This window comes from Dromiciops gliroides, chromosome 6 (assembly GCF_019393635.1).
Source record: "Dromiciops gliroides isolate mDroGli1 chromosome 6, mDroGli1.pri, whole genome shotgun sequence".
In the NCBI taxonomy this organism is placed as follows: Eukaryota; Metazoa; Chordata; class Mammalia; order Microbiotheria; family Microbiotheriidae; genus Dromiciops; species Dromiciops gliroides.
In genome coordinates, this window is record NC_057866.1 from 219781084 (window position 1) to 220357799 (window position 576716).

The following is a 576716-nucleotide window of genomic DNA, read 5'->3' on the forward strand; positions in this document are numbered from 1 at the left end:
ACAGAAATAATAGAGCAAAGGTAATGTTAATATGTTGTTTTCTAAGTCAATATGCAACCTTCAGGGATACTTATGTATGGTTTAGTGGCCCGACTTAAGTTTGACATCACTGGAATGGGTCATCATTGTGGTCACTTTTAACAGTGGGGTCTTAGGTACTGTTCCAAGTACTTTGCTCCACATAGTTCTTGTAAAGGTAACCTTCCTGCCTTTTTAAGCAATGCAAGAACCGAGCACAGTAGAGTAGCAAATACTAATTCCACCTAGAAAATGTAACATTAGAAAAGACCCCAAATTCCAATCCACAATAGCTTCTTGATTCAATATGCTATCACCATTGAAACTTTCCCTCTAGGGGATTCATTTTTCTCAACCCCTGCTTCAGGCTTCCCATGTACTGCGACATATCTTTTCTTAACACTTCCAGAAGAATAAAAAAATGCATTGTACTTTTCTGGGAATTGAGCATACATTTTATATACAGCATCACACCTAAGCCTATAGAACCCATATTTCTGTCTTGAACACACTGTCTGAGATGAGTACTTTCTGACTGACAGCCGAGTTCCCCCAGAAATATCCATAAATCTACATTTTTCCTGTCCTATTTAGGCTTTGTTTCTGGAATATAACATCACAAAATAAATGGAAACATTTCTTCCTTGTACATTTTTCCTTTCATTGGCTGGCAAGTTGGCAGCATCTGATCATATTAATGTTTCTGTCAGCACCTCCACCAGAAGTGTTTATAGCATCAGAGCACATTTGAAACAACCCCGGACAACTAAATATACACTGAACACAGTTTCCAGATTGGGATCCAGCTACCACCTGGATTACTGCAGGGTCGACTTTGTTAATTTTTAATTTGGAATTTGAAGCAGTGGTGAAGAAAGCTGAGCTTTCTGGTGTATTTTTAGGGAAGGCAGTCAACAGACCACAGATAGACACTTCCCACTTGGCTTGGTTTCTATCTTGTTTTAGTTCAAATCAGTTTCTTGCAGACAAAATTAGAACCAGGTATAGACTGTGCATTTTAAAAACTGGAATGTCTTTTTCCGTTCCATTCCTTTCTTTATATCTAAGCACTTTATCCCACATGGATTATCTCCCATTTAAGCCAGGATGGGATGCGTCTTTCGTTAGTGGTAATTGTCCAGTCTCCAGAGTTCAAATATAAGGTTATTATCAAATTCACAAAATTTCATTCAAACAAATAATCAAAATATGTTGCTATTTTCTATAAGATCACAAACCTAGAAATTTCTAATAAAGGACAGGGTCAAGGGCATGGCAATAGCTTTATCGATAGAGTGTTTTTGAAAGTCAACAATCAGAAATGCATTTCTCATTTCTGTGTACATTTTTTAAAATAAAATTTTATTGATTTTTTCTTACATCATCAGAATTGCTCTCTCTCTCCCTCTTCCTTCCCCATCTCAGAGAGCCCATCAGATATAATGAATGATAGTTTAAAAGAAAAAGGAAACGAAGAAGGGAGAATAGCAAAACCAATGAATTCTTTAAAAATTGTCTAACTTCCCACTTCTGCAAAGGAGGAAGGTGGGTGTATCATGTCATAACTCTTCTTTGGGGACATGCTTGTTCTTTGCAATGTTGCAACATTCACTTTTGATTGCTTTCAGGTGGTTATTCTCTCCATTAAAAAAGTTGTCATCATTGCGTACATTATTTTCACTTCATTCTGAATAGGGATATTCTTGAGAAGCCTAAGTTTCACGATGAAGTTTTTCTTTATAAGAAACCGATTGCTTGGAGTTTTCAAACATTTATTTCTAAGAATTTTATCTTTACAACTTAGAGGGACAGCTAGGTAGCACAGTGGATAAAGTACCTGCTCTGGATTCAGGAGGACCCGAGTTCAAATCCGGCCTCAGACACTTACTAGCTGGGTGACCCTGGGCAAGTCACATAACCCTCATTGCTCCAAAAAAAAAAAAAAAAAGAATGATATCTTAACAACTTAAAAATTTCACATCAGAATATATGAGTTGCATCCCCAAATCAAAATTTAAAATCATTACCACAAAAAGAAAATCCAAGTATTAAGCCTTGGTCAAACAAAACTATTTTTCATATAAAGAACTGTGTGCAAGAAGAATAAGCTGTGTACTGCTAATATGTAAGAAACTAGACAGCAAAATCAATGAATGTAAGCACTCTGGACCTCAGTTTCCTCCTCTGTAAAATGAGGGGGTTGGTCCTCTGGGTCCCAGCAAGCTCTGGAGCTATGATCTTATGATCTTTTAATCCCAGGGAACAAAACAACATGAAGAAATGTTTGTTGTAATCTAATGAAAGATGAATAAAGAAAATGAACATTTCAAATCTTTATCCTCTGCAAATAATTGTGCTTTTTTAGTGCTTTTTCTGTAGTCTTTTACGCCTACTGCTGTATGTCATAATTATAGACTCACTTTTTATATCACTAATTAAAAACAACTAAGGATATTGAGTGAATTGCAGCAGCTTGGCATGGATGGAGAGAGGATGGTCATGCAGTGGGATAACAGATTAATATAGGTAAGAAACAAAAGTAGCAAAAGGTGGAAAAACACATTTCCAGGTATCAATGTATTTGCCATAAAATTTTAGATTACTTTCTCAAATATGAATTGCAAAAAAGTCTTTGCCTCACTCTTCTCTGGATATATCTCTCAGTAGCATTAATGGGGAAAGAGGTATAAGTACCAAGAAAATAATATATTTTTTTTAAACTTGGATGCCTGGAAGCAGCTATTGACAGTAACATGAGTAAAGTATGTGGCTATTTTGCAGGTTTGACTAAAGCAGCTTCCATTTGCTGAGATCTAAATGTTGTGCAAAAGCCAGATTCTATCTTTTGTAAGAATGCTGGATGGTAATAGTAATAAGAAAGAATCACCACAGTTTTTAAAATCGCATAAAGCTTGCTTACACAGTACCAGAAACTTTGTAGTCAAGGAACTGGAGAATTTTGGTGGGGCCTGGGGAATGGAGCTCCTAGGAGATCAAGGAGGGGGGAAAAGCATAAAGCAGAAGAAAGGAAGAAACTTAAGCACACTGTCCCTTTTTGGTGAGGGATGGAGAGAGATGAAGGAAGAGGGAAAGGGAAAGAAAGAGATGTTGGAGAAAGTGAAGATATTCGATTTCTTCCTTTATTTTCTCAAAGCAGCAATGAATTTTTATGGATTCATTGGAGAATTAAATTATGATCTTAACTTCTGCTTTGATTCTGAAACTGTAATTTAAACCAAGCATTTTTGCCTGTCATATCAGTTAAAAGCATATGTGAGTTTTTACCTCTTTTATCAAAACAAAGGTATTAGGTCAAATAACAGAAGAATATTTTCTTTAAAGTGCATTGTGATCTTAGAATAAAGTAGATTTTTATAAATTTGTGGTTTTACCATGCTAATGGTAATGGAATAAAATGCAAATCAGAATATGTTTGCTCTCAGTAAAGGAAAACATTATTTCTATTTTCCTGTGTTTGAAATACAGATTTGAGATTGAAATAATATGACAAATATTATTCAAAATCAGAGGTTAGGGAAATTGAAAATATTCTGCAACATGCTTTAATATTAATATTTCAATGAATTTAAGGGAAATAAACACTATTTAACTGTTTAATTCCTATCAACATCCTTAAAATATTGTTTTGAGAATGTGGTGGGCCTACAACCTTCTGAGGCTTTACTAATTTTAAGAATAGAAGTCAAATGTTTCTCTATTTAATGTAATAAGTTGGAGATGTGTGATTTTACTGATGTATGTATTTCCTCCCTGGGTGGCAGATTGTATTCCTTCTATAAATGAGTAGACACTATTCCAGAGGCATGGGGGCTGAAAAATTCATCGCTTTGAGGTCAAGCCAGCAGTGAGCATTTGCATCAGCATGACTATCAGCATCCAATAAACATGTATTAATCTCTTACTATTTAAAGGCTTTATGTCAGTCACTGTGGCTTCAGAAACAAAAACTAAAAACAATCCTCGCAAAGCTTATATTCCCTGGAAATCGTTTTGGCTTTATAGAAGTTGCTAAAACAGGTTCAATTGATGTAACTTTTGATAGCCCAGGGGCACTTCCACCCTGGAGACATCAGAGTAAACTCCAGGGGAGTTTCTTTATATATAATAGGTAGAAAAATAATGTCTTATGAAGGAAAGAAATGAAAATGTTTCAATTTAATAATGTATATCCCTTTAAGGGATCTTCTAGAGTGCCTAAACTAACCTCTGGTTTTACACAGAAAGAAATTGTCAAAGAAGGGAAGTGACTAGACTAGGGCTAAAGATTACTTGATCTGGCACTAGAACCCAGTTCTTGAGACACCAAGACCAGTTCCTTTGTAATACCACAGAAGGATTCCTCCGAATGAAACAAAACCTTTCCACCCATCCCCATCTCATCCCCAAGTACCCATTTGGTAGTTTATGTCCTTGGGGGGAAAACATACAATATACAATAAATAACCATTTGACCCAGGGAGAATTTTTTTTTTTTATGTTTCCCTGGCATAACATTTTCCCACCTTCATAGAACAGAAAGTCTGCTCACTAAGAAATTTCAATCAAGGTCCTGGGACTGAGAAATAAAAGAAGACAAACACATGCATCACCACTGCAGCTACTTGCTATAACTCCTACAAGTAAGCACCATCTCAACTGATAAGACTCACACAGCAGAACCACTGTAACCTGAATATGACATGTAATTTGTACTCCAAAAGGCTAAGTGACAGAGGCTACAACAATATAATTGATGCAATAAATGATTCCAATGTCTTCCAAGCAGCTTTATTGCTGGGCAACCCAAATTTATTAAGCATGTCCAGATGGAATAGCAAGTCAATGTATTGCTGCTTATGTATCTATCCAGAGAAGACTATTAAGGGTGATTTCAGTCATGGATAGTTGGGGTTGGGAACCTTGGTTCAATTTTAGAGTCTATAATTCAAGGAAATGTTTTGGTAACAACAAAGCTAGTGCTTCAAATAGGATGGCTGTGCCCTAACAGGCTTCAGTTGTATTGTTTTGCCAGCTTTAAGAGATATACAGCATGGCTTTAAAGTAGCAGCTCTATAAAACACCTTAGATCTATCTGCTGGGAAGAAGTTACTCTGATTCAGTGGTAAATAAAGCTTAATAATACTGTAGACTTAAAAAAAACACAAAATAGTCATTTAATGGGGTCTGGCATGATCATAACTGAAACTACAATTAGATATTGACATGCCACAATCATGCTTTTGCATAATCATCATTTTTTGAACATAGCCAGCAATTAACAAGTAAAATAGGACATTTACTCATTTAGCAAAAAATTTATGCAAATTCACCTATGCTGTACATTATTTGAGAACTCCTTTTGAAGGATCAGACCTGTTGTTTTATGAGTAGAGGTGACTCTCAGTGAGGAAACTCCCTTTACCACTGCAGATTGACACAAGCTTTAAAATATATAGTTTTAGAGAATTGCCTAGATACACTGAGAGGTTAAATGATTTGCTGAGAGTCATACATCCAGTATCTGTCAAAGTTGGGACTTAAACTTTAGTCTTTCTGATTGTGAGACTAGCTTTTTATCTATTTCTATCTGGCAATATGCCAGATATAGGCAAAGTGTGTGTGTGTGTGTGTGTGTGTGTGTGTGTGTGTGTGTGTGTGTGTGTGTGCTCGCATTTGTGCTTATGTGCCTGAGCCTGCATGTACTTGGTACATTTTGTCATATCAAGTCACTTCCTAACAAACAATTCTATTATCTTATCTTTAAAAAGAAAAAGTTGAGGATAACTTCTTAAATTCAATTTCTGTAGAAGTAGAATGAATAAATATGCAGAACGAACAAGACCCTACACTCTACAACCTTAACCAGGTGAGAACCATTTCCAGCGGTATCAATCTAATGCAGACTTTAGACTAGCTGCATTAAAAAAAGTTATTGATCAGTTTAAATGTCTGTTGAGTCAACTTAGATAGTAATTAGGTGGATCCGAGTGAGATCTCATAAGGAATTTTATTCATTTTGTTTTCACTCATTGGGTGAGGACACTTGTTCACACCATGTGGATCAGCTGTATCAAATTCAAATCGAAAATGGTCCCTACAGGTCACATATTCACTTAGAAAACAATGAATTAGCACTACTTATGTTTTATTGTACTTTATTTTTACAACATTTTCTCAAATATATTTTAACCTCATTCCTTTTCAATTTGGAACCTCTTTGGTTTGGATGATCAATAAAATAGTAAGCTTTTGGTATCTAGAAACTCAAACAATTAGAGAGGGGGGAGAGAGAGTACTGTCATGCACCTAAGGAAGAATCACTTGGCAGAATTGAGAAGTAACCCTGGGACTGTCTCCGCCTCAATTTGTTTGACTTATAGATCTTCCTTTTTGTTTTTTCTTCATTTCTTTCTGCTTTCTGACTTTTCTAATTTTTTTTCTGTAATCATTGTTCAAGTTGAATTGCTGCATTTTTACATTATATCAATAATATTCTCTTTTAGAATAAATGATATTTTATTAAAATTTTCTCCTGTTTGTTTCTAACCCTATGATTCTCTCTTTTTTTTTTTTTTTTAGTGAGGCAATTGGGGTTAAGTGACTTGCCCAGGGTCACACAGCTAGCAAGTGTTAAGTGTCTGAGGCCGGATTTGAACTCTGGTACTCCTGACTCCAGGGTCAGTGCTCTATCCACTGCGCCACCTAGCTGCCCCCCACCCCCATGATTCTCTTAAAGAGATGTTGAGGTCTATTTTCATTTCTTATGGCTTTCTATAATTCTTTATTACACTTCTCAACCACTGTGAAGCTTTATTCATTTCTTATAATATCTATGTGTGGAAATTCTATTTATAAGAATTCTATTCTATTTTTAGCAATCCAGCTTTAGTGAACTTACTGTTTTGTCCCTTCTCATGTTATTTCATAGTATTTCTTCATTTTATTATGAAGTTTATTTGTTCAGTGTCTCTGCTTTTCCTGCAAGGTCTTTATGAGGATATCTTTCCTTTTCCCCTCGTTTCTTCCACTATCCCCACCCCCCAGCCTCCTCCCACCACACACACACTGTATTTGATGCATATCTTATAGCCTTAAAGTAATAAAGTAAAGATGAGCTTAGACAAGACCACTTCCTCTGACTTCTTACCTTGGGGATGGGGGGGGGGAGGGGGAAGGCTTTTAACATTTAAGAAACCATTGGTTAGGAACACTGAGCCCTATTTTATGCGGCAATACCGTGTGATATGCAGTATGCCATAAAGAACATTAAATTAGGAATTAGATGTTGGTGAGTTTTAGTTTCCTCAAATAGAAAATGAAGAGGTTAAACCAGATAGGTTATTTCCCACTTAACCTGAATTGATTCTGGTTCTAATTCTATTACTTATTAGAATTGACCTTTAGCAAATTATTTACCCTGAATAATCTTGCTTTTTTCCCCTTTTAATCTAAAACAAAATGGAGATACTTACCCTGTTCATTTTATTGAGTTTTTGTGAGAAATATAGACATCATATCAGAAAACTCTCATATTACAAAGGAGAAATGCAAGAAAGAGTTTGGAATGTCATAAAACTGTATGAATATAATACACTATTATCACTTTATATTAAATTAATTGGCTTTAATGCTAGATTTTTTCTTTATTTAAAAAAATTAATTGACTTTAAATGGAATATTCTACATACTTGTCTTTAATTTTTAGACATGGATTCGTGCATGCAAATTAGCAAATTTGACAATAACATGTAGACTGTCCATTTACCTTAGCCAAAAGCTATATCACATTTAGGAATGTTATCCTACCCTGTAGTGTCCTCCATATTCACTGCGATCACATTCTACTTGGTTGGTTTCTCTATAGTCAAAGCAAAACAGTAAAATATAAGAGACATCATTCTCTTTAAAAATGTTACCAAATCCAGTGATGGTATGGGAGCAGAGTGCTGACGATGCAAAAAACCTTCAGTGGGTTTCCTCTGAACTTTAAGCTCCAAGTAAAACTCTAGGTACCATTAAATATGAAACTAAATATGACTTTTTTTTCTTTCTACACCCAGAAGGCATGAATTTATGAAACGATTTTCTTTCATTCTGGCTTAAGGTAGGACAATGATTAAAGATATCACTTGTTCCCATTTCCTTTTTTGGATAGAAGAACATGAGTCCATTAAGATGTGTGGTTTCATTTCCATTTTACCTTTATTTGAAACAGTGCTTTTGTGGCAAAACCTAGCAAAGCTTACCGAGTGAAAATGAACATCCAGTTGTTATTTGTATTTCATCTTTGCTATACAAGTCTGAACAAACCCTTTTTAAAAAGGGAAAAGGAACATTTGAAATACATGAAACTCTATTAACCAAAATCCCCCCAAAGGATTTGAAGAAACCTGTGTGAGCTAAACTTGTCAGTTTTTCCTAGCTATGCTATCAGTGGTAGATAGAATAAATGGAGAGTGAATAAGAATAAGGAAGACTGGCGTCTGGGTTGTGCCTCTCATGCAACCTGATTATATGACTCTGGATAAGTCACTTAATTTATTAGTTATAAAGTTATAAAGGCAGCTCTCTAAGGCTGTAAGTTGTGAAGACATTTCTGATCTCTATTGGCAGAAGGGGTTTCTCATCTGAAAGTTCCTTGCTGTTGTTCTGTTATATCCCATTCTGAGATCTTCTATGGGATTTTCTTGACAAATATATTGGAGTGGTTTGACATTTCCTTCAACTCATTTTACAGATAAGGAAACTGAGGCAAACAGGGTTAAGTCACTAGTAAATGCCAGAAGCTGGATTTGAACTCAAGTCTTCATGACTCCAGACCAATTAATGTCCCAAGAGTTCTCTACAACAGTGAAATTACCAGTATAGTCTACTACTTTGAAGCATCTAACACAGGAACTAAAATCTCTCTCCAGATATTTTTCTTGGTTTTTTTGGTAAGGAAATGAGGGTTAAGTGACTTGCCCAAGGTCACACAACTGGTGTAAGCAGCTAAAATTAGCCTTGGGGGCCACAAACCACCCCAGGCATGTAAGCCTTTCCCACCCACACCCCACTCAGCAGGGATATGCACAGGTTTCTCTGCCCACTGATCAATATTGATTACATATTTTTAGGAAGGATAAATTTTATTTTCCTGAGTTATTCAAAGAGGAAAACAAAAGAAGGAAAATGGACAAATAATCCAGTTTTTGTTTGACAGGATTTTGAAGGCAGTTTACTATTATGCATAAATACATAGATAGATAAATAGATCCATATTATTGTTGTTATTTATCCTTCTTTCTTTCTTCTTTTTTTTTTTTTAGTGAGGCAATTGGGGTTGAGTGACTTGACCAGGGTCACACAGCTAGTAAGTATTAAGTGTCTGAGGCCGGATTTGAACTCAGGTACTCCTGACTCCAGGGCCGGTTCTCTATCCACTGCACCACCTAGCTGCCCCTGTCCTTTCTTGATGAGGATCATGACAGATATCATGACTTATATTGAATTGGATTTAAGTGAGGACAGGCTGTTCAAAGGCACCAGCCTCATTCTCTCCTCCAAAGTCATCTGGGTCCAGTGGCAAGATATGACTAGAGCTGGCCCTGGATATTTAAGGCAAGTGGGGTGCAGTGACTTGTCCAGGGTTGCATAGCTAGTAAGTGTCTGAGGTGAGATTTGAACTCAGGTCCTCTCAACTTCAGGGCCACTGCTCTATCCACTGTGCCACCCACCTGCCCCAAATAGATCAATATAGTTAGATATGTACATATACAACTAGAAGCTCACTTAAATAACATCAAGCCCGACTCCCTCATTTTATAGATGAGGAAACTGAGGCTGAGAGGTTAAGTGACTTGTTCAAGATCACACACCTCGTAAAGTCTCTGAAATAGTATTTGACCTCACATTTTTCTGACTCTAAGCTGAGCATTCTCTCTTTTGTACCACCTAGCTGCTCCATACGAGTATATGCAATATATATTACTATATATAGTGTTATATATGTATGGGGCATGCAAATACTGAAAGAAGAAGTAACTGACTTCTAAAGAGAAAGAAAAATGCAAACAGCACTATAAAGGTGTAAGGGCCAAATTTGGTATTGATAATAAGAGTTAATTGGGTAGCTTGCCTTAATATTGAAGTAAGAAAAGAAACAGCCTCTTTCAAAAACAACACAGGTTTATTAATAGGAACAAGTTTAAAACACTATCTGAATCACAAAAGTGAGGGCTAGAAAGAATGTATAAATCTCTGGGGTAAAAAGAAAACCTAGGCACCCGAACCTGCCTCCAGCCCAGCTAGCTCAAAAAAGCTTGTTCTCCCTAAAAAACAAAAACTCACTGACCACACCCGAAATCTGCAGCTCTAGTCTCCTGTTTTGGTCCAAAGGTCAAACACCTTAAGCTCCTCTAAAATGTCTGCTTCCCTGTTTACCTCAGAATCCTCCCTAACTCACTTTTTCTTCTAACCCCTCTATAACACCAACCCCCAACTCACTCCCAACTGTCTTTTTTGTGTGTGTGTGGGGGGGGCAATGAAGGTTAAGTGACTTGCCCAGGGTCACACAGCTGGTAAATAAATATCAAGTGTTTGAGGCCACATTTGAGCTCAGGTACTCCTGAATCCAGGGCTGGTACTTTATCCACTGCGCCACCTAGCTGTGCCCCCAACTGTCTTTTAACAGGCTCCCTCACAGGAAGGGGAGGGGCCGCCCTTAGCCCTGCTGAGTCTCCTATTTGCTCAGCACACCCACATGGCCTGTCACCACTATTATCTATCCAAACCCAGGGTAGGTGTGGGAAAACTACAAATGGAGGCTTTTGAAACAATGTTTCAGTAAATGTTCCCTGTGAAAAGTACACACCCATATTCTCTTAGGCTTTCAGTCTGACCATAATAAAGCAAAGATAGTATTATGAAAACCCCAAATCACAATTAATTCCTTACAAAGGGATATTGATATGAACATTAAATTTCATTATATTCTAAAGGAAAAATCTGCATCCCAGGACAGGTCCTTTACCCAAAGTCACACAACATCTCAGTAACAAATCAAGTCAACAAGTATCTATTAAGTGTCTCCTATATGCCAGGCACTGTGTTAAGTGCTAGGGATACAAGAAAAGGGCAAAAAAGTCCCTACTATCAAGGAACTTACAATCTAACAGAAAGAGAACATGCAAACAACTAACAAGTACATGTAGGATAAATTGGGGTATTTCAAGAGGGAAAACACTAAAATTAAGGAGGATTGGGGAAAAAAAAACTTTTTCAGAAGGTGAAACATTAGCTGAGATTTAGAAGACTCCAGGTACACTAGGAGGAAGATATAAGGAAAGAAAGAGAATTCCAAACAAGGGAGACAGCTAATGAAAATACTCCGGGTTGGGAAATGGAGTTTTTTATAGGCAGAACAGCAAGGTTGCCAATGTCACTGGAATTGAGAGTTGGGCAGGGGCAGTGGCAAGTGTAAATAACAGCGTCAAGGCTAGAATCTTGAACAATTACTTAAAGAAATACACAGAATAATATGAAAATATGCCATGCTGCAGAATGACATTTAAATTAGCTCTCTACTTAGATTTTTACCCATAAAAAAGAACAACTTTTTAAAAACAAAAAACATATTTTGAATCACTTAAAGAACAATTGTCATCTGTCGTCTCTACATAGAACTCAATGGTGTAATGGTAATACTTGGTTCCAGTCCCAGCTTTGCCATTTGCCATCTGTATGAATCCGGACAATTCATTTAACTTCTCTGGGTCTCCCTTATGGCATTTGCAAAATGAAGGGGCTCTAAATCCCAAGACCTAAAACAATGGCATGATTAGGGAAAACTGAGTTCTGAAGTTACCATAGGAAGTCAGGATGATAGATCTGTGGGACAGGAAGGGAAGGAGCAATGACTTCTTCCTTTATTCCCAGGACAAGACGTTGAAACAGAAGCTAGCCCAGGCTTTTGGCATTGTGCTTTCTAGAATGGCTTTTATATTGTATTGATAAGAGCCAGTGTAAGTCAGCCAAGTGAAATATCTTTGTGGCAGTCTATGATACTATGAGAGCATAGATACCTTGATGAGTTTTCTTGGTTAATGATGAAAATTAAGGCAATCTACTGACCTGCTGAAGGGGGGGGGGGCTCCACCTATGAAATTAGTCATATATTGAGACTCCTTTCAATGGATTGTGCTCAATGGTCTCTTAACAAGGGATTAATAATTGGCTTTGCTCAATTGAAAGATGAAGTAATTTCTTATTGGTCTCCATGACTGAAAACTGTGTAGGAGATGACGTGACTGGGACAAGAAGAGTTATCACCAATTAAGTTCTAAGAGGGGTGCCCTACTCTCTTTTTTTCAGTCTGTTGCTTAGAGACAGAGAGAAAAGACTATATTTGGACTCTTCTCAGTGCCCTAAAGGCAGAGAGTGAGTCTGATTTCAGGCCAACAGCTTTGTGGGCCCCGCCCCAACCTCCCAGCAGGGGGCTGCTCGGTACATGAGGCTTCAAGCTGAGGCTCCAGGGCCTTAGCTCCCATAAGGGCCTGAAGAAGGGCCTGGGTTTTGTGGGAGTTGGGCTGGGCTGGGAGTTCACCTTGAGGCGCCTGAGGTGATCCCCACATGACTCAGAGCTCAAGCCCAACTTGAGTTTTGTTTTGAAAAGTTATGTTTACACAAGCAGTGTTTAGTGGGGAATGGGGACATTTTTACTCCAGCACAGGGTTGGGGCCTAAGATCGCAATCTGATTGGTTGGTAAACGAAGCCATCTGATTGGTCAAACCCTAAGACAGGTTTTCTTTCTTGAAGAGTTATGTATGTTAACACAGTATTGTTCTGGGGCAGGGGTTTGGGTGGGGCGACACTCTTACCCAGAATAGGCTAAGACCTGGTATCGTAGTTTGTAAAATCTAATTGGTCAACTGGTATCACCTGATGGGTTCTTAGGCTGTTATTGTTATTCTGTATAAATAGCAACTGTAATAACTCTAATAACTGAAATGTAAATGAGAGGTATCAAAAGGCCTTAATGTGATTGGTCAGAGGGGACCCCTTGAGGGGTATAAATAGAGGTGAGGGACCTCACTTCAGTGCACTCTCCGGCACATTCAGAAGTGTGCCCATCTTCATAAAGATGAATAAAGCCTTCACTCACCAACTGCTGCCTGCTTGGGATTTTTGAACAGCAACCTGCTAGCAACACTAGGGCTGCCAACACTCGAGCTGCTGACACTAGAGCAGCTAACACCAGAGCTGTGCAACATGAAGAACAGTTAGCTGCATTTCTAATAGAGACTACCGGCTTTCCTTTGGACTTTCAGCCAGAGGTACAAAGGGGATTTCTCTTCCCTCTTCCACTAATATCAGTGTCAGCTATAATCAGGACAGGGTATCTGAAGAGCATTGTTCAGATCCTGGGCAACAGGGGCTGGGCAGGGTCAACCCCCTAAGGCCTATAGTTTTTCTCTGACTCCTATCAAGTATCATGCTTTGATTCCACCAAAGAGAAACTATATTGCAGATATATTGCCAGATGAGTGCAGACAGGTGCTGGCTGCCTCCACCCAGGCTAATTTATTCCCTATCTGCAGAACTAGACCTTAAATCCACTGATGAGTGATAGAAAACATGGTGAGTTCTAGTCAAAAGTCTTAAGGGAGGCAAAGATATTAATGGACCACTTGAACTTGTGAAGAGTCAATAGCTTTCAGTTAGCCCATAGAGAACTGTTTTCTATGGGGGAGGTCCACTGGCTGGTCTGTTTCATGGAGCAAGCTGTGAAAATTTCTACCTTATCCTAGGATGGGGAAGGGGGGGTCATATCTCTTATGATAAGAAATTCTTAAAAGTTTTACATTGGAGGGCAGCAAGGTGGCACAGTAGATAAAAAGCACCGGCCCTGGATTCAGGAGGACCTGAGTTCAAATCCAATATCAGACCCTTGACACTTAACTAGCTGTGTGACCTTGGGCAAGTCACTTAACCCTCATCGCCCAGCAAAAAACAAACAAACAAAGTTTTACATTGGTCAAGAAATATGAACTCATAGTTCTGCTGGGACCTAGGGCAGATGACCAACTTACAAACTTCTAAAGCCAACTGTTTGCTTCCTTCCAGGCCCCCATAGCTCCTAATATTAGAATTGGTTCTATAGAGATCTAAGTGTTCTGTGTTTTGATGAAGTTCTGAAGTCATCATCTTCACTCAGCGTCAGGGAAAACCCAGCTAGAGGGCCTATAGTGTCTTTGATCTTGACTGAACTGTAAGAAGGAAGGATTTATTAAATGCGTACTATGTGCCAAGCACTTTACAAATGTTATCTCATTTGAGATTTACAAAAACCTAGGAGGCAGGTGCTATTGTTATTTCCATTTTATAGTCGAGGAAACTGAGGCAAACAAAAGTTAAGTGACTTACCCAGGCTTACAATGCTAGTAGGCTAGATTTGAACTCAGGTCTTCCTAACACCAACCCAAGCACTCTATCCACTATGCTATCTAGCCACCTCTGTTTCATTGGTGAGCAGGAGGGAGGCAGGTGGTGGTGGTTCAAGTACTGAAAAGACTGGGGACTCGGGGAGTAGGGAGCACGGAGAGTATTTGCCTGGGGCACAAAAAGGACATGGTCCAGACTGTATTCTGAGAAACTAATGGCCAAAATTCCAGACTGGATCAAGACAACATGTCCACAATCTCAACATGCCCACAAGCACTAGAGCAGTAGCTGTAAAATAAGACTGGCAAGTGAGATGTTCATACTAGAAGGTGGGGTGAAGGTCCATTCTAATCAAGTAAGACTGCAGAGGGAACAGCAAAAGGTGTTTCCTCCTTCTCCTCCCCCAGAGAAAAGGAGGAGTTTATGACATGGTAGCCTAGCACCTCCTTTGCCCTGCTATGTTGTTAGACTTGAGGATACAAGCAAATATTCCCATAATCGAGAAGCTAATTTCGCCTCCTTATATCACATTAGTCTTTACTCCCAGATTTGATAAGCTAGCTGTCATCCCCCTCCATTTCTGGAACCATAAACAAATTTAACTCCGCTTTTTTTCCCCTCTGAAAGAGATATATCAATTTATTTCACTTTAGCCCTGCTCACAATCCTTAGAATTTTCTTTAACTAAAGTCCCCTTCCTGATTACTATTTCAGTATTCCTATTATTTTCCCCATAAGCTCCATGGGAACAAAGACTCTTTTCGTATACCTAATGCATAATAAATGATGGATTTTTTTAAAATTTAATCATTCATTCATTCTAGAAAAATCAAAATCAATCATCAGAACTAGAAAGGGCCTTAGAGCCCCTCTATTCTTAACCCCTTCATTTTACAAATTAGGAAACTGATACCCCAAGAGAAAAAGTGACTTGCCCATGGTCACAGAGGGAGAAGAGAACCAAGGTCTTACTCTAAAGCCTGTATTTTTCCCCATACATCCTTTAATTCAATTGTTTGTTGAATTGTACAGAATACTAGATCTTTTTTCTTTTGTTTTGGGTTTTTTGTTGTTGTTGTTGTTTTTGGGTTTTTTTGCAGCGCAATGAGGGTTAAGTGACCTGCCCAGAATCACACAGCTAGTAAGTGTCATATGTCTGAGATCATATTTGAACTCTGGTCCTCCTGCATCCAGGACCGGTGCTTTATCCACTGCACCACCTAGCTATCACTAGATCTTCCAATCTATAAACATGACTATTATATAATTAGTTTACTTTGAACCCTAAGTCTCTGAGGTGGTACACAAAAGTCTTGATATGTAGATAAATGGAATATAAAGTTTCTTTAACGTGAAAACAAATGTTAAAATTTTGTTTTAATCTTAATAATAACTGAGTTAGAAGGAGGAGAGAAAGAAGAGGGAGAGAGGAGGAAACTGGACACCAATGGCGCTGTTCATGTGCATACTACTTCCTTTATACTTTGACAAGAAAAGCATTTTATTTGACTTTCTAAAATAACACCCAAACACCTAACACTTTATCCACCACCCCTGAAAAGCTTTTAAGTTTAGAAATGGGGGAAAAAAACAGTAATTTTAATGAAAGTGATAGTAACAGACATACTGCTGTTGTACGTTTCACTGAATTCCAATATGAAGATTTCTCATATTTGAACCTAAATTGCTCTTCATGACTCTTCTTGGAATTTAGACAGGTCCTGCCTTTAGAGTGTTCAAGGACCCTTTGCAGGGTTTGTTTGTTTTTTTGAGGGTTCTGTCTACATAAGTCATTTAATTTTAAATTATTACCAAATTCATGGGCCCAAATGAAGTAATTATTGATATAATTTAGAATAATTATACAAGTGATTCCTAATGGTTTTATTTTAATATACGTATATAAATTTATCTTAATTTTTATGCCTCTATTGAACAGGGTCCTCAAAAGGTTGGAAATCCAATGGATCTCAGGGCCTGGGGCAACAGCCCAACCTGCCAGGGTTTAAAGTTGGTACTGAAATTAGATGCACATAAATCTAAGCTGAATATTCTTGAAACCACAAAGAATTTCTTTCAGTCCTGATTTTCTTGTGGTTTACAGTAACTTTTTTTTTTCAGCGAGGCAATTGGGGTCAAGTGACTTGCCCAGGGTCACACAGCTAATAAGGGTTAAGTGTCTGAGGCCAGATTTGAACTCAGGTATTCCTGACTCCAGGGCCGGTGCTCTATCTACTGTGCCACCCAGCTGCCCTGACAGTAACTTATTTTTTAATGCTATAATAGTTCAGATTTTCCACAAAAAAATACCTTCTTGAAAAATGCTTTATAACACGGTATCTTTACTATCACAATCCTAATTCTGAGAAAATCTAGTCAACATAGCTTTGAACAATCATAGAATTTCAGAGTTGGAAAGGACCTTGGGTTGCCTGGTATAGCCAGGATCTTCAAAAGAATCCAATATAGAACACACTGAAAATTGGCTATCCAATTATTTATTTGACTTTGGTGTAAGCCTCTTAAAAATACATTTTTGCAATAAAGAAATGAGAAAAAAATGTTTTTTTTTTCTTTTTCACACTTTTAGTTCTAAACTTAGAATAACTGGTGGTCATCAAAAAAAATATCTTTAGCTAAATCTTTTAAAATATTTTCACTCTAAAAGGAGAGGAATTACTTTTCTGTGTTCACTCTACTTACTCTAAACCATCCAGTATCCCTGCTCAGAAAATGTTTAATTAATAATTTGAAAGCAAGAATAATTATGACATAATAGAAGAAAAAGGGTATGAAATAGCATAATTATTTCTAAAAACTCTGCAAGAATAAATGCAGAATAAATGGCTCACTGGTCTCTCTCTTTCTCCTGTCCAAACTGTCACTGATATTTCACATAAAATACCTTTTAATTTGTGAAAAGTTAGATAGCCTGCCTCTATATTCTGTGGCGCAGACTATATAAATGACTTGTTGAACACGACTAAACAAAATTCCTTAGAGTTCTTTCAGAACTGGAATAGGTATCATGTAATATCAAGAACACCACAATCTGGCATAAGGCAATTGTGGATACTTTAATAAGCAACTGGAAAAATATAATATTACCCAAGGGGAAATGAAAAGTAGATGAGGAATATTAACTCTCAAGTTATAAGAAAAAGTGATAATGTAGTACAATGGAGAGATTTAAGAATGTTAAAAGAAAATAATTTTGATGATATTCTGAAGGTTTTCTTAAAATCAATTTGGATAAATGGAATATAAATGAAGGAATGAGAGGTATCATTTATCATTGCTCAAATCAATTTCAATTCAATAAATATTTATTAAGCATCCGCTATATGCCAGCCACTGTGTTAAAAGCTGAGGAGAAGAAGAAGAAGAAGAAGAAGAAGAAGAAGAAGAAGAAGAAGAAGAAGAAGAATAGCCAAATTTTAATTGGGCAGCTCACCATAATATTGGGGTTCAAAAAATAACGAGAGACCTCTAGGTCCAAAGTTTCCTCCCTTCCAAACTGCCTTTTTAAAATTATTTCTCCCAGACTAAAAAGAAAGGAGATTAACAGCCTCTTTTCTACAAACAAACCAGGTTTTATTAAAGGGAACAAAATTTGCAACACAGATGAAGTTAATTAAGCCAGGGACAATGAGGAAGGGAATAGGGGAAGAGAAAACTAATACGCTGCCTGGCTCTAGCAAAGACTGACTCAAACCCCAAACTTGCTTCCAGGCTCAAAGAGCTGGCCTCACCTCCACTCACCACCACCTGGGGTCCGTAGTTTTTCAATGAGAGTCAGCTGTGCAGTCCCTCTCCAGTTCACTCTGAAGCTCTCTCACACAGCTCCTCTCTCTCCCCTTCTTGCCTCTCCCACAGGAAGGGGAGGTTCTTAGCCATGCTGAGTCTCCAATTGGTTCAAAATATCCCCTGGGCTGTCCCCATTATAATTTGGCCAGGCCCATGTGAGTGTGGGGAACTACTAGAGGAGGCTTAGATACTTAGTTGTTCTTTTCTATAATCCCTTCAAGTACACACCCATCTTCTCTTAGGCTTTTTCAAGATGACATCTTTTCAGTCTGACCATAATGAAGCAAAGATGGGGTGATGGAAAACCCAAGTCACAATTAATTTCTTACAAATAATAATTAATAACAATAACAATAAGAAGGAGAAAGAAAAGGAGGAGGAGGAGGAGGAGGAGGAGGAAGAGGAGGAGGAGGAGGAGGAGAAGAAGAAGAAGAAGAAGAAGAAGAAGAAGAAGAAGAAGAAGAAGAAGAAGAAGAAGAAGAAGAAGATGACAACAATGATGACAATGACGACGACAACGATATTTCCTGCCTTCAAGGAACTTACAATATAATGAGGGAACACAACACACAAAAGGAAGCTGATAAGATGAGGGTAGGGCAGGTGGGAGAAATTTGTTCAGTAAAGTTGAAACCAAGCAGAGCTACAGATGGAAAGTGGTAGGAGTTGGGAAGTTGTGCATCCAAGGATGAGTTCGTTCTTTATGATCTGAGAGGCTCCTTTTGTCACTGACAACAGGATTGTATAGAATAGTAAGACTGGTTTGCTTTACAGGGAAGTAGCATGGTTTTTGTGAGGCATACAATATATGGTAGTCCTCTTATGCCCCTCTGGGCTATGACAATAATTGTCTTTATAGTTGTCTTTTCTTCACTTCCTTTAGGACCTTTGACCTATCACCAAATATTTGTTTCTGTATCCTCAGTGAGGAAATTGTGATAATAATCTCTGGTTTTAAAGTCATTCTGGGTTGATTGTTAATAAATGAATCAAGGTAACCCCATGAGAACTGACCCACAGATGGAGAAGTAATGAGTTGAGACTCAAATTATGATAGGTTTTCAAGTTGCAAAATTTTGTATGCACATTGAATACATTATCACTATAGTCATTATTATGATGAAGTTTTTTGCTCAAGGTTTTAGGAGAAAACAATTGTTAACCCAAGTCCTCACTTTGGAGAACTGAAGCTTCTACGGACTCACTTCAATCCAGACATCATTTTTTTCTTTCCTTATTCTTCCCATATCTCACATACTATGAATCTTGGACAACCTAAATGACACATTGTTAGACTTGGAATCAAGAAGAATTTAGTTAAAATTTTGCCTCAGATATTTATTATCTTGGTGAACCTGAGGAAATTATTGAACCTCTCTCCTGTTTCCACATATATAAGTTGGATAATAATAATAATAATAATAATAGGATAGGGATAATAGGGATAATAATGGGACCTTTCTCCTAAGGTTGTGGTGATAATCAAATGCCATAACATACATGAAGTTTGTTGCAAAACTTAAACACTTAAAAAGTATATAAATGTTAGTTATTGTTGTTATTACCATTATTTTATAGGGATGAAATGTGGAAAGAAAGGAAAGAAGACTAAACACTATTAGGCATCAAAAGGTAGGTGATTTTCAAATAGTCATACAGGCATTATAAGAGATAAAGGGGAAAAAAAGGAAAAAAAAAGAGGTAAAGGACCAAGACACAAGCTTTCCTGAGTCAGAGAAAAACTTTTTCTTTTTCACACTGCTTCTCCCTAAGACAATTTACAGAGGAGGTGCTTACTTATGAGGGGACAGGAAGGTTTTATCATTATAAGTTCTTTTTTTAATCACAAAAGTATTTTGATATTTTCTAGTTACATGTAGAGATAGTTTTCAACATTTGTTTTTATAATATTTCTAGTTCCAGATTTTTCTCCCTGTCCTCCCCTCCCCCTCCGCAAGATAGCAAGCAATCCAATATAGGTTATATATGTACAATCACATTAAACATATTTCTGCATTTGGCTTTATCACTTTTTATTCTTTTTTCTAAATGTATTTTATTTATAGTTTTCGGTTCCAATCCCTATCCCTCCTTCCCTCCTTCCCCTCACCTCTCCCTAAGGCGGCAAACAATCTGATATGGGATATACATGATGATCATGCAAAACATCACCATATTTGTCACTTTTTACAAGCAAATTAAATTATAAAAAAGTTTAAGAATGTGAAAAATATCATGCTTCATTCTGTTCCATAAATATCAGTTCTTTCTTTGGAGGGGGATAATATGTTTCATCAATAATCCTTTGGGATTGCCTTGGATCATTGTATTGCTGAGAATAGTCAAGTCATTCACAGTTCTTCATCAAACAATATTGTTGTCTCTGTGTACAGTGTTCTTTTAGTTCTGTTCACTTCCCAATACATCATTTCATACATGTCTTTCCAAGCTTTTCTAAAGTCATCCTGATTGTCATTTCTTATTGTACAATATTCCATTACCATCATATACCATAATTTGTTTAGCCATTCCCCAGTTGATGGGCATTCCTTTGATTTCCAATTCTTAGCCAACACAAAAAGAGCTGCTATAAGTGTACTGCCCACTGTAAACCCTCATTATACAAGAGAAATCCTATACTCACTTAAAAATATGAAAAGAGTTGATTACTTTAAAATGGGATAACAGAAATACTGCTTCCAAGTGAACCATAGGCATTGTTTCTGTGTCTCACTTTGCCCCTCTCAAATCCCCTTTTCTCTTTCATAATTCCTTCTAAAACACACACACATACACACAGATTTTAGAATTTAAAAAATAGATTCACAAAATAGGTTAGTAAAGTAATTGCAAAGTATGCCAAGTTAAAATCAATCTCTGTGGATATAAGGAAAGCCCAAACCAATAACAATGAAAAAAGGGATCTGTAATATGGTTGAATAGTTTAATCAAGATGTGAATATAAAACGAGTAGAGTTATAGAATTTGTGAAAATAAGCTTCATACTACATCCAATAGAAACTAGAATGAATCCTTTGGTAAATAGACATTATCCAGGAAACAAAATGTATGATTCTGACTTTGAGTGCAAATTAGAAGACCATGATGAGTTAGAAGGCTCATTCAGAGATGACCTTTAAACCTTTGGCAGAAGTCTGAATCTTAGAAAAGAACGGCATTTACTAGATCATAATTTCAATTTCTTTGGACACTTTTACAATTTGACCTCTCCATTTCTGAGTTTTTCTATTTTAATCAGAAATTTTGAAAGAAGAATGTGAAATCTCAAACTATTATACTTTCAGTATGGAACCAGCCTCATTTCCTCATAGCATCTTAAGACATATTCTATTTTATTCTCATCAGGAATTTGATAGACATGAACATACATGATGTTTTTTTATTTAAAAAGAACTGAAAATGAAAATTGCATAAGAATCCATGAGGTGCAATTATGTACACCTTTGTATAACTTCAACATAGTATTTTATCACTTTATTGTTTGTGTCTCTTTCTGAACTTCTGCTTTCTACTTGACTATATATTTTATAGATGTTTGATTAATTATCTTTTATTTTTCCGTTTCTCATATACCTATTACTCCCTTCCCCCCTATAACTCTCCAAACTCAATCAAAATTATAATGAAAAAGCTCTCCCTTGTAACCAACACATGGCTCATTTTGCAACTTTACACTATCATCTCCCTTCTTATTTGTTATTTTATCTACCTGTATGAAATCCCAACAAGAAAATATTTGGGGGAAAAATTGGGAGGAAGTGTAATGAAGTTCATAAATATCTTATTTTTGCATGAAAATTATATGAATGCATATGAAATTTTATCATATAATTTTTATTTCTCTCTCTTCTGAGTGAGCTAGATGAATTATCCTTATCCTTCACATTTCTTTCTGAAATAATTCCCACCAAAACAAGTATCTGTGTTGGCATGCCCATTTCAGTAGAATATAATTTCTCTCAGGGCAACAACAATGTATACTTTACTAAAAGACCTATTTACAAGTTTCTGATATTCTTTCCCCTGCTGTTCTCAGAGAAATAAGAGGAAGAGTAGGGAGGAGGGAAATGCTTTTCATCAGATGAAAGACTTAGAGGTAAAAGAGAAACTAGAGACCAACTAGCTCAACCCCTTTATTCCACATTTGAGAAAAAAGGAGGCCAGAGATAAGAAGTGACTTGCCCAAAGTCACAGAGATAATAGATGACAGAAACGGGATTCAAACAGGATCTGTGGCTTCAAAGCTAGGACTGGTTACTTCTCTGGCAACAGTAATCTTCCTCTCTCCCATTATCCCCGACCTGTGTTCTTTTAGCCTTATTACTATGGGCCATAATTTTTTCAATCACTTTCTTTTTGTAAAGTGATAGATGTGAGGTATACTGGCCTGTGACAGTACCTGGTATGTGAACAGACTGAACCGGAAAGCTGAGAGTTGAATGACTGACATAGTCATCGAGCTACTGTTTACTTTGAAAAAACAAAACAAAACAAAAAACACTGACGTTACAATTTTTTAAAGTATACCGGGAGGGGCAGCTAGGTGGCGCAGTGGATAGAGCACCAGCCCTGGAGTCAGGAGTACCTGAGTCCAAATCTGGCCTCAGACACTTGACACTTACTGGCTGTGTGACCCTGGACAAGTCACTTAACCCCAATTGCCTCACTAAAAAAAAAAAAAAAAGTATACGGGGCAGCTAGGTGGCGCAGTGGATAAAGCACAGACTCTGGATTCAGGAGGACTTGATATCAAATGTGGCCTCAGATACTCCACACTAGCTGTGTGACCCTGGGCACATCACTTAATGCTCATTGCCCCACCAAAAAACAAACAAAAACAACAAAAACTTTTTTTAAAAAGTATATGTAAGGTGAATAGATAGATCGATAGATAAAATCTTTTTAGATATGCCTAGATAGATGATATATAGATAGAAAAACAAATAAGTAGATAAAGACATATTTCCATATATGTGGATATATATATATTCCTATATACATATATATTCATATACATATGTTTATATTTGCAGATATGTATGTATCAGAAAATATATTGCTATCTATCAATCTATTTAGATGTGTGTGTGTTTGTGTGTGTTTGTGTGTGTGTCTTAACCAGGCTTTGATAAAGTCTATTGGGGTTCAAATGGAGCCACTTGACTGTGTCTTAAACCCAAATCTCTCTGGCTCTGAGAGATTGGTCAACAATAGGTCCCAGCCCGAGCCTCACTTGGTCATTGTTTGGGTTTTGATGTCCCAGAATGAGAGCAATGGTTTCTGTTCTGGACAGAAACTCTGAGGATCTTCCCCTCCCAGACTAATTTTTTTTTTTTTTTTGTAGTTGGTAAAAAAAAAATGGCTGTTTTTGCCTCATTTCTTACCTAGCATTAATTACTGATTGGGTGTTGCCTCAGACAAACTGAGACTTGGGAAAGACCTTAACTTAAAACGTCCAAGGTCTCCCACAACATCACGGCCATCTCCAGGGGTCCTGATCTATGTTTTGCCACTGAACTCAGATGGCTATAGAGGAGAGAGTGAGACTGGTGACTTTGCACAGTCCTGCCTCACTTAAATCCAATTCACTAGAAAGTCAAGACATCACCATCCTGATGTCACTGGTTTTCTTTGAGAATGAAGGAAAAGCAAAAACAATCTTTGTATGTATATATAGCTAGGTGGTGCAGTGGTCAGGAAAACCTGAGTTTCGACACTCTTGGGAAAGTCACCCTATTTGCCTCAGTTTTCTCATCTGTAAAAGAACTGGAGAAGGAAATAACAAATAAGTCCAAAATTTTTGCTGAGAAAACCCTAAATGGGGTCACAAAGAATTAGCAGTCTCCACCCATGATACCACTAGGCTTTGTAGGTGGTATAATGCATACATCCCTGGACCTAGAGTCAAGAAAATTGCATTTCAATCCAGCCTTGCATATTTACTAGTTATGTGAACCTAGACAAGTTTTAACCTCTGTATGTGTCAGGTTGCTCATCTGTAAAATAGGAATAATTCTAACATCTAACTCCCAGGGTTGTTGTAAGGATATACACTTACACCCACCCACATACATACACACACATATGCATATGCATATGCATATGCATACATATATATATACACACACATGTATAGGCATACATGTGTATATGTCTACAGACACATATCTTGATCTATATCTATGTATATGTAAAATGCTTAGCCTTGTCTCTGACACATAGTAGACACTTGATCAATACTTATTTCTTCCTCTCCTGTATCCCCTCACCCCACCATTTTTTTTAATCAGATATTTGGAACTCAAAGTGCATTTTACCATAGAAACAATTTCATGCAGGGAAGTTGGGTTCTCAGGCCAGCCCACAAAAGCTAATTTAGCCCATAATGTACCTGAAGTATAGTTTTAATAGTACTATTTTACGTATACCCAACAACCACGGATAACATTGAGTCTAAGAAGTAAATGCATCTGAATTCCATCATTGGGTGCCAGGAATATATTTCCCCAACTGAGCAACTTTAACCTCCCTTCTGGTAAAGTAAAGTAATATCAACCAGTAAAGAAATATCAACCCAGGATCCTGAGCCAGACTGACTTTCAAATAGACTAAGAACAAACATTCCCTAGATAGGGAAAGAGTCTACTGCCCTTGTCAGTCTCATTGGCAACAACAGATGCCTTCCCCCTCTCCAGTTCAATTGCCCAGACTTTCTCACTGTTGGACTAATAGGTATAAGAAGGCACCTTTCCATTGGAACAGAAACTAATCCCAGTATATAGGATGTACTGAGCTTTCAAGTGAAAATAAGTAGTTGACTATCTGGGAAGAAAGAGGAATGAGAAGATATCAGTAAAAGACAGAAGTTGACAATGTTACTTAGCTTGTAAGATGGCACAACTAGAGAAAGGGGGTCTCTCGTGCATATAATTTACAAATTAGTTAATTGTACTTCTCTGTGCCCTTCCATTCCTAGAACATTAAAGCTGAAGAGGACCTTGGAGATCATCTAGTAAAAATGAATCACTTTATAAGTGATTCCCAGAGAAATTAAGTGACTGGCTTAATGGCTACAATACTACTTAGAGCTGGGACCAGACCCCCAGACCTCCTGACTCTTGATATGCATTCCCTTACATTCTAGACAATTCTGCTCTTAAACACATATTTGTTTGTAATAACTGACTTAATCAGAGATGGCATAATATTAAAAAGGAAAAGTTTGACAAGCTTAGCTTCTAGAGTGAAATTTAAACATAGCATTCAAACATATGTATGAATAGTCTTTTATTTTAAACTAAGAGCTTATTATAAAGAAATAGAATTCTATAGATTACAATTTATTAAATTTTATAGATTTCTATATAATTAGATTCTTTAGAATCAGGGTCTAGAAGAACTTCAAATGCCACCTAGTTCAATCTGTTCTGGAACAAGAATGCCCTCCATGTTTGTACCTGACTAATGGTCAGTCTTTGCTTGAAGAACTCCAGTGAGCAGAAACCCATTACCTGTTAAAGCAATCCATTCTACTTTCAATACCTCCAAATGTTAATAACTTTTTCCTTACATTCACCCTCTTAAATATCTTCCTTTACACCTTCAATCCATTGTTCCCGGTTCTGTCTTCTGTGACCAAAAAGAGCAAGTCCAATCAGACCTTCAAATCTTAAAGAAAGTCATCATGCCTCCACTAATTCTCTTAATTAGGTTGCACATCCCCAGGCCATCCATCTCTTCATTTCCCACTCAGCTGTACTCCTTTGATCTGTTTCATCATCTACTCACCCCCTTGCAAGGTCTCTACCCTACCCCTCCACCTTCAGCTTTCTTTTGTGTGTTATCTTCCCTTTTAGATTATAAGCTCATTAAAGGGAGGGAAATGTCTTTTTTCCCCTATTTGTATTGTCAGTGCTTGGCACATAGCATGTGTTTTGTTTTTTGGGGTTTTTTTTAGTGAGGCAATTGGGGTTAAGTGACTTGCCCAGGGTCACACAGCTAGTAAGTGTTAAGTGTCTGAGGCCGGATTTGAACTCAGGTACTCCTGACTCCAGGGCCGGTGCTCTATCCACTGCGCCACCTAGCTGCCCCATAGCATGTGTTTAATAATTGACTGACTTCCTATCTTTAGACAATCCCTTCTTTTCCTTATTAGAATCATATCTCTTTGTCTCTTTCAGAATTTAATTCTTGAAGGTTTCTCAACCCTCCTGGAAGGCAATCTGCACTGATTTCCCCTGTAACTCTTTATTCTTTGAGAGCCTTCTGAGCCTTCTTTTAACACTTCAAAATCTCTCCCCAAATCTTGCATACTTATGTGGCTAGGCCAAATTTCATTCCTGATTTCCCCATGAGTTTCCATCATTTCCACTCCAGCATTTCACTATTATTAGTGAGGGCATAACAGAACTTAATTCTGTGTTACCTAGCTTTTAAATGATATAATTATCATAAGGAAAAGGCAAAATATGATTATTAGCTGCTCCTATTTGGGCAGGGACAAATCACTTCAGTAAATGTATAGTTAATTGAACTTTCCCATCATCACTTTATCATGGCCTTATACCAGAATTAATCTGTTCCACAAGTTAATCATTCATTTATTCTTTCTGCACAAGTGGTATATATTGTGAAAAAAAAATGCTCTTCATTCTACCTCCTCTAATCTATATCTTTTTTTCTCCATCATGATCCCTCCCTCATGCTTCTCCTCATATAAGTGTAACTCCTTAAAATACAGTGCTAATCCCTTTGTCCCTCTAACTACTCACGACATTTTGCCTGTACTGTTACTTTTGAAGAGGGTATACCTTTCCAGCAGAATTATCTAGAATGAAAGTGAATGCATCTCAAGAGTCAGGAGGTCTGGGGGTCTGGTCCCAGCTCTCTCACTAAGTAGTTTTGAAGCCATTAAGCAAGTCACTTAATTTCTCTGGAAATCACTTATAAAGTGATTCATTTTTACTAGACAATCTCCAAGGTCCTATTCAGCTTTTTAAGTGTCCATATACCAATAAGGCTTAACAAAGCAAAATCTCATTGATTCATGTGAAATCACATTTTCTTCTGTGATAACTTTAGTCTGGTTAATGACAAATAATTTAAGGTGACCACACAATTTAGCGATCTGAGAAAAGACTTCCTAAAACTTATTTTTTTTTTTACTGTTTCATCAAGGAAACACCCTGTGTTTCTTGAGGAAACAAAGGGGAGAATGTGATAACTTTAGTCTAGTTAATCAGACAATTTAAGGCAACCACACAATTTAGATTTTAAACATCACACTTCTCTACATTGAGATTTCAACTTTATTTTGATTGTTGTCCATATTTTGTTCATTTACCTATAGATATCTCAGAGCATAAGGTTTTTTTTTCCTTTTTTGTGGAGCAACGAGGGTTAAGTGACTTGCCCAAGGTCACACAGCTAGTAAGTGTCAAGTGTCTGAAGTCAAATTTGAACTCAAGACCTTGGTGTTTTATCCACTGCGCAATCGAGCTGCCCAGAGCATAAGATTAATTACTAGTCTCTTTCTTGGATTTTTTTCCTCACAAACTAACACTTGTCTCATCTGCTTCCCTTATATTCCTATATAGACACTTTTCTCTCTCCTCATTCCTTTTCAATTTAAAGTCCTTTGATTAATTGTGTAAGAACCTAGTTCAATAATTCTTACCAAGTGCACTTCAGCCCTAGCCAGGATTTTGTCATTCCCATATTTTAAAATGTTATCCAGAAATAAGAATCCTATTTTTAAGCAACATTTTCCTAACCAGCTGTATTCTATCTCAATTTTTCTTTCTCTTCTAAATAGTAGATATCAATGATTCTGTTTCCTCAAGTTTCTCCCCACCCCCCTCAGGATTTATAATCTTTAGCATTGTTTTCTAGGTTCTTTCCAGCAATTTCATTTTTACCCAGATAAATTATCCAAAGAGGATAAAAATTATCTGGTTGGGCAAGTTTGGGAAGTCTCTCTCTTTAATCCCAGACCTGCTTAGACTTTGTGACCTTGAATAAATTACTACAAGTCTCTGGTGCTCTGAGTCCTCATCTATAAAAGCAGGGGAACTGGAATATTCCCTTAGCTCAATTCAACAAACATTTCCTATTGTCTTATTTAAATAACCAATTATTCCCAGAAATACAATTACAAATAGTAATGAATTTACTAAATATTCTTGGTGGAGATTGTCCATTATTTTGCCTTGTTCATGATATAGACATGACATAAAACACATGAAGAAGTTAACTTATTCATATGATACTTTATTGTATATGACCATTTTGAAGTTTCATTTTTCATTTAAAAGTCTATAGCATAATTATGGAATGATATGTTATTGATATTTTATGAAGAAAAATTTTCCTCTTATTTTCTACCTCACTGGCATTTACTTTCTCATCTTTTTCTTTCATAAATTATAGCTAACCAAAGCATCCCGGTTCAATTCTTAATTTCCCTGAATTATTAGTTAGCTATCAATGCTAAGTGTAGCAGTGAATTAATTACAATTAATATGCCATTTGATTTTAACTAAGGCCAACCATGGTGAGAGAATACAGGAGGTAAGATAAGTAATCCTCATCATGAAAGAAACCATTAATGTGACTTTGGTAAAATTTGGATAAGTGAAAAAATCAAATTCAGATCCACCTGATAATTGATGCAAATTGCCTGCCCTGTTGTTGGCTGGAAGTCAAACATACATTATATTAGAGCCTGAAAGGATAAATATTATTGACACCAATATAATAACCCAGAGATATTTAGGAGGAGTGAGGTGGGTGGGAGGAAGAATTCATTGCAAACCTAGCTCATTTGAGTTTTTATGGCTTTGAAGGCTTTCAGAAATCAGTGAGTTTAAGGTTTAAGTGCACCGGCTTCTCCCTAATAACAATGCATCTGAACTTTAGAAAGTTTCTTAAAAGCAAATCTAAATTCTGAATATACTGAAATGTCCATATTTCTTCTTATTTTTGTGATTTTAATTCTTTTTATTCAATACATTCATAAATGAAATCATAGAGGCACAAAGATAGGCAGGGTAGTGGGAAAAAGAGGTGGGAGGAGAAGCTTAAGGGTGATAAACTTTCTCAGGGTCTCACAACTGAAGTTAAGTCACTTAGGTCACCAACCCTTGCTGATGTTCCTTGTATATAGTAAGACCAGAATACATACTTTTTGATTGGTTGGTTGATTGAGTGTTTAGACAAGTGAACCAAACTTCCCCTTAGAAATTGAAATTACTAGTCACAACAAATATAGAAAGACAGAAGCAGAGAGAAAGAGAGAGGGACAGTGAATAGGACACTGCAGAGTGAGACAAAGAAACAGAGACAGAAACAGATACAGAGAGATAGAAATAGAGAATGAAAGACAGAGTCAGAGACACAAAGTGCTAAAGTGAGAAGATACGGAGAGAGTGAATGGTTATAAAAAGAAATATGAGGTTTTTATAGGCAAAATTTAGGTGTGCTGAAAATATTCTCCCACTTGAAGCTAACATAAACTTCTATTAATGGGAACATCACATTTCTAATAAGGAGATTAAATACACCATTATGTGCTTCAGTAAGGTGAAGTGTGTTTCTCAGTTTCCCTGGGAAAAGATTAAATATGTTCTAGCAGTAGAGGAAAGAATCTTTTATTACTCAGGCAAATTTCATCAACCTTGACTCATGAAATGAGGTTCTGAAAGCATCACTCACAGACTGCTACAGTGTATACTATAGCTGTCGTCAGTATTAACTAGGAAATAGGAAGCAACTTCCTGTATACACTGGTAAACTAGTAGAACAACGGAGACCCATCATATGCTTATCTCCTAAAAAGCACAATTACATTTTCATATGTAGCATATGGACTCAATCTGTTCCTAGAACTGGGCACAAATTGGAGGGAGAAAAAAGAAAAAGAAAATGGAAATTTCCATTCATGAACTAATACAAATAGAAATGCTATATTTGTTAAGATGTGTTGAATGGTGCTTTTACAATATTTCTATTGAATACATTATTGCAGGCACAGAGATGAAAGAATAATAGGAGGAAGAGAGGGATACAAAATAGGTAAAGAGCATTCTAAGATCATGTCTAAGGCAAACTTTTTACAAAGCTGCTGAATATCTGGATCGGAATTTTTTTTTCAAATAAGTCATACACACAGAAATGCTGAAAAAAAAAGTCAGAGGAAGACTGCTTGCCTTTGACCTGTTAGAGTGAATAATGATTTTGTGTTTCCATGCCTTAATCATCAATTCATTTTCCAAACATTTGTTATGCTCATACTTTGTTTAATACTGTGACAGGAGAGATACAAAGATAGATAACACATGATCACTACATGGAAAGAGACTATAAGTTCCTTGAGGGTAGGTACTATTTTTGTTTTCTTCTTTAGATCTCCTGTATCTAGCACAGTCACTGGAAGCTTAATATTTATTAAGCTTAATAAATGGCTATTGAATTTAGTTGAATTGAAGTGAATTCACTTGAAGGAATTTACAATCTAATAGACTTTCTGAGTGGCAGAATATAACAACTTTAAAGTAATGTTGTGAGGAAATGTTGCCCTTTATTTTATTTTTTTTTACCAGAACCAGGTTCCATATTACAAAAGGATATCTGTGTACAAGAGTTAATTTATTTCCAAAATATTTTCTGTCAAATATACTAAGCCTAAATGAAAATCTAATGGTTTCTGCACAGCTTCCCTAAGAATCAATCACACCCCCAGAATAACTTACAAACTGTACCAGGAGGATCAGTTAATAATTATATGTGATTTAAACAACCGTATTTTAAAACCTAATCTCTAACTAAAAATTCATGAAGCCATAATCCTTAGTATTTTCTCTCTGATTTTATGGCCAATTCAAGTATTTGATTATATCTTAAAGACCTCAAAGTCATATCAGAATCAGGTTCGAATTTTCTTATCTTCTTTCTCCTCTATCTCTTTATCTCTTTAAATTCTTCTTTGGCGATGATGTGCAATCTAATGTCATCTAAAAACCTTTCTGTGCAGATAACATCCCACAGATGACTTCTCCCTTGAACTCTAAGCTCAAATTTACTTTTATGAACTTTTTTGGATTTTGTTTTCTGAACAATCTGTCATGACATTAGTCTAACATGCCTAAAATATGCCACATCGTCATTCTCTCCAAACCATCTTCTCTTCCTAATTTCCTTATTCCTATTAATGCCAAGACCATTGCCCTTGCTCAGAACCTTGGAGTTCTCTTAATACCTTTCTAAACCAAGACCAATCAAAACCAGTCAGCTTCTGGGTCCTTTGGATTCTCCATTTACAAAATCCCTTAGAACCACTCCATCCTTTTCTTCCCACTTCTATCACTACAATCCCTAGCCAATAACTTCCTAACTGGGCTTGCTCCCAATCTGTCTGTAAACATCTACCAGATTAACCAACCTGGAACACTGCCTTCATTATATCCCTCTCCTACTTGAAAATTATCATTTCCTTACTAATTTCAGAAACAGATACTAATGCCTCTCCTGTCACTTGAGGACTTTCATAATTTGGTACTAATTGTTCTTTCTAATTAAATCTCTAAGTACTCTTCCAGAAGAATAATATGTTTGTATGGCAGGTATCACGGTAGACACAATATTCCTAGCCATTACCAAAAGACAAGTAAGGACTGATGAACTAATGTACCTAGAAGAGATACTTTGCCCAGTGGTAGTGAGATAACCAACCTCACCAGAAGATCTTTATGGTAATGGTGGGTTAGATATGTAAGGCTTTGCTTCACGTGTATGCTCTTGTGACATGTTTCAGTGTGTACCATTCATGTGTGATTCTTATGGGTGTCACTATTCCCATTGAAACTGTTTGTGAGGGGCAGCTAGATGGCGCAGTGGATAGAGCAATGGCCCTGGAGCCAGGAGGACGTGAGTTCAAATCCGGCCTCTGACACTTAACACTTACTGGCTGTGTGACCCTGGGCAAGTCAATTAGCCCCAACTGCCTCACCAAAAAAATAAATAAATAAATAAATAAAAAGAAAAGAAAAAAAAATAAAGGAAAAAGAAACTGTTTGTGGAAGAATGAATTCTAGGTTTATGGAGCAATAACCTATCATATATTTCCTTACTGTACTACTTCATTAAATGTTTTGCTTTGAATTAATTGAATCTTCTGGATGACTTTAGAAATGTAAACAAATAATGAACTGTGGCATTAAATTCAGTCAAATAAACATTTATGAAGTACCTACCTAAGTGGCTTCACTGAATACCTTGAAACTTTGGTAGCTTCTTGAAGGAATTTGTAAGAAAAGATAATGGTACCTAAGGTGCTACAGATAAGAAGTAGATTGTTTTGCCAGAATTTTGACAGAAGAAGAAGAAGAAGAAGAAGAAGAAGAAGAAGAAGAAGAAGAAGAAGAAGAAGAAGAAGAAGAAGAAGAAGAAGAAGAAGAAGAAGAAAACAATTAACAATATACGACTCTTTAAAATTTGCAAAACACAACAAATATATCATTTCAGGAGAAAAAAAACTGATTACTTTTTGGTATATTTTGACCAATGAAAACTCTAAGTCTATTTGAATATTAGTTATTCTTCATTATCGGCATTATTATTCCCATTTTACAGATAAGAAAATGAGGCTGTCGGAGATAAAGTGACCTTCCTATATTCACATTGCTATCAAGTATTGCAAGCCAGACCCATACCCAAGTTTCTCCTAGTTTCAAGTCCAGTGATCTTTCTACTGCACCATTTTGCCTCAATATGTTTTGTCCTTGTCATCTTTCACCTCCATCTTTTTTTGCAAGTTATATCTCCATCTACCCCCACCGCAATATATTTTCTTTTTATCCTCAACTGTCAAGATTTTTACCAATTTTTTTTTTCAAACCTCAGTACCATTTATTACTCTGTGCAAGAGGGGCTGGATAGGCAAGAAGATGCGCCTGGTCACTTGGAGTCTTTGAGCTGGCCAGGACTCAGTACCGGTAGTGGTCTGGTTTGAAGGGGCCCTCTCTGGGGACGCCGAGGTACTGGGACTGTTTGTCTGTCAGTTTCGTCAGCTTCACATTCAGTTTGCCAAGGTGGGCCTCGGCCACAGCTTCATCCAGCTTCTTGGGGAGGAAGTGCACTCCCACAGGGTACTTGTCCGGGTGTGTCCACAGTTCAATCTGGGCTAGCACCTGGTTGCTGAAGGAATTGCTCATGACAAAGCTGGGATGGCCCATAGCACAGCCCAGGTTGACTAGATGGCCCTCTGCCAGCAGGATGATCCGCCACCCATTCTTCAGCTTATAGCGGTCTACCTGAGGTTTCACGTTCACCTTCTCCACAGAATTTTGATTCAGCCACTTTACATCTATTTCCACGTCAAAGTGGCCAATGTTACATACTATGGCATCGTCCTTCAAAGTGCCTGCCCAAGATGATGTCTACACAGCCTGTGGTGGTGACAAAGATGTTTCCCTCTTTGCAGGCCTCATCCATGGTGGTCACCTCATAACCCTCCATAGAGGCCTGCAGTGCATTGATGGGGTCTATCTCTGTGATGATGACTCGGGCACCAAAGCCCCGAAGGGCCTGGGCACAGCCCTTCCCCACATCACCATAGCCTGCCACCACAGCCACCTTGCCTGCAATCATCACATCTGTGGCTCGTTTGATGCCATCGATGAGGGACTCACGGCAGCCATACAGGTTGTCAAACTTGCTCTTGGTAACAGAATCATTCACATTGATGGCTGGCACTTTCAGAACTCCATTGAGCTTCATCTTGTAGAGATTGTGGACGCCGGTGGTGGTTTCTTCAGAGATGCCTCTGATGCCCTTCAGGAGCTCAGGGCACTTGGTGTGAACGAGGTTGGTGAGGTCCCCACCATCATCCAGGATCATGTTGAGGGGCTGCCAATCCTTGAAATAGAGGGTCTGCTCAATGCAACAGAGATATTCCTCGTCAGTCTCCCCCTTCCAAGCGTACACAGGAACACCAGTTTTGGCAATGGCAGCTACTGCATGGTCCTGGGTGGAGAAAATGTTGCAACTGGACCACTGTACCTCGGCTCCCAGAGCCACCAGTGTCTCAATGAGGACAGCTGTCTCCACAGTCATGTGCAGGCAGCCAGCAATCCGGGCACCCTTCAGTGGCTTGGAGGCTGAGTACATCTCTTGAAGTTTCATCAAGCCGGGCATCTCATTCTCTGCTATGTCCAGGGCTTTACATCCCCATGTGGCCAGGCTGATGTCAGCAACTTTGTAGGGTAGTTTTTCAGACATGCTTCAGCCTCCACCACAATTATTTAATGACTTAGCAAAGACCACCGTGCGGAGACTTCAGGGATGGGGGTGATGAGGCCTCAGGAAGGCCGAGGCGGGCAGCAGGCAGCAACGGGAGGGATTTTTACCAATTTTTAATGGCCAGTTGTCATTTTGATTTCCCTCAGACCTTGGCCCTGGAGGTGTCTCTTTGACAAACCTGATCACTTTATTAGGAAAATTTCTCTTTCTTCAGAATACTTGTACTAATAACACTTACTTGCCACTCACGATATATTACCTTGTATTGTAAGTTGATGTTTTCATGCATGTGCATACCCTATCTCCACAAACAGATTGGAAGTTCTAGGAGGGCAAGAACCATGATTTACATGCTGTTTATTTCATAATGATTAGCACGGTACCTAAGATAGAGCGGGTGCTCAATGAACATGGAGCTGTTGGTGATGAAAATCAAAAAGTCCATTATTTCAGCCAGTTTACAAGTGATTAGTCAAATTTATTTATGGTCAAATAGATAAAAGAAATTGACCAAAATATACTGGATCTTTACTATAAAAATTTTACATCCCAAGCAAAAATTTTAGAAAGGTTTTCCTTATCTCTTGTTTACTGCAAAGTAAAAGAAATCCATCTCCTCAGCAAAAGGAGCACTCCTTAGATGACACATATATCTGGGTAGGATACAAAGGAGACATATATACTTTCTATTTGCTGGATTAATTTCACATATTCAACATATTAAATAACTTATCTCCAGCAGTTGCGTAGCTTTGTAAAAATACAGAGTTTAATTGAAGTGAATATTAAGTCAGTATGTAATTTTTAAATAGTCTTACTTGTCTCTATAAAGAGCATTGTAATTATACAGTCAGGATATTGAAATACTAGAGCCCCATGCTTCTATAATAAGGGCATACTCAAACTTTTCAAGAAAGGACTGCTTATCAAATTATTCAAGGCATTATGGACTGGAAATATCTTATATTTTGAAATGTCCTCCAATATTTAAAGAAAATAAATTCCCTTACATTTTATACACATTTCTTCTATTCAATTAAAATTATTTTCTGCTGTCTGATATGAAAATTAAGGGCAATGGTCCATGAGCCTGGAGTTTAGAAGAATGGGATTAAGGTTCAACTCTCCCATTAACTAAATGTATGGTATAGGATAATTTATTTAAACTTTTGGAACTTCAGTTTCCTTGTGTATAAAATGAGGGTCTTGCACTAGATAACAATAACATTATTATTAGTTGTTTTATTAATAATATTATATAACAATAACATTTATGCAGTGATTTAAGATTTTAAAAGGGATTTGTACCCTGGGAGGTGGATATTATGTTTATCCCTATTATATAGATGAAGAAATAGAGATAGACAGTGGTTAAATGATTTGTCTAGGGTTATACTTTCATAGGATCACATGTATAATTAAATGTCTGAGGCTGACCCCAGGTATTCCTGATGCTAGGCTGAATGTTCTATCCACTGAACCACCTACTGTCTCTAAATGATTGCTAATGTCTTTTATGATTCATAAAATACTATTCTATGATCCTCTTCATAACAGTCCTTTATATTTTACAATTCAATAAATGGACAACATGCCATTTGCAAATTCTCCTCTAAACTTTCATAATCCAAAAGTCATTCAGTAAATGATAATGAATATGGAGCAGCTAGGTGGCACTGCAGTGGATAAAGCACTGACCTGGGATTCCAGATGACCTAAGTTCAAATTCAACCTCAAACACTTGACACTTACTAGCTGTGTGACCCTGGGGAAGTCAAGAGAGAGAGAGAGAGAGAGAGAGAAGTATAATAAGAAAAAGAAGAACAAGAAGAAGGCAGTTCAAATATAAGGCATACTACCTGTGAGATAGATATATATAGATATATATAATCAGTGCTGCATTTTATTATTTTTATTACAGGAGGTTATTTTTATTGAATGTCCCTTTTTATTCTGACCAAGGTAATAAAGAGTCCTAAATAGTTAAATAAATCACTTGAATTAATAATTCATATTTGATTATCAACATTAGCATTAAAACCTAGGACTCTGAAGCTGCATGGTAATGGGTTTTTCTGCAATGATTTCTTGTAGTAAAGGATTTCTTGTAATAAGGGATATTTCTTTTCCAGAGTAACATATGCTTTTAAAGCTAATTAACTATGGTTTGATTAAGTATTAAACTACACATCCCCAAAAAAATTCAAGCCAGCTTATTTGACTGCAAAGTAAACTTCCTCTATGCATTTGAACCCATAGTTTATTAGTAATTCTAAGACTCATCAGAAGAGGTACAATCCAGTGATGCAATCATGGGCCTGAGAGTCTGGGTTCTATTTTCAGCTGTTCCACAAGCTCATTAATGACTCTGGGAAGTCATTTAACTTCTCTGTGGTTTCTTTTGTATTTCCACTTATGCAGTATTTCTATGAAAGGAGGATTATTTTATTCTGTGGTGTACTAGCTCAGCATAAATCAAGGCAAGCACCCAAAGGAAAGGTCTTACTTTTCCAGATCAAGAGTAGGGAAAGGATAAATTGGTCTTGGGACATGCCACCTAGGATACATCACTACTTGATAGAAGAAAATGTCCCCAGAATGCTTCTGGTCAGTTTTTTTCCCTTTATTTTCTCATCAGTTTTATTGCTCAGCAAATTATTATATTCCCTGCATAGTTAATGAAATTAGATGACAATATGATTTTGATCATTTTAATGCCAAACCTGTCTACCCTTGTATTGAAGCAAAATTTCATATGCTGCTTTCTCCCATATCCAGAACACGTGCATAGACCTAGATTCTATCCTTCTCTTCCTTTCTTGCCTCCCTACTCCCCGTCCCCCACTTCCATCCCCGCATACTTTCTCCTACAACCAGTTATGCAGATCATGCCCATAGAACACATCTATGTGTACCATAAAGCCTAGCCTGGGTATATGGCAAAAGAAGGAAAAGACAGGCAAGGACATCAAAGCAGTTGGATACAGTTCTATACCTGTCATATAATGATATGACAGAATTAGAAGAGACCAGAGTATTTAATATCTTGTTTAAAGAAAGACCAATAAAGAGACCATTGAAGAGAAATGGCATTAATCCAAAAAACTTCCTATAGTAATAATGGAAGCTTCTGGCCTAATTTGTTATGGTGACGCCACTTGCAATTGAGGTAAAAGGTTTTTTTGAGCTGCTAACTGTGGGGAACAATTTTTAATTGGGGAGTGCTAGCTAAGAGGCTCGCAGCAATATTGGGGAAAGGAAGGAGACCTGCAGCCTCCCTCAAAACAGAACAAGATTTATTTTAACAAGAACGAACTTAAAAAAAAAAAAAACACAAACAGGATCAGTAGGATCAAGGGAAAGGAAATAAAATGGGGAAAGGGAAATTATAATACCTGAAAAATACCACCGCCCAGGAATCAGCTGAAAATATGCAGCAGAACGCCTGTCGCTTTCCAGCTTCCACCTAGAATGCCCAATTCTCCTCCCCCAAACTTAGAAACATCCCACATAGCCCCAGCAAATGGGATGGCCACTCTGACAGGCACATGACTGCCCTCACTAGGCTTCCAATCATTATAATTTTGCCAGGTCCAAGTAGGCATCGGTGAGTGGTGATGATGTGAGGTGCCAGAGCCCTGGCAACAGCTACAACCAGTGGGTGGAGCACCATGAGATTTGCGGAGCCCCAGGCCAGTGCTCGCCGAGGCATAAAAACCTCAAATAACAATTAATTCTTTACATTACGATAGAGCTTATTACAATATAATACAGTGGAAGAAATACTGGCTGTGAAGATAGAGGACCCGGTTTCAAATCTCATTTCTAATTTGTACTTAATTGTATGACCTTGGGTAAGTCACTTAATATTCATGGATTTGTCACCTATTATAGGAATGGTTTGGACAATGTGGCCTCTGTAATCACTTACTATGAAAAAATTACATATGATGTATTTCTTCCTAGAATTATGATCCTGTGAAATGTGATAATTTGGCACCTAGAGTTTCAGGCTCTAACCATGCAAGGGTTAATGAGAAGATGTGGGTGAAAGAGAGACAGAGACAGAGAGACAAAGACAGACAAAGGGTGGGGGGGGGAGAGAGAGAGAGAGAGAGAGAGAGAGAGAGAGAGAGAGAGAGAGAGAGAGAGAACTAATAACATAGAAAACTCTCTTCTGTTAGAAGAGTTTAGATAAATCAAGCTTTTATCTTTCTAAATTATAGATCACAAAATAAATTAATTACTGAATCTGTCATGGCCTTAAATGGCTTTCTTACAGGCAAAGTGAAGGGTAACATGATGTTTGTTTTCTGTTTTTAGGGTCGAATTTTTTATTTCACATCCACATCTTATAAATCTAAAAGAAAAAGCCATTGTTAGGGCTCAGTACAGATGAGTGTATCATTTCGATATATTTGTGTGTATGTATATATATATATATATATATATATATATATTTGGGGCAGGAAAAAACTTATATGGAGACCATAGACCTCAGACAATATGAACTATTTACAGAAAAATAAAGTTATTATGGCACAGAAAATTTGGCTACCAATGCCTCAGTTGCTCTAGAGAGTAAATGTGATTTTATTCACCAAATTGAACAACGTAGAATGTAAACAAAGATATATCTGTACAGCAGTTCTATGCCATCCCGTTGTTGGGGGAGGGGGGAAGCTACAGGGCAGTAGAGATTTGATTACATCAGAATTTAGAAATATTTTTACCATCAATAACAGCTGTAAGAATAGTATGTATTAAAGATACTGAAACTAAATCTTATTCATCATAGAATCATTAACCTTCAAATGACTTTAGGGATGATAACACAACAATCTTATAGACAAGTCATGAGCAAAGTGCTATGTAAGATGTAAGGAATTATTTCAAAGTCAGTAGCAGCAGAAGTGACCTCATAATCATCTATTGCAACACTTTAATTTTACAGAGTGATCTGAGGACCAGAGAAGTGCAACTGATATTAGAGTGTTTTAATGTAAATATCATGAACCAAGTGAATGTTCCTTGTCTCTGTCCATTCATTCATTCATTCATTCATTCATTCATTCATTCATTCATTCATTCATTATCTATCTATTTAGTTTGTTTGTTTTATGTGTTTATTTATTTATTGAGTGATTTCTACATGCAGAGTATTTTCCTGCTTTTCTTTTAAGAAAACTTTGCTATGTGAGATCATTCCCGGGGGGGAAAGAGAGGAGGGATATAGGAGGAAATTTAGGCAAATATTTTAAAGGATCAGAAAAAATGTATTTTTAAGGAAAAATACTATTAGGAAACCATTTAGTAAGGATCTGCTTTATGGTTAGGCCACTGGGATCTGAAGTCAGAAAGACTTGGGTTTAAATCCTGCTGAATTTATTTAAATTTGTACTTTTCAAAGCTATAACTACATAAAATGTGGTATTTGGTTCTGGTTCAATAAAAATATTTAGTGTGAATTAAAGTTATGAGACCACTTCAGGGAACGCATTCTTTGTCTTAGTTGTATGGATGGTGATGGGCAAATCACTTCACCTCTCTGTGATTCAGTTTCCTCCTTCGTAACATGTGAGAGCTGGACTCCGTGGCTCCTGTGTTCTTTTAAAGTTCTCAATCTATAAGCCAATATTGTAGAACATTAAGTGATAACCAAGAAAGGGAAAGAAGCCATCTGTAGTAATTAACCTGCAGAGTGGCATAACCCAAGAGAATTGGTCTCAGTTGGTCCTATACAGATGTTAAACAGAAATATGAAGGCACATAATACTGATTATAGCTATAATTAGTCTAATAATTCATTATATCCAACTGCACATTCTGAGTACCATAGGACTTGGGGAATGCGAAGGTGCTTTCTTTCTCTAAAACCCTGTGATCACATGACCCTCATGCACAGTGAGGGGATAAGGAAGATCAACTGTGTAACAGATTTCTGTGTTCAGGGCAGTTCTGCTGTAATCTTTTATTTCCCATTCTGTAGAATACATTAAAATAACAATTACAAACATCCAAATAGGCTTAGATTCAAAGTTATGTAATATGCACTCATATCCAATTTTACCCCAGTTGTTGATAATGCAATATTTTCTCCGATTTTGTTTTTAGTTTGTTTTTTTTCCTTATTACCTTCAATAATGTCATTACTTTCATTTCTTTCTTTTTTTTTCTTTTTTTTTTTTTGCGGGGCGATGAGGGTTAAGTGACTTGCCCAGGGTCACATAGCTAGTAAGTGTCATGTGTCTGAGGCCAGATTTCAACTCAGGCCCCCCTGAATCCAGGGCCAGTGCTTTATCCACTTCACCATCTAGCTGCCCCCCACTTCTTTCTGTAAATTTTATTTTCTAATTAACTTAAATGTTAAGTATTTGTTCTGATGTTAAGCCGAATTCTCTTTTTTTCCCCCTTTCAGATGGTCATTTCTTTTATTATCTTTGAATGCTCCTTTTTCTTGTTTATTATTCCTAACCCTAGGTATATATAGCTTTATATGTATTATCATATCCCCTGTTTGTAGCCACATCTCCATTATATTTTAATATTTTATTACACTAATAAAATATACTCTACCGATTAGCTTCTCCTTTTAAGTTATCTTGAAGCCAATAATAGTTTCCAGTTCTTTTAATTTGGTTTCTGTTTTAGCTTTTGATCCATTTTTAGTTGGAATGTGAGTAAACAATAAAGTTTTTACTTTCTTTAACTACTTTCAAGGATCAAAATTTTCTGGGAGAAAAACAACTTGATGGGCTGAAACTTCACAATTCAGCTTTAAAAAGCTGAATCCCCTTCATGATAAATCAGTCATTCACAGCCCAGGTAACTTAATCTTAATCTCTCTCTCTCTCTCTCTCTCTCTCTCTCTCTCTCTCTCTCTCTCTGTCTATGTCTCTGTCTCTCTCTGTGTTTCTCTGTTTCTTTGTCTCTGTGTCTCTCTGACGGTCTCTCTGTCTCTCTGACTCTCTCTGCCTCTGTCTGTCTCTCTGTGTGTCTCTGTCTCTCTCTCTCCCTGTTGTTGGGTCATTATTGCTTATTAACCTCTTCTGACTTGAGTTCTATCATTTCCCCCAATTATGTCACTATCATGATCTCTACTTCACTCTTTACTCATCAGTCTATGGATAGTTTAATGATGCAATGACATAAAAGGGTGACTATATGGTAATGTGCCTGGCATTTATAGGCATTTTAGAACTTGCATGCCTAATCAAATATTGTCTCTTTTAAAGTAGTCACCTTGAAAGGCTATGTAGTTCAAAACAATGCTGAGATGGGTAAAATGTTTATTTGAAGTCCTCTTTTAGAATTTCCCTTCAGAGCCTATAGGTCATTCTTTTGTACAACCTCAAGTAACTTACCTACTATCATCTTTTGATAATGGAGCTGACTTTTGACAGCAACCAATTCTGATCCAGAGCCAAAGCCATAACTAAGATGGCACGATCAGGACTTTATCTCAAGGTGCAAATTTAAAAGGTCCTAAATTTACAGGGCATTGGCAGAATTTATAGCTCTTCAGCAAAGACAGGGCTTAGCATCTAGATAGTAAGAATACTTTCCTAAAAATGAGAATCAGTTCTAGCAATGTAAATGTCAAGAACCTTACAAGACAGCTTCTAATAATTGTTGTGAAATTATGAGGAAAAAAGCTTGTCTTCAAAGTGATGTAATAGGTAGGCACTTTCCCTTACTCCTTCATGAAGGGGGTGGTCCATAGGTGTGGAACATTGCACAATATATCAGTTTTTTTCAGTCTATTGGTTTCGATGAATCCTTTATCTTTCTCTTTTAAAAAATGCGTTTTAAAATAAGAGATGGGAGGAGGGATATCCCTGGGAAGAAGGATAGGAAATATAATATAAAAACAAAAGCCAATAAAAATTTATTTAAAAAATAGGAAGGCACCAGATGACAAACTGGGTGAGTTCCCTCTCCCCCTTAGTGACCTCTCCAGAAACAGCTTCACATGGATGTAGGGATCTCTAATCCCTGAGGACAAGCTTTGAGACACTTTTAAATGAGGTGTGCTATGAATCTAGGAGACTGGTTTTCTTGAGGAGCTTCAAAAACTAGCAATAAAGGCAAGTTCAAAAAAGGAGTTAAAATAATTTCAGCAATGTTAGTGATGTCAGAACTAATGCTTATCCTCTCAAGATAACTATTTTTGAAATATAAGACTGACTTAGATAACTAAACATTGGTGATTTTTACAAAATTTTTGTTTCCTTGCTTTATAGTCCTGTCTCAAACTGAAGGAAAGAATATGCTTTACCTGGCTCTCGTCTGGATGAAAGCAATCTCATGTAATTCTTGCTTACTCTCAAATGAAATTAACGGCAATGTACCAAATAAAAGGGAGAGTAGGGTCAACATTATGAGACTAGCCTATCCCTTCTCATACAAGTATAATGAAATTTGTTTTCTCATTCTTCACTTCCCCCACCTCCTTCCCCACACACACACACAAATATATATATATATATATATATATATATATATATATATATATATATATAAGGAAACTATAATGTGGAATGTAGAGAAGAAATTTAGCATAAATCATACATAAAACATTGTTCACAGGTAAACAAATGCAAAGCCCTGTCTGACAAGGCAGAAGGTAGGGAAATGTAAGACAAGTAGGGCATTATGCACAGTTTTGCAATAGTGTACACAGCTAGTATAATCAATGGAAAAAAAATTCTTCAGGATTTTGTTTTGGTTTTTTGTTTTTTTTAATACAGGTCATGAACAAGAATGGCAAAGAGAGAAAGGAGTGTTAGGAAACCTGGATTCTAATCCTGCTTCTGACACTGCATTTCTATATAACCTTGAACAGGTCTCAGTGACCCTTCTGAGTCTCAGTGCCTCATCTACAAAATGAGGGGGTGGATGGGATTCTTTGATTTCTAAGCTTCTTCACAGTTCTAACATTTGATGATATCATAGATACAGACCCTTGAAATGAATGTCAATTGATGAACCTATCAAAACCCAATAAAAAAATTCAGTTTCTTAATAATATCAATTTAGAATGGAAGGGAATGCTGAAAGGTGAAAACGTTGAGTGTTCATTCTTAGACACCACTGTATAGGAATATAAATAAAATAGTGTGTTCAGTGTGAGTAGCCAGTGTTTACATAGTGCCTTAAATTTACAAAGTATTTTCTATTTGTTTTTAATTTGATGGTCACAACAGCTGTACAGAGTAGGAACCACAGAGTTATAGAATCATGGATATGAGGTTGGAAGGAACCTAAGAAACCAGTTATTACAACAGCCTCATTTTCCTGGGGTGGAAATGGACCCACAGTGACTTACCTAAGGTCATATTAGTGGCAAGTTGCAGAGGCAAGATTCGAACCCAGGTCCTCTAACTACTCAGAAAACTGAGACTCAAGAAATGATGACTTTTCCATGGTCACAGGGCTAAAGTCAGAAATAGAATTAAATCTGAATTTCTTTGCATTTCCAAGCCCCATACTCTTTCTACTGCACCATATTTATTATTCTCTAACATATAATGATCCATTATCTTCTAGATCAAATTGCTAAAAGCAATATTCATTTATTCAACAAATACTAAATATGTTTCCTTTATCATACAAAATATACCTCAATTTTTCAGATTCATGATTTCATCAGTGGCTACCTTCCAATATGGATTCATGAATTTCTGTGTGGGGGAGTTGCAGTGGGGGTAGAGATAGGTGCTATAGAAACAATTCCTTGATATTCAACCTTCTAAGGTGGAGGTTGTTAGAACTGAAACTTCCATGAATCATAATTCATTGCCAGGGGAGTACCCAGACCTTCCCAAGATTTTGAAAGCTACCAGAGTTTCTCTTCCTTTGGTATTCAATACTGCACAGTCCCAACCCCACACAGAGGGATTAAAAATCAGGGAAAACTTTAAGAGGAAATGTACTACTAGAGACAGCGAGGGGAGATGGCGAAAGGAGAGAGAGAGAGAGAGAAAGAGAGAGAGAGAGAGAGAGAGAGAGAGAGAGAGAGAGAGAGAAAGAGAAAAAGAGAGAGAGAAGAAAGAAAGATGCATGGTTAGACAAATAGAAATTGTAGAATTATGATTATAATACATATAAAATATATAACAAAAAATAATCTCAAAACTATACTAAGACATTTAGATCACTATATAAATTTTCATTTTATATAATTTTATAAAGATATATATTAGAGTAGGTAGATAAACACATAGATATAGATAATCAGATGTTTTGTTGTTGCTTGGTCATTTTTCAGTGGTTTTTCAACTCTTCATGACCCCATTTTTTCTTGGCAAAGAGATTGGAATGGTTTGCCATTTCTTTCTCCAGCTCATTTAATAGATGAGGAAACTGAGGCAAATAAGGTTAAATGACTTGCCCAGATTTGAATTCAGGAAGATTCATCTTACTGACTGCAGTCCTGGCAGACTATTTACACTGTGCCACCTAGCTGCCCTAACCAGATATGTCACTCAAGCACAAAGTTACCCAAGAGAGAAAAAAAACAGAATTGTTAAGATTCAGTAATTCTATATAATTTTGCACAATTTGTACTTTAATATTAGGAAGTCAGGGGAAAATTCCTCTTAATATGATGATGCTGAGTTCTGGTGGAACATTTTCAACTGACATGTCGAGGGGCTAAGGTTTTATTCTTTGGGATTAAAAAATAACATTTAATCTGATTGAAAGTTAACCAGATCACTGATCTGTAGAACAACTGTGGACTAAATATTCCTTTGGGTTTCATTAGGGCTTAGGCTGCTTTGAGTTAAAGGAACTAAAGCAGAACCCTGATTCAGGGAAAACCAATACAAAATGTTATAAACCCAAGGCTGTCTTATGTATTAACAGTGAGGAAATAACAAGAAAATCAGTGATCTGAAATGAAAAGGATGGTTCAATGCATGTGACTTTACTCAATGTGTCTTGACCTGAAAAGAGAATATTTTATGTGAAGTTAAAGCAATGATGAGCTCTTCCTTAAACACAAATCATTTTCATTTCCTAAATCTTTAATAGAATTGGTTATCAGTTCTGGAGGGTGATTTTAAAAAATACATCTTAAGTCCTATAAAAAGAGGAGTGGGGGAGAGGAGGAAAAGATTACATAGAATGGGAAATAAAACTGCAACTCTTCAAATAAAAAAATATTCTCTGTGGTTCAATATAGATATCAAAATGGGATAATTAGCATTGGAAAGTGGTATGCTTCCCTTTCTATGAAGATGCTAACAGATATTCCTGACTGAATCTTGGATCCACAATCCTTCCCAATCCTACACCTTTCTCTACTTTCTTATCCAAAGTTACAATTGTCATCTCCCTTGACCCATCAGAAGAAACGGTCATGTCTTGTAGCCTGATAATTTTGAATAGAAATACTCAAGTCTTGTGTATTCCCTTTTTTTTAACCAGGACCTTCACCTAGAATACCCTTTTCTAAAGGAGGGTATTTTTTTGTTTGGTTGGTTTTTGTTTTGTTTTGTTTTTGCTGGGCAATGAGGGTTAAGTGACTTGTCCAGGGTGACACAGCTAGTAAGTGTCAAGTGTCCGAGACAGGATTTGAACTCAGGTCCTTCTGAATCCAGGGCTGATGCTTTATTCACTGAGCCACCTAGCTGCCCCCTAAAGGAGGGTATTTGAATAAGGAGCCATGTGTAAGATTAAAATATGTCTGTCAGAAATTCAAAGGATATTAGATCTGATACTATCTGCCCAAATCTACCTCATAATTCTAGAATTACCCCAGTCCATCATGATCTCCCCTACCTATGAATCCCTATAGCATTTGGGTTTTTATTGTTATTCCTTAGAAACAATGTGACAGCTACATTTATACTCTGAGGCACCTAGGTGAACACTGAACTTTGAGACAGAAATACTTGAGGTCAAATCTTGCCTAAGTCATTTAATAACCGTTTGACACTAGCTTTTCTTCAACCTCAGTTTCCTCATTTGTAAAATGAGGTTGATAATAGCATCTACCTCATTAAGTTTTTGTGAGGCTCAAATGAGAAAACCTGTGAAGGGATTTACAGAAAAGTAAGGTGGCTATATAAATGCTTTCTTTCTATTATTATTAATGCTGAGAATGCAACAAATTCTGTACCCCTTCCCTGGCAATTAATACGCATTCTTCATTCTCCTATTGCTTCATTTGGACTGGAATGTGGATCTTGTAAAACAGTGTAATGTCAGGATGCTATAGTAGATTGGTACCACACTGAAAATTTAAATGCCACATTAAGCTAGTATTTTTTTTAATGGAAGTAATACCTTTGCGGGGCATAATGATTGGATTTTTGCCTTGGAAAAGGTACCTAAGTGTTATGGTGGATAGGTTAGACTTGGATACATTAAGAACTTAGTTCCAATTATGTCTCAGACATTTACTAGCTATGTGATCATGGATAAGTGACAACCTTTCTGAACCTTTTTCCTCATTTATAAAATGAGGGTACTAATAACACACTCCTTACAAAGTTTTATGGATTAAATGAGATAACATATGAAAAAGATTTTGATTGATTAGAAATTATTCATTGATAATAATTTTGTACCAAAAGACTTATGGCATAAAATGCTCTCTGCAATCAGAAAAACAACTATGGAGGCTGAATGCAAACCGAAGCATACTATTGTCACTTTTGTTGTTGCTTTTCTGTTATTGTTCTTGTTTATTTTTTCTTGCCTTTCTCCTTTTGTTCTGATTAATGTGGAAATGAGTTTAACATGATTGTGATGTATAACCTATATCAAATTACTTACTGGCTTCAAGGAGGGGGGAGGGAAGTAAGGATGGGAGAAAATTTGAAACTAAAAAAATATCTTTACATGTAATTGAGAAAAATTAAAATAAATAAATTTTAAATAAGAAAATAATTTTGTTAATTGAAAACAAAAAGTTTAGTCCTTTCCTTCCCTTTAAGCTTTGCAAAACTTAAGTACCTTATTAAATGCTTGATATGATGATGGTGATAATGATGAAGTAAGATAGAGATACCAGAGGCAAGTCTAGCAAGAGGTGATGAAGGCCTGAACTAAAGTGGGCAGGGTAGGCTTGTGGTGAAAACGAAAAGAGAATGGATTCAAGAAATTTTATGGAGGTTGAATAAACTGTACTAAGCAACTAAGAGGACATAAGTGGTAAAGAAGACAAAATGTTATTAAACATTATTGTTGCAAACTTGACAATGGGCTACTAGTTCCTTCAGCTATAATAGGGAATTTTAGAAGAAAAGCAGGATTAGGAGATGAGGTTTATTAATCCACTTTAGGACATGGAACTCATTTTTTTATCACACAGTAGTTACCCAACATGCTTCAGCATGTTGAAAACATGGTGAAATACCAGTGGTATTAAAAATTCAAAATGGTGAGCTTTACATAAACATCTGTGCACCTTGAGCGGACAGAACACTTAAATCTGACCGTAGAAATTCCTTTTTTGTAGCTTCAGACTTGTCTGTACTGACTTTATATTCTTTCTACATCCCCTATTCCTCTCCTAGCATTCTCAGTAGATCTAGCCCTTAGGAGTTCCAACTCATACCTTCTCAGTTCTCTCCCTCCTGTTGAGTTTATCTGCAGCATATTAGTTAGCCAGTTGTAAAGTTTGAATTCTGCTCTTAGGTTGTACTCAGCTTCTTACTCTTTTGTGCTGGGATAGCATCAATACCTAGTCTCCCTAGTAGTTATGTGTTTTATGGCTAAACACTACCACACTGAAGTCTAGTAGTCGCTTCCTCCAAGGATCTAAAGTAGTCCTCTTTCTAATTTCTGGTTTTTGCACATTGGAAGTTCTTGTTTCAAAGTTCATGTTTGTTCCCTGGTTGGACCTTTTGTCCAACCCTTGTTTCCTGTCTGAGACATATTTATGGAGCATTTATTTAGTCTATAATAGCTCATAAGTGAACAAACTGAATCCCATTAGCTTCCAAACATTTTTAAAATGACTCTATTCAAATATCCCCACCTGAATACTCTTGTAGAATTATGTCAATTTATCACATACGAATCCTTTCATGTAAATTAATACTTTTTTCCCCTCTTCGTGACTATAATCTCAGCCTCATAAGTATATTCCCTATAAGGGTTTTGAGTTCAACTTATCTTTGTTTCTCAACCAATGGTTCTCTTGCTCCTTCCCTTTTCCGTGCTGCGGCTGCGGCCATGAGTATGCTCAGGCTTCAGAAGAGGCTTGCCTCTAGTGTCCTTCGATGTGGAAAAAAGAAGGTATGGATTGACCCCAATGAGACCAATGAAATTGCCAACGCCAATTCCCGTCAGCAGATCCTGAAGCTGATTAAAGATGGGCTGACCATCCAGAAGCCTGTTACTGTCCACTCCCGTGCCAGATGCCGGAAAAATACTCTGGGTCGATGGAAGGGGAGTCACATAGGCACTGGTAAGAGAAAGGGTACTGCCAATGCTCTTATGCCTGAGAAGGTGACCCAGATGAGGCGAAAGAGTATTCTACGGCTGTCTACTCCGAAGATAACATGAATGCAAAAAGACTGACCGCCACATGTACCACAGCCTGCACTTGAAGGGGAAGGACAATGTGTTCAAGAATAAGCGGATCCGGGGCAGCTAGGTGGCGCAGTGAATAGAGCACCGGCCCTGGAGTCAGGAGGACCTGAGTTCAAATGCGGCCTCAGACAGTTGACTCGTACTAGTTGTGTGACCCTGGGCAAGTCACTTAACCCCAATTGCCTCAACATAAAACAAACAAACAACACACACACACACACAAAGAATAAGTGGAACCTCATGGAGCATATTCATAAACTGAAGGCAGGCAAAGCCCGGAAGAAGCTCCTGGCTGACCAGGCTGAAACTCGCTGGTCCAAGACTAAGGAAACACTTAAGCTTCGGGAAGAGCGTCTACAGGCTAAGAAAGAGTAGATCATCAAGACTTTGTCTAAGGAGGAAGAGACCAAGAAATGATTTGCCCTTCTCTCACATAGTACCCCTCTATTTGGCTCACAATAAAACTTGACAGACTGTCAAAAAACAAACGGGGGCATCTAGGTGGCCCAGTAGATAGAGCACCGGCCCTGGAGTCAGGAGGACCAGAGTTCAAATCCGGCCTCAGACATATAATACATATATGTATTTGTGTGTGTATATGTATTATATACACATGTATGCATACTTACATATGTATTTTGTAGATGCATACACATATCTGTATATACATGTAAATAGACGTGTAACATATTTTATAGAATGAAATTATATATACACACATTAAATTTGAGATTCAGATACCTGTTTTGGGGCAGGTCTTCTAAGGACCTTGTCCTCAATTTATTCATCTTTAAAATGAGACATTTAAATTAGGTGTTCTGTGAGGTGACTTTTTGCCCTCACAGGAAAGAGAAAGTATATCCAGTTTGAGATCAGTGAAGGGATCATTAGGGAAATAATTTTTACATCTTAGCCTTGAAATAGTAATTATTATCATCATCATTTATAAAGCATTTTAACAACATGCTTCACATGTGATTGGTATTAAGTAGTCACTTATGTTAAATGAACTTTGATTCTAATCTGTGTTACAAGCTGAAAAGAAAAGAGTTTGGTGCATTGTTTATATGGATCACATTGATGTTTAAAATTTTTTTTTTAATTGATAATGTGCTTTCCTTTACGTGTAAAAGTAAGATCATTCACTTTCCTATGATTTGTCATTTTTCTCATAGTGATAATAGATTTACATTTATGGGTATTCTCTTGACAAATTTACCTGTTAGGTCCAAGGATAGTCACTTATAAGACAGTGGATGGGAATCTAGCATATATCAATGAGACAAAAACCATTAAACTGACTCATTGTGCAATTGAAATCAACATCTTTATTTCATCAGAACCAATCTAAGCTAAACAGCTACAAGCAAAAGGGCAGTTTAAGTTAAGGAGAAAATTAAAATTCCAATAAATGAAATTAATGATGAATAAGAATACATTTATGTACACATCTGCACAAACACATATGTGGGTATATATAAGCATGTACATGTTTATGGATATGATATGCAACTTAATAAATCTGATCATTAAACCTGCTACTCAATTAAAAAACAGGAGCAGATTTAATATGCACCTTAAGCCAAGTTAGATAGCCTGAGTAATTCAAAGTTAAGAAAAATCCCCTTGACAATTTAGGGGAAATTGACCCAGGGATCTATATTCCTGAAAATTTGATCTTAGCCCTCATCCACCAGGAATTAAACCTACTACTTGTTCAGTGAGAGACATTTAATTAAACACAAAGCATTTGATTCAAATGCCTCCATTCCTTTCACTGGAATAATGCACAAACATAGAATACGTCTGCTTCTTTGCTTGCATAAAGGTGGAGGAAGGAAGGAGAAATGAACTGAGTTTTCATAAAAGAAAGAAGGGGGAGGGATGGCAAGAGCAGTAATTCCATGTCTCTTAATTCTGATAAATCTCTTTCACCAATGCCTGGATCTGCTGTGTAGTAAGAGCCCCCAGAGTCCAGCATAAGTAAGGGAGCAAAGCATCTTTGTATGTCTGTGTGAAAGAGGGAGATGGTAAGAAATAGAATGCCATGTTTCATGAGCGTTTGCCCTCCTGTTTACATGCAAAGTTGGATCCTGAATAACTGCAAATCAATCAGCATACATGCTAATACTTGCATTGTGTTTTCCTTTCTTACTCTGAACTAATGTATACATTTTATAATTTATGTAGTGGAGACTAAACATCTTGAAGGCAGCGACAGCATCCTTTCTGTGTTTATATGTAGAGCGCTTTACGCATGTTGTGTTTCAGTCTTTACCTGTAATTACTTCTTTGTAGGGGGTTCTTGATGAGAACCCTCTTTTTTCCAATACACAGCAGAAAGTTGTTCTGTAGTTTATGGTCCTTTAATACAGTTACCTGAGGCACTTAGAAGTTAGATGACTTGCTGAAGGTCACCTATCACACAACCAGCATGTCTATCATTAGCTAACTCTTGTGTGTGACCTTGGACATCTTTGGGCAAGTGAATTAACCTTTCCAAACCTCAATTTCTTTCCCTGTAAAATTAGGTTGAGGTAGGTCATCTCTACTGTTCTACATTTGTATATTTGTGTACATATATACACACACACATATATTTACATATGCATACATATCCATATCTACATCCATATCCACATGCACATCCATGTTGTTATTTTTCTTGTTGTTTGTCCTTCATTTTTAAAGAGGATCATCACATTGGGGTAATGCCATAATTTGCAGTGAATTAGATTTAACTGAGGGAAGGCTATTCAAAATCACCAACTTCGGGGCAGCTAGATGGTTCAGTGGTAAAGCACTGGCCCTGGATTCAGGAGAACCTGAGTTCAAATCCGGCCTCAGACACTTGACACTTACTAGCTGTGTGACCCTGGGCAAGTCACTTAACCCTCATTGCCCCGCAAAAACAACAACAACAACAACAACAACAACAAAATCACCAACTTCACTCTCTCCTCCAGAACCATCTGGGTTCAGTGTCAAGATATATATCGGGGGGTAGAGGCAGCTAGGTGGTATAGTGGATAAAGCACTGGCCCTGGATTCAGGAGGACCTGAGTTCAAATCCAGCCTCAGACACTTGACACTTATTAGCAGTGTGACCCTGGGCAAGTCACTTAACCCTCACTGCCCAGCAAAAAAAAAAAAAAAAAAGATATATATCAGGACTACTGGAGACGGCCCCAGATGTTTACACACACACACACACATTTATGCCAACTTACATTTTCCTCATAGTAGCAAGATGTATCTATAACTATTTATCTATATTATATAGATGTGTAAATTCAAGGTTAATCTATGCATTTCATTGTAAGTATAGAGTACACTAGAAAGGATGAAAATGTCCTTCAAGAACTTTAGATTCTCTAAAGGAGAATGAAGAAAGCACATAAATGCCTATGATATCAGGTGATCACTAATAAATGCTAGAAGAAAAGGATAAATACAATACGATTGATAGAAAGCGTACCCAGTTTACTGTACCGCCAGGGGTTTCTGATACCCGTGAAGAGTATCTAGTCCCAACATTTAGGGAACATAATCAACTTTCCCCCTTGCACCACCTCAGGGAGGCAGAGGGAATTAATTTCATAACTTAGCTCCATTCCTGTAGAGCACAGTCCCAGTTCTAAGTCCAAAATTCCCTTTGAGCTAAAGTTCCACAAATGCCGGCTTCTCAGGTTTCCACACAAGGCTGGTTGGCTGAACCATCCCACTAACAATCCTGGCTCCAAGATTGCATGTGTGACTTGAATTCCTGCAATTGGTGACAATCACCTCAGGTGCCTGAAATTGAGGAGGACACAAAACAGAACAGAACAGAACAAAACAGAAACAAGCATCTCCAGGCTTATTTCTCAGACCTCGGGGTAAAAGAAAAGGAGCAAGTAAGAATGATCTTCACCCTCTGGATTGCAGCATATAGAAATAGCCAAAAAGTAGCAGATAAACAAACTCACAATAGCTCACTCTCTCCAGTTTTAAAGAGGTTACTCCTCCCATATAGTAGGGGATGCAGAGACCTCCATATTAGACAACCTGAACATGCCTTAAAGGGCCCCTTGGGTCGACTCCATTATTAATTATTATAGCAATATAATTAATTTCCCTTACATTCCTATATATTGTGTTCTATGTGTTGAAAATTTCATTTTGAGAAGGAGTCCTTAGGCCTCACCAGTCTGACAAAAGGGACCATGACACACATATTTAAAACACCTTTCTTTGAACCCCTTGTATACCATATCTCACTAGAACATATTCATACATCAATTACATATATATATATATATGCATGTATGTATTTATATGTGTGTGTGTGTGTGTAAACACTTAAATGTTGTGGTAGCTATTCTTTTGTAAATCTTTAATGGAAAGGGGGAAGCGTTATTATAGGTATTTCTTCTCCATCCCCTTGCTCCTTTCATTTATTTACATTGTGAGCAGGCTGTGCTAAATGCATGAAGACAACCCACTGTGGACATAACTTTTGAATCCAGAGACAATTACTCTTTATAGGACAAAATTGTTACCTACTTGTCCAAACCAGTTCTTTAATATCCAATTTAATTTGAAAACAAATCCTCTTTGGAGCAATAAATATTCCTTATTCAGTTTCTAGTTATATAGTCTAAAATTAAACACTGCTTTTCTTCTAGCTTAATTTAAATTTATGATGCTGCTTGAAGTTTCATTGAAATTTCCTGCCCTTCTGGTCTTAACAGGGGTCATTTTGCCCACTAGAGACTAAAGAGTTTATCTCTAATTATGGTGCCTAAAGCACTATATAAATTGTTATTATCATTTCAAACAATAATAATGATAAACTTTATTGTTAAGGTCAGTTAACCATTTCAAACCAAATACTTTATGGATTTCCTAGAGTTGAAAAAATAATTTTTAAAAATGGTGTAAATACAAAGAATGATAAAATAAGATATCATACAGTCTCAGTTATGCCTCAATAAAAACTCTTCGGGAATATTACTTGCAAGTGTCATCCTCTTAAAGATCTCCATGGATAGAACACTAACTACTATTTTTGGTTTGTATAGCTGTCTCCCTCTCTTCAACTTCAACCCAAAGAATCCAAGACTTGGAAGGTACCTTAAGGGCCTGATAATCCAATCCATGCTGGAGCAGGAATGCTACTTCCATCAACCCCAAAGAATATTGTCCAACATTAGTTGGAAATATTCCAATGAAAGGACTTTTGGATAGATCAAATTGTTAGAAGTTTTTCCTTACAATGTACTGTTAAGGGCTAAAATTCTAGCTAAACTGTCTAAAATATCTAATGAGTGGTCGCCAATAAATTATAAGCTTTAGCAAGAGTTAGACTTTTAAGCATTTATTAAGGAGAATAAGAATTTGGTAAAGAGAGAGAAAAAGGCCTAGATTCCTATCTATTAAAGGGAGAGCACATTTCTAGCTCCCTTCTCCGCCAGAGTCCAGAGGAAAGAGAGCCAGAGTGAGCGCCAGTCTCTTCCTTCCTCCTCCCACTAGTCCGCGTCACTTCCTGATGCCAAAGAAAAGACTCCTGGTCTTGCCCTCAAAGACCTTCACTTCATGGGCAGAACTCTTCTACAGTAAGTATCCAGCAGGTGGCGTTATTCCAATCGTTACAGTACCTAAATGCACCTCAGTGTAATTTCTTTCTTCTCCCTCCCATATCCTTTGGCTTTAGAAATTATTTTTTATAATTTCATGCAAAAATGATTCTATATTAAGTTTTCATAAATTTTGAGTTCCATTCACTCCCTCTCTCCATTCTCCCCACTGCCTGAGAATGCAAGCAATTTGATATAGGGTATATGTTTTATATTTGTGGAATCATTCAAAACATTTTCACATTAGTCATACTATAAAAGAAAACATAGAGCCTCCCTCAAGCACCCTAAAAAACATGAAAAAAAAAGAAAATTAAAAATAGTATCTTCAATTTGCATTCAGAGACTGCATCGGTTCTTTCTATGCAGGTGGATAACCATTTTTCATCATGAGTCCTTTGGATTGTCTTGGATCATTATATTGCTCAGAATATCTTAGTCATTCACAACTTATCGTCATACAATATTGTGATTACTGTGTAAAGTATTCTCCTGGTTCTGGTTACTTCACTTTGCTTCAGTTTATGTGAGTCTTTCCAGGGTTTTTTGTTTTATTTTGTTTTGTTTTGTTTTTTCTGAGAGCATCCTGTTGGTCATTTCTTCTAGCACAATAGTATTCCATTACAATCATGCCACTTAAAATAATAGGATCGAGAGCTAAAAGAAACCTTCAAGAGAAAGCGCAGTAGTGATAAAGGGTCATCTGTATAGACAAGTAGACCGGGGTTGAAATCCTTCTTCTGGCATTTATTAACTTGATGACCCTGGGCAAATCACTTAGTCCCACAAAGTTCCTCATTTGAAAAATGAGGGAGTTGAATTGTCAATATTTAATTTTAACTAAACATGAAAATAATTTTTAAAACTAGTATTTATATAGCACTTTAAGATATACAAAATTCAGGGCAGCTAGGTGGCGCAGTGGATAAAGCACTGGGCCTGGATTCAGGAGGACCTGAGTTCAAATCTGGCCTCAGACACTTGACATTTACTAGCTGTGTGACTCTGGGCAAGTCACTTAACCTTCATTGCACCACAAAAAAAACAAAATCGAAGATACTAGAGTGCTTTGCCATTTCTTTCTTCAGCTCATTTTATAGATGAGGAAACAGAGGTGAACATGGTTAAGTGACTTGCCCAGTCACACCACTTATTATTTCTGAGGCCATATTTGAACTTGGGTCTTACTGACTCCAGTCCCAGAACTCTATTCACTATGCTACCCATCTGTTTCCAAGGTAGCAAAACTGAGATCCTGCCCCAAGGTTCTCTGATTCCAAATCTGAAACTCTATCCTCTTCAGCACTTAAGTATGATTCATTTTTCTAGACTATAGAGATCCTAATTCTAGACTTTTGGATCCTGATTCTATCATCGCATCAGCTACCCCATCCAGTTCTGGGTCATCTATAAATTCCATAAGCATCTTGGCCCTTTATGTGTCTTTATTTAACCGAGTCAAAATGAAAAGAGAAGGGACAGCTAGATGGCACAGAGGATAGAGCACCGGCCCTGGAGTCAGGAGTACCTGAGTTCAAATCCGGCCTCAGACACTTAACACTTACTAGCTGCGTGACCCTGGGCAAGTCATTTAACCCCAATTGCCTCACTAAAAAAAAAGAAAAAAAAAAGAGAGAGAGAGAAGTTGATATTGACTAAGCACCCTTTTGAAATTTTGATTCTTTTCTCATTAATTGCGAAAATAGGTCTGTCTCTAAACAAGACTGTGAATTTTCTCTATATCCTTCATCTCCTTTACCTTTACTTGTGTTTCTACTGGCCTTCCCTTCTTGGTAAATCTGTTTCAATTGATTTAAAACACAATAAAACTTTTCATCACTGACCTCTGCTTTCTAAAAAGCTTCCTCCTTTGTTCCTCTTTACTAAAGATTGAAAGAACATTGAACATTTTTTTAAATAGATTTTTTTTAAAGAACAGCTATGTTAATTTCTCCACAGTCCCATTTGATAGACCAGCATCATCTAAATTGTTGATTTATAATCAAGTTTTCCATTTTAGCATATATTAAGTAAGAGAGAGTGGATGTCAGGCTCATCTAGTCAACATTCAATATCATGTCAGTAAAAAGCAGTTTTGTCCCATGCATTTGTTACATGGATTTCAGAAATGTTTAACACTCTGAGCATAATATGTATCTAATAAATAATTGTTGAATTAATTATTTTTATAAGCAAGCCAATTATGTACTGAAAGTCTCTCTCCTTGTTCTTCAGTCCTGACTGTGCAGGAGATTTAGGTTTGTTTTAGGTTTTTTGTTTGTTTGTTTGTTTTTGCTTTTTGCTCAAAAAACTTGAAGACTGACAAATATTTTTCTAAGTAGTAGCAGAATTGCGTGTTGGACAGCTAATATTTTCTTTTGCATGTGTATGTTATGGCTAAAGGGAAATGCCACTTCACCATTAAGTTATTCATAAATTCGGGATACCTCTGTGACAGTTCTATACTTAGTCCTGTGATGTTTAAAAAGTTCAAGAGACATCATTTCTGGGTAATAATTTTTATTAATAATGCTAGCATTTTATTAATAAAAAGGTCAGTGACACTCAAATGCCAAACACCTGTCATGGCAGTGGGCTCACAGTTTAAATGCCCTTGGAAGAGTGGGTGTTCCTGAGGGTGGCAATCAACATTGATTGCCTAACAATTAATAAGAGGTAGACTTTACAAAGAGAAATGGGCTCACTCCAATGAGGGGCTTTGAAAGTGATATCACATAACTCTTAGACAAAGAGACTATCTCTATACCAAGACCATCACCAGCCCTGGGCAATCTAGACAGAAGATCTACCTCTGCCCAAATTAGTTTGAGTGACACACAATGGGCAGGAATTCATTTTAGATTAGAAATCTGATCTAGTTGGATGGAGTAGCAAATACCCAGAATGAAAAGAATGTTAATTCTACCTTCTACTGGCCCTGTCCTTGACAGACTGTTTTTCTTGTTGTTGTGGTGGTGATGGTGGTGGGTTTTTTTTTTGGGGGGGGGGGGCAATGAGTGTTAAGTGACTTGCCCAAGGTCACACAGCTAGTAATTGTTAAGTGTCTGAGGTCAGATTTGAACTCAGGTCCTCCTGAACCCAGTGCCTGTGCTTTATCCACTGTGAAACCTAGCTGCCCCCCACAGACTGGGTCTTAGACAAGGAAATAGGAAAGGGAGAAAATCTTGTGTCTCTCAAATTTTAATAATTGACCATTAATATGAGAGAGAAATAATCATTTCAATCCATCAATCAGGAAGCATTTATGAAGAACCTATCTTGTGCTAAGCAGTATATAATTATAGAAATTATGGGTTATCATTGAATGGGCTTGGCTATTATGATTTCATTTTATTTTAAAATATATTTATTGATGACTTTTAGTTTTATATAGCACAAAGATCTATCTTCTCTCTTCCCCTTCCTCTCTCTTCACCCTCTCCCTAATGAACTCTTCCTTGAAATAAGGAAACAGAAAAATGGTACAATAACATAAGAGAAAATAATCAAAACATGAACTCCCTTCAAAATCATATGTACAAGTCTATACCCATAGTTCTCACTTGTTTGTATGTATATGCATGCATGCATACATGCATGTGTGGAGGTGGGGATAGGGAGGAATGTGATTCATCATCCATTTTTTTCAACCATAATTGAAAATTACAATTAATCAGAGTTTTATAATATTTCTGTATCATTATCATATATATGTATACATACACACACACACACACACACATATTATCATAACCATAGCAGGTTTTCTGAATCTGCTTCATATCTGTAAGATTATAGGATCATAGATCTATAGCTACAACGGATATTAGAGATGATGTAGTCCAATCTTCTCTTTTTACTAATGAGAAAACTGAGGCTGAGAGACTTTAAGAGGCTTGCCCAATATGACAGAGGAAGGAATTGAATTTAAGTTCTCTGACTCCAAGGATGCTATCCATTGTGCCACACTGTCCCATTGCTCTCACTCTTAATTTGCTCATACTCCCTCCACTCCCAATTCCTCATTCTTAATCATTTATGGTGCAATAACACGTTAAATCAACCAGATAAAGTGAAGAGACACTGACAGACGGATGGACAGAAGGATGGAGAGACAGACAGTAATAAAGAGACAGAGAAAGGAGCTCTCAAAGTCATGACACACTCGCTCCAAAAAACATCCAAATAATGCCATAGGACGATGCCTGGAGCAGCAAAACCCACAGAAGAATGTGCTGACATCATCTTCTAACCACGAACGGGCTTGGAAGGTCAGAAAGGAAGGAGCTGCTGTGCTGAGACAGGAGTGGAGCCCAACAGCACAGTCACCCTGATACAGATCCACTCCCAGGAAGGCCTCACCAGAGAAGGAGACCCCAAGAGCCTCCAAATCAGCTAAAGCACCAGTGTCATCTAGAACTAAGTTCACAGTCTGGTGAGAGGGCTGATCCCTGGGCAGGGGGGAGACTACAGGGGTCTATGCTGGTGCTGAGGCAGAACTTGTGTTTTTCACCACTGCTTGAGTAGCAGTGGCCCAGGTGGGATGGGGTACAGGCTCATCAGAGCTGACAACCATAACACACAAAGCTGGTTGATTAGCAAGTTGGTCTGGGGTCATCTACAGACCAGGGAACAGGCCAGGTGAGTGAAGAGCCTGATCCTCCTTAAATCATACAACCTGGGACTTCGGAAGCTTGGGATACTGCAGCCTGGAAACAGTGCTCCACTTTAAGGGGCTAAAAGTTAAGTAAAAGAAAGGCAAGATGAGCAGACAGAGAAAGTTGAGGACCATAGAATTTTTCTTCAGTGACAAGGAAGATCGAGGTGCACCCTGAGAGGAAGATGTCAATGTCAGGACCCCTGTATCTAAAGCTTCCAAGAAAAAATATTAATTGGTCTCAGGCCATAGAGGCCCTCAAAAAGGACTTTGAAGATAAAGTTAGAGAGGGAGAGGAAAAAATGGGAAGAGAAATGAGGGTGATGCAGGAAAGACATGAGAAAAAGTTAACAGCTTGAAAAGTCAAATTGGCCAAATGGAAAAGGAGGTACAAAAGCTCTCTGATGAAAATAATTGCCTAAGAATTAGGATTTGAACAAATGAAGCTAGTGACTTTATGAGAAACCAAGACACAATAAAACAATCCAAATGAATAAAAAATAGAGGGCAATGTGAAATATCTTCTGGGAAAAACTGCTGACCTGGAAAATAGGTCCAGGACAGATAATTTGAAAATTGTTGGTCTCCCTGAAAACCATGATCAGGGAAAGAGCTTAGACCTCATCTTCAAGAAATTCTCAGGAAAATTGCCCTGATATTCTAGAAGACGAAGGTAAATAGAAATTGAACGAATCCACCAATCACCTCCAGAAAGAGATCCCAAAAGGAAAACTCCTAGGAATATTATAAGCCAAATTCCAGAGTTCTCAGGTCAGGAGAAAATATTGCCAAGCTGTCAAAATGAAAGAATCACTTACTGTGGAGCCCCAGTCAGGATAATACAAGATCTAGCAGCTTCGACATTAAAGGACCAGAGGGCAGGAATATGATATTCCAGAGGGCAAAGGAATTGGGATTACAACCAACTACCAGCAAAAATGATCAAATCTTTCAGAGAAAAAAATGGGACTTATAATGAAAAAGAGGACTTTTCAGATATTCAATGATGAAAAGACCTGAACTGAATGGCAAATTTGACTTTCAAATACAAGACCCTAGAGAACCATAAAAGTTGAAGTTGGGGGACATACCTGGGGTCATGCAGTGGGTGACTCTCTTGTGTCTGACGCTGGGTTTTGGCTGGCATCCTCCTGGGTCCAGGAGTGATGCTTTGTCCACTGTGTCACCTAGCTGCCCCATGATGACATCTTTAGGATTAAATTGAGGGGTGAGGGAAATGCACTGGGGTAGGGGGAAGGGCAGAGGTAGCATGGGGTGAAATCCTACATGAAAGAAACAAGAAAGGGCTTATGGAGTAGGGGAAGAAATGGGGGAGAAGTAGGGCAGTAAATGAATATTACACTCATCAGAAAAGGCTCAAAGACCTTAAACTCATCAGAGTTGCCTCAAGGAGGCATTAACACACACACCCAACTGGGGGGAGTAATATATTTAATCTGGGTGGTAAATGATCCTACCACTCATCTGAATTGGCTCAAAGACCTCAATCTCCTCAGAGTTGACTCAAAGAGGGAATAACATACACACTCAATTGGTTGGAGTAATCTCTCTAACCCTGCAGGAACATAGGATGGGAAGGGGATAAAGAGAGAGGGGAAAAAGAAGGGAGAGAAGATTGGGAGAGGGGACAGACAGAAGCAAATCCCTTTTGAAGAGGGATAGGATGAAAGAAGATGGATAATAGAATAAATGTCATGGGGAAGGGAATAGGATGGAAAGGAAACAGTTACAAATAGCAATCATGAAAAAGAGAAAAGGGGGGAAATTGTACAAAAAATATTTATAGCAACTCTTTGTGGTGGCTAAGAATTGAGAATCAAGGGAACGTCCATCAATTGAGTAATGACTGAAGAAGCTGTGGTATACGATTATAGTGGAATGATATTGTGCTATGGGAAATGACAAATAGGATGATGCCAGAAAAACCTGTAAAGACTCATGAACTGATGTATAGTGAAGTGAGCAGAACTGGGAGGACTTTGTGCATAGTGACAGCAGTATCATTCAATGAGCAATTGTGAAATGACTCACAATGATCCAAGACAATCCCAAGGGACTGATGATGAAGAATGCTATCCACCCCCAAAGAAAGAACTGATAAAAAGAGCACTTGTGTATTATACATATATAACCTGGTTGCTGTCTTGCGGAGGTGGGAGGAAAGGGAGGGAGGGAGAAAAATTTGGAACTCTAAATCTTATGCAAATGAATGTTGAAAACTACCCTTACATGTAGCTGGAAAAAATAAAATAAATGTTTGTTGCAAATAAATAAATAGATAGATAGATAGATAAATAAACAGTAAATAAATAAATAAATAAGCAGTTAAATAGATAGGTAGATAAATAAATAAACAAATAATGGCAAAGAGCCAGAGAGAGGGAGAGAGAGAGAAAGAGAAAGGGGGGAGAGATTGAGAAAGAAAATGCAAAGAGAGCATAGAGAAAAAATGGAGGAAGGGAAGGAGAAAAGGGGAGGTGTGTTTTACGGAACTGGCCAACAACTATTTTATTCAAAGATAGGAGAATTGTTTGATGGGGGTGGGAGGAACCAAAAGCAGATCTTAATATTTCAAAGCAATGTAGACCTGCACAGATACTGGATTTGAACTTTCTGGAATTGAAGGCATCTCTAGAATGAACCACCAGAAACAAAAAAATAAACTGAAAAAATAATTTAATTTAAAAAAGAAAGAGAATAGAAAAAGAACGGAGAGAGGGATGGAAAGAGAGAGAGAGAATAAACATCTAGAAATATAAAGATATCTATCCATACAAATATGAGAGTACATTCTTTGCATGCCTCTCCCTACCCTTTACTGCAGGAGACTAGGCAAAGACAAAACGCATAAAAAAACAATTTAAGATTTCTGTTTGAGGGGGACAGCTAGGTGGCACAGTAGAAAGAACAACTGGCCCTATATTCAGGAAGGACCTGAGTTCAAATCCAGCCTCAGACACTTGACACTTACTAGCTGTGTGATCCTGGGCAAGTCCCTTAACCCTCATTGCCTTTAAAAAAAAATTCTGTTTGAAAGTCACTGTTGATGATACAAGAATATGGCATAGGATTTTTTTCCTGAAGTTTCAGTCTGTACTGTTAGTCATAATTTTTAAGCACCTAATTAAAAAAATAAATGACTACTCCTTTGAAACATATTTGTTAGCTTTAATACGTGCCATTTCAAAACAAGAAAACAAACGCATAGAATGGCACACATGTATAAATACACATGTGTATGTGTATCAATATGTTTGTAAGTGTGTCTGTATACATACATATGCAATACATGATACACATATATACATAAATATATGTACACATACACACACACACACACACACACACACACACACATATATATATATATATTTCTATTTTCCATTCTGTACACATTCCCATTGAAATCTTAAACCAGTAGGTCTCATAGATCATATACCAAACTTTTCTAGTGTCACTATAGGAGGATAATTGGTAATTGTTCATTTTGGGAGCTCTGTTGAGAAAGTTCTTTGCTTTCATCATTCATGATGCCAGCTCTAGTTTTCTATTGTCCAGTTAGCAGTACCTCTCACAATACAAACTCCTCTTTTACTAACAACAGAGCTAGCATTTATATAGTACATTATGGTTTGCAAAGTGTTTTACAAAAATTATCTCATGTGATCCTCACTATAACAATGGGAAGTAGGTATTATTATCATCATTTTAAGGATCTTATGGATTAGGAAGACAACAGTTAGGTGATTGGCCAGGTTCACACAGCTAGTAAGTATCTGAGGTCAAATTTGCACTCAGGACTTCCCAACTTGACATTCAGCATTGTATTCATGCATCACCTACTAGTTTTTGCATCTATTTGTTGCTTCTGTATTCTTTTCACTATACCTTTTTGTCTAATGTAATAACAGAAGGAAGATTCATTTACAACACCAAAGAAATGGTTTGAGCCTATATTGTCCTGGTTAAAAGTTGTGACGCATGGATTTGCTATACAAGCATAGTCCATAGGGAGGCAATGTGGTACCTGAGTTCAATGTCTATCCCTGACACTGCATGAACTTGAGTACATCGTATAACTTTGTGTTGACTATGTTTCCTCCTTTTATAGATGAGGAAGTTGGACCAGATGATCTCTGGGTTACCTTTCATCTTTAAATTGACCCATGATTCTTGTTTAGCTCTGCCTAGAACTATAGGACTTTATGTCCAGAAAGATACAACCCTTCCCCATGACTCTCCAAGTTATCACTCATGCCCTGCATATCCCTTCTCTGTTGGTTTACCATTTTCATATTATTTTTCTCAGCTCTCATCTCCCTGTGGTTTCTGGATTTTCTAAAACTTTTGAATGAATGTACTAAGACTTAGTCCTGCATGTATCCAAGCCAAGATTCCATTAGACTGTAAGACCCTTAAGAACAAACTGCTTTTGCCCTTTTCTGTGTCCTTAGTGGTACATGGTAGTGCTACTATGGTAGATGTTTAATATCCTTTCGATTCACCGAATGATTGTCTGTTGCAAGTTATGTATGAGGATGAGCTATGAGGAGAAGGTGCTTCCTCTCTTATCCTAATGACAGGTCCTAGGAAATTTGCTAGTTCTAGGGAATTCAGTTCATCCTCTGGTTTCTTCAACTTAGTCTGAGCTGGTTTGGTTTTATCATGGCCATCTTGGAAGCTGACTTCTCACCCCCAGAGGTCTGGTGAATTTTCTTTTATGCTGCCTCTGCAAGAGCCTATCTTTCTATCTATTTCGTTTTTCAGCTATCGCTACTCTAGTTCCAAACCAACAACCACTTATTAAGTGATGTGCATGGTGATGTATAGCATGGCCACAGTGAATGGTGAACCAACCTCAACATGAACACCTAGATTCAATTCTTACTTTTGACAAATTCTGGTTATGTGACACAGAACAAGTGACTTAACCTCTCAGTGCCCTAGTTACTCAAAAAGACTAAGCTTTGCATCAGTTTCTGATCTGCTTTGCTAAGGGAGTTTTCTCATCACAGATTCCCTCCCCTCCCCTTGTAGTTATGAAGAAACAAATAGATTATGAATGACAGCAGTTTGCCAGAGCTCTTTGAATATAGAAATAGACCACAAAATCTAAGAGAAAGAACAAAAGAGTACTGAGGATCTCAGGATGTCACTTTCAACAAAAGATATTTTGCTGTTTTCCATCCCAATACTTAAATGGATCTCTGACTTATCATTGTGAGTACTGGCCCTGCTACCACCACCCATCCATTCCCCCTCATCCTTTGAGACTGTTGCCCAAGTCCTGCTATACTCACAGAGAGTGTACCCCAAATTATGGGGGAACCTCTTCTCATCCTCTTGATATTATGCAGCTACCAAGAGTGTATGTGAGCTGCACACTTGTAACCCCTTAATCTCACTACATGGCCATGCCTTCTTCTTCTGTCTTTCAATTTAACTGGTGACCTTTTATCAATTTAACTCAATGGCTTCTTGCTTGTAATGTGTTGCAGTCTGCTCACAATCACGAGGTGCCTCTCCATCACCCTTTGACTGATTCCCAGCTTTAATTTTTCAGATCATGTCATATTCCATGACTCATAACCATACACCATCAACCCAAAGTGGGTCAAAAAGATGAAACATTGTTTGAGAAAGAGTGAGAGGGCTGAACAAAATGACTTGCATTGTCTTTCAAAGAATTTTGTGTGGTTTTAGCAAGTGCACAAAAGATTTCTTGTTGGGGAGAAACTTTAAGGCTGTGTTGTTCTCTATGAAGTCAAATGCTTTTTTGTAGCTAACAAACAATTAACAGCAGGATCTTGCATTCCCCACATCTTTGAGGCAATTTTGTGACTAAACCTCAGTGGGTGTTCATTTAGTCCTATGTGTAGTACCAAAGGAGTAACATCCTTAGGAGCATCCCAGAACTCAAACACTGTCTCCACTCACACTCAGCCAACAAGTCCTTTACTAACTGCTTAACTGAGAAATGCATACCTTTGCTGCCTCCAGAGCTACGAGGTAGCTGTTAAGATTGGTCAACACAACTCATTTTAATTTGCTGTCATTTTGTTCAGTTCATTGCCTTGGTGTTTGCTAGGGTATTTCTTCCTTATGTTAGAATAGAGCTTATAAATTTACCTCGATTATCACTAAAGGTCTCCCTTTGCTTTCCTCTGTAATACTGCTCTGTGGTTAATGACTCAGAAGATGTGAGTCATAAACCTTGGGAGGAATTTGTAGTATTACTGAAAGGTGCACAGAGAGCAAGGAGGAGACTCTTACCATATACATCCCTCCTTGTTACTCTTTTCCTTCTCTAAGGCAAATATTTCCCTACTGTTCAGTAACAGATTAATACCATTTTGTCTTTGGCCCCTCCTTTTCCCTTTTCATATTATTTTTCTCAGCTCTCATCTCCCTGTGGTATCTGGATTTTCTAAAAGCTTTTGAATGAATGTACTAAAGCTCAGCATGAAGATAAATGACAACCATATTTACTAAGTACCTCCACTTCAACTAATCAAAGTCCCATTGTGAGCATTGACTAAGCTTTATTTTAAATTTCAGAGGTATTGTTAGGAAAGAAAGTCAGCTTGAGCTATTACTAGGTCCTGGGCAGGAACTGAAGGGATTACTCTAGGTTACGTTCACATCATACCAAGAATCCTCACTTAGATGTTTTTATTTCTGATGATCAGAGAAGCAAAGAAAATAACTTCTCTACAACTGCTTTAAAACTAAGAAGAGAATCAGACATGGTGGCACACACCTGAAATCTCTGCTGCTGGGGATGCTAAGGTTGGAGGATCACTTGAGCTGCAGTAGGGCTAAAATCGACTGGGTGCCCATACTACTTCAGGCACTAATATCAGGAGCCCTGGGGAAGTGGGGAACCATCATGAATGGGCCAAAACTTCTGAGTCCATCATTAGTTGTCAGGCCAGTGACTGGGCACTGAATTTTCACCCCAAGTATAATAGAGAGATCCAGTCCTCTAAATAGAGAGATAGATGATAAATAGAATAAACACAAGTCAATCTTTATTTAGACATTTATTAAGCACTTTACAATGCACCAGACTCTATGTTAAGTTCTCAGGGCCATCAAACTAACAAACATATTCTATAACTTATATTATCTGAATAAGCAAAGAAAAACATTCTGGCAACTGTGGAACTCTGAAGTGTCCATTTGGACTTACCTTAATCAACAGAGTCAATCAGAATGTGAAAAGTTAAGGATATATATCTTCTGTTATGTATGGATTTCATTATACTATAGAATAAAAAAATAATAGCATTCAGAATCAGAATAAATTATTTAAAGGTCACCTCTTCTTTACTATGACATATTAGTTTTACTATCTTGGGCTTATTTTTTTATTTGTAATATAAGAGAGAATATGAACCTGGTAAGAAACAGTAGATATTGAATAAAAAGTTTATAAAAGGATAAGAAAAATGAACCACCCAAACCTGTGACTTTTCCAGGATCTATTCAGTATATAGTAGGTACTTAATAAAAAAAAAAAGTGCTGATTTGTAGATTATAGTACACAAGGGAATTTTCTTCATCCAGTAATAATGTCATCTCACATTTCTACAACTCATTAAAGTTTGCAAAGTATTCTATGTACATAATCTCATTTTGTCCTCCAGCTCTATGATGTAGGTTCTATTATCATCCCCACTTTATAGATGAGGAATCTTACCCTCAGAGAGGTTAAACTACATCCTCAGAGTCATATAGCAAAGAGACATATAGGATGCCATTTGAACCCTACTTCTTTCAAACTCCTCTTGGAATGGTTTAATCCATGAAATTTAATTTTCATACATACAGAACCAATGTCCTAAAGGCATTCTTTTCACAACACTTTCTTTCCTTAAGTGACTTCCTTCTTCCTTTCTATGCTATAAAATCCATTCCATTTGAGAACATGCATTATATTTCTACTTTGAACTCCATCCCTACATTTGCAATGATATGCCAAATTTGTTTCAAGGAGCAAAAATAAGGCTTTTTCTGTTGAAATTGGCTCTACTAAATACATTACAGTAAAACTCCAACAATTGCTGGCCCTAGAGAAATGAGGCTGGTAAGAAAAATGAAGAATAAATTCAACTTTAATTTTGAAAGACATGAGAGAGACTTTAACGTTTGTGAAAGTTGTAATTATTGTTATCAATTGTACTCCATTTCCCTTTTTATATCCAGGAGATTATCTTCTAGGGACCCTCTTGGACCCAGAGGGAAGAAACACAGTTCTTGATTTCTATATTCTGAAGACAGGGAACTACATGGCTGCTGGTAGCCCAGCTAGCCAGAGGGGAAAGAAAAAAAAAATAACATCTTTAATCTTAAGATACTTTAAAAGTACCATTAAAATGTTCTTTGCAAGTAGCATAATACTAGCCAATCTATAATGTAAGGGGCGAAAATTCTAGCTAGTCTGTCTAAAATATTTAATGAGTGATCGCCAATAAATTATAAGCTTTAGCAAGAGTTAGAGTTTTAAGCATTTATTAAGGAGAATAAGAATTTGGTGAAGAGAGAACAGCCTAGATTCATCTATCTATTAAAGGGAGAGCACATTTTTTGCTCCACTCTACCAGAATCCTGATGAAAAAGCGAAAGGGCTCAGCCTCACCCCCTCTTCCTCCCACAAGCAAACGTCACTTCCTGATGCCAAAGAAAAGCCTCATGGCCTTGCCCTCAGAGGCCTTCTCCTCATGGTGGAGCTTTCCTACAGTAAGTCTCCAGCAGGTGGCATCATTCCAGTTGTTACAATAAGCTAAAGCTTTGGTACTTATATAAGAAACTTTGGATCTACCCCTATTCATCAGGTCCAGGTTGGAACTAGAGCTAACTCCCTGAAGTTCCTTCCAAGCTGATTATATCTTAGTTTCATGTCTAAGGTATAAATATTCAATTTCTCCAAAGTTAAAATATAAGAGGACATGAATTACTTTCTGCTTAATGGCCTTGTAACAACAGATTTTATGCTTTGTGGGTACATCCCAAAGTATTGATATAGTGCCTTGCATTTTCACATACAAATACGGCTGTCATCCTCATGGTAACCACATAAAGTGACCAGAAGTATAATTCCAATCCACAATATAGGACCACCTCTACAATCTAAATTCAAAATCCAAATTCTTTCTCCCAACACTGTACTAAGTACTCTGGATTTGAATTATAGGCAATGTTATAGCAGGAATGTGGGGCAACAAGAACATCTCAGCAACTACAAAGGATCTGAGTGATAGGGGTTAAGTTTCCCAGGTGGTGTGAATAACAATCCCTCCCCACCCACAGGTCTCCATTCTGGGCCCAGCTCCCTAACATTTATGGTACTTGACTCATATAAAGGTACTGTTGGGACTAATTAAGGGATGGCCTTCCAACTATGCATCACAAATATATATTTTTTTCTATTTTATATTATTTTTATATTATATAAGAATATTCGTCATGCTTTTTCTTTTTTGTTGATTGTTAGATTATCAGATCAATGTTGATTATTAGATCAATGTCTTTTGAATATGAGAAATAATATCTATAGTATTCTAGAGGTTGATGCCAAAACCAACTACTCAAAACTGGATCATCTTTTTGTTGTTGTGGTGGTTTTTCTTTGGTTTGTTTGGTTTTGGTTTTGGTCTCATGGAGACAGTCCTATGGTTTAAAGAATTTACCACTTAATGACCAATAAATCAAAATAATTCTGTCCACACTTAGCTCAGCTGGCCTGCATATGGTTAACAGAATCTATGTTCTGCTAGCACACGCTTCAGGAACTCAGGGTCATCTCGATGCCATAAATAAATATCACAGTAGGATTTTATGGAGGGCAATAAGGAAGATCAAATAATGATGCAGCTGAACTTGGGATCACACTTATGTCCATATTCCTACAAAGTTGCAAATAAAAAACTCCTCCAAACCTTTTGATATGATATGATTTTAATCTTTTTTCTTCCCTTAACCGCTCCATCCAGAGCACTGGTCACCTTTCCCAATCATTTTCCATGTCTCAAGAACATCAGTGTGGCACAGGTTAACCATCTCTCTCATTTTCTCTCATTCTTGAAACATAATTATGCTAACTCCTTTTGGCCAAACTTGCTCATGATGCTGTGGAATTAGTAGTGAAAAGAACTAAATTAATAACAATAGCAGGGCTAGAGAAGAAGAAAGAAAGATTGGGACCAAATTTTGGGAGACTAAAATTCTCACCTCAACTCTGCCACCCTCGATGGATCCCCTTCTCTAGTTGGCTCTGCTTTCCCATTTGTAAAATAAAGAAGTTGAGTTTCTTGGACCCTCTCTCTGCCTCATCCCACCCTGAACCCTGTTGGTTAACATTGCCATCAGACCCCTCATAAAGTTTAAAATAGTCAAGAGGAAATGCAAAAAAGTTTACCTTATCACTCAGGTCAATATGGAAAGACCAAGCAAAAGCACCAGAAATCAAGAGGCATTGAGAATGGTGTCAAGATGATCCAAGGGACATGTCTTGATGTCTAATGTAATTTATTGAAACAATAAAAATAGAAAATGCATGTGCCCCTACTGGATTCAGGAAATATTTGATACATGATGTCAAAGAGAAATGCTCCTGGTGAACAACTAATCTTACTGTTAAATCTTATTGTTACTACAAGATGGGTCAAAAGTTGCTTCTAAGTATTGTAAAGTCATTACTGAAAGATCAGCTCAGCTTGCCATCATCTTCATCAATTCAAATGTCTAAAAGAAATTTAATTATGTGTGTCCTGGCTTCCAGGGTTCTCAAACATTTTTGTTCATGCAATAGCATTTTTTGCCACAAGAAATGGGACTCGTCGGATACTTAAGTTGGCAGTAGTATGGAGGATTTGGGAAAATCGCACATAAAGTTTTCCTTCAATAAGAACAGCAAATTTTGTCAAGTTCTTTGCAAGTTCAAGGTCTGATATCTTTTGAGGTTATAACATTTTGTAACCATCAAGTGTGGGATATTTTTTTCAAACTGTACTTATCATGCTACATATTAAACAAAATTATTTGCAAAATTTCTTTTATATAGGCAAGTAAGTAATGGATAGAGTGCTGGTCCTCAACTCAGGAAGACTTGAGTTCACATATAGCCTTGGACACGACTGGGGATTTATCTATGTGACTCCAGGCAACTCATAACCTGCCTGCTTCAGTTTCATCATCTATAAAATGGGCATCTACCACACAGGTCTTTGTAAGGACTAAATGAGCTAATATTTGTAAATCACTTTACAAACCTTAGAGAGCTATATAAATGCTAGTTATTATTATTAATAATTTCTACATATTGATGGTCATTTGATCATCATAAATTGATGAAGAGATGAGGCCATAGCCCAAGTGCAAGAAGGTGGAAACAGGTTTTACAGACACACAGAGAGGGGAGTTTTTCTCAAGTTATGCTAACATGTAGCTGTCAGAGACAAAATATCCTGCCATTACCCATGCAAGTTTATGGACAATATCTAGTAGTATATAAAATCTCAGTGGGCATTCACAAAGTTAGCATTTACTAACCTGCTAACTAAATTAAGTAATCCATTAAGAAACATTTAATAAGCATTTACTAGGGACCAGACACTGTTGTTAACCACTGAAAAAACAAAAATCAAAAACAGACCTTGCACTCAAGGAATTTACACTGAAATGGGGGAGGACAACAAAAATATAAATAAGTACAAACAGGATACATGCAGTATAGTTGGATGGTATCACAGAGGGTTGAGGGTGTGGGGGGAGGGATCAGAAGGCATTAGTATCTGTAAGCACCAGGAAAGTTCTCCTACAGATGTTGGTATTTGAGTCAAGTCTTGAAGGAAGCCAGAGATTCTATAGTGGAGGTAAGGAGGAAGTGTGTTCCAGAAGATGGAGTATGTTTTCTTCAAGAAACAGTAAATGGGCTAATTAGGCTGGACTTTAGAATGCACAGAGGGTGAGTTGTGTGTAAGAAGACTGAAAAGATTGAATGTTACCACTTAATTTAGGGCATCATTGGTATTTGTGGAGTAGTGGGGATAATATGGTCAAAGAGTATGTGGCAGACCAGGAGAGGGCTGCAGTGAGGACAGAACACTCACTGCTTTGCTAATATGTAAATTATACTGATGCCAGTGATATAACTAGAATAAACTAAAGAAAATGAAAAGTTTTGTAGTATATTTCTCATTTTAAAAAAATTGAGGGTATATTCAAGTCATGTATCCATTTCAAATTTATGTAGTATATAATACATGGTATAAGTTGTTGGTCTAAATTGATGTTGCAGATTTTTTCTCACCTTGTACATTTCACTAATCTACCGTTCTATTTTTTTAACCAGTCCCAAATATTTTTATTACTATTTTATAACAAAAATTGATGTCTGTAAGTTCTAGTCCCCCTCCATCCCTATTTTTTCTCATTATTTCCCTTGAGAATTTAGTCCTTTTATCTATCCTAAGAATTTACTTATACATTTTGTTATTGTTTTTCTAGCTCTATAAAGTATCCTTTTGGTAGTTTGATAGAGCATAAGATCTACAAATTAATTTAGACAGTTTCATTTTTATTATATTCTAATGACCCAACCAGGGTCAATTAATATTTGTTAAGGGCTAAAATTCTAGCTAAACTGTCTAAAATATCTAATGAGTGGTCGCCAATAAATTATGAGCTTTAGCAAGAGTTAGACTTTTAAGCATTTATTAAGGAGAATAAGAATTTGATAAAGAGAGAGAGAAAGGCCTAGATTCCTATCTATTAAAGGGAGAGCACATTTCTAGCTCCACTCTCCACCAGAGTCCAGAGGAAAGAGCCAGACCGAGCACCAGTCTCTTCCTTCTTCCTTCCACTAGCCTGCGTCACTTCCTGACGCCCAAGAAAAGACTCCTGGTCTTGCCCTCAAAGACCTTCGTTTCATGGGCGGAACTCTTCTACAGTAAGTCTCCAGCAGGTGGCGTCATTCCAATCGTTACATATTACACAAAATATTTAGGTTATTCTTAATTTCCTTACAGAGTGTTTTATAATTGTGTTTATATGTCTTGAGTGTACCTTGGCAAATTGGTTCCCAGACGTTTTATCAATTTCATAATTATTTTGAATTGACTTTTCTATCATATCTTTTTTTTTGTTTTAATTGTTACATACATAGATGTGGTGTTGATATAGATTTGTTAAAATGTGAATTTAATGAATCTATAGTCTTAGTTTTTAAACTGATTCCCTTGGGTTTTGTTTAAAAACCAGCATATTATCAGAAGTAGGGATGATTTTTTTCCCTCATTTTTGGCAGCTTGGTAGAGCAGCAGATAGAACACTGGACCAAGGGACAGAAAGACTTGATTTTAAATCTGTCCTCAGACATTTACTAGCTATGTAACAACCTAAAACCTAAAAGTGACAACCTCTGTTGGTCTCAGTGTCTATCACCTACTTCCAAGGCTGTTTTGTGGATAAAATAAGATATTTGTAAAGTGCTATATAAATTCTAGTTGCTATTGTTGTTCTACTTTCTTATATTTAATTCTTTCCCAAGTCATATTGTGAATGGCAATATTTCAAGGATTATGAAAACGGAGATCATTCTTGCTTTACTAAGAAGTCTTCTAATGTTTCTCCATTGCAAAAGAATGTTAGATTTTGGTGTTAGATATACATATTTTGGAAATTTTTTTTAATGACCATTCTATTCAGATACCATATGTTTTTGTTGTTGTTTAAGTATAAATGAGTGTTTTACTTTGCCAAAGGACTTTTTCTGCATCTATTGATATAGCCTTGAGGTTTCTGGTGTTTTTATTTGTAATATAATTAATTGTATTGACTATTTTCCTAACATTGATAAATCATTGTATTCATTATATACTTAGAGTAAGTAATTTTTTGCTTACATTGTAATTCCAATTACAATCATACTCTTAAAAAAAAATTCTTCTGGGGCAACTAGGTGGCACAGTGGATAGAGAACGGGCCCTGGAGTCAGGAGTACCTGAGTTCAAATCCAGCCTCAGACATTTAACACTTACTAGGTGTGTGACCCTGGGCAAGTCACTTAACCCCAATTGCCTCACTAAAAAAACCAAACAAACAAAAAAACCCCAATTCTTTCTAGTTCCATGGCTGAATTATCCCTTTAAATATTCTTTTGTCCTTTCTTTTGCATTAAACTTCATTTCTTATTCATATATCTTTGATTATTCTAAGGAAAAAGGCAGTCCTCCTGCCTGCAAAGTTAAAAAGTATCTGTTATTGCCAATGTTCAAATAAACTAAGTGTAAAAAAGCTAAATTCCCCAACAAATAGTGGCTAATCCTACCTTGGGGTTAACGCAATAGTATAATGAAAATTCACTGAATCAAATGAGGCCTTTCCTCCAAATTCATTCATTCTGAGGTACTCCTGAGGACTGAAGGAATCAAGGACCACACACACACACACACCACACACACACACACACACACACACACCAGAGGAGACAGAGAAGAAAAATACTGCTAACAGTTCTTGGAGACAGAAGTTTTGCACTACAGTGGTATCTGTAGTAATATATATGTAAGAGATGGATCAAATAGCAAAACCTTTGTCTATAGTACAATTAATCCTTTCCAGGTGTCTTGACATAAAAAGTTTCACATATCATACCAAATGGAATAGTTGCTCATTAAATTCTCATGCATACACACACACACACACACACACACACACACACACACACATCATTCAGTTTGAGTTCCTTTATGGTTAACAACGATCCTATATGTAGAAGTTTTACTTCTTCATAAGTAGTGAACTTCAAAGACATTTCCTAATTTAAGGGAACGATTTGTTGGACAGCCTTCCCTAAGAGGTGACAACCTCTGTATGCAGAATACTGTATTATTTAACATTACCAGGCTGATGTTTTGTGATACTGTACAACATAAAGCTGCTTTACAATATGACTTAAGTTGTCAAAAATGTCACTGAAATATCACTGTTATTATCATAATCCCAGGACTTTTTTTTTTAATGTATTATTGGCTGGTAAACAAGCATACCTTCAGCAAACAACTGCAGCAAACTGACAATACATTTTATAAGCATGTAGAATTTTTAACTTGGGGCCAAAACAAAACATTTGAGGTGTAATGCTATAGAGACAGGGACAGTCAGACCTCAGGTGGCCAGACAAAGGAAGTCCTTAGCTGCCCCACATCCATTTATCAATATCCTGTTCAGGGTTGGAAGAAATGGCAATCCTTTGAAGAGAGTGTGGGCATAACAATAAGACTGTATTAGGGATATTTCTGTCCCAAGTGAAGTAGTATTGGCATAGGTTTAGCACTGGATAGTGTACAAATGTGACTTACAAATAATGGAAATGACTATCTCCCTCTACATAGAAAATAACAATACCCCAAGTGTTGGCATTCTGGTGCAAAACTCATGGCCAACACTGAATATCAGGCGTATGGAGATATAGCACCAATGAAAATCACAGATTTAGTCCCCTCAAACCGTGGTGGTATCTGTGTGTGTGTGTGTATGTCTTTCTGTCTGTCTATGTATGTGTGTGAGTGTGTGTGAATATATAACATACCTAATATATTCTTAATATTTAATTTCATTGTTGTTCTCTGTGCGGAAACATTGCCTATCCATAAAGACATTTGAAAGGAGACTAGATTTAGAAACAGAGGACATGGGTTCAAATCCCACACCTGCATTGCTGACAGGTGACTTCAGGAAAGTGACCCCATTTCTCTAAGCCCTTGATTCCATCATTTACAAAATGATGGGTCTGGAATCACTGCCCTCTACAATTCCTTCTAGGTCCAGATCTATGACCCAGTGCCAAGAGCAGGTAGGTCAGCACTTTCTCTGCAAACTAAATATAAACTATACATACATGTATGTGTGTAAATTAAGAAACAATATATGTCTCTATATAAATATATATGTATAAATATATGTATAATATTATATACATATGTGTGTGCAAAGAGTCCATTGTGGGAATGCTGAGAATATAGGGGTAGAGGTGTCCATACACACTGCCCACAGGCTGCATGGGGCCACAGCACTCACGTGTAGGCTTGATCCAGATTAACATGTAATTGGCAGGCAGCTAGGTGGTGCAGTGGATAGAGCACCAGCCCTGGAGTCAGGAGGACCTGAGTTCAAATCTGGCCTCAGACACTTAACACTTAACCTAGCTGCGTGGACCTGGGTAAGTCACTTAACCCCAATTGCCTCACCCCCCAAAAAATGTAATTGGAAATATTTTCTTAAATAAGTAAAAATACAATAGAATATAGATATTATAGGTTTTTTAAGTCAATAGGCAGCAGAGGAGATCCCTTATGTATGTTCAGTTGTTACTGTTTCTATTTGAATTCAAAACAGTCAGCATAAAAGATTTTCCCCAGGGTCATGCAGACCCTGGACTTGAACTCAGGTCTTCTTTCTCTGAATCTGGTTCTTGATGTCCTATATGATAGTTATAACCAAACATACAAAGGATTTTTGGTTTTTTGTTTGTTTTGTTTTTCTTTTGTTGCTATGTTGTTGCTATTCAGACAACATGATTCAGGTGAAAGAGCATGGATGTAGGAATGAAAAGACCACAGTTCAAATCTGTCTATGTATTGAAACCCTTATAGCCTTGAGCAAGTCATTTATCTCTTTAGAAATCAGTTTCCTTATCTGTAAAAGCAGAAGATTGGACTAGCTGACCTGTAAGTAAACTAGGTGGTAAGGTTGATAGAGCACTGGACCTGGATTCAGGAAGACCTGAGTTCAAATTCAGTCTCAAGACACTTGCTAACTATGTGACCCTGGGCAAGTCCTTTAATCTCTCTCTCTGCCTCAATTTCTTTATCTGTAGAATAAGCATAATAAGAGTACCTACTTCCCAAGGTTGTTGTTCTGATAAAAAGATCATATTTGTAAAGTAATTTTCAAACATTTAAAATTTTAAAATATTACTTATTATTGCCTTTAAAATTATTTCCCAGTTCTAAAGCTGAGTATTATGTAGACATGTATATGTATGTATGTGTACATATACACATATAAATATAAACATACACATATATAAGTACATATTTATATACATAGTCACTGAGTCCACTGAAATCAATAGAAAACTAAAGAATACATTATTGCTTATTTATACTACTGCTTCATAGATTTATTTTGTCCAAGCTGTTTACAAAGTAGATGTTGTTGTTTTTTTTGTTTTTTGCAGGCAATGGGGGTTAAGTGACTTGCCCAGGGTCACACAGCCAGTGAGTGTCAAGTGTCTGAAGTCGAATTTGAACTCAGGTACTCCTGAATCCAGGGCCGGTGCTTTAACCACTGCACCATCTAGCTGCACACACCCCCCCCCCCCAGATGTTTTTTTAAGGACAAGAGTGTGTCCTCTTTGTAGGGAGAGGAAAAAATAAAGGACAGGGAGAGAGAGAGAAAGACAGCGAGAGAGAGAAAGAGAGAGAGGGGGGGGGGGAGGGAGGGAGAGGGAGAGAGAAGGGAGGGTTCATTCATTCCCACCTGAAGATTTATTGAAGTACCCAATTTTGCCATTAATATCTAATGATCACTTTGCATTCTTTCCATCTTCCACTCTATAACTAAAGCACAACAGGACACAGCTCCAGAAGTCTAATGGTGCTTTATTGCAGCTTTCCACATTGACTTATTTAGAAAAATAGAAGAGGTTTTCACTTTCTTTGAAGAGTAGGCTCCTGTTCTAGTCACTGGATGAGTATGTATATTTTTTTATTTGCTTATGTAATAAGTTGCATAAAAATAATAAAAGTCTCATAATCTGAGGTTCAAATATTGGGTAAAAATTGTAAGATAAAATGGGACTCTTTACTCACACTAACACAGAGACAATTAATTTGCTTCACCTTTAATGAAGCTCTATTACAGAGGTTTTGTGTGCATTATTGTATGTATTAGTCATAGTTTGAGGGGAAATGCAACATCAAATTAATGGTAGCAGCAGTTTTCTTTAAGGCACAATAACACAGATGAATTGGCAGATTTGGAGCTCATCTGGAGAAGTCAATCTTTTATACAATATTGCCCTCTATGGGAACCTAAGATGTTAGAGATCATAACAAAGTGAAATGCACTTGTTCTATACTACTGATATTGTACCAACCTGTTTGTCATTCTTAATTTTATCCTTGGCAAATAAGAATAAACAGCTGAGCTGGCAAGCCAGATATCCCTTTATTACTTAGTCTGCTTCTAGTATGTGAATGTATATGTTCTCCTCTGTTTAGCACATGGGCTTCTGTATAGCCAATGTAGAGTTATAGCTCTCCCTTGTTCTAGGGACTCCCTAGACATTTGATTAGCCCTAAGCAGCTTCAATTATACTACCTCCTGTTTAGAAAAGGAGACTACTTCCTGCTTAGAAAGGCTTCATTTAAAGGGTAGGAAGTCATAAAACTGATAGGCATTTGGTGGAGAACACATACTTTTACATAAAAGGATTTACTGTTTTTCATTTTGATTACTGTTATTTATATAGATAATATTCTCACTTATCCAAAAAGGAGATAGTATATTTAAAATAACACTTTAAAAATATTTTTAAACCACCTTCTCAAAAACTTAGTTCTTAAACTACTTTCTTAAAAACTAGCTGATTAGAGGAAGCTAGGTGGCACGGTGGATAAAGCATCCCTGGATTCAGGAGGAGCTGAGTTCAAATCTGACCTCAGACACTTGACATTTACTAGCTGTGTGACCCTGGGCATGTCACTTAACTCTCATTGCCCCACCCAAAAAACAAAACAAAAACCAGCTGATCATCCAATATAATGAAATTTCATCTGAAAAGTGACTTTCCACACAAGAATCCAACTATGCCAATGGAATTGTAGGCCTGAAATTTCCTCCCCTCCTCTATCCACAAAGAATGCTAGTTCATTTATATGGTATGGCATAGTTTCTAGAAGGGAACACTGTATAATCCTTGTTTAAATATATAAAATTTAATTTTCAATTTTTTTTATTTTAAATTAAAAAAAAATTTTCCCAATGGGAAAAAAGAAGGGAAAAAACCCCAGCCTCAACTGCAAGTTCAAAGGACTGGAATATTGGACTAAGCAAAGACCAAGGATGGGGAGGAGGTGTTGGGGGCATGTTGGTGATCCTGTTTCCAATACAGGCATTTACCACTTCTTGGAGTTGAGATGGAGGATCACAATTAGATTTCTTTCTTTTATAGGACTTTAGGGAAGGAGGAACACAGGAGCCATTTAGGTGTTAGTAACCAAACACCCTGTGTTGTCATGTTCACCACTGACATTACAATCTGTATCTGCTTTAGGATAACACAGGGACAATTCTTTTATGTTTCTTCTCTACGACAGGGAACCTTTCAATTCATTGTGGCTACCTTTGTAATGTCCATGTCCATAAATGACTCATTCTCTACTCCTCTCTCTACCCCTTTCCACTCCCCCATCAGCCACAACACTAAAATCCCTTTGTCAAAACCAAAGAAACAGTGGGGTCCTTTGAGCATACACTACATTACTTCAGAGTAGCGGTAATTTACAGCAGAGCCTAGTACCTGGGAGGACAGAAACTGATTTACAGGAGCTTAGTGCAACATTAAGATTCCCCAGGCTGATCAGAGCATTAGCAGGAGTAGCTCATAAATGAGATGCCTTTCCAGTAGGACCTGGAACAGACCAGAAAACAATGATATTGGGATTCCTAAGATAAAAGGAATTTGCTAACAGATGAAACAAAATACCCCTATAGGACAGATTTGGTCTTTACAAATTTATCACCCTGATGCTAGGCTTCGTGTTTTTTAAGTGGCTTTTTTTATCACTTTTGAGGATTTGGGGAGTTTAATTTAAAGTATAAAAATGGCATGGATTATAAGACCCAGTCGGAAGAAAAGTGCCTGTAAAACATATGAAATGTTGATGCATGCATAGTAATTGAAAGAGAGAAAAAGGAAGAAACAAAACACGCTTGCCCTTTTTAGATTCACCTTTGATTCAGAGAGGCTTGCAGTATATAAAGATTCTTCTCTGAAGATTATGTTGAAAGGGACCCCACTAGAACCGAGCTCTGTGTTTCTTAGAAACTCTTCACCATGTTTGTAGAGCCTAGGAAAAGAAGAATGCCCCAGAGTTCTCATCCAGAATTTCCATTCACACAAGAGCCACAAACTTAATTTTTACAGTTTCCCCTTTTCATTTAATCCCTCACTTATGTGCTACTGGTTGAGTACAGAACAAAGTTTTGTGATGAGAGGGGTTTGTTTGCCAACAGCTGTTTTTGATTCCTATTTATTAGAATCCATGAGCCTTTAGGCAGCTTGGGCCAAATTGGAATTTGACTGTTTAGTTTTTTTGTTCTCTGACTTTGCCTTTTAAGTACTGCATCTTCAAAGAAATTATTTGAAGCATTGACAATGATGATTTGTCCATTACTAAAACAATGCACTACAGTCAGTGATAAAGGCAATGAGAAGCCTTTCTCTCAATTTTCTCTTCCCTTCTCTTTGCCCTTCCATACCAAGATATCCACATGATCAATAGGCAATGAGAGAAATGGAGAGAGAGACAGACACAGACACAGAGAACGAGACAGAGACAGATAAGACACAGACAAAGACAAAGGGAAATAGAATCAGAGAGACAAAGAGACAAAGACAGAAAGACAAAAAACAGAAACGAGACATGGACATAGAGAAAGAGAAAGGAAGAGATTATTTGTATATTATCCTATTATAATAGCATTATTTTATGATACATAAATAAGAAGTTTATATATATATATAATGGTATACATATTATGTTATGGTATATAACTATATATCATATATTATGGTATGTGTAATAGGTTTTTCTCACCAATTTTGATACCAGGAAAGTAAAAATGACTTTTTTTTTCTCTTACAAGTTCTTACCTGTTTAAGGCCTAATTAGAACCTCTTTGCTTTTAAAAAAATGGAAGAAAAAAATATTTTTTATCATAGCCCAGTTAGAGATCTCCTCAATCTTGCCCCAAAGCACTTAATTTTGAACATAGCAATTCCTTTTCCCCAGTTTTCTTTCTTTTTTCTTTCAGAAATAGCTAGTAAGGACTCATTATAGTATTTGGGGCAACTAGGCATTTACTCTTGGTTAAAGAATCATAGTATTTTTTTTTAAAGCAGCAACAGTAACATAAATATGATAGTAGGGATACAAGTGTCCAGGCTTCCAGAATTAAGGTGATTACATTCAAATAATTATTAAAAAATTAAGTTTATAGGAATGGTAGGTTGTGGATTTTGCAGCTGAACCATGAGAGGCATATAACCTGGAAAAAAAGCAGATGCTGTTTTTTTTAATTTAAAAGAAAGAAACCACTTCAATATATAATTCGCACAGATGTGTCTAGAAACAGTTATTAAAAAAACAGTTATTAATTATTTTGCATTATTAGTTTTTCATATTTGGGAAGCACCCTTCCTCATCTCTGCCTCCTAGCTTCCTGCATTCTTGCCAAGTCTCCGCTTAAATCCCTCCTTCTACAAGACTCTCTGTCCAGTCCTTCTCAATTTTAGTACCTTCCCCTTCAACCGATTATCTCAACACTTTATCCTGTATATATCTTATTCATACTTAATTGTTTTCAGGTGCCCACCTCCCCACCCACAAACAAAGCCTTATTTGAGAACAGAGACTTTGTTTGTTTGTTTGTTAGTTTGCCTTTCTTGTTATCCCTAGCTTTTAGTACAACGGCTAGTATATAGTAGGTGTTTAATAAATGCCATTGACTAAAGGGTTCATTTGAAATGTAATTGGTAAAATATATGAAACTTTGCCAAACTGCCCAATATTTTTCTTCCATGCCAATTGAAGTGTTTTTTTGTTGTTGTTTTTTTTTTCCAATAAGGACCTCATTATAATTGTGGCTGCTCTGTTTAGAATAAATTTAGTGCCGAAGGAAGGTCACCTAGTAAGCAAGGAAATATTATTATTGAAGGATAAAATTATAGCATTATTTCACCCATAAAGGAGTCCCTGGGTGCAGATCAAGAGATAGTAGTTATGGCAAGGGTATTTTCACTCTTCCTTGATAAGTACTTACAGTTTTCAGCCGACATAGGAGAGAATTTCTTAAGTTTTCTATTCTTTAGATACATGGCATATGGCATGTATAAAAAATTCACATGTAGCTTGACTGGTTATTCTGAGGTCCATTGCACAGTATCCATACCTGAAGGCAAAGAAGGATGTGGGGAGAAGAGAGCTGGGGCCCAGTTATAACAAGGGCAAAAGCTTAGGGTCATCCATATTTAACTCTCAGTTTGGTCATTAGAAACACGTGAGCTTTCTTTTTAACACCGATGTTTGATTTCTATCCTTGGTAATGGAACTTTGGCATTTTCTGAATCTTTAAAATCAGGCCCCATGGTAGGTTTTGTATATTCAATCAAACACTCAGTTGAAATGTTCTCAGCTCCTTGCCAAGGGAGGTGGAGGGAGATGAGGCGATATCAACATCATGGTCCCTTTACTGCCTCAGCTCCCCCAAAGTGATGACAATAGACAAGATGAATGTCATCCCAAAGCTTTATGACTGTGTGCATTTGTTTTCCCTATTTTCATAGATATGGAACTAAATTGCATAGGGCCTATGTAGAGTGTACGGGAAAAGTAAACCAAACTTCTTTCTTTCTAGGATTCATGCAATTTACATACCTCAGCACACTGGGAAGATACACCTCAGATTATAGATCTGTGCCAATGTATTGTAGATACATATGATGTTGGTTTTTATAATACTAAAGATAATACAAAGCAAATTATTTACCCTTGCCCTGTCTTTATCACTTTCATAGGGAAGTACCACCCCTACTCCCTAGACTTTATTCAATGTTTCCTAATTTAGGAGGAAATGGGAAAGGCATATGAAAAAAATTTCAAGGTGAATTATTCTTTTCTTATGTTACTGGTACAACAGTGACATCATCAAGCATTTAATTAATGTTTGTTAGTGCTAGCCATTAGGTGTACAAAGACCAAAAAAAAATTTCCTTCTTGTCCTCAAGAAGCTTAAGTCTAGTAGCCCAGGGGAGACTACTGTATGTGTGAATATACACACACACCACGCATGCATGGCATATGTGAATATATATGCATGTGTGTATATACATATATGTACATGTGTATTTCTATATCTAGACTTATATAATATATACATATATTTGTATATTACATAAACATGTGTAGTATATGTACTACAATGTTTATATATAAATATATGTATATGTATATATGTATTTGTGTATATATATGTATGTGCATATAAAATATGTATTTACTGTGTGCATTTATATATAACAAAATGTGTGTGTAACAAAATAGCCGATCAGGAATTTGGAAGGGGGCGCATTAACAAGTAGAGGGAAGGGGACTTGGGAAAAGCTTCATACAGAAAGTAGTGCTTGAGCTGAGCCTTACAGGAAATTAGAGATAGCCTCAATTTCCTTTCAATAAAATATGGAAATTGACCTAGATAGCCTCAGAAGGGCTTTCCCAACTCTACATTTTTGATTGTCTAAGAACCCAAAGGGGGGGGGGGAGTTGTTTTCTTCCTAGAATAAGGGTGGTTTTGAAACCTGTGGATATAAAGCCAATGGTCCACAAAAGCTATAGTCTCTGAGAGTACTGAATTTGGGCCCTGACTGCGGAGTCCTAGCAATGCAATTTACTGTCTGTGAGAAAATAGGGCAATATTTTAAATTCCCTTGTCATCTTTATTTTCCCTCATTTTAAACGAATATCTTGGACTAGAGGATACTAAAGTCTCTTTCAGCTTTAAATCCGTGTAATTATGTGAAAAAGACAATGATTTGCTACTTGTTCCAAAAGTGTCAATATCAGTAAGTCGATAAGACTTTTTAAATATCTGTTATGTACTAAGAAAGGTAAAAGATAGCCCTGGCTCTCAAAAGCTCATGGTCTAAGGGGGACATCAACATGTTGAGGTTAGATCATTGATTTCCAAACATACTATGAAAATTAAATTTTTATTATCATTTGGACCAATGAATCTTTACATTTGCATATGGTGAAGTAAATGAATCTGATCTTATGGCATTTTCTACAGTTATTCATAGGAGGGAACTAAAATTGTGGGAAGAGTGTGTGTTTGTGTGTGTGTGTGTATTTAATTTCACTGTGATTTCAGTTATATCTTGTTGAGAGGTATCACACACAGCCCTTAGAATTGGGTTGCTGAGGATATGTTAAGATTTTAACCATTGGTATGATATTATTGGCAAGAACATTAGTAAAAATGCCCTGACTTTGATTTGTGAATCATTTTAAATAGTATATAACACAGTGGAAATTATCCTGAGACCTTCAGATGAGCTACTTGATAATGAATTAATTCAAAAGCCACAAAATTCTTGGATCAGAACCACTATTTAGGTGGGAAGACTGGGACTTTTCCCTACTCAGTTTAATATAGAGTGTGCTGACATAATCTATATTCATCCAATGTGTACATCTACCATGTACAAATAAAAGAGCATAACAACTAATTAGAGAAAATAATTAGTTAAAAAGGAAGTTAGTGGTTGTCAGCTAAAATGAACTTTTCCCCCTCTCCTGATCTGTCTCCTCTCCCCAAGCTGGTGGCATTCTTCATTTTTCTTGACAACTGGCATGTTTTGTGATATTTTCCTTGGCACAAGAATAAGTCCTAATTACAGTTTTCCTCCTGGACTACTATATGGTGGCTTTAAGGTTTATTCTTCTATTAATCTGCATGTTCTATGATCACTCAAAATTTAAAAGTAGCTAAATACCAAGATCCTCTACAGGTCACATTATAGCATCAGAAAATAACTAATATTCTTTTTTCTCATTTAGATATACAGAGAAACTCTTTCCCCTGAAGTGTAAATTTAATTATTTTGGGGTTTTTTGGTAAAAAAAACAAAAAACCAAAAAGAGGCACAGAAAAAGACCACATTATTGTTATGGTTATATAGGGGCATCTGGCTGGAACTGTGTATATATTCTTCACAAATAAAAAATGGCACTACTGCCCTACTGATAGAAATACTGCTATGGATCTTTGCCTGGGTTGTTTCCCAGTAGTCATGATGGCTTTTTTGCCTCCTAGGGACATATTATATTTAATTGTGAAGCATGTACTGGAGGTTGAGAACATACCATGAAGTTGTATTTTCTAGGTAATGCTAATGAAATTATGCTTTCAATCTTGATGATTTTAGCAGCTCATGATCAAGGGAAATTAGTCCAAGGACCAAAGATACTGTAATAAGGGCATGGACCTAAACAATTTCAGATCAGGAAAAAAAAGTGATATATCTGATAAATCTGGTATTGGATTGTTTGAGTTTAAAAGTATAAAATCTTGTCTCTGTTTTCATGATCCACAAGCATTACTTAAACACCTGCTACTCTATGTGCCTAATCACTGGCAATACAAAGATAAAAGTGAAATATTCTCTGCCAACAAGATCACATTCTCATGCAGAAGAAAACCATCTGTCTATCATCTATGTCTGTTAGTTGGTTTGTCTGTCTGCCTGCTTGACAACCTGTCCAAGTATCTGTCTGTCTACCTACCTATCTCTCTGTCTCTGTCTCTATCCTCTATCATGTCAGTCTATCCACTCTATGAATATATATACATACATATATTTATCAACCTATTTATATATCTTTATAATCTACACAGAGAATATATACAAAATAAATCAAGTAGTTTGGAGAGAAGGGGTACTAACCACTGGGGAAATTGGGGATGGGGACTTCATGCAGGGAGTGGCAGCTGAGATTAGATTTGAAGGCAATCAGGAATTCCAAGAAGCCAAAGTGAAAAGGGAGTGCCTATAAACATGGGGGACATTCAGTGCAAAGGAATGAAGATTGGAGATAGGATATCTTATTTGATTAGTGATATGCATATTTAAGGGACATAATGGAGACAACTGTTGAAATGGAAGTCTTGAGATGCGAGTTCAGATCCTAACTCTGGTACTTAGTGTGTGATCTTAGAAAAGGCAAGTTCTCAGGTTCCTCATCTGTAAAATGAGAATAGCAATATCTATATTAACAATATTTCTAATGAAGTGCATACCCCATAGACTTATTGTTATAATTGATCACACAGGTAAAACAATTTATGAACTCTAAAACAGTTATCATTATTTTATTCCTTCACTATGGAGAAGAGACAGAGTATTTATTCTCTTTGTTTTATGGAGAAACTGAAAAAAGGGGTGAGTTTGGTAGACATCTGGACTGTAGTGGTGCTCAGAATACAACAAAGCTATCTTAAATAAAAGTTTTCTATAGGCTTTGTACCTAATTATAGAATGGAAGGAAGCAAGGAAGGAGAAAGGAAAAGGGGAAAGAATAAACATTGATATCTTGGGTCTCCCCTCTCCCCACCCCCTCCCCCAACTGTGATTTTGTCACCTCTTTTACTGGACATCAAGGAGGAAGTGGGGATCTGCTTCCTTATGTAGCCCTACTTCCTGTTCTCTCTGCCTGTTTCACTGCTACACACCATGAATCATATTCATAAGCAGAACTATGCTTTACAAATATTATCTCATTTGATCCTCACAGTAACCCTGGAAATAGGTGCTATTCTGATAACCATTTTATAGATGGGGAAACTGAGGCAGCTAGAATTTAAGTGACTTGCCTAGCGTCACACAATCAGGAAGTGGCTGAGGTTAGATTCAAACTCAGGTCTTCCTGTATTCAGGTCCAGCACGTTTCAATGCACCACTACATCATAAATAAGAGGAGAATGTATTATCACTGTATGACATTGACTTTAGATGAATTTGTTTTAGCTTTTTTTAAAAACCTGATATGTGATTTTGTTAGTATAGGGAACTACTGGGAGGAGACTTTTACCAATGTGGGGTACTTAATTACAATTAACTGAATTTATGAAGTCATATTTTTTATAGTTTTACACATATTATCCCATTTCAACCTCATAACAACTCTATAAAGTAGGAGTTTCATCTATCATTATCTCCATTTGGAAAATGAGGAAAGGGAGAGGTTTAAATGATTTTTTGCCCATAGGTACCAAAAACTCTTAAGTTTCTAAGTTGGTACTTGAACTGAGGTCTATGACTCTAAATCCAGTATGCTTTCCAATATGCCACACTGCTTCTCATTAACACTCTTGTTTATAACTAGGGTTTTCCTTATATCTAAACAATTCCAACCAAAAAAAAAAAAAGAAAACAAACCTCTACACCTCTCTCTCTCTCTCTCTCTCTCTCTCTCTCTCTCTCTCTCTCTCTCTCTCTCTCTCTCTCTCTCCCCCCTCTCCCCTCCCCCCTCTCCCTTCCCACAACTGTGATCTTGTCACCTCTTTTACCAGGGCATCAAGGAGGAAATGGGGGTCTGCCGCGTTATGCAGCCCTGCCCCTCCTGTTCTTTCTCTGCCTGTTTCAGTGCTACACACCATGAATACCTGTTCCTGAACTTTTCCCTATTTTCCCTGGTTATAAATAACACCCTTAGGTGTCAGTATCAGGAGATACAAAGTGGACCTTGCTGCAACGTGGTGGACTCCAAGTGGCTGGTGAAGGAGATGTTTGGGGGCGTGGGGGGGGGGTTGTTGCCCGTACAGTGACAGATTATGCAAATCCTTCAGGAACCTCTAATCAATCACTGTGGTGTGAGAGGAATACAGCTGATCCCGGAATTACTTTCTATTGGAATGTATTCATGTGTAACATCCCACTGTCTGAATGACATCACACCAGCTCCTAGTCCTTGAAAGTCTTGAGGGTGATTAGCTGGAGGAATGGGCTGTTTCTGCCAATCATAACCCAGCAAGGCTGCCTTTAGAGTTCGGGAGATATGAGAGGCAGGGAGGGAGGGAGTGAGGGCGAGACTAAGGAAACTGACTGACTACAGCTAAACAAGGAGGCGCAGCGGCGGCAGTGGCAGCGGCCGCAGCAGCAACAGCAGCAGCATCTGGGATCCGGGTGATTAAAGACTTCGCTCGGGCTTTTTGCTGTACTCTTAGTGTACCCTGGTGTAATTCGCATGTCCAAGAAGGAAGCTGCATTTAACGGTATGCTGAATAGGGGTTCGGAGCCTTCCAGCTGGCTGCTTGTTTTGAAAGGGACAATGTGTGTGAATAAATAAAAGGAGATTGTGTAGGAAGAGTTCAGTGACAAGGATCCAGAGCTGAAGGAGTCTTCCCGGGATGTTGTTCAGACAGATGGTGGGAACTGTAAACTACTCCTGCTTCACTTGGAGTCAAATGAGTCTGGATAGCCGAGCTGTCTTTTGCAAACACTGGATATATTCGAGTTAGAAAGGCAGGAGAAAAAAAAAAAGAAAGAAAGAAAGAAAGAGGGAACATTTCTTCTCTAGGTAAGTTTCTGATTGATTTGTGCCCATGAAGGTGCGTAAAATAAGTCAGTATATGTTGCATAGTCATGTGGACAAGTCATGTACTGTGGTGTTTTATTTAAATTCAAAAGCGTGTAGAAAGATACTTTATTATTATTATTATTATTATTATTATTATTATTATTATTATTATTATTATTATAACTCTAGGTCTAATTAAACTCCACGTCAATTCCTAACCCCTTTCATCTCCTGTGTATTTAGCTAGCATGGACCTCTAAAGTTCTGTTTGTACTCTAAGTGGAGAATAATGCTAGCTATCTCATAAGACCCATCTCCAGACACCTGAATGTTTGAGTGATACCTTGATAACACTTTTCAGAAAAAAGAAAAAAAAAAACACCCTCCCCCAACCCCCCCAGTCACTCTAGTTCTGCAAAGCCATGTCCCAAGCTAAATGGAAGAAGACTGAATGAGTGGTACTTACAGCATGCCATTCAAATTCCTTTTGATGGGAACCCTTCCAGTCAGAACAGTGAGGTTTACAGATGCATTTTGCTCAGGTGAGCCCATTACAAACAGCTGTCAGAAACATTTGAAACTATATGATCTGGTTGTGGGTTACTTTGCAGAGAAACTGAATCCCCAGAGCCAAAACTCAAGATCTGCTTCCTAAAACAAGAGCTTTCAAAGCAATAAACTCTTTAATGCTGCAGTGTTGGGGCACTAGTAAGAACAACAGCATCTCTGTGGGTGGCTGGTAAAGTGTGAGTCCAAGTTCTTGCTGGCTAGAATGAGTTCTCAAAGGAGAAGTATTCTTCATGTAATTTTTTTTTCTCATTCACCTAGTACTGTCTCTGGAGAAAACTAAATAGAATGAAGGGTAAAGACAATTTTCTTCTAATTTGGTTCTTAGTAATTAAGCACTAGAAATTGTCAAAATCACTATAACAAAATACTGGTTTTCATTTGCATTGAATTCTGTTTACAGTGGCAGATTGTAACTTGATGTCTAATGAATCTCTGCAAAAGTTCCAGTGGTGTTACATTACCAAAGGCTTCTTTCAACTAACCTTTGCTTGAGTACTTGATACCTACTATCTGAATATCTCTGGGCAAACTAAACAGTAATAAGTAATTTAACAAAAATAATAAATTGACTCAAAAAGTTTTTCTTCTAGAAAAAGATTCAAATACTTTGCCAAGTTTCACTTAATTCCTTTTAAAAATGGTCCTTCCAGTTATTTCATCACTTAAGCATTAAAGTAATGGGATTCTTTTACCTTGATGGATAGTCTAGTTAGCTCTATATGGAAGATTTCAAAATAGAAGAGCTTATATTTGGACCAGTCTTTCAGTGGCTAACAGCCACATTTTTTCTTCCCACGATTCAAAACAATTTTAAAGTTAAAATTGTAAGTGTTTGTCTTAAGTGAGCAAAGCAAACTATATCAACTGCCAATTTGGCATGCATTGGCCATTTTTTTTTCAAGACTGCAGAGTTTACTTATGCATTAGCAGCTACTCTTTATTCTACTTGCTTGATTTGAGTCAAACAAAAATTTCTAGTGGATTTCAGAAGAAAGTAGTGGTTTAGAAACAATGAGTTCTTGTCACCCCAACTTTCCCCTCTGTACAATCATATTTCTAGCACCTGCTAGCAAGTTTTTCTCTTTCATTTAGACATTCAGTGAGTCTTGTCCTTGTAATGATGGATTGGATAGTGTAGTTAAACTGATAGTCTGTAGTAAGTTAATTGGTAGAATTCTCCAAATGGAACAATAAGCTTTAGATTATGTCTTTCGGGTTATAATTAACGATGGTCCAATATCTTTGGGGATTACCATGGGGGGAACTTGAAAATTTATGAAATCTTATTAGTCATATTATGGAAACAATCCAAATCAGGAAAATACAGCAAAACATCTATAATCTTGTTTATGATTTTCAGTGAGAAGAAAGCAATCTTTATAAATAATCTTTATAAATAGATTAATACATATTTGTTTTACTTTAAAGAAAGATGTGTGGATTATTAGTTGTCTACTGATTGAACAGAGTTCTTATCGAAGAACTATTCTCCTTGGTATTTTTTTTTTGTTCTAAAACATTGAAAGAAAGAAAAAGCAACAACAACAGGTGCACAATTTATTCTATATCAGGAGATAAAACCAAAACATGAAGCCCCTTAAAGTTGAGAAAGCAAAAGTAGAAATGTAAAAATGCCACATTATGGTCAGAGCAAGGTAGGAAATACTGCCAATTTTATCTGATTTCTATGACTATTCATTCAAGATCCATAATTGGATTTACTTCCAGACAATTTCCCCCCTAATATTACATATGTCAGAGTTTTAACTTTAAGGGGGGAAAAGAGTACCCTTCTTTTTCAAAGCCAATATTGAATTTTATCATGGAGATCCCATTTAATTATTTTAATTTAATGAGCCTTTTGGTTTCCAAAAGGTCTTTCTCCTTGCATATAGCATTCTAGTTGTATACTATGGGAAAGGTTTAACTCAGAATAAAAGAAGATACAAGTTTCTTCCTGTGTATCATAAGATAAGCATTAACATACTGTGTTCCAACTGGAAGATTATGGCTGGGTGCACATTCCCAGATTTTGGAAGAAGTTGGTAAACCTCATACAACAAATCTCCACTATCAGTCAATGGCTGGATGCCAGTGCTGGGAAGCTGGGCACCAGAAGGCTCATTCTGTCTGTGCTGAAATTCATTTATAGAGTATTATGTTTAAATAAAGTCCCATCTTAATTGTGTAGAACATTTGGATAACTGCTGAAGTTTCCTTTTCCTCATCTGCTGAAGTGCTGGTTGTGTCCCCCATTAGACTATTAGCTCCTTGAGGACAGGGACTGTCTTTTAGATCTTTTTGTAGCCCCAGCATTCAGTTCAATGCTTGGTAGGCACTTAATAAATGTGTGTTGACCGACTCACTAATTTAATCCTATCTCTGCCAGGTACTTCTGTGACCTTGGGCAACCCTGCTGGGCCTCAGTTTCCTCACCTGTAAAATGAAGGGTTTTGAACTAGGTGATGTGTGAGGTTTCTTCTCACTGTAAACCCATGATCCTAGGATTCTGATGATTTTTTCCCCTAAAATGTGCTTTACGCAATAATAGTTACCTTAAAGTTAAAAGGTTAATAAGCATTTAATTCTATCACATTCTACTTTTTTTTTTGCCCTTATGTTAGTGTGATAGATACAGTGGAAGGGGACTGACTCTAGAGTCAAAGGACCCAAATTCTTATGCTGTCTCTTGGCCAAGTCCCTTAGTCTTCCTTCCTAAGCTTCAGTTTCTTTATCTGTAAAAGGTGAGTGTTAGACCCAGACAGCCTCTAAGACCACTTCTAGCTGTTAATCTATGGTCTTATCACTCAGAGACTTTAAGCTCCCCCAGGGCAAGGACTTTTTGGTTTCTCATCTCTGAATCCCTGTCATATTGCATACTGCCTTGCTATAGTAGGTATTTCATAAATTTTGTTGAGTTGAATTTTCATGATCCTAGGGAAAGAGAGGGAAAACCGATACAGAATAAACTAGGCTATTTCTTACCCACCTCTTGGGGATTCTTATCAGAATGAAATATGAGAAAATCTCCTATTTCCCTGCAAACCAAAGGAAAGAAGTTCCAAGTTTACAAGATAATCTCTGGCTTAGTAAAAGTCACACCAGTGGGTTAACACAGCAAATATCTTATAAAGACAGTTCATTTAGTAGCACAAGATACAGAGTACGTAAATTGTTCCCCAAGAGGTCCTCCATATCATCAAGAAACAGAAATACTTTGCTATGTCTTTTGATTTATTTTAAGGGGATGGAGTGAGAAGAGTGATGCAAGTGGCAGACAGGATGTCATTGCCTTCAGCCATCATAGAGTAACCTTAACTCTCCTCCCCCACCTAACACTTCAGCTGACTCCCAAGTGTGCTGTTATTGGGAGTGTTAAATGCACTGCTTCCCCCCCCCCCCATCAAAAGTTAGTGGTGGAGATTTCAGTTTGGATTTTTTAAAAATAAACATTTGTTTCTTTTTCTATTTCCTTTATTCTCACCTTTGAAAGAGAAACTATTGCAATGATGAGATAGCATTTGGAGATTCAGTTAGAGATAATTAATGCCCAAATCTCCTGAAAGCATAAAAAGTACCAGAATGAATTTCAAACACATATGTGCTCTGGAAGAACAAGGCCAGTAGGTAATTCAAATATAAATCTGGTTAGTTCAATATTCCCCACACTTACTAGGAAAAGGAAAAATAATCTAGTACATGGCTGATTATGTTCACTTGAGTAAAAAACAATAATAACCTGGCTATCATTGCATGTAAAGATTATCCAGTTAATTAATAATAAAACTATTATTATTATTATTATTATTATTATTATTATTATTATTATTAACTACTCTTTACATAGTGTTTTAAGGTTTGCAAAGCACTTTATAAACATTATGTCATTTTATCTTCACAACAACCCTCAGAAGGAGATGAGTTGAGGAAACTGAGGCAGACAGAGGTAGGTTAAAGAACTAGCTCTTGACCTGGATAGTACACAGCTAATAAGTGTTTGAGAATGGATTTGAAATGAGATCTCTCTGCCTCTAGGTCCAGAGCAATATAAATTGGTACTGAACTATTTTAAGCAAAAGTGGTGGTTTCTTACATTAATTATCCCAATGATCGGAAAGTATAGGTAGCTTTAGAAGCATTTCCCAAGCCTCTTAAGATCAGGATATTATTAGGGTTCTAAAAAGAACATCTGTAATTACTTAATCGTAGCTAAGGGGGAAAGAGAGAGAGAGAGAGAGAGAGAGAGAGACAGAGAGATCTGATGACAGCTATATATAAATGTCTGAGGAGTAAATGTGATCTTGACTTGGAAGAGAATATAGTCCTGGCTTTTGGGAAAATGAAAGTGATGATTCATATATGACATCAAAACTGAACCAGCTGAAAAAATGGATGGTTGTCATGGGGAAAAAAATTCTACATGCTAAATTAAACCTTGGACCCTTCAATGGGGATGATACTTTTTAGTAAGAAAGAACACTGCACTGCCCATTTTTGTTGTTGTTTTGATATTGTTTGCTAATGCTGGGCAAAAAAAGATCAGCAAAAATTTTGTTCTAATTTGTTTGAGAAGTCCTATCAAGTAAAAGGGTAGTAAAAGAGTCCTAAGTCAAAGTTATCTTATTTTTATCTATATATTGGTCTCTGTCCAAAGAGTTGGTATAAAAGACTAAGAAAAGTAGTAGACTTAAGGGGTTAAGATTAGACAAGACCTAAAGACTAAGAAGTGAGAGGCAGTGTGGTATGGTGGAGATTTTGCTGAACTTGGAATCACAGTATCTAAGTTCTTTCATTTATTGACTGTGATGAATCACTTAACTTTTCTGAGCCTCAGTTTCCTTATCTGTAAATGGGAAGAGTTAGGCTAGATGTCCCCTTATATGGCTCTGGATCATTAATAAATCTACATTTTTCTTTCCTCTTTCAAGAAAAAACAAACAGGGAACAATATACCTACAGTGGTATCTCATACAGTCCTCTGAGGCAACTCCCTTGTGTTCCATTTAATAATTTTTAATCTAGTAGCCAGGTTTGGACATAAAGTCGGGGCGGGGGGGGAGGGGGATGTGCATGGCACAGATGATAGAAAGAATGAGAGTCAAAGTGGAATGGGAGAAATACAGGTCACAAGAGTGGTGATGTAAGCTGTAAAATGTTGGCTTCTTTCCCACCTAGGTAATTACATTTAATTTACTTAATTCCTTTAAGTGGAGTCTTTTGCTCTGCATCCATAAACTACTACTGCCATTGTGGGAGTGGGGAGAGAGGTGGGGCATCCAATCTGAGAAGTGGCTGCTGTTTGGTGGCAAATACATAAATGGATTGAAATAATTCTTGAGCATTGTAAATTCCCATAACTCATTTTAGACTTGGTTCTATAAACACATTAACATTAATATACATCTCAAAAGCTGTCTGTCAGACTAGCATAGAATAATGGGAGTGGGAGGGAGGAAGGGGTGTATAAGGGTTATTTTGCACATTAAGAAGCTTTGGCTTGAATCCATCCCCAAAGCAGAAACTCTATTCTGGAGTGCAGATCCATGGAATTTGTCATATTTCATCAGAAATCTCAAAAGAGTTCTTCAACTTGATGTACTGAATAGAGTCTCTCACTCCTACAGAAAAATAATTTAAACCTCAGAAATAAATATAGCAACTCTGAAAGATTAATACAAGAAAGAGAAACAGATGCAGAGATGCATATGCCACAATGAATGCATATATGAGTCCTAATTCTATTCATTGCCCAAAAGCACAAATAAGTTTTTAGAATTAGAATTTAAATTTCATTTGCTTCTCTGCCCTGACTTTCCCTAGCATGTCAATCTAATACCATTCTTTCAAATGTTACAATAATTTCAATTTTAAAAAAAAGAAAATGTAATGGTTAATGGATTCCATTAAATTAAAAAAAAATAATTAAAGGTTTTATGTTGATATATCAAGAGGTCTCCAATGGGAGTAAGTCAGAGAGAGAGAGAGAGAGAGAGAGAGAGAGAGAGAGAGAGAGAGAGAGAGAGAGAGAGAGAGAGAGAGAAACTGTGCTTTTCCCTTTGGTATTTAATATGTTCATAAATAATTTGGAAAAATGGGTGGAGCTCTGCTCATCAAATTTGCAGATGACTCAAAACTGTGAAGGCCATTTAATACAATCAGTAGCAATCAAAATCCTAAAGAATCTTCAAAGCCTAGAAAATCAAAATCATTGTCAATAGGAATAAATGTAAAGTCACACTTAAGTACAAAAAACCAAATCAACTTCACAAGTGAGACATGGCTACATAGCATGTACTCTGGGGAAAAAAACCCACAACTCTGGGGGTTTTAGTAGGTTGCAAACTCAAAATGAGTTAGGAGTCCAATGAAGTAATCTAACAAGATAAGGTATTCTTTCTGGGCTTCATTAAAAACAGCGGCACTGCATCCCACTGCACTTTGTCTTCATCAGAACTTGCTGGACTAATGTTTTCAATTCTGGGAACCATAGTTTAAGGACATCAATAATCAGAAAAGTGTCTAGAGGAGGATAATCAGGATGATGGAGTGCTATGTATGAAAATCAGGTGAAATATTTAGAGATGGTTAGCCTGGAGAGGAGGAAGACATGTTTTTAAGTATTTGAAGCACTATCAGAATGAAGGATAAGACGTATTCTTTGTTGTTGTTCAGTCATGTTTGACTCTTCATGACCCCATTTGGAGTTTTCTTGAGAAATATACTAGAACGGTTTGCCATTTCCTTCTCCAGATCATTTGGCACCAAAGGCAGAGCCAGTAACAATGTATAAAAGTTACTAAGGGACAAATTAAGCTGTGATATCAGGAAAAACTCCCTAATAATTAGAGCTAAGTTGATACTTCGAGAATTGGTGTGTTTTCCTTCTGTGGAGATCTTCAAATATATTATAGGCAATCACTTCTCTGATATTTTATAGTATATATAGTACTTTTATAGTATTTATATAGTACATAATATTATACATAGATATATGTATACTTTTCTCTTTCTTTCTTTTTTTCTTTCTTTCTTGTACAAGTTGGACTAATTGGACCCTCTCAATACCCCAAATGTGTGAATCTGTGAATCATTTAGTCAAGTCTGACATAGCAGATAGAGAACTGGTCTGGTCAGTGAGACTCCAGTTCAAGTTCTGCCTCTCACATATACTGGCTGTATGATCACTTGACTTCTCAATGATATACACAATTTTCTAAGACTCTTATGTTACAGTGAAGTTACTGATCAACATTTGTTTCTTCAGGCAGGAGTCCTCTGTACCATTGAAATAACATTTCTAGTTCTTATCCCTAGTCATTTAAGCATGATATTGCTTAATCCATTTAGCTGTAGAGTTCCTTTTGGAAAAACTGACACATGAAATGGTATAGTCTATTCATAAACCAAGTGAGTTTAAACTCAGTGTGTGATGAGTTACCATTGGCTTTTCTCTCTGGACATATAAATATATGCCTACTTTTTTATTTTTGGGACTAGCAATATATGCTTTTTGGTTGGCTATGCAAAAATAATCTGGGGTTACAATTTTTGTCTAGTTACATTATTACTTCATTTAAATAGAAAAATAGATACAGGTGGGGAGATGATCTGATTTGTTTTTGAAAATCCATTTCAACCTCTTTTTGTGGATATAAACTGTTATAGGTAGGGATTTATATAAGGAGTCATCTATATTACCTTTTTGACACAATGAGCTAAGTCCTAATGGAGAGGGGTCTGATCTAGGGAGGATCCAGCAGCTGTGCAGAATAGACAGAACAAGCTATATAGAGCAATAGGTGTGACTTTTGAAAGTAAAGTAATAAAGCAGTAGGAAAAATAAAATTGTCCAACATCTTTGCTCATCTCCAGGTGTTTTTAATAAGTTGTTGGAAGGTTGTGTGAGTGGGTTAACTTGTGGTCACGTGTTTTAATTTTCTATTTCATCTCCTGAAGGTATATGCCTATTTACTAGAGAATCCCCAAAGACTGAGTAGCTGAGTGGAATCGATTGTCCTCCTTCCTGCTCTCAGAATAGCAGGTTGCATGAAGATTTGGGAGCAAATTTCCCATAATGGAGAATCTTCTCCCTTCAGTCAGTGCTACAGCTGAAGAATGGAACAAGCAAAATGGTCAGGAAATATTTGAGTAAAACTGGGTGGATGAAGGTCAGTAGGAAGCACAAAGAAACACAGGAAGAATACAAAAAGATTTCCTACATTGTCAAATATGTGGTTCCTTTCCTGATTTGGTTTCATATAAGAAAAGGTTCAATTTGGGGTGTACAAAATGAAAGATCATCAAAAATATTTTGAAAATGTAATTCAGAGAAATAAAGGTTTTTAAACTACTCTAAACAATAGATCATTTGGGACCAAGAACAGGACTACCTAAATTAGGTAAGGGATTTTGTTTTGTTTTGTTTTTTGGAGGGTTAAGTGACTTGCCCAGGGTCACACAGCTAATGTGTCAAGTGTCTGAGGCCGGATTTGATCTCAGGTACTCCTGAATCCAGGGCCAGTGCTTTCTTCACTGCTCCATGTAGCATCCATTAGGGAGCTTTTAAGATTTGTGAGATATATCTATAAGACATTTGAAGGCAAAGCCAAATTTCAGGAAGGAGAATGTTATGCTTACTAGAGTGTTCACAAGACACTAGTCAGGATCACGATCAAGGATCCCATGAGAGAGGAGGGAAAGAAGGGAGGGAATAAGCATTTATATAACAACTACCATGTACTAGGCACTGTGTTACATACTTGTTACAAATATCTCATTTGATCCTCAAGACTACTCTGTGAAGTAGGTGCTATTATTATTCAAATAGAGTTTGAAGTGTTTTCCCCAGGGTCCCATAGCTCATAATTGTTTCAGGGCAGATTGAACTCAGGTCTTTCCAATTCAAGGCACAGCACTCAATTTACTGTGCTACCAGCTGCCTGGGAATAGGGGCACTAAGCTTGGAGATGAGAAGAATCAGTGGTTGGTGGAGAAGAGGCATGATTGTTCCGTCCAAGTCTTTGAGGGTTTAACTTTTGAAAGAAGCATTAACTTTATTCTCCTTGGTCCTTAAGTAAGAAAACCAGGAACAGTGGGCAGAAGTTGCTAAGAATCAGGTTTTGGCTCCATAGAAGGGGAAATGGAAGAATTTGAGTTCTCAAAAAAGTGGAATGTGCTTCCTTTGGAGTTCCTGGTTATATCTTCACTAGAGGTTTCTATACCTTCACTAAGGATAGGTAATCATTTATCCTGTGTGTTGAAGAGGAGAATTCTTGTTCAGGTGTGAATTCGGGTAAATGGTCCTTTCTATCTCTGAGAGTGTGTGCTTCTAGAAAGAAAGTGCATGGTAGATTGCTTGAGGAAAAAAAGACAATTGAAAGGAAAGAAGTAAAGAGATTAGATCACAGGAATTAAGGAATCCTGAATAGGAAGACAATTCTTATTTTGACCCTGCTCAAGAAACATGCTAAGTAAGGACTAGATGAATAGAGAAGGCAGACTTTTTAGACTCCAGTTAACCCAGAAGCTTTAAATTGGAAGGGCATTGCTTGTGTTTGAAATCATAAACCATGGTGATAAAGTGTATCAGTTAGGCAAACAACTTGTAAATTCTTCTGACCACACCCTAGGTTTTTCCCATTTTTTTATTATGCCATTTAGCACAGCTCTAGAGATCTAATGAGAGTTAGCCATATGCCCTTCCTACATTTTAAAACGATCATCATTTGAAGCTGTAAGAATCTACTAGATTGTTTCCATTCACTAGCTCTGGTTTTTGTTTGTTAGTTTTCCTGTCAGTATAGGTAAGTGTTGGAGGCAGCTCTAATACCATAACTCTCAGTTCAGATTCATTGCTGGGATAAAATGAGGAGTTCCTGAGTCAATGAGCAGTGAACAAAAAGTTTATTTTGTCCTGACATCACAAGGATATGCAACGAGGTTACAGGGATACTTAATTTCTCTGGATGTGGCTCCCTTCTCCTCATAAGGAGCTTCATCTGCTCTCTAGGACTGGGCATAGGGAAGGACATGATGACTGACATCTTCAGAAATCCACCAAGTCTTTAGGGGCCTAGATTCCAAGTCATGGAACTTGAGACCAATCAGGTTCAGGTTCATCATACATACACACATCACCTGTGTGTATGTATGTTTTATATATGTATGTAGATATCTGTGGATGTATTGTTGTTTAATCATGCCTGACTCTTTGTGACAACCCCATGGACACTACCGTCCATGGGGTTTTCTTAGCAAAGGTACTGGAGTGGTATGCCATTTCCTTCTCCAGTGGATTAAGGCAAACACAGGTTAAGTGACTTGCTCAAAGTCACACAGTAAGTCCTGACTCCCAGTTCAGCATTCTATCCATTGAGCCATATAGCTGCCCCATCTATGGATAAATATGTGTATGTATGGATATATCTATCTTTCTGTTTATCTATCTATGGATATATATGCATATATCAGGTAGAAATCTATATATCTATGTAAATATCTGAATCACAGCTAGTAATCTATAAATATATATCAATATCTAATTATATATGTATATACATATGTATGTGTATATATACCAAAGGTCATGCAGTTTTAAGCTATCAAAGCTTAAAACTGCAATGAGATTTTTAGAATTCTCCATATGTATATCTATTTTTCTATTAGGCCACAAACTCCATGAAAGCAGGAATGATATTGGGTCTTACCTTTGTGCAGTTCCTCCTCCCCATCCCCCCATTCCACCCACAACTCTAGGCACAGTACTCTCTCCCTAGTTGGTACTTAAATGCTTGCTAATTAAATTGAATTCAATTGAAAGAAATTGAAGACCACAGCCACCCCCTCCTATTTCAGTATCTCATTGGGTCCATTCACAGCTTCTTGGAAGGATTGAAGTGGCAAAGCTAGACTGTCTGTATAAAGGGAAAGAGCATTGAAAAAGTGTAGCCTGAAGGCTGCTGGGAACAGACTGAACAGAGAGATCTTGGGAAAAGGCCTAGAGTTGATATCTGAGCAAGTACCACACCCCATTGTTCCCCTGAGGGCCCTCTTCACCTTCCTTCCCTCTCAGAGTCTCTGGCTATTTTCCCTGCTTCACCCCTCCCTCCTCCTAGTTAAGTCCTTTATCTTGGATTCAGGTTCATTTTAGGACATACATGGTGGAGGTAGTGGGTCAGAGCATGCAAATCCACCCCTGGGATCCGAGAGGAGAATACTAGTACACTGCACTGCTCTATTTAGACTCCCACCTCATGCCCCTTACCTCACTCCTGCCTGTGGTCCTTTACTCCAATCTGACAATGCCTGGGGATATAAAATCATCTTCCTGGAAGAGCAACGACTCTCAGAAGAAGGGTGCTGGGCATGAGAGAATTATATAGAGTCTCTCTGCATCCCAGGTCTCAAGAGACTCTCCTTTCTTCAATGTGAGTGACAGTAATACAATTTTCAATCTCTGAGTTGCTTCCTGACATTTCCACATTTCAGCCACCAGCTAAGGTAACAGGACCTAAACCTAAAACCCTGGGAAAGGCGTTTTGTTTTGTTTTGTCTTGTTTTGTTTTGTTTGGTGGGGAAGGGTCTAAAGGGAAGTTGACACAAATTTGGATATGTCCAAACTTGGTGTTTTGTTGTTGTTGTTCTGTTTTGGTGGGGAAGAGGGAGAAATGATTATATATTGAAGTTTGGCAATGTAGTTATGTGGTAAGTGGTCCAAGAGGATTGTATTCCTAAGGTGAAGTTTCTAGTTTGTAAGATTTCTTTCTTTTTGTTTTCATTGTGTGTTTTTTTTTTTCCCCTCATGGTTTATAGCCTCCTGAGGGTGGGACACCTGAAGGGGCAGAAAAACAAACAAACAAACAAACAAAAAACCCCCAGGATTTAATGGGCTGTTGTGTCCCCTACCTTTCACACTTTTGTCTTAAGGCATGAATAAAACCTACTATAAGTGAAATCCAATTACACTGTAACTCCTTATTAGCCCAAATACTCTGATTTCTTTTTGTTTTCTATCACTGCGAGTGTTCAACACAAATTGGGCAATCCTTTGATTCCCTTTGAAATGATCAAGATGTTGCTGCTTAGCACGGTTTGTTCATTAGGAAAACTTACTTTTTGCTTTGATCTTTCACCTGGAGTAATGGATAGAATGATGAGTTCATTTCCCAATTCTGTAACTTACTATTTCATATGACATTGTACAAGTCACTTACCTGACATTGTTTAGTCATTTTTTTAAGTCATGCCCAGCTCTTCATGACCCCATTTGGGTTTTCTTGGTAAGAGATACTAGAGTGGCTTGGCATTCCCTTCTCAATCTAATTTTTTAGATGAGGAAACTGAGACTGGATAAAGTGACTTACCCAGGGTCACACAAGGCTAGTAAGCATCTGAGGCTGGATTTGAACTCAGGTCTTCCTGACTCCAGGCCTGGCACTCTGTCCATTCATTGCACCACCTACCTGCTCCTTTTGCCGAGATTCCTCATCACAAACATGAGGGGGTATATAAAGTTATCTAAGGTCCCTTCCAGCTCCGTGTCTGCGATTCTATTTGCTCTGCAATCTGTTGGGGGAAGGGCAAGAGATAGATTGCTTGTATTTAAAAGTGACATTGAAGGGAAAATTAATAGGGTAATATTAGAATTGGTTCTTTTGAATGGTTGTATATAGAAAATTAAATACACTTTTTAGCTACTGACTTTTAGACACTTGGGGATTATGAAAAGGGTTGATGTATTTTAATTCATTTCAACAATGATCTACTATGTGAAAGGAACAAGTCACTTATTTTAAGTATGCAAAGTCAAGGTGAATGTGGTTGTATGGCTATGTTAATGTTAAATGAGGGGACAGCTAGGTGACACAGTGGATAAAGCACCAGCCCTGGATTCAGGAGAACCTGAGTTCAAATCTGGCCTCAGACACTTGACACTTACTGGCTGTGTGACCCTGGGCAAGTCACTTAACCCTCAATGCCCCGCCCCAAAAAATGTTAAATGAGGAAATTAGTACAGGAATTAGTACCAAAAGAATCAAGGAAGACATAGGTTTAGCTCCTGCTTCTGATACATATTGGGTGTATGACTATGACCTTGACAAATCACTTAACTTCTCAATGGAAGAAAGGAAGCAAGCATTTATTAAGCACCTACTGTGTGTCAGGCACTGTGCTAAGTATTTACAAATATCTCATGCGATGCTCACTACAACCTTGAGAGGTTGGTGCTATTAATACCCTCATTTCACATTTGAGGAAACTGAGGCAAACAGGTTAAGTTACTTGTCTGGAGTCATATAGCTAGTGAGTGTCTGAGGTTGGATTTTAATTCAGGTCTTGAAACCTACATGTTGCAATGAATTTTATATCTTACTCTACTACAGAAAGTTTTGCTCCCTATATCAATGAAATCTCAATTCCAGTTCTAATCTCTATCCTGGAGTCAAAATAGGAATCTTTTTGTTTTCCTTTGCCTTGGGTAACATGTCATCTGATATCTTTTTCTGTTGTTGTTTGCCTGAAAAATCTTTTGTATAGATTTAAAAAAAAATTCTAATCATGTTAAATAGTACTCAGAATTCCTCCTATACAGAGCAGGTGGTTCCTTTAAGAAGGCCCTTCTCACATGGTATATAGTTGAAACAATAGTAAGTTAATTTGGGCCACAAATGGCATTCATTGAGCAAGGTAACTTTCAAATCCTATATATTTGGGTCTTTTAAGGAAAATGAAATTTTAAAATAATTCAGTAGACTAAAGTAATTAATAACTAATGTAAAAAAATATTTGATTTCTGCCTAAGAAAAGTCTCCATGTTTTGTTTTTGTTTTTGTTTTTTTCTAAGGAAATATTTACTAGCTACAATAGGCTCCATAGGTAAGAAAACTCAGTCCTCATGAAGTGGTGCTTAAGATTAATTTACTAGCTGTATAACCCTGGCCAAGTCACTTAATCCTCATTTAATCCTCATCTCCCCATCCTCCCCCCACCCCAAATAATTAATTTAAATTAGAAAGCCAGAATCAGAGAATTGCAATTACTAATCTTGACCCCAGATACCAATAGGGAGTTTTTAAGATTTGCAACAAAGGGTTTTCTTATTACTTTGCATTCCATTTCTTCCTTTGCACAGCTTATCAGAATCCACTCCTTTCTTAACACTGCCCCTTAGAATCTGTCATTTCCTTTAAGACTTAGTTCAAGGGGCAGCTAAGTGGCACAGTGGATAGAGCACTGGCCCTGGATTCAGGAGGACCTGAGTTCAAATGTGACCTCAAACACTTGGCACTAGCTGTGTGACCCTGGACAAGTCACTTAACCCTCATTGCCCCGCAAAAAATAAATAAATAAATAAAAATTTTAAAATTAAAAAATTTTTTTAAAAGATAGTTCACTGTCAATTATTATATGAAACTTTCCCCAACTTTTAGTTCCCATGTCTCCAAAATCACCTCCTGTTTATTTTATGCATATTTATATACCAGGTAGTGTGCTAGGAGGTAAGTATTCAAAGATAAAAGGGTAACCATAACTCATCAGTGTTTCAGTACCCTCTGCTCTTCCGGAAGACTGGAGGCTACAGCAAAGAATCCCTCCCAAAAAAGCTTCCATTTAAAGAGGACTCCCAAATTTGCTAATTCTTTACTTCCTACCAACTGCACTTCTTGCACTAGATTCTGTCATGCTCCCATACCTTCTTCTCTGCCCTCTCCATTTCAGCTTCCTTTTCTGGTGTGATCTCTTTCCCCAATAGAGGGTAAGTTCCTGGAGGACAAGGACTGTTTTTTTGGTTTTTGTTTTTGTTTTCTGGTTTGTAGTACAATGCCTTGCATATAGTAGGCACTTAATAAATGTTTATTGACTGACTAGCTGAACTTGAAATTTTTTTTTTAAGTAAGGCAATTGGGGTTAAGTGACTTGCCCAGGGTCACACAGCTAGTTAAGTATTAAGTGTCTGAGGCCGGATTTGAACTCAGGTACTCCTGACTCCAGGGCCGGTGCTCCATCCACTGTGCCATCTAGCTGCCCCTGAACTTGAATTCTTGAAATAAACCAGGGTCATTTAGAGGCAACTGGGTTAGAGTAAAAATCACTGGACCTAGAATCAGGGAATGTCCATTCATGTCTTACTTCAGATATGTGTGTGTGTGTGTGTGTGTGTATATGTGTGTTTTTTTCAGGTGTCCCTTTCTTGTAGGTCTTTCTTTTTCTCTTCATTCAGTAACTCCTAAAACTTCATTTACAAATGGTAGTCAGTTTTCTGGTAAAGGTGAAAGGTGTGATAAAGAGAACAGTTGGACATATCCATACCTCTTATATGGTATCTATCTAAAACTTTGCCTCATCAACCCAAAGCAGGGATTCGTAACCATTTTTTTTCTGTGTACACCTGTGTAAATATGTGTATATGTATGTGTGTTTTGGATCCCTTTGACAGTCTGGGAAAGTCCATGGACTCATAAGATTTTTAAATGAATAAAATTCATAGGATTACAAGGAAAATAAATTATATTGAAATAGAATTCTCAAAATATATTTTTTTAAAAAGCGGACACCATGTTAAGAACACCTGTTCTGTGTCCTTAAACAAAAAAAGCCAAGTTTTCAGAATCCAGATGTAACAGGCAGGTTGAAAATCTACACATATGAAACACTAACAGAATTATGGAATAGTTTGTTGTTGTTGTTGTTGGTTTTAAAGAAAACTACCTTCAAGATGGGATATAATGTATGGAGGAACACACTTCTCTGGATCAAGTATCCATAATGGGGGGATGCCCCAGGCATCACTGCACTGGCAGCATATTTAATATTCCCATAAATGATCCGTGGGAGGGAACTCATGGTGAAAGTTTGCAAATAGCATCAGTTTGACAAGTAGACCAGTGCCCAAGGGATAGTAATTAAAGTCAAGGACTATTTCTTCAAATTGTGCCAGTGAGCAGAAAAAGTGGACAATGAGAATCATCTTGGGCAGGCATTAGACAGCATATTTTGGGGAGAAATTATACCAGCTATGTTTAAAATATGACAATTTATTAGTTCAGTTGGAACCCAAATGAAAGATTTTAAAGTCATTATTGAACTGTGCTCAGAAGACATTAACCAAATGTTTAAACTGAAGCCAAGAGTCCACATTGTGCTGGGTAGCATCAGGAAAGATATTGGAAACACAGCAGAAAATAAAATGGACTGAATGATCTCTCTACTCTAGAAGCATTTCAGCATTGTGTGCCTGCCTGTTTGTGCCACTATCATTTTTTGAAATTCACCAGATATTTATTTGTCGGTATAATGCTGAATGTTATAAACTATACCAGAGATTCAATTCCTGTTTCTACTTGCAATAGAGATAGAATGGCCTCCTTCAAAACCCTGCCATCTACAAGAAGCCTTTCCCAATCTCTTTTAATTCGAGTGCCTCCCTTCTCTTGATTATTTCCAATTTATACTATAGATAGCTTATTTGTCCATAGTCGTTAGAGACTTAGTGGTTAGAATGCTGGACTTAGAGACAGGGAGTTCTAGGTTCACATTTTGAACTTCCTACTTGTGTGACTTTGGAGAGGTCACTTAGACTCTCTGAATTAGATGTAAACACATATATACATATGCCAAATACATAGACATGTACATTTTTCAAATAACCTCACATACACACACACACACACACACACACACACATATATACATACATGCACATACATATATACACATAAAGCTATTGGGATTGGGAAAATGAAACCAAAGCTATTTGAAAAGTATTTGAAGTTGTTATTTAGAAATCAACTGTTAAGCAATGTATAAATGTGTGTATATGTGTATATATATATATATTTCAAATAAGCCTATCTTCCTTCTACAAATTTTAGCAGATTTGAGTCTATTTGTAAAGGTGATAGAACTGTGTAATTGCAATGAACTAAGCTATAATTAATATAATAAACAATAATACTTATAATTCTTATATGGTATATGCATTATAATTCTTATAATAATAAATAACAACAATTATACTGATTCTCATAATAAAAATAATAATAGTACCTGTTAAATGACTACTATGTGATGGGCACAATTCTAAACCCTCAGGGATGTAAAAGCAGAAGTGAAGTAGTCCCTACCCTCAGGGAGTTTACATTCTAATAGTCTTAATAAATGTATATTGTAGGGACAGCTAGATAGTGCAGTGGATAGCTGTGTGACCCTAGGCAAGTCACTTAACCTCTACTGCTCCAACAAAAAAAGAATGTATATTGTATAAATAAATAGTTGCTTTCTCTAAGATTAGGATTACTATTGTAAAATATCCATTCATTCCACAAATAGGTATTATATATGCAAGATACTGAGTGGTACTGAGAAAGGTAGACTCTAATATATAGGCTTTAGTTTGGAAATAATTAAATTAATCCTACAGAGGAATTGCAAATTATTGTCATTTTATAACTTTAATTGGAGTTAAAGAGATTCATAAGAGAATTTGTAAGGGGAATTAAGACCAATACACTCAAAACTATGATCCACAAATATTATTACACTCATTTTACCAGTGAGGATCATGAAATTCAGACACATTAAGTGACCTGTTTGACTTCACCTAGCTGCTAAGTAATAGAGAGAAGATTCTTAACCTTCTCTACCTAATTCATAATGGAATCAGTATAAAAATGGAAGTCTAAGCAATACTTCAAATGTATTGTCACAGAAACTTAAATTTAGAATTGGAAGGCCATTTGAGACCATCTTTTCCAACTCCCTTATTTTACATGTGAAACTGAGGCCAAAGAGAAGAAATAACTTGGTCAAAGCCAGAAAGGTATTAAGTAATTGAACCTAGCCCTTGGACCCTAAATATTACATTTTTTCTACTATAACATAATGTTATTAATTGTATAGTTGTATAATGTGAAAAAATAATAATTTAGGACTGGTTTCTTAAATTGAATATTTTAAAAGTTGTCCTTACTATTATATCATTGCCCAGCCAACCATGCTAGCCCTAGTCTGCATTCATTTTCAATATATTCTGTTGATTGTTGTCAAATATATACCCATAAAAGACAATTTGCCACCTTTAAGAATTTTATTTTACTCACAAAGTAAGATAATTGGGGGAGGGGATATGATAAAAAGCAATCACTAAAATAAAAATCGATTGCTTTGTAACTTTGCTGTTCTTTTGTCAAGATGATTTATTTTAAAACATTTCAATGGGCATGCTACCTCTTAATGATCCATTATCTTTCAAATCATCTGCACAGAAATTGCATACGCAGCAAGTATTTTCACTGTGGCTCAGGTAACTGATAAATTGTTCCAGGCCTAATAATATGACAACTCCAAGATGTGATCATGAGGAAAAAAGGTTGTAATCAATGGTACTGTTTTGGTTTCCCAAGTCAACCTCAAAAACAGAACCAGGTAACTCTAACTTGAAGGAGATTTGGATCCTTGCTTTTTCATCTTTGTCTTCAAGCTTTATATTTGAGAACTAGAGCACACAGGAAAAGTAATGTAGAGTTTGGAGGATATGTTACTTCTTGTCCCCATTAAAGTGATGTCCTTGGGGTGGAAATGGGGGGAAGAAGAGGTGAGGGTCTCAACTACAAAAACAGTTTTTTTGCAGTCTTTATGGTACTTTTCATAGTTCTCCCACAAGTATCCTGAAGGATATTGAGAAAACTCACCAAATTGAATTCATATGAATTTCAAACTTTTAAAAACTGCATTCACTGGCTAGATTGGGAAAATGGGAAATGTAAAAACAAACATGCATCAACCTTATTCTCCCTAAACCATCATTGTGCATAGGGTCCTGTGTCCCTTGAATTTCATCTTCATTGTTGCTGTTCATTTGTGTCTGACTCTTTGTAACCCTGTGGACCATATTGTTGGTGGGGCATCTTGGCAAAGAAACTGGAGTAGTTTCCCATTTCCTTCTCAATTGGCTCAAGGCAAACAGAGGTGAAGTGACTTGCCCAAGGTCAGACAGCTAGTAAGTGTCTGAGGCTGGATTTGAACTCAGGTCTTCCTGACTCTAGGACCAGTTCTCTATCCACTGAGTGATCTAGTTACCCCCATGGAATTTCACATTAGTATTTTTTTTTCCAGTAAGTGTATTAAAGCTAGGATTATAGTTATAAAGCTGAAAGATATCTTAGAAATGATGTAGTCCAGCCCACTCATTTTACACATGAAGAAACCGAGGCCTGGAATTTTGGTGAATTGTCTAAAGTAACACATATTGTAAACAGCAGAGAAAGGATATGAATCATGATCCTCAGTAACAGTACCCTTCCTACTATACCACAGTAATTTCATTTCTCATCACTTCTCATCTAAGACTTACTCCAAGGCTTTCAAGGTTGGTCCTTACCTTGTCTCTCCACATCCAAATCTATCTTTTTGCACAATCATCAAATAATTTTCTTAAAGTGAAAGTATGATGATGTTACCCATCTTCCCCTCAGTAAAGTCCAGTGGCTCCCCTCCCCTACACCTTCTAGAATCAATTATAAACTCTGTTCGACATTTAATTCTCTTCACAATCTGCCCTTTCTTAACTTTATGGTCTTCTTATACAGGGTATACTAAAAGTCTTAGCGCTGTTTTAAACTTTGATAGTTTAGAACACTGCTAAGAAGGTTGGGATATTCTACACTTATTACTCACCTCTGCGCCATCTATGATCGAGCCATACAAGCTAACTTTCAATTTCTGGCATACCATGCTCCAAACCTCCCATATCTATGACTTGGTACTGGCTTCCCTCCATGCCTGTATTTCTCTTACCTTACCTCTGCCTCTTCAGACATCATGTTTCTTACCTGCTTACACTACTCTGAGACTTTTCTGATTTCTCCACCATGCTGCTGTGTTACATACCTTTCCCTCCATATTTCAGTCTTTTTGTGTAGTCTTCCCACATTAGATTTGTAAGCTTCCTGAGGACAGCAGCTGCCTTTATCAATTTGTTTGTTTGTTTATTTGTTTGGTTTTCATATCCCCAATGTATTGCACAATGCCTGGCACTCAATAGGTGCTTATGAAATCTTTATTGACTAGTGTTTATTATTGTCTTTCCTGTTAGAATGTAAGCTCCCTGAAGGCAAGGGAGTTAGCAGGCTCTGGAACATAGTAAGCACATCATTGTTGAAAGACTGAATAATGTTAATCAGAATAACACTTTAAAATGCTCTAAATCATTATTGATAAGAGAAATGCAAATTCAAACAACATTTAGATATCATTTTACACCTATCAGATTGGCTAACATGATTGAAGGCGAAAGCAAAAATATTGGAGGGTAAATGAAAAGTTGGCACACATTCATTTTTGGTGGAATTGTGAACTGATCCAACTTTTTTTGGAGAGCAATATGGAATTATGCTGAAAGTGTTATTAAACTGCTTTTATCCAACAATAAATAATTTTACCCTTTGTCCCAACAATACTATTACTAGGTATATTTCCAAAGATGATTAGGGAAAAAAGAAAAGAACACTTATGTTCTAGAATATTTATAACAGCTCTCTTTTTGGTGGCAAAGAATTGGAAATTACCAGGATGCTCATCAATTGGGGAATGACTGAACAAATTGTGGTATATGATTGTGATGGAATTCTACTGTGCTGTAAGAAATGATAAGCTTGACAATCATAAAAAACATATATAGACTTATGTGAAATAATGAAAGCAAAATGAACAAAATCAAGAGAACATTGTATACAGTGACAGCAATATTGTAGGTGTTTTGTTGTTGTTGTTGTTGTTGTTTTTTTAGTGAGGCAATTGGGGTTAAGTGACTTGCCCAGGGTCATACAGCTAGTAAGTGTTAAGTGTCTGAGGCTGGATTTGAACTCAGGTACTCCTGACTCCAAGGCCGGTGCTCTATCCACTGCGCCACCTAGCTGCCCCCTGTTGTTTTTGTTTTTAAAGGCAATGAGAATTAAGTGACTTGCCCAGGGTCACAAAGTGTCAAGTTTCTGATGGTGGATTTGAACTCAGGTCCTCCTGAATCCAGGATGGTGCTTTATCCACTGTGCCACCTAACTGCCCCAGCAATAGTGTTTAAAGAACAACTTTGAGTGAATAAATAATTTTGACTATTGCAAGCATCTAAATTAACTTCAAAGGACATATAAAGAGAGACACTATCTACATCCAGAGAAAGAACTGACAAATAGAAGTATGTGTATTTGTGTCTAATGGTAGTTAGCTCTAGGGCTGGGGTGGGGAGAGAAAGGAGGGAAAAGAAATTTACATGATTACTATATATTTAAGAGGAATAGCAAGTTGTACATAATAGATTTGCAATTTCATGTACAATTATCTTTTTATTATACTATGTTACAGAAATGTTTGTTTTATTCCATAAATTAAAAATAAAATAATTAGGTTTAGTATTTTTTAAAATAATAGCACCACATCCTTATAGCACATAGATAATTTTTTCCCTCAAAAACAAGTCTTGGGTCAAGTGGTACAGATGATAACATTCCCACCATGCATCTAATGAAACTGAAATTCAGAGAAATTAGTTGACTTGCCCCATTGTTGCATAGCAAAATAAGTATTAAACCAGCCAGGATTCAGCCACAGGTTCTTTTCAGTCTATCATACTACTGAACCATTTAGAATGTATTATATTAAATCTACTCAATGGAGGTGCATAGTTCCTATTTAATAGGAACCCACCCTTTTGCTTTTGTTATTGTTCAGATGACTTAATATGCTCTTGTCAATCTCTAGAGCCAACCTTAAGTATCTCAGAAAAGACATTAGAACTTTATTTTGAACACTGATTTTGCCACTTGCTATCCATCCATGCCACCTAGAGTAGATCACTTAGCCTGTGTAGGTCTCAGCTTCTTCATCTTTAAAATCAAAGGGTTGATCTAGCTGATTTCATCTTTTAGTGTTAGAACTTATCCATGAGCCTCAGCACTTTCCATTCACTTTTTGATTAGGATCCAAAAAAGATCCTCTTAAGAGGCAAACAAACTACTGTATAATTGTTGGTAGGGTTCCTGGAGCAAAAGCTAAGGAAAAAATTAGAGATGTGTTCTATTTATCCACAGCATGGAACTGAACAAAAATACTTGATAGGGAAATGGTGGTGCTATTAGTTTTATTAACACCTAAGCCCCAATTGCTTTTGCATTAATGTCAGAAATATGATTTTCTGCCTACTAGCATAGATTGTCTTGACCTTCTTACCTAAATGGTAGAGTCCTTTCTTCATAAACTGTAATAAGAGAACAGGTTGTTGTTGGGCTTTATGTTCCAAAAAGCAAGAAAACACCGCCCTCTAGTGTTGGAAAGAAATAGCTATATCAAAGTTTCAAAACGGGAATGGAATGCACTTAAAAAAACACAAACAGTATTTCAATTGGGGATAAGTTTAATGCATTTACAATAAGATCTTTGGGATCTTTATAAAAACTTAAATTTTGTTATTTAATTGGTTGTGTCTGACTCTTTGTGACCCCATTTTTAAGGTTTTATTGACAAAAATACTGGAATGGTTTGTCATTTCCTTCTCAAAACAAAAAACTTAAGAGTCAGTAAAAAAAAAAATAATAAATCTTTCGACACTTATTAAACCCTGGAATTGTATTGGGTATTTGGATTTGAATTGTGAAACTTGGGGGCTGAATTTAAATTACATAATTCCATAGTCCTATATGAGCATCTACAAACTTCAGGAAAGTTATTTGTGTTACAAGGAAGGAACTTTGGTGGTATAATGTTTTTGCAAAATGGTAATGCCACAAAAATCCAAGTATTTATACATTAGCTTCAGCTGTATGTTGGACTTATATTTTCTAAAGCTGCCTTCTAACTCTGAAATTCAGTGATTTTACTCCTATATTAATAATTCCTCCTCTCAGTTTGAAGAATGATTTTTCTTCCTCATATAATTTCAAGACCTGTAACTGAAGCCTTTCCTTATCTCTTCCACATTGCTTCAAACTTTTATATTATTTTGGACTTCTCACATACACTTATATTCCTATATTTTGTTCTATAACTACTATATATGTGTGTATATACACACATCCTATCTCTTCCATTATATTATTGGATCCTTGGGGACAGGAACATAGGGTCTTTATATATTCCTGGATGCTGAACATAGTACTTTGCACATGGTAGGTGTTTAATAAATACTCACTGAATCTGGCTGTTCTAGAAGTCAAATGAAATTTTGTCTTTATGGGGCAGCTAGGTGGCGCAGTGTATAAAGCACTGGACCTGGATTCAGGAGTACCTGAGTTCAAATCTGGCCTCAGACACTTGACACTTACTAGCTGTGACCTTGGGCAAGTCACTTAACCCTCATTGCCCTGCAAAAAAAAAAAAAAAAAAAAAGAAATTTTATCTTTATTATTTTAAAAAGATAGGAGTTAGTTGTCATGTCTTAGCAATTCCATGGCATACAGTTGCTTAGCTGACAAGGTGATTTAATCACTTAGGCATGTGAATTCCTTGACTCTTGTGAGCGGAATTTTTGTCTGAAGTATAAAGTGAATTGACTAAAGTAAACATTCAGGTTACCAGAATGTTTTAGCAATGAAGACCAATGAGATAGGGAGAAAGATATTTAAGTGGGTAGGATGGGGATGAGGTTACTGGGGAAGTTAGGGAGGGAAAGGAAAAAAAATCCTACTTTACTCTTTAAAAAGGAGTAATGATTAAAAGAAAAAGGGCATCAGAATATTCCGGGATAAATTCATTGAGTTACATTCTCTAGTCTTTGGGTATTCATTCATTGAAAGCCACATGATATAATGACTTTTATATCTACAACTTCTGATGGATGGAAATATATTCATTAAAGCATAAAATTTCATAAAAGGCTAAAATTAGACAATGTCTTAGAAATTATCTCATCCAACCTCCCAAAGAACTCATAATTTTGAACACATGTAAAAAGAAAAAAAAATTAAGATGATATTCTTTGTTCTGATTGAATAATCTAATAGATTAAAGGAAGGTAATCAATTTAATTCAGCAAAACAGACTGGGTCTATTCATGCTTAGCACTGAGTAACATTTTGTGGAGTAGAAATATTTCTGGGGCAGCTAGGTGATGAGGCAGTGGATAGATCACCAGTGCTAGAGTCAGGAGAACCTGAGTTCAAATCTGGCCTCAGACACTTGACACTTACTAGCTGTGTGACCCTAGGCAAGTCACTTAACCCCAATTTCCTCATAAAAAAAAGAAAAAAGAAATATTCGTGTATGTATGTACATACGTATATGTAGGCATGGATATATATGTGTGCGTACACACATGTAAGTATATACATATATGTCTGTACATGTGTGTATGTGTATGCATACATATACATATATACATGCAGATGTTTGTGTGTATATATGAGAATGAAAATTATATGGCTTCTCTTCTCAAGTAGCATGTCTCTGAAAGAAAAGGCAAAGACATGGTAGATATTGAAAGTATTATAAGGTCCTAGGAGGACCTTATATTGGTCAAGATCAGCAAAGGTTGGGATATTCACTCAACTGCAGAATATGAAAAATGAAGGGGTGCAGAATGATTACAGTAAGGCCTGGAAAGACTTGTATATACTGATGTATAGTGAAGTGAGCATAACCAAGAGAACATTGTGCAGAGAGACAGCAATAGTTTTTGGTGAAGAACCGTAAATGACTTAACTATTCTCAATACTACAATGATTCAGGAAAACCCCAAAGGACTAATGATGAAGCATACTATCCACCTCCAAAGAAAGAACTGATATTGATGGAACACAGATTGAAGCAGGATATTTTTCACTTTCTTTCATTTTTTTCTTTTATTCAAGTTTTCTTATAAAAAATGACTAATATGATATTTTACATAATTGTACATGTAATAATCCATATCTGATTGTTTGCCACCTCAGGGAGGGGATGAGGGAAGGAGAGAGAAAAATTGGAACCCAAGACTATCAATAAAAATGTTTATTACTAAAAAAAAATAAAAGATGAAGGGGACTTTGGAGCTAAGTTGCTTCCTCCTCCTCCTCCATTCTTCCTCTTCCTCCTCTTCTTTTTTCCTCCTCCTCCTCTTCTTTCTTCTTATCAATAAGCATTTCTTATGTACTTAATATGTGCCAGGTATTGTACTAAACAGTGGAGATTCAGAGACAAAAGTAAGAGTGGCTGCCCTCGAAGAGCTGACAGTTGAATAAGGGAGACAGCATGTACAATATATATGCAGCATGGATACAAAGAAATTTCATTAAAGAGGAAACTGGGAGACAGATCATAAAGGTTCCATTTAGAATGTGGAATTCAACCTGAGGCATGAAGAAAAAAGCTAGGAATTGACAAAAGACAGAGAGATGAAGAGAGAATGAATTCTAGGCTCGGGGGACATTAATGCAAAACCATTAAGAACCATAGATTTGGGGCAGCTAGGTGGCGCAGTGGATAAAGCACCGGCCCTGGATTCAGGAGTACCTGAGTTCAAATCCAGCCTCAGACACTTAACACTTACTAGCTGTGTGACCCTAGGCAAGTCACTTAACCCCAATTGCCTCACCAAAAAAAAAAAAAAAAAAAAAAAAAAAAAAAAAAGAACCATAGATTTAATACCCTGAGTATAGTACAGAAAGTGGGCCAGTACAGTTGTAGTATAGTTTGTAGAGGGAAATAATATGCAAAACAGGAAATGTAGGAAACAACCAGGCTGTGAATACTTTAGATGTCAAACAGAAGTGCTGATATTTAATACTCTAAGCAACTACAATTTATTAAGTAGGAAACCAGAACAGTCAGACCAATTGTTCATTGGGACACAATTCTAGAGAATCTAGGTAACTTGCCCCATTGTACAGTTTTATGAAATAAATTGAATTTTAGCTAGATGAAAAAATAGGTAGTAAGTGTATGGATCAGTAGAAAGGAATTCTTTTCTTTAGCTCTCTAATGTAGGAATGGATAATAATGAATAAAACTGTAGAGGAAGGAAGGAATGCAATGGTCCTGGGTCAGTTGAAGGTAAAACCAATTCAGAAACCAGATTGACTGCATAGTGGTAAGAAATAAATTTAGGCATATAGATTAGGAACTAGAGTTATGGACCTGGAATCAGGAAGATTTGAGTTCAAATCTTGCTGTGTGACCTGGGCAAGTCATTTAATTTCTGTCTCTCTCAGTTTCCTCACCTATAAAATAGGGAAAATAATAGCATCTATTTCTCATAGTTGTTTTGAGGCTACAATGAGATATTTTCAAAGCACTCTAAAAATGTTGGCTAATATGTAGAAGGAAATTCTGTAAATATTTTATATATTAGGTTGGCTTGAGTGAATAAAAAAAACCTGAAGATTTTTGAGCAGTGGTACAGCATGATGAAATTGGTATTTTACAATTATTCTATCAACTGCAGAATAAAAGTATGATTTGAGGAAGTAGTGATGTATAGCTGTAAGAATTGGACTATAAAGGAAGCTGAGTTCTATAAAATCAATGCTTTCAAGTTGTGGTGCTGGAGAAGACTTTTGAGAGTCAATCAGTCAATACTTAAAGAAATTAATTCAAGGTCAGATACTGAAGCTGAAGCTTAAAAACTTTGGCAACATAATGAGAAGATGGGGCTCGTTGGAAAAGACCCTGATGTTGGGAAAGATTGAAGGCAAAAAGAAAAGGGGACGGACGGTGGAGGGTAAGATGGATAGATAGTGTCATAGAAACAACAAACATGAACTTGGACAGAATTCAAAATAGTGGAGGAAAGAAGGGCCTGGGGTGCTATGGCCCACAGGGTCACAAAGAGTTGGACATGATCAAAAGATTGAACAAAAATAGGAAAAGGCAGTTTATATGTTGTTCCAGAGCCTAATATAATAAATTTGCCACTTGTAAATAAGATCATTTGGACAACTTTTCTATCATTAGGGATTCTATTTTATTCCACTACTGCTAAGTAAACTGATTTGAAAGAGGGGTGAAGAATTCACACATATATTGCAGAATGAAAAACAATGACCTAAATGGGGAAAAACCTAATTCTGATGAGAATAAGATAATTTATTGTTATTGATAAGAGAATATGAAAACTCTACCACATATATCTCAGACATTGGAAAGTCATTTTACTTTTAATCTTAGTTGTATAGAGAGTATAGAGTGCAAAAAGAAGGGAAGAGGAGAAGGAAGGGGATAGCCCGCATAAAGCATCTGCAAAATGAGAGTTTTAATTATTTAATGATGTTAATAATAGCTATAATTTATATAGCACTTTAAGATTTGCTAAGTAATTTACATGTATTATCTCATTTGATCTTCAAAACAATCCTGTGAGGTGAATGCTCTTACTGTCCTCATTTTAAAGAGCACAAAATGGGCTCACATTAACTAAATTTTGTCTTCCCCATGGTCACAGCTATTATATATGTGATACAGATTTTGAACTCAGGCAGGCTTTTCCTAACTCCATGTGCAGGAATGTATCTGTTACGCACAATGCTGCCTCTAATAATAATATAAAGGTTATAGATTAAGAAATTAATAATAGTAGTCTAAAATATATTAATCTGGTTTTTAGACTTATGTGTGAAGCACCAAGTTAATCTATAGCTTTATGTAATGTATGTATACATACACACACATAAACATATATATGTGTTTGAATGGGTATAAAACATAAAATACATTAATAATAGAGTTGTATATGTAGAATTTAAACATGAATTATGTCTTTTATTCATTATGTGCAGATATAATTTCTTTATAGTCATTATATATGTGATATGTGGAGGGTAGGATGGTATTGAATGAAAAAATATATTGTATTGATCTTTTTAAAAATATGTTAATAATGTAATTTCTACTTCTCATCTCTGCAGGAAATCTTTCATGACAATGAGCATGGCAACCACTTTGAGTGGGGTTGGCTCTTTCTTTGATTCCTACCTTAATGTTAAGCAGTCAGGGGTTATTTCTGAGGTTGCACATGTGAGAGAGATTCCTTGTTTGAAGGGATCCTTTGAAGTTGCTCTTCTTTCTTCCAAGTCAAGGGCTTTTTTGAAGTCAACAAACAAGTGGCCCAGTGGGATCTTTCATTCTCCATGCCTCTCAGTCAGCTGTGACTACAAATGAATGAATCAATCAACAAGACTCTTTTATTGACTTTCTATGTGTCTGGCATTGTTCTGAGCACTGGGAAAAGCAAAAAAAAAAAAGATACAAATGGGTAGATTGAAGATAACATTAGAGGGGAAGCTACTAACAGCTGACTGGGGACCAGAAAAGGCCTGATGTAGGAGGTGGCATTTGAAGAAAGCTTTAGGAAACTAAGAACCAGAATCACTGGGATGGGATGAGTAAAAGACAATGGGAATAGGCTTACATTGTAGAATGGGTAGGGGCAGAGTATCAGTGGTTTGTGCAATGTCAATTGATATAAGAAAGTGATTAAATGGTTCAAGGCTCCTGACCTCATGGCAGGTAGTTTTGTGATTTGTTAGGCATCTGGCATCTGGAGATGGGCAGGAGCAGGGAGTTCTGGGAGACTGGTCAGGAGGCAAAAGATGATAGTCTGAGCTCTATCTAGAATTGAAGTGTTGAAGAAAGGTGAAGATGGGTACCCAAGGAAGATGGGTGGTGGTGGCAGAGAACCTATCACAAATATAGATATGGTGTATTGCAGGAAGAGCCTTACTGTTGCCTGTTCCATAGCAAATCAGTGTAAAACTCATTTCTTGGAATAGAAGGTATGAACACACTTTTTTTGAAGGAGGAAACATAAGTTAAGAACCATAAAAACCTATTTAAATTATCTGATAATCAGACAAATTAAAACATCAAAATAATATCAAAACAACTCAAATAGATAATAAAATCTTGAACACAATTGAATTTTATGTAAATAGCCTTGTAAGGATAAACACCCTGTTATAATTTTAGTGGAATTACAGTTCAGTACAAATTTTGAAAAGCAATTTTGATATATACAGTGAATACAAAAGCTAATCACTTCCTTTGAATAAGTTGTCTCCATTACATTGGGAACTCTTTGAAGGCAATGTCTATCATTTTTGCCTCTTTTTGCATCCCCATCACTTAGCACAGTGCCTGGCACATGGGGAGTGCTTAATAGTTGTTTATTCATTGATTAATACAATTGGTGATAGTACATATCATTAAATGTGGGGAAAAAACTTCACTTATAAAAATGGACATAATTTCATTGCTTATAATGGCAAAAACAAAAACAGGAAATAACCCATAATCCCAGAATGGGAAAAGGTTGAATAAATTCTGGTATATTAATGTTATAACAAAGTATGGTATTATAAAATCACTAAGGTGAAGAATAGAAATACATTTGGGCAAAATACTATGCAAATTGAAGTCAAGATAAAAACAGTATATTGGTTACTGAAAATCATATTTTTTAAAATAGCAATAGCCTCAAAGACAGAATAACTGCATTTTTAAAAATTTATAAATTTTGTCTTAAGATGTAAATAGTTTTAATTGAGTTACTTATTTTAATATTTATTCCATAATTGGTCTGGTCATTTATTTATTTGTTTTTGTTTGTTTTAAAGAATATGAGCAGCAGGATGGCTTAATGTATAGAAAGTCAGATTTAAGATTGGGAAAACCATATACTGGCTGATGACTGGGAGCAAATTAATGGATGTCTCAATTGCTCTAGACAATTCTCTAAGATCATGAGTTGCAGAGAAAGTACAGAAGGAATTTCCTTATCATGGAGTTTCCTATACCAATGAAAATATAAGCCTAAACTCTATCCCTTTCTTAAGAATGTTATTTTTTCAAACCTGTGTTTATTTTGTCATATATATACATGTATGTATGTATATATGTATGTGTGTATGAAGAATACCTTTAATATGTGCATGTAGAGATCATTTTCTTGAAGTTTCTTAAAGATATGACCATGCCATTTGACAGTTGGTAACATCTCTGTTTCATTTATTGGGCAAAAGTATCATCCGTGATCTTTTTCGTTGTTTTGTATTGTACAAGAAAATATAAATAACAAGGTATAAAAGAGAGACAGCTGGTCAGATGGTGTTAAAAAAAAGTTTTGTTACTGAGGGGGAAAACCTGGTCTTTATATAAAAGGGAATAATATTGTGGTATAATATTTGTCTAAACCATCTTTCTAGATTAAATGTTAATTTTTAATCTTTCACAGAATTGGAAATTTAGGTCTTTGCTCTCCTATTTCTGGCCTTGTTTTGGTGCTTGGCCTCTCTACAACAAATTTTGTTCTTAAAGTGCATTGCGGGGGGGACTTTGATATTTTGATGAATTTCTGAGATGTTTCACTGTTTCAGACATTAGTTTATTTCTACTTGCTACTTAGGGTGCAGGTCTCAATCTAACTGAACCTATGAGTTATGTTTAGATGCTGAATAGCTCCTACTGCCTTTCTATTTTAAAAGGAGTGGGACATTCCTTGTGCTAGAGTAAAGTTTAGAACCATCCTAGGCCAAATCCTAAAATGGTCTTACTGATTCCAAAGTGAAGAGGACATCTAAATTGCTGAGCATTAGACTAGATAGGCCAAGTATATGCTGAATTGCCAGAGACATGTAGAATGGGCACAGATGCATCAGAGTTGCTTAACTCTTTCCTTTAAGCACATAATTTTTGGTGATACAGTTCTTATATTAATATTTGCAAGCATAAACAAAGCAACACAATAATAAAAATACAATAAATACAGGGAGCATGGGAACAAGTTTATAATTTTTCAACATAACCACAATGGCAGCATTTTATGAGTAACATTCTAATTACCAGAATTTAGTCAGGTTACATTGGAAAGCAGAACAAAACACTAATTATTTTCCTCTTCCTGTCCCTTTGTTCTCTTAATGAAATAGATTCGGGGACAATAAGCATAGGGATATTTTCCATGTGGTTTAATAAAAATGAACCATTCTTCCAAAAATATATATGTTATATTCTTTCTTTCACAAAATATAATATACACATCTCCAAAGACATGCTATTTTAAAAATCACCTGTTTCTTTAATCCTCTGGTTACCATAATACCTTCTGGATGTAGTTGATAGTTCAGAACTACCAATATAGCCTTATGTTACAGTTTAGTAGAGTGGTATTGATCGTATCATTGTGCTTTAAATGTCATTTTTTGAAGTTTATACTTGAAAAAAACACTCTTTGATGCTGAGATGTAGCATATTAAATATTGTAATGTAGACAGAAATACATTTTTGAAAAATTAGGAAACATTCAGATTTTTTGCAAGAGTAGCTCAGAATCTATGAACTTAAGTTTTAAAGGTTCCAAGTTTTCTAGAAAACCATGATCTTCATTGCCTTATTCAGGTTCTTAGGGAATATAGCTATACTGTAATTAAAATCTCCATTTTAATGAGTTCTTAGATTTTCAAAATTTACTTTGGGTAGGATCCCTTATTGCATGTTGTTGAAAACTTTGTCAGGCAATCCCTTCTAGAGATTTAGGTGGATGTTTGGCAAATTACAATCTTAGAGAACTACCCAGTGATGAAAAGAGATTACATACATACTTATATATATATATATTACATACATATATGTGTGTATGTATGTACATATATATACATATTGGTAAATATATATATATATGTAAAACAATTTTACATAACCAGATGGTAAAGCCAGATGAGATATAGAAAAATGTTAGATATTAAATAGGAAAGAAATTCCTGGATAAAGATTCATGTGAGTCATCTAGGTTACTGGAGCACTGGACCTGACATCAAGAAGGTCTGCGTTCAAAACTGGTTTCAGATATTTACTAATTGTGTGAACTTTGTCAAGTTGCTTCACTTTTCTGTGCATCAGTTTCCCAAACTGTAAAATGGAGATATAATAGCACCTCCCTCCCAGGGTTGTTGTGATGATCATATGAAATGATATTTGTGAATCACTTAGCACAACGTCTGGCACATAATAAGTAGGTACTTGATAAATGCTTATTCCTTCCTCCTTCTCGGGCTTATTGAGAGGTATAAGAATTGATTGCGATTTGGGGACCTCATCTGGGCTAAATTTAGAAAGCCTCGGGTGTGCTTGGCATGTCTCCCTCCGCCCAGCTGGGGTATGCATAAAAAACCTGAGCCCAGGTCCCTCTGCCAAGTGGGTGTATGCAAGGAAACCCTGTGCCCCAGCCAGCCTTGGGCGCCACCCTTAGGGGTGCCAACGAATTAGCTTGAGGTATGTGGGTGGTTGGCCTGGGTTTCCTGTGAGAAGGGGGCGGTATAGGAAAGGGAGGAGGAGACAAGAAGAGGAGGAGAGGAGAGGAGAGGAGAGGGGAGAGAGAGAGAGGGAGAGAGAGAGGGAGAGAGAGAGAGAGAGAGAGAGAGAGAGAGAGAGAGAGAGAGAGAGAGAGAGAGAGAGAGAGAGAAGAGTAGAGTTCAAGGTGGCAGTCGAGAGAGTTAAAGGGCAGGGAGAAAGAGAGTTAAACGGGAAGCACTGAGTCCAGTGGGCAAGTTCACAGGTCGTATGTCTTACTTTTCTTTGTCCTTATTTCTAAATTTGTTCTCATCAGTAAACCCTGTTTTTTGTTCTTTTTGAAAAGAGGCTTTTTAATCTCATTTCTTATCAGTCTGTGAGAAACAGTTGGGGAGGGGGCAGTGTGGAAGAGAGGAGGCTTGGGACCTAGAGCTCCCCTGTTGCTTTCTGAGTCCCAATATTGCAGATAGCCTCCCAATTAACTCTTCCCATACTAAATTTGGCCTTTACAGAGGATAAATGAGATAATGTTTGAAAATAATTTTTTCAAATATTAAAATGCTATATAAATACTAGTTATTTTCATTATTATTTAGAGTTCTGGAGACTTTAGTGAACTGCAAACTCAATAAGTCAAGTTGTATGATAGGGTAGCCAAGAGAGCTAGTGTAATCTTATGCTGAATTAAGAGAGGTATAGTTTTCATATAAGAAGTCATAGCCCTACTGCCCTGGGTCTAGATCAGAACAAATCAGGAGTATTCTGTTTATTTGGTCGGGGGGTGGGGCACTGATGTGTTGAAGCATGATGAGAGGAAGGTAATCAGGATGACAAAAGGTCTCAAGGACATGCCATCTATGAAGGAACTGGTGAGACTGGAAAAGAGAAAAGTAGGTGCATCCAAGTACTTGAGGGACCACCATGTGGAAGAGAGATTGGCTTTGCTGTATTTAACCCCTGAGGACAGTACCAAGAGCAATGAGCAGAAGCTTCAAAGAAGCAAATTTAGACTTGGTGTTGGGAAAACCTTCCCCAGAAGAAAAGCTTTAACTCAACAAAGTAAACTAGAATCATAGGTTCCCCCTCATCCAAGTATTTGGAACTGGGGCACTATTGCCATTTGTCTGAAATGCTATGCAGAAAAGTCTTTTTCATTTATGTATGGAATTACATGGCTCCTGAAATCACCCTCAACTTGGAAATTCTATGATTTTTTTGATGTAAACTCATCTTACAGAATAAACTATGTAATTAACATTTTCTATTTACCTATAAATATGTATAAATTGAAAAATGCAACCAAAAGGGCAATGTAGAAAAGAAAAAAATAGTACATAATAATTTCTTCTCTCTCCTTGAACAACTATTTTTTTTTTTGGGGGGGAGGCAATTAGGGTTAAGTGACCTGCCCAGGGTCACACAACTAGTAATTGTTAAGTGTCTGAGGCCGGATTTGAACTCAGGTCCTCCTGAATCCAGGGCCGATGCTCTATCCACTGTGCCACCTAGCTGCCCTTAAAACAACTATTTTCAAACTCCACTAACTTAAATTTCTGAAATCCTACCAATATTGAAATGTAGCCACTATTATGATACCAACTGGCAAGTCACCTCCACAACATTTAAAATGTTTTTCTTTCCTACAATAGACTTTTAAGCCAGAGCATACAGAGTGAAGATGACTTTAGATGTCAAAATTCTCAATCAGTCTAAATACTACATTTTGAGACATAGATGTTTTAACTCTTGACTGTTCTTACCAGATTCAATGGTGGAGCAAATAATCAAAATGACCTTTATCTTTATCTTCCTGTTTCTGACACATACGCCATTGAGATGAATACTTGTTAAATCTATAAAAGAAGTACAAATTTCACCAATTCCTAGGTGTAGAATTAGAAGGTACTTTGGAGGCCATATAGTCCAATCTCATCATTTTACAGATTGAATTTCTATTCATCATTTAAATCTTCAATCCAATGCCCATTTCTCCAGGAACCCTTCCCTGCTTCCCTTCCCTAACCCGAGACAATGATAACCTTTTCCCTCAGAACTCACATAGAACTAATTACATGATATTGTATATTATTGTAAAAAAAATTATTTGAACCCCTCCAATCAGTATTAATCACTTTGATATTTTACATGTCATATAGGGATAATTAGATGGATTCTTATAGTGGGCCTCAAACTTTCATATAATGTTTACCACATTGTTTACCTCAAGTTGTTAACCAAGTTATGAGGCTCTCTTGCACAACCACAAGAAAACTGGCAAAGATAACTCCATCCTGTTTTACTCATATTTCGTGTTCAAACCCAGCATGCGGGGCATGATTTGATGCTTTGGAAAGTGCCCCAATTTATTGTTGTACCTCTGCTCCCCCCCACTCAACATGAACAGGTGACCGTATTACCATTTAGTCAGTACACATGCCCCATGCTTCGCCTGACCGGTGACCCCCTTGCTGATATAGGTCATTTTTGGCCCTCTAGAACAAGGTCAATCAATCAATGAGATTCTGTATTTCACCATGCCTCTTTTGCATATTTGGATAGAAAACCCTTTAAAGACAATGTCCTGGAAGAAAGGGGCATCTCAGATCATGAAGAAGATCTGAGGTCCACTTCATTAGAGGAATCCATAGGCCCTTTAATAAAGTGCCATTGACTCAGAGCTCAGTCTCAGATTCTTTTACTGTGGGTTGGACAATTTTAATCTCCACATTATAATTACCAGTGTTGGTTCATTTTCCCTTTACTAGCCTATAAGATCCTAGAAAGCAGGATGACTTTATGACTTAATGAGTCTTTCTTTACCAGAGGGTTCCCCCCTGAACTGTTTGCAGTAAGTTCTTAATGAGTGACTGTTGTTGTTTAAATACATAAATACGTTAGTAGCCATGACAATGTAAATCCTTTATACTTAGAAATTTGATTACATTAATACCAAATAAATGTCACATTAAATAATTATTGTGTTTGTAGCAATGATGCACTCTAGTCCTATAGGTTTTCTGTTCCATTTTCACCATTACATAGTAAGACTACTTTCCTAAAGTTGTAAAAAGATATATTTCATTCTGACATGAAAATAGAATTTGTGTGTGTGTGTCGGAATTGGAATGGTTCAAAATTTTTATTTTTATTTACCCTCTCCTATTACCTTAATTTACAAATTTCTTGCTGAATTCCATTATTGACATAATAGATTATTATACCACATTCAAAATTAAAAGGGAAAATTAGGTGACATTCAAAATAATATAGTTTTAAAGCTGTCTCTTTGTAACACTAATCTTCCATTATGACTGGGCTGAATTTTTAAAAACAAATACATGCACTCAGTGAAGGCTATCCCCAGTCATAACAGAGAAGGGGGAGAGTGTATTTGGCAAAATTCAAAGCCTTTTAAGATTCATGCTTCATTGTTTTGTATCAAGCCAATAGCTTTTATTGCCACAGTTAATTTATCCTCAATAAAATTCAATTTCAGTCTTTTAAGGAAAAAGACTTGTAAAACACTCAAGAAAGAGGCTTTTTGAAAGTAAGATTTCTCTCAAAGAATGATATTTGATAATATAAATGGGAGGGAATCCCAAATACAAACAGGTGGGTTGAATTTCGTTCATGAGAAACTTAAGCTTCAAAAGGAAGAGGAAAGCGTTTGTTGGACCCATAGGGCAATTTTTTTTCAAGGTGTGTCTTAAAAAGTGTTTTATTGATGCCTTTTCTTTTTCTATCATACTCCTGTCCCTATTCCTATGAACTTTCTCTTCTAGGAAAAAATAAAATAACAGTTAAGCAAAAACAATTGATCCACTCTCTGTATCTTTTTTTTTTTTAACTTTTTTTTTTTGGTGGGGCAATGAGGGTTAAGTGACTTGCCCAAGGTCACACAGCTAGTACTTGTCAAGTGTCTGAGGCCGGATTTGATCTCAGGCCCTCCTGAATCCAGGGCCGGTGCTTTATCCACTGCGCCACCTAGCTGCCCCCACTCTCCGTATCTTTTAACATGTACAACATTACACACCCAATAGTAACCCATGTCTACAACAAAAGGAAATATACATTTCTTTATCTCTTCTTTGGGGCCAATATTGGTCATACTCTAAATTAGTACAATGTGGATAACAAACTAAAAATAAGCCAGGTTTATATATTTGGACTTTTAAGAATCAAAGATATAGATAGGGTAGTTGTAATATTTATTCCAGAGTGAGTGCAATAGTGTGAAGCCCCTGTGGTAAACTCAGATAGAAACAATTCCTGCTGATTGCATATTGACTTAGACAACCACAAATTAGCATTATACTTATTGTATTATACTTTATTTTATTACACATTTTCCAATTGGATTTTAATCAAGTTCAGGTCCACACAGGAGTACTTCAGGGCCTGGCACCTCTGGTCTGAGGCACATACTAAATATAGTTGTAAGCAAAAATATTTTATCAACATTATATTTTGGCAGTTAATTCTTTTAGATGTCTTGGTAAACTATGTATTTCATAATATGGATAGAGGAGATGAAATTTAAATGGTTATTTTATATTAGTAATTTATCTTTTTTATTATACAAAGTCAAAAAATAATTAAGACATGGATATCCATGTTGATTTATAAATGATGCAAGACTAGTTAATGCTATTCAAGTTCTCTTCTGTAGAAAAATTCAATGGGTCTAAGTAATTTGCCTACATATTTCCATTTATTTATTCCTCTTCCAGTTTCTTTCATACTTTTTAATTATCACCATTGATAATTAATACCATCAAAATAATTAATCTATGAAATAACTTTTGATTCACTATCATCTTTACCCTCCAGATTCAATAAGCCTATAAATCTATGTCACATGTACTATCTTTGGACTATTTGGTGAATGTCAGTAAATTCTGGTAAAAGGAATATTAGAGTTTGATAATATTTTCAACTTCCCCATTAGAAATCAGCTGAAAAGTTCCTTATTTTAACCTGAGTGTTTTAATTAAATCTTTCCTTAAATGATATACAACTAAGACACTTCATTAAAAATGTATAAATACATTGTGATTACTGAAAGCATGGGGCAGTTTTAGAAGTTTGTCCCCACATTCTGTTTTTTTCTTACCTTTAAAAAAGACAATAAAATCATAATAGCATTTATGTATTCCTTTAATTTTTACAGAGATTTTTATATATGTTACCTCATTTGATCCTCACAACAATCCTGTGAAGTAAGTGCTTGAGAGAAGTTAGGGTCACATAGTAATTGTCTGAGGTAGGAAGTAAAGTCAAGTCTTCCTAACTCTATCCATTGTACCACCTAGTTGTCTTAAGATAAAATGGGTACACCACACAAAAGAATGTCACAAAACCCTAATAGTAATGGAAATAAAAATCAAAACAAACCTGAAGTTTTATTTCACACCTTGAAAATTGACAAAGATAACAAAAGATGGGAATAATCAATGGTGTGGAGGATTTGTGTAAGGATTGGCTCACGAGTACATGGTAGGTGAAGTTGTGTGCTGATGCACAATCATTTTGGAAAGCAATTTAGAACTATGCAAATAAAATGACTAAATGTCAATACTCATTGATTCAGAGATTCCATTACTAGACATTCCCCAAAAAGGCCATTGATAAGAAGAAAGTACCTATATGCACCAAAATATTTATAGCTACACTTTTGCAGATGATAAAGAGTTGAAAAAAAAAGTAGATGCCCATTGATTGGGAAATGGCTAAATAAATCACGGTATATAAGTGTAATAGAATATCGTTGGGCAGCAAGAAAGGACAAATGCGATAAACCCAGAGAAGCATCAAAAGATATACACAAACTTATGCAAAATAAAGTAAGCAGAACCAAGAAAACAATATGCAATGCGACTACAACAGTGTGAATGAAAATAATACATGTACTATTAAACGTGAATATAGCAAAATTACCAAAAACAAGCTTGGCTTGAAAGAAGACATGTGAGAAGACCCTCCTACTCCATCCCTTCGCAGAGGTAGGACTTTCAAAAGTGCTACACATTACACATAGTTTCACACTTTTTCAACATATTACTCACATGATGAGTGTTCTATCTTCTGTTTCATACTTTGCCTTCAAATATTATTTGCTATCCAGGATGGTTCTCTGGGAGAAAGTGGGAAAGGGAAAGTGAGGGAAAATGATCACATTAAAATACAAAATATACCAATTAAAACTTTTTTATAAAAAAGTCAAATGGGCACAATATAGGCTTTAAAATTAAGAGAAAACTAGATTTTCTGATTTAACCTGCAAGTTTCAAAATACATGCTATGATAATTGTCTGAGGCAGGTCATGGTCATGTTGCCTTCCATCTGGCTACTCTGTTTCAAACACTTCTATAATGTTCTCCCAAAGGATTGTTTCTACCCTAAAAGCCTTACTAATGGCCTCAGAATATTGTTGTCTTGCTGTACACAGAGAAGGGTGTATCCATCCCATACACATACACACAGAAATATCCTCTTTCTGCAATTATATGTATACATGTATATTGTGTATGTGCATGTGTGTTTATATATGTGTGTATACATACATACATACATACATACATACATACATACATACATACATACATATATAACTGCAGAAAGAGAATAATTTCCTGAGGCTTCAGGAGAAAAAAAAGAACAATACAGAAAGGAAGATTCCCAGTGTTTAGAACTCATGACAAATTTGTTTCTTTTATTTTTACTTTTAAGATGTGCAAAATATATTTGACACTTATTTGCTAATTCCTTTTTGAGAAGGTCAACTTCTAGTGCCATAAAATTAAGTGTGTTGGAATTCTCATTTCCTACCAAAGTTTGATTCACATATATTTATCAATGTTTAGCATTTCACTGGATAAAGATTTTAAAGAGATAATTTTAGTTGACAGTGTCATCCTACCTCTATAGAACTTTTTGAAAATTAAGTCCTAAGAAACCCATTAATGGTTTGCTGCTGTGTAAGTAGCAAATCATGTTAGTTTTCTAAAATCATAAGTGTCAGAATATTTGTCAGCACACAGGAAAAATATTTGGTATGTGTTAGCTATATCTCTGTGTCTTAGTGGATAGAATGTTGGATGTGGAGTCAAGAAGATCTGAGTTCAAACGTGACTTCAGACATTTACTAGTTCTGTGACATTCAGCAAATCACTTACCCTCTGTTTTCCTCAGTTTCCTAATCTATAAAATGAAGATAATAATAGCACCTTCCTCCGCAGGGCTGTTGTGAGGATAATATTTATAAAACATATTGCAAACATTAAAACACTCTGTAAAATGCTACCTATGGGGGGCAGCTAGATAGCACAGTAGATAAAGCACCGGCCCAGGATTCAGGAGTACCTGAGTTCAAATCTGGCCTCAGACACTTGACACTTACTATCTGTGTGACCCTGGGTAAGTCACTTAACCCCCATTGCCCCACAAAAAAAAAATGCTACCTATGGTTCCTGTTATTATACACCCATACATCTTTACACACATAGACTAAACAAATGCATATATGTATTTTTATTTACTATTTTTTTTTCTCTTGTAGATAATGTATAGAGGCTTCTACATCAGTTCTTGGTCTTGGCTGTATTCAAAGAAGCTTATTTCAAATTTGTGTCTCAAGGTCTGCGAACTTCCAGTTTTAACTCTTTTGTGACTCTATATTCCTTTCTTACATGCCTTGAAATGGTCACATGAACTCCTGGGGAGTGGTATTTGCACCATATCACCTTCTATTCACTATGGCACTTTAGGAGATAATATTAAAAAGCAATTTAAAAATAATTTTTTAATTTAAAAAATGAATCTTATTGTGAAGGTTCGAAGAAGCTTTCGAACATTGATCCTTCTCTTAGCCACCTTCTGCTTGGTAAGCATTGTCATTTCTGCTTATTTTCTCTACACGGGCTACAAACAAGAGGTGACACTTATTGAAACCACCGCTGGGGCAGAATGTGCTGACCTCAACCTTCTACCCTATCGGTCAATGGAGTTGAAGACAGTCAAACCTATTGATACATCGAAGACAGACCCGACAGTTCTCTTATTTGTGGAGAGCCAATACTCTCAGCTTGGCCAAGATATTATAGCCATCTTGGAGTCCAGCCGATTTCAGTATCACATGGTCATTGCTCCAGGCAAGGGAGACATACCTCCTCTCACTGACAATGGCAAAGGGAAATATACTTTGGTTATCTATGAAAATGTTCTGAAGTATGTTACTATGGACTCATGGAATCGAGAGCTTTTGGAAAAATACTGTGTGGAATACAGTGTTAGCATAATTGGTTTTCATAAAGCCAATGAGAATAGCTTACCAAGTACAAAATTAAAAGGTTTTCCCCTGAACCTTTATAATAACATAGCCCTAAAAGATTGCTTTGTAAATCCTCAGTCTCCTTTGTTGCATATTACCAAAGCACCAAGGGTTGAGAAAGGCCCACTGCCTGGTGAAGACTGGACTATATTCCAATTCAATCATTCAACCTACCAACCTGTTCTCTTAACGGAGTTACAGACTTCAAAGTCCCATGAAGTTCCCTTGTCTAGCACCAATCTGTATGCTACAGTGATTCAAGATTTGGGGCTTCATGATGGGATTCAGCGTGTCCTCTTCGGAAACAACTTGAACTTCTGGCTGCACAAGCTCATCTTCATAGATGCCATCTCTTTCCTGTCAGGGAAGAAACTCACACTGTCATTGGACAGATATATCCTTGTGGACATTGATGACATCTTTGTTGGCAAGGAAGGAACAAGGATGAATGTCAAGGATGTAAAGGTAAGGAAATGTCATAGAACTTTTTTTGTTTGTTTCACCAGTATACAAATGTAAATGAAAGATAATTTAGAGTCAGCTACTACTAGAAGATATATTTTAAAACCTCATGAAACAATTATATTGGACAGATAGTTATATTTTTTTTATCTTGGACCCTTCACATATTATATATATATATATAATTGGAGAGAGGTAAAAGCACTAAAAACTCACAGAGAGCCCTGAACATTCTATCTATTCCTTTATTCAAGGAACATTCTTTGGACCTTTCATACCTTACCTCATTTTCATAACCACATTATATAGTTTGGAAGGGTATACTGGATGCATATAAAGGGTTTTATCAATCAGAAGTCCTAATTTTTTTTTTCTGGACCCAGCTGGGGTCGACAGGAGGACAAGGCAAAAACTACCCCCCAAATGTTTAAAATTTTCAAATGCACAGAAAGCCTTGCTTCATTTACTCATTGAACAAAAGATTATTAAAAACCTCCTGTATGTACTTAATTATCTGAGGAACTTAGGGAGGCATAAGATGTCATATGTATTCTTGAATATTTTCAAAACCAAGATGGATGGTAAGTAATGAATAAATACAGTGTATCGATTAATATCATAATTCCATAAAAACATACTAGAAAAGTATTCTGAGATTAGATAAGAGGAGAGGGATCACTACTGGCTCACTAATTGCAAGGGAAAATGTATTTTTGTTATCTATGAAAATGTTCTCAAGTATGTAACCATGGACTCATGGAATCAAGAGCTTTTAGGAGAAAACTATGTGTAATACAGTTTTATAATAATCACTTCCATAAAACCAATGAAAATAACTCACCAAGTACAAAATTAAAAGACTTTTCCCAGAACCTTTAGAACAACATATCCCTATACTCTTTGTAAACCCTTGGTCTTCATTGTTGCATATTGTCAATGTGCCCTTATCCTAGTTGGGAATTGATAGAGGAAGTAGTGATTGAAGCTTGTCATTGAAGGATTTCACTAGTCTGAGTTGTGAGGAGAGACCATTCCAGGCATAGGAAATGATGTGCACAAAGAAAAAGATGAAAGAAAGCATGTAGAATATTCAGGGGACAGGAAATAGACCAATTTCAGTGGAGCAGTCAAACTGTGGAAGGGCAAAAGAGCTATGTTGAGTAACACATGTCATGTGTTTATGAACTTGAATATGGTCATTAATGAGAGGGTTTGCCAGCCTGCATAGAATTGGGAATTGCATTCTAGCCTCAAGAAACACAGAAAACTTGTAGTTGAGTTGGTGTTGCAATGTAATTTTTGGTAAAGCCGATGTTCTTTGTAAGCAGTTTGGCTCTATGGCTAAGCAACAGTCCACCAATGGGAGGGAGGAAGCCAGGAACAGTGTGTGTATACATCACACAAGATTGTTGTGGTAAATTCCTGATAGCCCACCTCATAGTCCAAGATCTTCATGTAAATGTAGTCTTCCTATATACACTCTAAGATTCTTCAGGGCAGAATGCCCTCATATATGTCATTGTATCTCCAAGCATACTTTTACATCACCCTCCATATATGCTCTGATCAGAGTTGCATACTGTGGAACCTCTTTTGCTCTGGCTGCTATGATTCTATTGATGTAACCTAAGATGGCATTAGATTTTCTAGCAGTCCCTGCATCATTGTGGCCTCATATTAACTCAGTAGTCATTTATCATGTAAATTATATCTCCCTTATCTTTTATTCAACTTTTAGTTTTTTGCAACACAAATTCAAAAGTTTGCATTTATCCCTATTGAATTATATGAAACGGGTGCAAAGACATGTTCAAACTTAGAAATGTGTTTGCACAGTAAAGAATTGGTAGAATGCAAGTTATTTGCTTCAGAGTAAGATTTCAGAACATCTTACAAAGTACCTAAAATACTCTATAACCTAGTTTGAAACTCATTGTAACAATTCAAAACATTCTTTCAAATCTCTAAATCAAATATTTCTGGATAATATAAATGCTTTCTTCCTTATCTATCCCAAATGGAACAGAAAATAGCTACCTACCATTACCCCCCCCTACCACTTTTTTAATGAGATGGAGAAAAGTTCTGAACCTGTCATTTTATTATTGTAAGGAATTCCCAGTAGGGAAATTCAATTCTCCATTGCAAGTCAGCAACTATTGTACAATTTATATTCTGAGAGAATCTTCTGGAATACTGAAAGTTTGGGTGACTTGCCCATGGTAACACAGACAGTATGTGTCAGAGGTGGCACATGAACCTAGGTTATTGACTTAGAGGGCAGATTTACTGTTCACCATACCTCTCCCCATCATATGAGGGGTGGACACTTTAATATGGCATTTTGGTGAGTAATGAACAATTATACTGCATGATACAAACCAGCTAATAACAGTCAAATGCCACAGAACAAGAAGATTGTATTTGATTTTTAAAAAATAAAACAACTATTAGAGGAGCAGTATTTGCAAGTTACTGGGCTATGCATTGGCAATAATAAATAGGATACAGTCATTATCATTAAGGAACTATAGAACATTTGGTACTTTTGATGAGCCCATGAATGCCTCCAAGACACTAAGGCTGATCATACCTCCTTAATGCCTTCCCATCCTCTGTTATTCTTATTCAATTTCTGTCATATAGGCTCTTTAAAGGATCTACCTAATAGCCTGGAGGCCTTTCTCTGGTTCCTTTAGTGATTCAAGGGTAACAGCATGCTCCTCTCATCCTTGCCACTAACATCTACTTTCTTTTAAGGTCGTCCACATTAGCAATAGTGCATCATCTAACTTCTTTTGTCTAAGTTATCCTTAGTAAAATCACTATACAGCTAGCTTGTACTTACCACTCATCACTCTGGTGCTTTTTTGCATGATTTGCAATTTTAATTCTTCCAGGATGATGATGATGTGCCATCATTCACAGACACATAGCATTACCAGTAAAATATTGTATTAAAAAGATAAGGAGCTTGAGACCACTCCCTGACTCCACATTTTTACATATATGATACAACCCCACCTCATTGTTCTAAGGAATTTTGGACCAAATTCATTGCCCTTAAGTAGCATCTAAGTAATATATAAAGGATAGCTTATACACAATCTTCCTGACTTGAGAAAAATAATAGTCTTTATCCTTGAGTTCATGGCTTAAGCTGTTGCTGGTTCTCAATTATACATATAAAGCAGACATAAGCAAAAACAGGGTTCAAACCTCAAACTCTTAATATTTTGGCAAAAAGGCCAGATGATAGCCTAGTTTGTATTTACATTTTTAAAATTTCTTTTTCTAGACATTCATGGGAATGTAGGTTTGGAGCTGAGAAGGGTCTTAGAAGTCACCTATTCTAACCCTCTCATTTGACAGCAAAGAGACTCATGGTAGTTCTGGGATTTGTTTAAATTATTAAGTGTCGGGGCCTGGATTTAAATGTAATTCCTCTGACTCAAGACTTAGTTATTCTTTCCTTTGTACCACACTAAGAATTTGATTCTTTCTTCTCCCTCAAACTACAATCCAATCAATTGCCAAATAGTATTGCTTTTAATTTTTATAATGTCTTGCATCCATTACTTTTTAACATGCTATCTGCCACCATCCAAGTCTTCTCTCACCTTTAATATTTGAATAGTCATCTAGCTGTTCTTCCTCATTTTCTTTTATCCTCTTAAGTCTCAAAAGTTGGAAGCAGAAGTATATTGTTTTTTAACAAACTATGGAAAATTGATTGGTGATTGATGTTAGAGAAACATCAACCTCTATGAACCTTGGTTTCCTCAACTCTAAAATATAGGAATTGAACTAACTGGCCTTAGAGGTTTCATCCAGCTTCTAGATTTATGATCCCATCTTATGACAAGAAAATTTTATGCCCAACTGGCATAACTCCAAGTGCTAATTTATCTGTGCCCAAAAAATCACTTTTGAAAATCAAGTTGAATTTGCCTATAAACATAAGTTCCATATATAATATTTTGGGCATTTTCCTAAGTGTTTCCAATTTTCTTTTCACACTGAATCTGAAGCCAGGAGTGGTATAAACAGATATACCAATAAATGATCCACAGATAATTCCCAGCACACAGAATGGCACAGTGACCGTATGAGAGATAGACGAGGATATGACGGATGGCAGGCCTGGTGTTCTTTTAAATTTCATTGGACATTTAAGTTTGGGTATTTGGTATAAATAAGAATTGTCCATATTGAAGCATGACAAGGAAAGTCTGAGCATATCAACCAGATCCTTCCTTCATTTAAAAAAAATGTCCAGATCTACATAAAGTGACATTCTTAAAAGAAGAAGAAGATGTGTGGCCAATGATTGCTAGAGAAAGTGTGTAAATACTCAAATACTCAGTTAACTTGATTTAACTGAGGTATACCTTAGTGGCCTCAATAGGACCAACATTCACAGCCCCAAATGATGCAATGTGCATTAGTGTTATTAATGTTTTGGGGTGGGGGGAGTGTTGCTCTAATAATGGACCACCAATATTTTCCAAAGTTTTAGCATCCTAATACAATGAAAAATAGAGAGCAGAGTTGGAAGGAAACTTTAAAGTAATCTTGTCTAGTCCCTTCATCTTATAGATCAAGAAAGTAAAGCCTAGAAAGGGGTTATGCCTTACTCAAAGTCAGAGGTAAGAGGCAGGGCTGGTATTTGAACCTCAGTCTTCTGACTGAATCTTTCTCTTTATAATACCACATTGGTCCCCCAAACTGTTATATATACTCTTGATTTGTAATTACAATGTTTTTGGTCATTTGTTTTAGTCATGTTCAACTCCTTGTGACCCTCTTTGGGGTTTTATTGTCACAGATACTGAAATTTTTTTAAAGATGAGGAAACTGAGGTGACTTGCCCAAGATCACACAACTAGTAAGCATCTGAACCTAGATTTGAACTCACTGAGGAGTATTTCTGACTTCAGGCCTAGCACTCTATACCACCTAGCTGCCCTGTAAATATGGTAGAATTATGTTATTATATTAACTTGTTCAGTGTGAAGGGAAAATAAGCCATCCTATGATATAATTTAAAAGATTTGCTGCCTTTGATTTTCCTAAAGATCTGACCATGTTAGGCCCCTACTCAATAAACTCCAGTGACTCCCTATAACAACTAGCTCTAAGCATAAACTCTTCTGTTGGACATTAAAAGCTCAACTTATCCCAACTCATTTAATCAAGCAAACTGAATTCTTTGTTCTCCCTACTACTGCTGCTGTTGCTACCACCACCACCACCACCATCATCATCACCCCCCACTGCTACTGCCACTCCTCCTCCTCTTCCTCCTCCTCCTCCAGCTAGCTAGCTAGTTAGCTTTTAAGTAGCACTTTAATGTTTCCAAAGCTCTTTATATGTGTTATCCTATCTGATCCTCCAAATAGTTCCTGGAAGTAAGGATTATCATCCATATTTTATGGGTGAAGAAACTGAGGCCTAGAGAGGTTAAATGACTTGCCCAGGGTCACATAAAAATGAATGCTTGAAGTAGGGTTGGAACTTAGGTAATTCTAAGTCCAAGTTAAACACTATGAACTATACCACACTGCCACTTCCACCTCCTTAAATTTATACTGGCTGTCCCCGTGGCTTGGAATACACATTCTCTTCATCTCTATTTGTCAGGATTCTTCATTTCCTTTAAGGTTCAGTGCAGACATAGCCTTCACCATTTGGCCTCTCCTGAAGCACCTAGCTGCTAGGACCTTCTTCCAAAATCACCTTGTATCCATTGTTTTTAACATATTGATATATGCCTTACCAGGCTAAACTGTAATCTTTTTGAGGACAGAAGCTATTGTTGTTTTGTCTTTATATCCTAAGAAGCTAGAACAGTGTCTGTCACATAGTAGATGTTAAATAGTTGCTTACTTATTGATATTATTTTGGAGAAGTTATTTAACATCTTTTTGCTTCCATTTCCCAATGTTAAAAACTGGACTAGATATTACCAGTCTTGGGGTAGCTGGGTGACATGGTGGATAAAGCACTGGCCCTGGATTCAGGAGTACCTGAGTTAAAATCCGACCTCAGACATTTGATACTTGCTAACTGTGTGAGCCTGGGCAAGCCACTTAGCCCTCATTGCCCCACAAAAAAAAAAATATATTTCCAGTCCTGTAGTCAGAATAAGTCTGTTGGTCCATCTCTATCTATCTATGTATCTATCTATCTATCTGTATCTATACAGATAGATAGAAATAAAGATAGATAATACCATGGAATCAGGGTAACTATTTGGAATGCACCATCCACGAATACCATTATAACAAAATGCTCTGAATCAATACTTTACTCTATAATTAGTCATTAATTCTAAGAAGGGTTCCATCTATATTCTTATCTTTTCTTGATTTTTAATTCCAGGGAACTACAGGATATATTTGTTTGGAATAGTCATCACCTTTAGATTATTTTAGGCCAACACTGATCATCAGATCAGTCTAAAGTTTTACAAGAGTACCTTAAACCTGACTGACTTCTTTTTTTTTTGGGGGGGGGGAGGGAGGCAATGTGCTTTATCCACTGTGCCACCTAGATGCCCCAACCTTATTGAACTTTTACATGCACTTGCTTATGACTATTTTTTCCTCAGAGAATCCAAAGTTATGTCCCATTTCACTTTTATAAAGTAATAGTCAATAGTATCTTAACCATAAATTGTACTCCTTACAATTAGATGTAGATGTCCTAAAATGCACGTCATTGGTTCTAAGAGAGTACAGTTTGATAATTGAAATCCCATTACCACTCTTTAACAGGTGACTGAAAACGCATACCTTAATGACAACAATATATTCTCATACTCAAATAGCCAAACACATCTAGGTGCACCTTCTTTGCTTCCTCTGGATATCATTAGAATACCACTGGAATGCATGACTAATCTATCTTCTTTTTCACTCATGTTTTTCCTTAGCAACATTCATGATATCACTTCTCCTTCACAAATATTTGTCTCTAATGTATTGGAGAATGCTCATCTCCACCATGAATTCCTCTATTGACTTTTGAGTGACTCTCAATTCTAATTCTTCAGAGAGTATAGTGTCCTATGAGTAACAGTCATACAACATGTAAAAAGGATAAACCATTGACCTATATTGCATAAATCCCTTTAAACACATTCCCTTGCTCTGTATAACCTATTGGTTAATATATTTTATATTTTAGAATTCCAGTATGATGCAAGTTGCTTTGGGGATGTCTGTAGAAGGTGCTATATAATCTAGCTATGATATGTGTTAAATGACACTATCTTAAATTATACTGAAAGCTGATGTGATGTGTAGGGAGTAAGTGTCAAGAGTAAAGGGGATCTAAATCTTCTCTGTTAATTATTTTGGCTAGAAATCATGTTCTGCTCAGCCTATTCCATCAACTGACTTTTATTCTACTAAAAGTGTTTTATTTCTTGATGACAGTACTCTTCATGAACATAAGGATTTGGGAGGTGGGGTCAAAGGTGTTCATAATTTATTTGTTGCATTAAAAGCTATTCTTTATGTAACCATCCATCATTTTTCTCTAAAAATTTTTAAATAAGAAACTGTCAAATTAAAATTAGCTTCCGGGTAAGGTTTCATTTCCCTTAGTATTTTAAAGCATTTGCTGTGCAAATCAGCCTTTATTTAGAGAGTGGACATTCTCAGAATGCATTAGTATTTCAAATAGGCTAGCTAGTAATGAATAGAATGTCCAAATTAGAACACTGGTTAGTCTACCATAGTGTAGTATAGGATAATTACTGAGAGTTACAGCAGTCTTTCAGAATGTAATTAAGCATCCATGAGTAAGTTAAATTGAAGTAGTTACCTCAGTAAGAAATCAGAACTTATGAGACATGGTCTTGATAACAGTTTACAATAAGGCAACAGTGCAATATGACAATTGCTTCAGATGGATGACAGCTAGAGCAACACTAAATCACAATATAGACCTTTATTCAATTTCCCTGAAATTCCAATGCTCACGAAGCCTCACTTGCATTTAGTTAGGTGTTTTAAAAGACTCAATGAAATTATAGAACTCTTTTCTTATTGTTCAATGGATCTCTGCTGCTTTTCTTTAAGGATATTGAATCTGTGGACTGGCTAATTAAGTTATCAGCTTCCTTTATTGTAGGCCTTGTTCAGATAAGGAGTTGGAGGTTTTTGTGATTTTGTTAGAGTAATCTTCAAAAGATACAGAAAATCCTTAATGTATGACTAGAGAAAATTAAATGACTCTCACAGCAGCATAATTCTGGTGGAAAAAAATTATCAGACATATTCAAAAGTCAGTGAAATCATCATGGAAGATGACAACTTGTTTGTATGTTCTGGAGGAAGATACTTGGAAACTTTCAGTTTAAAAAGTCAATTTGTGGGTCTATGTGCTTCAATCCAATTTAATCCAGCAGTTGTCTATTGTGAGGTCCAAAATTTGATATACTGAGCATTATTTGGGTGACTCGCCTTAATATTGGGGTCCCAGAAATATGAGGGACCTTTAAGGTTTAACCCTCCCCTCTGAAAAGCCCTTTTTAGATATTTCTCCCAGGCCAATAAGAAAGGAGCCTCTAAGCTTTAGTTCACAAAAGGATCAGATTTTATTACTTGGGAATTAATTAAATAAAAAAGGTGAAACTAATAAAAATCAAAGAAAAGGAAATAGGAAAATAGAAATACAGAGAAATACTTTTAACTCTAAACTTAACCCAGACCCTTTCCAATTTAGCTAGTTCAAAGGAATTTAGGGTTTTCTGTAATTAAACTCACCAAACACCGAGACAGAGTGAACATGCACCACCTCGAGGGGAGTTGCCAGACAGAGAGAGCGCACAAACATGCGCCACCAGCTCAAGGGCCCAAGCAGAAAGAGAGAGAGTGAGCTCGCTTACTAAACGAAGTAGCCTGCCTCCCTTCCAGGAGCATTCAATCTCCCCTCCCCCAAAAGGGGAGGTCCTTCAAAAAGCTGCCTTCGTAACCTGGGTTGGGCCAGGTGTGGCCCCTCCCAAATGAGTTAGCTAAAAATGGGAATATTAATCTTTACCACAAATAATTTTACCACACTATTAAAAATTTTTTTTTTGTTTTTGTTTTTAATCCCCTGGATTTCTCCTTTTCCTCCTACCAGAAGGCCATACCTTAATAAGAATTTCATTAGAACAAAAGCTCAGCAAAACTGATCAACACACCAAAACAATCTGATGTATTATGTGATATCCTACATTTAGAGATCCCCAAGATACACAGGCATTCACACATACACACACACACACACACACACACACACACACACACACACACACACACTCATTCACATCTCTTCAAAGGAATTGGGGGAGGTGTCTTTCTTATTGCTTCTTTGTGACCAACCTTGTTCATTCTATTTTCATCACATTTAGTTTAAATTGTTCTGTGGTTATTCTTTCCATTTACATTATTGCAGTCATATCATCTTCTTGGCTCTGATTACTTCAATATGCATCACTTTGTTTCAGTCATTCCAAGCTTTTCTGTATTTATCACATTCATCATTTCTTACAGCAATGTTCATATAGCAATTATTTAGCCACCCTTCAATCTGTGGGCATCCACAACATTTTGAGTCATTTGCTATCATGAAAAGAGTTGCTATCACTATTTTGCTTTATGTTGCACTTTTATATTTGTCAATGACATTATTGAAACATATACCTATTAGCTTAATTTCTGGGTCAAAGGGTGTGGATTTTATGGTTGCTTTATTTGTATAACCAAATTCAACAACTAAGCAGGTTGGGTGCTTACTGTGTGCTTGAAACTGGGCAAGACTTTAAATATGCAACTTTTTTTTTCTTTTCTTTAGTACAAATTGTTCTACTTTTGATATCAAAATAGAGACAGGTATATGGCACAATGGATGGAGCTAGACCCAAAAAGATTTAATTTCATATCTGGCTTCAGATAATTGCTGGTTGTGGGACACTGAGTGAGTTATTCATTTAACCTCTGTCTGACTTGTTTTCCTCATCTCCAAAACAGGCATCATAATAACACTTATCTCCCTGGGTTGTTGTAAGGATAAATTGAGATATTTGTAAAGTGACTAGCAAAGATTAAAGTGCTATACAAATGCTTAGCTATCATCATCATCGTCATTATTACTTAGTGTTCTTTGCTCAGCTCCTTACCTTCTGTAAATTGAATACTGAGGGTTACAATGTTATACCCAAAGACTAGTGAAGTTAAGCATCTATAGAAAACACTTTGTTGTTGCTTTTGTTGCTCTTATTGCTATTAATTATCATTGCCTTAGTGAGAAATTCCTTCTCCACAACAGAGTTCCTGAATTTCATTTGCATTTTATCAGATTGTGGTGGCTAAGAACTGGAAATCAAAGGAATGCCCATCAATTGGGGAATGACTAAACAAACTGTGGTATATGATGGTGATGGAAATAACAAGAAATGACAAGCAGGATGACTTCAGAAAAGCCTGGAAAGACATGTATGAAATTATGTATAGTGAAAAGAGCAGAACCAAGAGAACATTGTACACAAAGACAACAATATTGTTTGATGAAGAACTGTGAATGACTTGACTATTATCGACAATACAATGATCTAAGATAATCCTAAAGGACTATTAATGAAATATACTATCTACCTCCAAAGAAAGAACTGACATTGATGGAACAGACTAAAGCATGTTATTTTTCACTTTCATTTTTTTCTTTTAATCAAGTTTTCTTGTACAAAATGACAAATATGGTAATGTTTTACATAATCATAAAAAAGAAATTCCATCCTATTAAAATGTAAGCGTGGTATGAAAAGATATTCCCATGCTGTTTGGCATTTGTCTGGCCCTTACATTTGTCTTTTCCTGGGGCCTTATTTCATAAAGCTTTGGTAAGGATAGTTTAGAGCAAAGCTTCTTAAACTATGAGCCATGCCCTCATATAGGGTCATATAACTGAATGCAGGGGGATCACAAAAATATTTGTCAGCAAATGTTTGATTTGTATACCTATTTTATATAACGATATATCCAGAGTAAAGTAAAAATTTCTCTGGAGAAAATGGGTGATGAGTTTAAGAAGCCCTGGTTCAGAAGATAGTTTTGAACATGATTATAGGGTTAGAAATTAGGATCAGTAGATGAAAAGCATCTAAAGATTTATAATAAAAAATGAGAAGGGGAGGGCTGAGCAGATATTGTTTTCAAGGATATGAAGTAGTTCTCTATCTCTATTCAATTAATCAAAAAAAAGAATAAAGTTTTAAGTTCCTAACAAAGATGGAGACACATGAAATATATTGAAGAATTTCATTGATGCAAAGGACACAAGATGGCCAGTATCACTACTCTTTCTGCTTATTGACTTAAATTTAGCTTTCAGTAGAATGTAAGCCCCAGATTGAATGTATTCTTTAAGTATCATCTTACTACTTACTTTTTTTTCACGTACTATGTACTTGAATAAATATTTGTTTTGTGGCTATTTTTCATCATAAAAGTATTTTTTATTTTCCAGTTACATATAAAGATAGTTTTCAATATTTGTTTCCATAAGATTTTTTGTTCCAAATTTTTCTCCCTCCCTCCCTTCCCTCCCCCCTCCCCAAGACAGAAAGCAATCTGATGTAGGTTATATATGTATAATCACATTAGACATATTTCCGTGTTAGTCATGTTGTGAAAGAAGAATCAGAACACAAGGGAAAAACCTCAATAAAGAAAACAAAAACAAAAAGTAGAAACAGTATGGTTCAATCTACATTCAGAATCTGCAGTTCTTTTTCTGGATGTGGAGAACATTTTCCATCACGAGTTCTTTGGAATTGCCTTTGCATCATTGCACTGCTGAGAAGAGATAAGTCTATTCCAGTTGATCATCCTACAATGGTGTTTTTACTGTGTACAATGTTCTCCTGTTTCTGCTCACTTCACTCAGCATCAGTCCGCTTAAGTCTTTCCACGTTTTTCTGAAATCTGCCTGCACATTATTTCTTACAGCACAATAGTATTCCATTACATTCATATACCACAACTTGTTCAGTCATTTCCCAATTGATGGGCATTCCCTCGATTTCCAATTCTTTGTCACGCTTTGTGACTATTTTTGAAGAATGGTGTTCTGGAGTATTCTTTTGGACATATTTAAAAATAAATAAGTGAATGGACCTCTAGTACCATGGCCAAAATAATATCTATCTTTCTATGGAGGAAAAGGAATTATAGAAATTCCTGGTTTAAATCTTACACTTTTTCCTCTTATAAAACTTGATTTACCACTTTTTTTTCCTCTCAGAAGTGCAGAGCTAGAATTATAATTGATGAATTTGATTTGAGAAAAGTCCGTCAATTTAAAAAAAGGTAAAGGTTAGAAATTAATTTTTAAACTGTGGGTTTTTTCATACTTTTAATAATTTAAAGTTACTGTTTCACAAAAGTTGTTAAGCTACAAATCCACAACATGAAATAGGTTCTTGGCCTTCAGACTTTAAGATGGCTAAAATGGAAAGTAATTTAAAAAAAAGTATTTTATTTGTTTTTGGTTGTTTGTCCTCCCCTTTGCAGAACAGCATTTATAGTTTATTATTTTATTGGATCCATGATCTCATCAGTGTCCATCAGATCATTGGATTGGTACTGATTATAATAACACATTCCCTTTTATTTTATGGAATTTCTGCCCTTTCCTTTTTCTTGCATCCAGCCTCCATCATGGTAAACCTGAGAGTTTTAATATATAAATATGACATTCTGGCTATTCATCTGTAATTCCTTACTCTTAACACATGATTGTCTTTCCTCTTTTGGGGGGTACATATGTCCTTGATGAAGACTTTTATATCATTTCTTATCATAAGTCATTGTTGGCAATTTGTTTTAGTCTACCCTTTGTGTTACAACATTTTGATTCTGTAGGGATCATATCATTCCATGATTCATGGTAAATGGGAAAGAAAATACGTGTTTGAAAATATGGGATTCAGTCCAAATCTCAGGTTATTAAATATATTCCAACACTTAAAACAGAACTCCATCCTAGTGATTCCTATGAAAGTAAATAACTACATTTGATAAGACTTGTTATTACACATTTAGAATAGTGTTTCTTATCATAAAATGAAAATTTTCTATACCCAAAATGTACCATTTTGTAACATAAACTTTTAAAAGCCCCACAGACATACCTGTTTCAAAATATGAAAATAAAAATATTAATGAATGTTATGGTCAAAATATTGGAGCTATTGGTTGTCTTTTACAATTATTTCTGTTTGATAAATTTAAAGAGACTAACAATGTCAATCACATTTTCTAAAACTTTTTAAAGACATCCCCAAATTAATTGTTACAATAGTACAAGACAATGAGATTTATGAAGTCTTGTCTTTGAGAAGGACAGCTGACTACATTCTAGGGGATATTTTCTATGGCAAAAAGCAAACTCTACTATGGCTATGCTCTGTGTGTGTGTGTGTGTTTTAAAGATAGGGAAAATGATCTGTTTTTAATTCCTCACTTCTAAATATTTTTTTAAAGGGTTGGACTTTAAAGAAAGTCAACACATGCTTTTCTAAGCATTATTCATTTTGAGGCCTGAATATAGTTCAAGCGAAATATAATCTGTATGTTTATGATTTGTTTGTACATAACTCTTCAAAATGACATTTTTTAGAAACTATTTGATGTCTAAAAAGCTTTATGAGTTTTTTCTCATAAATGTGATAAATCCATTTTTCTTTACAACAGGACTTTGCATTTCAGAAAGCACCGAAGGAATGAACAGACTTGTACAAAAAAATAGACTTGTATTTTTGCAGTAATTCTGACCTGAAAGAACTTTTTCAAAAGTTTTTAGGTAGAGTGAAATATATTTTGCTTTCCATTCTTAATAATCTGACTTACTAAATTAATTTATCATAGAAGGCTCCCATGATGAATTAATTTAAATTAATATAGTAAAAGAAGGGGGTGAGATATATAGATAAATGTCAAGCAAGGTATTACTTTGTTCTCCTTTTCACTTTTGTAGTTCCTCCCCTTCTGACTTTTATATTCAGTCAGGTACACAAACAAAAAAAAAATGTGTTCTCCTTTTGAATTGAAAGCAAAAAATTCCACAGGCATTTCTATATCTGCACATTTTTCTTAAACTTTTGCCCATTACTCTAAAGAGAAATGAAAAATTCTAACTTAGACTTTTTTATAAACATATTTCTTGCAGATTACAATTGTGTAGCAAAATCTCATTTCATCCTAAAGTGTGCATATAACAATTATTTACAAAAAAAAACCACCTTATAGGAAAAAACACATCATATTCACCTTGGGTAATGTACTGTTGGTTTTAATTCATTGATTTTTAAAAATATTTCCTCTAGGTAATCCTTTTTCATTTTAATGCTACATTAGATGTCCACACACACACATACACACACATATACACACACACACCCAATAATGAGAGAGGACACCCACTCAAAGTTCATAGAGCAGGTTGATTTATTTAGAATATTTTTATAGCAAAAAAAATGTAGGTTTCTATTGTTACATATTGGCCCAAGTAAAGTATTTCATATGGAACTGAGCCAGATCCTGAATATTCGTTCCCTAATATTCCATTAAGTTTATATAAATTATGTGTTTGAGGTTTTAGAACCAGACTTTGGCATATTTTGATTGAAAATGAAGTCTAGGTATGTGTAGCTATTTTCATTTGTATTTTTTAATGGCTCTAATGCTGAGTCAGTTTATTTGATCCCAATCAGATGTTTCGTGGTACTTAAAGAAGATTAAATTGGCTTTCCCCCAAAATAAAGAAGCATTCATTTTTCTACTCAGAAAAGGTCATTTGAGATCCCACTGCCTCGCTTCCTTTTCCTGCAAGTACTCCATAATAAATGTTTATGAAATTGGACTTTATGAGATTGAGAGAAAGCAAGTCATGTCCCCCCTCTAAATTTTGAAAGTCTATGAATGATGCTAATTTCACTGTATCCTAGATGTTTACTTATTCCAAGTTGCCTGGACATATATTCACTGTTAAATCTTCACCACCTTTACCTAAGGTTTTAAATTTTGTATGAAAATAATCCTATTAATATTTTAAGCTTCCAGAGGATCAAGGTTCTCTCGTTGTTCTTCTCTGTGTACAGAATCTAGTCCAGCATTCAGTGACAAGAAATGTGCATGCATATGGATGGGTACTTAGGAAAAGCACCTTAATAATGACAAGTGGTTGTCAGAATGATGAACAAAGTGTGACATGTTCCTGAGCCATATTTCACCTTCTGTACCTGATTTAACCCTTCCTTTCAATATTAAAGTCTCAACTTTTAGCATTCATTTTCAATTCAACAAATATGGAGTAATTGCCTCTCTTTGAACTTTTTTTAAATTTCTATATATTCAAAAGGCTTTGAATTCTTGTGGAGTATGATTTCCCCTTAGAACATTACCTCTGTAACTAAATAAAACCTGGAAAGGTTATTGAAATTGAAATACTTCTGAAAAATGCTGTATTGATAAGAGAGCATCATTAACCATTTTATCCGACCAGAGAGAAGTCTGCCATCCTAATACTAGTAGGTTCAAATATGAAAGTGAGAAAATTAAGTGACGTTTCCAAAACTCCATGTCTGCTAATAAACTTTGGCAGGAAACAAAGGAAATAGATTCCTGGATTGAGAGATGACATTTGATTGAATACTTCAGTAGAAAACCTAGTGCACCTGAATATAGAGAGAATCACATAATTATTTCCTTGAAAGTCCTTGGTGCAGCAGTAAACACATCACAAAACTGTCAGATATAATGCATTTCCAATTGTTGAGGAATTACTTACTTTGCTCTACATATGCTTTTGTCAACCAAGAAGAGGTAGCAATTAGAGCAATAGCAGAGTTTAATATTATCATCATTATTCAAACTGTTAAAAAAACTATTCACAAAGTGACATTTATTCAGGTAGATGTATAGATATGGAAAGGCGAAGGTATCTTCCCCTTCATCCTTTTTATGTGAACTAAAATAGCTTTGTGATATGTTAACTGGTTGGATTTGATAAAGGGATAGAATAAACTTGCTTCAATTCAATACAATTTAAAATATTTAACAAGTACTCATTATGCGTTAGACTCAGGCTTTTTTTCTTTTTTTAGTTTACTCTTTAGGATTCTCTAATTATACCATCATATCATCTGCAAAAAGAGATAATTTTGTTTCTTCCTTGCCTATTCTAATTCCTTCCATTTCTTTTTCTTTTGTTATTGCTAAGGCTAACATTTCTAGTACAATATTGAATAATAGTGGTGATAATGAACATCCTTGTTTCACCCCTGATCTTATTGGGAATGCCTCTAACTTATCCCCATTTCATATAATGTTTTTTCCTTTTTTTTCCCATCCAAGCCTGCAATTTCATCAGTGCATGAGATTTGTAACTCAGAATTCAAAAGTTGCTTAGGGACACTAAGATGATTCACTGAATAACCTATAGTCATACAAGTAGTATATGTCAGAGACAGGTCTTAAACCTAAGTATTAGTGATTCCAAGACCAGCATTTTCTTTATTACACACCATGCTGCCTCTCTGGGGTCCTGAAGATAAAAAGAAAAACATGTAGTCCAGGTCAGGGGTGTTCTAGTAAATTTGAACAACTGCCTTTCCTGGGGGTTGGGGTGGGAATAAATATTCATAACACACTTTTAAGTTTAATTTGCATTATTACTATTTTCTCCATCACTTTTAAAGTCTAGGCAATTAACAGAAAACAATAAATCAAAGCAAGATTTGTAGCATTTGATGATTTTTTTTTTAGGTGTTGGTGCTTACACTAAAAATTTATCAACTCTTAAGAGAAAGTTAGAGCTGGCTCTGGCATATCCGTGGTCCAGCTCCTCACAAAATTTACTGTACTGGAAAGATGCTATATATATATATATATATATATATATATATATATATATATATATATATATATATATATATATATATATATATATATATATATATATATACATACACACATATACAAACACACACATGTATATACATATACACACACATACAGAGAAGGAAATACAAAATATTTGCGGGGGGGGGGGGAGTACTAGTAACCTGAAATCAGGAAAGGCATTGCTTGCCATGTATTTATTCTTTTTCATTAGAGGCCATGCACCTAATGGATAAAGAACTGGATTTAAAGTCAGGAAGACACAGGAAATGAGTAGCAGAACTGAGATTTGAACCCAGGTCCTCCCAGTATGAATCCAGTACACTTTCTACTCTCCTGAACTACTTCTAATAAATTTTAGTTACTCTCTATTACCTACAAGTGCAAAAATGTCTGTGTGTGTGTGTGTGTGTGTGTGTGTGTGTGAGAGAGAGAGAGAGAGAGACAGAGAGACAGAGAGAGAGACAGAGAGAGAGAGACAGAGAGACACACACAGAGACAAGCAGAGACACACAGAAACAGAGAAACACACAGAGAGAAACAGACACAGAGAAAAATAGAGACAGAGAGAGACAATGACAGAGACAAAGAGAGATGTATGTGATGTCTTCCCTGACAAAATTTAAATTCCTTGAGGGCAATTTTATTTTGGTTTTGGGATGCCCAGCACTCAACTTACTGCTTTTCACATAGTAGGTGGTTATCATTATCTATTCATCGAGGGGAGGAGATGATCAGAATGAGAAATTTCACATTTCAGAACAAGGATGGTAAAGAGAAAAATAACACATACGGACTTTGAATTTAGAGGATTTGTTTTTAACTTCTGTCTCTGTCACTTAATATCCCAGTCACTATCTGTTGAACCTTAGGAAAGCCACAATTTTGGGGGTCCTCATTTTGATGATCTTCAACTTTATCTCCAACTCCTAATCCCATTGTTGGGTTAGGTTCCCAGAGGGTGATTACTTCTCCCTTACTAAGTTTCTGGGGGATAAACCAAAAGGTCTAGAGATTTCTAGTTCTATAAATCCCCACAAAGTGAGGTTCCTTTAATGATTTTGAGTCATATTTAACTATCTTTTAGAAAGAGGTATTTATTAATGTGCTATTTCAGGGACAGTTGGTAAAACAAACAAAAAAACCAATGTTCCCTGACAGTCTGCTGCATACACTCCCACAATTACAAGGGTTCATTGGGAAAATGTGCTCAAACTTAGAGAACACATGTGGCAAAGAAATAGAGTTTCTAGTTACTAGAACTCCTTTCAAAGACTTCATGATGTTAACTCTCTGCTGGGCTCCGAATGTCTGTTCTTATAGAGAGTTCTAAAATACTGCCTTCCCTTGATGTGTCTAGTTTGTCCTTGGTGCCCGTTGCCTTCTGATGCAGATACTGTTAACAGCCTCTGCTGCTCCAGGGACATTAGTGATGGCTCCAGTGGACACTGCTACAAATGCTGATGGGAAGTACAAATCTTCTGACCTTGCAAAAGTCACAGAGGCATCCTCTGGTTAATGGGGCAGGGGAAGAGACAAGAAAGAATTTACCCTTCCCACATCACAATTCCCTTGACCAGGTCTAGACTGGTCTGTAACTGGAATGCTCTTATTGGAATAAAAAGTTTCTGATGGACCTATTATAATATACATGAGTTCAGAAGTGTGTCCAACTCTTTTAACTAACCCCAATATATCTAGGACTCAATTAACTCAATACTAAATCTCTTAAAGCAGTCACATTATTTAAATGCTTATTTTATATTTCCATTGGACTGAGACAAGTTGCCATATTTTCTTTAATTATAACTTAAAACACTGAGAATTCTAACACTTGCAATCATTTCAGGGGAATCATTATTCCCACTAATGATAACCTATCCATTCTGTGATATGTGATACGATGATTTGACATCATATGATTTCATCCAATGATAAAAATGTTATTTTGCCCCTCTCACATTAAGAACATATTCACACATATTTTATACATTTGATGAATCTGTTGGTTTAATAAAGACAGTACATATTGTTAACATAGTATATATTTGCAACTGATTCAATAAAGATATATAGTTCTTCTATATTTATATTAATTTGGTTTGGGATGAAAAACACCCCTCATCACATATAAAATGAAGGATTTGGATGCAATATCCTTCCAACTTTAATTTATGATCCTGTGATGTGGTACGGTTGAGGTCCAAGGTGTCTGTGGTTCTAATGCAGAGGAAAAGAAATGAACATCATTGGACTTGAAGTTAAAGAAGTGAGGTTATGGTAATGAAATGGCTATCACCATAAATCTGAAAACTACTGAGATGGACACCAGGAGATGAAGTAGAAAATCAGTAACCTAACTGCTAAATCATGAAAAGACTCATATAATCAAATTGTATGATCTTCAAAAACTGAAAAGGTTAGAAAACAATCATGGAAAAAAATCTCAAAGGGGAAGTAAAGTAGCATGGGACAAATTTACTTTTCTTCCTCACTCTGAGTCAAAGTGAAGGAACAAATGAAAATCCTTTCCTGGAGAATGTTCCTAGGGATGTGTTGTCCTTGGAAAAGTGTAAGGAAGTGGAATGAATGTCCAAATGTAGCACTTAGGGAACTTCCTTCACATGTAGCTGCCCCCTACCCTCAAATAACTATTCAAGGTACTCTGTGAGTTAATATCAACTCAAAACCATAGCTCACAAATCCCTCACTAGCCAGAAAGAAGACACAATTTGTCTAAAGCAAAGAAATTTTGCGAATTTGTATAATAAGATAATTTTGGATACTGTTTCCTCCATTAACCTAAGGTACTCTCTTCTATATAAGTATGCATATTAACATCAATGGGGAAATGAGAACTCATAATGGTCACACATGATGGAAACACATGTAGAGGCATGGCACTCATACCTCTAATACTCAAGTACCAATAATGTCTTCTGGTGATAGCATTATCAACCACTCTTAAGATATAACGCCTATTCTCTGCTGAGGAGGGCATCACTTCTAGGCCTGTGACTTTGCTGATTCCTGCTGCTCTTGTGAAAACTGCTGGGCAAATTGTCTCTGCTGGTGAATTGGCTTAGTTTATAGACAGAGAGTGAAGAATGTTTCTCTGTCACTCAAAGATGGTTTCCTCCAGGGATTTTGTGAGGCTTTATTGATTATAAAGCACTTGTGATGCCTTGACTAAAGGCAGTACAGAATATGAATGTTCAGCGATGTCATTTACCAACCAGCATGGTTCATACTAGATATTTAGTAGATACATAGGAGAGATCAGAATGAAAATGGGTATTTCCTAGAGGAAAAATAATATTTGAAGAATAACAATTCCTCTTTATTAAATATAAACAAGGAAATTTAAAAAAACTGTCTTAAGGAAACAGCTATTCCTCATTAATCAGGGAATTGAAAACCGTAGCAAACACAAGTACAAACTCACCTGTGGGTTTACAACAGAATTCAAATCTATCTCTCCTCCTCCTATTACTATGGAAAACCAAAGCAAAAAAGCAGAAGTTTGTTTTTCTTTTCTCTTCAAAGAAGCAAAAAAAAAAAGTCTTCAAAAAGTTTAAGAGAATAGCATGGCAACACTGCGCTACAACAGTTCAGCCAGAGAACTGAGAAAAAGAAGGAATTAGTGCAGAATGTCAATGTATAGGGCACTGCAATAAAACTGAAAGAGACCAGCATTCAGCAGAGGAAAGTTCTTTGCTCCCAGAAGCCACTTGGAACAGAGATTGAGGCCTGAAATTGTGAATTACCCAGTGCAAAAGGAGGCTGAGGTGGCTTTGGGATCCATCCCTTAGGCAAACCACAATCAAGGGGTGAAGTAGTTGGAAAGTGACCAATAGATGAATAGAAGGGAAAAGGACAGAAATTATCAAATATCTTAGAAGAAAGAAAAGTCAGCTAAAGACCTTGAGCAAAAGTAGAAAAAAACAAATAGGGAATGATATTAGTAAAAAAAAAAAAAAAAACGACAGGGAATGATATTATTAAAAAATACAATACGGAATGATATTAGTAACAGTTGAGAATATGGCCTCCAGATCAACTAAATGAATAAAGACATTAGAGTCATAATAACTTATTAGGAATGGCAGTACACACAAATGCAGGATAATCTGTAAAAAGAAAAGCAGCAACAACAAAAGCAAAAGCACTCAAAAGAAACATAATTTCCATACCAAAAACAAAAAAAAAACATACTGATCTTGAAGACAGAATGAGTAAAGAAAACTTCAAGATTATAGAGCTCTCAAAAGAACACAAAGTATAAAAACAATGAACACCATAATGCAAGAAATAATATTTTAAAAAAACTCCCCAGAACTTCTGTGAAAAGATTGTTAGCTCTGAGACCTGAGTTTTAGTCTAGAACTGCTGCTATAACATAAGACAAAGTCCTCATGATGATTAGAGTTTTAGACTAGAGGATCTTTAAAAAACCTTTTCTAGTTCAAAATGCTATGATATGAGAAAAAAAAGGTCTCCTCTTCCTCTGCATCCTCTTCTTCCTCTTTCTCCTCTTCTTCTTCCTCCTCCTCTTCCTTCTTCTTCCCCCATTTCCTCCTGCTCCTCCTCATTTACTGGTATGTTCAAGGTTTGGATGTCATACCTGACTTGCCATTAGACCCATTGCTACCTATGCTATTTGTGATTTTTTCCAGTGAGCCGCACTAGCAATTATATTTATTTATTTTTATTTTATTTTTGCAGGGCAATAGGGGTTAAGTGACTTGCCCAGGGTCACACAGCTAGTAAGTGTCAAGTGTCTGAGGCCAGATTTGAACTCAGGTCCTCCTGAATCCAGGGCCAGTGCTTTATCCACTGTGCCACCTAGCTGCCCCATGCACTAGCAATTATAAAAACAAGTTGTGGCAAGGCAATTCACTTAAAGATTACCATATTGTCAAAAGGAAGCTCTATTAATCCTGTGGAATAAAATAAACTATTTATTTAAACTTTTATTTTCAAACCCCACTTTGTACCTACTGCTCTTCATATGATGTAATCAGCCCTATTCCATCTCCCCTTCCTTTCCTTCCCCTAGTCTCCTTTTATTCTACCCCTTAAATTTCTTTATATCATCCCATCAAAGTCAACTTAATAAAAATAACTTAACAGAGATACAGATCCCAAGAGCTAAAAGTATTATCCTCCATCATAGGGATGCAAACAGTTTAAGATCATTGAACAACCTCACCCCGTCCCCCCATTTACCTCTTTATATTTCTCTAGAGTCTTGTATTTGGAGATCAAATATTCTGTTCAGTTTTCGTCTTTTTCTTAGGAAGCCTTGGAAGTCCCCTATTTCATTGAATCTCCATCTTTTCCCCTGAAAGAGAATGAAAGTTTTGCATGGTAGTTGATTATGGGTTATAATCCAAGATCCTTTGCCTTCCTGAATATCATATTCCAAGCTTTTCAGTCCTTTAATGTTGAAGCTGCCAGGTCCTGTGCAATCCTGACTGTGGCTCCATGATATTTAAATTGTTTCTTTCTTGCTTCTTGGAGTATTTTCTCCTTCACCTTATAATTCTGAAGTTTGGCTACTGTATTCCTTGAAGTTTTCCTTTTGGGGTCTATTTCAGGAAGGGATCAGTGGATTCTTACAATGATGATTTTATCCTCTGATTCTACAATTTCAGGGCAGTTCTCCTTGATAATTTCCTGGAATATGGTGTCTAGACTCTTTTCTTGATCATAGCTTTCAGGTAGTCTAATAATTCTCAAATTATCTCTCCTGCATCTATCTTCCAGGTCAGTTGTTTTTTCCAATGAGGTATTTTACATTTTCTTCTATTTTTTCAGTCTTTTGATTCTGCTTGATAGATTCTTGGTGTCTCATGGAATTATTAGCTTTCATCTGCCCAATTTTAATTTTTATGGTCTTATTTTCCTCAGTAAGCTTTTCCACCTCTTTTTCCATTTGGCCATTTTTTTTCTTCCATTTGGTCATTTTTTTCCTCGCATTTGGCCAATTGTATTTTTTAAGGGACTGTTTTCCTCAGTCAATTTTTGTGCTTCTTTTTGCAGTGTAACTCTCATTTCTCTCATTTTTTTCCATTTTTTCTTCAACCACTCTCCATTTTTGTTTTTGTTTTTTTGTTTTTTTTGCAGGGCAATGGGGGTTAAGTGACTTGCCCAGGGTCACAAAGCTAGTAAGTGTCAAGTGTCTGAGGCTGGATTTGAACTCAGGTACTCCTGAATCCAGGGCCGGTGCTTTACCCACTGCACCACCTAGCTGCCCTCTTCTCATTTGGTTTTTAAAGCCCTTTTTGAGCTCTTCAAAGAAAGCTTTTTGGTCTTGAGACAAGATCATCTTCCTACTTGAGTCTTCACTTGTAGGCATTTTTGTCAAACTCATCTGAGTTTGAGTTTTGGTCTTCCCTTTCACCATAGAAATTGTCAATGGTACGGGTCCTTTTTTGTTTCTTACTCATGTTGTAGCCTATTTTTAAACTTATAAAGTTGAAGTCTTCTGATGGGGCACAGGATTCACTGTTGCAAGCTTCTTACTGCTCTCAGCTGCCCCACTCTCAGCTGTGTCGAGTTGCAGTAGTGTCCAGCTTCCCACTGAGCTGTACTGTGCTGAGCTGCCAGCTGAGCCAAGTAGTGCTGAGCTGCCCTCCTCTTTCATCCAGGTGAGGCAGACCTTTCCTGAAGTCTTCTAAATTATCTCAAGTATGAGGATTGTGTCTCTCTTTTTGTAGGTTCTGTAGTTTCAGAATCTGATTTAATGTTGTTTTTGAGGGAAATAGGGGAAAGCTCAAGCAACTTGCTAGCTTCTCTCCTCCATCTTGGCTCTGCCCCCTGGAACTCCTCAATGCCTTCCTTTACAGAAGCCCAGTTTCTGTCTTCTGTAAAGGGGAGAAAGGGAGTGAATTAAAGAAATTAAAAATTAAATTAAATTAAAGAAAGATAAAAAACATTTTTCACCTTTTTATAAAGAAAAAATGTTTAAGAAATACTCAATACCATTGAGAGGAAACATTTCATAGTGGATAGTGAATAAGTTTCAGAGTCAAGATACTTGGATTCAAGTCTTACTGTTGACACATACTGGTTGTGTGCCCATGGCCAAATCACTGAAATTCCCAGTATTACCAGGAAACTCTCAAAGACTATAAAGGTGCAGAGGAGACAACATATATTGAAGGATTTTATTCACCAGATGTTCCCAATGTCACTGAAATTGTAGGTCTGGATCTCTCCCAACCCTCAATTAAAAACAAACAAACAAAAACCCAACAAAAATAGCCCTTACAATTAAAGTGAGAGATTACTAGAGAAGCTTTGGCAATACCTCAAAATCTTAGTGCATTTAGACAACTAAAATAGGAACATAGGGTCATAGGAAGGGGATCAATTCAACATGTTTGAGTAGCAGGAGGAAAATGGCTTAAGAAAAATTGCTGAGCTTTAAAACCTAAAAGCCACACCTAAATCCCTGTCTAAATATTTATTCAGTGAGCATGATTAGGAATAGAGTGAAGCATTTAGTTTTAGAGTGATACCACAATGTATAATAAAATATTGGTGGGGGCATTGTAAGAGTAGTGTTAAATTACCCTTCAGGTACTCTGATTCTAACTCCTTTTTTTTTTCCCTTATGGCCAATCAAATAGTCACTTTCTAAATGCTTCATGAAGTCATAAATCAGTTATGCTGATCCCCAGTGGAAAACATTGAATAAAATGACAAAGAATATCCAAGGTAAATCTTTTTTCCCATCGAGTTAACACTCTCACTATCTCCATCCTTGTTACAAGATCACTGCCACCCAGGTGAAGGATGAAACTACTGGAGATTTGTTGCCTTTAAAACTAGTCTCAGTTCTCAATTCTATGTATTGCTAGGATTTTTTAAACTGCCTATCAGTTACTAATTTTATTCTTGGTCAGGTCCCAGAAAGGAAAACTGATTTCCTAATGAAGGTAGTATATGTAGATTCAGCCTGAAGGTACAGAGTAGTTATAAGGACATTTTTTTGGGGGGAAACCACAATCAATCAATAAGCGAATGAATAAATAAAATAATAGATAGATGGATGGATGGATGAATGGATGAATGAATAAATAAAAAATAGATAAATGGGGTATATGTATGTACATATAGACTAGTCTACTGTTTTTACAATAATGTAAATAAATCACTATTATTACAGAAACTGAAATAGTAATGTAACTGTGGGTTCCCTTTACTATTTCTCTGTCACTCTTCTTGTTTATGATTGTGCCCATGAAACCTAGTAAGTTCTTTCTACAATGGAGTAATCAACAAGAATTTGTTATTATTTATTTTTAACTAGATAGCATAACTATATGTAGTACTATTGCATTATTACTATGAATATTTATTGCTCCCCACTATGTGCAAGGTACTCCCCTAGTCATAGAGAATATGAATATGAAGAATGTTAAAATCCCTACAGTCAGGCAACTTATGTTCTAATGTGGAGAGTCAAAAAGGATACATGCACATGTGTGTATGTGTGTATGTATGCATGCATGTGTATATAGAATAAATATGAAGAGAATAAATATAAAGAAGTACAACATAGTAAAATATCAGATAGTTTGGGATGGAGAGCTCTACCACTTGTGGAAATTAGGAACGACTCCCTTTTGAAGATAGTGGTTGAAGTGCATGTTAAAGGAAATTAGGAGGAAGAAATGGGGGGATATAAATCAGGAAGAGCAATAAAAAGGCATGGAGAAAGGAGATGGAGTGTCATGGGTGAGGACCATTTTGTCTGGAATCACATAATACTGTAGGGGGAATAATGGTAAGTGAGGCAAAAAGCTAGGTTAAAGCTAGATTGCAAAGAACTTTGAAAGATAAACAGAAGATTTTATATTTGATACTAGATACAATAGGGAGTTTACGTGATCAAATTTAAGAAAGGTTGCTTGGCAGCAATGTGGAGGGTCTCTCCCATTCTCAAGTGGGGAGATTGGATTTAGACAGAACACTTTTAAATATTTTTCAGTAATCTCAGTGAAAGGTAATAAGGGATTTAACCCTCACTACTTTATGGGAGTATGTTGAGGAGGATAACTTTAAGAGATGTGGTTGAAGTGAAATTAGAAATTTTGAAAACTGACATTTAGGGCAAGAGTAAGGAATCAAAGATGTTTGTAACTATACTTTTAGTAATGAAATCCTAGCCTTTTGAGAATATAAATGGACTTTAGAGATTTGCTTTACAGATGAGAAAACTGAGGGCTTAGATCTTGATATTAGCAAATAGTTATGCTTGCCTAGAGGTAGGATGTGAAGGAATTTAGGCAACTTCAGACATTTTAACACATTTTAGGTGTTCAATAAATATTGCTAAACTGAAAAAGAAAAGTGGCAGTATCTCACATTTGTACTGTTGTGTTTTAAAGCTTAGGAACTGCTTTTACCACAACTCTGTAATAGAGTTTTTTCTCCATTTTACAAAGTTTAAAAAAATGATGATGAGATAAGATGGCTTATCCAGTCACACAGATAATGACGGGGAAAACTAATCAGTCTCTGATTCTCATTCCTGTGCTCTTTGTATTTACAATCTAGTATTTCTTTATGGGACTTGTTTGCATTTTACTTTTTTCTATTATTCTCTATGATTCTTATGTTCAAAATTAACCTTATCTGTAAGAATAGAAAGATGGTAAAGAAGTGACTAGGTATGTAAAAGATCTGATGGCATTAGTGGACTACCAGTTCAATATGACAACAGTTTCACATGGCAGTCACAAATGCTAATATTGTTATTTAATGCATTATGAAAAGTCACATCATACAATGTTATAATACATGGAAAATGTGGCCACAGGAAGAGAATTAGATGAGGCCTGGGAATGGTGCCTTGATAATCTTATGGAAAGAGAGGGAAAGAGAAATGGTCTGGGGGAATGGGAAGGAAAGTTTGGGGAAAATACCCTATGTAATCAAGGTGCACAAGTAGACATCTAAACAATCTAGGAAGAGGAGGTGGAGGGAGTGGCTGACACCTGAACCTCATTATCATCTGAACTGTTCAAAAGAAGGAAGAATACACATACATAAACACACACATACACACACATGCACACAAACATACCAGTGGCTTTTCACTCAACAAAGAAATAGGAGGGAAAAGGTTGAAGGGAGAAGGTAGAAGGGAGGGATCAGTCCTAAGCAAAACAAGGATATAGAAAAATATCACTCTTTTTGAGGTGACAAAGAATGGGAATCCAAGGGTTTGATAAATTGAAGAATGAATGAATATGTTATGGTATATAAATGTTATGGAATAATATTGTGCTGAATTCTCATCAGCACAATGGCCAACCAGGATTCCAGATGACTAGTGATGAAGCATGCTGCTCACCTCTGACAAAGAGGTGAAGAACGAAGAATGCAGTATGTGACTTTTTTATATGTATAGCCAATGTGAAAATTTGTTTTGATCAACTATACATGTTTATGATGGCTTTCATTTTTCCTGAGTTCTCAAAATAGAGGAGGGCGAGAAGGCAAATCTCGGCTGATTAAAAACAAATATTTAAAAAAAATAAACATCCAGAATGCAGTTGGCCATAGAATATAAAGACCTGGTCTTGCAGTTAAAAGCTTTAGCTTCAAGTCTTATTTCTGACATATAATCCCTGAGGAACCAGAGGCAGGCCACATAGCCTTCCAGTTCCCCCAGATAATTCCTTAACACTATAAATTATCACCCTTACTTAGGGACCTACAGGGATGGAGGGAGTTTCCATGCTGGGATTTCCTTCCACTGATGAAATCATAGGTCCAGACCAAAGGTGAGGGCGTCACTTCTATAAAAAGATGTACATCAAGTAGATTGATAAATATATAAATTGATATATATATGTGTGCATATATAAATATACAATATATACACATGTACATACATATGCATGCACATGCCTACACATGCACACATATATGCATATTCAAACATATATATACACACATATACATACACCCACACACACACATATATATGGGGCTAATAGGATAATGAGGGAAAGGGAATTGAGACCATGTCACATGAGGATCTATTGAAAAAATGGGAAGTATTTAACTTAAAGCAGGGAAGCCTTATAATGTGATTTTCATGTGGAAGAGGAATTAGGCTTATTATATTTGGCCCTTTTAGGGAAGAGCCAATATCAATAACAAGTTACAGGAAAACAGATTTGGGCTCAATAAAACGAAGAAATCTCTAATATAACCATGAAACAAATGGGAATGAGCTCTGTTAGGAAGTGAGTATCTTGTCATGGAGTCTTCTCTGTTCATTTTCACTGAGTCTGAGTCTAAATGAGAGTCTGTATGGATGAAATAAAAGAGTTTCCTGCACTGATCAATCTAAAACATTTATTTAATCAGCATTAACAAAGTCTAAGGCAGGCATTTTATTGTATGGGGACACAAAGACAAAATACAAAAACAAATATAAAATTCTTTCCTCTTAAGGCACTTAGAGTCCATTAGAGAGAAGATGCACTAGGTCACCACTCATGTCTTTTCCAACGCTAAAATTCTATGATTATAATACATGATGATTATTTCACACTTTTGGAAGACATATGGGTAGCTGACATTGATTTTATGTGAATAAAACATTGTACCATACAAATGAATATGTTTTCCTCTCTCTGCAGAGTATGAGGGAGTAGACAATTACCTACTTTTGTAATTGTAACTAGAGCAGATTGGTTAAGTGATTTGACTGAGGTCATGCAAAGAGTTTGAAGTTAACAATGATAGAGTCCAAATCTCAGAATATAAATACAGGCTGGTTATAAATACAGGCTGGTTATGTGAATATAGAGCTAGCCTCAGATCTAGGGAGACATAGGCTCAAGTTCCACCTGTGACTTTGAGTAAGTCACTGGTGATGAACTACATTGATAGAGGATTTTCTTCATCAGAAAGTTGCTTAGGCCAATGAAATCACAGATCCAGTAACTTTCACTTTACACTGAAAGATGTGTCTCATGGCCTTGGAGTCCACTGATGTGTTCTATGTATGTTGTGTATTTTTGCAATAATATAGTCCATAAAATTTTGGGGGCAGGGCAATTAGGGTTAAGTGACTTGCCCAGGGTCACATAGCTAGTAAGTGTCAAGTGTCTGAAGCCAGATTTGAACTCAGGTCTTCCTGAATCCAGGGCTGGTGCTTTATCCACTGCACCATCTAGCTGCCCCCCCCCCGCCATAAATTTCTTTGAGTTCCTAGGGTCCAATTCACTGTCAGATATAATGTATTCAATTTAATCATTTCCTACATTTCTACCATATCAGTTATATATACAACAGTGTGCTGATCAGGCAGTGGAAAAACAAAATGTTCTTCCTGTCCTCAAGGAGTTTACAATTTAAAAAGGGCAAGAGGACAGTCACACAAAAGAATTGGGGAGGGAGAGTGACTAAAGAACTGTTTTGTGGAGTCAGGAAGACCTGTGTTTAAGCCCCACTGCTGACATACAAGTTATGAAATTCTGGGTAGGTCATTCAGGCTTACTACCCCCATGCAGCACTCTTTAAAAAATAATATTTTATCTTCCTAATTACATATAAAACCTCAGCACTCTGAATATAAATTATAGAATACTTTCTAATCAGTATTAGTAGAGGAATTTTCCTCACTGGTGGTTCTCTAGACCCATGAAATTATGGATCTAGTTTTTTTTTTTGTTTTGTTTTGTTTTTGGTGAGGCAATCAGGGTTAAGTGACTTGCCCAGGGTCACACAGCTAGTAAGTGTTAAGTGTCTGAGGCCGGATTTGAACTCAGGTATTCCTGACTCCGGGCCGGTGCTCTATCCACTGTGCCACCTAGCTGCCCCTTGGATCTAGTTTTAAAAAAGAAAATAGCAAAGGAGAGGCTGATAGAAGTTATTCATGGAAGGGGAGATCTTATTTAATTAGGGGGATGGGGTGCAACTTTGTAGATGAGGTGTTACCTGACATGAACCTTTAAGAGAATAGAATAATGTTGAAAGGCTGAGATGCAGACTGAAAGCATTCTGAGAAGCCTAGGGAAGGAAAGGATTTGAGAGAGGCATCCTCCCCGCCCCCCTCCCGAATATTGGGTGCATAAAGGAAACCAGAACAAATAAGGTAGAAAATATTGATTGGAGCAAGATCATGCAGGACCTTAAATGCTAAGGAGTTTGTATTTTTTCCTAAAGGGAACTGGGAACCCCTGAAGGTTTTTTGTTTGTTTTTTGGTTTGGTTGGGTTTGGTTTTGAGCAAGTGACATGAATTATGGAGCTTCCCACAGATTGAGAAAGTGCAACTGGATGCTGTTTGCAGGGTGGATTGCAGAGGGAAGAGACTGAAGGAAGGCAGAGACAACAATTGGGTGAGAAGTAATGAGGGCCAAAACCAAGGTGGCAGGAGGGTGTGAGTAAAGGGGAGGGAATGGATAGAACAGATACAGGATAGGCAAAACCTATAGCACTTGGCAACTGATAAGATACAACATGTGAAGGGGAAGAAAACATCAGAGATGATGCTGAAGTTTTGAGGTTGGGTGACAGGTTAGATGATGGTGCTAAGGACAGCTAGATAGCACAATGAATATAGCACTAGCCCTGAAGTTGTGAGGACCTGAGTTCAAATCTCACCTCAGGTACTTACCAATTGTGTGACTCTGGGCAAGTCACTTAACCCTAGTTGCTTTAACAAACAAACAAAAATCTGGAGCTATCTCCAGTCATCTGGATGTTTATCCTGCTGCTGGACCCAGATGGCTCTGGAGGAGACAGTAATGTTGGTGACCTTGAACAACCCTCCCTGACTTAAATACAATTCACTGCAAGTCATGAAATCACTTGATGTGATGGTCTTCTTTGAGAACAAAGGACAAAAAAAAAGAGATGATAGTGCCATTAACAAAATTAGGATCAAAGAAATATAAGAAGGGCAGCTAGGTGGCAAGGTGGATATAGCAACAGCCCTGGATTCCGGAAGACCTGAGTTCAAATCCAACCTCAGACACATGACACTTACTAGCTCTGTGACCCTGGGCAAGTCACTTAACCCTCATTGCCCCGCAAAAATAGATACATAGATAGAGAGTTGATAGATAGAGATAGATATAAATGAATTAATAAATAAAGGAATGAATGAATATATATATATGAAACAATCATTTCCCTAGGATAAAACCAAACACATTTTAAAAAATTCAGTTTAATGAAGGAATCTAACAATATATTCTTAAGAAAACTAAGAATCCTGGGTCCTGAAGGGGCTCTGTCAATTCTTTCAAGGATTTTGTATTTTAGGCCCACAGCATATTAGCAGTTCATGAAAATAACCACTGAACTTGTGTAGAAAACACCCAGCTATCTGCAAGTAGTTAGAAGATTTAAGTTGGGGTTACCAACTAGACATTTTAGGCTCAGGAAATAAAATCTTGTTTAAGTTGCTTGGCTTCTGCTGCAGTTCCATGGCACTGTGAAAATCTGGCTTTTCATTTATTTTTACTTTTAGTCAATACATTATGCATTAGCTTGGTCAGGAGTCTCCATTTATTTACTGCTCCATGTAGGCTGGCAGCCACCGTGTTTTCTATTGTGTTCTAGAATCCCTGTAATTCTTTATACCCCATCACTTTAGCAGCACGACACCAGTATAATTTTGAGGTTGCATGACACTTGACTTTCATTTGGTGTTCTTATATCTTATTCATATATTTGATGGCATCATTAACTATATGCCCTTTTTTTGTGTGAGGATGCAATTATATACCAACAGTTCCAAATTCACTGTACTATTTTTTGAATTATTCCCTAGTTCTAAACATCCCTGAATAAATATTATAACAGGGATATATATACATATACACATACATACATACATACATACATACACACACACACACACACACACACACACACACACACACACACACACATATATATATAAAATGAATCTGCTGTTTCTGTATCTTGGCCAGCCAGTGAGATAAGACCTCTTATCAATGCATTTTCTGAAATGTCATAGATACGTATGCTAGTGCAGTCATGAGGACCTTTTATAGGAGGTATATTTTAGGAAATGTCAGGATTAAATTAATTGTGTCTTTTCTACTGAATGAGGCAGTGGGCAATTAGGTCAAGAGCCAGAAGATTTGGGTTCAAATGCCACTTAGGATTACTTATCTGCATGATCTAGGGCAAGTAGCTTTAACTCCCTAAGCCCCCATCTCTTCATTTGTAAAATACTTCTTCCTTCTAGCTCTAGAAACCTCTAAGACTATGTCACTATTACTCATGATGTATTCATAGGGAAATTGTCTTTGATTCTCACTGTAGAGTTTATATACTCACTTCATAGATATTAGAGAAGTATGAAACTATGAATTTATTTTTTAAATAACAGATAGCTAAGTTTTTATAAGTTTCAGATTCACTTAATTGTTAAGCCAACTAATCATTTTTTTAATAAACTAAGAACAGATTTTAGTGAACAATCTTCAGAAATATAGGCTTTGTTATGAGCCTGAGTTAGTATGATGAATGGGCAATGAGATTTAAACAACTGTTTGGAGTAGTTTCAACTCAAGTCCCCACAGTAATGTCGGCAAAAACTTGAAGGAAATTAGGCTGCAGGCAAGTAAATGCTGAAAAATATCTGACAATGTAACTCACCACCTGGTGCCATCAAATAAATCACCATGAAAACATAGGTGAATGTAGAGAGGGGGAGAAGGCAAAACTTTCCCAAACTAGAAAACTCTTGCAGTTGATTTATGCCTAACTTTGCTTATGAATATTATTTTGCTTGAAATCAGAAACATTTTTTTTTGGTGTTTTGAAAATATTTGCTTTTCTGGGCCTGAAGCTCAAAGTCACTAAAACAATTTCAAAATTGAAAATTTTGATAATATAGTCCTTTAAAATATGTTCTGAACTTAACAAGAAAAAATTCATGTATACAGACCACAAAAAAAGAGAATATATGAAACCACAAATATCAATTTCATACTGCATAAACTATATACTATATTCTACACATTACTTTTAAAACTGTCTTTCTTATCTATCCTTTTTCCTGAACTTCCTTCTGTTATCTTACCTGCATTAAAAAAAGTTTCAGTAACCCTCATTTTAACGTAAATATTGATAACTCCCTACCTCTCCAATTCTTTTGACTTTTTTGGGGGGGCGGGGCAATTGGGGTTAAGTGACTTGCCCAGGGTCACACAACTAGTAAGTGTCAAGTGTCTGAGGCCAGATTTGAACTCAGGTCCTCCTGAATCCAGTATCAGTGCTTTATCCATTGCACCACCTAGCTGCCCCCTACCTCTCCAATTTTTAATCAAGAAAAAGAAAAAGGGGATATAACTTTTAGCAAATATATACATATATAGTTATATGCTATGTTTATAATATAGTAATATGTAATGTTATATATATAATCATATAAAATATAATGTAAAATAATTCTATTTATAATGTATACATATAGTCAAGCAAAATTAATCCACACTGCAACCATATCCAAAAAATGTACATCTATATAGTGTGTCCCTCACCTCTGTTAGTCAGTGGATAACATACTTCTCCATGAACTGTCTGGAGACATGGGAGGAAACTGAATTCTTAAGTTTTTCAAAGTTGTTTTTCTTGATGATGTTTTTGCCCTTATATAAATTCCTCTCTTGGTTCTTCTCATTTCACTCTATATCAATGTACAGTACCTAGGATTACCTCAGATTGTTATCTTATGTTACAATAATGTTCTATGACATTCATATACCACAATTTTGTTTAGCTACTCTGTAATTGTCTAAAAGGCATCCGCTAAAGATTCCAATTCTTGGCTTTTCCCTTTTCTTCAGGGTCAGGAAGTTTGTTTTGCTTGTGAGTGTTCCTTCCACCCCCTCATCCCCCACCCTTATGCTCTGTCTTAACACCACTCTTGATCCCTGAATTTGTTTTTCTGCTTGATGTAGTTCTACAATAAAATGCTTGTGTTTTCGATCATCTTTTGTCTTTGTGATAAAAGTAAGATTCAACTGATACATTCTCACTTTGTGTCCCTCTTTCCCTGTTTGTATATATTTTTCTAACACACCAATTATTAAAGAAATTACAAGTCCCACAACTTTCTTCCTCTTTTCTATGCTCCTTTTTAATCCATTCATTACTTTCCACTATCAAAACCTTAAAAACAGATCAAAACCAAACCAAACATCTCTTTTTAATACTGCCTCAATATTTTTGAAATACATTAAAGTGGTTCTGAAGGTACCATTGCTTTTCTTCCCCCCACCTCATTAGAATATTAGAAACTCATCATCATATAGCTCCTTTTAATTATTTAAATAAATTTGCCTTTCTAGGTTTCTCTTAAGTTTTCTTACTCCATTCTGGTCTTTTCATCAGAAATACTTGAAATTCAATGCTCTATTTTTTTCCATGTAAAATTATATTTAGTTTTAATTATTTAATTTTTTTTTTTTTTGCATATTAAGTCTATACAATTTGCCTTTCAGAACCTGTATTTCAAGAACTCCTCTAATGTTTAGTAGAAATTTCCAGGGCTTCTGTGATCTCCCTGGTTCCTTAGTATTTGAATTGCTTCATTGTGGGTGCTTAAAGTGTTTGTTTTTCCTTTGATGAGGGAACTCTGGATTTTGGCTATTACATTCTGGGGGTTTTCCCTTTGAATATTACTTTAAGGAGACAATTCATCAACTCTTCTCTTTTTAATTTGCTCTCTGGTTCTAATAGAACTTTGTAGTCTTCTTTTATGATTTCTTGAAATATAGTGTTCTGGTTTAAAGCTTTTTTAATATCATGGTTTTCAGAGTCCAGTGATTCTTAAATTATCTCCCTTTGACCATATTTTCCAGGTTAATTCCTTGTTTTATATCAGATATCTTACATTATCTTCTGTTTTCTTGATCTTTTGATTTTGTTCTAATTTTTTTTCCTGTCTCAGAGAATCATTGATTTCTACTTGATCTATTCTTGTTTTCAGAGATTCTATTTCTTGAGCAAAATGCATTCATTTTTCTTGCTAACCTTAGTTCCTAAATTCATGCTCTGTGTGCCATGTTGAGCTCTATCACCTTCTGCACTTTGGGGTGGGGTGGATGGTCTGCCTTGGTATAGCCTGGGGTCTTATTGTTTCTTTCACTGACTTATAGCTCCCAAGTTTAGGTCTGTGAGACTTCTGATGTTATGGGTCTTCAAGTTCCTCTCTTGCATATGAGGACAAATGTTTTAGGACCCTCAGAGCCTCTGAACCTATCAAGATCTGAGTTCTTCCAGGCCAGAACTGTTTGATATCACTCCCAGTTGCTTCCAAGATCTGCAGCTTAGAAATTTCTGTTCACCCAGGGGCTTTATCAAGGGAGTCTCTCACTCTTGCTTTCTGCATCTTAAGAGCAAACCTTGCAAGCTACAGGTGTCCAGTTTCTCTAGCTGTGCTGGAATCACTTTGCTTATGGGGTTCCCTATCTCTTATGGCCAACTTTTTGTACAGTTTGGGGATAGAAGATGTCGCTTTCTGTAGTTTCTCATTGTACAGCTCGCTTATTATTCAGTCTGATACAAATATCAGGATTTTGTTAGAGTCAAAGTGGGTGAGCTATGCAACCCTTGTCCTGTTCAGGTATCCATCTCAGCATGAAGTCTCATAATAATTTGGTCATATAGAGTTGATAGAGGCATTGAAGGGCTAAGTCACTTGCCCACCCTGTTACAGGGCATATTGGTCAGAAGTGGGTCTTCATTTCAGGTCTTCCTGATTTGAGGATCTAGCCTCAACCCACTATTTCCCAGTTCTCATCACTGAGTCAGAGAACAGTTGTGCTATCATTTCCCTTGTTATTGGCACTGTCATCTCTTATTATGTTGTAAAGTCACCTATAGATTAAATTAGAGGAGGTTCACAAGGAAGGATGGAATAAGGCACACTATTCAGGTCTTTCAATAAATCACTGATCAATATAGTTACTGGAACACACTTCCATTACAGATTAATAACATTATACTTTTTATTTATTAAACTATTTTTTTATTTGTGCACCTTTTGAATATCCACTTCCCTGCTGAATCCTAAGAATTTAACAACAACACACCATCATGCATGCTTAGAAACATGGCTAATAATTAATTGTTCTTTTGGGAAAGAACAAGTAGCTAAAGTGTATGAATACTTTATGACTATAGAAAGCTCTGTTGGTCTCCTCCCAAAAGTACCTGTTGAGATTCATGTATGCAATAACCAGGTATAATATACACTATGATTCCCTTCTATTTGTTATAGGAGAAAGGAGCAAAATTTTCTACATGATGCCATCATTATTTCTGTGGAAACTAGAAGCATGTTTTTAGAATATGGCTGGGGAATAGAAATTCTCTATAGATACTCTAAATATTTCAGAGTAGGCTACACAGATTGGATTCTATTCAAGAGGGATAGAATTTTATTTTGAACACTGCTGGTTAGGGGTACCCCTGCATAACAAAAATGCATTTAGAAATGAGTCATGAAAATTCTGTGCTTGTTTAAATAGAGCATTGGCTGTTTGCATGGTTTGTAAAGGTTACTTTGGATTATAGATAATTTATACTCAGAGAATTTTTAATCCCTTGAGACCTTTATGTAGAGCAGGAATCAAAATACCAAGTCCCTCTCTTGCAAAGGAAAACACTCAATCAGTATGTGGGTGGAAGGGAGGCAAAGAAATTAAAAGGAGTCAACAAGGAGAATTACTCATGGTATATGAATCTTTTTCTACATGCAACTTAGCCATATATGCAACACAGATGGAAACAGTAATGGAACATATATTAAAAATTCCATGCCTTAAGGAAATTTCATTTATTTACTATTTTATTGTCAATATTTACACATAAGCAGTAGTTACTGCAGTTTTCTCATTCTAAATAAGTGTAATCTAAAAAGACCAATTTGAGTCAAAAATTTCTAGATTCCTTTTGCTTGACTTTGTAGTTAACTGAGTTGTAAGGCTGTGCCCAAAGACAGGTATCTTCAGTTTTGCTAGCATATTTACAAAATTCAAGGTGTTTTATTGATGCAACTGATTTCTGGGTTGTACAGAATAGCCATGGATATATTGAAAGAAATTGAGTGGCATTATTGGTTCAGAGAACAATAGGGTAAATGAGAGTGAGAGAAAGGAAGAAAAGGTGAGTGAAGCAAGAGAGAAATATTCTGAGTAAATGGGGAAAAGGGAATCATAAATGCAAATGAAGCAATGGTTTGGTATATATAAGGAAGTGTTAGGACCCCTTCCAAAAAACTGGGTGAGTCATGAGAACATATTAGCAATTACTAAGGTTGGGCTTTTCAGATCCCAATGTGAATTTGAGTGTTGAAAGGATGATGTGATTGGACTGTGTTCCCAGGACTTATGACCCTATAACACACCAATACCAGGTTGAGATCAATGATGAAAAATCTAGACATATTTTATATATCTGAATAGTACATTTCAGAACCTTTGATATTTTCCATATGAAAAAAGAAAGTTACTAGAGTGAAGGAGGAGAAAGGTTTCAAATTAACCCAAAAGCTCAGCATATAATAGAATGACTGACAATAGAGTGACTGCCAGTGATTATGTATGACTGAGTTTGTGTCCATGACACCTTTTTATTAAAGCACTTTCATATTTAATTGCTGCACACATCATATCCCTATACTGTCTGTTGCCATTGTATGAAATCATGTTTATTGCGGCCACCCAATCACAAAGAAGTGAAAGAATATCAACTTAGATTTTTACTAGTTATGTAGCCTTGGATAATTTACAGTTAACTTATCTTAACTTTTATTTCATCACATGTAAATTGGAAGAATCAAACGAGATGGTGTATTTAAAATAATTTTGTAACCTGTAAATTGCTAATGTTTTGTGGCTATTTTGTTGTTATCATCCAGATTGGGCCCTGACCTCTGAGTTTATTGGAACAGAGCTCCCAGGGTGCAACTTTGTCTATCAGTACAAGTCAGCACCTTCTCTAAAATTTATTGGGTTAGAGACTTGCCTAGACTACTTGGAGGCTAAGTGATTTGCTCAGGGAAACAAAGTAAGTATATGTCAGAAGTAGGATTTGAACCCAGGTCTTCCTAGTTTTAAGGAGAGATCACTAGCCACTATGCTAATCTTGCCTTTATTCTTTAGCATAATTGTTGTTATTTATGCACTTGACACTTTTCTCTCCTTGTGTCACATCTGGTAAACTTTTCCTTCAACTAATTTTTGAGAGTCTGTCAGAGTCATTATAGGACATCACTATGAATCATTTTTTCTATCAAATGGTTCATAAATGATACTAATGAAATGTTTGTTTTTAAATAAAATGTAATAGACAAAGTTTCATAGCAATGGCATAGTACGAACCAATACCCTTAGGTAGTTGAAATTATTGTTACTGGATCTTGATGGTGTTTTTCTGAATTATGTGAATAATTTACTTAATTCTGAAACAAATTTTAAAAAACAGTTCAGATGTTAAAACTGTAACTGTTTCAGGGTAAGCATCACACTCAAGGGTCAACATCTATGGTACTAGTTATGACAAGGAATAGGGATAAGTATATTATTTGCAAAATGGGCATTACTTGCCAAATTCCATTATGAACAATGTTTCATTTTCTTTCTCCCTTTCATTTTTCATAAAAGGTCACTATGGTTATGAAGCATAACTGATGACACCCAGCTGACTGGGAAATAAAATTGTTGGAAATAAGATCTGTCTGGTTAATTTAATTTAATTTTTTGCTATTTTAGATTATATTTGGAAGATGTTATTTTATATGTATGTGTGTATTCATAGAAATCCTTCTCCTAGAAATGGAATTGGTTAAAGTAGTCCAGCTATCTAGAACTAAAAGGTTTCCTGGCTGAATATATGGAAATATATCCTTAGACCATCCCTTAGTTTTAAGAGAGTAGCAGGGGAGCCATTAGGTTAAATAAGTGTCAGCTAAATTATGGAAGGACCTAGCAGAAGCCCAAGAAGCAAGACCTGTGCTAGAGAGAATGATACACTACTACCATGTGCCAAGTCCAAGTTTTCTTTGATTAGTGAAATAAATTATAAGGTTAGGAGTCATCACATTTAGTAAAAACATTTTAGCAGATTTGAGCTTGACATAATGAAGAGCTCCCTAACAATTAGAACCCTCCAAAATTGAAATGGGAGGTAGTGGGTAGTGGGTTGCTCCTCATGAGGTCTTAGAAACAAAAGTTAGATGACTACTTGCTAGAACTGTAGATGGGTTGTTTCTTACAGTATAAGTTGGATGAGATGAACTCCTAGGTCACTTTGCACTCTGAAATTCATGAGGGAGAAGTAGGAGAATAAGCTTGCTTAGATGTCTTTGCAATATTTAAATCAAGTTCAGGGAAGCAGCAAAACAGGGAAAAAAGCAGTTCTGGAAAGGGAAAATAAGCTAGTTGAGTAGAACATGGTGCGGTCTGGAAAAGTTAATAAGTCCTAGATACAGGCTAAAATCAATTAATAAGGGAGGAACCGCTAGAATGTCATTGATGACATAATGAAATGTACATGAATTTATTTTTATTTCAATTTTTCTTTAAACTAATGTCTCATATAATTTTTATAAAATATAGGTTTATTAATATCAATATTAAAATTTTAATGCAGCTTCTCTTGAATAAAAACAAAACAAAACTGATATTCATTGAATGTCTTTGGCATTCTAGGAATTAGTGGCTAGACTTAGCATTTGACCTGAAGTCTTTTCCCTCTATGAGAACAGTGCTATCTAGCAGTGATTACATGAATTTCAATAACAACTGATGGGGATAAACAACTCTCTTTTGAGGCTGTGAAGGCTCAACTCCATAAACAGTGACTTACATATCACAAAGGTATATAAAAAGACATCAAAGGAAAAAAAAGGTTAAAAAAGCTACCAAATAGATATTAATAGTAATATAGTGAGACTTGGTTTTTTTATGGTATTTTGTAAGGTTTATATATAGTTTAGAAAGAGTGAAGAGTTTTGGTAAGGTTCAGAAGTCCATAAGGAATGAGAAATAATCCACTCCTTTATCAAAAAATTAGGGCAGCTAGGTGGCACAGTGGATAAAGCACCAGTCCTGGAGTCAGGAGTACCTGAGTTCAAATCCAGCCTCAGATGCTTGACACTTACTAGCTGTGTGAGCCTGAGCAAGTCGCTTAACCCCAATTGCCTCACCAAAAAAAAAAAAAAAAGTTTTTTAATCTCCATTTCTCTTCCTGCTCCTGACTAATTTAGGTCAAAATAAGACATTTTATCTCCTTTATTTTCATTCATGTTTCAATAATATACTTCTATTCAGAGCAAATGCTTCTCAAAGGAAGTCATTAGCTCATCTGTTCAGAGAATATTTACCCCCTAGAAATCACCTTGAAATCATCTGTATCATTCCCAAGCTTACATTTAGAATTCTTTAAACTCCATGATTATTTTCCTAGAGTAAATTGAAAGAATTCTGATGGAATGATGCAGGAACTTGACAAAGAACCTAAGTGGGAAGAGGCAGAGACAGAGACAGACAGACAAAGAATGTGACAGAGAAAGACAGAGAGGCAGCAACAGACAGAGACAGACAGAGATACAGAGAGACAGAGGCAGAGAGAAGGGAGGCATGGAGTAGAAAGAGGACAGACAGAGGCAAAGACAGAGACAGAAATAGAAACAGACAGACGTGTAGATAGACAAGCAGACAGAGACAGAGAGAGATAAAAACAAAAAGTGAGACAGAGAGAGACAGAGAAAGAGAAAGACAAGCACAAAGCCAGTCATTTGTTAAATAACCCAAGTGAATCATCACCTTCCTCAGGAAAACACATAAACCTCTTTGCCTGCAGGTACTGCTTGCTCCAGGACTTAGGAGTATATCTATCTCAAGGGAGAAGTTAAAGCTAACCTATTATTACTTCCATTGGCTGAAGGGAATTATTGATCAGTCTTCCTGGTAATTTGGAGTTAGCTAGAGGAAATGGCTCTCGATGGCTCTTTTTTATTCTTTTTTATAACTTGGTCCGGGACAGTGAATAAGGTTATGTTTTCTTTATGGTTCTTTTAAAGAAAAACACACACAATTGCAAGATATTTGGGGTTGTAGGATGAAATGACTTAAAACTCTTGTTTAAGTACAAATAGTTATCTATGATAACAAGAGAAAGATCAAACTTCAGCTGCAGAGTGTGAACCATACTGTGATGGATAGATAAATTCTGGGTCATTTCTAGAAAGCAATCAAGCCTACTCTAGAAAGAGTTTAGGATTAGGTGAACAGTCCAAGATTGAACTACTTCCCACGTTTGTCCAAACCTAGACACAATTAGGAGTAGTCTCCTACCTCAGGGTCATGTAAATTCAATTTAGTTTCAATAGTAGTTTCAATTTAGATTATTTAGGGTTCCATCGGAACAGATACCTGGACCTACTTTAGTATGAACCTGCTGACCTCAAATTGAAATAATTTCTAAGTCAAAGGACCTTGAGTAGAGGTAACCAAAAATTCACAATAGAGAACTCTTACTTTTTCTTTCCATGTTCAGATGTGACTGCTAATCTAAAGCTCAGTTGTAAGTGGAAAAACATGTCCTTAAACATATTTTGCAGGAAATTCTCGGCATTAGGTTTGTTGAGGGATTTGAAGACGCAAATTATCCCAAATATCTCCTCTCCTAAGCCCTTGGTTTATAATAATAGTTTCATGTTTGAGTCTATCTCCTCATGAGAAAAGTGACCTCCCGTCTAAGAGGGAATAAAGGTGGGGAGAACACAGGATTTGGCGTCTGGTTTGAATACCAGCTCTAATATGTACTACTCTTGATATGTTACACAAGTCATTTTAAACTTGCTTAATCTCCATTTCCTCATCCATAAAATGAGTATAATAATTCTTTCACCACTTATCTCACAGCATTATTATAAAAGACAGAGAAACTGAGAGACAGAGAAAAACAGCAAGCTTGATATAAAAGACTATATAAATGTGAGTGATTCCTATTATCTTATATTTAGGATTATTACACAAAGGGGCTTTTACTTTTCTTTTGTCCCCTTTTCTCCTCTCTGCCTCTCCTTCCTTCTCTTCTTGTCTCTCCCCCTTTCTTTAATCACTCCCCTACCCCAGCTCCCAGTACCAAAATCATCCTACTCTTCTCTCACTTCCATCAACCACATTGAATTCCTTTGGGAATCTTCAACATGTTACAAATCCTCATCTCAACTGCAGCCTTTTATCTGCATTCAGAGAAGGTTGTTGGTCAATGCCCCTGCCAAAGGAATACTTATTGAAGGAGGGAGAGCCATCCAACCACAACCCCATTAATCCCACACTAATAAATGCACCTCTACTTGGCAGCTGTATATAGACTCATGCGTCCTAACATGCAAAAAGCAATGCAACCTATCAGTCAAAATGACACACAAAATGTATTACCCTCTTAAGATATTTCCAGCTGACTTCCCTTTTAAACATCCTGCCTCTTTGTTTATGCCGATTTGCACTTGTATGTTCCATTTAGGTATTTATTTGCATATCTACAAGATTTGCTTACACAAAAGTGTGTATACGCACTCATGTAAAGGTTTAGAAATGGACTAGCAAACCGATGTTGCTGAATGAGGAATGCTGTATCAAAACTATGTCCCCACTCAGTCAATAAGCATTTGTTAGGCACCTATTGTGTGCCACACACTGTTCTAAGCACTGGAGATTCTCTCTTATACTACTTTATTCCTTTGGTATGCAGTATTGAACCTTAGTTCTTAAAGGCTAGAAAACTGCAAGCTCTATCAGATTCTATGAAACTAGAAAGGTTTCCAAGTATGATGACCTAGCCATTCTCCAAGGACTAGCCTATCTGAATTCAAAGATATCTCCAAAGACCTGGGCAATACATAATTTAATTGGGGGTCATGATGACAAATAAAACAGCAAAAATTCAAAATGGATCCACAATCAAAATGATTCATAGAACACTGGGCACTGTATAATTATAGATCACCTATAAATATTAATTTTAATATTGGATATAATAATGAGGAAGCATCATACCTGGAATGCTCTGACCCCTTTTCTATACTTCATCTTCTTGCCTCTTTCAAGATTATTTCCTCAAGTTTTGCCCCTCATATTACCTCCCATCTGCTCTGTATATACCACATATTTACATAGTTATTTCATTAAAATGTAAACTCCTTGAAGGCAGACATGATTTTAATTTTTTTGTGTGTGCCCCTAGATTTGCACAGTGCTTGACACATGGTAGAAATGAATGTATTGACTGATTGATAACTGTAGCTAATATTATGGAGGTTGGTGTACCTCATGTGCCAATATAGATTTAAAGGACAAAAAAAATTCTATGAAACACTTGTTAAGATATCCCCTTGTTGAAATAAGGCTATATCAATATCCATGTCTCTGTGTCTGTGTATAGTTGGAGCCCTCAGGAATGAAAGTGGGCACATGAGATGATGACAGAAAATTTAGAGGCAGGAATATAACTGGTCAATCAAGCCATGAGATGCCCCAAACCGGTAGAATACTCAGAGCATTCTTCTTTGGAAAGAGAATCATATGCGTATATGAAGCACCAAAATGACTTCCTGAAAAACTAAATTGACTGCATCTTAAGAGACAGGAAATGGCTGGTTACTGATGTGGGAATCATTTCAGAAACAGCTATATGCAGTCAGGTCATTAGCAAGAGCAAAAGTCAGAATCAATATTGAAGTAGAAGAAAGAATAAAAATAAGCAAACATGGCTCCACCTATGAAATAAACCATTGCCTTGGAAAAATAGGAAAAGATAAGTAACAGGTAGAGAAGTAAGGCGATTAGCATAACTTCTTATAGAAATCTGACCACTGCAAGGGAGCCACCCCAGCAAAGGGTCAGAATAGAGTAGGAATCTCAACCAGCAAATGCTTGATCTCTTCACCAAGCAGAGAAATATGGCAGCCAACAGCAGTTTAGAATACAAACCCATTTGTAAGGCATTTCAGAGGAAGAAAGAAAGTTAATGTTTTGTATTGCCTTATAAAATAGTCAAAAGTGATAAGAGAGGAAAAGATAAATAATAAATAAATAATAATGTTTTTAAATTAACAAAAAGTGATGGAGAGGAAAATGGTCCAGTAGAGAGCTTGGCATGAACTCTAGCCAAAATGAAACCAGCCTGAGGATAGTTATCATTCAAACTTGGAGGAAAAGTTTCCATGAAATGGAGTAGATCTGCTGATGTTTCTATGACAACCTATTTTCGCCTGCAGTGACAATGGAGACTGATCCAGGATGTCCAAATGATTACATTGAAGGGAATCTGACCCTACCTGCTCCACTCTTCCATTCCCCCCTCCTATTCCCCAAAATAGCAACACCAAAGAGAAGGGCAAAAGTCACATATATACATGCATGTACACATGTGCATGTACACACATATGAAAAAAGTTTAAAAAATTAACAAAGCCAATGGCTGATGCAATTTAACATTATATTACAACTATGTGAGGCATCATACAAAAAAAGTAATAGAGAAACAAAGAGGAGTCACACAAGAAATCCCCAGAGATTTTTTCAAACTGAGAAAAACAAAAATTGGAAAATCACCACATTTGGATTCCATCACTTCAGCACCCTATGTACTATGTGAGGAAATAGTAATGACACATGAGAAGAAAAAGTTAGGTAAAATAACTACTGAATCTAACCAAATAATCACAGAGGAATATATGTTAGAGGCAGGGTTATGTTAAAGCACTCGGTGTGTGTGTGTGGGGGGGGGAGTAGGGGTCAGCTAGGTGGTGCAGTAGATAAAGCACCAGCCCTGGATTCAAGAGGACCTAGGTTCAAATCCAGCCTCAGACACTTGACACTTACTAGCTTTGTGACAATTGGTAAGTCACTTAACCCTCATTGCCCTGAAAAAAAGAAAAAGAAAAAGAAAAAAAAAAACTCTCAGGCACTCATATGTAAGATACTTTTAAAAACAGAATATTTCTCCAAAAAGGGTGGGGGGGAGTCTTATACAATGCTACCATTAAAAGGCAGCTGAAAAGGTATTCGTAAATATGATGTGCTTACTTTTCCATGTTCATAAAATCTTTATGAAAATACATTTTGGTATGTTAATAATAGCCTTGATGAAAATTTCAGAAGTAAGCAGGCAGCCCATATTTCTCTAGATACACAATTGAGTAACAGTGTCTTTGTTTCTGGTTATTTAAAAAAATTGACTTAGTAGAGCAAAAGGTAGCTTTAAAGGCCCTTCTCAAATAAGATATCTTCCAAAAAATTAAGACCAATACTCTTGTACGGCCAATCTAACCACATAAATAAATTTATTCAACAACCCAATGAGTAGTGATGCAAAACAAGATAAAAAATGTGTGTGTATATGTATGTATATGTACACATATATGCACATAATATATATACACATAAGCATATAGATATGTGTATATATACACATTATCAATAATTCTACATATATAATATGGAATATATGTGTACAAACATGTATGTACACATTTATTCATTTATTTATATTTATAGATTTTCATATTGCTTTCCAGAATGGGTGGACCAATTCACAGCTCCACCAGCACTGCATCAATTTCACTTTTCTAAATATTTCATATAGTCCCCTTTCTCTCATCTGGCACTACCCTAATGAAGGCCTTCATCACCTCATGCTTGGATTATTGCAACAGCCTATTGGTGGGTCTCTCTGTCTTGAGTCTCTTCCCACTGAATTTTATCCTCTGCTTAGCCACCAAAGTGATCTTTCTAAAGCACATGTTTAACCGTGTCACCACCCCATCCCATCCTTGCTCCACTTCATAAACTAAAATGGATCCTTTCTAGGATTAAATATAAAATCCTTTATTTGGCTTTTAAAGGCTATCATAACTGACTCGCTTTACACCTTTCCAGTGTTTTTACATTCTCTCTCATGACTGTTTCATTGTCATATTCTTTCCTCATTAACTGCCTTCTAGTTCCTCTGGCTTCCTTCAAGTCTCAACTAAAATCTTATCTTCTACAAGTAGCCTTTCCTGAAGGCCCTTTGAGATTACCCCCTCCCCCATCTCTCATGTATGTAGCTTGTAAATACATAGTTGTGAACATGTTGTTTCCCCATTAGAATGTGAACTCCTACCCTTAACATAGTGCTTGACACATAGTAAGTACTAACGAAAGGATTGTTGACTGACTTTTCCTACAGCCTTCTAACATTTGTCACTTTCAACTTTTGTCATATTTGCCAATATGATCAGTGTGACGTGGGATTTCAAAATGGTTTTACTTTGAATTTCTCTAATTATAAGTAACAGAGCATTTTTTAATGGTTGTTGTTTATATCTTGGATTTCTCCCTTTGAAAACTGCCTTTCTATATCTTTACTTATTTACATTTTGAGGAATGGGTCTTAGCCATAAATTTAAATCAGTTCCTTATATATTTTAGACATAGTATCTTTATCAGGGATTATAGAGATTACCACAAAGATTTTCCCAGCTACTTGTTTCTCCTGCTAATATTTACAGTAGTAGTGTACATATATAGCCTACATCAGATTGCTTGCTGTCTTGGGGAGAGGGGAGGGAGGAAGAGAAATTTGGAACCAGAAATCTTATAAAAACAAATGTTGAAAACTATCTCTACATGTAACTAGAAAATAATAAAATACTAAAAATATAATATTTACATTAGTTTTGTGCACAAAATAGTTTAATTATAGTTAATCAAATTGTATATTTAAACATTTGTAATCCTATTACTTTCTTTTTGTTTGTTTGTTTGTTTTTTGTTTTTTGTTTAGTTTTTTTTTTAGTGAGGCAACTGGGTTTAAGTGACTTGCCCAGGGTCACATGGCTAGTAAGTATTAAGTTTCTGAGGCCGGATTTGAACTCAGGTACTCCTGACTCTATCCACGTGCCACCTAGCTGCCCCCAATCCTATTACTTTCAACAAATATTTATTAAAAGCTGACAATGTGCCAAGCGCTTATGTAAGTATGGGACATGAAAAAAATATCCTGTCATCAATGACTATACTGAGAGAAGCAAAGCATATATAAATTGATACATATAAGAGAAATAGAGAGTAGATGGAAGGTAACCTCAGAAGGGAAACTGTGTAACTTCCTTATTTTAAAGTTATAACACACATCCATTATGTGGATTGATGGATATCAAACAAACTTTGAATGATGTCTCTTTGACACTGTCAAAACTTCTGAACCCATCTCCAAATCTTTCAGAGAGGGTCTGGTTGAAAATTCTTCTTTTTAAGAAAGGAGATTGATAGAATTCCTGTTCTAGTATTATTTATTTATATAGACTATTTATTTCTGGAAGTAATGATCAGCCCTGAAGATGGATTTTTTTTTTTTGGAGAGCCCAGGGGGAAATGAAATAAATCTAAGGCAGCTTTTTCTACCATCCTCCTCCTCAAGGAAATCTGATCTTTTAATAATGGCTACTTGTTTTAAGGTAGGCAACGATTTGAAGACATTCACTTTTCTTTTCACAAAAGAATGACATTATACTTAATTTAGCTTATTTTTCTCTTAATCATTAATGGTGGTATCTTACCATAAGAAGTATCTGAATTATTCTTGCCCACAGAGGTAATTTAATATTCTATTTAAAGAATAGAGTCGTTTTGTCTTCAAATTTCAGGAAGAAAGATGACTACTTATCTCCCATTCAGTAAACATTAATAGGGTCACTTCTGAGGATGAGCATGAATTAAGAAACAATATTTCCCGTATCTTTAACCTGATTTGATCAGGTAGTTGTTTGGACCCTAGCAATCTTCTGTAAAGTTTTCCTACAGTTGTAGGGAAAGGTTGCAACCACTAAAACCACAATAACATAGTTATCATTGTCATTATTATCTATATAATCACCATCACCTCTCATTTCTAATATCATCAAAGATATAACTTAAATTGAATAAGTTTATTTTTTATTTTATTATCTTCTCTAAAATATTCCCTTATGAACATGTTTTCTAATAAAATGATACTACAAATTGCTCTTAGTTACATTTAAACATTGTATTTCCAAAACGTCCTCTGTTCTCTTATGTAGAAGGACCCTTATAAGGAAAGAAGTTTGCAAAAGTAAAAGACAAAAATCCTATTTATAAGAATACAGAGGGCAGCTAGGTGGTGCAGTGGATAGAGCACTGGACCTGGAGTCAGGAGGACCTGAGTTCAAATCAGGCCTCAGACACTTAACACTTATTAGCTGTGTAACCCTGGGCAAGTCACTTGACCCCAATTGCCTCACCAAAAAAAAAAAAAAAAAAGGAATCCAGAAAGTTGTTTGGTGATATAGGGATAGTAAAGTATGTGTATAGGAAAAAACTCACTTATCCTATATTGTTACTTACATCCAATGTTGGGGATATCTGGACTATCAAGAAAAAAAAAAACTCTGTGAGATATTCCTACCTGAATTAAGAAAAGATTATTCATTTCAGGATAAATAAGAAAAGATGATTCATTTACACTTTGGAAAAAATCCATATAGGCAAACTATTTCCCAACCTCATTCACGTATGTGTAATATAATGGTATTATAATAAATTAGATGATACAAAGTTTTGCTTTTTTCTTATGTGTTTCATCTTTTTGTGGATCAATTTATCTGGTTTTTCATTTGGGTTTTCAATATGTAAAATAATGAGATGTGTTTTTTAAAAATATTTTCTCTTTAGGGGATCAATCCATGTTAATACATCTTTAATTATATTACTAGAAAAATCTATATGAGTTTTAGTAAAATAATATATTTAAAATTATTTTTTAAAATCCATGCCTTCTACAACATATCATCTCTTTTCAGCATAGTTTTAGCTATACTTTCATATAACCTGTTACAATTTACAAATGTCAAATTACCTACAAGAAGCTAACCCTGTTGCTATCTGAAATTAATACATATTGACAATTATAAATGAAAAGTATTACAGAAGAAAGGAAAATATTTTCAGATTTCAAAGAAAGCTTCCTTTGATTTTTTCAGGTTTACATAATAAAATGTAATTTAAAGTAAAGTGTATTATTTGATTTAAGTTTAACTGAAAAGTAGAGAATACAAAGAACTGTATATTTGATTACTTCACAATGGAAAAATTGGGGGTGAAAGGAGTAGCACATGACCTTTGAGATCTCTTCCAACTTTGATATTCTATACTTCTGGTTTGGATGAGATCAATTAGAGATGAAAGTTCAAATGTAAAATGTTGTTATATCAATATTTCCTATCAAAGTTCACTCCTGAGTAGACCATAGCATTAATGAATCTCTTTTCTAGCATGAATTCCTTTCCAAGTCCCAGTGGTAATTTGAACCAGTATATATCATTGAAGTCAATTATACAATTTGTTTTATCATAGAAAATGAGCATGCAGCTGCTAGAGATGCATTTAAATGGTCAGTCTAATGCCTTGTAAAGGGAATGCAAATTTTATTATGTTAGGAAGATAATTTGTGAATGGAAAAACTACAGCCACCAGCAATTCATGTGGCTGTCATATGTTAAGATATGAACATTATTATCAAATGTGTGGGGGTGTTTTTAGGTCAGATCTGCTAAATAATGCTTCATGAATTTGCATGTCATCCTTGCGCAGGGGCCATGCTAATCTTCCATGTACCGTTCCACTTTTAGTATATGTGCTGCCGACGTGAGCAACTAAATAATGAATCTAAGAATTAAACTATAAGTCTAACATGATCCTAACAAGAATGAGTAATCTGCCTTAAAAAATGATTTAACATCTATTTGTTTACATATGTCTATGATTTCATTGGTATGAGTATTTCTTCCACAGACACACATTACAGTCCTTTATGCCTTGAAAGATGAACTTAGTTATCTTCTATATGAAAAGAACCATGTACTTCTTGTGATAAATTTTTGTGACAGTCCTTGCATGTCAATCAAGATGTCCATCTTCCTGCAATTGACTAATGGAAAATGTAGATTCTTCTATTTATCCCAAGCATTCCATAGTTTGAGGTAAAACTTGTCACATTGGTAGTCTATGCCAGCTATTTGCAATACCTGGTAAGAAGTGTTTTGCCTCCTCTGCTCCATGGATCTGATATCAAGTTTGCACTGTCTTTTTGGTTAATGGCTAAACAATGTGACCAGGACTTTCAAGACAGAGAATTATGCAATATCAAAGTTGGAACGGACCTTGGAATTCATCTAGTACTACTTGACAGGTCAAAGAGACCTTAGTTTGGCATCTTTCCTTCCCTTCTGGGACTTATAGAGATGTTTGACACTAGTGAACCAAATTATATACAATAAGGACTATGCTTGGCAGGGAAGTAAGGACTGAGTGAAATAATAATGGCTAGACCATTAGAGAAGGAAAGGGGATGGATTTCTACATGGAGCCTACCATGTGTCAGGCACTATGATAAGCACGTTTTTACAACACTATCATATGTAATGTTTATTGAGAAGGGATTGACAATGGGCCACCTAGATGGTGCAGTGGATAAAGCACTGGCCCTGGAGTCAGGAGGACCTGAGTTCAAATATGGTCTCAGACACTTGACACTTATTAGCAGAGTGACTCTGGGCAAGTTACTTAACTGCAATTGCCTCAAAAAGAGAGAGAGAGGAGATAATGGCATATCTTAAAAAGTAAAAAAGTAAAACAAATAAAGACTTTTTTAAAAAAAAAAAGGAGCCCATTTTCACTTCTACTATAATTAAAGAACCTAGTAGGAATCTGGTAGAGAGGAAAAAAACATATGATTAGAGGAAAACCAAACCAGAAAAATGAATTTGGAGATAGTCATCAAATATTATTCCAAAAATGAGAGGACACAGGATTAACACTTATATTAAATTTTCAATAGCTTTGAGTAGGGCTGGAGTAAATCAGAAGATTAGAAAAAATGTATGTAAAGAGTAGAGAAAGTTATTTTCAATTTAAGGGTAATAATAATAATAATAATAATAATAATAATAATAATAACCAACATTTATATAGCACTTAATGTTTGTCAAGTGCTTTACATATGCTAGTTCATTGTCCTAATTACTTCATTTTCTTTAACCCAACAAATCAGTAAATAAAGGTACACATTTAGTATAAATATTCATAGGCTCTGAAGATACCATATAATTTATGCTGATTTAAAAATGTTTTGATCATTAGGGATAATATGATAAAACCTTATTGTGACTCAATTTGATCTTCCAAGAAATTGTAATATCATTTGAAACAAGAATCTTTCTGTACTATGAGAGAGTATTGGAATCATCCAAGTCCATCTTGTCACCTTTGATAAATTGCTTCTTTGAATAGAATAATTATGAAAACATGCTATCTATAATCTTAATTGGCTTTCTTCATTTTTACCCTATTCATAAGCAAACAATTTAAAGGCAATGGTGTGTAGCTAAGACTGTGGGAAGGAAAAGAACATAATCAATTTAAGTGTTATTTTGCTAAGTGTTATTGTTAAAGATATCAGCTTACATATTTAGTTAGCTTATAAAAGGACTCTTAATTGTTTTGAGGACTTAAGAATTATAGTAAAATTTTTTCTTTTCCCCCTCAAGTAAACAACGTATTCATATAATAGGAATACATTAATGCCACTTTATAGCAAATTAGGATCCAAAAAGCTAAGAAATTTAATGATTATGATTAAGCACTTGCAAAGTCACATAAAAATTTGGGGGCAAGGAGATAGAGTGAATAATTATCCTCTGTCATGCATAGGTTTAAGTCACTCCTTGGTAATGGTAGTGTAGTACTTCTAGTCAGCAGAAAGAGTTAATTCCTTTTTTAAAAGGGAGTAACTTTCATTCTAGGGAGTACAGCAGATACCAATAAGAAAACAAAGGTCATTTTCAACATTTTTCTACACTTGGCTCCTATCATTCAAATAGTTGAAGCAGGCTTTGTTAGAAATCCAGAGAATTAAAAGATGACATATTTTTCACTGACGTTTAGAAAAATTTTAAGGTTTTAGGGCTTTATGGTTAACAAAGCACTTTATTTACATTTTTATCCCAAGGGAAGCAGTATGTGTTATTTATATGTTTGTGTGTGTGTGTATGTGTGTGTGTGTGTGTACACATAGTGGTATCCTATGTCCCTTTTTAGGTAGATAGATGATAGATAGATAGATGGATGATAGATTAAATATATAATCATAGGTTGTGTAAGGGCCAAATTTTAATTGGAGAGTGTTAGTTAGGCAGCTTGCCATAATATTGGGGTAAGGAAGGAGATTAACAGCCTCTTTCAAAAAAAAAAAAAACGAAACAGGGTTTATTAACAAGAACAAACTTAAAACACAAATAAGATTAGTAGAATTAAGGACAGGGGAAAAGGGAATGGGGGAAGGAAAATAATATGACCTGAATCACACCAACCAGACTTCAGCTCTTCCCAAAGAGCAAAATGGCTACACACTGTCTCTCTCCCTCTCACATGCCAGAATGGCGAATCTCCTCCCTGCTCCTCCCCAGCAAACCCCTCTATCACAGGAAACAGGGCAGACACACACACATGGCCCCAAGCTAATTGGCTTGTAGAATAGCCAACCACACAGCTTCCACAAGCTGAAGGTCACCTAACTGCCCTCATCCAGCTTCCCATCATTTAATTTGGCCAGGCCCATGTAGGTATCAGTGCGAGGTGAATGGAGCACTGTGCCAGCGAGGAGGCACAGTGCCTGAGCCCTGGGGGCATGTGCTGGGGCTTCCAATCTCAGCCAAACAATGGGGTCATCCAACCTCAAATCACAATTAATTCTTTACAGTTGACATGGACTGGACTTCAGCTGTTTTTTGTTTGGTTTGTTTTTTTGATATAAAGAACTGTCTGGAAGGGAAAACTTTGTTTATCAGTGAAGGTTGGCACCCTCTCAGCAATTTATAATTTCAGAGAGCTGCCTTTGGCTTCAAGAACTTCAATGACTTGGCCATGGTCAAACAATCTGAATGTGTCAGTTATGGAGCTGTAAAACAGTTCTTCCTGATTCCAAGGTTGGGTCCATGTCCTCTCTTGCATACTACCTCTCTTGATAGAAGAAAAGAAGGAATGAAATAAAGAAAGAAGCAAGGGAAGAAAGAAGAGAAGGAAGGAAGGAAGAAGGAAGGTAGAAAGGAGGGAAGGAAGGAAGAATGAAAGAAAGAGAAAGGAAAGAAGGAAGGAAGGAAGGAAGGAAGGAAGGAAGGAAGGAAGGAAGGAAGGAAGGAAGGAAGGAAGGAAGGAAGGAAGGAAGGAAGGAAGGAAGGAAGGAAGGAAGGAATAGAGTAGATACATAGTAAACTTAGAGGGAAAGGCACTAGCAACTATAGGGCTTGGTAAAAGTCTCTTGTAGAGCTGTGAAAATAACATTATATTTCATTATTAGCAAGTCTTGGTGGCTTTTGAGAGAGCTGCTTCAGTAGAGTGGTTAGTACCAAAGACAATTTGTAGGTTAAGAGGCAAAATAATGAGTGACCAGGAAGTAGAGCAAGTGAATAGGCCATTCATTCTAGAAGATTGGCACTGACCTTGGGTAAGTAAGACATTTAACTTATTTATATGTCAGTTTCCTGACAATAAAATCAAGAAATGCTTTTTTTTTTCTCCCTGTGTTTGCTCAGAATAAGGGAGACATGTTTGTATGCATAAGAGCAAACAGTGGATAGGGAGAGATTAAAGATGGTGAAGGGTGCAGATAATTTGATAAGGTACTCAATAACTTAGCGAAGCAAGTATGTCTAGCAATGTTAATTGCATAGTTGAAAATAAGATTAAAATCAATTCTGATACTTAATGATTACAGAAAAGGCAGACACTTCTAACACATTTAGTGATCTGAGTTTTAATCAAAGGGAAAGAATTTCAATAGGAGGAAGTGTGATTGAAACTACTATGATTAGATGATTGCTTTCTTTATAATCTTTATGATAAGTCAGTTGGTGCCTAGTTCCTTGGTTTGGTTTAGTGTGAGTTGGATACACAGAAATAAAACTTTTAAATGTTGGTTTGTTTTCTTCTGAGATAATATAAGCTTAAGTTAAAAGAAATCTAAATCTAATTTTGAAGAAATCTACAATGAAAGGATATTTAATTCAGTAAATATCCATTAGCTACCTAGTAGTCTCAAAAATGTATGCTTACAAAGGAAATTCGAAGAGGAAATCCTATTCTGTCCTAGGCTTCAAGGGACTTACTGACTGGTAGAAGAAATAAAACAAATACACTGATAATTCCAGTATAAATAATGTTGTGATAAATACCTACAATATGTCAAAATAAAAGATTATTAGAAATTCATCCAAAGAAAGGTAATTTCTAACTTAGGGTATCACAGAAGGCTTCATGCAAAAGAAGGCAGCACTTGAACTGGACCTTGAGAGAAGGAAAACATTTCAACTGTTAAAACATGGGGAAAAATAATTTCAGGCATGGAAACTCCAAATCTGACTTTGAATGATATATAATGAAAAATAATATAAAAAAGAAAGGAAAGATGGAGGACCGTTGAATTCTTGGAGCTATCTAATAAGTCTAAAGCATATTCCATGAAGGCCTACTGAATAATGATAATGAAGCATAGGTGTTAACTGAATAGAAGATCCTGAGAAAATTCACTAGAGAAGGGGTCAGAAGAGTTGGCAACTTGGTGAAGAATCCTGAGACATCTGTATGCCAGACTGACATGAAGAATTGAGAGGTATGCTATCCACCTGGGGCTTGTACCAGCAAAATGACACAGAGCCCCCTGAGAGTGGTCAAACTCTTTAAGGACCACATGATTTCTCTTGATTTGCTTGAGGAAAATTGATACCACCAGAAAACTAGACAATATCCTTTGGGAATCAGTTATCCTAGGCAAGAAATTACACATAGTATTGTCATGCCTGCTGCCACAGATATTGTGAGTGGACAGCTACATAAGACGATATCAGAGATAGGAACTGATATAGATTTCTTGATTTATATGCAGGAATGACAGGCACTTGGTCAGAGATAGAATATATCTAACAGAGTTTGTGCAGACAAAATTTACCTGGAAACAAAGGGAGTTGATCAAGAGGGTTTTAAAATGAAAATGAAGGAGGAGGGGGTCACTGTCTACATCTATCTACCAGACTAGAGAGTCAAGATTAGCAGGGACAACACAGGCTCTAAATTTTAGAGTTGGAATAGACTTCAAAACTATTAAATCCAACCCATACCCATAAATGAAGCCCCACTACAATAATTCCAATAAGTAGTCCCCTCTGCTTGAAGCCACCTCTGAATAAGAGAAAACCAGTATTACCTGAGTCAGTCCACTTCTCTCTGGACAGGAAGATTTAATGACAAAAAATCTAAATTTGTTTCTTTGCAACTTATATCTATTACTCCTGATTCTTCCCTTCAGGGTAAAAAAGAATAGGTTGAATCCCTCTTTGATATGACAGCAAATATTCAATAGAGCTTCCATGTGCTTCCTAACTTTTGTTTTTGCCACAATAAACATTCATCAAGTGCTTCAACCAACCTTCATAGGAAAAATTGTCAATGAAAGGCTTATTAATTCAGAGGTAGTAGTAGGCTTCCACCAGTCATGGACGACCATGGATCAGTGCCTTGAAGAGCCACAGGCCACAGTGTGGCTGTGCGGTCTGATACGGGAGCCGCAGCTCCTGTGGCAATGAGGACATAGGAAAACTGCACTCTCTGTTGCCCGTCGGTTCCTGCGTCTCGTTCATTTTTCTTCCTCCCGAGCTTGAAGGCCCATCTCAGCTGCGTGCAAGCTGCTCCTGAGTACTGAATTCCATGGGGCACGGTCCTTATCCAAGAAAAGGACAATAATAATTTTTGTGGTCTCAGTTATCTACTTACAATTATGCAGCATATGGTTAATAAATAATGTGAATTATGGATTTTTAAGAAAAAGATGTAAATTTGACTGTATAGAAATTTAGAGAATAATTTAGATGTTACTAACAACCATAGTTTGCCAAATTTAGGGAGGGGAGAATTCAGACAGTACAGATTAGAAAGAAGAGACCATAGAATAGCAGTGTGTGTATGTGTGTGGGGGGGTGTGGGTGTGGGGGTGTAATAGAAACATTTCTGTGAGAACTATGGACCAATGGATCAGAGAGGGTCTTTACATGGCGGAAAGCATTTAGATGAAAATCAAGGGTTCATATTGTAGGGGCACCAAGAGACCAGAAAGGAAAAGTTAGATGATGAATTCCTAAAAGAGGCAAAAAATGACTACTGATATTGTTTTGTTTTGTTTGGGGTTTTTTGGTGGGACTTTAACTTACTCAGACATCTTTTTAAGAACAGTTGGTAAATTATTGATTAACTTAAGTTATGGCAATAACAAAGGTAACTGCTATTTTGGACTTAATTCCTTTAGAAGAAACTGTTTGCCAATAGAAATAATGGGAAACTTGAGAGAAAATAACCATTTCATTTTTGAATATTGATAGGAATGGTGACATATAACCTACATGTTAGGTTAGGATTTCATAAATATAAAAAAAATGGTTCCCAATGTTCTAAAAGGGAAGTCAAGATGAATGATTTACTCCTAAGAACACAATACCAGTGACAAAAACACAAATAATTCCAATGATAAAGAAAAGGGAAAACTATCTAAAGATTCACATACTTAGGGAACTCAACAACTAACTTAATTTTTTTTAAAGGCATGCCCTGAAGAAGTGATTGAGGGATAGATAACTGAGCAGGGACACAAAAGAAAGACCTTTTTTTTTTTTTTTTTTACGGGGCAATGGGGTTAAGTGACTTGCCCAGGGTCACACAGCTAGTAAGTGTCAAGTGTCTGAGGCCGGATTTGAACTCAGGAACTCCTGAATCCAGGGCCGGTGCTTTATCCACTGCGCCACCTAGCTGCCCCAAGAAAGACCTTTAAGAAAACTATCAGGAAAACTAAAGCCCAGGACAAATTGAAATTTATAAATAATTACTAAAAAGAAAAGTGGCTTTTTTTGTTTTTAAAGCTTTTCTGGGGGTAAAAAATAAAAGATCAAAAAGTGGGGTTATATTGTGGGGGCACCAAGAGACCAGAAAGGAAAAATTAGATGATGAATTCCTAAAAGAGGCAAAAAATGATTGTGTGCTGCTTAGTGTAAATGGAATGATTATAATAGATAATGAAGATACAGTAGGACTACTCAATTCTTACTTTGCTTCTGTTTTCTCTACCAGGGAGAATGATCTTCTGACTGGGAAGTATAGAACAAAAAATAAAGATTAAAAGGGAATTGAAAAAGCCAAGATAAGTGAGGATATAGTGAGAGAGCTTCTAGCTTTCCTCAATGAGGTCAAGTCACCAGAACAGAGCCCTTGTCGTTGATGTTTGAAAAATCCTGGAGAGCGGGAGAGGTGCCACAGGACTGAAGATGGGCAAATGTGGTCCTAATTTTCAAAGTGGGGAAGAAGGTGGATTCTTCAGACTGTAGGCTGGTGAGCTTGACTTCAATTCCTGGTGAAATTCTAGAGCATATGATTAAAGGGATAATCTGTGAATGTTTCCAAAGGAAAGTCATGGTCACTAAGAGATAGTATGAGTTAATCACAAACAGGTCATAACAGATGAAATGCTTTTCCTATTTAATGTGTTAACAAAAACAATATATAAAGGAAATGTCATTGCTATCATATACCTAGATTTCATCAAGGGATTTGATATGGTATTTTATAATATCCTTGTAGACGAAAGGGAAAGCTGCAAATTATGAGGAGTGATTTTTAAAAAATGGTTGGATGGTCTGACCCTTTAATGAATATTTAGTAATTGATCAATGAAACCTGAGAAAGAAGTTACCTAAAGATCTATCCTTGGCTGGTAAATATTTCTTTTTTGTATGTTACTTATGTGAAAGCAAAGATTCCATTCTTATTGCATTGGCAGATGGCAAAAAACTGAGGGTGATAGGCAGCATGTTGGGTGGTAGAACTTGTCATATAGAAAGATATCAAGATGCTAAAATGATAGAGCAAATCTGAAGAGATGGTATTTACTAGGAATGAATGTGAGGTCATACAATCAGTTCCAGAAAATCAACTGCACAAAAAGAACAGGTGAAACCAAAGATAGAACAGTTCATATTCAAAACATCAAGGAGTTTTAGTCAACTGCAAGCTAATTATATGACCACATTTATGATGGCAGGCAACAAAACAAAACAAAATAAAACAAAACAAGCCAACAAAAACAAAAAACTAATGGGATTTGAAACAGTATCCCAAATGAATGAATCAATGATTTAATGTACTCTAATCATACCACCACAGTATTACTGTCTTTACTTTTGAGCACTGCATTTTAGGAAAGACATTGATAAATCAGGCCACATCTAGGGGAGGGTGACCAGCATTTATGAGGGAGATGAAAACCATGCCATAGAACAAAGGGTACAATTGACCAGGGAATTTTAATATGGAGAAGAAAATACTTAGGCAGGACACGACTTCAAATAAAACAGCATGGTATTTTAGCATTTATTATGAGCTGTGGTGAAATAACTAGATGAGGCTTGTTCTACTTGGCTGTGGTGAAGGTAGTGGGGGAATTAAAAAATAAGCAAATTTCAAGAATGTGTTCTGGAACAGATTTCTGCATCTGTTATCAAGGGAGCAGGTCTGAGTTCAAGAAGTCATCGAAGTGATCTTTTGTTTTTGTATTTGTTTTTGTTTTATTGATGTGTTGTTGTTGTTATTGTCGTTGTCATTGTTTTTTGGGGGGGTGTCATTGTCCTAAATAAAGTTCCATTTACTATGATGTTGAGGAATTGATATCCACAACTACCAAGGAGTATCCACATAGGTGGAATCCCAATCCTTTTAAAAGATTGAAATAAAACTCAATTTATATTTTAGGGAATCAGAATTATCCTAAGATTGTTCCAGTCGTGAGATAGATGTTAAGGTAAACAATGGACATCGCCTTTATTTTCCTGTGAAAATCAGCACAGACCTACCTTTGTTTCAAGCTATAAAGAAGCATATATCTCCAATTGAATCCATTTGCCTTCTCCTTTCTAACGTCATTTTTTATTTGTTCGTTTGAATACATAAGAGGAAGTTGGCCTTATAGGGAAGTTCTGAGTTAGTTTGCTGTAGGCTAATAAAGTTGATCTATAGAAGGAAGGCCGCATAGAAGAAGGAAGAATAGTAAACATAAGGAAGGTCATTTAAAACTTTGAGAACACATGAATTTCTGAAAATTAATAGACTGAGTTATCTACCTTATGGTCTTTTCTTCTCTGCCTGACTTCAACAGAGACCTTAGCAATAGCTTATATATGCTTAGTAATATATGTGAATATTATATTTTAAGTTGTTTTACATAAATAAGGATTATTCATATGTATATCCACAGAACCTACAGAAAAGGCGATTTAATATCCAATCACATAATGGGAAAGAGAGAGCATATGAATATATTTAATTTTTCATAACTATAGAGTTAAAATGGTTTGGGAGGTTCTGCTTTAAAACTAGAGACTTTGCAGGCACCAGTGGTGTCATGAAGGGTATAAAGAAAAATTGAAAAGGCAGAGACTTAGATGAAGGATTTGGAAAGATCAATGATAAGATTTTTGTTGTAGTCAAGACTAGAGATAAAATACCTGAATAGGACCAAAAGAAAAGGGACAAGGTAATTGCTTATTTTGCCAATAGAAATAGAACACAGAGAGGAATAGGAACTCTTCAAGGAACAAGTAAATCTTATGGCAGGATGAGATAAGAGAATGACTGACAAATGGTCTACTCAACTTCCAAAACTAAATTGGATACAAATGGATGTGCATACTTTCTATTCCTTTCCTAGAAGAATAGAATTATAAATCTATAGCTAGATAGCTAGAAGGGAAGTCAGAGGCCACCAAGTCTTAAACTCTTCATTTTACAGTTGGAGAAACTGAGATCCATTCAGATTAAAAAATACACCTAAATTTATATAAGTTGTAAATGTTAGAAGGGGAATACTATTTATTTGACTCCAGACCCAGGACTCCTAGGGCTCTTTCTGCTTCCCCATACTCTTTTTTTCCACTTAGCACAGCAACTAGTACATAAACACATGGACATGCACACATACAAGTACAAACAAACAGCATTGCTGTTAGCACCATGACAAATGCAACTTTTGCTTTATGAGGTTCAACTACTTTCAAAATTAAACTTTGTTAGGAACAAAGTAACTTGAAAGTTGCGATGTTTTCTTAGATAAAATGGCTTAAAAAAGTGTTGACCAGTCAATAGTGCCTCAGAGGTGGTGGGAGGGGGAATTTATTATTCCTAACTGCATCTTTTAAAGATTTTGCTCAAAATCCTTTCTTGAGTCCCTATTGCTTATGGACGAAAAATATAAACACCTCTCCTCTCTCATCCTAGCATTTAAGGTTTTCTATATTGTGGCTTTCATGTGTCTTCTCATTCTTACTTTATACTGTTGCCTTTCATACACTATATTCTGGTAAAGCTGCATTACCAGTTCTCTGAATATATTGCTCCATTTCCCACCTCCACACATTTTCACAAGCTGTTAACCTATTCCTAGAATGCAGACCCTCCTCAACTGTACCTCTCAGACTCCTTCATGATTGAGCCCTCAGCCATGAATTTCTCTTTGAAACTTTGATACTTCTAATCATTACATTTGTTACTGTGTTCTCCCTTCTCAATTTTATTGCCCTCTATTGAATAATAATAATAATAACACATAACTATCCAGTGATTTAAAGTTTGCAAAGTGCTTTGCACATATCACATTTGATGTTCACGACAACCCTATGAAGCTATTTACAGATAAGGAAACTGAGGCCAGGAGACGTTAAGTGACTTCCTCAAAATCACATGCCCAGTAAGAATTGGTGGTAGGATTTGAACTTAGATGTCTCTCACTCTAGGTCTAGTGCTCTCTCCACTGTGCTACCTATCTCCCTCCCTTTTTTATTGTTATAGCTTCTGAATAAGTGTTGTATCCCCTCTGCAGAATGTTTCTTAAAATCAGAGATAATTTCATTTTTGTTTTTGAATCTCGAGTACCTGGCACATCGCCTTCAACTATTTTATTTTGATTCAGATCTATTATTTCAATAGTTCAGGGAGCTCCCAGTGTGAAAACTCCCTACAGGACTATAACTGAGCAACTAGTCATTAGCTCTGAGTCTTAGAAACCTTCCTGCATTACTTGAAGAGGGACAGGCATTTCACTGTGGTCACACAACTCGTATGTGAATGAGAAAGGATTTGAAGCCAGGTCTTTCTGACACTAAGGCCAACTCCTTAATGACTCTTCAGCATTGGTTCTTACCTTGTATATAGCAAGCATGAAACTAATATTTATTTTCTCGAATTTATGTTGCCATCACCTCGATATTAAACTTTAACCCTTGGGGACACTGGCATGTCTCATTTATCTTGGTCTCACCAATTAGCTAGCATAGTGCTTTGTGCAAAATAGGTTGAACCTGTTGGATTTAGTCACTGATAACATCTGTTTTTCACAATCCACAGCTACTTAGCTGAGCTGAAGAAAATGTTCAAAGTCACAAAGACCTCTATTTAAAAGTCCATTTCAGAGCCACTACACCAGCTGACAAAAGACAGAGTGAAATACCAGGACCTGATTATTTTAATGTTTTTTTTTTTAATGAGAGAGGACAGTTTTAGCATTATTTTGCTTTTATTTTCCACTGAAGACTGACTGTTCACACACATAGACACACCCTCCACATTCTGAAATACCATTTCCCCTCCATTCATTAAAAAACAAATGGTAATTTTTCAGTCTTCCTGAAGAATCCCTTAGTTGACTTGATCTCTAAATACACTTTCTTCTTTGCTTGCACATAAGATAAACATTATTTTAAAATTTATGCACCCATTTAATGTTTATTCATAGCTCAGTCTGTACTTAAGATATCTTGGTATTTGAATAGAGTGCTGTGACCATGTGTATTTAGCAAACTTTATACCATACATGATATACAAATAGGTGACAATAAATGTTTGTGGTGATGACAGCAATCCAGAAAATTAAAATTTGGCTATGTATTTGAGACATCAATTTGTTTTAGTATTTTAATGGAAAAAAAACCCTCAAACTTTTAAACTCATTGTGACATATTCACATCAATTTCCTAAGATCAATGAATCAGTTGTCCACAGAAGAGCCTTCAAGAGAATTCCATTTTGAATTCAGTGAGTTTTATGAGATTTCTTCTACAAATTCTTACAGCAAGGTTGCTACAGTAAATAATTTAGCAAAATAGTGAAGATTAAGGAAATTGTTTTGATCTCATCTGAAAATAGTTGAAAGCTTGAAGTTTATGGAATAGCCAATAGGCAGATTTCATCAATCTAAACAATTCAATATGCTATTTACTTTTCCTGTGTGAGATTGCACAAGTATATATAAATGTAGGTGTGGAACAGATGTAATGGCTTGGTAGTGTAGTATATTTTCATACTGGCTGTGTGATAGAGTATAATATATAGATAATAGATTTAGAGCTGGACATCATCTAAGTCAATCCCCTCATTTTATTTTCTTTCATTAATTTATTTACTTTAGAACTAGACTTTCCCATTTAGTCAAAGCACAATCAATTCATCCCACTGTCAATCAGCTCAGAAGCTTTGCTCTGTTCAGTTTTTTCATCCAAGGCTGGTGTACCCATTCTTAGGAAGCCTAGTGGGCTCTATTACTCCCTCCCCACTTTAAGTGTGGGGGGAAGGGTGTTGCAGTTTATCTTATTGGTGCTGAAGTAATTACAGAACCCAATTGTCAAAGTCCATTGCAGCTTAAGAGTTACACCTAACTCAGCCTTCCCCAGTAGAAGGGATTATAGAAGTGTGTCACCATGCCTGACCCAACTAGAGGGATGATATTGAGTTGATTTAGATTTATTGAATTTAAAAGCTCTTCAAGGAGAAAGCTGTAGTAGAAAGATTGAGAGATTAGATTTAAGATGCTTAGATGAAAGGTCATGAGGGAAGATAAATATTTGGGAGAGTCTTAAGCACAGAATTATTTCTTGAAGTTATGGAAATGATTGAGTTCTCTGAGAAAATGTACGTGTGTGGAAAAGACCATAGATGAAAAGACAGATTTCTTTTTCAAGAGGAGAGACCCGTGAATACAAGATAAATGTAAAGTGAGTGAGTAGTGAAAGATCAATGATAATATTTTGTTCTTAATTGAAGGGAAGGAGAGCTAAAATAGTATTGTATGGATAATATGAAAAGTGCCTTATATATACACTTAACAATTCTTGAACTTAATAGTGGTCTTCTTGCTTTCTTATTTTTAAATGCATGAGTTTATTTATGTTTCAGCTACAAAGAATTTAGGCTAGATTCTAGAAAGCAGAGAATAATAGCTAATATTTAAATCAGGCTTTAAGATTTACAAAGTGCTTTATGAGTATTATCTCATTTTATCTTCACAATAACCTTGTGAGCTAGATGCTATTATAATCCTAATTTTGAAGATAAAGAAACTGAGATAAATATAGGTGAATGACTTTCCCAGGGTCACAGCCAGTGTCTGAGACAGAATTCAAGCTCAGGTCTTGCTAACTCCAGGTCCAGCACTCGAGCCACTGTCTCATCTGGCTGACAGAATTTTGTATTAGGAGATTTCCTTTGGGAAACAATAACAACTCTCTCGGGAAAATAGATAAATAAATGTTGTCTTTTATGAATTCAGAGAAAGAAATTAGCTGGGCTTCTAAAGCTTCTTCCAGTTATGATTCTATGAGTTGCCATCATTCATTTCTAGATGAAGATTTTTTTATTACTTCTGAGCATATACTCCCATAAGGCAATGAAAGGAAAAATTAAAATGTTGGAGAAGTCAGGTGACAAAATGCAAAATGAGGAAACTTTCTTCCTTGGCAGACACTGCCAGTAGTTGTCAATTACCTTTCTTTCCTCATTTATATCATTCCATTATGTTGTCATAAAATTCTAATCAACTACTGGTTAATGTCAAATGATTCCAGCTAGTATAAAAGAATTGTCAAGATCTTTAGAAGGAAATTGAAATTTTGGTATGTAAATTTTGAGAATAATCATATTGTATATGCATTATGCCATAAAAATATATGACCTTTTACATATCACTTTATTAGATTAAAACTTTGACAGTAACATAGTTATGTCTTTCCTAATAGAAGAAATAGAAATAGAGAGAAATAGATAGTTCAATTAGCACTTATTGCAGATGCTCTAGAAAGATGTTAATTTTGATACTTATACTGAGACTGACAAAAATAGGATGCTTTGGAGAGAAGAGTGTATATTATTATAATTACATATTATTTATGTTAGTAATACAATCCCTTTTATCAGTCTCCATGAAATTTTTAAAACTATAAGATATATAGTGAGTAAAAAGCATAAATCCATGTATAGTAGAAAAGTTATTGTTGCATAGCTATTTTCTTTTTCTTTTTTTCTTTTTTAGTTAATATATGTGGGTAGTAGAAATATAGTGGCTCTAACTAAATAGTTGTATAGATTACAACAATTCACTTGACCTTTACAGGACTCAATATCCTTATCTGTAAAATTCTGAAGTTGGACTGGATGACCTCTTAGGTCTTTTCTAGCTTTAAATCTATTTTCCTGTGATTTTATGAGAGTCCATAAAAAGTGATATGGAAAAAAATGAGGCATTTGCTCATTTTAATTCATGGCCTAAGAACTTTTTTGAAATGGATTTATTTTAATATTCTTTTTATTTTAAATTTGAGTTCCAAATTATCACCATCCTACTTACCACTCCCTCACCCACTGAGGAGTCAAGCATTATTATATTGATGGTACATGTGAAATCAGGAAGAACATATTTCCAAGTTAGATATATTATACAAAAAAAGAAAGAAGGAAAGTTAGAAAACTATACTTTGATTTATACTCAGAGTTCATCAGTTCTTTTTCTGGAAGTGAATACCATTTTTTGTTGAGTCCTTTGGAATTTTCTGGGATCATTGTATTGATTACAGTAGTTAAGTCTTTCACAATTGATTGTCATTACAATATTGTTGTTACACTTGTGCCCTATGTACATTGTTGTGTATAATGATTTCACTTCACTTTTCTTTTTCTGTTTTTCCCCCTCAGGAAATGGGGGTTAAGTCACACAGCTAGTAAGTGTCAAGTGTCTGGGACCAGATTTGAACTCAGATCCTCCTGAATCCAAGGCTGGTGCTTTATCCACTATGCCACCTAGTTGCCCCTCACTTCACTTTTCATCAGTCAAGTTTTTTCTGAACCCATGCCCCTCATCATTTCTTATAGCAAAATAGTATTCCATCAAAATCACATGCCATGACTTGATCAATCATTCTTCCACTATTGATGAGCATTCCCTCAATTTCCAATTCTTTACTACCACAAAAAGAGTTGCTTTAATATTTTTGTCCATATAGATCCTTTCCTTTTTCTGTGATCTTTGGGATACAGAACTAGTAATGGTATTGCTGGATCAAAGGGAATGCCCAGTTTTATCACCCTTTAGGCAGTCCCAAATTGTTCTCCAAAATGGTTAGAACAGTTTACAACCCCACCAGCAATTCATTAGTATACCTATTTTTCTCTCACCCATTCCAGATTTTGTCATTTCTGATAGGTGTGAGGTGGTACCTCAGAGTTGTTTTACTTTTCGTTTTTTTTAATTGTAAGTATTTTTTTCCCTCTTTTACCAAGCTATTAATTCCTTTTTCATGATTTTCTTGCATCACTCTCATTTTTCTCCAATGTTCTTCTACTACTCTTTCTTTAATTCATCAAGCAATTCTTGTTGGGCTTGTGAGCAATTAAAATATTTTTCCTTTGAGGTTTTAATTGAAGCTATTTTCACATTGTTGTCTTCTGAGTTTGTTTTGGTCCTCCCTGCCACCGTAGGAGCTTTTAATGTTCACATTCTTTTGTTGTTTGCTTTTTTTCCCCCAACCTTGACTCTGCCCATTTATGAACTCTTAAAAAGGAAAAAAACCTAAAATTGTTGATAGCAAAAGCACACACACATGTTTGAGTTTGTGAAAGTATAAATTAATATCGATATATACAAACACATCAATGTCTCTGAGACAGCTTAGGTGACAGAATAGAGTTGCATCTTATTTTTGGTGGTTTGGCAAATTACTTAATTATCCTGAGCATGCCATTCTCAGGGCATTCTGAGATAAATTTGAGATACTTAAAGACATCTAATACTGGTAGCAGGAACATTTTAGGTAAGAAGTCATTCAGAGATCATAAGGTAGTTTCCAAGGTAACTGGAGGCAAATTCACATGGTACCTTATTATAATGCATCTTGCAAATAAATGTTTTAGCTTTTGTTTAACATTTTGAGTTGCAAAAAGCATTACAAGACCACAAAACTTTTCTAAGCCCTTCATAGTTTTAGCTTTGGCAATGATGTTAGAGTATTGGGCCTGTAATAAGGAAGATCTATCTTCATGAGTTTAAATCTAGCCTCAGACACTTAGTAGCTGTGTGACCCTGGGCAAGTCACTTAACCCTGTTTGTCTCAGTTTTCTCATCTGTAAATGATCTGAAGAAAGAAATGGCAAACCGCTTCAATTTCTTTACCAAGAAAATACGAAATGGGGTTACAAAGAGTTGAATACAACTGAAATGACTGAACAACAACAATAAAAGTGATGGTGTGTCTCTTTTCTAGAAGGGAGGCCAAATAATTAGAGACTGAATATGCATTAGAATGTTTTAATGGCTCCATCTGTTTATAGCCTGCTTTTAGTTAGGACCAGAATTTCTTCGGGAAATTTATCATGTGGAATTAAGCTGACTTGCAATGGTAAGAAAGCAAGATCATAACAGAATAAAGCATGTACAAATTTGGTAATGCCATAATTCTAGCATTGCTACATCACATGAGTTAGCATATTATGCAAGAAGAAGCTTCTGAACAGAAAATGGATTTCATGGAGTTAGTGGAATTAAGTAGAGGCAGCTGAAGTAGCCTCAGGAAAACATGTTCATGTCCTGCCCCAAAAGGTGTGATCATGGACAAGTCACTTATACCCTCAATGATGTAAATTCCTCTATAAGTTTCACAAAAGGTACTGATTAGCATTGGAATAAGGATTCCCTTCATCAGAGAATTCCCTATTTCACTGAGATAATAGGTCTAGTCTGCATCCTATTGGAGTCAAAATTCATTGTTTTCTTTTTAAATTTAGACTTTACTTCTATAAATTCTGGTTTTGGAGACCTGATTGTGAAAATGCCTACAATAAGTTTCTGATTTTCCCTGAGTGAAGGTTTGCATACCAAATGTAATTTGGATTTTTCCAATTTGCACTAGTAGATGGATGCATACAGAATGCAAATTGGGTTTTTAATATTGGTTTTGTTTTAATAACCTAAGGTGATTGTCATAATAAAAATGGAGGGTTTTTTTTATTGTTGTCTGATTACCTTTTTGAAAGAAGCATGGTTGTTGGGCTCTGTTAGATAAGGCATGGTCTTAGAGGTCAAGGACCGAAAGTGTGAATTTAGAATTAAAGATGATAAAATCAGTCATTGAATATATTAATATTATTATCCTTGTTCTTATTTTGTCTCATCATAGCAAGATACCCTGAGCTGTAACATTTGAAATGAAAATGTTCAATGATTATTATTAGTAGAAATGTATCAGAAAGACTTATGGATTAGCTATTCTATTTTTTACTATAAATATTCCGAAGGACTTTGGCTTTTGCCATTAATAGATACATTTTCCTTTATCACAATATATACTTAAGGTATGAAAGGGGATTATTATTCAACAATAGGTATTTACAATTGACTACAACTTAGTGATTTTTGTACTATTCTCCTTGACAAGGCAAACCTCTCTACCACATCCTATCTCTTCCTAGCTTTTTTCAGTAAATTGTCCCCATTATCAACCCTACTTTCTCTCATCTGTAGTCTTTCCCTGTCTATTGGTTCTTTCTTAGCTGACTACCAAAATGCCCAGGCGTTCCCATCCTAAAAGCAAACAAAAACCTTGTCTTGAGTCTACTCTTTCTGCTAGCAATAGTTCATACCTTTTCTTTCCTTAGCTAAATTCCCTAAGTAAGCTGTCAATACTAAGTGTCTACTTCTCTCAATCTCTTCTAAACCCTCTCTTCTCCCGGATTATACCCTCATCACTTGAATGAAACTGCTCTCTTCAAAGTTACTAATGATCTTTTATTTGCCAAAGCTAATGCCTTTTTCTCAATCCTCATTCTTCTTGACCTCTTTGTAGCACTTAAAATCATTGATCACCCTCTCCTGTTACATACCCTCTCTAATTTGGCTTGTCAAGATACTCTTTCTCCTGATTGCCCCCCTTCCTTCTGACTGCTCCTTTTTAGTCCCTTTTGCTGGTTTTTTTTTTTTATCTATGTCATGCCCATTGACAACTAGCCATAAGCTCTGTCCTGGGTTCTCTACACTTAATTACTCATTAGCTTTCATGGAAACCATTATCACCCCTATTGTGTCATTTGAAATAGTGGGGGAAAGCCTGTCTCTGTTCTAAATTATTGGGGAACTTAGCTGGGGTATCTAATATATTGCTACTTTTAAATTAGAGGCTATTGCAACAGTTTTGGCATTAACCATTTATTAATCATGTTAAATGTTAGTAAAGACAGAGCACGTGGCTCCGAATTAGAGTTCGGAAGCCCTACATTCCCTAGATAGAGAGGAGAATAAGGCGGGGACACGTGGCTGCCTCCTCCAGCATCCCAGCCCAAAAGAACATAAGCCACTTAGAGACCAGAGGAGAGGCAGCCCTTACACACTGTACAAAGCTGTTTGGCTAGCATCATTCAATTCTTTTTTTTTGGGGGGGGGGGAGAATAAGCATTTATTAAGCACCTACTATGTGTCAGGCATAAGCACTTTACAAATATTATCTCATTGTATTATTATGATTTTCATTTTACAGTTAAGGAAGCTGAAACAGCCAGAGGTTAAGTGACTTGTTCAGTCATAGAACTAATAAATATCTGAGGCTGAATTTGAACTCATGTCTTTCTGACCTTAGGCCCAGTTCTCCACTGAACCACCTACCTAACTTCACCAATATAGCATCATTCAATTCTATTGGTTAACAGGACCTGAGGGTGTTCCATTTCAAAATGAGCAGCGTGTGCTGAGGTGAGAGTCCAGTGAAAGACAGACCCTCTGAGGTGAAAAGGCTTTCAGATAGGTAACTGTGATTTCTCTATCTACTGAGAGTCCGAGTCTGTCTGATCTCTAATTCTACTGACTCTGGGCTGGCTCAGAGAAACTAGCCAGAGTTCCTGAGTGGGGGAGGGCCTCTGGGTCCCCCCAAAACCCATTATTAACAATTATTTTCCCACACTATTGTATTCACTACCCAAGATATATACACTTATATTTATAAAATATATTATTTGTAATTATTATGTAGAATTGATTATAAATAATATATATTACGTAATATTATGGTTTGTTATATATTTGTATTAATATCATTTATGATAAAAGAACATATTATAAATATAAATGTATCTATATCTGGTATCCCTATACATACATATGTGTATGTGTATATACATACATGTGTATGTATGTATGTATGTGTGTATATATATATATATTCCCATTCCAACCGCTCTCCTGACCTTCAGTCAAGCATCACCAGCCACTTCTTAGATATTTTAAACTGTCAGAGGCATCTCAAACTCAAAGTATCCAGAACAGAAATTATTATTTTTCTCCCTGACCTTCCCTTCTTCCCAATTTCCAGTCTCCAACTCTTCACTCTTATCCCACATGTGAAATACTTTGCCAGATCTTTTACTCTCTTCCTTTACATCTCTAGTATTTTTCACGTTCTCTCCATTCACACAATTACCATCCTATTTCAGGCCCTCAGCACCTCTCATCAGGACTATTATAATAGCTTCTTAATTGTTCTCTCAGCCTCAAGTCTCTCTCATCTTCAGTTCATTCACCATTCAGTTATCAACAAGCATTCTTAAAGCGTAGGCCTGTTCAAGTTACATACACCCCACCTCCGTGACCTCTAATGGATCCCTATTACCACCATGATCAAATAAAATGTTCTAAAGAACATTTAAAACACTTCATAACCATTTCCTTCCTAGACACTGAGACTTCTTGCATTTTACTCCACTTTACTTACTCTACAATCCAACCAATCTGGTCCCTTTGCTGTTCTTTGCACAACACTCTGTCTCCAGCCTTTGTGTACTGCCCCCCATGCCTGTAATACTATTCCTCCTCATTTTGACCTCTATTCCTACTTCCTTCAGGGGGCCTTTCCCAATCTCCTCAACTGCCTTCCCCTCTGAAATCACTTCCCGTCTACTATCTGTCTGTCTGTCTATCTATCTCATACATATACATGTAAAACTCTGTATATATCTTTTACATTCCTTACTATTTACATATTGTCTACCCCCCCCACTAAAATGTGAGCCTCTCAAAGTCATTGATGAGTTTTGCTTTTCTTTGTATCCCCAAAACTTAGCCCAGCGCATGGCACATTGTAAGTGCTTTGATCAGTGGTTGTTAATTAATTAGAAAGTTTTAGTGGATTAGAACAACCATATTCTATATCGGCAAAACAAAACAAAAACTTCTTATACTTTTAGGAAATTAAGAAAGACAAATTGTCAGGGCAGCTAGGTGGCACAGTGGATAGAGCACTGTCCCTGGAGTCAGGAGTACCTGAGTTCAAATGTGGCCTTGGACACTTAACACACACTTACTAGCTGTGTGACCCTAGGTAAGTCACTTAACCCCAATTGCCTCACTAAAAAAAAAAAGAAAGAAAGAAAGAAAGACAAATTGTCCCAGAGCTAAAGAGGTGATAATCATTCTACCCTCCCCCCCAAACACACACACACACACACACACCTTTTCCAGGTTAGACCCTCTGGAATATAGTATCTGGTTCTTTGTGTTACATCTTAGAGAAGACCTAAATGGGTCGGATGATGCCCTAAGAAAGCCAGCCATTGTGGTGAAGGCCCTCAAGTTCATGTCATATGAATATGACTTGAAAGAACTATGTTTAGGGAGCAACTAGGTGGCTCAGTGGATAAAGCACCTGAGTTCAAATTCAGCCCCAGATACTCACTAGCTGTGTGACCCTGGGCAAGTCACTTAACCCTCTTTGCCCTGCCGAAACAAAACAAAACAAAACTGCTTAGCCTAGAAAAGAGAAGAATCTGGGGGGAATTCTTTGTTATGTTTGTTACTTATCTCCTTATGTAATATGTAGATTAGACCTGTTCTGTTCCCCACTGCTGCCCCCCACCTCAGCAGAACTAAGAGCAATTAGTGGAGGTGGCAAAGAGGAAAATCTGTCTGTTCTATTGTTTTTGCTGACTCCATCATTACTTCCTCTTTGTATAGTCTTCTACTAGAGTGCTATAATTATACAATTTCTCTCACCCTTGCCCACCTTTTTTTTTTTTTGCCCAAAAACTGTTTTTCTTTCCCCTTCTCTTTTCTTGATTCTTTCAAGATCATCAAGATATAACTAAACCATGCCCAGACCTTCCCTCTTTTTTTTCAGTGTAATGAGGGTTAAGTGACTTGCTCAGGGTCACACAGCTAGTAAGTGTCAAGTATCTGAGGCCAGATTTGAACTCATGTCCTCCTGAATCCAGGGCCAGTGCTTTATCCACTGAGCTACCTAGCTGCCCTCCTTCCCTCTTATTTCAATCCTTCTATGACCCCTGTTAATATTAGGATTTTGAGGAGACACTTTTATCACCTCTCCTTATTGGAGTGTAAGCACTGTGGCCAGAGAGAAGGTGAAAATACATTTTGTAAACTCCTTCAGAGGATGGATTCTTTTAGTCTTTGTATTTATATCCCAGGTTCCTAGCATAAAGTCTGACATGCAGTTTACATTTAATAAATGCTTATTAATTTATTCAAATGAACTCTCATGTTTGGCTGACATTTTTTAAGCTTGGGGCAGTATGCTTAGCATTAATAATACAAAGATAACATAAGCTTCTCTTGCTTCAGTAGATCTACAATCTAATAAGGGGTATAATAGACTTATACAAATAACTACAATGGAAGGTAGAACAAGTGGTAAAGAGACAAAGTTTTAGGAGAAATTTAAAGAGGGAACTCATACTTTCATCTGGGGCTGAGGGTGAGAGCAGGTTAAGTGACTTGGTCATACAGCTAGTAAATTTCTTGGTCTGGATTCAAACCCTGTGCTCCCTGATATAAACACTTTGAAGTGAGGTGGGGACGGGGTGGGGGGGGGGGGTGGAAGAGACAGAGAAAGAGAGAGACACATAGACAGAGAGACAGGGATGGACAGAGGCAGAAAGAGACAGAAAGACACAGAGAGAGAATCAATAACAATATGGCAAAAAAGCTTTTTAATTTCAATGAGCAAAGATAATTTTTTCTAAAAAAAATACAGTATTCTAAATTTGGGGGCTCTCATTAGAGAGGCAGTGTCCTATAGTGGAAAGAACACTGTCCTAAGGGTTGCAAAACCTGGTTCATATCTCCCCTCTGTCACTTCATGTATGACCTTTGGGAGGTTATTTTTCCTCTCTGGCCCTCATTTGTTCCAACTATAAAATGATAGAGTTGGATTAAATGACATTTTAGTTTCCCTCGAAGTCTAAATTTATGGTCCAGTGATCTCCGGGTGAGAATGGTATAGAAAGATAGATAGATTGATAGATAGGCAGACAGACAGACGTATATAATCATAAATTCCATATACATAGAATATATTTAATATTTACCTCATAGATTTATATATTATATAATATATCAATGCTATATATATATATTATATATTTATACACATATAATATATGTTTATACATTGTTTATAATGTTATAAATTGTAAACATTATAATATATTAAAAAACATGCTCACCCAGAGATCACTGGCTCATATATTATGTGTGTATGTATGTATATATATATATATATATATATATGTATATATATATATGTGTATATATATATATATATATATATAGAGAGAGAGAGAGAGAGAGAGAGAGAGAGAGAGAGAGAGAGAGACAGAAACAGAGAGAGAGAGAGAAAGAGACAGAGACAGAGATAAACATTGCAATTTAGTACAAATGAAGCATCATTAGTATTTATGGGTGCCTTATTTTCACAGTAGACTACCTAATACATTTCAATCCTCTACTACAACTATATCAACTATTGGTTTCATGGAAGCAAACCTCCTAAGAGTGTATATTTAACAAAATATTTTATTAGGACTATTTCTATGGGTGACTTAATGAGTATATGTCTACACTATTTTCAAAACAAAGGAGCAAGGTGGTAAATTATGATAGAAGTTCACACAGCTAGACAAAACATTAAATGCAAAGCTATTTTATTTCCTTAAGAAAAGGATCCTGAATTTTGTACTCTCATTTCAATTCAGCAAACTTTTATTAGATGCCTTCCATATACAGGCACTGTTCTAGATCCCTGAGGTATGAAGACAAAAAATAAAATATGCCCTTTCTTCTGGAGCTAACATATGTTCTAGAGCAAAATTTTGTTTTGGACAAACTAGCAACTTTTCATAAAAACAACAACAAAACCTTTTCCATTTTGTCCTCCAGAATATTTTCTCTCATTTCTCCCTGAAATCGTAAAAATGTGTCATGTAAAAAGAGCAAAATGGTACCACTCTACATTATTATAGTGACACCAAAGGCTTGTAACTCTGGGCTTTTGAATTCTTTAGGTGATAGTAGTAGAAGTAGGTATAGCATAAGTGCTTCTGAAAGGTTCTAAGAGGAAGCATGATATGAATGACAGCCAACACTTTGCTTACCCCATGATCTCTGTCAGCTTTTCCTCAGTCACTAAATAGTGTGACCCTCACTGAGGAAAACATGTCACTTCCTCAAGAAGCTTCTTTTTACTATTCTACATCTTATAGAAAAATGCATAGACACCTGATGCCTTTCTCTGAAGAGCCTGGGCTACCTACTCTTAGTAAATGCTTTAACAAGCTTCATGGATTTCAAGATAGCTCTGGCATCCAGGCTAATTAAGGGAGATGAACAACTCAAGTGGAAAATAAGAGTTTTTAACCTTCCTTATTCACTAGGTGGTTAGCATTTTCTCCAGCTCTCATTTTCTAGTTACAATATTATCATCAGATTTTCCAATCGCTGCTCTCAAGACCAAAAGAGTGGCACGATCAGTCAGTAACTCAGGAAAACGTGGTGTGTGTTTAAGCAGGATTCTTCATGCTCAACTGCAATTGGTTAAATCTTTACTTGGAGTTGCTTCACTCTAATACACTGAATAATGGGCACTTAAATACTAATGTTTTCCTTTTAGTGCTTACCACACAGCAATATGAGTAGGTTGTGTTTGTTTGGTTTTTTTTCATGACAAATCATCCATCCTGTCCATGTGGAAATAAGGAAAATGGTTGTTAGCCAACTGAAAGCATTTCAAAATAAGCATATTATGAGAGATCAAGTAATGTGGTCCCCATCATTCCTATCATGATAGACCTCCTACTAAGATGTTTCTGTATCAGAAAGAGGCTAAAGGAGAAAGGTCCATTCTACCTCATGATTCTTTTTTTTTTAATCTTTTACAAAGAGGAATATTCACTTCAAAAGATAATTACAAATATATAAACACATTTCCCCCAATACATGAGAAGCATAATTCCCCTCCCTTTTGCACCACCTCACTCTCTGGGGAGAGAAAGGACACTAACTTTATAGCTCAGTTCTTTTCTCATACATCACAGTCTCAGTTCCAAGTCCCCAACCCTGAATTTGGGTCCCCTGGCTTCTCAGGGCCACCATGACAGCATGGCTGGCTACAGTATCTGCCTGAAATCCTGATTCCAATATTATCATGCTCTAACTCCCAGTTCCTTTGGGGATCATGTCCAATACATGAAACTGACGACAAACAATACAAAATAGAATCAGCCCCAGACCTATTTCTTAGAGCTGAGATAAAAGGTAAGAGAGGAAGGAAAGTATATCCTCTCTTTCTGGCCTATGCAGATAAGAGTCTTGGATGAAAAGATGGTGAAAAGAGAGCACTAGTTTGAAAGTCTCACCAGTTTTAAAGATGCAAGCAGCCAATCAAAGGACTTGCCAGGCTCTGCTTAGGCAAACTTGGCATGCTTCTTAAAAACCTGGTTTTGCATTTCCCCATTTGAAATTCGCCATCTCCTGCAAATAGGAATGCATTTTGTTTTTCTTAGTCCTGTTACCAAATTCAGAAAAAGTCCTCTGGTTTCTGAGGGGACATAAACAATATCCTCTTATTTGCTTCCCCTCACTGCCATAAAGTCAAGTCTCAAAGATCATATTCAATCCCATATGTACAGATAAAAATTAATTATTACCAAATACAAAGTTTCACAGATTTGCTGAACAAAGAATTTTTAGTAAAGTTCCACAAATAAGACAACATAAAAGGAAGTATTTTACATTTACCAAATATCTCTTTTTCTCTTTGCTTTATTAACCACATTCTCAGTGAAAGCTGCAAGTTCTTTGAGTCACGCAAGGCATCTCAATGTTCTAGGCAAGAGGGAGAACCTATTTTTACATGTGGGAGGCAGCTTAAGCCACAACAATAGAAAGGGGCCACCCACTAGAAATGAGTGGATGTCAAAACCTGCCAAGAAAGCTTGTGGGTTTTAATGGAATGAATAAAGGTGCTCAGGACCTTACACTTATATGTACATTTGTTTTTCTTGACATTAACATTATTTCACAACATCTGGAAGCTGCAAAGACTGATCACCAGGAAAATTACTTACTAATCTCCATGTATATACTTTCTAATGTGTTTACCTTCATAACAACAAATATTGTATGTGACGATTGGAATGACGCCACCTGCTGGAGACTTACTGTAGGAAAGCTCCACCATGAGGAGAGGGTCTCTGAGGGCAGGACCATGAGGTTTTTCTTAGGCGTGGGGAAGTGACATTGACTTGTGGGAGGAAGAAGAGGGAGGCTGGTGCTCTGACTCACTCTGTTTCCTGAGGACTCTGGTGGAGAAGGGAGCTAGAAATGCACTCTCCCTTTAATAGATAGATGAATCTAGGTCTTTCTCTCTCTGTTTACCAAATTCTTATTCTCCTTAATAAATGCTTAAAAGTCTAACTCTTGTTAAAGCTTATGATTTATTGGTGACTACTCATTAGATATTTTAGACAGTATAGCTAGAATTTTAGACCTTACAGTGTAAAGATAGGTAGCTCATATTTAATGAACTAATTGCTATGTATGCATTAATACCCAAACAATAGGAAACTGAGAAACTACAAAAACAATTGAAATTCTAGATTAAAAAAATGCCTATTGTTTCTAGCAATACCTTATGCTTTTCTCCTTGCCAAGGTCAGCAGATCATTTTGTGCCCAAGACATCTTGCTTCATGGAAAATACCACTGGTTCTTGAGCTTAAAGAACCTGTATTTAAATACCCAGCTTCGATACTTATTACCAAACTATTGTAGACAAATAATTTTTACCTCTTCAAGTCTCTGTGTCCTCATCTGTAAAATGGAAGGTGGGGGAGTGAGGTTGCCTAGAAGTGACCTAGAAGCCTAAAGTTCTTTCCGGTTCTTAGTATGTAATCCCTGATCTCTTCCCTTGTTGTCTCCTCTAGAAGCTTGACAATGCATTCTCATCTTCAGTCTTACCCTATTTGCTGGATACTCCTATCTGAACTAGAACATACCCAGGTTTCCTTTATCATTCAGTTGCCCTCAAGTTGTCACCCTGTGCCACTCACTTCCCTTCTCACTCCCCCTCCATGAGGTTTTATAAATGAGTTTATATTCTAAACCGGTATTACCTTTGGATGCCAAATCTGTCAAGAAATTCAAATGATAGCTACCCCAGGTAGTTTCTGGGTAATTTTTTTCATTATAATGCTGGATTTATATCAGTTAAATTTAGGAAATTATGATGGTCTGTGCTGACATATGTTATTTTATCCATTTTCCATTCTTCTGGGACAGTATCTTCAACTATCTCAGGATGGAGTTGTCTTCTTGTCATTTTTATTCTTTCTTATAATTTGATTTGGATTTTGCTCTTTCTTCTAAGTCAATATTGTCTATACAGGGAAAGTTGATTTGGAAATAACTCTTACATTGGCAACCAGTCTGTTGAAACATATTTTATTTGGTTTATTTTATGTTATTTTACTTTATGCTCACCATGTTCAGTACCACCCATCTCTATTCTCAAAGAAAATATTAATAAATAGGCAAGAGGCTTCTATATAGGATACAAGGTTATCTCGCTCATTCCTTTTCCCTTAACTTTGTTGCCCAACATATTTTTACCATCCTCCCTTGGACCTTTGATTTGAAGTTAATGAAAATGTATGAAGTTAAAAAAACCTATTTCTTAATTTACTTTGGAACATTTTACCTAGACCTTTATGGAATTTTTCTAACTCTCTGTCCTTCACAACAGATATTAGCAAAAAAGCTAAATTATCTTCATGGTGGTCCTTTTGCAAATGTTTATCATGAGAATTTAACATGAAATGCTGAACTATACTGTGAAATGGCTTTCTTGTTGCTTTGGGTGCATAATAAAAGCAATGCATCCAGTCCCATTTTTCCCTCTCCAAGACATCTTTTCATTTAGGTGCAGCTTCCTTCTGTCTTATCATTTTATTTGTAGTTAATAAGTCAAGACTAGTGAAATAAATTTTCTCTAGTAATTTGCTTCTTGGTCACTGGACAAAGACTTCATATTTAGAATAACAACAGTTAAATAAATGATTTTAAGCTAGGAGGGGTGGCAACCTAAGACTCTAATTCCTGTGGTTGAGGAGGATGAGATTGGTGGCTCTCTTTAGCTCAGGAGATCCGAGCTATATACTAGGATGTACCGATTAGATGTCTATATTAAGTATAGTATCAAGGTGGTGAAATTACAAGGGACTACCTGGTTGCCCAAGGAGGGCTGATCTAAATGTCAGAAACAGATATGGTCAAAGGTCCTGTTCCAATAAATATTGTACTTGTGAGTAACCACAGTAATTCAGTCTAGAAGAGATGAGAAAACCCAGAGGAGGTAGAGGAAGAGAAAAAAGAAGGAAAAAGGAGAAAAAAAAAGGAGGAAATTAATGTTTCATATGTTCTTAAACCAGTGATTCTTGGTACCCACTATCCTTTTTTTCTCTCTGACACTGTCAGAATTACCACAAATGAAAAAAGATTGTGAGTAGTTTTGTATTTTTTTCTTTATTTCTTGGATTAACTTACAAAAAAACTCCATCATCATAGCAGTGGTATCAGCATCCAAACACCTGACTTAGACTAGTTTTTCTTTGAAATGTATTGAAACCATCCTTGAAACAAGATTGGATCAGGGGACTAAAGTCTCAGGATGTTGAAATCATTTCCTGGTTACATGGCTATGAAGCAGGCAGGAGGCACTCCAGATATGCTCTGGTACTTAGCTAGTGGACCATGAAGGTTAACATAGGTAGGGATGTTCTCTGAGCTGAATCAACTCCAGGTGACCTCTATACATATCCTTGGTGAATATCTTCCTATGATGAATAAGAAAATCTTTTGTTAGCTGTCAAATGGCCCATGAGTATCTCATTAATACCAATACTAAACATAAACTACCAGGGCACTTGTCTGAGTTAAGCCCAGCACAGACCAATCAGGTAGTAGTTATTCTCCTCATAATGAACTTCTTCATTTTTAGCCAGATTGGACCTCAGAAAGCATACATAAGTTATTTCGGGGTAAATATTCAACTGGGGTGAATAAGATAATACCAAACCTATTGAACTTTATAACTATTTTTTCATCACTACAAAAATGTTAGGAGATTATTCCAAACATGTATTGAGACAGAAAAGAATAGTATATAATTGATGAAGACATGAGAAAAGAAAAGAAAACGGACTTTTGCAAATGATATTCTGTAGCAGATTTTATTTTGAAAGTCGTACAATTGACTGAAGGGTCAAGAAAATATTACACTGTGCTTAATATCTGTTGGATATCAGCATTTGATTTGGTCAATCAAAATGCCAAAATCTCTTCCCCAACAAGATATCCCTTAAGGACACAGACTATTTGGGGTGTGTGTGTGTGTGTGTTTTGTCTTTGTATCCCCAGCACTTAGTACATTGCTTGCTGCATAGTAGAAGTTCAAGAAATATGTATTCAGTATCCCCCTTTTTATTGATATCAAGTGAAACATAAATCAGTACCATGTATTCTCATCAGAGGGGTTTTTCCACTATTATGTAAGATATCAATTCAGAGTCTAAATTGCTGAGGAATTCTCTGGGAATGGCAACTTCTTTCAAGTGAAATCCTCCAGAGAAGCTACAGGTATAATGGCAAGTATGCTAAATTTGAGATCAAAAGATCTGAGTTCATATACTGGTTCTGTTCCTTTCTACCAAAATGTCCTTGGGCAAGTCACTCAACTTCTTTTGGCCTCAGTTTCTCTTCTGTAAAATGAAACAGTTGGACTAGGTGGCCTCTAAGATTCCATTTTGCTCTGTATCTATGATGCTCTTTTCCTTTTTGTAGATGACATTACACTAATCAGATAAATCCCCCAAATAATAGTCTTTTAAATGAGATCATTAATCACTCAAAAGAGTTCAGCATAACCAACCATACTGTTTGAAAAAGCAAAGCAAACATATGAAAAATGCATACTTTCAAGAATGACACACAGTTGGATAGAGAACCCACACATAGTACTATGCATAGTCCTTAAACAATGTGTATCAGCAATGAACTGGTCTCAGATTTAAATAGGAAAGGAAGAACCTGAATTTGAAAGTATGAAATTTTATGGGGTTTTAAGTGATTTGAACTTCTCTCAGAAGCAAAGGTCTTCTTTTATAACACCAATATTATTTTTTTTGGGTGGGGGGCAAGGGATACAGCTAGTAAGTGTCTAGTGTCTGAGGCCGTATTTGAACTCAGGTCCTCCTGAATCCAAGGCTGGTGCTTTATCCACTGCACCACCTAGCTGCCCAATAACACCAATATTCTTAACAATGAGAAGCAGTGTGGCATAATGGACAGAGAGCTAGCCCCAGAGCCTTCCATTTGAAGGGGAGAGGTAAAAGCCAGCTCAAACCAGCTTGGGAGAAATGAATCTTAAATTTACAGTATGAGCATTTATTCTGAAATTTGGCTAACACTATAAAATAGGATTTGATTTTTTCTTTTGTTGGTTGTCTAGACTTAATAAAGTGATGGAGAGAAATGTTTTTTTAATGTAGATTAAACTTTAAAACATACCAACTTTCAGAAAACTGGCTGTCAAACCAGCAATCCCCTTGAAATACTTGGTTTAATGTCCATCAGGCTCAGTTATCTTTGATTTTTATTTAGAATTAAAGGACTAGTCCTTCAAAACCTTTGGGTCAATTTTTCTTGCGTTGAATTTGGGTCAATGGACTTGAGTTTATATCTCAACTCTGCTACTTATGAACTGTATCAATTAATAAGTTAATCAGAAACCATTTATTAATTGCTTATTCTGTGTTAAGTAATGAGGATACAAATGAAGGCAAATACAGCACCTGTCTTGAAGTTCACATTCTAAAGGGGGAGAGAGAGCATATAAATAACTAGGTACATGCAAGATATAGAGATACATTGAAGGGAGGGAGAGACACAAGACATAGGGAGGGATTGAGGAGGAAGGGAGAGGGAGAGGGAGAGAGGAGGAGGACAGAGAGAGAAGAGAGAGAGGAGAGAGAGGAGAGAGAGAGAGAGAGAGAGAGAGAGAGAGAGAGAGAGAGAGAGAGAGAGAGAGAGAAGAGTGGATGGAAGATAATCTCAAAAGGGAAGGCACTGGGGGCAGCTAGATGGCGCAGTGGTGAAGCACCAGCCCTGGATTCAGGAGTACCTGAGTTCAGATCCGGCCTCAGACACTTGACACTTACTAGCTGTGTGACCCTGGGCAAGTCACTTGACCCTCATTGCCCTGCAAAAAAAAAAAAAAGGGAAGGCACTAACAGCTGGGAAAGGATCGTCAGATTGTAGGGCCAGATCCAGAAGGCACATTAGAGGACATCTATCTAGACCAAGATTTTCTTCCTGAACAAATCATTCAGTGCCTCTGGTCATGCAAAAAATGAGGGGAGTTACCTTCATCAATTCTTAGATACTTCCTAGTGTTTAGTCTGTAGTCATGTGTCAGAAGAGGAAGGGGTAGTTCAACACATTTATTTTAACAATAAAGAAAGTCAAGCCCAGAAAGACTGGCTTTTGGGGCAGCTAGATGGTGCAGTGGATAGAGCACCGGCCCTGGATTCAGGAGGACCTGAGTTCAAATCTGGCCTCAGACACTTAACACTTACTAGCTGTGTGACCCTGGGCAAGTCACTTAACCCCAATTGCCTCACTAAAAAAAAAACAACAACAACAACAACAAAAAAAAAAAAAGAAAGACTGACTTTTATAATGCCACACAAGTAATTAGCCCAGACCCAAAAGGAGAGCCCACAAATCCTGATTCCCATGCAAGCTTACTTTCTCACCCTCTCCCTTGCTTAAGTACTGAAGGAAGTTTCCCAAAATTCTTAGCTTCTTTCTTTTCAGATATCTAGGGACATTTCACACATGATTTGATGGAAATCTGAAGAGATAAAATAAGATTTATACAGATCATCTGTATGATTTCCCCAATGATCTTTTTTTTTTCTTATCAGGAGTACCCCAGCTGCTTGAATGTCTTAAATTTCACCCTTAAGCTACAATAGGTATTATAATATGGAAGGAAAACTGCATTTGTTTACTGGTTGATTTCCATTAATTATCATTGATACCCTTAACAACCAGTTCAAATGGGATGTGGAATAGCTGTACTCTATAAATTCAATCTAATGCTCTCTTTTCTCCAGTGTAGGGATTCCTACCAAGGAAGCAGTTAGCAAGCAATCCATGCCTGCTCATCCTTTCTCATCTTTCCATTCCCTCTTCTAATTTCTCTAGAGAAACTATTCTCAGTGTGTCAGGAGCCTTCCTCAAAAATATCTGCCTTATCAACCAACAATCGGTTAGGAAATGTTCATTTATTAAGTACTTATTATGTGTCAGGAAAGTGCTAAGCAGCAGGATACCAAGAAAGCCAAATACATGGTTCCTACAAATACATGGGTTACCCTCAAGGAGCTCACTTTCTAATGGAGCTGCAAAGGAGCAAATGACTTAGTCCACATCAGCAATATGCAGAGGAGATAGAAGTTAATCTCAGAAAAAAGACACTGATTGAGGATGGGAGATGGGAAAGCCTGCAGAAGTTGATACTTAAGCTGAATCTGAAAGTAAGACAAAGAAGACAAAGGCAAGTCAAGAATAAGTGTGTTCAAGGCATGAAAGATAGCTAGCTTGACAGTTATTTCAATAGTCTCAGGTGTGAGGTGATGACAACTTATACCAGTGTGGTAGCTGTTTGAGTGGAGAGGAAACATATAAAAGGGATTTTCTAAAGGTAGAAACTTCAAGGCATGACAATAAATCATATATGTGGAGTGAGGGAAAGGGAGAAGTCAAGACTCCCACCGAAGTTGTGAGCCTAGAGAAGATAGCAGCACCCTGAGACCAAAAGGAAAATTTAAAATTTAAAATTTAAATTTGAGGGGTGAGGAAGAGGGAAAGGATAAGAAAATAGCACCTGAAAAATATTTTGACAGGATTCAGTAAGATATTGAAATATACATAAGACATTCCCCTACAAGATTAATAATCAATGCTTATGTTAAGTAGATTGTCTTTTTTTATATCTCCTGCAGAGCTCATTATGTTCTCAAATGAGTTGAATTTCTAAATTCTAAATAAAACAGAGAATAGAATATAGGTTTGTGATTTCATTAGTCTAGAGAATTCCCTTAACCAATGTAGGTCAGTAACTTCTCAAAGACTAAAAGTGGTAGTGGCCTACAGGAAAAAAAAAATGAAGGTATTTGATCAAGATAATACAACCAGTATATTTCTGAGGTGGGAAATTAAACTCAGGACTGTTGGGATCTGAGGCCAACTTTTTAATCATACTTTCCTTTTTTAAAAAATGCTTTTAAAGTGACCTAAAGATATTGATAAAGTCATTGGACAGGTGCTTAAATATTAATTGGTAAATGTATGCTAACTATTGAAAAGCTACCCAAGTAAAGGAAAATCATTTTTAACATAGCTTGATCATTTGGTAAATGGAATCACTCCCTCATATTTTTAAGGACAGATTTACTTTGAATTAAATTTACATTAGTTACCAATTCATACCTTGGGCAATGTAGGACTGATTTTAACATACATGTTTCTCTTATATGGCACTTTGAGATTTGCAAAGCACTTTATGTTTTTATCTCATTTGATTCTGTGAGATAGTTGCTATTATCCTCAATTTAAAGATGATAACATTGAGGTTGAGAGAAGTCAAGGGATTTACCCAGGGTCACATAGTAAGGGAACAGAGGATTCAAACTCAGGTCTTCATGACTTCAACTTCATCATTCTAACTACTATGCTATCCAGCTGCCATTATTTCTGAGTGTGCCTATGAGAAAGAGAGAAAGAGACAGACAGGGATGGTGTGAGGGAGGGAGAGAGAGTAGAAAAGAGGCATAATCCAAAACTATATCCATATCTATATTTATGTATATCTTGTCTTATTCATACATGGAAAACCTAATGGAAATGCTCCTACCCAACACTGCCCACCCATCCAGGATTACTGCCTTACTAAAAACCAGCTTTAAAAATATTGATTGCCTTTGTCTCGCTTTCTCTGATAAGAAATATGAGATTAGTTTTTGTTAGCTCAATTAATCTGGCATCTGTCTTGTGTACACCATAAATCATTCCAAATGCAAACAAGGGACCTTGTAGCAGCAGTGATATTGATCCCTGTGGCCCTTTGGGTTAGGAGGAAAGCCTCTTTAATTACTTTGGCTGACTTTCATTCTTTCCAACATCCTGGGAACTCCAGCCACCATGTTTTAGTATTTGTTATCACTTAGCCTAAATTTACAGCTCCGGTCTTCAGAGATTGGACAGGCCATATAGGCTATGGAGAAACCCTGCCTACCTCAGCCTACTGGAAAACCAAATGAACTGCCCCCCCCCCCTCCAGCTTCTTCCAGGGTTTGATAACCTCTACACTTTTCTTTGCCAGAGGTGTTCTGACCTTTAATTAAAAGGAAAATTTGTTGTCTTCCTTTCAGAAGACAGCAAATAATGAACTCATTAAAATGAGGTTAGTGTTCAGGCCTTCGAGCAATAAGAGCTGAAGTCTCATTAGCAGCTAACAATGCAGAACACAGCACATAAATAAACTTAATACCGCACAGCAAAATGCCTTGGTGCATTCAATTTGAGCAGAATCAAATGTTTACAGTCAATGATGTCTGGGGCATGAAGTTTTAATGTACTTAATAAAGGAAAGCAAATTGCTTCCTATTAGCCATGAAATGTTACCACAGAAATTGCCCCAAAAAAGTTTATTATGCAAATGAAAGGATGCAGTGGTAATTAATGAGGACATTGTAGGAAAATATCAGTCTCGCCTAATAGAAGCAGCAATTATGAAGGATAAAGACAAGGCAACTCAAAAAAAAATGCCAAAGCATTGATGTAAAGTAGGGTCAAAAGTAAAAAACAAGATTCAAAAAATGATTTCTCATCGATGGCACAAGGAGAGAAGGAGAGGAGAGGATGCAATGTCAAAGTAAAGAGCTAGTTCATAAAATGAAAACCAAATTTGTGGGCAATTAAGCATCTCTTGGGGAAGAAATGCCTGAGAACTTTAAAAAACATGACACTTCATTTGTAGCAGCAGTATAAAGATGGGTGCTTTTCCTAAACAGTTTGTGAAGCTTTTTCATTATATAAAATTAAATATAATCAGTAAAATCATAATTAGCAGCTTTATTATAATTTTTACATGCTAAGGGAATGGAATAAAGAGCTAAACATTCTGCCTTTACCTAATTGAATTACTATATCAAAATATTTATACAAAGAAACTGGTGATACATATGATTTTCTTTCCATTTGAAAAATATTCCTTTGAGAAATTGAGTATGTATTTTATAGAAGAAGGAACAGGGAATGGAATAAACATTTACATAGCATCAATTATGTGCCAGGCACTCTGCTAAAATCTGGTCCTCACAACAACCCTCCAAGGTAGTTACTATTACTAACTCCATTGTGCAACTGAAGAAAATGAGACAGTTGCTCAGGGTAATACAGCTAGTAAGTGTCTGAGGCCAGATTTGAACTCAGATCTTCCAAGTCTAGAACTCTATCCATTGCACCACCAGATAGGGTAATTTTCTTTTGAGAATGAGAGTAATAAAGGGGATAGAGACCTGACCTCAGTGTAAAAAAAAAAAAAAGACCTAGATTCAAATCCCAATCCTGACACATATAGACTGTGTTACCCTGGACAAGTCATTTGACTTTTAATATAACAGTTATTAGGCTCACTGAGTCTATAGGTGACAGAAAGGGGGCCAAACTATGTTGAGAGAGTGAGTCTTGTCATAGAGACATCCCTGTATCAGTGAAATCACAGGTCTACATACAGGCCAAATCTCTAATGTCTTTATTTAAAATTGTGAGCAGGTAACAAGAGCACAGGTTTGGAAGTCCAGAAAACCATATTCAAGTTCTGGCTCTTTCTCTTCCTGGTTGTTTGTCTTTGGGCAAGTCAGAATTTCTCAAGGCCTCAGTTTCTTCATCAATAAACTGAGGAGGTTCTAGATGCTCTTTAAAGGATTCTTTTACCTGTTAAGGGTTAAAATTCTAGCTAAACTGTCTAAAATATCTAATGAGTGGTCGCCAATAAATTATAAGCTTTAGCAAGAGTTAGACTTTTAAGCATTTATTAAGGAGAATAAGAATTTGGTAAAGAGAGAGAAAAGCCTAGATTCCTATCTATTAAAGGGAGAGCACATTTCTCGCTCCGCTCTCCACCAGAGTCCAGAGGGAAGACGAGCGAGACTGAGCGCCAGTCTCTTCCTTCCTCCTCCCACTAGCTCGCGTCACTTCCTGACTCCTGGTCTTGCCCTCAAAGACCTTCCCTTCATGGGCAGAACTCTTCTACAGTAAGTATCCAGCAGGTGGCGTTATTCCAATCGTTACAGTCCCCCCTGTTGTTCCTCAAGAATCAAAATGTTTCCTTGACGGAACAGTAAAAAGAATATAATAACTATTGCTAACTAATAATATGTGAACAACAATATAGAAAAGGAAGAGAGGAAAGTTTTGTCCAGAGGGGCGATTTTTTTTTTGTCCTCATGAACCGACGCTTTGACATTAGTCTTGCAAAGGGAGGGCCTCTGCAGAGAATACATGTTACAGATGGTGTGTATTATAACAGAAAGAGAAAAAAAACAACAAAAACAACAAATCAAAACTGTTCATTTAAAGTCTCTGAAAGTCTTTTCTCAGATGTCCTCTAGGTGTAGTCATGGAATGGAAGTCTTTTCAGGGGTTGATGTGTGGATGCTGGTAATCAGCCAGGAAAATTTCCTACAAAATTGAGCTTAACACAACTTTAAAATAGCTTTGTCAATAATCAAATCAAACAATGAAAGTTCTCAAAAACATGTCTAAGGGAATTCAGAATCTTAGTTGTTACACATGAAACATATAATAAAACAAAAATTGAACCATTCTTTAAAATTATAATATTACTATAGTCCCCCCTTATGGAGGGTAATTGAGAAGACAATTGCTGCAATATTAATTAATAAAAATAATTTTTATCTTTGTTTTATCACTTTTTGCATCATCTGCCTAATTATCCTCATGCCATTGTGAGAAATTAAAAAATCTAATATAATTGGTAACAGGTGTCAAGGCCAAATTCAACACTGTATTTATCATGACACCTGAGATAATTATGGGGGTTACCATAAAAGAACAGAGAAATGATGGGATATGAGCATTCCCACACTTGAGCAATATATACTGCCCATACAGTATGCCAGGCTTAAAATAGGTGGATGGAATATATGTCCATGCCACCGAACATATTGGAAGAAACTGAGTCAGACTTAATCAGATGCATGGGATTGAGATGTCCATGGCATCAGGCATATAGGAGGGAGCATAGAAGCCAGGTGTAGAAGTGAGATGGGTGGGATGAATACTTCCAGCCATCTGTACAATATTGTGGGGAAAAAGAGAATAAAATATTAAACCAAGAGAATCCAACCTCAACATTTGTCAAAAGCCGTTCCCTCGGCCATACCTTGACTTCATGCATGTCTCCCCTCATGTGACAGTTCAGTGTCTGCTCTTGCATGTATTCCTCTTGTGATTGGATGGCATCTTGGCCAACTGGCATCTGATAACTCAGAATAAAGGCAATTAGTGTCTTAAATGATAAATTCCCATAATCCAAGTCTCATATGGATTTAAAAATTGAGGATAATAAATGATTGCAAAAAATGTGAATACATCTCGACTCAGAATATAATATATAATTATGTAACAATTTCAAATACCCCCTTTTTTTTACTTAAGTATACAATTACTTTTGTGAAAAATCAGAACATATTTAAATATAAGTTAAAGCACAACAGAATCTCAAAGAAAACTTTTTTTTTTGAAAAAAGAAAACTTTTACAAATGTTCCCCTTTTTATTTTTTTTGAATATGCTTATCAAAAATAATACTTCTAGAATCAATTTACACTTGCCATGGCAACCAATTTGCCAAGGAAATGCTTTAAAGAGTTTGATAAAATAATCAGTTGAGAAAAAATAACAGAAACAAACAACTCAGAATATGGGAGCACAATACTCCTAGAATTAACATTGTATAATAAAATCAAAACCATCTTGCAATGTTTCAAAATTAGATAGACAAATGAATAGAAGAAAATACACATGGAACAATAAAATACAGTGAAATTCAAACTAAGGAAATCTAAATGAATATGAACTTAATATTAATGAGTATTATAAAATATAAACTTGATCACATGACTATTAAAAGCTTTTACAAATATTTTCCTTGTTTTAAAAACTAAGTATGACACAATCTCAAAAGCATTAAAATCTCTATAAAAATAAACCCATACCATTAATTTCAAAATGTAGGTGTAATAGCATAGAAATCCTATGTAACCTCTGAACTGACATTAATAATCTGAGTGAATTCAGAACACTCTTGATTCCGGTATCTAAAATCCCCAACACTCATATCAATACCTTGCTGCTTACTTCTACATTTCTGTACAATATATACCCTTCCATGGCAAAAGAAGCGGAGTCTTGAACTATGGTGATGATTGTCATTCTTATTCAGCTTAAGTTTTTCTTCTTTAACCCCTCTATATTGTCTGTCAGTCTTTTCACCATACAAATGCTTTATAAGATTACTAATTAAAGACAAAAGCAGGTTAGCAAAATTATGAACAAAACGAGCATATCTGCAATTTAAAGGGCTTTCTAAGGTTGTCTCAGAAGCACAGCCAGGCTGGGGAAGGGCTGAGCCTGAAGCTGCAAATGTAGTTAGAGAAAGTTGCGCATGAGCATTAGATCTCTGGACTTTCCAGGCAGGGGAAGCAATGGGCTTGGCCATAGGAGGAATAGAGGGTGGGGTCTGGAGAGGAGGGGAGGGACCAGAGCAATTTGAATCAGACTTGATTTTGAACTCAGGCCTGGATTCCTCTTCCCCCACTTTGCCTCCAGGTGCTAGGGGATTAAAAGCTTCTAGAGGGTGGGTCATTGCCTCCAGGCATGCAAAATTAAAGCAACAATTACTGTTAGAACTGGGAAAAGCTGCGGGAATCTCTTCAGGTTTCTCTGAAAAAGCATGGTTGGGAGAGGGAGAGATATTTCCTTGTGTGAGTAAGTTGCTGGCTCTTTTAACAAAAATAAAAAGAAAAATAGAAAATCCACAAAAACAAAGCATTAACATGATCTTATCTCCCATTTGTCTGGTTAAACAGACTAAAATCAAAAATAGGGTAATTAGGGAGTTTAAAAGGTCCATTTGAAAAAATTTAAAGGGAAAACACAGCCAGTACGCCAGTATGTAGCAGATAAAGGGAGAGGGTAGAGAAAATTTCTTACCCAACCAGAAGATCAGAAGAAGACTGAGGTTTAGCTTTCCTCTTCGTGGTCAGCCATCTGTTAAGGGTTAAAATTCTAGCTAAACTGTCTAAAATATCTAATGAGTGGTCGCCAATAAATTATAAGCTTTAGCAAGAGTTAGACTTTTAAGCATTTATTAAGGAGAATAAGAATTTGGTAAAGAGAGAGAAAAGCCTAGATTCCTATCTATTAAAGGGAGAGCACATTTCTCGCTCCGCTCTCCACCAGAGTCCAGAGGGAAGACGAGCGAGACTAAGCGCCAGTCTCTTCCTTCCTCCTCCCACTAGCTCGCGTCACTTCCTGACTCCTGGTCTTGCCCTCAAAGACCTTCCCTTCATGGGCAGAACTCTTCTACAGTAAGTATCCAGCAGGTGGCGTTATTCCAATCGTTACATACCTTTCAAAATATTGTCATTCTACGAAGATATTTCTTGGAGAACACAAAACCAGTCCCACCCTCTGTTCACATTTGCTTAAAAATGGCTGTTTCTACCTTTACAGTCTTCTAGAGCTTTGAGAAAAATATAGAACAGAGAAAGAATGTTTCGGGCCAGACAATGTTTTGGAAACACTTGCCTTGTAGACTCAGCCAATTTACTCAATGGTACCCTGGAGGTTGGGAAGAGTTAGTGAACTTCATGTAACTCTGATTAGGAGAAAGGTAATTACCAGAAAAGAGAGGCAACAATGTTGAAATTAAAAGTCTTCAGGGCTTCCATTTCTATCCTTAAACCCAGAGTCTCACTTTTTTTTTTAGTATCTCCATTAAGAAAGAGAATTATTTATTTTTGTTTACACTTGAATAAAGATACCTGGAGGAGTACAGAAGGTTTCTAGTAAAATCTGTATTCCTTTTTGTCAGCCAGTAATTTGCAAACATGGGAGCCATTTAAAGAAGTAACAGCAACATTTCTTGAGTTCACTTCTCCTCTAATGTGAATGTCTCATTAGCTTCCCTCTCATTTAGAAGGAGGGAGTTGGTAGGGAAATAGGTGTTTATTAAATGATGTTAATCTCTGTTTAGTTGTGAATGTGAATTATAATTAGTCTTTCAATGGAGCTGGGGTAACAGGAGGTAGTGAGGAACTGAGTGGTTTTGTTGTTACTCCTTTGCGTTTCCTAAGAGAGGCTAAAGACAAAAAAAAAAAAAAAAGGCTAAAGACTTGTACCTACCACTTGAAAATTTCCATTCATTATAAAATTCCTCACCATAACATAGATTTTAGTACAATGTAGGCCATCTCATGACTTCTGTGTATGCATGTAGAATGTGATTGATCATACTTTATCCTTGTTTCTTGATCTCAGAGTATTACAGGATAACTTTATAGTTTAAGCACTAAAAAATAGACAAAATACATAAATAAATGTGCAGGTCAGTGTTAAATAATTAGCTGTAGGGAAAATTTCTGTTTGTTACACTTTGAAGTTAAACCTGCTTTATTAACATTTTTATTACTTTTTTCAAGTCAACAACCAACAAAACAATAAATCAAAAGTTGGTTTATGGCATTTGCTCATTTCTAAAGTATAAACGCTCTCGATGAAAATTTAACATTTGGCTCATCCAATCCAGTTAGGACTAGTGCAAGCAAGACTCTGAAATGGGTTCACAATTTTAAGATTTACTTCTTTAAAATATTTCATTTTGAAAATATTCAAAACTCAGTGTAACTGATCACACCTGCCAGTATTTATCTGTGAGTTAATTGAAATCTTTTAAAAGTTCATGAAACTTTAAAAAGGTATTCCTATTTAACAGATAAATGAAAAATCCACACAAAACATAGGAATTAGTTTATGTTTCAGCAGGTCTCTTCAATCCATTTAGAATTATCACAAAATATTTTTTTTCTTTGAGATGGTCCAATTTAGTCACCTCAGTTAGGCTGCTTATTTGCAAATGAGTTTTTTTTCTTTTTTTTAACTAAAAATCACCTTAAGGTGTTGCCTAAAGATTGAACTTATACTAATGTCAAAAATAATACCAAAGTTTTAGAAACTGGAGGCGAGACCACTGACAAATCTTGAAATCAGGAGAAAAAGATTCTGGGAAAAAATAAGTTTGACTTTAGAGATGTTGAATTTGAGGTGCCAATGTGATATCCAAGTGGAGATGTATAGGGAGTTGAAGGAAAATGTTTGAAGACTATGTAAGAAGAAAGTGTAAGAGATTTAATTGTGGGAATCATCTGCATAGCAATGATGGTTAAAACTTTAGGATGAGATAGACATGTTTGTGTATTAATAAGCATAAATATTTTCATTTGAATATAAAATGATTAACAGGAAATATCTAGTTGGGAATATCTTGCTCAGTTGGCAACCTGCACCACAAGGAAATCCTGCTGGCTTTCATTAAAGCACATAACTTGGAGCTGGTTGGTAGGTCATTGTTTACCTCCTACACAATAGAATTGTTCATAATAACATCTAATCATAGGAAACCAACATGACTCAAACCAATTCTGAGACAATAGAACGTCTCTGAAACTACAGATCAACTGTTAGAAGCCATGCAACTAATAAAATTCCTGAGACAATAACGGCCTGTAATTTCTATTCTTGGTTGAGCAGAAGAATTTGAAGTCCCCTTTGGACAGTTCAAGTCTCTAATGAGGTCTAAGAAGTTTCATGTCAATACTTTGTCTGGAATAAGTTTGAATCCTTAGCAAAAGAGAAGTGTATAATATTTTCCCTTGACCAAAGCATACCCTAGGCATACGGGGCATCCTTGGTTTTCCATCCATCACTGGAAGCACATAAGACATCCTGTGAACATACTCTGTTTTTGAAAGCATACCAAGAAAAAAAAAATTCAAAGTATCTGGGTCACAACGACTAAAAGAACAGGGCTCAAATTTCAATTCAGAAAGTTACTAGTTCTGAAACCATGAACAGAAGACTAAACTTTTTAAAAACCTAGTTCGCATCTTGAAAATGGAAATTATAATATTTGCCTTTCCTATCTGAGAGGATTGTTGTGCATTTGACAACCTTAACACATTATGTAAATGTAAAGTGTAATTAGTTGCTCCACCTTCAGGGATACTCTTTTATTTTATTTTTATTTTTTTTGGTGAAGCAATTGGGGTTAAGTGACTTGCCCAGGGTCACATAGCCAGTAAGTGTCAAGTGTCTGAGGCTGGATTTGAACTCAGGTCCTCCTGAATCCAGGGCTGGTGTTTTATGCACTGCACCGCCTAGCTGCCCCTTCAGGAATACTCTTACATAAAATATAGATTCATGGATAAAGAAGTCAATTCTCCCAAAATTAAAGTATTCCCCATCAGTGGGAGAGTTATCCTTTCATTTCAAAGTTAGAAATGCAGTGTTTATATATATATATATATGGGGCAGCTAGGTGGCACAGTGGATAAAGCACCAGCCCTGGATTCAGGAGGACCCGAGTTCAAAGCCGGCCTCAGACACTTGACACTTACTGGCTGTGTGCCCCTGGGCAAGTCACTTAGCCCCTAATTGCCTCTCAAAAAAAAAACACCCTTAAATAAATAAATATATATATATACATATATATATAATTCTATATTATATAGCATTAGATATTAGATATCATTAGATATATTAATTATATATAAGGTAAAGCATCACAACTGAGAAAAACCATGGAAATTATGAGCATAAAATAGAGAAGAACCTCAAGTGTATGATGACTTCAAAGAAATATACAATATTATTTTGAAATAAAAACATAAACAAATATGAAATAAATAAAACCATCTACAAGAGTTAATTAAGGGTTGCTTTGTTATGCAAATAGTACCAGGTTGCTTTAATGAATAATATGTTTTTTAATGGCTGTAGTACATTGATTATATGCTAAGTAGCTGAAAACAGTATGTTCTCTATAAAAGGCTATACATTCCATTCTGAAATCTTATTTAATCTATCAATTTTCTTAGTAAACAAAGCTTATGTTGACCTTTGATGAGTTCAAAATGAATGAAGTACAAGTTAAGGTTTTATAGAAACTAGAAAAACTAGAGATTTTCAAAATGCATGTGTATTTATAAGCAACTATTCCCCATAAAATCCTAAAAAAAAAAAAACCTGACTTTTTTCATTAAATTTAATTTCCTAATCTTTGCCCATATGTGATTTTTGCCTTAATTTAATTAAAGAAATTTAATATTTCAAGTAGTTCAGTTCTTACTTTTTAAAACAAATAAATGATTCTCTTTTTTCCCTCTTGGTTTAATTACTTTCTTCTTCCTTGCACATAATTTCTTATTTGATTGTGCCCCATGCTATTTGAGCATATTTTCATTTTTCCCTAGCATTAAATACATATGTACACATATACCATTCTAGATTCTTGCTAATTTCATTATCCTAGTAAATTTTCCCTCAAAATATATTTTCTGATTTGCTCTTCTAAAGGCAATTTGCTGTTCTGGAAAGGACTTTAGACCTGACATCAGGAGAGATAACAGTTACAGAATCCATCAGAGAAATTTACTAATTGTGTGGCCATAGGAAAATTACTTAAATTTCTGAAGATCACTTTCCATAGATTCATTCTCAACATCAACAAATTATATTAACTGTGATACTTTATACCTACCTCATAGATTTGCTGTAAGAATACAATGCATTAAAATTTGCAGAATGTGTTGTAAACTCTGAAGTGATCTATAAATTATCAGCTATTATTATTATTACCTTTCCCCTCTCTTTATTCATTTTGCTTCCTCCTTTCTCTTTTCTTTTCAATTACCCCCAAATTGATACATTGTCTTTCAATTTTTTTGAAATCAAAAATATTTTCACACACATCTGAAGTTATATTGACTTTATAGAACATAACTCTTTTTTTTCCTCATGTTTTTTTTTCCAAAAAAAATTACAGATTCAATTATCTTCTTTTAAAGAAAGTGTCTATCAAGTTCTTAATTTACCTAAGGAGGACCAAAAGAAGCCTGCTTTGAGTTTCTGGTCTCAGGGCATGCAGGTTATCCCAAGGTCTGAAAGACAGTGCCAGCAAAGGACAAGCAACTTAGCCATACTCAAAAGCTTTCTGATTTAGTCTGGAAATTTTCTTCTTTCTAACAACCAGCTGAGCCAAGTTCAGAGCTATTTTCGATTTTGATTTGCTTTGTTTGCATGAGAATTTGTCTACTGGGTGATAATTTTTGGACAAAATGAGCCATGAGTAATATCTATTTCTAATAAATCTTTGTTTTGAAATGTGAATAAGAAAGAATTAGATCAAAACAGGAGATTATATATTTTAATTGATAAGAAAGTTTTTTCATTGGGTGATATTTGTAATATATTGATTATTTTTAAATATTAAAATAGATTTAAAGTAAAATGAAGGGCAAGTTCTACAATTTACTATAATATAAAAGTTCCTAATCTCAAGTCTATAATTTAAATATATATATATATATATATATATAGGATACTCTATTACTCTCTTTTAATAAAATTAGTTCCTTGGCAATCATATGTGATTTGTTCAATGTATGTTAAAACACAATTCTGAGAAGTGGTCCATAGTTTTCAATACATTTCTAAAGGTGTCCATGACAAACTAGGTAAAGAATACTTGCTTAAATGCCTTCTCCTGGTGGGGAGATGACCCTGGTTTGTCAAAACCTGATAAAACATAAACTCTGAATGGTTATACCATGGTAAGAAGTAATAAATATGGTTATGGTAGTAAAATGAATAGGCATTTGGAGGACTCGCCTAGCTAAAACACATATTGACTGACCAAGATGACAAACTCTATGGGCATGGTAACCTACAAATCAAAAATATAAAATTGCCCTTAATCCTGTATAACTCCCTTCCATTCTTGCAGTGACTGTGGCAGAATTGCAGAAATGAGATACTAATAATAACCCAGTTTTGTTTTGTTGTTTAGTCAATCTCTAGACATGGTTTTAGCCATTGATATCATAGATGCTTTCCCATTGACCAAAAAGTGTTCATCCTACTAGAGAAACTAAATCGTACCAATCTTGACATTGTCAACATTAATAAAATTGTCAAGATAAAGGAAGTTGTAACTAAAAAAGGATGAATCACAGGTCCTCCTTGGAGAGGCAAATAACAGAGGTGGTAGAGTTGTTCATTCAAAAGCAATATTTTTCATGGCATAGTTGGTCATTTAATATTACAGGGTCCACAAAAAATTGCAAAAAAATCATGAAAATAATTATAGATTGTATCTCAACATTTGTTGTAAAGGATGACGGTCTAGGGAAGGAAGGAAGAGAGGGGAGGGAGGAAAGGAAGGAAGGAAGGAAGGAAGGAAGGAAGGAAGGAAGGAAGGAAGGAAGGAAGGAAGGAAGGAAGGAAGGAAGGAAGGGAGGAAGGGAAGGGAAGGGAAGGAAGAGAAGAAGGAAGGAAAGAAGGAAAGGAGGAAGGGAAGAAGGAAGGAAAGGAGAGAGAGAAGGAAGGAAGGAAAGGAGGAAAGGAAGAAAGAAAGAAGGGAGGGAGGAAGGAAAGAAGGAAAGAAGGAAGGAAAGAAGGAAGTTCTGTGAACCTGACTCCAGATAGTAAATTAATATTTATTTTAATTCTCATTAGTTGCCTGTATACAATCAGATCAAACAGCTAAAAGAAGGAATTATTTTAAATGGAAAAAAATGATATAATTTCATTGAAACAACCCAATCCTAGTGTCCTCAGACAAGTTGTTGATGATGAAAAATGAAATATGGATAGAAGAAAGGACATAGTTAAAAGCTACAATGATTTCTTTAAAAATTTAACTTATACAAATCAATTTCTATTACAAGGAAATTGAAGGATCCTGTAGAACACCTTAGTCAACAACAGCAACAAAATGCCTTATTTACCATGGGTCAAGAGCCACATTAGTTTAGACTATAAGATGATTTTAAAAATTTATAAAAATGGATGAGGTATTGTGCATAGTATCACTGTCTAAAAGAGACAAGTAGGAAATGTTACAAACAATTTAAAGAAAGTTTGGTGAGAGACCTAACTAAGCAAGGTCATTTAGTTGTGAAAATGGAAAGAGATTTAAGAAATAGAAAATTGGCTGGAATGATCCATAAAGCTTCATCCACAAACTTTTTTTTTTCCCAACCAAGGTCAATAAAGTTTTTAGACAGTTAGATGCTAACATCACAGTCTCATATGTGCTTATAGAATGAATAACTATAACTCATTATGTTGATATAGATAGATTTAAGTGCATAGATACAAATCATAGACAACACAGATGGATAATTAGAAAATTCCCTTTCAAAAAATGCAAAGTTCCACTAATGACTAGAAATTTCTACTAGGAACAAAAGTACATCCATTTAATACAGTTTATCAGTGTTACGTAGTTTCAAACCACTAAATACAACATTCTCTAAAGAGTTAAAAGTGAGTGCTTCTTAGAGAGCACTGGAGGAGTACATGATGGGTGTGTACAGCTCACAACACAATAAGTAAGGAAATATAAACTACAGAAAAGGATGTCATCTGGGGAATGTGTTATGGAAAAAGAATATTGGCTGGTAAGGAAGCAAGAGAAAGGAGTAAGAAGCAGCTTGAATGCTCCACTTCTAATTTCAGGGGAAGGTCCTATGGAGGTACTATTATTACCCTTATTTTTAGATGAGCAACTAAGATCAAGAAAAGTAAAGTGACACAGATAGTAAGTATCTGAGGCAGGATTCAAACTCAGGTTTTCCTAATGCTCTATCCTAAGAGTGTAAAATCCTGCACTCAATCCAGTTGTCATCTAATTCCTTCCTGGATGGACAGAGATGGATTGGTTACAATCTGTATCATGATAGGAAATGAAATCACAGATCCATTTGAGAATATGAGTGTGAATGACAACTAATCCAATTTAATTTCTTGTCATTCATTGGACTCTTTGTTTCTTCTAATGCTCCCTGTAGTAGTAGTATTCCTCCTCTCATTTACAACCAGATTAATCTCATGCCATCCCATGGAACTTCATTTTCAAAAACCTTTATAGCTTATTCTCATTGAGAATAGATGTGTTTTACATTGCAAATAGTTATATTTTAAATGATGTAAGTATAATGACCCCACTTTTATCTTCATCATAAAATGAAACAATAGTTAAAAGTAAATTTGTCAAGATTTTATCCCCTTCACTGGGATTTTTTCCTATTGGTCCTATCGTCTTGATTCTTTTGGGTTTGATTATGACCCAGAAAAAGATGAATGGTTCCTGTATGGGCTATGATTTTGTGAGGTAGCATAAAAGTATATGTATGTATATATGTAAGTATATGTGTATGTATTCATGCATGTGTATATTTACATATATATATCTACATATGAAATTTATTTTTATTGGTAACTTTTGTTTTAAAATTACCTTAATTTCTAAGTATGTATGTACGTGAGTATGTATGTATATGCATAAGTATATATATATATATGTGTGCATATGTGTGTGTGTGTATACAGATATACACATATATCTTCAAAATAGAGGCTTATCCCTTGTACCAAAGATATAAAAAGTAAAAAAAAAAAGTAGTCATAAGGTATTTCCTTAGACATTATAATTAGAATTCAAAGGACTACTTAAAGAACTAGGAGAAACTTTTTAAATTTTCTAACCAAAGAAAACTAGCAGTGAGAAGTTTAGTAGAATTAGAAGTTCAAACACTATAAACCATCAAAACCACTGTAAAATCAGTTTCTTATTTTGTATAATAGTAGAATTGAGAGATCATCTGTTTTACTACCTTCATGTTATAAATGCCTAAAGAGGTAAACCAACATCCAGATTCACCCTAAGGTTTATCAGGTAATCTAAGATAGGAATTTAGGACTACTGAATATTGGTTCAGTACTCTTATCACTAAAGTACACTATCTTCCAGAAATAACAAAAATAAAAAATCTCTATTCTGAATAGATAGATCTGGCAAAGAAAGCAAAGATCAAGTGAATTTGAGAGAGAGAATTATGCCCTAGACATTGAAATAGACATCAAAGAAAGGGATGGTGGGGAAACTGACTACAATGCCTTTTCTGAAGCAGACAACAAATGAGAAGACTGACATAAATATGTTTTGATCTTTCCAGTAAATAAGAAATTGAGGAAAAATTATTTCAATAACTTAAAGACTTCATAGAATTGTAAATATCTCTAAATAATTTTACGATGGTATGGAATTCACAGAAAGTATTTCCACAGGTAAGTAGGTTCAAGAACTTCATTTTAACATTTTCCCTTCATCCAAGCCCATACCTGTAGATGGACAAGTGTCATTTTACTTGCATATTTGTTTTGAATTCAACATGATCAGTTGGAAGCTACCTGGCTCAAATACAGTAGAATTGTTGGTTTGAAGGAGGGACCAAATGGGAGAAAAGGCATTTCAGTAGTCTTCTTTCCCAGATTATTTCACATCCAGATCCATGAAAAAGTGTCTAAAAGTATCTTTGTAATCTCTCCATATCATTGGTTTCTGATTATATCCATCAGGATGGGAGTTCCAGGAACTGAAATCCAAGGAAAGTCTCAAGCCTGTAATAAAAATAAATGTATATAGTGTTGTGCTATGGGGGAAAAATACCTTTTAGGTACTGACACACTTCCTAGAATGGCACTCGATTTCCATCGAGTTCAGAGAATATTAATGCCCATATTAATTTATTCCATCCAGACACACATTTGAAATAGAGGCATTCCAAAACTTCATATTTATTTTTCTAAACCCATGTTAATTTCTTATTTATTTCAGGCATTACTAGAGACTCAAAATTTACTGCGCACTCAGGTTGCAAATTTTACCTTCAACCTTGGATTTTCAGGGAAGTTTTACCACACAGGTAAGAAGGAACTTTGTGCTCTCAGGCAGCTACAAATAGGTTAGGGGACTTTAAACATAATACTCCATAGCAGAAATAGAATGACTAGAATCTTAATGGGGAGGGTCTGGACACCTTAAAATAAGACAATTTTGGCTCTGAACCCAGTAGAGGATTGTCTGCTTTGACAGAGAAGCTCTTAGCATCAAGGCCTAGAAGGGCAAAGAGGTGATGACTCTTCTACAGAGTCAGGAAAACCCATGGCCACTATTTTATGAACAGTTGTATAACTTGTCTTCCCAGGCATATTCTAAGTGAAAAGAAATATAAAAAGAGCATAGCGTCTTTAAGGTATCAGAGGTGATGGATATTCTTGTAAATGTATCTTGAGAAAACAGTTGGTAAGGAGATATGGATTTATAGACTCAAGAAATTGAATGGGCGTAACAGGTCATATAGTCTACCCTGCATTTGTGCATATAGTTAATCTTCTCACATGTCATCTCCACTTTTTACCAGCTTACATTCAAATGGATGAGTGTTTTCAGCCATAATCACTCTAAGAATTCTCAAAATTCTCTCTCTCTCTCTCTCTCTCTCTCTCTCTCTCTCTCTCTCTCTCTCTCTCTCTCTCTCTCTCTTTCTCTCTCTCCCCCTCTCCCCCCCCCACTGAGATTGTATAACCCTCCTCCTCTCCACTCCTCCCTACTACTACATCTACTTAGCCCCCAGAATTTAATTCCTTTCATCTGAACATTAACAATATAATTTCTGGAGCTGGTATAGATAGAGAAATACAATGTATGGGAATACTATCAAGTGACTTGTAACATTCACTAAAACAGGGCAAGACCATCAGTGACTGACTATATTGAGGGATGTCCTACAATTTGTAGTCAATGACACATCTGGGTTCAGAGCTCAGCATTTCATTTATAAGCCCATATTGTTATTTTATCATGTTAACTTAGTGGAAACATTTCAAAGTGTTCTCCACGCATGCATATAATTTATGGACTCATTATAAATAACACATGCAAAGGTATTCTTTAATTGCCATATTTGCAGCTTATTTTCCCAAAGAGGCTTTTAATATAAAATGTTCAACACTGAAGAATATTATATTGCCCTTTCCCTAATGCCTATCTTTTTCTCCTTTGAAAATCTTAAATGCATTTAAGACAACTAAAGTGAAACTATCATTTGGGCATTTAAATAAATCATATATATATATATATGTATATATACATATACATACATACATATATATGCATATATACACACATATATATACATATATATACACACACACATATATATATATATAAAATGTTATTGTACCTACAAAAAATGTAAGCTGTTATATCTTTACAGGCCATGAGGGCTGCTTAGGGTCTTGAAGCTAGTGATTTGAGGGGCAGGGGGCGGGTAGAAAATGTCCTTCTGAAATTCCTTAAGGAAATAATAGTATAGGGCTAAAAAGATCTGATTCTAAAACTCTAAAGGCAAAATGAAGAGAGAATCAGAGCAGATATCTCTCTCTTTTTTTCTATTTTCTCTGTGTCTGTCTCCCTCCCTGCTTCCCTCTCCTCATCTCCTCACCTCCTTACTCTTCCCTTGCCACAAACATACAAATTCACCTTCAAAAGGCAAGCCTGCTTCCCTTGACCTTAATAATCTGAATACCTCAAGCAAAACTGAACTTTGGGCATATGTTATCTCCTTCATTTTTCATTTGTACATATTGACTGGGCATTCAAAAATCTCTACCTTAACAATTTGCTAGATATGTATAGGTTTTTTGTTATCTAGCTATTACTCTCATGTGGCATACTTTTGCTGGAAAGTCACAAGAGCATGAAAAAAATGCCTGGTCTCCAGATTTGAAGGTTACCCCTCTAAATCAAAGGTTCAGATCCTGTATGAATATGACTGCAACCTGTACTTTACATAATTTCCTACTCATTAGATAACATTTTTACTCAAAGGGGCAGTTACACACATCTGGAGCCTTTACATTTTCCTTTGTGCTACTAGGACAAGTGTTCTAAACTCTGTGTGTGTGTGTGTCTGTGTGTCTGTGTGCACACGATGGATACAAGTGGGGCATCTAAGTGACACAGTGGATATAGTGCCAGACCTGAAGTCATGAAGACTCACCTTCCTAAGTTCAACCCTGGCATCAAACACTTAGAAGCTGTGTGATTCTGGGTGAGTCACTGAAGCCTGCTGCCTCAGTTTTCTCATCTTGAAAATGATCTGGGTAATGAAGTGGCAAACCACTCCAGTTTCTTTGCCAAGAAAACCCTGAATGGCTTCATGAAGAGTCAAACACGACTGAAAAATGACTGAATAACAACAGAATGGACACCAGTGACAGTCTGGTGGATGAAGCCTGTGGACCTCTTTTAAATATAAGGTTTTAAATGTATAAAATACAAAGCCATAGGATAACAAAGAAAACCAATTATATTGAAACACAATTATTATTTTTTAGGTTAATGTACCTCAAGTTAATAACCCCAGTACTAGAGTTAAAGGTTCCAAATTTAAAAAGTTGTTTACATTATAAATAAATTTTTAGTTTATGTACAATTTATACATTATTAATTTGTCTTTTAATTGAACTATAGGAAATTGTGAAATTATTTCTATCTACTTATTTATCCCAGTTTCTAGTATTCCATACTTAATTTTCTTTGATCACACTTAGATTAAATATGAATTGAAGGGGGCAGCTAGGTGGCACAGTGGAAAAAGCACGGGCCCTGGATTCAGGAGTACCTGAGTTCAAATCCGGCCTCAGACACTTGACACTTACTAGCTGTGTGTGACCCTGGGCAAGTCATTTAACCCCAATTGCCCCACAAAAAAAAATATGAATTGAAGTTATTAAGACCCATGATAAAACGGGAAATATTAAATAAACAGAGGTAGCTTATCTTGGTACAATTCAGATGTAAGGGTGAGAATCAGACTCATTGACATATAGTATGAAAATAAAGCAAATCCCATTTATGCTGAACAGAAAAATATCCAACCTTGAATAGAGAATGTAATTGTTGAAAAGTCATTTTAAAAGCTAAACCACCTTATTCAAATCTTACAAGCCCTATTACATGAATAACCATATTCAAGTATCTTATGAGTCATCATAGGGAAGAGAAATTGACATGTTCTGGCTGTCCCCAAAAGGCAAGACTAGGAGTGAAGGGTGGAAGCTGAAAAGAGATATATTTAGGCTTGATGTTGAGAAAGTATTTATAACAATTAGAGTTATGCAAAGGTGGAGCTGAAGGCCTCAAGTAATGAGGGGTTCGGGGCAGCTAGGTGGTGCAGTGGATAGAGCACTGGCCCTGGATTCAGGAGGACCTGAGTTCAAATCTGTCCTCAGACATTTAACACTTACTGCCTGTGTGACCCTGGGCAAATCACTTAACCCCAATTACCTCACCAAACCAGAGAGAGAGAGATAAGGGGTTCTTGCTAATTGTAAGTTTTCAAACAAAGACTGAGGGGCCAGTTGTCAAGCATGTTAAAGCACAATTTCCTTTTAGTTGGACTTTGAACTAAATGAATGCTAAAGTCCCTTTCAACTCTCAAATTATGTGCTTCTTTGAGTCTAGTAATAGACTCACACACAATTACTCTTCTCCTAGCTTCTATTTTTTTAAGGAGTAAATGATAACAAGTAAATATTAATGAAAAAAGTCAATTTTCCAAACATAGATTTTATTTCTGCCAATGACATTGTCATCCCACAATCTTTGAGATACCTATGTTCATAAACTTTGTCATTATTGAGTCATTCCTTCACCCACTCTATCAAATTAGTACGCAAATCTTGTAATAACCGCTTCCCCAAAATCTCTCATGTATATCTCCTTATTTCTACTCTCACACTCATCACCATACTACACTCTCAACACCTTTCATCTAAACTACAAGGTAAAGCAAGTCTCCTAATTGGTCTCTCTGTGTCAAATCTTTCCCTACTGCAACCTACTCTACATATAGCTTTCAAAGTAAACATCTTTAAAAAATAGATTTTAGTTTCATTTTTGGTGGCAAATTGGAAATTAAGGAAATATTCATCAAATAGGCAGTGGATGAGCAAATTGTGATAGAATACTATTGTGCTATAAAAATGATGACTGGGATAGTTTGAGAAAAACTTGGGAAGACTTATATGAACTGATGCATTTTGAAGTGAATAAAGCCAGGAGATCATACATGGTATGCTGATTCTACAGCACATAAGCTTTCTGATTCACAATGCTTATTGTTATGGAGTATGTTGATGGCATATATCCGGAGCAATGACAGATTCCCTTTATTCCCGACTGTTGTATCCATCACTGGTTTGCAATTGATATTTCTCATCCTTCAAATGCTATACACCATAAGGTAATAGCATTAAAATGTTCCTAAACATAATTCTCCTAACAATGTTGTTGTATTTGTTTAGTTCTAAATGCTTCATTGCACTTAATTAGTGTTGGACTGACATGCCTCTTCATAAATCAGGTAACAAAAGGAAAGTAAATGTTAACAGATACAAGAATGAAGCTAGAAATGTTTCCTTTTTGACTGTAAATAAAAAATAAAACCTAAGAGAACAGAAATGCAAACAAAATATCAAGTCTTCCATAGTGTTTGATATGTTTCTGGCAAGAAATTTTAAAAAAAGATTACATTTTCCCCTTTGTGATATTATAACCTTTCTCTTTTATAAGGATTGGGTTTTTTGTGAAAGCAATTTTTACTTTTGGAAGTTAAAGTGAATCAATTGTACTTAGATCAATATTTACTTTAGAATAAATGTTGAAGTTTTCACCATGCCAATTTCTTAAAAATAATTATAATAACCTGGTAGTAAAAAAAAAAAGTAAAACTAATTAAACCAAGTATTATTTCATAAGCCCAAAATTTTACTTTTTTTAAACAAGGGAAACTGAGTCAAATTGCTCTAATATTATCCTCATTTTATAGGGTACAGATTTATATTTTATAGGCTTAAAGAAGGAATGAATTAGCAAAATTGGAAAATAGAAGTGTTAATAAGGTTTTGCTCTTTCTATGTTTACATACTAACCATGTGATATCTATTTTTAATGTTCTAAAATAGTTAAGCATCCTTGTGATTTTACAAGAACATTTTTTTCATATTACTTCCGATTGTTAAGATTGTTCCAGGATGGAGTCAGTTTTCTTCTTCTTTGATTGTACACAAAAAATTGAAAATTAAACCATTTATATAAAATTAAGTGTTATAGCATGCATTGTTTTCATACTCACACACATATATGTACATATATATAATATGTAATTTTTATCCTTACAATGGCCCTGAGTCAAGTATTATTATGCCCATTTAATAAATGGTAAAAATTAATCTCAGAGGGTAAGAGACTTGCTCAAGGTCATATCAATTAATAAATGGCAGCTCTAAGACTCAAATCTAGATATTCTTCCTCCAAATCTCCCCACAACCCATAATTATATAAGTTCTCACATTTGTATAGTGCTTTAAAGTTCATTAAATACTTAGGATTATAAATCTAGAAATGGAAGAGATCTCAGAAAACATCTATTGTAAACCAATAATTTTGTGAATAAGAAAACTATGGTCACAACATATCTGAGATGGGATTTATATTCATGGTCTCGGACAGGGCCAGTGCTTTTATTTCCTATGTATAATACATTCATACATATAATCTCCAAAATATCATCTTACATTTCCAGGTATTTTTAACAGTTAGAGAATAAATTATAATCAAGAGAATTGTTATACTTAAGTCACCAAACAACTAAATTATCATTATCATCACAGCAAAATCATTCTTTTTTGCTCATTCATCTACAGTACTTTGTAAAGCACTATTTGTTGTAGTTGTTCAGTCATTTCAGTCATATCCAACTCTTCATGACCCCTTTGGGGTTTTCTTTGCAAAAATATTGGAATGGTTTGTCATTTATTTCTCTAACTCTTTTTAAAAGATGAGGAAAATGAGGCCAACAGGTTTAAGTGAATTCCATCTGTTGCTAGCACAGAGTCCCTTGTAATCTCTTTATAACTGGTTGCCAGGTTCCATTACCGTCTATGACTTGAGAGGTCCCAAAGCTGCAGTTGCTTCTGTCACCACTACCACTTGGGCCCACCACTGGTGTTTCATCTATGTGGACTCTGGACCATCATCCACAACTGTATCACAGATCTCTCTTTTTGACCTCCTAAGCTGTCTTGGGATGGAAGAATGTATCACTCTGAACTATTGTTGGCTCTATCACTCCAGATTTTTATTTGAGGCATCATTGTAAAGTTGTTTGGAGGGACATATTGGTAGGGCCACACAGCTAATAAGTGTCTGAGCCTAGATTTGAACTTAGGAAAGTGAATCTTCCTGACTCCAGGCTTAGTATTTTATCTGCAATGTCACTTGCTGCCCCATAAAGCACTATAACAGTATGTAAATTAAGCAGATGTGTATTGTAACCTGTACAAATTTGTACACAAAGGAAATGCAACATTGTATAGCATATTTTAAACTAAGATGGAATATATTAAGCTTTAAAATATGCAATACCATAAATTCTAGCTTTGAAACTTTGGTTTCTTTTTTTTTTTTAATCATATTTTTAATCTAGACCTCACAATAGCAACTGTGTCAGCACTCTGGACAGGGGCTACAGGGAGTCTGAAAACTATGACTTGGGTCAGTGTAAGGGTCAGAGTGAAGTGTTACAGATGATCTGTAGTGTGCCGTCATCACGACCATATGGGCCAGTGTAGATTTCAGTTGCCTTCAAAAAGTGATTTCCACCCAGATGACACTCAGAAACTCAGCAGAGATGTGGCTGCATTCCAGAAGCACAGTAAACTTCTCTGATGTGGCCATGTCACAGTATCTCCCCACCAAAATAAAGCAACTTTAATAGTGGGATACATATCATCCATTTCTAATTTGGAGTTTTCACTACATAGACATTTGGGTTCAAAGAATTAAAGACTTTTTTTCCTGTGTGGAATACGTGATAATCCATAGACTGCCTCATATGATAACCTAGTTTTACAACAAAACAATCCTGAAACACCTACTAGTTACTTCCTATTTTCCAGGCACTGGAGATACAATATAAAAGTCAAACAGTTCTTCTCAATGAGTTTACATTATAATGGAGAAGACAATGTACACATATATAGTTATCTACAAAACACACAGAAAACATGTATAAGGTAACCAGAAAGGGGAGAGTAGCAATAGGGTTAGGACCAGAAGAAACCACATACTGGTACTTCAGCTAATTATAACAGGCAGACCAGAGATGCCAAGAGGAACAGATAAGGAAGAATTATCCAAGTCTGGGAAACAAGCCAGGTACATATATGAGATGAGGCATTATATCTGAGGAATATCAAGAAAGGCAAATTCCAGAATTGCACATGAGGGAAGTAATGTACAGGAACACTGTAAAGGTAGATTATGGCCATGTTATAATGTTTAAAGGCCCTAGAAGTTACCAGGAGTAACAATAGGGAGTATTAAATAGGAGTGTGATATGGTCAGACCAACTATTTAGTTAAGATATTTTGGTGACTGTGTGAATCATGAAGGCAGGGAAACTGATTAAAAGATTATTTCCATTGCTAAGGCAAGATGTGAGAGGGTTTATACTAGGTTGGTGGATGTGGGAATGGAGAGAAGGAGACATGTTTAAGAGATAGAAACAAGATTTAGCAACTCATTGGACATATGGAATGACTGAATGTAAGGAACTGAATATGACATTGTGGTTGTGGGCCTGGGTGACTAGAACAAATGATGGAATCTTCAACAGCAGTGGAGAAGTTGGGAAGGGAAATTGATTAGGGGTGGGATGGAGATAATGAGTTCTGTTCCGTACATGTCGATTTTTAGATGTCTGTGAGACATCTGTTTGAAGATATCCAAAAAGCAATTAGTGCTATGGGTCTAGAGCTCAAGAAATATAGCAGGACTAGCAATATAAATATATGCATTATCTACAAAGGGATGATAATTGAACCCATGGTAGCTGATGAAGTCATCAATTTGGGAGCTTCAGAAAGGAAAGAAACTGCAGTCTTTTACAATGTTCATCACCCTGTTAGCCTGGTTATATTCTCCTCTCTAGTTATATGATGTACATGTATATATGGGGGTATCTCTCTATATACATATATAAATATGTATCTAAACACACACACACTGTGTGTGTGTTTCTTTAATACACATGTGGTTATTTGCATATTGCTTTCCCATTGGACTGTGAACTCCTTGAAGGGATGCATCATGGTTTTGCATCCCTAGCATTTAGCATGGTGCCTGGACATAAGAAGTGTTTAATAAATATCCATTGGCTGAATGAGTGACTGATCCAGTGCAGGAGATAAAGATGTAGTGAGAGAATCAAAATAGAGTAATGTCATATAAAACAAGAGAAGAGAGATTATTTAAGAGATTATGGCCAATAGAGTCAAATAGTGTCAAGGATGAGGAGTAAACAAGCACACGAATATTCTGATTCATAGCCATATTTTATTGAGCAATTTGATAACCTATATCCTGAGCAACTATGTCTCATTCTCTACCTCTTTCAACTTCTGAAAAATATTTCTATTTTCCAATTGTTCTTTTTAAGTGCCACTTTCTGTACTCCAGAGAATTTCCCCACAATATAATAGTTCATCTTATCCTAAACACATTTCTCTCAAGCATGATGCATTTGTTTATCTGAACCTGGGAAGGAACACAGGGAAATAGTGTGTGAGCTTATCTGTGTACATCTGCGCCCCACCCCCACCCCAAGCATCTTCTATGTCATGACTACTCATTGTACTCTTCTGTTGGCTTGGAGTCAGTCTTCTGATATTAGCTGAACCTATGTTGATGAGGCAGCCGAGGGCTGCATCTTTGACGCACCTGTCTCACACTCAATCCCTTCATCTTGAGACTTGTTTGAAAATCTCTGATGAAGAAGCTTATTTATTCTTAGCTTAAACTTTTGAGGACATTAAAAAAATTGCCATGTATTGAATAGTGGATTTTTAATTATATCATTGAAATTTAGTGGTCTGAAATGAATGCCTCTATTATGGACACACACACACACACACACACACACACACATGTGATTTTTTCCACATGGACAATTCAACATAATTTTCTAATGAACCAAATATTTTACCAGTCTTTTTCTCCCAAATAATAGCCCTAGCCAGTAAGGTTATTTCCTACTTCTTAGTAAAAAGAAGAGAATTGCCTTTTTACTTGATCTGAGTTACTAACACATTATTCATTATTATTTTTTCTAGAAACTATCTCTTGAAGTCTATCCAAGTTCAGGCTCATTATTTCTATCTCTCTGTCCATCTCATGCTCTGCTGCCCCCTTTTTCTTTTGCCTTCAATATTTCCCAATATCAGGCTCTTTTCCAGTGATGCCAGTCTTCTAATTATGTGGCCAAAATAAGCTTCAGTATTTATCCTTCCAATGAATATTGCCCTTGCTGTATACAATAGTCTCCTAGTTCTGCTAAATTCACTTTATAGGAGTTCATTTAAATCTTCCCAGGTTTTTCTGAGATCATTGTGCTTATCACTTCTTATAACACAATAGTATTCCATCACAATCATATGCTACAACTTGTTCAACCAATCCCCAATTTATTGGCATTCCTTCAATTTCTAATTCTTTGCCAACAAAAACAGGTGCAATGAATATTTTTGTACAAATAGGTCCTTCCCCCCTTTTAAAAAAAACCCTTTGGGATATAGTGAGAGAATATGTACAGATTTATAGCCCTTTGGGCATGGCTCCAAAATTTTCTCCAGAATTGGTAGACCAATTCACAATTCAACCAACAATGCATTAGTGTCCCAATTTTTCCACATCTCCTCCAGTATTTGTCAGTTTCCTTTTCTGTAATATTAGCTAATCTGACAGGTGGCAGGTGGTACTTCAGAGATTTTTAATTTGCATTTCTCTAATTAGTAGTGAGTTGCAGCATGTTTTCATGTAATTATTGATATTTTTGATTTCTATTTCTCAAAATGGCCCTTTTTAAAATAAATTTGGTTCAGTTATCTGCATATTTGAGAAATGAAGCCTTTTTCAGAAAAACTTGCTATAAAAATTCTTCCCAGTTTCCTGTTTTCCTTCTAATTTTGGCTGCCTTCATTTTGTCTGTGCAAAAACTTTTTTTAAAATTTCATGTAAGCAAAATTATTCATTTTACTTCCTGTGATCCTCTCTATCTCTTGTTTTTCATAAACTCTTATTTTCTCTGTAGATTTTATGGGTAAATTTTTCCATGCTCCCATAATTTGCTTATGATATCACCCTTAATATCTAAATATTTTATCCATTTTGATCTTATCTTGATATATGGTTTGAGATGTTAGTCTATGGCTAGTTTCTGCCAAATTACTGTCCAGTTTCTCCAGCATTTTTTGTCAAATGTTGAGTTCTTACCCCCGAAGCATGGATCTTTGAGTTTATCAAGCACTCAATTACTGTGGTCATGCACTGGTTACCTAATTTATCCCACTGAACTATCACTATATTTCATAGCCAGTGTCAGGTTTTTTTGATGAGTGATTACCACTGTGTAATATAGTTTCAAATATGAAATTGCTAGTCTGCCTTCTTTCACATTTTTTGTTGATTCTCTTGGTATTAACCTGATGTTCTTCCAGATAAATTTTGTTATTATTTTTAAAACTCTATAAAATAGCTCTTTGGTAGTTTAATTGGAATGGTACTAAATAAGTAAGTTAACATATTCAGAATTCTTTTTTTTATTATATTGACATTGCCTAATCATGAGTAATTAATTTCACCAATTATTCAGATCTGTCTTAATTTGTGTGAAAAGTACTTTATAATTGTATTTATCTATTCCCTGGGTTTATCTTGACAGGTGAACCCCCAAGTATTTTATATTGTCTATAGTCATTTTGCAAGGCAGCTTGTTGGCACACTGTATAGAGCACTGGGCCTGGAGTCTGGAGTCTCTTCCTGAGTTCAAATCTGTCTTCAGATACTTATTATCTATATACCCCTGAGTAAGTCACATAACCTTGTTAGTCTACATTTCCTCATCTATAAAATGATTTGGAGAATGAAGTGGCAGACTGTTCCAGTATCTTTGCCAAGGAAATCCCAAAATGGCTCATAAAGAGTTGACTTTTTCTAAAGCAATTGAGATAATCATATGATTTTGTTGTTTTTATTATTGATATGGTTAACTATGATGATGTTTTTCCTAATATTGAACCATCCTTACACTGCTGGAATAAATCCCATCTGGCCATAGTATATAATTTTTTTGATATATTGCTGTAATGTCTTTGGTAGTATTTTATTTAAACATTTTGCATCAATCTTCATTAGGGAAATTGGTTCATAGTTGTCCTTTTCTGTTTTTTCTCTTCCTGGTTTAGGTATCAAAAGTATATTTATGGGGGCAGCTAGATGGTGTTGGAGCAGCTAGGTAGTGCAGTGGATAGAGCACTGGTCCTGGAGTCAGGAAGACCTGAGTTCAAATATGGCCTCACACACTTGACATATACTAGCTGTGTGACCCTGGGCAAGACACTTAACCCCAATTGCCTCACCAAAAAAAAAAAAAAAGAAAAGTATAATTTTGTCATAAAAGGAATTTAGGAGGACTCATTCTTTATCTGGTTTTCTAGTAGTTTATACAAAATTGGTGTGATTTATTCCTTAAATGTTTGGTAGAATTCTCTTGTCAACCCATCTGGTTCTGAGGAATTTTTTTCTTAGGGAGCTCATCAATTTCTTTTTTCTGAGATAGGGTTATTTAAGCATTCCATTTCCTCTTCTGTTAATCTGGGTAATTTATATTTTTGTAAATATTTATCCATTTCAATTATATTGTCAATTTTACTGGCATATCACTGGGCAAAATAATGTCTTTTATCACTTTAATTTCATCTTCATTGATGATACATTCACTCTTTTCAATTTTTATTCTAGTAATTTGCTTTTCTTCTTTTTAAAAATAAAATTAACCAATGGTTTGTGTATTTTTTCATAACATCAACTCCTAGTTTTATTTATTAGTTAAATGGTTCTTTTTTACTTTCAATTTTATTAATCTCTCTTTTGATTTTCCAGATTTCAATTTTGGTGTTTAATTGGTGGTTTTTAATTTGTTTTTTTTTCTTCTTCTTCTTTAGTTGCATGCCCAGTTCATTGGTATGTTCTTTCTCTTTTTTATTGATGTATGTGTTTAGAGATATAAATTGTACTCTAAGTATTGCCCACAAATTTTAGAATGTTTTCTCATTGTTATCCTCTTCAGTGAAATTATTGATGGTTTGTTCTTTAGGAATAGATTTTTTAGGTTCCATTTAAATTTTAATCTTTGTTCCCATGGCCCTTTATTGAATGAATTTTTATTGCATAGTCATATGAAAAGAGTACATTTAATATTTTTGCTTTTCTGTATGTGGCTGAGGGTTTTATGCCCAAATATATAGTCAGTTTTTGTGAAGGTGCCATGTACAGTTTAGAAAAGGTATACTCCTTTCTATTCCCATTCAGTTTCCCCCAGATGTCTATCATATCTAACTTGTCTAAGATTCTATTCATCTCCTTTACCTTCTTTTTATTTATTTCATAGTCAAAATTGTGTAGCTTTAAGAAGGTAAATTTGAGGTCCCTCACTAGTATAGTTTTATTGTTTGTTTCATCCTGTAATAATTTAATTTTTACCTTAAGAATTAAAATGCTATACCATTTGGCATGCATATATTTAGTATTGTTATTAATTTATTGTCTATGATTGCTTTAAACAAGATGTCTTTTCCCTGCTAATCTCTTTTTAATTAGGTCTATTTTTGCTTTTGGTTTATCTGAATTATGATGGCAATTTATCTTGACCCTCAAGGCTCCTGTTTTCTTCGAATTGCGAGTGGTATTGCTCCTAGGGGCTCCTTTTTCCTTTTGATCAAAAGCATTCTTGTCTGCCCTTGAACTTTGATCCAGAAGTAGATGTAGGTAGTGAACATGTAAACAGTATCTGGCCTTCCATCTGTTGCTAGCACAGAGTCCCTTGTAATCTCTTTATAACTGGTTGCCAGGTTCCATTACCGTCTATGACTTGAGAGGTCCCAAAGCTGCAGTTGCTTCTGTCACCACTACCACTTGGGCCCACCACTGGTGTTTCATCTATGTGGACTCTGGACCATCATCCACAACTGTATCACAGATCTCTCTTTTTGACCTCCTAAGCTGTCTTGGGATGGAAGAATGTATCACTCTGAACTATTGTTGGCTCTATCACTCCAGATTTTTATTTGAGGCATCATTGTAAAGTTGTTTGGAGGGACATATTGGTAGATCTCAGCGGAATGCTTTCTCTACTCTGCCATCTTGGCTCTGGCCCCAGAAGTTTTGTTCCATGTCATCACGTTTTAATTCTAAGCCTCTGTTTTTCCATTTAAGCAGAGTGTGGTAAGCCATATGGTAATGTAATGATCTCATGTATTGAGGTAAGCAAATGAAATATTAGTTCTATAATAATCCAGCAGTGAACCTTAGATTAGTATTTCTCATTAAGGCACTTCTACCTCCAAAAACATAGATCATGGATTCTTGAGTTATCACCTGTATACAGAACTATAATGTCTAACATGAGCAGTGATCTATGCAGTCAAGGTTTAAGTATTATTCCCAAGTTCATGGGGAGTGCATCTAAATAAACCCAAACTCTAATAAAATAATTCTTCCCAACACTTCATCATCAGTGATTCATATATTTGTTCCAAGCTATGAAATGGGCTTCAGAGTAAAGCCATAACCTGATTGTTGTGCCCCCATCCTTTCTATCACAGAGCAACAGAGCTTGCATTAAATGAAAGGTATTCTCAAAGTGAAATATTCATAATACACTGGGAATAATTATAGGTAAAGTAGTTTGACTTTTACTCATTCAAATATTTTAAAATAACTCCTAGGTTATTTCTCATTCTATCAAGTTAAGAGTAAGAAACAAGTCAGAAGCATTATTACTATTCTCATCTACCTCCTCTTCCTTTCCCTTCTCTTCCTACTGATATTCCTCTTCCTTCTCCTTTTTATAGTGATTGGATGGTCAGATTAATGCAACTTTATGTTCAGTGTTTCATATTCAGGATGCCCTAGAGAAATATACTTGACAGTAAAATTTTTTAATGTTATTTGTAGCATAAAGTCAATAATCACTTTTTAAATTTCTATATTTACCAGGCACTATACTTGACAATTTTTATTTCATTTGATCCTCGCAACAACCCTTCAAGGTAAATGTTATTATTAGCCACATTTTAAAAGATAGGGAAACTTAGGCAGAGAGAGATAAAGTGCTTTGTCCTGGGACATAAAGTCTGTAAGTTCTTGAGGGCAGATTTGAACTTGGGTCTTCCTGACTCTAGGCCTGGTACCTACCTGCCATCTCTAAGCAAAGCTCTCTTTAAAACAAACAAGCAAATTTATTCTTCATCTATTAGGATAGGCTTTTTTTCAGATAAGTCCTTCTTTTATAGTCTTAAAGTAGCAGTAATATCATCAACATAGATGAAAGCTTTTATTTCTTCATGTAAATAGAATGGTACTTCACAATCCAGCCAAACTGGCTTTGTCTCTGTTCCTCACAAAGAATGCTATTTTTCATCTCCGTGAATTTGCACTGACTCTTCCCCATGTGTGGAATCCACTCCCTCTTTTCTTCTCCCTCATAGAGGCCTTCTTTAAAAAAAAAAAAACTCAGGTCAAGTACTACCTTCAAGGTGAAGCCATTGCTGAACCCCACAGCTGCTACTGCTAACACTTTTATAACCAAGCCTCTGTGTTAAGGTGATAGAAGAAGCAAATTAACTTTGCTTCAGAGCTTATAATCAAAGATAAACTCTCCTTGTTGCTCAGTTTCTTCATATATAAGATTATGGAATTATAAAAAGTACCTTCCAATTCTAAGATCTTCCAGGAATTGTCAAGATTCTAACACCATACTGATATCAACATTCAGCAGACTTTTCACAAAATGTTGTTGTTGTTGTTTGTCCTTTGTTTTCAAAGAGGACCATGACATTGGGGTGATGTCATGACTTGCACTGAACTGGATTTAGGTAAGGGAGGACTGTGCAAGGTCATCAACCTCACTCTCTCCTTCAGAGCCATCTGGGTCCAGTGGCAAGATATATATCAGGATGACTGGAGATGACCCCAGATGTTTAAGGAAATTGAGGTTAAGTGACTTGCCCAAAGTCACATAGCTAGTGTCTGGAGTGAGATTTAAACTCAGGTCCTCCTGATTTCAGGGCCAGTGTTCTATCCAATGCAAGACCTAGCTGTCCCCTTATCAAATGTATAGATCATGTGTATGTATGTATGTGTGTGTGTGTGTGTATATACATATGTATATATGTGAATATGTGTATATATATGTGTGTATACATTATATATATATATATACAAGCATATACACACACATCTATATCTATATATCTCTATCTATCTATCTGTCTATCTATCTATCTATCTATCTATCTATCTATCTATCTATCTATCTATCTATCTAAAACTCATCAACTCCTGTCAGGATTATTTTAATTGCTTCCTAGAACTAGGTTCTTCCTGCTTCTAGCCTTTCACTAATCAATCCTAAAAATAATCTTGTAAATCCTATTAAATTCATCCTATTAAAATGATGTTTTAGAAACATGAAATCTGTGGAGACCAATTTTTAATTGGGGAGTGTTAACTAAGGGGCTCGCCGCAATATTGGTGCAAGGAAAGATACCTGCAGCATCCCTCAAAACAGAACAGGATTTATTTTAACAATAACGAACTTAAACACACACACACACACACACACACAAACAAACAAACAGGATCAGTAGGATTGAGGGAAAGGAAATAAAATGGGAAAAGGGAAATTCTACAACCTCAAAAGATACCACCGCCCAAGAGTCAGCTGAGAAATCTCAGTATAACTCCTGTCATTCCAGCCTCCAGCTAGAATGTCCAATCCTCCTCCCCCAATCCCAGAAAAACCCCACACAGTCCCAGCCAATGGGATGGCCACTCTGACAGTCACATGACTGCCCTCACTAGGCTTCCAATCATTATAATTTTGCCAGGCCCATGTAGGCATCAGTGAGTGGTGATGACCGGAGGTGCCAGCACCCTGGCAACAGCTACAACCAGTGGATAGAGCACCCTACGGTTTGCAGAGCCCCAGACCAGTGCATGCCTAGGCATAAAAACCTCAAATAACAATTCATTCTTTACAAATCAGAGGCTCTTCAGAATTAGAAGGACCTCAGTAGTCATCCAACACAACTCATACTTATAAAGGATTTTTTTTTCCTAAAACGTACCTCACAAGGGATTATACAACCTTTGAAAATCTGTTTCTGTCTTTCTCTGTCCCTCTCTGTCTCTCTGTCTCTGTCTGTTTGTCTGTCTGTCTATCTGTCTCTCTCTCTCTCACACACACACACACACACACACACACATACACACCAAGAGGGTGTATTCCCCATTAAAAGACTAACCAGTTCATTTCACTCCTCTAAAACCATCAAAGACTCCTTATTTTTACTGTTTTTAGGTTAAAACAAGGAATTATCTGCCTACCCTTTAGGAACCATCACAATTTTGCTACTATTTATCTTTCCAGCCTTCTTCATGTGGATTTGCTCTGTGTACTCTTTCCAGCTGAACTGGACTATTCTCCATTCCCCAAACTCAATTTTAAATCTCATGTTATTGTCCCACAAGCCACCCTAAGATCTAGAATGCCCCCCTCCACTCCCCTTCACCTTTTAGAAGCTTATATTCCTTCCAGATTCAGCTCAATGGTCCCATTTTCTGTGCAGCCTTTCCTGTTTTCTTTCCTTCCTTCCTTCCTTCCTTCCTTCCTTCCTTCCTTCCTTCCTTCCTTCCTTCCTTCCTTCCTTCCTTCCTTCCTTCCTTCCTTCCTTCCTTCCTTCCTTCCTTCCTTTCTTTTTTACAAGTGACTCTATTGTCAATGCTTTTGCCCTCCTCAAATAATCTTATATTTTATTGTCTCTGTACATGTCATGCTCCAAAGTATAATGTAAAGCTGTTATGGACCCCATCCTCAGAAAGTTTCTTAAATTCATAAAATAAAAGACATACAATTACAAAGGAAACTAATTACATGGAAATACAGCTATCAAATTTAAACAATAAAAACAACAAATTTAATAGACCCAGGTTAAGAACTTCTATCTTAGAGAACAGAAAGTATTCAATGTACCTACTATGTGCAGTCATCTTACACAGTGACTGAACATAGTAGGCACACGATATATATTGGTTGAATTTTCTTGCCTGCAGGACCTGTGATTATCTTGAAGGAAATATAATCAACTGAGAAATTCAGGGAGATGATTTAATGTTTATTCAAAATTTTATTTAAAAGGCATTCTGAACTGACATGACATTCTTAACCCCATTCATTCATATTAAGTTTATACTTGTATTCTGTTGATTATTAGATAATAGCCAATAGACAACAGAAGGATGTGGATTACTATCCTATTAATTCAGGATATATTTTCAATTGTATTTATAGATAGAAATAAGTCTATGCTAAAGCAAACTTTTTTTTTTATTCACAACATCTGTTCTCCTTCTGTCTTGGTACTTTGTCAACCTGTCTTCCAAAGAAAAAACAAATTTTTACCACTGCTGATAGGATTAACATGAGAGAGCTAGGTTGGTACTAGGAGGTCAAATTGGACTCCATTTGACTTGTGCACTAGCAAACGCTAAACAGTGACTGCCTGGTTGAAGACACAAGGGTCATGAGATGCAAATTATGCCAAACAGAAGCTTTGCCCAGGTGCCCTGGGGCTTCCCTGCTTCAGCTTTTGAGACCTTTATATTTTTAAAGGCAGGATGATGTAGTATATAGGAATCAGCTTGAAGTCAGGAAGACTTTAATTAAAATCCTGCCTCACACAATTACCAACTGGGTGACCCTAGGCAAGTCACTTCATTTCTTTGTACCTCAGTTTCCTCATCTATAAAGTGCAGGTATTAGACTCAAGGGCCTCAGAGGTCCCTGACAGCTCTGAATCTATGATCCTCTGATCAAAGAACCTAAAGCTGGATGTTCAAAATCACAGCTGAGTTCCCATTGCTGTGAGTTAAAACTATTTAAATTTAATTTAAAACATCCAACTATTTGCAAAGATCATTACAATAAAATTGGAGAATCTAGGGTACAATTTTTGAGTCACTATCCTGCTTTTAAAAGTACTTATGAATTTAAAATATTGTATTGTTGCATTTTGTCTTTTATATCATGGTGGTTTATTTCTGGGGCAGAACTCAAAAGTCTTTATAGATTGATTTGTAGAAAAGATAAATTAGTTTTTAACACTAGTAAAACTAGGGCAATAATAGTGTCCTACCTCTGTACCATGAAGAGAGACATATATGTTATGGGTTTTTCCAGGAATCTTCATATTTTTCAGTTATTCGGAATTACATTTTCTTTTAATGATCTTTTCATCAATCATAAGCCCCAGATACTGGCATACCCATAGAGAACATTCACATTGGCACTTCTCTATCACCTTCATGTAACAGCCAATGAGAATGCTTTCCTAGGATATGTCAGCTTGCTTTACCCAATCTTTATTCATGCCCCTTTATATTGTTGCCATCATTCATTATGCATTTATATGGTTCTCTTGGTCCTGCCAGTTTTGCTCTTCCTTCAGGAATACAAACCCTCCATTGTTTCTTTGAACTCCTCATATTCATGATTTCTTACTGAAAATACATATTTTATAGTTTTCTCAAACAATTCTCATTTATGGGGTAACTTTTGTTTCCACTTCTTAACTCCCACAAAGATTGCTGTTATGAGCATTTTATGTGATAGCACAGAACTAGAAAAGGGGGTACTGTCAATTGGGGAATGGCTGAACAATTGCCTTTGCTCAGAAATACCTTTGGTATATGGATATAATTAAATATTATTATACCACAAAAAATAATGAAAGGACAGATTCAGAGAAACAAGGGAAGACACGAATGAATTGTTGAAGAGTAAAGTGCATAGAATTAGAATAATTTATACTTTGATATAACAATAAAAAGAACAACATTGAGAGATTTAAGAAGTGTGATCAATTCTCACAACTCCAAAAGACTGATGATGAAACATAATTCCCACCTTCCCACCTCTTGGATTATAGGCAATATACTAAAGATAGAAAATGACATACATTTTATGACAAGAACAATACGACATTTTTTTTCTTTGACTATACCTATTTGTCAAGAGAGATGATTTCTATTTGATGAGGAGGGTGACAGAAATTCTAAAAGAGCATTAATGAAAAATTTTAAAACAGAAGAGAGGAAACACATTCAGAAGGGACATACAGAAAAGAAGAGAACTTTTGGTCCTACCATGTACAATTTGATGTATTCTTTTTTTTAAAGGTGTACATGATAAATTGAATTGAGTTTCACATTCAATCCTCTTTTCTGTCTTTGTGCAAATGTTTGTTTGTTGATGACTGCCAAGTACATACTTTTAAAAATCATTTTACTAAAAAAGGACACTACTATATCTTAATATGCAGTTGAATTTTGTTTCTATATTTTACTTCTTTGACATATGAACTTAACTCTTGTTATTGAAACTGAACTAATAGGCGGGTCTATTCTCAAAGCAACAGGAGGGAATTCAGAGCCGGCTTCTCATTTTCTGCCTGTTCCTGAAGCCAGTTTTCACTTATTTCATAGGAACAGAAGAGGAAGATGAAGGGGATGACCTCTTGCTGGGGTCTGTGGATGAGTTCTGGTGGTTTCCTCACATGTGGAGTCACATGCAGCCTCATCTCTTCCACAACGAGTCATCCCTGGTGGAGCAGATGATTCTCAACAAGGAGTTTGCACTAGTGAGTACCTACCATGGGGTCGTGATGTTGAATTCAATGACTCACCTCAATAGGGAGGGATAGCTTCAGGAAATTTAAATTTTGGGCCATGTTGGGAAAATATAACACTTGGCAAAACTAGTCAGATTTTCAAAAATCAAAAAAAAAGCTTTTATGAAATATGAGATTTTTGTTTCCAGAATAAAATTCTACTTAATTCATGTAAGCAGGGTTATACATTAGATAAGTAAAAGCATTATTTTAAAAAATAACAGAAATACTTTCTTCTCTTTCATAATTTTGACAAGTAATGAATTCCTCAAAGGAAGAGATATCTCCCCTTTTCACCATGAGAGCTTAGTATGTATCTATTAGTTCTTTGGGGAATCGGAGTAAGGTGGAAGATGAGGTTTGTGATTTTGACAATGTGGTGAAATCTCAGGGTGGAATTGCCTTGATTATGTTGGTGGTCACATGGTATGATTTTAGAGGCAGGGCTTAAAGCCGGACGTTCTTATTTCCAAGTCTACACATTAAGCCACACTATGTCTCCTTGTCCCCATCATTGTTTCATGGCTTTAGAACTGGAAAGTACCTCCAAGATTCTTAGGATCACATATTTAGAGCTGAAAGGGACTCTGCAAACCATCTAATCTATCACCCCTTTTGATAGATGAGGAAATTAAGGCCAGGGAAGATAAATGACTTGCTATAGAGCTGGGAAAGGAACTTTAGTGCCCTGACTTCAGGCAGTGTCGATGTCCACTCTACCATGCTGCCTCCAAAAAGGCACCCAAACTTAGGAGTTAAGATCATTATCTCATGAAATATGACAAGGTAAGGTCTATATTATGGTGGTACATCTAATATCTAAATAACCCAAAGAGATAAGTCTAGTAGCTTCCTATAGCTTCTAAAAAATATAAGCTACATGAGGAATAACTTTTTCTATTGGCTGGGCCACTGCAAGGAGCTGGCCTCTTCTGCCTGGCCCATGGCTACTGTTGGAGATCCTATCTACTGGGACCCTCACTGTCTATATATGCCAGTAGTTTGCATGTAGACTGATCAACAAGTTTTAAAGGAAATTCTAATAAACACTAGCAAATCTCTAAAATTATGAATGGGATCCTGTCCATCTTGAAATAGGAATTATTTATTGATACATTACTTAAAATTAAAAGTCCTACAAAAAATAAGGTGGACATCTGTCCATTTTTCTTCTCTTAAATGAATAGTGTGAGACTGAAAAGACTATTATCACCACCATTAGCCTTAATGACTGATACCTCCCTATGCCCAGGACTATACCTGATATCAGCCTCGCCCATTGATAGCTATACATAGTATCTCCTAGTTTTCCTTATAGGGACACTTCTTTTGTATCTATAAATTCTCTGCTAATCTAAAAAAAATTATTAAATACCATAGTATGTTCCAGACACTGTCCTAGGCACAAAGGATATGAAACCAAAAATAAAACCGTCTCTCTCATCTCAAGGAATTTCCATTCCAACAGAGATGCAAGGTATCATCCTTAAAGCTATCTAATAGATGGGATATTTGTGTTTTCAAAGTGCATATTAGGACATGATTATCCAGATTTGAAAAGGTGGTTTTTTTTCAATTTCAAGATTTAACCCAGGATTTCTTTATAGAGAAGTTCCTGTGAAGCATATATAGGTTTGATGATTACTAATTGGTTGGCAGCAGGGAAAAGAGAAGGAATTTGTGACTCAACTAGTACCATATCAGGTAAATGTGAACTGTTATGGGATCATAATTTATTACACAGGGGCAGCTAGGTGGCACAGTGGATAAAGCACCTGCCCTGGATCCAGGTGGACTTGAGTTCAAATCCAGCCTCAGACACTTGACCCTGTGTGACTCTGGGCAAGTCACTTAACCCTCATTGCCCAGCAAAAAAAAAAAATTATTATGCATATGATATTTTTGAATAATAAATCATTTCATTAGAAATCTAAAATGTTAAGGCCTATAAGTAATTGAAAATGAATCCGACATGAGGGTAAAGAACGTATGAATATTGTCAATTAGTAAAAATCATGGGGTGATCCTTAGCAGAACGGTTAAATTGTGGTGTTATGATTTATTGGAATTTGGCTTCTTGACATTATAAGGCATTCTCTAGATGCTTTGACATTCAGACCAAAAAGGAACAAAAATCTTCCAATATGGTGGAGAATCATAATTTACATGTGTACTTTGCCACCTTCCATTGGGTTTCTTCTTCTTTTCTTCTTCCCCATTGTCCCCACCACAGCCTTTACCAAAATCTAACCCCTCATTTTTGAGGGGGGAGGGAGGACGATGACTATTATTTCAACCTTGGAGGGAGTTACAAGTGACAGAACTTTTTCCACTGATGCAGTTAGCAGATAATGTTGTCTAGGTGGCACTGAAATGCCATGGCCGATTGTTCAGATTCCCACCTTACCACAGTCATTGTGTTAGAAAAAGGGTTTGAACCTAGCTTTTCTGGACTGAAGCCAGCTCTTTAATGCAGTGCATCACAGCCCGTCTTTCTTTTGCTGCTTCACAGAATTTCTAAATTCATTAATAGTTAAATAATTAAAGTGTATAGAGGTTTATCTTATTAATATCTTTGTGTAATATGGCTGTATCACATGCTCTGGAGCTATTCCCCTAACTTGCAATGGCCCTGGAAAGTTGATTCAGTAGAGGGTGCTGCCAGACCTCCCCTCAGGGTTCTAGGTCCCTTGGGGATTTGTCATTGGTTTTCAAGAGCTCCCTTCAATGTGCTTCTATTCATTGTTTTGTCTAGGAATCAGTTAGCCAGATTAATTCACTTTTAGAAGAGGATATATATTTACTAAATACAATAAGAACATTTGGTACAAAACATCCTTCACACACACACACACACACACACACACACACACACACACACAGAGAGAGAGAGAGAGAGAGAGAGAGAGAGAGAGAGAGAGAGAGAGAGAGAGAGAGAGAGAAGTATGTGGCACACTCTCTCATGAGAAAATGGGCTCAAGCTTCGAACACATGTGGCAAAGTAAATCACAGTTCTTTTGCTATATAGTCTTCAAGATGTATCCCCTTAAATACGATAGAGGTTTTCTGTAAAGCTTTAAATCTACCTTTCCTCATTGTTTCCTATTTGTCCTCAGCTCCTGATGCAGACACTAATATAAACTTCCGGGGATGCTTCTAGGAGCCCTATCAAAAGTTCAAATCTTCTGACATGTCACAGTTCACAAGGTCCTTCTCCATTCAATGGCGAGGGGAGGAGACCAAACTGAGACTGAGATTAGGGCTCTTCTATTCTTTCCCCAAATAAAAAATGTTTTTATATTTTATCATTTCCCACATCCCTCTTGAGATTAATAATTCTCTACCTACCCATAGCATGACAGGTACCTGATAGCATTCTCTTCTAATTTTAATGGCCTAACCTTTCATATTTAATTAGCATGTGCCTTGAGGTATAAAATGATGGTCTTAACCTAATTTCTGCCCAAATGTTTCCAAATGTTCTCAGCAGTTTTTGTCCAAAAAAAACAAACAAAACAAAACAAAACAAAAAAAAACCCTTTCCCCTAGTAACTTATGTTACTGAGTTTACTGGATACTTGGCCCTTTTTCTCCTCTCCCTCCTCTTTTTTGCTTATTTATTCAGTTCCAGTTATTACTTATTTAAACCAATAGCAAATAATTTCAGTGAGCACTACTTTGTAATATAGTTTGAAGTCTATGTTGCTTTCATTTGTACTTTTACTCATTGTCCTCCCTGAAGAGTCTAAACATTTTGTTCTTTTAAATGTATTTTGGTACTATTTTGTCTAGATTTTTAAAAAAACTATCACTTTACTAATGCAAATAGCACAAATTCTATAAATTAACCCATGGAGCATTGGTATTTTTATTATATGACATGACCAAAGTATGAAGAGTAAATATTTCTCTAATAATTTGTCTGCCTTTATTTATTTAATTATTATTTTGCAGTTCTATTTTAACAGTATTGTGTTTATAAATTGTATTGTTTTTACAAATGTTTTTTCATGTTTGTGTGCTGCTCAGATATTTTGCCCATCCTAAAGTCAACAAGATTCATATTTCTGAATTCAAATTTGGCCTCAGATTTGCTAGTTGTGTGACTCTGGGGAAGTAATTTAACCCTGTTTGCCTCAGTTTCTTCATGTGTAAAATGAGCTAGAGAAGGAAATGGAAAACCACTCTGGTATCATTGACAAGAAAACCCCAAATTGGGTCAGAAAGAGTCATACACAACTGAAAAATGACTGAAAAACAAAAAGTCATTTTGAAGTGAATATCTCTTATCCCCATTTAATCAGTTCATCATTTTAAGTATGCGGCAGGAATTCTTCCAAGCAATGATGATAGAGTATCAGAAGTTAAACAGTTTCTCAGCTTTGTTTGGGTTTACTTTTCTGAGTAGGTGATTGGGCATCTGGTTTGTTATGTTTTTTCAATCTTTTTTTAATTTGTTTTTGTTTATCCATTATGTTTCCTTCAAATTCTACATTTTTGTATTCCAATTCTGCCTTTTTCAGAGTCTATTGTCATGTAGATTATTTCTGTCTTTGTTCAAAATTTATGTCTCTGGTTAGACTTGGTAATTTATTTCTTAAGAGCTTTAATTTGTAGGCTTATCTGTTTGTTTGGTGTGTGTGTGTGTGTGTGTGTGTGTGTATGTGAACTGTTGTTTTTTTTTTTTTGGTGAGGCAATTGGGGTTAAGTGACTTGCCCAGGGTCACACAGCTAGTAAGTGTTAAGTGTCTGAGGCCAGATTTGAACTCAGGTCTTCCTGAATGCAGAGCCAGAGCTCTATCCACTGTGCCACCTAGCTGCCCCAAGGCTTATCTGTTGTATATTTTCATTAATTTTTTTTTCCCCTTTTTCAGAGCAATGAGGGTTAAGTGTGTGCGTGTGTTAAGTGTTAAGTGTCTGAGGTCAGATTTGAACTCAGGTCCTCCTGAATCCAGGACTGGTGCTTTATCCACTGTGCTACCTAGCTGCCCCTCATTAATTCTTAAATTGCTTTTCCAGACCATTTTTAAGGTTACTGGAGCTGTCTTGTTGACATTTCAGCAGGCCTTACACAATTTCTTATCAAATCTCCAACTTCTTCAGTTGATCATGACTCAGTTTCATTTGTTGTAAATTTCTTGTCCACATGTAGGTCTCATGTGGGACTCGTGGGTGTTTGGCTACTTTTTCATTTCTCCTCCTCAGCTCTTATTTTTGTTAATTAGACACTCTGCTAATTTTTATTTGGTGTCCTTACTGAAAATATGCTTCCTGTGAATCCTTCCCTTCAGAAGGCATATTATTTTCTTCCTGTCTTCTGTTCTCTAATGAGATCAGTTTCCAGGGGTGTTGTGATATTCAAATAAGATAATGGATATAAAGCACATTATACTATATAGACACCAGTGATTTTATTATTATAAAGTCAGTGTACCTCCAGTCCGATGGTGATTTCATTTGTTTAGCCTTCTTTTGTTTGCTGTTGTTCAGTTTTTCAGTCTTGTCTGATTCTCCATGAAGTCATTTGGGATTTTCTTGGCAGAGATACTGGAGTGGTTGGCCATTTCCTATTCCAGCTCTTTTTACAGATGAGGAAACTGAGGCAAACAAGGTAAAGTAACTTGCCCAGGATCACACAGCTAGCAACTGTCCAAAGCCAGACATGAACTCACTAAGATCATCCACTGTACCACCTGAAAGTTTTACTGAATTCCTAATGAACTCAAGCAATGTTTATTGATTAAGCAATGCTGTGGTAAACTGGGTAATTGTTTAGCAAGCAGGCTGAGGTGGGGGGATAAATGGATGGATGGATGGATGGATGGATGGATGGATGGATGGATGGATGGATGGATGGATGATAGATAGATAGATAGATAGATAGATAGATAGATAGATAGATAGATAGATAGATAGATAGATATAGATATACTTGCATACACATTTTAAAGCTTCATCTGCATTATTAACACTTTCTTAAATATAAACAATGCCAAAACCATAAATAAAGCCCAAGATGTACAGGCTAATGCTAAAAAGTTAGCATTAAGTTTCAGTTCACCTGTCAGTTTCCCTGAGAAAGAAGGGTGGCTGGTTGGGATGTGAGTAATTCTGTAGTGAGACTGTAATAAGTCAATATTATTGTTTCTGTTTTCTACCTTAACTCCACCATCTTCCTTGCAAATGGTCGGCCATCATGCTGAGAGGCGTGAAGAAGCCTTCATTTGATTCTCTTCACCTTTTTTATCACTCCTACTGGCTGTCTACTCCCTCTTATGCTGCATTAATTAATTTTAATCAGTGTTGCATGTCTAATTTACTCCCTCTATTTTCCTGACTCCTGAGCTCCACACTCCTCCATAGTCAACCCCTTTTCATCTTCTGAGGATTCATGGGTCTAAATTCACTCTCCTGATATAATTTCCCCTTTGAAACTGCATGGGGTGGGGGTGGGGGGCAGCTAGGTGGTGCAGTAGATATAACACTGGCCCTGGATTCAGGAGGACCTGAGATCAAATCTGGCTTCAGACACTTAACACTTACTAGCTGTGTGACCCTGGGCAAGTCACTTAACCCCAATTGCCTCACCAAAAAAAAAAAAAAAAAAGAGAGAAGAAACTGCATGGAGGTTCATTTCAAATGCACCAAATACCAAAAGTGCAATACCAAGAAGATAATGGGCCATTGAGATCCAGCTTTCAAAAAGCAAGCAATGGTAGATTGAAGCAAGAGACATGGAACGAATAAGTTTCTACCTAGCTTGAGAGCCCTGAGATCCCCAAAACCTCTAAGAAATTTCACATACCACCCAAACCAGGAATCTAATAAAATATCCATGAGGGTGGTAAGGCTGCTCTGGACCAACCCAAAGGTTTGGGGGGAGGGGGTGAAAGAAGATAAAGGAGGGAGAGGGGCAGAGCTAATTTGTTGACTTTCAGCATTTCTTTTTAATAATTGCCTTTTATTTATTTCTGTTGTTATTGATGAGTTTCCTGTATTTTGCATGTATTATTTACTGTAATATTGGGGTAAGCAATTCTATGGGAATCTCTTACCATTTTCCTGAGATTCCAAAAGCTCATCTTTTCAGCAGTATTGGTTAAATTTTACGTTGTTAGAGGATGCTACAGAAACACTTAGCATCAGCCAACATGAGGTATGCATTGTAAATTAAAACCACTGTTTCTCATTTAGCTAGAGATTTCCTCAGCTTGACCTCTATTCATCCAGGAAAGTTACCTTCAACATAAATGATAGTCATTTGACTCATCTTCCCAGCTGTGTTTATTTTAAACCTACTCTTGCTCTTGCTAGTTGATACCTAATGATGGCTGACTTCACCTGTTTGTATTATTACCTCTCTTAAGAGCTATGCCTTAACCTTTGGAAAGGACTTGGATATAATTGCTTTCTAATGTGATGTCAAAAGCTATTTAGAGTCCATCCAGAAAAATTACACTTGGTTAGTCAGCATGATAAAGAACTAAACTGAAGTCTATAAATATTTTCTTTTGAAAGGATCCTATCATGTAATTCACTGTCAAAATATTACTACAATTAAGTCAGCTGCGCACAGTATAATAGCATTGTTTCATTCATCTTGGGAGTCTGGCAGAATACAAATTTTTAGGGAATCCTTTATTCAGTAACAGTTCTCCACACCCCTGATGGAAAAAAATATAGTGATAAGAGTGTAACTGGGAAATATTTCTTCATTATTAAATAATTCTCTTTCTATACTCCTGTAATTTTTGAAAATATAAGTATTAAAATGAATTAGGGACAGTGTGGGATCATTAATTGTGTTGAACTAGAGGTCAGGAGGTTCAAATTCTAATTCTGGTTCTGACAATAATTAACTGTAACCTTGGGAAAGTCAGTGCTTCAATTTCCTTATTTATAAAACAAACAGCATAATATTTAATACTGCCAGAGATCTAGAGTGGACAGAGATCTTGGAGACCATGCAGTATAATTTCTCATTTTACTCAAAGAGTTTAAGCATAGCAATAGTTATACTTCATAGCTTAAAATACAAATAACAAAAACCAGGGGGCAATTTTGGTCATCTAACTCAAACCTGACATTCTTTCCAACACATCATATTCCACATTCAGAAATTAAGTTTAACTAAATGATTTGCAAGATCCTTTCCAGCTTAAACATTGCATGATCATTCTAAATATTACTGTAGTATTATTAACTCAAGGTGATAGTACTTTGTTGGAGTCATTTCACCTGTACAGTTATTTTTGGTTTTGGGTTTGGTTTTTTTTTGTGGGGCAGTGGGGGTTAAGTGACTTGCCCAGGGTCACACAGCTAGTATGTGTCAAGTGTCTGAAGCCAGATTTGAACTCAGGTACTCCTGAATCCAGGGCTGGTGCTTTATCCACTGCACCACCTAGCTGCCCCCATGTACAGTTATTTTTAACATCAGTGCAGATTGCTGCATCTCTGTACCCTCTTATATGAAATTGCCAACCTTTCCTATAGATGCTTTACATTTGTATTCTTAGTTCTAAGCATAATGCCTGTCACAGAGTAAGCCCTTAATAAAGGCTCTCTGTCTCTCTGTGTGCTTTTCTGTCTCTGTGTCTGTGTCTGTCTCTCTCTGTGTCTGTCTCTCTGTCTTTCTGTATCTGTCTCTCCCTCTCTTTTTCCCAATATGTGAGATAACACCTCTTCTTAGTACCTATGGGGACCCTATAGCTTATAGATACCAATGTCACATTTAAGCTGTCCATTTGTGGTCTCTTGTTGAAATTATACCTCTAGCCCACCTTCTTTGCTTGACCTATATGTTCTTGATATTGTATGTTATACTGCTGCTTGCACACAAATAATAATTGGTACCCATGTCACAGCCTGCTTTCAACTATCATTTGCCTTTTGGATACTCTTCACGTATTTTTATAAACTATTTTAAATCTCCTGAGATGCTTGCTTCTTGATGATCAGTATATAGTATTCCTGGGAGAATATTGGAATCCAATAGGAGACCTTCTTTTATGCAACCAATTTGGGATCACTTAAAAATACTATGAAATTTCCCAAATGTGATCCATCCCTATCTTTTTTTCCTGCCCTAGGCCAGGAACACTGTCTATTTGTTACACCTGGTTACTTCTGCTTGCTCTGAAAATCTGCTTCTTATTAACTTCCCCTCGTCTCTAATTATTCAGGGTAAAAGAAAAGAAGTCTAATCTTTCAATAATCCTTGAATGTAAGATCAGCTTTCATGATCCCACTTAATCTTTTCACCAGGATAAACATGACCATTTCCTTGAACATATTCCCATATGGCACGGTTTCAACTTCCCTTAATAGCCTGCTTGCTCTCTATTGGACACCCTCAAGATTTTCACTATCTTTCCAAAAATCTCACAGTCAGAACTGAAGACTACAATTGAGGTGTGCTGACCAAGAAAGAGTACAATGGAATCAAAGCCTCCTTCCTTCTAAACTACATGCTTCTATTATCACAAAGGGCCAAATGGCAGAGTGAAGAGAATGCTGAACTTGGAATGAGAAAGGACCAAGTCCAAGTCCTTTCTCAGACACATAACAAATATGTGGCCTGACTCACTTAACATCTCACAGCTTCAGTTTCCTGGTTTGTAAAATGGAGATGATAATCATGACACCTACCTCACATGGTTGCTTTTAAGGATCAAAGGAGATAATAAATGTTAAACATTTAGCAACTCTTAAACATTCTCACAATTATTTTTATCATTGCATTAACTTTTTGGTCTTTTATTTCTCACCATTGTCTCATATAGAGTTTGCCAAATAACACAGGTCTTTCTTCATATGAATTACAGTGTAGACACAATCTTCTCTTCTTCTGCTTTTTTTTTTTTAATGATTTTTAGTTGATTTCATCCTATTTGATTTCTACATCATTTCATTGATATAATTGTGGAGCTCACATCCATTACCTAAAACATGCAAGCTATTCTTCCCAACTCCCTACTACTGACAAATTTTGTAACCATTAAGTCATGAATAAAGACTCTAAGCAGGAGAGAGTCAAAAGCAGGGTCATATGGTAAATCACTACAGATCTCCCTCCGGCTTGACACAGATCTTCCTCTTTGGGATTCTATTTAATCAGCCAGTTCCATGGTTACTAAACTGTACTAGAATCTAATAGATCTCTCCATGTCTTCTTCTTGTGTCTATGGATGGCAGGATCAATGTCAAAGGGTCACAATAGTAATGGTTCTTCCCATTCTAATAGGAGTCCCAGCAATTATTTGGAGTTCTTACAACTTGATAAGATGTTTTTGTTTCCTTAAGTGAGGGAAAGCATATTTGTCTTCTATGCCTTCACACTCTATTACTGTTAATGCCCTTTAATAGATCAAAAGCCAGATTGCTGCTTTCAAAATTCCAGCCCCTGCTTTTGTCAGTTATTTCATTCATAAGTATAGGGTGATTGCCAAGATCAGACACTTTCTAAGCATTGCATCTGGCACCAAGGCCAAAAAACAAAAGACATTTATCTCTTTTGCCTTCAGCAAATCATGGGGCTCAGATGCCAGTTTTCTTGCTTGTCACTACATGGAAGCAAAACCTTTAAGATGACAGGAGACAATGTAAAAACAGAGAAGTCTGGAACCCTGATAAGGAGAGCTTATGATGAACAAAGTCAATGAGAACCTTCTCATTTTAACCTAGTCCCCTCTTCAGTGAGGGAGAAGACAGTACCTAAAGCGTGCCGAGACCCAAATAATTTATTCTTACTCCACACTAGACTTGCCAAGAAAGAAGTAAAAAATAGTGTTTTGTTGCTTGAAGTTTTACATCCAGACTCATTACAGTCTCCAAGTGACTGGTGCCTTTTAGTCCATTAATAGTAGCAGAATATATAATATCCTGAAGCAATGAAGATCAATGACTGCATTCTGAAGGGCTGCTTTCCTCCACAACAATGATACCAGCTTTTGCCTGATGTTTTATTGAGCACACTGGTGTCTTATTAATGACTAACAAAGTGAAAGATACCAGAAATAAAAACATTAGCTTTTGTCATTTTGCTTTTGAAAACTGTAATGCAGCTATATGCCTAGGATGAGAGATTTTCCAAATAAATATATAATAAATGTTTCAATTTATTTCACATGTTTGCATTGTCCCCATTTTTAGAAAACCTCATAAGAAACAACTGAGGTAAAGACTCAAGAGTCAAAGAGATTGCTAACTTTAGTCAGCACTATAGTATACTTAGTAATGAAAGCAAAGCATCATGGGAATGAAATGAATAACATAGAGAAACTGGTAGATAAGCTTCTCATTGTAATCTACCCTGTTGTAATTATAGTATAGGATACTACTCTGCCCTTTAAAAAGAAAGCAGGAAATAAACTATCTGGAGAAGATGGCTATGTAGCTGATTAAAAGATTGAGAGTTGTCTTTTTTTAAACAACTAGAATTTAAAGACTTATAGACAGTAAGAAATAGTTGTTTGGTTTGGTTTGGTTTGGTTTGAGTTTTTTTGTTGATTTGGTTTGGTTTGGTTTGTTTGTTTTTGCTTAACTTTGTTTTGTGTTGGTGTTGGGTAAAAGGTCTGGAGCTACCCGAGGTTTCTTTTATGTAAGATACTCCTGTTGTAGAAAGTAATTCCACCAATGCTGAGCTGAAACTCAACTATAACTTACAGTGTTAGAGAATTGTCTCTGGAGCTCTGAGAGAATGATCTAGTGATGAAATTTAAATACTAGGAAAGTTTGAAAAATAGGAGAATGTGGTGATCATCTCTCCTCTACTTTGAAAAAAAAATTTAGTAAATAAATACATAACTATAACTGACATTTATGTAATACTTTAAGTCTTGGAAAGCACTTTATACTTATTATTTACTTTAATCCTGACCACAAGCTTAAAAGTATTATGTTCTGCTTTTTTGGAGATGGGGGAACTGAGACTCAAAAAGGGAGATTAAAAGCCTTGCCTATGGTCAGAAAACTGACCAGTGTTGGAGGTAAGATTTGAACTACATATCATCTGATTCAAATTCCAATGCTTTTTTTTTTTCTGCTTATGTAACATTACATTTCTAAAGTGATGATTTAAAAAAGCATTCATTTAGTGATTCTTTACATTACTATGTGAAGACATTGTGCTGAGCACCAATGTTAAAAAAACAAACAAACAAGAGTCTTTGACTTTAAGGAACTTAAGTTCTACTAAAAGAAGATAGTAAAAAAAAAAGGGGGGGGGAAATCTAGTGTTGAAAAGGGTGAGCATTAGACAGGGCTTGGACATAGTGGCCTAGGGGAACCTGGACCAGCCCAGATACGTTGAAATTCACCAATAAGAGCCCATATTTCTGGAATAGGAGTACAAGTTCAAGTGGAAAGAGGTATCCCAAGTTTTCTGAGGCCAGATTTGAAGTCAGCTCCTCCTGAATCCAGGGCCAGTGCTTTATCCACTGCACCACCTAGCTGCCCCAGTTTTCATCCTTTTCTAAGGCATAGGACAATTTTCCCCTAATATTTTTTTTTACTTTTTTTTTAGGTTATATATGTACAATCATATTAAACATATTTCTGCATTATTCATGCTGTGAAAGAAGAATCAGAACAAAAGGGAAAAACCTCAAAAAAGAAAAACTAAAAAAGTAGAAATAGTATGGTTCAATCTGCATCTAGATTCCACAGTTCTTTTTTCTGGATATGGAGAGCATTTTCCATCATGAGTCCTTTGGAACTATCTTGGACCATTGTATTGCTGAGAAGAGTCAAGTCTATCACATTTGATCAACATATAATGTTGATGATACTGTGTACAATGTTCTCCTGGTTCTGCTGACCTTACTCAGAATCAATTCATATAAGTTCTTCCAGGTTTCTCTGAAATCCACCTGCTCATTGTTTCTTACAGCACAATCGTATTCCATTACATTCATATACCACAACTTGTTCAGCCGTTCCCCAGTTGATGGGCATCCCCTCAATTTCCAATTCATTGCCACCACAAAAAAGAGTAGCTATAAATATTTTTGTACATGTGGGTGCTTTTCCTTTTTATCATCTCTTTAGGGAAAAGACCTAATAATGGTATTGCTGGGTCAAAGGGTATGCACAGCTTTATAACTCTTTGGGCATAATTCTAGAATGGTTGGATCAGTTCATAGCTCTACCAATGATGACAATATTCTTTCTAAGCTCAATATTCTTTATGATTTAAGTTATTCTCTGTGCCAAAGGTGAGCATCTCTATGGTCTCCTTGTAACTCTATTGATAGACTTTTCTCTAGGATTTCTTGTTTCCTCTCTATGAGAGAGAGACAGAGAGAGACAGACAGACAGACAGACAGAAAGAGAGACAGAAAGAGAGAGAACATTTTATCCATGACTTAATGGTAACTATCTTTATGGAAGTCTGTCTATATGTTTTTTGCTTCCTCTGTAGGCATTTTCTACGTGGTCATTCCATTATAACTTTATTCTCTAACATTTGACTTCTTTTCCAGGCCAAGAGGCCTGGTCTTGTAGATATACAATCTAGAACAAGTATTCTATAATATATCTTCCTTTTCTAAGCCAACGGGCATTTTCTCTATACAATCATAGCCATGCTGTATATGTATATGTATATGTATATGTATATGTATATGTATATGTATATGTATATGTATATGTATATGTATATGTATATGTATATGTATATGTATATGTTTTCTCTATGGTATTACTTCTAGGATAAGTGCCATTTTATTTATGAACCTCGAGGTATCATGCAGAGAATAGTTCAAGGAGATCCATTCTATGGTTTTGTTTCTTCTCTAGGCCAAGTAGTATTTTTCTATGTTCTAGCCATTGGAGTTAGGGAGTGGGGTCTTAGGAAGCAGTTCTCTGTGGAATTGTTTCCTCTATAGGTAAAGTAACAATTTACTTACGATCATTTAGGTGCTTAAATAGAAAGAGATCTGATATATGGCATGGCTTCCTCTTTAGGCCAAGAGGCATTTTTTTTTTCATTTTCTAGTCACTAAGTCAATAGTTGTTCACTATCATACTATGGTATGGCTTTAACTCTAAGCCAATTTTCTCTATGACACATCTCTCTATTTGCTACTTCTTCTCTAAGCCAAGAATCATTTTCTTATCTTCCAGTGGGTACACTATTTCTCAAGGCCAAAGATGTTCTCCCAGTTACTGTTTTAAAGGCGTATTTGTTTCTCCCTACATTTTATTGTTTGTTGATCGTCATGCTGGACTATTCTTTATGGTTTGGCTTTCTCACTGTGGGGAAGGTCAGAACTTGATTTCATTGGTGAATGTGTATACCCATGCTTCTGCAATGGATCTCAAGTTTGACATAGGGGTAGGTTTAACTGGTGTATATTTTTTTTAGTGATGCAATTGGGGTTAAGTGACTCACCCAGGGTCACACACTAGTAAGTGTTAAATATCTGAGGCCAGATTTGAACTCAGTGCTCTATCCACTGTACCACCTAGCTGCCCCTTAGGTGTATTTTTAAAAATTACTGGGGGCTAAGTGGCTGTGCTTTTCTAAAATTATTTCTACTACTATATTAATGGCTATTTATACAATAATGGCTATCGCACCTATTTTGGCAATAAGCATTTATTATTAGTTAATATTATATATTAAATATTAGTAAAGTATTGACCATGTGGCATTTAACACAAGCTGGAGGAAAGCCCCGATGCTATGTCTCTCAGAGAGAGAGCACATGACCTACAAGCAGAGTTCAGGAGCCCTACATACATTACCTACTCTGTCCTAAGAGGAGATTGAACACCAAGAGAAAGTAATAAGGGCCAAGAATGTGATCCAAGATGGTTACAACCAAGAGCCTCACCTGGTCACAGCTTTTATTCTCTTTTGATATGCACTGATCAAAGCTAATTACATCATTCAATTCCATTGGTTGACTTTACTTGCAGGTGTTCTGTAATAAAATGAGCTGTACCAGTGACTTTGCTCAAGGCAAAGTCCATTATCTAGGTGTGGTATAATCTGGTTCCATGAACTAGACAAAAGAGTCTATTTCCATTCCTATTATACCCTTAGGAAAGAACTTTCTCAAAAAGAACTGACCTTACTGAAATGTGGGAGAGAGAAAGCCAACTAAAACTGGATCCCTGCCCCCCCCCGCCCCCTGCCATGCCCCAAGAAATCCATTATTAACAATTATTTTCTCACGCAGGTAAGATGATGAGTTCATTTTCAGACATATTGAATTTGAGTTGCAGATGTGACATCCAGGAGATGTGAAGAAAAAGTCTGAGATAAAGGACTGATGCTCAATAGAGAGATTAGAGCTGTGTGAATATATTTAGGAGTCATTTGTTTATGGGTGATAAATGAACTCATGGGAACAGAGGAGATGAGAGCCCAAGATTGAAATAGAAAGCAATAATGAGACTGATAGGGGAAGAATGAGAAACTAGGAGAAATAGTGTCTAGGTGGAGGGATTTAATCAAGGATGTCAAAAGCTGAAGAAAGAGCAACGGAGGATCTTTATTAAAACTAAGAACAGGCCATCAGACTTAGCATTTAAGCAATCATTGGTAACCCAGGAGAGCAATTTCAGTATAATGATCAGGTTGGAAACCATGTTATTGGGAGTATGTAGTGAACAGATCAACATGAGACATAAGCAACAACTGTAGCTGGATTATTCTATGAGATCAGCAGTGAAAGAAGGAATGCTATGGAACAATAGCTTCTGGGAATGGCAGAGCCAAGCAAAGGTTTTTTTAAAGATAAAGAGACAAAGCTTACTGGATTAAATGTTCAAATTTGTTGTTGTTTTTCTTTTTCCCACTTAGAGCAATTGGTACATTTCTAGTTTTCAGGTAAAGCCATACATATGAATGAATGCCTTGGAATCAGATTCCTAGAGGCTTGTACTAATTTTATCTTGACAGGTTTGTGTTATTCCTTTGCTATGATCAACAAATGAATAAACATTTACTGTGCACCAAATACAGCTCAACACTGGAGATCCAAAAAAAAGTAAAATATAGTTCCTGCCCTCAAGAAGTTTACAATTGAATAGGGGAGACAACATACAAATAAATATATACAAAGGAAGCTATGTACAGGATAAATAGGAAAAAAAAGAGGGATAAACTCAATTAACAAAGGGGAAATCAATTAGAATTAAGAGAACTTGGGAAAGGCTTTCTTAAAAAAATGACATTTTAGTTGGAACTCAAGGAAAGTCAGAAAAGTCAGTATGAAGTAGTAGTGGTAGTGATGGACCAAAATGAAGTAACTGAGATAGCAGTGATGATTTAATTGATCAAATTGATCATGAGGTGTCCCAAAGAATTATAAGACTCAGTGACTCAGTTTCCTAAGTTTTATTAAAATACTGTGAGGTTACATGGAGACACCAAGGAGATAAGTGTCTCAAATAGGGGGAAGAAGAATAGTTATATTTATAGTGAGAAAAAAAAAAAAAGGTTATCTCATTATCTTAATCCCCTTCTTAAGGAGATACATGGGAGGTCTTGTCCTAACTTGGGCTTCCTAGGATCCAAAAACAATCCCAGGCGGGTACCTTTTTCCTTAGAGGTATGTTTTTGGGGTTTACACATCACAAGGTGAACCTAAGGACACAATTGGCCTTCTCTGTGCATTTTCCTAAAGGCATGCTTAAATTTATCAGACAGACCCAGAGGGTCTCTGCATTTATAATATCTCTTAAGATCTGGTTTTGGGGCAGCTAGGTGGTGCAGTGGATAAAACACCAGCCCTGGATTCAGGAAGACCTGAGTTCAAATCTGGCCTTAGACACTTGACACTTACTAGCTATGTGACCCTGGGCAAGTCACAACTCCCATTGACCTCCAAGGGAAAAAAAAAGATCTGGTTTTTAGGTCTCATGTCATCTAGGAATATTAATGGATATTAATGTTTAATGGTCCCTAGTTACAGTCTCTGTTGATGGTTGATAGGGACTGGAACCCTCTTGGTTACTATACTGTTGTTAAGAACACAAACCTTAGTTTCTCTGTTAACCCATTTAGGTACTATTAATAAGGATTCAAGTCTCAGTTTATCCTTTAACCCCTTTTTGCCTCCTCCATCAAGTAGACAAAGTTGAGGCGGGAGAGCATTCCATTCATGAAAGACAGCCGGATAAAATGCCCAGAGACAAGCACCGTACATGCATGGTGGAATTTGGCTATACTTACAGTTCCTCTGAATGAATGAATAAAAAAGCATTTGTTTATGAACTCTTACAATGTATCACAAACTATGCTGAGGGCTGGTGACGCAAATAGAAAAGTGAGATAGCCCCTGCATGGACAAAGATTAAGCTGGATGGAAAGGCTTAGTGGTCCTTAGGAACCAGTAGCAGCATGCATAGCAAATCCTGAAGAGACCAGAAGGTACAGTGGCAAAAGCAACGACAATATCAATATTAAGGGTGTGTTTTTAAAAATAATTATTAGGACTCAAATTGTGTTTTATTTAATTATTAATTTCTATTGCACCAGTTGGGGCAGTAATCATTATTATTTTATTAATATATCAGTGAAGGATTGACTGTGTGTCTCTCATGGTCTCAGGCCCTCAGACCTATGCTGTCCAAGAGTGCTTTTCAAGAGAGAGCCAAGCACCAGCCAAGAGAGAGAGCCAAGAGCCAAGAGAGTGACCCTGCCAGTGGTCAAGGGTTTTATCCTCTTTTGATAGAGGCCTGTCATTATACATTGATCAAAGCTCATTGGTTAGTATTATTCAATTCCATAGGTTGACAGGACCTGAGGGTGGTCTAAATTAAAATGAATTCTACAGATGATAGGTATACAAGTTGCCTAAAGCAAAGTCTGTTATCTAGGTGTGGTTCTTCACAGATCTAGACAAAAGAATTTATCTCCTTTTCTTTAGTTACCTTGGGTTTGGCCCAGGCAAGAGCTGAACTTCCTAGAGGGGTGGGAGGAGCAGGAGAAAGGACTGAAACTGATCCCTGGGACCTCCCCCCCCCCAAGAAATCCAGTATTAATCATTATTTTCTCACAAGGGCAGATGGTAAAGGCTGATGACCCCATGGTGGCTTAGCTGTTCTCTTCCTCTTTTGCAATAGCCCCCACTCAAGAGCCAAGATCAATTTGTAAGTTCTAGGAATAGGAATTAATGGCCTTGTCCCAGCCCTTCCTATTCTCCTAGTTCCTTAACTTTTCTTTATCAAAAATTTCTCCCCCAGCAATAATTGTGGATGTTTTGCCTCCACAGGGATTGGGGGATATTTCAAAATATGCTCCTTGAAAATACAGTTACATAGGGGGCAGCTAGGTGGCGCAGTGGATAAAGCACCTGCCCTGGATTCAGGAGGACCTGAGTTCAAATCCGGCCTCAGACACCTGACACTTGCTAGCTGTGTGACCCTGGGCAAGTCACTTAAACTTCATTGCCCCACAAAACAAAACTAAACTAAACTAAACTAAAAAAGAAAATAAAGTTACTATGGACACTTCTTTTGCTCCTCTTTTGCTGGAGCCATTGTGAATTAGGGAAATGCTCTTCCTGGACACTGGTGAATTGAGTCCTCCTCTTAGAGAAAGAGCCCGCCTGCTACTTCTTTCCTCGGAGCAAAGACATAATGACTGGGGACCTGCTATTTGTTCTGAATGTTGACAATTAAAAAGAAAGTCTTCCCTTCACTTTAAATTCTTGCTCAGCTCTTCAATCTCTCCACTGTAGCCAGTGGGTTGTGCAGGAGGAGCTTTTCCTTTAAGGTATGTTCCACCTAAATGAGAAAGTAATGACATTTCTAGATAATTAAAAGTGGTGAAGGCATTAAGGAGCATTGAAAAAGCCTTAAAGCATATCTAGAAGACATGACCCATAAATGTGTGCCTGTGGATGGCTACACATTGTGAGAAGATCCTCTTAGCCTCAATGAACTATTCCCATCTCCTGCTGAATTCCTTTTGATGAAAAGGAATTCAAAGCCAGGGATTTAAATTATTTTCAAGGGTAATTGTGATTCTATGGGATTTTACCTTACACTTTAGAACAAACTTTAGAGCAAACCCCTCACATAAGATAAAGCTCCAATGGGGAAGACCAGGAAAGTTTTCATGTAGGAGATAGTTCCTGACATGTGTTTTGAAAACAGCTAGGGATCCTAAGAACAATTTCAACAGTCTCTTATCGTTAAATCTCTGATGACTGGGAATGGTAAGAAGGTCTTTATTTTTGCTTTTCCTTTTTCTTCAGTCATCCTGCAAATACATTGAATGTCAATCTTTAGTGAAGTAGGTACAGTGAGGAATTTTGCATCATGTGTTTTAGTCTCACAGACTTTCAGGGGCACATCAAACTCATATTTCATAAATTTCTGTGAGTCTTTTTTTTTTAACAATATAGGGAATGCACACTCCAGGGAGTATAGAAAATGATTGATTGGAGTGACTGAAGGTAATTGACAGGAGGAAAATGTTGGAACTATTTATATTTAATTTACTTGTTTTTAAAAATAAGGAAATTAAGTTTTTGGTATACATAGGGTCAGAAGGTCATGAGGAAAGAGTTGGAATCCTATAATGATATCTTCATTCATTAATTTGCTTCCAATTTAATGGGATATATTGTTGTTGTTCAGTCACTTCAGTTGTGTCTGATTCTTTGTGACCTCATTTGGGGTTTTCTTGAGAAAGATACTAGAGTGATTTGACATTTCTTTTTCCAGCTCATTTCACAGATGGAGAACTGAGGCAAAATGGTTAAGTGACTTGCTCAGGGTGACACATAGTCAGCAAGTGTCTGAGGCCAGATTTGAACTCAGGAAGAGTCTTCTTGACTCCAGGCCCAGTGCTCTATCCACTGTGCTACCTTGCTGCCCATTGGCATATGTTAGTTTATATATATACCTGGTTAGATAGATTTGCAAGTTATATAATTTACTCTTAAGATGAGTGTCTTAAGATTCATTCAAATAAACCATGAACTGGAAATACTATTTGTTTATTTTGTGGGGCAATGAGAATTAAGTGACTTGCCCAGGGTCACACAGCTAGTAAGTGTCAAGTGTCTGAGGCTGGATTTGCCTCCTGAATCCAGGGCTGATGCTTTATCCTCTGCGCCACCTAGCTGCCCCTGGAAATAGTATTAATTACATGTGGACAATGCATCAAGAAAATGCCAGAGCTAACATTTCTACTAGTAAAACTTTTTGTCAGCCACATCACAAGTAAAAATAATGACAATCAAATTACATCTGACAAGAAATTGGCAAACAAGATTCAGATTTACCAAGAATATTAGTTGATATATGAACTTAATTCAATATATTAATGTTGAACCTAACTCTAAAAGTATATTTGTGCCTTGAGATATTAGCAAATGATGGTACAAAGTCATCATGGTTATTAAAACTAAGCTTCTGTTAGAAAAGCTATCTTGCCTATAGAAACAAACTCATATCTGTGTATTTTCTATTTATTAACTAATTTTAGTAGAATCCTTTTTTATTAACAACAAAATGTTTCCCTTTCTCTCTCAGAAAGCAACCCTAAATAACTAATAAATTAATAGCTAACAGATGGGTTTTTTTAAAAGAAAAAGAAGATAAAAATCAGCAACACTGATTATTACATTGCAAAACTCAGAAAATATGTGTGATGTACCACACTCGTAGGCCTTCTACATCCACAAAAGGGAGGGCTTCTCATATTTTTTTTGTTCAAGATATGCTTGTTCTTTGTAATTTTCCAACATTCACTTTTGATTTGATTTTTGATGGTTCTTTCTATTTATATTGTAATCATTGGAAAAGGAAAGAGGTTGTCCTGTGACAATCACAGAGGTCTCTTTCTTAGGTATTGCTGGTAAGATTCTTGCTAGAGCCCTCCTTAATAGATTGATCTTTCACATAGAAGATAGCCATCTAGCTGACAGCCAGTGTGGCTTCAGAAGGGGCTAAGAAATGATCGATATGGTGCTTACTTCCTGATAACTCCAGAAGTAATGCCAGGAGCAAACAGAGGTCTACACACAATGTTCATCGATCTGACTAAAGCCTTTGATACTGTCAGTTATGGGGGCTTGTGGAAGATCATGGCAAAATTTGGTTTCCCAGTGAAATTTATTAGTATTGTGTTTCAGTTGCATGGCAGCATGCTTGCATGGATTCTGGATAATGGACAATGCTTTCACACTTTTCCAGTCAGCAATGGAGTGAAGCAGGGACACATGTTTGCTCCCATGTTTTTTAGCAGGACATTTTCAATGTTGTTATTAGATATTTTCAATGAAAAGGATATGATATCAAGGTCAGCTACCACAATGATGGAAAATTATTTAACTTAAAAAGACTACAAGCCAATACTAAAGTAGAGGGAGAGATGGTATGTGACCTTTTGTTTAAGGATGACTAGACACATAATGCAGCCTCTGAGGCTGACATGCAATTAAGTATGGATTGATTCTCTGCTACTTGTACTAATTTTGACCTAACAACACCATGAAAACACAAGTGCTCTACCAGGTAGCAACACACTATTCTACCTTGGCAGATATATATATATCCAGGGATGTACACATGGATGACGTGGTTGCATGCATGCATTGCCAGAGTTAGCTCAGTGTTAGGGAGGCTCCAAAGGAAAGTGTGGGACAGAAGAGGCATTAGGATGTCTACCAAACTGAAAGTCTACAGAGTCATTGTGCTGACCTCATTTTTCTATGTTTGTGAAACCTGGACTTTGTACCAGCACCATGCAAGGAAAGTGAATTACTTACATTTGGATTGTCTTAAGAAGATTCTGAAGATCACCTGGCATGATAAAGTACCAGACACTAAGGTCCTTTCCTGAGTTGAACTGTCAAGCATTCAAACTCCATTGCAGAGAGATCAGCTCTGAATGGGCTGTCCTCATTATTCAAATATCAAACCCACGTTTGCCTAAACAACATTTTTACAGAAAACTCACACAAAGCAAATAATCACATGGAGTTCTGAAGAAGCAATACAAGGATACTCTAAAGCTCTCTCTGAAGAACTTTGCAAGTGATTGCATGAATGAAAGTCAATGGCGCAAGACCAACCAGCATAGTGTGCCTGCAAGCTGAAGACTCTGTGTCCTACAAACCAAGCAGAATTGCAGTAGCAATTCAAACAAACAAACAAAAATGATATTTGCAAATTTAGAGACATCTCCACTCCAAATATTCATATGGACAATTTGTGTCTGACCCGTGGTAGAGCCTTCTGAGCTCATATTTGTCTGATCTGCCACAATTGGACACACTGGACCTTGATCCCAACATAGTGAGGTCATTTTGGTCCTCTTCAAAAATGAAGGACAACATCCAACCAACCAATCAACCAACCAACCAGTCATTATATGCATTAGTTTCTTGGTTCTGCTTATTTCATTCTTCATCAATTCCAAATATATCTTTCTACACTTTTCACATTCATTATATTTGCTATTTCTTATAAAGCACAGTAATATTTCATTACATTCATGTACCACAATTTTGTTAGCCATTCCCCAAATGATACACTTCTACTTTATTTCCACTTCTTTTCTATCACAAAAGTGCTGCTATAAATATTTTGGCATATATGGGGACTTTCTTTTTATCCATGGCTTCAGTGGAGTAAAACTCTAGCAATGGATTCCCTGAGTCAAAGGATATGGATTTTTTAAACACTCTATGTATGTGGCATTGTATTTACCTAATTTCAGATCTTTCCAAAATGTCTGTACTTATTCACAGCATCACCAATAATGTACTGATGCGTCTATCTGCTCACAATATCTCCAATATTGTCATTATCTTTTGTTGTCTTCACCAATTTGAAGATTGTGAAGTAAAATCCAAGGGTTCTTTTAATTTGCGTTTCTCTTATTATTAATTATTTCGAGCATTCCCTCATATTAATTTACAATTCTTTAAATAACTGTTTCTTCATATTGTACGGCTGTTTATCTATCAGGGAATTACTTTTGGTTATGTATATAACAATGTAGATATGTGATGTATAAAATAGATAATTTTGATTACATAAAACAAAAAAAGCCTTTGTACAAATTATATCAGTACACCTGGAATAAGATGGGAATAATATGCATGTAAACATATATACATACACACTCATATATACATTTGTATATACATATGTCGTGTGTGTATATATTTACATATTAACATATATATGTTAATTTTTATGTCTTGGAAACCAAACACTTCTCAGAGAAATTGGATATAAATAATTTTTCCCCATTGGATTTCTTCCCTTCTTGTGAAGATTTTATATTTCATGCAATCAGTTTTATTTTTTTCCTATTTCATATAATCTTTTATCTCTGTTCCTTTTTTTAGTTAAGAATATATCTCAGGGCAGCTAGGTGGTACAGTGGATAGAGCACCAGCCCTGGAGTCAGGAGTACCTGAGTTCAAATCCGGCCTCAGACATTTAATACTTACTAGCTGTGTGACCCTGGGCAAGTCACTTAACCCCAATTGCCTTAAAAAAAATAATATATCTCATAGTTGTGAATGTTACCTGTCTATTGTGTATTGAGAAATTAGCTAATAATAGTATAAAGTTATCATGATTACTAAGTTATTTAAAAACTGAACTTCTGTTACCAAAAACTGTATTGCCTATACAAAAATTATATTTCCATATTTTATTAAAAACAAACATGAGAACAGAATTTTCTAACTCATTTTGAAGTCTTCCAATTATTAATGGGTTGTGAACACATTTGTTAAAAATATAAAACTTTAGGGGGCAGCTAGGTGGCACAATGGATAAAGCACTGGCCTTGGATTCAGAAGTACCTGAGTTCAAATCTGGCCTCAGATACTTGACACTTACTAGCTGTGTGACCCTGGGCAAGACACTTAACCCCCATTGCCCACAAAAAACAAACAAACAAAAAATATAAAACTTTTAAAAATCATTTGATTGACTTATAAGAACAGATGATTGACAGCTGGAAGGATGGATAGTTGGCTGAATTTTAACAAAAAGATTTACATAGTTTTCTGATGGGATTGAAAAATCAGTATTGAGATCTAGTAAGCTCAGTCAACACTGCAGTTCTCCTTGGAATTTAGGATTCTTTGTGAGGTATCTTTTTCAGCTATTACAAGTACTAAGGAATCAAAATAACCATCTCCAGGCTAGGTATTTGAATCATTCTATCACAGAGTTAACCAAGATTTTTAAAAATCATGTATATTGATGTATATTGTTTTATTCCCTTTTAACCTTGTGTTCCAATTCATGGTCCCTTTGTACTATATCAAAACCCTGGTTAGGCAGAAAGGGAATGCTTATCAAGCTTGAATGAATGAAAAAAGTAATATTTATTCATCATATTTCTCTAAGAATACTATTACCAGTTTTAAGTGAGAACAAGATTCTTCATGTTGTTAAATATTTTTACATTTAAGCTTCTTCTGTAGCTAATTCTTTAAATTTCTATATTTTTGTTTGTTTTGTACTGTGCACAATGAATGTATTAGCACAGTAGTGTTTATAATTCATAAATAAATGTACATGTAATACACATGTATTGGGAATTAATACTTTTTTTTAACTGCCAGGGTTGCAGAGCAACAAAATTTCTAGATTACTGCTTTGCCTAAGAATCTCAGGTTTAAGCAAAACAGGTTCTGTTATTTTTACTAGAATGGGTAGTTTCTTGTTATCAGTAACAAAGAAAGACCTTCAACACAGTTTTGCTTTATAATGATAGAACACTTTGGAGGACCTGAAAGACATGGTATGTCTTTCTTGTGTGTCATGCCTGACTTGTGAGAGAAAGCTCAAACCTTGCTCCAAAATACTCTATTTATGGACTTGAAAAAGAAACAAAGGAGCAAAATCAATGCCAGAAATTTTTTTTTTGAAGTTTTACATTGGTAAGAACCAAGTACAAGAATCACCAATTTACAAACAAGTTATCTTTAAGAATTACAATTGCAAAATCACTTGTTTTCAATTTAGAGCACGTTTTGCTATAGTCAGACTAATATAAATGGAAGACATATTCTCAAGATCACTCTTATGAAGCTATGGCACATTACATCCAATGTAGTTGAAATACAAACCTTAATCACTAATATGATAACATCTGCATAGGGATTTTTACAGGGAAAATACATTTCATGCTGAAAATGAAAAATATCGCCTTACAAAATGTTTGCCCCTCGTTCCCCACCAGTAACTATCTTGCCATTTGTGTCATGTAATGATAATATAACACAGCAGTTTGAATGCCATTGTGTCTTAAGCCTCCGGTGACCCAGTCACCTAACGTGGTGAGAAGGGAATGAGATAGCTTAGAGGAATATTAATTTTCCTGGTTGTAGGTGAGCTAGCCATTTGCCACCTGGGTAGGCAACAATTTATAGTTTGCCAGACTGGAAAGGCAGCAGTGAATTTGAAGTCAGAAACAGCTGGCTTCAAGTCTCCCTCAAATACTAGCTCTTTGCTCCTGTGCAAGTCACTTAAATCTCTTTGGGCCCCAGTTTCTCCATCTGTAAAATAAGAAGACTGGGCTTGATAACCTTTAAGGTCCCGTCAAAAGTTCTCTGTCTTCCTTTTTTAAACAGAGAAAGCATTTTCATTTTTTAAAAAAATATTCCTAAATATTATCCTATAAATTATTAGTGGGTCAGCCTTTATTAGTATATCAAAGTATTATGTCTGCAACTCAGAAAGAACCTGTAAAGCTTTTTTCCCCCTAGTATATATTAGCATTTCTTATGTAAAAGAATTAGGCAAAAAAAAAAAAACATGTTGGGGATAATCTATTGAATTGCTGAATATATCGTCAATGGCCTTTTCTTGGAAGAGAAGGCAATGACTATGTTAGGTGATTTGAAAATGGACTTCAGCATTGTTAATTCCACTTATAGAGAATCTATGATGAGTGGTCCTGAGAAGAGGGAAAGTAATAAATTCACAGTGGGTAAATTATGGAATGCCAACCAGCAAACTCAAAGCCCATCAACAGGAGCCCTAAGTAATTTTGTTACTACATGTGGAGCTTTTATTTATAGATGACATTTCATAAAGGTTTCTAATCCATTCATTTGGGCAGTGTAAGCCTCTCCATTATTAAGTCTCTTGATTAGCTCTACACTGAATTGTATATAAATTTAGCTTTTTGGAATTGAAAGAGATGAAATGACCTTGAACAAGTTTTTTTCATTCTCATCAGCCCTGTTTTACTCATCTGTAAGAAAGGAGAGGGTGGAAGTGGCATGACTAGATGATTTCTATTTTTCTTTTCCAGCTGCAAATTGTAGTAACTTCCAACTGTAAATCTCCAGGAAGGAGCTAGTTGACAAAATGGATAAAATACTGGGCTTAGAGTAAGAAAGACCTGAGTGCAAATTTTTCCCTGGAAACTTGCTTGCTTTGTGAGGTTGGGCAAGTCATTTAATCTCACCAGGGATATTTCCTTTACTGAATCTGATGGCCCCTAAGTTCCTTTTCATCCTTGTGTTCTAAATATGGTCCCTTTGTGTTATATCAAAACCCTGTGTAGGTAGAGATGGCATGCTCATTAAGCTTGAATGCATGAAAAAAAAATCTAATAAGCATTTACTGTGAGCAAGCAACGAGACCTCAGAGTACTTACATTCTAGAATGGGAAGACCACACAAAGGGGAATATTAACTACAACACAAGGCTTGAAGGGATAACTAATAAACCGAATCACATTTTGTCTTTCAGTCATATCCAACTCTTCATGGAATTATTTGTGATTTTCTTGGCAAATATACTGAAGTGATTTGACATTTGATTCTCCAGTTCATTTTACAGATGAGGAAACTGAGGCAAATAGGGTTAAATGACTTACCCAGAGTCACACAGCAAGTAAATATATGAGGCTGCATTTGAACTCAAATCCTCCTGACTCCTGGACTAGTTAGTGCTCAATCCACTGTACCAGCTAGCTGCTCACATTTAAGATCCCCCACAAAAGTTACCTATATATTAGAACAGGGGGCAGCTAGGTGGCGCAGTGGATAAAGCATCAGCCCTGGATTCAGGGGAACCTGAGTTCAAATCTGACATCAGACACTTGACACTAGTTGTATGACCCTGGGCAAGTCATTTAACCCTCATTGCCCCCCAAAAAAAATGGGGGAAAAAAGTTCCTACCTATATATTAGAGTATTTGGGCTGAATTTAGTTAGGTAAAATTTAATAGGGTTATGTATAAACTCTTATGCCTAGGAAAGGGGGGAAGGACTTTACAATTATAAGATGGGTGCACACAGTACATCTAGAAATAGATGTGTAGGGGGTTAGGAAATTCTAAATTCATTGTGAGCCAACGGCATTATGGCAACCCAAAAAGATAATGGAGTATTGGACTGAGAGGTATAGCTCCTCTGTCTTGGTTAGAATACCAGTGGAGGCTTCTGTTCAAGTTTGAGTGTCACAGGAAGGACATTTATGAAGGTCATTGATAGTCTGGGAAGCATCCAGAAGGGGATAACTGAGATTCTGATGAACTTTGGGATCGTGCCTCATGAGAATTGTTTGACGCAAATGTGACAGCACTGCTCAAAGTATTTTAAGGGCTGTCAGATAGAAGAGGTATGAGTCTTAGTCCATTTCACCCCCAAGCTGCAGAAGCAACAGAGCCACAGGGGAAATGGCAGAGGCACATTTAAGCTGTAGGTTAAGAGGACCTTCCTACCAATTAGAGGGTCTAAAAGTGGAATGGGCTGACTCAAGAATAATGGCTTCCTGTCTTCAAATATGTCAAGTGCATTGTAAGGGCTATGAATTGGGGTCCAATTCTGATACTCCTCTAGATTTCAAATTGGGTGAAGTTTGAGTTTTTGTGAGTTTGAGTGAGTTTGAGTATTTGAGCTTACTTTTTAAAAAAAATTTAGAGGTCTAACAATAATATATCCACAGTAACACTTAATTTCTAGACCTTATAATAGAAGGGAGTATTTCATTTAAGTTACTTTTCTAGATAGAGTATAACCTTTTAGGAATTTTTTTAAAATTTGGGTGAGATTTTTACCAAATATATTTACATTTTTCTTGCCACTTTAAACAGTATATTGAGAATAAGGATAATGATGATAGAATGTATGCAGTATTCATAGAATCTTATTGCAGTTTTAAGGTTTAATGACTTCAGAAATATGAAGGCTGAAAATTACAACCAAAAAGCATTAAATGGATGATTATTTGATTTTTAAAATATTTATATTTATTATTAAAATTCAAGTTAACCACTACCTTGTGGTGTACATCACTGCAATTACTTATCAAACTTTGTAAAAACTGCTCAGTGACTGAAAGAATTGCATTTGTATTCCTGGTCTTACCATCATTCAGAGAAAAAGGTTTGGATGTGACTCCAGAAGAAAAAGTCTAATGGAAGTAAAACAAGTAACAGAGGGAACCAAGCTAGAAAACTGACCTCCTCTACATATCCACGGTTCTGAGAAAGTCTCATCCAGAAACTGCCACACATGCAATGAAAAATGACAAAAATGTCCCATCTTGTCAAAATTAAAATTTAAAATTTGTCATTCAGAATTCATAAAACTACATTAGTGGAAAAAGAAATCTCAATATACAGCCTTTCAAATGATTTTTTGTAAGTTTGTAACCTTTTATACTTCTAAAGTTATTAAAGCTTAAAAATGTACTAAGACTTTGGGACATCCAATACAATAGTTTAAGATTTGCAAAATCCATTGCCTAAGGTATCTCATTTTGATCTGTGAGGTAGGTGCAATTGTTAGCCCCATTTTGCAAATGAGAAAACTGAGTCCTGAGAGAGGATAAATGATTGGTCCAGGCTCCCACAGCTAATAATTGTCTTAGGGAGGTTTTTAACCTAGTTCTTCCTGACTCCCAAGTTCAACATTTTATCCTGTAAGATGTTCAAGATCATCATGATGCGCATCAGTTGTTGCATTTGCTGGAATATGCTGGTGCTCTTGGGGCCTGTCAGAGAAGCCTAGGGAGCTATTTACCTTTAAATGAAATGGTTCCATCTTGCTATGCTTTAAAAAAAAAAAGAAAATAGATCTGCTATTTAGAGCATTTGTAGCTCTCCCTTCAGTGGCTTCAGCTGGCAGCTGTCACTTCCTTAGCTTGCCCACATATCTGATTCTAGCCATCCAGGCTCTTAATCTGTCAAATGATTAGATTGGAGTAGATAAACTTCAAGATTATTTTGACATTCTGTGAAAGCATGAGCCTATGAGCTCCATCCTCTACTCCCTGTAACTTTGCTGGATTTAATCTGGTATGAGCTTTCCATGAAGCATATAAGTATGCAGTAGATAGAGAAAATACTACATAGAAATGGTATGGTATGGTATGGCATGGTATGGCATGGCATGGCATGGTATGGCATGGTATGGTATGGTAGCAGACAGTATAGTAGAGTATTGTTGTTGGTGGTGGTCCTTTGTTCTCTAAGAGGACCATGATGACATCAGGGTGATTTCCTGACTTTCAGTGAATTGGATTTAAGTGAGTCAGGCAGGGCTGTGCAAGGTCCCCAGCCTCACTCTGTCCTCCAGAGCCATCTGGATCCAGTGGGAAGATATACATCAGGACAACTGGAGATGGGATGGGGTGGGATGAGACGGAATGGGATCAGTCATGCCTCTGGTACATATTGTCTGTGTAACCCTGGTTAATTCCCTCAACTTCTCAGTATTCTATGTACTTCTCTAAGTCTCTAAGTTTCAAACAAGGCACTCTCCTGAAAGAATAGAGCAAGTTTCTTTAGCTGGGAGTTTCCTGTACCCATGGAATTTCAGTTGCATCCCATATCTTTATGAGATGGGAAACTAGATCACTAACCTTATTAAAATGTCAAAACAAAAGAAAGGATCTATGGAAGAATCTAGCAGGCTCTTTCTTCTGAGCAAAGTACACCAGCTTAGAACATTTATCTTGGCTGATTAGAGCCCCGTTTATCTCATGTAAGGTATATGCACATCCTTGTCACAACACTTGCCTCCAAGCAGCCACCAGATCTATGTCTCCATCCTCTAGTACCCCTTGTGCTTTCTTGAGATTTCTTTAAGTCCCAAAGTAAATAAGGTAGTGTGGAACAATTTATGGAGATGGGAAAACAGAAAGGAGCTCAATTTCTTTTTTCCTCTCTGCTGTCCAAGTGCTGACTGAGTGGGATACACACTACCTTACCTTTTGAAGGGGAAGAGGAAAATCTACTACGCTGGGGTGAGGGATGGTAAGAGAGACCTTTGGTTGAGAAGAGTAAACCTAGGTCTTTTATATCTTCTTAGGAAGGCTTTTTTTATGTTGAGCACTGGAATAGGGGACCTGAGTGAAAAGACCAGAAATGGGTTAAATGACTCAAAAGCATTCTTACTCAGGGTCTATCTGAAATGCAATCTAATAAAAAAAAATAGAAGGATGGATTAAATGACCTAAATATTCCATAGTTCCTTCTAGGTTCAAAATCCTTTGAGTTTGAAATGTGTCAAAAGTTTAATGATAAAAGAATCACAGAATTTTAGAGTTCAAAAGGACCTCAGAGGCTATTTGGTCCAATCCATATATGAAAGCTATCTCCATTATGATACTCTGTAAAGTTGTCATCTAGCATCTGTTTGAACACCTCTAAGAAAAGAGAACTCACCACCTCTTGAGGCATCTGCTTCCATTTTTGGAAAGTTTGCATTATTAGAAAGTTTTTTTCTTTTTCTTTCCCCTGGCAGAAACCAAAATTACCATCTTTCTAACTTTCAGAGAACTGTAACACTTTCCTAGTGAGGAGGCTAGTCATTGCAGATAGCAAAAGCCAATAGAGGCAAATGCATTAACTTACTCCCTGGAGGTAGCAAGATGGGTTCAAAATGATCCAGGGCAATTTATTAAGAACTTTTTCCAATTGCAGCCTGGCTAGAGTAGAAGTTCAAATGACACACATTACTTTTACTTAGGTTCTGAGCTGTGTTCCAGAGAGTAGAGGAGGTAATCAGATAAACACTGTATGGAGAAGGGCAGGGTACCTTAAATGCTGTACTTCCCTTGTATTTTGAGAAGAGTAATCTTATGTTCATAATTGACCTGAAAGAATACGAATGGAAATTTAAGTGCTCAGTTCCTTTAATGAGTGATACGTGGCATAACAATAGACAATTCCCTTGACATCTCTCTTTTTTGAATGTTTCCTTTAAACCTTAACATTGACTATAAAACTGTATACATCTTTTAAGCAAAGCCACTGCTAGGTCCAAAAAGATCAAAGGAAAAAGAAAAAGGATCTATATATACAAAAATATTTATAGTAGCTTTTTATGGTGGCAAAAAATTAGAAACTGAGGGATGCCCATCAATTGGAGAAGTCATGGTATATTATATACTATTGTATCCTTGTGTGTATACCATTGAATACAATATTGTGCTATAAGAAATTATATGGGGGGTGGTTTCAGAAAAACCTAGGAAGATGTACATGAACTGGTAGAAATTAAAGTGACTAGAACCAGAAGAATATTGTACACAGTAACAACAATATCGTAAAGATAATCAATCGTGAATGATTTAGTAACTTTGATAAATACAATGAAAAATCACAATTCCAAAAGAAAAATGACAAAAAATTCCATCCACTTTCAGAAGTGATGGACTCAAAGTGCATATTGAAGAATAATTTTTTCTTTCTTTTTATTGTTTTCAATATATTTCATTTTCGCCAATTACATGTTAAGACAATTTTTAAGATTAAGAAAAAGTTTGGAGTTCCAAATTCTATTCCTCACTTACTCCCCTCACCCCTCCCTAAGGCAGTAAGTAATCAGTTATAGGTTTTACATGTGCAATCATGTAAAACATTTCCATATTAGTCATTTTGTACAAGAAGACTTAAATAAAAGAAAAGGAACAAAAGAAAGTGAAAATAGGATACTTCAGTCTCTATTCGAATAATATCAGTTCTTTCTCTGGAGGCGAATACAGTTGAACAGTAGGTATAAGCATTCAAATTAATAATAATAGTAATAATCTAGCAGGTTTTAGCACATTAAGGTTTGCAAATCACTTGATATTGTATCTACAATATCATGGATATTGTATTTTTTGTTTTCTCAGTGGATGGGGGAAGGGGGAAGGGAAGGAGAGAATTTAGAACTGAAAATAAAAATAAAATTGGATCCAAAAAACCCCTTAACATTGATTAGAAATCCTCCCTTCCTGCCCACATCTTAGTGATTAGCATCCTCATTTTCTTGGATTTTTGTTTTGTTTGTTTGTTTTTGGTATCTCCAATGGGATAGCACAGTCTTACTTAGAGCAGAAAGTTAATAAATGTTTGTTTAATTCTTTTAAAATAAACAAGTAAAACTCAAGATTCACTATTAAGGTAGAAAATTGAAATTTCTTAGAGACCACATTAATTAATTTCAATATACAAAATATGACTCTGGGCCTCAATTTCCTCACATAAAATGGGGACAATAATAGGACCTACATCAGGAGTTGTTTATCAAATGAGATAACATGTGAAACATTTTGCCAACCTTAAAGTAATATTATTTTGGCTTGTTACTTTTGCCTACAATGTATTCATAGGAAAATCAGCCTTTCTTGTAACATGTTGAGTCATCCAAAGTCCTTAACTTGTTGATCTGTGTGTAGCAGGTAAGTGAGAGTTTCCTTAGGATAGAAAATCTCTACAATACACATTTACCTATCCATCTTGCCTTGTAGTTGGGAATACTAGCCAAGTTATATCTCCCTCTCTCCTTCCTTCACCCTACCTCCCTCTCAGTTTCAGCATCTCTTTCCTATCATGCATCTACTTTATTTTTTGACATTTTTTAAGCCCAGAGGAATAAACACCACCAACAGAATGCAACTTAGTGATAGAATACAATAACTGAAGGAAATGAACTATCCATATCCATCAAAATTTATTAATATGAATCTACCAGGACTCAAAGCTCTCTGCTGTGGACAACTTACTACCACCGTGGGGCTAAGCTGGAAGCCTGTTTCACTTGTAAATCATCCAGTCTATTTATCCCTTTTGCCTTTCTCACATTCTACAGTTGAACAGTAAGTATAAGCATTACAATGATCAATGATGATAATAATAATAATAATGCATTTTTAGCACTTTAAAGTTTGCAAATCACTTGACATATTATCTCATTTGGTTCTCACAACAATCCTGTGGATTAAGATGCCATTATTATCCCAATTTTTATGCATAAGAAAACTGAGGCTGACCATGAAGTGACTTCCCAACTAATAACTAAGTTCTTCATGTTTCAAAATCCTACATTCTATCTCCTATACCAACTAGATGCCTTCAATAAGAATCCATTAAGAATAAAGTTGGGGGGGGGGAGGTGGTAAGGAGTCACAGTTGGTTAGGAATTACTTCAAAATTAACTAGAAATTTCCTATGCAATAATTTTCCAGTGCTAATTAAGAAATAGAAAGTACATATTCATTGGTTTGTAGTAGTAAATTGATTGGAATAGTCTTATTGGATTTTCTTGCTAAAAATAAATGAAAAGTCACATTAAGCTTTTTTCTAACTTCAGAAGGTTTTGAGGTGTATTATTCTTGTTGATATTTTTCAATCCTTGCTCCTGCAAAACGTTTAAGCACACACAAGTTAATGAGCATTGAATGAGACATGGAAAACTAGTGGGTTTTGTTCCCCTTAAGATACAAGGCTAAGCTAAACAAATAAATGAAAAAATAAATGAGGAAATGAACAAAAGAATTAATGAATGAATAATTGGAGAGGAGTTGGACCTATTTTTATTTGTATCCCCACCACTTCTGTATAGTGCTTTGCACTTCCTAAGCACTCATTCATTCGTTTACTTTTGATTTCATTGGATTAAGGAACTCTTGAGAAGTCCAGAAGGACTTGAGCCCAGGTTGTCCTGGCTTCAAACCTTGCACTCTAGCCACTACAAAGAGTTGTCTTTCCATAACCTTGCCCTTCTTTTCCCTTCCTCATTTTTATACTGTGGGGAATAATAAAGACCAAACGCCTTTGCACTTAAAAAGAGAGAGACCCACATTTTTCTTTTCATAAATATTAATGATAGGATATGAAGACATATTCAACCTCTCTGGGATTAGAGTACTTTCCATTATGTAATTACTCATCATAGTATCCCCTCTCGGGACACTATTTTTCCATCTATAGGAGTTACTGAACCACAGGGATCTGAAGTGATTTGCTCAGTCATATAGAAAGGCAGTAGATAAGAATTGATTATCATATCTTTTCTGCAAAGTCCTCTGTCTCCCTAATGATGTGCCCTTCTTTTCAAAGAAAAAATAGCACCCAGATAATGGCCCCAAATAATGCATTCCAGGATACTGATGTGTTATCTTGGGGACTTAACCTACCTGTTTCCACATTGGTAAAATAAAGGAGCTGATAAAATAATGTCTAATCCTTTCATCTCCAAGATTCCATGTCCAATACTCTGTGAATTATGACCTATGAAATGTCCACTGCTGTTATTTTTTAAAGGTAGGGGTTGGGGAATCCCAATGTGGTAACTCCCAACACAAATTGATAACTCCTCTCAAAGGAATTCCTCAGGCAATTAATTTAAAGAATTTGCCCAAAGTAATATAACTAGTTTTTTGTCAGAGACAACACTTGAACCCATATCTATCCTCAGTCATTCCATCTCCCAAAAAATGACCCAGAAAGAGGTACATCCAAATGCATTTTTCATGCAAATCTGGAATATCCTTATTCACTCATCAAAAACAAAGACTTGTATGTTCGTTCAGCCTGATACTAGTCCCTATTCAAGATGTAAAAGAAATGTGAGAGAGGGCTTACCCTCCTAGAGCTTAATTATAGTAACTTGCCTTTATGTAACCTTGCTTTGAGGTTGGCAATCAATTCATCGTCAAATACCTACTACATATCAGGCACTAATCACTGAGGATGCAACAACTCTGGAGGGGAGAGTATGGTGGATGACTTTGCACAACTCCGCCTCCCTTAAATTCAATTCACTTGCAACTCAACACATCACCCTCCTGATGTCATGAGAGTTCTCCAATGTTACACAGCTAATAAGTGTCAAGTTAGGATTTTAATGTGTCTTTAGAATAAGTATTGTGGGATTACTTGATTTTTTTTAAAAGATGAAGAGAGGAACTAGACTGGTTGGAGAGGAGGATTTGTACTTAAAAAATAAAGCTAAAATTCTGTGTGTATATGTATATATACATATATATATGCATGTACATGTGCTTTCATATGTGTGTACATATATACAAATAGGTATGTATACATATGTATTCAGCTTTGTTTTCCTTTTTTTTCATTTTACATTTCATTTTAATTTTATTTAGTTTATACAGTAGGACTTTCCATTCTGGAATCTGGGACATGGTATATCATGATTTCTGCTTAATTCTTTAGTCTTCTCATGTTTCTAACTAGACCAAAAGTTCTTAAAGGTTTTTGTGTCACGAAGGCATTTAACAGTCTGGTCAAGCTTATAGGCCAGAATGGTTTTAATGCATAATGTCAAATAAATAAGATTATAAAGGAAACCAATTACACTGAAATACAGTTACTAAAGTATTTTTAAATTTAAGTTCATGGACCTCAAATTATGAACCTTTGTGTTCAGGGAGGACTAGCACCTCAGTTCGAGCCCTTTTCAGGGCTGCTCACCCACCTTTGGTTTCCCCTTTTCAAACAATTTCACTTGTGGAACCAAGAAGCTGTGGCATATGCTGCAGCCACAGCCCTGTAAAGCCATCCCAACAGAAGGGCTAGACCAGTTTAAGGGTAACTGACAGGTCTCAAACCCATGGGTGAGTTAGGGGATGTCTACCCCAAGCATGTGGAAACTCCCCTCTCCCTTGGGATGGGCAAATGAGAACAATTTGTTCCAAAGGTCATGAAAGCAGTTGATACAAATACTGTGGAGGCTTAGGGAAAGAATCCAAGGTTATTCACTGCATCCTGAGCCATTGCCAGTCATCCTAACTTTTGTCCTGCCACTGGACTTCGATGATTCTAGAAGAGAGAATGAAGCCAAAGATTTGTGTAGCTCTGCTTCACTTAAATCTAGTTCATACATAATTCAAGTCTTCACTCCATGATGCTATTGTTCATCTTCAAAAATGAAGTACAGGGGCAGCTAGATGGCGCAGTGGTTAAGCACCGGCCCTGGATTCAGGAGTACCTGAGTTCAAATCTGGCCTCAGACACTTGACACTTACTAGCTGTGTGACCGTGGGCAAGTCACTTTACCCCCGTTGCCTGCAAAAAAAAAAAAATTAAAAAAAAAATGAAGTACAAAGAGCAAGTACTACTGCGAAATTCTTGATATCCAATTTCCCCTCCTTCTACAATCATCCATTGATCCTTTTCCTCCCATATCCCAAACTTCTCCTCCAAAGGTACCTAATTCTAAGTATCACATGCCTCTCTTCTTCTTTTTTTTTTAATAATTTTTTTTTTTGTGAGGCAGTTGGGGTTAAGTGACTTTCCCAGGGTCACACAGCTAGTAAGTGTTAGGTGCCTGAGGCTGGATTTGAATTCAGGTCTTCCTGAATCCAGGGCCAGTGCTTTATCCACTGTGCCACCTAGCTGCCCCATCCCCCCCCCACACACACACACAACAAGCATTTATTTATTTATTTATTTATTCATTCATTCAGGTACTCCTGAATCCAGCGCCGGTGCTTTATCTATTGCAGCACCTAGCTGTCCCCACATGCTTCTCTTCTTTTTTTTTTTTTTTTTGTGAGGCAATTGGGGTTAAGTGACTTGCCTAGGGTCACACAGCTAGCAAGTGTTAAATGTCTAAGGCTGGATTTGAACTCAGGTCCTCCTGACTACAGGGCCGGTGCTCTATCCACTGTGCTACCTAGCTGCCTCCATGCCTCTCTTCTTATACTGCATTTCTTTCTTGTGGCAGAGTAGCAACTTTAAAGTATGCCTACATTGATGTCATTTCATTCATTAGTCAATCAGTCATCATTTATCAGGCACCAACTATGTGGTAGATATTGTGCTAGTTGCTGGGGATTTCTAGGAATATCTTCAATTCTGTTCCTCTTAAACTATTTTGGTGTGTCTATACATTATGATGCTATGTGCAACCTGGACTGTCATTAGTGACAGACAGGATGCTGTCTCCCCCATTAGACTTCAAGTGTTTCCAGAGTAGACGTTGTCTTTTAACTTTGCTCATGTCCTCAATGCTTTGGCACAGTGCCTGCAACACAACAGGAGTTTGGCAAATGTTTATTGACTGACTAGCTAACATACAAGGGCTAGGATGTTATGCTCTGATGAGAGTATTGGTAGTGTTATACTTAGACAACAATAACAATAGCTATCATTTATATAGCACTTTAAGGTTTTCAAAGTGCTTTATAATAATAACCGATACCCCATTTGATCTTGAAAACAACCCTAGGAAATAGGTGCTATAATTGTTTCCATTTGGTAGGTGAGGAAACTGAGGCAGACAGAGGTTAAGTGACTGACCTATGATCACACAGTTAATGAGTGTCTGAGGCTGGATTTGATCTCAGATCTTCCTGACTTCAGGTTGAGCACTCTATATACAGCTCCACCTAGCTGTCTATTGATGCCTAACCAATATTGGCCTAATTAATTCCTTCCTAACCACAACTTTGAAATTCATAGCTCTAGTAATAATTTTGTGTGTTAAGCTGACTGGCTTTTCATCAAAAATTAAAACTGGTTCATTATTTGACTTCTGCTCTCCTGATCTTCTTTTCACACACACACACACACACACACACACAAAACATTCCAAATTAGTTTGACCCATTCCAAAGGTTTTCTAATAATCTTTTCTGATGTTTGAGCCATTCTTCCCATATGTAGAAATATTTTAAATGACTAGCCTAATTTGGGGGCAATAATCTGACTGGAGGACTAATCTGGGGACTTTTGACTGACTGGCTATCTGACTGCTATTACATTAGCATGGGCAGTTTATAAAGTTCCACCACAATGCTCCACTCCAAAAATTGATAAGTAAAGGATTAACAAGCCTCTTAACTAAATAATCAAAGCAGAGTTTATTTATGAAATACAATTTAAAATTACGAATACAGGGAAATAAAATGTACAACCTGACTGCTTTCCTGTGGTCTCTTCCCACCTTTTGCACCTGGAACTTTTTTAATACAATAAGGGCTGTTGCTGCCTTTTGCCTTAGGGTATGTTCCACTTTCACTGCTCAGCTACTTTCTAACTCCATGCCCCTTTCACTTTGTAAATCCCCCTGCTTCTCACTTTCCTCTTAATCTTCTGGCCTCCTTCCAGCGTCTCTAGTCTCTATTCCCTCCTTGTAGCCCCTTTCTGTCTGTTCCTCTCCAATCTTGTCAGTTCTCCCTCCTCCTAGTCCTTTGGCCTCCTCTTGCTGTTGGCTTTTTCTCCTTCCCCCATCTCTTAGTGCTCCAGCCTTTCCGCTCTCTTAATCTTCGCTTTCTCCAACCTGTACCCTGTGTTGACCTCTTCTGTGCTCTCCGCTGCCTCCTGTTCTGTCTGTCTTTCTGCTCCGTCAGTCTTGTCCTTCGGCCTCCTAATCTTGTCCTTTGGCCTCCAGTCCTCTTGTCAGTCCCCCTTTCTGTCTAACTTCCAAGTCTATATATATATATATATATATATATATATATATATATATATATATATATATATATATATATATCTTTTCTCCCCTCAAATCTCCGGGCTTTTTGCACCCACACACCAAGCTAATCTGCCAGCCAGGGCTGGGGCTGGGGCTGGGGCTGGGGGGACGCTCGAGCATCACGTGCCTCAGCACAGGCTACATACACCAGAGCCCGGCCTGGACAAACCCGGGATCTCTGGATAGCTCTGCTCAGGGTGGAGGGAGCTGGGGCCTTTTTCCCCCCAGCTGTCTGACCTGGCTCTCATACAGCCCATGGGGCTTTTTGGCTCAGCTGAAGCAGACTGGGAGGGGCACCAGCACCTCCCACACAGAAGAGACCCCGAGGGCCTAAGGCTTTCTGATCTCAGCCCAAAGGTAGGATCCCCAAATCAAAATAAATTTCCACGCATACAATCCAAGAAGCATGTGCTGGCCCTAGGGACATATAGGCAACATGAAAAACATGTCTTTTGTCAAGGAGTTTGCATTTAACTGGGGATGAGGAGCATATAAATACATAAGAGGAAGTTAGATGGCAATGTATAGAGTGTGGAACCTGGGGTCAGGAAGACCTAAGTTCAAATCTAGCTTCAAACAGTTACTAGCTATGCAACTCTGGCCAAGTCACTTAAACCCTGTCTGTCTTAGTTTTCTCATCTTAAAATGGGTATGATAGTAGCATCTACCTCACAGGGTTGTTGGGGGAGGCAGAGTTTAAAATGAGATAATATTTGTAAAGTGCTTTGGACACCCCAAAGATTTATTATATTTATTACTATTGTTATTAAGCATATATGTGGTGATTTAGGAAGGAAGGAGATAACACTCACTAAGGTGACCAGGAAATTTTTCCAGACTATAGCACCAAGGTATCATGGTATAGTCAAAAAAGCAGTGGGGCTGTCCATGAGGACCTGAATTCAAATCCTAGATCCTCATGAGGCCAACAAATCCACTAGCACATCAGGGATCCTCCCTCATGCTAAACTGTAAAACAAGCTATTTGGACTGTAAGACCTAAGAAGTTCATTCCACCTCTGGATCGACAACCCTAACACACTCTCCTTTATCTTTGGGGATTGGTCATTTTATCCTCTTTATGAACACTTCTCCTTTCCTGTTTGTAATCTGCACTGTCAGTCTTTGCACTCTCCTTCTGTGATAATCAGAACCAGCGGAACATAGGAAACTAAATTCAGCCATGTTGACAAAGAAAGGAGAACAAACTATCTGCTCAAACAGTGTAGATAAATGTGTGTGGTTAGAATCAGTATTTCTCTGTCCAAGAACTACATTTCACTTTTTCTATAATACTGCTTGCTACTTGTGATGGTGACCTATTTCTATTCATAGAACATAAGTTCCTTGAGGGCAGGAATGCCTCATTTTTGTATATGTTGGCATTTGTCCTTCATTCTTAAAGAAGACCAATGATATCGGGAGGCTGATGCCTTGATTTGCAAGTGGATTGGATTTAAATGAGGCAGGGCTGTGCAAAGTCATCAGCCTCTCTCTCTCCTCCAATGTCATTGGAGTCCAATGGCAAGATGACTGATGATGGTCCCCTCTGTGTTTGTATCTATAAGGGCTAGCACAGTGTAGTGCTTGTTGATAGATTAAAAAGCAAGAGAGTGGATTTGGTTATGAACTCACAGTTAAAAAGGTCTGGACTCAATCATCCAGTCAATTAGTTGTTTGTTATTCATTCTGGAAGAGAACCATGACATCAGGGTGATGTAATGACTTGAAGTGAATTGGATTTAATTGAGGGAGGGCTGTGTAGGGTCACCAACCTCACTCTCTCCTCCAGTGCCATCAGGATGACTGGAGATGGCCCCAGTAAATACACATTAAGTGCCTTTTAGGTGTCAGGTGCTGTGCTAAGCACTAATGTTACAAAAACAATCAAAAATCACATTAAAAAGCCAGTCTCTACCCTCAAGGAGTTTGCAATCCTTGCAATGAGGGACAACATGCAAACAAATATATGTAAAGCAAAAAATATACAAGATAAATAGGAATCATTAACAGAGGGAAAGCAGTGGAATTAAGATGGATTGGGGAGGCTTCCTGTAAAAGATAAGAATTTAGTTGGGACTTAAAAGAAGGCAGGGAAGTCATTCAGCAGAGCAGAAAGGGAGAGCATCCCAGGCATGGAGGACAGTTAGAGAAAATGCCTGGAGTCCAGAGACAGAATGTCTTGTTTGCGGAAGAACAAAGAGGCCAGTGTCCATAGATCAAAGAGTATCTGATGAAGAGCAAGGTATAAGAAGACTGAAAAAACACAAGGGTGGCAGGTTATAAAGGGCTTTGAAAGCCAAACAGAATATTTTTATTTCATACTAAAGAAAATAGGGAGCCACTGGAGTTTATTGAGTAAGGTATGGGGGTGACATGCTTGGATCTGTACTTTAGGAAAATCATTTTAGTGGCTGAATGAAAGATGGATTGGAATGGAGAGATTAGAGTCAGGTAGACCTTCCAGCAGGCCATAGTAATAGTCCAGGGGTAGAGCAATGAGGGCATTTGTTCAGTGGTAGCAAAGTCAGAGGAGGGAAGGGAATATGGTCAAGAGATAGCCCAGGTGAAATTGACAGGCCTTGGCAATAGATTTGGATACAGGAGGTGAGAGATGGGCTGTGAACCTGAGGGATGGCAGGATGGTGTTGCCTTAAATAGTAATAAAGAAGGTAAGTGCTGAGGGAGGGCATAGGGAGGAAATAATGTGTTCAGTTTTAGATATGTTGAGAGTTTAAGGTGGATAGTGGGCATCCAGTTTGAGATGTCAGACACTTAATGTTTTGATGATTCTTAATAAATTGCATGACCTCTCTGAGATAACAAAGGTGGATGAATTAGACTAAAAGGTTCCTTACAGCTCTAAATCTATGATCCTATATTAATATTTTACTAGGATAAAACACAGAGACAGGAAGATTTTAAGTATGTCAGATGAAATAGAAAAAACATTTGAGAGAATTTTTTAAAATCATGTGACTGTTTTCATCCGTTTGCTCAGGGATTATAATTAGTTATGCTTAGAAACATTTAAGTGGACTTTTGGCCAAAGTAAAGTAAGACTTCTGCATAGTTATTATTATTATTATTATTATTAATATAATTAATTATTATATATTATGTAATATATAACATATAATTAATTATTTTAAAGGAAAATTAGTGAAATTGATCCAGAAATGCAATTTAGACTAACTCTTTAAAAAATCATCACGTTCCATGGATGGATGAAATATTGATGCCTCATTTTAAAGAATATCTTGGAAGAATTGAAAACCAGGGAGATTACAAACATACATACCAAATAAATGGAGTCTTTATTTTTAAAAAATGTTTTAAACTAACACATATGCAGAGGGAAAAAAAGTCTCCTAGGGGAAATCTTGGTCTGCCTCAACAATAATATTAGAAAAAATATTCATTGCTAAAGGAAGGTTTATGCAAATTTTCTAATTCTGTAAGGTGATAAATGTGCAGAATCCAGCTCCAGCTGTCGTCCTGTGACAGGATCAAAAAAAGTTCAGAGAAGCATTCAATGTGTCTGTAATTGATGCATCTTCTAGCTTGGCACTGCCAAAGAAAGTGTTGGCACTCTTCCACTCGAAAGGGAGAAAAAATGATTTTAACACGTAAAAAATAATACTTGTCCAGCTATTTCAAAGCTCTATCTCTGTTAATAGACAGTAGTATGTACATTTAGGGTATATCTATTGTATACACTTATATGAGACGGTAGCTTTCAAAGAGAAAGGTGTGTTGGGAAATTGACATTTTTTGCTTACAGCAAATTTGCAACTGAACAGAGATTTGAGCTTCAGAAAATAATTAATGTAGGTTTTAGAAATGGAGGGGAAGCAACATAACTCAGGCCACTTGTATTTGTCTTTGTCTTCATCAGTATCAGTAAGTGCAAAGTTTTCATGATAGTGGGGATTCTTGTTGCAGATCAACCCCAAACTGAAAATGTGGAGAACATCAACTAATCAACAAGCATTGACTAAGTGCTTCTTGTAGGTTGGGTACTGTGCAGTTAAGTCTCTGGGCATGCAAATTTCTTCCAGATTAAAGACATTGAATAATAGGGTTTGTGCAGAGGCCTGAAATCACTTTCCCCACTAGACAGACTTTTATGAGGATGTGAATATTGATGTGGCCCAAGTGTGAAAAAAATCAAAATTAATATTACCTCTGATTTCTTCCATATTGATTTCTACCGTATTGATTCTACAGCATAGGTAATTTATGTTGTCTTAATTTTATAATTGGTTATGTATCCACCTTGCTTGAGTTGAGCTCAGGAATCCAACTGAGCTACTTTAAAGTTACTTTATTGTTTTATTTATTTATTTATTTATTTATTTATTTTGCAGGGCAATAGGGGTTAAGTGACTTGCCCAGGGTCACACAGCTAGTAAGTGTCAAGTGTCTGATGTCGGATTTGAACTCAGGTACTCCTGAATCCAGGGTGGTTGCTTTATCCACTGCACCATCTAGCTGCCCCTTAAAGTTATTTTAATTTAAAAGGAAGGTTATTATCTCTCATGCTGGTATTCCCTAGGATACTTCATGGATACTTGGTTAGCTCCACAAATTTACCATTCCCAAATGATATGATTTCTGTCCTTTCCTGTTTTGTGTAGTTAAGGGAATTTTTATCTCTTCCAAGGAGACAGCAAGTCTGTTGGTTGTAATCCCCTAGCAAAGACTACAAGATATCGATGGGCCCCATTCCTTCATTGTTAGAGAGAGGCATACTTTTCCTTACCTGAATGCCAACCCACCTTTTTCAGTATAGCCAGTCATAATATTCCTTCTTCAACCTTACAACCTACCATCTTTTCTCTAAGCCTCCTAAGACCCCTTCTATACTGTTTGTTTTAATAAGGAGGGTAGCCTCTTTCTCTGGAGTCACTGGCTTTGCTCAGGTTTCCAGATTGACCCATTTTGTTAACAGTTGTACAAATCACTGCTAATAAACTGATCTAGCTCAGAGTTTGTACATCAGTCTACCTTTATTACATTTACTCACCACATAAGTATGCCTTTGGTTGGTTCTAGTGCATCACTAGCTGCCCACACATAGCTCATTACCCTGACTTCTGTTACCTATGCAAACATAAACTCATTTAACTAATTAGTCAAGGAAGGCAAGAAGTATTTATTAAACTCCAACTAGGAGTCAAGTATTATGTTAAATGCTTCACAAATCTTATCTCATTTGATTTTCCCAATAGCTCTGTGAGGTTAGGTACTTTCATTATCCCTATTTCACAGGTGAGGAAACAAGTAAACAGAAGTTATGTGACTTGCCCAAGATCACACAGACAGTCAGGGTCAGAGCCTACATTTAAACTTAGGTCTTCCTACAGCCAAACCCACTGCTCTATCCTCTGTGCCATCTAGCTTCTTGGGTGTCATGATCATTCAGCTGCTAGCCAGAGTAGTACCTGCCAATGGCCCTAGTAATTTCATTCTTGCCCCACTGTCACCAAAGAACTGATTTGCTTGTCTTGTCTGAAAACTCTTAAACTACTTCCCCTCTTAACACCCTAATCTTTCCAGGCTGGTAAGGTGGCATATCCATGCTGATCTAGAGGTGAGGGAAAAGAAAGTGGAATATTGCTTTGAAACATTTTAAAATCAATCAATTTCTTAAGCACCTACTATGCCCTGGTGTGCTTTATGTGCTCAGTGATAGGAATACAAACACTGAAGCAATCCCTATTCTCAATATGACTCTTCGTCACCCTTCCCCTATTCTGTTTTTGAGAGAGTCTAATTCAACCAACATTGTATTTTTCAATCACTTCACAAAGTCATCCTGAGACCATATACGCTTTATTGTATAAAACAAAAAGAACAAGAAAACTGTCTCTGCACATTTTCCTAAATGAAAACTTTCCTCTCATTGTCCTTCCCATTTTTCCCTGGCTCAATGTTTTGGGGTCAGGAGTTCAGTGACTTGGGATAACTTTTTCTTGGGTCAGAAGCCTTTATCAAATGTGGAGAGGTGATGCTGTGGGAAAAGGGAAATTGTCCTCCAGTCTCATGCAAAGCCCTCCAAATATGATAACCAACTCTAAAGTCACCTCAGAAACTACTTCCGCTATAGACCTGATGAATCACAGAAGCCCTGACTCACCAATAATAGTTTGCACTCAGGTTTTAGGTCTGAGTCTCAAATTTTGTGCTTCAGAGTGGTCGGTTGCCTTCTATGGCTGGCATAGCCAACAGGATGCTTGGGTCTAACTCTTTCCTTATCTTATTTGCCCCCAAAAAACATGCAGGAAAAATCTGAAGGCAGAAAAAACACCCAGAAACTAAGGGATGGTGGAGAGGAGGTACTCTATATGCCTGCAAAAGCTTCTCCTATTATCTAACACCAATCTCCATTCAAAAGAGGAGAGAAACTCTTAGGAATACCCTCTTATCAATGAATACTATTTGATTTTTTTCAGTGGTTACAAGGGCATCAATGAAAGCTATGCTCAGGAATTTAGTTCTTGAATCTCCAGGAAGTCTTGCTAGGTAAATCTTTAAAGAAGAAAGAATGACTCTCTGGCTATCAATAAAATCAAATTTCTGAGTATAAACAATTCTCCGTCTTTACTTTTGCAACTCAGAATTTATTGAAGTGTTCAATCAGAGCCAATGGCAGGATCCAAACCAGGCTTTTGGGCTTTCTCTAAGGTCCCCCTTTTAACACAAGGCAGCCACATTAGCATTTGGCAGGGTCAGGAATCTTGAAATGAGGGTAGCTCATTCTCCCAAAGCAGTTCTATTTAGGATTGTGAAGGGTGACCAATACAACACCAACTCCACCTCTGTGCCATTTCTTTTTCAGAAGAAAAATCCATTTGTACCATAGAGCCCACTTGAGATTTGTCACCATTTACTAGGCTGGAGTCCAAAAAGTGGCAGGAGTGACCTAGTCAATTTCCAGGGTCAGGTATTCCATTGCTTTTATCACTTATGAAAACACAAGACAATTTCAGCCTCAAAGACACAGTGCAAAATCAATGGTGCTAGGATCATTCGTGGAGTTGACTATATGAATCTCAGACTCTATTAAGAGGCAAAATAGATAATGGGCTCTATTCTCCACAGTTCTAAGGTCACACTTTGGCAATAGTTACATTCTTAAGAGATCATAATAATGTCTTAAATCCATTAGGGCAAAATTTTGTGCGTTAGGACTGCATTATCCCTTGTTTTTGTCAGCTTCTTTTTAATTCCAGGGAATGGCTTTGCATGGTTAAGTGTAAAGATTGTTAGGTATGACATAGGAGGACCATGGTTGGAATGATTGCTCTACCTGTATGACCTTGAGCAAGCTGATGGATCTCTCCAGACATAGGTTTTTGTTTGTTTGTGTGTTTTTTAATATATTAAATGAATGGGATTGTCTTTCATCTTTTAATTCCCAGTGCTTGGCTTAATAATGCTAGGAGCTTACTAAATACTTGTTGGCTGGTTGCTTCCTTAGATTAGATGACTCTTGAGGGCTGTATTAGCTCTAAATCCTTGATAAATTGTCTTTTTCTTCTAATTTCAAGTAACAAAGATGACTAGTATTTTTTAAAATAATATTTAATTTAGAAGTTTCAATGCTGGAAAATACTATTAGATTATTTTGGTAATTGAATTATACTCTCCCTCCATTCTGACTGAAAAATATCTATTCTTAACTCACAGACATAATGCATGCTGAATATTCCATTCATTTTTTGAATGGGAACATGTTATATTATTTTGTATTAAATTGTGTTGTGTGAATAAAGCAATCTTAATTTTGTAAGGATTCATTTTTTATAATTATTTTAATTTTTTTTCTATCTTTATTTCCAATGTTCTACTATTGTGTGCCCCCTCCCCTGTCTCCCATCCCCGGCAGTGTCATGACATGTGAATTGCATATTCATTGAGACAAAGAATTATTTCAAGACATTCAATTATCATGATAATAACCCCATTGGTCTCTTCCTCTTTGGTATTGTATAGTATTGACTGCTTTGTCTACCCATTTCCTGCTAATGAATGACTTATTCCATAGGCATTTTATTCTAAAGTTGGCTTTTATTAGCTAGTGTTTTCAATATTATGAATAGAGACAGTTCTTGGCATTTTTAACAGTTGACACCATTACATTATCTCTGACCTCAAGTTACACTTGAATGCTTAAAGGGAAGGTTAAGTGAGGAGTTCACCAACATCATGCCACTGGGTCAGCAACTCCCTTATCCTACCCTATCATCATTGCTATCAGATGAAACACAAATAGTAATTATCCATATGCTCTGTCCATTGTCTTTTCCTCAGCTGTAAATTTATCATAGTGTATTTCTCATTTTCCCAGATTTTTGATGGAAAAGGGAAAGGCAGCCAGGAACCCTGTTTACCACTGAAGACTGGCAACTGTTCTTCCACTTGTGGGTTTAGAAATTGCCAGAGGTTAATGAGACATTAAGTGACTCACCTTGGTTCAAAGAGCCAAAATGTGTCAGAGATAGGATTTGAACTCACATCTTCTAGACTATGAGGCCGTACTTGGATATTTTCTTGTGGCCTCCTTCCCTACAAAGTCTTGGCCATATGATCTGGATTTCATACTCCAGGTCTGTATTCCAAAACATACCCTTCTTTGTTAGATTCTTGGTACTCTTTCAGGTCTAGTTCTAGTTCAGAGACTTTCCACAGCTTTAGGACAACTATGAGCTAATTCTTGTTATCCCCACTCATATATGATTAGGCAGATATTGCTCCATTGGCTCTCCTGATAGACAGAAATGACCTAGTGGCTACTTAACCTACACTTAGCATTGACAGGTTGACAGCAGTGGCCATGTGCATGGTCCATATTTCCATGAAAGTGACATATTTCCTGTAGATTTGAGAAAAGGTGAAGTCCTGTTGGCACATACACACACACACACACACACACACACACACACAAAATATTACTGTTCGTGTAGCATCAACCCTCCAAGGAACTGATCTCTGAAACCATCTATGGATATAGTATTTTCCATGATATCAAATACCTACTAAAAATAACCATGAGGAACTGAAAGGAGCTGAAGTAGAATTGTAAAAGGAGATTAAATAATGGTCAAAATATATTTAATTACATTTAATAGTTGATTTGAGTGTTGAAGTCTTCTTTTTATTACATTTAAGCCTCCAAAAATAAATGGTAATCTATAAATGGATAGTTTAAAAATGATTCTATCTAGGTGATACAAAGTATAATAAAGAGCTGTAAGGAGAGTCAGGAAGACCAGAGTTGAAATGCTGCTTCAGGCAGTTACTAGCTTTGTGATCCTGAGCAAGTCACTTAACCCTGTTTACCTCAGTTTCCTCATCTGTAAAATGAGCCAGAGAAGGAAATGGCAAGCTGCCCCAGTATCTTTGCCAAGAAAACCCCAATGGGGTCATGAAAAGTCAGACATGATTGAAATGATTTTACAACAAAATAACTCATTTATAAAATGGGTATAATGGCACCCATTTTATTATTAGTGCAGGGTTACTCTGAGAATCAAACAAGAAACACATATAAAGCCCTTTGAAAACCTTAAAGGACTATATGAATATTAGTTGTTATTGTTATCATCCCCATCATTATTATTTTAGAATACCTTCTTCCTCAACTAGTTGGGATTTCGTAGAATTTAGTCAAATGGGGAAGTACTAAAATGGAGTCTAGAAACTTTTTTATGCTTCGAAAATTATAGTTCTTTATGATAGGTCCTTTGTAATTCTGTGTATCTTATCATATGTATTTAAAAACGTTTTTATGCAAAGGGGTCTATATGATTCAATAGACTGTCAGAGTTTTCTATGATGCAAAAAAGGTTAAGAATGCTCCTGTAATTAGAGAGAAAAATGATCTCATGACCCAGGATAGTGTCAAAAGATGAATGTTTTCTCAGCTATCCTAAAGTCATTAAGAGTCATTAGGGAGGGGCAGCTAGGTGGCGCAGTGGATAGAGCACCAGCCCTGGAGTCAGGAGTACCTGAGTTCAAATCTGGCCTCAGACACTTAACACTTACTAGCTGTGTGACCCTTGGCAAGTCACTTAACCCCAATTGCCTCAATTAAAAAAAAAAAAAAAAAAAAAAAGAGTCATTAGGGAAATGGGAATTGGTTGTGACAGTCATTGCTGAACAAGATTTGCATTTTGTTCCTTGGCCTTTATGTTTTATAGTGGGGAAAGGGATTGGTTCTTTATGGAATGTTTTCCTGGTATGTCCAAAGTCAGCTTTTTTACTTTCATAGTTTTGTTTTGTTTGTTTCCCCATTTCCTTTTTTGTTTATCTATAGGGGAATATTCTGAACTTCTTTTTACTTCCTAGAAAATCTTATTGATGCAAGTCAACTTTAAGTCCTTCTTAATCTATAAGCATTTTGCTGCTGTTGTTCAGTTGTTTTTTGGCAGTCTGACTCTTCATGACCCCATTTGGGTTTTCTTGGAAAAGATACTGGAGTAATTTGCCATTTTACAGATAAGGAACTAAGACAAACAAGGTTAAGTGACTTGCCCAGGGTCACACAGCTAGTAAATATCTGAGGCGAGATTTAAACTCAGGAAGATGAGTCTTACTGACTCTAGGCCTGGTACTCTATCCATTGTACAACTTAGCTGCCCTAAAAAGTATTAATTAACAACTATTATTTTCTAGGAACTATAGTATGCATAGCTTTCAATGGAACTCTCCAAATAATGATATATTTCTGTCTTCAATGGTAGCCAGTGAAAGATATATTAAGCCCTGGGGCAGCTAAATGGAGCAGCGGATAAAGCACTGGTCCTGGATTCAGGAGGACCTGAGTTCAAATACAGCCTCAGACACTTGACACTTACTAGCTCTGTGATCCCAGGCAAGTCACTGCATTGCCCTTATTAAAAAAAAAAAAAAGATATATGAATCCCTGATCAGTAGGTGCTAAAGAATTCTAATCTTAACTAACCTGCATGGTAACTGGGTTAAAAAAAAAAAAGAAAAGAAAAAGGAATCCTTTCCTCTTTATGATATAATTTAGGTGCAAGAAGTAAGAAATGATAATTATCTAGTGTGATTTACCATTGTGTTTGAGCATTACTTGTCACTGTCATAAAATGACCTTCTGTGCATCAAAGCCTTTAGGCCATAGAAATCAATAAATGTAATATTTTTTTTAAACTGCCTCTCCCTCCCTTCTCACCAAATCAATTACTTTTGTTTTTAAACCACCTGATTTTTCATGAAGGTTCTACAATTCATTTTAACACCTGCCAAAAGAGAAATCTCTTTTTTTTCCTGAAGAGATACAGTGGCTTGATATTTCCCTTCCTTCTACAAATCTGTTTTATGTCTTCTTATGTCTGGAACAGTTTCATACTTCCTGAACTTACTAGCCCTCGGATTTGAAGCACAATATGAAATGATGAATTAAAATGAGAGCTCCAGAAAAAAAAAATCGCTGTACTAGACATGGACTTTTTTTGTACTTATCTTCAGAATATTCAAGTTTTATTCCTAAAATCATCAAAGTTATTTATATAAGATATCACTCTCATGATGTCATTGGTCCTCTTTTGAGAATGAGGGACAGACAACAAGAGAGAAGGCCTTTCCAGGGTTACAAGGAAACAAAAGATTTTGTCCCCCAACAAAAGGTCAAGAGGCCTAATGGAGAGAGGCGACCCGCCTTGGGAATCAGGGAGATCTGTATTTAAGTCTCACCTCTGACTTATACTAGCTATGGGACCACAGGCAAGTCACTTAACCCTGAATCAAGACAACCTCCTAAGATGGGTTACAGATAGTAACCAAGTTTCATTAGTGGATTGGGCTTATATACTGGATGTTCCCTACACATGTAGTCAAAGGACGTTTTTAGTGCCTTGTTTGTCCCATGCAGTGTAGAAGTTACTAAATATTCAAAAACAAAAGTGAAACAGCCCCTGCCTTTGAGAAGATTGCACTTCTAGGGCCTAGTTTCTTAAAAATGTGGGTCGAGACAGCCTATGGGATTGTGTCACTGAATGTAGGGGTTGAGAAAAATTTGGCAACAGGTAAAGGTTGTGTAAACCTATTTTATATACCTGTATACCTGGGACTGCGTAAAAATGTCTCTGGCAAAAGCAGTTGCAAGTGGAAAAAGTTTAAAAAGCCCCGCTCTAGCTGAGGAAGACAACGTGGATAAATACACCTAAATGTAAGATAGATTGAAAAATAGAAAGTAACTGAGGCAGGGCCAGGAGACCTGGTAGGTTAGGAGGATCAGAAAGGAATTCATGTGGATGGTAGCATTTGCTCTGAGCCTTAAAGAAAACTAGGTATTCCAAAAATAATACCATTGCAAAGTCTCAGAGTAATGGAAGATAGAATGCCTCGAATCATGAGCAGTAAAGTCAATATAAGTCAAATATGTGTGTGTTTGTATAAAAGTGTGTAAATTTACAAATGCATATGTATAAATGTGTGTATACATATGTGTGCATATGTGTATATGTATGCATATTATATACAAACATATATACCAATTAAATCAGGTCTGGATAACATATGCACAATTTTTTAAAAGTAGGAAAAGAGCAATTTTCTATCCAACAACTCCATCTGCATCATTTTTCAGACAGAAGGAACTATACATCCCCACATTCTTGGTTCGTAGTGAATGAGCAGTCTCATTTTCTGTGAGATGCCGCCTTCTGATGCATATCTTAGAAGTTTTATATATATATATATGACAATAGTAAGAAAAAAAGATATTTCAACCTTTGAGAGCAGCTATGAAACTAGATACCAACTAGATAGGGTAAAATCATGGAGGACACGCAAGCATTGGCCGATGGGGATGACCCACACTTAAACATATGAGGTCGCTTCAAACTCTAGATCTCGGATCCTCTGTGTACATATGGGTTTTTTGCTGTGTCCTGTAGTACAGAAAAGAATTAGCTGCCAAATAATCTAGCATTACTGGAATTATTACAGTTTACTTTGAGTAAACTATCAAAGTTTTGGTATGAAACACTTTTCCCTTATACACAGAGAAGTTCATCTCCTTGAGTGCACAGAAGTTCATCTCCTTGAAAATCAAGCTCATTTCATAGCACTGATTCTATCATTCTGTGTCTCTACAGAGCCATTGATAGTAATACATGTCAAAAACCATGTAGTCTTTTTAAAACAGCAGTGAGTAGGGCTATAGAATGAGGGACACTCAAAGGGAAGAAGAATAATGATGTCTTGTGAAATACTGAGGGTCTATTTTCTGAGCTTATGTGTGCATATTACTTAGATTTTGTGGATATGTGATGACATATGCTGCTTGCATATTGCATCACCTTGAATTCCCTTCTTGGGAAGAGCATAATTACACGTAGAAATGGCAATCATCAAGTCAACATGTTTGGTTTTCTGTTTATTGATCCAATGAGCTGTCAGAGATGACTAAGCACTGCATTCCTTAACCTCGATTGATGAATCCCATTCCAATAAGGAAATTCTATAAACCAGATATCCCATTTAAGGCAAGTCATAGAAAGAAGAAAAAATTTGAAAGCTCCAAATCCATTTAATGGGCCTCATAAAACTGCCTTCCATTTTATGTTGTTGTTGTTACTTTCAAATCCCAAATAGTTTAACTTCATGTCTATTAGTTTTCCTGTAGAATTGACTATATAGCTGAGGTTAGTTACTTTTTGTGGTAAAGTGACCAGAGGATGGGACTTGGACTCCGGCAACCTAGATTTAAACTCTCTATCAGATACTCTGACACTCACTAGGTAGGAGAGCATGGCTAAGTCTTCTTACACCTCCATGTACTCTGCACATCCAGACACAAGACATTCTATGTCCTGTCCCTCATTCCTGGAATCCTCTCCCCCTTCACCTCTATTTTCTGGCTTCCACGGCTCCCTTCAAGTCCCAACTAAAATCTCACCTGATATGAGAAGGCTTTGCCTGTCTTGTGTAATGATTGGAATGACGTCACCTGCTGGAGACTTACTGTAGCAAAACTCCACCATGAGGAGAAGGCGTCTGAAGGAAAGACATTCAGTTCTTTGGCATCAGGAAGTGACATTTGCTGGAGGGAGGAAGAAGGGGCGAGGCTAGCACTCGCCTCTTTAGTCAGGACTCTGGTGGAGAAGGGAGCTAGAAATGCACTCTCCCTTTAATAGATAGATAAATTTAGGCCTTTCTGTTTCTCTTTACCAAATTCTTATTCTCCTTAATAAATGCTTAAAAGTCTAACTCTTGCTTAAGCTTATAATTTATTGGTGACCACTCATTAGATTTTAAACAGACTAGTTAGAATTTTAGCCCCTTGCACTCAGTACCAGTGCCTTCCATCTGAGACACTCTCTAATTTATCCTTTAAATAGTTTGTTGGTTTTTTTTGTTTTGTTTTTTGTTTTGGAGAGGCAATGGGGGTTAAGTGACTTGCCCAGGGTCACACAGCTAGTAAGTGTCAAGTGTCTGAGGCCAGATTTGAATTCAGGTACTCCTGAATCCAGGGCCAGTGCTTTATCCACTGCACCACGTAGCTGCCCCCTAAATAGTTTTATACAGTTATTTTATGTTATTTCCCTTTGAGCACATTAAGAACAGGTACTATTCCTCCCACACTCACACACACTTTTTTTTGACTGGGAAATCCCTAACATTATGTCTGGCACATATTAGGTATTTAATAAATGCTTGTTGACTTGATCAAGATTTCAAAATGTCAGGTTCCTTATCTGTAAACCAAAGATAAGAACCTCATTACCCAACTTTGCAAATATTAAAGTGCTATGTAAATGTTGTTATTATGTTGTTCTTGGCTCACAGAAAATCAATGTATTTGACCAAGCTCAAGCGTGTCCCTTTGAATTTATTTTAGGAGCATGGAATTCCTATCAACATGGGCTATGCGGTGGCCCCACACCACTCAGGGGTTTACCCAGTCCACATACAACTTTATGAAGCTTGGAAGAAAGTTTGGGGGATCCAGGTCACAAGCACAGAAGAGTATCCACATCTTAAACCTGCACGATACAGACGAGGCTTCATCCACAATGGCATTATGGTGAGAACATGCTATTCCCATAGAATGAATTTGGTCTGCAGTTGTTGAAGAGATATTTATATTGCATTATCTCTCAGGGCTTACCTTCTGCCTTGGGGAATGAGAAACAACTCCAACTAGCAAGTAGAGGGAAAGTTGTACCTAGAATCTGTGCTTGGACCATTAATTGACAAGGTTTGATATTCCTAGACCACAGAGAGGTTTTGGGGAGCTCAAGACTCTTTCCCCATGAGTGTGTTGGAAAAGGGATTTGTCTAGGCCACAGTCTTCATCATCAGTGCCATGGAGGCAGTGTGGTACAGTGGGGAGAAAATGATTTATTTAGAGTCGGAATAATTGAATTAAAATTCTCTTTCTGATACATGCTAACTGTATGGCATCTCCTCTCTGGGCCTCACTCTCTAAAGTGGGGACTAGGGGTTGGGAGGTTGACTAGATATCTTTTATGCCCCTTTCCACCCCTAAATCTAAGGACCTGTGGGTCTATGAGGTTAAGCATTCTCTAGTGAACTCCTCGGTGTTCCAGGATGCTTGAAAGTTCATCCCAAAATCTTCTGGGTGTTCTCTCTACAAGGAACAAACAGTGTCTCCTTGAAGCCACTGCCAATTTATCCAGACCCTCCTCAGAGATCTAGCATCCAGATGAGGAACTCAGAGTATCTATCAATGGCAACGGAAAACACTACCATTTGGCAGTGATTTGTAGGGCAGTGGGCTTCAAGCCTGCTAGAGAACAGTTCTTTGTTACTCCCCAAGAGTTTTTTGCACTGTCAACTTTGTCACTTGACCACGATGCCTGCTTAAATGGAATCATACTTTCCCTATTATTAGTACTATACTTTATATTGAAATATCCATTCATGTCATCTTTGGCAGAGAATAAAAAACATCATAAAGGATGCTGAGATGCTTTAGTGCCTTCTTGGTTCTTAGAAATGAGGAGACTATATGCAGTTTAAAATGATTCCTTGGAACCCAAAGGTGACATCATGGATCTTGAGTTATAATTATCTATTTTGGAAATTCCATTAAGCAAAGTATTTTTCCAAAGGATGCACTCAAAGTTCCTCACATGCACATTTTCTGTTTATGCCTGCAAAATTGATTCTTCGATCAATTCAGTTGCTTAGGACACCGCTCATTTCCAAATGCTATTCTCAAATTAAGTTTGGGAATATGATAAACCTTGAATATTTAGAAAACACATGTAAATATGTTTACAGACACTTTTAAAGGGATACTGAAAATGAATCCCTATTCTATGCCAAAGATTCTTTTCTATAATTTGTTCGATTACCTTATTTTTGGTGGCAGCTAAGTGATGCAGTGAATAAAGCACCAGCCCTGAATTCAGGAGGACCTGAATTCAAATCCGGCCTCAGACACTTGACACTTACTAGCTGTGTGACCCTGGTCAAGTCACTTAACCTTCATTGCCCCACAAAAATATAAATTAAAATAAATAAATTTAAAATATAAAAAAACAAAAAAACAAAAGACAAAAACAAGGGGGCAGCTAGGTGGCACAGTGAATAAAGCACCAGCCCTGAATTCAGGAGGACCTGAGTTCAAATTTGACTTTAGACACTTGACACTTACTAGCTGTGTGACCCTGGGCAAGTCACTTAATCCTCATTGCGCAGCCAAAAAAGATTAAATTTCCTTTTTTTGGCAATATATTCAATACAAATTAACTTGATCGGCTTTTATCTTAGCAATAGTAGCAAATTGTCTTTTGTTTCTAATAGTGATGTTGTTAAAACTTTGTCACCTCTTTCTTTTTCTTTCTGTAGAATCAGACCTCAAAAGGGTTTCTTTACTTCATTAGAACTGCCCTTGTAGTTCAAATATTCTGACTATTATGTGTTGAGATGGTGGTTCCAGCTGCAAAGCATGGGCTTTCTTGAAATCTAAATGGCCAGTGTTAGGTTGAAGTTCACCAAAATTTTTTTAATGTTTTTCTTTTTCAATTATCATTTTTAAAAGTCTTCCTCTTTATTTGAAAGTTAAACATGAACGAACTTTGAGCAGTTACTGTGCTGGATGATGACACTCTAGAGGCATTTTTTTTCCCCAGACAAATAAATTCCTTAGGTCTTTGTGTGTCTTTCCATGGATTGATTTAATATTGATGCTCCCACAGCTTTTTTTTTTTCCTGATGTAAAGCCTTCTCTTTCCTACTTTCTCCCTCTCTCAATTGTTTGAAGAAAAAAAAAACAATCAGGATGATATAGATGATATACTTACGCATACCTCTCTAGTTGAAAAAACAAAACTCCTTTCTCTCTGTGAAAAAAACAAACTAAAAACATGCATCTCTACCTGGGAAATATTACATTTCATGACTTTTTTCAAAGCCTAAGAAGGATATTCTTAAGGAGAGATGTTAGAACAGCCCCATAGCTCCTCTTCTCACACCTGCATTTCTGAAATTTCCAAATGCTAGCCAAGGTTGCTTATCTAACCACCTTATCCAGGGTTATCCATAAGAATAACTTCAGGTATCATTTCATGAAGCCCAGTTTTAAATGACTAAATCCTTTACATAAAACAGAAATTTGACATGAAAAGTTGAATAATGAATCATATACCTGTCTTCTAGAGATGCTTTTCATTTGGATTTTTTTCTAAAATGATTTTACAAAATATGCTTAATCACTATGAGAATATATTCTTTCAGCCATAGTTAAGTCTTCTCAAGTTAAGCCCTACATATATGATTTCCCATAAGTATGTGGCATTTGTGAAATATTTGTTAGTGTTAAAACATTAATTACTGAATTACAAATAACTTGTTGAGGAGCAGAGGAGAATGCTTTAGTAAAAAAAAATAATAGTATGTGTCTCCATAACAATTCAGTTTATACATAAAAACATATTTGGGATACTTTCAAAAGGTGCACATGTACTTCTACAGCATGAGTCAGTTGTCCCCAGGCATTTATCTAAGTCACTTTCAATAAACGTTTGGAAGATCTTTTGTTTTTCCATGTAATCTATTGGCATATATGACCAGCTATTGTTGGATTGAGTTGTTTCAGTCACGTTCCACTTTTTGAGACCCCGTTTTTGGATCTTTTGGCATTTTTCTTTGCCATTTCCTTCTCCAGCTCATTTTACAGATTAGGAACTGAGGCAAATAGACTTGCCCAGGGTCGTACAGCTAGTAAATGTCTGAATTTGAAGTCAGGTCCTGCTGACTCTAGGTTCAGCACTCCACTTCACTATTTAGCTGCTGCTGACTAGCTATAAAATATCCATTAAAAAAAAAAAAAGAACTGAATTACCAAACTCCTAGGTTGTCTTTGCTTTGAATTTAAGGAGAGAGACCAAACCCTTCTGGTAATTAAAAGAATTAGAGTACAATTGGATGACTCTTATCACAATGATAATAAATGTTTTTGGAGAATTCGACATAGAGGATCATTAATTTTTTTCACCTATTAATCTTCATGTATGCAAAGGAGTTCACCAAAGAATATGAACGATCCATAATCATTTCAGGCCTAATATATATTTCATTCCTGGAGACATATTTTAATTCCAAGGTGGAAGAAATAATGATTTTTTTTTTCCTTGCATGCTTGAAACTAAATACAGTTCAAGGTTGTATCTCAGAAATAAGGAATTAATAGCTTTTACTAGAGTGAAAATATTCTAGTTGTATGGTGCTGTATTTTTTAATAAACTAATGTTGTTAAAGTTAAGAGCTGTTTTCATAATCCTGTAAAAATGGTGCTGCTGTGTGAAATTGGTTAGAATGATATGCGTGAATATCTTGCAAACGGCTGCCCTGCAGTTGGCATCTGCTGCTATCCAACATCTGCATAATCATTCCCTAAATCAACTGGTTTTTCCAATAACACCACAGCTGTAGCAACCCAGAAATCCTCACAGCGAAGTTTCAGTGTGCAGACTCCAAAGAAATGGGCAGTGATGGCACACCCAAGCAAAACACTTCAATGTTGCATACTTGTTTTTTTTCTTCTTCTTCTGCTTCCTTAGGTGCTCCCTCGACAGACATGTGGATTATTCACCCACACAATTTTCTATAAGGAATACCCAGGAGGACCTCAAGAACTGGACAAAAGTATCCAAGGAGGGGAACTTTTTCTCACTATCCTTTTAAATCCCGTATGTATTTCTCTCGTGCTTGCTTCCAGTAATAACATCAAATTGAACTTTACTTAGTTCCATATCAGTGTGTGTCTATTCTAGCAGTGTGGGTGGGAAACATTGACTTTGCTGTAGAAATCAGTAACACACCCTCTTCATGAGCCTCAGGCATGTGAATAGTTCAGAGCTCTGTTCTCCCCAAGGGATAGAACAATCAAATATACAATTTCACATTGTCTTGATTCCTATGATTCTGTCATGACAGATGCTTCATTAATAAAATGCCAAGTTAGATTAATTCATGAAAAGTGATTTGCAAACTTCGAATGTTTATTTAAGTCCTGCATATTGTCATTACTGTTACTATGGTGATGAGGGTGCTGGTGGTGGTAGTGGTGATGGTGGTGGTGGTGGTGATGCCAGGACTTGAAAGTTTACTTGCTCACCAGGAAACTTATTTTAGGCATGGATTGAGTTTCTTAACTGAAGCCTCTCATTATACAACCTTCCTCATCATTCTTTGTCTTTCAAGTTTGCTAATGTCACATATTTCTTTCTTTTTTTTTTTTAAGTGAGGCAATTGAGGTTAAGTGACTTGCCCAGGGTCACACAGCTAGTAAATGTTAAGTGTCTGAGGCCATATTTGAACTCAGGTACTTCTGACTCCAGGGCCGGTGCTCTATCCACTGCGTCATCTAGCTGCCCCATCATATATTTCTCAAAGCATTGTAGAGAAGAAGAGAACCCCTTTCTTTAAATATGTGTGCTGGGGTGGCTACATGGCAATTGTAGACCGGGTGAGCAAGAGTTGACATCAATAGGAAACTTAAATTATTAATTCCTATACTTAGGGTTTCAGATATCTCTATGTATCTGTTTCTATAGGTGATTCCCTATAAAATTATTGTCATGTAATTACATCTCTAATCTAATTATCTTTGAATACTAGATTGTTTGGAAGATCTCTCAATCGACCTCAGTAATCCCACCTCTGAAATTTACTACCTGTGTGAACCTTGAGCAATCCATTTAATCTTCCCTTTCCTTATCTGTAAAATTATGGTGTTAGACTAATTCTCTAAGACTATTCTCTAAGATTGCTTCTAGCTCTATATATCTGTTGTATGATGGTATGGTATTTTTACTAGGGAATTTAAATTTTTGTTTGTTTTGTTTTTTGGTGGGGCAATGAGGGTTAAGTGACTGGTCCAGAGTCACACAGCTAGTAAATGTCAAGTGTATGAGGTTAGATTTGAACTCAGGTCCTCCTAAATCTAGGACCAGTGCTTTATCCACTGTGGCAACTAGCTGCTGCCTGTTTGTTTGATTTTTTAGTTTGTGACATACTCTTTTTTAAAGACATTTAATCATGTACTTAAAGATTTTCAAAGATATAATAGCTATACTAGCAGCCACTCATTTCAGGCAAAATTAGCTGAAGAATGTTTTCAAATTTGCCTGAATAAAATTCACCTCATTAGAATTTTCCCGGGGAGAGGCTAAACCTTGGAGATCTCAGTGTCTACTGAATGCCCAAATTATGGAGTAATGTGTCCTTCAAAGTGTCACAGTATGAAATACTATTTCATGTCATAAATTTGTCATTTTTCAAAGAAAGTAAGTCATACCAATATCAAATCTGTAGCTATCTTGTCAGTGTTGAAACACCACAGGAGATTAAACAAAAGCTACAGTAGATCTAATTAATTGGAATGCTTAAAAATTTTTAAGGGGGTTAAATGATAGTTGAGTTGGGTGACAAATGCATGTAAGTTTATAAGGAGAAAAAAATGAATCACCAGGAAATAAGTAGTGACAAGAAATTTCCCAAAAACTCTAATGTCAGAAAAAGAGAAATAAGGAGGCCACAGGTCAGCTAATTAAATGTGAGACTGAAACATAATAAGGACATATAATAATAATTCAAGGTTGGAAAACTATTATATTCTAAAACAAGGAAGGTGTCATGTAGTAGCAGTAATGTCGGATGGGGAGACAAGAGCTCTGAGTTTAAAAAAAACAAAAACCCTTAGTTCTGCTGTTTGACCTTTGGTAATTAATGTATGTGAGTAACCTTTTCCCCAAATGTGAAGTTGGATCTCTAGAAGTTTTCTTCCAAGCTATACTGAAGAACAAAGAGATCAAAAAAGAAATAGAAACACTGCTCAAGGTGGTTAGAATCTAAGACTCCTTAGAACAGGGATTGCTTGTTTCTTTATATTTACATATACCTAATAAATGTTGGTTGTAATGAGTGGTGGAGTAATGATCATTAATGACACAAATAAGACAGAGGTACTTAATTTTTTATTTTGACTCTATTTTTCTTGTCAAGAAGAATAATCATTGTATTGGAAGGGACAGAATAAAAATGGCTAATGGGCAATTATACTTAATATGAGTAAGGTTGTCTAATAAGAGAGGAACTAGCTGCCCTTGGTGAGTTAAAACCATCTTGCCCAAATCAAGCATATCCTTATTGACTGAAAAACTTGGTAGAAATGATTGCTGAGCTACAGGCATAGAATGATCTTTGAAAAACCATATAGAACTTGAAAGATGCCTCAGGATTTGAGTAAGGTAAAGGTCCTGATATTTTTTTTAGGAAGAGAATAGAGTTTGCAAACTAGATGCCAGTAAATATAATTTAATATTTCTGAGAAAATTGTATAATGTCTTATTAAAGGGATATAGTGAATGAACATTTAGGAAAAGATGTGATTGGCACAGAAAGACATTATCAGGACCACATGATTAATGTCAGATGAATTTTGTTTCCTTTTTGATTGGATGGATCAGAAAAATGCAATCGCTATTGTGTAGCTTTATCTTAGCAATGCAACTGGTAAAAGCTCTTATGGTTTTCTCATAAGAGAAAAGAGATAGAGCTGAGCTTCATAATATAATTGTATCAATTCAGAACTGAAAAAAATGGCTAAACTCAAAGGATAATCATGAATACTTCTGATCACCATCAAAGCAGGTCCTTAATGAAGTGTGCCAAGCATTGCTGCTTGACCCTATGCTATTTAATACTGTAATCATTGATGTGAACAAAGCACATCTGACATGCTTTTCAAATTTGCCAGTGAATGACAGCAATTTAACAAGCCTTTATGATATGCTAGACACAACTAACCAGAGGGAGTACAAAGAAAGTCTAAAAAAACCTCTGCCCTCAAGGAGTTCCTATCCTAATGGGGGAGACAACAAGCAAACTATGTACATACAAGATATAGAAAAAGAATATTAGAGATGATCTCATAAAAAAGCTCTAGCATTGTAAAAGACCAAGGAAGCTGGATCAAAACATGAAACTATACTGACTGGGTCCATTATCAATGTATGTTATACAATTATAACAAGGCTCTTATTGCTAACAGCAGATGTCTTTATACCTCGTTATTCAATTTGTAATCCCACTCACCACAGTGAGCCTTCCTTCCAAGACTTTTCATCCCTCCACACACATTCTCAGCTGAAAACCTTGCCTCATACTTCATCAAAGACATTAATTAAGAGCTCCCTCTTTTCCCTTCTTCCTCACCTCACATCACTCAGCAGCACATGAATAGGAATCATGGTAACATAGCCTGGGAGTAATCTAAGACTGAGGTTTGTCAAGGCATGTTTATGATAAAAGAAAGGTGTGAGGAATTTGAGTATAGAGAAAAGGGTAGAATTGAACTAGTTCATCAAGAGATCAGGGAAAGAAAGAGCAGGAAGTTCCTGGGGTGGGAGTTGGGAGATATGCATAGCTAGGCAAGGAAATGAAGGGTAGAATAATTCTAAATAATAGTGGGGACAAACAACAGGATTAGGGTGTCACAAGGCAGAAGGAAAGATGGAATGATAAAAGATTAGATTCAGATAAGAATAAGAGTCAAAAAGACCTTGACAGGATTGTTATCAGGCTAAATGAATAAGATAAAATTTAATAGGGATGAATGTAAACTTTTATATCTTGATTCACAATAACTGAATCACAAGTAAAGAATCATGGAAAATTGTCTAGAAATTAATTCATTCAGATAAAAAGGATCTTTCAGTCTTCATGGTTGTTGTTTAGTTGATTCAATCTTGGCAGACTCTTTGCAACCCCATTTGGGATTTTCATGGCATACAGGAGTGGTTTGCCATTTCTTTCTCCAGCTCATTTCACAGATGAGAAAACTGAGGCAAACAGGGTTAAGTGACTTGTCCAAGATCACACAGCTAGTGAGTATCTGAAGCCAGATTTGAATTCAAGAAGATAAGTGTTCCTGACTCCAAGCCTGGCACTCTATCCACTACAACACCTATCTGCCCTTGATCTTTGAGGACTACAAGCTTAATACAAGTCAACAATGTGGTATGGTAAATGAGAAAATTTTAGGATGTCCATTAAGAAAAGGATAGCTTCTTGAAATAAGGAGATTATAACCGCCTTGTACCAGTCTGTCCAAACTTCACTTTTTGTATAGTATTTAGTTCAAAGTGCCATATTTTAAGAACATTAATAACTGGGAAGAATCAAGGGGATGACAATTAATATGATGAAATGTGTGGAATTCTTATCATATGAGAATTGGTTGAAGGCACTATGCATGTTTAGTTCCAATTAGATAAAACTTAGGGAAGATATGATAGGTATCTTCCATTATTTCAAATACTGTTATGTAGTTGTGCATAGTAACAGCAATACTGTTTGATGAAGAACTGTGAATGACTAGCTATTATCAGTAATACAAGGATCCAAGACAACCCTAAAGGACTAATGATGAAGCATACTATCCACCTCCTGGGGGGGGGGGGAAACCTGATATTGATTGAATACAGACTGAAGGATGCTATTTTTCACTTTCATTTTCTTTGAGTCTTCTTAGACAAAATGACTAATATGGAAATGTTTTACATAACTACATGTGCATAATCTATATCTGACTACTTACCTTCTCAGGGATGGGAGAGGAGAGGGAGGGAGGCATACAATTTGGAACTCAAAACTTTAAGCAGAAATGTGTTTTTTTTGAAAAGGAAAATAAAAACACCTGTTGTGTAGAAGAGAGATTGAACTTTTTCTGCTTGACCACAGAAGACAAAACAAAAGTAATAGATAATATCTTTAAGGAAGTAAATTAAGAATATCTAAAGATCGAATGAGATAATATTCATCAAGTTTTAGCAAATCTTAAAGTACAACATATTGTCATCATTATAATTATTATATTTTATGATAATCACATAGAAATAATCCTGAGATAAATTACCAAATACCATGGTACTTTTTTTATGTCATGTGAGTATTGTGAAGATAGACAAAAATGATTATTTTTTTGGTAACTGAAAAAAATTATTGGTATGCAAGCTCATTGTAGGTTTATCGAAAATATTTTGTTATGGGTTTAATAATATACAAGATGATGCAAATGATATTTACTTCATCACATTTCCATAAAGTCAGAGAATGACTGTCCTTTAAACTAAAAATGATGGGAAAGAAGAAGCTTGCCTAGAGATACCCAAAGATAGACACTATAGACAAATCATGCACAAATTGAGATCTGAAGACCTCTGAGGGTTGCTTAGACCCTTTCAGTAGGTCCATGAGATCAAAATATTTCATAGTAATACTAGACCACTATGTGTCTATTAAAATATTGCCCCATTTTCTAATTATATATATGACAGTCAGTATATATATATATATACACATACATAAATACACACACATACATGTAATATATAATATAACTGGATTTTCTTCGTATATTTCAGCCAAAACAACAAATCAGAAGAGATTAAATCTAGAGGCAGATATGAGAATTCAATCGTCTTCTATTAAGCCAGACATTAAAAAAATAAGCAAAAGTAAGCAAAACAATGCAACTCTCCTCATTATTTTTTCTAAGCTTGGAAATATATTTTTCATTAAATCCATTATCTATATTAATGTGTAATAGGTTTATTATTTGTAATTAGTATATATTTTATAAAAAAATTATCAGTTTTGATTTCTTATGTGGTAAATATTGATAGCTATAACCTACATAAATAAAAGCTATGGGAGCTTCAGTAGTTTTCAAGTGTAAAGGGATCTTGAGACTTAAAAGTTGGAGATTTTCTGTTTTCAATCAGTCAGTCATCATTTATTAACCACCTGCTATATTCCAGACAATATTCTAACAGCTGAGACATAGAAATTCACAGGAAACAAAATCCAAGACATGATCCAGTAGTAAAATGCATAGTGTAGGCTATAGGTATCAGTCTATAGGTATCACTTTCATCTTTTGGTTCAATGTGACTCCTTAGGGTCAAGCTCATAACTTTTGGTTTCTATCATTCCTTGGAGTGAATTCAACGTTTTATACCTACCATGTCTAAGCTACATTTTGCCATCATTGGAAAAGGAAACCATGTAATGAAACAGCTATTTAATTCAGTTTCAGTAGATTCCATATAGCTTGGTTTCATCCATATACATCAATGGACTAATGAGATGTTAAGTCTTTAGTTTGGGGAATATCCTCAGTCCAAGCTCTTTCAATCTCTTCATTTTACCAAATTAGCACAGGGAAGTTAAGGGATATGGTACTTTTATACCCTAAATCACTCATCTAATTGATAACAGACCCAGATTTAGAAGTGAGGGCTTCTGATTCTTACTTAGTCCAATGCTTATATGGACTTCCCAATGACATTCTCCTGATGCTTTGATTGGAGGGATTGTATTAGCCATCAGATCATTTCCTGTTGCTCAATATTTCTTGTTCCTAAGTTTGATCCTACCTACCATTCTTTGCTTTGATGCCCATCAGCACATGCATAGAAATAAGAAAAAAGATAGGTTTATAAAAATAAAATCTGAGAGAACTACAGGTATTACTTCTAATAATGGCAAGGAGGAACTGGTGGTTTGTCCTTTGAGTTTGATAGCAGAGAAAGAAATAAAATACCTTTAGTTTTCTTTTCCTTTTTTATCATTAGGGAACAATTTGTGAAGAACAGTTTTTAAAGATATATTTATTAGTTGATTATAGTTTTAAAAAGACACTTCATTTAAAATCAACTAAGGATCCACCAGATTAATTATACTGTAGGCAGGCTTGGTGCTTTGTAGAATTTTGAATAAATGAAATTTGACATCAGAACCCAAACACTCTCCTTTTATATAATTCTTTCAGCATCTTTTTTGAATTTCCCCAACCATCTCTGCTCTATCTCTGTCCCCACCTACCTAGTGCCATCTGTCATGTCCATCATATTCCTAATGGCTGCTGTGGTGAGGCACTGATTCCTTCTAAATTACTAATAGAGTTTTGTTGCTTTAGGTTACCCAAGCTTCACACAATACCCTGTATATAATTCAACACTTTCAGTTCTGTCAACTCCTAATGAGAAAACAGGCCATTCACCAAACCACCATCTTCTTCCCTTTTCTTCAGCTTACAACCCTTTATCTCCATATCTCATAACTCCTTGAAATCACTCTCACCATTCTTTCATTTTCTTCAGTAGGAAGAGGGGGCCTTTCTCACCAGTGCCAACCTTTTTTTATATATGTTTGATCCTCTCACCTCCCACCTTCACCAGAAGATTGGATATATTTCCCAGCTAGACAGTTGCCAAATTTTTCTGGTTTTAGCTCTTCACCCTCTTTTGCATATTACCCTTTTAATCCATTCACATAATCAACTCCCAAGTTCAAGGCCTTACCTCTCCCTGGTATTATTGCATTTGTCTCCTTTTTAGTGTTCCTTCCTCAAACTTATCGCTATCTCAATGCATACTCCACATATAGCTGCCAAAGACATTTTCTTATGCCAGAGCTCTATGTTGCATCCTTATTCAATAAATATCTGTGGCTTCCTATTACTTCTAAGACCAAGTAAAATTTCTCCATTTCACATTTAAAACTCTATACAAATTGTTCCCATCCCACTTTTCTTGTCAGATTACATATTATTCAACCTCAGAAACTCTATGATCCAATCAGGATGGTCTGTTTGTTCTTCTGCACGCAAACTTCACAGACTGTACCTTATTTCCAGAAGTCTCCTTCCTCATATTCACCTCTCAAAACCTCTGGTTTCCTTCAAGGCTCAAGTACTACTTTGTACATAAAGTTTTGCTTGATCTCCTAGTTGCTAGTGTCCTCTCTACCCAAACTACCAGGATTTATATAGTTTGTATATGTATAAATATGTACATGTTGTATCCCACATTGAAATGTAAGCTTCTTGAATGACTACTTCACCTTTGTCTTGGTATTCACAGAGCCTAGCGTAGTGGTTAGCACATGGCAGCTATTTAATAAATTGATTTTTCATAATTAAAAAAATGAAGATGCCATAAATAAAAGACCTTGAACTACATTACAACTTAGCAGCTATCAAAGCTATTTAGTACTGGTTAAAAGAAACAAAGGTAAACATGATGAGCAAGAAACAGAAATAAGTGATGAATAAACACAGAGACATGAATACAGGATTCCTTTGGGAAAAGAACTGCTGGGAAAACTAGAAAGCACCTGGGCAGAAATTAGATATACATAAGCACATTAAATCCAATATCATGATAAGCTTAAAATGTATAGATAACCCCAATACAAAAGGTTACAGCAGAAGCAAGTATTAGAAGAGCCTAGAAGGTACCTCCCACTTATTTCCCGATAAATAAGTAGTCAAAAGGAATGAGCAAAAAGTTTTCAAAGGAAGATCAGAGTATAAGAGGACATTTGAGAGCAATCCAAATTATTAACAGTAAAAGAAATACCAATAAATAGCAAAATTAAAACATCTCTGAGATTTCACCACATCATACAAATTGACAAAGTGGAAAGAACAAAGAGTGTTAGAGGGGCTATATAAAGATTGGGAAAATATTTACCTAAATTCAGTGGCACTTTAGCTGAACCTTGAAGGAAGGAGGGGGGTCTAAGAAGTAGAGATGAGGAAAGATTGCAGTCCTTGCATGGGAGAGAGCCAATGCAAAGATCATGAGTCAAAATATGGAGTATCAAGTATAAGGGATGCTAAGAAGCCCAGAATGACTGGACTGTATCATTCAGGAAGTTGAGTGATGTGTAATAAGGTTGGAAAGATAGGTTGGGGTCCAGTTCTCAAAGGCTACACATACCAAACAGAGGTAGTAATATTTGACCCATATATATATATATATATATATATATATATATATATATATATATATATACACATATACATAATGTATACAGATTTATAGATAGTTATAATGACTCAAACATTTCTTTTTTTTCTTTCTTTTCTTTTTTTTGGCGAGGCAATTGGGGTTAAGTGACTTGCCCAGGGTCACACAGCTAGTAAGTGTTAAGTGTCTGAGGCCAGATTTGAACTCAGGTCCTCCTGAATCCAGGCCCGGTGCTCTATCCACTGTGCAACCTAGCTCCCCCAACATTTCTTTGTAAAGAAGTTCAATGAAAAAGAACCAATCACCAGCTTTTCAAATATTTTGATGATATACATATTTTTTACTTTAATAACTAGATCAACCTATAACTCAGAAGTAATAAACAGCCTTAAAAACTATCATGGGTGAAGCCTTTTGGTAAAATGTAAAAACACTTATAGACCTAATATCAAATTCCCCTATTAGTTTAAGCATGATACATATTAGAATAAAGCATTATTCAATGTTCTATAAAAGTAAATAACCCATTTTACAGGTGCACTGAAAGAACAGATAGGAAAACCTGGAAGAGCTAGTTGGCTTAAGGGATGAACTTTTTAAATTTATCATATATTATCATGCTATTTATTGCCATAATGCTAAAGACCATGGAGGAGCCAATGGACAATAAAGCAAGAGAAAAAGGAAACAAATTGAGAGGCCTAAAAATGTCTTAGTTTAATTCAGACTTTCTGTGAGTTAAATAATGTGTTCTGCTAGACCCTGGAATACAAAAACAAAATACAAAATAATCCCTACCCTTGAAGAGTTTATAAACAATAAGGTGTATAGAACAGGTACTCAGATAAGTAAATATCAAGTAAAGCTACAATAATACAACATAATTTCACAAGGTGGGGAGAGATGACCAATGGAGGATCAGGAAATCTCTCATGTAGGGGGCCGCACATGACATGGCCCTTGAAAGAATATAGGAATTCTAAGAGATGAATCTAAGGAAAAAGTGTATTCCATACTTGGGGGACAGTCTATACAAATGCAAATTGGTCAGTGAAGTAATATTATATATAGGGAACAGCTTTTAGGCCAGTTTGACAGGAATGGAGAGTTCAAGATGGCAAGTAATATAAAACTGGCAGGATTAGATAGGTGTCATGAAATGGAGGGTTTTAAATGCAAGGCTGAAGATTTTGCATTTTTCCCACAGGCAGTAGGGTGACACTGAAGATGTTTTAGGAGGTAAATGGCATGGTCAGATTTGTGTTTTAGAAATATAAATTTGTCAACTGTGTGGAGGATGAATTGGAGCAAGAAGAGACTAGAAACCGGGAGACTAATTAGGAGACTACTGTAGTCAGAATGACATTGAACTAGAGTGCTATCATGTGAGTAAGTAGAAGAGGATGGAAGCAAGGTATACGGTAAAAGTAGAGTCAACAAGTTTTGGTAATCGATTGTGTATAAGGGTAGAGATAGAAAGAGAGAAGAGTTGAAGATGACTTGAAAGTTGTAAACCTTGGTAAACTGAAAGGATGGTGGTGACCTCAATAGAAATAGGGAAATTTGGTAAGAGAAAGGTTTTTTTGGGGGAAATATCATGAGTTATATTTAATAGAAGTTGAGTTTGAGATCTATTGGATGATCAAGGTAGAGATTTCGGTTGGAGATGCTTGGAGACTGAAATTCAGAATAGAGATGAGGATTGAAAATATGGATTTGGGGGTCATTTACATAGACTCAGGTAGGTTCTCCAGAGAAAGAAAAGAGACCTGGTTACATCCTTGGGTGAATGTTCACACTTAGGGGCAGTTGCAAGCTGATGATCCTATAATTATAAGAAGGAAGATTTATTTAAAATGATGAGATCTAAATGGGTATGAAAAACCAGGAGACATGAGTATCAGGAAGAAGTGGGAGACAAGCACAAGTAGGGGGAATTATGAAGAAGGGTTTTGAGATCTGGAGAAGGAGAGATAAGGTGAGATGATTGAAATGTGGAAATTGAAAGGAAATCCCCCCCAAAAAAGATTTCTATGTCATGCAGTCACTTTCTTTGACTTTAAACAAAATTATTCATTGTAGATATTGATTCATCATAGGTATTTTTGTCTCTTCCTATGAAATCATTTATTATTTTTTCTATCCTGAATTTCAATGTCAAGGACGTTACATATTTTCATTTGTACATCAGGAGCTCCAGAAAACATGGGGAAAGAATAGGAACCTACCCACCACTTGTTTAAAGATACAGAAAATGGTAGACTTCCTTACCTGAATGTTTCTCTCCATACTAAAAATTTTTTTAAAAAGATATTTCATTAATTTTAACTTAATTTTTGGAGACTCCAGGAAAGTATAATACATAATTCTCCCATTCTCTCTTTCTTCTTACCAGAATAAAAATATAGATAACACAACTTTATGGATTATCCAGGGTCTGAAGTTTTATATGTGATATCCACAAAAATGGACATGCATCTATATAATGATAGCTAAATTGCCTTCAAGACAGTGTGTGGGTTCACTAGGATAAATTGTTGCTCTATGAGGTACTGTTTATGCTGTCTGCACTTTTCATTTTCACCTGTTGCCTGTACTCTGGGTCAGTCCTGTCACTGAGAGTTAAACCTAGACTACATTACACAAAAAGTAGAATAAAGTGCCTTCCACTTGCAGCTCTCATCACTCCTGTGTAGACTCTGATAGTCAGCTTTTGTGTCTATGGAAAGAACAATGGAGTGCAACATGAGACCACTTAGATGGACTGACTCAATAAGATTTGACAAAGGTCTTCTTCTCACCCTCCTGGGAGTGGGAAATACTGCAGAATGAGTGACTCATGTAATTTTGTAAAACCTGACTTTGTTATATAGCAGTTCTGAAAATCTTTTTTAAAAAAGAAAGACAAATAGAAAATGGAAAAAGAAGCAACTATTGGCCTTATAGTGAATGAAAACAGAATTTTTCTACTCTATTCCATAAGGGGGCATTCTTCTCCCAGATGGGGCCTGCCCTTTTTGCTATATGCCCAGAACTCCTAATAATGCCAATTACTTCCAAGTGCCCACACAGAGGCGGAACAGAACTCTCTCTACTAGTGGTTTGCCAGGTAATTCCCATGAGTATAAAATTAGGGCTGGAAAATATATAAAAGTTAAATGAAAATATTGCTATGTAAGACTGGTGCTATTCTCTCTCATAGCCAAGAGATTCTAAAATGCCATATGGATATAAATGGTATATCCTGATTTCTGTTATTTTCTAGGAAACACACTCTTACTGGGCTGGCGGGGGGGGAGAGGAAGAAGGGAGATATGTGATGAAACATCTTAAAACATCCTAGCTTTATAATCTCCCACTAAACAATCCTGGACTGTTGTTGTATTTTGATTAGCTGCTAGTTCATGGTTATAACATTTATCTGTGTATTTTCTTACATTTCTGATCCTGAATTATATATGGTTTTGTTTGGTTTGGTTTGGGTTTTTTTGGTGAGAAAATTGGGGTTAAGTGACTTTCCCAGGGTCACACAGCTAGTAAGTGTTAAGTGTCTAAGGCTGGATTTGAATTCAGGTCCTCCTGAATCCAGGGCCAGTGCTCTATCCACTGCACCACCTAGCTGCCGCTATCTATGTATTATCTTACATTTCTGATCCTGAATTATATATGTATTAACCACCACCTCCCAAATAAAACATACTGTGGTTTGAGTAATTTCATGTTGATATGTTTTCCTGTGCATTGTGGAAGAAGCTGCCTCTTCTGTAATCTATCTGAAGAGCAAGTACTAATCCATAATGTACTGCCCCTGTTATTAGATTCTGGGAACGGCAGAGATTGATATACAAGGAGAAGGAAAGCTCATTAACTAGCCTAGGTAGATGAAACTTTAGGAGACAGAACCCTGAGAAGTATATCACTGCAGTTCCATTATACTCCACTGTCAATTTCAAGTACACCTTTTTTTCAAGCCCACATTTTTTATTCAGATGAATTTGCAATTGACCAATAGAATAAGTAAGTGCTTGTAGAGGCTAGGTACTACCCAGCACTTGAGAAGACTCTGGGTTTCACAGCTCCAGTTGTGCCATATTACAGCATCCTAAAACCTAAGCATTTTAAAGCATATCTCCATCAAGCCATCATGAAAATCTATTCTCCTCACAGTCAGTGTGCGGCATAGCATTAATATGAGTTGGAAAAATTAAAATCCAGCAGGATACATTAATTTCAAGTTTTTTCAGTAGATTGTATACTATATACTCAGCTGATAAGGTTCTAACCTTCTTTTCTACCTGTTTGTTGCTGCATATTTAAGGCAATGCTCTGACTTGAATGATGTAGGACTACCTGCTTTATGCTGTTTCGTCTCACACAGGATGACATTATATTTCTTTCTGTCTGAACAAAGATTATATTGAAAATACAGAAGGATTTGGCACCAGGGAATACATGTTAGTATTTGACAAGTGAAACGTAGTCATTCAGGAAAAATATTAATATGTGATAAGGTCATGAAAAAAAGAATTATTACAAATAAAAGGGAAAATCTGAATATCAGACTTAACAGATACCAAATTTTTCTTTTGAAATGCCACTTGATGCCATTCATATTATAGAAGTTTAGATCATTAGGTTTAGTTGAAAAAATAAGCTGGTACTAAAAGAAATCAATATAGGAATTGCTGACTTAAATGATGTAGAACACAGTAGCTTTCATCAACTTTAGGATAGCTGAAAAATGGTAAAGGGACAAGAGTAAAATAAAATTCATATTAACTGTATGACAAAGTCCTATTAGAACATAATAATGTAAGTATTGCAGATATAAAAAAGTTCATACAATTTCACAGAATGTGAGTTAAAAGTGAACATTAAAATGAAGAAGTTGAATTGATAAAAAGTTTTAAAGATTTAAAAAAAATCAAAGAATAAATAAAACAGAAATAACCAGAAGAGGGTTGGGGCACAAAGATAAAGGTGGAGTACAAAGAAAATTATGACTTCAAAATACAAAACAGTTGAACTCCAAAGCTGTGCAACATAAATAACAGTCAATCCAATTTTTTAAAGTATATAAGGATAGAGATTTCATTTCAGTAGGCTGTCATCAAGCTTTGTCATGGATAAAGTCAGAAAATTAGACATAAACTCATCACCTATAAATCAGAAAAAGAAAGCCTAGAAATTTAAAAAAAAATCTTAGCAGGTCAGATATCTGATAATACATCTTCCTATGGGACATCAATTGTTTCTTATAAAGTCTAATGTAAAGTGTTATAGTGAAGGAGATTTAATAATGCTTCTGTTTCCTAATCACTAATTTATTTTTGTTGTGTTTCTTTTGGGGGAGCGGGGGAGAGCAGAACAATGAAGGTTAAGTGACTTGCCCAGGGTCACACAACTAGTAAGTGTCAAGTGTCTGAGGCCTCCTGAACTCAGGTCCTCCTGAATCCAGGGCTGGTGCTTTATCCACTTCACCACCTAGCTGCCCCCTAGAGAGACTGATCTCAATCCAGACTACTCCCACCTCTGGCAATCTATACTATATAAAGGATCTATCCTCCATCCAGTCAATGAACAATGAACAATGGCAAGGTAAGAATTCCACCGAGATAAACTGGTCCAGGTGGGGTGAATTTTGGGGGCAGAGCCTTTGAGCCTTTAAGAGGCTTGATTTTGAATGAGGAAACAGAAAGAAAAAAAACATGATCTCCCCAATATAAATTGGTTACTAATAATTATTTCTCTCAGCAAACCTTAAGGTGCTCTTTAAATGTCAATTCATAGGATCAAGTTTTAGAATTGATAGGAACCTGAGATATCTTCTCTCATATTCCCTCACTTTCCAGTAAAATATAAGTTTAATTAGGGCAGAAACTTATCTCACTCTTTTACTTGTATCCCCTGCCTAACATAGAGGAGGAACTTGACAAATTGTTTGTTGAATGATTGATTCTAGAAAAGGAAATAGGACCCAGGAATGCTAATTTTTTTGCCCATGATCACAAGGTATTAAGGGACAGCTGTCGCATTTAAACTCAAGTTTGGTGACTCAAAATCCAGTCCTTTTCTACTGTACCACACTGTATAGCAAAATGTGTTTTAAATAATGACATTTTATTTTATAAACCAATTTTATCTTTGTTGTGAAACTTCTGCACAACCTGGAAGTGACTGAAGCTACTAAAAAGGTGGGGGAAAATGTCTTCCTCTTTCCTTCATTCTTAAGGAAAGGCCTAAGGTAAATGCATTGCTCATGGAAATGAAGTCTTAATGATAGTATAAAGAATTAGAAAATTGAGAACTAGGTTATTATATATATATTAGGGAATATATATATATAATTGGGGAATAATATATATTATACATTGGGGAATATATATATATTATATGTATATATATTGGGGAATATATATATATATATTAAATATATATATTGGGGAATATATATATATATATATATATTCCCCAAGCTTTCCTCCCCAAGTTTTTGTTTATTTGTTTGTTTTTGTTTGAGGCAATTGGGGTTAAGTGACTTGCCCAAGGTCACACAGCTAGTATCAAGTGTCTGAGACCAGATTTGAACTCAGCTTCTCCTGACTCCAGGGCTCCTCCCCAAGTTTTAAGAATGCTTCAAAACTTCCATGGATTTGTCATTTCATCTACATATCACCTACAGTGATACAAATTGTAATTCATTCCTGTTTGTCCATTCTATATAACTTATGTCCATATTCTAAATTCTAAGAATGATTAAAAAAGATGGTGCCTATGATCTAATATAACCCTGAAGGACTTATAAAAATTGCAATTCATCTATAGAGAAAGAACTGATAGTATCTGAAAACAGATGGAAAGAAATTTAAAAAATTTTTTGGTTTTGTTTTTGACAATTCCTTAATCTGAAGTTTTGTTTCTTGACTATTTTCTCTCACAACCTAGCTAATGTGGGAATGTTTTCCATGACTATTTATGTATAACTTATTTTGAATTGCTTGAGTTCTTGTGGATGGGGGGGTGGGAAGGGAGGGAGGAAGAGAAGTTGGAACATAAAGTTTTTAAAAATTGATGTCAAAATTTGTTTTTACATATATTTTAGGAAATAAAATTCTATACAGAAGAAAGATGGTGCCTAACTATGATACTCAGTCCATGCCTCAAGATGGTCTTAAAGATTAAACTGCACTAACATGAATCTTATCAATAACAATCCTACCTTGGGTAGGTCTGAGGTAGCCATGTTAGAGACTGTTGTATAGTAAATTTTCTAGATACTGGGGTGTTGTTAAACTTTGTTAGCAGTCCTCTGAAAAAATAATATGTCAGTTATTACAATTTAGACAATATAATGTTAGTAAAACAATTAAAATCATTATCTGTGTTTTACAACTTTTTCTGACCTAGAAGCCAGACTTCCAGAGGTGAAAGGCAGGTACATTAAACCATTGTGTTATGCAAGATCACTGTTAGTCATTTTCTGGTAACTTTCCATTTTTACTACACATTTTAAAATGACATGTTAATAAATTGTTGTCATTCATTATATAAATTTGATCCATTTTAGAATGTCATTAATTTCCATAGTTTAGCTAATCAATTCTGAAATTATTAAGAGTTTGCCTGAATTACAAACAAAAATCACAGCTTTCTCAAAGTTTGTTCCTGTAAATTAGAAGCAGAAGAAAGGGAAAAAAAGGAAGGCTACCTTCCCTAGATAATTTAGGTGACTGAATTGAATTTGACAGAAATAAGGGACCCAAAACCAGCAGACCTAATGACAAACAAAAAGCTAGATTGCATTACTGGTCACTAGAGGATAGGATGTTCTTCATTTCCACAGCCATTGATCCTATAGATTTGTCTGTCTTCATTGTCTTCTACACCTAACACAACACTCCCTGGTCAATTACCCCAACATGAGACCTTTGACTAAGAAGCATCCAAAAACTTTAAAAGTGAAAAAAGGTTATGTTCCCATTCACTCAGAGGACACAAGATTTGCCATCTTTGACCAGAAGGCACATGAAAACTACTAGCCCGGACAATTTAGAAGATAGGATTTTAAAGCATGAAATGTTTTCTTGATTTATAGTTACCTTTTAAATACAATTTCAGGGATTCAATAATGCCACTCAGTAATAAACTGGAAGTTGTAAGCTTTTCCTCCTTCTCCAGGGTGTTATTACATCCATTTAAACTCTCTTTCACACACAAGTACACATCCAAATCAAAAGTGAATAAAGGATGCTACCTGAAAATTACCATCCCTCTAAGACTTAAATGTCTTTTTTAGAAGTCCATTCTGAAGCCCATTTAAACACTTTATACAAATTGTCAAATCTATGAGGATAGAGTCTCCTCGATAACCTAACATATCATATCCATAATCACAAATGGTTTAAAGAAAGGCGAAGGCATTCAAAGAAAGAAAATAAAATGTACATACCACCGCAAGAAGCTGGAAGCAATACTGATTGAACCCTTGAAAACTTTGAGACTGCCTTCAGTAAAGGTCATGATCTACTTATGACCTGTGAAATCTATCTCATTAAAAACCTGTAAGAAAAGTAGAAAAGTCCAACCAAAGCAAAAGAGAGAGAGAGAGAGAGAGAGAGAGAGAGAGAGAGAGAGAGAGAGAGAGAGGGAGGGAGGGAGGGAGGGAGGGAGGAAGGAAGGAAGGAAGGAAGGAAGGAAGGAAGGAAGGAAGGAAGGAAGGAAGGAAGGAAGGAAGGAAGGAAGGAAGGAAGGGAAAAAAGAAAGCATTAGGTCATAGCAAGGCAAAAAATGCATTATGACAAAGATATATTAGTCCACCTAGAAATGCCACCGCCTTTTTTTTTTTATCCAGTCTTTCTGAAATCTAAAAACATACTCAGTAAAACAACAAGAAAGGGAACTCAAATTTTTTTTTTTTTTTTTTTTTTTTTTTTGCTGGGCAATGGGGGTTAAGCAACTTGCCCAGGGTCACACAGCTAGTAAGTGTTAAGTGTCTGAGGCCGGATTTGAACTCAGGTACTCCTGAATCCAGGGCCAACGCTTTAACCACTGTGCCACCTAGCTGCCCCCGGAACTCAAATTTTTACAAAGTCCCTTCTTTCTTATCCAGTAAAAATCCAGGTCATAAGAACAAATTGAGAAATATGGACCTGTAAGGAAGTCAATTTTTTTTTTTTGGTAGATGTTTTGTTGAATGCTAAAATGAAGGAGGAGAGGAGAAAGGAAAGCTTTTTTTGTTTGTTTCCTGTAAGACTATGTTAGAAATGAAAGAAATAAATAGCTATTTTCCACTGATATGAGATTATCTACTGGATATAAAGTATACTTACAGTGTAATAGGGTAATTTTTGAAAATTGATTGTTCAAAAAAAATTGGATGTTGGAACAAACCCCAAAGGAAACATAATCCACTAACCCATCGTAAACCTGACCCTAACTTTTCCTTTCAGAAAGGGGTCTTCTTTTAAAAGTACGTGCTGATAGAAGGTCTCTATCTTCTGTTTATAACTTACTCCAACATCTTTACAAAGTAAGGTAGACGTTTTCTGAAAACTAATGCATCCATTAATAGATGTGTGTAGGGAGGTTGGACATGAAAGGAGGTGTAAGACAGAATTTTCTATCTTTGTTTCATGTATTTATCATTCTATGCTAAGTATGCAATCTATGTGGGATGGGCAAGTGATGTTTAGCAAAAAAAAAAAAAGAAAGAATACTCTTTTGTGTAGATATGAGTTTTTAATCGTGAGCTTTTAAAACTCTTTATCACTACCATGGATACAAAACAATTACCATCAGTGTCTGTAAAAAGAAACAATAATGTGTATTTATACATGAATATGTAATATACTCACACACATACATATATGTGCACATACCATATGTGTGTGTGTGTGTACATTTCTGGACACACAGTTTTCTTGGTTTTATTTTTTTTCTTAAGCAATTTTTATAAATGTTTTTCCCTCCTAAGATAGCAGGCAACATTTCTATAACTAAAAAGACATATATATACACAACTCCTTAAAGTTACTTCTGAAGTAGGCATATGTGACAAAACAAAACAAACAAAAATTTAAAAAACCCAACCCTTCAAAGCTTGTGGAGATATTCATCCTTAATTCACTTTGTTGTTATTTTTTAGTTATGTCTAACTCTGTGTCCCCCCATGGACCATATTGCAGGTGGGGTTTTCTTAGCAAAGATCCTAGAGAGGTTTGTCATTTCCTTTACCAGTGGATTAGGACAAATTGAAGTTAAGTGACTTGCCCAGGGTCACACAGCTAGTAAGTGTGTAAGGCCAGATTTGAATGAAAGTCTTCCTGACTCCACTGAGCTAGCTAGCTGTCCCAATCTATTAATTCAATTGGTGTTAACCTAATTCACCTTTTGATGTCTTTCTTTGTTCTTTGTAGAGCTACAAGCATTAGAGTTTAAACACTAAAGCGCAGCTAGGTAGGTGGCAGAGGGTATAAAATGCCTCAGAAAGATATGCGTTCAAATCCAGCCTCAAACACTTAACTGGCTTTGTGACCCTGGGCAAATCACTTAACCCTGTTTACTTCAGCTGCCTCATCTGCAAAAAAATGAGCTGGAGAAGGGAATGGCAAACCTCTCTGTTATCTCTTCCAAGAAAACCTCAAATTGGGTCACAAGGAGTCAGACACAACTAAAACAACTGAAAAACAAACAAAACGGCAGTGTGGTATAATGGGCAGAGAGACGAGATTTAGAGTTGGGAAAACCTGGGTTCAACTCCTGAATCTTGTGCATCCTATATCTATGACCATGGCCATGTAACTTAATAGCTCAGCCCCAGGAAATTCTCTGAGACTATAAATTTTAGATGAGTTTACTAATCTGCCGAGGCTGTGCCACCACTGTGGGGATGCTTACACCGTTGACATCTCAGATCCAGACTTTCCCCTGCTGGAAAGAGTAGGAACTTGGATCTGACCATCGTCACCTCCTCTAAAATGGTAGACTGTGTGCTTGTGCAGGAATCACAGGATCAGAGATTTAGAGCTGAAAAAACCTTAGATATCTAGTCTGACTCTTTCTTAAACAAGCTGAGACAAAAAAAAGGGGGGGAATTGAATTGCCAAGGACATAAAGGTAGAAAGAAAGAGAACTGACAATCAATGTTGGGTACAGTTAGCATCAGGACAGACCATGCAAGATATCCTTTAAGAAATAAAAAATGGAGGGCAGCTAGGTGGTACAGTGCATAAAGCACTGGCCCTGGATTCAGGGGGACCTGAGTTCAAATCCGGCCTCAGATACTTGACACTTACTGGCTGTGTGACCCTGGGAAAGTCACTTAACCCTCATTACCCAACAACAACAATAACAAAAACCAAACAACAACAAAAAGAAGTCAAAAATGACTTGAACTATCTTTTATGACTGAGCCATACTGTGTTATTATTTGAACCTTGGCTGTTTTTCCAAACTGATTTTAATCTCAAAATCCTTAATTTGTTTTAGGTAAAGTGTAGCAAATCAAGAGTATATCACAATCTTGTATCTCTGTTCTCTCTCTGTCTTTCGGTCTTGGTCTCTGTCTCTGTCTGTCTCTGTCTCTGTCTCAGTCTTTCTTTGTCTGTTTCTGTCTCTGTCTCTGTCTCTGTCTCTGTCTCTGTCTGTCTCTCTCTGTCTCATACACACACACACACACACACACACACACACACACACACACAGATGCATACACATGTACTCAACCCCCACCACAGCAATAAGTAGCTTCAACTTATTATTTTTGGCACCATTATACTATTAGGTCACAAAATACCATGTAGCAATATTATACTGTTCACTGACTTTTAATGTCATATCTAATGATAACAGTAATTGACTTTCATTAGGTTCCACTGAAGTGGATTTTTAGAATGAATTGGTTTTTAGGAGAATGCACAGCATCTATCCTTTTCAGCTTCTTAAAAGAGGTGTTGTCCGCCATCAGGAAACAAAGGAAAGGTTTGTGCATTACTAACTGAGTCTCTCTAGGAAGAATTAGCCACTTGGTCACATAACAAAAGGGAAAACTTAATTTCACAAATCCTTCCATTGAAAAAAGCAAAGTCATTTCAACCCTGCTCCTAAGTAGTTTTAGGGTAGATGGCCAAAAGGAAAGAGATAAAGGATAAATGTGCTATACAGATCTTAAGCACCAATTAGACCTCTTAAACTCTGTCTTCTGCCTCATGTCAGTGAAAAGACAGAAGAACTCTTTGGCCCTGATGAAAAACTGATTTAAGTTCCACAACCTGTTTACTAGTTGTATGTTGGGCTGAGCACAATGAACCAGATTTCATTCTCTTTTTGAGGAATGAGGAGGTTAATTGGATTGGTTGTTAACAGCCTGGGAACAAGAAGCCACAGACCAAAACTATTGGTTTCTGAGTCACCAGATGTGATCCCTCAGGAAGAGGGTGATGCTGGTGACAAAGTTTTCCCCCAAAGTGTTCTACTTAGCAACTTTTCTCAAGGCTTTGCTTTCTGTAGCTCGTGTCTGGCACCTTTCAGGAGCAGTCTTTGAATTCAGTTTCATAAAAGATAGTCATTGGATTTAAGAAGCAGTGGCAGTTAATATATTAAGAGGAAATAGAGACAATATGTTGAAGAGAAAAGCAGTTGCAGGGACAGTAAAGGGATATAAAGAAATCCCCTCGAGGTCTGTCTGTCTCCAGTCCAGGGTACCTATTCTTTGTGTGGCAAAGCCAGAAGTGAAAAGAATTTAATGAAACATTAAAGGGAACCAAACAGCTGTTCTTGCCTTTACAAAAGACAGTGATTAAAAGCATAGACTGCAAATTCAAGTGGTACAGGTCTCAATTTCCTGCTACCTCAGCTTTCACAGGAGGAAATTACAAAACTCTAATTTAGGTCAGTGCCAAGACTGCTTAAGTGTCCATGAAACTTACAAAAAAAACCTTATTGATAGTGAAAGGACCAATGTTTCCATGATTCCCAGTTGAATTTCCCTTCTAAGATAGTGATGATATAGTGTGCCCTAAGCAGCCTACCTATTTTACCAAGACTTTCTAGTCTGACATTTGAAATGCATGGCTAAGAAGTTCCTCTTGAGCATATTTGGAGTTTTGGTCCATGAACAAAAATTTAATAATACTGTATCAGATACTGTGCTAGTTCCTGGGGTTAGAGACAAAGGTGGAATGATCCCTTCCTTCAGAGAGCTTATGCTCTATTAAGATGTCATTGAAAAAAAATTTGGGGAGCAGCTAGTTGGCACAATGGATAAAGCACCAGCCCTGGATTCAGGAGGACCTGAGTTCAAATATGGCCTCAGACACTTGACACTAGCTGTGTGACCCTGGGCAAGTCACTTAACCCTCATTTCCCACAAGAAAGAAAGAAGGAAAGAAAGAAAGAAAGAGAGAGAGAAGAAAAAGAAAAAAAAGATGTCATTGAAAATATTTCTAGGGTAAAAGGAGGGAAAAAAGAGAAATGTACATAATTGTTTTATTATATATTTAAAAGGAATAGCAAGTTGTACATAATGGATTTACAGTTTCATGTGAAATCATTTGTCTTTGTTGGACTATGTTATAGAAATGTTGTTTTATTCCATAAATTAAAAACAAATGAAATATTTTTTTAAAAAGAAAATATATAACAAATATATACCCCTTAAAAAAAGAAAGGAAATTTGAAGAGTTTTAAAACATTAGCAGGAGGGGAATAAGGTAGAGGGAATTCAGAAAGGCTTCTTCATATAGAACAGAGGTTCTTGGGTTCCAAGTTAAGATTTCAAGATGTCTTTGGATTTTTAAAACATATTTTGATAACTGTATTTCAGTACAATTGGATTCCTTTGTATTCCTCACGTATTTTATTTTATGCATTTAAAACCATTATTCTCAGGAGTCCAAAGGCTTTTGTAGTCTCCCAGAGGGGTTCATGACAAAAAACAAACAAACAAACAAAAAATATTTAAGAACTTGTTATAGAAAGTGGAATTTTATTGAAAATCTGAAGAACCAGTTTCTAGTTGCAACTGTTCTACTCACCTAATGGGAGACCTTGGATTAGTGATTTGATCCCTCTACTTATCAGGGTTTATATGGATTTTACAGGTATAGAGCATAAGGATAAATCACATCACAGCATCACATATCAACAACTGCAAAGGATTTTAGATGTTATCTAGCTCCACCTTTGCACCTTTTAAATTAGTAACCTGAGGGCCAAGGAGGTTATGACTTGCCCAATGTAACAAAGGTAGATGCTTCAAAGGAAGGAGCTAAAGAAAAAATAGTTGGCAGGGGGGAATGTAGGACCTTAAAACATTGCTCTTACTACAACTTATAGTTAACATCTCACTGAGTTCTTTTAGCTTTCTCATATTCTTTCAGCAAGGCTTATGGGTAGTCTCTTTAGGGGATGTGCTTCAACATATTAAAGACTGGCTGAGATAAATTGACACCTCAGTAGCACAGGATACAAAGAATTGGACCGGGAATCAGGAAGATCTGAGCTCAAAGCCAACCTTCAACACTGTGTCAAACTGGGCAAGTCACATACCCTTTGTTTACCTCATTTTAATCATAAAAGGGAGATAATAGTTACCTCCCGGGGATTTTTGTGAGAATTAAATAAGATAATAATGAGATAATATTTGTAAAGCACTTTGCAAACTTTAAGTACTACATAAATGCTTGCTATTATTATTATTATCATTATTAATTGTGTGTGCTTATGTATCATAATTCTTTAGCCCCTACAAGATCTTGTAGTATCTTTTTTTTTTTAAACCAGCTCATCTCTCTTGTCTCCTTGCTTCATGGACCATAAAGAACATGCTCATAAATGTTTAACAGACAAGATAAGCTAATCAATACAGCTCTAAACATTATCCTCTCACAAATAAGAGTGAAAGAATTATTTGTCCCAGAATCACTCCCTATGCCAAGCTCTTTATAAGGCTAGCTAGTTTAAGTCAAAGAGGAAATCAACATGGCAAATCACAAGTAGCACTTTATTTTTTTTTTATTTTCACAATGTTTTTAGATCTTTTTATTTCGAACAGTGATGTCTAAAATTCCACTTACAAGTAAAGATGATCAAGGAATTTTAATCACGTGACCTAAAAGAAATCCAAATTAAATTTTTCGCCAACTACTATTAATTTGATTTAAGTTTAGAAGTTATATTTCCCATGTGTAACCCCAGGAAAATTTCTTGGAAATTTTGCCATGATACCAAGCCTAATGCTATTGGGACCCCACTAAAGCCTGATTTCTTATGAAATTATATGAATAATTGAGGCTCATTTTAAGTCTGAAATGTTTAGATCAGCATTCCATTTCCTTTATTACTCTAAGCAGTTGTTTGTTGGTGTGTTTTTTTTAATTACTTTTAAAGTCATTTCTTTGAAATTCCTGGCTTTTTTTATTTGAGACCATGCAAACGCATTAAGGCACTGACTGTCCAGTTATATTTTCACACCACTTAAGCTCATGGCTTACTGTCCATATTCAATTTGGGATTAACAGACAAACCCTACATATATGCAATTGCAAGACATAGTTCCCCTTCTTTTTTATGATTACTGAAACTCCACATTGCTTCAAAAGATGCTAAAGAATATTAATGGATCTTCCCCAAAATGGAGATTTGGGTTTGTTTAGGGTTTTTAAATTCATTTTCTTCACAGTTAACATTTCTTTTCAATCTTCTATGAGCTTAGTTATAGAAAAGACAGCTTTAACCTTGAATATTGTTAAAATAAATAAAAAATAGACTATAATCTAAAAGTAATTTATAACTTAATCCTCAAAGGTGTTCTGAGGGTGCTTCAAATAATATCACTACATAGCTCATAGAAAAATGGACAGTCCCAGGCATTATACACACACACACACACACACACACACACACACAGAAACTTGGGTATGTAATGACAGCATGTCAATGAACCTTACAGCCACACCACTACAGATAGCAAAGCTGGAAGTCAGGAAATCTGGGTCTGAATTCTATTTCTGTTATCATACAGCTCTGTGACAAAACCTCTCTCTGGGTTCCAGTTTATTTCATCAAGTGATGAACCAAGAAGCATTCCTTAAGCACTACTGAGTATTATGCTAAGACATACACATGCAAAGGCAAAAATGAGATACTCATAGCCTCAAGGAGCTTATAGTTTACTAGGACAGGGAGGGATGGGGACACAATGCATTCATGTGTGAAATGATGGAGTTGAACAATTTCATTTCTATGGTTGTCTTTCAGTTTTAAAATTCCATGATTATGTGATTCTAAGAATTGGTTCAGCAGTAATGGCTCAAAGTATGTTAGTAGGTTTGGTTCTATTAACTCTGGAAAATACTAGTTAAGTACTTTTTATCATTATCTTTCCACCAAGATACTTTTCAAGGAAATTTGCTTTTATCAACTTAGTGGTTCATATATTTTATTACAATAAGCTATGCATTTTTCTCTTTATGCAAGGATTTCAAATTACTTTTTTTTTTTTGCGGGGCAATGGGGGTTAAGTGACTTGCCCAGGTTCACACAGCTAGTAAGTGTCAAGTGTCTGAGGCTGGATTTGAACCCAGGTACTCCTGAATCCAGGGCCGGTGCTCTATCCACTGCGCCACCTAGCTGCCCCCAATTCCCTTTTCTTAATCAATCATTTAACAAGCATTTGTGAAGCATACACTTTGTTTTAGGCTCCCTGATAGGTGCTGGAAATAGAAAGGGAAAAAATGACTCCTGCTCTTCAAGGAGTTTACATTGTTTATATATACATAAGTATATACAGTGTACACATACAGTAAATTCAAGGTAATGTAGAGGGACAGCACCTGGGTGCAGAGGTTTCATGTAGGAGGAGATGGTGATTAGTCAGTGAATAAACATTTATTCAGCACCAAGTGCCACTCACTGTGCCAATTACTAGGGATACAAAAAAAAAGGCAAAAGACCAAAGTCAGTGCACCCAAGGAGATGCTGCTTAGTGAAGTTAGAAATAGAGGTGAAGGTGGGGATGGATCATGCTATTCTTACCATGGGAGGCACAGAGACAGGAGATGGAATAAACACTATCAAGAAAGCCATTAAACCATATTGAACCATGAATCAATAATAATACTGGAAAGGTAGGTTGGAATCAACTTGTGAAGGCTTTTAAATGTCAAGCAGAAGAGTTGTATTTGATCATTGAGGCAATGGGTAACCATTGAAGCTTATTGAATAAGAAACTAATATGGTGTGAACTGTACTATAGGAATATCACTTGGGTAGCTAAGTGGATTGATATGGATAGAGACTTGAGGCAGGGAGGGAAGGCTATTACAATAGTCTAAAAAAGAGGTTATGAGGGCTTGAATGAAGGTGGAGGTCATGTGAGGAGAGAGGAGAGAAGAGATGCCAAAGATCTGCAAGTAGAATACTTGCAACTAATTTTAGGACAAGGGAAAGTGAGAAGTCGAGGATGACTTTGAAGTTATGGATGGGATGACTGGATTAGAAAGTCCAGCTCTATATAGTCTTTTTATCTCTTCTTACCCAATTAAAAAAATTTCTAGTTAGGTTAGATACCTAGGATGAGGAGAGTTGAAAGTGTGTGAGGTCAGATGAGAGGCAACTGATCTAGATAATTAAAAAGCTTGGAGAACTGCCAACTGACTAATGCTCTCTCAGGATACCCCCTTTGTGTTTCATGCCTCTGTCTCTTTCTCTACTTAATTCTTCTCCAGAGTCCCACACTGAAATTAGTTTCTGATTAGCCAAGAGAGACTATGGATCTTTAAGAGAAATAAGAAATCAAAGATTTAGGGTAAAGTAAAGGGTATGCCTGAAGTTAGAAATGCTGCATAGCATTTCTGCACCAATTAATTGTAACCATCTGCCGATGAGAGAGGGGCTGGGGCAAAGGCAGGAGCTCAAGGTCATTATCACATGACGATCACTTTGGCCTTTCTGGTCAACAGTTGATTGTCAATGTGCTAACAAATAAGAGCCTGAGAACTATCTTTGAGGTACCTAGTCAGAAACAAAACCAAAATAAACAAAAACCTAGTAAGCTGAACCCTTCCCAAGAGCTACACTTTATTTAGTTCAAAGTTTCTTAATTTTTCTGTTTGTTTGTTTGCATCATAGATACATTGATAGTATATGCAACCTAGGTAACCCTTCTCAGGTTAATGTTTTTTAGGTGTATAATATAAACTACATAGGATTACAAAGGAAATCAGGGCAGCTGGGTGGCACAGTAGATAGAGCACTGGGTTTGGAATCAAGAAGATTCATCTTTATGAGTTCAAATCCAGTCTCAGACACTTACTAGCTTGGCTGTGTGACCCTGGACAAGTCACTTAACCCTGTTCACCTCAGTTCCTCATCTGTAAAATGAGATGGAGAAGGAAAAGGCAAATCATTCCAGTATTGCCAAGAAGACCCTAAAGGGGTCATGTGGAGTTGGACATGACTTAAAAAAACTAAACAACAAATTTTATTGAAACCAATTATATTGAAATGTGTATACACATAGATATACATATGTATACATACATATATATACATACATGTATATAGCCTCACAGCAATCTATATCATGGATAGTTCAGTATCCTAGGCGTGTCCTAACTCGAGCCAGGCCAGTGACTCAGGCTCAAGAGTTGAATGTAATGAGACACTCTTGTACCATAAAAAGCAATGAAACAACTTAATTAGTAACAAGGGATACTGTTTTGAAGTATGACGTATATTCTGACCAACTCTCTCAAGATTAGCTGGGTTCCATCTCCCTTCAGGGTTCTGGGGCACACTGAAAGGTTTGTGGCTGACTCTTTTGTCTGCTACTCGCTTTAATTTGAGTACTAGCTATTTTCTTCTCATTTGAGTAGGGGGAAGGGCAGTGATTAATAGCTCAGTTCCATTTAAGTGCTTTACATTGATTGGCTTTTACAAAGGGATATTTGTTTTGTAGATAAACAAAACCACTGCTCCTCCCCTATATACCCGAGAGCATATTTTCCCCCATACCACCTCACTCTTTTTCCCCCCAGAGGTGGAAAGGAATTAGATTCATAATTTAGCTCAGTTCTTGTCCAAAGGCAGCATCACTGCTGTGTGAGTCCTGCTGTATAGGAGTACTGAAAGTTAATTCTAAAGATCTGAAAAATATTCCTTGGGACACCAATGCTATAGCAGTTGCAAAACTTGGCCTGGATGCTGACTCCCATATTCCTGTGCCTTGTTTTCTCAGTCCCTGAAATTCTCACTCACAAGATTATCTCAGGTTCACTCTCTGAACCCTGGACAGAAAAGAACAAACAAAAAATTGCAAAGATGCCCTGTTTTTCCAAGGCCATATGGCCTCAGAGGGGAAAGACCCAAGAGACCTTGCCTTTAAAACATGGGATCTCACCAGACACCATCACAACCAGACAGTGACACCCAGGAGGAAAGGAAGAAGTCACCAAAGCCAGACAAACAACTGAGCTTATCCACACAGATCAAGCCACAGAATGTCTCTAGTCCCTCCAAAGCACTTACATCTTCACGGCTCTCTTGGAAACTGCCAACATTTCCATTTCCTCCATGTGAAAGCTGATGAGGTCATACAACAGAGTCCCATTACCAAAAGGCTCAAAAGATGCTAGTCCCGGGGGCAGTTAGGTAGCGCAGTGGATAAAGCACTGGCCCTGGATTCAGGAGGACCTGAGTTCAAATCCAGTCTCAGACACTTGACACTTACTAGCTGTGTGACCCTGGGCAAGTCACTTAACCCCCATTGCCCCGCAAAAAAAAAAAAAAGATACTAGTCCCCATGAGAACAACTACTTCTCTCTGCCTCTGCCTTCGTCATGAAGACTTTCCTCAAGGACAGAAGGAGCCCCAGTAAAAACTCCAATACCAATTTCCCCAAAATGCAAATAATGCAGAATAGACTTAAAGGTATGTGACACGTTTTTATTTGGAAAGTTGGTTGTTAAGCAGTTACCCAGCACACCTATGCCTCAAAGGCCATATGGTCCAATCCTCTCATTCTATAACTTGATGAAAAGACTCCCACAGGGGATAAATGTGTTTTCATTTTTTTTGTTGTTGTTTTTTTCCCCAGCATCACTCAAGACTAAGAAGAAGAAGGTCCCTTTGTTTTCCTATGTACTATTAATATACAATTGCTTTCACAGGGAAACTACTTGTGTTATCTTATATGCTAACCCAAGGGATATGTTGCTTTTACTTTTTTTTTGGTGAGGCAATTGGGGTTAAGTGACTTACCCAGGGTCACACAGCTAGTAAGTGTCAAGTGGCTGAGGTCAGATTTGAACTCAGGTCCTCCTGAATCTAGGCCCAGTGCTCTATCCACTGTACCACCTAGCTGCTCATGTTTTTATATTTTTAAGATGAGTGACTATTTTAAATTCTTTTAGCTTTAATTGTTTGTTGTTTTGGCGAGCAAGATTCAGGGTGTGAGATTTTTCTCATTTTTCCTTTACAAGGAAGCCTAACATCTTAATTTCCAGCTTGCTATGAATTCTATTTTGCAACTACTATGATCTAAGGTCAAATGTGAACCATGCTTATAAAAATTAATAAAAGTGCTTCCACAAGCTAAGCAAAAAAATTGAAAAGGCCTCATTACTTTATAGTTATACCTTGTGTCTAAGGTTGGGATAATGCTTTTTTTTAAAAAATAAGGATAAAACTTAAGAGATAATAAAACAGCTTAGACTGGTAGAAAGAATCTTATATTTGGAATTAGTGAATCTGTGTTTGATCCCTGCTTTACTCCTTACCCTGAAAGACTAGGAACAAGTCATTGAACTCCTCTGGGTCTCAGATTCTTCTTACTCTTCTGCATGTACCCCCTTCAGCTCCACACCTCCCACACTCCAGTAGAATGCTAGTAGTAAGATGAACTCTTTGAGGGGAGGAGATTTTTTATTCTCAGATATCTATCACAGGGCCTGGAACATCATAGTACTTAATACTCTTGTTGAATTGAGTTCAATAGGTTGAATAAGGACATGAGTTTATGGCATGCTACAAACTGCTGAACTTAATTTTCATTTAAAAAAAATATCACAGTCCTTTGCCTAGAGACAAATTGTATGTCTTTCATCCAAAGAACAGCCTAGGAAATTGGAAGAGACTCATCAACAATTTAGTATGGGGTGACATTTATTTATTTATTTGTTTGTTTTTTGGCTCCTGCCCCTCTCAAAGAGTATCACAAGTTGGCAGAGTTCCCATGCTGATGGAATCACAGATCTTTGAAGTATTTAGGCATCAAAGAAATTATTTTCCCACAAACAGAGTGGAAATTACAAATTGAGCTTAAGTGTCACTGCTAGCAGACTTGGAAGATTCAGAGCTGATAGAGAGCTGCAACCCCTTCATTTTACATATGAACAGACTGAGGCCCAATGACCTTGAATGACTTTCCCAGGGAATAGATATCCTATCAATACAAAAGTAGCAAAGCCAATACTTGAACCTAGAAAACCCAATTCCAAATTTAGTGCTCTTTCACCCTACTAATCTAACTAAAAGGCAGGATAAAATGAACGGAAATAACAGTAACAAATTTATGAAGTATTTTATAATTTCTAAGTGCTTTACACCATTCATGGGCTTTTGAATGATATAAATCTCTGTTACAGTGCAAGTATTAAATTTGTGTCCATTTAACAGAAGAGAAGATAGAGTCTTAGAGAGGTTCCAATGTCAGACCGCTTATAAACAAGCAGCAGGGTCGTGATTTGAACCAGTATCTCCTGACAAGAAGGCCAATTCTCTTTCCCCTTTAACAGGCTTTCCTATTGTGGGTCTTATCTGCCTTCATTTATTCTGTATTATACTTCTTCCACAGCACGTCCATTCAGAGCTTACAATTGTACAAGAAGATATGTTACAAAAGGATTCTTATCTCTAGAATAATCACCCTCCAAAATACCTCCTTTCATAAGAAGAAGGCCTGCTGGTGCTGATAACATGATAGAAAAATGACAGTACAAACATAAAAGTAGAAACCACTTTTATCACCCAACTCCAGATGTATGATTAAATCTATTTCTTCCTACCACCTTTTGTTGCTCAGTTTTTCTTCCCAAATGTGACTGAGTGTTGCTGCTTTCTCTCTCCCTCTCTTCCCGTGTTGAGTTTTCTACCCCCTATAACCCACTAACCAACAAGAAGACTAGAAATGTTAGCAAAACACATCTACAATGACCAATGTGTTCAGCACCTTCATATTTTAGCACTAATTACTTTGTGACTTACAGTTGGTCAAAATTTCTAGATTCTTATTGTTCTTTTTCTCTTTCTATAGATTTCTTTCCACAGTATTTTCTTTTTGAAAAATCTTGTAAACTAATAGCTATCCTCACTTTGTGACATTTCATCAGAATTAGCCTCCAGTATGTCAGGTGATGGCAGAAATGGTAATAAATGAGCAGGTTTCTAACAGAGGAGCATTGACTGAAAAAAAAAATCACTTATGCCCAAGTGTGTACCCAAGACAATTTATTAAAGTGACAGAAGCAAACATTTAATTTTTAAAAGTCACCATTGATTCATAATTCTCTGATTACCTAAGATGAAATATTAATAGAAACAAATGGACAAAAGCAAAATTGTGTCATATAAATTTACATGCAAAATGGCTGATTTGAAAATATTCTCTCCATCCTTTGAATGGCATAATACAATGATTTAGTAATTAGATAGTTGGCCTTAAAGCCTGGAAGCTCGGGATTCAAGTCTTGTTTCTTTCACCTACTGTCTGTGTGACTCTGAACAGGTCACTTAACCTTTTAATATTCTATGTAACTCTTTTAGACCAAAAATTTCAAAGAAAATGGTAACCTAAGATTGGTTAAGGGAGTTTCTTCAATTGAGCATTCCCTATACAAATGAAGTGATCTGGTCTCTCTATCTATCCTTGCTAATAGACATAATATATCATATGTTTTATTGTATAGAAAACAAAAGACAGGAATAAACTTGGCTCAGGTTTGTTTGCACATAATAGGAATCCAGAATGCATAAATTAAGAATTGTTTTTAGGTATTTCAGACTACAAAGGAGGCATTTCCTAAAACTTTAGAGGAACGATCTAGAGTTATGAATGCAGACAAAAGGATATTTTGTTATCTCAACTCCTAACTGGTAGTTTCCAATTTCTCTCTTGCTCTCTCTCTCTCTCTCTCTCTCTCTCTCTCTCTCTCTCTCTCTCTCTCTCTCTCTCTCTCTCTCTTTCCCCACTCTCTCCCCCCTCTCTTTTCCCCTCTTTGTCTCTCTGTCTCTATTCGTCTCTTTCCCTTCCATTTTCCTTCTTCCTTCCTTCCTTTTCCTTTTTCTTTCATTTTCTCTCCTTTTCTTCTTTTCTTCCTTCCTTCCTTTCTTCCATTTGTTGTTTCTTTCACTTCATTTAAATGTTAACATTCTTAGTAGAAGAGAAAAAAAAAATTAAAAAACCCTACATGTACTCTTATGAAGCTTGGCTGATTAAAGGGGAAGATTAAGGCTTTTTGTGTGTGCTGCTGATAAGCAGATCCCTACAGAACAGTTCAGAGATTCAGAGCTTGTGCTAAGAAGTGGAAGAATGTGTTGTCTTGCTAATTTGAATGCCCCTCCCAACACTTTTGCATTCCCATAATAATATATGCTTTATAGATTTCTATCATATCATACATTTCAATCTGGAAGGGACCCCAGAGACCCATCTAATGCAACTTGTTCATTTTACAGTTAAGTAAACTAAAACCCATAGAGGTTCAGCAACCTTCCCAAGGTCACATTTATCATAAGTGGTAGAGAGGAGATTTGAACTTTCGTACTCTGATTGTAAGAGCTGGTGCTCTTTCTACTCTACCAGAAATTCTTTCACACAAACCCTAATGGGTTTTTTTTAATAGGTTTTGTTTTTGTTTTTGTTTTTTTGTTTGTTTGTTTGTTTTTTATCTGAAACAAGCAAGATCAGGCATTGGGAACAGGGAACATGAACCTGCTTTGCAGATCAAACTTCAAGGAGTGGTGCTGATTCAAGTAAACTGCAGTGAATTGGCAGCTGGTTGATGTTCAAACTCCCTCAACCACAGAAAAGGAGGCTTTCAGGCCATTAGGATAGGCCTAACTTGAGCATGGTAATGGGTGGATTTGAGTCTCCTGAGAAACTTCTTTGCTTTATGTAGCAGGCAGGAAGGCTATTGAAGTCTTTACCATAGGGGATATATAGAATGTGGAGTCCAGGTCACTGACTGGACTCAACTATTGTATCATTTTCAAAACTGTTTATGTGTGTAGACAAAGCCTCAGGCACCTTCTAGAGTGTGTAGAAATTTGAAGGTCACATCTGTACTACTTAAAGAGGAAAAATCCTCCAAAATGAAAGCATCCTTAATGGGGTCAACCCATTCTCTAATTAACTGTGAATTATTCAGCAGGGCACGAAGCAACTAAATTCTCAGAGAAATGTTAGATCATCTGGAGAATTTCTGTAGTGTCTAGATAGCCCAAGGATGTTAATTAGTGGGACAAATAGCAGTGTAACTCAGATTTCTTTGGTTCTAAGTTAATGCATGGAATTTGGCTCTGGGTAACACTGCTTAATCCATTGCTCATTGGCCTAAGTGAAGTCTACACTTTTCCAAAATAGCACATGATTTATGCACCTAACGAAAGGTTGTAGTGGCATTTGGCAGACATGCAGCAGGTTTTCTCATAATTGTCATCTCTTTACAACAAAACAGCAGGCCACCATATATTCCAAGGTTATTATTATATTCCAAGTCCGTTGTTATTCACATATATCCTGTGTAATTAAACTATCTAAAAATTATCCACATACATAGAGGTGGGATACTCTGAGACCAAGAAAATGTCTTGCACTTGGTATCAGAATATCCAAGTTTTAAATCGTAGTTCTGACACTTGGAATTATAAATTTAGACCTTGAAGGAAAAATGTAAATTATCAAGTGCATTGGACAGATGATAAGACGAGGGTCAAAGAAGGAAAATGACTTGTCCAAGGTTATACCAGAAGTAGCAAAACCCAGATTGAAAAATTGTATCTGACTGAAAATCAAGCAATCTTCCACTGTACCATGCTGTAAAGTATAATATAATGTTAAAAATGCTAGCCTCAGAGGCAAGAAGACCTGGGTTCAAGTCCCCATAATCAAGTTGATGTATTTTCATCACAAGAGAGCTATAGCATGTGTGTATGTGTGTATACTGAAACACAGACATATACAATAGAGATTAATAGTGGGTTGACAAAAAGGTTATTCATTGACTGAGACAGAAACCGTCATAGTCAGTGACTATTTTACACCATAATTTCAGTTATATGAAGAAGTAAATCATTAGGATTCTATTTATTTATTTATGTAACTTTACTTTCCCCTTCCTTCATTTTTCCAAACAAAGAGAGAAATATCTTGTTGAGGCATTTCTATCAAGCAAGGATTTTATATGTGTGTGTGCATGTGTGTGCACATTTGTGTGTATGTATCTATGTATCTTTGTATAATATATAATACATGCATAATATAGTATATAAATATATGCATATCCATACAAATATCCATCTATATATACATGTCTATTTCTATCAGGCAAGGATTATATACATATATATGCACACATACATATATATATATATACACAGACATGTGTGTATATATATATAGAGAGAGAAAGAGATAATCCTTGCTTGATAGAAAAATATGTGTCTATGTATATTTATATGTGTCAACACATTCATGTATATAATGTGTGCATTATATGTACACATGTACATGAGTATATAGGGTAAGCATGCACATTGTATGTGTACACATATGCAGATCCACACATATATGTATATATATACGCACACACAGCTGTCTATATGTGTATACAACTTCAAGAGAGTACAAAGGCTGCCCTAGGCTCCCTTCAGGGAGAAGTGCCCTGGAGAGAGAGCAAGACTCCAGACTCCAGGAAAAAGAAATGTAGAGGGGCCAGAAGCCAGAAGAAAAAGAATCTCTCCTAATTCAAGCTCTCACTTACTTTACCCTTCATGTATGCACAGAACAAACTGATAATTATCCACCAAAGAGGAAAGTCTTATGGAAACAGATGTAATCAGCTATTAACAGTTTGTGGAGTTTGTGGAATTGTATCCACAAACTGATAAAAATATGGGGGTACCATCCCAAGAACATATAATCCCCTTCCTAATGGCATGATATTAAATTTGTGAGAAATGGACTGAAGTGAAAGCTATGTTTTATTATTGGTGGGGGTGGGGGGAATTGATGGAGGTGATAAGAATGACAATTCATTGTGAGTTAATTCACATTTATAAGAAGGAGCTTTACTTGGCCTGTCCCTTACTGTTTTCTTTTGCTCTCCCTACTTTGAAAGTAAAAGATACCCAGTCTAGCAAATTCCCACTAACCTCTTGAAAAATTCCTTTGCTCTGTTCCATTGGATTATTCATTGATGCTAGTTACATTGAGAATATGTTTTGGACACTTCTAAAATTCTGGATTTAGAGAGTTTCATTTTGGATGGGCACCTAAGATTTTAGATATTCCCTATTCCAGGATGTCTGGCACCAGGACAAAACAAAATTCATATTTCAAAATTCAAACCAAAGTTTAAATTTTAAAGCATATTTTCTATGTTATTGTGAGCTTGGATGGAGAATGTTTTGTGTAATTGGGGGGGCAGTATTTGGGGCACCTGTCATAAACCTGGGCATGATTGGCTTCTGGCAAAGACTCAGAGCAGATGTCAAAGTCATAATTAAAAAAACAAAAAACAAAAACAAAACTGTTCTTTTGGCACTTCCAGGTGAATCAGAAGCAGGTGGTACTGAAAATCCTTCAGGAAAGTCTGTTCTCCTGAGATTCCTATCACCAATTTGCAGGTGGTCTGAATAATTCATACATTTCATAGATGAACATCTACATTCATAGGTGCTCATCTAATTCTCTATATTTTGCCAATAGCGAGTGATTTAGAGACAGGTGATGAGATCCTCATTTTCTCGAAAAGCAGCCATTATTACAAACCACACTAATCACTATCGTTGTTGGCAGGTTTTACAGAGAGGAAGGAATACAAGGAATACTCACAGAGACCACATCCCAGGCATACACAGCAGAGATTAGGTATGACTTGACACAAAGGTTCTTCACTGGCTAAGACAGTAGCCATCATGGTCAGTGACTATTTCTATGTCCTATTGTCAGTTATGTGAGGAAGTAAAGGATTTCTTTAGTGTTCTAGGATTCCTTTTGGCCAACATTTCATTTCATCTTCTTCCCTTCTGCGTTTTTTCAAATCAAAGAAGGAAGTGTCTCGCTGAGGCATTTCTCTCGGAGCCAATGGCCATGGCCTTTACCCTCTGACTTCCCCTACCATGACTCCCAGCACATCTATCAATGAAATACAACAAAGGATAAAATGCTGGACCTGAGTTTGAATCCTGCCTCAGGCATTTACTATTAGCCAAGCATATATCTTATTTGTAAATAGTTGTTGTTGTCATCTCATACTATTAGTTCTATGAGAGCAGGGGCTTTCTCTAAGCTTCCTTTGTATTCCTGACACTTAGTTCAGTGCCTGGCACATGGTAGGTGTTTAATAAATGCTTATTGACTCATGTGGGGAAAGTCACATAACCTTTCTGGGCCTGTTTCCCTACCTGTAAAATGAATGGGTTGAACTTGATAACCTTTGAGATACTGAACATATAATCTATGATCCTGTATATGAACACATATTTATATGCATATATGTATATGTATATGTTATACATGCATAAATATATAAACCTATATGCACATACATATACATACACGTGCTTATGCACACATGCAAGCCTGTGTGTGTGTGTGTGTGTGTGTGTGTGTGTGTGTGTGTGTGTGTGTGTGTGTGTGTGTGTACTGCACAGAGAGGCAGCATGGCATATTCAATAAGCCAGGAAGACATGGGTTCAAATCTCACCTCCAACATATGCGATTTGTATGACCCTGGCCAAGTCACTTAAACTAGAAAAACAGACAAAGCATTTATTAAATACTTAATATGAGTGAGGCACTGTGCTAAGCATCAAGGATACAAATACAAGCATGGAAGAAATGATACAAATACAACAGAAGCAAGACCTTCAGAAGCTTACATTCTTACAGAAGAAGATAAGTACACTGGGAGAGGGAGGTACCAGGAAGTAACATGGCTAGATATATTGGGGAAATATATCTAGAAATCTGAAACTGAACCACATAAAGCCAAAGTTGTCATATCAAAGCCCAAGGTGGCTCCAGGGGCACAGTCCCATTCTCATGATGGGTAGCAAGTAGAGATATTAGTCCAAGTATAGTAGAGATGACATGGCTGGAGATATTGGGAAAGTACTCTAGACAAATCTCTACACTCCAGATAATGATTATTCCTCTATTATTAGAGGAAGTTTTCTCATCTGGAAGTTTCCATATCAAGATAATCACAGGTCTAGTCTCTACTCTTATACACACATGCACACAGGTGTATATGTATATGTATTGAGATATACAGATTCAATGCTTTTTTCCATCCAAATGCATGCAATAAATAATATGGATATTATATATTTTTCCATCCATTTTGTTTTTCCTCTATAAATTGTTAATCCAGTTTCTATTTTGAATAATCATGGATATTCTGAGCGTCTTTAATCAAGACTATATCATCTGCAAATGGAAGCACAAGGCCTCACTATTCACAGCAAATTCCACTTTCATCTGGGCCTTGGACAAGACATATTCCATGACAGCACCGAATGCCTTTGGTTAGTATACATATCTATATTTTCACGTGAAAGCAGTCTGGGAAAATAAAAGCAAACAAACAAATAAACAAAAAACCACCACTTCCTCAGGGCAAAGATTGTGAGTTTTCTGGGAGATGCCACAGATGGAGGAGGATGTGTAATGTGGGAAGTTAGACTTGCCCATCTTCAGATTTAAAGCCTGCTTTTTAGCCCCTGAATTCCTCTAATATTTCTATCAGGATTGTTTTAGAACTGTAACTATGTATTGTATAGCAACAAAGAAGCTATTTTAGAGAGCCCAGGATGGTATCCAGAATGCCTAAGTATACCAGCTGGCGCTGACAATTGGGTAGAAGTGGGCAGATGACATCCCAGATGGGAGCAACACTCAGGAACCCAGAGGACAAAAGGATAACAGAAGTAATGAGGAGGCTGGGAGAAAATGAAGAGGGAAAATAAACTACGGGGCGACAGAAGAAAAGAGTAGAATGCCATCTAGAACGAGAGAGCATGTAGCCTTCAGCTTAAGCCAAACCTTGGGAAAGGGATCAACAAAGGAGGAGATGGAGTCAAAGCCAGCTATCCAACAGCTGAATGGCTGAAGAATTGAGTGATATCAATGCAATTTAGACATGAATACAGAGGGGCTGGCACATCAAACTTTGAAGTAGGAAAAAAATATTGCCTATGAGGGAACAGTTGGATATTCTTGAACCTGATCTAGCAACTGTGCAAATTCTTTAAAACTTGTTCATTTGGGGAAATGCTAACTCAGATGAGAGGGAGAGGGATGTAGTGGATAGAGCTTTAGACTAGGAATCAGAAAAATCTGGGTTTTAGTTATTCCTTTGATATTTAATAGCTATATGACCCAATGACTCAGTTTCCTCCTCAAAGGAATCATTTGATTATGATGACCTCTAAAATCTCTTTCTGCTTTAAATCTATGATCCTACAATTAGGACAGTTCAATGATTCACCATTTGGGATGAGAATACAAGGAGGCACTCATGGACCATAAAATGCAATAAAAGAAATCTTGGGCCTTAGGATGAGGCTAGTGAGTTGATTGAATTTTGGGGTTTTGAGCTGCAATGGGACTAAGCCAAGTGAATATCTCGAATAAATTTAGCTGTTTTGTTGTTTGTCCTTCATTCTCAAAGAGGACCATGACATTGGAAGGTGATGGCATGACTTGCAGTGAATTGGATTTAAGTGAGAGTGTGCAAAGTCACCAGCCTCATTCTCTCCTCCAGAGCTATCTGAGTCTAGTGGCAAGATATACATCAGGATGACCGGAGATGGCCCCAGATGTTTGAGGCCATCAGGGTTAACTGACTTGCCCAGGGTCACACAGCTAATGTCTGAAATCAGATTTGAAATCAGGTTCTCCTAACTCCAGGGCCAGTGCTCTATCCATTGCACCACTTAATAAGTTTAGCACTAATATTGTGACCCCCCAGGAGTGGGGAACCACTAGGCTTCCTAAGGATGGACAACCTTGTCCAGGTTAAAAAAAATGGATCATTAGAGTCAGGTTCAAAATAGCTAGTGTATATACATCCTGTACATATGTGAGACCCAGACTCAAAAAAAATCAAAAATACAAGAAAAATAAATGAATAAAAACATTTTTACTCATAACATTAAAATCTCCAGATCACCAATTCCCCATAGGCTCTGGCTTTCATGGATCAGAGAGGAAAGAAAGCACTAATTCCCCCAGGACAACCAAATCTCATGAGGAAGGAAAGAGGAAACTCCTTTCCCCCTTAATTCTAACATTATGAATATTAAGTTGCAAGAAACCCTAGAGATCACTTGATTTAGCTCATTCATTGTATACTGACATCAAACTAAGGCTCCCAAGAGGTTACAGATTATAAATGGCAGATCATTCCAACTCCTAACCCATGTTCTTTCTACTTGTATAGAGTTTGTATATTGAAATAACACTCCTTCCCAACACACACACACATATACACACACACACGCATACCTTCATAGAGGTCAGTTTTACATGATTATTGTACATATAGAACAATGGGCAAAAGCCAAAGAACAAGTAGGGAGAAATCCATCTCAGTGACACAGGAATGTGGTTGGTTTTCATGGTATAAATCCACTCTTGTACCCTTTTAACCTTTTTTTTTTTTTAATGGTGGAAGCAAAGGAGTATCTATTCAATAAGAATATATGGTGCCTTGTGCAGGCGGTGGTCGTACCTGAGTCCAAGCTTTGGAAAACTGGGGAGCAAGAAGATAAGCTCAGTGTTTGAATATGTAAATTGAACACTCTCCAGGAGACCAGGTGCATTATCTAAAATTAGGATATTAAATGCCAAATTCCTTTAAGCTAAATACTTTATGACTTCATTTAAAAAAATAATAATGAAACTGATCCATAAAATTTTGTGCAGCAGTGACCCAGGTCTTTTTTGTTTGCCTGCCAATATCACATAGGTGATGCTTATTTTTTAATCATGCAGTCTCCTTGGGCATTGCCACAGAGATGGATGGTCAGTATATCCTTGCTGTTCTAAGTCTTGCCACCGAATATTTTTCCTTGGAGAAATATGTTCATAGAAGCAGCTTCTTGCAAAACAATTCTGTCTCATCAGCAATAAAAACTTGTTCAGGTTTCTAACCCTTCTCTGCAATGAGTCTCATAGACTGACCCAGAAATGACTCAGCTTGCCACAATTTCTTCAGGTGCTGATTCACCAGATCTCTCTCTCTTTCTCTCTGTCTCTCTCTCTCTCTCTGTCTCTCTGTCTCTCTCTCTGTCTCTCTCTCTCTCTCTCTCTCTCTCTCTCTTAAACTTGACCTGTGACTTCATCAATGTAGGTACCTGGTGGTTAGAAACTCACTCTATCACTGCAGAGTCTCACCTTCTCTGCAATTGATAGTCTTAGAAAGGTGCTCAGGGGCACTGAGAAGTTGTGATTTGATCAGGGTCACATAATCGATATTTCAAGTGGTGGTACTTGAACCCATCCTCCTCATTCAGAGGCCAGCTCCTATGGACACTCTACTTTTAACTTTAAATTATGAGGACATTGTTTTCCTCTGATTTCTGAAACTATAGCTTTCTTATCCCAAAGAGAGTACAAGACATGACCTTACTCCTTCAATGACCCACCTGAGATCCAAGTGGTCATTTAAGTAAAGGGTTTTTTCAGGAATCACATGTCTTTGCATTTTGGGGGAGTATTTAACTTGAACTTTGGTCCAGAAAATATTTTATTTTCTATCTTCTCAGTGTCAGAATCATAAGCTTAGAAGAATACTGTATTTGAGAGGGTTTTTTGGTTTTGTTTTGGTTTTTTGTTTGTTTGTTTTAATGTTGTCTTAAAGCAGACTTACAAAGGTTTGGAATACCAAAAGGCTAATGCATAGGTATATGGAGTTCACAACTCAGCAGTAAAGCAAGATAACTTTATTGATGAGAGATTCTCACAAAATGAAAAGGCCTACATGGGGAACCTCTATGTGCCACTGAGATCTGGAGGAAAGGTGGCACCCTCTCCCCAAACCAATAAAGTCTGGTTGGTTTTTATAGCATTCTTATGTGAGTCTAGCAAGACCAGGCATTGGTGGAGGGGGTGGACCTGGGGACTGGTACTGATCATTCTTGAGGTCAGGGCCTAGGAAGGGAAGGGGTTAGTAGGGAAGACTCTTGGGAAACTGATAGCTACTTAATATTCAAACTCCCTGATTGTGGTCTTTGGGAAGTCTGACAGGGTGATTCCCTGAGGGAACTTCTAGGAATTTCTTCTGTTTAGCAGGATGGGACTTGAGGCTACTACTGAGGTCCTTACAGGTGCAGACTGAGATTAATAACAGTCTGTACTGCTGCCCTGGTTGTAATATAAACGAAGCAATAACTTAGTGATATTGTGAGTTATGATGACTAAGTGATATTATTGTCTCTGCCAACAGATTTTACATAGGTGTTTTGCACAAGACTTCATATGATCCAAAGGCTTATGTTTCTGAAGTCATTTTACAAACTTCTCGGTATCCTTATAAATTATGTATTAGTAGAGCATTGGAGACTATAGTTTAATCTGTGTAAACATACAGATTACATGCTAAATGTAAACACACAGATTACATGCAGTTACATGCTAAAAAGACCATAAAATAAAGTTTAACCTGTGCACATAAACAGACAGGGAGGACAATGAGTCTTGAAGAATTTTGTTCTATATTTAGGCACACTGTACATGCCTAAAATACCTTCTCCTTTCCACTTTGCATTGACCCAAACTACCCATATTTCAAAGCTTCTCTTCACCTTTTCTATTCCCCTGGCTTTCCAAGATCACCACTGCTCACAGAGATTTCTCCTTTATTTTTATTCCTTTGTTGTAAATAACTATACCTTTATATATACTATATATCCTTAGATATATGTCAAATGTGTGACATGAGGACTCATTGTAGCCCAAAGCAATACCAAGCCTGGCTTGAAACAAGTGAAAATGTAATTGGGAAATAGTTAATAAAACAAATAAACATACAATAAAACATAGATAACATTACATTTTAAAATTAAGTCAGTATGAGTTCCATGGGGATACCTATGTAGGAATTAGTGGCCCCTCATTTCTATTTGAGTTTGACATCTCTTGTCTACACTACATTATGTAATTGATTATGTACTGCCTTATCATGTGTTTCACATTGGGCACTTATTTCATTTTTCCGAGTTTATTTAAATTTCCATGTGTCAGTTACCATAATCTGGAAGGCTGGGCAATTAATTGATTTGTGAAGTAGAAATTCAATGGCTGGCAGCAATTTGATTACTTTACACAGGATGGTAAATTATACTGAGTACCTATTGGATGACATTTAGACATCTCATTTACATTGTTTTAAGAATGGCAAGTGTAGGGGCAGTTGTATGGCACAGTGGATAGAGCGCTGGCCCTGGAGTCAGGAGGACCTGAGTTCAAATTCGGCCTCAGACCCTTGACACGTACTGGCTGTGTGACCCTGGGCAAGTCACTTAACCCCAATTGCCTCACCAAAAAAAAAAAAAAAAGAAAGAAAGAAAAAGAAAAAGAAAATTAATTTAAAAAGAATGGCAAGTGTACAGGTGGCTAGGTGGCGCAGTGGATAAAGCACCAGCACTGGATTCAGGAGTACTAGAATTCAAATCAGGCTTCAGACACTTGACAAGTGTTGTTTCTGTAATGTAAAAGTCGAGTTGGTGGAGCACTCTTGCTATCAGGTAACATTGCTCTAGGAAATAGTATTATTTTTAAACTATTCAGCATTTCTCCTCTAGTTCTAGGAAATTTTTCAAATGTCAAATTGTGTTTCCAGATGCAGAGATTAATATTATTTAATTATTAATTTTTATTAAATTGGTTAAACACAGTAGATATTTGAGAACCAAAAAAGAGAAATTAAAATTGAACAAGAGTTCAAATAATTGGAACTCAAACTTCTTTTACTGGCACACTTTTTTTCTATCTATCTATCTATCTATCTATCTATCTATCTATCTATCTATCTATCTATCACTGATCTCATTATGCATTTCTTTTTTAAATGTTTTAAAACCTTAACATCAAACATCAAGATGAACATTTAACCTTGCATAATATTACAATTTTATTTTCTTCTGAACTTAAGAAATAAAACAAGAATTTTCATGACATAATAGAATAGAAAAAAGATGATTGTACATGAAACTGCAAATCTTATAAGTACAAATTGTTATTACTTTTAAATACATAATAAAGTTATGTAACTTTATTTTATTTTTCTTTTGTTCTTTCCTTCCACACTCCTCTGTTCTAGGAAGGGCTACCATTAGGCACAAATGTGTGTGTGTGTGTGTGTGTGTGTGTGTGTGTACCATTTTATACATATTTCTATTGATCAGTTCTTTCTCTGGATGCAGATAACATCTTTTTTGTGTCCTTTGTAGCTAATCTGGACACTTATAATAGTCAAAATGGCTTACTCAAAGATGTTCATAAAACAATATTGTTGTTACTATATATGATGTTCTCTTGGTTTTGTTCATTTCGTTCATTATTTCATGCATGTATCCATGTTTTTCTAAGATCAAGCTCATTATTTCTTATAGAAAATCAATTAGTTTCAATGCATAAATATTTTCACATTTCCATACTAAACCTTCATTCTTTATTCACTTCTCTTCTGTGGTCAAATATCTTTTGTATTTATTTTTTAGTTCTGCTTTTTAAAACTTTGCATTATTTTCATCTAATCTTTATGAATCTCTTCATTTTCCCAATGTTTGTCTCTCTTAAATGCATTATGGTATTATATTTCATTAATGTACTATAAAATACTTAGCCATTCTACTATTGCTGGACATTGAAGTTATTTCCAATTAATTTTGGTCACTTACAAAGAATGTTGCTATAAAAATCTATGAACACATAATTTTTTTTCTTACTTTCAGAATATCTTCCAAACAATTTATATTAAAATTATAGATCGAAGGATATACTTAGTTTTGTAATTTTTATTTTATCTTCCCAAATTATTCTCCACTAAGATTCTAAAAATTCCATGACCAATCTGTTCCTTTTTATTTACTTTCTGTTTAATTTAATTACTTTTACCTATTTAATTTGTGTGCATTGGTAACTCAAAGTTCTTTAAATTTGTAGCTATTTTATCATTAGAGAAGTGGAAACATTTTTTAAAGTGATTGTTAGCAATTTTTATTTCCTCTTTTGAAAATTACCTGTCTTTATCTGTTGGACTTTGGTTTTTATAATTGAATTCTAAAAACCATTCAATCAAATACTTTTTTTTCTGTGTTATTTCTTTTCTTTTCAAATAGTAAGCATTATTCATCATTCTGTTCAAGCCACCATCTCCCTGAAAATTTAAGGGAAAAAAATTTTTAAATACATACCTACATAGTCTGGCAAAACAAATCGAAACATTAGCCATATCTGAAAACATATGTCTCTTTCTGCATCTCAAGTTCATCACTTTTCTTAGAGGAATTATGTCACGTTTCATATTCATTCTTTTGGACTAATGCTTTATCACTGCATTCATCAGAGATCTAAAGTCTTTTGAAGTTCTTCTCTATAATGCTGTTATCATTGTATAAACTGTTCTCTTCACTCTCCAGCAGTTCATAAAGTTCTTCCCAATTTCCTCTGACATTATCCATTTAATCATTTTTATAACAGTGATATTCCATTGCATTAGGCAGCTAGGTGGCACAGCAGATATAACACCAGACCTGGAGTCAGGAATACTCGTCTTCCTTAGTTCAGATCTGGCCCCTTAGATATTTACAAACTGTGTGACTCTGGGCAAGTTACTTAGCACTGTTTGCCTCAGTTTCCTCATCTGTAAAATGAACTGCAGAAGAACATGGCAAACCACTGTAGTATCTTTGCCAAGAAAACTCCAAATGTGATCACAAATAGTTGGAATCAACTGAAACGATTGGACAACAAAATTCCCTTCCATTCATCTAACACAATATGTTTAGTCATTCCTCAATAAAGACCGATCCTTAATTTTTAATTGCTCGTCTTTTTACCTACCATGGAAAAAAGTTATCAATATGTATATATTTATATAAGAATGTATATATGAATATGTCTGTATATATAGATATACACACATGTGTTGTATATACATATGCACATATATGTATATATACATATTTATGTATACATGTGTACACGTATGTGTATATGTGCATATATACATATGTATACATGTATAAACATATTTATAAACATATACAGACATACCTTTTCCACTTTCTTTGATTTATTTGGGATTCTAGTAAATGTTTAATAACTGGATCTCTGAAAATTTAGGAAAAAATTAAAGTTTAATCAGCCTTATTAACATTTTTCTCTATCAATTTCTTAAATCTAGAAAATTGATAAAATGATTTATCAAGCCCTGATTTACAGCACTCACTGATATCCAAGGGTACAAATGCTGACACTGAAAATTTAACAATTGGCTCACCAGAAGCAGTATGGGCTGACTTTAGCACATACTTGTGTGCTGTTCATAGCTTCTGGGAATGATCATTGGGACTTTTTAAAAACATGTTTTTATACATTTTAGATAACATTTTTAATATCTCAGATTTGTTGTATTTTGCTATTCTCTTTATAAATAATATTTTTCTTTATATACTTCCCCCCCCATTCAAACACTTTTATTTTAATTTGAATAGTTGGTTCTATTTGTTGAATTGGAAACAAACTGCCTCTCCTCTACAACAAAGGCAGCATTTCATAATGTACAGGAAAAAGGACAATAGGAATATATATTCATAATGTGGAATCTGATACTAGTTGGACCAGATGGCCTTAAAAGTTCCTTCCAGGCCTAAATGTATGATCCAATGAGATAAATATCTTATTCATACACACACATACACTTACACATATACATATACATATACATATACATATACATATACATATACATGTGTGTGTGAACCTGGGCAATGATACCACCAATATGCATATATATGCATCTGTGTATATATATATATGTGTGTGTGTGTGTGTGTATACATATACATATCTATCTATCTCTACATAGCTTTGATTGTTGTTGTTGTTGTTGTTTTAATTTTAAAATCTCGCCTTCACTCAGGATTCTATGGAGTACTGCCAAATTGCCAACCAATTTTCCTAGGAACATTGATTAAATAATGGATCCTTTTCCAGGGGATTTTTATAGTTTTCTTTGGATTTATCAAGGCAAATCTTTTGAATACTTGTAGTATTTGAATACTTTTAGATAACTTATGACATGATTTCATTTTATATATTTCCAAAATGTGTATGAGATTTACAGGGACAAAGGCTATATTTATATAGCCTACTTATATAAGGACAAAGGCTAAAGTCATAATCATCAATAGCATTTATATAGTACTTACTATGTGCCAGGCACTATTATAAGTGCTTACAATTATTTTCTCATTTGAATCTCACAGCATCCCTAGAAGGTATTGCCATTATTATCCCCATTTTACAGATGAGGAAACTGAGGCAAGCAGTGGTTAAGTGACTTGCCCAGGTTCACGCAGCTAGTAAGTGTGGCCAAATTTGAGCATATCTTCCCAATGCTAGGTTCGGTGCTCTATCCATTTTGCCACCCAGCTGCCTTTGTCCATATTTTATTTTATGCATTATATATATATATATATATATAATTTTATATACAGTATCTACATGATAATATATATGTATGTATTAGACCCCTTGAAAAGAAAGTGGCATTATTTTTCATGTATTATGCTTCAGATTTTTTTTTTGTTAAAGTATCTCTTTTTTTTTCTTGGTGGTATCATTGTTTATTTTGTCTGAAAAAACAATCTCTATATCAAATGTGTGTGTGTGACTTTATGTACTAAACTCTAAATTCTTAAAGAAAAACAGTTGGATAATGATCATTCCAGCTTGATCGCTTCAGGCACATTCCCTTAGTATTTTCCTCTGTGCTAATCCTCATAACTAGAGAGAATGTGAATTTAAAATTTGTTAATTCTGATTATAGGACTAAAACATTCAATCAATCCAATTCACTTCAAGTTTTCTTACTTCTCTAGGTATGGAAAACCTAATTGTCAAGGTCTCAGTGCAAAGCATATTTACAAAGACAAGTTTTCCCAAATAATAACCACAGTGAAAGTCTAGTAGAATTCAGCCTCATTTACATAGGCACTACTAAAAAGAAAAGTAGAAGCATGAAGAGTCGATTTGATTTATTGAATGTTGACAGAAGCTAGTACTGTAGTCCTTGCTGTGTCTACTGAATTTGGCATATTGCATTCCCTACAAATTTTTAATTATGATAAAAGAAATGAGAAGAACAATAGCTAATATTTATGTTGTAGGTTGTCCCAGTGATACTTCTGCAAATGTTGTAAAGGATAAAAAGAGAGAGAGGCATTGAAATGTAAAAGGTTTCTTATGTAAAATAAAAAATTCCTCACACTATGGAAGGTTTGAGTAGCTCAACTGCATATGAAAAATCCAGCAAGGACAATGAACTTACCTCTGGTGCACAGGCCTTATTCCTACCTTTGTCCCTAGCCATTCATCTGAATAAAGAGCCCAAAAGGAGTCTAGGAAGTTCACTGGATGCTAAAGCGGACAGCCTTATAAAGGGGACTAGATTTTAACCAGACAGGATTGTTAAACTGAAGAGGGCAGGGTCCTCCTGTTTCCTGCCTGGAAAAGACAAAGCTCAGAGCTGAGGCCCTGGAAGACTCAACAAGGAGATGTTTCTACCAGTCCTTGGCTAAGAGTCTGTGTCCTAGCTGAGAAATCTGAGTAGCAATTCAACTAATAACAAGCACTGTAACACTCCAGTTAAAAAGAGCACAATACTACTTGGCCAAGTCAATCAGAGAGGAATTCCTGGGAGACCAGTGGATCAGTGCATCCAGCAGAGATGCCCAGTGGGAGAGCAGCTAGAGGAGGAGCTAGCTTGGTAGCTGATTTATCATGCTCAAGTAGCAAATTGATCCACCCAGCAAAGACCTTGAGCCCAACAAGAAATCAACCCAGGATGCATAGAAATCATGCCCTGTGAGGTCAGCCCAAATGACTAAGCGAATGATCTCTCCCTCATCCAAATCGTGTTAGACATTAAAATTTGTGAAGATACTCCAGTGCGAGAAAGGACACAGAGATCCTGAATTTATAGAGCTATGTGTTGTCTTTGCCATGTGTGTTCTCAGTACCTATGCCCTATTACCATTGTTCTTTAAATTCATATCAGCAGGGCAGCTAGGTGGCACAGTGGATAGAGCACTGGCCCTGGATTCAGGAGGACCTGAGTTCAAATCCAGATTCAGACACAACACTTACTAGCTGTGTGACCCCGGGCAAGTCACTTAACCCTCATTGCCCTGCAAAAAAAACAAAACAAAACAAAAACAAAAACAAATAAATTCATATCAGCTCTTTCTCTCAGCCACCCACCCCCACTGACTCTGTGGGTATTTGTGGGAAAGTGTGCCCCTGGTTTGAGGGGAAATATTTTGTGATTAGAACTGAGTTTACTGGCTGACTGTCAAGGTGAAGTACACTGGTAGGGATTTGTGAGCTAGTGTTAGAAAACTGTCCCCAGGGTTACTCCCCAAACTGACAGCAATAGCAGCTGCCCATCTGGGAACCCAACCTGACAATGCCAGTGTAAATTGGCCATAGTAAACACAATTAGGTGTGGGGAGGGTGGGGGGGGTCAGTCAAAGAGGGTTACACTTTATTGCTTACAAAGTATTTTGCATAATTTTTTATGTAATGATCCACGCAGTAAGCCTTTCCAGGTAGTTTTTGTGAAAGTTATTATCCTCATTCGCAAATATGGAGCTGAGACTCAGAAAGATTAAGTGCCCAGGATTATATGCCTAGTTGATTTGAGCCCCAACTGAAACCAAAGTTTCCTAATTTCAGATTCAGTGTTCAATTCAACAATTACATCCCAGCTATTTCTACTTATCATGGAGTGCATAAGCGACTTGAGAAGAGCCATCTGACTGAACTACCAAGACAAACCCTGAAGTGGTGAACCGTTGCAGGCTGCTGTCTGAGAGTCTTGACATTTTTAATTTTGTTCATTGTTCACAGGGTCTTATAAATAAAGTTGTAGTACTTACTTCTCTGTTCCAGAGTGAAAAAGACAGCTTAAGTAATTTATAGTATCCACAAGTATACTTCAGCATACCAATGAAATACTTTTGTTGAACTTCAAATTTCATAGACAATCTCTTTTATTCTAAGGGGGTCTGAATAGTCATTTGAATCATTAGTTAATAGGCCAGGGGAAGCTTAGAGCTCTAAACCTCTCATTTTATGGATATAGAAGCTGAAACATAGGGAGGTTAAATGACCTGGTAAGGACATGTAGCAGTATGACATAGTGAAGAGATTTAGAATCAGAGGACCCTTTGTTAAAATTTCAGATCTGCCATTAATACTATGTGACACCATGTAAATAATTTAACCTCTCTTGAAATTTCCTTCTCTGTAGAATGAGAATGTTGGAGTAGGTACAGAATTCTAACTGGGAAAGAAAAGAGGGAGGGAGAGAGGGAGGGAAGAAAGATGAAAGGAAGGAAGGAAGGAAGGAAGGAAGGAAGGAAGGAAGGAAGGAAGGAAGGAAGGAAGGAAGGAAGGAAGGAAGGAAGGAAGGAAGGAAGGAAGGAAGGAAGGAAGGAGGGAAGAATGGATGGAAAGGAGGAAAATAAGGAAGGTAGAAAAAAGAAAGACTTCTTAGGATTTATTAAGTGTTTACTATGCATCTGGCTAAGTGTTTTTCAAATATTATCTCCTTTGATTCATACAGCAATCCTGGGAGGTAGGTAATACTATTTCCCGCATTTTACAGATGACAAAAATGAGGCTAACAGAAGTTAAGTCACTTGCCCAAGGTCATGCAACTAGTAAATATATGAGACTGAATTTGAACTCAGGCCTTCCTGACTCCAGGAGCAGAACTTTATCCACTTTACCATCTACATAGAAGGGCAGGTGGTAGCACAAGTGGGGTCTACGGAGCAATAATCTGATCCCCTTTCCCCTCTTTACACCAAAGCAAAGGCCCAAATCCTAGAGAATTGCAAGGCGCTGCCATAGGAGTCTCCAGATGCATCTAAGAGGAAACATGCCCTTCATAATGGCACTTGGAATAAAACTCTTACTCGCTACCCTAGTTACAGGACCCTTCAAGTTTGAAAAGTATATGATCCTAGATAAATGAGAAGGACAGGTCTTTGTCTAGTGTATCTTCTCCATGTTATTTCTTTATCCTTCAGCAATCCTTTTCTCTCCTGGAAGTATGTAATTCCTGGGAAGTTTCACATGGAGTGACAATTCGATTTAGTGATTAGAGCAGTGGAATTGGAGCCAGGATGACCTGGGTTAGAATATCACTACAGGGGGCAGCTAGATGGCGCAGTGAATAAAGCACCGGCCCTGGATTCAGGAGTACGTGAGTTCAAATCCAGCCTCAGACACTTGGGCAAGTCACTTAACCCCCATTGCCCCGCAAAAAAAATAAAAGAAAGAGAATATCATTACAAGTATTTATTACCTGTGCTTATCTCTTTGGGCCTCAGTTTCCTTCTCTGTAAAATGATTGGGTTGGATTCAGCGAGCTCTAAATTTCTTTCCAGCTCTAATCTATGATCTATGATAAGTCAGGGTCTTTTAACCTCCCTTCTTCCTCAACTGAATAGGAAAATGCTTCTTTGTCTACCTGTTGCCTCTGGCTCTTCAGTGGAGAATGATCATTAAAACGACATTTCACAATGCTATCATCAGATTGGGTAGAATATAAACACCAGCTATCTATAAGGGTACCAAATTAGAGAACAGGAGTAATTTTCAGGCCCATAAATTACTTTGCTTCAGTAGCAGAAGGGTCATGAATATGAATAGTGCTGAATTCTAGAGAGACAATTTGTCATTATTAAAATTAGTGCTCTGTCAACACAAAACCTTAGTTTCAGCAATCCCTTTATGTTGGTGCAGCTGTTTGTGGAGTCATGGGGGTCCAAACATTCCAGAGATGCAACATCAGTGAATGCGCTATAGTTTATAATCTATAATAGCACACTGTAATCTGTAATGGGAGACTGTCAGGGTATGGCACATCTTAAATCCTCAAAACTGAAGAGGAAGAAAAAAAAACAGCAATGATGGCTAATCAAAAATGGAGCTGTCTTGGTGTAAGAGGATAAACAATTAACAGAAGTTCAGAAATGTTGATTTTTCCCCTTCTTTCTTAAAAATGCTATCCATAATACATGTGTGTGTGTGTGTATATATATATATACACACATATACATACACATACATATATGTGTATGTATATATCTACGCATATGCATGTATATATATATATGTATGTGTACATATATGTATTATATAGGGAGAGATACAGAGACAGAAAGTGAGCTGGAGTAAGCACCTAATCACATGTAGACCTGATTATAATAGCTTGGCCATTATATGTTTTCTGGGAAAATAGAGCACTGAGTTCAGCAAACCTCATCTCTAGTATGTGAAAGGAAGAGAAGATGCACAATGATAGACCAAAGTGTTTTTTTTCCTGTCAAAACTGCAAAGCCTTAATTATTTTTTTAACTTGGCTCTCAAAATCTTTTTTTTCAAGTAATAAATTTCCACAAATAAGAAAATCTCAATTTGGTTATCTGTTGAAAAAGCTCTCATATTCAAGCTTACCATTTGGACTATGGTGTCCAATGTTTATTCCCAGTCCAGATGCCTTGTTGTTTATGGCACGTTATTGATAAAAGAGAGTTTATCCCAGCAGGTGAACAGAGGTTTCATTACAAACATAAACCGCAGAACCAATGGGAGCCTGAATTTCAGGACCATAAACAGAGAAATGAATGGCGAGTCTTTGAAATGAGGAACAAAAGCCTCTAGAAAGCTCAACAAAAGCAAAATCGTAACTAAATATTGATTCAATCAATATTATGGCAAGCTCCAAAATAGACATGCTGTGATGTATTAACAAAATGAGAAAAGAATAAATAGCTTCAGAGATGGAGGATGGTTCCTCTCATAGGTGTTTTGCTTTCTGAGTAGTAATTGAAAGACTACCTATGTACAGACAATAATGCAAAGAGAAATCTAGTTTAAGTACTAGTCAGACTGACTGAGTGATCCCTGAGCTCTCTTCTCATTCTGAGACTGTGATTTAAATATTCTTTGAAAAAATATTTTAGAGTAATCAATTATGGTTTGAATCTTAGCTCTGTCCCTTACTGGCTACATAGCTTTGGGCAAATCACTTGATTATCCTGATTCTCAGTTTCTTAACCTGTAAAATAGTAATGCTAACACCAGTTTAACCTCCCTCACAGTGTTGCTGCAAGGGTTCTATCAGTAAAAGGAAAATATCTTGTCTTCTTTCCATGTGCCAGAAATGATGTGTGCTGGACTCTGTTTTATTTTCCCAGCAAAAGGTTATATAATTGGCAAATGAAAGTGGTAAAATACTATTATTGATATGTCACTATGATTTGCATTTTAAAAGAGAAGCTTATTAATACAAATGAATTTCTAATTGGTCAAATGTATCAGGAAAATTCGGGGGGTTCAGGTTTTGGGGTCCTTGACATTTCACCCTTTTGCTTTTAGCAGTTTTCCCAGAGATAGACTGAGGGGTATGCTGGAACCAACTAAAAACCAGAGCCTACAAATTTTCTGTATGAACATTTATACCTCAGAAATCAGCAAAGGTTACAAATCAGGGCTCTTTGTTGCTTTGTTAACTGTATATAAAGTGGTGGGAAAATAGTAATGGCATAGATTAAGCTTAAAAGCATATAATATGCAGAAAGAGCTGGTCATCAGACATTCACCCGCACATTCCTGCCTAGGCTTCACCTATTTTCAAAAGCAAGTAATTGACTATTTGCTAGTTTCCCAGAGAAGGGGAAAGGGGCAGCCTACCACAAAACCAGTGCCTTGCCATTTCCCTTGATACTGAAATTCTTCTCCCTACCTAGAAATAGTTAAGGGGCAGCTAGGTGGCGCAGTGGATAAAGCACTGGCCCTGGACTCGGGAGTACCTGAGTTCAAATCCAGCCTTAGACACTTGACACTAGCTGTGTGACCCTGGGCAAGTCACTTAAGCCCCATTCCCCGCAAAAAAAAAAAAAAAGAAATAGTTAAGACTATACCTTTACTTTACCCACCCAAGTTAATATACTTTCCTTTCATTTCCACATTTCGGCCACCAAGATGTATTCTCTATAGCTACATAAGGCCTCCTACAACCAGTTAGACTTAATACCTCTAGTTAATTAGTTTAGTCACATGGTACCTGTCAGGAATGCATCTTCCCATGTAATTAGGTCCCAAGTGTAGGTTCCATTGTCCCCAAGCATTGTTGGACGATACTAAAATACTAATAAATTAACCTTGAACCGAATGAACATCTGATAGAATCCGCATTTCTTGTCCTTGGAAATGCTAGGCTATGGAACAATCCAGCCTTCTAGGACTCTTCATGATTAATTTCCAAGGTCCAGACAAGAGAGATCTAATTGATTTCATCTAATTTTAGCTATGAGCATTTAAATCTCTATTCTGATGCTCTTATTGTCCTATGATAGGGGACCCTTTAGGGTTCAAATCAGAACTAGAGTACTCTATGCATAGATAAGAGTCCTCAATTCCAGGCTTTTCTTCCCAGGACTTTAGTCTCAGAAAATTTCCTGGAGATCTCAAACTAAATATATGTTGTAGTGGTGAGATTGCTAGACTTAGAATCAGGAAACCCAGTTTCAAAAACATGCTAGTTGTAAGAACAAGATCAAGTCATGTTACTTCTTTGATTTGTGATTTGTGAACTAAGGAAAAGAACACTCATATCACCTTCCTCACAGGGTTGCTGTGAGGAAGTTACATCCCCTAAACCATCATACACTAGCTTTCCCTGGACCATCATTATCCTATCCAGATGATAAAACAAGAAACTAGGGCCTATCCTGCCATCTTCCCATCTCTACCACCACTGAAATCCTCTCTCCATGGAATAGCTTTACTTATAGACCTGACCTCCAAAGATCATACTCCCATTCTAGCCATCCAAGTTAATACACTAAGATTGGGAAACTCTGAGTTGCCTTGATTGGAAGGAAGTCCCAACCCACCACACTCTTTATATCTAACCAAACAATGCTTCATATTGCACCTAGCCATAGACCAAGAAACAAAGACCTATTGGAGCATCTTGACAGCTGACCTGTCTCTCCCCAACAGCTCTCCATCTCTTGCTTTAGGAAAAGTAATTGATTCAACACTACTATTTCTATTTAAAATGGCATGCATGGTAACTAGTTGCCCTAAGGCTCCACTCACCATACCTGTTGTAACTCCCCAGATCAAAACTTTCTTCCCTGGCCACAACTCCATGATGACGACAGTAATGATGAGATGATGAAAACAATTTATATAACACTTTAAGATTTACAAAGGACTTTACAAATATTCTTTCATTTGGCCTCAAAACAAGCCTGAGAGATAAGTGCTATTATTATTATCTCCATTTTTCAGATGAGGAAACTAAGGCAAATAAAGGTTAAATGACTTGCCCAGGATCTTTTAAACTTGACCCCCTCTAAATTCAGCTCCCGGGAGAAAGGCCCAATCTTCTTTCCCTGCTTACGGCTCTGGATGAGAGGGAATCTTTAGTTGGTTTTCACAGATTCTTGAAAAACATAGCGTTGTCAAGATACAATGGGAATGATAGTTGCGGCCCACACCTCTGTGCCAAGCTACTGCCGAACAAAAAAGGAAAATAAAAATACATGCAATAAAATGAGTGCCATGATGATTAGCATGTGCTGCCTTTTAATGACTTAGGCCTCTATCAATGTGCAAGAAAAATGGGCAGTAAAGTTCTCGCTCCCAGAAATATAGCAGGCACCTTCTGTTCTCTGTTAGAACAGCTGCCCTGTTAGTGCTGCAATGATGAAGTCACTGCCCTGCTTCTTTATTCAGAAAGATCAGTGTTTACACTCTCATCCATCTTGAGTCAAAACAGTTCTGATTTGTTAATAATTCACTAACCAAATATTATGACTGAGAAGTTGGGAGGCTGATAAATAATCAGATGCAGGAAGTAACTTCTGTTGCATTTAGCCTGATAATGGAAATGTGAAAAAATAAAAGGCGGGGAGGGCTGGAATATAATTTAACGATCCATAGCTTTGTGCTAAATGCACAGCTGCGTTCAGAGTTTTAGGAGTTAGGGGATTCTATCTCTATTTCTTCTTTATAGATAAGGCAACAATAGAGAAGCAGTTTGGCTATTTTATGACCATTGGTGGCAAAACAAAACAAAGCATAAAGGAAATGGGAGCGAACCATCCACCCCAAACTCAAATGGGTCCCCAATTTAGGCATCTTTTTAGAAGTCATTTTTCTAGAATTTGGGTGGTTAGAGTGACAAGCTAAAAGGCATTAACAGCAGCATACCCCTTAGCCAGCATTCATTACTTAGCACAGTCCTGACATATAGCGCTCATAGCTTTTTCTTCCTCTCATGCATTCCCCCCCAGCTTTATTCTTTGTACCTCTTAGAACAGTAGCATAACTTGCTTACTAACCTCCGATGGTGGTTCTCATTCATGAGAAACATCGATGCTGATTGTAATAGTGAGTTTTATAGCACTCACCCAGAAGCAGCAAAAGCACATCGCAGATCAGCTGCCAAACTTGGCCCAATTCACTGTTGGCCCCAAACTTATCTTTCTAGTCTCAGATTAAATGAAATAACCATCAGACAGGTTCCTCTATGCCAAAACTGTGTCGATAGTTACCTGTTGGCTGGCATTTTGGCTGAACTGAAGAGCACCAAATTACTCATGAAAGAATTTGTTGCCTTTGACTTCTTATACAATGAAGAATTTTAAATATTGGAATAATCCAGACTCTTTAAAATGCAACTATATCTAGCAAATGTCAGTGCACATGCATGTGTGATTTTTTTTTACTCTGTGTGTGCATGTGTTTATGTAGATGTGGAAGAAAAGAAATTTGGATCTGTGTTTTTAATCTGTTGGTAGAACTCCAGGTATGAAAACTCCCTCTATTGATGTAGGTTGGCAAGCTCATCTGTAAAAAACAGTGTTAGCATACTAAGTGGTTGTTTAAGTGATGTGCCTTCAGTCACAGAGCTAATATGTATGAGAGTCAGGGCTTAAATCCTGGGTCAACTCAATGATGCTGCACACTAATAGAAATAGAGATGGAGATGCAGATGCAGATAGAGATAGATGTGTTATGATGCATATACATATAATTATATATTACATATGTATGTGTATAAACACATATATAGGTATACTGTATATATTGTGCATATACATAATTTACATTCTCGTGTATATGCATATACATATAAAAACTAATGTTTAGGCAAATACTAATACCAGGGGAAATTTTAAGTTTATGGCATATTAATAAGTAGATTTTAGATTGAATCGAATCTATAATCTCCTTTAGGAGTCCTGGTATATGCCTTTTCTTTAGAGACCCATACTGAGTCTATTTTTTAAATATCTGTACATTGTTAATGACACTTCTTCAATATTTCAAAACATTTACGATTTTACTAGTTTGCATATCAGAACTACTCAGACTTAGTGAACTATTTCATGAGTTTCTATAGGTTAAAAAAATGTTAATTGCTGGTGACCAGACTTCCTAGGAGTGAACTCTGAATTTAGCACAGCTAGGCCTTTGAAGACAGATCCAGAGTCTGTGGCCAGCTCATACTCAAAGCCTTTCCAGTTTAGGGGACCTCTCATGTTTGTGCTTCATTAGCAAAGCCTGTGGGAACCCAAGATTTCTACTAGAAAGGCAACTCTGCATGTAGGTGCTATCATCCCCATTTACTTTTGAAGAAACTGAGACAGAGGTTAAGTGATTTACCCAGGTTCACAAAGCTAGTAAGTGTCTGAGGCAGAATTTGAACTCATCTTCCTGCTTCCTCATCTAGCATAGTATTCATTGTGTCATCTCATTGCCTGCCCAGGAGCAAGAATGCTGTCAGCTCAAGTGTGAATTCTGCCATCTTAGCAATTTAAATGGGACAAAAAAGAGATAGGTACATAGGGAAGCAGCCTGGGCAAGAAGAGGTGTTCAGAACATGAATTATCGTAGTTCATATTTTTCCAACTTCACAAAATTTACCAGGTGACGGAGGTGGCGGAGGAGAAGCATAAAGAAAAGAAAAGGTTACTTGGGTTTCATATAGTTGTTGGCTGGGGGCAGCTAGGTAGCGCAGTGGATAAAGCACCAGCCCTGGATTCAGGAGTACCTGAGTTCAAATCTGTCCTCAGACACTTGACACTTACTAGCTGTGTGACCCTGGGCAAGTCACTTAACCCCCATTGTCCCACAAAACAAAAACAAAAACAAAAACAAAAACACAAAACATATAGTTGTTGGCCCAAATATTATTACATGCAACTGGTAGGATTTTTCATAAAAAAGAAGAGGTGTTTCTTGGGGAAATGATGGTCTCTATTCATCTTTCAGGGGCATGTTTTTCTTTTCTTTTAGTAAGCTTACTTTTCTTGATATGAAATCAAGTCAACAATTTTTTAAATCAATCCCTTGCTCTGCATCAGGCACTGTGCTAAGTGATGAAGATACCAAAAAAAGGGCAAAATAATCCCTGCCCTTAAAGAGATCATATGTGGGAGACAGTATGCAAATAACCATATAATAATAGTATTCATACCTAGCTTTTTATAGAGAGCTTTAAGATTTGCAAAATAGTTTACATCATGTTGACTCATTTGATTCTCACAATAACTGGTGAGGTAGTTGCTATTATTATTATTTCCATTTTATACATCAGGAAATTGAGGCACAGAGAAGTTATGGGATGTGGCCAGGGTCACACAGCTAGTAAATATATGAAGCAGGATTCAAACACAGACCTTCCTAAATCTAAATCCTGCACTCCGTTCACTGTACCACCCAGAGAAATATTCAGATTGCTGTAAAGTATTAGAGGGAAGGGCTCCTGCAGAAAGTAGGTTGGAGTTGAGCTCAAAAGGAAGTCAAGAAAACCAGGAGGACTAAGTGAGAAGAAGGAGCATTCTAGGAAGCCCCAAGGAACAGACACAGAATGGGGAGGGAGAAGGAAGGAAGGAAGGATGGAAGGAAGGAAGGAAAGAAAGGAAAGGTATACATACAGTATACCAGGCACAGAGCTAAGTGTTGGGGATATATCTACAAGCAAAAGGAAGGATAGTCCCCTCTCTCAAGGAGTTTACATTCTAATTAAGGAAGACAAGACAACAAAGATTAGAGGAAGAACAGTGGTCATGGTTTTGATGTCCAGAAAGTCAGGAACATGGCATGGAGAAGGAAGAAAGCTAAGCCTGATCCCTTTCATCAAGGAGTTAAGTAATGGGAAAAGGGGTGGGGGGTGGGGGCACAGGCTAATTGTGCCTGACATGTGGATCCAGAAGGTAACAAGGAGCCTTTGGAGTTTATTGAGAAATGGTTTTAAAAGACAAACATAAGATTGTGTATTTGATCTGTTGGTAATAGAGACTCACTACAGTTCACTGAGAAGCAGCTAAGTGGTGGGGTGGATAGAGCACTCAGCCTAGAGTCAGGAAGACCTGAGTTCAGTTTCAGCCTCAGAAATTTATTAGCTGTGTGACCCTGAGGAAGTCAGTTAAATTTTGTTTGCCTTAATCTACCAAGGAAGTAAGAAACCACTCCAGTATCTTTGTCAAGAAGACCCCAAGGACAGTATTGGAGTCTTAATAAGGTCCACAGAGTCTTGAAGATTCAGACATGACTGAACAATGGGAAGGGTCTATGCTAAAGCTCAGTCACTTGGTTTAACTCTTATCTGTAAAACTGAAGATGAATTTATCTTCCAAGAGTAGCTAGTGGACTAGGCTTTAGGTCTTAGGTCTTAAGGAAGATGGAGATTTACAATAGCTTCTGTGAGGAAGACAGAGCAAGAAAGAAGTCTTCCAAAATTCAGTTCATCTGGTCCTAGTCCTGGGACTTTTTTTTTTAATTTTTGGGGCAGCTAGGTGGTATAGTGGATAGAGTGTCAAGCCTGGAATCAAGAAGACCTGAGTTCAAATCAATCCTTACACACTTACTGGCTGTGCGACCCTGGGCAAGTTACTTAATTATGTTTACACCAGTTTCATCTGTAAAAATGAGCTGGAAGGGGAAGCTAGGTGGTGCAGTGGATAGAGCACCGGCCCTGGATTCAGGAGGACCTGAGTTCAAATCCAGCCTCAGACACTTGACACTTACTAGCTGTGTGACCCTGGGCAAGTCATTTAACCCCAATTGCCTCAACAAAACAAAAACAAAAATCCGGAAAAAATGAAAAATAGTTGGAAAAGGAATTGGTAAACCATTCCATTGTCTTTGCCAAGAAAACGCCAAATGGGTTCACCAAGAGTCCAACACAACTGAAATAACTGAACAACAACAACAATTTATTCAGTAGGGTGCAACAATACCAGAACTGTGCTTTGAGAAAATCACTTTGGTAGCCAGCTAGGGGATGGATTGGAATGAATAGAGCCTTGAAGCAGAGAGAACAATCCAAAATTATGCTAGTAGAGAAGGCTCATGAAATAAGTGTCAGTGTTGAGAAGGGGACCTATATATGAGATGTCATAAAGGTAAAAAAAAGTAATTCTTGGCAATAGGTTGGATATGTAGAGTGAATGGGAGAGGATAATAATAATCATTATTATAATAACTGCTAGCCTTTTTAATAATTATTATCTTACTTGATCCTCCCTACAATTCTGGGAGATAGGTCCTATTATTATCAATAATTTACAGAGAAGGAAACTGAGGCAAATAGCCTTAGTGACTGGACCAGAGTAACACAACCAGCAAGTGTCTGAGGCCAGATTTAAAAGACTGACAGCAGACCCAGCTTTCTATCCATTGTGTCCCTGAATTGCCTGAAATGTTTTGTTTTCATATCATCTTCATTTCTGAATAAATCCTTCTCCCTTCCACTATTCAGTGATCCATCTTCTGCAGCAAAGATTTCAAAAAACAGGGGAAAAAAGTTCAGCATGACAAATCCATACATCTCTTCAGTCTGACACTACATACATCATTCCACACCCATAATTCCCCACCTCCACAAAGTAAAGAGTCAGACGAACAATTGTATTTTCAGTAAGTGATGTACAGGTGTATAGGATCATAGATGAAGCTGAAAGGGTCTTCAGAGGCCAATCTATTTCAACCCTCCTCATTTTATAGCTGAGGATGCTGATGTCCAGGGAGTTTAAGTGAATTGCCCAAGGTCACATACGTTGTAAGTGACAAAAGTAAGATTTGAACTTAAGACCTCTGAGTTCCAAAGCCAGTGTAACTTTCTCTATCCCTAAGACCTCTGAGTTCCAAAGCCAGTGCAACTTTCTCTATCCCACGCTGCATATAAATAGTATATTCAAAGTTGATGACAAAATTTGTGAGCTATATGGAAGAATAAATTATAATATAATTGGCTCTGGGTGGGCAGAGGGGCTTTTTACCTGGGGAAACCAAATCCACAGACTCAAACATTTACTGAATTATTAAAAGCCTGAGACTAAGGAGGTGTTACAAGATGTGCCTATAATGCACTGGAATTAGATGCTTTGATGCACACCAGTTATATCAAATGATTTTAAATCGAAAAGTATGTCAGCGCCGAAAGTGGTGATTTTCAGCCTCGTCCTATATAGAATTTCTTTTACAGTTTCTAACCCATGCTCAGAACAAAATAAAAAAGACTAAATTACCTTTTATGGAATGAAGTGAGTGAGAGCAGAGCTGAAGCCCTGCAGATGGGCTATCGGGACCACTTTCCCCTACGTTCCATCTATCTTCACCTCTTATGAGGGCTAAAAGCCTAATAAATAATTTAACAAACTAATGGACATATTTTTAAACACAATTGGTCCATTCTGAAAAGTGGCCCACCGGTAGATCCAGGGAAGTAGAAATGGAAGCTGACTTCTCTTAGGCATTATTTATCTTGAAAGGTAGCATGCTGTGGTTAGAATATGAGGTGAACAACCCTCAAAAGATGGTGCATACCTTCCTGCCCTTTGGACCTATTACCTCCTTGTGAGATTGTAGATCCAGTTATAAATGCAGAGATTGTCTATTAATATTTGTTATATATTATAAACAATAATATTTAGAAAAGTAATTGAAATTTTAAAAGTATGTTGTTTTTTTAAGCACTGGGTTACTGAGGTTATATTGCTATCGATGCATCACCATTATAGGGGCATGTTGGTTATAGTGAAGGAAAATTTTCTGAGATAACAAAAATGTCTGGGAAGAATTAGCAAGTGCACCACCTTACCTTGTGTTCCTATTTCACCCCTTTGCATCAAGACCCCATCTTTGACTGCAGGGTAGAGACAACCAACTGGGGACTTCCTTGGTCCCTTCCCTTCACCATCCAGACCCTATAAGCAGATGTGCTTATATCACTTGGATGAAATGGGAGTTATCAGCTCCAATATTCCTAGTGACATGAAGGAGCTGAATACCTTACCATATCGTTCCTTCTACCAAATTGTAATATCCTCCTGCCTTACCTTTCCTCTATACTGTCTAGGAGCCAGGGGATATGTCATCTGACTGATCCATGTAACCTAAGGATTTCTACATGTCATCTGGCCAGCCCCAGCATCTTTAGGACTCCTGTGTCTTTCCATCTACCCTGAAATGGAACTCTTTCATTTGTCATCTCCCCTAATTAGGGTCTTAGGTCTTTGAAAAAAGATCAGTCAGTCAAGAAGCATTTATTAAGCATTTATTATGTGTCAGGCACTGTATGTGTCTAGGAATACAAAGAGAGGCAAAAAAAAAAAGGTTTTGCTCTCAAGAATCTCAGTCTAATGGGGGAGACAGTATGCAAAGAACTATGAACAAATAAGATACATACAGATTAAATTGGGCATAATCTCAGAGGGAAAGATCTCAAATTAAGGATAAAGAAAGTCTCCTTGTAGAAAGTAGGACTTTAACAGAGACCTGAAATAAGGCAGTGAAACCCAGTGGTATAGATAAAGATGGTGAGAATTCCAGGCATGAGGGATAGACCATGAAAATGCCCAGAGGTAGGAGATTAAGAGTCATTTGAGTAAAAACAAAGAGACCAGTGTCACTAGGTTGAGAATCCATGGAGAGGATGCAAAGAATATAAAATGTAGGTCTGGAAAAGATAGGAAAGGACCAGGCTCAAAAGGGAGTTAAAAGACAAATAGAAAATGTTATATATTATCCTGGATATAATAGGGAGCCAATGGAGTGGTTTGAATATGGGGATAATGTGATCATATGTGTGTATGGGAACACCTGGACTATCAATTGGAAGGCAGACTATTGGAAGACTATTGCAGTATTGAGATGTTGAGCGTCTACACCAGGATGTTGTCAGTGTCAGGAGAGAGAAGAAGGAAGATACAAGAAATTTTGTGAAGGTAGAAATGACAGGACTTGGAAATATATTGGATATGTGAGAGTCAGGAATTAAGGATAATGCTTAGGTTATGATCCAGGATATTTGGAGGTTAATACTGCCCTTGACAATAATAATGATGTTAGGAAGAAGGGAGGATTGCATGGAGGGGGTGGAATAAATTCAGTTTTAGATATGTTGATTTTAAGATGTCTCTAGGACCCCAAGTTCAAGATGTCCAAATTGATGCTGTAAGACTAGAGGTCAAATGAAAGTTTCCTTATGGATAGGAAGATTTGGGAATCATCAACATAGAAATGATCATTTAATCCATGGATGCTGATGAGAACACCATATGAAAGTATATAGAAGGAGGAGAAAAGAGAATTCAGGACAAAGGTTCATGAAACACTTATGGTTAGAAGGATAATGATCCAGCACAGCAAACTGACAAATGGTCAACTAGGTAGGAGGATAACCAGGAGGAAGTAGGTTCATGAAAACCTAGAGAGAGAAGAGGAGGAGGGTGATTAACATTGTCAGAGATTGAAGAAAGGTCAAGAATAATGGATATTGAGGGGAAACCATTAGATTTATTAACTGAGATCACTTTGGAGAAAGTGGTCTCATTGAATGATAAGGTTGGAAGCCAGACTGCAGATATTTAAGAAAGGAATAAGAGGAAAAAAATAGAGACATTTATTGTAGAAGGCTACAATTCTCAAGGAAGACTAAATTCTCAAGGAGTTTAGTCACAATACAGAGCATAGATATTAGACAATTCCTAGTGGGTATAGACTGGTCAAATATGGGCTTTTTGAGGCTGTGGGAGACTTTGGGTATGTTTGTAGGCATTAGGGAAGCAGCCTTTAGTCAAGGAGAGATTGAAGATCTGTGAATAAAGAAAGGATGATAGAGAAATCTGTGGGAGAAGATGGGATTCAACGTAATCACTTGTCTCTAGAGAATTCTCTTGTCTCTTGCCTTGGCTAGGAGAAGAGAAACCTTTTCTGGTGAAATAAAAATAAAGGAGATAGTAGTGGAAGGCATCTTGGTGGATGAGATGAAGTTGAGGGGAGAAGATGAAGTTTTAGTTTTTTTTCAGTGAGATAACAAAGCAATGTTCTCAGCTGAGAAGGAACTATGAAAGGCTTAAGGAGAGATGAGATGGTTTGGAAATGCTATTGTGATTACTGAGATAGTGAAGTGATTAGGGAGGAGTAAAATAATTACCCTGCTGCATTGAGGACCAGTTGAGATATGTAACATAAATTCATAGTGGAAGCAGTCAACATAGTTTCATGATTTTGTTCAACAGCAAATGAATAAAAGCAAAGGCTGGGGAAGCTAGGTGGCAAAATGGATAGAGTACAGGCCCTGGATTCAGGAGGACCTGAATTCAAATTTGGCCTCAAGCACTTGATACTTACTAGCTATGTGACCCTGGGCGAGTCACTTAACCCCAATTGCCTCACCAAAATAAAAAAGCAAAGGCCATTGAGGATGAGAATAAGACAAGACTGAGGTCTATCAGTACAAAGTATTCTATAGATTAAAGGGGCAAAGGACTTGAGAGAAGAATACAATGTAGAGTTGAACTATTTCATCAAGAGGTTGAGATGGGGATGGGAAGAAAGTATAACCAGATATTGTCTTGTTCTTTTTTCTTTCCTTAGTACAGTATTTGGCACATAATACATGCTTCAAGAATGCCTTTCTATTTATTTATTCCTTTAAATTCATTCTTTATTACTATTATGATTCTATGAATTCCACCTCTGATTTTTTTTATTACTTGATTGACTTATCCTCAGTGAGCATCAGTTTACTCTTCTGGAAAATGAGATGGTTGAATTAGATGATGTTTGAAACCCCACTCTAGCTCTAGTTTAGTCTATTTTCCCCAAATCTCATGGCTGAAATCTTACCAAGATGGTTTCTTTCTCTGATGAGGATAACCAACATGCGTAAAGTCTGACAGTGAGTTAGGGGGATGTCTACCCCAAACATGTGACGACTTCCCCTCAGCAGAATGGGCAGATAAGAACAATTTGTTCCAATATTCATGAAGATAGCTGAAGCAGGCACTGTGGAGCACTTAGAGATAGGTCAGACGTCAAAGATGCCAAGGTTATCCACTTCATCCTGGGTCATTGATGATCATGTTGACTTTAGTCTTACCATTGAACTTTGATGAGTCTGGAAAAGAGAGTAACACTGATGACTTTGTGCAACTCTGCCTCACTTAAATCCAATTCTTGTGCAAGTCAGGACATTATCATATGATGCCATTGTTCTTCTTCTAAAACAAAGGACAAACAATAACAAATTTCTCTGATAGTGCAGACTGCATGCTGGCCAGAACCTCATCTTATGGAACCAGTCTGTTTTCTCCTATATATCTTCCATGTGAGGTCAGCCCAACACCATGGGGGCTTTCCTCTAGATCTTTTATTATTGTGTCAATAACAATGGAGTCTACAAGCTGTCCATTACTTTTCTTTCTTTTTATTTTTCCAGGGCAATGAGGGTTAAGTGACTTGCCCAGGGCCACACAGCTAGTGTCAAATGTCTGAGGCTGGATTTGAACTCAGGTCCTCCTGAATCCAAGGCCAGTGCTTTATCCACTGTGCCACCTAGCTGCCCCCATTACTTTTCACTTTTACAAAAACTTGGTTTGCACATAATTTCTTTTTAATTGACACCTTTTGTTTTTATCTCATTGATTTTTAAACATGCCCCATTTCCCCCCCCCCCCCATTTATGCAGTGAATCATCTCTGATAATGGAGATTTTTACAGACAGGTGTAGGGAAAGCATTTCAACAAAACTACCTAATACATTAATCCTATCTGACAATGTTTGCCATATTCCACAGTCAGTCTCCATCCTCTTCAGTGAAGAAAGGAGGTGTATTTCTCAACTATTCTCTGGCTTCAAGCCTAATCCTTATAATTTGCCATGTTTATTGATTATATTGCTCTTTCCATTTAGGTGGTTATAGTTACTGTTTCCTAGTTCTGCTTGTTTTCATCTATTATTTCATGTCTTTCCATGTTTCTCTGAGTTCTTCATATGTTTTTTCTTGTTTTATTTTTGTTTTTGTTTTGAGCCCAGATATGTGATTTCATTAGCATTATAGAACTCCCAACACAAAAACTCCCTCTAATAGTTCAGTTTGACACCTTTCTTCAAATGATTATTTTAGAGACTTGTTTGGGAGCACTGAGAAGTGATTTGCCAAGGATGACATAGCTAGTATATAAGATATTTGTGTTTATTTATATAAGTTATTCAGGCAGGAGCCAGGTTAACTTCACATAAGTTGTAGGTCGTGAGCCCACTCTTGCTGATTCTGAGCCCAACTATCTTTATCATGACATACTCCACCTCCTTGGTTACTTATAGAACATATTCTATCATATTCGTGTACCACCATTTGGTCATTATATAGTGGATGGACATCTACTTTGTTTCCAGTTATTTGCTATTACAAAAGGGCTAAATGAATATACTGGTATATATTAAGCCTTTCCTTCTGGACCTCCTTGGGATGCATGAGTGGGATATCTGGCTCTAAAACTAAGGGAGTTTTATATTCTTTACCTACATACATTTTCCAGAGTGATTAGATGAATTCACAGGGCTACAAACAGTATATTAACTTACCTTCTATTGCACAATCCCTATAACATTGACTCTGTCTGTTGCTATCTTGCCAACCTACTAGATGTAAAGTGAAATCCAAACACAGCTTTAAATTTGTGTTTGTCTTAACATTAGAGATTTGGTTCCCTCTTTCATATAGTTATTAAGAATTTAAAACTCTTCTTTTGAGAATCATTCCCCATATATTTGACAACTTATAAAGAGTCGATCTTGATTTTATATTTGTGTTAATTTCCCATATATTTTTCATATCAGACACTTAGTTGTATGTGGTACAGCTAGATGGCACAGAAGATGGAGCACTTGGCCTAGAGCAAGGAAGACCCTAGCCCTTGGGTCTTCAGCTTCAGCCCGAGATACTTACTAGCTGTGAAACTATGGGCGAATCATTCAACTTCAGTCTGCCTAAGTTTCTCAACTGTAAAATGGAGATAATGATAGTGTAATCGATTGGAATGATGCCACCTGCTGGAGACTTACTGTAGACTTACTGTAGAAGAGTTCCACCATGAAGCGAAGGTCTTTGAGGGCCAGACCAGGAGTCTTTTCTTTTGGCATCAGGAAGTGATGCGGACTAGTGGGAGGAGGAAGGAAGAGACTGGTGCTCACTGTCTCTTTCCTTAGGACTCTGGTGGAGAGCAGAGCTAGAAATGTGCTCTCCCTTTAATAGATAGGAATCTAGGCCTTTCTCTCTCTTTACCAAATTCTTATTCTCCTTAATAATGCTTAAAAGTCTAACTCTTGCTAAAGCTTATAGTTTATTGGCGACCACTCATTAGATATTTTAGAGAGACTAGCTAGAATTTTAGCCCTTAACAATAGTATTTACCTCCCAGCTTTGTTGTGAGGATCAAATGGAGAATATATGTAAAACACTTAGCTCAGTGCCTGGCAAATATCAGGGGCTTAATGAATTCTTGTTTCCTCCTTCCTGATGCAATTTTCCCCCCCAATATATATTATATTTTCTTATGCTAGGTGCAATGATGTCATTTTTCCAAATGCTTTTTTAAAAATTATGTAATGATATTGCTTATTTTATCATTTTATGATCTCTTCTTTCTTTTTAAAAAAATTTTTATTGTTTTGTTACTGGCAGATTTAATTTAATTAATTAATTTTTTGTTTGGGTGGGGCAATGAGGGTTAAGTGACTTGCCCAGGGTCACACAGCTAGTAACTGTCAAGTGTCTGAGGCCGGATTTGAACTCAGGTCCTCCTAAATCCAGGACCGGTGCTTTATCCACTGTACCATCTAGCTGCCCCCCTATCTTTCTATCCTTATTTGGTTAGGAATTCTTTCTCCCACCAATAGTGCAAGATACTTCCATTCCTTGTTTTGTTTGTTTTTTATTAAAATAACTTTTTATATTGCAGTTGAATCATCTTATTATGTTGAAATATGGTATTGGATGTGCGATAAACTTTTTTGTTGGTCATAATGATCTCTAGTTTTCTGAACAGTTCTTACAAACAGGAAATTCTTTAACTGATAGTTTGTGTTCTTTTCTGAATCAAATGCTAGGTTATTGCTTTGATTGTTCTTGATTCTGCCTTATCTAATTCATTCCACTTATCTAACTTTGTCTTTCTTAGTACCAAATGATTTTATGTTTATGTATAATATAGATTGAGATCTGAAAGCTGTGGCCTCTTTGATTCTATTTTTTTTTCTAAAACAATGTGCTTTTTTACAAACATATATCTATGTAATGACAACCCTTTATGCCACTTCTCCTAAACAATTCCATATCCAGTAATATATTACCACCTGGCTATGCCAACTATGTGTTTATTCTTTGTAAAATGTCACATTTAATGATTTGTTGCTATGTAATGTTATAAGAATATTAATATTTAAAATATGATTTGTTTTCTTGTTCTTAGTTTCATTTTTTAGTTTCCACTTAGGAGAGCCAAGTAGAAAATTAGGTATAAGCACAGGCAGAAGTGAAAGAAGGGAAAAATGAGGGTAAATTTCAAGTAGATTGATTGTGATGATCCTGAGTTACCCAAGCAGAAATGTGGTTGGAGTGTCAGACCCATAGTTACACCTGGATGCAGCATCTCAACCAGACATCACTTGATCCAGGACTCATCTGTACCATCTCATGTAGGACTTTCTCAAACAAACCATTTGACTTCTCTCTGTTATAGGCATTTTTCTTAATTGTTTATGTTTTTTTTTCAATTAGATATAAAAACAATTTTAACATTAAAATTTAGTTCCAAATTCTGTTCCTCCCTCCTACAGAAAGCAATTTGATATAGATTATATATTTGCAGTCATGTAAATATATATCCATATAGTTATGTTACAAAGAAAACACAGACAGGTGAAAAAAAACAAGAAAAATAAGGAAAGTAAATAAAAAGTTGCCTTTATCTGTATTCAAACGTAAATTAGCTATTCTCGGAGGTGTATAACATTTTTCATCATCAATCCTTTGGTATTGTCTTAGATCTTTGTACTGCTGAAGATATCTAAGGCATTCAGAGTTGATCATTGTCTGATATTATTGTTTCTGTGTATAGTGCTATCCTAGTTATGCTTACTGCACTTTGCATCAGTTCATATAAGCCTTCCCAAGTTTTTTCTGCTCATCATTCCTTATAGTATTCCATCATAATAATATAAAACAACTTGTTCACCTTTTCCCCAATTGATGGGCATCACCTCAATTTTCACTTCTTTGCCACCACAAAAAGAACTGCTATAAATATTTTTGTACATGTAGGTGTTTTTCCTATTTTTAAAATTCTGGAATACAGACCTCGTAGTGCTATTACATGTTCCAAGAGTATTCACAGTTTAATAGCCCTTTGGGCATAGTTCCAAATTCCTCTCCAGAATAGCTAGATCAATCCACAACTCAACAATAGATTAGTGTCCATTTTTCCCACATCTCCTCCAACATTTGGGGGGGGTTATTTTATTTTTATTGTCATATAGACAATCTGCTCAGTGTGAAGAGGTACCTCAGAGTTGTTTTAATTTGCATTTCTGTAATCAATAGTGATTTAGAGCATTTTTATATGAATATAAATAGCTTTATTTCTTCATCTGAAAACTACCTGTTCATATCTTTTGACCATTTATCAATTGAGTAATGACTTGTATTCTTATAAATTCAACTATGTTCTCTATATATTTGAAAAATGAAGGCTTATCAGAAAAAAACTTGATGTAAAAACTTTCCCAATTTTCTGCATCCCTTCTAATTTTAGATACATTAATTTTGTTTTTGCAAAACTTTTTTTGATTTGATGTAATCAAAATTATCTATTTTATATCTTATAATGTTCTCTATCTCTTATTTGGTCATAATTTCTTCTTTAGTCATAGATTTGACAGGTAAAGTATCCAGTGTTCCCATGATTGGCTTATGATATTACCTTTTATGTTCAATTCATGTATCCATTTTGACCTTCTCTTGACATATGGTGTAAGAGGTTGGTTTATATGTACTTTCTACCAAATTGCTTTCCAGTTTTCCCAGCAATTTTTTGTCAAATAGTGAGTTCTTGTACCCCAAACTGGATTTTTGTATTTATCAAACACTAGATTGGTAATAATAGCAGTTATTTTTTCCAATTAATTGCAACATCCTCATGTCTTCCAGATATTTTGAGAACTAAATTGCTCAGTGCCTCAAAACAATGTTGATTCTAGCAAAGATTCCTTCATATATACTTGGTCTAATCCAGAAGCATCATTGTTTCCATGATCACTTTTTAACTTCTTCATAACACAGATGGACTGTGCTAATCCAGTCCAAATGGCATGGCTTGATTTTTCTTAATGAAGAAAATCAGTATGGTATACTTGGGTAAATATGGTAGTGACTTTGTTTCTTTCTACTAAGGACCATTGTCCAACTGTTCAAAAGATAGCTAGTCTAGAAATGACTCTCATATCAGTAACCAACCATTTTCTGTCTGCTAAGGTTTTTTTTTTTGGGGGGGGCTAGGTTATTGGTGTTTGCCATCGATTCTTCTGAAGAAGGATTTATAGAAAGATATATAAAGTTAACTGGTGTGGATGATAGAGTGTGGGTCTGGAGTCAGGAAGCCCTGAGATTAAATCTGATTTTATACATATACTAGCTATGTGACACTGGACAAGTCAATTAACTGCTATTTACTTCAGTTTCTTCATCTATAAAATTGTTATTGTTGTTGATAAGAAATTTATTTCTGTAGAGGACCTCACATCCTTCTAATTTCTTGGGTCTAGAATCTCAGCTGTATCCTTGACCCCCTTGTGCTCTGTCACTCCACAAATTTAATCAGTTGGGAACATTGCAATTTCTACCTCTTCAAAACCTTTCATATATAAAATCATAAAATTTAGACCCAAAAGGGATATCAGAGGTTATTGATTCCAATTTTGTTATTTAATGTTCAGGAGAAACTGAGTCACAGAGAGGTTGACACTTGTCCAAGATCACACAGATAATAAGTATATGAGGCAGGACTTGAATTCAGGTTTCCTGATTTCATGTCCAATGCTATCTCCTATGCCACTTTTTACCCCTCTCACTACTCAAATACCATCACCATAGTAAAGGCTGTCATTGCCTTTCTCCTCCATTATTTCAGTGGCCTTCTAATTGGAGTTCTTCTATCAAGTCTCTCTCTACACCAATCCATGTTCCACAAAGTGAACAAAATGCTTTGCTTAAGAACAGGCCTGGACTATATCATCACCTACTCAACAAATTCTATTGACTCCCTATTGTCTATATGATCAAATACAAACTCTTTTGTTTGGCTCTTAAAGCCCTTCAAAACTTGATTCCAATCCACCTTTTCATCCTTACTGAACAGTACCTTAGTTCCTGTACTCTACAGTCTCACCTAAGCAGTTTTCTTGAAGCTCCTCATACTTGGCAGACCATCTCACATCTCTTTGTACAATGCTTTTGTAGTGGTCATCCCTTATGCTCACCTCCTTGACTCTACCTCATGTAAACCTTGAGTTTCTTCAAGCCTCAACATAGACAATCTTCCTAACTCCCCACTACTGCCCCGAACTAATAGTGCTTTTTCCTCCCTGAACTATCTATCTTATATTTTTTCTGCATGAACTTATGTATGAACATTGAGTCTTTCTTGATAGAATGTAATTAATCTCCTTGAGAGCTGAAACAGTTTTATAGTTTCCCTTTTATCCCTAGCACTTATAACAGTGCCTGGCTAATAGTAGCTGCTGAATAAATGCATATTGATTTTTCTGATTTTTATCTGTTTATTTTGCTCCCTTGAGTTTTATCCTTAAAAACAATCAAAAAGCTCATTTAATTTAACCATTTGTCATGCTTTCTATAAACTTTTCCCCTCTTTCACTTCTTGCTCTTTTCTCCCTATATTGCTCATAATCATCCACAATCTTCCTCTATAAAATTTACATATAAGTTTATATTTTGGGGAAAAAAAACACCTTATGTTGAAGTTGGCTGCCAAGTTTCTCTGCTTGTCAAATAGATTAATTGTATACTCACTAAGGTGGTTTTTAGCTTTTTTTGATCTCTGTGTTGTGATCATTGATGTACATCTGTTAAGTTTTCTTATGTTTGTTCTTTTATCTATTTCCCATTTTCTTCATTAATAACTCTTTTTAAATGGTCAGCTTAGATCTTATTAATCTTCTAATATTTTTTTTTCTAGTTTGTTCTTGATTTTGATCTTTCTTTTAAGAAGTAAATTTTCTTACCCTACTTAGACACTGAGTTGGAAATGACTATGATGTCAGCAATTGATCATTTCTTAACCAATAAGACACAATGTTTTAGTTTTTGTAATTTTTTCACATTTCCTATGTCTAGCACCTCTCAATTCTTCACAAAAAATATTTTTGGATATATTTGTATGGAATTTCTATGTAATTTACAGAACTCTTTGCTTCCTTAATTCTAAGGTATATATTTCAGCTTCTTCACCCTCCCTTTCTACACCCACCTGTGCCTTTAATTCACCCAATATAAAGCATTTGTATATTAATTGGGGGGGGGGTTATAGTCCTCATCATAAAATTGGTCTTTTTTACTCTCTAATCACAATTATTTTCCTGAAGTTTTTTTTTAATTAATGCTGATCATGAACATGGTAAAATGAGATAGCCAAATGTCCCATGAGGCAATATTTCTTGTTGCCTTTGATTGCTAAAACAAAAACCCACAACAATTTCATTTGCTCTCTAGTGAGAATAAGTGAACCATATTTTTCATGAAACTATAACTTCTTTTACCTTCTGATTTCACAGATAATGAGATTAATATTGTTGGCATTCAATTCCTCCAGTAACAATGTCTATACACTGATAATCAGAAAAAATCTCACATCTGTCAGCCAAACAGTAATTTTTTTAAATAAGTAGTCTAAAATATGTGTGATTCTAAGCACAATTATGCTCCTTTTGTACTGCTCAACCAAAGTTGCTATAGGAATTGAGGGGGTTGAACAAGTCCAAGGCCCATTTTGTATGTTGCCTTTGTTGATGGGATTATTATGACCAATAATAGCCATACTACTGAATAAGAAATACTATGAAGTATTGAAAAAAAGTAGCTCTTATAGTGAATGTAAATAATAGAGAAACAACAATAGTAGCAGCAATGACAATGCTGGTGACCATGATGATAATGATGATGATGGATGGTGATTTTACTGTAATTATTGCCCAAACTAAGAATCATGAGATTTAAATGAGAAAGGAACACAAAGTTCTTTAGATTCAATTCTCCCTGATCATGAAGCTTTACTTCACATCACTAACAAGTGTTTGTACATCTGCTTAAGGACCTCTAGTGATAGAGAGGTCACTAACACTTGAGGCAACCTATTCCATGGTTAATAAACTATAGAACTATATTTTCCTGATGATTTCACAAAGAATTTTAATCTCTAACAAAGGTAATAATTATCTTATTTTAATATACATTTATATATATTATTTATATATTATGTATTTATATTATATATATATATATATTTTAGAGTGAGAAGAGGTAAATTAATCATATGCTGAGAATAAGGCAAAGCTGATGTATAATTCAAATGCTACATAAGAGTCAACAAAACATGAAATAAAGAAGAAAAGCCTAGAGAAAGGATTCTAGCAAGTTGAGTAACTTAGCAATCTTTTGTGAGAAAACACTGACAAGAATCAGAGTGATTAAGACAGGTTAAAATCTGCACCATTCTGACCTTCTTCTTGCCATCCACTCATGCTACTACATCCTCTGGACTTTCAGAGTATGGTCTGTCAGAAACCATACCGAGGGTGACATAATCGACTTAGTCTGGGGTCCATAACTCTGGGGCCAAGTGATATTGATTGGTTAGTCAGTGAGTGCACACTCACATGATCCACAGTACATAGGCAGTCCCAGACCCCAAACCATATTTTACATTTTGTCCAACCATCCAACCTGGCCATGGTCGTATTCTCTGCTGAAACATGCCTATCCTACATGCACCAACCCCTTAACAGGGTGACCACAGTCAAATCAATATGGTCATGACTATGGAAAAATATGGCAATTGACTTTCCCATTCCTGGTTCACCATCTCTGCAAGTGATACTGTGACTACCACTTTCCTATATGTGCTTTCTCCTCCTTGATGATGTTATGCTCCTCAAAAGCAGTGACTGAATCTCTTTTGTAATCATATCTCCGTAATGCTTGGCAAATAGTAAACACATAATGCCCATGTTCCTTCCTTCCTTCCTTCCTTCCTTCCTTCCTTCCTTCCTTCCTTCCTTCCTTCCTTCCTTCCTTCCTTCCTTCCTTCCTTCCTTCCCTCTTTCCCTTCTTCCTTTCTCTCTCTCTTCTGTATTCCTTCCTTTCTTTCCTTTCTTCCTTTTTCTTTCTAGGAAGAACCCACATTTGTGGGCTCTCAGATTTATCTAAGTTTAAGTGTGAAGAAAACTGTGTCATATTAATATTGCCATGAGAAGTTAAATGCCACTGGGCATGTTTTCTATATTTTTTTTATGACTGAGAATGAATTTTGTTTTCATTTTCTTAAACTAAGAAGTGTTGTTAATAGCATTAAGAGGCCCAGAGTATGTTATTTGATCGACACACAACACACACTTGGAAATTTACCAAGGAGAGGAGAAAAACTGACAGAGAGCTATACCTGGCAATAACAAAGGCTCTCAGGTCATCCTAAGACTTGATGAAGGTGAAATAAAGCTTGTCAATGGTTGGTAGTACCTCATATCATTTTTTGGGCCATTGGTCTAGATGCCTGCATTTTTCATTTGAAAGATGAAACCTTTCTGTAGTGGAATTGGTACCTTTTTTCTAAGCTAACATATCAAGAACCAGTGAGTTACATCTATAACATAGCTGCACCTACATAACACATTTGTATTTTTTCCATGCATGTGCTACCTTTAAGAGTATTTTGGATCCTGTCCCTAAGCATATAGTGATAAAAACAGAAAGACACATGGCAAATTCCCAAAGAAAGTAAAGAGGCACAACTGTGTGAGAGGTAATGGTTCATTGCAAATTTGTGAAAGATGGTGAAAATTAATCGGCTAACTGTCTCATATTTCATATTTTACAACACTGCTTGTCTTGAACCCAAGCATGTCTGTTCACAATGTCTTATCTTCCCATGTTGTCTACATTTGTTTTTAAAAAATGAATCCATTTGTCTAGCCAGACAAACTAAAATGCTCTGTCTGCAAATTAGATGCTTTTAGCAAACCATGTGTGCACAGTTAAGCTGTGTTTGCGGATTTTTTTTTCTTAAAGTGTCGTCAATTCACCAATGTACTTGCATTAATTTTTCCTGACAGACACATGCCACCCCACTGCAGTGATATATGACAGTAATTGCAATTATATGACCAAAGTACTTTTTTTCTCCACTTTCAGCAAAGGGAAATTCTAATGTATGAGTATGACTCTTTTTAGGGCAATGTAACATTTTGATATTCTTCTCTCCTTTCATATGCTAATCTACAACTCCAACTGTATCATACCCCTATTTTCTTCACTACATATAAGCTTATTTTTCTAAGGAAATGCCTATGTAAAAAAAAAATGACTCAGATTTTAAAAGTCTGCACCAGACTATTTTAAAAGAGCCACAATACCATTATTACGCAATAATAACATCCTTCTGTCTGGACTATAAAAATAACTTTTCCAATAGCAATGAAGCAGGACCTTAGCTGTTATTGGGTCAGTCTTTAGCACTCCATATGTATCATCAAAAGTTCCATCTTAAAATCACCACACCATTGTGGAAGGAATCAATTTCTAGGACATTATTACCTTCTACATGGTTTCAGTCGTTCAGCTTGTAGCCTGGTGTCTTACAATATTTCCACTCCCAGGGTACTATAATTACCCCCAACCCACTCTTAGAATGGCTTATTTCTTAATCACAATATTAACATGAGTTAAACGCACACTTGCTGAGATCAGCTGCAGATTATTTGGGGGTAACTACATAGGAATTCTCAAGATGACAATGACAGTTACATTTACCAACGATTGCTATTTTATTATATTCTGGAAAACTATGAAATTAACCTCCGTGAAGACAGCACTTGCTACTTAGACCATAATGAGCTAATGGAGCAGCTGTAGATTGATCAACATTTTAAAAGAGAACACCACACAGATCCTAGGTACATCCCAAGTGTTTTGTTGTAGTGTTTCATAGATTTCCATTAACAGTATGTAAATCAACTAACATTTCAGTAAGGGAATTTAACTTTCTGTATAAACACACTGTTTAAAAATATTCTTCACAAAAGCCAATCACCTTTTAACCTTTAGAATAAGACTCTATGATTACACCACAGGGGGAAAATGGACTGGAAATAAGATAAGACTGATAATACCTTCCAGGAGAAATTTGCAGTCTTTCAATGATAGTCTCTTTGGGATACCATAATTTTACAAGAGCTTGAAAGTTTTTATTTAAGCTTCCAGAAATAATTTATCTTCTACCATGTCAGTTTTAAAATGGAAAAATATACGTTGCCAAGATAACACTTTAGAGCAAGTTTTCCCCTCCCCTCCCCCAACTGCTATTATTTATCTTTTGGTTTGGAGGAGGGTGAGGGGTTATGGGAAAGAAGTACCTGATTCAAATATTTAAAAGGAAAAACAAAACAATTCTTGAGAATGTTTCTGTCACCAATGTAGGATGTCATTTAAGATATTAAAGAGTATATAGCTTGTTTCATACCATGGATTGGTAGTTGCTCCTGTTATTTTTATTTTTTTTCTTTTTAAAATTATTTTCTTTTAATTATGTATAATGTGCTCTTCCTTTAAATATATAATAAAGTTATGTAAATTTCTATTTTTCCTTTTTTTTCTTTTCTTCTCCCCACCCTACCCCCTGCCCTAAAAATGGCTACCATTAGACACAAATATATGTGTGTGTGTGTGTGTATAGACACACACATATAGTATGTATGTATGTATATATGTGTGCATGAAATGATTCTATACATAATTTTAATTATCAGTTCTTTCTCTGGATGCAAATAGCATCTTCCTTCATTACTTTTAATTATTCTCTTGGAAGTGAATCTGCCTGAGTTGTTCAGTATAAATGTTGCAGAAAGAATTGCCTGTCCACAAAGTTCCTGGCACATACTAGACACTTAATAAATGCTTCTTGACTTAATTTGTTGACTTTCTCTATATACATAAATCAAAATAAATCAACAAGTTGCACAATCACCTTGGTATAACAAGTTCAACTTTAATGTATTTCTTGTGTTTGAATTCTGGCATTAAGAATTTAGGCAGGACTAGAGTTTTGTCTTTTTTACAATCCAGCAAAAGTGGATCTATATCATATGAAGAATGTTTGTGGCCACAGACCTTATTGCAAGGTCAGTAATTAAGGCTTTATAGCAAAATCACATGATGAGCACTTAAAGTCACATTAGTCATATGACTTGGTAAACTTTTTCAAAAAACATGAAATCCTTATTGTAGAGCCAATAACTTTCTATAAATACATTCATTTCCTTCTCTATGCATTTAATCAAAGTACAAATTTTTTCTATAACGTCTGGTTATTTTTCTCATATCAGCCTTTTCCCTCTCATTGGACCAAAAACTCTTAACATAAACATTTAGGGTGCTATAAATTGCTAGATGATACAGTGGATAGAGTGCCAGGCCTAGAGTCAGAAAGACTTCTCTTCTTGAGTTCAAATGTGACCTCAGACACTTACTAGCTTTGTGACCCTGGGCAAGTCACCGTCTTTGCCTCAGTTTCATGATCTGTAAAATGAGCTCGAGAAGGAAATGGCAAACTACTCCAGTATCTTTGCAAAGAAAACCCCAATGGGGTTATGAAGAGTCAGACACAGCTGAAACGACACAGATAAATTACATACATATATATGTGTATGTGTATGTATAGGCATAGGTATATAAATATATATCCAGGTGGAGTGAAATAACAAGAGTTTATACATTTAAATGATTTAAGGTTAAGGACCAAAAATGAAAAATAATTGAAAAGTTGTTCATGCGTCAGATCAATATCTTTGTTACAAGTGATAATTATAATTTAGATCAATATTATTTATTTCACTTTTATTCTCTATAAATTTCTAGGTTCAAATGTAAATTTTTTGTTTATATATCTTAGCAATTAAGATATATAATTGTATTTTCATAATTTATTTACAAATTTAAGTGCCCCCTCATGCAATGAGATAATCATGCTGCATATTAAATTATGTTTTTCTCTTGGGGGGGGTGGGGAGGATGACTATATATTAAGGAGCTTCTATTGAACGAATTCCATCTTTAGTCTCTGTTCAAGAACCTAAGTAATGAGAACAGTAAGTAGAATGATTCTCTGAATTTAGTATTGAGATGTGAGTGATAGAAAGAGGAGACTAAATATATCAGAGACTATAATATTGTGTTTGTCTGAAATGTAACCAGTTTGAAGCAAACACTAAATTTAATTATAAAGATTGTAAGATGAGAAATATTTCTTTTTCTTCAGGAGAAATGAGATTATGTAGCAAATACACAGGAGACTTTACAAAAGCAAATTATACAGGAGGCTGCATTCTACTCTCTCCAAAGGCTGGTCCAGTTTTAGACTTAGTCTTCTGGATATATAACATCAGAGTTCTCTAGCTAAAAGGGACCTCTGAGACCATCTAGTCTAATTTCTTCCTTTTATAGATGAGGAAACAAAGGCCAAGAGAAATTAAAACATTTGCCCATGGCCATCTACTCAGAGGTAGAATTTCCAGTCAGTTTCTCGGATTCTAGAGCCAGTGATTTTTCCACTGTGCCCTGTTGGGAAGAACCTAAATTAGTTTGTCCCAGTCTAAAGAACAAGTGAAACTGGAATTTCCTTGATTTTAAAGATTCTTTTGTGACTGAATCTCTTCCAAAACCAACTAAACCAATGTGAAGGGAGTCACAATACCCTTGAACAAATAGGAAAACTACTGATTTACAATATGTCTGTGTTCAGAAATGATACATCCAGCTGGTAATGGAATCCAAATTTTCTAATTCCTGGTCCTACCAACTAATAGTATATCTGCCTCCTTCCCAACAAACCACAGTATATAATCTCTCAAGAGAATTTCCCACCTACTCTGGGTATTGTAACATCTAATATTTTCTGAACTTTCAAATTTTCTTTTAGATCAGCATCTTCATGACCCATTTGTCCAACTATGGGAATGACCGCCTGGGGTTATATACCTTTGTGAACTTGGCCAACTTTGTGCAGAGCTGACTAACCTGAGACTGCAGACTCTGCCTCCCGTGCTGCTGGCTCACAAGTACTTTGAGCTCTTCCCAGAGCAAAAAGACCCTCTCTGGCAGGTAACTACAAATGTCCCACTGGGGAAAGGGATACACGGATTTGTGAAAACCACAGAAAACCCCAAGTTCTCCTTTTAGTCAAGTTCCATCTTCTTCCCTAGCACATTGGTTAGTTTTTTGGAAGGTAACTGAGGGTACCTTCCAAAAAACTAACCAATTACAACTCCATCCTGTGGCATATTACATTTAGCATCTTTACTATTTTAATTTTCTTCAAATATAAACATGTGAATTAGGAATAAATAGAGCCATCCAAAAAGAAGAGATTTGCCAGTGGTTATATTGTTCAAAAAGGATGATAGACCCTGTGAATAATATTTTTCCTCACGGAGACTGCTTGACTGGGCATGTCTGTTGTTGACTTTACTGTTTATCTGGGAGAAAGCTTGCTTCCTTTGATGTCCATTGTTCCTGATTCATTGGATTATATTGACTCATAGAATCAATAAACTGTCTGTAAAGTGCATATTGTGGGATCCCCCACTAAGCACTCAGTGCAAAAGGAGTACCCTCATTAGTGTGTGATCACCAGGACTGGGGCATTTTAGAGCTTCTCCCTCTCATCTAGCTAGTCATTCAATCAGTCAATAAGAATATATTAAACACCTACTACATGGCAAGCATTGTAGAAACACTGGGGATACAAAGAAAGACAGAAAGAGCTTTCTTTAAAGAGCACATTCTAATCGAGGAAACAACCAGCATATAAAACAACAAAATATAGACACAAGCACAGAGACACACACATGTGAGATAAATCGGAGAAAATCAATAGAGAGAAGGCACTGGCATTAAGAGGAATCAGTAAAGCCTTCTCTTACATTGAAGAAAGCCAAGAGGCAGAAATGAGGAGGGACAGTTTTCTAGACATGAAGAACAGCCTGTGAAAAAATCCATGGTCTGGAGATGGGAATATACAAACACATCCTAAGGCAATATCAAACACAAGTGTTCTCATAGAAGCACTTTGTAAATTGTAAAATGTTCCATAAAGTGTCATCATTGGCATTGGCAATATACATAGAAACATAGATTTACAGCTTAAAGGGTCCTTAGAGCTTATTTAGTCCATACTTCTCATTGTATATACGAGAAAACTAAGACCCATAGAGATTAAATAATTAATAAATAAATCAACAAGCATTTATTAAATGTTTACTAAGAGTCAGACATTGAATTGAGCACTTGGAATCTTCCCCTTCCCCCAAAGTCCCTGCTCTCAAGGAGCTTACATTGTACTGAGAGAGACAAAATATACTTAGATCAGGACATAAATAAATACAGAGTAGATGGAAGATAGCCTTAAAAGGGAAAGCACTAGCATCTGGGGGGAATGAGAAGAGTCTACTGTAAGAGATGGCCTCACAGCAAGTCTTAAAGATAGTAAGAGATTCTTCAAGGCTGAGGTTATGAGGGAGAACATTCTGGGTATGAGGCAAAGTTAGTTTAGCCAAAAGAGTAAAGGGCAAAAAGGTTAGGAAGCCAGGAAGGGCCCAGGTTGTAGAGAGTTTTAAGTGACCAACAAAGGATTACTGGAATACTGGAGATCAGAAAAAGCCGCTGAAATTTAGTGAGTAGCTGGGTGACATAGTCATAAGGAATATAGAGGATAAAGAAAAAAGGGCCCAGGACAGAGTCTTGAGTGGGCATGATATGGATGAAGATTTAGCTGAGACACATAAATTAAATAAGTAGCAAAGTAAGGGTAGGAACTCATGATTTCTCTATACCAAGCTTCCATACGACCATTATTGTCATAATCATTAGTACGATCCACTTGCTATTTCCCCATATGCTACTTCTCATCACATATACCAGCCAGGAATCCCTCTATTTATTTATTGAGTCATAAATGCAAAGCATTGTGTTAGGGGCTTAGGGAAATGCAATGATATTTAAAAGACAATTTCTGCTTTCACGGAGCTTATCATATTTTAGGGTAATTGCCTTTTTATTCATGTCTTTTAGTCCATTTCAAGCACATACATAATAAAAGAGTTCAAAACAGACTTCTATCAGTACCTCAGTTGTTAGTATATGGCATTTGTGTCATACATAATTAATTAATTGATTGATAATTATTGATACCATGCTTAATGCCATTCTTCAAATGTATTAGGTACATAATAAACTTACAGTTATACAGTCATAGGAAAGAAGCAAACAGTTATGAAGGATCTCTTATGTAGTAGGCATTGAGCTAATTTTAAAAATGTTATTTCACTTGATCCTGAAAGCAAATCTGGGACATAGGTTGTATCACTATTGCCATTTTACACTTCAGGAAGCTGAGGTGGACAGACTTCAAATGACTCACCCAAAGTCACACAACTGTTTGAGACTGGATTTGAACAAAGGTCTTCCTAACTCCAGGTCCATTGCTCTATTCATTGTCCCATCTAACTGCTGCTTAGATTATTAGAGACTGAAAGATTCTTAGTGATTATCCAGTCCCTTAGTTTCCAAATGAACAAATTATAGAAGAGAAAAGCTAATAACTTGCCCAAAGTGACTAGTGATAGACCACGGACAAGTATTAGTTATTAGATAAATTATTCTCTTTTTTTGTGAGGCAAGTGGGGTTAAGTGACTTGCCCAGGGTCACACAGCTTGTAAGTGTTAAGTGTCTGAGGCTAGATTTGAACTCAGGTCCTCCTGAATCCATGGCTGGTTCTTTATCCACTGTGCTACCCAGTTGCCCCAGATAAATTATTCTTTACTTCTGTAGTTCCTCATCACCCAAGCATTCAGGCTGTACTCTGTTATTTTGCATTTGTTGGAACATTGTTTTGTAATACAGCTAGGTCCCAATTAATGTAAATAAATCCCCTGAACTGGTTGCAGGTATTCAGATTCAAATTATTTGAAGTTATGATTAGGTAAAATAAGGTAACTGGTTCCAACCCAACGGAAATAAGCAATGTGAATCTAAATAATGCATACACTTCATGGGCTCCATTATTTGTACAAATTGAGAACTCGCTTAAATAATGATAATAACTAGCATTTATATGGTGCTTTAAAGCTTTCAAAGGATACACACAAACATACATATGTAATATATACTATACAATTAAATGAGGTTACATATACAGTATGCATATATAATCACATTTGATCCTTATGACAGCATTATAATGCTTGTACTGTATTAGTATCCCCATACTACAAATAAAGAGACTGAGGCTCAGAAAGATTGTGACAGCCATTGTCATATGGCTTATAAATGTGAGGGGCAAGATATGAACCCAGGTCTTTCTGACTCCAGTTTAAATGCTATTTCTACTATCCCAGAAAACCTCCTTATGATAAAATATAGCATCGTAGTGAAATAAATAGAAATATAGTAACAGAGATGTGAAATAATTGCCTCAGAGAGAGCCAAGAAAATGCCTCAGCCAATAAACAGTAGAAAAGTCTTGCCAAGCAGAGAGACATGGTAGCCAAGGGCAATCCTGGCTTAGAATCTAAGTTTATTTGTAAAATCTTCTATTGGAAGATGATATAAGAGTATGAGCAAAATCGCCCATAAGAGAGCATTAAATACTAGAGAGAAAAGCAAGTTAGAAAAAGATTGGAAAGAAACTCAGTGAAGCCACCAGATTTGAACTTTGGAATGAATGGTGAGGCATGGGAGACACTGAGCAAAGGCTGCCCAGCATGGCGTGCCCACCATCACAGAAGGCTCTGTGTTCTATGAGAGAAGCAGAACTGTAGTAGCTCAAGAGAACAATTAGATGCACAAATTTCACAACATCTCTACTCCAACTGTTCATGTGAACTATGTGTGCCCAACCTGCGGTAGAACTTTCAGAGATGGTATTGCTCTAATCAACCATAGTCAGACATACCATGCCTTTACTCTAATATAGTAATGCCATTTTGTTCCTCCTCAAGAATGAAGGACAACAACTAGCCAAGGATGGAAGTACAAGAAAGACGAAAATTTTGAAAGCTATAGAAATGTTTATAATAAACTTTTTTTCTTAATCAATGACAGTGAAGTCACTTCATTTGGATTATAAATTAACTGTTCTGAATATGTTACATGAGAAAGTGAAAATGGTACTAAAGAAAACAATGTTGACTTGGTACCTGTGTGACTTTGAACAAGTCACTTGTGGGCTTCACTTTTTTCATCTGTAAGTTGAGAGGGATGGACTAGGTGTCTTTTGAGATCTCATCTAGCTCCATATCTATGGCCCTATGTTCCTAGGTCTTCCTTCTTTTGTATTTCCCCCAGAGACTATACAGTTCTACCCAGAGGAGGTTTTGTTAACCCACATGCAATTTTTAAATGAATAAAGCAATGATAAGTAATCAATTCTTGCCACCCATCTGTTTCTGGAATCTTATGAAATTACTTTCATTTTTAAGTACAGAGAAATAAAGAAATTTTAATTTGCTTTTAAATCCAGGGCAATCAGCCAAAGAGCTTGCCCCTCTCTCCATTTATGGTTATTCCTAAAAGAGTCAGTGAGTCAAAAGCCATTCCTAATAGCAGTTGATATTAGTGTGTATCTTGAGCACAGGACCCAGTGCTAGGTGCAAGAAATAAATAAAAAAGAAATTGAGAGGCAGCTAGGTGTCACAGTGGATAAAGCACTGGCCCTGGATTCAGGAGGACCTGAGTTCAAAGCCGGCCTCAGACACTTAACCCTTACTAGCTGTGTGACCCTGGGCAAATCACTTAACCCCCATTGCCTCTCAAAAAAAAAAAAGAAAGAAAGAAAAGAAAAGAAAAAAGAAATTGAAGACCTGATTGGACAGTGTCTCCCAGAAGTTCACAAGCTACTTCAGGATATAATGAAAGGCTTATGACTGCACAAAACTAAAATATAAACATATCTACACTGATCCACACCCAAAGTCCCCCACCTCTGCAATCAAAGGAGGGAAGTGTCCATTTCCCCCTTTCTTCTCCAGGGCCAAAAGTCATGACAATTACCCAACCTTGAATTTCACTTTCCATTTGCACTGTTACAGTCATCCGGTATATTATTTTTCTGATTCTGCTTTACTTCACTTTGCATCAGTTTCTACAAGTCATTCCATGTTACAATGAATTTCTAAAATGTATTTTCTCTTAAGGCATACTAATAGTCTATGACATGCATACAACATAATCCATTTAGCAGTTCTATGAAGGCCCATTTATCTTTTTTTCTTCAAAGTGAATTAGAAGCTTTGCCCAGTATTTTTTATCAAGAAAGGAAAAAAGAAAACCACACTCATCAAGATAAAGTAAAGTTTTGTTTTTCTGGCCTTCATTTGCTTTTACATTGTTATGCTATAAATCAAATCCTGTCTCTGATATACTTACATGAATACATATATATACATCTCTCTATATATACATATACATACACACATTCATATGTGTGTGTGAGACAGGGGGCACTCACCTCATCTTTCTGGGTTATCTTGGAAGATTTTAAGACTACAATTTGCAGAACAGAAATATATTAGCTTTAGTAGAGAGCATTTCTTACTCAGGAATTCCTTATAGAAATGAAATCACAGGAATAATAATAATGAGGAGGATAACTAACATTTACATAGTGCTTATTATGTACCAGGCATTGTGCTAAGTGCTTTACAATCATCATCTCACTTGATCCTCACAAAGGTGGGCAATAGGTCTTATTATTATTCCCATTTTATAGATAAGGAAACTGAGTCCAGCAGTGGTTAAGTGACTCACCCAGGGTCACAAAGCTAGTAAATATCTAAGATCAGATTTTAACTTACATCTTTCTCACTTCAGGCTGGATGCTTCGTCCACCTTGACACCTACCTGCACCAAAGTAACCATTATACATACATACATACATACATACATACACACATACACACATACACATACATATACGGATGCATACATATATGTATATAGTAATATATGATGTGTATATTTAAATATGTATTTACAATGACTACATACTTATGTGAACATATTATCATTGATTTTTCAGAAGTTAGATTCATTTTTGCAAACATCAAAGAGTGATTAGTATTAATCAATGTGTAGTATTTTATTTTTTATACCACCAATACAACCATATCACCAGCAAAACAAGCAAATATGTTCTTCAATTTACTGCCTTAGAAAAATAAACATGGTTCCTCTACAATCTAAACATAAAGTCAACTTCTCCACGAAAAATGCTTTGAAAAAAAAAAGAGCGAATCAACTGTTATTTTTCTTTAGGTTTTCAATTCACACTTTTGCTTTTTACATTACCACAAATAGAAAGGCAAGGTGCCCAAGGACATCCTCCACTTACTTCACTTTCATTTCTCTTGGTGACTTATGTAAATTTTAATTAGCACCAACTACTATATATTTGAAGCTGCTTTGTCACTTAATCTGAAAGTGTAATATGAATATCTGGCCTAGCACTAACTTTGGGTAAGTATAACAATAATCAGGTTTCTTACAAAGAAGTTTCCTAAGATAACAAATATTAATTGTACATACCACCATTCTGGTAGTTGGACATCCTTAGTTCACTCTCATGCGGGTGAGGCCTTTATTTTATTTATTTATTTATTTTAGGTCCTCCTAATCTATTAATAGTTTTTAGTATACCTTCCAAACTATTCTAATTGAAGAATCACTTCAATACAAAGCGTGCCAGGGGCAGCTAGGTGGCATAGTGGATAGAGCACTGGCCCTGGATTCAGGAGGACCTGAGTTCAAATCCAACCTCAGACACTTGACACTTACTATCTGTGTGACCCTGGGAAAGTCACTTGACCCTCATTGTCCTGCAAAAAAAAAAAAAATACGACCACACAGAAGGAATGGGTTTTCCAAAGTCTGTTTTCAGTTTCACCTGATACATTGCAAGAGTAATTGTAAGAGGGGCAGCTAGGTGGTACAGTGGATAGAGCACTGGCCCTAGATTCAGGAGGACCTGAGTTCAAATCCAGTCTCAGACACTTGACAGTTACTAGCTGTGTGACCCTGGGCAAGTCACTTAACCCCAATTGCCTCAACAAAATTTAAAAAATAAATAACTAAAGAGTAATTGTAAGGTCAGACTTACTCTTCATTGACTTATCAGTATCCTTAAGTTTTCCAGCTGTCAGCAATAACAATTAGCTAGTCTAGGGTATTATAAGATTACCAAAGTACTTTGCATATGTTACCTCATTAATAATAATTATTATTATTACTCACAATAATCAAAAGTAGGTACTATTATTACCCTCATCTTACAGATAAGAAAAATGAGCCTAAGAAAGGTAAAGTGACTTGGTCCAAGATCACAAAGCTAGAAAGTGTTTGAGCCTGGATCTGAATTCAGATATCCATAAATCCTAATGCCACACGCTATGTACTGCAGCACATAGCTTGTCATGTTAGTTCATTCTCAAATTTCATTCGCACACAGGAAGAGAGGAAGGAGGGAGGATTTTAAATAAAAGAATGTTTAAAATTGTTTTTACATGTAATTTGAAAAAAAGATTAAAAAGGTAATTGGGAAATGTTTAACAAAATAAATTAAAATATAATACAACAAAAATATTTTCACTCACAGTTTTGCTACCAATGAATTTTCCAAATAGGACTTGTCTTTCTGACTGCTAATGTAATCAGATTAATGAGTAAAGCTTCCTTCAGTCTGCCCTTTTCCTACTAGAATTTCCAGAAATAAAGGAGCAGAAAAATGAATAACTGTTTGCCAGTTCAATGTTGGCAGAGGTGCACTGGAGCCAACTTGTACCAGATCAATAGAGCCAATTGTTAAATTTAAACATTAGAAATAGGCAAATGATACAAATTGGAACTTGATTTATTATTTTGCTGATTTTTAAGACTTAAGAAAGTAATGGAGAAAAATATATTTATTATGTATTGCACACTGGGGGAGGGGGTGAGGACACAGCTGTTAAACATTTGTCTGCACACTTTTGAATATAGCTAAACTTTTTTTGACACTCTAGTCCATAGAGGAAAAATAGCATCAGTGAAGGATAGCTTGGATGGTAAACATATGAGCAAATTATTGACTTTATTGTCTTATATTAACATAAGTTGAATGACTAAATAAATACTGATATAAATATAACTGTACATTTTTATGAATCAATATAAGTGATTTGATCAATATAGTAAAGAAACTTTTATTCATGCAGATCAGCATAGGCCCTAAAACATAATCTTTTTTTTTTTTTTAATACTTTTTTGGGAGGTTAAGTGACTTGCCCAGCAAGTGTCTGAGACTGGATTTGGCTTCAGATCCTCAGGATTCCAGGGCTCCATCCATTTCACTATCTAGCCACCCTGAAATTTGCAATCTTAAAAGATTTACATGAAATACTGAGAAGTTAAGTAAACTATTCAGTGTGACATATTAAGTACATTTCAAAGGCACGGCTTGTCTTTCTGAGAGCCCAGTTCTCTATCCACTATAACTTGGTTGCCTGAAAGATAAAAGCTATCTATATGATACATCCAAGTTTACAATATGGTTTGATAGGCAAGTTCTTGAGAATAATTCAAACTTCCCCAAAGGCTCAAATCCTATTAGTGAATGAATTGTGGAATCAAAGTTCAACCCTTCCTCCCTCCTCCCCCATCCCCATAGATGAGGAAACTCAGACCCAGTGAAGATCAGTGACTAGTCCAAGGTCATACATGTAGTAAATGGGAGAGTTATAACATGCTGGCCTCTTGAAAGGAGGAAGGAGAACTCTCACAGATTATCACTAAGGAGCACTGCTTTTGTCTCCATTAGGGCTTCTCAACATATTCAGTCTAGATAGACAAAAAGGCCATGCAGGGGCAGCTAGGTAACTCAGTGGATAAAGCACTGCCCTGGTTTCAGGAGGACCTGAGTTCAAATTTGGCCTCAGACACTTGACACTTACTAGTTGTGTGACCCTGGGCAAGTCACTTAACCCTCATTGCCCTGCAAAAACAAACAAATAAAAAAAAAGATTAAAAAAAAGTCTATGCAATGAAAATAGACTGATACTTTGCACTAGTAAGTTTTGTTATAAAGATCATGGGATTTTAGGCTTCTGATATTTTAAGGGATTGTAAAGCTAATCCAGCCCAACTCCATCATTTGACAAATGAAGAAACTGAGACACCAAGACGTACAAAAGTGCTCAAGGTATGTGGTAGGGCTAGGACTAGTATATCAGTCTTCTGACTACAAGTGTGGTGTTTAAGAGACATATCCAAATATCAGAGGTTGGAGGAGAAGTAAGATTGCTATTGTTGCTAATGATTACACACACACACAAACACACACACACACACACAGAATTTCTAAGATTTATAAAGTGACTTTTCTTCATAAATGTAACCACTTCCTTTATTTCTAAAAATGAATTTGTGGGGATAGCTAAAGCTTAAGGCCAAGTCAAGAAAGCACTGTGCTTCATTTAACACCAATAACTCAATCAATAAATATTTATGAAGAATCCTCTGCATCACTGAACTACAAGATGTAGTTCTTTTTCCTTAGCAAGGTGGTCAGATGGAAACAAAACAAGTACTTGTAGAACATTTACATGAATAATAGCGTGCTCATCTATTCGGTATTAATTATATCTCTTACAATAGAAATTCAAGGAAGGGAGGGTCCAGTGTGAAGATTTCAGGGATGGAATTAGAATTTGAACTGATCTTTGAATAACAGGAAGAATGTTATAGAGTATGGGGTATTCCAACACTGGGATCACATTCTCATTATTACTAGAAATACTAACCAATTAGTTGCATATTAGCCATCTTCAAGCATTGAGAAATCTCTCTGGTAGGCTTGTAGAAGAGGAATTGTTTGGTTTGGCTTGACGTATGCAAAAACAAAACAAAACTTTGAAACAAAGAAATTCAGAATGGAATGGGCTGCCTTGGGGCGAATGCATCTCCCTTCATTGGTGGTCTTCAGACAAAAGCTGGATGTCTCCTTTTCAGAAATGTTGCTGAGATATGGTTTAGATTAGAATGATCCTTCCAGGTTTGAGATCCTGTCATTCTAATAGTTAAATTGGCAATAAGGGGGGAGAAAAATGGTTAGCTAAATCAATGGTTCTCACATTTCTTGTTCTCCTAATCCTTACCACTCTTCAAAATGATTGAATACCAAAGACATTTTTTATTTAAATAAGGGTGTTATTGATCAGTATTTATCATACTGAAAATTGAAATGTCTTCGTACCATTATAAAAATAGTTTTTACCTCATGGATCCTTTGAAAGGGTCACAGGAAAGATACCCTGTGAGTCCCTTAAATACATTTTGAAAACTTCTGTGCTGTATTATTTTTATAATCTACTCATAAATTTAATTCCCATTTTTTCAGGTCAATAAATTCAATTTTGTCAGTTCCCTTAGAGCAAAGGTTCTTAATCTATTCTCATGCCATGGCCATTTTTGTCAGACTGGTGAAGTCTATGAACATTTTCTCAGAATGATGTTTTTAAACACCAAAAATAAAATACATAGAATTACAAAGGAAACCAATTATATTGAAATATAGTGATCATTTTTTTTAAAGACCCCAGATTTAGAACACCAGCCTGAGGGGTAATATAACTGGTGAACATCCAAAGTTTTGTGACTTCCAAACTCAGAGAAAATATGGCAAGCCAGAATTCCTATTTAGTCATTAGTACTGACAATAACATAACCAACCTGAGAATTATTGCAACTAATATTCTAAACAAGAATTTCTTACGTGTGGAGACTCAGTTAGGAAGTTGGTTGAGAGATCAGATGATCAGTGACTTTTTTTTTCCAGAACTGTATTTTTTTCATTGTGTAGATCTTCCAGGATCAAGATTTCCTAAACATAAATCAAATCAGCAACTCATGTATAACTTAGACTATTAGAGGGTAGCCCGAGACATGGAGAGATTTTGTAATTTACCCCTGCCTAGGATGTGTGAGAAGTAGGAATTGAAATCAAAACATTGTAACTCCAAGATCAATCTTCTATTCCCATTCTGTTTCTCATGCTTGGTGAGCATGGACTCATAAAAATGAAATAGGATGAGGACTAGACCTGTGATTTCCTTAGTACTGGGATCTCCCAGAAGAGGAAATTTCATCTACCAATGCAACACTTCACCTTTTCCATAATTTATAATCTTAGAGAGTTGCCAAGAACACCAAGAAGTTAAATGACTTTCTCAGGGTCACACAGTTAGTATGGGATACAGAAAGAATTTGAACCCAGGTCTTCCCAGCTCCAAAGCCACTGTGCCATTCTGCCTCTAAAAAGAAAAGGAATAGGCATTTAAATTAAGGGACATTTAATCCAAACCATTTGGAACATGAAAGAAGTTCCCCTTTCCCACTCTGGAATCTATGTGTATTGGAAGAACAAGGAGTAGGCCCCTGGGAATGGGACACTTCTTTCCCCGGGCTATGCTTAGGCCAAACAATGGCCACTTTTCTGGGTCAAACTTTCATTTGTCTATGTTTCTTAAATGTCTACTATACTTTCTATTTGTGATAGTCTCATTGTATTTCTGATTACCATGTTGTTTTTTTAATGTTTCCCAACTTCCTTCTACTTCAACCATCATCTTTTTTTGCCTCCTAAATGGTTCTCATTTCTATGGCTATTAAATTGTGTCCCAGCTGTTTTTTTAATTAATTACTTCCCATGCACTCCCCATGATACTAAGTATTGACACAGTTGGTGGAAACATAAAACATGGTGTTTCTCCCTAACCTTTACCTGCTATGCTTTCTACATTGCTTCTAATGTCCCCCAGATAATAATAACTAAAGCATTAGCTCTGGAGTCAGTACACTTGAGTTTTCTAATTGAAGAATAGAAATTGTTTCTATACATGAAGTTTAGAAGTTTAGTCAAGAAAGGGTACATTTCTCAGCTGCTAATGGCTACAACAACCCTGAAACTATCTTTTCTTCTCTCTCTCTCTCTCTGTCTTTCTCTCTGTCTCTATCTCTCTGTGTCTCTGCCTCTGTCATTCTGTCTTTCTGCTTCTCTGTCTCTCTCTTTCTCTCTGTCTCTGCCTGTGTCTCTGTCTCTCTCTGTCTCTGCCTCTGTCTCTCTGTGTCTCTCTCTTTCTCTGTATCCATCTCTCTCTGTCTCTCTGTCTCCATCTCTGTCTGTCTCTGCCTCTGTCTGTGTCTGTGTCTCTCTCTTTCTCTCCCTCTCCCTCTATCCTCCCCCTTTTTCTACACACATGCACACACACATACCCCCTTTCTATTTATGTGTACCCATTTATCCACATATTAAAATGTAACCTCCTTGAAAACAAAAAACTTTTTTTTTTTATCTCTTTATCTGTAGAGCCTGGTTCACTGTAAGCACTTAATAAATGCTTATTCAATTGTTTGCTTAATAATTAATTCCACATAACTTAGAAGGCATAAATAAAGGCATAGGTTAGAAAGGGAGGATGAATTTGTGAGATAGTGAATGGTTAAATTCAGTTGCAATGTAGAATGTGTGAAGGAGTACAATTTGAGAAGAGTGTGACAAAGTAGGATGGAGTCAGACTGGAGATGTAGTTGAAAGCTAAGCTAAAGAGGTGATGAAGGACTCTGAATGTCAAGAAGAGGATTTTGGATTTAGAAATGCAAGCTAATAGGGAGCCACTGTGATATTGTTTTTGTGAGGCAATTGGGGTTAAGTGACTTGCCCAGGGTCACACAGCTAGTAAGTGTTAAGTGTCTGAGGCCGGATCTGAACTCAGGTACCCCTGACTCCAGGGCTGGTGCTCTATCCACTGTGCCACCTAGCTGCCTCCAACTGTGATCTTTTGAGAAGTGATATATTTAGGGGGCAGCTAGGTGGCACAGTGGATAAAGCACCAGCCCTGGAGTCAGGAGCACCTGAGTCCAGATCTGGCCTCAGACTCTTGACACTTACTAGCCGTGTGACCCTAGGCAAGTCACTTAACTTTCATCACCCCACCAAAAAAAAAAGTGATGTATTTAAACATGACATTTGAAGATTGTTATTCTAGTCCTTTATAGACTAAAATGAGGAAGGAAAATGTATAAAGCAGGAAGGAGGGTTATGGAAGGCAATTAACAGTAATTTAGGGCAGCTTAATGGCACAGTAGATAAAGCACTAGCCCTGGAGTCAAGAGGACCTGAGTTCAAATCCAGCCTCAGACACTTGACACTTACTAGCTTTGTGACCCTGGGCAAGTCACAAACCAATTTCCTCAAACATCCTGGGCCATCTCCAGTTATCCTGATGTCTATCTTGCCACTAGATCTTGAGAGGAGAGAGGGAGACTGGTGACCTTTCACAGCCCTCCCTCACTTAATTCCAATTCACTGTAAGTCATGACATCACCATGATGTTATAGTCCTCTTCAAGAATGAAGGACAGGGGGGCGGCTAGGTGGCACAGTGGATAAAGCACCGGCCCTGGATTCAGGAGTACCTGATTGTTGCATCTAACATTTCTTTTAAGCTAGTATAATACTGCTTCTCTCATAGAGCACAGGGCCTTCTTTGATGTCATGCTGGGCCAGTCCTTTACCAGTGTCTCTTATGTCACACAATCAATTCCAAAATTCTTCAGAGAGAACTTGAGAATGTCCTCTATCACTACTTCTGACTTCCATGTGAGTGCTTGCCTTGTGTGAGTTCTCCATAAAATAGTCTTTTAGGTAAAGATATGTTTGGCATTTGAACGATGTGGCCAGCCCATTGTAGTTGTGCTCTCTGCAGTAAAGTTTGAATGCTTGGCAGTTCAACTGGAAAAAGGACCTCAGTGTACCTTACATATAAGTACCTTATCCTGCAAGGTGATCTTCAGAATCTTCCTAAAACAATTCAAGTGGAAGCTATTCAGTTTCCTGACATGGCGAAGGTAAACTGTCCAGGTTTCACCGGCATACAACAGTGAAGTCAGCATAACAGCCATTATGTCAGATATGGGGCTAAAAGGGGAAAGAAACTTAAAAATAATTCTAACATCTGAGAGATCTATAAACTCAATTTTCATCCCCTCCTCTGACTGATCCCTCAGTCACTTTGATGAGGTAGTCAGCACAACTCTCACCTCTCCCAACAGTTTCCTATCAGAGGCACAGAGTTATATCTGCTTACATAAAGCCACTCAATGATGGTGGCAAGAAGAGGATCTAAAGAGTTATTTACTTGCCCTCCTGTGTTTAATGCAACACACATTCCACTCAGGTCTAAACCTTGTCATTAAACCACAGTTTCAACACTAAAGGATCAAAATGTCTGATCTGAGGCCATGGTTTACTGATGACATTAGGAGGGCAGAAAGAGTACAGATGTGGAAGTATATAAGCAGACAGCCACACTGGCATCAAGTCACTTAACCTCTCTAGGTCCTGGTTCCTCATCTCTAAAACAAAAAACTTGGCCCAGATGGCCACTAAGATCCTTTCCAGCCCTGACTCTAACTCCTTATGAATCTCTAAGTGTGCAGAAAATTCAAGTGAAATCAAACACTAAATTCCCACCTTTCCCATAGTGGATCCCCAAACTACAGGCAAGATCTTCTGTTTCTCATCAATTTCTCTCTTTTTTCTCATCAATTTCTAGAGCCTGCACCACAATGACTTCTATTGCTTAGTCCTTCTTAGAATTTAATTTTATATATAATAATTTTGTCTTTTTAACAAACTGACACTTGACATTTAAAATTGTCTTTGTTATTAATACTAAAGTGGACCTTCCTTTTCATCTTTTTGATAAAATGCTTCTTTTCTTTTTTGTAAAGTACCCTTAAGGATACTTTTCTAGAATGTAGATAGTTTCTGATGATTATTTATTCACTGCTTCACACTGAACTACTTTGCTGGCCTGATTGTTCAAGCCTGTCAGATGCCCTGCTGTTCAAAAGTGGTGGCTTAAGTCATAGATTTCTTTTTTCTGCCAATCAATTGCAAATGTGTTCTGGTTGTCTAATGTCACCCCTTTCCTCACCCCACCCCTCATGAATACAATCAAATTATCACTGAGCTGTAGCCCTAAAAAAAGGTTCTACTCCCACCTACTTTTCAATTCCCTAGAAAGAATTTAGATGTGAAAAGATATGACTTAATCTCTTAATACCATCAGGCAACTCTATGAAATTATTATAGATGAGTTGCTGGTCTTTAGGGGTATGACATCCAGGTCACATGACCAACAAAATGCAGACCTGGACATTTTCAGTGATCCCTCAACCTCTCAAACCTTAACAAAACAAAATACCAAAGATAAAGCAACTTCAGCTGTCTTCATGGTCTAGGACACCTGGAATCCAAAAGAAAGTTTAAAAAAAAATGAGCTGACACCCTGTACTCACTCAACTTCCCTCCCCTCCACACTCCGCACTATCAGTAGCCATGCTGCTGTAGCTGACCCAAGGACACAGCAGCCCCCTCCTTCTTTCCTGTGCCATGGTGATGCTAACTCCAGGCTGCCCAAGTTGACTCATGACAGACATCCACCACAATAGCAACCCTCTAGGATATAGAAGCTAGCTAGGGCCACTCAGCCATTTCTGGGGTGGGCAGCATTCTGTGCTTTAAGAGATCTCTGCAAGAAAGCTGAAAAACAGAGGGAAAGGCGCAGGACACATGCCCAACTCCTACCCCTGCTTCCTCCCAGTGACTTGGAGATCAAACCTAAGGAAATCAAACCGAAAGCACCAACATGGCAGCTTTCTGAGTAGACCAGAGAACTGAGGAAGAGAGGGAGTGAGACTTAGCACCATGCATGTAGGGAGCTTTGCAGCACTCCACTACACCTTAGGAAAAGAGCCCAGCACCCAAATGGCACCAGTTCTCCAAAAGGGGAAAGTAAAGGGGAAATGGGGCAACTGAAATTGCTCAAGATCTCAGGAAGAAAACTCAAAGACCTTGAAGATAAACAGATATATCAACAGAGAAAACATTAATAGGAAAAGAAAATATGGCTTCCAGAGCTGGTAAACAAATTCAGGCATCTATGAACAGGTATTGTAAACAATGGAAAATGATCCAACATTTGATGAGACAGCAGGCTCTGTAGAATTTGAGGAAAATATGGGTCTACAACATATTGTTCCTGAGTAGTTTAACAGAGAAATGAATATTATTAGAATAGAATTATGGCCTGCACAGTAAAAAACAGTGAGCAGAATCTGAAATCTTCAATGGCAAGTCTCCATAAAGAAACAAAAGAGAGAATAATAGATTGGGAATACAAATTCACAAAAATTCCCTCATTTGTGTTGTCCTTACAACCTATAAGAAAAAAAGCAAAACCCAACAAAATTAAAAGAAAATATGCTCAAAGAAAACATGTTAATCTCAAAATACAGGATATGTAGAAAAAACATAAGGATCATAGGTCTCCAAGAAGAATATGACATGTCAAAAAAAAACAACACAAAACAACAACAATAAAAAAATACCTTCACACCACAATGTGGAGAATTACCCAGAACTTCTGAACATAGAAAATGAAATACCAATTGAGAAAAATTTTAGATCACCTCTGTTATGGGGTCAGGACTATTAAAGTTTAAACTGGACAGTTGAACTAAAGGACATGGGTCTGGGGTTGAAGTAGTAGTGGATTTAATTGATCAAATTGATGGTGAGACCTCCCAAAAGAATTACAAGACTCAGTGACTCAGTTTTCCAAGTTTTATTAGAATACTGTGAGGCCCCAGGGAGAAGCACCCAAAGGGGATAGGTGTCTCAAATAGAGAAAAGAAAGATGGTTATATTTATAGTAAGAAAAAAGTAGATTATCTCCCCATTATCCTAATCTCCTCCTTAAGGAGGTACATGGGAGAGCTTATCCTAATTTGGAATTCTTGGGGTCCTAGGGCATTCTCCAAGATGGATACCTTTTTTCCTAGGGGTGTGTTTTGGGGGTTTAAATGTCATAAGGTGAACCTAAGGACACATTTGATCTTTTCTGAGCATGTTCCTAAAGACATGCTTAGACTTGTCAGAGCCAGAGGGTCTCACTGTTTATGGTATCTCTACTTTAAAATCTGGTTTCTAGGTTTCCTGTCATCTAGGAATATTAATGGCTATTAATGGTTACCTTGGTTACCTTCCCTAAACTTCTTTTGACAGTGTTGGTTGATAGGGAATTGAACCCTCTTAGTTACAGTTGATAAAAACTCAAACTTTAGTTTCTTTCTTAACTCAAGTCTTAGGTTATCTGTTAACCCTTTTTAGAGCTCAGGTTTTCGTTAGAGCTCAGACCTTAGGTTGTCTGTTAACCCTTTATAGCCTCTTCCATCGGGGTAACTCTCCTTGAGAAGACAGACACACCTTGAGAAGCAAGAGAGATAAGCAGCACCCACTTGGGACTGAATTAACTCCAGGAGCACCACCTTTCATTCCAGTCTCCCCATTAGGTGTGGCTGCTGCCTGATTGACACAAGGGGACAGAGATAACTCCAGAAGTCAGGACTACCTCCTCACTCAAGTCTTCCCCCACCTCCAAGGGGAACTTTTCATTGTCAGGCGGTGATCATCCTATCTGCCATCTATAAAAGTTTTTGCCTTTCTCCTATTCAGGGAGATAGGTATCTCAGAGAATCCTGTGTCTCTGTGCTGTTTCCCCTTGAGAGAAGTTTGACTTCTCTCTTGGTTCCTTTCTCTAGTGCCCAAATAAAAGATTATTTTATTCTAATTGGATTTGTGTGCAAGAAGGTGTAATTCTTTAAAGAGGAATACCTAAGGACCCCAACCAACCAATTTCCCCCATGAAACCTCCAATCTGCATGAGTAGAGGTTCCTAGCTAGATAAAATCACAAATACAGAGAAAATAGAACGAAAATAGGCCTCCACTACCAGCAGCATTTATTGAGGCCTATTGAGGGCACTAGAAACTGGTTTACATGCCATTTTCAGAAAAGCTCCATTCATTAGAATGCAAAAGGATTGCTGTATATATTGTTTGGTCTTTAATTAAATAAGTGATATGCAAGCCTTAATAGAAGGTACTGGTAATACAAAGACTAATACATCAAAGAAGTCAAAATAGTAAAATAATCTCCACCCTTTAAGAGCATACAGTCTGGTGGGAGGAGACAATGTAGACAAATATGTAAATACATATTTGATAAAGCCCATTGGGATTCTTATGGGGCTACTTGACTATGCCTTTAAACCCAAATCACTCTGCCTCTCACTGATTGGTCAATAATAAGTCCCAGTCCAGGCTTAATTTACTTGCTTATTGTTTGGGTTTTGATGCCTCAGAGTAAATGTCAATAGTAATTTGTTTCTGTTCTGGCTAGAAACTCTGAAGGTCTTCTACTCCCAGCTTGATTATTTATGAAGGCAAACTAGGGCAACTTTTAACTCAGTTCTTACCTGGCCTTTCATTACTGAATTAGCATTACCTCAGACTAACTGAGATTTGGGAAAGACTTTAGCTTAAAAACACCAAGGTCAGGGCAGCTAGATGGCGCAGTGGTAAAGCACAGGCCCTGGATTCAGGAGTACCTGAATTCAAATCTGGCCTCAGACACTTGACACTTACTAGCTGTGTGACCCTGGGCAAGTCACTTAACCCTCATTGACCTGAAAAAAAAAAAAAAGACCAAGGTCCCCCACTGCATCCAAGGCTATCACCAGTCATCTTGAAGAAAAACAGGATATCTATGTAAAATAATATTTTACAGTACAGCCACATGTGCTCATTGCTAACAGGTTGTTTTCGGTCTGGTAGAGAGTTATTGTAAGGGGTTAAGGAATTTCTACATAAATCCATAAATAATACATCTTCAGTAACTGAATGAGCTGGAAGTGATCTCAGAGGTCATCTAGTCCATCCACTTCATTTTACAGATGAGGAGGAAATGAGACAGAAAAGTTAAGGGACTTACCCAAGGTCATCTAGGTAATTATGCATATGTCTATAAATATTACTATATTGCCAGTTATGTGGATGCTGTTATAATAAAGTGAATATTCATTTAAAAGCAGTAGCTTTTAATCATTATGTATTATATTTACTTGATCAATGAATACTAATAGAATAACTAATCTAAATGCCCTTGTAACTGGAATGTGTTGGGAAACAGTGTTCCTGGGTTCCAGGGAAGATCACATGGAGCAGGTAGGCCTGGGAAGGTGGGTAATCTTTAGGAAAGTAGAAAGGGCAGGGAAAAATTTCTAAGTAAGGTGCCTTAGGTAGTAGCTACAAGAAATTAGTTTTATTGGGGAGGTATTTAAGAATAAAAGCAATGCAATGGGTGATTATGATTCCATATGCTATGTAGATTATTGCCTTGATGTTAAATGATAGCAGAATAAGAAAAAAATGTAATTGTTTGTAAGGATATTAATTCGATTCAGTTCAATTAATTAGCATTGAAAAGCCTACTATGTGCTATGCTCTGAAGATACAAAGACAAAACAAAAACAAAGCAAAAACTATAATGTTACCTGTCAAGGAGCTTGCATTCAGAGGATGGAATCAAACACTAAAGTAAATCCAAAGGAATTGGGGTAGGTGAAGGGGGAGCAATCATAAAAGGTCTCATAAAGGAAGTAGCACTCAAAAGGGGTCTTTAATTGAGCTAAAGGATCTGAGCTATAGAGGGGAGGCAAGAGATGCAAAGTCATAATGACTAGCCAATTTGACTAGCACAGAGCACTCAAGGGGGAATGCTATGAAATAAGTACAGAAAGATAAGTTGTAGTAAGATGATAAAGGTTTATCAATGATAAACTGGGCAGCTAGATGCTGCAGTGAATAGAGATCTGGCCCTGAAGTCTGGAAGATCTGAGTTCAAATTTTGCCTCAGACACTTACTAGTTGTGTGACCCTGAACAAGTCACTTAACCCTGTCTGTCTCACTTTCTTCATTTGTAAAATGAACTGGAAAAGCAAATGGCAAACCACTACAGTATCTTTGCCAATAAAATTTCAAATTGGGGTCACAAAAAATCAAATCCAACTGAAACAACTCAACAACAACAAAATCAATGCTATAGAAGATCATATTTTATACCAGAGGCAATAGGTAGCCACTAAATTTTCTTGAGTTGGGAAGTGATATGATCACACTCATGCTTTAATGAATAGCAATTTGGCAATAAAATGGAGGATGGATTGAAGAGGGGAATGACAGGAGACCAGGAAACCAATCAGTAGAAAATTGCATTTGTCTACATAAGTGGTGATAAACATCTGAAGTAGGATAGTGGCTGTGTGGGTGACAAGTAGGGGACATATGTGAGAAAGATCCTATAGAAGAAGGAGAATTAAGACTTGGCAAATCATTGGATTTGGGAGTTGAGGGAATAGAAAAAGTTACGAATGAATTCAAGGTTTGGATATTAGAAGACAAAAATATTCTTCTGATGTATTAGATTCTCCTTACTCTGAAGCAAAATTGTTTTAAATAGAAAGAAAATTCTATATTTACTATTTGAGAATGAAATTAAATTAAAGTTCACTGTACAAGGTGACAACTTGATACTATTCTCCCCTGAAGTACCATTGCTTGGTAGACTAAAAGAAGGACAGTGAGAGTTGGCCAGCGCTCAGAATTGTTAAACAAAGTACATCAGAAGGATATGGGGCAACATTATCTGAGATGGTATATCTCCAACTGCTACTAACAACCTGGAAACAACCCATATTTGGTTTATTCTTTTTAATGAACCTTATGTGTTTGATAATAGACATTGGAGATAATTATAGAGGGTTTTTCTACAAGAATTCTCTTAATGTTTTGTTTAAACTGAAGGGTTTACCCTACCACTGTGGAAAAGTTTGAGAACTTTGAAACTTTGAGATCTAAGTTCTTTTTGAGAGTGCTGAAATGTCTGATCAAAGGGCCAGAAAAATGAAAGAAAGAAGTTGATAGACTGGGGAAGTAGCAGGAGGGATCAAAAATTAATGATGGAACAACATAATAAGGTAAACTATGCTTAAGGTTATTCATACTGAAGTGGAGATTAAGAACCTAAGAATCCATGGTGTTTAAATAGTCACCAAGGATGATGGCAAGGAATAAGTCTGAAGAGAAAGACTAGAAGCCAGGTGTTGAAATCATAGGGAATATTCCAGATATTTTCTGACAATGACAACAAGAATGAAGGAGTATAAACAGATATATGGACCTCAAAAAAAGTTTTTTGAGAGAAGGTAACAAAAACAAAGTTCTAGAAATAGACACATATGGAGGGATAAGAACAAGAAATATGCTCACCTAACCCCATTTCACCCTCCATGAATTAGGAGTAGAAGAAACTTCAATAGAGAAGGAAGGAATAAAATATTTTCATACAAAAAATGACTCATGGTATATAGAAAACTTTTTAAACACCATAAAGAACCATAGAATTTGAGGATTTGAAGAGAACCTAAGAGGTTGTCTAGTCCAACCAGGATGTTGGCCAAGGGTACTTTCTACTCTTTTCTTTGTCAGTTAAACACTCAGTGAAAAAATATTTAAATATATTCTTTTGAATATCCTACTGTGGAAATTAAGTTCAAATAGCAGAAGGCAAGGGAAGTGGAAATCAATGGGTCTTGAAAAAATACATTTCAAAGCTTTTATATATATATTTTTTGACAAGTAATACTTTTTGCTCACCAATAGAAATTTAACAAGTCCCCACTATTAAGATTTAGATATTTCTTCCTTATGTGATCTGGATGGAAACTCTCGATCTTCACTTTATCACTCACAGTATCAGTCAGTGGAAGTATAAGGAAAGGCAGTTTTTTAGCCCCCCAAAAAAGAGCAATATTGGCTTAGGTTAACTTTTTAATTAAGGATAAAAACTGATGATAAATTATTTTCATATATTCATCAAGAGCATGGGTTTGAGGAAACAACATGGGTTTCCATTTGACTAAAGGTCAGAGTTTCCAGCATAATTATGATTCTATGAGGTTGATTTAGTAGAAAATGCATTTCTCTAGGTTATATCTCCTCTCAGCCTGCATGTGATCCAATCAGAGCCAGGCTTCCTTCCCTAGCTCTTACTCATCTCCTTTACATAGCATCTGCCCACCTGGCTCTTCTCCTTTAAAGAACCTAAAAAACCATCTGTTCCATTAACCTTTCCAAGTTCAGTAACTACCTGCATCACCTTTACCTGCCCAAGTACAGAATCATGTGTAGCTGACTTAGACAGCCTGCAAGTTCCCTTAAGCAAATTGACTTTTTACTAAATCTTGATCTCTCTTAATATGTACACTTATTGTCAATAATAAAAATGGTAAAGGTGTATTCATTGGCTCTTCTGATTATTCCAGGAGCCCAACAATGAAGAAAGAATAGAAAAGGACTTAATGACTGGCAAAGATTTCAAAGAACAAATATTTTTTTTTTCTTTGTGAAGTCTCTTTGAACTTGGGAATCATCACCATATAGCAATATACAAACATCATATAGCATATATACAAACAAATAAAGAAGTTTATTTGTTCCAAGTACAAATGGAAACATAAGCCAATGTGGGAAAATTAAATAGTTAAACCAAAAAAAAGCCTAAAGGAAATTTCATGTGTCTGACATCCATAATATTACTAAATTTGAGATTGTTCCTTCAAAAAAAAAAAAGGAATTCTAAATCAGTACTGGGAAAGGTCCTATAATGCCATAACAGAGGATGCATGTGTTTTTAGAAGAGAAAACATAGGTTGGCAAAACCATGGAAATGGAATTGAGCATGACACATGACTGGAAGGAACTGAAGCCATATAATCAGTATGATTGATAATGAAAGAACACTAGTAGCAAGTGTCATTACTACTGAGCTGTTCCCCAGTGCAAGATTTTACAAATTCCTACCAGAATAGCATCTTGGAAGCAGTGACATTAGATTGGGATTCTGTTCATTGAAGAAAGAACTATTGCAAAATGTTTTAGGCATGAGTTACAGAGCCTACTTTAGAGGCACCTGGATATCCCGACATAGGATGTCTCTGTTGTTTGTATTTGCAACTCTCACTTTGCACATAAATAATTTAGAGTGAAAAGAGAGAGTGGAAAAGTAATTCAACTTGAGGCTATACTACAATAGCAATAGGCTTGTGATATGAATGAATAAAAACAAAGAAGGAAGTAGAAGACACCTGCTTCCTAATGGCACTTTTAATTAAAGAGTCGCAAAGACAAATTAATTCTTTCTAAGATCTGCAGCTTTCTAGTGTGCATTCTCCCTCAACTGATGCAGACTCCCCTCCCTTTTCCACTTTACTAGCTGGTCTTCATGACCTGCTCAGGCTGAAAAATGATCAACAATTTTGTTATTTGATTCATTAGGCAGAAAAATAAGACTAAATACAGCTATTATTTTTGTAATTATCTACAATAGCATTGTTCCAAGGGGGCTACAAAAGAAATATACAACATAGTCTCTCTATTTATAAAGCTTAATCTTTAGCTGGGGAACTGCACACATAACCATTTATATATAATGAGAAAGGAGGTAAATAACTAGAAGCTGTCATAGACAATATATACTGTGGATGTTCAGAGGAGCAAAAGAAGAATGCAGGATGAACTGAACTAGACTTCATTAAAGAGATGGACTTTAAAGTATTAATACTTCAATTATTAATGTTGAGTATAAAGAGAAGTAAAAGAGGAGTATCCCTGTGGAAAAGTAAGACAAGTAAAGAACAACACATAAATAATAATTCAACAAGAATTATTAAGTGCCTACTATGTTCCAGGAACTATAATAATCACCAAAGATACAAAGAAAGACAAACAAACAAACAAAAAATAGTCCTGCCCTCAGGGAGTTTACTAAAAAGGGAGACAACATGTCTTACCATTAGGTACAAACAAGAAATAGACAGGATAAACTGAGGAGAATATCAGAGGGAAGGCACTAGCATTAAAGAGGAATGGGAGGGCAGCTAGGTGGCTCAGTGGATAGAGCACCAGTCCTGGATTCAGGAGGACCTGAGTTCAAATCTAGCTTCAGACACTTGACACTTACTAGCTGTGTGACCCTGGGCAAGTCACTTAAACCCAATTGCCTTACCAAAAAAAAAAAGGAATGGGAAAGTCTTCTTTCAAAAAAGTGGATTTTGGCTGAGATGTGGAGGGAGAGAATTCCAAGACATTGGGGATAGCCAGTAAAGAGAGATATAAGAAGAAATAAGGGGGCAGCTAGGTGGCACAGTGGATAAAGCACCGGCCCTGGATTCAGGAGTACCTGAGTTCAAATCCAGCCTCAGACACTTGACACTTACTATCTGTGTGACCCTGGGCAAGTCACTTAACCCCCACTGCCTTGCAAAAAAAATGAAGAAGAAATAAGATATCTTTGTTGAACACTGAAGAGATCGACTTGGTTAGGTAGGACAGTGTTCCTATTAGGCAGCCACAAGCCCCATACCCACAGCAAATGATAGTGTCTTGCTTTACTGATACTAACACCTTAGCTCTTCTTGATTCTCCAATAGTTCATCATTATCATTCACACTATTTTCCTTCTCTCTGGCCATAGAAGAAGAGATGTCCCAGTCCCTCACAATCTAATCTCTTTATTCTACTATTTATTCATTCAGTTTCTTTCTGAGTCTTCCTCTTTCATTTTGTTGTAATAGTCATTTCCTTCCTCTCATGGATTTTTCATTTCTCTACTTCAAATTGGCCCTTTTCCATTTGCCTTCAATCAAGTTCTGGCCCATAATGTCCCTCCTCCCCTTCCCCTATGATATAATAGGACAAAACAAAACAAAAACTTCCTTTGCTCCTTCTACCCCGCCATCTAGCTACCATCCTTTCTTACTCCTCAATTACTAAGACTTCTTGAAAGAAGTGTCCAAACCTTATGCTACCACTCCTTGCTACCCATTCGTTGCTCAATCCATTACAATCTAGCTTCTACTTCCAATATTCTACTGAAGTTATTATCTCAAAAGTCAAAAATGACTATCAAATGAAATATTTTTCCCTGTTCCCCCACATGTGTCGTGTTTCCTACTTCTAAGACTTTGCTCAAAACGTTCTCAAGAATGTCCTTCCTCTTCCTCTTTACCTGTTCAATTCTTGAATATTCTTTCTCATCAAACACAAATGTTACCTCCCCCCTGAAGCTATCCCCATTCTCAGCTTACTAGGACAACCTTACATTTCTTACAGAACATGATTTTTAAAACACTTCTTTAATGAATTTATCATGCATTATTGTGCTAACTCAATCAATAAAATATTTATTTATTAACTACCTAAGAAGTGCTAGGGACTGTATAAAGCACTGGTAATAGGAATAAGAAAAAAATAACATCCTCTGACCTCAAAAAGCTTACAATCTAATGGGGGAAGGCAACATGCAAAAGGAAGATGAATGGGAGTGAGGGAGAGAAAAAAGGTACCTTATGTGGGTTCTGGATGGAGTTCAGTCCAAGGAGTGCACCTAATAGAAAATGGAAAAGTGGCGGGTCTAGAAGCCCTCTCTAAATGGAGGCTATGGGAAAAGTTCTTTGCTCTTCCCTCCAGTCCTCCAAGCAGAGGGCCATGGGGTTCTGAGAGTCCTGAAGAGGTGTGAGGACCAAGACTGATGTAATCTTACTGGATGAAGAGTTTCCTGGTTTGAGGTTTCCTGAGGACATGATCATGGTAGGGCATCCAATTCAAGGAGTAAGTTAACTACTTATAAAAGTGTCCTTCCTTCTACAACATAGTAAGCTCCATAAGGACAGAGAACTGTATTTTAGCTGAACAATAGAGCTCTCCTAATAGTTTGAATGGTGTTCTCCACATAAGAGGTCCTTAATAATACTTGTTAAATGAAAGAGTACAGTGACTTTAAAATATAGTGGCCTTTAAGAGCAAGATGAAATCCAATTAAAATATTACATAAAGTAAAGGTGACTATAAAAATAAAACTTCAGATATATAAATTCTGGAATGACATACAATTAAAGCTAATTTTTCCAAGCTCAAAGCCCTTATATTATATATATATATATATATATATATATATACACATACATAATATATGTATATGATATATATGTGATATATATATGTATATGATATATATATATATATCTTCATAGAGATAAGGACTGAAGCTGTGATTTCATTCATAGAGGGTCCTCCCAAGTGAGAAAATTCCTTTATGAATACAGATTGGTCTACTTTCTGTAACTTAGATTCTTAGAAAATTGTACTGGACACTAAGAGGTTAAGTGACTTGTTGGGAGGCAAGTATGTATTATAAGCCATTATTTTTGTTAGAAGTTGATCCTGTCTCCATAGCTTTAAGACTGACTCTCTAATCATCATACCATGCTCTATATGAATATGTCTTCCTAGAGAAGACATATATTTATTCATATATATATGTACTTTAAAAATATTTATATAATCATATATTTGTATTGATAAGCTTTTAAAAGGTGTGTCTTTTTAACTTATTTTTTTAAGTACTATTGATTCTTAAATGTAGCTCTAAATCAGGCTTTTAATACTCATAGAATATTAGAATTGGAGGGGTCATCAGGGGCCATCTATTCCAAACCATACCTGAACAAGATCCCCACAAACAAATCCATGGCAAGTGGTAATTCAGATGCTTCTTGAAGTTCACTAATGAAGAAGAACCCACCACTATTGCAGTCAACCTCCCTCACCTTTGGACAGCTATCAGCTCTAATTGTTAGGAAGGGCTGTTTCTTTGTCACCTTTCCCCTGGCATCAAGCCTCCTTCTTTGCAACTTCTACTCACCAGTGCTTGGCTTTGGCCTTACTGGTCAAATAGAAAAGTCTAATTCCATTTCCACCTATTAGCCCTTCAATTTTAATACTTGGAAACATCTATCATGTATCTCCCTTCTTCCCCACCCTCACTCTTCTCTGATCCTTCCCCAGCCCCTAAATCTTCATAAGAAATAGACCTGAAGCCTTTCACCATTCTGGTTGCTCTCCTCTGAATACCCTTTTTCATAATTTAGACTATCAGATACATAACTCATTGTGACCCAAATAATATTTATGATTTTGAATAGTGTCCATTTTGGCAATTCCTCTTTGTACCATAACTGACTTTTTAAATGACTCATCAAAGTTAATAAATTTAATTATGAGAATGGATTGTATGCATGAGATTATTAACATTGTAAATCCACCAAAATTATTGTTCTCAGTAAATTCAAATATTCTGCTAGACTTATATACTTTTGTTCTCTTTGATCTTCTGAATATTTTAATTTGCACATTGATTTGTATTTGTATAAATCAAAAACCAGCATTTCTATAATTAATCATGTGTCACATCTTAATTGTTGAAGCTATTTTGATGCTCATGTTATTTTAAAGGCCCTTATTTTGCTCAAAGTAGATTCTAGAACCAAAATGATCAAACTTATTCAGTATATGAGTTCATAGAATCACCCATGATTTCTGGGTTCTATAACTGTCAGTGATGATTAATCAATAAAGGTCATTACTTTGTCTTGTTTGATTTGGCCCAGTGATTTCAAAATGATTGTGAAGACTAATTCATAATAATTTTAAATGCACACATCAAAACACCAAAATCATTGCAGTTATTTAGTATATTTATTTAGATCCTAACCTATAATAAAGTTTATGATTTTCCAGGCATAAAGCAATTGTTTCAGGATGCCCTCATCCAATGTGTTCTATATATGGCTTGTAACATCATTAATTATATGTTGTCTTCCCTATTAGACTGTAAACTTCTTAAGAACAGGCACTGTTTTTGCTTCTTTTTATATTCCCAGAACTTAGCATGGCACTTGGCACATAATAGCTAATATGCCAAGTACTGTGCTAAGTGCTTTACAATTATTATCTTATTTGATCCTCATAGCAATCCTGGGAAGTAGGTACCATTATTATCTCCATTTTTACAGATGAGAAAAATGAGGCAAACAGAGGTTAAGTGACTTACCCAGGGTCATACAACTAGTAAGTGTCTGAGACCTCATTTGAGCTCAGTTCTTCCTGATACAATAAATGTTTGTTGACTGACTGATATAAAAAGTAAGGTGGGTAACCATCATTTCTTAAAGGCTTTAATATTTATTTTAAACACTAAAGGGGAGTAACTGTCAGGACCTTTATCCCCATCTGTCCATACCTTGGTACCTCACATGGTTTCTTCAAACATCTCTACCAGCTCTGAGGTTATTTGCTACTACTGACACTTGCATATGCAGGATCTTAGAATCACAGATCTAGCTAGAGGGAGCTCAGAAGACCCCTGGTTCAAGATCCCTCTTTTTTATAAATTAGAAAACTGTGATCCAGGGAAGTAAATTACCTGCCCAAGATTATGAAGATAATCAATAATCAATCATGAAAGGACACTGAACTCTTTGCCATTTGCACACACAAAAAATAGGTAACTATTTTTGCATTAGTTCATCAGAAACAAGGAAAACATATTTAAAGCAAAATTAATAGGAAATGAAAAAAATGTAAAACCACACAAAAAGAGACAAATGTGTTCATTTATTAAATATTTTTGGTTCCAATTTTCAACAACTAGCTAATAATTAACATAAATGATGGGACACAGCCTCTACTTCCTTCTCCTCATCTTTAGCTGTCTATTTGAATTCCATACACAAAGACTAAAATGGCTGTGGCCTAAAGTCAGTTTGAGTTAACTTCTTCACCTTCCATTCTATGCTCCCATCATTGAGTCTTGTCTTTCCTTCTCCACTAGCTATAGGATCTCAATAATAGATACCATCTTTTCTAGGGATACTGCCTTCATCATATTAGCTATCCGACTCCAGGAACAGATTCCTATTTTTTCTGTTTGAAAATACATCCTTCTTTTAGTGGCATTTCACTGTATTCCAATCTCCTATCCAGAACAAAGGTGACTGACAAACTCTGTGCCTAATAGTGAATAAGAGAATCTTTCCTGGTTAACATTATTAGTTCTACCTATACCCTCAAATTCTCTTTGCTGGTTTAACCTTCAAGGAATGGTTTTCTAGAAATAAAACTTCAAAATTCAAAATCAAGGGAACCTTCTCCCACAAATAGGAACCTACTTTGGGCTCCGGATGACTAAGTTAAATTCTGGGGAAGCCCAGACCCAAAAAGGGGAAAGCCAATTTCTTCTTACATTCCCTAGTTAATCCCACTCCAGAATAACAGGGAAAATCTCTTTAATCATATGTTTGGTTTATGTTTAGGATCTCCCCAAGAAGGTATTTTTAAAGCCCTTTACAGAAGGAACTAAATATATAAGATCAAATACAACAGCTATCTTTTTATTCTGCCACAAAAGAAATTTTCAAAATGCAAAAATCATTGTCAAAAGAGCTGACTGATAAATATTGAAAACAATACAGTAAACTATAATTCTTTATATTCTCTTATAAATTTGATACTCAAAACAATAAATGTGAAGCACTTAATGGTCTTGTCAAAGAGGAATTTTACCTTTACTTCTCTTCACGGTCGAAGCAACTCACTCACTGCTCATATCTTCTGGAAAACCAAGCCATGGCTCCTTTAAAAAGTGGTTTCTGGGAAGCTGGGTGGTACAGTGGATAGAATACCAGCCCTGGATTCAGGAGGACCTGAGTTCAAATCTGGCCTCAGACACTTAAACACTTACTAGCTGCGTGACCCTGGGCAAGTCACTTAACCCCAATTGCCCCGCAAAAAAAAAAAAAAAAGAAAAAAAAAAAAGAAGTGGTTTCAGAGGTCACTTTCTACTTGGAAACCAGGACTCGACCCCAAAAGCTGTGGACCTCTTGAACTGCTACTAAGGCTAGAAAAAAAAAGTGTACACCCATCTCAAGATCATAACTCGCTTAGGGAAAGAAGCACAAAGCAGAAAAGTAACCCCAAAATTGAAGCTTAGTCCTAAATTAGACAATCACAAGATCTCTTTGGCATGGAGGAAGAGCTTCCATAGGGAGGAGTGGGAGGGAAATGTGGGAGGGGATAGTAATCTCTTCTTCCCTGCCACAGGAAATCCAAAGAAGAATCCTGAGCCACACATTCTAGAAAAGAGTCATAGAGAAATTAATTTCTCACTTTAAAGTTAATTGGGTAGAAAGCTCTTCTTGCTCACTGGACAATAATTTTGGACATAGACCTTCCCCTACTCCTAATGGAACAGGAACACTTGGGATACCAGCTAGATGCCTCTGATATGGTATACCCTTTATCAAGGAGCCCCACATGAAGATGCCAGGGTCCAAGCTTGGCCTCATTCATAAATCAAATGGCTACTCTTATACTCTACTAATAGCTTTATATTATCAAAAGTACTTTAAACATACAGCATCTGATAGTTATGATTCCTGTCAAGGGAAGAGAACATACTCACTTCACAATAGTAAATGACTTAAAAGGTAGTCCACATGCCCATAAATATCTTACAATCTAATTTGTGTGTGTGTGTGTATGTATAGGTACATACATATATATGCTATATATGTCATATATATATATATATATGCGCACACACATACACTTATACACATACACACATAAACTGATTCAGGGACATTAATAGGCAAGATATCAGTAAAGATGACTGTTGTTTCTCCCTGCAGAATCCATGTGATGATAAGCGACACAGGGACATCTGGTCCAGAGACAAAACTTGTGACCATTTACCAAAATTCCTTGTGATAGGACCTCAGAAAACAGGTGAGAAAGGTGACTCATGCATTTTCCATACATCTGTGCCAAATGCCATGGATGTGTTTAGATGGTTTATGGAGTCTTTAGGAAACATATATAGAACTTCAAATTTTTGGTTGGGTAATAATTGTTGTTTTTTCTTTAGTCCCCCTCCCCCACCTTATTTTTATAATACCAAAATACATAGAATTGTAAGGAATGCCTGGTTATGCTGTTGTTGAATGAATCAATGATTGAACGAATGAATGAGGGAATGAGAATTTCCTTTGCTTATGTCATGGTCTGAAACACTAGTTATTCAAGCTGCTAGAAAGATATGGGTTTTCATCAGTTTCTATTTTATTTACATCTGAATCCAAATGGATTCATAATTGATTGGCAGTCTATTATTTATACATCAAAGGCTCTCCCTGTGAACTTTTTTTTATGATTTGCTAAACGTCTTGGTATTTGTTTCACAGCACTCAGTAGTAACTTTCTTTTGGAGTGAGCACAGCTGGACGGTTGGCAGTTCACTCCTTTTTTTTGAAAGTCCTTTGTTTAAAGACTTCCATTTTAAATTTGTGCAGTGAGAGGAAAACTAATAATCATGTAGAAGGTTTTGCTTTGTTGTTTGTTGTTGCTGCATGTAAGGAACACATATGAAATATCAATTTCTAGCCATTGTTCTACTTCAAGAAATCTGATAGCTTTCTCCAGAGGTCTTCGTGATTCTGACCAAGAGGTAGCTGAGGAGAGTGTTTTGTAAACAGGGTGCAATTTTGGCAATGTGTTATTTTATTGTTTTTATCTCTAAACTCTAGTCCCTTGAGCAATGTAAGAGTGGGACATGGAGGTGTGGATGTGAATCCAAATTAAATCAATCTACCAGGGTCACTATTTCTTTCAAGGAACCCTTACTGATAGAACCCTGCAGTTCTATGGAACATTTTGAAAATAGTATTTGTTGAAAAAAAGAACAACTACTAGACTAGCTGATCATTTATTATTCTTCCCAAGCTTCAGATCTTTTGTTTCCTAGAAATGAATGAAGTGTTCCCTGAAATATATTTAAAAATGTAAATTTTGGAAAACCAAGACAGGATAAAACATATTTCTTAAAACTATGGGAGAATGGATGATAATGCATTGAGACATCACCATAGGTTTCAATAGCTGCTTTAAAAAACCTGTCATTCCTTTAGAATCCTCTGGACTACATTTCACTTTCTTTTTACAAAATTGTATACTATAACTAAAAACTGAAGGATGTCTATAAAGGCTATAACCCACTTAGAAATGAATTCCTTCATGTCTTATAGTCTGACCAAACTAGACCCCCTCATTTACTAGACTGATTAAGAGTTACCATTCAGACTGTCCACCTGATGCATGACAAAGTAATTCATCCTATTATTTTAGGAAACAGAAGGAATCTTAGCTGAACAGGAGACCAGCTTAGTCACTGACTGGCAGGGGGAAATCAGGCATGCCATTTAATTTCTTTGGCTCCAGTTTTCCTCTGCTGTAAAATAAGAGGATGGGAGACTCCTTGTAATGCAAAGGAATGATTTGTAGGCTGAGAAGGATAGGAAAGAAACAGCAGGGAGTCAAGAACCAAGATAAGTAAAGAGAGAATAATTCAAAATGAGATGCTCAGTGATAATCTTGTTAACAGATCTGGATGAATTGTACTCCAGGACAATTAAAGAACTGGTGGATGAGATTGTTAAGTTGTTTCAGTGATCTATAAAAAATCATGGAAAATGGAAAAAGTGAGAAATGACAAGAGATGGACAAATTTTGCCTGAACTTTAAAAAACGAGGTCTTTAAGTGAGTGAATTTGTCTTCCATTCAGATAGAATGTAAACTCCTTGAAGGCAGAAGCTATTTCATTTTTGTCTTTGTGATCATGGATGTCTGGCCCATAGTGATACTTGATTAAATGTTTGTTGATTGATTGCTTGCAACATTATATTGAAAAAATGCTATTTTGAGTATTTAGTAAAGGAAGCAATGATCACTAAAAGTCAGCACAGTTTCATAAAGTACAGTTCATTTCAGATTATCTTTAATTCTTTTCTTATCCCTTTGTTAGATATAATTACTAGAATGAGAGATCAGGGGAATGTCATAGAAATATACTGAAATTTCAGCAAAGTTTTGACAAACTCAGTCAAATATTATGGACAAGATGGAGTAATGTCATGTAGGTGATGGATCAGTTTGATGGATTCAGAGTTGGTTGAATAATTAGACCCAATAGGTTGATTTCTTCTAAGGATCCATCCTTGATCCTAAGCTTCTCAGCAGCTTTATTAATGTTATACATGAAATCATAGATGACTGTTTAACAAATCTGGGATGGAAAGCTAACAGATTTGGGAAGGATAACTCCCAAATAGATAGATTAGATGACAGAATCAGGGCTGAATCTAGGAAGAATAAATTTAGTAAAGATGAATATGAAGTCTTAAATTTTAAACTTGATTTTTTTAAAAGAAAAAGACAGGATAGGGGAAGCTTGCCTGGAAAACAATATTAGCTGTGACCTTGGGCAAATCACTTAACCCTCATTGCACTGCAAAAAAGAAAGAAAGAAAGAAAGGAAGGAAGGAAGGAAGGAAGGAAGGAAGGAAGGAAGGAAGGAAGGAAGGAAGGAAGGAAGGAAGGAAGGAAGGAAGGAAGGAAAGGAAAGGAAAACACTATTGGAAAAGAACTGGAGATTTAGGTGATTTGCAAATTTCACATGAATGAAGTATGATATGGAAAAGAAGAAGGCCATTGAAATCTTATACCACATCAAGTGAGGCATACGATACGGAAAGAGGGAGATGTATGTCATATTGAACATTGTATTCATGACCACATATGAAGTGTTGCTGTTAGTACTGAGTCCCATATTTTAGGAAGGATGCTGACAAAATGGAGTATATTCAGAGAAGGGCAATCAGATGTTAAGACAAACAAAGAACATGCAATAGAAGGATTAGTTGAATGAACTGTTCATGTTTTAGCCTGGAGAAGAGAAGACTTGAGGTAGGGAAGATATGACAACCATCTTAATTATTTAAAAGTCTGTAATGTGAAAGAAGAATTAGCCTTGTTCTGTTTCACTTCAGAGGAAGAGCTGGGACCAATAAGTAGAAGATGCAAAAAGAAGTTGCAGGCATTTGTTATGTGGGAAAACATCTTAACAATTAGAGTTGTCCAAGCATGGAATGGGCTTGCCCTAGGGAGAATGGGTCCCTCTTTCCTGTAGACTTTTGAAGAGAGGTTGAATGTTTCCCTAGTTTCTGTCCTAGCCCCTCTTCGCTTCTCACTCTACATTTTCTATCTAACCTCTAGCCTCCCATAGTTTTAATGATCACATCTATACTGGTGTCTCCCACATCTGTATATTTAGCCCAAGGCATTTTCCTGAGCTTTAGTCTCACATCACCAACTGCTTATTGGACCTTTCAACCTAGATACATCAGGAGCATCTTAATCTCAACATGCCCCAAACCAAGCTCATTATCTTTCCACCAAACCCTGCCTTCTTTCAAATTTCCTTATTTGTCAAAAGCACCACCATCCTTCCAATCTCCCAGGATTGCATTATTCTGGGCTCCTTACTCTCTCTCATCCCATTTCAGTTAACAAATCCTACCATTTCTATCTTCCCAACATCCCAACGGTTCCTCTCCATTTATAGGTAACATGTTAATTCATGTCCTCACTACTTCTGGCCTAGATTGTTATAAAAGCCTCCTAATTGATCACCCTGGCTCAAGTCCCAATTCTATTCCATTCTACACACAAATGCCAAAGCAATTATCCAAAAGCACAAACCTAACCATGAAATTCTTCTACTTAGTCAATTTATTAGCTTCCAAATTGTCTCCAGACCAAATCTATTTTTTCCAGATCCACTAAATATATATATATATATTTGCATACATAATAGTTTATTTTTATTTTTAACATTTTGCACTTTAAATTCTCTCCTTCCATTTCACCCCATCTGCCACTTATTGAGAAGGCAAGCAATGTGATACCCATTACAATGTGAAGTCATGTAAAACATATTTCCATATTAGCCATATCACAAAAAGCAAGAAAAATTAAGTGAGAAAATTATGCTTCAATTTGTCCTCAAAGTTCATCAGTTCTCTTTCTGAAGATGGAAAGCGATTTTCATCATGAGTCCTTCTGAACTGTCTTGAATTATTATATTGATCAATGTAGCTATGTCTTTTACAATTGATTATCATTATAATATTACTGTTACTGTGTAAAATGGTCTCTTGGTTCTGTTCATTTCACTTTGCATCAGTTCATATAGGTCTTCCTAGGTTCTTCTGAAACCATGTCCTTCATCATTTGGATGAACACAATAGGGTTCGTACACCACATATACCATCATCATATACCACAATTTGTTCAGCCATTCCCCAATTGACAAACTTTCTCTCAATTTCCAATTCCTTGCCACCACAAAAAGAGCTACTCTAAATATTATATATATGTGTGTGTGTATATATTTATCTGTGTTTATATATGTGTGTGTATATATGTATATGTGTGTATATATATATGGATGGATACTTTTCTTTTTTTTAAATTTCTTTGGAATATAGACCTAGTAATGGTATTGCTGAGCCAAAGGGTTTGAACAGTTTTGTAGCCCTTTGGACATAGCTCAAATTATTCTCCAGAATGGTTGGACCAGTTCACAACTATGCTGACAGTTCATCAGTATAGTTATTTTCCTATATCCCCTCCAGCAAGTGTCATGTCTTGTAGATATTAGGTGGTACCTCAGAATTGTTTTCATTTATATTTCTTTAATTAATAATGATTTAGAACATCTTTTCATATTTTTATAGATAGCTTTGATTTTTTCTTCTGAAAACTGCCTATTCATATGGTTGAACCTTTTATTAATTGGTGAATGGCTCTTTTTATAAATTTGACTATTTTCTACATATTTAATAAATGAGGCCTTTATTGAAGAAACTTGCAGCAAAATTTTTTATATAACTTCACTATGGTATCTTTAGCAAAATATAGTTCTCTCTCTCTTAATTTAGTCTCTGTTTGCACTTGCTTTGCTGAGATCATGATTGCTATCATTGCCTTTTTTTTTTACTTCAGTAGAAGTATAATAGATTCTTCCCCAATGCTTTATTTTAACTCTGTTTTAAGGGTGTCTCTTGAAAACAACAAGTTGTTGAATTCTGTTTTCTAATTTATTCTGCTAGCCACTTCCATTTTATGGGTGAGTTTATCCCATGTACATTCACAGTTATGATTGTTTATTATATATTTCCCACCATCCTATTTTTGTCTGTTTTTCCTTTTTTCCTTCTCCCTGTCTCTCTGTCTCTATCTCTCTCTTTGTCTCTCTGTCTCTCCCTCTGTCTCTCTCTCTCCCCCTGTCTGTCTGTCTTATCTTTTATCCTGTCCTTTCTAAAAGGTATGTTTTACTTCTGACTACTGCCTCCCTTAATCTTCTCTTCCTTTCATTGGCTCCCCCTATATTCTATCCTCTTTCCTTCCACCTCTATATTGGGTAAGATACATTTCTATACCAAACTAAGTATGTCAGTATGTGTCTATGTGTATGTATATGTGTGTATATTTTTATCTCTTTGAACCAATTCCAAAGAGAGTAAGATTCAAGTCTTGCCTGGCTCCACTAAAAAAGCTCTTCCTTGAGGACCTCATTCTTCCCCTCTCTTCCCCCTTCTCCCATTACATCTCTCTTACTCCTTCATTTTTTTTCTAAAATCATCCAACATAATCAACTCACATACATACCCTCTGTCTTTGTAGACATCACTTCTAATTGCCCAAATAATATAAAATTTTTAGGATTTACATTTATCATATTCCATATAGAAATGTTAACCTTTTTATGGTTCTCTTGAGTCTTTTGTTTAAACGTCAAATTTTCTATTCAGTTCTGCTCTTTTTATCAAGAATGGTTGAAAATTCTCTCTTTCATTAAAAATCCATTTATCCCTTAAGGATTACACTCAGTTTTGCTGCAGAGGTTATAATTGTTTGTAGTCCCAGAATGTCATATTTCACCCTCTCTTCTACTTTAACATAGAAGCTACTAAATCTTGTGTGCTCCTGACTATGGCTCTAGGGCATTTGAATTGTTTCCTTCTGAAAGTCTGCAATATTTTCTCTTTGACCTGGGAGTGCTGGGATTTGGCTATAATATTTGTGGGAATTTTAATTGGGAGACTGTTTTTAGGAGGTAATTGATGGATTCTTTTCATTTCCATTTTACCTTCTGAATCTAAGCTATTAGGGGCTTCTTTCCCTTATAATTTTTGAAATGTGATTTTTATGCTCTTTTTTCATAACTTTCAGATAGTCCAACAATTTTTTAATTTTTTAATTTTTTTAACAATTCTTAAATTTCTCTCTTCAATCTATTTTCTCTGTAGGTTTTTTTCTAATGAGATAATTCATATTTTCTTCTATTTTTCATTCTTTTGACTTTGTTTTATTGTTTCTTGATGTCTCATGGAGTCATTAGCTTCCATTTTTCCAATTTTAATTTATAAGGAATTATTTTCTTCAGTGAATTTTTTACATCTTTTTTTTTTCTATTTGACCAATTCTGCTTTTTAAGGAGCTCTTTTCTTTAATGAATTTTTTTGCCTCTCTTACAAAGCTGTTAATTCTCTATTCATATTTTTCTTGCATAATTCTCATTTCTTTTCCCAATTTTTTGCTTTGTTTTGTTTTGGGTTTTTTCTTTTGCAGGGTAATGAGGGTTAAGTGACTTGCCCAGGGTCACACAGCTAGTATGTGTCAAGTGTCTGAGGTCAAATTTGAACTCAGGTCCTTCTGAATCCAGGGTTGGTGCTTTATCCACTGTGCCACCTAGCTGCCCCTCCCAATTTTTCTTCTAGTTGCTTTATCTCTTTCTTTAACTCTTCCAGGAATTCTTGTTGGGCTTGTGTCCATTTTTTTTTTTAGTCTTTGCTTGTAACTGTTGTCATGTTGTCTTCTGGGTTTGTATTTTGGTCTTCCTTACCACTATAGTTGTTTTTAATGGTAAAGTTGTTCATTGTTGTTGTTGTTTGTTTGTTTTCCAATCTATTTCTTGACTTTAAATTTTAAGTTAAAATTGGGCTCTGCTCACTGGCCATGCTACTATTTTAAAAGCTATTTCTAGGGGTCTTCAGGTTTTCAGCACTTCAAAGGTAGTTTTAGCCTGAGAAAAGTGTGGTTATTGCTGTTGTGTTCTGCTCTCTGGTCTTTACCCAGGAAGGTCCCTGCTCCCCTGAAGCCACAAGTTCTGTTGTTCTTCTTGACCTTAGAACTAGGCCCAGGTTCCTTGTTCTTCTGCAGCTGCAAGTGCTAGTGCTCCTCTTGGCCTTGGAACTGCAACCAGGGGTTCTTCTCCCTTGTGACTGACCACAAAACCTCTTCTCTCCCCTGGAACTGTGACTTGAAAGTACAACCGAGAATTTTTTATGGGTAATAGAGTTACCATTCAGCATCAGTTGCACCCAGTGTCAGCAAAGTGTCCTCTGTAGTCTCTTTCTGACCAGGTTCCCAACACCCTTATCCTCCCTGGGTTGAGAGATAGCAAAACTGCTGCTGCCACTTTTCATGAGGCCCATGATTAATGTTGTTACCTTGTGCCCTGGTGTCAAAGACTTCTCTCTTCTTCTAAGTAGCCTAAGGCTGGACAACTTTCTCACTGTAAGGAATTAATTGTGATTTGGGGTTTTCATAACCCTATCTTTGCTTTATTATGGACAGACTGAAAAAAATGTAAGCTTGGGTGTATACTTTGAGAGATAATTGAACAAACAAGAGGAACTCTGACCACAGGGAACATTTATTGAAACTATGTAACTAAAGCCTTCTCTAATAGCTTTTCCATGCCCACATGGGTCTGGCTAGATTATAATGGGGACACCCCATGTGGGTGTGCTGATCCAATCAGAGACTCAGCATGGCTAAGAACCACCCCTCCCTTTCCTGTGGAAAATGCAGTTGAGATTCAGTTGAGGAGAGTTAACTTCTTCAGTTAAGAAGAAGTTAAAAGACAGTTAGTTATAGAGGGTTCTGAGAGAAATGGGGAAGGAAGGCAGATATTTAGAGGAACTACTGATGAACTACCTTTGGACAAAAACAGAAGAGGCTGCAAGCTGATTCTCCTTAAAGCTGCAGATTTCGGGTGTTGGTGAGGGAGAGTTATTTTTATTCTTATTTTTATTTTTTTAGGCAAAGGCTAGCTCGGCTGGAGGCAGTTCGGGTGCCTGGGGCTTTTTTACCCCAGAGATTTATACATTGTTTCTAGTTCTATTAATCTCACTTGTGTGATTCAGATGGTATTTTAAACTTGTTCCCATTAATAAACTTGTTTTGTTTTTGAAAGAGGCTGTTTCTTTTCTTACCCAATATTAAGGCAAGCTGCCCAATGAACTCTTTCCTTATTAAATTTGGCCCTTACATCACCCATACCTTTAGTTGGCTGTGCCACTCTAGAATTGAGTTTGAAGCATCATTTTAAAGTTGTTTTGAGGGGAATGTTAGGAGAGTTTTCTGCCTCTACTCCACAGTCTTGGCTTTGTTTTTCCTTTTCCATCTTCTTTGAAAATGACTTTCCCTCCTGCACTCTGTGATCCAGGAACACTTGACTTTTCTCCATTTCTCTTGGCTATGGCTTTGCATCGGAAGTCCCTTAAGTCTGGAATGTCCCTCCTCCTTAGCTCACAGAGTTCTTCTCTTCCTTTAAGAACTGGGTCAAGAACTACTTTCTGCCTGAAGCCCTGCCCAAGTGCTAGTCTTCTCCCTCCCAACTACCTTGTATTTGATGATTTTGTATATATTTGTATTTGTTCACTTCATATTTAAGCCTTATGTTTTTATGTGTACTTGTCTCCCCAATTAGAATGTAAGGTCTTTGCAAGGAGATGGTATTTCATTTCTTGTACTTGTGCCCCTAGCACTTACTAAATATTTGCTGATTGATTAGATGACTGTCAGGGTGATGCACCTAGTATGTGTCAGTCACTGTGCTAAGTGCTATATACTGTTTCATTTGATGAATGTAGGTGCTGTTATTACTCCCATTTTGCAGTTGAGTTAACTGAGGCAGACAGAGGATAAATGAGCTGCCGAGGGTCATATAGCTAGTATCTGAAACCAGATTTGAACTTAAATCCAACTCCAGCCCCAGTATCCTATCTACTGCACCACAATATTGTCTCTAAAACCCTTGATACCATATTTCTTTAAGGATTGTGTATGTGTGTGATCACATGTTGTTCTTGTAATTCAAGGATTTTCATTTACTTAAAATTATGAAACATTGACAATAGCATTTTTAAGCTTTTAAAACCTTTGCTACAGATGTAGTTTCTGATGGTCAGTTTTGCCTAAAATGACAACTGAATTAAGGTTTTGGTTGTTTTGTTTTTAAAATGTGTCAATTTGCTAAGTTTAACTGAAATGACATGTCTTGTGAGTGAATTTAGAGCTTGGTTCCATCAAAAAAAAAATTTAAGTAAATACTTGAAAATCCATTATCGCCATAGGCTGGCTTTTAGCTATCTTTCCATTTCATTCAAGTTCATTAATGCTTGGTACAATGAAAGCATACATCCACTGAGTAACAGATTATTGTTATTCTTATATATAAGTGCTTAATTAATGTATTTCCATTAATTCATTCATTTAGCTTTTTAGCAATTAGGAGCCGGAAAATCAATAGAGTTGCTGGCCTTCAGAAATCTCTTTCCCAGGTATATACAAGCAAGCTATGCTAGAAGCAAAATCCTAACCCCTGCCTCCATGAAAGTTAGTCTCCTTTTTATGTTTTGTTTTCTTATTCATAAAATATATTGAGTCTCTTATCTCATGAGACTTAGTTGGTTCAAGGGACACAAGGCTCAGATTGTTTATGACACTCCCTCACTGCCCAAGTACCGAGCAGCCATGGGGATTCCAGGGTGTTCTGATACAAGGGAGCTTCACTCAGCTGAATCAATTCAAGGTATCCTCATTGCCTATCCTTGTTGAATAGCCTTCTCCTGCTATGGCTAACTAAATCATTTTTGTTAACTGTTGAACAGTGTTAGATTATCTCTTTTGATTCCAATGTGGAATCTAAACTACCAAGGAACTGGCTTGAGCCATTCCCAGCATAGAAGAAAAGTCCTTCTCAAAGGCTCTCTGGGGATTCTTGTTTCACTCATGACAGTCATCCCTCTACCCTACTAGCTAACAATCAACAAAAGCTGATTAATCCCATAATACTGTTAGGAGCTGGGGACAAGAAAGTGACCTAAAGGGGATGTTAACCAAGCTTCTTCAAATGGTAGTTTCTACTGGGATTGGCCAGGGACCAACGCCACCATTTTAACTCTAATAAGAGAAGATTTAATTTAATATATTTGGTTACTGTCCCTGGAGACAGAGAATGGAGTGATTGAAATTCGCCGACATCTTTTAAACCTATTGTCCTCGGTACATCTGGGGACAAAAATATTTTCTTTGTACTTTCTCAATCACTAAAGGAAAACAGTATAAGGATATGGTAAAACAGAGTTAAAGTAGTTTCCTGATAGGATGACACTTTCAATTAGAGTATTTTATACTTTGTTCAGTATGTGACAGTTTTATACACTTTGCTCATGTGCTGATTAATTAAAGATTTTATTGTCTTGAAGTGTTTGGACTTCACCAGATTTGAATAGAAGCATTCTGATTTATCAATGAGTTCACAAACCGTAGCATAATACAAACAGTCATAATAAATAAACGTGACCCATCCAAAGGTTTCGGTGCTATGCAAAGATAGATCATGTAAAGGTATAGGGGCAAAATTTCCAGCTTATTAGGAATTAGTTGCTGAAATTTCCCTGCCCTAAAGAAATATAACTTGGATTGACACCATGTTTTCGCTGTGTATATATATTTAGGGAAGTAAGAAAATAGCTAGGCAGCTTCAGAAATACTTTTTTTTTCTTTGCTTAAAATATACTTACTTTCCCAAGTAATTTTTAACTCCAAACCTGAGACAAGACTACAAAACATGTTTTTAAAAAAATGCTTGAGTTGTAGAGAAGAGCTGAGAATTTAATTTTAAAATAGACTTTGTACCATTTGTCATGGAACACTTTTGCTGTTGTTATTGTTGTTATTGCCTGCTACAAAATTACAGGATAGAAAAAGCTTTTCTCTGCTTGCTTATTTCTGTATGGGGGAAAGAAATGATATCTATTATTTATCTTGGGATCACTGATTGATAACTAGAAGAGACTTTAGAGATGATTGCAACCAATTCATTGCAGCCCATACAAATGAGAAAACTGAGGCCCAGAATAATTAAATTACTTGCTGAATCATTTAATAAGTATGAAGTGCTCAAGATAGGATGTAAATTCAGGTCTCTCTGATGCTAGGTCCAGCACTATATCAGTCGTGACATGAAGCCTCTTAACAAATGCAAGACAAAGCAGCAAGCATTTCTCAAGCACTTACTACATGCTAGATATTATGCTAAGCAACAGGGATATAAATAATGGGGTGGAGGAGATGGCCCCTACCCTCAAAGAGCTTACATTCTAATGAGGAAAGATGACAAATAACAGTGATCTTAAAAAGGGGTGGGGAGTTGAAAGTATCCAAGTAGAGGCATGGTCTGGAAAGTCAGAAGCACAGGGAAGAGGGCAATGAAAAGTGACTGTTCTGGGCCCCTCTCCAAAATGTCCCAAATGAAGTCCCCAGAAGAAACTCATCAATGAGAGGAGGAGGTGGGCATTTTAGGTGAATATTCCAGCATTACAAGGCCCCAGGCACTGAGGGAAACCTCAGAGTGAGGCTGCAGCACAGTCAAGATGTTGGAATCTCCAAAGGACTCATATGTCAAAGGTCTTGTAAGGAAAATATAAGTCTTTGGCTTTCCCTTTAAAAAAAAGATAATATAACTGAAAGAGTAGTAGGTAAAGAGTCACTCAATGCATACACATTTATTAAGTACATCTATGTTCCAAGCACTATGCTAGGCACTGGGGATAAAAATATAATCAATGATGTAATTCCTGTACAAAGAGCTTACATTCTGATAAGAATTTAATACTTTTCTGCCCAAGTCATACTGATATCTCTATTAGCTAGATAATCCTGGGTAAGTTACTTAACCTTTTGTTGGCTCAGGCAACTAAAGATATAGGCAAAGAAGGGGTAAATCTGTGTTGGTAGAAGGAGGTTTCTCATCAGGATTCCTTGCTCCAAGTGAAATAAAAATATTTTCAAAATAATTCAAAAAATTAACTGTTAATATAAATATATAAGAATAAATGATTTTGTGGCAGCTAGGTGGTACAGTGTTTAAAGTACCAGCCCTGGATTCAGGAGGACCTGAGTTCAAATCCAGCCTCAGACATTTGACCCTTACTAGCTGTGTGACCCTGGGCAAGTCACTTAACCCTCATTGCCCCCCCAAAAAAAGAATAAATTATTTTAAGGTTCAGATAGTGATAGTATTGTAACATGAGAAATGTGAAAGTGTCAAAAACTCCTTTGGAGCTGATAGTTTAAGGTGAAGTCTTTTCTGTAGCCTCCTATTCCTTTAGTGGAAGGTAATTCCCTTTGACACCAGTGGGCATACCCACTGGGGAAATGGAGACATTCTATAGGAGATGGAAGGACCATACCCAATCAAGCCTGATTATAGACAGTCCAGCTTCCTTTAGTGTAACTGTCATCTATTAAAGGAATAGTTCCCTAATTGTTTTATTTAGTAGCACCCTGAGGTAGTAACGAAAGGCAATAGCTTTTAAATTCATCACTTCTAACCTTTCAGGAGTACCAAGGTAGACAAAGGTGGATGGAGCAGAGTGCTGAAAGGGGTAAATGGCTAGTCCATTGGTGTTTGTGTGTGTGGGGGGGGGTGACCCCTTCACCAGTCTAGTGAACTTTATAGACCCCTTCTTAAAATGTTCTTAAATGTATAAAATATAATACATGATATTACAAAGGAAACTAATTAAAGGTGTATTTTTCCTATACAAGTTCACATACATCCTAAAATCGATCTGTGTCACCCATGTTAACAACTCATGATGTAATCAGATAGCAGGAAAAAGGGTGCCAGTATTGGGGTCCTAACAACTCTTGAAAAAAACCTACATCTTTTAAAATATTTTATTGACATGTTTTGTTTTTACATCATCTTTATTTTCCTTTCCCCCTCCCAAAGAGCAACTCCTTATAACAAAAGCAAGAGCAAAAGAGAAGAGGTGGAGAAGGGAAGAGGGAGGAGAAAGAGACAGAGACAGACAGAGGCAGAGAGAGACAGAGACAGAGAGAGAGGGGAGATACAGAAAGACAGAGAGTAGAGAGACAGGGACAGAGAAAGACAGAGAGACAGAGACAGGGCAGAGAAAGACAGAGAGACAGAGACAGAGACAGAGAGACAGAGAGAGAGGAGAGACAAAAAGACAGAAAGTAGAGAGACAGAGAGAGACAGGGACAGAGAAAGACAGAGATGGAGAGACAGTAGAGAGACAGAAAAAGAGACAGAGAGGCAGAGAAACAGGGAGACACAAAGAGAAAGAGACAAAGAAAGAGATGGAGAGAAGAAAGCAACCACATATTTATTATTTTGTGGGGGAGATGCCACAAATTTAGATAAGATCTCAGTTTCTTCAACCACAAAAAGAAAGGTTTGTATTAGACAACCTCAAAGACCCCTTCCAGCTCAAAATTTAGGTTCCATCATCACTCACCAGATTTCAATTTTCATTTTTATCTACATAGAAGAGGTCTGACAACTTCTTAGAGGATTGAGATGAGCAATAAATACATTTCCAGCTGAAAAAGTATGAGGCCGCATGATGCCATGGGAAAAGCAGAGAATTTGGTGTCAGAGGATCTGAAACCACCCTCTGCCATCTTATGTCACTTATGTGACCTTGGGAAAATCATTGCAACTCTCTGGGCCTTAGTTTCTTCAACTGGAAAATGACAGGTTGGCCTGGAAGGTGTCTAAGTTCCCTTCTGGCTATATCCACAATCCTATTGAGAGCCAGCCTCCATCAGAATAACATAGTTCAGCTGCAGTCTGTGATACACATTGACTATGTGATCTTTGGCAAGCTATTTAACCTCCCTGTTCCCTAGGTGGCTCTCAAAGATTGAATCCTGAGCAATTCCTGATCTCCATGTTACACTTCCTCCCTCCTAACCCTTACTGACATAAATTTGTCATGAGCTCTGTTTTCCCTTATAATCTAATATACATTAGAACAAGAAAATCATTGGATTTGAGTAGAGCCAGGACTAGCCCAGTAGGGATCGTGGCCATGAGATACAGCCCATGGTATGCCTCTCCCACACCCCACCATTCCATACTGTCATATGGGAGAAATCATTGTCAAAATGAACTCAGTGATGGTCCTATAGCAGAAAGGAAGATCTAAAAATACAAATATGTAGAATGTGTAGTAATTGGACAGAAAGGAAACAAGCATTTATTAGGTACCTACTGTGTGCTGAGCAAGTTACAAATATTATATTATATAATTTAATCCTCCCAACAACCTTGAGATGTAGATGCTATTACATCCATTTTCCAGTTGAGGAAACTAAGGCAAACTGGGATCATACTGCTAATACGAGCCTGAGGCTAGATTTGAATTCATGTCTTCTTGACTGCAGACCCAGAGCTCTATCTGTTGTGCCACCTATCTAGGGGGTAACTTATGACTAATTCTACATATACACAGATACCATGTACGAGAGGCAAGATGAGAAAGTGGAGAGAGCTTACATTTCAGTAGGGAGACAGAACACACACAGGGGCATGCAGCCAAACTGGAAAGTGGTACAAATAGAAAGGAAAGCCCTGGGCTTACCATGCCCAAGGTATTGGTTTGATTATTGCCCTCATGATAAGAGGTAGAAAACAAGAGAAGCGGAGAAGAGATTGGGGGAGGAAGACATGACCAGTGTCAGTGTAGTTGTCAAGATGATCCAGGAGAATGGCCAGATGGGGTATGAAGCATGGGCTGGTTTGGAGTCAACCAGATATAGTGGGCTAGGGGAGTTCCTAGTGAGGTGGCCTGGAGTCAGGGAGGCCTGAGTTCAAATCTGGACTCAGACACTTACTAGGTGTGTGACCCTGAGCAAGTCACTTAGCTCTGTTTGCCTCAGTTTCCTCATCTGTAAAATGAGCTGGAGAAGAAAATGGTGAATCACTTCAGTCTCTTTGCCAAGAAAACCCCACATGGGGTCATGAAGAGTCAGACACAACTGGCATGACTGAACACCAGGCAGGTTTTCAATCATCTATTCACCTATCAAGGCAGCTCAGTTGTAGAACTGACATTCTAAAACAAATGTAAAACGGAGCTAATCATGGAGAAGTTGTTGATCTGCACTGTTGGAGGGACTTGAAGTGAGTTTCTACATTGAATGTCCTCCACAGTGATCAAATCACAAGACAATATTTGTAAAAAGACCAAGTTTTTAAAAAGCTCCATTTAGAACATCTTGCCTAGCAGGATGCTGAAATGTGAGAATATATTGTTGACTAGGACACTATAGTATCCATTCCCAGAGATCAGGGGGCAGGAGGAATCAGGTGTCATTAACCTGCCTAAAGACAACCCCAAATGGGGTCATGAAAAATGGAAACAACTAAAAAACAACAAAGAAAAAGAAAATTCTCTCTCTCTCTCTCTCTCTCTCTCTCTCTCTCTCTCTCTCTCTCTCTCCCCCTCCCTCCCCCCCTTCCAGTTCTGGCTTCATTTTGGAAGTAATTTCTTTTTTTTTGTTATACATATATAGATACTGATATAGATACTCAGATCATAACAGAACATTTGTTGCACTGTGATAATAAATTAGTCATAATAATATTGAATCAACAACAGTCACATCAACATTGACTGTTTGAGTCCAAGAAGTTCTAATTGAGGATATTGTTGGTTTAAGAATGCTGAACATTTCCAGGAAGTAATTTAGACGCTGGGGAGAACTGTTTTACTTAATTTTTTTTTCCTTTTTCTTTTGATAAATACTGCTTTAAGTAAAAGCTGAGGCATCTTCTTTCTTCAGTGCTTATGTTCCATAATCCTTTATTCTCTTCTTTGCCTTAGGGACAACTGCACTTTATTTATTTCTACTTATGCACCCTTCCATCATCAGCAATCTCCCCAGTCCAAAAACATTTGAAGAAGTTCAGTTCTTTAATGGAAACAACTATCAGAAGGGAATTGACTGGTAAGAAGAATAAGAAAAAAGAAAGTATATCATTAACACATGTTAAATCACAATGGAGCAATTATAGATGTACACAGGACATCTGCATAATTACCAGATGAATTTGTTATGCTCAGTGCTATCACAATGAATTAGAAATTAATTCATAATGATGAGACATTTAATCAGTGTTACCCATAATTTTATTTGGACAGTACCATAATAATATTTTTCTAGTAAAATAATATGATTGAATAAAAAACATGGTGGAGTTCCTCATCAGAATATTTAATGAGGTTATTTAAATTTTCTAAAGCATATTATTTGATTATGTCTAGAAAAAAAATTTGCTAAAACTATAGTCGGCTGTCTCATTTACATTCCTGTTGATGCTTGGAAAAACTCAGATGATATAAGGGTGTGTGTACACACACACACACACACACACACACACCCTTATATCTATATATGTGTATGTATACACACATACACACACAACCTTATATCATCTGAGTTTCTACATACACATATATATGTATGTGTGTATACATGGATACATATATACTGTACATTACATTACAATACAGTAATATTCATCATTCAAATCATAACAGAACATTGACAAAACCACTTTGTTATTTATCACATACAGTTAAAGAGAAATCATCAGTGCTGTATCTAATGTACAAACCAATATCACGAAAAATGCTTTGACAAGCATATTTCTCCTAAATTATAATAGAATGTACCTGATGCTGTCATTGATCTTCTGAAATCTCCTCTACTTTATTACTTTGATTCTAACCATGATAAGTATATGTTGACATGATTCCCCCAACTCCTCAATAAATGAAGGAACACTCTGTGAAGAGAATTTCCTTGGATCCATATACTTATATGCCATAGTTCAATGAGTTAACATCACACATAAGCCTAATTCCTTAATTAAATCCCTATTAGTGGGCATGGTCAGGACTAGATTAGAAATAAGGATGACAGTGAGTAAGACTGGGTATTCTTTCATGTGCATAATGTCCTCACCATGTACTATGATAACATGCTTCTATCTGCCTCTTGGATAACCACTAGAAAACAATGGAGTCAGCACAGATCACATAGAGATTGGAAAAGAGTGGTTTTTGGGGCAGCTAGGTGGCGCAGTGGATAAAGCACCAGCCCTGGATTCAGGAGGACCTGAGTTCAAATATGGCCTCAGACACTTGACACTTACTAGCTGTGTGACCCTGGGCAAGTCACTTAACCCTCATTGCCCCACCCCCCCACGCCCGCCAAAAGAAAAAAGAAAGAAAAGAGTGGTTTTCTCCATCTTGAGGACCAAATCTGGGGCAGGGAAGTAGAGAAGGCTTCTCTCCCCTGGGCATTTGAGAAATACAACTGCCAGTGTCCAAGCAAGAAATGAGCCTTAGATGGATTCATAATGGTTTCCCTTATTTATTTCCGGAACACCTGGGGATTACAGATGTGAGGAGCAGTTATGGAGGTTCCAAATGTAATTCAGGCACCGCACTGCATAACCTCAGAGCAAAATAACTCCATAATCTAAACAAAGAGGAACATTTATATGGCATATGGAAGAGTGAACCTACAGAGGCTCTACGGGATCTAACCAGCAGGAAATATTTCCTTAATTACTTTAGATAGACAGTAATGTGTCCACATTGCTTTACATAGTACAAATTATGCAGAAGTTTAAAAAAATAGAAAAGAACAACTATACTCTAATCTCCTTAGTCTCTTATTGCTATCCTGAGTTCCACATCTTTCTTAGGAGAACATTTTAATCTTAATTTAGCAAGTTTCACATTCAAGTTCACATACATAATTTTGTTGTTTAAAAATTCCTTCTGAGGAAAACTCATTTTTTAAAACCATGATAAGCCCACTTTTCTTGATTTAGCTTTTGATAACACTGACTCATGGCCCAACAGTATTTCTTCCAATGAAATGAGTCACTAGAACACTTTGAACATTGTTCCTTTACATTTAAGGAATATCTGCTGACTTGAACATTAGCCTCAAATGATTAAAATTTGACCCTATATAAAATTTGAACTTGAAGACCAAAGGGTTTGGAACTTTTATGGAGAAAATGTGAGAGGGAGTTCATATTCTGACTTCAGTTCTTTGTCTCATCCCTCCTCTAGGTATATGGATTTTTTCCCCATCCCCTCCAATATTACCAATGACTTTCTATTTGAGAAGAGTGCCAACTACTTCCATTCAGAGGAAGCTCCCAGAAGAGCTGCATCGCTGGTCCCCAAGGCCAAGATCATCACCATTCTTATTGACCCCTCAGACCGAGCATACTCCTGGTACCAGGTATTAAAATTTTCTGAGGCTCTAAATATAGAATGACTGTGGTTAAGATTCACTGAGTCTTATGTTAAATAAAAGCAAATAAAAATAATGATCAATGAATGGTGAGTATGCATGAAACAATTGTGCTGGCTAAGTGCTAGAGACACAAAAAGAGTCCCTCAAGGAATTTAAAATCTAATGGGGGGAGGGGCAGCTAGGTGGAGCAGTGGATAAAGCACTGGCCTTGGATTCAGGAGCACCTGAGTTCAAATCCAGCCTCAGACACTTGACACTAGCTGTGTGACCCTGGGCAAATCACTTAACCCTCATTGCTCCACAAAAAAATCTAATGGTGGGGGAGGGGGGACAGCTAGGTGGCACAGTGGATAGAGCACCAGACCTGGATTCAGGAGCACCTGAGTTCAAATCTGGCCTCAGACACTTGACACTAGCTGTGTGACCCTGGGCAAGTCACTTAACCCCAATTGCCTCACCAAAAAAAGAAAAAAATCTAATGGGGAAGGCAACATACGAATAAATATATACAAAGCAAGCTCTATACATGATAGATAGAAAATAATTAACAGAGGGAAGGGATTGGAATTAAGAGAAGCTGGGGAAGGCTTTATGAGAGATGTTGCAGAGGGGAAATCAATAGGTCTTGAAAACAGATGAGATATGAGAAGGAGAGTGAGAGATAATGAGGAGTCCAGGATGATTCTCCTAGGCTGTGAGGTTTAGGAGCTGGGAGAATGGTGTTGCACCCTAATAGGGAAGTATTACTAATAGGCAAGGTCAAAGGAGGGGAAAAGTTGAGGGGAAAAGATTTGAAGTTTGGCTTTGAACATGTTGAGTTCAAGATGTCTTGGCACATTCAGTATAACCCTGAGGGGCATCTACATTTAAAGGGTGTGATCTGGATGAAGATCCAGCAAGGATAGTGAGGAGGGGCCAGATGAGTGGAAAAGAACCAGGAAATAGTATTGGCCCATAAACCTAAACAAAAGAGAATGTAAAAAAAAAAAAAAGTATGGTGATCAAGTAGCATCAAAAGCTTAAGAGAAGGGGCAGCCAGGTGGCTCAGTAGATGGAGCACTGGCCCTGGATTCAGGAGGACCCGAGTTCAAATCCAGCCTCAGACACTTGACACTTACTAGCTGTGTAACCCTGGGCAAGTCACTTAACCCTCATTGCCCCACAAAAAAAAAAAAAGCTTAAGAGAGGTAAAAGGAGAAGGAGGATTGAGAAAAAAAATCATTGGATTTGGAAACTAGGAGATCATTAGAGAGAGCAGTTTCAGTGGAATGATAAGGTAGAAAGCTGTATTGTAAGGGGTCAAGAAGGAAATATGAGGAGAGAAAGTAGAAGTACCTATTACAGATGGCCTTTTCAAGGAGTTTAGCTCAAAGAGAAGAGATATAGGATGACAGTTAGTGGGGTTGGAAGGATCAAGTGTCTTTTCAAGACATGGGAAACTTGTACAAGTTTGTAGACAGTAGGAAATGAGCCAGTAGACAGGGAGAGACTGAAAATAAGTGAAATAATGGGAATCGCCTCGATCTATTGGAGGAGATGGCATGGAAATGGGATCACTTGGACAGGTAGAGGGTAGTCTTGGTAAGGAGTAAAACCACCTCATCATGCAAGACAGGCAGGGGTGAAGGAAAAGATCATGGCAAAAGGCATCTGAGTGATAGGATATGAGGAAGAGAAAAGACAAACCTCACAGCAAATGTCCTCACATTTTAATGTGAGGACACACATTTTACTGATTATAGTTTGAACCCTTAGTCTGCTCCTTTTTTTGTTAAATGACCAGTGTCAAATCAATTAACTTCTCTAAGTATCAGTTGCCTAGAAGACTCTCTGACTAGAATTAGGGAACCGGAAGGTTTTCTCCTAGCTCTAAATACATGAGTCAATCTTATGAAAATACTTGAAAGTCTTATGACTTATGCAACTAGGTGGCACAGTGGATAAAACACTGGCCCTGGATTTAGGAGGACCTGAGTTCAAATCCGCCTTCAGACACTTGACACTTACTAGCTGTGTGACCCTGGGCAAGTCATTTAAACAAATGCCCCACAAAACAAAACAACCCTCCCCCCAAAAAAAACTAACAAGAAAGTCTATGAGAAAAGGATGCAGATTACGATTACCTGTTGTCTTTAAGAAAGGATCAAAATGTGTGGTTTTTTGGGGGAGTAAATAGGGTGGAAGTTATTTTTATTGAGAAATCATGTGTCCACCATTATTATAGTAAAACAACCATGAGGAATCAGGAGACCTGGATACAAGTTTCAGCTTTATTACTAACCATGGAAGACATTGAACTTTCCTCGTGCCTCAGTCCTGTCATCTATTAAATGATGATAATCAACGAAAAAGAATTTAATAAGCATCTATTATACACAAACCACTCTGCTAAGTGGTGTAGATGCCAAGCCAAAAATAAACAGTTTCTGCCCTTCTGGGACTGATATTCTTTCAGGAGGACAACACACAACCAAATCTATAGATGTAAAATATATAAATAAGTTCAAGGTAATCTTAGAGGGAAAGTCAATTATTTGAGAAGAACAGGAAATGCCCCATGTGCAATGTGCCACCAGAACCAAGCTTTGCAAGAAACTTGCAAATCTAAAAGTAACGATAACATCCATTTTTGTTGCCTTTCATGACAACCTTAATTTACTGTTGTATGGATCACATATGTGGAAATACTTTGAAAAATATAAATCATACACATTCAAAATATTCTTTTTGTTTCATTTGATGGCTATCCATATGGGAACTTCATGGTAAAATGTAATTTTTCACTTTTAATTGTCATTATATTTGGCTCTTAAGAAGTTTTATTCAATTATATTATTAGTTCTCATCCCCTCCTCTGGTCTTGGCTCTAGGAACACAGGATAACTTGAATGCTTCATGATGTAATTATTCTATCCTCATACTCAGTGTGTGGCCCATCAAGGAAGTGGGTCAGCTATGCTCCAAGACTAGGTCAGCCTTGTAGATTCTTGCAGGGATCTCTATGAGATTAACCACCACCCACAAGTATATGCAGGAGAAGTTACCTCATCTTTTCCTCTGCTCTGTCCTTTTTAATCCAGTTAGCCTCTCCCAACTGCCCCCGCCAGACAGATCCAGTTAAACTTTTAGAAGCTCCCTACAACATTTCCCATTTTATACCTTACCTATATTACCCTGTGAAGTAAGCAGCTATAATTATCATTCCCATTTTATTGGTAAAGAGACTGAGGCCAAGAGAAGTAGAGGGATTTGCCCTTGGAATCACAAATTAATTAAATAGTAAATGTGTGACTCAAAGCAAAGTCTTCTGTGGGTAGGGCCAATGGCTTTCCACATCATGCTGGTTTTCATTTATACTAAGGGGCTAGTTCCTGATAAAATTCAAAATGTTACCATTTTGGAGTAAATTTGCATTTTAACAAGGGATAAAAGCTCAGGCCAAATAAATTATTCTAATAGAATTTCAGTTACCAGTAAGACAGCTGGGAGGTACTCTGATATCATACTACACAGGGAGCTAAATAATAATAATAATAATAATTGTTATTATTGATTATTGTTGACTAGTGACAATTAGTAATAATGTAAAACTATCTACATGACTGCGCAAGAATGTAAAGGTACATTTTGAAAACTGGACTTTCTCCAATTATTAGCAATGGAAAGGAGAGCTAACCCAGAAGACATGAAGCCATGAAGCCATGGGTCTGGGTTTGACATATGACAAATTTGGGAATGTGACCCAGGGCAAGAATTTGACCTTTCAAGGTTCTAAGTAGCTCTCTTCTAAGAGTAGAAATTGCATAATTTGTGCCAAGTTGCATTGGTAGAGTAGATTTCCACCCTTGGGCATTTCTTATATCAATGGAATCATAGGTATGTCTAGTACCTATTCCCATGCTTCAGCCGCAGCAGGACATATTAGAACTATCATTACTCCCACCTCTATACTGGCTGTAAGACCCTAGACAAGTCATTTAACTTCTCAATATCTCCAGGCAGCTCTCTAAGGCTAGATGCGGCAGAGCAAATACTGGTCTGCACTGATAGGAGTTTATTCACCAAAAAAAAAAAAAATTAGAATCTCACTGTCAAATTTGTAAATTAATAAAAATTGATTCACTGCATTTAAAAAAATGGTTCTTCTGCTATCAATCCCAAAAAGAAAGATCATTTCAATTATCTGTTCTCATACAAGTCAAATTTTGCTCATCATTAATAGATAATTCAGAAGCCCCCCTTTCAGCCAGTAGTTGAAATCTCTTTCCCAAAACTCTTTTCTCCTAGAGCCATCTAGACCATGGAAAAAATGACTAGTTACTCAGTCCTCAGTTCTTTGGTGGAAGTGTTAAGGGACTACCATGTGCTTCTCAGAATCTGCACAGCAGTCCACAGGGAAAGATGAAAGGAATGTAGATAATCCCCAAACTTGATAAATAACCCTTGTGAACTGAGCTGACCTCATGTCACTTCTTAGCATCTTTGGCAGGCCTCTGCAGGATTTCCTGGATCACCTAGCACAATGAAAGCCCTTTAAAAACCATGGAGGACATAACACTTTAGCTTTCTAACCATATGGGCTCTCCTATTGCAAAGCAAGATAAGCACAGTAATCATTGAACCTGTGAGTTCCCAAGCCATAGGAAAACAGATTTAAAGTCAAATCTAGAGGAAAGAATTAGGGATGCATTTTTTCTTAGGGAATGAAAGCAGTAGGGCAACTTTCTCTTTTTCCAAAGAACTGTTTGAGTGAAGTAAGTTCATGAATAGGATGCTTCTTGTAAGTAAAAAGCCTGAATGGGAATGTTGGGAAGGAAATATTTTAAACTAATAATAGTCTTCAGTGCTAGAATGTAGCACCACAAGTATGCAGCCCCCACTAATAACATCCAACCCATTCCTTTCTGCTCAGGAAATAAATTTGCTGTGTGTTCAATAAGACTTCTAGAGTAGGCTCTGATAGATGTCTGCTGCTGTTGTAAATACTGGCACACATCTTTATGATAAGTCAGAGTGGGGTTCTATAAAGGTATACTTCCTTTAAACTACTATCCTTTGTTATTTTACTTCTCTTTAAAGGGGTAGTTGGGGGCAGCCAGGTGGCACTGGCCACCTAGTTAAAGCACTGGCCCTGGATTCAGGAGAACCTGAGTTCAAATCTAGCCTCAGACACTTGACACTTACTAGCTGTGTGACCCTGGGCAAGTCATGTAACCCTCATTGCCCCACCAAATAAATAAATGAATGAATGAATGAATGAATGAATGAATGAATGAATGAATGAATAGGGGCAGCTAGGTGGTACAGTAGATAGAGCACTGGCCCTGAATTCAGGAGGACCTGCATTCAAATCCAGCCTCAGACACTTGATACTTACTAGCTGTGTGACCCTGGGCAAGTCACTTAACCCAATTGCCTCACAAAAAAAATAAAATTAATAAAATTAATTAATTAATTAATTAAAAAATTTTAAAAAGTGATTAGTCAGTGGATACTGTAGAGGGTTTGACATAGGGAAGACCAGAGTTCAAATCTTGCCTCAGGTGCTTATGACCCTGGGCAAATCACTTCTTTCTGCCTCAGTTTCCTTATTTGCAAAGTGAAGATATTAATAGCACTGCCATGACCTTATTATGAGGTTTAAAGCCTTCAAATACCATAATACTAGCTATTATTATTTTGACATGCTAATTTCCCAATTCATTTTTATGGAAGAAAGTTTTTAAAAATAGTTTATGTTTAATTTGTTCTAATATAAAACAGAGTAAATGCTTAATTCTGTTTTCTGTATACCTCACATTGTGAACCCCCTCTAAGTCCTTGTACCTTAGTCGTTTTTTAAATATTTTAAATTATTTCCTGTTTATCACTCTAGGAGGTAGAACATTAAGACTTTTTTAAACTAAAATATATAACTATATTCCTATATTTTATTGATATTTGTTTGCACAGCCTGGGTCATCTGTCACTTCCAACTTTGGATTCACAGATGTATTGTGTGAAGAGGTGGGACGATATAAGATAGTTGAGCTCTGAGTAAGGAAGACCTGGACTTAAACCTTCCCCCTGATATGTACTTGTTGTATAAACATGGGCAATCCGTTAAACTTCTCATTGATCCAGGAAATTCACTATAATTACAAGTGACATCTTGTACACCAGGAAATTCCATAGATCCAAACCACACATGTTCATGTATTTATGTGCACAATGTATGTACACACATATACATATACATATACATGTACATACAGACATACACAGACATACACATACACACACATGTTGATGTATTACCCAAAGCACTCGGTTCAGTACATTTCCATACAAGGTGCAATAATGCAATAATGGAGAGACACTATCATACAGAAAACGTAAATCTACCAAGCCAACATCTTTTCTACTACTTGGCCCGCTATGATCAATGCTACCTCTATGTAGTAGCAATCTATCCTCATCCCTTCACTTTATTTGGTATCTACTTTATGCCTAACCATTCTATTAGCCATTTTCATATCCAAATAAAATACCTTTCATGCCTGGGCTGGTTGATAGTTTGAGGTAAGGAGTCAAAGTCCAAAGCAACACATGTTGGAGTTAGAGGATCTCAGAATGAGAAGAAACCACATCGGTAGGAGGATCATAGATTTTATGCTGGAAGGGACCTTAGAGGTCATCTAGTTCAACCCCTTCATTTTTTTTTCCCTTGGTGAGGCAATTGGGGTTAAGTGACTTGCCCAGGGTCACACAGCTAGTAATTGTTAAGCATCTGAGGCCCAATTTGAATTCAGGTCCTCCTGAATCCAGGGCCGGTGCTCTATCCAATGTGCCACCTAGCTGCCCCGCCCAACCCCTTCATTTAAAAGATGAGGAAACAGAAGCTCAGAGAGATGAAACAACTTGTCTGAGGTCACTCAGGTAATGAGGGAAAAGAGCTGAGACTCAAAACTAGGTTATCCAAGTCCAAAACTGGTCTTTCTTCTGCACCCTTTTACCTTAGAGGCAGAAAGAAGTAGTGGTTAGAACTTAAAGCCAATAGAAGGAGGAAGTTATTGTGATGTCCTTGAGTCCTTTCAGTTGTATCCAACTCTTCATGACCCCATCTGGGGCTTTCTTGGCAAAGCTACTGGAGTGGTTTGCCATTTCCTTCTCTAGCTCATTTGACAGATGAAGAAACTGAGGCAAATAGGGTGAAGGGACTTTCCCAGGCTCACACAGCTAGCAAGTGAAATCTTATCGAATCAAGGAAGATATGTACTATGAATTAAGAACTCTGGGTCTGCAGTGAACTTACCCTGACTCCTCACTCCTCCTTGCATTTTTCCTAATTTTGTTAAGACAGGAAGCTAGTTGCTTATTTTCTCTGTTGTGTTTGATTTGAAATTAGCAAATTCCTGCCAATATCCTAATGTAAACTAGCTACCTTATAGAGAAATATGATTTCTAGCCCCTTCATATCTGTTCACTTCCCCTCTACTGACCTACGGTTGTCTGTCTACCCAAAACAGTCTTATCTCATTGTTTCTTTGGTAGCTATTGGTAACTAGAACTGGACCTGAATGCTAGAAAGAATAAGAAGAGTGGGAGCCAGTATCTCCATGGATTCAGAAATATGTGAAAGCTGGGCACAGCAGCATTGTCACTGCACTCCTTCCCCTCCTCCCCCTTTCTCTTCTTCTAGCCTCTTCTGGTAGAACCATTGGAAGAGGGCATACCTCTAATAGAAGTTGTGGCCCTAGTCAAGTCCATGGTAATCTACAAAGAGTCATCAAGCATTTATGTGTCAGTCACCATTCTAAACTGTGGGGATACAGACAGAAGAGGAGAGGAGGGATCAGGAAGAGGGGAGGGGAGGGGAGGAGAGGAGAGAGGAAGGGAGAAGAGAGGAGAGGAGGAGAGAGGAGGGGGAAGGGGAGAGGAAAGGAGAGAGGGGGAAAAAAGAGAAAATAAATAGTCCTTGAATTTCAGTAGTCCCAAGTAGTTCACATTCTATTGGGAGACTCAACAAAATATAGGCAGAATAGATTGAAAGTAATTTGAGGGGAAAGGGGGCAGTAAAGGCTCCTTGAAGAAGGAAGATTTTTAGCTGATGCCTGAAGGAAGCCACAGAAGTTGTGTTCATACCCATTAAATTCTCCATCTATCAAATTCATTGTATATGCATCGTTGTCAACTTGACATCTAGTGGCATTTCTGACATCATTCAGATCGTGTGTCTGCTTTGCATGGAAGTGTTATTTAGAGAGGAAAACATTCCCGAACTTATCTGGCTTGCTTGCACTAATACTTCTTAATGTATAGTGTAGAAAAAGTTTTAAATAAATCCTGGTCTAAATTTCCAATCAGAGCCTATGCTGAATGCCAGAGTTGTGAGCCTGAAATCAATTTAAGGATCTTCCAGTGTCTATGTGCAGGCTTGGACTCCTGTTATAGATTATATATTTCTCTTTTACAGAAACTCACTTTGTGGTTGACTTTTTTTGTTCAAGCATCAGCGATCTCATGAGGATCCAGCTGCCCTGAGGTTTAATTTCTATGAAGTTATTACAACAGGACATTGGGCTCCATCAGAATTAAAAACTCTACAGAAGAGGTGTCTAACCCCTGGATGGTATGCGGTCCACATAGAGAGATGGCTAACTTATTTTTCTTCTTCTCAGGTAATATTTTGAAGTCCTTTTAAACATTTCTCTAGATTAGCAGTTCTCAGAGTGTGATCCAAGGATCCTTAGGAGTCCCAGATACTTCATTCAAAGGATCCAGGATGCTGAAACTGTTTCATAATAATCTTAAGATTTTTTCAAATATACTAGTACAGTAAAATATTGAAAGACATAACCCATATAAACAAAAGCTCTTGGGGGAGTGTGAGTCATTAATAAATTTAAGTGCATAAAGGGTTCTTGAGACCAAAATATTTCAAGCTAGAGCATGATTATGTCTCTTTGGCCAGCAGGGAATCTGAATTATTATAACTAGTGTGGATTTAAACTCCTAAGTGTCAATCAGGGTAAAATTTGATGAATTCCTCTAATAAGCCCCTTGGCTTCAGGATAGGAGTAGCCCAAATAAACTATTGGATTCTAGGACCCAGAGTTCTGGAAATACTTCTCAGAAGGAGGTTCCTAATTTTCTTCATTGGCCTGTCCTTTATGGGCAAAATTCACAAAATCAAACATGATTTGTTTCAAAGTCAAGAAGGAATAGCTGGCAATTAAGCAGCCTTACAATAACATTTGGAGGACAACAACCAAGTGCTTTTGGATGACTTAGGAAAGTAGCCAGATAGAGATATATTTCTGTAATCCCTGCAATTGAGGGAGATGGAAACTAGTGGATTAATTGAGTTTGGGAGTTCTGAGATTCAGAAGAATTGAACCTGATTGAATGGCTGAACTTAATCTGGTACCAGGATAGTGAAATACTATCAGAGAGGGGCTACCAGGTTGCCTAAGGAGGTGCAAACTGAACAGGTCAGGAATGGAATGAGTCAAAGCTAATGCACAGATTAGCAGTAGGGTTGGGCCCATAAATGTCTACCTCACTACTAGCCTAGGTGGGATAGGGGAATAAGAAAGAAAAAAAAAAGGAAGGAAGAAAAGAAGGAAGGAAGAAAAGGAGGGAGGAAGGAAGGCAGAAAGTAAAGGAGTTAAACACAGAAAAAAAGAAGGAAGGAAGGAAGAGAGGGAGGGAGGGAGGGAGGGAGGGAGGAAGGGAAAAGGAAATTACTGTTTACCCACAGAGTTGTCTTACTGGTCAGAGTATAAATAGATTGTGAGAATAAGAAGATTAAGGAATAAGAAGGAATAAGAATAAGAGAAGGAATAAGAAGTACCACACTCCTAAATTCTTCTCCAAACCCTTACACATAGCCCTTAAAAAGAGAGTAGAGGTAGTGTGGCACTGTGGTAAAACACAGTGGTTTGGGATTCTGAGGAGCTAGCTTCAAATCCTGTGTGACCTTGGAAAAGTTACTTACCCTCTCTTGTCCTCTATCCAACTATAAAATTAGGGGTTGGGACCAGATAGGCTCTAAGGACCTTTCCAACATCACGTTCATATTCCCATGTAGTCATGTGATTGTGAGAAGGGAAGAAGTGCAGAATTGTTCTCTTTCATCCACCTCTAACTTAGCTCCAACATGAGATCTTGAAATTTTGGAATAAGATGTTTAATCCCTGAGGTAAGGTTAGTACCCTAGCAGCTTAAAAAGTTTCATGCACCTCTGGTTTCCTGGGCAGTGAACACCCCCTTTTTTGACCCCCAATGTCTTATTTTCATCTCATGATATAGCAAGAGAAGCATCTGGCCACTGGACTAAGATTTTATTGTTCTTAAAGCTATTATTTTGGGTTTTCTAGTTGCTAATTATTGACGGGCAACAGTTGAGATCTGACCCAGCTACTGTGATGGATGAAGTGCAGAAGTTTCTGGGAGTTACTCCTCATTATAATTACTCAGAAGCTCTCACGTAAGTCTATTCCTGAGAACGATTTCATTTGTTATTTGAGAACATAAATTATCACTGGTAGGGATGGACATAACATCATTAATAATAGCCATGAATTCATACTTCAGTGGGCTGCTCAAAAACAGTGGGATCCATTACTTTACTTAGCATCTCCCTTTAGAATTCAAGGGTTTTCCAATGAGTTGCTATGAATTCCCTTGGAATAATAGTAATAATACTAATTTTCACTTGCATCGCACTTTAAGTTTTGCAAATAGGATTGCATTTTATCCCAAGAACAGCCAAATGAGGGATGTTCTAAAAGTATAGGTAAACTCATTTTATAGATGGAAAAACTGAGAATAAAAAGTGGTTAAGCATCTTGCATAGTGTGTTACAACTAATTAAGTATCTAAAGTAGGGCTTTGTGTCCAAGTCTTCCCAGCTCCAAGTTCAGCATTCTCACTATACTACCACAAATATAACTATGTAATAGGAAAATCTTCATAAGTCCTTTCTGGTGGCTCACTGGGTATAAAAATGACTTTGTTTTCTAGGATATACCAATGGCATGTCCTATCACTATGAAAAGGCTTTGAATAAGAAACCAGAAAGTGGCTTCAAGAGGCAAACAGAACATTTTTACTTGATCCTGGAGTTTAGGGAGCCACAGGAGGTTTTTTTTGTAAAAAAAAAAAAATGATCCCAGAACTAGTAGGGAGCTACAGCAGTTTAGGAAGATGACCTACCAAAGGTACAATCTGCATCAATGATGAGAAAACTACTTTGATGAAAACATGGGTTCATTCTAATCCAATCCAAGTGGTTATGAAGCACGTACTTTGTGCAAAGCATCATACTGGTGTTGTGCAATAGCAATGCTAAAAATGTCCTCTGTTCTCTGTTTTCCTTAAACTTTGGCTGTTAGAGGAAAAAGATATAAGGGTGTGGCTTGAATGGATGGTAGGATCAGTTAAATTAAGTTTTTACTTTTTTATTTTCAATTTTGTTATTGTTGAGTCATTTTTTTTCAATCACATTTGACTCTTCATAACCCCATTTGAGGTTTTCTTGGCAAAGGTATTGGAGTGGTTTAGCATTTCCTTCTCCAGCTTATTTTACAGATGACGAAACAGAAGCAAAGGGAGTTAAGTGACTTGTGCAGTATCACACAGACAGGAAGTGTCTAAGGCCAAATTTTAACTCAGGAAGATGAATCTTCCTGACTTTAGGCCCAACACTTCATTCACTGTGTCACCTAACTGTCCCAAGATTAGGGTAGCCTAGTGTAATTGTTAGCAAAAGGGAAAATGGATAGTAGATAGACTGAATACATAAAAGCCTATCCCTTATGCCTAGAACACTCACTTCTATACTCCAACTACTGATCTCCCTAGCTTTCTTTAAGTCCTAAGTCAACTCCCACCTTCTACAGGAAACCTTCCACAAACCCTCTTAATCCCAGTTTCTCTTGTGGAGGTTTAATGATTTCCTATTTACCCTATTCATATTTAAAATAATTTTTTTCTATTTATAGAGCTTGCTTTATATATGTTTGCATGTTGTTTCCCATAGTAGGCTGTAAACTTCTCAAGTACAAGAATTTGTCTTTTGCCTCTTTTTGTTTTGCCAACACTATAGCACAGTGCCTGGCACATAGTAGGTACTTAATAAATGTGTGTGTGTCTATACACACACACACATACACATATATATGTACACATACACACACATATACACATTTGTGTGTATGTACATGTATATATATATGTATATGCATGATATCTATGTATATATAAACTTCTGCTAGACATGAAAGAAGGAATGTCTTGGTTTTAGTTTCTTTTTACACTGTCCCATTCCTCTAAAAAGAGAAAGGATTGTTGGTTCTTCAGATAGCATTTCCTTTATGAATGATTGTTCTGCGTGAATGATTTCATGTTCAGCCTAATTTGGCAGGCTCTTAGCAAAACATTCTCAATAATTTTTTCAATAAATGTTTGAGTTATTTATTGATACCTGGACACCTATCTTTGCCCATCTGCAATATATTTGGTCCTGGTTTGTTGTTGTTGATTTTTTTAATCTACCCATCATGTTTGCCATAAATATTGGTTTAGTATTCAGTAAACAGGTACAATCACAATTTAGAGGATAAGAGAATATAATTTAGTAGAGAAAACATAGTTTTCAGTATGTCTTTACTGTGCAAAAAAAATAATAATAATGGTATAGGAGATGATCAAGATACCCTTTCCTCCATCATCACATCTTGATTCTTAGGTAAAGCAAGCACTTTGGAAAGACTTGTTTCACTTAACATCTAGTTTTAAATGATAACTACAAAATAATGGATTAACAAAGCTTTGGGGGAATTTCATTTTCTCCATTTCCCATTCCCCTGAGAGAATGTAAGCTCCTTGAAGGTAGTAACTTTCATTTTTGTCTTGGTATATCCATTACCTACTAATCATAGCTAATGGCACTGAGTAAGTGATTCCTAAAAGTATGTTGATTCATTGAATAATTTTTCTTCCCAGTGCATTGAGGGAAATGAAACCATTAAGCGAACATGGAGTTTAGTTAATGACAGTCCCACCCTTCAAAAAGACTTCTGGCAGTAAGGTGAACCCTCCATCTTTGGGTGTTTGTGCTGTTTTCAGCTTTTCCTCAGAGCAGCTATTGCAAAGAGCAGTCACTGGTCACATTCCTTCCTGAGATTCCCGTCCTGAGTGCAAGGGAGACATTTTCCACCTATGTGTCAATTTCCTGACTTTGTTTCCAGTGCCATATTTTTTTTCCTTAATTCAGTTAGATATACTCATCCTGAGGCAGAAAAATGCTGTTTAGGGGCATAGTTCTGCAATGCTTTGCTTCTTCTGCATGCTGGGTTGTTTCTTCTCTTGGGAAATTAATGAAAGGGAAAGCAGTGCATAAGGCAAGGAGCAGATTGAAAAGTCCAGGTTGGAAATGACTCCACCATCAATTTATCCATTTAATCAGTGATTTATTTAATTTTAATTGATACAAATACCAGGACAACCCTGGCTGCAAAGATTAGGTCTCTGATAATAGGCTGGGCAGGGAACTGTGAAGAAAATTCCCCCCTTCTCCTAAATGAGTTCACATATGGGCTGTAGCAAATTGCAGGTGCACTCATATTATAGAAATGGGCCCAGGGCAACAAAATATTCTGCAACTAATTAACTTTACATCCCAGCCAATTATACTTCATCCTTCTAAAACATCTGCTGAGCAGCAAAAATGCAAACCCTTTCGATGTTTTATGCATGCAGCAAGTCCCATAAGCAATAAATTCAAAACTTACCTTCTCATTTAGTTCCTGATTTTCTTTTTGCTTTACTGTTGTTGTTTGTCTTAATCTAAAATTCTGACATATCAGGGGTTTAGACGAGATAATCAGGCCATGTAAGTGAGAAAGTACAATTCCTTCCTTTTTGATATGGAGTATGCATTTTGGAACAAAAGCAACATTGGACATATCTGCATAGAACAAAGTAAAGTTTTGGCACCTAAATGATCAGGTTTGGCTTTTTCCATTGAACTAATCACCAAAGGATTGCCAATTCTTGCTTGCTTTTTTATTATGTGAACACTACCATTCATATGATCAGAAAGCAGATGGATGGATGGATGGATAGATAGATAGAAAGAGATTGAGAGAGAACTGCAAAAAGATCACTGTCATAGATCACAGAGTTTGTGGGAGAGAGTGTGAGTACTGCACAGATGACAACTTATCCACATATCAATTCAACTTTTGTCCAGATTTTCTAATAAATCCTTTAGTAGGAGTCAAATCTTTTGTTGTTTGGAGAATCCCTATTCTTCTAGTCACCAAAGATCACAACCTTAGTGTCATACCTCTACCCCTGACTAGCACTTACCCCACATATCCAATCTGTTGCCAAGGTTTGTCCTTCTGACCTTTACAATATCTCTCTCATATGACCCTGTCTCTCCATGCACACTGAATTATTGAAACCAACTGCTGGTTGGCCTCTGCCTCAATTTTCTCTCCTCATTCCAGTCAATTCTCCACTTAGCTACTAAAGTAATCTTCCTCAAGTGCAGGTCTGACCACATCATGTTGTTGAGTCATTTCAGTCACATCTGACTCTTTGTGACTCCATTTGGGGTTTTCTTGGCAAAGATACTGGAGTGGTTTTCCATTTCCTTCTCCAGTTCATTTTACATATGAGGAAACTGAGGCAAACAGGTTAAAGTGACTTGCCCAGGGTCACACAGCTAGTAAGTGTCTCAAGTAGGATTTGAACTCATGTGGATGTCTTCCTCATTCCAAGGCCAGTGCTCTATCCACTGCACCACCTAGCTGCCCTATCATCTTTCCACTAAATAATCTCTCTATTATCTACAGGATCAAGCAAGCCTAAAATTCCATTTGGCTTTTTTTTAGATAGGCAATTGGGGTTAAGTGACTTGCCCAGGGTCACACAGCTAGTAAGTGTTAAGTGTCTGAGGCCGGATTTGAACTCAGGTCCTCCTGACTCCAGGGCTGGTGCTCTATCCACTGTGCCACCTAGCTGCCCCCCATTTGGCTTTTAAAGCCCTTCAGAGTATGAACCCCTCCTATCTTTTCAGTCTTCTTATGCTTTACATACTTCTCATATGTCCACATACTCTGATCCACAATGATGTCCTTGCTGTTCTCTCATAATACTCTCCATCTCCCTACTCTGTGTCTTTTCAACAACTCCCTCTTCTCTTCCACTTTCTGGCTTCCTTCCTGATTTAGCACTAGTCTTTCTGATCCTCCAATAGCTGATGCCTTCACTCTGAGATTATCTTTCATAGGTACAGTATATAATATGTATATACATATAATATATAATATACATATATACACATACATATATACATACAGTTGTTTGCATGCTGTTTCCCCCATTAGACTGCAACTTCTTCAGGTTTTTTATCTTTTTGTCTTTGTAGCTCCCATGCTTGGCACAATGCTTTTAACATAGTAAATACTGGTTGACAGAGTAGTGATAAAATTTTGTCCACAGTAACCCAAGAAACAGATAAAAATACAAAATAATCTTTGGCAGTGACTGACTGAAGTGGCACAAAAGAGGGGAAAGAGTCCTAAGAATCATGATTTTATTGACTATCTCCAAATGTTAACTTAGCCATTGAGTAATCCTCTTACCCAGTGACCAAAAAGTGAACATACTAGTAGAAGAGCTTAATTGTGTCAATTGACATTCTTACTATAAATGAAACCAGAAAACAAAAGAAACCAATACATAGGAAGTTGTCTCCCAGGTGCTCCTTAGAGATGCAAAAGAAGGAGTAGCAATCTCTCTAACATGTTTGTGAGATTACATACACATGGAAGACGGTCTTAATGAAAGTTTAAGAAGGAAAAATGCAATATTTAACAAACCATTCTAGAAGTTTAGCAACTTTACAATCACACAATTGACTGAAATGTATAGAAAATGAGAAGTCCAATTATGCTTATTTTTTTACTTAAAAAAGTGAATCAATAAAGCAAAATACCACCTTATAGTTTCTTCCAAAATTCTCCCTTGCATGTTAAAACCATACAATAGTCTTTGAAAGCTCTAACAGATATTTCAGTTTGATGATACAGAGCTAATTGATATCAAGCTAGGCATAAAATAGGAGATTTCTGCTCATCAAATATCTTGGCTTCCATAAATGGAAGAAGATCCAATATGGAATCCAAGTGGAAGAGGAATTTTCCATAGATGGCAAAGTTCTTCAGCTGTATCTGTTTGCGAAAGATAGTGTCTTAATCATATCAAGCCATGTGAGATGTTACATAGCCTCACATGAGATTCATTGTGAGATTTAAAATTGGATATTAGATCATAAATCTCCCCTACTTAACCTTTCCCTTAATTTATCTTCTTTAACTGTTTGAATTGCTATATTTTTTACTAAACCTTAGCATAGCATTGTCAATGATCAAATTAATAAATTCCATTACATTCCCTCCTTTATATCCTTAGACTTCTAATAGAGGGTTGAGGTAGTTATGCAATCTGTAACACTTTTTACCACCATGTGTCTGGATCAAAGCCAAATTTAGTATGTGTTCATGACACCTGAAAATGTTATGGAAAGGTTATCATACCATATCTCATGGTTCCAAGACAGCCAGTGATTGTGCTAGGCCACAGGTGAGTTCAACTGAGTGAGATAAAAAGATAAATAAGTTCAGTTAAATTAGGTTAAATTATGAGGGAGAGAGGATGAATACTGGACTGTGCCTAGTAATTGTGCTCTACATAGTCACCATCATAAGCAAACCATGGACTTACGTATACCTGTCTCTCCTTTTGTTGCACATATATTCTCTCCAAGGCCTGCATCAGAGTTCACAGCAAGTTAGTCTCTGAAATGATAAGTTTCCATACTTCCAAAATCTCATTAATTTCACCAAAGACAGTATGATGGTAAAAATTCGTACTATGCTGCATAACTGAGAGTATATTAGTGATATATACAATAATTCCAAACCATACCCAGAGTATAATGACATATAAATAATAAATGAATGTAAATAGCTGACTATATTAAACATTATTACATAATCTTCTTTTAGCAAGTAAACCACATCATCTTATACATGAATTCTCTAGTATAACAGTAGCAGATACTTAAAGTGGTGATTAATTCATCAAAAAGAAATAAGAATTCAATTAGCAAGATTCAATATTCAATGTTTTCAGTGAGGTATCAAGCAATAGGGTTCAATAACCCTTGGTAGTCACAAGGTGATGTTGATTAGAAGGATAGGAAAGTAGAAACACAATACAAATCATCTTAAGTCTAAGCTTAGTCTATATTCCTTATAAAAACTCACCAAAACCAAAGACCACCTTTGGAGAGAGAGAGAGACCGTCTGTGCAGCGCAGTCAGGAGACCAGCAGAGCAGGAAAAAGCCCCACTTCCGTTCTCTCCTTGTCTTTTAAGCTCGCACCCCGGAAGTCGAGTGCATAGCAGGCAGTCTGACATGTGCAGCAGGCGGACTCGCGTGCGTAGCACATGCCATTGGTCTCCTCCCCAAAAGGGTGGTCCTTAAGAAAAACTGGCGTCTTTCAGTTATCCTAACCGACTGTTAAAAAACTTTCATATTTTTTTTTGCCACACCATGATCACTCAAAAAAGTTTCATTAATTAAGTCATCTTTCCATTAGCTCTCTTGTTGTCCTACTGCCCTGCATAGAACTAGAGTGTTAGGCAGACCTGAGTTCAAATCTAGTCTTAGCCAAATCACTTAATGCTGTCTACCTCAGTCTTTTCATGTTAAATGGGGATAATAATAGTGCCTGCCTCCCAGAGTAGTTATGAGGACCAAATGAGATAATATTTGTAAAGTTCTTCGTAAACCTTAAAGCACTATAGAACTATTAGTATTATAAATCACACTCTCTTGACTGGACCTCTAGAAATCATGCCCTCAGTGCCTGGGGGTAATTGTTCTACTCAGCTTTGGAAGCTGTATCCTGTGGTTGAGCTACCTTTATTGTGGAATAAATGAGTGCAAAAAGAGATATGCTGTTATATTTTGCCAGCTTCAGATGAGACCATATGTTTCCCATATGACCTGGAGCATCTTGTTATCAGCCTTGCCAGTACCATGTCACCTTTTACCACTCACCCTGTACTTTTTACCTCTTATTTATTGGTTTGATCATCAAATCGATGATACATTGCTCCTGGAAAGATCACTTGAATTAACCGTCCATTGAATTAAGACATCATTCCTGTTATTCACTAGACTAAATCTCTCCTCCCTGGATACCACTTCCCTTCATGCATAGACTTCCGCTAGTAGAATAGAACCTCCTTGAGGACAAGGATTGTCTTATTTTTTTTATATTCCAAACAGTTAGCACAGTGATTGGCACTTAGTGCTTAATAAATGTTTTTTTTTTCAATCATTCAGTCATTCATCTGAAAAACCAAGTCAATGGAAAATTCCTATGAGTTGTAGCTCAATGGACAACCAATTCGCCACTTATGTATTATCTTGGACAGATGTATCAATAGACAAATGAACTGGGCCCAGAGGTGAACAGGAAGAAGAGAATGAGTTGTATTGCCTTTAGAACAATTTGTAGTGCTTTTAATAGCCCCAGTCTTCTCTGAGAATCAAATACCCATCATTTAAACAATAATAATCTTCTGGTGACATTGTTTCATTCCTAGTTTTAGAATAGTATATTCTCTGAAAAAGTAAAGTGGAAGGTCACCAAAGAGTCAATCGAGATTCATTTGGTGGATGTGAGCATGCTGCAACAAATAATAAACAAAGAACTTTACAGGATATAGGACATTAAAGATATCATCAGAAAGCTGTATAACTGGAGAAAAAACTCAACTGGTTGTATAATAAGTGTAATTGACAGACAGTCTGTGTACTCTACTACAGTATAGGCAATATCAAGAGATCTAAAGGAAGACCCTAAACACTTTAGATAGTGCTTGGAGAAGCAAGATTGAACAGGGTAGACAGGCATGAGTGGATTGCCACCATGCATCATGGTAGAAAATACCCACAACAATGAAATCACCTATCTGTCCACACAGCTGGGCAGTTTAGTATTGCATGACTTTTTGACATATATCAAATAAATTAACATATGTGAAATATTTTGCAAACCTTAAAGTGCTATATAAATGCTAGCTATTATTAGCTATTGCTATGACTTAAAGACAAGAGGCCTATCAACCTTTGGCCTGTTTTGTTTCTTTCTCTGGAGCATATTTTCCAACGCATTGTTTGCTGCCTTCTCTTTTGTCCACCTTTGCCTTCAACTGCAACTTTCTTCTGTCTTCTGTTTTCATTTATAGCAAGAATGTCCTCAGATATACATGAACTTCAGGGGTTGCCAAATTACGGCCTTCAGATCAAATCTTCCCCCATTTTTATTCAGCTGCAAGCAAAGAATAAGCTGTTTTTACATTTTTAAAATAAAGTTTTGTTGTATTTCAATATACAAAAACTATTCTCAACTCTCAGGGTTGTATAAAAAAACACGTGGTGAATTGGATTTGGTTCTCAGGCAGTCTATTTGTACAGACTAGCAATGAACCTCACATTTGGAGCAACCACCATTAATTTTTAGTGACAATTTTAAAACGACGTGGCATTTAGCACCCTCTGTTTCATTTTCTGCCATCATTGATGAAGAGGAAGGGAACCACACAAGTCTGGGGACCCTCATGCATTTATCTTTTCTTCATGACTTGTCATGGCTAAAGAATTTATTACCTAGTAGGTAGCCTACTAATGATGGCCCTCTGGATGTTGATCCTTAGAAAGTAGACACACCTTTTCACCATGACTGTACTCGAAGCCTTTTCCAGTATGATAGAATTTGCCAGAGTTTGTGGTCCACTGATGTAGCCTTCAAGTCACTTTTACTTAGAAAAACAGTATGATGAATAGGAGAGAGAGAGAAAGAGAGAGATCTAGAAAACCTGGGTATAAAATCCTTCCTCCTGGGGCAGCTAGGTGGCGCAGTAGATAGAGCACCAGCCCTGGAGTCAGGAGTACCTGGGTTCAAATCCGGCCTCAGACACTTAACACTTACTAGCTGTGTGACCCTGGGCAAGTCACTTAACCCCAATTGCCTCACTAAAAAAAAAAAAATCCTTCCTCCACACTTATGGGCCGAGTGACCCTCTCTGGGCCTCAGTTCCTCATCTGTAAAATTCAGGTTTCAGACTCTGTCTGGAAGGTCTCTTCTAGCTCCAAATTTGTCATCTTATCATCTACCTCAGTAGGGCTTGTTGAAGGTCATGGTAACTCATATGTAAGGTATCTTCATGAAAATTGTTTAAAATTTCTATGAATTTTTTTTAATTTAGGAAAGATGACTGCTCTAATATTCATTTCATCTTAATTAAACACTTAAGTACCCGCTACGTGCAAAACATTATACCAGGTGTTTGGCATACAGGGATAGATAAAAATAATAATAACTAGAATTTATATAGCACTTACAGTATGATTTACAGTGTCAGACTCTGTGCTAAGTGCTTTACAGTTATTATCTCATTTGATCCTCACAATGACTCCAAGATGTAGGTGCTATTGTTATCCCCTTTTACAGATGAGGAAACTATCATGTGGTGCAACAAATATGGTGCGAGCCCTGGGAACGAGAAACATTAAATCCCATGGAATAAACAACATATATAAATTACTGTCACTGTAGAATGTTAAGAAAATTTCTGACGTACGTTCATTCTTAAATCTCATAGTGATTCAATGCTTGTGAACGTAGGCAAATCACTAAGACTTTAAGCAATTCTCTAAGAGGGAGGTGACAGAGCAATAGAAAGAGCAGTCTGTTGAATGAGAGGACCTGGGTTCAAATCCCACCACCTATAACCTGTGTGACATTGGGTAAGTCATTCGTTTAGCCTCCCTGACACTTCGTTTCCTCTCCTAAAAGATGAGGGGGTTAGAATAAATGGCCTCAGATTTTACTTTCCTGAGTCACAGATGAGTTGTGGATCATAAACCTAGAGCTAAGAAGAACTTTAGAGGTGATCTATGTCAACCCCTTCATTTGACAAATGATCTGAATTGATAGAGGCCATTTTCAAACAGATCCCCAGTATTGAGGATATAACAAGTCTGAACTAAATAACAACAATGACAAGAAATATACCAAGAGAGTACTGACTATCTAGCCCTGTATCTTTTCTGAATGAGTAAATCTCAGGACTTAATTGAGAGCTAACATAAAATTATGATAAAAACCTAGGGATCTTTTATTAGAGTCGACATGTTCAAACACAGTTAGCTTCCATGGTTCAATGTCAGCCACCATTTTTATATGGTAAGTAAGTTAGGTTCTGAGGAAATATGTTAATGCTTCAGTTCCCTAAAGTATTCTTAGAGTCTCAAGAATCTGCCTAAATTATCCTTATATAATTTGGAACAATTTCTGGTTTAACCCTTTGTAGATTTGACCCTCAAAAGGGCTTTTGGTGTCAACTACTAGAAGGAGGAAAAACCAAATGTCTTGGGAAAAGTAAAGGCCGAAAATACCCACCAATGGATCTAGAGGTACTGCATTTTTTCCCCTAGCTTTTGAGTTACTTTCTTTTTTTAAAAAAATCCCCAAGAAAAGGGTGCTACAGACATAAGGATAGTGATTTGTCTGTTATATGTAATCAGATTTCAATAATTTGCTAAATTTGAAGATATGTTTAACAATGGTTTTCTAAAATATTTTCTGTAAAGCTACTGTGCTGTGAATTGCCCTCCAATTATCTAGGTATTTGCCAAATAGGCTGCATTCAGGGTAAAGCACAGAATTAACCCCCTATACCTGTTTCTAAAAACATTTTTTTCATGAAGATTTCAGAAGTTTTGTTAATCAACCAACGTTTCAAGTCCTCTGTTAGGTACTCAGGGATAGAAGAAAGATCTAAAACATTTTCTGCCTCTAAAAAGGTTGCAGTCTAGTTGGAAAGGCAAAGACAATCTATTAGAGAAAGAGAGAGTACAAGATTTAATAAAATGCTAAGTTATCTGAAGCTAGACAATAAATACAAGATGAATATAGAGAATAGTAAGATCAATAGGTCCCAAAGTAGTCAGAAAAGGCTTCAAGGAAATGGAAGACTTTGGTGGAACTCTGAGGAAAGATTCATATATATCCAGGGTTTTGTGGAGGGCTTTTTGGTCAAGCCTATGGACCACATCTCAGAATGTTGTTTTTAAATGTAAATAAAAAACATGGTACTTTAAAGGAAACCAATGATATTAAAATACAATTATATGGCAGCTAGGTGGCACAGTGGATAGAGCACCGGCCCTGGATTCAGGAGGACCTGAATTCAAATCTGGCCTCAGACACTTGACACTTACTGTGTGACCCTGGGCAAGTCACTTAACCCTCATTGCCGTGCAAAAAAAAAAAAAAGAAAAAAGAAAGGAAGGAAGGAAGGAAGGAAGAAAAAGAAAGAAAGAAAGAAAGAAAGAAAGAAAGAAAGAAAGAAAGAAAGAAAGAAAGAAAGAAAGAAAGAAAGAAAGAAAATACAAGTATAAAAATGAAGCCCAAGTTCATGGATTCCCTATTAAGACTGAATTATAGTGATTTTTTAGAACTTTTGAAGACATATTCCTGTGGAAGGTATGGATACAACCATGGGTATCTTGTTGAGAAGATGGAAGACATCTGATTCAATATCAGGTCCTGGGGCTGCCCTAAAAATAAATGGTTGGCTTGGTTTCTTTTGGGGAATGATTTTTCACAGCTTAACCCTGACTGCAAAATGAACTGGTTGGCACAGACTTGGGAAGATATATACCTTTAAGAGGAGCCACTCTTTTCTGCTAGCCTATGAAAGGTCTGTTTAGTGCTCCTAGTTTCCCTTTTGCAGTATTCTTCTGGAGAAACACTAAGGATAGAATAGGGAAGGGGAATGGAGAGTGGGATTTGAAGAAGGAGTGTGGGCAGAAAAGAGGAAGCCATTAATGGCAGCTTTGGAGCTATTAATCTCTGAAATGCCTTCACCCAGATGGCTGGATAATGGGAGTCCTTGAACACTACCTCTCTTCAGGTATTCTCAAGAGCTCCCAAGAGCTGTCTGTCTACCATTTCTAGTCACTGAGACTTATGAAATGACTTTAGTTATTTCAACAAAGTGCCTGGAGAAAAATCTGTACTCTTTTATGGGGGATGTTATCAAAGGTCTAATCTCATCAATGAGTACCCTCCCCCCCCAAAAAAAAACAAACAAACAAACACAACCCTGGAAGTTCATCAAACTGATCTAGTTCATCAAACTGACCAATCACCTAACACTAAAGTCATTGAACTCAGGAGTCATTCCATTCCCATTCCCATTTCCATGACAACATGCTCTTTTATGGCAAAATATCACTATAACAATTAAAATAAGAAAACCAAGCAAATGATAACCTCTGTATCAATTATGGACAAAGGCGAAAATATTAGGGCAATGCATCCATGTTAATAAAAGCCCATCAATATTACTTCGGTCACATTAATACATCTTACCATCTCATTCTTCACTTCCCTTGCCTAATAAAAGAAGTCAAGCAATTAATCTAGCTGGGATAAGACAAGATTCAAATATTAAGAGACAAGCTACGGAAACCAGATAAAGCTGTAGATAGAGTTAGAGAGAAGATATGATGCTATAAAACCAGACAAAATTTTCCCTGTCCCCATGTTGTTTTAAATTGTTTTCAATCACTGATCCCATTCTTTTTTTAAATAGCTTACCTGTAATACTTTCTCTCTGAACTATTAACAGCAATGCCCGTCTTCCAAAAACATGCAAGCCCCACCCTTCTTGTCACCAGTTTCCCCTTCTGTCCCTTCAACCAGACTCCCTCCACACTTGTCCCTAGTGTAAAACTCCTGCCAACTTTTCCTACCATGAATACTCAACACCTGCTCATTTAGATGACCCACAAGGGCCGTGGAGAGGTTTTTACTTCAGAGTTGCTCGTTGCCATAATGCTTGTTGTATCATCAAGGAATCACTGGATACTGTTGACTGATACAGAAGTAGATAATTTAGTTTATTGTAGGAAGTGAAACATTTATACTAGTGAGGTAGCAGGGAATCCACTTTTAAAATACACACACAATATGCAGTAGAACAAAGGGAAAAGATGGGCAGTGGGGGGGTTGGGTTTGGGACCGGAAGAGCAAGTAGAGGGAGGGTAGCAAATAAAAGTAATCAGACATAGAGATTTGGAGGTTTCTAGAACCTCCACAAAAATGTAGACTGCCACCTAATAACTTTGTTTTTGCCTTATTTTGTATGTTTCCTTATCACTCAGTCTAGAGCATTCCTCTCCAGTTACTACCGAGATCATAATGTGGAACTGTCCAAACTTCTGCACAGACTGGGGCAACCTCTGCCATCATGGCTGAGACAGGAACTGCAGAAAGTAAGATAGCACCAAAAAGAAGGACCCCAGCTTCATATGACAATTATCTTTATTATCAAGAATAAAAAACAATCTACACCTTATACTTTCTCAATGCACTTGTGATTGTCAGTTGAGGACTTTGTGAATAACCTTCTCTGTCTTTCTGAAAAGAAATGGAAAAAAAAGAAGAGAAGAGACAAGAAGAGAAGAGACATGAAGTGAAAAGAAAAAGAAAATCTATATATGCACACACTGACAATTACTAGCATTGATTAATCTCTGTCAACTTTTGGAAAACAATGCAGAGTTACATGGCATTATTCAATATCCAGTCTTGGACTCATGATATATTCCAGTTTCTCCGTTAACCAGAAAATTCCCAAAACTGAATGTACAATTGATAGCCTTCATCATTTTTGAGGGTCTAATTATAATCTGTCAGGCTAGGAGCAAGGGCCCCAAATGCCTGTCAATGTATTTTGAGGTTGGGAATAACCCAGTGTCCGAATTCAGTGGCTCACTGTTTCTTTTCCTTCATATTATCCAGTCAATTTTGGTATAATTTGTAAAAAAGAACATCTTCTCACACCATTTTTTAAAAATTTAAACTTCCATGATTTATGGTCACCAGCCTCTCTAGAGCATTTCTTTCCATGTGGCTTGAGACTCTCAATGAATTCTGCTGATTTACTAAAGAATGTGAAGTACACCCAGCACACAAAGACCCCTTTCTCCTTTTGCCCTTGGAGGAAGCAGGCTGATAAAAAATGGTGTGAACGTTACTTAAAGTGCTGCAACTTTCCTGTTGCTTTTTAGCTTTTTCCTGACACTCCTGAAGAGGTCTTTCGTTGTGGTTGTCTATATTCCCCAGGGCCCAAGATTGTGGTTTGAGATGTAGTTTCATATGGAAATGTCATAATGTCACTGGTGGATGTGAGATAATCATTAAAAGGAACCCAAACCCAAGCAAGCCATTAGCCTAGTTATTTGCACAGTAACAATGGCACATATATGAGTGAAGTGGAAGAGCAGAAACCAAATCTTATTTTTAGAAAGACTAAGGACATTTGGATCTGTTTAAAAGTATCCTAAAACACATGCATCCTTTATTGGATTTTCTCCCCTATGGGTTTTATTTTGTTATTGTCATTATGAATCTATGATTAAAATACATCATTGAAAAAGATCAGGATTATAAAAAGAAAGAAAATACCCTCAAGATAATTTATTTACTCTGTCCCTTTAAAGTTTATTTTCTCACCAAATACCTTGTTTCTGAGACCACTTCATTCAAAAACTCTTTGTAGATCAAAGGATATGCCCCTTTCTATATGGGGTATCATTGTTCTTTGAAAATTCTAGATGGGTATTATTCTACCTACCATCGAGATTCCTTTTAATCCCATTAGTCAGCTGAAGTTTAATGTGGTTTTGTCAATCTGCAAAGTGCTACCTACAGATAAAATTACCACAGGCCAACAAGACAGGCTTCCTTTAGTAACATTAGCCATCAACACAAACTTTATGCAGAAAAGTTTTATTGTGGGCCAAGACTTTTCTACACTGGCTGTAAACTAGGCTGTGAATTAATACTGTAAACAATTTAAGTAATTTTGCTTGTAACATTATTTATTATGTAAGTATTGGTAACTTGAAAGACCCATTTTTGAGAACCCGACCAAATTTTTTTTTAAAAGAAAGAAAAAACAAATTAGTCCATTTGTTAATAGAAATCAGTCAAGTTTCATTTTTCCTTTATTTTCCCCTGAAGTAAATCATGAACCTGATTTCTGAATTGTATCATATATTTCCTTATCAATGTGATTGGGGTAAGGAGGGTGAGAATTTGGATTCTTATTTGTTCTATGATATCTAGTGATATCTATAAGCTTCTGATATTTTGGAGACATTCTAATGGTTTTTGTTGTGCTTTTTTTTTTCCAACTCAGCAAACATACATTGAATACCTTCTTAACCATACTAGATATGGAAGGATACAAAGAAAAATAAGACATGGTCTCTACCTGCCAGGCAGTTTATAACCTGGTAGGGATTAAAAAGCATGAAATCAGAAATCAGAGATTTTGAACTAAAAGGGAGACCAGTAGGTGCAAACCTCTTGGTATTTTCTTTTTTGAAATAGGGAAACTGAGGCCCAGAGAGGCTACATGACTTGCTCAATGTCACACAGATAATAAGTATCATAGGTAGGATTGAAACCCAGATCATCTGACTCTGGAACTCCTTGTATCACTGGACCATGTTGCCCTGAGGGTGTGCTCTTTTCTATTCATCATCTTTTGCTGTGTGGCTCAATACCCCTGCTGCAGTAGTTTAGGGGACTGTGGCTGTATTGTTTTAACTCAAATGCAAGCACCTAGCAGGACTCTGCCACTTTCTGATGCATGTATTTCTGTCCTCATGTTTCTAGAATTAAATGGACTGATTTATTAGTCAACTCTGCTTATAATCATAATTTTTTCTGATGAAAAGAAGGTCATTTTTAAATTTTTTCCCACATGGGAAAAAGGGCATATTTTATATTATAGCAATAAGGGAAGAAGGGAGAGGAAGCCTTTACACACACACACACACACACACACACACACACAAATATATGTATGTATGTATATATATGCAAACATATATATACATATACATAGTATACATATATTCATTTCTATATTCCTCACTTAACTCAATCACTTCAACTGACTACCAGTTTTGGGAAAAAAATCACTGTAGTTCTGTTTGTTTTTTATTTGAAAAAAATGATGCATAGGGAATAATTCATGTATGAAATCTAAGAAAAAATTCTTCCCCTTATCACTATATCATCTCAGAAAATTTCTAGGTTTAAATATATGTATAAGTATACATATATAAATATGCATGCATATGTGTGTATACATGTATGTATGTATATATGGATATGGATTGTACATACATGCATATATCCTGTTTGATAATTAAACAGACCAAAAACATTTTATTAGCATTGTATATAGATTATGAGCATAATATTTTACATTCATGTAGCACTTAAAAGTTCACCAAAAGTCTGTGAAATAGGCAATACAAGTATTATCACCCCTCTCTTAAGAGAGGGCTCAGTGATATCAAGTGTTGTTCCCAAGATCACATGGCTAATAACCAGTATCTGAATTTATCCTAAAAGCTATTTCCAACTCTGTCAAATATTCAGCATAACTTCCATATGATTTTTAACAGGGCATGAAGTAATTGCAAGTTCAGTTAATCAAGTGTTTTGAAATTTCAGGACACTATAATTTTCCCACTGGATATTTCAAGATTGCATAGTCAAAGTGAAATTTAAGTGATTATTAATATTTTAAATAAGCCCTAGCCCATTTCCTTGATTCAATTATAGTTATATTCCAGATAGAATCTACCAACAATCCCTCATACAATCTTGATCACGGTTCCTTCTCAAAGTGCTATTAAATTTTCTTAAAAATTAAAGTCGCTTGAAGCGGGGGTGGGGAATGTGGGGACAGAGGAGGGAGATAGCATTCCTAATCACATGTACAATGGTCTAACTCTAAATTTCTAAAAACACCTCTGAGGCATCACGTGGATGTTTTGATGTAATGGACAAATATTATGGTTAAAAATGTCCTGTCTCTTAAATGCTCGTCAAGTAACTCTGGGGATGTTACATGGAATATAAACATAGCAAAAGCAAATGAAAATTGTGTGAATAGGTCCTTTTTTGTTTTGTTTTGACAAAAGCAGGTCATTTGCCTATTTGAAATCTGCATCCAATTTTTAAAGTTAAACAATTATATTGATTTTGTTTTCTGTTTTGTTTTTTTTTCTTGCATTTCCAATTCATCATTTCAGTGTGTCCATAAGTATCCAAAGCATCTATCATAAGGACTGAATATGTAGTTTCCTTATAGAATTTAGTTTCATATATAGGCATATATAACAAATATATGAATACAATGTTTATGTCATATGTATATAACATATATGAAACTAAATTTTATAATTTGTTTTCATATGTATGTCTATACATATACATATGTACAAATATATATTCATACATATGAACCAAATTTTATAAGAAACAAAAATATTATCTCAAGTGCTCATTGTTCCAGAGATTGGAAATCTTATTAAATCTAGGCAGCACTGTTTGGAAGTACCTCAAAAATAATGCCAAGCAAAGATTCTAGACATGAGCTAACAGGCTTCCTACAAGATTTTCTATTGACTATGGAAATGCAGCTTAACTCTAAGCATACCTAGGCATATTCACAGTATGTGTGTATATATGCAGATACATGGATGTACACATATAAAGTGTCTAATACAAATCTTAAGTTTTGATCACTCAAAGTATTTTTCTTGGGGGGGGGAGAGAAATCTGTATTTACTGAAAATGTTTAAAGTGAGTGCTGTATTCTATACAACTTATTATTGGTTCTCACTTCTTCAGAATAAACACTTCTATTAATATGTCATGGGAGTATATTTATTGATTTTCCTTTAATAATCTCAAAAGTTCTTGTTACTAGATGAATTTCTATTGGTATATATTCTTCAATGAATAGACATCTCCTGAGGTCTAAATATGTGACTTGGAAATGTTCCAGACATATTCATTGTAAATTGCCTTTCCTCTCCTGCCTATTAGAAATTATTTCAAAAATTAACTGAATTGATCTAGTATGATAATGTCACTTCATGGCCAGCGAGAGTAACTTTGGGATGATGCTTCCTCTTCACTGACTTCTTTCTTTTCCCTTTGAGGAAACAGATTCCACCCAATCCTATTCCTTTTCCTCTCATCATCATCATCACCACCACCACCACCATCACCATCAACAGCATCTTCATTGCTCCTCAAGCAATTTTTCACCTTCTCCTTTACCTAAAAGTATACATTCTCTCTTTTCCTGTTCCTTTCTTCCCTCTCCCTTACCCTCATCTGTCTCTATCTATTTTTCTCTATTTCTGTCTCTCTCTGGCCTCTGTTTCTATCTGTGTGTGTCTGTGTGTGTGTGTGTGTCTCTCTCTGTTTCTCTGTCTCTCATTCTTTGTCTCTCCATCATTTCTCTCTCCTCTACTAAGTTTCTTAGCCCCTGAACAACACTAAGTCCCTAAGCATAACTAATAAAGTTAAGAATAGCATTAACCTCTCAGACACTTAACACTTACTAGCTGTGTGACCCTGGGCAAGTCACTTAACCCCAATTGCCTCACTAAAAAAAAAAAAAAAGAATAACATTAACTGCCTTTTATTTGGTGGGTAGGAGGGCAGGTGGGTCTAGGCCTATGATTTTATTGGTGTAGGGAACACTCAGTGAGGGAATTCCTTACACTAGCACAGATTTAGCAACTGTTCTTAGCTTACTGTCTTAGAGTTGCCTGGTAAAGAAAGCTATTTCACATAGTGGCTCACTATCAATCAATCAACAGGCATTTGTTAATCTCTTGGTATGTTCTAAGCTCTATGCTAGGTTATATAGGCATACAGATATAAATGAAAATGTCCCTATCCCTCAGCGGTTTACATTTTATGGAAAAAATAACATGTATGCCCAAAGTATATGCAAAAGAAATGTGTACAAAAAAAAAAAAAGGTAATTTGGAGCAAGGAAGTTTCCCACATTTGGGGTAGTGGGAGTGATAGATCAGAAAACACCTGATGTAGGATATGGCACTGAAGAAAGAATCTAGGGGTTCTAGGAGGTAAAACTAAACAGGGCCTGTCTTCCATAGCTTGTACTAAGGGTCATCATCAGTTGTCTTTCTCTGATGTAAGTGAAAGACTTACATTAAGTCAAAAAGTAAAATGAGACATTACAAAAAGCTTCTGATAGGAGTTCTAGGGCTCCAAAGAGTACCCAGGAGTCTGTATAGACTTTACACAAATCATCTAGCGCCTCACCAGGCACTACATAAGCTTTTCCTCAAGCACTGTCAATCAAGTCAATCAACATCATTTCTGATCTAATTTAATAATATATCAATGCTATTTTCTACTAGTTTTCATTGAAAGTATATGTCAACGGGTCACGTGAGCAGCAAGATACTAGAGGAGACATTTTCTCTGACCTTCATGATCACTTAAAATTCTCTAAAACATAAATTATCAAAGATTAAGCAACTTTAGTGGTTTCCATTGGCTAGGACACTAAGAATCCAAAACAAACCTGGAAGTGATGCTTCCTAACCCTGAGCTCACTCCATATCCCACTCACAGTTCCTACTCTACCAGCAGTGAGTTTGTCCCAGCAGATCCAAAGACACAACCCAGGCTTACATTAAAATTCACTGTTGTGTCTGATCTATCCATTGCATTGAAAGGCTGTGGAAGTTTGCTCAGGTCTCAACAACCAGCTTTGCCACAATCCTTCAGGAGCAAAAGCCTGATGGAGGCTGCAATCCAGAAGCATCAGTGCTACAAAGTTCTGAAATGCTGGAGCCAGGAAAAGCAGGCTCTGAACTCCTGCTGCTGGGCCAGAGAAAGAGAACTAAGGAATAGAGGGAGTGGGACAGGTCACCAAGACAGGACATCCAACAGATGGAGAGCTATGCAGAACTACCTCAAAACTGAGGGAAAGAGCACAGCATCTAAATAGGTGCAGTTCTGACTACCCAAAAACAAGTTTAGGTAAATATCTAGACTAGTAAATCATGAATTGTGCAGTGTAGGAGGAAACTGAGATGCTTTGAAATCCAGCCTACAAGGAAACTATAATCAGAGAGGGGAGGGAGCCAAGAATTGAGCAATAAGGAAAATAAGGATGGGGGGAGAGATCAAAGATTTGAGAACAAAGAAATCTCAAATATTTTCGACATAAGTAGATAAATCAAGTAAAACAGTAACAGAAAGAAATAATGCCTCCAGATCTAGTCAAAAGTTCAAGAATGTCTGAATATTGTAAAATGAAGGGAAATGATCTGATAATCGATGAGTCAGAATACCCTATGGAATTTGAGGGGAGCATAGAACCACAGCATGCAATTCCTGAGTAGTTTAAAATAGAAACAAGGATTTTGAGAGCATAATTTATGTTCTGCACAAAATGATGAGAAAATAAATGAACAGCAAAAATAATGAACAGAATAGAAAAACCTGAATCTGTAATGACAAGTCTCACCAAAGAAATAAAAGACAGAACAATAGATTAAGATTGCAAATACACAGAAATGAAGGACAACCTAAAAGAAGAGGAGAAAAAACCAAAACCATTAAAAGAAAATATGCTCACTGTACAAGCAAAATGTGTGAATCTTAAAGATGCATAAAAACAACCTAAGAAGTATTGGTCTACCAGAAAAAAAAACATGATATGAAATGACAAAAATCCTTATGATAAGAGAAATAATAGAAGATGGGCTCAATGGGCTCAAAACATCTGAACTTAGAAAATGAAATTCCAACTGGAAAAAAAAACATAGATCATCTTCAGAAAGAAACCCTAGGCTGAAAATTCTAAGACATATAGTGGTTAAATTTAACAATTCAGGGGAAGCTAGGTGGTGCAGTAGATAGAGCCCTGGATTCAGGAGGACCTGAGTTCAAATCTGGCCTCAGACACTTGACACTAGCTGTGTGACCTGGGGCAAGTCACTTAACCCCAATTGCCTCACCAGAAAAAAAAATTAACAATTCATTTCAGAAACAAGTTCTACAGAAAGAAGACAGTCAAATACAAAGGAAAGAACATTCTGGTTAGTAATTGCAAGAATATTCCAAACTACTAGAAAAAGATGGAGGGAATGAAATTATATGTTCTGAAGAACATTGAAGTTCAGGATGCAGCCTAGGGTGATGTCCCTTACAAATCTGAGCTTAACAATGCAGGGAAAAGCTGGATGATAAAAAATAAAGAAGAATCTGGGGGCATCTAGGTGGCACAGTTGATAGAGCAACAGTCCTGGATTCAGGAGGACCTGAGTTCAAGTCTGGCCTCAGACACTTAATACTTACTAGCTGTGTGATCCTGGGCAAGTCACTTAACCCTAATTGCCTCAAAGAAGAAGAAGAAGAAGAAGAAGAAGAAGAAGAAGAAGAAGAAGAAGAAGAAGAAGAAGAAGAAGAAGAAGAAGAAGAAGAAGAAGAAGAAATACTTAAAAAAAAACCGAACTGAAGAGATTATTTGCTTCTCAAATACCTCAAACAACAGAATTGCTGGAAGGGTAAATAAATGCAGATAGCAACAGCAATAAGATGACAACAGAAAGGTCATAAAAAACTTCTTTCTAAAGACAATGAGACAGGGGTAAAGGTGGAAATCTGCTAGAGTTGACAATGAAGAGGTAGACAGGGGCATTATGACACCTATCTACAAGTGAATGCTTCTTTTATGGGATTATATTACAACATGGGAGAGTATATGAAAGGTGAAGGGAAGTGGAGGAATAGAGAGGAGTGTGTGATGTGCCAGGGTCAAATCAAGGGTTAACATTGAGTGAAAAGTGACCTTTTTGATCTCAGAAAAGGAAGAGTCTTAGTACAGAGGAATGGGCAAGGAAAAGATTGAAAGTGAGGAGGAAGGATGAGGCCTTACTTTGGAGAAATAAGAGAAGACAGGATGGGGTTTCACTGATGAATGTTACTATGAGTGAAGGGAGATGAGGACCTTAAAGTGGATGAAGCCAGGGGAAAGAGAAGATGGAAAATGAAGAGAATGAAAGAAATCCTTTTTTGGAAGGGGTGCAAAAAATGAAAATAAAAATTAACAGGAGATGAAGGGGGAATCTATTTGACTGAGAGGAAAAAAAAAGATGAAGGAGAAATATTTAACTAGATAAAAGAAGGAGAAATTAACGAATAAACAAAACTCTAAATGGGAAAGTGATAACAAAAAAGAAACAGGGGGAGGAAAAGGGAGCCAGTGCGACTAGAACCACTTCAAAAAATGTTAAAGTAAAATAATTGATGAAACAAGCTATTATTTGTGTAGCAAGGGAGAGGGAAATCACAATTTAAAAAACAAATTTTAGAGTAGATGGAGGAAAATATGGACCTAATAAAATTTATATGTGAATAGATTAAACAATGCAATAAAATAGGGAGAAGAGCAATAGATTGTACAAGAAACACATTTATTTTTTTAAAAGGGCAACACAAAATGAAAGTAAGGGGCTGAAAAAGATTTTTCTATGCATTAAGTGGATCCAAAAATTCAGAAATTACCATCAAGCTATCAGACAAAGCAAAAACAAACATTCAAAAAGTGGAACAAGCAAGGAAATTGTATTATGCTGAAAGAAATGAGAGATATTGTAAGGACCAAATTTAATATGGGGAGTGTTAATTGGGTGGCTCGACATAATATTGGAGTAAGAAAGGAGATTAACAGCCTCTTTTAAAAAACAAAACAGGGTTTATTAATGGGAACAAATTTAAAACACAAATAAGGTTAATAGAACTAGGGACAAAGAAAGAAGGGAATAGGGGAAGGAAGAATATACAATCCACAACTAACCACCACCCAGAAATTAGCCATTCCAAAGAGGATCAGCTGCTCAGCATTCCAGCATCTCACTTCCTCTACCGTTCATGCCTGAATGCTCTTTCCTCCCTTCTCTCTCCCAGAAGCTCCCTCTCTCACAGGAAAAAGGGATGACCCCACACAGCCCCAAGCTAACTGGCTGGCAGCCCTGATTGACAAAAATAACAAGCAGCTCTACAAATGCCAGCCCCCTAGCTTCCAGATGCCAAAGATCACCTGACTGCCCTCACCGGGCTTCCTGTCATTATAATTTGGCCAGGTCCATGCAGGCACGTGGTTGTCCAGCATGAGCCAGCACACACAGGTATGCTGGGGCCTCCAATCCCAGCCAAAGATGGGGTCACAGAAACCCCAAATCACAACCAATTCCTTACAATATCAAAATCAGTAATAAACTTACACTCTCCAAATGCATTAGCAATCAAATTAATAAAGTAAATATTATCTGAGATTTAAGAAGATACAGACTCAACAGTGACAGAAGACTTTAATTTCCATCTGTCAGTTTTGGATAAGTCTAATAAAAAGATAAACAAATGGGAAAATATGTAACTAAACAAAGTACAAGAGAAACTATAGTTAAAACTTATGGAATCTTCTAAATGGAACAGTAAAAGACACACACACACACACACATACATACATCACATGGAATTTTTTAAAAAATCGACCATGAACTAGAACACAGAGATATTGCAAACAAATGTAAAAAGTCAGAAATAGTCATACCATCCTTTACAGAGCATAATGCAATACAAATAGAAATCAATTCAGGAACAAACAAAAGACACAAATGGAAAGTTAACAACAAAATCTTAAATAATCAGTGGATCAGTGGATGAATAAATCATAAAAATAATAAATTTGTAAAAGAAAATGATGAAACAACATACCAAAATTTCTGGGATGTAGCTAAAACAATACTATGGGGGGAAACCACATTCCTATATGCCTTGTAATACATTAAGAAAATAAAAAAGAAAATTAGTGAAATGAAAATAAATAGTAAAAATTTAAAAATCAACATAAAATAAGCACAAAAATGAAATATTAAAAATTAGATGAAAATAGATTAACAATAAAAAACATAGAAATGATAACTATAACTGAAAGCTTATTCTTTGAAAAAAAATAATGAAATGGGGGGCAGAGCCAAGATGGTGGAGGAAAGGCAGTGAGCTCTCCAACTCACTACACGATTGCTCCAAAAAACATCCAAATAATGCCATAGGACAATTCCTGGAGCAGGAAAACAAACAGAAGAATGTTCTGAAATCATTTACCAACCAAGGACAGCTTGGAAGGTCTGAAGGAGGGAGCTGCTGTGATGAGACAGGAGTGGAACACCACCCCACAGTCATGCTGACACAGATCCATTCCAAAGAAGGCCTCACCAGAGAAAGAGACCCCCCCAGAGACTCTGCATCAGCTGCAGTGCCAGTGTTGTCCAGAACTAAGCTCACAGTCTGGTGAGAGGTCTGAGTCCTTGGAAGGGGAGAGACTACAGGGGTCTCTGCTGGTGCTGAGGCAGAACTTGGGTTTTTCACCCCTGCTGGGAACCAGAAGGTAGGCTTGAGTAGCAGTGGCCCAGGTGGGGAAGGGGCACAAGTCCGTTCAGAGCTGACAATCACAGCATACAAAGCTGGTTGAATAGAAAGTTGGTCTGGGGTCATCTACAGACCAGGGAACAGGCCAGGTGAATGAAGAACCTGCTCCTTCTTAAATCATACCACCTGGGACCTTCTGAAGCTTGGAATCGTGCAGCCTGGAAATAGTGCCCCACTTTAAGGAACTAAAAGTTAAGTAAAAGAAAGGCAAGATGAGCAGACAAAGGTGATGACCATAGAAAGTTTCTTTAGTGACAAGGAAGATCGAGGTGCACCCTCAGAGGAAGATGTCAATGTCAAGACCCCTATATCTAAAGCTTCCAAGAAAAATGCGAATTGTTCTCAGGCCATAGAGGTGCTCAAAAAGGACTTTGAAGATAAAGTTAGAGAAGTAGAGGGAAAAATGGAAAGAGAAATGAAGGTGATGCAGAAAAGATGAGAAAAAAGTCAACTGTTTGAAAAGTTTGGAAAAGCTCTCTGATGAAAATAATTGCCCAAGAATTAGGATTGAACAAGTGGAAGCCAGTGACTTTATGAGAAACCAGGACACAATAAAGCAAATTAAATGAATAAAAAAATAGAGTACAATGTGAAATATCTTCTGGGAAAAACTGCTGACAGGGAAAATAGGTCCAGGAGAGATAATCTGAAAATTATTGAAAACCATGATCAAGGAAAGAGCTTAAACATAAATTTCCAAGAAATTGTCAGGGGAAACTGCCCTGATATTCTAGAAGCAGAAGGTAAAATTGCAAGAATCCACCAATCACCTAATGAAAGAGATCCCAAAAGGAAAACTCCCAGGAATATTATGGTCAAATTCCAGAGTTCCCAGGTCAAGGAGAAAATATTGCAACCTGCTAAAAAGAAAGAATTCAAGTACTGTGGAACCCCAGTCAAGATAGCACAATATCTAGCATCTACATTAAAGGTCTGGAAGGCATGGAATATGATATTCCATAGGGCAAGGGAATTGGGATTACAACTAAAAATCACGTATCCAGCAAAACTGCATATAATCTTTCAAAGGAAAAGATGGGACTTCAACAAAAAAAGAAGTCTTTCAGGTATTTGTGATGAAAACACCTGAACTGAATGGAAAATCTGACTTTCAAATACAAGACCCTAGAGAACCTTAAAAAATTGGAGTTGGGGGACATACCTGGGGTCATGCAGTAGGTGACTGTCTTGTGTCTGAGGCCAGGTTTTGGCTGGGGTCCCCCTGGGTCCGGGGTGGATACTTTGTCCACTGTGTTATGTAGCTACCCCATGATGACATCTTTAGGGTTAAATTGAGGGGTAAGAGGAATGCACTGGGGGAGGGGGAAGGGCAGAGGTAGCATGGGGTGAAATACCACATGAAAGAACTAGAAGAGGGCTTATGAAGTGGGAGAAGAGATGGGGGAGACGAAGGGCAATAAATGAACTTTACACTCTTCAGAATAGTCTCAAAGACATTAATCTCATCAGAGTTGGCTCAAGGAGGAATCAACACACACACTCAGTTGGGTGAAGTAATCTATTTAATCTGGGTAGTAAATAAGCCTAACACTCATCAGAATTGGCTCAAGGAGGAAATAACATACACACTCAATTGGGTGGAGTAATCTATCTAACCCTGCAGGAAAATAGGAGGGGAAGGGGATAAAGAGAGAGGGGCAAAAGAAGGGAGGGCAGATTGGGGGAGGGAACAGACAGAAGCAAATCCCTTTTGAAGTGGGATAGGGTGAAAGAAGATAGATAATAGAGTAAATATGGGGAAGGGAATAGCATGGAGGGAAACAGTTAATAATAGTAATCATGAAAAAGAGAAAAAGGGGAAAAATTGTACAAAAAAAATATTTATAGCAACTCTTTGTGGTGGCTAAGAATTGGGAATCAAGGTAATGTCCATCAATTGAAGAATGACTGAAGAAGCTGTGGTGGTATATGATTGTAGTGGAATGGCCTTGTGCTATAGGATGATCCCAGAAAAACCTGGAAAGACTCATATGAACTGATATATAATGAAGTGAGCAGAGTGTGTAATTTAAGATTCTAAATGTGGATTCTAATCTGTTCCCCCAGTTTTGGGGGAAACTGACTAAAATCACTGATAAAACAAGTTTAGGTTTTTAAGGGTTTATTGGAAAATAGAAAGAAAAAGATTGAGAACAGAATTCCAACAGCCTGGCATTCCTATCTTTCCTCAAATTTCCTGTGAAGTCCTCTGCCGCCACCACCACCATCAAATCAGGAACCCAAAAGAGCAAGAGCTCTCCACGCAGGCTCTCTTTCCTCCTTCCTGTCTCCTCCCAGAAAATAGGAGGCTTCTCAAGTTGATTGGCTGGTGCCTTGATAGACAGCACCCATAAGCAAACGTCATTTCCTGACGCCAAGGAAAAGCCACATGGCCTTGCCCTCTGAGGCATTTTCCTCATGGCGGAGCTTTCCCACAGCAAGTCTCCAGTAGGTGGCATCATTCCAATCATTACAAGGGCTAGGAGGACATTGTGCATAGTGACATAAGTATTGTTCCCTGAGCAATTGTGAATGACTTAACTACTCTTAGCAATATCATGATCCAAGACAATTCTGAGGGACTAATAATGAAGCACTCTCATAGAAAGAGCTGATAAAAAGAGCACTTGTGGATTGAACATATATAACCTATACCAGATTGGTTGCTGTCTTGTGAAGGGGGGAGGAAAGCTGGGAGGGAGAAAAATTTGGAACTCTAAATCTTATGAAAATGAATGTTGAAAACTACTCTTACATGTAACTGGAAAAAATAAAATACATGTTTGTTGGAAAAAAATAAAGAGAAAAAGATGAAAAAATTAATGAAATGGATAAATCTATTAATATGATTAAAAATGAGAGCAAAAACTTGAATCAAACTAGCAAATAAGTGAAATCACAGCAAAACAAGAAGAAATAAAAAAGAAGAATCAGAACATATTATGAGATTATATGCTAGCAAATCTGAAAACCCAAAAGAAATAGAGAAATATTTTCAAAAATATAAAACTTACAAACTAACAGAAAAGAAAGAGAAAGGCAGAGATAGAGGGAGATCTCTGTCTCTTTCTCTCTGAATATCTATCATCTATCTATCTACCTATCTATTCACCTATCTCTCTCTCTCTCTCTCTCTCTCTCTCTCTATCTATCTATCTATCTGACATTTCCCAAAACACACATGGTCAGAGGATTCAAATAGATCTCAAAAGAGTTGCAAAGTATTATGACCACATAAAAAAATATGTTCCAGGTCATTAATGATAAGAGAACTTCAAATCAAAACAGTCCTGAGGTTTCATCTCATACCTTGCCATTTAACAGCAGCAACAACAAAAGAAAAAAATGACAACAGTCATGTTGAAGAAGTTGTGGGATCATAGACACATTAATCCATTGTTGATGGAAACATGAAGTGCTATCACAATTGTGGAAACCATTTGCAATTATGTGAATTAAGTGACTAAAATGTCTATTCCCTTTGAACCAGAGATTTTATTAATGGACTTACATCCCAAGGAAGACATCAGTAAGAAAAAAGTCCCCATATTCTCCAATATATTTATAGCAGCACTTTTTGTGATAGCTAAGAATTGGAAACAATTGATGCCCATCAATTTGTGAATGACTAAATAAACTTTGGTATTTGAATGTATTGGTCAACTACTGAGCTGTAAGAAATGATTTGTATGATGAATACAGATAAGCATCAATATATATATGAACTGATGCAGTGAAGTAAACAGGACAAGAAAACAATATACACAGTGATTACAACAACATAAATGACATAACAAATGTAAATTTAAAAAATTATAAGGATCAAGTAGGGCTAAATTAAAAGGTAAAAGAAGTCACCCCTAACCTACCCCTTTGTGGAGGTAAGAGATCTACATCGGTTCCCCATTGTACATGTTTTTGGACTTTTTTCAATATAACGATCAGTTTACTGACTTTTTTCCCCCTTTCTTAAAAAAATACTTATCTGTCATATGGAATGGTTCTTGAGGAGGAAGAGAGAGAGAGATATGTGGAATACCATGGTGATATAAGAAACAAAAAATAACAATGAAAACTTTTTAAAAAAAGAAAAGAAAATATATGTCAGCCACATCATGAGTTTAAAAATCTGTAATGGTGTTAGACACTAACTACCATTTATAATTTCTCTTCTTTTTGAAAATGCATTCTATGTTTTAAACACCTATTTATCTAATACATTTTGGTTATACCAAGTCAGTTTGGTCTTTTAATTCTAATGATGTATTCCAAATTTCAGTACAACATTGCACCCTTTCATTAATTTTCTCCAATTTGCACTTTGACCCAAAAAGGTCATCCCCACATATCACTGCTTGAATTACTCTTTTTTAAACTTCATGACTTCAATGGCTAAATCCACGTGGTACTTGCTCCAACAGTGCAGATTACAACTAATCCATCCCTTCTCATCCTAAAATGATTCTCATGCACAACCTCCTATAAATCTTCCAAACATCCACCTAGTTCTTTAGTTTTTTTTATAGGCTCCAATGTAATGTTCCAAATATTCACCTTCACCTCCCCAACATAAACAACCCTCCTTCTTTTCTGAGCCATACATTTGCTAGATGATATTGTTGAGACCACTCATTGTATACAATTCATTGTTGGTAATAGACTGCACTCTGCTTATGCCACCATAGAGCTTTGCATTGACCTATGAGTTGCCTGCAAGTTCAATTCTTCAAAGATTGTTCAAAGAATCTAGATTAGTCTCTATATACACTCTAACATCACTAGAAAAATACTTTATCTTAAAAAGATAGTTTTCAGTCAAAAATAAATACTGTGATATTATAATGACCCAGATTTTACCAAAAGAACAGATATGAAGAGGCTCCTCCCCTTCTCTCCTTCCCTCTTACACTCCATCATCTCAATTCCCTTCTGTATATTGTCTTCTCCTGTTAGATTGTAAGTTCCTTGAGGGAAATGGTTGTCTTTCTTTTTCCTTGTGCTTGTATCCCCAGCACTTGACACAGTAACTGGCACACAGTAAATGCTCAATAAATTATCCTTTCCTTCCTCCCTCTCACTCTTTCTTCCTTTTTTCCTTCTTTTTTCCTTTCTTCCCTCTTTTCTCTCTCCATCTCTTCCTTCCTTCCTTTCTTTCTAACTTGCTTCTTCCCTCCTTCCTTCTTTGCTTTCCTCCTCCATTCCTTCCTTCTTTTCTCCCTCCCTCCCTTCCTTTCTTTTCTTTCTTCCTTCTTTCATTCTTTTGTTCATTCCATCCTGCCTAACTTGTTCCCTCCATCTTTCTTTGCTTCCTTTCTTCCCTTTTCTCTTTCTTCCTTCCTTCCTTTTTTTCTTCTTTCCCTATACATCTCTGTAGAAATGGAGAACTTTGGCTACAGAACATTACATGTAAGTTCAAATCTTTTGAAGTTTTTTTCAGTTTTGCTGTATATTTTCTTCCCCTTTTTTGTTTGTAATATAAAATGACTTTCTATGAGAGGGACAGAGGAATATATTGTGAAATGTAGGTTACATAAAATCATAAGATAACTATTACAAATTTTAAAGTTAAAACAAATAAAATAACTGTGTGAGAGATGGTGAGAGTGTGTATGTTTGGGGGAGAGACACACACATACAGAGAAAGAGAGAGAGAGAGAGAGAGAGAGAGAGAGAGAGAGAGAGAGAGAGATTAGGATCATTAAAATTGCTATAGAATTTTCCAAATGCAATCAAGCTCACTTTTTCCCCTCATACAGTTGTGAGCCAGTGTCTAGCTATAGTACATTTTAAAGAGTTTTAACTTAATGCTCTAACTGACTGGGGTGTACATTCGACTGCATGTCCTACAATATTGCCTTTCATAAAAAAAATGATTTTGACAATAGACCACAAGCTTTGTGTTCCTTCATAGTAGCCTGGACTTCTTCAGAGCCATTATACTTTCTCCTCAGCAGCATCCCTTAGGACCACTACATGCATTTTCAACATCTGGCCAGATGTGAGGGTATAATTCTCTGTGTTCTTGAATAATATGAGCAAATGGATTCATGGAGAAGTAAGCTTCTTTGGCATCATGTTCTGACTCACCTAACCATTCCTTGAATCATTTCCTTCAGTCATCATTGGATTTGAAGTTGTCTCTATGATTTCTACTACATACAGTTTTTAAGATCTAGTACTAACAGATTAGATTTTCTTTTGGCCTTTTATAATCAGAACAAACTTAAGAATTGGCTTTCCATTGGGTTTGTAATATAGAGAAAGTGTGTGGCTCTGAATGAGAATAAGCTTGACACCCAGGAGAGGATAAAAGATATTTGATTTGATATTTGACATTATGTCCTCTTGCATATGGTGTTTTGCTTTATTCCTCCTGCTGATAGAAAATAATTCTTAATGTTTTATGATTTCCTTAAAACATGTATGTGTAGGCACTGCCAAATGAATGATAATATGGAATTAGTTAAGATTCCAAAGAGAAACTGGCATCTTTGCATTCAGGTGTAGCTAAAAATAAATCCTGCATTGCATTTGTGTGGAATTACATTATTATTTTCATGTTATTATCTTAAGACTGCTTATAACATCTTTCAGAAACTTCCTTAATATTATGAAATTAGACTTCATTCTCACCTTCCTAAATATCATCATGCATATTTGCTAGGAATTAACTAGATCTCCTCATAAAAAACCCTAAAGGCATGACAGGAAATATTCCCCAAGTATAAATCATTATAAAGAAGGCAATGGACAGCAGATGTGAAGAACTAAGGAGAGTAAGACTAGAGAAGCCAAATGTCTTTGGCTCTCTTATTTTCCTGATCCTATTTTTGGTCAACTGCCTGATCTTATGGAAGAATCTAAGATCCTATCATGGAGGAATTAAGTATCTACACAGATGGTTCAGAAAGCAGCAAACTAAGGTATGAGCAGGGATATGCTGGTAAATGTTTAAAAACTGGTTTTCATATATGTATATCCATTAATGCATACATACATATAAACATACATACATATACAAATATAGTGTGAATTATGCACACACATGTATATATGTATGTGTATATATGTACACATGCAAAATGTTAGAAAGTTTAATGTGCATTATTAACATCTTTTTCTGTTGCCTTCTTAAGTTTAGACATTCAACAAAATGATAAATCAAGCCCTGACTTGTAGCATTTGCCAGTTTCAAGGCATAAATGCTCACAGCGAAAATTTAATAATCACCTCTTAACTAGCATGAGTCAGCCGCAGCACACCATGTCTATGAGGCATAGACTAGTCTACCTTTGACATACAGGGAACAAGCACACTTTCAAATCTTTGGTTTCATAAAAAGGAAATGCAGCATGTTACCTAACAAATGAACTAATCAAAATATTCTACAAAATAATCATTTCAGTAAAATTCAGAAAACAGGAGTCAGTCTAAATGCCATCAATCATTATTCATTTTCTATTTGTAATGTACTGAGGAACTTCTTTTAAGTTTGGACTGTTTTCCAAATTAATTTGGCCATAAAGCACTTTCGGGCTTAAAATCAATTGATAGAAACCCTAAATACAGATCCAGGGAGTCTGAAAGATATGAAGTATCTTTTAGGGATTAAGTGGGGAGGGAAAGGGATGAAGAGTGTACAGGAAAATTTGAAGCAATATCAGAAATTTTCACACATAAGAGTCTGGATACATAATTTGTTTCATATGAAATATTTTAGAGGGGGAAATAACACTGAAGTGGCTAACATTTTCTCACATAATTCTCATTCATGATCCAGGCAACACAATCTTGGAAATCTGCCTTAGGACCAAAGGAATTTAAAGGCAAATGATAAAGTCAAATCAGGTTGTGTTGATTGTCATTGTTGCTGGGGGAAGAGTTGTTTGTTTTTTCCCGTTCTCCCATACCTCCATTGGAAACCTATTTTAGGAAGGAGATGTCTCTTTCCTTTTGTGACTAATCAATTGTTTAGAGTTGTCTAGGCTCTGTGTCTTCCAACTCTCTCATAGGGGACAGTTTCTGTCTTTCTTTTTGTCTTTCTGTCCTTGGTCTGGTTGAGGGAAACTTGGAGGTAGAACAGTCAGTAAAATCTTTTTTTTTCCATTTCCTTCCCCCTCCCCCCACAAGTTGGAATGCTTAAGGATCATTCAACTTAAATATAATAAAGGAAGTTAACTCTTAACATGTCTTTTTGTTTTTGTTTTTTGGTAGGGCAGTGAAAGTTAAGTGACTTGCCCAGCTAGTAAGTGTCAAGTGTCTGAGGCTAGATTTGAACTCAGGTCCTCCTGAATCCAGGGCCGGTGCTTTGTCCACTGCACCACCTGGCTGCCCCCAACATGTCTTCTTTTTAAGCTGTCTCAAAAAATTCATGGCGTGGAAACCAGTTTGAATTCTTCATGACCAAAATCCCTTCACAATTTCTCATTCTTTTCAGAATAGTCTGAAAAAGTTCTCTTAAATGCATATCCCTTTTTTTATTGGGTTGGGGGGGTGGAGTATAGGCATGAAATGTTGAATGTGTTACTCAAAGAAATTAATGTGTCATTTGGCTTGTCTGGACTGTTTATGATGTTGTGTATCTTTGCTACACTGTGGAGGAGATGGAGTATGTTTAGAAATGATCATGATGTGAAGAAAAAAGGCATCAATAAATCTGTTTAAAGGACATGAAAAAATTCTATTACTCCAAAAAATCTTATATTCCTCTATTCCTAAAGCATTTTGCCCCATTGTTACATTGCCCTTATAACTTCCATTTATTTCCTCCTTCTCCTCCCTCCCTCCCATCTCTAGAATGTAACCTTCTTAAGTTCCTAAGGTCATGGAACATGTCATTATAAAAAGCAAAAATATTTCTATACCAAGGTTTATTACAAGGTAGGTCCTTAATAAATATTTAATTTATTTCAGCAAGAATTCATTAGGTACCTATGGTGAATAAAGCATTTTCTATATTATTAAAATGATGACTATTTTAAACAAATTAAAAATATAATTGTGGTCACCAAAAGTAATCCCAAAGGTCATTGGCACCCTAGTTCCATAGAATGACAAGGACAGCCCTAGTTCTTAGTAAGCTGTTCTTATAGCAAATTCAACTTGTTTCTCTGAAATCCCTACCCATAATTCCTGACACTCTAAGACCAAGCAGAAAAAAATCTCATCTGTTTCTCACAGGATAGCCCTTTTTATATTGAAAGACAGCTAGTTGTTATCTATCTGGTTCTTTCAACTGCTTCTCTGATGTCATGATCTCCAGTTCTCTCATCTTGTAATCCTTCCTTCTGAATTCATTTTAACTTCTCCAGGATTACATAATTTCCCTGCCCTCAAGGAGAGTACAGTCTATATGGGGAAATATACCATATTCATAAAAAGATACTTGACAACATCTGTGTGCATAAACAGAGTTTGTCTTTAATATAAAATATATAGATTTTGCATATAAAAATGACAAGGATGGAAGGTGGATTAAAAAATTATGAAAAGGGTTAGAGTGATACCTTAAACATATAACACATTCTAACCAAAGAACAGCAAAAATCATTTCAAAATCTTGTTCCTCTAACTTCCAACAGACATTTTGGTGTTGATGCTGTTATTCATATAAATAGGCAATACAAAATTTTTATAGCCTAAAATTATATCATCCCATTTTATTCCAATGACAATGGTCTATCTAAGCCTTGCAAATGCTTTCATTCTATTCACATCCTCTCTGCTCTGAAGAACTCAATATAAATCACATCCATCCTCATTCTTCTCAAATGACTAACTGATATCTTTTGCTTTCTAAAAGCAACTGCCCTCACAAAGTGAGTCAGTTATTTCTAAGGACACATTTGACAAAGACACATTATTCTTCCACATTTCCATTTCATCCATAGAAAAAAAAATATTGTCTATTAAATCCTCAGTGTTAAACTGGTAGCCCTTGTTCACAATATTAATTCTTAGAGATACAACATCTGAAGTACTTGCCAAATTACTTCAAATATCTATTCGTACTTCAAAACAGACACTTAAAAGTATCTTTGAATCCCTGTATTTGTTCAATCAGAACCCATATAAAGGTAAAATAGAGCTATAACAAGGAGGTTGTGTGCTGAGGTACAAAGAATGCAGCATCTGGAGTCAGAAGAACTGGGTTCAAATCAGGTTCTACAATGCATATAGCATTGGGCAAGTCCCTTAACTTTCCTTGTTCCTTGGCTTTTGGTTCCTTCACTTCCAAAAGAAGGGAGGTTGTATAACTAGATGACCCCCCAAAGCTGCTCCCACTTATAGAATTATGATGCTATGATGAAATAACTAAAGTACTGAAAGAGATCTAACGAAACAACCAACCATACAGATGAAAGTTTTGTATTTTTTCAAGATAAAAATACTGTTAAAACTCTCCAGTGGCTTTAGCAAAGCAGAGCAAAATTAAAAGGAGGAGAAACATTATTCTTCAAATTTTCCTATTGTTAAAAAGAAGCTTCCAGAAATCAATGAAAAAGGACGTGTATCTTACCGATAAAGTTTGATTTTTAAAAAATGTATGGGAGGGCAGCTATGCAGTGGATAAAGCACTGGCCTTGGATTCAGGAGTACCTGAGTTCAAATCCGGCCTCAGACACTTGATACTGCTGGGTGACCTTGGGCAAGTCACTTAACCCTCATTGCCCCCCAAAAAAATAAAAACAAAAACAAAATATATGGAGGGGCAGCATGGCAAATGGATATAGAGCGAACCTTGGGACAAAGGAGACCTGGGTCCAAGTTCTCTATGTGACACAAATTGGTTGTATGACCCTGGGCAAGTCACAGCTTCTCAGGACCCTATAGAATTTTGTTTAGGGATTCTGATTCTTTATTTCAAGCCAATGATTATGGGGAGGGGACAGGGAGAGCTAAAGGTTTAGAAGTAGCCTGGAGGGCTAGGAATATATAAAATCCCTTTGACACTTCCATAACCCCAAATTCAATCAAAGTACATCTTGTCCACATTAGTGTAGCATGGACAGAGTGTCCAGTTCTCTTCTGAGGGATTTCAATGTGGTCTGAAAGTGAAAATAGTCACTAGAAAATAGTTCTCTAGAAGAATTCCAACATTATTTCATAGTTTAAGGATCAATCACAGTTATGAAGTTAGATATCCATAGGCTCATAAGATCATAGACATAGAACAAAAAGAACTATCAGAGATCATCCAACATTTTACAAATGAAGAAACTGAGGCCGCCAAAAGGTTAAAGGTGGTAACAGCTTCCAGATGTTCTGAGTCCAAATCCGGTACTACAAAAGAGATTGGGTGATCTAATGGATTGGGCAGTGTACTCAGGCTCACACATATAATGCTTTAAGCTTGGCAAAGTGCTTTATAAATATCCCATTTGATCCTCACAACAACCCTAGGAGGAAGGTGCTACCCCTAGTTTATGGATAATGAAACTGAGGCAGATGGAAGTTAAGTGACTTCTTCATGGTCACATACCTAGTAAGTAAGACTGTAAGAGGCTGAATTTGAACCTTCCTGAATCCTAGCCTGGTGCTGGGTCATTTTTCAGTCATGTCTGACTCAAAATATACTGTGGTAATTTGCCACCAGCTCAGCTAGTAAGAGTCTGAGGCCAGATCTGAACTCAGGAAGATGATTCTGCCTTACTTCAGGCCTGGCACTTTGTGCATTCTAGCTCCCCTAGTAGCCGCTACACCACTTAGATGCCTCTAATACCTCATACCAGCTTTGTGATCCTCAACAAGGCGTTTAATATCTCCGTGCCTTACCCTCCTTCTTCTACAAAATGATGGGGTTCTATTCAGGGATACATAAGGTCCCTTCCACTTCTAAAATCTGGGATGCTATGTTCCCCATTCCCTTTCACAAAATCAAACAGGAGGAGGAAGTGAAGATGCCACTCCCACCCTAATACTCTCTGAGTTCTGCTTCAGTGTTGGAATGAAATGAGGCATTGGACATTTATAAAAGGAGTTGTATTTTTCCCAAACCCAGCAAAAATATGCTATAAGGATACAGTGGCACTTAGCTTCTAAACAAGCAGACCCTCACATCTTCATCTGGAAATGTGTTTGGTCAATAAGGCATCAGGGTATAGTGATTCTTGTGTTATTGGGCACTCACTCATTATAAGATGCCTAGACTCCATATGACTGGGAATTTTTTTTGCCCCTTTATGAGCAGGAAACTGAATCAGGGAGGCTGGGGCGCAGCAGGCTCCGGGGAAATCTTTGTCTTCTTTTAGGTAAATCCTTCCCATACTGTGAGTAGGAAGAAAAGAAGTTACATTGGGAAATGTTGCTTCTACCAAAGATGGGGATAAACCTTCATTAAAATTGACAGTGTCTAGGGACAGCTAGGTGGCGTAGTGGATAAAGCACTGGCCCTGGATTTGGGAGGACCTGAATTCAAATCCAGCCTCAGACACTTGACACTTACTAGCTGTGTGACCCTGGGCAAGTCACTTAACCCCCATTGCCCCACAAAAAAAAAAAATCGACAGTGTCTCCAGTCTTTATGTAACTGATCCCCTAGCTCTGGACTTACATAGACAGAGTCTAATCTTGGGGGCAACTCTAAAAGATCTGATTCTCTTCAGCTCACATTACTCCCACTCAGAATTTACTCTGAGATATCTCCACATATGTTGTCTAGGTCTTTCTAGATATTAATAACAGCATCCCCAGCCAACTCTTGTATAGGTGTTCATGGAAACACATTTATCAGGATAGAGTTGATTTTATGCCATAGGAAATAAGGAAAATAAGGGATGGAATCACAGATTCCTATACTCAATACAGTAAACATGCAAGATTGATAATGGTCTACAAGCTATTGACACAATTTTCTTTCTTCTGTGGTGAGTCCCACTTTTCCACTGGTTCCTATAATCTTCCAGATATAGCTTTGTTCCATGGTTTGGATTTCCCTTCTAAGGAAACTAAAATGGTCAATATGTTAACATTCTATTGAGTCATATCTTAAACCCACAGGGACTCATTGATGGTTCAAACTCCCCTGGAAGGGATACAGTCTTGGAACTGCTGAAATCTCCTTTCTGCCAGACGTGTGCTGTCAAAATACTTTGCTATATTAACATTGTGCAGAGTCCTGGAGTCTTTGCTGTTGTTGTTTGTTTGTTTTAGTTTTTTGTATTATGTTTTGGGGTCATTTACTACCTCTCTACTCAGCACTGGAAGCCATACACATGATGCTATTTTTTCTTGATTAAGTGCAAGGTGTGGGAAATCCCCCTTCTCTAGGGAGGGCTGAATTTTCAACGTCTTGAAGTTAATAAATCACAAGTTAACCCTAAAGTCTGGTGCTGCCCAGTAAATATCCTCCTTCTCTGACTGAAGGGTCAGATTTATATTGCCTAGGAAATTCCCCTCATCTAAATGGGAGGTTGAAGTTTAGGAACAGACTTAGAACTCCCTCACTAGCCATGTGAGTGAGCACGTGTCTACCTTACTATTCGCTTCTCCAAGGCTACCAGCAATATTTTCTGGGGGAGAGGGGGTTGGAAAGAAGAAAGGGGATGGGCTTTCATAATTGCAGAAGAAAGGAGAATAGTTTAAAAAAAAACAAAGTTAAGTAAATGCCTTTTCATTGACTATTACAAAAAGGATGGCAGCTTTCAAAAAAAGTCTGTCCTCCCAAGAGTCTGAGCCAATGAATTACTTTTGGGAGCAACTTCCATCAATGAAACCAGTCCTCTAGGCACACCAAGGCACCTCTCCAAACCATTCATTTCATTCAGGGAACAACCATGACCAGAGTCCCCTCAACACACTGTCATGGATCATGTTCAGTGTCCATAAAGATAAGCAATCAAAAGCCTTTAATTCTTAGTATCTGGGTGATCTGGGGTACACCATTTGCTCTCCCAGGGCCTTGGTTTCCTGATCTGGAAAATGAAGAAGCTAGACTAGATAGCTTCTGAAGTCCCTTCCAGCTCTAGATTTATGACCTAAGTTGACCTAAGAAATCTCTGATCCATATGCTTAAAGTATCTTCCTTAGTTAGGTAACTATAGGTAACTCAATGGATAGATAGAGTGCTGAGTCTGTAGTAAAAAAGAGCTGAATTCATATATAGCCTCAGATACTAGCTGTGGGACCCTGGGCAAGTCACTTAACTTTTGTCTGTTTCATTATCCTCATGAGAGTGAGAATAGCCCCTACTTACCAGCATGAGGTTAGCTTAAAATGAGATATTTGTAAAATGTTTATTTTGTTCATTCCTTCCTTCATTTTTCCCTCCTCCCTCTATCCCTCCCTTCCTTTATTCTTCCCTTCTTTTTTCTTTCTTCCCTCCCTTTTTTCTTCCCTCCCTCTTTCCTTCCTTTCCTCCTTCCTTCCTCCTTCCTTCCTCCCTTCTTCCTTCCTTCCTTCCTTCCTTCCTTCCTTCCTTCCTTCCTTCCTTCCTTCCTTCCTTCCTTCCTTCCTCCCTCCCTTGCTTCCTTCCTTCTTTCCTTTTTTCCTTCCTTGTGGAGCCATAGTCACTGCCCCTACCCACAGAATACCTGTGCACATCTACTCCCTCCCAAGTATATTTGGGCAAAATTTAAGTGCAGTGACAAGAGTTCATCAATACAGGGTACCCAGGAAGCCTTGCTATTTTGGTAGGTGTGACGAGAAGGTTTCTAAACAGTTATCTTTGCAAAACAGTGAATAAATCTTTGTTCTATAGCCTAACTTTTATGAGCCTCCAGCCTGGTTCTACCGCGCCAAGACTTCCTGATTGACTTGATGCATGAGGTGCTGTGGCATACATTTTTCCAGCAGGCTTCTAATGAATTAGATCCCCACAGGAAACTCAAGGAAATTGGCCAGAGACTGTTCATAGGATTTGAAGGCTGTAGCTGAAAGCCTCATAGATTTACAACATCTCCTGTCTCCCCGCCCTCCCTTTCCCATCTCCTACCCCCAAACCCCCAGCAGAGGTTGCAGATTGAATTGTGTGGGGACACATCAGGGGGCCTCTTTTACAACATAAGTCTTTCTTTAAAGATAGTCCGAGGCTGTCTCCCTAACCAGATGCTCAGAAAACTGTAGTGCCACAAAGAATAACAAGATTCTTATTGGATTTTAAAAAAAAAAAAAGAACAGTGGGAGAAAATGGGGCTCAGAAAGGGTCATTTGATGGGGGTGATGAGGCATGTTAAGAGATTCTGTTTATGTCTTGTGACCACATGCTGGTCTTAGAAAGCTTGGGCAGGATTAAACTAGAAAAATAAAAGTACCAAAAAAATAAATAAATAAAATAAAATAAAAGTAAACAGATGGGAATAGTCCTTCCATGAGAAAAATCTGAATGGCAACTAGGGAATCACTAGAATGGGCAGTCTGAAAACAGGGGGAGGGAAAAGCCCTAGGATACAGAAAAGAAATATGTAGAGAGCAGACCATTTCTTTACTCTATAGAAGAGCTATAGAACCTAAAAAGCAGGAGACATAAAATTGCTGTTTTCTTTTACTAACGGTTAAACCCTAGACAGAGATTATTTTGTTGTTGCTGCTGTTATTATTAGACAGGATCCAAAGAGGGTTTGATTGGTGACACTGTAATTACTCACAGTCACACTGACACTGATTACTGTTTCCAGAAACACTAACTCTGCAAGGGCAAGAGTTCCGTCAACAAATTTCTCTGAGTTCGATTTAGATCAACACTGGAGAAGCAAGTGTCCAACTGGTTCAATTCAGCTGTTGGGCAAGTCCATAAAAAGCCATTTAAATATATACTATAAAGGACAGAAGAGAACAATATGGATTTGGGGAATTATAGGTCATAGTGAGCTTCCACATGTTATAATTTATCAAGTCATAATTTAGCAACCAATAATGCAATTCAAAAGGGCTTTAAGTGTAGGTGAGACAGGTGAAAAAATACCAATAAAGAATGCTAAAAAAAAAACCCACCACAGCTTCTTTCTTCTTACTGGATTTACTTAAAGCAGTTTCTTAAAGCAAACAGGAAAGTAAACTTTAATTGGATGATTAAAGTAAAGAGTTTTAATTAAAATGCTAATTGAAGAGCTCGAATAATTTTTAAAAAGTAATTTAGCAACAATAAATCATAGGAAAAAAACTTTTTAACACATTACATTGTTGGTGATGTTGTGCTAATTACCACTTTTAAAAAATAACACTATTTGATCTGAAATACATAACAACTAGAGACAAAAGCTCTGTTTATTTCCATGTCAGAATGAGAGTTGCTCTTCCTTTTAGATTCACATATCACTAGATGTTGAATGGATTTACACACATCAGTCCCATGATAAAACAGAATATTGGCAACTATAATCACATAGAAAAGAGAGTTCATTAAACAATATGGTTCTATGGCTCTAACATATGTTAATTTAATGTCCTTGAGTTCAGTGTAGTCATTTTATTATAGATCTGGAACTATGCCTAACTTGTAAAGGATATTCCTAGCAAAGTAAGATGATCTATTGGCCACTCTACCTATCATGATAAAGGAGAGAGTAGTTTCACCTCTCATCTTCCAATAATACCAAAATAGTCATCCCAACAGTCCTTTTACTACCTCTGTCCATCCATTAATCACTAGAGTTAGATCCAGGCTCTTTCAGGAATGTTACACTGGTATGGATCTCCCTGATTCTTGCAAGTCTGTCTTAGATTTTTTTTCCTCCTATAAAGTTGAGAGGCTGAGGTGGGGGAACCTCTTAAAGATTCTCATCTGAAGAGTGTTGGTCAAATTTGAATCTTTCTCCATAAAAGTAGGTAGCCTTGGTTCAAGCCTGGTACATTTATATAACCATGCTCCTCATTGGTAGAGAAAATTATTACTTGGCATCATGCTAAGAACTGTGAGGGGAGAAGATGGCAAGACTTAGGAGAGGAGAGATCTTTTTTCTGGCTGTTGGCTTTAACATACACATAACAGAAATATCTATATCTTTGAGGGGGGGGCATCCCTGGAAAAAGTGAATGAATTTCAGAAGAAGCAGACATGTGGGGAAGCCAACCCCTCAACATGATTTCCAGTTTGCCACATAAGAGACTTTGGGAAATCTTCCCTTTGGTGAAATCAGGGACTCTCTTGGTAGAACTGAGATTATCTCATTCCTATAGGAAAGTCCTTTCACCCTGTATATTATTTCATATATACTAATCTACATGACTTATTTAAGTTCTATTTTTACTACCTTGAATAAATGTATTTATTTTCTATTCATTATTTGTGAAGGTCTTTGTAAATTAGTCTGCCAATATACCTTGGAGAACTACTCCAATAAGAAATAGTGAACAGGAAAGAAAAATGACCCTTAACATTGTTTCTACTAGACTAGCAATATTTGAGGGACAGATAGATATAATTCTAGTTCAGTATTCCCCAAGGAGAGCAGAGTAGGCCAGTCTCATACCCCCAATCTTCTTCTGTTCATCTCCAGGGAAGAATTAAATCTTTCATGCAGAGGGTTGGGCAAGATTCTACAAAAAAAATTATTCATGTAACCCTGTGAACCACATTTAGATAAACCCATGTGGACATACACATAACATACATTGGCATCACAAATACATAACTTACAAGTATAGGTGCTAAATATTTCTTACTACCAGGAGCACCCCATTCCTGGGATATCATTCTGGGTTTTTTTTGTTGTTTTTTTTTGGTGAGGCAATTGGGGTTAAGTGACTTGCCCAGGGTCACACAGCTAGTAAGTGTTAAGTGTCTGAGGCCGGATTTGAACTCAGGTACTCCTGAATCTAGGGCCGGTGCTTTATCCACTGTGCCATCTAGCTGCCCCGATATCATTCTGTTTTATCCAAATGACACTGTAGTCAAGAAACAGCTCTTAGTAACCATCAGGAAGATTTTGCAAAACTTTTAAAGTCAGGAGTTCTTAGTTCTACTTTTTTGTTGTTTGTTTGGTTTTTTTGAGCTACTGAAACTCTGTTTTGCTCATAGAGTACAGCACCTTCTTTGTTGCAGGCATGCTGGGCAGTCCTGTGCTAGTGTCTCCCATGTCATGCAATCGATTTCAAAGTTCTTCAGAAAGACCTTGAACATAACTTCATATTTCTTCATCTGACCTCCGTGTGAATGCTTGCCTTGTATGAGTTCTCTGTAAAATAATATTTTAGGCAAACATAAGTTTGGCATTGAAACCACATGGCCAGCCCATTGGAGTTATGTTCTCTTCAGTAGAGTTTGAATGTTTGACAGTTCAGCTAGAGAAAAGACCTCAGTGTCTTATTTTGCCAGGCAGTATTCAGAATCTTCCTAAGACAATTCAAATGGAAGTGATTCAGTTTCCTAAAATGTTGCTGGTATACTGTCCAGGTTTCACAAACACACAACAATGAGGTTAGCATAATGGTTTTGTAGACCTTCAGTTTAATAGGCAGTTGAATAATTCTTCTCTTCCACACTTTCCTTCAGAGCTTCTCAAACACTGAGCTAGCTCTGATAATGTGTGTGTGTCAATCTAATCATCTATGTATACATTACTCGAAAGTATACTGCCAAGGTAAGCAAACGTATCCACAGCATTCCAAATTTCTCCATTTTGTTGTAACCTATGGTTTCATGTATTGATGGTGCAATGTTGGGTGGAAAAAGACTTTAAAAAACGAATCCATAGGGGCAGCTAGGTGGCGCAGTGGATAGAGCACCAGCCCTGGATTCAGGAGGACCTGAGTTCAAATCTGACCTCAGACACTTGATACTTACTAGCTGTGTGACCCTGACCCTGGGCAAGTCACTTAACCCTCATAGCCTGCAAAAAAAAAAAAAAAAAAAAAAAGAATCCATAGACCTTAGGGTCAAAGAAAAATAATACAATTTTCCATATTTTAGGAACAAGTCTGCTAGAAACAATTTGTGTTAATATCACGCTAAATCTGAGCATCTGTAGCCTAAGAGACAACTATCCAAACTAGCATAGTTTTTCTCTCCCCAAGCTCTCTGATATCCCCTTCTCCAAGTAAATGTGAGGTTAGTATTTATAGGAAACCTGAACAAGGAAAAGGTTATAAGTAAAATAAAGCTTGAGGTTAATATTTCAGAGCAATAGTTATTACCAAAAGTCACTTAATCTTTACTAAAACTATTCTACTCTTTCCTTGATCACTCTGCTCAAGGATTGAAAGGAATTTCCTCCCTGATCATAATCCTTTCTTAATGTAACAATTTTTTCTGACTATAACATCTCCCTCTAAGTGAAAGAGAGAGAGACAGAGAGAGACAGAGACACAGAGAGACAGAGAGACAGAGACAGAGACACAGAGAGACAGAGACAGAGAGAGTGCTTTCCTTAGGTAAGTTACAAGCCAATCACTTGGAGGGGAAGAAGGGAGGCAGAAAGATTAGTCAAAGATAACAGATTTTAAGCCTAGATGATTGGGAAAATATTTGTGCCATTAACAGAAAGAGAGAAGTTTGCAAGGAAAGGAAATTTTGGAGGAAAGATGAAAAGTTCAGTTGTAAGCTTATTATATATGCATTCTGCTGAGACAAGCAGGTGGACAGATGAAGTGCACCAGTAACAATCCAAAATTAGAACTCAAAAGAAATTGTAAAACAAAAGTTGGATATTTGACATATTTTGGGTAAAACTAAAAAGTCAATACCAGCATAGCCAGCCTAATGCCATTAATCTATGTAACAAAAAAACAAAAAGAAAAACAAAAAAAAAAAAAACTAAGCAAAACAAAATGATAGTGGGGCAGTTATTTCCATAGAAAAAAAGCTAAGAGGAAGAATGATAGCAGAGATTTTTGTAGAGGGAACATAACTTTTGTCTTTCTCCTTTCTGTGTTCCCAGTATCTTCACAATGTTTAAAGCTGGAAGACAATTTTGGGGCTTATCACACCGTCAGGGCAATTTGCATAGAATACATGATTGGAGTTGGAAAAGCAAATGGACACACACACACACACACACACACACACACACACACACACAAAATCAGTGGAAGTGTTGATTGTGTGGGGATAAGATAAAAGAAATTCCCATACCCCAAAGTTGATTTATCCCACAGATCCACAGCCCAATTTTTTTTATTTGTATTGTCTGTCTGAATGTCCTGTACCTAAACTATAGTTTCTATGCTGAACAAAAGGAACTGAGTATTTTTCTCACAAAGGAATGTTGTAGATACAATATCTGATTAAAGGTTGCATCCTATCATATAATGTTGATCAGGCATAAAAAGATAAACCAGATAAAATTTTATAATTTAAAAACTAATTTTCCAATTGCTTAATTCAATGAGCAGGTGAATTTCTAATTCAAATGCATGGATATTATTTCTCCCTTTTTTTTTCTACTTTGGTCCACTAGAATTTGCATTTCTACATATACACACATCCAAAGCCTGATGTAGTTTTTAATTCACCAAGTTTAGTCCACCTTTGCAATTGTTAAAGGAAGATGTACTACTTTCCCCAAAAGAAATTAACTCCTGATGTACACACTTTTAAACAGGAGATTCAGAGACGCATTTTTTTATAAACACACACAAGAGATTTATCCATAAAACTTTATTTAATCAAGAAAGATTTCAAAGTAACCATTTGTCTGAGGTTCCTAAATTCCTTATATAAATGTAAACCATATATATGATATATAATACATACATGTATACATAGATGCATATATATGCATTTGTATATTTCTCCATACATACTCTTACTTGAATACATATAAGTTTATAGATATAGGTATGTTGGCTAAATTTATCATTATATATACATATGTTTCTGTATATATACATATACTCTATACATACAAATACATAAACACAAATGTGTATATGACATCACATGACATGATACAACATAACAACATAATAGATGTTCCAAAAGTCATAAGTGTATTTTTTATATGAATGACATATACCAGTCATTCAGCACCTGTAGAACACTATCTTTTTCATGACTGTATGAGGTCCCTCTAAGTCATAAATTATCTTTTATAAGTTTCTAACCCTGTATTCTAACCCTTATCTTAGATATGTGTAACCAGCTTAAGAACAGGTTTAACCAGATTTATTTCATATTCCAAGACTAGTCGTTCTTTAGCCAACTGCTAAAATTTTCCTGTCTTCTGTGGAAATTTGCTTCAGTTGTAAGGACAAAAGTTCCTCTCCTTCTGTATTTTAGCTTCCTTTTCTTCTCCTACTCTTTCTTTGGCTTTCAATTATAATGAATTCACTGGGACTTCTATAAACCTATGAATGCATATATTGTTTATTTACATCCTCCAGCCTAACCTTGTGTTCTTTGAAAATTCAAGATCACACCACTCCCAAAATTCTTCCTAGAACATACATACCAGTATTTCTGAGAGGACTCCTTTTCTCTTCCCTTTGGGATGAAGACCTCTGTATCCCATACTCTCAGTATGTAGGGACCTCCCCTTGGGATGACTTTAGGTGTTTTTTTTGGAAGTTAACTAAAGATTAGCCTAAAAAAGCAAATGTATTCCCTATAACTTAAGAGTTAAGAAAAACAAACAAGAGTAGAATTGTAGATAGCACCAAGATGGTAGTTCTTCTTGTTCTCTTTCTCAGTTCCTGTGGCCAACCCAGGGAGACACAGAGTAACTTGAATGTTTTACAATTCAACTAAATTCAATAGACATTAATCAGTGCATAGCTCTCCATCATATTCTCAGAAACAAAACCTGTCAACTCTTTCATGGAGAGCAAAATAGCACCCAAATAATAGTGCCAGTGGAAGTTTTTCTTATGGCCCTCAGCATTTGTATAAAATTGGCCATTAATATACATGCACCCATCATTAAGAGTAGAAATGCCACATGACAAGAGATTCTTTTATACCTTTTTCATGTCAATGCATTTCCCCTTTAGTGCTTTTAAATAAAAAACATTATTTAAAATACCTAGAGAATGGTTTACTATTTTTATGCAGAAGGAGAAGGACAACGGTCTCAAAGGGGCCTTTTGAGACCCTGAACAGCTCTCTAGTGAGCAAGTTTTGTGGTGGGCCACAAAACATGGTCTATAATGCTATGGCAAACAAAAGAAAATGTATAAATCACTTTGCTCAATACAAATTTTATCCCTATTCAATAAACTCTAATGACTCCCTATCACCTTCAGGAGCAAACATAAAATCTTCTCTTAAGGATTCAAAGTCATTCATAATCAGGTCTCCTCCTACATCCTATTTTATCTCAGTTGTGTTCTAGGCTCTCTCACCTCCTAACTATGTGTTCTCATTCTAGAATTTCCTTCAGTGCCTGGGTCTTCTCCCTATGGAACATCCAACCACCCCTGAACCCTTTTCAACATGGCTCTTTTGGCCTTACTTCTTTCTCACATTCATGACTTCTTCTTGGAGTTTCTATTTTGTGGAGAGGCCCAGAGCACTCTTCATTCCCCTCCTGTCCCTTTTTTCTGGTTTCTAGCCTTCAAAAATGTAAATTCTGATAAATATGATGATATGCTAAGAAGTGACTTGTGTTTTTGGAATTACAGAGATTACCAACTAGAGATGGAATACTGCAATATGGCCTTACATTATGTCACATGTCACAAAACATTAAGAAATATGGCTACAATGTGGTGATAAACATGACTTAATGGCCTGGAAACTCACTTTATTTAAATTCTATTTAAAATATCTGAGCTATAATCAAGACCAGTCTTGAAAATATAAGACTATCAAAAACACCCTTACTAGCCAATGAGTTGTATAGTTTCCTAAGAAAGAAAGAATATGGAAACTCAATACCAAATCATCTAAAAATAAATGATTCTAGCAAAAGGACATATTCTATATTTAAAATTCTACATAAAGTAATAAAATTTATCATTTGTCAATAAATGTATTTTACTTTGTCCCAGTTAATTTGCAGAAAACTTTCTTATATTCCAGGTTCTGTACTGGCATTAGGGATACAAAGACAAACAAACAAAATTATTTTCTATTATTAAAAATTCTGCATTCCCCTGGGGAGAATTGATGTGTAGACATGACCAAGTTTGATCTTTGGGGGTTGTTGGAAGTCCACACACAGATTTGGGTGTCATTTGGTGACTCTGTCACTCATTAATCTGTTCTGGGTCACAGTTCCAAGGTGAAAAGCAACAAAGAGTCAAAGGAGAGTAGAGACCCTACTAGTGTAAGGATCAGAATATAGATCAAGTGGGCAATAAACAGAGCTTTCCCCAGATTACACCAAGTTGGAAGCATTAAAAACATACAGGCCGGGGGGCAGCTAGGTGGCGCAGTGGATAGAGCACTGGACCTGGAATCAGGAGTACCTGAGTTCAAATCCGACCTCAGACATTTAACACTTACTAGCTGTGTAACCCTGGGCAAGTCACTTAACCCTAATTGCCTCACTAAAAAAAACAAAAACAAAAACAAAAAAACATACAGGCCCCCAGAAAGAGCTGTGAAAGCAACAGAAATACATAAAAGACAGAAGCTTACACTGGAAAACTCTCTGAGATGATGGGTAGAGCCCAACTCTATGATAAAGTCCAAAGTCAAGAAAGACACAAGGAAAATGAGCAAACAACAATAACAAAAATAACCTGACCATAAAAAAAAAAACTACTATAATGACAGGTGTGATAAAATAATGGGATTTGGCAGATGCCCAGGGAAGACCGAGACCACACCTGGCTGGCCCTGAGTGGGGTGTTGTTCTCAGAGGCAGTGTACTACTGACATCAGCAAGAGACCACGCTCAACCAATCAGCTTGAATGACCTCCCCTTTTGGGGAGGGAGACAAGAAGTAGGAAGTATGAAGGTGAGGCTGGCTTGCTGGATATTCCTCTTTTCCTTTGGGACTTCCACTGGTTGGAGACAGAGAAAGAGAGGAAAGTAGATAGAAAGTAGATAGACTTTTCTGGCTTTACTGGATCCCATGTGTTGTCTTTATTCTTTAATAAATCCTCAAAAGCCTAAACTCTTGTTGAATTTATCAGTAAATCTTAGCCAGTTTCCCCAAAAAATTGGGGGGTCAGGTTAGGACCCACATTTAGATTTTAAACACCACACAGGGAAGCTCAAGATACAAACTCAGAAGAAGACAATGACTTGAAAACATATATAAGAAAAGTCTCAAAGGAAAGTATTCATAGGAAAATTTTAAAAATTTAAAAAGGAAAAAAAGATTTTAAAAATTAAAAAGTGATAGAGGAAAAAATGTGAAAAGAAATGGGAGCTATGAAAGAAAATTACAAAAAGAGAATTAACAGCTTGGCAAAAGAGGCAGAAAAATAATAAATAAAATAACTCCTTAAAAATCAGAATTGAGCAAATGATAAAAGAGTTGTACCTCTTCACTGAAGGAAATAACTTCACTATGTGAAATTTAAAATTGGATATTAGATCATAAATCTCCCCTACTTAACTTTTCCCTTAATTTATCTCCCAGACTAGTAAATGGAAGCTTCTGGTTTTCTAGATAGAGCCTTTATTGTATATAAGGTGTTGTTGATTAGAAGGATAGGAAAGTAGAAATACAGTAGAAATCGTCTTAAATCTAGGCTTAGTCTATATTTCTTATAAAAACTCACCAAACCAAAAAAGGCCACCTTTGGAGTGAGGGAGACCGTCTGTGCTGCGCCGCCAGGAGTCCCGCCAAGCAGGCAAAAAGGCCTCTTCCGTTCTCTCCACCCCGGAAGTCAAAAAAAAAACCCGGCAGGCAGTCTGACATGCGCAGCAGGCGGACTGCACCCGGCAGGCAATCTGACATGCGCAGCAGGCGGACTGTTCATCTCCTCCCCAAAAGGGTGGTCCTTGAAAAACTGGCGTCCTTCAGTTATCCTAACCGACTGTTAAAAACTTTCATATTTTACTACATTTCCCCCCTTTGCTTCCTCAAGAAATGGAATGTTTCCTTGATGGAACAGTAAAAAGAATATAATAACCTTTGCTGACTAATAATATGCGAACAACAATACAGAAAAGGAAGAGAGGAAAGTTTTGTCCAGAGGGGCGATTTTTTTTTCTTTCCTCATGAACCGACGCTTTGACATTTGTCTTGCAAAGGGAGAGCCTCTGCAGAGAGTACATGTTACAGATAGTATATAACAGAAAGGAGATAGTAAAAGCTAATAAAGCAAAACAGTTCATATAAAGTCTCTGAGTTCTCTTGTCTTCTTGAAGTGGTAAGATGTCATCAGGAGGAAACTGGATTCTGGTCTGGAAAACTGGATTCTGGACTCTGGTCTGGATTCTGGACTCTGGACTCTGGTCTGGAAAGCTGGATTTCTTCTTTAACTGTTTGAATTGCTGTATTTTTTTTTTTTTTAACTAAACCTTAGCATAGCATTTTGCAATCAGTAACACTTTTTACCACCATGTGTCTGGATCAAAGCAAATTTAGTATGTGTTCATGACACCTGAAAATGTTATGGAAAGGTTATCATACCATATCTCATGGTTCCGAGACAGCCAGTGATTGTGCTAGGCCACAGGTGAGTTCAACTGAGTGAGATAAAAAGATAAGTTCAGTTAAATTAGGTTAAATTAGGAGGGAGAGAGGATGAATACTGGACTGTGCCTAGTAATTGTGCTCTACATAGTCACCATCATAAGCAAACCATGGACTTATGTATACCTGTCTCTCCTTATATTCTCTCCAGGGCCTGCATCAGAGTTCACAGCAAGTTAGTCTCTGAAATGATAAGTTTCCATATTTCTGAAATCTCATTAATTTCACCAAAGACAATATGATGGTAAAAATGTGTGCTATGCTGCATAACTGAGAATATATTAGTGATATATACAATAATTCCAAACCATACCCAGAGTTTATACATGAATTCTCTAGTATAACAGTAGCAGATACTTAAAGTGGTGATTAATTCATCAAAAAGAAATAAGACTTCAATTAGCAAGATTCAATATTCAATAGCATATACTTAAAATGCCTTTGAAAAGTCACTTAGTTTACAAAATCGGGTTTTTAAAGAAAAGCAAAAGAAACAAAAGTAAAAAAAAAAAAAAAAAAAAACAAAGCAAAACCAAAAACCAAAAATAAAAGGCAAAAGATTCGCTAAGCACCCTTTTGTGCTCTTAAAGAATTTAAAGGTGTGGTGAATTCCAGGTCTTTTCAGTGCCTTTCAAAAGTCAAAACAAAACAAAAAGCAAAAAGGATTAAAAAAAAAAAAATAGGTATAGGGTAGGGAAAAGGGTGGGAGAAATTGAGGTGGGCCAGAAAACTAGGCCATGTGCTTCAGTGCTTTTGCCTGTGGAAGGAAATGCTTGTTAAATTTTAAGGTATTTAAGCTGCTAGAGTTTGGGGTATGTCACATTGTTTTAACTGGTTCCCCAATTCTCTGCATGCCAAAGTGGCAGGGGTTTCTGAATTGTCATTGATCTTTCTAATGCTGTCATAATGTTCTTTATGGTAGAAAATGTGGAGTTCTCTAGCATCAGTTTTGTCTGTGCCACTGATTCTCAATAAAGGCTGATTTAATTGATGAACCACAACATTCAGCTGATGCTGCTTAGCAAATGCTACAATTGTATCATTTCCTCCCCACTTTCCAAATTTCTTTAATTCATCAACATATTCTTCAAAAGGGGAGTCATTTACTCTAAAAGACTCAAACTCTTGTCTATGGTTAATCATATAAGAAGCAGCTTCTTGTCTGTGTCTGAGATGATTTCTACAGTGACCTTCTAGCTGGTCTGCTAAAGCCCTAAAAAGGCAATTTCCATCTCCTGATACTTTACGAAGACTGAGTCCCAAAGCATTTAACTGATCAGTGGGATTCTTAAATGGGAACTGCCTGTTTCCTCTCAACTTTCTTTGCTCTTTAACAGTTGCTATCGTTAGGGTTTTTACCTCTTTAGCGTCTACCTCAGGTCTATCTGAAATCTCTTCACCTATGAATGGTGCAGGCTTTATATGAGAGCAATGAATCCATGAGTCTTTTTCACCAATTTTAATGGCAGTAGGAGTTGTCAATAATACCTGAAAAGGTCCTTCCCAGGCAGGTTGAGTTCCACTGGTTCTCTGAAAATTCTTTACATATATTTTATCTCCTGGGTTGAAGTTATGCAATGAAAAGTCTAATGGTCCTGCCTGGACCACAGCTCCTGCCTCATGGAGTTCACGTAGCCTGGTTTGTAATTCCTGTATATAGGAAGCAACAGAAGTATCACCTCCCACCAGTGATGTATAAACTGGGGAAAAAGTTTTAGCTTGGATAGGAGGGTGACCAAAAAGCATTTCATAAGGAGATATATGAAGTTCTCCTCTTGGTCTACTTCGTAGATAGAATAATGCCAATGGTAGAACATCAGGCCATTTCAAATGGGTTTCAGTACATAATTTGCCAATCATACTCTTAAGCTCTTTATTCATACGTTCAACTTGGCCTGAACTTTGTGGATGGTAGGGCGTGTGGAATTTTGGAGTCACTCCCAAGAAAGAGTAGATTTGGGATAAAATCGAATCAGTGAAATGTGTGCCTTTGTCAGAATCGATGCGGGCTGGTGGGCCAAAACGAGGTACTATCTCTTTAAGGAGAATTTTGGCAACAAAGGCAGCTGTGGCTCGGGGGCTGGGAAAGGCCTCCACCCACCGAGTGAGCTGATCAACTATAACAAGGCAAAATTTATAATGTCCTGCTTTTGGCATAGTAATATAATCAATTTGTAAGTGCTCAAAAGGTGTATATGCTAGAGGACGCCCTCCATAAGCTTTGGCCTTAAAAGCATACTGATTATAAGACTGACATGTGGAGCAGCCCGAGCAGATTCGAGATGCTGTATTAGTCACACCTGGTGCTATCCAGGTTCTCTTAATAGAGTCTACAATGCCTTGTGTACCAAAATGGCCTTTTCTGTGAACAGAGAGGCATACCTGGTGGTAGAATTTCCGGGGAAGAAATGGCTTACCTTCCGGAGACACCCAGATGCCATTGATCTGCTTCGCCTTAAATTTCTTTTTCCACTTTTCTACTTCAGAATCGTCATAGGTTAGGTTGGAAGGAATATCCTCAGAAGGTGAAAGGTTAAATACATGTTCAGGAGCTTCTAATGCAGCAAGCTTGGCTGCAGAATCGGCTCGTGCATTTCCCTTTGAAACAGGATCACTATTCCCTGTGTGGGCAGGGCAATGTACAACAGCTAGGGAAGAAGGCAGTTTCAGGGCATCTAAGAGGTCCTTGATAAGGTCCCCATTGGCAATAGCCTTGCCCGAGGATGTTAGAAAGCCTCGTTGACGCCAAATCATACCAATAAAGTGGCATATGCCAAAGCCATATTTCGAGTCAGTAAAAATAGTGGCACTCTTACCTTTGGCTATATTACAGGCCTGTGTAAGAGCCACAAGTTCAGCAGCCTGTGCACTAAAATGGCAAGGCAGAGAAGCTGCCCAGAGGGTGTCATAATCAGAAACTACAGCAGCTCCAGTAAAACGGGTTCCCTCTCTCATAAATGAGGAACCATCTGTATAGAGGACAAGATCAGGATTTTCTAAAGGTGTATCAAAAAGATCATCACGGGGTTTTTCAGCCATATCAACTAAAGAAGCACAGTCATGCAACGGTTCCCCCGAGAATGGTAAATTAGGGAGTAGTGTTGCTGGATTAAGAACTGTGCAGCGTTTTAAAGTGATATTCTCATTACCTAACAGGGTTATTTCATACTTAGCCAGCCTTTGATCTGAAAAGGCTTGTGTCCTGTGACGTAGTAAGAGAGCCTCCACTTCATGAGGGCATTGCACAGTTAGAGGGTTACCTAGGACCAAATCAGAGGCTTTTTCTACCAAAAGCGCTGTGGCCGCCACTGCTCTAAGGCAAGGTGGCACTCCAGCCGCTACAGGGTCCAGCTGAATTGAATAGTAGGCTATAGGACGCTGGTTAGGCCCCAGTGACTGAGTCAGGACTCCAGAAGCCACCCCCCTTTGTTCATGCACAAAGAGAGTGAAAGGCTTACTATAATCTGGCAGTCCTAGGGCAGGTGCTGATAACAAGGCCCGTTTTAATTCTTTTATGGCTGAGAGATGCTGGGGATCCAACTGTAAACTGTCTGGAACAGAACTTTTTGTAAGAGCTATGAGGGGTTTAGTAATTTCACCAAAAGAGGGTATCCATTGTCTACAGTACCCGGCTGCTCCTAGAATGGCTCTCAACTGCCTCTTAGTAGTGGGGGCAGAGAGTTGTTGAATGGCCTGGACTCGCTTAGAAGAGACAGAGCGAGTTCCAGCAGCCAAAATAAATCCTAAATATTCTACCTGGGGCAAACACCATTGTACCTTTGTCTTGGAAACCTTGTGTCCTCTCTTGTGCAGCTCCAGCAGTAAGTGACGGCTATCTTCCTGACAAATTTCAGCATTAGGAGAGGCCAAAAGTAAGTCATCAACATATTGTACTAGTGTGGAGGCTTTAAAGGTAATAGAGGCCAGATCCTGCTGTAAAATTTGGGAAAATAATGTGGGACTGTCTACAAATCCCTGTGGGAGTCTAGTCCAGGTCCACTGTCTATTTTTCCAGGTAAAAGCAAATAAATATTGGAAGTCCTCATGTACTGGTATGGAGAAAAAGGCAGAGCAAAGGTCTACCACTGTGAAACATGTAGATTCATAGGGAATTGAGGAAATTATCATAGCCGGATTTGCGACTATAGAATGTCTAGGAATAACATAATTATTAATCGCTCTAAGATCTTGCACAAAGCGATAAACAGGTTTACCATCTGGCCCAGGCTTGGGTTTTTTAACTGGTAAAATGGGAGTATTGCATGGAGAGTGATGACATGGAATAATAATACCCTGGCTTTTCAAAGCCTCAATTATAGGGGTGATCCCTTCTATTGCTTCCCTAGACAATGGATACTGTGGAATGGAGGGGGGTGGTCCCCCCTTAACTTTAAAGGTAACAGGCATGGCAGACTTAAGGAGCCCCACCTCATTAGGGGATGAGGCCCATAAAGACTCAGGAATGTCAGAGGGGATTTTGGATACCTCCCCTGCTGTTCCTTGAGCTTCTGTAAGTAAAATTGGTAATAAATGAACAGTATCCTCTGGCAATTGTAAGGAGACAGCCCCATCTGGAGCACAAGATATGGTTGCTCTAAGCTTGCAAAGGAGATCACGACCTAATAAATTTACAGGGGCATCAGGCATGAGTAAAAATGAATGTTCTACTGTTAAGGGCCCCATAGATACCATGCGAGGATTCAATTTTGCCACTCTCTGGCTCTTTCCTGAGACTCCCACTACATTTAAATATCCTACAGGTCTACACCCAGCATCTGGTTTGCTTACTAATACTGATTTAGAGGCTCCTGTGTCTAGCAGACAATCATAATAAGTCTCCCCCACTTTTAAGGTGACATGTGGTTCATTACTCTGGGGAGGTGAATGGACTGGCACAAGTGCATTCAAAAAATCCGGATCTGGGAATATATGGCTTTCATTATCTATGTTCCATTCCTCCCCAAGACACCATCATTCCTGTGTCCTCTTCTGAGGGGGGTCTTGGTTACCATTATTCTGGTACTGCCTTTCTGTATTCCTCCAAAAAGATCTATTTCTATTTTGATTTCGCCTGTAATTAGAATTAGAATTTCTTCTCCAAGTCCTACATTCTCTCAATTCATGCCCCTCCTTACGACAGTAACAACACACCTTAGTGTCCTTGTTCCGGTGTCCACATGGCTGACTAGGAATCGCTGGTGCCAGAATGCTCTGTTTAGGGTGATCTGGATCTTCCTCACGTGAGTCAAAGACATAATTTGCAAGTTCCTTAATTCTATCTACTGAGAGATTTCTCCAGTCTGGACATTGTTTCAGAAAGTATCTGCGTATTTCTGGCAGTGAATTATAAACAAATGTGTTGAGAATGATACAGGAATCTCTTAAATCTACTGGATCCAATCTGGTGTACTGTCTAGCGGCCTCACAAAGTCTATCATAAAATCTGTTTGGTCTTTCATTAGCCTCCTGAGGTAGGCTTAAAAATTTCTGCCAGTTTTCCGGTTTTCTAGAGCAAGATTCCATTCCCTTCAGAAGTGTTTCTCTAGCATCTTTTAATCTTTGGAAATCCCTATCATCATTATAATTCCACTCTGGATCCTTTAGAGGCCATTCCACATTGGCCTTACCTTTCGCAACAAGGGCATTTCCTGCTGAGATAATATCTGTAATCTCAGTTGGGGACAGTAAAGTTTCCAAAAGGCAAGTAACATCAGCCCAACTGGGTTGATATGCATTAAATATAGTCCTTAACTGTGAAATTACAGTGTTTGGATTTTTCTCAAAACTAGGGATGAAAGATTTCCATGCGCTCAAGTCACTTGGTCTAAAGGGGCTATATTTTCTGACTTGAATTGGCACTCCCTTTTTACTATGTTCTATAGCTTCCTGCAGAGGGAGTAGTTTCTGTTGATCTGATTCTAAACTTGGATCATCTCTAGTAGAAACAGCCATTTTGAGGTCTCTCTCCATATGTGAGAATTTCATTTCGAGGTCTCTCTCCATATGTGAGAATTTCATTTTGAGGTCTCTCTCCATATGTGAGTATTTCATTTTGAGGACTCTCTCCATATGTGAGAATTTCCCCCATATCATAACAATGATAATAACAAAAACAAAACAAGACAAAAAAAACCCAAAAAAAATAAAATCCTTAGTCGTATGAACTATGGATGTGGTATTAAAAGGTATTTCAATTGCAGGCATAAAATTTCTACTTATATTAAACGTATTTTCCCAAAGATTCTCACTTATACTATTATACAAAAAACTTTTTGCTGCCTGAATGAGGAAAAAACCAATAATGTTTTGAAGGACCATTGAGTAAACTATTCCTCTAAGTCGGGACGTTATGCTGTCCCAATACATTCCGATGAGAAAAATCAAAGGGATAGTAGAATATTCGAGCATCTTGCCCTTTAAACTGGGCTGGCTTTTCTGTTTAAAGCAAGACTTTTAGAGGCTTAAAGTCTTTAAGGGAGATTAGACAAAGGGAAAGTCCGTGGCGGGGGGGGGGGGGGTGTATTCGGAAAATCCACCGAATTAGCCGGCTTATGGCCAAACTAGGGAGGGTGGGAGGGTCCTTAAGGTCCCTTCGGGGTCGCCAAACTGTGAAATTTAAAATTGGATATTAGATCATAAATCTCCCCTACTTAACTTTTCCCTTAATTTATCTCCCAGACTAGTAAATGGAAGCTTCTGGTTTTCTAGATAGAGCCTTTATTGTATATAAGGTGTTGTTGATTAGAAGGATAGGAAAGTAGAAATACAGTAGAAATCGTCTTAAATCTAGGCTTAGTCTATATTTCTTATAAAAACTCACCAAACCAAAAAAGGCCACCTTTGGAGTGAGGGAGACCGTCTGTGCTGCGCCGCCAGGAGTCCCGCCAAGCAGGCAAAAAGGCCTCTTCCGTTCTCTCCACCCCGGAAGTCAAAAAAAAAACCCGGCAGGCAGTCTGACATGCGCAGCAGGCGGACTGCACCCGGCAGGCAGTCTGACATGCGCAGCAGGCGGACTGTTCATCTCCTCCCCAAAAGGGTGGTCCTTGAAAAACTGGCGTCCTTCAGTTATCCTAACCGACTGTTAAAAACTTTCATATTTTACTACAACTAAACTTTACAAACAACTTCACTGAAGAAAATAACTCTATAAAAATTAGAATTGATAAAGTGGAAACTAATGACTCCATGTGACATCCAGAAACAATAAAACAAAGTCAAAAGACTAAAAAATTAAACCAAATAGAAGAAAATGTGAAGCATAGGAAAAACAATGGACCAGGAAAATGGATCTATGAGAGAAAATTTAGGAATATTCATCTACCTGAAAGCCATGAACAAAAAAGAGACTTGACATTATATTTCAAGGAATTATAAAGGAAAACTGTCCAGATATCTAAGAATTAGAGGGTAAAGTAGAAATTGAAAGAATTCACTAGTTACCTTACAATGTGAAAGCTCTTTTACTTTGTATTATTTTATACATATTCTCATATGTATATTCTCAAACACGCTTCATTGCTAAATAATAATAATAATAATAATAGGAGAGAGATGATGTTGTTGTTTGCCCCTCCTTCATTTCTGAAGATAACCTATGCTATCCACAAGTGATGTCTTGACTTGCTGGTATATTGGATTTAAGTGTGGCAGAGTTGCACAAAATTGTCATTTTTACTCTCTCTTTCAGAGTCATCAAATCCCAGAGTCAGGACAAAAGTCAAGATGACTAGTGATGGCCTGAGATGTAGTGGATAACCTTGACATCTTCAATAGCTGACCAAGCTCTAAGCATTCCACAGCACCTGCTTTAACCACATGCATAGCCATTGGAAAAAATGTTTTTATCTGACCATTCCACTGAGAGAAGTTTTCACATTCTTGGGGTAGAAATCCCACTAACTCACCAACTGGTTTGAAACCTGTTGGTTACCCTCCTGATTTAGCCTGTTTGCCAAGACACTTTACCATGGGTGTTATCACTGCACATGGAGCCTCAGGTGAGAATGGATGAAAGGTGCACCCCAAAGGTGGATGAATAAACCTGAAAAGGGTTCAGCAAGCCCTCACACCAGAGGTGCTAGTTCTCCTGTCATATCCCATATGACATAGATATGATGATGATGGTGAAGATAGACAGACAGATAGATAGATAGATAGATAGATAGATAGATAGATAGATAGATAGATAGATAGATAGATAGATAGATAGATAGATAGATGGATGGATGGATGGATGGATGGATGGATGGATGGATGGATGGATGGATGGATGGATGGATGGATGGATGGATGGATAGATAGATAGATAGATAGATAGATAGATAGATAGATAGATAGATAGATAGATAGATAGATAGATAGATAGATGGATGGATGGATGGATGGATGGATGGATGGATGGATGGATGGATGGATGGATGGATGGATGGATGGATGGGTGGGTAGGTAGGTAGGTGAAAGATAACTGTCAAACTTGGGTACTCTCAAACTTGTGGTAAACCACAAGGTAATTCTCCAAACTGAGACACCCTCTTGGATATAGTATGCATGCACATGTGCTTCCACAAGAAATTTTTTAGTGTCACAGATGTCATCATCTCAAAGCAAGGGTAAGTACCTATAACCTCCATGAACTTCCATCCCCAAGTCCCCTATTCCTGTTCCTGGTAGAAGGAACAGGGTTCTAGGATCACCTCCTCTTCTCCCAAGAAAATTGGATGGTCTGTGTTTTGCACAAAGGAAGGCAAAAATAAAGAGCAGCAGATGGAACAGAGAAGCAGCTAATGAAAAACCAATAAACTGAATATGAAATCTAGCTTCAAAAGCCATCGCCAACTGAAATAGTCAAGTGATTCTAGCAAAAGTGTTTTGAATACTGACTTAGATCCAGTCAAGAAAGCAACTGTTACCTAGCAGCACTCTGCTGATCTCTATGTGTTGCTTAGCATGATTTTCATAGTGCCTTATCAACCAAAAAAATAAAATAAAAGGATTTACTATGTGCTAGAAACTGTGCTAAGTGCTGAGGACACAGAATCAATAGCAAATCATTTCCTGCTTTCAAGAAATTTATATTCTGATAGGGGAAACAACAGATACATATATAGGCACAGACAACTAGGGGTCACTCTAGGGGAGATGTTTGGAATGACAGTTTGACATCCTGGGAATGTTTTCCCATCCACCCATTGCCCGGGGGAGAAGACAATGGCAAGATGAAACAGGATTTTGGATCAGGGGAAACAAATTCTGGCACTGTGAAGAGAAGCCTCTCATGCTGCGTTTCTGCAGAGAGAAAAGAAGTGGGAATAAATGTCTTGTAGACAGGATACAGGGCAGAGCATAGAGGACTGGAAAGGGCCATGCCCTCATGAAATGTCCAGAAGCAAGCCCACCCCAAGCTTCCACATTCTTTACTGAAATGGGCATTAAAGTTAAGGTTCCCTAAGATGGGGTATTAAAGGGGCCTGACACTCATATATACTGTCAGCAAGCTTCACTGCTACTTGAGTACTCCTCCCATCCTCCGCAATTCTTGCTACAACATTCGATTCAACACAGTTGTATCACTGGGTAACAGGCAGGAGACTGAACTACACTGACCTGTCTTCCCAGGCTCTGATCTTTTTGTTTGCCTCATCCAGAAGTGTCCTCACTCCCCAGGTATAGCTCACACATTGAAAGGACCTGGTTTAACATGGCCCACTTTAGCAAGTGGCTATTCAACATTATTCCCAGTTTTTGTAATTTTTGTCAGCTTCCTTAGCCCGTGGCATCTCTTTCCTATCCCCTTATAAGCAATAAAACCTGGCCAGCGACATATTGTAGATATAGCATTCTTTCTGAGAGAGTTTAGGATATAGGACAGACCCCCTGGGACATGAGTTGCAAAGGTGAACAACACAGAACTTTATTTTTTTTTCCAGAGCTTTCATATTATTAGAATGAAACTTCACTCTAAGTTCTGAAAGTGCAGAGTTTCCGAGGTTAAAAATAAAACTCCTGCAGATACAAACTTCTCCTGCAACTCAACTTTAATTTTGCCATCACAATCATAGCAAAGGCAGCAGCAATAACAGTATTAATTAAGCTCAAGACAAATATTGAAAGCTACATACAAGTAACAGGAAGGAATGAGATTATTAAAAATAATCAAATATTCTAGCTATCTAGAAACTGTGGCTGAAAGGGAGAATGAGGGGTGGGGAGGAGTTGGGGGTTTTGTGGGTTTTAATCCACTGTTTTTGCTACTCCAAATATCAGAAGGGGGAAAAAGGTGGGAGTGCCTTGAGTTAATACCTTCCTTGAAGCAAAAATTCCACAAACAAGATTTGTGAAATGCTTTATTTCGTGTTTCCCTCCAGAGCACTAAGTATAGCTTTTCACTGAAGGGCATTTTAAAAAATTGCCTCACAATTGATTCATTTAGGTAATGGTAAAGTGCATTTGGGATTGATGAATTTGTAATCAGTCTAGACAATGGAAGAAGAGGCCTGCAATTTTTTTCACATTCGGTCGACTTCCAGATGCAGTTATGCTCAATGACGACATTATATTTTAAGACTTCTCTGTGAAATCTCAAACATGAGGTACACTACCAAAGGGGCCATAAAAAACGCGCTTACATTTACCGAGCTCCAGGTGTACTCTTTTCAGAACTATATTAAAAACGCTAAAACTCAGGCCTCTGGATGAAGAATGCTAAAGAATGAAATTATTTTATTTCACATGGAAGAACATCCATAGACTGAAAATGCCTAATTTTAAGCATTTGGATCACTGTAAATGTCACGAACATTTCTACAAATTAGTGAAGAAAATTAAATCTCAACATTCACATACTCATATGAGGAAGCTAATATTGTAATGTTTTATATTGGGCAGATTTCTGAAAGGGAAAAAAAAAGCTGTAATTCAGAATAATGCTTTTTTATGTGGGTTCAGGAAGATGTTTAAAATGTCTCTGAAGTCTAATACATTTGGATACTCAAAGGAGCCTGTGATCTCATCTTTGTGGGTGATCCTTTGATATAGACCCAAACCTCTACATGCATTCCTGAGCAATTCTCATCCATTATCTTTCAGATGGATCCATACAGTGCACTGGAGGATTTGCTTAATATCTTACAATTACTAATGCTGCCTTAAGCTTCTCCACCTCTAATCCCTTCTATTCAATGCTTGCCTGGACTATCTAGTTTTCCAGTAAAATATGTTTTTTCTGATATCTTTTACCCAATGAGTCATTGCTAATAAACTGCAGACTAGTTAACAATACTCATCATTCATCTTTTGCTTTCTCCTGGTGTCACCTGAAAATTTAGTCTTCAGAAATCATGGTGTTTTATACTGGATAGCCATAGAGAATCACGGAAGAATACTGGTGTCCAAAAGCAGCTTTGGTAGTAATGAGAAGGTAATTATTAATAAAGCATTGCACAATTTCCCAAATTTAATCCCACTGATTTGCTTCTACTCAACCCTACAGCTGATTTGTCAATCTGTAATACCTGGCCCTAGACAGAGTGGCAGAGAGACAGACAGGAAGAGAAAGACAGACAAAGAGAGAGAGAGAGAGAATAGTTTTGGATAGAGAAATAATGATAGAGAGAAATATATATACGTGTGTGTATGTCTAGATAAATGGATAGAAAGTTATATATAGTTATAAACATAGTTATATATAATACATTAAGCATATTATACTATATACCATTATAAATACATGTATATGTGTATATATGAATATAGATATTAGATGATAGCTTTGGATACATTTATATCAGGAGTTTCAGCAGCTAAAGTTAATTAGGTTAATAGGCATCATCAATGGAAATAGCACATTTTCTATGATGTGGTATCAAGAACTGGTACTAGATTTGAGATCCCTGGGTTCTAAGTACAACTCTGCAAAGAAATGGTTTTTTGACCTTGGACCAACTATTTAACTTCTCTAGTTGCCTCTTTAAAATAATGGATCTGGAATTAGATGATTTTCAAGTTCCCATTGAAGCTATAAAATTTTATGATTCTAATTAAAGATGTATTTCTCTTGTACATTAAGATAATCTGTTTGTTGAAACTAGGGGGCCCTTAATTTTATGGTCATTATTGTTTGCTGGTCAGCAAGAGATAATGAGATGATGTGCTTGAATTCCATAAATCTGTGTAAATTGTGTAGTCTTTTTATTACTTAGCAGAGGTTCATACTTAAGGGATTTTTTTACAGATAGACAATTTCTAGCAAAGTGTATCCTTTAAATTCATTAGCACACATAATTAATTGTTATCTTTCTCAATGGCATTACCAAATAATTAATGGATTTGTTGATGGTATTTCATTTTAAGGGCAGTAACCCAAATAATCTTGCTTATAGCACTGTAATTTTAAATAATAGGTAGGAAGAAAAGAAACAAGTCTTATGCCTATCACTGACAGAAAGGATTCTTTCAAAACAAGTAATATAATCATTGTCCATTTCACATTTAAAAATTGAGGATTTGTGTTCTAATCTCCCTCTGGGACCTAATTCACAGAGAAAATTTCAGCGTATTTTTTTCTTCTCTTTCTTCTCCACCTCTACTTTTATGTGAAAATTGTCACTGTCTAAGGTAACATGGTGACAAGGACAGTCAGAGAGTTGTACTATCCCAAGGAGATTTAGAGAGTAGAAGAAGTGACAATACCGAAAATATGTCCTGGCCTCTTCCAGGGGGCCATATGCTCAACAGCCCTTTGGAAATCCAATGTAGAGTAGATATTGGCTCTACCTTTACAAAGAGGACATTTCAAATGAAATAAGAGGTCCCCTCTCCCAACTCCTTGTAATCCTAGGAGTAAGTGGCTATTCTTGGTTTTTCACCCAATCTTCTTTAATGCAGCACCCAGTTACAGAGGCACATAAGAACCAACCAGGAATATCCTTCAGCAAAGGACTGAACCAAGAAAAATTTCCACTCTGGGGATTATAATGAGTACAAAGAGATGGCTTCTAGTGTTTTTCAAGTCAGACTTTCCATTGAGATACAAGTGGAAGTGTGGTGGAAATGCAGTGCAACCCCAAGAAACCTATAGATCCCACCAGCTCTCTCTCCCACCTCAGGTATGATGTGTGGCAGGACATGACCTCAGTATACTGATTAGCAATATTACAGTCTGCAAGAGGATATGCAGTACCCTTTGGCCCAGTAATAATACCACTACTAGGTCCATACCCCAAAGAGATCACAGAAAAGGGAAAAGGACCCACACATACAAAAATATTTATAGCGGCTCTCTTTGTGGTGGCAAAGAATTGGAAATCAAGGGAATGCCCATCAATTGGGGAATGGCTGAACAAGTTGTGGTATATGAATGTAATGGAATATTATTGTGCTATAAGATGAGCAGGCACATTTCAGAAAAACTTGGAAAGACTTAAGTGGACTGATACTGAGTGAAGTGAGCAGAACCAGGACAACATTGTACATAGTAACAGCAACATTGTGTGATAGACTTGGCTCTTCTCAGCAGTCCAAATGATCCAAGACAATTCCAAAGAACTCATGATGGAAAATGTTCTCCACATCCAGAAAAAAACTGCAGATTCTGAATGCAGATTGAACCATACAGTTCCTACACTTTTTTGTTGTTTTTTTCTTTTTTTTCCACTTGTGTTCTGATTCTTCTTTCACAACATGACTAATACAGAAATATGTTTAATGTGATTGTCCATACATCATCTATATCAGATTGCTTTCTGTCTTAGGGAGGGGGGAGGGAAGGAAGAGAGGGAGAAAAATTTGAAACTAAAAATCTTATGCAAACAAATATCGAAAACTATTTTACATGTAACTGGGAAATAATAAAATACTTTTATGATTTAAAAAAGAGAGGATATGCAGGATATGGTTGCATGCTGCATATCCTACTGATACTCTGGTTATCAAAGATCCCCTCTTAGTTATCTGGTCCCAGTTTTTGCATTTCCCCTTGCTTTGTAACTCCCTTTCCTTCTTTGTTTTGTAAAGATATGAAAGACCAGATCTTCTCTTATTCCAATGGAGCGGTCACCAAGATGATCGGAAGGTGATTGGTTCCCTGGCTATATTCCTCTCTCCTAAGAAAACTTTTTATTTTACAAGATTTGTGATGAGCTGCCAATACTTTGGATGAGCTAGCCCCCCCAATCCAGGTCACAAGTCCCCTCCAAACAGAAGGAGCACTGACTCTAGAATTAAATGAACAGGGTTCAAATCCTGATTCAAGATAGTTTTCTATCTAGATCTATTTCTCCTGCAAATTAAGACAATCTGTTTGTTTAAACTAAGGGCTTCTTAGTCTTATTGTCATCATTGTTCACTGACCAGCAAAAGATATGAGATGTCATGTTTGAATTTCCTAAGTATGGGTAAATTGTGTGGTCTTTTTTATTAGCAGAGGTTCATACTAAGGAGATTACAAACAACATAGTCTTGGGCATGTCATTTGATTTCCCTGTGCCTCAATTTCTTCCTATGTAAATTGGATGGTTGGGCTAGATTGTCCCCAAGACTCTCCCAGCTTTAAATATATGATTTTTTTAATAAAAATGCTTTCTCAGACTTCCAGCTATAGGCCCGACCATATGGTTGGGACACACATTCAGCCCTATCAACCTTATCAAGTTCTAGACTGTGGACAGCTAGTTAGTGACAAAGTTTGGACCAGAACTTTCCTTTTTTTTTTTTTTTTTGACTCATCCATTTCTCTTTAATCTGTAACCCAGGGAATCTGAGCTCTTCCAATGTATATAATTGAATTAAATTTCAGTAGTTAAAATGGATGATTTTCTTCATTATTGGCTTATTTGTGAGTACCTTCAAATGCTTGAAAGATGATGACATTGCTATGATTTATGAAAAATGCCTGACATACTTTTTATTTCACTTTATTTTTCTTGCTTTTTTGGTATCATGGTTAACATGGAAATATCTTTTATATGACTTCACATGTATAATCAATATATTGTTTGCCTTTTCAATGGGCAGAGGGGGAAATTCAAGGGAGTGAGGAAAGGAATTAGGAACTCGAATTTAAGTGTGCCAATTAAATTATTGAAGTGCTGTTTCTAGCTAAATTATTGGGGGCCAAACTGGATTTTCTAAAATATTGCTACTTAAAAATTAATGGCTACTCCAGCAGTTTAGGTGGTAAGCATTTATTATTAAAGCATATTAAATGTTAGTAAAGAATTGACCATGTGGCAGTTAACACAAGCGGAAAAAAAAAAACAACCCAGCATCATTTTGTCTCCACATTACCTAGTCTGTCCTAAGAAGAGAGTACCCAGATGGTGTTTGCCTCATGGTCTGAATCTTTTTCTTCTTCTGATAGAGGTGACTTTTACACACTGATCAAACCTAATTGGCTAGCATCATTCAATTCCATTGGTTGACTTGACTTGAGGGTGGTCCATATTAAAATGAGCTCTACTGTGATGACATCAAGATCTAGTGTGAGACGACCCCCTGAGAGCAAAGGTCCATTCAGATTGGTGTGATTTCTATCTCCATTAGTTTACTGAGCTAGTCAAAGAGTCTATTCTTGGGGTTATTTACAGACCAGAGAACGGGCCAGGCAAGTGAAAAACTGCCCCTCCTTAAATCGTACCACCTTGGACCCACTGAAGCTTGGGACAGTGCATCCTGGAAGCAGTGCCCTAGTTTAAGAAGGAGTTAAAAGTCAAGAAATAGGCTAGGAAAATGAGCAGACAGAAAATGGTGAGGACCATAGAAAGTTTCTTTGGTGACAAAGAAAATTGAGGTTCACCCTCAGAAGAGGATAGCAGCATCAGGGTTCCTACATCCAAAACTCCCAAGAAAAATATGAATTGGTCTCAGGCCATGGAAGAGCTCAAAAAGACTTTGAAGATAAAGTAAGACAAAGAATCTATTCTCCATTGATATTGTACCATTGGGCTGGCTCTGAAATAGATTAGCTAAAGTTCCTGAACTAAACTTTCTGAAGTTGGGGGTGAAGAGAAACCTCTGTCCTCCCAAGAAATCTATTATTAATAATTATTTTCTCACAAAAATAAAGGAAATAAAAAGAAAAATTCCTGAATCTTGGTGCTACTTTCAATTGATACACAGAAGGCATAAATAAGAAGTGAATGTAATGTCAATAAGCTACAGCAAAAGCCCAGGCAACAGCATGAATTGGGGACTGACTTCTTCCCTCCAGGAAGGACTGATAATAAAGCATGTTACCTACCTGCTGGCAGAGAAGTTAGAGGACAAGAAGTGAAGAATGAGCTATACATTTTCAAATATGGCCAATACATGGGTTTATTTCACTTGAGTTATCTTTACAAGGGATTTTTTTTTTTAACGGGAGGGAAGGGCTAGCTATTGTTGGAAAAAGAAAGAGGAGAGACAGAAACAGAGAGAGTCACTGAAGCCTTTTTTTTTAATTCATGGAAGAGAACAGAAGGAAATTCAGAGGATGATACAAACAAGCAGGAGAGTTTTGAAAATAATATACTGTATTTATTCCATGCATTGAAAAACAAGCATGGTTTCATGTGTATATAATCCTGTTTTTCCTGTTCTTTGCATAATTAAATCCTCAAGTTTGTGGGTGTTTGTCAAGCTCAGATTACAAAAAAAAAAAATTTAAGTTTTGAAAAAAAGAAAGTAGATTATACAACCTTTAATGATATTAGAAATCCTGCATGGCATGGAGGAACTATGTAAATACATTACTTGAAACTTCTTTGTGGAAACATTGGCATTGAACTTATACTTTAAAAACTGTAGCTGCTTAGGAAAAGTAATTACTGTAACACATTTCAAGAAGAAAAGGGAAATTTCCCGCTTTCAGGGATCAAGATCAAAGATCCTTCAGCTAAGAAGTCAAAGAGTAACCTAAACATAACCTCTTCAAAGCCAATAATTTTCCTTTAGGTTCCTCTTCGGTGTCTGTGTACTGAGCACTCTTCTTTCTAGTTCTTAGCTTCTTAAACTGTGGATCACAACTCCACATGGGGTTGTATAACTGAATGGGGTGGGGGTCACAAAAATTTTTTCAACAAATATGTATACCTATTTTATATTCTGATATACCTAGAGTTGCAAAAAAATTTCTCAAGTGAAAAAGGTTTATGAGTGGAAAAAGTTTAAGAAGTCCTTACCTAGTTCACTCTTCTAGCTTTTTCCCCATTATCTTAACTAACTCCAAGCTAACTCTTCTCATTCCTTTCTAATGCTTGTGAGCAGAGATGGACTGGATGGATGGATGGACTGCAGAAAGCACTGTATTTTCCCTTTCTTGATATGAGCAATGCCATTTTATAACAAATCTCTATTTCTGTATAAATGAGCAATCTAACATCTAGATATTAATTCTCTACTCTTGCCCTTGTGTAAGGACAGGAAAAAAGACAGTCCACTCTGTCTTGGATTTCCAAGGCTAATGACAGACTATTAGATTAGGAAGTCTCTCTTCCTTCTTCTATAACACAATGAACTACTGGCAAAGTCAGTAATTGATTAATTATGAAGCCTACATGAATATGTATGTTCTGTATACTATAAGTCCTGTTGCAAATGGCTCATATTCAGAAATCTGATTGTCATGTAGAGGCTTTCATTCTCCATGGACTAGCTGATGCTTCTCCTTACCATGGTTTGTAACAATGGGTGAAATCAAATAAAAGTATTTAATTGATTTACACCTAAAATTGCAAGCAGTACGTTTCATTTCCACAACACTCACTCTTCTCTTAACTAACTCTCCTCTTTATTCTCTTAGCAAATTTTGGAAAATGACATTTCAGTATTGTTAAAACACTGTTGATGTTCCCTACTGCATACGAACATACCCATGCCTCCTTCATCCTCAAAAACTCCTGTCTTAATTCATTCATCCCCACTAACTATCAGGCCACATCTCTCCTACCTTCTATGTCTTAACCTCTTGGGAAGGTCCTCTGCAATGGCTGTTTCCACTTCCTTTCCTCTCTTACCCAGCCCTAACCTCTCTGCTGACCCCCAGTACCCCAGCTCCGATTGACTGGCATGCACCCCCCCCTCCCCCTGCTTTCTCATCACTACCTCTTGATTCCCTTGGCTTCATTCAAGTCCCAGCTAAAATACCACAGAAAGCCTTTCCCAACCCCTCTTAATGTTAATTCCTTCTCTCTGTTGATTAATCCTACTTTCATGCATGTAGCATGTTTGTACATGGTTGTTTGCACATTGTCTTTCTCATTAGATTGTGAGCTCATTGACAACAGGACCTATCTTTTGCCTTTGTGTCCCTAACACTCAGCATTATACCTGGCATATAGTAGATGCCTAATAAATGTTTATTGACTGACTGTTGGCGCCTCTGCATCTCCTGACCAAAATTAAGTAGCTATTATCCATTTTATATGTATGATTTTTTTTTTGCGTGGCAATGAGGGTTAAGTGACTTGCCCAGGGTCACACAGCTAGTAAGTGTCAAGTGTCTGAAGCTAGATTTGAACTCGGGTCCTCCTGAATCCAGGGCTGGTGCTTTATCCACTGCACGACCTAGCTGCCCCCTGTATGATTTTTTAAAATGGAATATAGCCTTAAGTTACACCAGAAAAAGATCTTGCCCTCTGACATAATAATATTCTTCCTCCCTCCCTTCCTCACTTCTTACTTTCCTTCCTTCCTTCTTTTCTTACTTCCTTCCTTCTCTTCTTTCTAGATTGGGTGTTTTTATATCACATATGTTAGACATGCAGTGGTTACTCATGGGCATGATTCCAATACTGATTAAAATAGAAGCTTTGACATGTTCCATTTTTTTTGACCTGAGCTAGTTTACCTCTCCAAAATCAGCCTGGTGGCCCTTTACTACAGAGGGATACTGGTGATAGACATACTGTGAACACCTGCTTGCCTCACTGCAACTCAAAACTCCTGAACTCAAGAAATCCACCCCTAGCAGGGATTCCAGTCGTGCACCATCATTCCTAACCTTGTCCACTCATTTCCAAAGTATTCAGCACTTGGCAAAACTCTAAACCCCATCCATAATTACTGAGTCATCAATATATCCATAATTGAGAAGTGTCATAAGCAGGCATTGTTATTCAGTTGTTTCAGCCATGTCTAAATCTTCCTTAACTCATTTCTGGATTTCTTGACAAAGTTACAGGAGTGGTTTGCCATTTTCCTCTCCAGGTCATTTAATAGGTCAGGAAACTGAGGCAAACTGGGTTAAGTGACTTGTTCAGGGTCACACAGCTAGGAAGTATATGAAGCCTAATTTGAATTCAGGTCTTCCTGACTCCAGGTCCAGCACTCTATCCACTGTGCCACCTAGCTTCCAGAGGATATAGCCATTATAAATGGGTAAAAATAGTTATTCAGGTGGGAAGATTTCACAGATCTAGAAGGACATTTATTCCCTACTCTAATTAACTTTGACCATTCTTCCTACCAGTGTCAATCCTTATTCAAAACAGTCATTTGGAAATAAAAAACCTAACTCCTTAGTTAATTCAGTTCACATGCTAATTGTGTGTTGTTGCTAATGTTGTAGGCATTTTTCTCTGGCCTTCCTGATACAATGCACTTAAAAGTCTTATGAAAAAGGGGTTAGGCAGAAAAATGAGTCCAGGTGCAGTTTCTAATGACCCATTAATTGCAAGAAGTCAGGTATTCTGGGTAATATATTATATGGCTGTAGCAATGGAATGTAGCATATGACCTAGTTTGCAACAAGGCTTCTGGGCTTTGCTTTTTTGCCCTTGTGCTTAAAAGGTATTGCCATGTAGTTTGAGTCACATAGCTATTAACAAGCTCCAGTTACCGGAGTTAAAGTAGAGAATGTAAATGCTGTTTTTTCTCATTATTAGTGATGAGAACATGGCATCTTGAGATTTAGCAGGTAAAGAAAAATAAAAACACTACAAGAGCTTTTTTGTATGTGTTTGTATTGGAGATTAGTTTTGTAGTGAAGAGTTTCAAAAACATAAAAGCATTAAAGATTCAGTGTGATGACAGCCTGTTCAATTTATTATCAATAAAAGGAAGTTTGTTACCTTGTCATAAACTGCCTTCCTGAAGCAAAATGGAATAGATGAAGATAATTAACCAACCTCAATCGACTTTGCAAAGAAGGTTTCTGAGAGGAAAGGCACCTATGAAATAAAAATGCCAGGTGTTATATACATTAAAAATAAAAGCATATCAGACATGCTCAGAAATCTACTTTAAAGGTAGTGATTAAGATATTTTCATTCTCTCCCTGTGTTGTGGTTTGACAATGGTTAGGAAGTTATTCTTTGTGAAAGAGGTCTTAACAAACCGTTTATTAAAGGTCTCGGGCTGAATCTTATTTTGATGACTTTTACCTATGTGTCACTGAATTCAATTTGCATTTTCAAAAGGTAAAAGGTAGTCTCTATTCTAGATTGTATTTGAATTGTTGGAGCTGGCAAAAGAAGAATAGCAAAATATTAATGACCATTTTGGAAAGATTTCTCTAAATTACTACTAATAAAAGAAAAGCAAATTGAAACAATTCTGAGGTTTCAGAACACCTCTATGTTCAAAAATGAATGATTGAGGGGGGCAGCTAGGTGGCACAGTGGATAAAGCACAAGCCCTGGATTCAGGAGAACCTGAGTTCAAATCCAGTCTCAGACACTTGACACTTACTAGCTGTGTGGCCTTGGGCAAGTCATTTAACTATCATTGTCCCGCCCCCCCCCCAAAAATGAATGACTGAGGACTCACCAAAGAGCTTTTGTTGAGGTGGGTCATATTGACCAATATTTACCATATTAGAAATTAAAACATTCTAGGTATGACTATGAAAAAGTTTTATGTAGTTTTGATAGTTACGTAACAGTTTGATAGCGATATCAATCCTTTTCAATAGTTTTTGACCTTATGAACCCTGTGAAAGTGGTTTGGGTACCTCCAGGCAGTGGTGTGCTGAAGCCAGCTCAGACCTACTGGAAAAAGTCAATCATTAAATTCCTACTGTGAGAATAGCTACACCACAGAAATCATCAAGCTGCTGCTATAAATTAGGGATTGAATTATTGTTTTCTTCATTGTCTAAACTTAAGAAAGTGATGGGGAGAAATGGTCATAATGCAGATTAATTGTAAAAGTATATCATGAGGGGCAGGTAGGTGGCACAGTGCATAAAGCACTGGCCCTGGATTCAGGAAGACCTGAGTTCAAATCTACCCTCAGACACTTGACACTTACTATCTGTGTAACCCTGGGCAAGTCACTTAACCCTCATTGGCCCCCCTCCCCCAAAAAAGTGTATCATGTCCATAGATTTTCTGGACCCCTGGTTGTTAGACATTTAGCAGCACAATCCTCCCCCCAAGTGACCCCAGACCAACTCAGAAAACCACTGAGAAAGATGATCACAACTCTAGTTTCTATGATCCTAATATATGTTACTTATTTAACAAAAACTCAACATGATAACAACAATTTAATTGTTTAAATCTTAAATACATTCTGAGAAATAGTACCACACAAATATAAAGAGTTGGAGACATTCTGTCACCATTTTGTGCCTGCTAAAGGAATAAAGACCAAAGACTCTAAAAGTCTCAAGTCTTCATGAGCAGAGGTAGGATATGAGGCCGACTAAGAAAGACAATCATGCCTTTAAAGTTGCTGCTCAGAGCCATCTTTTTGCTGGCAGTATTATTTGTGACATTTTGAGTCCATGACAATTGTTAACGTTTAAGTCTAAACTGTTTTCTCATTTTTTTCTTTAACTTTGCTCTTTCTTGTTTTCAAAGCATTACTAAAAAGAAAGAGGTCTTCATGGATAGAAGGCTGGGTTTGGAGTTAGGATGACTTGAATCTGGGACAGCTAGGTGGTGCAGTGGATAAAGCACCGGCCCTGGATTCAGAAGGACCTGAATTCAAATCCAGCCTCAGACACTTACTAGCTGTGTGACCCTGGGCAAATCACTTAACCCCCACTGCCCTGCCCCCCAAAAAAACCACACACACAAAAAAAACAGGAAGACATGAATCCAGAGACTGAGTCTGTGTGACTATGAGCTAGTTGTTTAACCTCTAAGTAACCTAAACAATTCTCTGAATCTAGAAACTGCATATAAGTTGTTGACCTGAAGAGAGTTTATAGGCTACAACTTGATCTATACTGATGAAACCAAAGGATCAGTCTTGGTTATATTCAAAAAGGCAATTTGACATAGTAAAAAAAAAAAAAGTTCTAGGCTTACAATCAGCAAGATCTATGTTCAAATTCCATTTCTGGCACAAGTTAGCTATAAGACTCCAGAGAAGTCACTTAATTTCTATGGAATTCAGGCAAATCTCTTGTGTTTATCTATTTCCTAATAACTAGAGGCAATCTTTTTTTAGTGAAATACATATTTCATTTGAAAATAAGAATCAAAGATTCATATAACATTAGAGTTTAAAGACATCTTGGAAATTATCTATCCAAACTCATCATTTTACAGATGAAGGAGATTAAATTTGACTAAAGAGATTAGGTGCTGTGAGAAATAATTATTAATAATTGATAGGAGGGGGTGGCTAGGTGGCGCAGTGGATAAAGCACTGGCCCTGGATTCAGGAGTACCTGAGTTCAAATCTGGCCTCAGACACTTGACGCTTATAGGCTGTGTGACCCTGGGCAAGTCACTTAACCCCCATTGCCCCGTTTAAAAAAATAATAATAATAATTGATAGGGGAAGCTAGGTAGTACAGTGGATAAAGCATTGGCCTTAGAGTCAGGAGGATCTGAGTTCAAATCTTACCTCAGACACTTATAAGCTATGTGACCCTGAGCAAGTCACTTAACCCCAATTGCCTCTAGTTGTCCTAATGAGTATCTTGCCACTGGACCCAGATGGCTCTGGAGGAGAAAGTGAGGCTGGTGACTTTGAACAGCCCTCCCTCACTTGAATCCAATTCACTGCAAGTCATCACCCTTATGTCACAGTCCTCTTGGAGAATGAAGGACAAACAACAACAAAAATAACAATTGATATCTTGGAGTTACCCAGTAATCTACCCTTCTTTCTTAGTCATTTCTCCCTCCACTCAAAAACAAGTTCTCCCTGAGAGATTCCGTCAAATCTCTTTATCAGGGTAAATCACAAGCCAAGTTTCCAAATGAGTTTTGGGTGGAGATAGATCCTTTTGTCTAAATAACTGAAGAAAGTTACTGATGAGATTAAACCACACCTAGATGGAAACGATTTTGCCCTGATCAGTGGAGTCTACATTTTTTCTCTGATGTCATCTTATCAAGAATTGAGTGACCTGAGTCACTATCTCAGAATTTCTTTTTAATATAACCCATCTCCAATCATGCCAACCAATTAGATTTGCTTGTTGTTAACCAATTAGATTCAATTGCTATGTGATGGACCTCCTACAGATAGAAGTAAGACCCCACTGACATGAGGGGTCTTTCATCTGAGAGAGAGAGAGAGGTGATAGACCTCCTTTTATTAATAACCTGCTGGTCTATAATTAAAACAATTAAATTACCTGGAAACTATGCCTCATATTTTTAATCATGACAGTACTTAATCCAACAGCATACCAGTAATGTTAATCAGTAGCAATTCCAGGATCCAATAAGGTCCTCTAATTCCCAAACTGTTGATTATTTCATAGAATAATCTTTACAAATACATTTTATGCCTTCTGTTGGTAGAAGAGATGGGTTCCATTAAGCAAAAATATCTGAGGACCTTTTGACAAATGACCACCTGAAAAGGTGACACACAACCCAACTCTAATGTCCCTACTCAAGCAAAGCCCCAAAGTTCCCAGAAGATCAAATAACAATGAAGAAATCTTATGAGAAACTATAGTGTCTTCTTCTACCCCAAATTCTGTCCAAGAAGGCAGGAGAGCCAGCCTCCATCATTAAAGCCAGATCTGGAATGGGATAGTCTGTTAGTTAGATCAGAAATGACCACAGACCTTTGTAGGCTGTAATGTTCTATGTCTGGAGGCAGCAAGAAAACGAGGCTCTTTTGAGAATGCTCCTTCTTAAACCAAAGTGATGAAGACCAATGTGATGAAACAGTGTCCAGGCCAAGACAGTCATGGCCCCTAAGTTCTTAATTCCCTTACAGACATCAGTAAGGGTCACAAAGATGCCAGGAAGTGGAGGTCAAGGAAAGAACCCCCAAAAATTGGGGTAAGATCAAGCATGTTTGACCACTGCACTCAAAAGAACAGCAGAGTCAGAGCCTCACTCTGGGTCAAAGCACCATACTAGGAACTAAAACTGTAGAGATGACTAAATCAAAGAAAACACTATTCAGTATCAAAAATTATTGCAAATATAATTCTGTAATAACTGTGAGACTCAACGGGAAAAAAAAAAAGAATTTTCCATGAGGACTTTGTGAATACCTAGAAGAAGTTAAGCAAAAAATAAAAAGTGAAATATTCACCTCTTGAGAAAAGAAATGGAAAAACCGGAAAGGTAATAAAAATTGCTAAAGCTTACTCAAGGAATGGAATCCCTGAAAACTGGAATAGACCAAGGAAAAATGAATGACTTCATGAGAAGTAGATTGATAGATAGATAGATAGATAGATAGATAGATAGATAGATAGATAGATAGATAGATAGATAGATAAATGAATAAATAAATGAATAGATAGATAGATAGATAGATAGATAGATAGATAGATAGATAAATGAATGAATAATAATAAGGGATTGGAAAAATAGAAGGAAATATAAGATATTTGATTTTCAAAAAACTGATAAGAGAAACAAGTAAAGGAGAGAGAATATAAGACTCATTAAACTCCCTCAAAATCATGATTTCAAAAGGGGAGGGCAGCTAGGTGGCACAGTGGATAAAGCACTGGCCCTGGATTCAGGAGGACCTGAGTTCAAATCCAGGCTCAAACACTTGACACTTACTAGGTGTGTGACCCTAGGAAAGGCACTTAACCCTCATTGCCCCGCAAAAAAAAATAAATAAATAAAGGGGGGGGCACTCAATTTCAAGAAATCATTAGCAAAAACTGCCCAAATCTACTAGAATGAGAGGGCAGAGTAAAGATAGAATTTATGAATGCATCACCTCCTGAAAGGAACTCTTAAAGGAAAAGTCTTAGGAATGTGTCAGTCAAAATGTAGAACTCCCATATCAATGAAAAAACACCCTAAGCATCTAGAAAGAAGTCCAAGAACCAAGAAACTAGTCAGGATCACATAAAACCTGGTAGCTTTTACCCCTATTACCCCCACCCACCCAAAAAACAAAACAAAACAAAACAAACAACAAGTAAAACAACAAAAGAAATCTTGGAATTTCATTTTCCAAAAGACATGTAAAAGGTTGTTTAATTAGAATCAAGAATAATCTACCCTGGGGGCAGCTAGGTGGTGCAGTGGATAGAGCACAGGCCCTGGAGTCAGGAGGACCTGAGTTCAAATCCGGCCTCAGACACTTGACACTTAACTAGCTGTGTGACCCTGGGCAAGTCACTTAACCCCCATTGGCCCTCGCAAAAAAAAAAAAAAAATCCTACAACTGAATTCCTACAAGAGGCAAAAATGAAGATATGATGGTTTTCAAGTATATCCAATGAAAAGCAGAGCTGAGTAGGAACTTTGAAATAAAAACACAGGAGTCCAAAGAAACCTAGAAAGGTAAATTTATTTGAGCAAGTAGAATAGTTACACGATGAAGTAGTGCTAAAATTCTAACAAGGAAAGAAGAAATGAGTATCCCTAATCAGGAGAGAAGAATTGAGAAAAGAATCTTACTATCTTCAAAGGGTATGGAGGGAATTAAAGAAAAACAGAAGTCCTGGATCCTGGCTCCATTTTGTGGATTTAAAAGAGGAAACATGAAAGAGGGTAAAAGGAGAAATATACTAGTAAAAAAGGAAGAAGGAGTGGAATTTGCAGCTTCTCATAATTGATGTTAGATGTGGAGGAAGGGGATGGAGTGTGGCATGGAATAAAACTCACTCTTCTCTGAAATGACAAAGGAGGATTGAACTCAAATTCAATTTGGTGAAGCAATACAGCAAATTCATCAGGAAACAAGGGCAAATTGAGGATGGGTTGAGAGGGAGGAAGGATAATACCTTATAAGCAAGCAAATGCCCTGATCCTAAAGTGAGGATTAAAAGGCAAGTAGGGGGAGGAGTGGAGAAGGAAGGGGAAAATTTGACTCTAAAATACCTTTGATTATCTCTTAGACAATTAGGAAATATCTAGACAAATTTTATAGGAAGGCATATTATTCCACCATAAGAAATGACAAAAGAGATGACTTCAGAGGAATACTGAGTCCTGTGAATTGACACAGAGTGAAGGGAGCAAAATAAAATGAGCGTGAAGGAGACAGACAGACAGACAGACAAAGACAGAAAGGCACAGAAAGTGTTAAAACTAGAGAACTGAGAAGTTAAATGACTTTCCCAGGGTCACATACCTATTATGTGTCAAGAAGCAGGACATGAACCCCCATTATTATGGTTCTGAAGCTGGCTCTATCCACTACATCTTGCTGTCTCTCATTGTTATTAGTAATAATATAGTAATTTATCCAATTAATTAGCGTAGACCTAGAACCAAAGACAGGGGAAGAGGATGATAATTTTGATGGGGGTTAGGGGGAAAGATAATAAGGGTAAGAATCAAGGGAAAAGGAAGGATGGAAGGAGAAAAAAAGGAATCTCATATATATATATATATACTTGGTGAGGCATTTTGGGTTGTGACTTGCCCAGGGTCACACAGCTAGTAAGAGTTAAGTGTATGAGGCCAGATTTGAACTCAGGTCCTCCTGAATCCAGGGCTGGTGCTCTATCCACTCTCCCATATATTTTTAATAATATTTTAGTGAGAAAAAAATTGTGTTTGTACCATTAATAAACAGAATAAAGTAAGAAATTTTTTTTAAAAAAAGAAAAAATCACATAAGGACAACAACACTTTTTAAAACTTAACTTTGATAGACTTGAGAACTCTACTCTCTAGAGGACCTATAATGAAGCTTGTTATTTGCTCACTTCCTACCAGGGAGGTGACACTACAGAGACATACATTTTTACACCTGTCTACTGTAGGGATTCATTTCTCTTGGCTATCCTCTCTGTTCCAAAGGTGTTTGTTTATTTATTGCCTGTTTTGTTTTTACTCTCTCTTTCTGAATGGAGGAGGATGGGGAAGGATTGGGGAATGTTAGCAATAGCAATGCCAAAAAAAAGAAAAGAAAAGAGGACCATTAACATTTTTTAAATGCTTAGAAGAGAACCTAGGGAAGTTCAAGAGGAATCATATATAAATAAGGATAGTTTTTAAAGTAACTTGTAAAATTTATTTTAAACCTTTTTTAAGCAAGTGGTATGAAATGGAGAGTCCCAATTTCATATTGAATTTTCTTTCTGTATTCTATTGTGCATATACAAATACTTCCCATGTCATTTAAGTTTAGAATAAAAAAATAGAAAACAAAAATGTAAGAATATCTGAATATTAGTTTGTAAGGTTATATAATAGTAATCATAGGGCGGCTAGGTGGCACAGTGGATAAAGCATTGGCCCTGGATTCAGGAGTACCTGAGTTCAAATCTGACCTGAGACACTTGACACTAGCTGTGTGACCCTGGGCAAGTCACTTAACCCCCATTGCCCTGAAAAAAAAAATAGTAATCATGTCACTAATCTTAAACTCACTTTGACTTTAAAAGCTTCTTTATAACAAGGTGGGTTACAGTCTACTTTTAAATTCTCCCTCTGTAAAATTAAGGTAAGCAAATCCTTAAAGTTCTTGAGCACAAATTTTTGAAAAATGAAAAAAAAAATAGATGAGTTATTGAATTTTAAAATCTTGGAAATATTATGATCATATCAAAAGATCAATTAAGGAAAAGTCTACATGTTAATCAACTTGATAAATAATCAGTTTATAATAAATCAGTCAAACAGTTGAACCATGTTGTGTTGTACAAAAGAGGCAAGCCCTTGGGAAAGTAGGGAAATTTGGCATTGATATCTACTCTGAGATAAGCCTTTTTTTTCTTTTTTCTCTTTTTTGATATTCCCTCCTTCTATTAGCTCAACTGTCCTCCTTGAACTTGACATCAAGGCCCTGAAACTGTTCCATAGCTATGTATGGCCCATTGTGGCACCCCCACTAAGGCTTCCCCTTTCTGTACTGCATCTTATATTCTATTACTTTCATTCCCTCTGCCCCTTTCCCCATCAAAAGTTCCCTGTCCTGTGATCCACAAATGTTAAAAAGTGGAGTATATCAAAGTTAAAGGGACTCAAGAAGTCAACTAGCTCTTTTTCTCTGCCAAAGGCCCAAAGCCCAGGAAGATTGTGATTCATCTCAGGTCACATTCATTCATAATGGCAGAAGGAGAACAAGAAAAGGCTATTTCTAATTCCCAAAGAAGCATGTTCATTTTTATAAACATAATCAATGCTTCATCCCACGGGACTGAAAAATGTAGGGAGGGCATGTGGGAGAGGAGGTAGAACTTCATTCCCTGTGGCTATGCAAAGGAAGATGATTTAAATCAGAGTGGTTTTGTAGTATGATACCCCATAGGCTCAGATGGCTCAGGCCAGCCTTTGTATGGACAGTCCTAAATCTCACATTTGATATTTTGTCCTTAATTTTTAAATCCAGTTCTTTAAGTTGTACCTATCACTTTTCATGCTAGGAGACAATAAATAATCTAAAATATGGCTAAAGTAAGGTCTGGAATCAAAAGAAAACAATAAAAATGAACTGAGCCAATATATGCCATGTTATTTTCCTCCCTAATTTGCAATCAATACTTAAGAGTACATGGTCCTCAGTAATGTTCAACAGAAAGTCTCTAAAGAGTCTTCTCTCTACAAAGCATGTAGATATTGAGGTGGAAGAAAGGAAGAGATACTTTCATGGAGCTGGGATCCTATCAAGTGTGAGTATTCCTTCCATGTCAGTCCGATGTTGAAAACATGTACTTCTACAGCTTTAGAGGTAGGAGTGTTTTTGTTTGTTAGTTTGCTCTTTCTGTTGTTTTTTCATTAATTACTGTTGTTTGAAGTTGTGGGTGTCAGAAAGCAAAAAAGAATGTGAAAAACTGATGCCTGATTTAAGAACATGATAATAGAACAGGAACTTAAAATGAAGGAATGGTATTCACTTTGATGCTCATTCAAATTTGATTACTTGAGTATTTGGTATGGGCATAATGTGTGCTAGGCATTGAGATAGGCTTAGAAGATAATAAGGGGTGGGGGGGAAGGAAATCGTTCCTCCCTTCAAGAGGCTTGAATTCTTCGGGCAGGAATCAATATACAACATAGAGAATTAAAGACAAAATGCATACAAACTGATTTCTTCTTGGTCAGGGATAGTGCTTCTAATGAAGGATGGAAAATTCTTTTGGAGCTGATCAAAAAGGCTTTAAGCAAAAAAAGGAATAAAACTAACCCATAATACACACTATGCCAAAGACCACAAAAAAGTAGTCAGTAATTCATAGGAGATAATATACAGGATGGGGTAGTAATAATGACCTCAGATGACTATAGATAAGTGCACAAAGTGTAGGTCATAAACATGATGAATGAGATATCTTATTGTAACAATGTAAATATGATCTCATATTAGCATGGAGTCTGAAAGGGATAGGATGTAACCCATGACTAAAATACCACAATGGAAAGGCATACATTATTCAAAGGAACAAATTAGATAAAAGAGGCAATGGAGTACTATTTTACATCAAGTTCTACTCTTTTATGGGGAAAAAATGATTACTCTGAGGTCTTTTCAAAGTTATACACTTATACATGTCTTATTTTCATTTTTTTAAAAAAATTTATTTTATTTCATTTTTAGTTTATGAAATAAAACAAACATTTCCATAACATAGCAGGGTAATAAAAAGATCATTGCACATGAAATTGCAAATCTATTATGTACAATTTAATATATAAATATATAATAAATTTATCAAATTTTTTCCCCTTTTTTTCTTCTTGCCCCCTACCCTAGAGATGGCTACAATTAGATACAAATATGTATGTGTGTATGCACATATGCATATATATGTAAAATAATTTTTATATACTTCTATTTATTAGTTCTTTCTCTGGATACAGATAGAATTTTCATATGTCCTTTTTTAGTTAATTTGGGCATTCATAACAGTCAAAATGACTTAGTCACTCAAAGTTGATCTTAAAACAATACTGATGTAATAGTATAAAATGGTCTCTTGGTTCTACTAATTTTATTCTTCATTATTTCCTGCAAGTCTATCCCTGTTTTTCTTTTTTTTTCTTAATCTTTTTTTTGGGTGGGGGGGGCAGGGCAATGAGAGTTAAGTGACTTGCCCAAGGTCACACAGCTAGTAAGTGCCAAGTGTATGAGCCCGGATTTGAACTCAGGTCCTCCTGAATCCAGGGTCGGTGCTTTATCCACTGCACCACCTAGTTGTCCCCTATCCCTGTTTTTCTCAAATTAACCAGCTCATCATTTCTTATAGCATATTCCATTGCAATCATATACCACAACTTGTTCAGTCATTCCTCAATTAATAGGTGTCCTTACAATTTCCAGTTTTTGCTACCACAAAGAGAGCTGCTATAAATATTTTAGAACATATAGGTTATTTCCCTTTTTCCCTAATCATCTTTGGAAATGGACCTCATAGTGGTATTTCTGGGTCAAAGGGTATAGACAGTTTAATAACTCTTTGACCATAATTCCAATTGCTCTCCAAAAGAGTTAGGTAAGTTCACAGTTATACCAGCAGCAAATTAGTGTCCCAATTTTTCCATATCACATCCAACATTTGTCTCATTCTCCTTCAATCACTTTAGCCAATCTGATAGGTATAAAGTGATATCTCAAGATTTTTTTAAATTTATATTTCTCTAATCAGTAATGATTTAGAGTTTTTGTTCATTATGAGTACAAATTGTTTTAATTTCTTCATTAGAAAACTGTCTGTTCATGTCCTTTGTCCATTTATCAATTGGGTAATGACTCATATTCTTATGAATTTGACAAAGTTCTTTATCTCTTAGAGACATGAGACCTTTATCTGAGAAACTGTCTACATTCCCCCCCCGCAAATTATCTGCTTTCCTTTTGATCTTGGCTATATTTATTTGTACAAAAACTTTATAATTTAATGCTATTTATTTTATACTTCAGTTTGCTCTCTATCTCTTGCTTATTCATAAATTGTTCACCTATCCATAAGTCTGATAAGAAATATGTTCTGTGTTCTTCACATTTTTTATAGTAATTCTCTTTATATCTAGCTCATGTATCAAAAGACCTTATTTTTGGTAGATGGTCTGTGCCCAATTTCTGCCATACTGGTTTCCAGTTTTCCCCAAAATTTTTACCAAATAATGAATTCTAATACCCCAAACTTGTCTTTACACTTGTCAAGTACAAGTTCACTATATTTATTTGCTTCTGTAAATGATATGTCTACTCTGTTCCATTGGTCTCCCTTTCTATTTCTTAGCCAGCACCAGATAGTTTTAATAATTACTGCTTTATAATATAGCTTAAGGTGTGGCACTGCTAAACCTTCCTTTAAAATTCTTACAACTACTATGGGGAGGGCAATAGAGAATGGATCAAAGAAGAGTAAAAGGAAGAGTGTATGCCAGTGAAGGCCAAGTGGAGATTAGATGGCAAAATGTGTGATTTATATGGCTGCCACCAACTACTACATAAGCAGAGGAGCTCTAACAGTGGCAGCACCCATTAGACAACTAGTTTTTTTTTCCAGTCCAGGCTTCACTGTCATCATCTGGGGAGGCAGCTTGTATGGAGAAGGGGCCAGCCAACCTCACCAGCTCAAGGAACTGACAAGCAGCAGAGTACCCTGGGGGAGAGACAGGAGGTAGCAGGTCCCAGGTAAGTCAAACTACCATTATCAATTTCATCACCAGCTCCCCTCAAACCCTCATGGAGACAGGCCAGGACCTCGAATTTAAGAACTTTGGGAATAATATTTCTTTCAGCCCATACCCTCTGACATCATCGTGGAAGGGTATACTTCAGCAACTGCTCCTGAAATGTCACAGCCACAGGTACTGAAGACCCAGAAAGGATCGCTCTTGCCTCCACAGTCTTTGGCACTCTCAAATGGTTCAACAGCAGAAGCTGATATAATTTTATCAGTGGAAATCACAGTGAAAAAGAAACATTGCTGTCTGCTTTGCCTCTTTACCTTAAGTACCATGGAACTTTCCCCATCTGACACAGCTGAAACCTTCCTTAAGGGCTGTCTCCCCCTTTAGAATGTGATTTTCTGGAGAGCAGAGATTGTCCTTTTCTATTTGTAAACCTAGAACTTAGCATGGTATTTTGGACGTAGTAGGTGTTTAGTAAATGCTTCACTCTTTTTTGCATTTATTTGTTAGTTCATTTCTCTGAGTTTCAGCAGCAAATAAACAAGAACAGAAAAGGAAGATGGTGGGAGGAAGCCAGATTGTGAGCCTGGGAAGGAATGATTGGTAATAATGACAATGGGACAATAGATTCAAGAGTTGAGGTCATCCACGTGTACAAAAATATTTATAGCTGCTCTTTACGTGGTAGCAAGGAATTGGAAGTTGAGGGGGTGCCCATCAATTGGGGAATGGCTGGACAAGTTGTGGTATATGAATACAATGGAATACTATTGTGCTGTAAGAAATGATGAGCAGGAGGAGTTCAGAGAAACCTGGAGGGTCTTACGTGAGCTGATGATGAGTGAGATGAGCAGAACCAGAAGAACATTGTACACAGTATCATCAACATTGAGTGTTGACCTACTGTGATGGACTATATTCTTCTCACCAATGCAATGGTACAGAAGAGTTCCAGGGAACTCATGATAGAAGAGGATCTCCAAATCCAAGAAAAAAAAAAGAAAGAAAGAACTGTGGAGTATAGATGCTGATTGAACCATATTATTTCTTTTGTTTTGGGTGCTGTTGGTTTTTTTTTCTATTTTGAGGTTTTGCATCACTGCTCTGATTCTTTCTCTTGTAACAGGATTAATGCAGAAATAGGATTAATGTTATTATGTGTATATATATATGTGTGTGTGTATATATATATGTATATGTATATGTATAGAGATATATAGATATAACCTATATCAGATTACCTGCTGTCTAGGGGAGGGGGGAGGGAGGGGAGGGAGGGAGAAAAATCTGAAATTGTAAAGCATGTATAAACAAAAGTTGAGAACTATCTTTACATGTAATGGAAAAAATAAAATACCTCATACATTAAAAAATAAAAAAATAAAAATAAAAAACCAAAAAAAAAAAAGAGTTGAGGTCAGGAAAATGTTAAACTTTTTAAACTAAAGAATCAAAATTTTGAAGGGAGGCTAGAGGAAAGGTGATGGCCTGGGAAAGTAGGGAAGGGGGGGGGGGAATAACTGACTGGGACTGAGAAGAGGACCAAATTGAATGGAAGAAGAATTAGACAGAGGGACAGGTGAAAACCCCACCAAAATCCATATATACTAAATCACAAATTACAGATATCTATCATTCTAACTATTTATTGATTGGTCTACTAATCTATCTATACTTATATAAAGAGATTGATGTAAAATATATTTTTGTATATTTGTATGTTGTTTTACATATATGTGCATTATAGATTTTGCATCAATATATCTAAATTTATTTAGATATATAGAGAGTGATAGAGTTGTGATTTATGTGCTTATGTATACATATATACATATATATGTATAAATGCATATTTAAATGTTTGTGTGTATATGGGTATGCATAGTGTAAGGTCCAAATTTAATATGGGGGAATTAATTGGGCAGCTCGCCATAATACTGGGGTAAGAAAGGAGATTAACAGCCTCTTTCAGAAAAAACAAAACAGAGTTTATTGATGGGAACAAATTTAAAACACAAGTAAGATTAATAAAAAATAGTGACAAAGGAAAAAGGAATAGGAGAAGGAAAATTATACAACCTGCAAACACACCACTGCCCAGACTCAGCAGTCCCATCTCTCTCCCTCTCTCACACCAGAATGAATCTCTATTCCCTTCTCCTTCCCAGAAAACCCCCTCTCTCACAGGAAACAGGGCAGCCACACACACAGCCCCAAGCTAATTGGTTGGCAGCCCTGATTTACAGAATTAACAGGTGGCTATAGAACTGCCAGCCTTCCCAGCTTCCGAACACCAAAGGTCACCTGACTGCCCTCACCAGGCTTTTAGTCATGGTACTTTGACCAGGCCCATATAGGCATCAGCATGTGGTGATGATGTGAGCTACAGAGCCATGGAGGCGGCCACAGCTGGATGGATGGAGCACCATGCCAACATGGAGGGGGCAGCGCCAGGGCTTCTAATTTTAGCCAAAGATGGGGTCATAGAAACCTCAAATCACAATTAATTTCTTATAATAGATAGAGAGACCTGTGATTTGTGATTGTATATGTATACAATATGTACATATATGCATAATTATTATGTTAGTATATATTGTATGTTTGTATGCATTGATAGACCTGTTATTTGTGATTGTGTGTATGGTGATGTATATCCATACCTGTATACACATACACATCTGTATGGTTATATATGTTTGTGTGTGAATGTGCATGAAGAAAGAATCATAGAAAGAATGGCAAAGCAGCAAACAATTTAAATGATGTGAACTAAATGATTCTCTTGGGTTATGCTGTAGTCAGTCAATAAAAATTTATTAAACACTACCCTGAGCCTGGCATCTTGCTAAGTGGTTCTCAAGATGCTCACAATCTAATGAAGGAAAACAATACATAAACTGAAAAGTGGGGCAGGGAAAGAGAGAGGAAAGGTACCAGACAGGGGCATGATCAAGTCCAGAAGTGTAGCCAGGTGAGAAAGGATGAGACATTCCCCAATTGAGAAATGGTCAAAGGATATGAACAGGCAGTTTTCAGATGAAGAAATCAAAGCTATCTATTGCCATATGAAAAAATGCTCTAAAGCACTAATTAAAACAACTCTGAGGTACCACCTCACACCTATCAGATTGGCTAATGTGGCAAAAAAATACTAAATGTTGGAGAAGCTGTGGGAAAATTGGAGCACTAATGCATTGTTGTAAGAACTGTGAACCGATCCAACCATTCTGGAGAGCAATTTGGAACTATGACCAAGGGTCTATAAAACTGTGCATACCCTTTGACCCAGAAATACCACTATTAGGTCTTTATCCCAAAAAGATCATAAGAAAGGGAAAACAACTTACATGTACAAAAATATTTATATCGGCTCTTTTTGTGGTGACAAAGAATTGGAAATTGAGGGGATGCCCGTCCATTGGGGAATGGCTGAACAAGTTAGCTGGGGGTACTCTACTGAGGATGTGTGAGCTTCAGAGCTGATGTGATCTCACAGGAAGATGAATTTCTGTAGACAATGATGAACTCATTGCAGCGACAGACAGAAGAACATAAATTCATTCTTTGAGATGAATTGACAAAAGTTTCAAAAGGAAGAAAAATGGAAAGAGAAGCTGAGTAGAAAATTCTAACTCAGAATACTCTGATTATTGTCACCCAAACTGAAAGTTTCAATTAATCATAAATTTGACTGAGGTTGAGAAAAATCTCATTTGGGAATGGAATGCTCTAAACTGTGATCCTCCAGGCCTATTCCCTTATCTGAGTATAGTTGTCCACATTGCCTTTGAGTTTATGGCTGACTCCAGGCAAAAACATGTTTACCCAGAAACTTGCAATCCCAATCAAAGGGAGTTTAAATGAAAATATGTAGATTGCATTTGAAAACTGGAAGATAATAGGGAAGACATAGAAGAGAGAATACTAGTTGAATAGAAATTCTGTAATTTGCGAGAGAAACTAACTGGGGAAACAGGTTGGTGTCACCGTTTATGGCCTCAGATGTATATATACCAACACATGAGGTATGGATAATAAATGAAGTGAATTTGATATTTTAACATAAGGAGGTAAATATAGTGAAGAAGTGACACATATTCTCACATGCATTGCTAAGACTCACTCGGTAGTTTCTGATGCATGATTATAAATGACATGAGAGGACATATGACCTTTAAAACCCTTTTAATTTGCATATATTTGTATAGACACATATATGTCTATACAAATATATACATATGTGTATATATGTGTGCATATATACACATATTGTTTTATTTATTTCTTTTTAATATTATTAAATTTCCTTTATTATTGTTAATTTAACAATCATCAACAAAGATATCTAAATATATACGCAAAAGAAAAAAACAAGAAAGAACAAGAGAGGCGCTGTGACATAGTAGAAAGAGAGTTCACTTTGAAGGCAAAGGAACTAAATTTGAATCTTAGCTCGGACAGTCTTTTATCAGCTTAGGCAATTCACTTTACCTCTCTAGCCCTCTGTTTCCTTATCTGTATAATGAAGGGGGTTGGTTTTAGATGGCTTCCAAGTTTCTTCCTAGCTCTAAATCCATGATTCTATGATCCTAAGAAACTGGGAACTTCTATTATGTATATTATTTTAAAAAACATACAAAGATATACATATGGGACATATCGATCTATATAACTTTTATATATCTATGTGTGAAAATGTGTTGTATATAACATTATTTGCCTATTGCACTTTTATGTGTATTATTGTTTTAAAAGAAGTTTTATTGATGCCTTTTATTGCATCAATCACTATGCACTAACATTCCAACCTCTCCCATGCAAGCTAGAATTGTTTTTCCTTAAAAGGTATTGAAACCTAGGGGTAGCTAGGTGGTGCAATGGATAGAGCACCGGCCCTGGAGTCAAGAATACCTGAGTTCAAATCCGACCTCAGACACTTAACACTTACTAGCTGTGTGACCCTGGGCAAGTCACTTAACCCCAATTGCCTCACTAAAAAAAAAAAAAAAGGTATTGAAACCATCCTCAAGACTTGATTGGCTAAGAGGTTCCAGGCATAGGGGGAAAGCCAGTGAAAATGTCTAGAGATGGAGAGAGGAACAGCAAGGAGATGAGTGTCCCTGGATCTCAGAGTATGTGGAGCGTAAGAACAGTTAGGAGAAAGACAGGTTATAAAGAGATTTAAAAGCCAAAGAATCCTCTGTTTTATATTGGATTCTGAAGGCCATAGGGAGCTACTGGAGGAACTTTCTCCCAAGTTCTGTTGCTGATCCCTGCAGGTTAGCTAGGACTCCCACACCCAGATTTTTCCAGTCCCTTCTGACAGTGATAAAGGAGAGGCCTAAAGTCAAGAAGACCTGAGATCAAATCCAACCTCAGATGTTTAATAGCTGCATGACCATACACAAGTCACTTAACCTCTGTCTGCCTCAATTTCCTCACCTGTAAAATAAGATAATAGCAGGATCTCCCTCTGAGGACTGTTGTTAGAATCAAATGAGGTCATATTTATAAAAAGTAGGCATTATAAATGCCTTCTTCCTTCCCCAGGTCTGTTCCACAGCTATGTAAACCCCATTTCAATTGATCAGTAAATATTTACTAAGTGCCTACTATATTCCAGGCACTGTGCTAAGCACAGTACAAAACGAGGCAAAAGATAGACCCTGTATCAAAGAATGCATGCACACACACACACACACACACACACACACACATACACACACATTTAGTGTTCATCTGGTGCAGTGGATAGAGCATTGGCCCTGGATTCAGGAGGACCTGAGTTCAAATCTGGCCTCAGACACTTGACACTTACTAGCTGTGTGACCCTGGACAAGTCACTTAAGCCGCATTGCCTTGCAAAAAAAGAAGTAAACAAGGGGAGTTGGATCATGGCAAACTCATGGAACATTGAGCACTTGACTACAAGTAAGTAACCTTTAGGTTTTGTTGTGAGTACAAATTTCAAGAGACAGAGTTTTTGGAGTAAATGAATTTGTCAAGCACCGCTATCAAGTAGGCTAACAAAAAAGGGCTCATTTGTCCTCTCAAGGACCAAAGAGACCTAACCTGTGAAACCTTCATTACTTATGAAGCTTTTATAAAAGAGAGTGGTGTGTACGTCAGGGTAGAAATCAACTCTGATTGGTTAACAATTAATGAGAAGAATAAATATTATAATGAGAGGTGGGCTTATTCTACTGAAGTCCTTGGGGACAGGACTTTGATCATTCAGTTTTGGTCAAAGAGTTTATCTGTCTGCCCTGATAAAAGGGAGAATCCACATTTTCCAAGATCTGTCTGAGTAAAACACAATGGGTCAGAATGCATCAATTCACCTAAACTAAAATTTCTTTACCCTTTTGAACAGATCTGAATTTTTTCTTTTAGTGTCAACCTGAACTTCAAAACCTGCCTGAAAGTAGCCTACAGGAGCTGATTGCTGAATGAGGAAGGAGAAAGGGGGAAAAACCTTGGTCCTAATTCAATAATTAGTTATTAATACAAGAGAGAAATAATAATTCCTCTTAGTTTGACTGTCCTAGCTGTAAGGAAAAAGTCCCAGTCACAGAAAAGAAGACTCTATAGGCAGTTAGGTGGCACAGGATAGCACTAATTCTGGGGTCAGAAAGATCAGAGTTCAAATTTTGCCTCAGAACTAGCTCTTTGACCGCCTAGGCAAGTAATTTAACATGTTTACCTGAGAAAGAGCTATTTGACCACCTGGGCAAGCAATTTAACATCTGTTTGCCTCAGTTCCTTCACCTGGAAAATGGAAATAATAATATCACCTGCCTCTCAGGGTTGCTTTGAGGATAAAATGAGACCTTATTCATAGTTTTTCGTAAACCTTAGAGCACATAAGTTCCCAGCTATTATAAAAGGAAGAATATCAGAGATTCATCTTCTACTATGAGAAAAAAGCTGGGACCACTCAAGACACTTTGGATTTTATTGCTGTTACATGCTGCTTTTGATTTCCTGATAGGAAATTGCATTTGAGAGGTAACATGTTATAGTGGATAAAGAAATGACCTTCCAGTGGAACTTAAACCTGGGTTTAAGTTTCACCTTTGACAAATATTGGCTGTTAGCCCTCAGGTAAATCACTTGACTTCTTAATGACCTGAGAAAATTCTCTAATACCATAAGTTATAGAGAAATTGCCCATTTTGATTGGCACAGGGCATTTCTCACCAGGAAGGTCCTTTACCAATGAAATTACAGGAAATCATAGGTCAGTTTTTAAAAAGTCATTTCATCTATATATTGAATAACTAAATTCTTTGGGGCTATGCTGAGAAAAGAGGCAAGACTAGGGACACCAAGTAAGTTAAGGCTTAAATCATTTGTGGAACGTTGTGATGTTTTTAGAAATCAGTTACTTTTAAGCACAAACAGAATATTAAGGAGGGATCAGAGACTGGGAGATGTATCTGCACATGCTCAGTTTGTATGAACTAGTATAGACCACACTTAGTATGCCCTCTGATATCTTAGATGATATAACACCCTGAACTTCTGGTTAAGATGGTATGATATGAAAAGTCCCAGAGTAGCCAACCCAATCACAATATACTCCCACAGAGATCTAAAAAATGACACCAGATTAAATAATTAATAATAAAAAGAAAAAGAATGGTAAGTCCTTCCATGCAGCCCAGGATTTCATAAAAACATAATGAGAAGCCTGTGGTTATTGAGATCTTAAACAAATCTATTGAAGAAGCCAGACTGATTCCTCCGACAAGAGGCACTCCATGGAGGCCTGGAGCCCTTGACACTGATTGGGGGACACCACAGAGGGAGGAAAGAAGCCCACAGCACTGAAATGGGGAAGATTTCAAGAGGTCCTAAAGCCCTCCATATTTTCTGAGACAATCCAGGAATGTTAAAAGCCTACAATGCTTGAACCAGGAATGATGAAGGGAGGTCTGATGCTCCCAGCATTAACTTGGGATGTTCTAAGAGGGTCTGAAGACTACTAATGCTCTGAATGTAGACCTAACAGATAAGCCAGAGGCAGGAACTCTGAAAAGTGAGGAGAGTACCAAACAGGTCACGACTATTAGATTGCAAGTTCCTTCAAGGCAGGGACTGTCTTTTATCTCTTTTTGTCTCCCCAGCACTTAACACAGTGCCTGGTACATAGTAAGTGCATAATAAATGTTTTGCGTTGAATTGAATTGACTGCATCAACCAAATGTATGGCAGAGCTTGGTCTTAGTATAAAATTATTAACCAGGAACTGAGGCTAAAGATATGAGTAAACAGAAAGAAAAAAAACATCTCAATGAAGAAACATTGCGAATTAAGAGGCACCTAAGAGGTATGCTCTTATCTTTTTTTAAAGTAGGTTTTCCTTGTTTAGTCCTTGATTATTTTTCATTTATGTTTACCATTTTCTGTTTCTCTAAACTCCTGTGTTAGAACCTCAGAGTTACTACACAGTTCTGGTTTTTGTTTTTGTCTTTTGGAAGTCCTTTATTTCATTAAAGATCTCCATGTTTGTTTGTTTGTTTGTTTGTTTGGGGTGGGGGTGTTATTTCATTTTGTTTTGTTTTCCCGATGGTCTTATGCTTAGTTTTACTGGATAAATTATTCTAGACTATTGTCCACAGTTTCATCTATCTGTCTTCATTTGCTGACCCAGGCTGGAAAAAATGACTCACAGCTACTTTTGTTTGTTTTTTTTAATTTCTCCATCATAATTCAGACTGATGCATTTTCTAGATCTATTTGGAGGAGTTTTGGTGGAGAAGGGAATGTTGCTAAACTGCTTCCTGCTAAATTTGCTATATTAGAATTAGGGAGGCGGAGCCAAGATGGCAGAGAGGAACCAGCAAGCTGCCTGAGCTCTCCTTCTATTCCCTCAAAAAGAACATTAAATCAAGCCTCTGGATGGATTCTGAAACTACAGAACCTGCAAAGAGACAGAGAGATGCCGTCTTCCAAACAGAGATAATTTAGAAGACTTCAGGACAGGACAGTTTGACTCAGGCAAAAGGGAGGCACAGCACAGGGCAGCAAAGCAGCACCGAGGGGGTCGGGGCAAGTCAACAGGAAGCTGCAAGCCACAGCCAAGCAACTGAGGCCCCTGGATCCTGGCTCAAAAATCTGGTGGCTCAGCAGGACAGTGGAAAAACCCACCTGCATCAGCTGAGAGGGCAGGTTGCCAGCTGGAGGGCCATGAACAGGATATGTGCAACTAGGTCCACTGATCCCAGTATGCTCAAACAGGAAGTGCAGGGCGGGGAACTCCATACACCATAAAGGCCTCAGTGTAAAAAGCCGGTATACCCCAGCACAAGAAGCTCAGAACAGGGACCCTGGTGCCCCCAGAGCAGAACTCAACTTAAAATATAAATAAATAAACTGCAATAATGAGTAGGAAGCAAAAAAGAGCCCTCTCTATTGAGAGCATCTATATCAACAGGGAAGAGGCAAACACAAACTCAGATGAGGACAATACTCTCAAATTGCCTTCCCTCAAGAGGGAAGGTGAATTGATCTCAAGAACAAAAAGCCTTCCTGGAAGAGCTCAAAAAGGATTTTAAAAATCAATTGAGAGAACTGGGGAGGAAATGAAAGCAAAACAAGAAAACTATGAAAAAAGAATCAGCAGCTTGGAAAAAGAAGCTCAAAGATTGACTGAAGAAAACAATTCCTTAAAAAATTCATCTGGCCAAATGGAAAAAAAGGTGCATAATCTCACTGAAGAAAACAATGTCTTAAAAATTAGAATTGGACAGTTGGAAGATAAGGAATCCGTGACATACCAGGAATCAGTCAAGCAGAATCAAAAGAATGAAAAAATAGAAGAAAATGTGAAATACCTCATTGGAAAGACAACTGATCTGTAAAACAGATCCAGGAGAGAAAATTTGAGAATCATTGGACTGCCTGAAAGCCATGATCAGAAAAAGTATCTAGACACCATATTCCAGGAAATTAAGAACGGCCCTGATATTATACAATTAGAGGATAAAAATCATCATTGAAAGAATCCACTGATCACCTCCTGAAAGAGACCCCCAAAAGGAAAACTCCAAGGAATATTGTAGCCAAATTCCAGAATTATCAGGTGAAGGAAAAAATACTCCAAGCAGCCAGAAAGAAGCAATTTAAACATCATGGAGCCACACACAGGATTGCTCAGGACTTGGCAGCTTCAACATTAAAGGACCACAAGGCTTGGAATATGATATTCTGGAAGGCAAAGGAGTTTGGATTGCAGCCAAGAATCTATTACCTAGCAAAAATGTTCATTCTCTTTCAGGGGAAAAGATGGACATTCAATGACATTGGGGACTTTCAATCTTTCCTGAGGAAAAGACCAGAACTGAATAGAAAATTTGATCTTAACATATAAGACTCAAGAGAAGTTTAAAAAGGTAAACAGAGGGGAAAAAAAGTTACTCAATTAGAGTAAACTGTTTACATCCCTACACAGGAAAATAATACTCATAACTCTTAAGAACTGTAAATGTATTTGGGCAGATAGAAGGACTTTACACAGAGGGTATAAATGTAAATTGTCTTTGATGTGATGATACAAAGAAAATTAAGGGGTTAAAAAGGGAGTCTATTGGGAGGAGAGGAAAGGGGAGGTGGAATGGGGTGAATTACATAATAAGAAGAGGTGAAAAAAAAAACCTATTACAATAGAGGGAAAGAAAGGAGGGGTGAACATTGTTTCAACCCTACCCTCATCAGATTTGATTCAAAGAGGGAATAACATATACATTCATTGGGATAAAGAAACTTAGCTAATTCTTTAGTGAAGTAAAAAGGGAAGGGAAAGGGGGGGGGACTGATAAAAGGGAGGACAAAAGCAAGGGAGAAAAGGATAAAGAAAAGGGAGGGGGTGATAAAAAGGGAAGGCAGATTGGGGGAGGCAGGGGTAAGAAGCAAAACGTTAGTGAGGAGAAATAGGGTGAAAGAAGGGGGAAAAGTACAAAGCGAGTAAATAGAATGGAAGGGAATAGACAGTAATAATAACTGTGAATGTGAATGGGATGAACTCTGCTATAAAACAGAAGTAAATTGCTGAGTGGATTAAAAACCGGAATCCTACAATATGCTGTTTACAAGAAACACATTTGAAGCAGAGAGATACACACAGAGTAAAGGCTGGAGCAGAATATATTATGCTTCAGCTAAAGTAAAAAAAAATCAGGGGTAGCAATCCTTATCTCAGACAAAGCACAGGCAAAAATAGATATCATTAAAAGAGATAAGGAAGGAAACTACATGTTGCTAAAAGGTACTATAGATAATGAAGTAATTTCAATATTAAATATGTATGTGCCAAGTGGTATAGCATCCAAATTCTTAGAGGAGAATTTAAATGAGTTACAAGAGATTGAATTAGACAGTAATACTATACTAGTGGGGGATCTGAATTTTCCCCCTCTCAGAATTAGATAAATCTAGCCAAAAAATAAATAAGAAAGAAGTGAAAGAGGTGAATAGATTACTAGAAAAGTTAGACATGATAGATGTCTGGAGAAAATTGAATGGGGATAGAAAGGAATGTACCTTTTTATCAGCAGTACATGGAACATTTTCCAAAATCGACCATGTATTAGGGCACAAAAACATCATAGTCAAATATAGAAAGGCAGAAATGGTAAATGCATTCTCCTCAGATCATGATGCAATAAAAATTACATGTAAGAAAGAGCCAGGGAAAAGTAGAAGGAAAATCAATTGGAAACTAAATAATTTCATTCTGAAGAATGATTGGGGGCAGCTAGATGGCACAGTGGTTAAAGCGCTGGCCCTGGATTCAAGAGTACCTGAGTTCAAATCCGGCCTCGGACACTTGACACTTGCTAGCTTTGTGACCCTGAGCAAGTCACTTAACCCCCATTGCCCCGCCAAAAAAAAAAAAAAAAAAAAAGAATGAATGGGTCAAACAACAAATCATAGAAACAATCAATAACTATATCCAAATGACAACAATGAGACAACATACCAAAATCTATGTGATGCAGCCAAATCAGTGCTTAGGGGAAAATTTATAGCTCTAACTGCTTACATGAATAAAAAAGAGAAAGAGAAGATTAATGAATTGGGCATGCAACTTAAAAAGCTAGAAAAAGAACAAATTAGAAATCCCTAATTAGATACTAAACTAGAGATCCTGAAAATAAAAGGAAAAATTAGTAAGATTGAAAGCAAGAAAACTATAGAATTAATCAATAAAACTAAGAGCTGGTTTTATGAAAAAAAACAATAAAATAGATAAAATATTGGTTAATTTGATTTTTAAAAAAGAAAGAAGAAAATCAAATTACCAGTATCAAAAATGAAAAGGGTGATGTTACCACCAATGAAGTGGAAATTAAATCAATAATTAGGAATTATTTTGCCCAAATGTATGCCAATAAATTTGACAATCTAAATGAAATGGATGAATATTTAAAAAATACAAACTGCCCAGGTTAACTGAAGAGGAAATAAAATCCTTAAATAAACCCATATTAGAAAAAGAAATTGAACAAGCCATTAATGAACTCCCTAAGAAAAAATCCCCAGGGCCAGATGGGTTTATGGGTGAATTTTACCAAACATTTAAAGAACAATTAATTCCAATATTATACAAATTATTTGGAAAAATAGGTGAAGAAGGAGTTCTACCAAATTCGTTTTATGATACAAATATGGTGGTGATACCAAAACCAGGCAAAGCAAAAACAGAGAAAGAAAATTATAGACCAATTTCCCTAATGAATATTGATGCTAAAATCTTAAATAAGACATTAGCAAGGAGATTACAGAAAATGATCACCAGGATAATACACTATGACCAGATAGGATTCATACCAGGAATGCAGGGCTGGTTCAACATTAGGAAAACTATTAACATAATCAACCACATCAATAAGAAAACTAACCAAAATCATATGATTATCTCAATAGATGCAGAGAAAGCTTTGTTAAGGGCTAAAATTCTAGCTAAACTGTCTAAAATATCTAATGAGTGGTCGCCAATAAATTATAAGCTTTAGCAAGAGTTAGACTTTTAAGCATTTATTAAGGAGAATAAGAATTTGGTAAAGAGAGAGAAAAAGGCCTAAATTCCTAGCTATTAAAGGGAGAGCACATTTCTAGCTCCGCTCTCCACCAGAGTCCAAAGGAAAGAGCCCGAGACTCAGCGCCAGTCTCTTCCTTCCTCCTCCCACTAGTCTGCGTCACTTCCTCCCCGCCAAAGAAAAGACTCCTGGTCTTGCCCTCAAAGACCTTCGCTTCATGGGCAGAACTCTTCTACAGTAAGTATCCAGCAGGTGGCGTTATTCCAATCGTTACAGCTTTTGACAAAATACAGCACCCATTCCTAATAAAAACACTAGAGAGCTTAGGAATAGGTGGAGCTTTCCTTAAAATAATAAGCAATATCTACCTAAAACCATCAGCAAGCATTATATGCAATGGAGATAACTTAGAAGCCTTCCCAATAAGATCAGGGGTAAAACAGGGATGTCCATTATCACTTCTATTATTTAATATTGTACTAGAAATGTTAGATTTAGCAATCAGAGAAGAAAAAGGAATTAGAATAGACAAGGAGGAAACAAAACTATCACTCTTGGCAGATGATATGATGGTATATTTAGAGAATCCTAGAGAATCAACTCAAAACTTACTTGAAACAATTAACAACTTTAGCAAAGTAGCAGGATATAAAATAAATCCATATAAAACATCAGCATTTCTATACATGACCAACAAAGTCCAGCAGCAAGAGATAGAAAGAGACATTCCATTTAAAGTAATGGTAAATAATATAAAATACTTGGGAGTCTACTTGCCAAGACAAAACCAGCAACTCTATGAACACAACTACCAAACACTTTTCACACAAATCAAATCAGATCTAAATAATTGGGAGGATATCAATAGCTCATGGATAGGCAGACCTAATGTAGTAAAAATGACAATTTTATCTAAATTAATTTACTTATTCAGTGCCATACCAATCAGGCTACCTAAAAATTATTTTGTAGAGCTAGAAAAAATAATAACAAAATTCACGTGACAAAACAAAAAGTCAAGAATATCAGGAGAAATAATGAAAAAAATGCACAGGAAGGTGGGTTAGCTGCACCAAACCTGGAGCTTTACTATAAAGCGGCAGTCATCAAAACTATCTGGTACTGGCTAAGAAATAGAATGGAGGATCAATGGAATGGGCTAGGCACAGGAGACACAGTAGTAAATGATACTAGTAATGTAGTGTTTGATAAACCCAAAGACTCCAGCTTCTGGGATAGGAACTCAGTAGTTGACAAAAACTTCTGGGAAAAGTGGAAGATAGTATGGCAGAAATTAGGTATAGACCAACATCTTACACCTTATACTAAAATAAGGTCAAAATGGATACATGATTTAGACATAAGAGGTGACATTAGGTGAATTAGGAGAGGAAGGAATAGTCCACCTTTCAGATCTTTGGAAAGGAGAACAGTTTGTGACCAAATAAGAGATAAAGAATATTATGAAATGCAAAATGGATGATTTTGATTACACTAAATTAAAAAGTTTCTGTACAAACAGAAGCAACGTATCCAAAATTAGAAGGGAGGCAGAAAGCTGGGAAACAATTTTTATGGCCAGTACTTCTGATAATGGCCTCATTTCTAAAATACATAGGGAACTAAATCAAATTTATAAGAATCTAAGTCATTCCCCAATTGAGAAATGGTCAAAGGATATGAACAGGCAGTTTGACATCAAAGCTATCTATTCCCATATGAAAAAATGCTCTAAATTACTATTGATTAGAGAGATGCAAATTAAAACAACTCTGAGGTACCACCTGACACCTATCAGATTGGCTAAAATGACAAAAAAGGAAAATAATAGATGTTGGAGAAGCTGTGGGAAAATTGGAACACTAATGCATTGTTGGTAGAGCTGTGAACTGATCCAACCATTCTGGGGAGCAATTGGGAATTATGCCCAAAGGGCTGTGAAGCTGTGCATACCCTTTGACCTAGCAGTACCACTTTGGGGTCTTTTCCCCAAAGAGATCATAGAAAAGGGAAAAGGACCCACATGTACAAAAATATTTATAGTTGCTCTTTATGTGGTGGCAAGGAATTGGAAGTTGAGGGGATACCCATCAATTGGGGAATGGCTGGACAAGTTGTGGTATATGAATGCAATGGGATACTATTGTGCTGTAAGAAATGATGAGCAGGAGGAGTTCAGAGAAACCTGGAGGGTCTTGCATGGGCCAATGATGAGTGAGATGAAATAAATAAATAAACAAACAAACAAACAAACAAACGAACGAACGAACGAACGAATAAATAAATAAATAAATAAATAGATAAATAAATAAATAAATGAATGAATGAATGAATGAATAAATAAATAAATAAATAAATGAATGAATGAATGAATGAATAAATGAATAAATAAATAAATAAATAAATTTGCTATATTAGTCCCTCCCCATGGAGTTTACTTTTTAATGGAGAAAGACAACAATGGATGAGGATAGAAAATGGGCAGGGACAGATTGGAGAAAATTCCATTTGGTTGGAAAATGATGTGTGGAGGAGAGGTGATTGAGGTAAATTTGAAAAGGTAAACTGGGGCAGATGGTACATGGGGTTAAATGCTAAACTACAGAGTTTATAATTTTGTCCTGTATACAATGGGAAATTCCCCAAAGTTTTTAAACAGGAAAGTGACATAGATAATGGCCCAAATTAGCAAAATTGTTTTGCTATCTAAAAGAAAGAAGAGACTGGACCATTCGGGTGATTATCAAAGTAGGGCAGGTGGAAGAAGACATTGAGAGCTTGAATTCTCATTTTTTGGTAACATAAGCATAAAGGAGGGGAAAGATATAAGAAATATTATAGATGGGGAGTGAGAGATAAGTTTATAAAAAATATGACTGGTATGAACTGATGCAGTGAAATAAGCAGAACTATTTGTTAAAAACCATGTAAACCACAATACCAACATTATAAAAATGAACAGCTTTGAGGACTTTTATGAACTGTTGTTTTTCATTTTTCATTTTCAAAGAGGATCAATAACATCATGGGGTAATGTTTTCACTTGTGTGTGAACTGGATTAAAGTGAGGCAAAGCTGCATAGTCATCTGCCTCACTCTCTTCCAAAGTTGTCAAAGTCCAGTGTCAAGATGACTGATGATGGCCCAAGATGCAGTGGAAACCTTGGTGTCTTCGATGTCTGACCAATTTCTAACCACTTGACTTCATCTGCTTCAGCCACCTTCAGGGCCATTGGAGCAAATTGTTTCCATCTCCCCATTCTTCTGGGAGAAGTCCTCACATGCTCAGAGTAGATATTCCCCTAACTCATGGATGGGTTTGAGACCTGTTGTTTAGCCTTAACCTAGTTTGGTCCATCTGCTGAGACAGTTTACTGACCACTGTTCCTGGTACAGTTCCTCAGAGCTGCAGGTGGAAGTTGGGTGGGAGGCAGACACGAAAAATGAATGAACAGCCCTGAAAAGTGCTCAGCAAAACAAAATCCAGCAACAAGAGGTAGAAAGAGAAATTCCATTTAAAGTAACAATAGACAATATAAAATACTTGGGAGTCTACCTTCCAAGACAAACCCAGATACTCTATGAACACAATTACAAAACACTTTTCACACAAATCAAATCAGATCTAAATAATTGGAAAAATATTAATTGCTCATGGATAGGCCGAGATAATATAATAAAAATGACAATTCTACCTAAATTAATTTACTTATTCATTGCCATATCAATCAGGCTACCTAAAAATCATTTTATAGAGCTAGAAAAAATAATAACAAAATTCATCTGGAAAAACAAAAGATCAAGAATATTAAGGGAACTAATAAAAAAAAAGCACAGGAAGGTGGGCTAGCTGTACCAAATATGTGGCAGTCATCAAAACTATTTGGTGCTGGCTAAGAAATAGAGTGGTGAATCAATGAAACACTTTAGGCACAGGAGACACAGTAAGTAGTAGATTACTTTAGTAATTCTGTAAGAAACGATGAGCAGGTGGATTTCAGAGAAACCTGGAAGGACTTACATGAACTGACGCTGAGTGAGGTGAACAGAACCAGAAGAACATTGTACATGGTATCATCAACATTATGTGTTGGGGCAGCTAGGTGGTGCAGTGGATAAAGCACTGGTTCTGGATTCAGGAGGGCCTGAGTTCAAATCCAGCCTCAGACACTTGCCACTTACTAGCTGTGTGACCCTGGGCAAGTCACTTAACCCTCATTGCCCTGCCAAAAAAACCACCACACACACACACACAAACAAACAACAAAAGCCCCCAACATTATGTGTTGATCAGCTGTGATAGACTTGACTCTCCTCAGCAACACAATGGTCCAAGATAGTTCCAAAGGACTCATGGTGGAAAATGCTCTCCAAATCCAGGAAAAAAAGAACTATGAAATCTAGATACAGATTAAACCATACTATTTCTATTTTTTTTTGTTTTTCTTTTTTGAGGTTTTTCCCTTTTTGCTCTGATTCTTCTTTTGCAGCATGACTAATAGAGAAATAGGTGTAATGTGATTGTACATATATAACCTATATCAGATTGCTTACTGTCTTGGGGAGGGGGGAGGGAGGGAAGGGAGGGAGAAAAATTTGAAACTAGGAATCCTATAAAAACAAATGCTAGCGGGCAGCTAGGTGGCACAGTGGATAGAGCACTGGCCCTGGATTCAGGAGTACCTGAGTTCAAATCCAGCCCTAGACACTTGACACTTACTAGCTGTGTGACCTTAGACAAGTCACTTAACCCTCTTTGCCCAACAACCCTCCCCCCAAAAAGAAAAAAAAAACAAATGCTGAAAACTATCTCTACATGTAACTGGAAAATAATAAAATACTTTTATGAAGGAAAAAAAAGAAAAGAGTTCAGCAAGCCCTTCCACCAGATGTGCTAGTCCTCCCTGTGCACTCGCACTTTTTTTTTTCACTCCCCACTTTTATAAACAGATAAAGAATGGAATAAGCAGAACCAGGAAAACAATTTATGAATAACAACAATACTGTAAAGACAAAGAAGTTTAAAAGCACTAAGAATTATGATCAATATGGTGATCAGGAAGAAATGATCTGAGAGGTAGGAGAACTCAGAGAGTATAGTAATCCTGATGAACCCTTCTAGCTCACAAATTCTAAAAGGTGCCAAAGAAATGATATTAATTTATGCTGGCAGGAAATTCTAGATCATCACAAACTTCTCTATTGAGGCAACTTGGGCTTCTAGTAAACACTGAGCCACTGAAGTCCTTATCTATTGTTCCCAAGTTCCCTTCCATCCTAGAGCTTTTGCTACTTACTTCAACCTACATTTCTTCTAAAGACGTTTTTGTCTGTTGCTACCCCCTAGAAGGTTACCTGATCATCTTATGATTCCTGGCACACAGAGCCAGGAGGAGGGGTTGGCATATACCTTGTTCTCCATTGTACCTCTTACTCCCTCCCTTTGCCATTGCCACTCAGTAAATCCTTCTCCTCCTATAAAAATTACTCCATACTGTCCTGATCCTTGTTGCTGCCATCTTTGAACTCTAAATCACTCTCCTTCTTCCCAATAATTGTAGCACTTGGTTCATACTCTTTCCCATCCCAAACTATGCTCCTTTTGAATACTTTGATCTCGCAGTTCTTCAACCTTTTAAAATCTTATGCTCTCTTTCTCCAATCTACCTTAACAATGAACAGGGTTCATTCTTTAAAATCTCACCCCACCTTATCCTTATTTGCACTCCCACTCACTCATCTGAAGTTTCCCACAAGAGACTAATGTGATACTTCTCAGTGGCACTGGAGGGCACAGTTCCCAATATCAGGGTGCCTTCAGCCTGAGTAGCAATGAAACAAATCATGAATCAGGTGTGGCATTATTCTAAACTTGATCTCAGTCCCCTGCCCAAAAGATAAAAGCTCAACATACAATCACTAATGAAACATTACTTTTCATGCTCTATTTTTGCTTTCCCCTAGTTTCTTGATCTAAAAATCATAATATGGGTGGTGGATCATTTAGACCTCCCTACTTTGCTCCTTTCCCTCGCTCCCTTCAGATCTCTGCTTCAGATCCCAAAGAAAAAGCTTTCTTTGTTTTGGCTGACTGGCTCCCTGCTCAGATGTCCCTTGAGGGTGGAGCTAGAAACCTAACCTGAAAACAGAAGAAATTACTTGGCAGGAGAGAGAGGAGGCAGCCCAACCATTCCTGGGGGCATTGCAGCAGGATCAACACAGGCCATCAATCTGAGAACTCCAGGTGAGAAGGCATCTGCCCTCAAGGTGCAGCTCAAATATGGTGCAGGAGTAAAGGGCTGGTAACTCAAATTTATGTTTCACCCATTGAAAAGTAAGGTGGGATTTAACAGCTTTTCCTGGAAATTATTGCAGCTCAGGCCTCCCAAGATGAAAATAATGGAAGCAGACAAGCAAGAAAAGTACATCCTTTTGAACACTGAAGAGTGTGAGAAAAGTAAAGCGTCACTGGTGCACCATCCTCAAGAGGGGTGAGTGTGGGGGTAGGCCAAGCCCCAGTGGATGCTTTTGTTATAATAGAAAAAGACTTACTTGCAGCATCTTAGAGCACATCATTTGTAGTTACTTACTTGTGGCTGTGGCGTGAGTTCACACATACTTGATGGCCGATAGAACCTAAGGGAATGGAATAGAATGGAATGAGTAAAAATTAAAAGACAGAATGGCCTTACCTTGTGATGGGGAATGAAGGACATGAATTGCTTTACTCTATCAAACTGAACAGAGTCTGTCAATATGGAATCTTACAAAAAAAAAAAAAAACACGCATTGCTTTTACCCTATTACATGAAAGTAGGGATTCTTCACCTGTGGTCCACACTGATAGATTTTGAGGAATCTGAACTGAATTGGGAAAAATACATCTTTATTTTCACTAACTTCTGACTGAAATTTAATGCTATATTAAATTATGAATGGAGGGCAACATCCATTATTCTCAGAAGGGTTTCATGAGACTGAATGTCAGAAAACACAAAGATACTGTATGCAAGGCAAAGGAGGGCAAAAAGAACATAGGTACCATACCAATAGCCAATGGTAGGCATTTTTCTACATCCAAAAACTGTTTGCCAGTAGCCAATTGTAAACATCTTTCTGCATCAGAACCTGGCTTTCCATCATGGACTGGCATTACAAAATAATTTTTAACAGTCTTGAAGATGTAATTACAATTGATTAAAGTGAATCAACCTCTCTATTTCTTAGCAGAAAGGAATCAATGAACCTAAAGGCAGGCTTCCTATTGATGTTTAAGTTCAAACACCTTTACTTTATCATCTGACCTGAGTCTATGGATCTAGGGCATTGTATAGAAGATTAAAAAATCATATATCTTTTGTAATGTATTGATTTTCTATACACAAAGTCATTTTAAAAGATTGATCTTTAAGGTATTTTTCATTTATTTTGTCAAAATCACATTATTATGAATAGATTAGGGTGGAATTGACATTGAGAAATATTTTATATATGTACAATTGTATATTCTGGGAAGAATGTTTTAGAATAAATAGAGCATTTCAGCTCTTTAATTTGACTAAATATCACATTAAAAGTTTTTAGACTTCTTATAGAATGATAGAGCTAGAAATCAGAAGTAACCTCAGAGTTCTTTTTAGTCCAACTCCATCAGCACAAACAACTCTGAGTACCTGAAATATATGCCAAGTGAAACAAAACTGAGACTGTTCAAGGAACTTGTAAAGGAGCTTGCCCTGGAATGTACGGTCTGCCTTTCTGTATTTGAATGTCTGTCTGTCTTTCTTTTTTTGGTGGCAAAGAGGGTTAAGTGACTTGCCCAGGGTCACACAGCTAGTAAGTGTCAAGTGTCTGAGGCCGAATTTGAACTCAGGTCCTCCTGAATCCAGGGCCAGTGCTCTATCCACTGTGCCACTTAGCTGCCCCCTTGAATGTCTTTCTTTAACAAGCATATTAAAATGTAAGAATAACCACTGATTTGCAACAACAGGAAATTAGTGTAGATTGAGCCTTAGATGATCCCATTTAAGAGATGAAAAAATTCAAGCCAGCAAATCAGAAAGCATGTATTAAGTGTATAGTATGTGCCTTAGTTGATATTTAAAAGACAAAAGTCCCTTCCACTAAGGAGCTTATAATTAAGCAGGATAGAACACATGTATACATACACCCACGAGAGAGAGGGACAGAGAGAGAGAGAGAGAGAGAGTGTATATATACATAAATTGTATCCATTTTGTAAGTGTTTAGATATGCATACACATGAACACATAGGTATATGCTTATTCACATATATGTGCATATACATGTTTGTATATGTATACATATCTAGAAAACCATTTACAACCTTGGTGTGCATGTAAGACATGTACACACATACACACATGTACACACATGTACACATACACATACCTACCTGCATTTATACATTTAAGCATTCACAAAATTGATATAAGATATTCTTTATGAGGAGGATGCTTGCAGCTAACTGGAAGGGTGGGACTAGGAAAGACATCCTGAAGAAGGCAGCATCTATTTTGAGTCTTGAAGGAAAATAGAGATTTCTAAGAAGCAGAAGTGAGGAAAAGATAAATTCTCATCCTGAAAGAGCCAGTTCAAAGAAGAGAGGCAGGAGATAAAACACCATATGTGAGTAAAAAGGCCATTTTGGTAGAATGATAAGAGTGCATGAAAAAGAGTGATGTATAATAAAAGCAAGATGGACTGGAGCCACATTGCAAAGGACTCTAAATGTCAAGCAAAGGATTTTGTGTTCTATCCTAGAGGAATAGGAAGCCACTGGAGTTTATTGGTAGAGTTGGGTAACATAGTAATACTCACAAGGCATAATGTGAATTCTCAAAAGAATATAGAGGAGGTTCAGAAGTGGGCATTAGTATTTTGTGTCCTGGTTTAGGATGCAGACACATTTTTGGAAAAGTGACTAAAATGGAACTCATGGCATTACCTGTTCTCCCTAGTATCTATAAAACATCACATCAGCAATTAAAAATCTCATTTTAATAGTCCTTTTGCTCTGTTGATAAATCCAGATTCTTCTCCCATTGGGCACAGAGAACTAAGAAAGAATTCACAGGTGAAACTTCCTTCTTTCCTTCCTTCCTTTGTTCCTTCTTTCCTTCCTTCCTTTGTTCCTTCTTTCCTTCCTTCTTTCCTTCCTTTCTTCTTTCCTTCCTTCCTTCCTTCCACACTCATAGCATTCTAGATTGCTGTTATGTTTGTCTGCTGATGAATTTTGAAAAGCCAAAAAAAAAAAACCAACCCAAGAAACAGTGGTAGACATTTAATAATCAGAACAAGAAATTTTCTGCTCTATTAAAAGGAAATGTTCTTTTATGAAATTTTATAAATTGCTCTTATTCTTTAATTCCCTTCCCTTTCCTTTTCCTTTTCCTTTTCCTTTTCTCTTCCCCTTCCCCTTCCCTTTTGATTTTCCTTCCTTCTCTCCTTTTTTCTTCTTTGCTTCTTCTCACTATCTTTCTCTTTTTGTCCCTTACTTTCAATACCTCTCTTTTTCTTTATGCCTTTCTTCCACCTTTTCTTTCTCTTTGTCTCTCTTTCCTTTGGATCTGGATCTGTTTACTTACATGTGAATTCAATTTACAATTCAACTCTTGTTTCTATTGTATCACCAGCATAAATTTGGCAAATAGAACTGGTCTGGGAGGATGATGTTACAAAAAAAACAACCCATCCACACCTGGGGTAACCCTTTTAAAAAGTTTCAATTTTCCTGTTTCTTTATAGGTATTTTCTATTCATTTCAACCCCTCTTCTAATACCCTGACTGCTGAAAGAGGCTGGTGTTTGGAATTTTCAGAGAAAAGTCCAAGTCTCCTCAGATTTCGGAGAAGAGGTATACACTAGTTTCCCAGAAAAATTCAGAAACCAAGGGAAATGATATTTGCAAGGGGTTACTACTTACTCCACTCTGAACTGAACCCCCTCTCTCCATCTTTTCTCCCCTCCCCAGCTATACAAGAATTATCAATATCTTTGTCAGGGAGAATTAAAAATCTACTATAAGCTTGGATAAAGGACAAGGGTAAAACCCCACTATGATTAATATTCTAGATGTGAGAGGTCCCCTAAATGCTGAGCTCCAACTCCCCATGTAGATGTGTTGTTATTGTTGAAGGTAAAGTAGAGAACTTTATTTATTAAATTTTTTTTTTGGTTCATGTAAAACCAGGTGTACGGTTTGTCCTAATGCCAGTGTTACTTAAGATGAATACAATACAATTCACTAGGAAAACATTGCACAGGGAAGAGTGATCATTGTAAATCTAGAGTGGGGAGGGAAGGGTTTTCAGAGGCTATGTAGGCTAACACCTTCATTCTACAGATGAGGAAAAAGTCCCAGGGAAGTATGTGACTTACCTGAGGCTACACAGGGAGCAAATTTCAGAAATGAGATTTGATTCCAGGTTTTCTGACTCAAGAGCCCTTCAGGACACATTCCATTTTAAGCTTCATTTTATCTCAATACTTAACATATTTCAGGTTGTCATTGTGTGATTGGGGAAATCTTAAAGATGGAACCTCAAATAAAATCAACAACTTTTATTGAGTTTCTAAACAGAGAGATATTAATCATGGTCTGTGACCTTAAGGTGCTTATGATCTGAAAGGGGAAACAGGATACACGCAGGAAATGAGTGAATAGCAATACAAAGTAATGTATATTACATATGATGAGCTAGGTGGTACAATGGATGCTGGGCCTGGAGTCAGGAAAACTCATCTTTCTGAGTCCAGATTTGAACTCAGATACATACTAGCTTTGTGACCTAGGAAAGTCACTTCACCCTGTTTGCCTCAGTTTTCTCATCTGTAAAATTAACTGGAGAAAGAAATGGCAAACCCCTCCAGTATCTATACCAAGAAAACCCCAAATGGGGTCACGAAGAGTTGGGCACAACTTAAAATGACTGAACAAAATCTTACTATGTACAGTGACTTTCTCAAACTTCTTCTCCTCTGACTCCCAGCTGCATTCTCCTCCCCTTAATATTGATAACCTAGATTCTTATTTCATTAAGAGGAAGGAAGCCTTCTGACATAGATTACCTGAGATCCTCTTCTCCATTCTGTAAAATGTCCTGCCATTATTTCTTATGCTTTCCTCTTTCTTTCTTGTCAAATCATCGTCCTTGCTCTTTTTTATGATATTTCATTCTACAATCAGGCTTCGACTTGTTATGTTTTTATATTCTTTTAAAGAGAATGGAAATACTAGCTGTATGACCTTGAGAAAGTCACTTAACCCTCAATGTCCCCCCCCCAAAAAATGGAAAAGAGGAAGAAATGGATATACTAAGGGAAAAAAGTGGATGAATTGGGGGGAAATATCTCACATAATTGGGATATGCAAGTATACTATACAAATGAGGATGAATAAAAGGAATAGATGTCACTTGAACCTTATTTCCATTCATAAAGGTTTAAGGAAGGTAGAACAAACACACATACACATAAAGTTTGATGTAAAAATTTATCTAGCAATCAAAAAACATATACATGTGTTTTACACATACCATATATATATATATTTATATATATATTATATATACATGTATGTATATTGTATTGCTATCATTTGGGAATAGTTGAAGAAACTGTAATAAATGAATGTGATGAAACACTATTATACTCTAAGAAATGGTTTCAGAAAAGCCTAGGAAGACTTGTACGAACTGATGCAGAGTGAAAGGAGTAGAACCAGGAGAATAATTTAAACTATAAGAAGAAGTATCAAAAAACACTTCTTGAAAGACTTATGAATTCTGATAAATTAAGTGATCAATCATGATTCCAGAAGATGGGTGATGAAAAATGTCATCTACCTTCCGACAGCGAGGTGATGTACTAAATATGTAGGATATGACATACATTGTTGAATATGGCCTATATGAGAATTAATATTGCTTGATGATATTTGTCACAAGGATTTTGTACTTATTTTGTTTAAAGGGGAATGCAATAAGAGAAAGAAAAAATAAATGCTGAATAATTGAAAAAGGATTCACTTTTTCAGTGGAAGCAGCCATATTACCATCTGCTTTGCCACTGTACTCTCAGGACCCATTTCAACCCAACTTACAGCTGAAACTTTCTATGAGTGTTGTCTCTCCCATTTAAATGTGAGCTTTTGAGAAGAGAGACTGTCTATTTTCATTCACAGGGCTGGACATATCGTGAGTATTTAATAAATGATTTTTTATTCATTCACTCTTTCACTCCTCCTTTGTTTTCAGAGGCATCACACTGTCTTGGCCATCCTCACTCTTGAGGCACTTCTCTGTCTCCATCACTGGTTACTCTATGCCTTTTCTATACCTTGATGTTTGTTCCTACAATGTTTTCAACTCCCTCCTCTTTCCCCTACCTAACATGACAAAAAATTTGTTACAAGTTATACATGTGGGGACAGGTAGATGGTGCAGTGGATAGAGCACCAGCCCTGGAGTCAGGAGGACCTGAGTTCAAATCCGGTCTCAGACACTTAACACTTACTAACTGTGTGACCCTGGGCAAGTCACTTAACCCTCATTGCCCCACAAAAAAAAAAATTTTTTTTAATTTAAAAAAAAACAAGTTATACATGTGTAATCTCACAAAACATTTACATATTAGTCATGTTGTGAAAGAAAACACATTTAAAAGAACATGAAAAAATAAAGTGAAAAATAGTGTGCTTCAATCTTCATTCAGACTCCATCAGTTTTTTCTCTGAAGGTGGATAGCATTTTTTATCATGAGTCCTTTGGAAATGTCTTGGATCATTGTATTGTTGAAAATAGCTAAGTCATTCCAGTTGATCCTCATATAATATTGCTATTACTGTGTACAATGTTCTCCTGATTCTGCTCACTCCATTCTGCATCAGTTCATGTAAATATAAAGCACCCTGCTCATCATTTCTTATAGCATTATAGTATTATCATATTGTTATATGGTATTATAATATTCCATTACAATCATATACCACAACTTGTGAATCAGAATGACTGATGTGTTTGTATGATGTTATTTAATAATATTTCTTCAACTGTTGGACAACAGTTTTGGGATAGATTTAGATGTTCAAAGAAGCAAGGCATAATGGATAGATGGTTATCCTGACAGAAAAACCAGAATTCATGTTCCATCTCTGACACAAACTGACTTCATAACTCATGTTAAAGTTCCTTATACAGTTAGTGCCCCAGGCAACTCTCTAAGACCACAGATCACAAAGTAAGTAATGAACTATATTAGTAGAGAGAATATTCTCATTCAGAATTCCCCTTAAACAATGGAATCAGAGATCTGATTTAAAAAAAAATATCAACATGACACCTGTCAGAGAAGTAAGAAGCCTCAGAAGTCCAAATCAGTAGCAGAGGATTGACTATCAGCAAAGAGTGGCTGAATTGATGAGCTTGAAAGATGGTATCAAGGTAGCAAGAAGCAGAGTCAATAAGCAATGAGGTATAACTGGTCTCCTTAAAGATGGAGCCATGATACAACCCTTTCCCGAGGAATTGTCTCCTTCTCTACTGGCATAAGAATCTTTTCCAGCATAGAGAGGGGGAAGGTTGCTGAGAATTATTCTATTATTTCATATTCTCTTTTATTTACTTTTCTATTACATACTTTGCAGATTGGATTATAGTTCCTTCTTGTTGTATTGGCAAAGAATGCACTGAACAGTGCTACTAGGTAAATATTAGTCCCAACATTGAATCCAGAGTTAGAAGGCCCCTTATAGATTGTCTGTGAATGATTATGTATTTTACATAAATATTTTTGAATTTCCCATGAATGTTTATAGAGATTGAAGATATTAGAATGTTTAGAGATTTAAAATTTTAAGTTAAGGTTGTCCACATTAACATTAGAGGAATCCATTGACATTTTCATTTTGGAAACTCCAGACAACATTTATGTTTTAAGGCAAATTGTTTACACAAGTAGCCTCACAGAAAGAAATTACATTTGCTGAGATTCTTTAAAAGATAAAAGGAAGTAATGGAAAAAGTGACTAATGGGAAAACTATAATAGAAAAACCTGAAAATACCAATAAAAGAACCCAAGAAGAGACTCATCTCAGCTAAAAACAAAATTTGTATACAAGACAAATTGAGTTGAAAAAGCTTGGAAAATAATGCATCCTTTGAGAAAATTGGAAGCCATAAAGATATGTGTGACACACATAGAGGATAAGCCACTATGTAGTAATATCAGGATTACTGACATTGCAGAAAATTGAGGGGAAAAAAGAATCAGGTTGCAATATTTCCAGAAATCAATCAAATAAATGCCACATCATCATATAAATTATATAAAATAAGCAATAATTTATAAGTAGAAATAAATTATAGGACCCATAGGAACATAAAACTCAACTCTGCCAGACACAATCTAGTTGAACTACAACACAAGGAAAACATTCTTCAAGCTGCAAAAACAAAGACAGGTATGACAAGTCAAGAGACATCAATCAGAGTCACAGTAGATTTTTCCAGGAAGACCAGAAATGAAGAGAACTATTGGGAAATGGCAGGCTAAAATTAGAGGCCCTCACTGCAAAAAAAGAAATTGAAATTGAAATTTCTTTCTCTGAGTTCTGTAAATAAAAAAAAGAGAGAGAGAAAGATTTGGTCAGTTTCCTCTACTGATTTCAAGTCTTGCATTGGTTGACAAAGGCCCCTCCAAATGAATGATTATATGGTAAATCAGCATTGGATGTAAGCAAGGAAAAAGAAAAAAAAAAAAAAAGAAATCCCAAAGTAAGGCTTAAAAGTGTCCAAGTGAGATTGATTTATTCAAGAATATTCTAAAGAAATTGCCTGAAGCCTCAGGAAGGCTGATGGGGCATTACTATTCTGCATTCTTTTAGGGTGTAAAGATGGTTTCCCAACTTCCCTCTTCTGTACAAGAAAATATCTCATCTTTGATAAGTGTTTAGGAATGTCTCTTCACTTTTCCTGACTTCCAGAGTGGCAATTGTTGAGAAGGTGAATTTTTGCCTCTGTTTACAGGCTTGCACATTAAGACTTTTGAGCTTCGTAAGTGGTTGATCCAGATGAGTGACATAGGATTAACATTCCCTTCCCCTGTTCCCAACCCCACATGACTCCAGCCATCTACTCTCAAGATCTACTAAAAGGGGAGACAGGAAAATCTTATCTATGATTTCAGGTGTTGTCGAGTCATGCAGGTACAAGTGAATAGTTATCTGTGAGGCTATAATTGTGGGGAAAGTAGCAGACTTTCTTTGCAGCTAGGTGCCTCTTCATCCTGGAAGCTCAGTCCAGTACTACAATTTTCACATTAGAAGTACCTTACACTCAGGGGTGTGCTGGAGCCAGCTCAAATGAGTAAAAAAAAAAAAATCCATTATTAAGTTTTCAGCAAGAGCATTTATGCTTTGGCAAACTTCACATTAGGACTTAATTGATTGTTTTTTGTTGATTAGCTAGAATCTGGGCTCTAGACTTAAGAATTTGTTGGGGAAAATGTTAATAATTCAGATTAAACAGAAAAAACATATCAGGTGGATAGGGTTTTATTGTTGCTGTTTATTTGTTTGTTTTATCCAGAAAGCTGGCTACTGAACACTTAGAACACTAGAGCCCTCACCCTGAGTTCTCTCCCTCTGGATATTTTATTTTAAAGAGGATACCTGGGCCACTTATATATTATTACTCTCCAGGCTACAGTTCTGACTCTGTCTCAGACTTTCTCTACAATGTCCCCAAGCCTAGTACATTCCTCTTCTCCTCCTATTCCTTTCTTTTTATTGATGATGATATATAATTACCTCATTAAAATTTAAGTTCCTTGAGGATTTCAATTCTCTCTTTTTTTCCTTTGGCTTTTATTTGTATTTTCAGAGTTTAGCCCAGTGCCTGTCATGTAGTAAACACTTAATAGATTTTTGTTGATTATTAATTGACTTGTGAGCACTTGGAACAAGAGTTAGAAAGACCTGAGTTCTAGTCCATCCTCAGGCAATTACTAGATATGCAACCCTGGGCAAGTCACTTAGCCTCCATCTATCTCAGTTTTCTCAACTGTAAAATGGATAATAACAGCACCTACTGTGAAGGGTTATTTTGGAAGATCAGATGAGATAATATTTGTAAATACTCCTTAGTACAATTCTTGGAAAAAGTAGGTGCTATAAAAATGTTAATTTGCTTATTTAATATAGGGAAATTGCAAATCAGAAAACTCCTTCCAGTGTAGATTGGCACCTGCTCTACAACTAAACATCTCAGAGAGCTGTCTAGGGTGTACAGAGGGTTAATGACTTGCTTCACTGGGCAAGGATGTATCTCTAGTATACACAGGGAAGATCTGTTTTTGTTTTGGGGAGGGAGGCAATGGGGTTAAGTGACTCACCCAGGTTAACACAGCTAGTAAGTGTATGAGGTCACATTTGAACTCAGGTCCAGGATTACATAGCAAGTAAGTGTATGAAGTCAAATTTGAACTCGAATCCTCCTGACTCCAGGACAGGTGCTCTATCCACTGTAACACCTAGCTGCCCCCACAAGGAAGATTTGAAATCAGGGCTTCCTGACTATGAAGCCAGTTTGCTCTCTACTAAGTCTTCATGTCTCTCAATAACTATAGCTGTGTATGAATATGGAGTTGCTTAAATACATTCTCTAACATGAAGCATCAATTTATCACAGGGATATGAAGGCAAATATTTCTAAGAAGGAACCATCCTTATGCACATCCTCACTGGCCATAGTAAGCATGAACCACACATTATGAGATGAACTGTAGCCATCACAGTTTAAAAAGCAGCTAAGTGGCTCAGGGAAGCTGTGATAGACTTTGACTTAGAAAGACCCAACCTCAGATACTTATTAGCTATGCACGTCCCTCAGTTTCCTCATCAGTAAAATGGGGGTAATAACAGTCTCTATATTTCAGGGTCCTTGTAAGAAGAGAAAGACAAAATCTGTAAAGTGTTTTGTAAACCTTAATGTGCTACATAAATGGTAGGTTTCCTTTATGTGCAAAATCGAGAAACATCAACCCAGAATTAGTGACACAGGAAAACCATTTGTATGTTAAAATGTGGACATTTGCCAAATATCTGGATTCTGAAAAGGAAGCTATACTCACTTCAAACCTGCTATTGAAACATCAGCAGGCCTTCCAGACATATAATATAGATAGTAAGAACAAATGATACTTGTAAAGCCAAATAAATCAGTATAGAAATAAGTGGGGGGAAAAAACATTCGGACTCTAATAGTGGAATGATAAACTATTCCAGAAGGGTATTCCAAATAAACAAAGAATAAAGAAAAGAAGGCACTTGATAAATCCAAAGGGGAGTGCCTATCATTGATAAAGTGGTAGTTCTAAATTAAATGTGTAATAGTATATCATATAAAAGGTTTGAATAGTGTGCTTTTATTAAGTTTGGATCTGATTGCAGTAATGATAAGTATAACAAAGGCAGTGTCACATTCCAATAAATGGATTCACATCACAAAGAATGGTAGAAAAATGAATGTAACAATTATAGCAATTAAGTATAATTGTAGTGAAGTGTACAAATTTTAGAAGGGTTAAGGAATGGATTAAAGAACAAAATCCAACATGTTGTTTACTGAGGTATATAGCTGAGAAATATTTAAAGAGATTCAAAAGAAAAGAATATGCTAAAAATAATCATGCTACTGTTAATACATGAAAAGTAGAAATGACTGAAATCAGAAGAAGTTGATTTGTTTAAAAATGGTAATAAGAGAGCTAAGAAAGGAAATTATTTTATGCTAAAAGTTTCTCTTCAAAATAAGCTAATATTAATTTGAAATATGGAAACACTAAATATTTTTATGGTAAAATTTACAAAGGAATTATTTGAAGTTGTATTAGAAGAAATATTGTAAAATTCAACAATAATAGGAAATGTTAATGTCCTACTATCAGAATATGGCAAATCCCATAGTAATAAATTTTACATATATCATAGAGCTAGAGTATTGAGAAAATTAGATTAGATTTTTTAAAAATATGAATATACACACATATATAGGTTGCTTTTTAGTCATTTCAGTCATATTCTACTCTCTGTGACCTCATTTGGAGTTTACTGGCAAAGATATTGGAGTGGCTCACCATCTCCTCTTTCAGCTCGTTTTGCAAATGAGAAACTGAGGCAAAAGGGTTAAGTGACTTGCCCAAGGTCAAACAAATGTAAGAATCTGAGACTGAATTTGAATACATGAAAATGAATCTTTCTGATTCCAAGCCTAGTGCTCTATATACCACCTAACTCCCCCAGAGTGTGTGTGTGTGTTTGTGTGTGTATGCATATATATATATATATATATATATATATATATATATATATATATATATATATATATATACACACACACACACATACATATACATATATATATACATACATATATATATGTGAATGTATATGTACATATATACAGGGTGGACCAAAAGTCACAAAAAGGTATCAATATTTAATAACTTCTTTATTTTTATATAATTTACAATACCATAGCATAATATGCAGTATATATAGGAAATGAATTAACATTATATAATTCAATTGGAATCCCACCTCAAATACTTTCTAGTTCCGTGACCCTGGGCAAATCATTAATATTCTCAAATCCACTTCCTTCAATTGCAAAATCGGTATAATAATAGCATGTACCTCACAGGTTTATTGTGAGGATCAAATGAGATAGTAGAAAGAACTTCGCTAAAGAAAGTTCTTTATAAATGTTAAGTGTTAAATTATATGCATTATAGTCAATAAGCATTTATTAAGGTCCTTCTACGTATCAGAACTTTGCATTAATAGATCAATGGAAACTTTTTAATAAAATACAACACACATGTTAAAGATACACAAAAAAGTAAATGAAGACTTTTTTTAATATTATAAAAATACATGCTTAAAATTGAAAGCTAATGTTATATATGATGGAGGATTACTTCAGTTATTCCCACTACTGTAGAAAGAGGTGTGAAGTCCAACCATTCACTCTTGTTCCTTTATTTGGCATTATATTAGAAAGGCTAAAAAGAGAAACAAAGCTTGAAAAAAATTAAAGAAATTAACACTGACAATGAAAAAAGTTAAAACATCTCTAGTTGCAGATGATATGCTTGTCTATCTAGAAATCCCTCACTCAGTTAAAAGGAAAAGCAAGTGAGATAATATATAATGTAAGAAAAATAATCGAGTATAAGTTTGTCAAGACAACCATATAGAAAGACATGCCATTTATAATAATGACAAAATGAGTCACATATTTTGACATGAACCTCTCATGACATCAATGAGATCTATAGGAAGACAACTCCAAAATGATTTTGATGAGAACCAAGAAAGAACTGAGTAAATGGAGGGATATTTCCTGTGCATAATTAGGTTAAGCAAAAGAGTAAAAATGTTAGTAACTCCCAAATAATATACTGAATACAATATCCATTAAAATACCAATAGGTTAGATGAAGTCATCAGATGATTCCTATGGAAACATAGACAGGCAACCATAGTTAGCAAAACTAAAATTGAAAACAAATGGTGAAGGGGGACTTGCTCTAATAAAGTTCATTCTAAGGTAATCATTAGTAAAGACTGATTATAAAAAGCAAATAGGTAAATATGTTGATGGTACAATATAGCACACAGAAATAGAATTTAGTATAAATATTGAAAGGATTCACATTTGAAAAACTGATGGCTATAAAAAAGCTATGTAATAACCAGTAAAAGGTGGGAAAACTGGGAAGTTATATTAAAATATATATATAATGGACAGAGAAACCTATAATTATCACATACTAAAATAATTGTATGGAATATGCACATACATATTTGGTTTTGGTTGTCTAGGATAGGGATTTTTAACAATGAAACAATATTTAAACACTCAATTAATTGGCTCAGTGATCTCATCAATGGACATAGTCACTTCAGTATTCCAGATGCCAGTCCATTCTCTATGATTCTTGTTCCAATCCTTTCATCTTTGCCAAAGCAGGCCCACAAAAGATGGTGGGTGCCTTTCTCCCTTTCCACTGACTGTTGCAAGGATACCAATGTAGAATACAATTTTCCCTCACCCTTGCCATGTGACCAGGCCCATTTCTTTTAAATCATATATTTCTTTGATGACAACTTTTACCATTTCTTCTTGATAGTTCCTTAATTGTTACATATTTCAGTTCATTCATGACAATGCCCTCAGGAGGGTAAACATGTTTAACTCATGAGAGATTGTCTACAGCTCATAGCCATATCAAAAGAAAATAAACAAAACAAAAACAAAAAAGCAGAAAAATTCACACCAAATTCAGTAGACTATTGCAATTATACAGTTTAAAAAGTTGGGTCCTTTTCTGGGAAAAGGTTGGGATCATTAAAGGAACATTATAATTCCCCTAAAGGTTTGATCTCTGCTTATTTTTTAATTCTGTGTTGACTCATCATCAATTTATTGTGCCAGTATTTTATATATATAAAACACTATATTAGATTTATAGATTGTCCTTCTAATTACATGTCATAATCTTAGCGATAATTGCTTAGCTCTTGGGTTTTTTTTGTTTGTCTGTTTTTCTTGGGTTGATACTGTAAGGGCCAAATTTATTATGGGGAGAGTTAATTGGGTGGCTCACCATAATATTGGGGTTCAGAAATAATGAGAGACCTCTAGATCTAAAGTTTCCTCCCTTCCAAACTGCCTCTTTTAGTTATTTCTCCCAGGCTAATAAGAAAGGAGATTAACAGCATCTTTTCCACAAAGAAACCAGGTTTTATTAATGGGAATAAAATTTACAACAAAGGTGAAGTTAATAAAGCCAGGGACAAAGGAATAGGGGAAGAGAAAAACATATTAGCTCCCCAGCTCTAACAAAGACTGATTCAAACCCCAAACTTGCTTCCAGCTCAGCTAACTCAAAGAGCTGACCTTGCTTCTAATAACTCACCACCTGGGGTCTGTAGTTTTAATGGGAGTCAGCCATTCAATCCCTCTCCAATACGCTCCCAAAGCAAACCAAAGGGCAAGAGAGAGAGCTCCTCTGAATGAGTGTTCCCTTTTCTACTTTTTCTCTACCTCCTTTTAATCAGAGAGATGAAAATTAAGGCTGCTTTAATATATAACCTTAAAATCAGTAATCTGGCAAAAATAGCAAAATGCAAAATAAAATAAAACTAAATTTTGGCAAATATGTAGGAAAACACATTTTTATATTGCAGACAGGAGTATAAAATGGTGTAAATATTTTTAGAGCAATCCAACAGTATTTAACAACGCATAAAAGTGATCACACTCTTTGACCTAGCTGGGACTTTATCCTATCTAAAGATATGATTAAAAGGGGAAAAAGGACTATATCCTCAAAAAACACTCATAGCTGCTTTATTTAAAATAGATTAAAACTGGAAACAATCTATGTGACCAATGATTGGGGAATGGCTAAATTACACTATATTGATTAAATTATAGTATCAGAAATTATGAATGTGATAAACAAAAAGGTCAATAGAAAGACATGAAATAATAAAAAGTTATATTAGTAGAATTAAAAACAACATATATACTATTAAGTGTTTTTTATTTATTAACATTTAAATTATTGGGGTTTTATGTCAGCCATTCAATAATCAAAATATCAAAACCATGTTTTTTAAATATAAAAAAATTTGTTACACAGATGAATTTAAAAGAAAACATGAAGCAAATGAATTTTATTATCATTGTTGAGATATGTGGGAGGTTTTTTTTCTATTTAAGTTTTTAAAAACTCAATTTTTATGGTTTTAATTGGAGATTTATCCCCTTAATTTTTATTCATTTATTTATTACTATTTTCTATAAATGTTTACATTATAAAAAGAATAGATTTCTTTAAACAAAATGGAGTTAAATACCCCCCTGTTTTATACTGATTAACACTGGAATTCCATCTTTAATAAAGCTATTCCTGTCCAACTTGGCAATGAAGCTTTAGTGGTTTCCTACAGTCTCTATGAAAATACAGACTCTTCTGTTTTAACATATTTTACAATCTTGTTTGAATCTATCATTTCAAACTGATTTTACATTACTCTCCCTCCCATAATCTAAGTTTTGGTGAAATGTGACTTATCCATTACCCTCATGTCTCCTCTGTGCCTTCATATGGGCTATTCCCAAATGCTCCCTTTCCTCTGCTTTGACCTTAGCTTACTTCAAAGTCTATCCTTAGCTCAGCTTAGGGTCCATCTTTATGAGGCCTTTCCTAATCCCACCATGTGTTAGTGTTCTCTACCAAATTACTTTGTATTTACTTAGTCCATATTTTGCATTTATTTATGCATATATTTTGATTACCCTCTGTTGAATGTAAGCTCCTCCTTGAGAGCAGGGGAAGTTGCATCTTTTCTTAGAATCTCCAGGACCTAAGAAACAAATTGCTTGACACAAGTCATTCACACATTCTCAACACAATTCTCATTCATGGTGTTAAGGGATAAAATTCTAGCTAAACTGTCTAAAATATCTATTGAGTGGTCGCCAATAAATTATAAGCTTTAGCAAGAGTTAGACTTTTAAGCATTTATTAAGGAGAATAAGAATTTGGTAAAGAGAGAGAAAAAGGCCTAGATTCCTATCTATTAAAGGGAGAGCACATTTCTAGCTCCGCTCTCCACCAGAGTCCAGAGGAAAGAGAGTGAGACCGAGCGCCAGTCTCTTTCTTCCTCCTCCCACTAGCCCGCGTCACTTCCTGACGCCAAAGAAAAGACTCCTGGTCTTGCCCTCAAAGACCTTTGCTTCATGGGCAGAACTCTTCTACAGTAAGTCTCCAGCAGGTGGCGTCATTCCAATCGTTACAATGGTTTTCTGTAAATTTCCTTAGAAGAGCTATCTAGGGGCAGCTGGGTGGCACAATGGATAGAGCACTGGCCCTGGATTCAGGAGGACCTGAGTTCAAATCTGACCTCAGACACTTGACACTTACTAGCTAGCTGTGTGACCCTGGGAAAGTCACTTAACCCCAATTGCCTCACAAAAAAAAGAAGAAGAAGAGCTATTTAAAATTGAAATGTTGTAGTGCTTTTAGATGTTTCATGAACACCAACCCAACAATCAGATTTTCGGTGAATTCTCTTATTTTCACTACATGGCTGGCCTATTTCTTTTCTTGTAGTGTATGTTCTGGATCATGCCTTTGACTTCACTTGTTACACATATCACTTTTGGTAAAAATGATTTACTTACTTAGACCCACAATGCATCATTCCATTGTATTTTGAGTCACCTGCATTTTTGAATTTTCTGTGATTGTTGATTTCCATTTGCCATCATGTACCACTGCAAGCAGAATATTCTAATAGATTTGTAATCTATAAATATAAGTATTCTGTACAACACAGTTCCCTATGTCACTCATGTCGACATTGTCCCCTTAATCCTCCATGAGGCTGGGGTGTGTGGGTGGGGAGTTTCCCAACATTGTTGGGTCCTTTCTCAAGTTTTTATTTATATATATTATAGGGATACCAATAGAACACATAAACTGTATATCAGCTACTATTTGTTCCTATCACATGACCAGCCCTTCTTCTTGATTGTACATTATCATTAATATCCTTTATACTTCTTCCTCTTTGAAATTCCTTGTTTGCAGAGCCCTGTAGTCTACTTATGCCCACCATGTGCTTCTCTATTGCCCTTTGGGTGATCCTCAACTTCAGTTCTTTGTGGACTATAGCATCATATGCTTTACAACCACTTAGAACACCAGAGGAATATTAATATTAAAAAGATGTTTCAGGAAGAGTCTGTGGTCATTAAGATGATTTTGCAATTTCCTGAAGACAATTCAACCTATTCCCTTTCTCAAATTCAATTCTGGGTCCAAATTATTGTCTATAGGTTCTGCCTAAGACATAGCTGATGATAGATGAGTTCTAGAGCTTGTCCATTCTATCGCACACAAGACAACGTGCAATGTATAGACATTGTCCACAAGATGAATAATAGAAATACTTTATTCACATGGTTTTTTTTTTCTTTTATTGATAGTTGGGACAAAGTGAGCAATTATAAATGTCATGATGGATACTACACTTGACAGAGACATAAAGATTATAATGATGTGCTAATTTCTGGTTATCTTGTTTAAAGTTCATGTCTATGTCTAATTGTATGTCATCTACTATATTTGCATAAGTATATACTTCTTTTAATATTTCATACCTTTGTCTATGCAAAGTTCACTTTTTTTTTAATTTTTCTTTTTTTTTTTTTTTTTGCAAGTCAATGAGGGGTTAAGTGACTTGCCCAGGGTTACACAGCTAGTGTCAAGTGTCTGAGGCCGGATTTGAACTCAGGTCCTTCTGAATTCAGGGCTGGTGCTTTATCCACTGCACCACCTAGCTGCCACAAAGTTCACTTTCAATGATGAACTTACTATATTCTTAGATTAGATATATAATCAACATGTAGTAGAATTTTTTTATATGGAAGAATTGCATTAGGACAACCAAATGACCCAAATTAATGGATGCTGGTAGTCAAATGTGGCAAATTTTATTTGCCCTTCTTAAAGTGCTAAATTCTCTTCTTTGATTTTTAAAATTTTTTCAAATATGGTTTTAATAGTATTTTATTTTCCCAGTTACATGTAAAGATAGTTTTTTCAACATTCATTTTTTTTCTGTGTTTTTTTTTTTTTAGTGAGGCCATTGGGGTTAAGTGACTTGCCCAGGGTCACACAGCTAGTAAGTGTTAAGTGTCTGAGGCCAGATCTGAACTCAGGTCCTCCTGACTCCAGGGCCAGTGCTCTATCCAATGAGCCACCTAGCTGCCCCACAACATTCATTTTTTCTAAGATTTTGAGTTCCAAATTTTTCTCCCTCCCTCTCTTACTTCCCCCCTCCTCCAAGATGGCAAGCAATCTGATATAGGTTATATATAGACAATCACATTAAACATATTCTTTAATTGTTAAAGGGAATCATTTATTCACTTTGTTGGAAATAGATAAAATAATTTTTTCTCCTCCCCCTCCCCTCAGCATTACTGGGTGCATCTAATTTATTCTCATTTCATTATATAATATTCTGGCTACTCTATGTGGAGCCATTTCATCACATGACAGTTAGAAAAGGAATCCAGGCATTTACTTTGCAGATATAGATAAGTAACAAGATTATTGTAGGTTCAACTTCACTGTCTTTTGTCTAATTCATCCTTAAGATACTGATCACCCCATCACAATCCACTCCTCTCTCCTCCCATTCTGTGTGCAGGCACACACACACACACACACACACTCACACGTACACACACAAAAACATATCTATCTCTATCATTTATCTTATCTATCATCTCTGTTCATGAATATATCTATATATAATATAGCTATAAATATAAGAATGAAACTATAATTTTTTGGAATCTACTTCATAAAGATAATCCACTTGTAAAGAGAAAAGTAACCAAGGTCATCTCTCTATGGTTATTTGACCAGTGAAAGAATTGAGCTTGTTTAATTTTCAATAATAAATTTGATCATATAAGACAGACCCTGAAAAAACAATGGATTTCTGTTTAATTGAATTATCTACCAGGTGTTAATACCCTTGCAAATGATCATGAGTGAACCATAATAATATGAACTCATATGTTCAGTATGCATATAAAAGAACTATTCTTGTAAAATCAGATTTAATTATCTACCAAATAAATAAAATATATTTGTACCCAATCATATCTAAATTATACATTTCAACTCACACTTCTGCTACATGGAGAAGAAATTCAATTTATTCTCTTTTTCAATATTTTTTCATTATATATATTAAATGTCTAAAGTAGTTTCACAGTTCACTGGAAGGAAGTACAGCTGTGCTCTAGCTACAAGGGTACAAAGTACCTCCAAGTTAATTAATATAACACATTGTCTATATTTCGGCAGGAAACCATACTCAAGAAGTCGAAGTGCTAAGAAGTTTTCACCCTGCTGTCAGTCCCAGTGGTCCTGTCATACTTTTTTTCTCCTGCTGATAGTAACTTCCCAGATATTTTTGAGTTTCTTTGTCCTAAAACTGCACCAAAAGTTGGAAACACTTAAGCAAGAAGCTTTAATACAAAAGAATGGTAAGAAAATGGGTGGAAAACTTATTTGTTTTCAGTTTTATCATGTGTTGAGTTGTAAGTAAGGTGAGCCTGGAATTTGGACTTTATTGCTGAATTAATTCTCTACTGTCCTATATTTTCAGGAGTTAGAGGTTTTTCCATTACCAAAGTTTGGTTTCCATTGGTAATACAAAGTAATGCATCATATCCTCTAGCAGTAGCTCAGAACCTATAAAGCAGGGTTTCTTTTTTTTTTTTTTGTATCATTGGGACCCTTTTGACAACCTGCAAATATAACCACTTTTCAGAATATTTTTTAAAATGCATACAATAAAGTACATAGGATTGCAAAGGTATATTGTCATATAGTTAAATTTTAAGATCACAGATACCAGGTTAAGAATCCTTGCTATAAACCTATGTTAAGGTAAATGCTTGTTTGGCTGGAAGGAAAGAGACCAAATTACAGTTACAACATCCTCTGTGAAAAGGAGAGTGCATCAAAAAACACAGTAAACTGGTTTTTTATTTAATGCAAAAACTGAATACAAACAAATTCTTATAATTCTATAAGAGGCATCTTCTGTCAATGGGCACAACTAGGAATCCGAAGTCTACAAACAGATGTAATTTTAATAATATGAGCTCATGATGCTTTCTTGGCAACAACCCTGTTGAGGTAAATAGTACAAGTATTATAACACCCATTTTATTTCAAGAGGAAGCTGGTTCAGAGAATCAATGTGACCTACCCATGGGCAAGTAAAGTGTCAGAGTCAGCATTATTTCCCCTGTGCCCCTGCTGTTCTACATGAAACTTTAAAAATAATGCGCAAACACATTATGAGTGCTAAATAAGACAAGAATAGAATACCATAAAATACAATTCAACAACCATACATTGAGTAGCTTACAAGGTATTTACTCTTGTAAATGAGAACTAAGAGAATGGTAGATAAGAGTCTGGCCTTGGTGTTAGAAATACCTAGGTCGGAGGCAGAGCCAAGATGGTATAGAGAAGCCAACAAGAAATACCTGGGTTTAGGTCTTGCTTCTCACACTTGTTAATTTTATGACCATGGGCAAATCAACCTCTCACTGTTCCTGGGCATCTCACTAAATCAATAAATTATGGAGGATTCCCTTACCAATAAAAATGCAGGTCCATACCAAACAACAGCCATGGTGATCATTCTCAAAAGGTGGTCAGCATGTCCCTAAGACCATTTCAGAGTTTCCATGAGGTCAAAACTATTTGCATAGTCATCCAAAGATGTATTAATGTCTGATATGGCAAATATTAACATGATATAAATTCTTGATAACCATGGCCTGTGTAAACAAAAGCACCTTGTAGGGGGGAAGGGGGCTCAATGAATTTTAAGACTGTGAAAGGATCCAAAGACCAGAAAGCTTGATAATCTCTGTGCTAAGAACTAGGGTAGAGTTGAATATAATTGATTTTGGAAAGGACATTAGAACTAGCTGGACTAAGCGTGATCAGTTTTGTTTGTTGTTTTCGCTGCTGCTGGTAGTGTTAAGATGAATGTAGAGAAAATGGCAGTCATGGTACCCTTCTCTTGGTTGAGTGATATCGCCTAAAATAAAACATTTGGGTCCCCACAATAACCTGAAAGTTTCAATTCAACAAATAGTTTACTAAGCGTCTGCCCTATCCAGGGTAGTGTACTGGAAGATGAAAAGTATGTGAGGTAGGGGGGATCAGAGGTATACAGATATAGTAACTATGATTCATTAGTATATTCTTAATTAAGTACATGGAGGATGACAGAGTCAGGGAAGGTGAGATCACTTGTAGCTGGAGGGGTGGGGAGAGTTTCATAGAGAAGATAGCATCTGAAAGGGAGAAGGATTTTGACCGGTAGAAATAATTCACAAAATCACAATATTTCAGAGATTAAAAGGACCTTTGGAGCTCTTTAGTCTAACCTACATCTGAATAAAAATTCCCTCTATAATATCTCCCACCTTCATTTGAAGACTTCCGGTGTCAAAGAACATACTGTTCTTTGTTAAATAACTATTGAATAAAAGTATAATAATAATGCCATTCTCTACATTTTAGTCATGAGTCTTCCAGGGACATTTTAAAATTAATTTAATATTTATTCTAAAGCCAAGCATTGTTTTGCATAGAGAGAAATGTCTAAACTTGCAGAGTTCCTTCATTCCTTTTATCATCTCACTCAAATAGAACATTTTGAAGTAACATGTATAAGAATCTTGAATAAGGAAAATGTTAGAATCAGATAAAACATAGTGTGGGGTTATCAGTCTTTTCTCCTAATAAAACAGTAGTCATTTAATCTTTCTGGAATATTCCAGGAGGAACATTCCCCTAAAACCAGCCCTCCCTTTCAGCTTACTCAGATCCCCACTAAGGCTTTTCTTGACAAAGATATTGGAGTAGTTTACCATTTCCTGCTCCAGTTCATTTTATAGGTGAGGAAACAGGCCAACAGGGTTAAGTGACTTGCCCAGGGTCACAAAGCTAGCTATTGGAAGCTGGATTTGAACTCATGAAGTTGAGCCTTCCTGATTCCAAAACCAGTGTTCTATCCAATGTGCCTACTAGCTGTCCCTCACTGGTGACCAGATGTCATGTAAGGAGTCTCTTCCCGCTGACCAATACCCTAAGCCTTTCAGGAAACACTGTCCTTAGATAGATAATAACTCAAATTCCTTCCAGGGATAAGGTAAATTAATTGTCCTAACAAAATGAGCTATTTCAACTAAACCTGGCTATCACACAATCTATTTTCCAGGGTATTAGTTCTTGACCTCTTACACCCTTTCCTAAGTGAAAGGAGTTACATCCAAGAAAAAAAGATTTTAGAAGTGGGAATTGTTTCCTGACAAATTTAAGTATTGATAAAGTTTCCTTCCTTCAAGTACAGTTAGAAAGGACTTTAAAATGGAAATATATTCATTTCTTAATATTTTTAGTAGAAACAAAGTGTTAGGACATCTATGTGGTACAGTGGATAAAGCACCGGCCTTGGATTCAGGAGGACCTGAGTTCAAATCCAGCCTCAGACACTTGACAGTTACTAGCTGTGAGACCCTGGGCAAGTCACTTAACCCTCATTGCCCTGCCCCCTACCCCCAAAAAATATATATAAAGAAATGAAGTGTTTGAAAATTCTTCCACACTCCTATAGTAGCCTATTCTACTTTTAGATGTTAGTGTTAGAGAGATTTTTCCTTATCTTGTTGAGCCAAAATCTTCATTTTCTGCAGTTTCTCACCATTGTTCTGCTCTTGAGCCATAAATAGGACAATTTTTTCCCTCCTCTACCAGACTATCTTAGAAATGCTTGAAAACTATTACCATTCTTCTTCCTCTCCTCTAAGTCTTACTTTTTTCCATCTCTTATTTTTAAATGTATCTTTATATGCTATGTCCTTTCCCCATCCTCATTCCTCACTTCTGAGTGCCTGAGAATATATGAATACTCTCTTAAAATACAATGCCCAAAACTGAATGTAACACTCCAGAAATGGTCTGATTAGGGAGGAATACTATGGAGTGATCACCTAATTTGTCTCAGATCCTCCTCTGTTAAAGGGGCTCATATCACAGAACCTTTTTTTGGCCATCATATACCAATTGACTCATACTGAGCTTATGATCCATTAAGACCCCCAAATAATTTTTTTTAATTTTCTGGCAAATTATTATGTTGCCACCACTTCTCTGTTTTGTACTTGTGAAACTAAATTTTGAACACAAGTGTAAGACCCTAAATACAATCAATCCCCTGCGAATTCCATCTTGCCCAATTCAATCCAATGTTCTAGCTTATCTTTTCAGATCCTGATTCTATCATCCAGTAACCCTTCCCAGTTTTGTGCCCCTTACACATGGATAATCATGATATTTATACCTTTAACCACTGATTAAGCAGCAGAGGGCAACTTGCTTCACTTTCTCTCTTCTGACTCCTTCTTTTTAATTTAGTTCTGTCCTGGGGTGCTCTGCACTCTACCTGGCACTACATCTTGGTACCCTGAACCTCACTCAAACTACACTGACACCCTCATCATTAGAATTGCTGAGAAAATAACAAAGATAGGAAGGCGACAATGATGAAGGGAGTGCAGGAGCCAGCTTTTCTAGGCTCTCAAATCAGGTTGCTATTTGTGTGTATGTGTGTGTGTGTGTGTGTGTGTGTGTGTGTGTGTGTAAGCATTTACACCTCAAATACTATAAATTGGGACTTGACTTATTGTTTTGTTCATTAGACTTAAAAAACTTGTGGGGAATATAATAATGATGCAGATTTCACTTAAAGGTGTGTCCTGATTTTTGCAGAGGTTAAATGTTTCCCAGCATACCCCTGGATAAAATTTATATAATCTTTATCAGGTTTGATCCTCACAAAATTCTGATGAGCTGGTGCTATTATTATTTCCATTTTACTAATGCAGAAACTGAGGTTGAAAGAGTTTTTAGTCACTTGCCCATAGTCACACAACTATTAAATGTCTAAATGCAGGTCTGTCTCGGGTATGATAGCTGTCATATAGAAATGCACACAGTGGCATATGGAAGGATGGTAAGTAGGATTTTTTTTTCAGACAAAGGTCACAGTAGACAGAGAAACACAAAAAGGTGAGAAGTAGTATATGAAGTCTGTCCCAGGGGAAGGGAAGGGGGAGAAAAGAGGAAGAAGTAGCTGGAAGAGATGCAAAGTGCCAGATAATTATATTTCTACTCAAGACCCTCTCACAGAGGATAACTAAGGGCAACTGTCTCCTTGTATTAGGGCTTGTCCTATATTTGCTAATTGCCAATTAAAGGGAGCTGAGCAAGTTAGTTATCACACCTAAAAGTCAAGAAGCCTGCTGTAAGTAAATAAAGCCTCCTTCAACAGTCCCCAGTGACTGAATCCCCTAACATCATGAATGGGCATGACAATTTGTCATCAGAGTTCACCACCATGAATTCATGATGAGCTACCAGTGTTCAGGGCAGAGCACTGAGAATCTCTCTTACGGGGGACAAGATGATTTTCTAGTGATCTGAAGAGGGAGTAGGTTATATTTTAGTTTATACCAGTGACAAATAACAACTATTTGTGTATGAAGACCAGAGTAGTTTCCTACCAGAGGAGAGGTTGAAAGAGCTAGAATTTTTTTTTCTCTTGTCCCTTTTCAAAAACATCAGAAGGATTGAAAGAAAATGTTCTTCAAAAATTATAGAGAAGTGCTTCAAAGAAAAAAAATTGAAGGGGCAGATGAGGATTGTAGCTGTTAGGACCAGATGCCCTGAAAAGGTTGAGTGGTCCTTTTCTCACCAAAAGGTCTCAATTCTGGACTCATGTGGGTTTAGTTCAGTTCTAGGGTAACAACCTCAAAGATGGGATTCGGGTTTTTATTGAACTCTTTGGCTCATGATCTCCAAACCTCAGAAGAAAACTCTGGGGAAAAAATTCTCTAAACAAAGTTTAGGAACAGCTCAAATTTAGGTTCCTCCCCTAAAGGGAATTATAAGGTTTCTTCTAGAAAGGTACTTACTGCACAAAGTAGATAAGCACAACTATTTGTTTTCTTCACCACCAAAGAAATGCATAAAATGGGAAAGACTCGTGAGCACACATTGACAAATATTTAAAACATGAAATAGTAACCCATCATTGTTATCCCATCCTCATAAGAGGCTGACATTCAAAACATTAAAACAAGAAACAGTTTAGGGGACAGATGAAGAGGTAATTGATTTTCACTTTGGGTCTTCTCTGTCTGAGCAACTCCCTAGTCTTGATCTTCTGGTAAGCATGGCCCAGTTTGGAGTTAGATCTTTTATCTTTTATCTTGGTGGGTGACCCTTTTGTCTCTGATATACTATGGAAGTCACCTCATTTTGAGCATATAATACCTGGACCCAGTGGCTCCTGACTTCTTGAGCTCATGATGTTGCCATCCAGACAACACATCCATCTCAAAATCCCACTTTTCAGGCAAAGTTCAGGCAAATAAAAGCATCAGTAGCTAGAAACTTAATATTCTGTCACAGGATATTAGCCAAACAATAATTTTCATTGTTCTTGTAGCTATAATGACTGCTAAGAGAAGGGAGAGATGGCTAGAAGAAAGAAGAGAAAGACAGAGGGGGAGAAAGAGAGGCAGAGAAACAGAATTTGTTTCTCCTTTTAAAGTCTATTGAGTTGGTTCTACTTCCCATTTAGCTGCTAATCATCTTCCATATAGACACCAGTTATGGCACTGGGGAGGGCACATGGGGACCACCCAGAAATTTCTGGTTAAATCTGTCTTGTCAAAGGATTGAAATCCCTGTTCCATATCCAATGGAGCCAAATCGCATGTTTCAATGAGAGAGATCCTAGTATACATGTCAGGAAATAGAGGGGAAAGTCACAGAAAACTAAAAAAAATGAAAAAGATTACTGAACCTTTGGAACTGTGTGGGTATCTGCTAAGTTAGAAGACATAGTTTTGGATAGCAGGCACAACATGGGGCTGGGAGGAAGATATGTTCATATAATCTAATCCATGAACTGGAGGTGGGAAACAAAATGGAGACCATTTAGGTGAGAAACTTAGGAGAGAGAAATAGAAATGATATTGTTATATAAATATAAAACAGATTATTTGTACATAAGGAAGAAAAAATGAGTTCAGGAAATGTCACAAATATGGTACAGAGGTATGATATAATAATGATAGGAAACTTTAATTATCTGGACTTTTTCTCCAACAAAACAAAAACAACTGATAAATACTTGACCTGAGTCAGAAAGACCTAGGTTCATTTCCTTCCTCAAGACACAGGAGTTTCATAGCCTAGGGCAAGATATTTGACCTCTCATGGTCTTAGTTTCCTCATCTGTAAAAATAAGAGGCTTATCCTAGATGACCTGTAAACTCTAAATCTATGATCAATTCATCCTTTAATTTCATTCTCCAAAATACGAAAAAAAAGGAACTTGACTCCAACCAGCATTTATTAAGCTCCAACTATGGGCAATAAATGGAATTGCTTTTTAGAAACAAATTCTGATCATCAAGGAAAACTGGTTGGGAAAGGGATGGGAATGTGAATATGCCATTTTGGAATTCGTGGAAGAGAGGAAAGTCCAGAATTGTCTGATGCTAAATGTAGATTTAAGGAAACCAAATTTTGAGTGTTCAAAGGAAGACCCATGGGATAAAATTCTACAGAAGTCAACTCAATAGAGATGAAAAAGTCTTTAAAAATAAAATCCTGAAGACACAAATAGAAATGATTCTGATTAGGAAGAAAAGGTCAAGTTGTCTAAAGGCAAACTGATGTGAATGCACAAGGATACTCAGTGAGAAATTTAGATTTTTAAAAAGACATGGATAGAAGATAGAAATAAGGGTTCAGGCAACAAAGATAAATATGTTCACTCTTTCACCACTGGCAGGTATCTAGGTAGCCTGGAGTTGAAAAGACCTGATTTCAAATCCAACCTCAGTCACTTTCTAGCTGTCTGACCCCTGGCAAGTCATGTAACTCTGACTGCCTCAGTTTCCTTAAATTCAAAGTGAGGATAATAATAGCCCCTACCTCCCAGGATTGCTGTGAAGATTAAATAAGAAACTATTTCTAAAGTGCTTAGCATAGAAACTAGCACATAGTAGGTGCTTAATAAACATTGGGTTCCTTTCTTCCCTATCATACTACTAAGACTTTTCTTTCAAAAGTTAATTGAGGGCAGCTAGGTAGCACAGTGGATAAAGCACCAGCCCTGGATTCAGGAGGACCTGAGTTCAAATCTGGCTTCAGACACTTGACACTTACTAGCTGTGTGACCCTGGGCAAGTCACTTAACCCTCATTACCCCACACAAAAAAATTAATTGAATAACCTTTTAACTGATATATCTAATTATTATGTGTCAGTTTTCATCCTTTTTTTAGTTCTTTGCAGTTTTTGACATTGTGGCTACTTTTTTCTGAAGACTTTCTTCTCTCATGGTTTCTATGTCATAGCTCACTTCTAATTCTTCTCCTGGTTTTCTGAAGATTCCTCAGTCTCCTTTGGTGAATCCATTCTTCATGTTCTCAGTGTGGGTCCCCCAGGACACTCTTCTCTTTCTATCTCCCTAGATAAATTCTTCAGTTTCAATGATCACTTCTATGTAGCAGATATATATATACACTTGGCCCCAGTCTCTACCCTGAACTTGTAGCAATCATTCATCAAAAGGCTGACTTTACATTCCAGCATTGAGTAGAATGTTGTTGTTGTTGATCCTTAGTTATCTAAGAAGACTATGACATCTGGGTGATGTCATGACTTGCACTCAGTTGGATTTAAGTGAGGGAGGGCTGTTCAAGGTCACCAACCTCACTCTCTCCTCCAGAGCCATCTGGGCCAAGTGGCAAGATATAGATCAGGGTGACTAGAAATGGCCCCGAATGTTTAAGGCACTTGGAGTTAAATGACTTGCCCAGCCTTAGAGGTCGGAGACAGCATTTTGTAAAATGAGAAGGAGCAAGGACCAGTTTGGCTAGATGCAGGAGCATGTGGTGAGGAATGCTATGGTTTGGGGCTGGAAAGATAGGTTACAGTCAGATTGTAAAAGACTTTAAATTTCAAATTTAAGAGTTAATAATTTATTGTAGAGGCAATAGGGCATTAACAGTCACTGGCTTATATTTGGGAGCAGAGACAATATCATCAGATCATCAAGCTAGAACTAGTTGGAAGGGACCCCAGGAGTCATCTAATCTAGTCCACTGGTTTTAGAGATGAGTGAACTGAGACCCAGGGAGGCTGAATGATTTGTCCTATGCTGCACCATCATCAATACTAGAGTTAAGGTGCTTTCACCAGACCATGTTTGATGTATGTGTGAAATAAGCTGTTCATATTTTGATAATCAAACAGGGTATCACTGAACATAGTAACCCTGACAAGCTGCGGTTGGCAGGACTCCCATTTTTGGATCACCACTGGTAGATCTTTTGAATTATAGAGACTTCCCCATATAGCACAGCAAGGTGGTATAAGTAATATTATATTATGAAGCCTGAAGTTCTAGCAGGTAGAAAGGATACTATCTTATAGTGTGTTTTTCTATAGATCTGAGACCTTAATCATGTGCTGTTGGAGAGATGCTTTGGCCCAGTGCTCTCATAAAGTCCATCCTATGATAGAAAAAACAACTGACTGACTGGAGAAGCTCCCCATCTAGGCAGTCATTTTGGCTGTTCTTGTTAGATCCCATGGTGCCGTCCACAGTCCCATGTCTATTAATGGGTAAAACAAATGATGTCACTTAGGAACCATAACTACTTTCTATTGTCTTCTTGCCTTGATCTTTGCTGAATATAAATATATTGAAAGCTTTTGGCTTATAACACACAAAGGGGTCTAGAAAGAAATCAACCAGATTTCTGTATCTTAGATGATTTCACCAAAGATTAGCTAACTCCATACGTTTGACCTAAGGATATGGTAGCATGAAAATCTTCACTGTGTCAGAGAGCCTGGGTTTAAATCCTATCTCTACTATTGATTATCTGTGTGACCTTATCATCTTCAATGCTTAGCTGAATGGCTGGCATACAGTAAGAGCTTAATAAATACTTTCTGATTGATTTTGAGCTAATCACTTAATCTCTTTGGCCTTAGTTTCCTCATCTGTAAAATAAGATAGTTGACTTTGATGGTCTTTAAAGTTTCTTCCAGGTTTAAATCTATGATCCAGTGATAATCAAGAAGGGAAAT

At 36.6% G+C, this 576716-nt stretch overlaps 1 protein-coding gene and 3 pseudogenes across 1 annotated transcript; 2 read left to right on the forward strand and 2 right to left on the reverse strand.

Moving 5' to 3' along the window:
* Positions 1-33172: 33172 nt before the first annotated feature.
* On the reverse strand, positions 33173-34543 carry LOC122731487 (annotated as a pseudogene).
* A 14211-nt stretch (positions 34544-48754) lies between these two features.
* Positions 48755-49531, forward strand: LOC122732585 (annotated as a pseudogene).
* Positions 49532-87370: 37839 nt separating this feature from the next.
* NDST4 (N-deacetylase and N-sulfotransferase 4) lies at positions 87371-463572 on the forward strand. Its single transcript, XM_043973174.1, is given in 15 exon segments — positions 87371-87840; positions 128214-129449; positions 228344-228431; positions 248237-248391; positions 301972-302157; positions 306164-306292; positions 385587-385674; positions 385677-385768; positions 416249-416345; positions 432450-432573; positions 434718-434892; positions 443397-443567; positions 445269-445378; positions 456356-456458; positions 459216-463572. Coding segments are annotated over 14 exon segments (2619 nt in total). The 5' UTR covers positions 87371-87840; positions 128214-128468; the 3' UTR covers positions 459336-463572.
* LOC122733104 lies at positions 179051-179151 on the reverse strand (annotated as a pseudogene).
* Positions 463573-576716: the final 113144 nt, after the last annotated feature.